Below are 576716 nucleotides of genomic sequence, written 5' to 3' on the forward strand. Positions count from 1 at the left end.
TGACATTTATGTCACTGCTGCATTTGGCCCATAGACTTCCATGGGAGTTGCCTCCTCTCGTTCTAGGCTGTCTCCAAAATGAATGTGAATGGAGAGCGGAGAGGCCTTTCCTGCTGTTAGGTTTCTGTCAGGAGCCAAGGTTTGGCCATAAATCCTCTTCTGTACAGTGTGTGGTAAAGTAAAAGAAGTAGGTTTGTGTTGGAACCTTATTAAGGATATGACTGGCCTTAACCAAAGATAGGCAAGTAGCTGTATTTTTTTCCCAGCAATATAACTAGATGGAGAAGCAATCCATGGCTTGATAGTTTGTTCCTGAAATTTCACTTCTTCCTTTGCCCCAACTCCAATTGCTAAAGGTCCCACAAATTGTAAGGCTGGCCAGAGTGAAGCAAATTATTTATGCTGCAACTGGGATTCCTATTGGAGGAGTGCATTAAAACTAAAAGGGGAGTTTCCCTTAGAAAAAAGTATGGGCCTACCTGAGGCCTAATTTTCCTTAGTTACATACATTGTGCCTGGTTTGTAATTAATGTGAGTGGAAAAAGAAGGAAGTTAAATGCTTATCCAAGCAACTCCAAAACTTTACCATGCTGGTGAGGACGGTAATGGTGTAAAGTTTTACTGTGTTGTACAACTAAAGCATGAGTAAAGAAGGACTAGTCGCGAGTAGGCGGTAGGTTAGAAATATGAAGCAGTTAAACTCAGTGAGGAGGTAAAATGAGTGGGTGAAGGAGACTGTGGCTCATAGCGGGTATGGAAAGGTAAATGCATTTGTAATCTTAGCTGTCTCAGGACTCACCCTCTTGTATTGTGATGTCACAAAAATGATGGATGAAGCCTAATGAACAAAACATGAGTCATATTCTGGCATCAAACTCAGACAGCACCTAATAATTAGGCCAATAAAAAGTGTGCAAGGGAATACCTGCTGCTTATCTTGAAGTTTAATTTTTGCACCCGAGAGGGAGAATTTGCACTTCATTGAGGAAATATTTGCTGCCTATTAGCAAACAAGTTAATATGAAATGCTAGATGTGAAATAATAACAATATCTCACATACAACATAATTCATTCCAAAAGATCCCAAAAGAACTTCAGAGATTATAAACAACAAAAGAATAATTTCCTTCATCAATGCAACAGGGCCAGCTTTGAGATGGCACAGCAGCTGTTTACCACTGCATATCAACCCACACTACGTATGAACATATTTAAAACTTGAGATCTATTTACTTCAACTTCTGCCTTGAACAGCTGTAAACATGATAGATCCTAAAGGTATAAATCACACCCACTCAGTGTGGCACTCTGTCCACCTCGAGCTGTAGCTGAGATATACAGGGGTTGATAAATGTGTTTCCTATAGGTAACAGGTGGAAGTCTTTTAACTCATTCAATAGCGGCTCATGCCTCAAGATCCAGAGGTACCAGGTTCACTCCCCACCGCCAATGACCCACAGTTCTGTTACAAAGACAATAAATAACATATTCTAGAAATGATAAACTCTGAAATCCAATACAATAAGACATTCATGCCAATGCACTACAGTTAGCTTTATATGTACAGTACTTAACACTAGCCGAAATAAAGATTTTAAAAAAATCATTTTCTATTTGATTACCAGATGATAAGCTGCAATGTTTATTTTTAAAATACTTACTAGTCTCATATTTTTATGCCTCCATGGCAAAAGTTAATACCGACAATAAAACAGAATGAACATTTGCACAAGCCTGAGATCTGTTTTTTCATACCATTGCACAATACCTCATCTCATTATGTATGTTGTTTCTGTTATTTTAAGTTAGTCATGGATGGAAAATGCCAACTTGCAATTAAAACACTTAGTGTCCAATCCTGTTGTTTTTCTAGAGGCAAAATTTAGGGCAAGATCCAAAACATAGGATCAGTTCACTACTTATTACACAGATACCTATTATGTACCTTACCGAACTTTAAGAAAAATAAGTTTTACATTTAAACAACACCTTATGCACAGGATAGGCCACAATGTGGTACTAGGAGGAATTCACTCATAATTATTACATGGAAATGTAGTCTGCCCTTTTAGATATAGGTAACAGATTTTTAAGCTATCCTTTACTTTGTTAACAAAATTAAACAAATATGGAAAGTTATAGTCGCTGTTTGCATTTCTGATATTTGGGATTGAGGACTTCATATTGGAGTCTGTCTGTATCTGTAACATCTGATAAATGATTGGAGATTTTATAAGAACACTATATAGCTGTCTGTTGTCATATTTGTAAGCCAACACAGATTAATTTTTTGGAATACTTCAGTGAGTCTGGCACTTATTTGTAAAGGAGACATTGAACAAGTTCAGAGAACTACATCAGAACCAGGTCAGGACCATATCATCCACTTCGAATAGAAGAGTTATTTTCCCCAAAACAGATGAAAAGCTGTGATCATAAGGACTGAGCAAAAGACACCATAAGGTTTTTAGGTCAAATTAATTGCTAGTGTAATTCCATTGGTTGCTATAGAGTTACACCAGGGATGAACTTGGTCCTGTGTTTTGGACTTGTCATCGTATAATTATAGAGGCAACATGAGCATGAGAAGTGGTTTTCTGGCTTTCCCATCAGTGTAGTGAGTGATCATTTTGGGAACTAAGACAACAGCAGGCTACATTTGTATTGTTGGTTAGTATTTTATTTTTCATTAAATGCTTAGGCAAATTTTCCCTTCCCTCTGACTCTTTCTTGGCCTGAAGAGCTATGACTGATTCTTGGAAACAATATCCTGAATCAATTGAAATGATTAAGAAAGTCCTGTTCATTGAACCATACTGACAGAACTTTTCCCCACATTCTCCTTGGCTTGTAGAACCGGTTGAACTTTTACTGTATCCTTTACAGATCTCAAGTGAAACTAAATAAAAACTACTTGTTTTGGGACAGCACAGCCACATACATAAGAACGGCCATGTTAGATCATATTAATGGTCCATTTGCTCCGTATCTTGTCCCTGACAGTGGCAGTGCCAGATGCTTCTGGCAGTTGGAGGTTTAGGGACACCTGGAGCCTGGGGTTGCATCCCTGACCGTCTTGGCTAATAGTCATTGATGGATCTATCCTCCATGAATTTACCTATTCTTTTCTGAATGCATTATACTTTATGTCATTCCCTGGCAATGAGTTCCCCAGGATGACTGTGTGTTGTGTGGAGAAGCACTTTCTTTTGTTTTTTTAAACCTGCTGCCTTTTAATTTCATCAGGTGACCGCTAGTTCTTGTGTTATGTGAGGGGATAAATAACACTTCCCTCTTCACTTTCTCCACACCAGTCATGACTGTATAGGCCTCTATCATAAGCCCCCTTCGTCATCTCTTTTCTAAGCTGAACAATCCCCGTCTTTTTAATCTCTCCTCAGATAGCCCCTAATCACTTTTGTTGCCCTTCTCTGTACCTTTTCCAATTCTAATATATCTTTTTTTGAGACGAGGTGACCAGAACTGCATGCAGTATATAAGTTGTGGGACTACCATGTATTTATATAGTGGCATTATGATATATTTTGTTTTATTATCTATCCCTCTCCTAACGGTTCCTAACATTCTCCTAGCTTTTTGACTGCCACCGCACACTGAGCAGATGTTGTCAGAGAACTTCAGAAGCTATATTAGAATCTGGCTAATTTGCACTTGCTACAGATGATGGGAAGTTACAAATCACTGGGGTTAGATCTTCACTGCCCTTAGGCACTTGTGCAAGGAAGTGAGCGAGTGTACAGCACCACCAGTTGTACTCTATCAATTGAGCTACCTGTACTGTGGGTTGCAGCATGGGAGGGAACACAAGCTCTTCCTCACTTCCACTTCCCTCCAACAGACAGGTGGGAGGGTATGGCAAGGACTGGGTCAAGACTTGGCTTCAACGCATCAGATGGTGTAGCTATGCAGTTGTGGCGGGTGATGTACGCTTGGTATAGGAGCAATGCAGTTTACTTCCTCCCCAGAGTGCAGGGGAGGAGAAGACAGGGAGTCAGATAGTGATTCTCAAATCACAACCTGCGTCTCACACTGCTCCTGGGGCAGTTCCGCGACCCACTGCCTCTTCCTCTGGGCATTTTACAAAGTGACCATCTATCCCTGAGTAAGCAAAAGAACAAAAAAATAGGCGATGTTGCATCACAAAATGTACCTTAATCATCTTATTTGATGAGTGTAACTTATGCCTGATTATTTATGACCCTTCATAGTATCCTACTAAATGCACTTGTTGTACCAATAAAATAAAAACCAGCAGGATCTTATTAAAGGGAAAAAGGCAAAATACCACATTTATTGTGAATACAGAAAGAATCATAGTAAGCAGTTAGTTACAGCTGTAACATTCCATTCAATCTCATCTTTATTCACACATTCATTCATACACACACACACACACACACACACACACAGGTTCTGCAAGGTTGTTATCATAGTAAGCAGTTAGTTATAGCTATAACATTCCATTCAATCTCATATTTATTCACACATTCATTCATACACACACACACACACACAGGTTCTGCAAAGTTGTTATCATAGTTACCAGCCTTAGAGTTGCTCATGCCAAGCCACTGGCCAGGTGGCCTGGACATGAGGAGGGAGCAGGGCCTTGTCAGATGCTCATCTGATGCTCCTGGAAGTTGGTTTGCAGAATCAGACCCCAAAGTTCTGACTTTTTAGAGTCTATTTTTATAGGAATTTCTTCCTATGCCAGTCTATGGGAATTGCTGCATCATGCTGTTGCTGAATCAATCAGCAGATAGCACATTCCTGACGGCTCCAAGATGTTATCTTGTTCTTTGGTTCTCCCATTCTTGAGGCTGTTGGGTGGATTCCAGTCTGCCCTCCGGGGGTCCTCTGGTTATTTCCACTTGACGCCTTCTTCAGCCGATGGACACTGGATTCTTAGGCTGGCACCTCCCTGATCATTCAGTTATTATCCACACCAAGCATCCATCCACATACATCCTCTATCTCTATTTTAATCACAATTGTTAATACAACAAAAGGGCGGGGAGTCTCTGGGTGCTGTTTCTATTGTTAGAGTATTGCTTTGAGTCTCTGTGAATTGCTTTGAGAACAGACTCTGTCTTAGAATGTACTAACACAACTAGCAGCTTGCAAGTTTCACACACAGAGGGAGAGAAACAGTACCAAAAACCAAGAGACCTCTTAATTAGTAATACCCTGGAATTTAAACTATGGGGAATCAAACTCATTTGTGGTTTTAATACAGAACTTCTTTAATATGATCCAACACACTGAGGTAGATTGTGTAGAAGTAACAAAGTCTTAGCAATATGAAACATTGCCAGCACACTCAGCTAGTAAATCTTGGCTGAGAGGTGATGAGCAGCTGCTGACGGCAGCATGTGAATTACAGGGTATGTGGATTGGTGAAGTCGCACTGCAGTATGCGGACATCTCAAATTATGGAGAATGAACAATCACTTGTGTTGCCTCAGAGGCTGACCACGAAAGCTAATCAAATAGATGATTTCCCTGATTTCATTTATACACAGGAGTTTTCCCAAGGGAACCATGAAATTGATTATCTTGCAGCATAATCTAACCTTTATTGCCTGTTTATAGTAGGATAATATAGTTTTTAGGGCCAGATCTTGCTTGCATTGAAATTGTTTGGGGTTTTACTATTGGCTCCCATGAGAGTAGCATAGGTCTCCTGGGCCCTGATCCAGCAAAGCACTGAAACGTTCTTAACTTCAAGCATTAGTCTCATTGCCATGATTTCAATGGACTTTGTGGGACTTTCCCACTCCCCTCCCCATTAGAGAGGTTCATTCTTGCCTCTGTCACAATAGCAGAAGCAAGATATTGCAAACGTTGTTTCTTCTGGAGGACCTTACTGCAATATTCCGTTTAGCCATTTACTCTCCCAGCTTTTTAACAATGAAACGCTAATGAGCTCTTATTGCATTACTTTTCACAGCTAGCTGTGTGCAACAGTATTCATTGTGGACTACAAACAGATTGTTATATTTCAAGTGACATGGAGTATGATTCTGGGCTCAAATATAAGGCTGTGCACCTGGCATCTAAATTGACTGAATAATTTCAGGACACTCATAGCAGAGACTGGTCTATTCAGTCAAACCAAATATATGATAGTATTAGGCAATGTATATACAGCATATCTTAGAATGAAGATAACACTTGATAAAGCTGGATGAACCTGGCTCTTCCAGAATGAAAATGTATGTGTCAAAAATGGTTGGTTATTGAAAATTTCAATCAAGTTTTAAAATAGAGCAATTAAATTTCAGTTTTGGTAGGAAAATGGGGAAGATGGGTAGTTATAATAATAACATATAGCACTTATATGGGATTTTTTGTCAGTAGCTCAAAATTTCTTTATCTCACCCCCATTTTATAAATGGGGAAACTGAGGCACAGAGGGGGTGGGATTTGCCCAAGGTCACTCAGCAGGCCAGTGGCAGAGCCAAGATTAGAACCTAGCTCTTTTGAAGCCCAGGCTAGGGTGTAAGCTACCAAAGATGTTGTCAAGGTTCCTCCCCCACTCTGAACTCTAGGGTACAGATGTGGGGACCTGCATGAAAAACCTCCTAAGCTTATCTTTACCAGCTTAGGTCAAAACTTCCCCAAGGTACAAAATATTCCACCCTTTGTCCTTGGATTGGCCGCTACCACCACCAAACAAATACTGGTTACTGGGGAAGAGCTGTTTGGACACGTCTTTCCCCCCAAATTACTTCCCAAAACCTTGCACCCCACTTTCTGGACAAGGTTTGGTAAAAAGTCTCACCAATTTGCCTAGGTGACTACAGACCCAGACCCTTGGATCCTAAGAACAATGAACAATCCTCCCAACACTTGCACCCCCCCTTTCCTGGGAAATGTTGGATAAAAAGCCTCACCAATTTGCATAGGTGACCACAGACCCAAACCCTTGGATCTGAGAACAATGAAAAAGCATTCAGTTTTCTTACAAGAAGACTTTTAATAAAAATAGAAGTAATTAGAAATAAGAAATCCCCCCTGTAAAATCAGGATGGTAGATACCTTACAGGGTAATTAGATTCAAAACATAGAGAACCCCTCTAGGCAAAACCTTAAGTTACAAAAAAGATACACAGACAGAAATAGTTATTCTATTCAGCACAATTCTTTTCTCAGCCATTTAAAGAAATCATAATCTAACACGTACCTAGCTAGATTACTTACTAAAAGTTCTAAGACTCCATTCCTGGTCTATCCCCGGCAAAGACAGAATATAGACAGACACACAGACCCTTTGTTTCTCTCCCTCCTCCCTGCTTTTGAAAGTATCTTGTCTCCTCATTGGTCATTTTGGTCAGGTGCCAGCAAGGTTACCTTTAGCTTCTTAACCCTTTACAGGTGAGAGGAGCTTTCCCCTGGCCAGGAGGGATTTCAAAGGGGTTTACCCTTCCCTTTATTTTTATGACAGATGTTATACTAGTGTAAAGCTAGTGTAACTGATGGAAGAACAATTGAGCCCAAAGAACATAAGGATGTCACCTGGGCTTCACTCCCTTTCCTTATTGTTACACCACATGTTTTTAAAACTAAAAGTGGGGAAAGGGGACAGCCAAGGTTCAAGAAGGAGGAATTTTCAATATGATGAGAAGTTACAGGAACTAGCACATACTGTACACTGGACAACATCTGTTAGTCAATGAAGCAAGCAAAGCAGGGCCTCAGCAATTCTGTGAGAAGCCTGGACCTCAAGCTGCTCAGGCTAGTAAAAAGTCAGACAAAGCCACTCGCCACAAACAGCTGGGAATTGAGAGGGGGGCCCTAACCAAGGGCACTGATATTCCCAATGGACACATCAAGCGCTGAGATCTAATTATGTCCTGTGGACATGGCCAGGCAAAGACAAACTCTGCCTAAAAAAGAGCAAACAAGTATTTAATATGATCCAAAGTCTGTGGTTAGTGTGGCTGGGAGACTTACTGCTTCCCAGTAGAGGTGGGTTGTACAGGTTTTACAACACAGGCTATGCCAAGGGCAGGGAGAGCATCCTCCACAGAGGCCTCCGGAAGGACAGCAGCCGTGCAGACTAGAAGGGGAGAGTAGAAGGGTCACTGCAAGGGCTGAGCATAATTGCATCACGCCTCAACTATTTGCCTCCATAAGTGCTTGTATGTATAAGACAGTGACCTTTTTTTTTTTTTTTTTACTACACCACAACTCATAAATATACCTTCTACCTGGCTTTCGAGACTCAGTCATGAGGAGCGTTTCTCACCACTTTTGTCGTCCAGCACCAGCAACTCTTGAATTATCCATAGTCACCCGCTGCTCTCCCCCATTTCTGATTGGATGTTTATGAACACTCCAGCATGCCCAGTCCACTGCTAGCCAGCAATTTCTGTATCTCAAGCACAACGTAAGTCAGATTCAGCTCTCTCAGGGTTACCAGCATAACGAATACACCTCATCCAATTGCCATCAGACACATGCCATTTAGTATTTATATTCATAAACATCCCTAGGCTGCACTCTCTCCAAAGCAGTAGTAGCCTTCTAAATAACACAGCTCTCTCCAGAAAGGCTAGGTGGTATTTCTTTACTTTTTAGCTGTTGTTTTACTGTTTGTAGCTGGAAATGGGATATAAATCAGCATAGCCAGTCTGCTAATCAAATGTTCGTTGTTATTTGGCTGGAAGTAATTAGTGCCATCTGACATAACTAATGCAGAATACTTAAAACTACTATTAATAAATATTATTGCTCCACCTAGAAGCCTCAAGGTTCTAGGTGCTGTACATAAACTGTCCTGAAAAAGCTTACAGTAAAATTACACAAAAGGTGGAAGGGAAATTACTGGTATAAGGTCACAGAGTAGGTCAGTAGCAGAGGCAGGATTAGCGCCCAGCTATCCTGAGTCCCAACTTAGTTCTCTCTCATTCTGAACATTGGTGCCTCTGAACATTCATGTAAGCAGAGTCAGGATGAGCTCCACCCTGACATCTGGTGATGAGGTGTGGAAAAGAACTTCAGGGGCCAATCTCATTTGCATAGGCACACCCACCCCGCGTAGAATGAGGCCATAGCTGCCCAAATGGTCATTTTGGCTGTTGTGGGATCCGCAGTGTCTCTGTTATTGGGGCAGAAAGAATAAATTATTACCCTGATTATGGGAATCAAGGACAGTGGAACTGTACTTGGCCTTTTGTTATGATGGAGGGACTCGCCATCAACTAAGTAGCACTCGCTAGGCAAGGGACATGGATTCCAAAACTCTGTGAATTGAGAGAGAGACTGTGGACAGGTATTAATGCTTGGTGGCATGGGCCCCCTGGTGAGGGCCTCACATGCTAATTGTACTTCTTCCTCTCTCCAGTGTAGAATATCAGAGCTAATTTTGATTCTATTAGGAGTCTAATTACAGGCTGCTGAGCTGAATTCACTTTGGGCTAATGGTGGATCAGCACTGAGGCTCCCCTACTACAAGCTGAAATCACGAAAGAGCTAAACTCACTAAGAGATGAAATCACTGAGTGTTGTATTAGGTAGTGGGGCAGCCTGAAGATATATGGTGGAGCAGTTTGCGGGACGGCGAGCAGAGCAGTTTGTCGGATTCCTAGAGCAGCTCATGGGGCGGCTGGCAGAGCAGAGCCCCATGGAGAGGTGGGGCCATCAGCTTTGGACCATGTAAGGTGCCCCTTAACCCCCCTCCCGCCCCATCTCCACCCAGGTTGGGAGGTAAAACTCTGCAGACAAACTTTCAAACTCTGGGGCTGCCCTGACCAGGGACACAGACTTTTGGGTCGTTGGACTTGTGGGACTTGGGTGATTTTGGGTTGCTGGACTCAAGAAGCAAAGGGAAAGGACACGCCCCAATTTGCTTGAGGTGGGTTTTTTGCTCATGGGTTGTGTTATGAATCCTGTTGGTGGTGTTTCCCCAACATAATGCCACATTGTTTCTCCCTGTTATTAAAAGGCTTTTTGCTACACTCAGACTATGTGCTTGCGAGAGGGGAAGTATTGCCTCTTGGAGGCGCCCAGCGGGGGTGGTATATATTTGTCCCAGGTCACTGGGTGGGGGCTCGAGCCGGTTTTGCATTGTTATTGGAATGGAACCCCTAGATACTGAACCCAGCCCTTGTTGCTGCCAACTCTGACAGGCAGAAGGGTTACATGCACATGATGACTATGTCTTTGATTTTTACATTAGTTTAGTTGGCATAGAAGAAGCTTACCAAGGATGAAATATCCAGTTAAACATAAATGTCTGCCAGATTGAAATAGCCTGGTTATAGGAACAGTATGTTAAGGAAGGTGTAGTAAAGAGGTAATCTAGTCTACCCACAGTACTAAGGCATGTTGGCAGGCTCCACCCCTTCCTACTTCCTGTTTGTTCATGGGAGTCTCCCTTCTCACCAGCTCAGGTTGTGGTGCAGTTGAATAAAGCAGCATTTCTGCAGTCTGGTAAGTATAGTGTTATTTTTGTTGCACTGAGTCTCTTCACAAGGAGAGAAGCAAAACAGAAAGAGCTGTTTGCTCTGAACAGTGTAATTAATGCTGAATGTCATTTGCTCCAGTTCTAGCTAACCCTTTAACTGAAATGTAACCCACAGCTAGGGTGACCAGATAGCAAGTGTAAAAAATTGGGTTGGGGGAGTAATAGGTTGCCTGTGTAAGACAAAGCCCCTAATATCGGAACAGCTGGTCACCCTACCCAGCTCAGTGTGTGTGTCATGTCCCCACTCTGGCTAATCCATACAGTGGTAGCTACTGCTCCCTGTTAATGGATACAGTCCTTTAGCTCAAGCAGCAGAGGTCTGTCTATCTGTCTGTGTTGTAATGCTGAAGGTCACCAGTTCAAAAATCCCTAGTGGTCTATGGTGGCGGGTTACTACGTGAACATACAACGTAACAAAAGTGAACCCTCGTTCCTTAACGTAGTCATACACAATAAACTGAGGTTCACGCTATAAGTGTCCATCTTTCAGATAAGACATAAAACTGAGGTCCTGGCTTCTAAAGAGTAACAGATGAGGTACTAACCCTCAATGATCTGGCATAAATTCCCCCTGAAGTTGTCTTTGTATGTTCTTCTTTACTTCCCCTCTAAAAGTGGTGCATAACAAAGCCATGCACTGTTCAGCAACTTGCCACAATCTCATCTTAGGGCAGTGTAGCTCTGCCCTCCCTCTTCCTCAGCTCCGTGGTTACGAGCCACAATTTACTCTTCTGTGTGAGTAAAAGCAATGACATAATTTTGAAGTTCAGCTGGAACCAGGCAGATGGAGTCTGATCAGCTGTGACCTATTCACTGGCAGAGTTCTGCCTGAGTTTAGAGAGAGTGTGGAAACTCAGCTGAACCTGGAATTCCCAACTGGAGATATTTTCTGACTATGCATTTTACCAGACATTTGAATTAATGGTACTATTTGTCAAAATTCCCTTAGAAGGTTCTTTCTCCTTCCTGGCCCCTCCCCTTTCCAAAATCACAGTTACTACTATGACTCAAGTTCGGGGTCAATACTAGAACACAAAATGCATTGGTGGGGCCTGATCCTGCAAAGAGTAGGCTGCCTCCAAAGAGGGGGTGAGCACCATCACTTGGCACTGAAATTATTAAGGGAAGGAGGAACACTCTTAGTGCCTCTTGAGATCAGGCTCTTTCATTTAACCATGTCTACACAAGAAAGATAACCCTGGAATCCCACTTCACATTCTTTTTCCTATCTCAGTTCTAGCACTTTTATAGGCATTGGTCCAAATTCTGCTGTCAATTACACTAGTGATATCAGAACATTTACTCCAGATTTGTACTAGGAACATTGACTCATTGTTTTTAAAACCCCTTTTCCCCCAAAAAAGCATTTTCAGGACTCCTTTAAGTAGCACCTGCTTGCAACAGCTGCCTAAGAGCTGTTACACTGGCTTGGGATTTCCAGAGTGCAGGATGTTTCCTATGGGGGGAGTCCCTAGCCACTCCATTAGGGCAGCTTTTCATTTCCTTTGCATTGCTGACAAGGCAGAAATGGGCTGGCACGGAGGCCAAGATCAGGCCCTCTAACTCTTTATTTCCTGTTTATCATTCTAGAAAATTGTACAACTAATCAGGTTCAGTAGGGTTTTTTTAAATGGCAGCACTTGGTTCTTACTAATTTCAGCTCCATACAGCACCAATGCTGTAAAATAAACTAATCTGGGGTTGGCCCTGACAGTTTATTCCCAAAAGCACTGATTTTTGCCAGGAATGGTAACCACAAAAATTGCCATTTAGATTATGAATGCTGTTGGGACAGACAAGAAGTCCCTTCCTTGTTAGAGTGTGGAAAAGAAACAGGAGCCCTAAGGCTCCGGTGGCTAAGAGGTGACATGCTCTCTGACCTAGCATAGCAGAACAACATGACAGGAAATATAACACTAACAGTGGTTTTGTTGCTGCCCGTAAGGGTTGCATAGTGCCACGGAACACATTTTGGAGCTGCTGCTGCTTTTTGTTATTGTTCTTTTTTTGTTTTTTTGTTACAGGTCAAGTCTTGCCGCTAAAACAGACCCCCCCCTTCCACAACTGGTACCTGTAGTAAAACTAATTCGTATTTATGCTTCTTAGGTTACACAGCTCTAAACAACAGACTAAAATTCCAGGGAAATGGGAAAGCATGCTTCCCCTGAAAAATATTTGCAACTTTTGATCAAAATGAAGGCAATGTGTGGATATGTACAAGAAAATATTAAAGATCATAACACTGAACTCTGAAATTAGAAACAAAAAGTAGGAGTGCCAGCATATTTTCCCCAAGATCTTTTAAAATCTCTTTTACCTTCCTTCCTATGTAAAACACACAGGAAGATGATGGCTTTGTATAAATAATGTATGATCAGGAGCTCAATCCTGCAAGTTTCTTGAGCACTCTGGCCCTGATCCAGGAAGACAATCAGGAATACAAGTAGGCCAATTGAAGACAGTGGGATTAGGGTAAACATGCTCAAAAGCTTGCAGGAGGGAACCCTATGTATGGAATACCTATACCACACTGCCTGAGCAACAGGTTCAAATCCTGCTAGGTCCAGTTTAGCCCTTCATCTTTACAAGATGCACTAGTTGCGTTCCAGACAGGTTTTTTTTTTTTTAGTTAAGAACTTGAACACTGGGATGCTACCTGAATATTAAAAACTCCCATCGCAATTTTTATAAGAATAAGGATTTTCCTTAGTGCCCTTGGACAAAATTTCTCCCTCTGCCCTTATTGTGCAGTGTGCACATCTCAAATTGTTCTCTTGGCTGCTGCCCTGCACTTAGAAGTGACTGTTTCACAGGTTCTCTGAGTGTATACTTTGTCCTATAGAATTTTTAAACCACCCTCTAGAATTCTATAGCAGGAATCTAATTCTGTATTATAATCTATTAGTTGGTTAAAGAATCCTGTAGAAAGGATTTCATTCTCTACTACTTTGCATAGGTTTTTAGAGTAGTATCTATATAAACTGAATGAATTTCTATAGAACCCTCCTGATTCAATCTCTACTTAGTCCTATAAGTCTTTTCTATAATGGAATATATGTTTTCGAGATCTTTTGGGATAAAGGTAAAATACAGTGATTATTACTGTTGAGCGAAATCAGTTATAATGAGCAGTTACATCCAGTTATGAATCACTGAAAGAAAAGAGACTATTTAGAAATAAAATAGTAATAAAATACTTTGCATCTGAAAAAAAGCTGGATAAATTACTCAGGCATCCTATTATCAGTGTGGATCATCACCTAACAACTGAGACACTCCATTTTGTTTTGCCACAACTTTCTGTTCTCTGACCTATATAAATGACATGTCCTGGCTGATTTGGGGGTACTACAGTGCTGTGAGCTCTAGGTCTGAGATGAAAGATGGATTAACAGTCGTGTTTCTTTTTTGATTTTTGGTTGTCTCCCATCTTACCTTCTTATTATAACATGAAAAAATAGAAGCAGTACTTTTTGTAACCTCTGTTGTTAGTGGTTCCAGTAATCTTGCCTTAGGTGCTGGGGTGATAAAACTTGTACTGTGGCATCCCTTTGGGTTAGAAAAATACTGCCCATGATGTTCCCCTCAGCTCATCCTTCTTTAAGAAAAATCAAAAAATTCTCCCTTTGCAAAGATGTTTTAGTGCTAAATACTGTAGGTCCCTGCTTGGGATCTCCTTTCTTCAGCTGGTGACATTTTATTTATCTTTGTAATATTTTAGTTGTCTTTTCTATTGTCTAATCTATTTTGTTGTCGCTTAACTGGATTGTCTGCTAACAGAGTTTTCAGCGGCCTGAGTGTCACTGTGACACTGAGCACTTTACACATAATAGACCCAATCCTGATGACTTCACTTAGCTTCTCTGAGGCAAAGCTCCCATTGAAATCAATGGGCCTGATTCTGATCTCACATCAGTTTTACAGTAGTGTAACTTGGCTGATTTTAATTGAGTGATTCCTGATTTTTCTTGGTGTGAGAGGAGAAGCAAGTCCATTGACTTGAACAGGAATTTCACCTGAGTACAAACAGAGTAAATATTAAATGTCAAGATTTGGCCTAAACTCAGTACCATCAGGAGGGCTATTGGCCAAATGGCAAGCTAAACTGGGCTAGAAAGACAGCAGGTCCAACCCCCTTGCCAATGATGAGTGGCCATTACAGACTGCAGTTTGCCCCAGAGAAAGGGGGCTAGATGACAACTGGCAGTAGCCACTGAGGCAAGGTGAGCATAGGGGGGAGGGAGTTCCCCTGGGAGGGGAGACCCACAGTGTGGGGGCATTGCTGTGGGGCAGCATCCCAAGGTAAGAGGCAACGGGGTCCAGGAGGGACACGGGCCAGAGGTGGTGGAGACGAGGAAGCAGGTACTGGTACGGAGAAACCGGACAGCAGGAGGTGCTCTGGGGCTGGAAAGAACTAATTCCCGGAGGACCAGCAGGAGGTGCCATGCCGGTGAGTTAGCAGCATGCTACAGTCACCCACCAGTAAGGCCAGCCCTGCCCTCCCCAGCAATGACCACCCTCACTTCTGCACTGCTGCTGGTGGTGGTGCTGCCTTCAAAGCTTGGCTCACAGCCAGCAGCCGCCCCTCTCCAGCCACCCAGCTCTGTGAAATGTGGTCTCCCCTACAATAGCAAGATTTCATGGGGGAGACTAGATTTCACAGTCCATGATGTGTTTTTCATGGCCGTGAATTTGGTAGGGCCTTACCCATTACCATTCGCCTGTGTGGTGACCACTATATTTGAAAAAGTGTCTTTTAGTGAATAAACAGTAATCTCAGGTCTATAGTTGCTTTTTTAACATTAGATACAATTATATTCCATTGGGTCAGAGAGAGTTTTGTATCCAAATCTCTATTCCAAGCAACTCCCAAATTATCAATCTTTGGCAGAGATTTTTGGGCCAGAAAATTGTAAAAGGATACCAACTGGCCAATTGAATCCAGGAAGTTTTCACCAAAATAATAAAAGCTTTGGAGGTTCTGGAGTTCCCAATGCATCTGGTCCAAATACATAATTAGAGCCTAACTGCTGTCTCTGTCATTGATAATCTGTAGCACTGAACAGCTTGCATGTTGAGAGTAGACATTACATACTCCTGGGGGAATTCTGCACCAAAAAATTAAAAATTCTGCCACAATATTTTAAAATTCTGCAAAAGTATGCATATTTTGTTTGTCAAAATAACACAATATAATCACACCAGTTTCAATTATTTTTGGTCATTTATTTCAAAATACCTGTTAGCAAGTATGTCTGTAACAATACAGACATCCAAAAAGATTCAGAAATTTTTTTTGACAAATAGATTCCTTACTAGGCATATTAATACAGAACTCTGAGTAGTAATTCATTTAAACTAAAATATAGAACCATATTTCCTGCAATCCTCAGAAGCAGTGCAAAGGCTTGGGGAAGTCAGGGGTAATGGAGGAGCTGAGAAAGAGGGAAGTAAATTGCTGGGAAGGAGCCTGAGTGTGAACTTGGAGGGTTGTTGGGTATGGGTGGGAAAAATATGGAACAGGTTTTTTTGCTGGGCCGGGAGGGATTGTTAGGGAGCTTCCCGCATGCAGATCCTGGCTGACCCCTAGCCCCTCCCATTCAGTCAGTCACATTTGCCCCTGTTCACATGTGTTCCTGCACCCCCATGTGTCCTTGTGTAACCCACACACCTTCTGGGTGTGGTGTTCCGTCCCATCTAATGGCATCAAGAGCATTTAGAGAGAGAGAGAGATTAATGAGTTTGCTCTACAGCCTTAGCTAACAGCCAGTTGGCTTTTAGCTCATGCGGTAGAGGTCCCAGGTTCCATCCTGCCCGCCAACAACCAGGGTCTGTCAGCATTACACTTGCACCCCCTGTTCACATGTCCCTCCACCCCCATATGGCTCTGTACCCCCTCCCCCACCCTCATGTGGCCCTGTACCTCCCTCCCCCCTGGGGCCCTGTGCCTCCACTCCCATTCAGTCCCTGCCCTGTCTGTCCTCCCCAACTAGCCCTTATGAGCCCCTCTGCAGGCTCTCTCTCTTCCCTTGCTGGCTGGGAGCTCTTGTGTTCTATTGCCACAGCACCCTCTGCTGGGAAAAAGGCAGAACTGCAGCAACGTTTCCAGGGAAGCTTTTCTCTGCACACAAAATTAAAAATATGCACGGCTCATTAATTATGCACATGCGCAGTAGAGCAGAATTCCCCCAGGGTTAATTACATATGACATATTCTTGTCAGCATGCCATAGAAGTCTAGAGTCCCTTTTGGTTCTTTTGAGCCTAACTTCTTGACAACAGTAAACATGAATTCTTAGAAGGTCTAGCACAAGAGCTACATGGTCTTTGGCTTATAAGTAAGGCTCCGTCTTTGTCACAGCAGTCATGGAAGTCACGGATTCCATGACTTTCCATGACCTCCATGACTTCTGGCAGCTGGTTTGGCTGACCATGGGGCTGCCTGAGCAGCTTGGGCAACCCCCGGGCCAGGTGCACCGGCTGCTGATGGACCCCCTGCCCCCCAGCATCAGGAGTTTGGGTGTGGAGGGGCTCAGGGCTGGGGATTGGGGTGTAGGCGGTACTTACCTGGAGGAGGTGGCTCCCCTCCCTCAGCTCCTAGCTGCACGTGCTGCCTCTGCAGGCAGGCACCACCCCCACAACTCCCATTGGCCGTGTTTCCCAGCCAATGGGAGCTGCAGAACTGTGGCTTTGGGCAGAGCGGAGGCAGCACATGGAGCTCAGGAACTGGGTAGGAGCCTGCCCCAGTCCCACCAACCCTCCCCCCGCCCGAGCACCCGCAGCAACCCCAGGCCGTCCCCCAAGCCCTCTTCCCAGGTTTTAGTCAGGGGTATATAGTAAAAGTCATGGACGGGTAACGGGCTGTGAATTTTTGTTTACTGCCCATGACCTGTCTGTGACTTTTACTAAAAATACCCATGACTAGAATGTAGCCTTCCTTATAAGTGACATCAAATACTTTCTGGAAAACAGAGATTAAATAAATTTTGGGTTTTTACCACTGCAGCCAGTGGTGAGGTGGAGCCGGTTCGCTAGAACCGGTTGTTAAATTTAGAAGCCCTTTTAGAAATTTAACAACCAGCCAAAAGTGGCACCTTAGGTCCCGACTCCGTGGGTGCTCTGGGGCTGGAGCACCCACGGGGAAAATTTGGTGGGTGCAGAGCACCCACCAGCAGCTCCCTGCCCCACGCCCGGCCCCAGCTCACTTCCGCTCCATCTCCTCCCCTGAACGAGCCACCCCGCTCTGCTTCTCCACACACACACACACACCCCGGCTTCCCGCAAATCAGCTGTTCATGCGGGAAGCCTGGGGGGGCTGAGAAGCAAGTGGTGGCTTCGCGCTCAGGCCCAGGGAGGTGGAGCAGAGGTGAGCTGGGCAGGGGGGCGTGAGGAGGGCTGCACGCCCTGCAGCAGGTAACCCGGGGGGCGCCGGGGAACCGCTCCCTGCCCCAGCTCGCCTCCACCTCAGCCTTCCTGGGCCTAAGGGCGAAGCCGCCGCTTACTTTTCAGCCCCCCCCCCCGCGGGCTTCCCGTGTGAACAGCTGATTCGCAGGAAGCAGGGGGGGCAGAGAAGCAGAGCAGGGCGGCGCGTTCAGGGGAGGAGGTGGAGGTGAAGCAGAGGTGAGCTGGGGCCAGGCGTGGGGCGGGACAGGGAACTGCCGGTGGGGGCTCTGCACCTACCAAATTTTCCCCATGGGTACTCCAGCCCTGGAGCACCCACGGAGTCGGTGCCTAAGGCACCACTTTTGATGTGATCAGTGGGGGGAGCGGCCGCTCCCCCTGCTCCCCCCCAGCTACGCTCCCCCACCCCTAGGAGCCAGAGGGACCTGCTGGATGCTTCCTGGGAGCCACCCCAGGTAAGCAACACCAGGACTCCCCACCTCGCCCCCCGGCAGGTCCCTCTGGCTCTTAGGGGCGGGGTGGGCACCCACTACGGTGGCCCACGGGACCCTCCTGCCCGGTTCTGGGGGCAGTCAGGGGACAGGGGAGAGGGATGGATGGGCAGGGGTCCGGGGGGGGCATCAAGGAACGCGGGGGGTTGGATGGGGCAGGAGTCCCAGGGGGCTGGGGTGGGCCACGACCCCCTCGTGGGGTGAGGAGGGAACTTGTTGTTAAGATTTTGGCAGCTCATCACTGACTGCAACCCTGGTCTATGTGTTGGGATAATGTTAGTCCCAGTCAGAGTTATGTTTTCTGTACAGTCAGGTGAGGTAGAATAAACAAACTTGGTCTGAAAAAGGGACCTTGAGCCAATTACATATATTTAAATCTATCCCCAGACATAGGGCAAGCTATTGCGGAACACTGACCGTGTGCAGGAGAGTGGGTCTGGAAACCTGAGTGCACTGGTTGTTTGGTTAATACAGAGAGCTGGATAAACTGGGTTTTACTGTACTGGCAGAGCTAGGGTGACCAGATGTCCCAATTTTATAGGGACAGTCCTGATATTTGAGGCTTTTTCTTATATAGGCTCCTATTACCCCCCCCACACACACCCTCTGTCGTGATTTTTCACACTTGCTGTCTGGTCACCCTGCAGAGCTCACAGGCAATGGACAGCTCTACCTGTGGATCTCCTTACCAAGATGATTTCCCCCTAACTAACTAAACAACCATTTTACCACCTTCTTCAGTATATTACAGAATGATGGAAAATCCTTAGTTTTGCAATTTGTAAAAATTCAGTAAGGCATCTGGAGAAGTTCTGATGAAATCATGCACAGATGCAGTTTGGTTTATTGGATTTTTTTATAACTCTTTACAAATACCAGCCACTACTCACCCCTTACAACATCACAAGTCATCAATTATGTTCAAAAATATGCCCTTACATATCTTGCCAATATAAACTAAAGACCACATGAAATGATTGCTCTCAAACTCCACATATCAATGAACTGAAGGTTTTTTGCTGTGTTTGTAGAAGCACTCCTTGGCTTCCATTTTCTTGCACTTGGAGGCAGCTCTGTTACATGATGGTCTCAGCATTCTCTCATTGCAGCATGCTTTATTTATCTTTCATATCACATTGTGACTTCCACCATGCAGGTCAGAATTTAGCAAAATAATTCCATAATGTAAAATTGTCTTCACTTTCCTTATTGGCTAAGGTTGCATATAAGATTGATTAAATTACTTACATTAATAAATTAAAATCATATTAACAATCTGAGCCAATTAAAATACATATCGGTTTAGTTTATAATAATCAGTGTGGACTCATTTTTTCATTCTGTTTAGAACTTCAAATTTATTGCCCCGTACTTCAACAGCTCTTGATTCCTATTCATTGTAAATAAGACATTCTCACTAACCAACCAACCAAATAGACCCTATTAGTCAGGTGAGGGATTCCCAAAAGGAACAATGTCATGTGGAGGTTTTCCTTAATATATTTGTGTTGTATCTTATGATGACTAGTTATGAAGATGGCACATTTGTTTGGAATGCACTATATATAAAATCTTCAGTGATAAACACATTTTATAAGCATCGGAATTTGAAATAGCTGAAACATAGGGTAAAACAACAATGGACAGTTATTTTTTTCTCTGAAAAGGATTCTGTGGTGGTATGCAAGTAAGAAAGAATCACATTGAGCCCTATATTTTCAGCACTAGGTGATGCAAGCAGATTTTACTTTGGCTCTAGTGTGTATTGTGTGAGAGCTTTTTTTTGTCCTGTCCCTTCTCTAGAGTACTCCTCCATCTCACATTCAAATATTTACTTTCTGAGCAAGTTCAAAATTGCATTAGAGAACAACCATTCACCAAATTTTGACATAAGAATAACACTGAAAAATATTAAAATGTGTTTGTAGGATTGCTTAGTGGGTCTAGTATTAATACTGTGCCCTACCATGTGAGATCATCAATGAATTCCACAGGAATCCATATGTACGATTCTGTTTGCAGGATCAGTCTCTTAGATGGTAATATCTTTGGATAGTAAAAAAGGACCAAATTCTGATCTCATTTACATCAATGTAAAGCTAGAGTAAGTCTATGGAGTTGTTCTGGTTTTACACCGATGTAACTGAGAGCAAATTCTGGTGCTGTGTGTTACCTATATGCTGTTCCATGTCAAGCAGAAAGTTGGCATCCCACAAATAATAAATATTATTTATATGTTTTTATTATTAGATTCTAGTAGCAACCACAGTATGCTAGGAGCTGTATGAACATGAAGTAAGGTGTACTCCCTGCAATGAAGAGTTTATAATCTCAGACGCCAATCCTGCAATTGATAGTATATGGGTAGGTTGTTGTGCAGGTACATTTGTAAGATCGGGGCCTAGAAAGATAATAGGTCAAAGAGTAGGGGGACAATATACAATTCAAGTAGTCAAGGTGATAAATGGCTTTGATAGTATTTTTTTTTATACTGGATGTTCAATAAATATTGGGAGGTCACTAATAATATAAACAGTGAATCCTCCTGCACAAAACAAAAATAGAGCAGTAAATCAGACATTCTGCCTGATTATCTCTAAATACAGAAGTGTCATTTGCTGCTATATTGAATTCAGAAGCTGAATATTTCTCCAATTAAATATGTAAAGGCAAGCCAGCTATTAGGCAGTGTCACGATCTTTCTGAAATTTCCAGCCATACCTAAGTTGACACTGGAACTGGCAGCACATCAAGTGGCTTCATGCTAGGGTTGCCAACTTTCTAATTGCACAAAACCAAACACCTTTGCCCTACCCCTGCCCTGCCCCTTCTCTGAGGCCCTGTCCCCACTCACTCCAGCCCCCCTCCCTCCATTCCTCGTTCTCCCCCACCCTCCCTCACTTTCACTGGATGGGGCAGAGGGTTGGGGTGAGGGTGAGGGCTCCAGCTGAGGGTGTGGGCTCTTGGGTAGCGCCAAAGATGAGGGGGTTAGAGTGTGGGAGGGGGCTCCAGGCTGGGGCCAAGGAGTTTGGAGTGCAGGAGCAGGCTCAGGGCTGGGGCAGGGGTTGGGGTACAGGAGGGAGTGCGGGACACGGGCTCTGGGAGAGAGTTAGGGTGTGGGAGGGGGTTCCGACCTAGGGCAGGGGGTTGGGGTGCAGACTCTGGCCAGGCAACGCTTACCTCAGGCGGCTCCCAGTCAGCAGAGCAGCGGCGCTAAGGCAGGCTTCCTGCCTGCCCTGGCTCCGCGCTTCTCCCAAAAGTGGCCAGCATGTCCCTGCGACCCTAGGCGGAGTCATGGCCAGGCAGCTCTGTGCGCTGCCCACAGGCACTGCCCTCACATCTGTGTAGCCAGATCTGGGGCAGGAGCAGCACGCGGAGCTTCCCTGATCGCCCCAGTACTAGGGGCAGGAAATGCCAGCCGGTCTAAAACTGGACACGTGGCTACCCTACTTCATGCTCAGTTATAAAATACAAAGCAGGGACTCTTTTAATGTGGAGTGCCTACAACTGTCTGGTATTTAATACAGAAATATGACAGGCAAAGTGATCTGATCTACACTAGTCCTAAAATGTGGTTCTGCTGTTCGCTATATCCCAGATTCATAGAATCATAGAATCATAGAATATCAGGGTTGGAAGGGACCCCAGAAGGTCATCTAGTCCAACCCCCTGCTCGAAGCAGGACCAATTCCCAGTTAAATCATCCCAGCCAGGGCTTTGTCAAGCCTGACCTTAAAAACCTCTAAGGAAGGAGATTCTACCACCTCCCTAGGTAACGCATTCCAGTGTTTCACCACCCTCTTAGTGAAAAAGTTTTTCCTAATATCCAATCTAAACCTCCCCCATTGCAACTTGAGACCATTACTCCTCGTTCTGTCATCTGCTACCATTGAGAACAGTCTAGAGCCATCCTCTTTGGAACCCCCTTTGAGGTAGTTGAAAGCAGCTATCAAATCCCCCCTCATTCTTCTCTTCTGCAGACTAAACAATCCCAGCTCCCTCAGCCTCTCCTCATAAGTCATGTGCTCTAGACCCCTAATCATTTTTGTTGCCCTTCGCTGGACTCTCTCCAATTTATCCACATCCTTCTTGTAGTGTGGGGCCCAAAACTGGACACAGTACTCCAGATGAGGCCTCACCAGTGTCGAATAGAGGGGAACGATCACGTCCCTCGATCTGCTCGCTATGCCCCTACTTATACATCCCAAAATGCCATTGGCCTTCTTGGCAACAAGGGCACACTGCTGACTCATATCCAGCTTCTCGTCCACTGTCACCCCTAGGTCCTTTTCCGCAGAACTGCTGCCTAGCCATTCGGTCCCTAGTCTGTAGCGGTGCATTGGATTCTTCCATCCTAAGTGCAGGACCCTGCACTTATCCTTATTGAACCTCATCAGATTTCTTTTGGCCCAATCCTCCAATTTGTCTAGGTCCTTCTGTATCCTATCCCTCCCCTCCAGCGTATCTACCACTCCTCCCAGTTTAGTATCATCCGCAAATTTGCTGAGAGTGCAATCCACACCATCCTCCAGATCATTTATGAAGATATTGAACAAAACCGGCCCCAGGACCGACCCCTGGGGCACTCCACTTGACACCAGCTGCCAACTAGACATGGAGCCATTGATCACTACCCGTTGAGCCCGACAATCTAGCCAGCTTTCTACCCACCAGATTATGACTGGCTGTAAAGACAGAAAGAAAGATTAGATACATTTATTGTAATAAAGAGAAGGTCAATTGGCTAAGTGCTAATAGTAAATATTGGATTAGGATAGAGACTGCACATTTGCAAATCAGAGCCCACTCCTGCTGCCTCCAGGGAGGAGAAGAGTGGCTTTAACTCCCACTAAAATCACTTTCCTTTTGCCACTTTGTCTGTTCAAAAGTGTATCTAGAAAATCAAACTTTGATACAGTATTTTTTTGCTAGAGTCAACTCACATATCTACCAATAAGGAAATAGCCCTGGAGTCATAGGATAATAAAAATGGAAAGACCTATTACCATAAGTCATCTAGTCCACTGCTCTGCCAATGCAGGATTATTCCCTAATGTACACTAACTAGAGTTTTTTCAAGTCTAGTTTAAATGTCCTAAGCTTTTTACCACTTCCTCTGGGAGAATATCCACAGCTCAGTGACCTACCTATCAGGTGGATTTTTCTTGAGATTAAGTCTAAACATTCCATTTTTTAATTTCATGGCTTTGCAAAAACCCCCACCAACCCAGCTGTCTTTTGAGATGAAGCCCAATCCTGTGGCGTGCTGTGAGAACACCTGCCCCACAGATGAGGTAGATGGGGAAAGGTCTAGTTTAAGAGTCCTGCTGGGGCTTCAGTAAGCTAGGGGCCTGAACAGCTTGTCAGCTGTGGGGTATGGTCAGGATTTAGGTGGCTTTGTGCATGCCTACCAGTGGAAATCTAGATGCCTAGGGGAATTTAGGTGGCAGCTGAGTGGTAGCTTGGAGAATATTAATGGCATATGAATGTTGTTGGATGTAGACATCTACAGAGGGAGGTAATTGCCTGAGTACTTTGTGGATCTAGCCCCTAGTGGGGTTTTCAGAAGTGCCTAGGTGCTTAACTACCATGGATTTTGAAAATCCCAGTAGGCGCCTGTCTGCATCTTTAGGCACCTACATAGCTTTGATGGTCTAGTCCTTTATTTCAGAGGGAGTTACGTGCCTAAATATCTTTGAGGATTTAGGCATGTCAGTTTTGAAAATGAGACTTAACCATCTAAGTCACTTCCATGCTTTTAAAAATGTTACTTACATCTTTCATAAATGTTTACATGTTTAGATTTCACTTGTTTTGTTCTTGTGTTGAAAAAACTGTCCAAAGAAACCCAGATAGGGATAGATAGGTGCAGCTACCTATGCCTATTCTGCATCTTTGCTTGTTTTCTGATTAGGGCATAATGAAAAAGAAAAAATCATTCAAAACTTAGTGGCAAGATAAAATTACTTAATTTACCATTGAGGCCACCACCGGGCAATGGGAGAATTAAGTTGTTGCTTAATATATATTGCAGTCTAATGCAGATTTCTCTGTATGGTGAAGTAGGCTACATAAACTTTAATATTTTGAGGTACAAAGAGACCTCTAGTGGTCGCAGCTGGGTATATATCATTGTCTTTTGAATTTTAAAACGTTGTGTCATCAAGTACTACTTTACCGTTTTCAAGCTGGGCTCTAATTATATTTTTCTGCCTTAGTTGCCTTCACAGGACCTGATTTTTACAATATTACCAGGCACAATATGTAATTGCGTTTACTGAAAAAATATTCAATGCACTTTCAACATTGAATCTCAAATTATTATAACTAATATTAAGTACTGCTAACAAGTACTGCTGGAGAAAGAAACAATACTCTCTACAGCAGGAGTTATTGGGTGAAATTCTCTGAAATAGCAATTCTTTGAAATGCTATTACACTGCCTATGGAGCGATAGGGGCATCAAAATATGCAGTAAACTAAATGGCTATTGGGCAGTCGTGCTTACAATGCTTCTATATGGTTGTGAGACTTAAGCAGTTCCATATGCGCTGTCTTCAGTCTGTTTTCAGGGTCAAATAGACAAGATTCCCGATATTGAAATCCTTAACTTTGTCGGATGTCTGGCATTCAACGCATGCTCATAAAAGCTCAGCTTAGGGTTGGGGTTATTATTTAAGGGCTATTAGAAGAGCTCAAGGTGGAGCAATGTGGACCAGGGAGGCATTGAAAGAGCACTTTCACAGTGAGCCACAGTTATGCATTGTGATATACTGTGCTCTACCTGGCCCTGCAGTTTGAGGGCTGTTAGGAATTGTGTGGTGTTTGGTGTACCTATTAATTTTGTGTTGCTTGCTGTACATTTTATGATTATTATTCTGTTTGTCACTGATCCTATGAATTGTGTCACACTGTACAATAACAGGTAAGCAGGTGTTTTCACTACCACTTGGCATTCTGCAACATATTTGGGGATCTAATGAAGATGATTTATTTTCCAAACGATAGAATTTTACTGAGTAATGAAAATACTTCAGAAATTCTGTGCAAGTTAACAGCAACAACTTAATACATTTATGGAACAGAACTTTAGAAGGGAAAGAACATTCATGTCCATTTAGGCTACACATGCACTGACCATGGCTTCCACAAATCAGTGTATGTGAAGCTGTGCTTGTCCTTACTGTCCCCTGAGGTGGAGTGGTCAGGGTATGCGGCCCCCTGATGCTATGAGGAATGCTGAGGGTGGGGTGGTTTGAGGGGGCTATGATGGAGTTCTCCTTGGACTGCAAAGGAAGGCAACCCCATGATTGTTGAACCTGTAGGTCCATAACAGTCTGCAGCATCTTCTCCTTTTCCTGTGCCTTTCTCCTGGCGGCTCTGTCCTCCATACAGTCTGCAGTATTCCCCCTCCAGGCCTTCTGCTCACGGTCCAATGCAGCACTGGCTTGCAGGATCTCGCTGAACATGTCATCCTGAGTCCTCTTCTTTCTCCTCTTTATCTGGCTCAGGTGTTCATCAGGTATGGATGGGGAGCCCCTCAAGGCCACAACGCAGCAGCTACAGATAAAACACACAGCGGTATCATTGTCAGTATAGTCACAACAGAATGGGAAAGTTAAGATTCAAAACTCCCTTCCTTTGCTCCCCTGAAGTTTTACACACAACATGCTTATTGATTCTTCTGCTTGTGATTGCTTGTGCCCGGCTCCGCTCACAGCACCAGCCATGGTAAGTATGGCCTTCCAGGGGTGAGGGAAATCAGGAGAGAATTGTTCGGTTGCATGAAATTATGAGTATAACACAATGACACCAAAAACTGGCAAGCTTTTCCACAGGCAGTGGTGATTTTAGCTGGTATCTCACTTCTGAGGGTAACAAAGATACAAAGAGCACAGCTGCTACTGACATCCCAAGCCACCCGGGTCAATACACCACTAGCCTGTTTAGTGCAGTGGTGCCTCTCAAAGTTATCACCGACTGGCATGGGCAAGTGTCCTACCGCAGAGGAAGAAATAAGGCTGCCATCCCTAGAAACCGTTGGCAGAGGATTGCAGAGTGCCTCTGGGAAAGTTTCATTGAGATCTCTGAGGAGGATTCAAGGGACATCCCTGTGTACATAAACAAACTGCTCTGCAGCCTCCCTCCCCCACATCTAACTGTACATGGGAATGAAAAGCAGATAATAAACGCTACCTCTCTGTTGTACTACTACCTCTTCTAATACAAGTAAATTAATGAAAAATCAAGAGCTGTTTCCTGCTAAGTTGGGGGCACCATCACTGTAATGGGAAACAGATTTACTCAAGGTTCCTTCCCCTGCAGCAAGCTCACCTGTGCTCAACTGCTAGGACTGACTAGACTGCAGTGGAGGCTCAAACAGGTCCAGGCTCATGGCATAGCTGGGTTCCCCGGTCACATGTCTCCCCCCCTCCTCCTCGCTGTTACAGGCCCCTGGGGTGAACTCAGGCTCCTCAGAGGTACCCGCAATGGTGTGTGGGGTGCTGGTGGAGTCTCCATCAAGAATGGAGGCTCTTTGTAAAAGTGGCAGGTCTGCAGCTGGGCACCAGGTTGACCATTGGTCTCCCTTGCCTTTTGATATGCCTGAGATAGTTCCTTTGTTTTTATGCAGTACTGCTGCGGATCCTGGTCATACCTCTTCTCCTGCATCCCCATGCAATCTGCTCATAGATGTCCACATTTCCATGGCTAATCCATAGCTGTGCTTGCACCACCTCTTCTTCCTACAGGCCCAGGAGAGCCAATATCTCCTATCTACTCCAGGCCGCAGTGTGTCTGGAATGTGTAGCTTGCATGGTCAGCTGGGCAGTTGCATAGAATAATGGAGAGCTGCTAGGTGTGCTCACCAACATGGACAACCAGAAAAAGGCATTTCAAAACAGGGGAGGGGCTTCTGGTCCCTGTGACCCCTGGCCTGTGGAGTTCACAACTGTGACTAGAGTGGTCAATGTTGGGCACTGTGGGACAGCTGCTGGAGAACTGTTAGAGTCAACAACGGTAACAGTGTTTACATTTGCATTGTGTCGACCTCAATACATCAACCATTGCTCAACACCGCTCGGGGAGGTGATGTTATTCTGTTGGCATAATGGAGCACTTACATCGCTGCGGGACATATTTAAGTGCAGACACATGCACAGCTAGTTCGACGCAGGGCAGCTTATGTTGACCTAACTTTGTAGCCTTGACCGTGGCCTTAGTCTGACCTCCTGTATAACACAGGCCATAGAGTTTCACGCTGTGATTTCTGCATTGAGCCCAACAACTTGTGTTTGAGCATCTCTTTTAGAATAATCTGAATATTCTATAATAAATTATATCTATATTACTATTAACATAGCAGAATTTAAATGTTTGTAATAGTATTGTGCCAAGGAGGTAAGTTGGAAACTTTTATTATTTACTATATAAATCTCCTTTCATAATCTTGGAATTTTTTTCTCACCAAACCACAACTTTGGGGGTTTTCTGGGCTTGACTGTCATTGAGCTGATGCATCATAACCACTTAAACAACACACCCCTTGTCATAATATACAGTAAAAACAAAGGCAGATGTGGCACATCAATACTAAGAAAGATCAAGCTGTGGCAGGGGGATGGGAAGGAGTGGTTAAGTTGCCAGTAAAAACTCTACAAGTGAAACATTTTTAATATATTAAATTTAGAAGATTGTATTTAAAATAATACCCAGCATTTAATAAATGATCACATTTCTTTTTCACAATGGCCTATTATATATATATATATTCTTTAATTTAATTAAGATTTTATTTTGTTTTGCAATTTCAGAGAAACATAATAGGATGGAGGAATTCTGGAAACCAGCATAAAGTGCAAGTGATCAGACTTCATGTGGGTATACTGCATGGTGAATTGGAAGATGGGAGGAAAGTTCACTCAAAACCCAGTAACAGGCCATAGGACCAGAATAATGGATGTCACCCTTCCACACTCAGGGGTTCGTGACCACTGAATCAGAGGCTGCTACTCCAGCCCTCCGGTGGACTGCAATGCTCTCCTCTACACCGGCCAGAAAAAATAAAAATTCACCTCAGTAATAGTAAATTAGAATTTACTTTAATGTAGCTTCTCTGTGGTGTGTTAGCCCTGGTCTACACTACGAGTTTAGGTCGGATTTAGCAGCGTTAGATCGGTTTAGCCCTGCACCCGTCCACACTACGAAGCTATTTTTTCTGACTTTAAGGGCTCTTAAAACCGATTTCTGTAATCCTCCCCAATGAGTGGATTAGTGCCGAAATCGACCTCGCTGGGTCAAATTTGGGGTAGTGTAGATGCAATTCGACAGTATTGGCTTCTGAGAGCTATCCCAGAGTGCTCCATTGTGACCGCTTGGACAGCACTCTCAACTCAGATGCACTAGCCAGGTAGACAGGAAAAGCCCCACAAACTTTTGAATTTCATTTCCTGTTTGGCCAGTTTGGTGAGCTCATCAGCAGAGGTGACCATGCAGAGCTCTTCAGCACAGGTGACCATGGAGTCCCAGAATCGCAAAAGAGCTCCAGCATGGACCGAACAGGAGGTACTGGATCTGATCACTGTACGGGGAGAAGAAGCTGTGCTATCAGAACTCCGTTCCAAAAGATGAAATGCCAAAATATTTTTAAAAATCTCCAAGGGCATGAAGGACAGAGGCTATCACAGGAACCCGCAGCAGTGCCGAGTGAAACATAAGGAGCTTAGGCAAGCCTACCAAAAAACCCAAGAGGCAAATTCCTGCTCATGGTCAGAGTCCCAGAAATGCCGCTTCTATGATGAGCTGCATGCAATTCTAGGGGGTGCCCCTACCACTGCCCCACCCACCCCTGTACGTGGACTCCTGCAAGGGGGGAGTTTCACGCAACAGGGATGAGGATTTTGGGGACGAGGAAGATAGCGCACACCAGGCAAGCAGAGAAACCATTCTTCCCAACAGCCAGGAACTATTTATCACCTTGGAGCCAATACTCTCCCAACCCGGGCTCCCAAACCTTGAAGGCGGAGAAGGCAGCTCTGGTGAGTGTACCTTTGTAAATATAATACACGATTTAAAAGCAAGCATGTTTAATGATTAATTTGTCCTGAAGACTTGGGATGCATTCGCGGCCAGTACAGCTCCTGGAAAAGTCTGTTAACGTGTATGGGGATGGAGCAGAAATCCTCCAGAGGCATCTCAATGAAGATCTCCTGGATGTATTCCCAAAGCCTTTGCAAAAGGTTTCTGGAGAGAATCATAGAATATCAGGGTTGGAAGGGACCTCAGGAGATCATCTAGTCCAACCCCCTGCTCAAAGCAGGACCAATCCCCAATTAAATCATCCCAGCCAGGGCTTTGTCAAGCCTGACCTTAAAAACTTCTAAGGAAGGAGATTCTACCACCTCCCTAGGGAATGCATTCCAGTGTTTCACCACCCTCCTAGTGAAAAAGTTTTTCCTAATATCCAACCTAAACCTCCCCCACTGCAACTTGAGACCATTACTCCTTGTCCTGTCCTCTTCTACCACTGAGAATAGTCTAGAACCATCCTCTCTGGAACCACCTCTCAGGTAGTTGAAAGCAGCTATCAAATCCCCCCTCATTCTTCTCTTCTGCAGACTAAATCCCAGTTCCCTCAGCCTCTCCTCATAAGTCATATGTTCCAGACCCCTAATCATTTTTGTTGCCCTTCGCTGGACTCTCTCCAATTTATCCACATCCTTCTTGTAGTGTGGGGCCCAAAACTGGACACAGTACTCCAGATGAGGCCTCACCAATGTCGAATAGAGGGGAACGATCACGTCCCTTGATCTGCTCGCTATGCCCCTACTTATACATCCCAAAATGCCATTGGCCTTCTTGGCAACAAGGGCACACTGCTGACTCATATCCAGCTTCTCGTCCACTGTCACCCCTAGGTCCTTTTCCGCAGAACTGCTGCCTAGCCATTCGGTCCCTAGTCTGTAGCGGTGCATTGGGTTCTTCCGTCCTAAGTGCAGGACCCTGCACTTATCCTTATTGAACCTCATCAGATTTCTTTTGGCCCAATCCTCCAATTTGTCTAGGTCCCTCTGTATCCTATCCCTGCCCTCCAGCATATCTACCACTCCTCCTAGTTTAGTATCATCCGCAAATTTGCTGAGAGTGCAATCCAGACCATCCTCCAGATCATTTATGAAGATATTGAACAAAACCGGCCCCAGGACCGACCCCTGGGGCACTCCACTTGACACCGGCTGCCAACTAGACATGGAGCCATTGATCACTACCCGTTGAGCCCGACAATCTAGCCAACTTTCTACCCACCTTATAGTACATTCATCCAGCCCATACTTCTTTAACTTGCTGACAAGAATATTGTGGGAGACCGTGTCAAAAGCTTTGCTAAAGTCAAGAAACAATACATCCACTGCTTTCCCTTAATCCACTGAACCAGTAATCTCATCATAGAAGGCGATTAGATTAGTCAGGCATGACCTTCCCTTGGTGAATCCATGCTGACTGTTCCTGATCACTTTCCTCTCATGTAAGTGCTTCAGGATTGATTCTTTGAGGACCTGCTCCATGATTTTTCTGGGGACTGAGGTGAGGCTGACTGGCCTGTAGTTCCCAGGATCCTCCTCCTTCCCTTTTTTAAAGATTGGCACTACATTAGCCTTTTTCCAGTCATCTGGGACTTCCCCCGTTCGCCACGAGTTTTCAAAGATAATGGCCAATGGCTCTGCAATCACAGCTGCCAATTCCTTTAGCACTCTCGGATGCAGCTCGTACGGCCCCATGGACTTGTGCACATCCAGCTTTTCTAAATAGTCCCTAACCACCTCTTTCTCCACAGAGGGCTGGCCATCTACTCCCCATGCTGTGATGCCCAGCGCAGCAGTCTGGGAGCTGACCTTGTTAGTGAAGACAGAGGCAAAAAAAGCATTGAGTACATTTAGCTTTTTCCACATCCTCTGTCACTAGGTTGCCTCCCTCATTCAGTAAGGGGCCCACACTTTCCTTGGCTTTCTTCTTGTTGCCAACATACCTGAAGAAACCCTTCTTGTTACTCTTAACATCTCTTGCCAGCTGCAGCTCCAGGTGCGATTTGGCCTTCCTGATTTCATTCCTACATGCCCGAGCAATATTTTTATACTCTTCCCTGGTCATATGTCCAACCTTCCACTTCTTGTAAGCTTCTTTTTTATGTTTAAGATCCGCTAGGATTTCACCGTTAAGCCTAGCTGGTCGCCTGCCATATTTACTATTCTTTCGACACATCGGGATGGTTTGTCCCTGTAACCTCAACAGGGATTCCTTGAAATACAGCCAACTCTCCTGGACTCCTTTCCCCTTCATGTTAGTCCCCCAGGGGATCCTACCCATCCGTTCCCTGCGGGAGTCGAAGTCTGCTTTCCTGAAGTCCAGAGTCCGTATCCCGCTGCTTACCTTTCTTCCCTGTGTCAGGATCCTGAACTCAACCAACTCATGGTCACTGCCTCCCAGGTTCCCATCCACTTTTGCTTCCCCCACTAATTCTTCCCGGTTTGTCAGCAGCAGGTCAAGAAAAGCTCCCCCCCTAGTTGGCTCCTCTAGCACTTGCACCAGGAAATTGTCCCCTACGTTTTCCAAAAACTTCCTGGATTGCCTATGCACCGCTGTATTGCTCTCCCAGCAGATATCAGGAAAATTAAAGTCACCCATGAGAACCAGGGCATGCGATCTAGTAGCTTCTGCGAGTTGCTGGAAGAAAGCTTCATCCACCTCATCCCCCTGGTCCGGTGGTCTATAGCAGACTCCCACCACTACATCACTCTTGTTGCTCACACATCTAAACTTAATCCAGAGACACTCAGGTTTTTCTGCAGTTTCGTACCGGAGCTCTGAGCAGTCATACTGCTCCCTTACATACAGTGCTACTCCCCCACCTTTTCTGCCCTGCCTGTCCTTCCTGAACAGTTTATAACCATCCATGACAGTAATCCAGTCGTGTGAGTTATCCCACCAAGTCTCTGTTATTCCAATCACGTCATAATTCCTTGACATCATCAGGACCTCCAGTTCTCCCTGCTTGTTTCCAAGGCTTTATGCATTTGTATATAAGCACTTGAGATAACCTGCTGATCGCCCCTCATTCTCAGTATGAGGCAGGAGCCCTCCCCTCACAGACGTTCCTGCCTGTGCTTCCTCCCGGTATCCCGCTTTCCCACTTACCTCAGGGCTTTGGTCTCCTTCCCCCGGTGAACCTAGTTTAAAGCCCTCCTCACTAGGTTAGTCAGCCTGCTCGCAAAGATGCTCTTCCCTCTCTTCGTAAGGTGGAGCCCGTCTCTGCCCAGCACTCCTCCTTCATGGAACACCATCCCATGGTCAAAGAATCCAAAGCCTTCTCTCTGACACCACCTGCGTAGCCATTCATTGACTTCCACGATTCGACGGTCCCTACCCAGGCCTTTTCCTTCCACGGGGAGGATGGACGAGAACACCACTTGCGCCTCAAACTCCTTTATCCTTCTTCCCAGAGCCACGTAGTCCACAGTGATCTGCTCAAGGTCATTCTTGGCAGTATCATTGGTGCCCACGTGGAGAGGGCAGCCTTATTGTGTCCTCTATGGTAGGACACTTTACCACAGCAGGCCAGCAGCACGTAGTCTGGAATCATTGCATAACAAAGCATGGCAGCATATGGTCCCAGTGTTTGCTGGCATTCAAGCAATGTCCGTTCTTTATCTCTCTGTGTTATCCTCAGGAGAGTGATATCATTCATGGTCACATGGTTGTAATAGGGGAATTTTATTAAGGGGACATTCAGAGGTGGCCGTTCCTGCTGGGCTGTTTGCATGTGGCTGAACAGAAATTATCCCCACTATTACCCACGTGGTGGGGGGAGGGGTAAAGTGATCATCCCAGAGAATTGTGTGTGGGGGGGGGATTAGTTGGGTTTGTCTGTACATTAATCCAAAAACCACAGCCCCTCCTTTTAAATGGCCAACCCATTTTAAAGGGCCAACCCAACAGGTGCTTGGTATGTGAACTGAGGGTGCTGCTGTTTGAAACCATTTCCCACATGTTAGGAAGGTTAAAGAAGCCAAAAGACTGTGGCTTACCATGTCTGCCTGCAAGCCGAATTCTGTTTCCTGCCGGCACTGCATGTGTGATCTCTCACACCATACCGACATGACCTCGATATAAGAGGCAAAATACAACCTTGTAAAGAAAGCACAAGTGCTATGTAATGTTAACAGCTTGGTTCACTGTGAAAGAGTCCTACCCATTGTTCTCTAAAATGTCTTTTTAAAGACTAATCTCCCTTTTTTTTCCTTCCTGCAGCTGCAAATGTTTCAACGCTCCCCCTATCATCTCCGTCCCAGAGGCTAGCACAGATAAGAAGCCGAAAAAAATACTCACAATGAAATGTTCCCTGAGCTCATGCAGGCCTCCAGTGCTGAAAGAGCCCAGCACAATGTGTTGAGGCAGACAATGTCAGAGTCCAGAAAAGCACAAAATGAACGTGAGGAGAGGAGGGACGAGCGAGAGGAGAGGAGGGACGAGTGAGGGGAGAAGTGGCATCAGCGTGATGAGAGGAGGCAGGATGCAATGCTGAGGCTACTGGAGGATCAAACTGATATGCTCTGGCGTATGGTTGAGGTGCAGAAAAGGCAGCAGGAGCACAGACCGCCGCTGCAGCCCCTGTGTAACCAACCGCCCTCCTCCCCAACTTCCATAGCCTCCTCACCCACTTCCATAGCCTCCTCACCCAGATGCCCAAGAACGCAATGGGGGGCCTCCAGACACCCAGCCACTCTACCCCAGAGGACTGCCCAAGCAACAGAAAGCTGGCATTCAATAAGTTTTGAAGTGCAGTGTGGCCTTGTCCTTCCATCCTCCCCTACTCCCCCACCCCTCCCGGGCTACCTTGGCAGTTATTCCCCCATTTGTGTGATGAAACAACAATGACTTTATTGCCTCCGCAAGCGGTGATCAAATGCGGGATGGAAGGGCAGTTGGCTTACAGGGAAGTAGAGTGAACCAAGGGGGCAGGTTTTCATCAAGAAAAAAAAAGACCTTTCACACCGTAGCCTGGCCAGTCATGAAACTGGTTTTCAAAGCTTCTCCGATGCGCAGTGCGCCTTGCTGTGCTCTTCTAACTGCCCTGGTGTCTGGCTGCGCGTAATCAGCAGCCAAGCGATTTGCCTCAACCTCCCACCCCGCCATAAACGTCTCCCCCGTACTCTCGCACAGATTGTGGAGCACACAGCAAGCAGTAATAACAATGAGAATATTGGTTTCGCTGAGGTCTAACCAAGTCAGTAAACTGCACCAGCGCACTTTTAAATGTCCAAATGCACATTCCACCACCATTCTGCACTTGCTCAGCCTATAGTTGAACAGATCCGGACTACTGTCCAGGGTGCCTATGTATGGCTTCATGAGCCAGGGCATTAAGGGGTAGGCTGGGTCACCAAGGATAACTATAGGCATTTCAACATCTCCAACGGTTATTTTCTGGTCTGGAAAGTAAGTCCCTTGCTGCAGCCGTTCCCACAGACCAGAGTTCCTGAAGATGCGAGAGTCATGTACTTTTCCCGGCCATCCCACGCTGATGTTGGTGAAATGTCCCTTGTGATCCACCAGTGCTTGCAGCATCATTGAAAAGTACCCCTTTCGGTTTATGTACTGGCTGCCTTGGTGGTTCCGGTCCCAAGATAGGGATATGTGTTCCGTCTATCGCCCCACCACAGTTAGGGAATCCCATTGCAGCAAAGCCATCCACTATGACCTGCACATTTCCCAGGGTCACTACCCTTGATAGCAGCAGCTCAGTGATCGCGTTGGCTACTTGCATTACAGCAGCCCCCACAGTAGATTTGCCCACTCTAAATTGATTCCCGACTGACCGGTAGCTGTCTGGCGTTGCAAGCTTCCAGAGGGCTATAGCCACTCACTTGTGAACTGTGAGGGCTGCTCTCATCTTGGTATTCTGGCGCTTCAGGGCAGGAGAAAGCAAGTCACAAAGTTCCATGAAAGTGCCCTTACACATACGAAAGTTTTGCAGCCATTGGGAATCGTCCCAGACCTGCAACACTATGCGGTCCCACCAGTCTGTGCTTGTTTCACAGGCCCAGAATCGGCGTTCCATGGCATGAGCCTGCCCCATTGCCACCAGGATGGCCATATTGCCAGGGCCCGTACTGTGAGAGAAGTCTGTGTCCATGTCCTCATCACTCTCCTCACTGCACTGCTGTTGCTTACTCGCCTGCTTTTGCAGGTTCTGGTTCTGCATATACTGCATGATAATGCACGTGGTGTTTAGAACGGTCACAACTGCTGCGGTGATCTGAGCGGGCTCCATGCTTGCCATGGTATGGCATGAGCAGGAGAGCAGAGTGGCAGTGGAAGTGGCGGGTGGATGATGATGCTGACAGCAATATGGCACCCGCACGGAAAAAGGCTCGAAACGATTGTTGGCCGTTGCTTTCACGGAGGGAGGGAGGAGTAGGCTGGCAACAGACGGTGCTGCTGGCTGGAAGAGCTATCCCTCTGCCAATATTCCAGGAAGGACTGAATCTCCATTAGACAAAACTTAAAGAAGAGAATGACCTGAGTCACTCCCATTTTTGTGCAGGTGCCCCGACAGACTTTACTGAGGTCTGCAAGGAGCACCCATGTCATACCAGGCACCCCTGACAGACCTTACCGAGGTCTGCCAGGAGCACCCATGTCTGCCCAGGCACCCCAACCAACCTGACCAAGGCCGGCCAGAGCACCCAGGAGAAGAGGAGGACGGCTACTAGTCATCCTGCACTGTCTGCTGCCACAAGGCAATGAGCTGCTGCTGTGTAGCAATGCAGTCCCATGTCTGCCAGTACCCAGGAGATGTACGATGACGGTGAGCTGAGTGGGCTCCATGCTTGCCATGGTATGGCATCTGCACAGGTAACCCATGAAAAAAGGCTTGAAACGATCGTCTGCCGTTGCTTTCACGGAGGGAGAGAGGGAAGGGGGGCCTGACGACATATACCCAGAACCACACGCGACAATGTTTTTTGCCCCATCAGGCATTGGGATCTCAACCCAGAATTCCAATGTGTGGTGGAGACTGCAGGAACTGCGGGATAGCTACCCACAATGCAATGCTCCAGAAGTCGATGCTAGCCTCGGTACTGTGGATTCACTCCGCTGACTTAATGGTCTTAATGGTTTTAAGTGGGAACACAAACAATTGACTGTATAAAATCGCTTTCTAAAAATTCAACTTCCATAAATTCGACCTAATTTCATAGTGTAGACGAGAGAGAAACCAGTGTTATCAATAGAGGATAAGCTACTTGTGCTTTCGAGAATTATTTTTGGTGAGGAACATTGTAAGTGAAATGCTCTTAGAGTTTTCAGGAGGGCAAAGGGAGGGGTGGCATGAAATCAAAATTTCTTTTACACTGAAATCAGCTCATTACTATTTGATAATATGGGGAAGTCATAGGACTATTTATCACATCATCTTACCTAGATAGGAAGTAAAATTCACACTTGTGAATTTGGTTTACTCTCATTATTGTCTTCCATAAGCCATAGAAAAATAAGATAAAGAGCCTGAAGGCTTTTTTTGAATATTTTAAAAAATATTAAAAAGAGAACTGAAGTTAAACTTAAAAAGATGAATACATAGGCAAATGTATGTAGCCAAGCTCTTTTTGCTGTTATTAAAAACACCAATGCTTTCTCCCTAACAGCCTAGCTTCTCAGTCCATTATTCCTGCAGTGCCAGTGTATTGTTTGCCTAAATCTGCTATTCCCAATTTTATAACAATTTATGAATTCCTACCAGCAATTCTACAGCCTCAGGCTGTCATCTCTTAAATTACAGTAAACTGGGTTGGGCTGGGCCAAACCTCCAGGGAAATTCCAGGTGCTTAATGAAGTGACTGTACAGGTCTTTCTTCTGAGTCAGTGCTGACCCAAGGGCTCCAGCCTACTGTACTTCCAGAGGTGCCATCTTTCAGATGAAATATAAAATTACTCTCCTGTGTGTGATGTCTCTAAATTCTGGTGAATTTTCAATGTCACTGTTTTAGATCTTGTCCACTCACTGGACCAAAAGACTAGATTGAATCAGTCTGTAGTTATCCATGTTATTCCTCTTACACATTCTGGGCCACATTAAGAGATGAGTTTAATCTATAGGGAGTCAAAGTTAGTGAAACAAACACTTTCTTCTGGTCTCCTCAATGTGTGTGATGTATGTGTGATGTTCCACGGGTGTTATCTGGACCAGTGATCTGCTAGGCCACTCCAAATCTCAACTCTGGGAGCCAGCCTTACCCTGCTCTGCTGTGAGAATCCCAATCCTGGGATGTTCACGCACAGCCTCTAGCATGTAAGCTGCTTGGATTGTGCAAGTGAATGACACTAGCCAATATCTCCAGTCCCAGACACGACCCTAGGAACCTCCATCTTGCAGTGTCCAATTATGCCCGGTGGACACTGCAAGCTTATATGAGTTCATCAATTTAACAAAGAAATTTATATGTACCGGGCTTGTTATTCCAAGGGGAGTCTCTGACACACTTCAGACCAAACACACTGCTTCAGGTAGAATAAACAAACAAATTTATTAACTACAAAGATAGATTTTAAGTGATTATAAGTCAAAGCACAACAAGTCAGATTTGGTCAAATGAAATAAGAGCAAAACGCATTCTAAGCTGATCTTAACACTTTCAGTGTCCTTACAAACTTAAATGTTTCTCACCACAGGCTGATTGCCCTTCAGCCAGGCTCTCCCCTTTGATCAGCGCTTTAGTCGCTTGGTGTCGATGTCTGTAGATGGAGTTGGAAGAGAGGAAGAGAATGGCAAATGTGTCTCCCTTTTATCATATTCTTTCTTCCCTCTTGGCTTTGCCCTCCTCCCCCTTCAGGGTCAGGTGAGCATTACCTCATTGTAGTCCTTAGTTGACCAAGGGAAGGGGGGGCGGTGACTCACTCGAGAGTCCGACAGATCCTTTGTTGCTGCCTAGGCCAGTGTCCTTTGTTCCTGTGAGGCTGGGCTGGGTTTGTCCCATACATGCCCTGATGAGATGTGAACTGCCCCTCTGCTCTTGGAGAATTTTTGCATGGGCTTGTTTTAAGCCATGAGGATGCATTTTCAGCCTCATAGCTATATACATGAAATTATAACTGATAACATTACTATAACAACAGTTACTATAACATTATTATAACAACAATGCTCAGTGCATCGTGAGCCTTCTGAAGACACCCAACATGAAAAACTTTGCATTGGGTACCACACAATCATTTTATAAGGATGAATATGGGGGTGCAGGGTGTTCCCTAAAGGTACAGAATGTCGCAGTATGTTATGCCAGCTTAGACCATTTCCAGACTCCAGACTCCTTTAGATTTACTTAGATACACAGAAAGAGATTAGCTGCTGCGCTCAGTGTCTTCTGGAGCACAGCAGAGTAGGGGGCATCAGGGACCTGGTAATAGCACTCTGATTCTCTGCCCCAGCCCTTGTCATGGTGCCTTGGGTCTACCTTGCTCCAGCTGGCAACCATCTACCAGCTGCATATAGCCAGGCCTCAGTGTACTCCAGCCACTTCTCCCCCTCCTACCCTTGATGTGTCTCCTGTGCTGGGGGCTGTGGGGAGGTGGAGTAGGAACCTGAGGGGCAGAGGGGATGAAGTGGTTCAGAGAATCTGTCCCTTGCATGTTCTTAAACTCAGAAAGCCAAATTTGGAGGTGTTATGTTGCCCTTACGCTAACTTAGACTCCTATAGATCTACTTATGTTCGTTCTGTTGATGTCTAAGAAACCCTACATTATTCTAACTTGTCTGCCAAGGAACCAGAGGAAGGTGTAAAAATGTTTTGGTTGCAAATACTGCAGGGAAAGATCTTTGTTTCATTTTGCTCTATTAAAAGTTTCCATGCAGATATGGCACTATGCTGACAGGGCTAGTATTTCAAAGTGGCATCATCACAGCCTCTACAGATGCACATTCAATTTGGGTAGTTAGCCATGATCTGCAGAGTTTTTAAAGGCTGATTTTGAAATTTTTCATCCACAGCATATTCCAGGATTTGTGATTTAATTAAACTTATTTTCTGTTAGGCAGGGTAGGACTTTTTCTGATCTCCTTTGGAAAGAATGCTCCCTGTAGCTTGCTCTGGTGGCGCCCAGGAGGAGAGACACTCTGGAAGACAGACTGAATCTATTTAATATGGAGATTTGTAGATCAGAACCTTTGTATGATCCAGGAGTTAACGAGGCCTAATCACAATCATATGGCACCTGAAAAAAATGCAGTGGGACGTATCTGCTGCTCATTCTCAGACAAAATTCTCATTGAATTCAGTTACTTAATCATTCAGTCAATTGGGAGGGGGAAGATGGTGTTCATTCCAATTTTATCATCAGATTTTCTTGCAGGTACTCTTGCTATATTGGGTTGTTTACTGATCCTAGTCATTCATTTTGGTTAATACTGCAAAGAAGCTGTTATGTTTTATTCATCTAAAATATGGACCATTTGTTTGATTGCATCCATTACAGAAAGAGAAAATATGGAGAGTTATTTATAGTTTAGTGCTAGTGTTGGGTTGCACTGATGTCAGAAATAATAAATGCCAGATGCAGAATTCAAGGTAGTAGTATTGGGCCAGATTTGTTTCTTGTGTACCACTGAGTTCACAGGAGTTACACCAAAGATTAATTTAGCCTCTATGCATAGATTATAAGGCCTAGTTATAATACTTGTCAAAACAAGAGAAATATTCAAGATTTTTTAAAAGTTGACAGCGTTTTGATAAGTGATTTTAATATCCAATGTTAATGCACCAAATGTTGAAGCTGGATTCTAACTAATACATAAATGTGGCCAAAAAAAAAAAAAAGGCAACACATTAATAATGAAAGGGTAAGAATTACCAGCTCTAACTCTTCAGTTACTGTAATGAAGTATCATAACATTCTCAAGCAGAGTGGCCTGCATTAATAGGCCACAAAATGGGCATTAAGAAACCTAGCTGTTAAAGACTTGTTATTGGAATCTTTTACGATAATGTGAGAAGCATTAAGCTGCTACATCTGTGAGTGCTTTAAGGGGATAATTTTCTGATTGATAGTCTCTCTAGTAACCCAGCTCACACATCCTTTTCAGGAAAGAATGAGGTTTATATAGACACTCTGGAGGATCTTGTTGATTTGTGCTTTTTCATATACACTCTCTCTCTCTGGGTGATTTATTGTGGCGAGGGTTTGTTTTTGATTCATGTTGATTACATCAGAGATTAACTTTTGAACATTATTATTTATTTATTGTATTTCATCTAAACTTGCTAAGCACTCTACAGATTAATGTAAAACTAGGCCCTTCTCCCAGGATCTTGCCATCTAAGCCCCAATCCTGCAAGTTTCTCCATGCAAGCAGAACCGTTTGCAGAATCAGCCCCTAAGATAGGGTTGCCAGGCATCCGGTTTTCAACCAGAACATCCAGTCAAAAAGGGACCCTGGCGGCTCCAGTCAGCACTGCAGACCAGGCTGTTAAAAGTCTGGTTGGCGGCGCAGTGGGTGCCCGGGGCTAAGGCAGGCTCCCTGCCTGCTCTACCTCCACATGGCTCCCAGAAGTGGCCACTGGGTCCCTGCAGCCCGTAGGCTCTGGGGCGGCCAGGAACTGGGACGCTCCGCAAGCTGCCCCCGCCCTCAATACTGGCTCCACAGCTCCCATTGGCTGTGAACCGCAATGAATGGGAGCTGCAGGGGGCAATGCCTGTGGGCACGAAGGCAGCACACACCGCACAGAGCTGCCTGGCTGTGCCTCTGCCTAGATACCGCAGGGACCTGGCAGCCACTTCCTCAGAGCCACAGTAAATGCCACTGGGATCCCGTACCCCCCCACCACACACACACCCACCAACCCCCTGGCCCAGCCCAGAGGCCCCCCCTGCACTCTAAACCTCCATCCCTGCCCCCATCCCCAGCTGGAGCCCTCACTCCCCCCTCACCCGTATCCCTGGCCCAGCCCGGAGCCCCCTCCTGCCACCCAAACCCATCATCCCCGGCCCCACCCCAAAGCCCCCACCCACAGCCGAAGCCCTCATCCCCCCCCACACCACAACCCTCTTCCCCAGGCTGGAGCCTCCTTCTGCACCCCAAACCCCTCATCCCCAGTCCCATCCCAGAGCCTGCACCCCCAGACAGAGCCCTTACCCCCTCCCACACCCTAACCCCCTGCCCCAGCCCGGTGAAAGTGAGTGAGGGTGGGGACGAGTGAGCAGTGGACAGAGGGGAGATGAAGTGAGCGGGGGGTGCAGCCTCAGAGAAGGGGTCAGGGGTGTTCAGTTTTGTGTGATCAGAAAGTTGGCAATGTATTAAGACAATGTATTAATGGTGTATTGAGAACTGTGTTGGAATTGCATGCTATCACTTTAAGAGTGGGGGGAGGAGATTTCCTGGGGTCCTGCTTGTGCGCTGGGGACTCTATAGGGAAGTGTGCAATCAAAATCAGTCTGGAGAAAACCAGCTTAGAGTAAGGTGGGTTGAGTTGTGCTTCTGTTTTATGGACCAGTCTGCTTTGTCTCTTTCTGTTTATGGGTTCTTTTGTGTTATTGTTCTGAATTCAAAGAAATAAAGTAGTGTTACATTGCAGCCTTCCAGCAAGTGTATTTTATGATTTTATCTAATTTCTCTCTTGATGAAAGTCAAGAACAAGTGATGGTGAAGTGTAGCATGAATCGTGTTAGTATCAAAAGTGAGAGTTTTGTTTTACTTTCCTTTTTATCATTTACAGTATTTTTTTATCACTTTGAGGGGACAAAAGTTCATAGGCCTCAAGTGAAAAGTGTGCTGTGAGTAGGGACTTGATGATGGAGAGGGGAGAGATCTGGAGGAGTGATTCAGGCACTGGGGGAATAATGGAAGAAGGCATGGAAAGGAGATTGGGATATTAAATGTTCAGGATGGCTGGTGTGATGAGGTGACCCGTGGGGAATAAAAAGAGATGAGAGCTGGTAGGCAAGAGCTAAACTGTACTGCGTTTTGAAGCCAAGGATAAGGAGTTTAAATTTGGTGTGAAAGGTGAGGGGAAGCTAATGATGGGGTTTGAAGAGTTTTCAGGCATGGCTGGAGCTGAGTAGCTGAATTGAATGGGGGAGAGGTAAGAGGAAGGAAGGAGGGAAGATGAAAAGAGAACTAAAAACTAAGACAGAAGTTTCTAAATTTATACTGCCTCCTCTGTTTGGAATTTGGCTTTTGCTTTCTACTGACCAAGCATCCTCCACATCCTTAAATTATCCGTGTAGAAAGTTTTTCCAGTGAAAAATATGGTTTCATCAAAATTTTAATGGGAATATGTCAATTCCAGTGAGAAAAATTCAAACTTCCTGCAGGAAGGTTTTTAATTAAAACTTTCATTTTTTGAATCAACATTTTTAAACTAAACAAAAATTTTCTTTTTGACTTAAAATGTCAGTTCATTTTTTTTTGTTTGTTTAAAAACATGAAACCAAATGCCTCTAAGATGAAATGTCATTTGGGAATAAAAAATGACATTTTATTTTGACTTAAAATTTTGTTTCATTTTGTTTCAGTTGTTTGGAGTTGTTTTGAAACAATTTGGAACAAAAATTTTTGCTTTACATCCATTCAAAATCTCCTGTGTGGAAACTAACATCTTTTGACTGAAAAGTTTAGCATGTAGACTTTTAGTTCAAAATTTCTTGCAGGAAAATTTTTTGTTTTCTCACTTCTACTTAAAACCCACTTCTTTCACCCTGCCTTCCATTTCTGGCTTGCAAGAGCTGTCTCTGTTCCCTCACACTTGAAACATCTTCACTTAAACTGTATCCATGCAATTTAGATAGAAAATTCCAAGGTAAGATTTATCTGAGATCTTTGGGGCAATACAATCATTTTGTTCTAGATTTGTACTTCTGCAGTGGGTTCCTGGGCCACTGAGAAGTAGGAGGAAAAACAGATCTGTGCTGTAATTTTGAGGAAATGTTTCTGCTGAAACATTTGTTTTTTCTTCTCTTACTGCTTTTGTAATTAGTTTGAATTCATACCTTTACTTGCAAGGAATAGGGTATAGTAGGGTCTTCTCCTGACTATTTCCTGGCTGGAAACACAACAGAATTTGCAAGATTCACTTTACATGTCTAACTTTCCATAGAGTGCTACAGCATACTGAAGTGCGATATTGGTTGTAATGTTGTAGCTGATTCACTGATACTTTCAAATCAGCCTTCAGAAAGTTATGTTATTTTCCAATTGAGTCACATTGTGAAATGATCAACAAAATAAAATCCTCCTGTCATGAGTTGATGTTTCTCTTTGTTTCTGCACTTCTCGCATGCTTCTTGGTGATTTTTTCGCAAGCTACATATCTGAAAGATACAAACATTCTAAAACTTTATTTTTTTTGTATTAATTTCCTGTGGTTTGCAGAATATTTTTTCCTGTTCTCTGTCTCAAAACTCCAGTAAAAAGAGAGCTTGAATAACAGTAGACAATATTGCAAAGCCTCATGTTTAGATTCAAGCATTAATTTATTTTCAGGAAGAAAGTGATATATTTTAACTTTTAAAAAGGTAATATGGATTTTTTTTTTGAGAAATCACTAATTCACCAAGGCTGGGACTTTGCAGTGTTTATGCCAGTGACACAAAAATAATGAAATGTAATAACAGCAATAATAAATATATTTATTATTTAGTGTTAGTGTTGTGTTGTGGCCACAATCCCTTCTCAGTTTTAGTTCCCTTGGCTTTTTGGTGTTGCATGAAGCATTGCTTCAATAATATCAAAGGACCCAGTTGTGCAACTCTTATTCACACTGGTCAGTACTGACACAATTAGCTTCAGTGTGGTGGCTCACCAACATGAGTTATGGTTTTACCATTAAGTTCAAGCATAAGCTCAAACAAGTGTGACCACTCCTGAGCCACACTCTTATGACAAAGACAGTTTTGAATGAATGCATGCATCTCTTTCCCAAAGCATGTATTTCACAGACACTGTCTTGCTATATGAAGCTCTGATCACTACATTGTTTACAAAGTGAGTCATAACGAAATATTTTCAGTTAAAAACAATTTAGCTAACTTTATAAAAAACATAACTACATGGGCCATGTGTATTATAGCTGGTAAATGGCAATTTAGGCACATAGGCTTGTTAAAGTCTATTAAAACTGGATACATCTAATTTCTAGTCATACCTTCAGGATCTTTAAGTAACCGCATATTATACATCCAATTTTGAAATGACTTTTGTAAATTTCCCCCTACTGATTAGCTGTCAAATGTTAATGTTCTACATTCCCATACTTTCTGTACACATTCTGGGACAGTTTCTGCTGGGTGCATAGCTCCTTGATTCCCTACCCCATCCCTGGTTCAGCACTGGTTTAAAGGCTATTCTAAATTGTGGCAGTTGGCTGTGGTCCTCTAGGAACCATATGCCAGCTGAAGGTAGCCGGAGTGTATCATACTCTGGCCACTCCCCCTCCATGATCCCTGTAATGGGTTTGCAAGAAGGGAGGTATCGGTGATGGCGCTACTGATCCCACACCCACTGTGGACTCCCTCACACTGGAGAATCTCCATCAAGGGGCTTGTGAGTGGTATTCCCTTCCTTAGAGCATCCAGAACAGCACAACATGATTAGGATGGGACAGAGAATGCTCCAGTTGAAGTGACTGATCTCATGAGCAATGGAAGTTAAGAAGAAAATTAAGTATCATTAGGATCAGAAAGCAAGAAATGTAAACCAACATTTTCAAAAGTACCCCCTAGTTATGGCTGCCTTAAGCTTCGCGTTCTCAGCTTGAGAGACATATGACATATTGGAAAAATGTGGATCATTTTTGTAATTTGTGATCCTGACGCCTGATTTTCAATGGAGCCAACACCAGTAACCCCAGCTGTAGTCAATGGGAGTGGCAGGTGCTCAGGACTTCTGACATACAATTCCTTGGTCTAGCATACTGGGCACACAAATACTGAACCATCCAAAATTAGAGGCCACTTTTGAAAATTTGGACCTGAGAGTTTTGTTGTGAGATTCCAGTCAAAAGTCTAAAAATGTCCCAGACATTGCCAGACACCATTGTAGATTTTCTCACATTTCTCTGCAGCCTGGCATATGAATTACTCCCATCAACTCTAATTCTTTCCAGATGGTTCATATATAGCATGCAGCAATCTTTACTTCCCACTATCCACATTAAAGCAAAAAACTGCTCACTTAGCAGAAATACAGCCAAGTTCACAGACTAGGATTTAAAAACTTTATGCTAAACAAGTGATGTGTACATAGATTTAGCAAAAACTTGATTTAACATGAGCGACTCTTTCTGTTCTCTACCTGGTAATTAAAGACAGAAGTTTATCTAACCACGTTCTCTTTACTTGTAAATAGATTGTACTTAAAAATCCACGCTTTGGGGTGTGGAAGGAACATATGGATTGACCATTTCAAAATCTAAAAATGTCTAAAGTAAACTTTGTGTTACTTATTGCTGAAAGGGCCAAATTTGGCCCATGATAGTCATGCAACTCAATTGAAATCATAGATGTTCTTGAGCCACAACAATAGAAACTGAATCATTCTGTGGCAAAAAGGGCTAATGAGACCCTTGGATGTGTCAAGGCACAAAACGAGATCAAACTAGCTATAGACATAAAGGGAAACAAGAAAACATTCTACAAATACATTAGAAGCAAAAGGAAGACCAAGGACATCATTACTCAATGGGGGTGGGGGGGAAACAATAACAGAAAATTTGGAAATGGCAGAGGTGCTTAATGACTACTTTGTTTTGGTTTTCACCAAGAAGGGTGGTGGTGATTGGATGTCTAACATAATGAATGCCAGTGAAAATGAGGCAGGATCAGATGCTAAAATAGAGAAAGAACAAATTAAAAATTACTTAGACAAGTTAGATGTGGTCTAATCACCAGGGCCTGATTAAATGCATCCTCGAATATTCAGGGAGCTGACTGAGGGGATACCTGAGCCATTAGCGATTATCTTTGAAAAGTCATGGAAGACAAGAGAGATTCCAGAAGACTGGGAAAGGGCATATATATTGTCAATCTATAAAAAGGGAAATAAGGACAACCCAGGGAATTATAGACCAGTCATCTTAACTTCTGTACCCAGAAAGATAATGGAGCAAATAATTAAGCAATCAATTTGAAAACATCTAGAAGATAATAAGGTGATAAATAACAGTCAGCATGGATTTGTCAAGAACAAATCTTGTCAAACCAACCTGATAGCTTTCTTTGACAGGGTAACAAGCCTTGTGGATGGGGGGAAGCGGGAGATGTGGTATATCTTGACTTTAGTAAAGCGTTTAATACTGTCTCACATGACCTTCTCATAAACAAACTAGGGAAATGCAACCTAGATGGAACTACTATGAGGTGGGTGCATAACTGGTAGGAAAACCATTCCCAGAGAGTGGTTATCAGTGGTTCACAGTGTAAGTAGGGTTTAAATGAATTCTTCCCTGACAGCTATCTGGGACGGGGAGAGATTTCACGAGCAAACTGTTTTTACACGAACACACATACTCTGCTTAGATATCCAGCAAACAGACCAGTGTGTTATACAAAGTGATCAACTTTGGCTAGTGTTTGGTTACAAATCACTTTAGTACTGAATGCAGGGTTATTGAAATGCTGTTACCAATGTTGTCATTATTGTATGACTAAAGGGGAACAGAACTGTGCTTAACCTGTCCCAGATGAGGGGGTCACCCTCAGTTGAAAGGACCTAGTTAAGCCAGGGGCTTGAATGCCATAGCCCTGTGAAAGTAAGAGGGGTGGGGACAGGTGTCCCAGCCAGGAGATGTGGAGCCTCCCTAAGGGTTCTCCCCAGACTGGTTTAACCCGTTCCTCTGCACTGTTCAAAGAAAGAGCTAAAGAGGCTTCATTAGGAGCCTCTTTGTTATTTTAAATGCTCAGAGCTGAAATCAGTTGTGGTGGGGTAATGTTTCTGCCCAGCCTGCAAAGAGCTGAAAATTACTAAGAGACTGATGTGCAGAGGTCACAGCAGAGAGGCAGGTGACTGACAGTCAGCTGGTGAACAAGTGGCTGGCAGTGTAGCAAGGAACTGCGGCTGGGGGGCCAGCCAGCAGAGAGGAGCAGCAGCTGGCGGAACAGCCAACGGAGAGGAGCAGCGGCTGGTGGGGTGGCCAGCCAAAGTGAGTGCTTAGATGCTGGAGCAAACAAGATGCCTTCTTCCCCAGGTGGGAGGTAAACTCACACAGATGCACCTCTGAACTCTGGGTCCTCTCTGACCAAGAACAACCACTGTGAGTGGAGTATGGAGCAGAGGGGGCACAGAAAAGGAAATTTTGGTTGTGGAACTCAAGAACATGAGGCAGAAGGCATTGCCCCTTGCACTCTGGGGTGGGTGTCCTGCTCACAGTTTTATGATTATGAATCCTGCTTGTGGCATTTTCCCTAATTAATGTCAGGTGACTTCCCTCCTTTCATTAAAAGTTTATTTTCTACACTCAGACTCTGTGCTTGTGCATGGGGAAGTATTGCCTCTCAGAGTAATTTTCCCAGGTTACTGAGTAGGGGCTTGAGCCGGTTCTGTGTTGTGTCAATGGAAAGGAACCCCTAGATATTGAACCTGGCCCTGGTTGCTGCTGGCTTCACCTGGCAGAAGGGTTACAACAGTCATGCTAGAAGGGCATAACAAGTGAGGTCCCACAGATATCAGTTCTGGGTCTGGTTCTGTTCAATATCTTCATCAACAATTTAGATAATGGCATACAGAGTACACTTATAAAATTTGCAGATGATACCAAGCTGGGAGGGGTTGCAAGTGCTTTGGAGGATAGGATTATAATTCAAAATGATCTGGACAAACTGGAGAAATGGTCTGAAGTAAATAGGATGAAATTCAATAAGGACAAGTGCAAAATAGTCCAATTAGGAAGGAACAATTAGCTGCACACATACAAAATGGGGAATGACTGCCTTGGAAGGAGCACTGCAGAAAGGGATCTGGGGGTCATAGTGGACCACAAGCTAAATATGAGTCAACAGTGTAACACTGTTGCAAAAAAAGCAAACATCATTCTGGGATGTATTATCAGGAATGTTGTAAGCAAGATACAATTAATTCTTTCACTCTACTCCGCACTGATTAAGCCTCAGCTGGAGTATTGTGTCCAGTTCTGTACGCCACATTTCAGGAAAGATGTGGACAAATTGGAGAAAGTCCAGAGAAGAGCAACAAAAATGATTAAAGGTCTAGAAAACATGACCTATTAGGGAAGATTGAAAAAATTGAGTTTGTTTAGTCTGCAGAAGAGAAGACTGAGAGGGGACATAATAACAGTTTTCAAGTACATGAAAGGTTGTTAAAAGGAGGAGGAAGAAAAATTGTTCCTCTTAACCACTGAGGATAGGACAAGAAGCAATGGGCTTAAATTGCAGCAAGGGAGGTTTAGGCTGGACATGAGGAACAACTTTCTAACTGGTTTCAGAGTAACAGCCGTGTTAGTCTGTATTCGTAAAAAGAAAAGGAGTACTTGTGGCACCTTAGAGACTAACCAGTTTATTTGAGCATGAGCTTTCGTGAGCTACAGCTCACTTCATCGGATGCATAGCATATCGTGGAAACTGCAGAAGACATTATATACACACAGAAGTTTTGTTTCATGGTCTCTGTGTGTATATAATGTATTCTGCAGTTTCCACGATATGCTATGCATCCGATGAAGTGAGCTGTAGCTCACGAAAGCTCATGCTCAAATAAACTGGTTAGTCTCTAAGGTGCCACAAGTACTCCTTAACTTTCTAACTGTCTGTCATTAAGCAGTGGAATAAATTGCCCAGGGAGGTTGTGGAATCTCCATCACTGGAGATTTTTTAGAGCAAGTTAGACAAACATCTGTTAGGGATGGTCTACATAATAGTCCTGCCTTGAGTGCAGGGGACTGGAGTAGATGACCTCTCAAGGTACTTTCCAGTCCTATGATTCTATGTTTAAACAGGGGAGTAGAGAGTAGGACTAGGGAATTGACTTTAGCGCTGTCTGTGACATTGATGATACCAATATGGGAATACTGTGTCGAGTTCTGGTGTCCACATTTTAAAAAGGATATTGAAAAACTGGAGAGGGTGCAAAAAAGAGCTACAAAAATCATCTGAGGACTAGCAAAAATATTTTACAGTGAGAGACTTAAAGAGATCGAACTGTTTCATTTATCAAAAGAACATTGGCAGGTGTTTTAATTATGGTGTTTAAGTATCTTAACTGAGAGAAAATACCAGGCAATATAGGCCTCTTTAATCTAGTAGTGAACAGCATATCAAGAACCAATTGCTGGAAGTTAAAGCTAGAAAAATTCAAATTGGAAATAAGGCATAATTTTTTAACAGTGAGGGTGGTTAACCATTGGAACAAACTACTAAGGGAAGTAGTGGATTCTCCATCTCTTGGCATCTTCAAATCAAACCTGGATGGCTTTCCAGAAGATATGCTTTAGTCAAACACAAGTAATAGAGGTCAATACAGAAGAAACGGAATGGAATTGAGTGGTGCTATACAGGAGGCCAGACTAGATGATCTAATGGTTTCTTCTGGCCTCAAAATGTATGACTCTATTAATCTGGATCTGTACTTCTCCAGGCTGGGCAAGGTGGGCCAAGGGCTCTGCAGTTTCACAGAGAATGTCGGGTGCTTGGCTGCCTGGTTCTTGTTGACATGTTCAGGGTCTAACTGATTGCCTGTGGGGGGTCAGGAAGGAATTTTCCCCCAGGTCAAACAGGTAGTGAACTTGGGGATTTGCATCTTCCTCTGCAGCATGTGGGTATGGGTCACTTGCCAGGATTATCTGGGTATATCAACAACAACAATACACTTAGACAGTGGAGGTCCACAGTGCTGAGTGTCCCTGACCACACTGTATGGTTTTATTCAAGGCATCTCAGAGCTCCACAGAGTTAATACTGAGCTAATGCAGCCAAGTTAATCACAGCCACCAATCCATGATTGGACAGTGTCCCCTTTTGACCTCAAGTCCGATCTTCAGAGCTCAAAGTAGGGGGCCTTTGTCTCTGAAGCGGGCAACATGGCCAAAAAGGGCTAGCCAGCAGTGGCCAATGATGACTTCAGCCCTCTCAAGGCTAGTTCTCAACAATACATCCCTATTACGGATAAAATCAAACTACCTTATACCCAATAGTCGCTACTAGCAATGCTTTTGAAATGCTTCCAGCCTCCTGATGTGTTGTTTAAGCAACATCCATGTTTCAGATCCATATAAGAGGATCAGAATTATGCAGGTTTGAGAAATCCGTACTATTGCATATACTGTTTCACCTTCTTTTGACTGCAGACCCTCTTCCGGTCCTCCATGGCTAAGGCTGCTAAACCAGTTCTCCTTAGGATGTCTGGCTGGCCGCTTCTGTTTGACAGTTTATTCCCTAAATAGATTAAAGCATCCACTATTTATATGATTTGTCTGACTCTGGAAGCACTGGTGTCTTGTACCAGAACTTTTGCACCTACACTCTGGCTTTTATTTTTACCCAAGAAACCCTTAGCCCTGGAGCAGCTACCTTCTGCTGGAAGGTCTCTAGCGTACCTTTGAGATTGCATGAGCCCTGACCAAAGAGAACGACATCTCTCTTACCTTCATGGGTTTGTTTATCTCACTTAATCATTTCCCTACCACTGTGGAGGCCTCAGGCACTGGTGCACCTTAGTTTCTCCTAATCTCTGCCTGTGGCCCATAATTGCCTACTCTCCTCTGAGCTATCTAATTTTGTTTATTGGGTTTAGTGTGCGAGTGCTGGATGATTATGGTGGCCTGTGATATAAAGGGGGTCAGACTATATGGTCTAGTGGTCCCTGCTGGCTCAAACTCTGTGACTCTAAGAATCAGATCTGTTGTGCTTGGTGGTTAGGGCACTCACATGGGAGATCCAGGGTCCAGTCCCCCTGCTCCAGTGACTTTTTAACTATTTATCCACCGTGGAACAGCTTTTGCAGAACAGAGGCAGCCCCACGTAAGAATGTCCCATAGCCCTTTGGTTAGAGCACTCTCCCTCTTCAAATCATTTCTTCCCCTCAGGGAGATGAGGGGAATTGAAGCTGGGTCTCCCACATCCCAGGCGAGTGCTCTACCCACTAAACTAAAAATTATAAGGTGACTGCTGCCCCTGCTGCTGCCGTCAACACCTACTGTTCCGGCCAAATTTTGAATGGGGCTCGATCTGGTCATCAGCCTCTGAACACGCCTACCAAGGGGCCCTGTATGTGAGATAGGTAGGTGAGTGCCTGTCATCTCCCGGTTTGTGGATTACTCTGGCACTTTGACAGGAGCTAGCAGTCTGATGCCGAGAGTGAGGAAGCAGTGCACATTCCCAGAGGCAGGAACTTAGGCAACAAGGGAAATTTTATCCTGAAAATTTAGGCACCAGGTGAGTATAGGCACCTGCAGAGTTTGGTGGGGGTTTTGTGGATTGCAACGGAGCCAAAAACTGCGATTTAGGTGCCTAAACCCCAGATTTAGATGCATAAGCACCTTTTTGAATCCCACCCTAAGCTTAGATGCTTTCGTTCCCAAAGGGGAATTTTTTGAAATTTTTGAGCATGAGAAATCAGGATATTAAACTGACATTGTTTTGTAACCTTAACTCATTTGCTATTCACATAAGTGGCTAATTACTGATCAATTCACTGTGGCGAGGCTAATTACTGATCAAGTCATTATGCCAATTCAGAAAGGACTTACAGTATCTTGTTGTGGTTTCTCATTCCAGGAGAGATTTTCCACTTAGCTAAAGCATTGTAGCCACTTTGTTTCAAAACATAGTATACACTGTGTTCTTCACTCCGGGGTTTACTTGTTTTACATTAACACTTGGACAAAGTTTGTGCCTTTTATCTTGTGCCCTCCAGTGAGAAAGCATGCCTTTGATTTTAAATATATATAATATAATGCATTTCAGTTTAAAACATGTTTGATTTTAGAGGACATGCACTGCTGTTCTATAGTATGATGAATGTGTGCCCTTACATGAACTACATCTCTGTAAGATCCTATATAGATGTAAGCAGAGTCTGAATGAGCTCTCCCCTGACATCTAGTGGTGAGCTGTGGAAAAGGACTTCAGGAGCTGATCTTGTTTGCATGGACACACCCACCCTGCCTAGGTGCTCAGCACGATGGGATTGCTTGCCGAAATGATCACTTGTGGCTGGTGCTGGATCCCCAGTCTCCTTTTTATTGGGGCAGGAGTAATAATCCTTGTTGTGTGAACCGAGGGCAGCAGAACTGTACCTGGCATACCCTGATGGAGGGACTCACCCTCAAATGAACGGCACTTGCTAGGAGGGGACATGAGTTCCAAAGCCCAATGAGGGGGAATTTGTACCTTGTAGTATGGGTATTGTTTAAGGGTCCTAGACACCATTTCACCCTTCCTCTTGTTGTGGTATAATAAAAGAGCTAATTTAGACTCAATTGAGGATCTTGTTATATGCTGCAGAGCTGAAATCAGTAATACATAGGTGTAAGTATTAGACCTACTTTGAGACAGTCTCTGTTGCAAGAGACTACCCAGTATGTACCAGCAATCAGGCTCCCCACTAACAGCTGAAATCACTGAGAGTTGTGTTAAGTGGTGGGCCCTGAAGACATCTTGGTGAGTGGCCAACTAGGGGGGCTGGTGGAGAAGGCCAGAACAAAGCCCTGCAGAGAGGTATGCCAATTGGCCTGTGGGCCAACGAGTGAGTGCCTGAGCAGTGGAGCATGTAAAGTGCCTCCTTACTCCCACCCCTTCCACACAGGGTGGGAGGTGAACTCTGCGGATGAATCTCTGAACTCTGGGGCTGCACTGGCCAAGGACAGCAACTGTGAGTGGGATGCAGAGAAGGGACGGGCACATTAAAGGGAATTTTGGGTTGCTGGACTTAAGAACCTATGGGGAAAAGGACACTGCCCAACTTAGTTGTGGGTGCGTCTTTTGTTCATGGTTTATTTTTATGAACTCTAGTTGTGGTGTTTTCCCAGATTAATGCTGAGTTACTTCCCTCCTTTTATTAAAAGTTTTTGTTTCACTCAGACTCTGTGCTAGTGAAAGGGGAAGTATTGCCTCTTCGAGGTGCCTAGAGGGTCCTGTGTAATTGTCCCAGGTCACTGGGTGGAGGCTCGAGATGGTTTTGTGTTATATTGTTGAAAGGAACCCCTAGATACTGAACCCAGCCCTTGTTGCTACTGGCTCCACCTGGCAGAAAGGTTACATATATGTTTAAAAAAAACCAAAAAACTCCCCCCTCAACCCTGGACTAATAAACACAATTCTTTCATGAAGCAGAAACGTTGGTAAAGGGCTTTGGCATGTAAATATCTTGGTAGTTCATTCCATGTCAGTAATAATTATTATCTTCCAAAGAGTACTGTTACTTTTGGCATCACTGGTTCCACAACAACATTTTCCACAGCTCAGTGTGTAGTCCTTACGTCAGAGAGCCCCGAGCAAAAAAGGCATTTTAAGTCAGGGGTTAGAGAATGAACATCATAAAATGCTATCAAAACCCTAAACCAGATCTTGTTACAGAACCATTCAAATACAGGAAAAGAACTATTTTGCATTAAGGGGCAAATGCACGAGGTCCATTTGGGCCCTGGAAAGATCCAGGGGAAGGAATCTTCCCTCTCCCTCCCAGGCTACATAGATGGCTAGGGCAGCCTCTGCATCTAGTGTGCTACTGCTATAGGGGGAAGAAGGGAACATTCACATAATGCAAATCCCCTGATCTCAATTCTTGCCCACCTTCAAACACCCCATGTGCTGTTGTCCTTGCAGCTAAACTCTGTATAGGATGTGTATACACTCTTGAGTAGATCTTAAATTCTGCCATCCATTGTACTGTGGAAAACCACTGGTTCTGTAGCCAGAGGGCCCTCTGCATCAGAGGTGGGGACAAAATTGTCCCTAAATTGAGTAATGAACCTCATGGCATAATACTTTGTTTAGACTCCTCGGGGCCTGTGGGTGCTACTGCAATACAAAAAATTTTTAAAAAATAATTTAATTAAAAAAATGAGGAAAGGGTTGTTGGGTTTGAATTGTCAATATCTAAGTCCTCCTGTCTGGTTTTCACATTGCAACAGCAATCTGTAGTTCCATTCCTCTGGAAACCAACACAGATCTTTTTTGCATTACTTCCTAGGCCTGGATCCTGAACTGAGAACTGTACATTTTTACAGAGCCCCATTAGGTTAGATAGGTTTCTGTGTGACTGCAGGAGTCCACCTGCATGGATGCAGTTCCAAGATCAGTGCCTCAATTAGCACACATATAGGTAAATAATCAGAAACGAAGCCTGGGAAACAAGCAGGGAGAACTGGAAGTCCTGGCACAGTCAAGGAATTATGATGTGACTGGAATAACAGAGACTTGGTGGGATAACTCACATGACTGGAGTACTGTCATGGATAGATATAAGCTGTTCAGGAAGGACAGGAACGGCAAAAAAGGTGGGGGAATTGCACTGTATGTAAGAGAGCAGTATGACTGCTCAGAGCTCAAGTATGAAACTGCAGAAAAACCTGAGAGTATCTGGATTAAGTTTAGAAGTGTGAGCAACAAGGGTGATGTCATGGTGGGAGTCTACTATAAACCACCAGACCAGGGGGATGAGGTGGATGAGGCTTTCTTCCAGCAACTCACAGAAGTTATTAGATCGCAGGCCCTGGTTCTCATGGGAGACTTCAATCACCCGGTGCACAGGCAATCCAGGAAGTTTTTGGAAAATGTAGGGGACAATTTCCTGGTGCAAGTGCTGGAGGAACCAACTAGGTGCAGAGCTCTTCTTGACCTGCTGCTCACAAACCGGGAAGAATTAGTGGGGGAAGCAAAAGTGGATGGGAACCTGGGAGGCAGTGACCATGAAATGGTCAAGTTCAGGATCCTAACACAAGGAAGAAAGGAGAGCTGCAGAATACAGACCCTGGACTTCAGAAAAGCAGACTTTGACTCCCTCAGGGAACTGAGGGGCAAGATCCCCTGGGAGAATAACATGAGGGGGAAAGGAGTCCAGGAGAGCTGGCTGTATTTTAAAGAATCCTTATTGAGGTTACAGGGACAAACCATCCCAATGTGTAGAAAGAATAGTAAATATGGCAGGCGACCAGCTTGGCTTAACAGTGAAATCCTTGCTGCTCTTAAATACAAAAAAGAAGCTTAAAAGAAGTGGAAGATTGGACAAATGACCAGGGATGAGTATAAAAATATTGCTCGGGCTTGCAGGAGTGAAATCAGGAAGGCCAAATCACACTTGGAATTGCAGCTAGCAAGAGATGTTAAGAGTAACAAGAAGGGTTTCTTCAGGTATGTTAGCAACAAGAAGAAAGTCAAGGAAAGTGTGGGCCCCTTACTGAATGAGGGAGGCAACCTAGTGACAGAGGATGTGGAAAAAGCTAATGTACTCAATGCTTTTTTTGCCTCTGTCTTCACGAACAAGGTCAGCTCCCAGACTACTGCACTGGGCAGCACAGTATGGGGAGAAGGTGACCAGCCCTCTGTGGAGAAAGAAGTGGTTCGGGACTATTTAGAAAAGCTGGACGAGCACAAGTCCATGGGGCCGGATGCGTTGCATCCGAGAGTGCTAAAGGAGTTGGCGGATGTGATTGCAGAGCCATTGGCCATTATCTTTGAAAACTCATGGCGATCGGGGGAGGTCCCAGATGACTGGAAAAAGGCTAATGTAGTGCCCATCTTTAAAAAAGGGAAGAAGGAGGATCCTGGGAACTACAGGCCAGTCAGCCTCACCTCAGTCCCTGGAAAAATCATGGAGCAGGCCCTCAAGGAATCAATTCTGAAGCACTTACACGAGAGGAAAGTGATCAGGAACAGTCAGCATGGATTCACCAAGGGCAAGTCATGCCTGATTAATCTAATTGCCTTCTATGATGAGATAACTGGCTCTGTGGATGAAGGGAAAGCAGTGGACGTGTTGTTCCTTGACTTTAGCAAAGCTTTTGACACTGTCTCCCACAGTATTCTTGCCAGCAAGTTAAAGAAGTATGGGCTGGATGAATGGACTATAAGGTGGATAGAAAGCTGGCTAGATTGTCAGGCTCAATGGGTAGTGATCAATGGCTCCATGTCTAGTTGGCAGCCGGTATCAAGTGGAGTGCCCCAGGGGTCGGTCCTGGGGCCGGTTTTGTTCAATATCTTCATTAATGACCTGGAGGATGGTGTGGATTGCACCCTCAGCAAGTTTGCAGATGACACTAAACTGGGAGGAGTGGTAGATACGCTGGAGGGTAGGGATAGGATACAGAGGGACCTAGACAAATTGGAGGATTGGGACAAAAGAAATCTGATGAGGTTCAACAAGGACAAGTGCAGAGTCCTGCACTTAGGACGGAAGAATCCAATGCACCGCTACAAACTAGGGACCGAATGGCTCGGCAGCAGTTCTGCAGAAAAGGACCTAGGGGTTACAGTGGACGAGAAGTTGGATATGAGTCAACAGTGTGCCCTTGTTGCCAAGAAGGCCAATGGCATTTTGGGATGTATAAGTAGGGGCATTGCCAGCAGATCGAGGGACGTGATCATTCCCCTCTATTCGACATTGGTGAGGCCTCATCTAGAGTACTGTGTCCAGTTTTGGGCCCCACACTACAAGAAGGATGTGGAAAAATTGGAAAAAGTCCAGCGGAGGGCAACAAAAATGATTAGGGGACTGGAACACATGACTTATGAGGAGAGGCTGAGGGAACTGGGATTGTTTAGTCTGCGGAAGAGAAGAATGAGGGGGGGATTTGATAGCTGCTTTCAACTACCTGAAAGGGGGTTCCAAAGAGGATGGCTCTAGACTGTTCTCAGTGGTAGCAGATGACAGAACAAGGAGTAATGGTCTCAAGTTGCAGTGGGGGAGATTTAGGTTGGATGTTAGGAAAAGCTTTTTCACTAGGAGGGTGATGAAACACTGGAATGCGTTACCTAGGGAGGTGGTGGAATCTCCTTCCCTAGAAGTTTTTAAGGTCAGGCTTGACAAAGCCCTGGCTGGGATGATTTAGTCGGGGACCGGTCTTGCTTTGCACAAGGGGTTGGACTAGATGACCTCCTGAGGTCCCTTCCAACCCTGATATTCTATGATTCTATGGCATGAGGGTGCAAAACACTTTTTATTTCTTGTTACCCTCGCTGTCCAAGAGAGAGAAAAACAACTAACATACTTTGTTAAAAAATAACGTACACCGCCCTGTGAATTTACGCACCCTATTGGGCTCTGCATGGATGCAATGATCAGCCTACATAAACCCATTGCAGGATTGGGTCCCTCAACTAAGAGATGCTACCTGCTATGTACATTATAGTAGAATGTTCTTTCCTGTGCATAAGATATATGAGGTTAAAGCAAAATGTACATATTGTTATTTGTACAGCCCCCAACAATACGCTAAGCCTGTCACAAGGAATGTGAAGACCAGGGGTGAAATCCTGCCCCTATTGACGTCTACGGAGGTATTGTCATCGGCTTCAGTGGAGCCAGAATTTTACCCAAGATTCTAAGTCATTTCCATTAATCAGAGCAGAGCTGTAGAGATCAGCACATAACTACCAAAGGCGCCTCATTGATTATGTGCAAAATGCCACAAAAGTTCAAATTAATGGTATGGGTTGGAATAAATCCATTTCAGTCATTTTCCTTAGAATCATCTATTCAGATCTCTATGCCAATACATTTTGGCCAGATACATTGGATAGCATGAATTGCAACCTCAGAAATAACAATACTTAGTATATTCTCACAATATACCAATGGAGTAGGTCGGTACTATGTTATCCTCATTTTATAGGTGGGAGAGCAGAGGCAGAAGGAAAAAGTGATTTGCTGAAAGCCAAAGAGGGAATTGCTGCCAAAGATGGATTGCTGGCCTCCCAGTTCTGGGTTTTAATCATGATTTTTTTTTTTTGTTCTCTTTCAAAATTACTTAGAATTGTAGGCTTTCTTCAAGAGAGAACTGAACAAGGTTTGTTCAGAAAAATGGAACAATAATTTTCTTCAGTTATTAAAAAGTGACTTTGTTATATCTCTTCAGTTCCAAGAGCACAGGTATCCCCATTACAAGAATCACCATAATTAATATTTTCATTCATGGAGGCCAAAGACTGAATGGGCATAGAGATTGAATTTATTTTTCATCCCTCCACCATGGATAGAGGACTTCAGGAGCCTTTGCTATTAGTACTGCACAATGAAAGTTAAACTTCTAAAACCCTAGGACTAAGCTTATTTGACCTTGATTCTTGCCAGTTTTTCCTACATCATCATACTATTATTTCTACATTGATACTGTGTCATAGTTTAATGCTGTTTTCAATTAAAATATTTGGTAAATTCAGCTAAATTAAGAAATGTATTGATTAGAGAATTTCTTTCAGTGGTATTGTTTAAAGTTCTTATGTGTTTCACAAAAGGGATAACACTTCCTTTAGTAAATTAGCTGCAGAAACCACACTTTCAGCTGATATTTCTTGAGTATTGGAGCTGTTTGTGTTCTTTACACAGTATGAAGCTTCCTGCAAGCAGAATTCCACTTTAAAAATTATGTACCCTTTTTTTTTGTTCAAGTCCTTAATAACTACAAACCATACTGGCTGTTCCACTTATTATACATTTGAATGTTGCTGAATTCAACCTATGGAATAATTCCCATTAGAAGTATTACAAATATGTAGGCGATGAAGAGAAATAAATGCCTCAGTATTATATGAGACAGAATTCAAACCAGCTGAAAATGTTATATTCTTTAAATATTTGACTAGATTAAAATTATATGTTTTCAATTTCCCACCCTCCTTTTTCTGAACACCAATAATTCAAGAGAGAGAGGTAGACTCAGTCCAAAAAAAGAAAAAATATTTAACAAACTTATTTCAAAAAATGTTTTACCTGTTTTTTTTAAAAATCTGAAATTCAATCATCTCTATAGTTGGCCAAAAATTGGGGAAAAATGAAAGTTACATGCACGTATTGAAAGAATAACAGATACCCTCCCTACACACACCACATTTTAAATATAAGAAGCAAATGTTATTCCTCCTCTGGTAATCTTTAACTGAAAGATCAGTGTTGTATTAGGAGAGACTGACACAGAGTTTTGCTGAAATACTACTGTTTTACCCTAATTTTAGAACCACCAGCTGATGGTGCACTAAAACTTCCACTTCCTGTTTTCGACCTTGTCAACACTAGAACAGTTTGTTGGTTTAGCTCTACTGGTAAACCCCCTCCTAGCGTAGGCTGTTTATACTGGCAAAAAAAAAAAATGCTTTTACCGGCATAGTTTATTCCAGTTCCCCAAACAAAATAAGCTATATTGCAAAAAGCACTTTTATGCCACTGCAACTGCATCAACAGTACAGCTTTTGCTGATATAGAAAGAATGAAAAAAAAAATCACATCCCTAACTGATATTGTTATAGTGGCAAAAGCTTCTAGTGTAGAACTGGCCTTAGTCAAATGTACAGTACTGCAGTACTACAGGTGTAAAGCTACCACACCACTATCATTCTTTTCCCTTGACAGATTTCAGGGGGTTGCTTGACATTCATGGAATGAGGTCATATAACCATAGAGCCAAGCTGGTTTCATCTGCATGCAATTGAGATGCCCCAATGACTTTGTAGTAGGTTTGTCAGTCACACATAATGCTCAGTCAGAATCAGAGTGGCTGTCTGACTTCTGAGCAAGTTCACCAATTGTCCCCAGATTTAACCAATAGCAGTGATACTGCAGTTCCTATTATGGGTTATTTGTAGCTGAGCAATCTAGTATCTGGGGTAGTCATAAAAGTTGCTGGGACCAAAGGTGCCCAGACCATCCTGAAGTCAGTTTCTGCCCATTGCAATCTGTAGGGTCTACAACTGTGGACAGAGTCATTAACGTGCAGGTATATATTACTAGTCACGTGTCTGTCACGTAGGTCGTGGAAGTTATGGATTCCGTGACTTTCTGCAACCTCTGCAGGGGCCAGTGTGGCTGAACCCAGGGCCACCCAATCAGCTAGCTCCAGGGCCAACTGCTCAGGCGGCCACTGGGACAGCCACACCAGCTGCTGCTCCAGCAGCCCCGGGCAGAGGTCCTCGGCCGGCTGGAGCGGTCGCGGTCTGCTTGCCCTATCTGCAGTCTGTGGCGGGCCAGCTGAAGCAGCTGCGGTCCACGGCCTCTGGCAGCTGATACTGCTGGTCCCCTCTCTCCTCCCCAGCTGTGGCCACCCCACTCCCCACCAGTGCCTCCACCACCCTGAACACATTTAATCACAGACATTTTTAGTATAAGTCATGGACAGGTCACAGGCTGGGAATTTTTGTTTATTGCCTGTGACCTGTCCATGACTTTTACTAAAAATACCTGTAACTAAATTGTAGCCTTACTTGTTACTCTGAAGCCCCAAAAATGCAATTATGATAGTGTTATCCAAGACAAAATTCTAATAAATTAATATAACAAATAAGGGAATATTAATCTATGGGGCATGCCCTTTTGTGATTTGAACAGATTTAAACAAGGGAAAGCAGATGTGCATAGCAGCCTGGGTAAATGATAACCTACCCTGAGAGACCAACGTTTCATTTTGGAAACAAGAACAGCTGTGGAGAACACATTGTTAGGGAAGACATCAACACACACCTAAATGTAGTGTTACTGTACATCCACTCTTTGATGCAAGTAAATAATTTATAATCTGAGCCATTTCTCACACTTGCAGATTAGGATATTTACCATTAAATGGGAAATGCGCCTTAAAGGAGGCACTGATAGACTTATGGTACTGTAGACAGTAAATCAATCATCTATATGTTTGGTAGAAAAGATGATTTCATGTCTATCCCATATTTGGATAGACACCTAAAAATATACTGATCTGACAGTGTAATTTCCACAGAAGACAAGACAGAAAGAACCTATCAACACTTAGGACTGAGACACATACATAAACTAAGTATGGAAGGATTTTATTATTTGGATGAAAGGTTTTACTCCATCCATGAGGGTTGGTATGACGCTTTTAGCCTACAGATGGTTTCTTACTAATGGCCTTTGATTTGGATTTTTTAATCAATATTGCTTTCTTTACAATACTTTTGGATTTTGGCCATTTTGGAGGGCAGGTCCTGCAGCCTTTACTCTCATACACCACAAACTGCTGACCTTTATTGAAATGTAGAGTGGGATAAGAGGTACTTAACCTGGAGCACTCATTCTAAAATTTAGGCTAGAATAGTAGCCATGGTGGTAGGGTACTGTCAAGACAGTGCCTGAAATCAGTAAGGGTTATAGAGAAAGCATGGTGCCTGAAGGTTACAGAAATGCAAGGGGTAAACAGTTTTGGATGTAATATTGCCTGATCACAATGCGTTTGACATACCTAGTTTTACAGACCAGCTTCCACCAATTTGATTTGGGAATGAAGAGATACCTTAAAATTTCCTCCCCAGCATGGAGGCTGAAGAACGTGGGGTAGTGGTATGGATCCTGTTTAATAGCTGAGAAAGGTCTTGTAAAGAGCATTGGTATCAGAGAGTTCTTGCCTTTGGCTCTGCAGTCAGTCAAGCAGCAAATTGTTCTTGACGCACTCCATTGACTAAACAGGTCATGTAGTAGCTTTATGTATGGAGGCATAATTACAAAATATTTGCCTTCAAGACTTTTAGAAGATAATGTTAAATATTTAAACAAAACCAACCTAGATGAAACATGAGTGGCTGAAGAAATACTTCACCAATTTCAATTTGGATAGGGTGCCAGGGGATGGGAGACAGTAGTGTACTTGACAGCCACAATTTGTCACTGAATTATTGAGCTGTGCAGAATTTTTCCTGGAAGTCAATATATTAGTGTATGTCTAGCCCCAGTCATGTCCCATTACCTTAAGCAATATGCAAGCGTCCATTGTAAGACAGAATGAAGGTGCCAACACAACATACATCAGGAATTAATGTGCTATTTATGTGAGGTCCTTGTTGTCCCAAAGTTTGTTCTTGAATCTCTATGTACAAGTTGGTCAGAATCTTGAGGAGGCAGATAATGAAATGTTTCTAACTCAGCCAGATGGCTGGCTCCTTGTTTCAATTCCTCCTTGGAGAAGACACTAAAAGGGTACAGGGGAAAGTGCATTGAAAAACATGGCACGATAGAGTGGTAATCATATGAAGTGTTCCTTTTCCCTGGTGGAAGTTGGAGCTGTTTGTTGCAAAAAGTATCTCATCCAGCATGTGATACATATGGGATGATTATCAGCGGCACTTGTAGAGACAATAATTGTTGTCTAGTAACTGTGTGTTCAGATTAAGTGCCTGCTATAGAAGATGACATGTTACGTTGCTGCTCTTATTTGAGAACAAATCACTATTTGCCAGCAACTCAGGCAGACACAGAGAAGTTATTCAGTAAAGCTGTGTTTTAGCATGATGTTGTACATTTGATTTTAAACACAATGGAATATACACAAATGAATAACTGATAAAGAGGCACCGTGACAGAAGCAGGAACAGATTTTCTGCCCTAGTACGTAAGTTATCTTTATTCTTCATTTTTAACAAGGCCAAACTTAGCCAGGTTTGTACATTTTGTACAAAACTATTCACTAGCTTTGAAAACAAAATACATCAGAAACATTAGTTAAATTTATGGTCCCTGTTGAAAATTGCATGTTGTCATCACTACCAGTAATTCTGCTTAAATACTGTGGAAAGGTGAAACAAGGATATCCAAGAAATAACAAACAGTTCAAATATGGACTATGACATACCCCCTTCTGACAATGTGACCTATACCAAGTTTGTATCTGTATTAATCAAATCCTAATATAAACAATTCCATCATATAAACATGTGAAATTACAAAGTCATATTAGGAAAGGATTAGATGCTTAAATGGTAACATTAAATACGATACAAAGAGCTAACATAGGTCCCAATTTTACAAACACATATGCATGTTTAATTTTATGCTTAAGAAAGTGAACTTTACGCACAATCATAAAGTTAGGTATGTGAATAAGTGTTTGCATTATATGAACACATAGCTAACCCTTTAATTACTATGCCTTTTAAATAATAGGTCAAATCTTTAAATAGATGAACTATTGCCATCCTCATCATGAACATTTCTTTTAAAAAATAAATAAATATGAATGTTATGAAATAGGAAAATTGTACATTACCCACACAAGGCATATAAAAAGGAACTATCTGAAAACATAAGAACTGGTATTTATAATACCACAGAGGAGACACCATCATCATCAGGTTTTGGAAGACATTTTATTCCACTTACGTTTCTTTGCTTTTATTGTCATAAATGTGACAATGCATTTTACTTGTGAACTATATTTTTAACATTTTTTTTAATATAATGAAAAAGCTGTTGTAGCTATTTTAATCCATCCATTGAAATGCTCCTGAGCAAAGCAAAACTAAATTCTGAGGCTAAAGCATTCAGATAGACTCAGATTTGGCTTGTGGACATCGACACACAAGCAAGGAAATACATTAGTAACCTTTTTGGCACTTATCTGCAATAAGACGTAAAGAGGTTTAAGTACTTTCCCGTCCAACAAAACAGCTAAAGTGACAAGTCCACATTTAAACTGCAAGCCAGTAGTTCACATTTAAAGAACAAGCCCGACTGCAGTTATGAGCACAGAAACATAACTTTAAAAACCTGCTCCTGTTTTATTCAATTTGAAAAATTATACTGATTTAATAGTCTAAATACATTCATTCCCAGGCTAAGTAGTTATACAGTAATTCATATGATTTTTAACCATGCACAACCAAATTATAAATCCCTGAAATATGGATTTATTATAGGAATACTGACAAAAACTTCAGAGATATAAAAGACACTCTGATATATCATTTGTAGCTCAACATTAAATATTTAAACACCTGGGCATTGGCAGATGCATCACTCCAACTGTTTCACACTATTACCACTTCCTAGGACCATCTTGTTTAAATAGAATTCACAACAGTTCCCAATTACTTACAAGGATAATTTTTTTACACTACAAACATTTAATGTCTTTACTTGTATTCCAAGACTTTTGGAAAAGAGTTAATCTTTCTGAGCCTCACAGGGTCTGAACACACTCCCGGCAATGATATCCTTGCTTAACTTCAAAAATTCATTTCATGTTTTGCTTCTTCCAACAGCTCAAGGCACCCACATAGCAGTTTTTGTTCTTCCTTAGAACTTTTTCTGGTGCATCCTCATCCCACATATTTGACCCTTGCTCTGTCAGTGCATTCTGGGACTGCTGAAATAACTCTCAAAGGACTTGGCACTGCTTCTCTGCAGGTGATATAGGGTAAATTTCCAAACAAAAGGCACTGTGTTGTGGATGAAGTTAGAAGTACCAGCAAATACAGAATGTGTGGCTTTCATACTTGGGAGACAATGTTGTAGACTGCACACATCAGCTGGACTTAAGCAAAGGTCTTTTTTCTAAAAGGCCTGAAAAATGCTTAGGACAGCTGTAGTATGTATGTGTGAACAAGAGCCATTGTATAAGCATAGCAAGCTCAAAGTGTTTCAATGTCTTTTGCAATGCTTCTTCACTTGGACAGAGCCATAAAAGAAGTGTAAATCTACAGTATAAAGTGACCCCTAGAAGACTGCTCATGGGACAGCACTGGCTGTCATTGTCTCCTGCACCTTGAACAGTAGGTACATCTAGAAAGAGTAGTAACATTTTTCTGTTGTAGAACAACAAGAACATGGAGACACTACTATTTTCCCCCCTTTTGTCTACTGTAAATTAGTTACTGAAGCCAGGAAAAAAGTTACATCAGGTATGAGTTTTCCTTGTCTTTCCTGAGCCTGGATAGTATGTATGCAAAACAGCTATCACTTCCCTGAGGCAAAGATCTTCAAGTCACATCTAGTGTAGTCCCTGCCCCAAGGAGCACACTATATTTTTTATTTTTTGCATTTACAGCATTTGGCACAATGGGGCCTTGATCACTTATTGGAGCTGTGTGGTTCTACTACAGTATAAGTAGTAATATAATAAGGCAGGGGTCACAAATGCTTCATTCCCTCATTCATCCCAGACTCCCACATTTTCTCATTAAATTCCTCTCCCTTTTCTTCATGAGTATGCCAAGACTTCAATGTGGCATCCATCTTCACTGATAGGAAAGAATAGTGATACCATCTCCCCAGATTTAAATGCTGCAAGCTGGTATCAGATGCCAAAATGAGGCAATGGAAAGCAGTTATAAGGATCAGACCAGGAGTAACTGGGGGAAATTTAATGGCTTGAGATACATAGGAGGTCAAATTAGATGATTTAATGGTCCCTTCTGGCCTTAAACTATCAAAAAAACCTTCAGGGAGCAACAGTTAAGAGGATCACCTTTGTGAATGCATCTAGTCCAATGTATAAGAACCTAAATTAGCCTTGTAGTCAAGTCATCAGGTGTTCCCAGCTTTCCCTTTTAAAATATAAATTGCACTTTCACTCAAAGCAATCCAGAGACTAAACTATGGTAAGAATGTCCAGCTGCCTTGTTGTACCAAACAGTATTAATGTTAGTACCATTTGATATACAAGTGACTATTATCTAGCCATACAGCATATGGAGCCATGCACGTATGATTTTTTTTAAAATGGCCATGCCTTTAAATGATACAGCCCTGACTGAGTAGTGGAGAAAAATGAATTTTTAAGGCCTTTGTCTCCACCTGGAGATGAATGTTGTGGCACAACCCATGTCTGATACTAGTATGCAAACTAATAAAATACCACCCGGAGCTTAAAATCAACCGTCATTCCTTCTAACTTGTATCTCACAAGAAAATCATACCATCAGCAAACTACAGTGCTAGTTAAGCACATTTAGAAAAACCAACACAACTCATAGCAAAGGGCATTTCTGAGAAAGAAAAATCTTAAAAGTTTTGAATTTCAAAAATAGACACCACACTCACACTCAAGGGACATCCTTCACTTTTAGGCCTTTGTCACAAATCTGGATCTTTATTGTTCTGAAATAAATGCTATAAACACAAGACTCAAAAACAAACTCCAACTTTCAGTCTCAGAAGAGGTGTGGTTCAATGCCCATATCACATGTAACAAGAAAACTTCCTTTAAAAAAAAAGGAAAAGAAAATCACTGTAAAGTCTTTCATAAGCATGAAAATGCAACCCTTGGTTTTGTCTCATTAGTTTGTATAGAGGTGGGCATCAAAAAATTCTGCATTTTCTTCAAAGTTCTTGCTATGACACTTGACGAACTTTTTGCCACTCAACAAATTCATCAAGGAGAACGGGCCCTGGAAATAGCAATGTTCAAAATTACAAGATGCAAAGCCTTTAAAAAATACTTTTTAGTTTCCTCTTGAACTATAAAGGCTAAATCCTTTAGTCTAGATAGTGTTCAGTGTCAATTATTATGATCAGATGTTTATGAAGAATTTAAGATGACTAAAATTATGCCACACCAAAAACAGATGAATGAGAGTTGTATCTGGGGGCTGGAGAAGGTGAAGTTTTGTTTATTTTTTAAAATAAAGCATTTGACAGTTTGAGTAGATTTTATTAAAGTAGTAAGATGATATTACATTAACATCTTAATAGAGCTATACTACAAACCAGGCTAAAGAATTCCCTTTTGCTAAAGATTTCAAAATTGCATGCAATTGTCTAGAATAAGGAGCAATATGAGATGCCTTATTCAATAAAAGTATAATATACTTGACTGTACTTTAGCTCTGGCTGGAAGAAAACCACAGATCATTCCCCAAGGATGGGAAACTATGTTGCTTCAGTTTAACTGGAGCCCAGCATTCATTGGCTCAAAAGAGAGGTTGTGTCCAAACCCGGGGTTTGGAGCTGAACACAATGGATCAAATCCTCAGCTCCTGTAAATTGCTCCTGTAAATTGGCACAGCTCTGTGGGCTTCAAGGGAGCTACACCAATTAACTGCTGATGATCTGGCCTGTTGCTTGTAAACCATCAGGCCATTTTTTCTTTAGATTTATTCTAAATTATATTTTGTACTTTAAAGTGAAGTTTCTTTTCATGGAACTTAAATTTATTCCTCCATTCTGGAACTAGAAATATTGAAACTACACTTGAATAAACAATGTTATGAACACTTACATGCACCATCTTCATCGTAGTTGCTAAGATCTGCATGCACAGTTCTGCTGAATTCTAACACATTGTACCACTGATCCTTGTTCATAACTCTATACTTTGATTGCTAAGAAAAATAAAAAATATTTAATCAGGGAATCTGATAAAAATATTTCTTTAATTTTTAGTATTTCTAGAGTCATCTTGAGTTATTTCCTGATGTACATAATGCCATTACTGGATATTGACATCCATTATTTCATCAATTCACAAGATGCCCATCAAAATGGTATCTCAGGGCATATAACATCCGGTGAAAAAACAAACAGAAGATTAGGGAGGGATATATTCTGCAACCCTTTGCAGAAGCCAGAGAGTTTCTCTGAGGAAACTACTTGTGAACAGTGTCCAGAAAATAAAATATCAGGAGAATCTAGTGGCTGTTATTGGGAAGCTTGGACAAAAGGGTGTGTTTTACATCTTGCCCTGAATCAAATTCAGCAAGGGATTCTCCTTCCCTCCAGACTATGAGCTAAAGTAGAGTCCCCAAAGATACTCACTTTGGGTCACTTAGTGGCTTAAGTGGTAGAGAGGCACATTTAACTCCAAGTTTACCTTTTCGATATGAGAAAAAAGAAGTTTCAGCTTCTTATATTACAGCTCCCTTTGGCTTGGGAGGGTGCAGACAATAGGAAAAAGAAGTTCTCCTTTGAGATATATAGAAGTTATTACTGTTTCATAAATGTGTCAATAAAGGTGAAGTGGAGGAGCAATATAGCTGAACCCTCACATAGAGGTGCACAAGCCTCACAACCTCTTCTAACAGCAGCACACTGTAATGTCACCCTCCAGACAGCTGAGACAATTTATTTTTTAAAACAATAATAGAGTGCATACCTCCAAGTACTGATAAAATACTGAGAACAGTGGCCATGTTCTTCCAAGCAGAAGCGCTAACATAGATTTTGCAGTATCAATATCAAGACTTCGCTGGTCTTTATCCTAAAATTACAAAGAAAGGAGCACTTAGGAAAAAATTGATTAAGGAACTTATACTCAAATGTTCTAATGATCAGACAGACTTACCCTTGCAAAATCAAAGGCATATCTGTAGATATTCTTAAAGGATGAAATGTCATTCAGTTGTGACCGCAAAAAATCAAACTTACTCTGTAACTTTTCTGTGCAGTCACACCTTAAACAAAATCAAACAAATAATGTTAAACAAAAAATAATAATAAAAAAACCCCTATATGCAAGGGTCAAGTTTGCTCCTATTATAAACATGCCTGCAGTGGGTAATATAGACCTGTTTTTCAGATGCGTTCACAAGTCACTGATGTTAGGGATGCTCAAGCCATGTAAACAGACTTTCGTTTACCAAGTACACAGTTTAAATTCTCTTCTTGTACTTTTCAAAGTACAACCTTTTAAATTACTAAGGACCAGATTCTGCCAGCTTATTTCTGTTTAGTAGTACCTTGCTCTGCAAGTATTTCAAGCCTGATGGAGTAAGGTACCATTCAGTGTCAGTAAGTGCAGCAAAATCTAGATGTAAGTAAAGACCCTATGCTGCACACCTTGCATATACAAAATTTTCATTAGTTATACATATGTAAGAGTTGCTCAAGCACTATGCAAAATATCCTAGAGCCTCTTTTATATGACTTAACTGAAAGTTGAGAGCAAATACCACAGCATGAACTGCTCAGTGCCCATTAAACTGGGACTGTCAGAAAAAGTGGTTCACAAATTACAGAACAGAATTTACAAGTATAAAAATTATTGCTCATGAAATTGGCTCTGTTAAAAATAGCTTTGGGAATATTTTTCTTAGTATGGCTCTTAAAAAAAAGTGTATGGGCTAGATTCACCAACTGTAGGGATTCACTTCAAAGAAGAGCAGTTGGTTATATTAACTCTTCACTCCACTGGGGTTCTATTGCAGGAGTTATACATGAAAGACAGGCCATTAGGAGTCTTGCAGTGCATGTTGCTGAGATGATGCGCCTCCTTCCCAACCAGCATCTCCTACTTTGGGTTGTGTTGGCTCACTCTATGCCTCCCAGGGGAAAAATACTGCTGACATTTTGCTCTGTCACAACTTCTACCTGGCAGACTTTTGCTGCTGCTGGAGGGCACTAGTAACTACACAAAATGGCACAGACCCTGGGCCAAATCTGTAGAGTGCAGAGAAGATCAGTGCTCAGTAAATAATCAGCTAATTAGATTGTACATACACATGACAAAAATTATTAGTTTTACAGTTAACACGTGTTAACCTCAACCCTGCCTTATTTGTTTTCTAAAATATGGTGAGTCCCTTCATAAATAATAAGATCTAAATTAGTTCAGTTTTTATTTATCCTCCCAAGACATCCTGAACCATGTATTTGTCAATTTTCACTCTGGACTCTTGTCCCTAAATTTGAATACAGTATAGTTAAATTAAAAAAAACTAAGATGCATATATAACAAGCATGTCTCTTTCACTGTTGGAACCTTTGTCCTGACATTAACCGATATAAAAAAATATGTCTGCAATACATATAGGTATGCATGATCTAAGTCAATTTAATGCCAGGAATGAGTGGTACTCTGACTTCTATTTTGGGGGGTCTATGTAAGGCAGACTCCACATAGGAAATACCATAATAGATTAATCATTGTCCATCGGGCCCAGTATCCTGCCTTTAGTGTTACCTGATATGTCAGAGGAAAGTAGACACCTTGCATGGAGATGAGAACCTGAATTTTTGGACAAAAGCAGTCTGTCCCCAAGTTCTCATTGGTTACTTATCTACCAGATTTTTTTTAAAAAAAGACCAAAACCCAAAGCTTTATGCTAGTGTGTCCAGTACTCCCATAAAATGATATAACACCACCCATATCATAAAGGCTTAAATGGTACTGACATATACATGCTTTATTTGAACCATTTTTTTCTATCTGCAAGGGAGAGAGAAGGCCTCTCTGCAGCTCCCACCTCCAATTGTACCGTGGTTGATTCAACTGAGTAGAAGTGCACTGAGGACTGAATCCATGCTGCCTATTTCTCCAGTCATGTAAAGAGGCAGTCCCTTCAACTTCTTCCAAATTATTAGTGGACAGCTTATACAGTGCCTCAGACCACGGACACAGTATAGCTGCAGTGGGAGTAGCAGAGAAGCACATCTTTGTTGCACTAGAGGTTCCACAATATCAGATGATCAACTGAACGAAATAACTGGCGGAAGGTTTCATTTACATTAAACTTACTACTTTCTGTTGGGCTATAGAAGAATGGAAGGAGAGGTGATGATGGGGAGGAAGTAAGCAGGAAGAAAAGTTAAATGATGCTCATAAGAACATAAGAATGGCCATAATGGGTCAGACTTATTGTCCATCTAGCCCAGTACCCTGTCTTCAGACAGTGGCTAATGCCAGATGCTTTAGAGGGAATGAACAGAACAGAGCAATTTCAATTGATCCATCTTGTGTCATCCAATCCTAGCATCTGGCAGTTGGAGGTTAAGGGGCACACAGAGCATGGGGCTGTCTCGCTGAACCATCTTGACTAACAGCTATTGATGTACCTATGCTCCATGAACTAACTTAATTTTTTTTTAAACCAGTTATACTTTTAGGCTTCACAACATCCCTTGGCAATAAATTCCCCAAGCTGACTGTGCGTTGTATGAATAAGTACTTCCTTATATTTGTTTTAAACCTGCTGCCCATTAATTTCATTTGGTGACCCCTGATTCTTGTGGTATGTGAAGGGGTAAATAACACTTTTTAATTCATTTTCTCCACACCATTCATGATGTTATAGAGGTCTATCATATCACCCCTTAGTCATCTCTTCTCTAGGCTGAAGAGTTCATGTCTTTTTTCATCTTTACTCATATGGAAGCTGTTCCATACCCCAATCATTTTTGTTGCCCTTCTCTGTACCTTTTCCACATATATATATATATTTTTGAGATAGAATGACCAGAACTGCACACAGTATTCAAGGTGTGGGTGTATCATGGATTTATATAGTGGCATGATGATATTTTCTGTCTTATTGTCTATTCCTTTCCTAATGGCTCCCAACATGCTTTTAGTTTTTTTTGACTGCTGCTGCACACTGAGCAGATGTTTTTAAAGAACTATCCACAATGACTCTAAGATCTCTTTCTTGAGTGGAATAGCCAATTTAGACCCCATCATGTTGTAAGTACAGTTGGGATTATGTTTTCCAATGTGCAATACTTTGCACTTAGCATTGAATTTCCTCTGCCATTTTGGTGCCCAGTCACCCAGTTTTGAGAGATTTCTTTGTAACTCTTTGGAGTCAACTTTGGATTTAATTATCTTGAGTAATTTTGTATCATCTGCAAACTTTGCCATTTCACTGTTTACCAGCTTTTCCAGATCATTTATGAATCTGTTGAACAGTTCAGGTCCCAGTACTGATCCTTGCAAGATGCCACTATTTACCATTTTCCATTGTGAAAACTGACCATTTATTCCTACCCTTTGTATCCTATCTTTTAACCAATTACTGATCCATGACTGCTTAGTCTGCTTAAGAGCCTACGGGGTAGAAGCCTGTCAAAGACTTTCTGAAAGTCCAAGTACACTACATCAACTGGATCACCATTTTCCACATGCTTGTTGCACCCTCAAAGAATTCTAATAGATTGGTAAGGCATGATTTCCCTTTATAAAAGCCGTGTTAACTCTTCCCCAGCGTATTTTGTTCCTCTGGGTCTAATTGTTCAGTTCTTTACTATAGTTTTAACCAATTTGCTTTGTACTGAAATTAGTCTTACTGGCCTGTAATTGCCAGGATTGCCTCTGGAGCCTTTTTTAAAAATCAGCTTTACATTAGCTATCATCTGGTACAGAGACTGATTTAAGCGATAAGTTACATATCACACTTAGTAGTTTTAACTACCACCTGGTCTGGTGACTTCTTATTGTTTTATTTATAAAGGAAAAAAGGAGAACCAACGCTTCAAAGGAAAGGAGTTGTCAATAAGTTTCCGTTAAAACAACAATCGAAGTATTAAAAAAAGGGAAGGACTAAAATAGCTATGGTTAAAAACAAAGAAAAGAGACAGAGTTAAAAAGGGGGACAGTTACATACAGAATTAAATTTAATTAAAATCCTAGATTTAAATTCCTCTTCTTCCATGTCAACTTCTAGGTAGAATATAAGATCTCTGAGGCAAGAAACTGTCGTCTTGCACATCTACAAAGCCCACTTTTGGGCAAAATATAAGTAATTGCATACAAAAAACCTAGTATGTTAAAATTATTATTTAAGTTGCACAGTAAATCACACCAAAGTTAGGAAATGTTAGATGTATAGTTGCACAAGTAACCTTAATTTTGCCCTCTTGTGCGTCCATCCTGTGCACTGACTGAGGCAGAGGTCCTGTGAAAAAAATAGTATGTAATCATGTAATTAAAGACTGTATAGAATACATATACACAAGGGGATTGAATTAAGGTTGAAGAGGCAACTGTAAATCTGGCATTTCCTAAATTTCGAGTGCTTGACTTTGCAACCTAAATAAGATTCTTTTGACAGGTTTTTTGTATGTAATTTCTTAAAAAGTTTTTAAAAAAAGTTTAAACAAAAAAGAGGGAGTTAGGAGGGTTCCTGCCCCATGGGGGACCCTTGAGGGTGGAGGGGGAAAATGAGCTGCTGGGTCCAGGTGCTGGGTCCAGGAGGGTTTACAGAGTGGACCCCGGTCTGACTCTCTCTTCCCCAGCACTCACTGGGAAGTGGAGAATCCTGCCCCATGTGACGCCCTTGCAGGGGGCATAGGCTACTGGGGCCATGTGCCAGATCTGGGGGTGAGCCAAGCTTTCTTTTCCCCAAACTACAGCTGCTCTGGCACGTTCCTAGCATCTCCATTACAGCGTGTACTGTTGTTGCCGTAACAGCCCAGCCTTAGAATGTTCACGTTTAGTTATTATCTTGGCACGTTGTCAAAAGTTTCCTGAGCAACAGAGAGAGAGAAAGAAAATCGTGATTTCACTAGTATCTCGGCAAAAAGCTAGATGGAATTTCTTGAGAGAAAGGAAAGACTTCTCTAGCCTCAGGGCTTTCCCACTGACAATATCAAAGACTGAACAATGGAGATATGAGAGCTTCTCAAAGAATGGTCCCAAGAATCTTTCACAGTGGAAAGCATTAGGCAATTTAAACATAGGTGTCATTTCCAGCCCCCCGCCTATAATAATAAAGATGACTGACAGCAATAGAGACTGGATATTGAAATCCTCTATCCACTGAGTTGGTGTAGGATGCAATACTGCAAATTTCCCCATATTGCCCACCAATATACTTCAACACTGGTATATCTCCATATCCACTCAGTTGTATGTCTGCTGACTAGAATGACATTTCAAGATATGATTTTTGCTCAGTGAACATTAGTCTATTAGGGTCTGAAACAAGACCCCAATTCGTTCAAGAGAAATCATTAAATTGATGATTTGATGGCATATGTCTGGTACTCCCAGTGACTGACTGGGGCCAGGTTTGAACTGGAGACCTACGAACAAAAGGTGCTATATTTTATCGTCAGTCCTGCATACTATCCAGAAATTGAGAGAAGGGTAATTAATATCTGCTTCCTCAAACACAAATTTGAACATGCTATCGTGTATAAAAAGCTCTTACTGTAACGAGGTCATCCCCTTTAACCATTCTTCCTTGGTAAAAAATCCCATGCTTTCAGCCTCTAATTTCCAGGCTAAAACTAACATAATAATCTGAGGGGAAAAAGAAAGGAAAATGTCAGTGTACAAAGAAGACAATAATTACAACTATAATTTACAAATGGATATCTAGATGTTTATGAAGAACATTTAAAACATTCAAATAATTAAGTGATTGTGCTACAGACTTAAAGGATTCCAAAATGTGAAATGTAGCTAAGTTAGTTGAATTCTGTGTGACAATCTTTCCCAAATCCTACATTTCAGAAAATAAAGTATATCTGTTCTTTTAAAAATAAACTTAGTTGACACATTTAAAAAAACAAAAAACAAACCTCCCCAGTTGTAACCTTGAGAATACAGGAAAAAGCCCCCATAATTAAGAAGCCACAACACTTTCCCCTTTCATTTATTGAAGTTTAAATTTAGTCTTATGAAAAAAAAGTTTATCAATTTATTTACTTAAATTTCCATTAATGTTCAGCAGTAAAACCTACGTTCTCAGGTTCAACACCAATGTCTTCACAGAACTTTTCCATTCCCTCTGGCCCTACAACTTCATCAGGACCTTCAAAACCAAAAAGAAATCAGTCGAAGTTATATATAACATTCAAATTACAATCATTGCTAATTTTGGTTACATATATAAAAACAAGAGATATTAAATAAAAGATGACATTTAAGAACGGACACAGAATTACAGCATTTGTGGTAGAAAATGACCCTATCTGTAACGCAGGGGAAGATGAAAAGTAAAGAGTACCAGTTATCACCTACAAAGTATCCTCAAAGGCTATTTGAAAACTCAGCCATCTTCAACATGCTTTGACCTAGTCAACAAAGCCCAACAGCTATTTTGTCAAGGAAAGCATTCACTGAGGCCAAGTAACTATTGTTTTTATTATTTAAGTACTGCTGACATTATGGTTTAAGCCTAAATTTTCAGGGGAGGAATCAAGTTATATGAAATTATTTACCAGTTAATAATTGTCCATAGCCTCAGTTTAGCTGATAAATAAATAATAATAGTGTGATAACATTAAATGTATTACATAGTATCTAGGGATGAGCTTGCAGGGATTGTTATGCTTGGTTTTATGCTATATGCTGCCCCTTTGTCTAATAAGGCCTCTGACAAGCAGCAAACTTGGCATCATATTAAAAAAACACATTCAGACATATTCTGAGGTTTATCCATTACATTGTTCCTATAAACCTCTCCCTGGTACTTCAGATATTTCTGCTGAGTTTGTTCCAACCATTACTCCAACTGGGCTATTAACAAAGCTAGATGGCCACATGTTGTTGTAAGGTCTATTTACTTTACATACCATTTTGCTAGGTCCTGGATAATTACTTAGGTATCGGCTAAAACAGCATGTTACCAAACTACAAAAGGGTGCATGTTATGTTTTTGGAACAACTATGGTAATTTTGCAAATTACTACTTTTGGGGGGTACACAGATAGCGTTGGAGGGGATGAGAGAGACCTATAATTTTCCATGCATTATAGCCATTGTAAATTAGCAGTATCCTGGCTATGATTCTGAATCAGAACTCATTTTTAAAATTTGGTAATTCTGTTGGTTAATGGAGTGAGAGCCATAGTCAATTCTGAATATTGAAAGTTACTTCCTTTTCAGGTAATGTGTGCTATTGGCAGATGGGAAAGTGAATCTGGTTTGCAGAGCACAACCACTGGTTTATAGAACTAGTACAAGGTAGCACACTGCTGTCCAAGTACCTGGTCTTCCTGAGCAGAAGCAATCACATGGAATATCTTTAATAGTTGAGCATTCAATCCTGAAACTGTTACAAATATGAGGAACTTTCCTTTACAATTAAACAGCCCCATTGTGTTTGCAGGATCAGACACTCAGAACTTTGTAAAGGACACTATGTATGAAACCCATTCAATGGGTTGCACCTTCATTGTGGTTACAGTTTTTTCCTCTCTACATGATGTATTTTTTTAAAAAATTAAATGTTTAGATTCGAAGAGAAATCATTTAATTGTATCCTTAAAACATTTAGTCCACTGGTTAATATGCAATGATAAATACATTTTTTTTAAATGACGACAGACGATAAATTCACATAGTTCAAGACTCTCTAAAATAAAACTGCAAATTGTACATCAATTTAGTTTTCATAAAAGCACTATTAATTTAGTGATCAAAAGTCCTTGAGCCTGAAATCCTTTACTTTTCCACTGGAAAGATGTGGTAGAGCCCAGGCTAATATGCCTCAAATTTAGTTTGGAGAGGCCACCATTAAGGGTGAGAAGGTAGTTCACTTCTAAGCTTCGCAGCTGAGACTATCAAAAAAAGTGTCAGTTGGTGTCAGTTGTGATATGGATACTCGATCCACTTTACTAGTGGACAAAACCAACTCATTTCACATTTGCTAGTGAACAGTAATGACTTAATCATAAACTATTTAGGATGAATTTTAATCAGTAATCTAGAAAAGAAGGGCTCTGTAAACATTAGCAATTTCCTAAGGCCCAATTTCTAACTGTTTAGTAGTAAATAAACAGCAAAAAGTGCTTAACAAATTACACAAAACACACTGAGTGATCAGCTGCACAGCAGGCTTAATGTATAAAAAAGTGAACTTTCTTTAACATTTAAAACAAACTTTTTCTGTTTGAGATATTGATGTTTGTGGGGTTTGTTTGTCAGTTTGTTGTCATAAATTAAAGCAAAAATGTAGGCTACAGTATTATGAACTAATGCACAGTGCTATTGAATGACCCTCCCCCATTATGTTTTAAATAACAAAATTTAGTTATGCAAAAGATAATCAGACGTTATTTCACTGTCTGGAGAATCTTTTCGCACCCTGATTTACTGTGTTTTGTTTTCCCCAAATCAATAGGAAGGACACTTGTATGGCTTCTGGATAAGCACTGTGTACAATGCAACACAGTTGTATTATTTTAAATAAGGCTACAGTCAGTAATAAGCCTTAGGAATACTGATCAAATAGAAGAGGGAGAGGAGGAGATGGGAAAGAGGTGAATTCTAAAGAAGTTAGAGGGATACTTTTTAGCTGGAAACACAATTGTACAAGAAACACCAATTCATGTGTCTTATGGCCTATTTATTCAGAAAAACATTAATGTGAAAAAACAAGTGTTAATTTTCTTTAATTGATTATTAGCTTGTTAATTTCAAACAAAGCCATATGATTTTAAACATGTCTGTAGTTACTTCCATACCTGCATATTCATAAAACCAAGCCAGGCACTTCTTGCTTGAAAAATGCTCCTCTCCACTTATCACTTTACCAGAAGCTTGCGATCTGCAATAGCTTATAAAAATACACATACAAAGATGCCTAAAATGTTACATTCACTGTTCCTCATTTTTTAGAAATGACTATTTTCTCTTAAGTTCCAAATACTTCATTACTAGTCAGAACTAAACCAAAAAAATGTCTTCATGAACAATGAGCATATATAGAATTTGTTTTAGTGGCAGCAGTTTGATACAGTACTTCACTTAAGTTCTATGCATTAATAAGAGTTGTAGACAGTTCTCTCACACTGCCAAATTTATTACAAATATTCCTTGTTTGATATTTAAAAATACTACTAGTTTGCAAGAGCACAAAAGGACGTGGCTTGTCAAAAGATCAATGCAACAGCAATAGTTCTTATGTTGTCAGCCAAATATTTAAACCTGGGTGCCTAGTTAGGCTTCTAAATCCATAGTTAAGCATCCTAATGTAAGTGGCCTGATTTTTCAGAAGCGTTGAGCACCCACAAATCCCACATAAGGGGAACCACCGAGTTCAGCACCTTTGAGAGTCATGCTATTTTTATTTACATATATAAATTTGAAAATGTGTTCTCTTTTTCTAATGTAAACATCTGTTTATATCATCACATATCCTATAAATGGGCATGCACAGCATGTCTGGAGGCCAGAGAAAATAGTAACAACAAACAATCCATGGTAAATCCATTAATTTTACACACACAATATGTAGACAGTAAAGATCGGCTTCTGCCCTTACATATGTGCACTAAACCCCAATGATTTCATTGTAACATGCAAATGTGTATGAGGTAAAATCTGTACAGTCCATCATTCTACATAGATTACACTTTATAACCTACATTTCTTTCAGTTAAAAGTGGTCAAATCATCTTTAACAAACTATAACACCTTTAGAAAAAGTTTCCATTCAAACTTAGATGACATCCTTTCAGATTATTAAAATTATTAGTTTATGTAAAAATGAGATAAAAACTGACGGTAAAAGAGGATTTGGAATTATGCAGTTCCTTCATGGCAACTTTAAAATGAGACACGTTAAACAAAAAAAGAAGGTTCCAATGCTGTGAGGTGCTGAGCACATTTATCACCTAATAAAGCACTGTAAAATTCCCTGGGAGTTCAGGACATTCAGCACTTCGTAAAAATCAGGCCTTAAATGACAAGCTGCACTTAACGCTGTGCTGTAGAAAAGCATCTATCAATTTGAGATTAAAAATGTAAATAATTAGGAAGAAACAAAGCCATACCGTGAGTTTTGGTTAATTTTTAATGTATTTAATTTTTTTTAAAACACTGGCCATGATACAGAATACTAGAGCATTCCACTGCTAATCTTCTGCTATGGTGAAAACTGACTACTCCATTTATATTCTTTGTTTTCTGTCTTTTAGCAAATTGCTAATCCATGACAACCCTTACTTTTCACCCCATAACTACTAATTTGCCTTAATAGTCTCTCGTGAGAAACTTTTCAAAGGCTTCTTGAAAGTCCTGATAACTTCAGTCAGTTGGTTCTCTTCCACTCACTGTTTTACTGACACACTCAAATAACACTAACAGATTAGAGAGGCACAATTTCCCTTTACAGAAACTATACTCGTTAGTACCTATCATATTATGTTAAAATGAGTGTTTTATAATGTTTAATTATTGCTATAATCTGTTTATCTGGTAGTGAAGCACAACTGGTTTTTGAAAAGGGACAACTTTATATACTCAGCAGACCTCTAGTATATTCATTCATTTTAATGAGATGCTTCTCACTTGTTTTGGGTATTCTAGGCTTCCTTGTTTTGTTGTGAATCCTGCTGCCCTACTCCCATTCTGCTACACTTACTGTAACCTAACCTGGAGATTATGGGTAATATGAAACCCAGCATCCCAGATCTACAGAACAGCAGGAGTGATGCAGTGGGTTTGAACAAGGAGACAGATATTGGGAGCAACCCAATCTCTATAATAAATGGCACAGTTATGCAAAATGGAAGAGGAAAGAGAGGCAGGGTTGTAAGCTAGTCCCCTCAAGCTTGTTGAACAAGCCGAACATGGAGGCCATGCCCCAACATGCAAGCTCGCTCTGTGACCCCATTATGCTATGTCAAGCGGTCACTGTACTATGCGCTGCACTGAATGGCTGGGCCGCCCTGCTGCGATACAACAGCCCATCGCAGAGCAACGGGCCGGCGTGTGTCAACATGCCAGCACGCCATGACGCCCCACGGGATGTCGCGGCCAACTGATGTCGCGGCGTGAGGACACGCGTCGCCAAGCCACAACGCGCTTCAGCTCCGCTCTGAGCGGTGACAGCAGGTCTCGGGGTCCCCCGCCCTCGGGCGCCAACACGTGCCCAGCGGCGCCCTGCAGCGCTGACACCCCGCTGCCCAGCAACGCCGCCCCCACGCCGCATCCTAGCGACGCCGCAGCGGGGACCACGGCGGGGCGGGGATACGGTACCTGCCCAGTTTACATTTCTTGAGGCCGGTCTCGTCCGCTACCGCCGCCGCCGCCGCGGATTTTCTCTTCTTCTTCACCGGCATCTTCCTGCCTCGGGGAGCGGGAGGGGCCGCCCCGCTGCAGGCAGCCGGGGCCCTCAGGCGCCTCCCCCCAGGGCACAGCCCCAGGCGCCTCCTGGGGACGAGGAGAGGAGCCCCGTGTTCCCCTCCCCTCACACGCCGCCCGCTGGCGGCCGCTTCTGCCCCGGCAGGGAAAGTGCGTGCCCCGCTACGGGCGGGTGAGGAGGGACCCGGCAGCGCGACCCGGACACAGACGGCAGGATGGGAGCAGGAAGTGACAGAATCACGGGCGGGGGCGGGGCGGGACTAACAGCGAGGGGCGGGTCTAAAGCTGGTGCCAGGCGCACCCACCCCCGGCGCGCGCACCTTTGCCTTAGCGCCCCACGCGGGGCGGGGCTGAGCGTAGTGCGCGCGCGGCCGAAGTCACTCAGCTGAGCCGCCCGGGCCGCCTTCCCCGGGTGCCCTGCCTCAGAGCTGCCCCCCGCACGCCGGCCCCGCGAGACACTCCCTTTCTCTGGGCAGTCCCCGGCCCGTGATGAGTCTTTTTGCCTCGTTCCCCCTCCCGGCCAGGAGCGGTAGCCAGTTCCAAGCGTGGATACCCTCCCCCCCCAACTCCCCTTAAAACACACACATCAAGCGCTCCAACAGCAGGTCCCTGTTCTCAGCCCTGAAGTGCCTCCCTTCCAAGATCTACCCTTCTGCCCTGGTACCCAGCAGCAGCGATCCTCCTGGAGAGCTCACCGCCCCCGGGGCAGCTCATCCTCAGACGGCTTCCCTGGCTGGACAATTTTCCCACACCCAGGAGGAGGTGGCCCCTCTGCAAGAGGGGCGGGCATATTGGCGGCACATGATGTTGAAGGGGCACAGTAGAATGTAACCGTAAACAGTGGAGTAACATTGTGCGTGGGGGTCAAGAAATAAAGTTGGTCAGTTTCACACCAACACCCATGTATGTCACAGACAGAAGTAAACTAAACCTTTCACAAGAGCAGAGCAAAAGAAGTTTCTGAATCCTTCAGTCTGAGTGGCAGTTGGACAAAGACAGGATAAAATGTTTCCAAACTTTTCTGGAAGCCTGCAGAGTTACTGAAAAACTGGAAAGGGTGAAATCCTTCATATTGCTACATGTGACAGCCCTACAGGCACTGGGGGTCTACTAGTGCAGTGGTTTTCAACCTTTTTTTATTTGCAGACCCCTAAAAAATTTTGAATGGAGGTGTGGACCCCTTTGGAAATCAGACCACAGGTTGAAAACCACTTTTCTGTGGTAACGACAGCCTTTTATGGACTCCTTAGACCTACTGTCTGAACCTCCAGGAGTCCACAGACCACAGGCTGAAAACCACTGTGCTAGTGGTAAGATTAAGGGAACGGGAAACCGCTAGACCAGTGGTTCTAAACCCAATCAGCACACAGCTGCGGCCCATGTGACTTTCTCAGGGCCATACAGGTAGTATATATATTGTGTTGCCCACATAACATATAGAGAGCTGTATATGCAGCGTGCAATGGTAAATAGGTTAAGAACCATTGTGCTAGACAAAGTCACGCAAAAATTTCAAGAATACTGTGATACATCCAAGAATGTCACATAGGAAAGTAACATTTTCTTTACAAGCAACTAGTTTCTGGATCAGATTGTATGGTGTTATTCATGTATTTATGTTTTAGTTTTTCATGCTTTGATTTATGTCTATGTGGTATCTTGTATTATTTACCTGGAAAATGGTAATGTCAAAAATTTGTTAAAATCACCATCTTGAATGGTGTCTAGTAGTAGTTTAGCAGCCATTTTGGCTACCCTTCTCTTTGGAACATTGGCACCCTTTTGTTTGAGTTTGGTGGTCTTTTGCACAGTGGTAGGTCCAGATCCAGCGTCTTGAGGTTGAGGCAGACAATCAGACGAACTTTGACCTGTAAAGTATAAATACCTTTGTCTGTCATTTGTAGAGGGAGGTGGTTCTGGGTTTCATGCCCAGGCAAGCCACTGAGATATTTTGTCCATATACTTACCTTATGTTAAATAAAGTACTTTTTTAGTTTACCTTTTCTTATCCCTTATCCTTATTTGCACTGAGATCAAGTAGGTGATAGATCCTAATTCAGGGACTGCCATACCTGTGACTTCTTAGACAGGGGTCCATAACATCCTTAATTTCTTCCCTCACATTGATGCACTGTAACAAGATAACCGTTACAGGTCAAGATAACAAAGCTAAGTCATGTGAATATGAACATTTAACACATAGGGTTAATTAGAGTCTGAATTATTTGTGGTGTAACTGATAACCAAGTTAAAGCAAGGTTATTGAGAGAAATTGACTTTCCATTGGAAAGAAAAGTGGATATTACAGAAATAGTAAAAACTGTGCTTTCCAAATGAAAGTGTTAGCAAAAAGTGAATAAACAGGAGAGTAACTAATTAAAAATGCATATTAATTGGCAATGAAAACATCAGAAGCAGCAGCAAACAGGCTCCAGATGGTGGAAGCATGGTAACAGTTGAACAGGCCACTGCAGAAGGAACTGTTTGAATAAGATGAAATGGTTGTGTGATCAGAAAGTTATCAAGATTCAGAGACTATAACTCTGAAAAAATCATTTGTGATTTGTATTATTGTTGTTTATTATTTATTTGTATTACACCTGCACTGAGGGGCTTCAATCAAATTCTGAACAGAACCCCACTGTGCTGTAAAAATACAGTAAACAGTCCCTTCTCTGGGAATTTGTCTAGATTAAAGACAGGATACAACAGTTGACTGTAGTAGATAGTAGATGAGATCAACATTAATGCACAAATGTCAAGGCAGATTTTTTAAAATCAACAGGAGAAATAAATGTCTCTCTACTTGTCATTTACCTAGCCTAGCCATTATTATTAATCTCAACCCCTTTTTTTCAGAGGTAAAAGTTTTTTAGCTGGAAAATGGAGTTTTGTGAAAAATGAAGTGGTTTTTTTTGCAAAAATAAATACAATTCTGTTTTTTGTTGAAACCCCATTTTTGTTTTATGAATATTTTTTACAACCCCCCCATTTTTATTGTGGAATATTTTAAACAAAAAAATAAGAATGTTTTAATCAGAATTTTTTTTGCAGAAAAAAACATTTCCTAACCAGCTTTATTTTTTTATTTGCTTTTGTGTGTTATTTTTCCTTTGAGTAGTAACAACATTAACAAAAGTGGGAAGATGTAAAAGTAATGTCATTTGACGTTAGAGAGACAAGATGGGTGAGATAATATCTTTAATTGACACAACTTCTGTTGGTGAGAGAGAAAAGTTTTCAAGCCACACAGACCCCTTCTTCAGGTTTGGGAAAGGTACACCAAGCATCACAGCTAAATGCAAGGTGGAACAGATTGTTTAGCATAAGTAGTTAGCATTCAAGGCAGAGTGGCCCATTAACACCTTTCAGTCATAAGACAAAAAGAGGGGGTTAGTGGATTACAAAATGTCCTAATAAGTTGTCTACACTGGCACTTCCTCAGGAAAACTTTTGTCCTTCGGGGTATTAAAAAAACACTCCCCCCCCACCCCAACCACAAAAGTTTTACTGACGAAAAGCGCCAGTGTGAACAGTGCTTTGTAGGCGGGAGTGCTCTCTCCTGCTGACAAACAGCAGCTACACTGCGTGCCTTTTAGCTGCATGGCTGTACTGGCACAGCTGTGTCCCTAAAAGCCTCGTAGTGTATCCATAGCCTAAACTGCACTTAAGTTGTTAAAACTTTTGTCCCTCAGGGAATTGGGGAAAAAAACCCTGAATGACAAAAGGTGCTGGTGTGGAACAGTGCTTTGTCTCCCGCTGATGAAGCCACCATCATAGGTGCTGGAACTAGGGATGCTGCTGCACCCCCTGGCTTGAAGTGGTTTCCATTATATACAGGGTTTACAGTTTGGTTCCATGGCTCTCAGCATCCCCACTACAAAAATTGTTCCAGCACCCCTGGCCAACTCCCGTCGCTGGGGGTGGTTTTATTTTGTCAGAGGGAGAGCTTTTTTCCTGGCGACAAAGAGCCAGGGCCCTCCCACTTTTTGAAAGTGGATGGACCTGGCCCGTTCACTTTTTGGCAGAGGCCCCAACCCTCAACTTCCCCCCGAGGACCCGCCCCCATGGCCAGGCTGGCAGTTGGATCCCAGCTGGGGAGCCTGGGCAGCTTTGGGTGCCCCAGACCCTCCACCTGCATGGAGTGAGGGTGTCGAGAGTAGCCTCCGGCCTGTGTCCCTGCCCTGCAGCCCCCACTCTTACCTAGACCTAGCTCCAGCTGCGGGCCTGTGGCCCGGCCATGGGACAGCTGTGGGGAGCCTACAGAGCGGGGACACGGGCCGGGGGCTGCTCTTGACCCCCTCACCCAGGGCAAGTGGACGGTTCGCGGCATGGCTCCCCACAGTTGCCTATGCGGCTCTTACCATGGGTGGGCGATGACTCCTCAGTTGGAGCCGAATCCAGGTAAGAGGCAGGAGCAGCTGTGTGGAGTTGCAGGCCCTCCTGCCCTGGGCAGGGGGCCTGTGGGGCAGGGACATGGGCTAGGAGCTGCTCTTGACACCCCTTCCCCACCCCCCAGGCAGGTGGAGGGTCCACGGCTTCCAGCCTGCTCTGGCTTCCAGCTTGGCTGGGGTGTGTGGCCTCGGGCAGAGAGGAGGGGCGGGGGGCCCGACCCCTCCACTTTTGGGCAAGCTCTGCTGCCTTTGCAAAGAGCAGCTACACTGCGTGCCTTACAGTGGCAAGGCTTTAGTGGCATGCCTGTGGTGCTATAAGCTGCGCAGTGTAGACATAACCACAGTGTCTCTGTTCAGTCCATGATTTTAGTGGCTAGCAGAGTTATGAATTTAAACTACCAGGCTTATTGCAGAGGTGTTAATGGGCCACTCTACCTTGAGTGGTCCCTTAGCATATGCACTAATTACTTATGCTAAATAATCTCTTCCACCTTGCATTTACTTGTGACAGTCAGGGTAGCGTTCCCAGACCTGAAGAAGTGCTCTGTATGGCTCCAAAGTTTGTCTCTCTCACCAACAGAAGTTGGTCTAATAACAGATAGTAAGTACCTCATCCATCTTGTCTCTCCACTATCCTGGGACTGACGTGACTTGGTGGTGGTGTCAAACCAAGTCAGGTAGGGTTACTGGGGCTAGGTAAAAAGAAAAGGCGAACTTGTGGCACCTTAGAGACTAACAAATTTATTTGAGCATAAGTTTTCGTGAGCTACAGCTCACTTCATCGGATGTATACTGTGGAAAATACTAGGTAATCGCTCCTGCATGTAGCACTTTTGTAACAGAGCCGCAGGGGCCGTAAGGCTTGGGTGGGGAAGTGCTGGGGTGGAGGAGCCAGGGGGCCTGGGGAAGATGGAGACCTAACAGTTTAATGGTGTTGAACAGGCTGCAGACGAAGGCGGGTGACGCAGGGGCTACGGTGGCACTTGTGCAAGGGTGAGGGGCTGCTAGAGGGGCAGGCCAGGCCAAGCGCGATGGGACGCTGGGGGATCCCAGAGGGGCGGAGAGAGAGGCCGGGCGCTCCCCCACCCCAGCGAGACCTCCAAGACCGCCCTGCCAGCGGGACGGCGGATCTGCGTGCGCGCGCCGCGCCGGGGTCATAGTGGGGCGAGCCCCTCCTCAGGATCCCCCCTCCTTGCCCCTCCCCTGAGGAGCCGGGGCGGGGATCGCATCGGCGCTAGCGGGGAGCGGCTAGCGAGTGCCCATCTTCTCTCCGATCCTCCCCGTTCCCCCAGCGTCCGCGGCAGGCGCGGCGCGTTCCCGAGAGCCCGGCCGAGGGCGCGAGCGTTCCGCGGTGCCGCGACCGCCATCTTCGGTCGCCATAGTGACGGTTCCTGGCAACCCGGGGACGCCAGGCGGTGTTAGGCTTTTCCCCGAGCCTGTCGATGAGCCCCCCTCAGGTACCTGCCACCCCGGGGTGAGCTCTCCTGCCCCGAATCCCCACCCCGCCATCATGTCTCTGGCTGGGGCGGGAGACAAGAGGAAACGCTTCATATTGGTCACCGCAGCAAATTATTTCGGCCTGGCATCGTCGGCCGACCCGTCCAGCGCGCTCGTTGCCAGCCCCCAACTGGCCAACTTCCTGGACGACGGCAACGAGTTCCTCCTCACCGTGCAGCACTCGGGCACCCAGCTCACCGTGTCCAACAAGGTACGTCCTGGTGTGGGCATCCGTGCAGACCACGGGGCCTGGTGTGCAAGACACCATCCTGGTGAGAGTGTCACACCATGGCCTCTGGTGTGTGACGTGCCCCCCCGGGTGCCAGAAAGCCTTTGACAAAGTCCCTTACCAAAGTCTCTTAAGCTAACTAAGCTGTCACCAGATCGGATGGAAAGGCCTCTCTTGGATCAGTAGTTAAAAGATAGGAACAAAGGAGTAGGAATAAATGATCAGTTTTCACAAGATATTCATAAATCATGTGGAAAAGGGGGTGAACGGTGAGATAGCATAATTTGCAGACAATACTTACTCAAGATAGCTGAGACAAAAATTGACAGCAAGAAATTACAAAAGGATCTTGCTAAACAGGGTGACTGGGTGACAAAATGGCTTATGAAATTCAGTGAGGATAACTGCAGAGTAATACATGCTGGAAATATAATCCTAACTATGTATACAAAATGAGTCTAATTTATCTGTTACCACTCAAGAAAGAAATGTTGGGATCGTCCTGAATAGTTCTCTCAAAACATCTTGTCAGAGTGCAGAGTCATCTCATAAAATATAACATTAGAATTGGAAAAGGTGCAGAGAAAGAAGGGCAAAAAAAATTAAGGGTATACAACAACTTCCGTGTGAGGAGAGATTAAAAAGATTGGGACTGTTCAGTTTGAAAAAGAGATGACAAAGAGGCGATATGATAGAGGTCTATACAATCATGAATGGTATGGAGAAAGTGAATAGGGAAGTATTATTTATCCCATCACATAACATATGAACTAGGGGTCACCGATGAAATTAATAGGCAGCAGGTTTAAAACAAACAAAAGGAAGTACTTCTTCACACAACGCACAGTCAACCTGTGGAACTAGTTGCCGGGGATGTTGTGAAGGCCAAAAGTATAGTTTCACAGAGGATAGGTCCATCGGTGGCAATTAGCCAAGATGATCAGGGATGCAACCACATGCTCTGTGTGTCCCTAAACCTGCAACTACCAGATGCTGTGACTAAACAACAGGAGATGGATCACTTGAAATTGTCCTGTTCTGTTCATTCCCTCTGAAGCATCTGGCACAAGCCACTGCAGGATACTGGGCTAGATGGACCATTGGTCTGACCCAATATGGCCGTTCTTATGTTTTTATATTTATATAGACTATGGTCTCTGGTGTGTGACACACCATTCTGGTGTGCATGTCCCTGCACACCATGGGCTCTGGTGTGCGACATGCTGCCCCAGTACTAGGGTGTTTGGAGACCAGGCTGTCTGGTGTGTTACATGCTGTTTCCCTTAGAGTTCTAGCAGGTCCTAATGTGTGACATATATACATTCTGTCTCACTGTGAGTGAGTTTGCAGACCACTAGGTCTGGTGTGTGACATGCTGTCTCAGTGAGTACAAAAACCACGAGACTCACTGTACAGTGTTCTGTCTCAGAGGAAACATCTTTGGGGGGAGGGGCATTTTATTATGTCTGTATAGATCATGGGGCTTAGCGTGAAGTGTACTGTCCAGGTGGAAGTGCATGCAGACCATATGATCCAGTATGCGACACATTACTCCTAGGGCTTGTGTAGACCACTGAGCCCAGTGTATGGCATGCTAACTAATGGAAAGCAACTGTGCAGACCAGGGCACCCAGTACACTCTGTGTCTGTGGTGTGCATCATATTGTGTCAGTGCAGGTTTCCATGTAGGTTTTGGGGCTGGGCACATGGTTTGATCTGACTATCTGTGAACATGAGAGACCTAGCTTTTGATGTTCAGAGATACTTGTGTAGAGGTAACACCTTTGTATGTAGAGTGCTCTGTTTTATGTAAATTAGGTGCAGTTCCTGCCAACATTGAACTATTGGCGAATTGCCTTTGTTGTCCTCAGTTGCACAAAATTTGGGTACCGCTGACAGAGCATTTAAAGTTAATTTTATCCAAAACATTGCACACTATAATATCTTGAGAAACAAGTAACATACATGATTGTGTAAAAAGGGTGTCTACTGTACTGTACATGAGGAAAAGAAAATGGGGTTACAGAGTTTTGTGCTATATGCAGAATGTCAGTGTTCTGCATGTTATTGCTAACACTTCATTCTTCAGTTTGATTGTAGACCTTTTCCCTCTGTTTTATGATAAGATTTTAGAATAGACAGACAGTTTTATCTCTTCTTGTCTTGTTTTGGTTGGATTGGTAGAAACTTTGTTATTTAAACACAGGAGTTTCTACCAGGTGGGATGGATTGGGGAGTTGGGGAAGGTTCTCCTCACTGCAGGGGGAACCATAGCATGTGAGTTGAAAATTCTAGTTATTGGACAAAAGATTGAACTTACTATAACCAGAGGCCAACGTGAACTATGAGGTGAGGGCCTACTACTGGAGTCCAGAGGCAAACTGCTTGTTGTCAGTGGATCCTGCTGAGATGCTCCATTTTTCATTTTAACCTCTGTCTAGTAAGCATCTGATAAATTTGAAACCTCCTTTCCATGATCCTCCTCCACCTGTTGGAAGGGAGAAAAAGATTTCTTTCCCCTCCTAAACCTGGGCTCTTGGCTGGTGTGCAGAAGCTGGGATCTCTGCTAGTCTACTTTTCCCCAGCCTCTGTTTTATGTGTCTTCTTATGTGAATAGCTTCAGTGCTTGCCTCTGCTACTTGTAGCTTTGCCAACAAGCTGCACTGTGAAATTGACTTGACTCTTGTGTTCCTACTGCTGCCCATCCTGTACTGGGCCACAACATTAAAATTGATGAAATTCATATCAATTTCACTCAGCCATTGCTTGAGGTGTCTATGAGCAGCTGCAAAGGTTTTGGAGCTAGCTGTCTGCAGACCATGAAGATTGCATAGATTCACATTTGGAAAGTTATCTTCAAAATCATGAAGGGTAGAAACTAATTTTTTTACATGAAAGCTTAAATTCTGCAGCATGTGATCTTTTACACTCCACCACTTGCACTCCACCTGCTTGACACTGAAAGGTGGGGGAGTGTACTTTTCAATGCCAGCATAATATAAGTAAAATGGTTACTTGAAGTTAGAACTGGTTTTGGATTTTTTGACAAAATGCTTTTTTATCCAAACCATTCAAACCATTTTTTGCCCAGTTTTACTTGTAATGCAGAGGCCATTTTAAGTATTTGATTTTGTATTACATTTCAGATTCCTATTCAGCCCAATATAAATATCACATGAAGGTTTGAATTTATAACAAATCAGATATGAACAGAATGTTTATCACAAGTCAAGTAACATGAAATTTTGTAATTAGTTATTTCCTTACTGTAAATTGTATAGAAAGTGCATTTGGGGGAAAAACCATCTTGTGATTTGCAGTTTCTGTCTTTCTTTCTTTCTTTCTTTCTTTCTTGAACCTTGTGTTTTTTGATCATTGTAGGTTGAAGCTGGTGATTCAAAAGATAAAGTATTGGTATTCTTTAAGCTGCGACCTGATGTTATTACAGAAGATAATCTTCATAGTAATATTCTTGTGTCATCTATGTTAGATTCACCTATTAATACACTTTATCAAGCAGTACGACAGGTATTTGCACCAGTATTATTAAAGGTGAGTAATATACCATTACAGATATTTTTATACATTAAAAAATGTGTACTTACAGATTACTTTCCTCTATTTTCACTATAAATCTTCCCCATCCCATGTTACTTGTTCTCTGAGATTTATTGTAATTTGCTTTTCTGTTCGCTTTAAAATTAAAATATATACAGAGGTTAAGGAATGAATATTTTATTTCATTTTCAAGTTAAAGGAGGCACCTTACAGCAACCTTTACATAAGTCTGTGTCATTTTTTAAAGTGTGTATCAGATATTGTTTCAAGTTCAATGGCAGGAATACACAAGCCACTATAGCTATTTTATATGGTAAATAGGTGTGCTGGATTCCTAAACTGACTTATTTGACTGTTTTCCATTGTGCTGATAGATTTTGCCTGCTTAAATTCCACCATGTGTCAATAGGAGATGTGATCACAGAGGGCTAAATTCTGAGAGTTTTGCTTAATTGAGGACTGCAGAATTTGGCACAAGGATTGGAGAAGGTAGCAGTGTATCTTACATGTGAAAATGTAAAAGCTAAACTGAGGATTAATATCTTCTAAAATGATATCTCCTTTTCCTATTTTGTGATAAGGAAGATATTTTCTTTATTCAGTTTTTCACAAACAAAGGAAAATCATGGTTACATTTCTATATCTTAGCAAAATAAATTTCAGTGTTTCATAGTTTCCAAGCCCCAGTTTATTTTCTGTCATATTCTTAGAGTGATTCCAGAAGATTACAATAACCTTCATTATTCATTTTAACCAGTAATTTCCAGCACAGGAGTATATTCCATACCTGGTTGCCTTAATAGAGAATGATGAAAGAATATCTGTTTGCAGCATCCTTTTGAAAATATTAATTCATGTCTTGCAATCAGTTTTTGAGCTGTAGGCCATGTTTAAATCAGGAGTTTTTTTCAAAAAAATGATTGGCATGATATGGTTCAATGTTTTGATTTGTACAACCTGTAAAAGAATAAGATGTCCTTCCCTGAATTTAAGTACATTCCCTGTTCTCTTCCCCCCATCAAATGAATAATTGTTATTCCTCAATTATTTATTTTTGAAAAAAAAGCAGATAATAGGAAAATGATAAAGACTTCTAACATGATTTTTATTGCTTGGAATCTTTGTTGTAGGATGAGAAATGGAGTAGGGAGTTTGATCCCAAACTCCAGAATCTTCTGAGTGAGCTAGAGATTGGTTTGGGCACTGTCCTCAGAAGATCAGATCCTAATTACTCAGGAACCAAATTCCGTGAAGATGATGTGCGCGGTGTGTACTACAATTACTTATTTTACAACACAATTGAAATTAAAAATTGAATATTTCATTAGAGTTGTGAATTCATGTCTCTATCACTGTGATGTGAGTGGTTTAAGAACCTAAATAAAACAGAATAGACCTAGAAAGGTTGTGAATACTCTTAGCAGTTAGGAATTGAGGGCACCCACTGTCTAGCAGGATTGAGTGTATGGTGCCTTAATATTAAGCTGGTATCACACCTAGACCCAAAAGTTGAAGCAGAATTATATAATACAAAGGTAAAACTTTCCATTTTAAAGTGTGTTTTGCCTAAAGATATTTTGTTATTATGCATTATATCTGAATAATGTATTTAAGTGATTTCTGTTTTGTATTTGCAGCAATACTTACACCAAATGATGAGTTTCAGTTCTGGATAGAGCGTGCTCATCGTGGAAGTAAATCATGTAGCAAAGAAAGAGCCTCTCATTTTAAAGATCTGTTTGAAGTAATTGCAAGGGTATGTTTTTTCTTTTATTTATTCAGTGACGTATTTATATCAAACTTAGTAAACAATTTACTCAACTTGTGAAATGGTATGAGATGTTCAGAAGTACAAAATCTGGGGCAAAATTCTTCTTGCAGTTTCTCTTCTCCAGCTCCCACTGACTTTAGTGGGGGTTGCTCAAGTTTAATTCAGAGCAGAGTGTGGCCCCTTCAATGCTAAAATTAGTCTTAAAGAGATTAATATTAATAAAGGAATGGTAAGAAGATTGTCAGCTGAAAATGGGATGACGATAAATAATAAAAAAATAAACTAACACACAAGATGATGATTATGGACTCTGCCCTGCAAAGTGTTAAGCACTTGAATCATTTTACTCACATGAATAGTCCCACAGAAGTCAGTGAGACTATTCACATGAATAAAGTTACTCACATCCTTATTTTTTTTGCAGGATTGTGCCTTATATTTTTAAGTTAAAATGAAGACCTGACATATCTGTAAACAAGAAAATGCCTCAGTTAACAAACATATTTGAATATATTCTAAAGAATGTAAATATTTCTCATCCATCAGTAGCACAATCATGTTATGTTAAAATGTATTTTATTTCTAGGATTATTACAATTTGGATAGTCTCTCTTTATTTGAAGTTGTGGACTTAGTGGAGACTACGCGGGATACTGTTGATGATGTATGGAGACAAACAGAACATGATCCCTTTCCACAGCCACGCATGCAAAATCTTTTGGATGTCATAGGTAAAACTGCGGGTAGAAATGATCACACATTTTCAAATCAACAGGTCTGGATAACATACACCCAGGAGTCTTAAAGGAACTAGCTGAGGAGCTCTCTGAACCACTAACGTTAATTTTAACAAACCTTGGAAAATTGGGGAAAATCCAAAGGATTGGAGGACTGGCAAAATAGTTCCACTATTTAAAAAGAATAAAAGGGATGACCCATGGAACTGTTGACTGGTTAATCTGATGTCGTTCCCAAGCAAAATAATCTGGGACTATCAACAAAGAATTGGAGGCTAAAAATATAATTAATACCAGTGAATATATTTTCATGAAAAGCAGGTATTGTCAAACCTGTTATCTTGGCAACTGTGTTGATATAGTATTCTTGGATTTCTCTAAGGCATTTGACTCAGTATCACATGACATTTTGACCAAAAAACTTGCATTATATGGAACCAATGGAGCACATATTGGATGGATTAAAACCTGGGTTACTTGACAGCTCTCAAAATGTGGTTGTTAATGGGGAGAAAATCAGTGAGCAGGGCCATTTCTAGTGGGGTCCCTCAGGGATAAGTTCTTGGTCCAATGCTATTCAATATTTTTTATCAAAGATTTAGATGATATAAAATCTTTGCTGGTAAACTTTACAGATGACATGAAGACTGGTAGGGTAGTAAATCAAGAGAAAGGCAGGTCATGGTTACAGAGTTATCTGAGACTGATTAAATGGTCACAAGCCAACAAAATGCATTTTAAAACAGCTAAATGCAAGGTAATACATCTGGGAGCAAAGAATGAAGGCAACACCTGCAGGATGGGAGACTCTCTTGGAGAGCATTGTGGATATCCATGTCATCATGAGTTGTTAGTGCAATACTGTGGCAGAAAGGGCTAGTATGATCTTTGGTTTTATAAATAGGAGAATATCAAGTAGAAATAGGGAAGTGACCTTGTCTCTGTACACACAGCATTGGTAAGACCAATACTAGACTACTGTGTTCAGTTCTCCACACTTCAAGAAAGATGTGGAAAGACTGGAGAGTCTTACAGAAAAAGGCATAACAAGATCCATTGGGTAGAAGTTGAAGTTAGGCAAATTCAACCTTGAAATAAGTCTCAATTTCCTAACAGTCAGGGTAATTAAACATTGGAACAACTTATTCGGGAAGGTGGTGGACTCACCGTTGCTTGGAGTCCTTAAAATGAGATTAGATATCGTTCTAAAATGTGTGCTTTAATTCAGCTTCTGTGGAAAATTCTACAGCCTATGCATGTAGGGGTCAGGCTGGATGGTCATAGTGCTCTCTTTTGGCCTGGCAGTCTATGAATCTTCATTTCATTCCTCCCTTCATAGGCCATGGAGAGGATGGGAAGCTCTGCATTGTCCTCAACATGCTCATAACACATGCAACTGTGTATTAAGACAATGACTATAATCAAGTCTCTTGCTTCAAGGCTTCACCCTGCAGAGGTTAGGAAGGGCTTTATATCCTCCCAGTGCACAACTAGCCAAATATATTCTGGGTTTTGGGTTTTTTTTAACCTTGCTCTGAAGCATTAGGGTTTGATCATAGCTGGAGTCAGAATGCCAGATGGGGTAGATCATTACTGTGAAATGGCATAGAGAATTCTCATTTTTTGGTACAGTATTTCGCTTGTGTGTCTTGCTTACCTGCTCAGGGTTCAACTGATCTCCAGATTTGGGGACGGGAAGGAATTTCCCCCCAGGGCAGGTTGGCATGTATATTGGATTTTGTTTTTGTTTTTGCCTTCCTCTGCAGCATAGAGCCTGGATCACCTGCTAGGATTATCTGGACATTGCAGGGGCCTCAGGCATTTGTGGCACCCTGACCTCAGTCTCTTCTGTTCTCTGCCTGTGGCATACAACAGTTTAGTTTTCTGAGGACTGAAATGCTTCAATCTAATCCAAGTTTTTGGACTCAACACGGGCAAATGAGCAAAATTTATTTGGCTTTGATATACAGGTCATACTAGATGATCTAATGATCTCTTCTGGCCTAAAACTCTACGAAAACTATAAAATCTGTTAAAATACAGCTTACTGAAAAGTGAGACTTTTATTTTTAAATATGTTGTCTTACATAATATGTATATAATTTAATTTATTAAGAATTCCAGTTCTGTAGCTCTTATTCATGAGCAAAGGATTGCAGAATCAGGCACTAAGTGAATAGTTGTTTGTTTATGAGATTTGCATTTAGTATCAAAATATCTCTTCAATAGCTTTTAAAAATGGAAATGTACTGTGGTGAGGAAGATAAAAAAAGGATTTTAAACATACTTGTTATATTTGGTTATATTTATATACTTTGTTGTATGTTCTTATGCTGTTTTAGGAGGCTCTCTTGGTAGGTTTGTTCAGAAGAAAATGGAAACTTTGAATCTGTGGGAGGATGCTTTTCACATTGTGAAAGAAAATCTGAAGGCTGGTATCATGATTTGTGAACAGTGGGTAGCTGCCTGTGATCACCTAACTGGACAACTATGGCAACGGTATACACCATATCCATGGAAAAGTGAGAAATATGTTCCTGAAACATTAGACAAACTTGGCAAACGTCTTGATGAGGTATGAGTTTGGTGACTTCTGTAGTTTTGTTTCCAACAAAAACAAATTAAAGGTTTTTTTTAGTTGTAAATAAAACTAATAATGTGTAATATTTTGCATCATTTTTATAATCAGAGTACAGTTTAATACACATATTTGGGTTTAACGTTTATTTGACTGTAGCTCATTGCGAAGGAAGGTTTATTTGTGATGGGGTGGTATGGTACAGATGGGGGAGTTTGTACTGTGTATTGTGTTTCTTGCTTTTAATATAAGTTATGTGCCCAGACATCATGATGCTGGGCATATAAAATCCCATTACAATAAATGAAATACTACTTTTTTGTTTTAGGTGCTGACTATTAGAACGCTTCATGAAAAACTTGCATATTTTTTACCAATGGGGGAACAACAAACATTGCACCTTGCTCAGGTGTTTGAACCCTTTGCTTGCCTGAATCCTGTGCACTATAACCCCTACACAGAGGTATAATGTTTATTTTTATTTTTCTATTCATAATTTCTGTGACTTTATTGTGAGTATTAACATATCTCAAACTAACTCAGCTATTCATTATCTCCAGCCTTTATGGAGAGCTGCAGTGTCTCAATATGAGAGAATTGTTGCACCAGTGGAACAGAAAATAGCAAGCAAACTGAAAACATTTATTTCAGAAATTCAAGACAGTCCTCAACAGGTAAAAATATTTTTATAACACAAAGGCTTTACTATGTATCAGGTTGCAGAATTCTCAAATAGTCATTTTAAAACAAAGAAATAGTTATTTATGATCACATATAGGATTTATGAACAGTGGTGCCTAAGAATGTGTTTCAGTTTATTGAGTAGAAATAACCTTTTTTCTTTACATTATTTCTTATGCTAGCTGCTTCAAGCATTTCAGAAATATAAGGAACTGGTAAAACGCCCAAGCATTAGCAAAGAATTGCTTTTTGAAAGGGAAACTTTGCTAGCAAGACTTCAGGACTCTGTCAAAGGTAAAAGTGTATCATAGAGAATTCAAAATCAATATGTACTTTTGAAAATGTTTTAATTGCTCTCTACTTTGTCTGTTTTCTTTTGGGAGTAGTATTTTGCAACACATTTTTTTGGTAAGAGACTAGTATGTTGTTTGTAGCTATAACTCATTATTGCTGACTGGATCTGTTGCTTTGTGGGTCTAACATGAACAGTTTGTTTGATTGATACAGATTTTCGAACAGACTTTGAAGCTCGATGTCATGGTGTTCCTGGTGATGTATCTGGGCCACTTTCAGGCAAAAATCTTTCTGAAGTTGTCAATAATATTGTTTGGGTGCGGCAGCTGCAGTTGAAGGTAATAGTTTAAATTCTTCTTGAGACACTGCATACTGACTTCTCAGTAAAAAATGTGGCATAAAAGACTTCAGGGGTACTCAACATTTGCAACACTTGTTGACTTCACTGGAGTTAAAGGTTCAAAGCTCCTCTTCAGTAGGACTCTTGCTAAACAGTTTTTCATTTATTCAACACGCAAAAATTATTTCTTGGATACATAATACATTGAAAAACCTCTTATGTTTTAAAAAAGGTTTATTACAAAATATTTTAGAGTATTACAAAAACTGGGAAAGACCAGAATTCTACAGTGGTGGTAGACACTGTGGCTCAGATTGCTTCCCCAAGTGTGCACATGTGGTTTTCATAAAAGGCTTACAATGAGCCAGATTGTGACCCACTTACTCTGAGTAGCGAGTAGTAACTCATGAATAGTCCTTCAGAAATCAGTGGTATTTCTCGTGTGAATAAGTGCTCACCAGTGCAAGCAAGGGGTTCCCAGTATCATATTAAAAAGCAGAATTGTTGGTTCTTTGTCATAAAGTCAGGGTGCTGTACATTAGTGTTTTCTGCTTCACGAAAGTGGGTTAAGGGTATTTGCTCAGTTATAATTTCCAGCCTTTGATTAGTTTGTATTCACACAATAATATCAAACAATATCTGTGCCTTGCTATCATCACATTTATAATTTATTATATAAATGGGTTTCTGAGATTAAAGAAATGCTTTTAGGTGTTCAGTATGTAACATATTTAAGTGCAAAAAACCCAGGAGTACTTGTGGCACCTTATAGAGTAACACATTTATTAGAGCATAAGCTTTCGTGGGCTAAGCCCACTTCATCGGATGCACAGAGAAGATATATATACACACAGAGAAGGTGGAAGTTACCATACAAACGGTAAGAGGCTAATTAAGATGAGCTATTATCAGCAGGAGAAAAAAACTTTTGTAGTGATAATCAAGATGGCCCATTTAGACAGTTGAATAAGGAAAAGGCAGGTAGAAATAGATTAGTTGAATGGAAAGATTTGTACAGATTCATACGCTAGATTCACATGTCCTGATGAATTTGACTTTAGAGGAAACATTTCAAGTTTTTAGATATTCTAAAATCAAACTCAGAAGGTAGCATCTGTTATAACATATACACCATCACTTCTTTATACATACACTTATGTTTTTGCCAATGGCTTACTTTTCGTTTTTGAGAAAGGCTTACTTGCTCTGCTTTCCTTCTAAAAACACCAGAGCCATTTTAGTATTTTAAACTTTTTACTTAAATTGCAGTTTGTGACAGAATTATGAGAATAGGCACTTTTTTAAAACATACATGCCATAAAAAAGTATTTTTAAAAGTGATGGGAAAAAGTGTTCAGACCTTCTGAATATTTCCTTATGCTTTTGGCACTCAGTTGAAATTCATCTTCTCATTTTCTTAAGATCCTGGGAGAAACACTGCTTCCTAATATATATGACTGTATAATAGATACCTCATTCTGGCTTACTGAGATGAATCTATCAACATAATTATCTTGAGAGATAGAGTTTATACTGATTTACCAAATTCAGACTAACCAAAGCTTTGTAATGTCATCCATGATAGTATTGTAATCTTCTTTGTGCTCCAGGTCCCCCAATCCAGGGCACACTAACTAACAAGGTACCAGCTGGCTTCAAAGAGGCTGTGTTCTTTTCTAACCAAAAAGCACAATAAAGAGGATGCTAGATAGCTTTCTGGACTATCCAGTTGCCGGCCTGTCTCCCCCAGCCCAAGAAGGACTCATGCTACACCCAAAAGTCTATTCAGGTCCTTCCTTCAGGGCAGTTTTATTCTTCAAATAAAAAAACTTGCAAAGTACCACAAAATTTTTCAAGTGTCCTCTGCATAGTGCCATTCTTGGGACTTTTGCTGATTAGTACAGCAAGATGGTAGAAGCTTCTGGTAGCAGTGCCCGACAGGTGCCCATGCTCCCCCATCCTCCCCGTTTGGCGCTTGAGGGTGTTCTAAGAGCATGAATATATAGGAGCTGTGGTGCCACTGCAGCCTCACTTCTTTCCAACAGCAGCAGCGAAAGGATGTGAACCATTGGATCTCAAAGATGTATTGATTGGTAGTGCCTTCATATTAGTTTCTTGCTGTTAGTAGTTTAGTTAGTAGTCTATACTTAGTTTTAGGATAAATTAGGCAAGATTTAGATTACATCATAGTTTTAAGGTATAGTTCTATAGTCCAGTATGGATGATCCCAGTATGAAGAAACATGGCTTCAGGTGGTGCATATCTCTCCCAGCAGTCCTCTTTGTGTCTGACATACATGTTCAGTGTTTAAAGTGTTTGGGGGAGAACCTTTCCCCAGCATGTTGTGCTACCTTTAATACTTTCACACCTCAGGCCCAGAAGGAAAGACAAAATAGTCTTCAGGCCCAGCACTTAATTTTTAATGAAAGAGGTTCCGGGGCTCAGGTGACTTTTTTACATTCATAACTGATGCAGCAAACCCAGAGGGGCTATGAACTCTCAAGCTTAGTGGTGCCAGGGCTTAGCCCTGGCAAGCCCTGGCACAAATTAAGCACTGCTTAGGCTCTTTTATTACAGGAGGCTTTGTCTGTCAAGCCTCTGGGATCTGAGAACTCTGAAGGATCTGAAAATAAGGATAGGAGGCTTGAATCAGCTCTGAGTACATCTAAATCCCAGAAAATTGCAAGAATGAAGGCTTCCATCTTGGCACTGAGCTCCAGTTCCAGATTGGCAGATCTGACTATTCCTAAGACTTTGGATCTGACTCCAAAATTAATACCCATTTCAGACAGTCATCCTATGGGTCCAAATAACTTATTAGAACTGGCTGCCCCATTTCAGAGGAAACGGAAAGCTAAATTAAGACATATACCTGGTAGTACGTCAGACCTTTCACATGTGAATCTGAGACCAAAGGATGGTAGATCTGTAGATCCATTCTAGAAATACGGATCCGAAGGAAAGATCATCTGATCTGAACACATCAGTTCAGCAGCATAATTTAACTGTCAGGGTACAGATTCACTTGGACTCACATCTACTAACAGATCTGGCTATTTCTTATGGTTCTCATGATAAAAGACTGAGATGGGACACCAAGCATGGAGATTCTTCAGTCTCTCTTCCACCACCTAAGATCCCAACTTTAAGAAGAGATTTGTCACCATGCTACATGACCCAGATCCCCACAGTGGTCATTTCACCTGCTGCTTCAGTATTGGATCTGGGATGGGATCTGCAATCAGATATAGAGCTGGATCCAACAAGCAAGAGTATGATCTGACCATTTTCAGATCAGAATTTCCCTCCATGGCACCCTATGTTCCAAACAAGGTATGTGAGACAGTATTGGGGTGAATGGCAGGATTGGCATATACTGCCTTGGATGCCTGGGACATATCGGCCAACTCCTACTTACCACTATCACTCCAGGAAGCATGAATCTTCGTAGCCACTACATCTTTAACTGGAACTGATGGATCTGAAGGTTGTGGATCTGAGAGGTAAGGATCTGACACTTAGAGAATGTTCCCAATCCTTACCACAGGAGACATTATTTGAGGAGGAGCATCAGACAACATCTTTTCTACAGGAATTCAACCAAAAGATATGGAAAATGTGGATGTAGTTACAGCAATGTCTCCTTCTTAGGACAGCGTTCAATTTCATAAGCTAGTGGATAGGATGGCATCAACTTTAATATTACATCAGTAGCTTTGAAAGGAGCCACATGTCCAATATTTTGTGTTCTATTGCAAAGTGTAAGGTGTCATTGCCTGTATTGGAAGGTCTCTGGCAACCAGAAAATCTTCTTGGTCAAATCCATCTTCATGTCAATCTGTTTAAAAAAAGGCAGATAAATTATATCAGGTCTCACAGGAAGGGTTTTTCTGTTTTCATGTGCAACTTCAAACCAATTCTCTTGTGGTAGCAGCATCAGGTCAAAGATCCAGGTCAGGTCTTCAGCACTTGACTCCTTATGACAAAGAAGGAAAAAAGTTGGACTCTCTGAGAAGAATTTTTTTTGTCGCTTTCTTTAAACATGCATGTGGTCGATATCAAGCAGTAATGTCCAGATATCAATTTCACTTGTGGGAGAAGATCTGTCTTAACCAAGAACCTCCCAGAGGACTAGAGGAGATTAACAACAGCTCTCATTATGAAAGGCCAACGTGTGGTGAAACATGCCCTTAGGCCGTCATTTTATGTTTTTGACACCGCATCAAGATCTGTGGTTTTAGTGATAACTCTCCACAGACATGCCTCGCTACAATCCTCATATTTGCCTATGGAAAGAAAGACAAAAATGAGGATTTACCTTTTGAAGGAGATGGATTATTTTTAGTGCAAAAACTGATACAGTGCTGGAGAGAATGAAGGAAGTAAGCTCACCTGTGAGATCTTGGGGGTTATTACCTCTTTATTGTAGAAAGACATCTGTATCTATCTTCAGATATCCTAGACAATACGTTCTATCTTCGTTCCCTTCTTCTTCTTCAACCTATGAGAGGCAGCCTTATTATCAACACTGAAAACAGACATCCTCTAAAATGCAGGAGAGGAAAAAAATCCCACAAGCTCAGGACAAGGATGAAGAACTCCTTGATTACATCTTTCTTGCCTCTCATCAGCCTGCAGGTTTGATGTGATGAATGAGAGCTTCAAACCAATTTCAATAAATACTACCCATATTTTCAGAAACTCTCTGTCTCTCATTTGTACAGTGCATGGTCAAATATCACCTCAGACAGATGGGTTTTAAATAAAATAAAAGCATTCTATACCATCCAATTCATATTCCTTCCTCCATGCAACTCCTCTCACTTTCCTTACATAAGAACAGCCATGCTGAGTCAGGTCAAAGGTCCATAAAATCATGGAATCAAAGAATAGTAGGACTGGATGGGACATTGAGAGATCTTCAAGTCCAGTCCCCTGCACTCAAGGCAGGACAAAGTATTATATCTATCCCAGTATCCATCTGGCTCAGTATCCTGTCTTCTGACAATGGCCAATGCCAGGTGTTTCAGAGGGAATGAAGAGAACAGGCAATGATCAAGTGATCCATCTGCTATCCACTATCTTTTCAGGGACCCTTCTCACGAGAACTTGTTAAGGGTAGAAGCCCAAGCTCTACTGCAAGCAGGGGCTGCAGAAAAAAATTCTTTTAGATTCCAGGCACAAGGGATTTTATTTATGCTATTTTCTAATCCCCTAAAAAGAATGGAGGCCTCAGACCAATTCTAGACCTCAGAGCTTTAAGCATGTTCATCAGGAAGTTTCAATTCAGGATGGTGAGTATGGCATTAATTATTCCCTCCCTGTCCACTTTTGAATTACTTTGGTGATCTCAGTCTCAAAGATTCATCTTTCAGTAAGAACCTCATATTGAAAATATCCCTGTTTTTCTATTGGTTCAGTACAGAGTCTATTTCCAGTACAGAGTCCTACTGTGTGGCCTTTCAGCCACACCCAATGTCTTTACCAAATGCATGGCTCTGGTAGCAGCATATCTGAGAAGACAGGAAATTTTTGTATTTCTGTACTGCAACAATTTGGCTTCTGAAGGCTTTCTCAAAAGAAGTATTACAGAGCCATTTTGGTCATTCATTCTTTATTTGTAACCTCTGGTCTTCCCATGAACGAAAAAGAGTCTCTTCTCACACTATCACAGAAGATTCCATTCATTGGTGTGATTCTCAACTCCATAAAAGGAAGAGGTTTTAAAAATTAAAAACTACCATATGCTTCAATATCCCTGTCAAAAAGTATGAGAGTAGAAGCCGTGTTATTCGCAAAAAGAAAAGGAGGACTTGTGGCACCTTAGAGACTAACAAATTTATTTGAGCATAAGCTTTTGTGAGCTACAGCTCACTTCATTGGATGCATTCAGGTAGTTTATCTAATGGCATCCATGACCTATGTGCCTCCATATGCCAGGCTCAGAATGAGGCCTCTTCAGCACTAACTACTAAGGAATTTCAGATCCATTATGAACAGTATGCAAAAAGAAAAGGAGTACTAGTGGCACCTTAGAGACTAACCAATTTATTTGAGCATAAGCTTTCGTGAGCTACATCCAGTGAAGTGATGCATCTGATGAAGTGAGCTGTAGCTCACGAAAGCTTATGCTCAGATAAATTGGTTAGTCTCTAAGGTGCCACTAGTCTGTATTTGCAAAAAGAAAAGGAGTACTTGTGGCACCTTAGAGACTAACCAATTTATTTGAGCATAAGTTTTCGTGAGCTACAGCTTACTTCATCAGATGCATCACTTCATTGAATGTAGCTCATGAAAGCTTATGCTCAAATAAATTGGTTAGTCTCTAAGGTGCCACTAGTACTCCCTTTCTTTTTGCGAATACAGACTAACACAGCTGCTACTCTGAAACCTGTCATTAAGTATGCAAAAAGTGCTCACTGTTGTGAAGAAGGTTTTTCTCTCTCTAAGATGGTGGCTGGAACCTTAAAATGTCCTCAAGGGAGTTTTGTTCAACCCACCTTCTCCACTTTTAATAATACCTACAAGGTGAGGAGTGCATCTTTGCAATTTGTACATTCAAGGCCTTTGGAACGACAAAGAATCTCTGTTGCACATAAATGTATTCAAAACAGAGGGCAGTCCGACTCAGAGTATTTCTCTCACAGTTGTCGAATGCGGTAATTCAAGGGGCCACGGACAACTTGTCAGTAGTATATTATGTGAACAAGCAAGGAGGAACTCTATTGTCTCAACTTTGCAAAGAGACAATACAACTTCGGGATTGGTGTATCCAGCATAATATATACCCTGTTGCCCTACATGTAGTGGGTCAATATAATGTGATTGCAGATCGACTGAGCAGAGATTCTTCGCAGATGCAAGAATGGACTCCAAAAGATTTGGGGATTCAGGATATTTTCAGTCTTTGGGATTTCCGAACATAGACCTGTTTGCAACTAGATTCCATACAAAATGTCCCCATTTCTGCTCAAGAGCAGGCTCAAACAGACTTCATTGACAGATGCATTTCTCCTAGATTGTGGAGAGGGTTTGATAAATGCATTTCCTCCCATTTCCCCTCATTCCCAGAGTCCGAAAGAAGAGAAGACAAGGTTCAGCTAGGGTGATTCTCAGTGATGCAGTAAAAAGAAAAGGAGTACTTGTGACACCTTGATCCAGTGTGGCCGAGATAATGGTACACTGAGTTACTCTGTTTATCCAAGGGGAATCACAAAATTCTCCTGTTATCAATGGATTTGCTACCCTAGCAGTGGGGGAGGGTCTTCCATCTGTTACCCCAAGAACAGATTCAGGGGTCCCAGAGTAGCCTTTCTGTTGCTTATTTCTGGGTACCCCAAATGTTAACCTATTATTCTGTCCCTGCAGGGTGAAAGGAGGGGGCCTGTCCTAGTGAAATTGCCAGGGTTTACCAAAGATCTCCCTATGCTCTTCAGGAAACCTTTCAGAACAGACTATATCTATTCTCCCTTGGGAGGACATGGATACAACCTTCCGCTCAGAGGATTGACACCCAGGCAATACTTTTCTAAAACAAAGTGTTTTCTTTATTTAGTGTAACCAATCTTTCCTAGTACAATTAATCTAAACCTGAATTAAAACATAAATACCTTAGTACAGGTATACAAGTTAAAGTGCCCAATACTGTAATGTAATACAATTGGAATGGCTTAAGTGATTATGTTCTGCACGTGGTGATCAGTCATATGCAGGACACTGAAAACAATCTTAATAAATTCTAAACTTTATATACATAGTAATAAACATACAAAGACAGACCTCCAACTTTATTATCCCAAGCGTACACATTAAGTAACCGTTTTTTTAATTCTATATCCTATACTATGATTGGCATGTTCACTTTCCACCGGCTTCTGTCTCCCTCTGTTCTGTCAGGGTCCTTCTGCTGTGACCCAGCAACACCGCTGCTGCTGCCACCCTGCAGTTGCTTCTTCCTTCCGGGTCTTCTTCCTTGCTGTTCTTTGCTCTTTTAGGTTTCTATGATCTTCTCCTTCTTCTCTTGCTCCAACCTTTGCCTGCCTGCTTTCTGCCATATATACAGTTTTTGGCCTGTTCTGATTAGCTTATTTTTCAATCCTATCATTAGAATATCTATTCTCCAATCACCTTCAGACACTCTCTGATTGGTTCATATTTATAGACCAATCATAACTGCTAAATTTATGGTGACCCTCACATGTTTTTGGACTGAGTATGTCTGACTGACCCCTCTCTGCAGTTTTGGAATGACCTTTACCTAATCTCAGTCCATATTTGCCCAGCAACACACCAGCCATAGGTTAAACCAGTGGTTCTCAACCTATATATGTGGGCTGCATCCAATACTACTTGTATGGCCCTGAGGATGTCACGTGGGCCACAGCTGTGTGCTGATTGGGCCATGGGTTGAGAACCACTAGGTTAAATGGCTTAGAACTGCCATCTCCCTGTCCTTGGCTTTGTGCCAACATTGATGACACCCTTAAATTACCAGCCTTTTAAACTATAAATCATCACATTATTTCTTTAATATATACTTGTTATCTTATGGATCTTAATATTATGGTCTACTGCTGCCACCCTATTTCTTAGCAATTTAATTAATTTCATGTAGGTTTTTCCCCTTTTTTCAGTTAATAGTGGCAAAGCAGTGTTTTCAGTACTGTGCTTGGAAACAAAAGAGAGCAGCTCAAAATCCTGTGTATCACATCCAGATTTCTGGTTGTTACATTTGATAGCATGGGTGATAGGCCTTTGACAGAGTAAGAAAGATCATGCTTGGTTGAGATGCCGAGAGTTTTAATTAATTCCAGAAAGCCATCTACTATAAAACATGAGTTAAAGTGGAAAAGATTTGTTTTATGGACAACTGGAAAAGGTGCTGACCCAGTTCCAGCTCCAGTGCAACTTATTCTGGAATATCTGTTACACTTAAAAATAAATGGGTTGTCTCTGCCCTCCATTAAGGGTTCATTTAGCAGCAATAGCAGCATACCATTATTACATAATTGTCAAATCTGTTTTTTCGTATATGCTGGTTAAGAACTTTTTGAAAGGATATTGAACCTGTGTCCCCCTGTGTGAGACCCTGTCCCTCCATGGAACCGGAATTTAGTTTTGATTCAACTTGTCACAACCATTTGAACCTATAGTGAGCTGCTCTTTGTTCCATTTATTTGTGAAGATGGCCTTTATAATAGCAGTTACTTCAGCCAGAAGAATTAGTGAACTACATGCATTGGTGATGGATCACCCTTTTAGTACTTTTTGTAAGGACAAGATGTTTGGGACGGGTTCCCCGTGGTGCAACCTGTAACTGGGGATACCGCTGAGACCTCTGGCTTACCAACCTGGCCTCCCTTTCGCACTGTGATGTTGTAACAAGCTGCAAACCTGTCCAGGTACTGCACTTACACAGATGTCCACAGGCAGGGTCACACCCAGCCGAGTTATTTGAGTGCTTCTCATGAAGCAGCAACAGAGAGGCTCCAGCCAATTTCCCCCAGCTCCCCAGCTTAGGACTCCAGAGCCGTACTACTGTCCTACTTTGAGAAGTCTGAGAATTGTAACTTTGTAAGTTTGTAACCCAGTCCGCCTCCCTGTCAATGTGGAGAAGACATGCACCAGCTTTTGTTCCTGAGCTGAGGTTTCCCAAGCACTTCAAGCAAGATATACTGTTTTAGGTAAAATATAGAACAGGTTTATTTACTACAGAAAGATAGATTTTATGTGGTTATAAGTGATAGGCATAAAAGAACAGAGATGGTCACCAAAGAAAATAAAAATATGCACCCAATCTATATTCTGTAAGCTAAACAGGATTTGAATCAGGCACTGTTCTCACCCCACTGAATGTTACAGTCCTTAATGCACAGACTTCCCTCCTGAAGTCTGGACAAGATTCCTCAGATGATCTTAGTCTTCTTGGCATCCCGGTTGTTTCCAGTGTAGGTGGTTAGAGGAGAAAGGCCCCTGTCTGCTTCAGCTGTCCTTTATTTTATACCCTTGGCCCATGTGCCTGGCAGACACTAGCCTAAGCATGTCCTGGTGGGCGTTGCTGAGTCACAGTGAAAAATCAGTTCCCTTTGTGTGGTGCTTGAGTCACACAGTTGATTAATATATGGTCAACACCCCACCTGGGCTGGGATCTTTTGCATGCCACTAGCAAACTTACAGCATATTTCAGTGACAACCATTCAGCACAATCTCGTAACTTTATACACACTAATGATATGCATATTGAGACAGAACAACCAGTTTCAACAGATCATGACCTTTCATATGATACCTTACATGGCATGCATTGTATGAAATATCACAACCATATATGAATAATGAATATGCGGGTTACAGGGTGTCATTGTGAGGTACAGTGTATCACAGTGTTTCTTAGACCACACCCTAAATTTTTTCTTAAAATTGTTTTTGAGATTCATGTAAATCAAACTATTAATATACTGGTGTTCTTTCCAAAGCCTCTTTCATCTAAAAGGGAGGCCAGGTTACAATTGTTGGATGTGAAGACAGTACTATCATACTACTCAGATAAAGAGTTTTAAGTCTTCTTCTAAGTTATTTGTTTCATATGCTGGTAAATCAAAGGGAAAGACATTTCATCTCAGTTCCTGTCTAGGTGGGTTAGACAGTACATTGAAGAGTGTTATAGACGGAGGAGCTTCTCTTCCCATTCCTACTCCGCTTAGAGTTCATTCTACTAGGGCAGTAGCTATAGCTACAGCTTTTATAAACACATTCTCTTGAGATATGCAAAACTGCTACGTAGATTACTAGTCACTTTTGTGAAGCCTTGCACTTTGGATATGGCATCCAAGTTGGATGCCCAGTTTGGTAGAGTGTTACTCCAATCCTTGTTTAATTAGAACTCTGCACCCTTCCATCCAGTTTACTGCACTGCTTGCCAAACTACCCCAAAAGTGGGAATATGTAGAGAATACTCAAAGAAGAAATGAAGGTTACCTGTTTGTAACCAGAGTTCTTTGAGATGGACTCTGCATATTCATACCCCCTCCACCTTCTCCATTCCTCCAGAGTCCATATTAAAATATCAGTAGTTTTCCACTTTAGCGATGGAAGAAACTGAGGTGGTAATGGTGCCACACCCCCTTTATACTCATATGCTCAAAACACACTTGAGCACTAGGCAGGAGGGTGGGGAAGCATGGTCACTTATTGGTCACTGCTACTAATTTCTACTGTCGTGCTGCAAGGGTTGGTGTAGGTCCCCAGAGAGTGAATATGCAGAGTTAACTTGAAGAACTCTGTTACAAGTAAGTTACCTTCATTTATTTCCCTGACCAAAACAAGCTGCAGGGGCCCAAAGGCCTTTCCCCTTATGTCTCATTCCGCCTGTTCTAGGACCAGCCCCAGGAACCAAATTCCTTCCTGAAGCTCCCCTCCAACTGAGCCATCTCAGTTCTTTATAGGAATCACCCACCCCTTCCTAGCTGGATCTGATAATCAAATAGGGGTAGATCACCATGTTACACCAATATTAAAGTGCTTGTACTAACCTTCCTTACAGTCCACCATCTGCACCTCTTCACTGTACTCTGTGCTTGGGCCTGTAGTGCAAATTTCAAAGCCTACTGGCAGGTTCCCTTGATTTTGACAAAATCCTGTTCCTTAAGATTTTGAGTGTTCATTGAGGTCTTTAGGTAACTGCAGCTGTATTCTTTTTTAAAATTTGTAAATGGAAGTTTTCTATGTAGTGTTGATATCTTTTAATGTTTGGTTTTTAATGGTCAGTGTTCGGAGGTTATACTAGAGTAAGTGACTACAGTATGTTCATGTTAGACTCAAAAAGAACTAGTGTAAAGGGTGAAAAGGACCCTGTGGTTAGGGACTCTGACATACAATATCTGGCTCTTAAAGAGGGAGCACAAATGTTCCTTGAAAATCACTTGCTTTACCAAAAGATCCCTTTCTTGGAGAGCTCCACTTATAACAATTTGCCTTTAGATGTTTTATGTTTTGCAAATAATGATCTTTGTACTTATTCATGTGTCTAAAATAAAAATACAATCCAAAAGTTATGCCCCTTTCATCTTTGAAAAATGGGATTGTGTTTAAGGTGGATGACGCCATCAAGATTGCAGAGGCTCTTCTTTCTGACTTGTCCGGATTTCAAACATTCCGTCAAAATGCAGATGATCTTTTAGAACAGTTTAAGGTTTACGAACAAGAACAATTTGATGGTTGGTCCAGGGACATTCAGTCAGGTTTGTCGAATCCCCGGTCAGGACTTTGGTAAGTATAAAATATTGTACGCAGTAAGAACTATTCCCAAAGTCTGTATTACAGTGTAATCTAAAAAGAGCTGATGAAGACCTGTACAGTGATGCTCTGGTGTAGAAGAGAGAATAAATAAGAGAAATAAAATAAGGCAGTTCACAGCCACTTCAATGTTGTGGATTGTATCAGGCTTGGTTGGTAAAGCAAAATGAAATATGTTTGGGAATATTTTTATTATTATTTTTATTTGTTATTTGTGTTACAGTAGTACTTAGAGACTGAATGAGATTGGAGTCCCATTGTGCTAGCTGCTAGACAAATATAGGATAACAGGTAGTCAATGTCCCTTAGAGCTCACTATCTAGATAGACAAGGCAGACAGAAGATGAACTGAGGAAAGCCGTTAAAATACTCATTCATGAGAGTATCTTTAAAATCATGAGATTTAAAAAAAAATGTGGGAGTAGCCAGTTCTTTTTATTTACCTTCTGTTTTTTTGAACCCTTAAGACACACTTGGGTTACTCTTCCAAGCTTTCCTCTGCAGACATGAGGGCTACCAACTTAATTTAAAAAAAAATGAAAGATGAGATTCTTACATACCGGTATTCACATGAGAGTTGGCAACAGTGAAGAGTTACAACAAACAAGCCAGATGAATAGTGTGATGCCTGGCAAGGTTTTGCTTTTTGTTAGGCTTTTTTAAAAATGGGTTTGTTGAGAGAGGATTAGCTAAATTGAAAACAAGAGAAAGGAGGCATTGAAGAGAGGGAGGCAAGGGTAATGAGGCAGAGGAAAGAGGGTGAGAAAAGGAGGAAGGGGAGCATGGAGGGCAGAAGGAATAAAGCTGAAGAGAAATGACTGAGGAGCGCTGGGAGAGGGTCGATACAAACAGCCAGTTAGCACAGGAGTGAGATTGTCAAGTGCAAAAACTGAAGATAGTCTGATGCCAGTATTAGTGTCTGACAGTATGCTGCAAATGCTTCTGCTAGCTTGAGTCTCTGGCCCTTGGGCTGGTTCTCATAGAGTAATAGACTTTAAGGCCCTCTCCATTCCATGAGCAAAAATGACTGAGGAACTCTGGTGTCCCCAGAGGTGGAGAGTCTTCTCTGCATAGTTCTTGGTATAGGGGATTTGTGGCTCATCTTTTCTTCCCCCACCAGTATTGCTGTGTCTGATGCAAATGTTTCTGTATCTGCTGCTGGTGGTCTGAGTCTTTGATCCTCAGGCTGGCTCTTCCCTGGAGTTTCTCTCTTCCTCCATCTCACATGGCTGAGTGTCACGTGAGCCCTGTCACATTCAGACTGGAAGTCCCCTTGCATGGTTGTGAATCCAAAGAGTGCTCAGAGTAGCCCTGGGTGGGAACTAAAGAAACAATGTGTATTATAACATGCCTGACAATCTTCTGAGTAAAAACAAATGTTAAAATGAAGTTCTGTTATGTGTTGCCCTTGTTGCTAGTCTTCAGAGGTTTTGGATAGTAATAGAGGTGACTGGATTAACATCTAGAATCATAGAATGAACAACTTCAAAATAAAAATAGTCAGAAAAAAGTAAATGTTATCCAGCATTTTGGAAAGGATCCTGGACAAATCATACTTGGTAATTTTTAATATTAATTTTGGTTTAGCATGCAAGCTAGTAGTCCTATTATGGAGCTGGATCATTGTGATGGAGAATTAAAAATACATTATTCAGATCGCTTGGTGACTCTCCTAAGAGAAGTACGTCAATTATCTGCACTTGGCTTTGTTATTCCTGCTAAAATACAGCAAGTTGCAAACACTGCACAAAAATTCTGCAAGCAAGCAGTTATCCTCAAGCAGGTATGAGATAATAAACCATAACCACTATCTGTACTGATTTCTATGCATTAATGGTAGAGTATTTCCAGACCATTATATTGTCATTTGATTATCAGGCTAATAAGCTTTCTGCTATAACCCTTTATCTTTATTAAAGCTACAATGTGTTTCTTGAACAATTTAAAAACATTGAATGATGATAATATTGGAAATAAATTTAATCCTAAAAACTGAACAAAAATAAAGAAATAGACACACATAAATGTTTAGTGCAGTATTAAAAATTAACCTGTTTTTGAAATTGACTATGAGACATTACAATAAAGAGAGCCATTAGCAATTTTCCACTTAAGGTAAATATAGCCTCTTTAGGTGCAAACTTATAATTGCTAGGGCCAGCCACTAAAGGGAGACATGATTACATGCTCTAAAATGGCGTATTATATATACTTGTTAAATATCTTATTAAAAATCATATTGATAAAGTGTAAGTCTTGAAAATATTGGAATTGGCAATACTCTCAGGAATATATTGTAAGTATTAAAAACTATTGGCATATAAATGGAAATATGCTGCTTATAGTAAATCCTGTTTGTTTTATAGGTGGCACATTTTTACAATTCAATTGATCAACAGATGATTCAGAGTCAGAAGCCAATGATGTTACAGTCTGCCTTAGCATTTGAACAGATAATTAAGGTAAAGGAATCCTTCTTTGTTGCTTTAAGCTTTGGCAATGTATTTCATGTGTCCTTATCTTTTTGTGATTATTTATTAGCCTGTTGATTTTATAACTGCAACTTTTTAGTGACCAAGAACGTCTCTTTCATCTGCACTTAGCTAGACAATTATGACCATTTCTTTCAGATACGGTTCTTTCCACAGTTACTTATGCTTTTTTTACCTTCATATTTGATTATTATAATGTGCTTTTTATCCTTAAAGACCAGTTGGAAGCTACAGATGGGGCAGAATGTGGCTATGTGCTTCAGTAATGGTGGTGATATGAAAAATATTACAGCAGTTCTCAGAAATTTGCACTGGTTTCCTATTTACTTTCAGGTGCAATTCAAGAACTGTAAAGCACTATATGATTTGGGTCCTGGTTTTCCAAGAGGCTCTCTATTTATTACTATGACTATTGAGGTCAACTGAGGACAGGCCTCAGCTTTGAACATTTTGGAGCTGGAGGCAGATTACTCTTCTTGAAGGGCTCATGAGTACTCTTCTGTAAGCTCAAAATAGCTTGGTTTTGTTGCCCTTTAGGGCATTTTGTAAGGTCCACATAGTTACCGAGGCTTTTGCTTGGTGTGTATGTGTGTGGTGGGGAAGCTTGCAGGTGATGCCTATAAGGACCAACTTGGGGTAAAAGTGTAATTTGTTATATCTTGACAAATCATGTATATTATTTTAATTTAATTTAAATTTAATTTTTAATTTTAATTTATTATTTTTAATTTTCTGCAACCCCTTTCTTTTTTAACAGTTTTTGTCTATTTAGTACATATGAGATATATATATATATATATATATATATAAGTTGTTTATTCTTGAAATGAAATTAATTAAAAGGAATAGTTTAGCTCTTACGTCTCTAAAAACATAGATCATCAAAAAATGTGGCTTTTGGAATTCTCTCCCTCTAGGTTTATGATTTCTGAGACTATTTTGGACTGTTTGAAAATAAACAGCTTATAATTTTAGATGAAAAATTAAAATTCTCTATATGCATTTGTTTTTTCACTTATGGATACTATTTGTTACTGTGGGTTAATGGTCAAAGACTTTAATATTTTTGTTTTGTGAACAAGGTGTTGGTTTACAGTCATTTAAGAAGAAGCTCACCATTTTTTAAAGGAAGTACTAGAACCTTATTTTAAGGAGTTTGAAGTATAGATTTTTAGAAAGTGTCCAGATTCGTGACATTCATGTATTTTTTTCTTTTCTTCCTTCCCATCCCCTACTTTAAAGGGATATTATCACTTTAAAACTTTACCCTATTGTCTGAATTTATTTAACATAGCATTGGTACAGATAACTCTTGAGATTACTATAAGAGAAAGACTGAAGAATTTTTTCCTCTATTTTTGCTGTTTATTTACTTTATTCATTGACAAACATTCTGTACATCATGAGTTTCACTGTTTCCTGAGTATAGTCTGGTATGATCCTCTGTTCTGCTTGGGCCCCTTTATGCTGTGAAAAGGGCCTGAGTGCTGCAAAGAGGCTCTAAGAGCCCCATATCCAATTAAGGAAGGTTCCCCAGTGCAAGCACTGTGAAGGCAGCTGGAACGGGGCCTCCAGAGAACTCCTCACAAGCCCTGGCATAGCTGGGGACTGGAGGGACATGTCAGGGGTGGGGTCAGAGCATGCGGTGCTGCGGAGATTGGAGGCCACTGTGGCTCATAGGGCAGTCTGGGGAGGCTGCTATAACTTAGACAGTCTTCCAGGACTAACTGCAGGTTGCAGTGGAGGTCTCTCCAGCCCCCAGAATGGCCCAGGATTGGAGGGCACAAGATGGCTTAAAGCCATTATGTCCCGTCCTCCCCCCCCCGGGCTGCAGATCATGTGCTGCATCTCTTAAGTCAGGAATGTATTCAAAATCTCATGTAAGCATAGCCCTTCTTCTATAATTTTTAAAATATAACCTTAGCAAGATATGTTCCAAAACCAAGGAAAAATACAAAAATGCCTATGTCATCCACATAAACTGCAAGTCAGATTCGTCTGACAATAGGAGTTTTTACAATGTACTTTTAAACAGTTACTACTTTCATGGAGAAAGTGTAAATTTGGAGAAGTAACTAGTTGTGGATCAGTTCATGGTTCACTTTGAGCAAAGATTCAAGGGAGCAGAGGGGATGTGTGGCATACATGTGCCGTCCCAGGCTGTGCGTAGTGGCTAGGCATCTCTGTCAGGCTGGCGGGGAGTGGGCAGAGCTTTGATTCCTACCCCCTTAACCCACGCACTGATTTAGTTACACTGGTGTGTTACAGAGCATATGCTGGGACAATATACTCCTTCCTGGAGCTGTAGGGAGACCGTGAGAGAGATTGACTCAAATTCACAATCTCCTTCTGAAGCTGTCCCTTACTGTGGCCTAGATTGCAAACTGATGATTTAGCTCTATATTTGTCTTTAAACCTTGCAACATTTGCTTTTTTATTTTTCCCCCCCAGCATTCGAAAGCTGGCTCTGGGGGAAAGACACAGATAACATGGGATAACCCTAAAGAATTAGAAGCATATATTCAAAAACTACAAGCTGCTGCTGAACGGCTTTCCACTGAAAACAGAAAACTAAGAAAGTGGCATACTACCTTCATTGAAAAGGTATGTTTTATTAATGAAACTGAAATAACCTTTTCTGGACTGTACTTTCTTCCATTTTCATTGATGACAAATTAATAGTACGATATTTAGCACATTTTAAATTCTTTTTTCTACAGGTTGTAGTTCTCATGAATATTGATCTACTGCGGCAGCAGCAACGTTGGAAAGATGGACTACAGGAACTTAGATCTGGTTTCGCCAGCCTTGAGTCACAGGCATGATTTAATTATTGTATTGTAGGCTATGAAGTAATTTTCAGTAACGAGGAATTAATAATAAAAATGCAGAGGTGAACTACAAAGCTTTTGTTCCAAAAACCTAAGATCCCAAGGCAGCATAGGATATATATGTAGACTTTAAATTTAGACATGCATTTACTTTTTAAATCAGTGGTCTTCAACCTTTTTATACCCAAGATCACTTTTTGAATTTAAGGGTAACCCAGGATCTACCCCACCTCTTCCCTAAAGCCCCACCCCACTCACTCCATCTCCCCCTCTCTCTGTCACTTGCTCTCCCCCACCCTCACTCACTTTCACTGGGCTGGGGTAAGGGGTTGGGGTTCGGGAGGGGGTGTGGGCTCTGGGCTGGGGCTGAGGGGTTCACAGTCTGGAAGGGGGCTCTGGGCTGAGCCTGGGGTAGGGGGCTGAGGTGCAGGAGGGGGTGAGGGGTGCAGGAGGTGGTTCAGGGTGCTGGCTCTGGGATGGGGGTCAGGGCTGGAGATTGGGGTGCAGGAGGGGGTATGAGTGCTGGTTCCTAGAGGGGCTGATTGCTGGAGTGCAGGAGGGGGTTGAGGGTGCAGGAGGGGGTTTGGGGTGCTAGCTCTGGGAGGGGGCTCAGGGCTGGGGCTTGGGGTGTGGCCTTCCTCCGGGCTGCACTAACCTCCAGCAGCTCCCGGTCAGCGGCGCAGCGTGGCTGCCACTGAGGCAGGCTCCCTGCCTACCTTGGCCCCACACGGCTCCTGGAAAGCTCCAACGTGCCCCTTGTGGCCCCAGGGTGGGGGGGTAGCACGTGGCTTGGCGCACTTCCCCTCTCTGCAAGCAATGCCTCCGCAGCTCCCACTGGCCAAAGCTCCCCATTCCTGGCCAATGGGAGCTGTGGGGGTGGTGCTTACAGGTATGAACAGTGTGCGTAGGGAGACCCCAGCCTCTGCCCACCCATGGGGTTGCACTGGCCGCTTCCGGGAGCGGTGTGGGGCCAGGGCAAGCCGGGAGCCTGTCTTAGTGGCAGCCCCACTGTGCAGATGGAGATTGCGATCGACCAGTTGGTGACCACTGTTTTAAATAATGATGAGGGTTTTTTTTTCTTTCCTTACCTGCCAAGTCCTAATTACACAGTACCATATTTTAACAATAAGAGTTGGTGACACTGCTACTACATAAGCCAAAGCAAGGAATGCTCTTCTTTTGAAATACCATTTAAGTCAATGGGAGTTTTTCTATTGACATCAGATTTGAGGACTTCAGTAGCTCAGACATAGGTGAGAGGTTTTTCGCAGGAGTGGGTGGGTGAGATTCTGTGGCCTGCGTTGTGCAGGAGGTCAGACTAGATGATCCTAATGGTTCCTTCTGACCTTAATATCTATGAATCAGCGGTTATGGAATTATACCCTTAAATGGTTGTGATATCCTTAGCAAATCTGGAATACTATAGTCAGGTGTTTGCAGGTAGGCAAAGGAAATATTCAGCTTGTATTTTCTTTGCAATGTCTGTTACCAACTCCTGAATTGCACAGTATGAATAATGAATAAACCTGCAGTTCTCAAACTTCATTGCACCGCGATCCCCTTCTGACAACAAACATTATTACATGACCCTGGGCGGGGGAGGGGGTGTGTGGAGCCAGAGCCCTGCTGTCCTGAGCTGAAGCCCTTGGACTTTGGCTTCAGCTTGGGGTGGTGGGGCTCAGGCTTCAGTCCCAGACCCCAGCAAGTCTAATGCTGGCCCCGGTGACCCCATTAAAATTGGGTCGCAACCCACTTTGGGCCTGATCCACAGTTTGAGAACCACTGAAATAAACTAAGCACATTTTTGATTCTTCACATATTCTGCTAGTACTTTTGTTTCCTAATTGTTTTTTATAAATTCCATTTTTAAAGCTTTGCAATTTTACCTTGAAGTCAATATATTTTTTAAAACTTTAATAATTTCACTATTCTTGTAAAAGCTGTTTGTGTGCTGTTTTGTAATATTTAGGGAAATGAACTAAAAGAAAAACATTTTTCTGCTGAACAGCTTCTCTCCTCCTCAAATGGATAATGCCTGTCACCTGTGGAATTCAGAGGTAGTCAAGTGTTGTTGATGGAGGCTCCAGAATTAAGGCCATCTTTCAACTCAGCCCACTGGAAACTTTTCCCCTAGTGGTGGAACAAGTTGGTGGTTCGTTTTTTCTTGATCACTTGGTTCTATAATTTTAATTTTTATTCATTTCCATGCAGAAGAATTTGAAAAAATGGAACGAGGGTCCAGTAATTAGAGTATTAGATTAGGACTTTGGAGACCTGGGTTCAAGTCACTGATCCTCCACAGGCTTCCTGTGTGACTTTGGGCAAATCACTTAACTTTTCTGTGTCTCAGTTCCCCATTTGCAAAAATTTGGATAATAGGAGTGCTCTACCTCACAGGGATTTTTTGAGCATAAATACATTAAAGATTGTGAAGCACTCAGATATGATAATGGGACCCATATATGCGTAAGATATATAGATGTTCGAAGTGGGTCCTGGTTTACTGAGTAAAGCCCTGAGTGGTACCGGATTTCAGTATTATTTTTTTTGACAATTTTTTCTTGATGTAGTTAGCCGTAAGGATATTTGAGGAAACATTTGAGAAATCAGTAGCTGAGAATGCAGAGAGATCTCAAGCCTCACCATCAAATACAGCATAGCAATCCACTGGTTGCTATCAACACCAAGTGTATTCAAAAGGAGACTATTTACATACCAGAAAGAAAAATCTAGAGCAGAAGTTCCCCACAAAGACCAAATTAAGTTTTCTTCCAAAACCAACAAAATCCTCATAATTAGAGGAAATGAGTGTTTATGCGTGAAAAGTTTGCAATTCCTGTACAATATTTTTCCATTTGATATGCTGTCTGCACCCAGACACTTTGGCTAGTGGTAGTAACAACAAGGCTCGGGCCAAAAGTCATAAATATATACCCGTTCCTGAACAACATCCCAATCAGCGCCGTGTCCAGAGAAACAGACCCACACATAACATGCTTGCTGCTGGAAAGGATTCATACCCACCAGTTCTTCGAAATCAACAAGATCCTTTTCAACACAATACAGAAAATTGCTCATCTAGGGGTCAAAATAGACATGTCTCTGTCTGTAATTTTACCACTATGGTAAAGATTCTCTCAGATCAAAAACTTCATTGCATCAGTCATTTTCTGGCAGTTGTCATGCATAGCTAGTTATCTCCAGCAGCCAGGATAGTTGGTGCCATGCATTTGTTTCATTTTCTGAAAATGTGCCTTTGGAAATTCCTTCTGAAGATATGGAATAACTCACTAGATGCAATGCAAAATTAGGCATCATTCCTGCATCACATCTGAATGCCCCTTTGTGGGTAGGTAAGTACAGACAATGTGCTGAAAACCAACCCAGTTGTTACTCTAGACCCTTTCTTACTTGCAGTGGGCAGGGGAAGCATACCTGCAGGATAGGTAGCATACTGGAAGACAAGATGACCAAGGGGTTATGGTCTCTCTCTCTCTCAAAAACGAAAAACATCTAGCTCTCTTAACCTCACACTTAGTGCACCTCACAGATTTTTAGCATCTCAGGGTATAGATCCTTTTAATTTACTTTGACAGCTCTAAAACATAGAAATGGCCTTACAGGAGCAAACCAGCAGTACAGTGAGTCCAATATTGTTTATGAGAGAGAGACCAATACCAGCTGCATCAAGGGAAGATGCAAGGAACTCTATATGGGCAGTTATAGAATAACTTGCCCCCAAGCAAAGTTTTGTTCTTCTACCTGTTAGTTAGAAGTTGGCTTATGCTCTGAACTTGAATGTTTATTTCCCTTTCAAAACCAGGGAGTAATAGAGGGCAAAGCTTCTTTCAGAGGCAATGGAAGTAATGTTCTGGGCAGAGAAGTATATTATCATCATTGTCATTGTCTTGGCAAATCTCATAGAGACATAGCCTCCTTGCAGATTGAGTACCACCTGGATCGATCTCTAGCTAGGTTCTTGAGATGGTCTGGATGGATATACAGTTTATGTCCATCGTAGGTGTTCTCATCGTGCCACCGAAGCTTTTGGCAACTACATGATTGCTTTGTAGTGGCAGTGTAGTGGCTTTCCTTTGTAATCATGTTTAGTAATTCATTGGTCTTCCATCCTGATAATCTGCTGCCTGTCAGGACAGTTCAAATAAAAGATACATAAATGAGGAAAAAGAGAGAGCTGGAGTCCTTCTAGTCCACTAACATAGAATGCATATGTTTTTGCATATTATAGAGAACCAAGGAACATCCATTGCATCAGCACAAAGACCAGACATATTGAAGCAATAGTTAACAGTTAACAGTCTGGGTATTAAAAGAGAAGAATAATTTGGAAGGAATTCTCTGTTAATCTCATTGATACATTTTGGTATCGAGACAGAACTCATGGAGGAAATTTCATTTATTGATCTGGTCAGGTTTCATTTCTGTTGTGAAGGGATGCAAAAAACTCTCAGAGGAAAGGACGGTTTCTTGTTTGTAAATGGGACCCTGGCCCGATGGGTCCCTGGCCTCTAGATGTTACCATAATACTAACAAATAATTAAAAGAATCAGAAAGTTCTGGTGATCTCAGCTGCACTAGAGTTCCTTCAGGATATTTGGTGGGGGTCCTAAAATCAAACATCATAACAGGATAATGGTTTGACAGGCATATCAGACTCCCCAACTGAGTATCACATGTCAATATTAATCAGATTGATAGATTAGACAAGCCTATGGCAGCCTTTTTAGTTGCCATTACCTCCAAAAGACGGGTTTTGAAATTAGTTCAATTATCTTTTCAAGAGCCAAACTGCTGTTGTCATGAGAAAATGTCTTACTGCTCCAGAAACCTTTCTGCCCAAGGTAAATTCTTCTTTCCACAGTCCCTGGGAAGTAGTTCTGTCATAATTTGTTCCAAACTTGGCACTGTCTTGGAAAGGTTGAGGCATAAATGGGAATTCCTAGAGCTCTAAAGCATACAGAGTATACGCACCAATTTCCCCTGTTCATCTTATTCCATCCAAAATGGCAGGGTCTTAGGGCGTCTATGCAGGCAACATGTTAAAATCTTGTACCAGTTGACATGCTATGCATTTGGGAAACCATTCATGGAGAGAATTGGGGTTCCCTTTACAAGATACTTAATTGCATTGTCAGAAGAAATAGTCTGAGCCTCATCCAAGGAAGATTTGCAAAGTGGCTTTCCATTCCTCTGCAGAGCCATCCTTTAGTAGAAAGATGCTGCAAATAATTCCTTAAATTACAAAGCTCTTGCATCAGGTGGAGGAACTTCCATTTCTGCTTATTATTCTGCTGTAATAATAATTACAATTCTGCTTTGTCCTCTCCTTCCACTTCTGTGAATTACTGTTTACTACTTCCCAGTTATTATATATGAGGAGAGTAGCTATGCAGCAGAATGAGAAATTTCTTATCTGATAATGTTCTTTCTGTTAACAGCTCTCCTCATTCACCCCACCCTGGTAGTCTAGTAAATGACCAGAATGCAGTTTGTAACATGTTAACATTTTTCTCTAAAGAGGGACTTAAACATAATTGCCTCCTTATACAGTTTTAAATTGGTTTATTAATTGATGGAGTGTTTCTAGAGCTTTGGAAGAACTCTTCTGCGGGCCTTAGTTCAAAGGCGGGGCACAGACCTGGAGACTCCAGGAACAACTTTAGACTGTCTGAATTCTACAGGTGAGAGGAATAATCCATTTGTGATGAATGAGGAGAGAAACTGTTAACAGAAAAAGAATGATCAGTTAAGAAATTTATCGTTCCTTTTGTCCTTTGAAAATTTGCTGCAGTAGTGTGATTGGTTTACTAAGTAACTTTTTACTGACGTTGAAGTGCTTGTTATAGCTGTAGACTTCCTCACAGTGCAATTCAACAGATTCCAGTAAAATTCTCTTTAATCACCCCTGCTAATGTGCTTTCTTCCTCCTGTAGAGACTGTCTTAATGTGCTGTCTTCCTCCTGTAGTGACTAATGTCCTTGCTTTGAGAGACAACATCTAAAATCTATTTATTAAGTAATACTAATTCTTCAAATCACACAGGATTTTCAATAACAGGTACCTAAAGATAGGCTTCTAAATCATAGGAACGTAGGTATTTTCACACTGGATCAGACCCGTAGCTCATCTAGTTCAGTACCCTATTTCCAACTGTGGTCTTTACCAGATGCTTCAGAGGAAGGTGCAGGCACTCCACAGTAGACAGATGTGAGATAATGTGCTTCCATAAAGACCTCATCCTAACATTTAATAGATTTTGTCTTAAGCCCTGAAGCATGAGATATTTTTATCCCTAACAAAACTCTTTGTTTGCACTAAGTGTTATAACATTTTTTCTTATTATCCATATAAACATCTTGTCCCTCTTTGAATCTTATTAAGTTCCTGGGCTCAATGACATCTTGTGGCACTAGTTCCACAGTCTAATTATGCACTGAGGAAAGATATATAAATTAAATAAATGTTATTACATTTTAGGGTTTCCTTCCTCGTGATATGAAAGCATGGAGACAACACTGGAATCATCAACTCTATAAAGCTCTGGAGCATCAATATCAAATGGGTTTGGAGGCACTCAATGAGAATCTACCAGAAATAAATATTGATTTAACTTATAAGTAAGATATTTTTTCCTATTGTTAAAATATTGTAGCTGGAAATTGTCTAAAATATTAATTTTTATATGGTTTGTTTCTCTCTCTAGACAAGGAAGATTACAATTCAAACCTCCTTTTGAAGAAGTACGAGCTAGATACTACAGAGAAATGAAGAGGTTCATCTCCCTTCCAAATCAGTTTAGAGGAGTGAGTGAAACAGAAGAGGAGTCCATCTTCACTATTATGACTGAAAGAAATGCAAGTGGATTTCTGACTACTTTCAATAAAGCAGAGGATTTGTTCAGAAGACTGGCAGAAGTTTCAAACCAATTTAAGGTTTGTACAGTATTTTGATTGAGTAAGACTTATCGTTTTAGACCTAATTACAATTATTTTAGGGATGAATCAGTTTAGAAGAAGTGGAACATTGATTTTTGTTAGTCTCTGTCATAGGTGCTGTAACTAGGGATGCTGAGGGTGCTGCAGCACCCCCTGGCTTGAAGTAGTTTCCATTATATACAGGGTTTACAGCGTCGTTCAATGGCTCTCAGCGCTCCCACTATAAAAATTGTTCCAGCACCCCTGGTTTCTGTACATTCTGGTCCTGATTTAGCAAAGCACTTCACATGTGCTTAATTTTAAGCATATGAGTAAGTCCATCCCTAGTCAACAAAACCCTTAAGCACATGCCTTCCTTGAAGCATATTTGTAGTTCCCATTGAAATCTTAATATTGTAAGAGACTGTCTCCCCTTGTTCAAGGTTTGTTTTACAGTATCATTAAAAAGTGTGGCCATGTCATACCAGTCTATGCCTTCTGCTTTGAGCACTGACTAATGGAAAGTATCTTTGTGTGAAGAAGAGAACCTCCATTTGTTATGGTTAAAATGATTGAGTTGAAAGGATGCAAAATATTTTAACAAATGATAGATTAAGAACATAAAAAGAGATTACTCTTTTTATTAATATTCATGTCAAGTAATGTTTCATAATCTTAACCTCTTACTTATTTTCCTCATAATCAAATACAATGTTGAAAAGGAATGGATTATAATTGGACAAGTAGATATGGAAACTCTGGTGGAAACACATCTTTCTGGTGAACAAGACTGGGAAAAAAACTTTAAAGCGTTAAAAGGGAAAGGGAAAGAAGTGGAACGCCTTCCAAGGTACAGTTTACCTAAACATTTTTGTGTGTGAACAATGGACTCGTTCACTGGCCAATCACTGTAGTGTAAATAGTGTAATAGAAATATATGTTCTATATGAAAAAAATTAGGCAGAATTTCAGCACTGCTTTTTAACGTCTGTGTACCGTTATAATTTTTTTAACTCCTTGTTCTTCAGATTAGTGTTACAGAATTTTATGACTTTGAATCTAATCCAACTCCCACTGAAATCAATTGAAAGACTCCCATTGACTTCATGGGAATTGAGTCAGGCCCTTGTAGATTAAGGCCTGATCAAACACATACACCAAGCATAGTGCTTGCAGCTCTTAACAGTTGAATTCATGAAGTACTGTTCCAGTTAATAAGTACTTGGGGCCTTTAGGGCCTGATGTTGCAAACACTTATGCTCATGAGTAATACATATGTCTAAGTATTTGTAGGATTGGGCCCTGAGGCCTTGATCCCATATTGAGATATGCCAGTGTGGACCCTTGTACCTATGAATTCCCATCCACATGGATGTCAGTGCGCTGCAAGAGTGCAGAAGTCTGGGTTAGCAGATACTCTTGCAGGATCAAGATCTAAAGCCCCAATCCTCCCAATACTTAAGAATATACTTTACTTTATTCGTGTGTAGTAGCCCCTGTGACTTCAGTGACACTATTCATGTGTAAAGTTAAGTACATGCATAAGTATTTGCAGGGTCAGGGTCTTAGCTTGTAATTGCTTCCAGTAAAATTGTATATACAGTTATTGTAGTATTTGAACATAATTACATATACACAGATTAAGCCACATTTATTTATGCACTTCTATATGAACAATTTTCTTAGTAAAATATTAAGTTGTAAAACTATGAAAATATTGAAGATAATGTATAAAGTATTGAAATGACAGTTTTTAAAGTTTATTATATAATAAGTATCATAATGAGCATATTACCTTTAATCTTTTCTCTTTTTATTTTATATTTTGGAATTTGTTATATTGAATCTTGAAGCACCATCAAGATAGATTGTTTAATTGTTAATTGCAATCCTGTGAAGACTGTGATTGATGATCTTATACAGAAGCTCTATGATGTTCTTGTCCTATCTTTAAGAAAGTCCATACAAGGTAAATAAGTGGTGGCTGGTTGGTGGTGGTTTTTTTTTTGGCTTTTGCTTTTGTTGTGTTTGTTATATATAGTAACCTTTTTATTTTAAAAAAATCTTTTATCCTTGGGAATACTGAAGTACCAGAGTTGTTTTGGAGCAAAAGTAGTATGTTTTTAGTTTTCCATTAAGGGCCTGATACAAAACCCTTCAAAGTCAATGTTTATCTTTTCCATTGACTTCTTTGGGCTTTGGATAAGATGCTGTAAACTTAATTTGGCCAAAAACTACGCCAGAAATAACCACATCTATATGAAATTTCTTGTGTATTACTCTTCTAGAGAAGCATTCTTGAAAGTTTGAGGGTAGTTGAGGATAGGGAATGGACAGAACTCCTGCTCCATCCTTACAACAGTACAGGGGAATGATATAGGCCAGTAGCAAATTACTGTCCACCATGGAGCAAGAGGGATGGGGGAGGGAACTGTGTCTCGAAGGGATGTCCTTGAGGTACAGTGTCTAATGGTGTTGCTCCTAGATGCAATGCTGCTTACACATCACCAAATGTATAGTACTGTGCCTTAAGGCACAATCTAGCCCAGAGATTCTCACAACAAATATTTTGGTGGCCTCAGAGTACGGCCACCAACTCTTCATGGTGGCCACACTGACAATTTTTCCTAAAATACCTAATTAGCTTTAGAAAAAACAAATAAATATGCACATACACGTGTCCAAATCATTGTAATTTATTTATGTAGGTTTTTTTTTTTGGTAGGCTCAATAATAAAAATATACAATTGTCTCTATTCTTTACTGGACCTGAACAGAATAGAAACACAAATAAGGTGCTTTGCACGTTCTTGTCTTTTTTGTTGTTTCTTTTGCTTTTTTGGTTGCTAGCTAGTAAGTCTCCTTCTGTGAAAAGTGATATTTGTATGTTAACATCACTTTTCACAGCCGCACAGCTAGCTACTAAGTCTGCTGTGAAAAGGGGTATTAACAAATACAAATATCCCTTTTCACAGCAGATTTATTCAGCCCTGGCAAGCCCAGGGACAGATTAAGTCCTGGATGGGGAGGTGGATAGGGAGGCAACAGGGGCCAGGGGAGCGGGGAGTTGAACCCAGGGGACGGGAGCCTGAAGCCCCGTGCCTGGGGGATGGAGCCCAAAGCCCCAGGGCTGAAGTGTGACCCCAGCACCTCTGGAAAGGCGGGGAACTCACTGGCTGTCTGCTCCTCCAATGTTTGTGTCTCCAGAGCGGGCTTTTTAGGAGGGGCCACTGCTTTCCCCCCAATCACCGCCAGGAGGCTGAGGCTGAAAGAAAAGGCCCTGGTGGCTGCATGTGGCCATGGTGGCCGCATTTGAGAAGCACTGATCTAGCCCATAAGTCTTTTGGGATTTATAGACTCTGCAATACCAACATTATGAAGTCTGTATTTCAATTGCCAGAGTATCATTGCGCGGTTAGGTTGTCCACAGCGACAAGCTGCAGTCTTCCTGTAGTTTGTAGTGACATACACTGGCATAGCTTATTAGCCCTGCTTGGACAGTTTATTTTTTTTAAAACAATAATAGGCTTAGTTTCCAATTATTCCACCCTGACTCATATTGAATAGCACCTTACTGTGGGCTAAATTGTATCCTTTAGGCATGGCTACAAGTAAAGGGTGCTACATAAACTGCACTACCCCAGCAGTAAGCCTCTACTGGCAGCAAATTACATGAGAGCTTATTCATGTTGGCTGTTGTGTTTTGGGAGGCAGAGCCAGGTCTCTGCCCATCTCCCACTCCTTACTGCTCCCCTGCTCTGGGAGAGGAAGGAGTATGTGTCTGGACCCATAGTCTAGGTACCTGTGCAGAGGTGATTCTTATTCCCCCCTGTTGCCCTGTTATCGATCTATCTATGGTATTTATATGACTTTAATTCTTTTAATATCTGAGTGCCACATAACCGTTTTTTGAAGATATATGTATCCTCACAACAGCTCTGTGAGGTAGGGAAGTGCTATTGTCACCACTTTATGGTAGGAAAACTGAAGTACAGAGTGAGTAAGTGGAATACGGAATTAACCTGAGTCTCCATGGTCCCAGGTTAATCCTGTAACAACTGGACCATCTTTCATGTAGTTCAAGTGACTGTCTAGCACACATATTTATCTGATTTTAAGACTGATATCATGGATATTTTTGTTTGTAATAAATTTGTTTTCCAATATTCTTTATATAGCTCATCTACATGATATTTCTTCATTTCTTACGGATGCCACGGAAGCATTAATAGTTAGGCCCCAGACTGTAGATGAAATTGGAGAAGATAATTTAAAGTATGGAAATTTACAAGAAAAAAAAGCAGAGGTAGGATTTTATTTGATCATAGTCAGGAAAATTTCTAGGCAAAAAGTTCAGTCATGTTTTAGTATGCCTGAGCAAAATACTTTTCAAAGTATTATTAGTAGAGTTTGCTACAACAGTTTGTTGTTGTTGCTTTTAATGTTTTTCTTGCTTCTTCCTTGTGTTTTCTGTCAATTATTGTATGTCACCACACCTCACTTACACAGCAAATTCAAATCAGAGTGGTTTCCCAGGACCTTTAGACTATGGTGATAACATTTGGCTTCTATTAAAATGGGGGAGGGGAAGATCTTAAAATCCTGTGATTAAATTTTAGCTTCATCTTTAAAAATCCCTGCTTCTTTAATATGATGCATGTTTAAGTGAGGTACCAATGGAAGGTCTAGTGGCAGCTGAGTTTTCTTCTGCAGACCACACTTATGCAGGGCATGAACTCAACAGGAAGGTACCAAGGTGCTGAGAGTAAGAGAGAGAGCAAACAAACTATATTGCAGGGCTTTGCTACTTAAAAAAAGTACTTTTTAAAAAAATGATGGGAGGATCACCTCCCCTTTACATTTGCTACTGCATCTAAGAATGTTGGATGAATTTGATTCTGCTGAAGTGATTGGCAGTGAATTAATTAAAAATATTTACTGAATTGTCATTATTAGTCTTCAACACCAAACACTTGACTGCAATGAATGGGCACTTGACCCTTCTCTTATAGCTATTATTTCAGTCACTTTGTCTGCATACTCAGTAAGACAATACTGTATTGGTTTCACTTTGGATGTAATGACTAGTAATATGTGCATATGCGTGTGTGTGTGTATGTATATATATATTTTTTTTTTCAAATGAATGCTTAAATTCTGTAGAAATTGTTTTGTGGAGGTGGTGGATATTGGAGGGGATTAAGCCTCCATAATCCACAGAGCAATACTGTCCCTGAGTCTCAGTACCTGTTGTCTTCACTTCATTTTGAAATGAATGCACTCAAAACAGGGCATTTTGGGACATATTCACTGTCTTCTTTTACTTCAATTTTTTTGACTTTTGTAGTGTTACTTAATCATCATTTTTGTCATGATTTTTAACTTGATTGGGCTTTTTTAGTGTATGAAATAATAATCTCTGAAACAGTCAGGTGACTTAATTTTTCTCCTTATTTTCAGACTATAAATGCATTCTTCTTCTAATATATCAATAGATTTCCCATTTGTTCTCAACTTCTCTCCTCCTGCTTGCTGTTTTCATACATATATTAATTGCTCTGTATTGTCTCCCATATTTACCTTTGTCTAGTTTTACTTTGATATTAACAGATATTAAATATTAACAGAATTAAATATAAATATAAAAATATATATAAATATTCCTGATTAATTACCACTGTGTCTTTATTTAAACAAGTTTGCATAAAAATGCCACATTTTATTGAAATTTTTTCATACATGTATAAAATATCTTTTCAACTTTAGATTTTTCTCCAGTTTCAAGAAGCTGAAGATAAAAACAAGCTTTTGCGGACTGTGGCTGGTGGGGGTTTAGACACAATCAGCAACCTGAGAGCTATGTGGGATAAATTTGAATTAATGATGGAAAGTCATCAACTTATGATTAAGGAACAGGTGAGAATGAAGGTTTAGTAATTCACTCAAATGCACTGATCTCATTTTGAATTAGTTAGAAGACACATTTTTTTCTCCTGGATTAACCCCCCCACAAAGATATTGCAGTTTAGTATTGGCACCAAGGTTAATGGCATCAATGCGAGCCTTTATAGAAAGAACATCTAAACTGCTGGAAAGATTACTAGCATCAGGTGATACTGCTGTAGGCCCCGATCCTAAAATGATCTCTGTGCCCCTACAAAGTACCAGTGAAGTCAGCTAGGGTACTGTGCAGGTGCAGGAGCTCACTCTAGAATCACAACTATGTTAAATATCTCACCTCATGGGTTTCTTTTTATTAACTGAAATGAAAAGAATATACTAGTTTAAAAATGAACATTTGTCAACTTTACCATGTTACTACAAATTTTATTAATATTGTTGCATAATATTTGAAATTTTTCTGAAAATTTATGCTAAATATTATGTCCGCAATCCTGCAATGGACAATATGCAGGTGAATTGCTGGGGCTCAATGGGACCAATGCAGCCATAATAATTTTCCTGTGTGCTGCTGATTCCATGATTATCACCTATATTTTGAACCTGTAGATGATTTTAAAAATTATAATTATTGTTTATTTTTTACCACTAAGACCTGTAATAAAAAATGTGGGTATAAGGAAAAACTGTTTATCAGACCAAGATAGCTGATAAACTAGTGAGGAACAGATGTAAATATTATATGTAACTACAGTGGCTGTAAAATGATATAATACAAGATCAGGAAATGCATATCCATACCAGATTCTCTTACATTTTGAAATATTTTAAGGGGAAGAGTAAAAAAAATAGTACTCCTTTTTGAAAACAAGTTAAAAGGTTGTTGGTTATTTTGATCTTGATTAGGTATAACTTTGTAGATATAAATTACTGAAGGAATACATTTTATTTTTTTAAACTCTTTTGGTTTGTAGATTGAAGTGATGAAAGGAAATGTGATGTCACGTGTTAATGTGTATCTTCAAGAACTAGAAAAGTTTAAAGCTCGTTGGGATCAACTAAAGCCCAGCGATGATATCATTGAAACAGGCCATCAGGATATGCTTGAGAAAAGTGCTCAGACCATAAAGGAAAAGAAAATTGAGTTCGATGAACTTGAAGCCACAAAGAAAAAACTGATGTATGTATATTTCTTTGTATATAGCATGTTATTTTATGGACGTTCTGCAGTAAATCATGCAGCTGCAGCTCTTTGGTGGGTCAGAAAATATTAACTAATAGTTAACTAAAAATGAACACAAAAGATAATTTAGTAAATCCTATTTTAATTATATTTCAATGTATCGTTTAATCTTCAGGGATTTACTTCATTGTTTTATATAACTTGACTCTTCTGAACTGACGCTTGTGAAGTGCAAGTTTCTGAAAATCTATTAAGCTTTGAAACAACTGAATTTATGCACTAAATGGCATGTAATTCCATATAGGATACTACTTATAGAGAAAAACAATTAAAGATAATTTATTTTCCTTTAAGTTTTTGGGAGACAAATTAGTACTGTTTTCTTAATACAAAGGAATGAAAAAATATGGAGAAGAAAGCTGTGAATGCTAGGGAAGTCCATTGCATATGATAATTGTCTCATATGCTACATTTTTTTCTGCTTGGGGAATGCAAGATAATGTGTTCTGCTGGACAGTGAAGTCAATGGACTTACTCACATGGGTAAAGTTAAGCATGTATGACAGCATGTCCAGGATCATAGCTTCAATATGCAATATTATAACAATGCAATGATCTTTTTTATTCAGCGAGGACTGCCATCATTTTGAATTAGAAGAACCTGATTTCTCTTTGGCAAAAGCTGTATGTAGAGATATTGAGAGCTGTGCAGAAGTATGGGCACTATATGAAGAGTTTCATCAAGGTTTTCAGGAAAAAGCCAAAGAAGACTGGATTACTTTTAGGTCTGATTTTGTTTCTAAACTTTTATGCATGGTTATTGGTTATTGCAGTACTGTGTTATTGTGCTCTTTTTAAAATTTGATTTTTGTACAGGAGTAAGACTTACCTGTTTGAGGAATTCTTGTTGAACTGGCATGACAAGCTGAGGAAGATGGAAGAACACACTGTAATGACTGTGAAGTTGCAAAGAGAAGTGGACAAATACAAAGTAAGATCCTCATTATACAAGGGGAAATCAAAGCAAAATGCTTTCTGGTATTACTGGGTAATATGCTTCACTCTGTATATTTACATGGAGGTCTGTTTGTGTATTAAAGTGAGCCTTAAGGATATTTTGTGTTCAGCAAAATATCTCCTGCAACTATTTTTAAGTGTATCACTCATTTCAAAGTACATTTGAGCTACTTCCAGTGAACAGGACAATCATTACAGTTTTTTTCAATGTGTTTGAGACACATTTAGTAATAAAACAACCTTAATGGCATAATACCAAATATTAAAATTAGTATATTGAAAATACAAAGCAGATCTCAATTTAAATGTATTTATTTTCAATACATAGTGGGAAAAATATATTTTTGTTATGTTTTGACAGTATATAGCAGTAGAACTGAATAGATATAGTTATTGTAAAAACTTGGTATATTCCAATTTGCATTATTTTCCATAGATGACACTTCCTGTCCTGAAATATGTTAGAGGAGAACACCTGTCTCCAGATCATTGGCTGGACCTCTTTCGTCTTCTTGGTCTCCCTAGAGGCACTAGTCTAGAGAATTTGTTATTTGGAGATCTACTCAAAGTGGCAGATGTAATTGTAGAAAAAGCAGCAGCACTTAAGGTATGAATTATTTCACAAGTAATGCTATTCATTTTTTATACCATATGTTCTATAAGTTTTTATTCCTTTTTGGAAACTGAAGTTGTGTATTTTTCTAGTAAAACTGTTTTCCTCTGCTCATTTATATGTTTTCTATTATATAAGTAGTAATTTTTTTTTGTTTTATATTTTAAAATAGGATTTGAATAGTCGGGCGCAAGGTGAAGTCACAATCAGAGAGGCCTTACGTGAGCTTGAGCTCTGGGGTGTTGGAGCAGTCTTTACATTAACAGATTATGAAGACAGCCAGAGCAGGACTATCAAACTAATTAAAGACTGGAAAGACATAGTTAACCAGGTTGGAGATAATCGCTGTCTTCTTCAGTCCCTAAAGGACTCTCCATATTACAAAGGCTTTGAGGATAAAGTGTCTATCTGGGAAAAAAAACTTGCTGAGTTGGATGAATACCTGCAGAATTTAAACCAGATTCAAAGGAAGTGGGTGTATTTGGAACCCATTTTTGGTCGTGGAGCTCTACCCAAAGAGCAGGCACGCTTTAACAGAGTTGACGAAGACTTCAGGTCAGAGTTATTAAATGCAACTTTATTTTTGTCAAGGTTCCTTCCCCACTCTGAACTCTGGGGTACAGATGTGGGGACCTGCATGAAAACCCCCTAAGCTTATTTTTACCAGCTTAGGTTAAAACTTCCCCAAGATACAAACTATTTTCCTTTTTCCCTTGGACTTTATTGCTGCCACCACCAAGCGTCTAACAGATATATATAACGGGGAAAGAGCCTGCTTGGAAACATCTTTCCCCCAAAAATCCTCCCCAAACCCTATACCCCCTTTCCTGGGGAAGCCTTGATAAAAATCCTCACCAATTTGCATAGGTGAACACAGAATCAAACCCTTGGATCTTAAGAACAATGAAAAAGCAATCAGGTTCTTAAAAGAAGAATTTTAATAGAAGAAAAAGTAAGAGAATCACCTCTGTAAAATCAGGATGGTAAATACCTTACAGGGCAATCAGATTCAAAACATAGAGAATCCCTCTAGACAAAACCTTAAGTTACAAAAAGACACAAAAACAGGAATCTACATTCCATTCAGCACAGCTTATTTTCTCAGCCATTTAAACAAAACAGAATCTAATGCATATCTAGCTAGATTACTTACTAAATTCTAAGACTCTATTCCTGTTCTGTTCCCGGCAAAAGCATCATACAGGCAGAGAGAGCCTTTATTTCTCCCTGCCCCCAGCTTTGAAAATATCTTGTCTCCTGATTGGTCATTTTGGTCATGTGCCAGCGAGGTTATCCTAGCTTCTTAACCCTTTACAGGTGAAAGGGTTTTTCCTCTGGCCAGGAGGGATTTTAAAGGTGTTTACCCTTCCCTTTATATTTATGACAATTTTGTATAACGTCCTTTGCACAGCTGTAAGCCAAGATTCAAAGTGAATTAATGCAAAACAAACAGGACATACAGGGAGATGAAGGCATGCATAAGGATTTCAGCAAAGGTTGCATTGAGGCAATGGTATAGAAAGAATTAGTGTTGGAAAAGGAATGATGAGAAGATTTATTGATACGGGATATGTGGGAAGAGAATAAAGGTTCTGAGTTAAAAATGATGGCCAAGGTTATGAACAATGCAGGCAAATAGAAGGTCTTATTTGAGAAAGGAAGTAGAGGAGATGTTGGATTTTGAAAAAAGATTTTTTGACGAAGAGAAGCAATTCTCTTTCCAAAAATATTACACCGAAGGAATTTGAGATGAAACAACTTTACTTGATCAAGACATGCAGAGAGGATTAACAGGGAGTAGTTTTTAGAGGTGTCCAAAGATACACACAAATGAGTTTCTTTAGTTTAGATATGGTAGTTGAGCTTAAAAATAGAGCTGAAATGACAGAGATGGAGGCACTTAGAAGAAAAAATGGTCAAAATTTTAACTTAATGGGACTTCTTGGATAGAGGGGTCTTGAAGTAAAGGAAGAGTCATGATCAGAAACAGTATGATAGGCGTAGATCTAGCTAATGTTTAACTGGAAGAAATTTGACATAAATGTTGCAATTTTTACATTCAGATATTGACTGCTGAATATTTAATATTACTTATCTGTCTCTTGAGTTTTAATCAGATGTTTAAAAGAGATATATTTGGACAAAGTGCAGTGGTAGATTTACAAACAATTAAGGTTATATTTTTTTAAAGATCCATAATGGTAGATATCAAGAGGGACAATAGAATAACATCACTGAATGCTCGGACAGGAATGAGGAATGCGTTGATTACCATACTTGACCAGCTTCAGAGATGTCAAAAATCCTTGAATGAATTTCTGGAGGTACAACTTCTTATCTTAATATATAATTTTATAAAAAGGCAATACTTCAGTGCTTAAAACAACAATTCTTTTTTTTTTTAAACAGGAAAAGCGTTCAGCATTCCCTAGATTCTATTTCATTGGAGACGATGATTTATTAGAAATCTTGGGACAGTCCACTAATCCTTCAGTAATTCAGTCTCACCTTAAGAAACTTTTTGCTGGTAAACTAAATTAGTATTTTCATAATGCATTAGTCATCATTTGCAAAATGTATTTATTCAGAAGTACAGTCATTTGACGCTGAAGAACCTATTCTAGAAATTGTTTCTTTACTTTCTGTTACCATAACATAGCTTAGAAAAGGAAAATGTTTTTGATATTTCATCATTTATTTGGCAAAAAAAGAAAAAAATATTTCAAAATATCTCTAACTTTTGAGGGACTTTTTATCTTCATATATTTAATTATCATAAATATTGTATTATATGTACAAAAATAATTGATTTAACTTTTTTGACTGTTTCCTAAGTAACTGCTTTTTCAAGAAACAAGTGTTTAAGAATTCTACATTAAATCATCTAGATTGTATTTAATCACTTGCTGAGCTTAATTATGGAGATATTGTTATTTTCTGATTAACAGGCATTAATAGTGTCAGCTTTGATGGGGACTTTAAAAACATAATTGCAATGAAATCTTTAGAAGGAGAAGTTGTGCCTTTTAAAAATAAAATTCTTCTGTCAAATGATGTTGAGGTAAGAGAACCAGGTCCAAATATATTACCAGCAATTGTGGTAAATATGTTTGCTATATGATTTGTGATTTTTTTTCCCTCCCCTTTATATTTTATTTGCCAGGTTTGGTTAAATCGTTTGGCTTTGGAGATGAAGGACACATTGAAACAATTATTGCTTGACTGTGTTACTGCTGGAAGACGTTCACAAGGTTCAATTGATCCATCACTCTTTCCTTCCCAGGTAGTGGGTGACACAATCTCATCTTGATTTAGTCTCTGCATTGAAATATAATGAACTCAATTTCTGAATGATCCTAAGGACAGGTCTGCTTTGGAAGTATATACAGACTTAAAAAATCAGTTGATTTGCTGTATGCCTTGATTTTAGGTAGATAGAAATTACTCAGAATGTGCAATGTTATAAGCATCTGTAGAATAGAACTCTTTGCTCACTTGGGAGATTGATTCGGTGCCCATTTAAATCAACGGGAGTCTTTCCACTGATTTCAATTGATGTTGAATCAGGTCCCTGGCTAATCAGTGATGCAGAAACTGTTTCCTGCTATTGATTCAAAACACCATTATTAGAATAGTATTTGAAGTTCATGCATAACTTGGGTAGAAAATGCTAGTGAAAGAGAATGTACTAATGACAGGTTGAAGAAAAATATAATATAAACACTAGCTAACACTGTTAATCTGAATTTATATTGCTTGAACCAATCCTGACTTAATAAATATTTGCAAATAATATATACATTTTTTTAAATGTAAAAATCATAGACACAGAGAGTTATTATCAATATGACCCTAAGAATGTATATTCATTCAGACTAACCTTTTGTAATGATTTAGGCTGTGATCCTGCTGACTGATATGTGTGGGCAGATCCTTGTGTCCATGTGAAACCCCATTGATGTTAATGGGGTCCATATGGGTGCAGCGAGCTGCCTGTATTGGCTTTTTAGTTGAAATAAATCTTCCCTTCATCTGGGTAAACCATTGCAATCTTCTGCCTTCCTTCATCATGCTGAGAGTATGGGAGTGCTGTGCTCCACGGCCTGCCCCTCTCCTTATGTCACTGGTGTTTAACTTTTTCTGCTTTACCTGAATCACATAGCTAAAGCAAAGAGTGGAATTTTGATGAGAAGAGAGTTCCTATTCCGTTTAACTTATGGAAGTGGAACCTGTAGTTCAGCATGTGTTATGTGTGAATCCATTACAGCTCATGTTTCTCAAATGCGGCCACTGTGGCCTCATGCGGCCACCAGGGGCTTTTCTTCCGGCCACAGCCTCCTGGGCTGTGATGGGGTGGGAGAGGGAAAGTAGCTCCCCCTCCCCTTTCCTGTTGCTCCTGGATGGACTGCCTTGGTGTTGGTTGCCGGGGCCACCAGCAGGGGTTTGGCCCTGCCCCTCTCTGGAGTCACTTGGGGCACAACGCTGTAGGAGCAGGCAGCCAGTGAGTTCCCCACCTTCCCAGTGGAGAAGTGGGCTCAGGCTTCAGGTTTCAGCCCTGGGGTAGCAGGGCACCAAGCTCTAGCCTCAGGGCTTCAGGCTACAGCCCTCCATTGTCTCCCCCAGCCTCTCACCCCCATCTCCCCTGGCTCCCATTGCCTCCCCTGACCCTCCATCCAGGGCTTAATTTGTTCCCAGGCTTGGCAGGGCGGAGTAAGTCTGCTGTGAAAAGTGATACCTGTATGTTTGTTAATATCACTTTTGACAACAGACTTACTAGCTAGCAATAAATAAATTACAATGATTTGGACATGTATATGTGCATATTTATTTGGCTTTCCTAAAGCTAATTAAGTATTTTAGGAAAAAGTGTGAGAGTGGCCGCCAGCAAGAGTTGGTGGCCGCACTCTGAGGCCACCAAAAAATTTGTCCTGAGAAACCCCATGCTTTTAGTCGAGGAAATGCCTGGTTTAATACCCAGTTTTGGCCAAGATACTGATTCTCTGTTCTTCTGATTATTACTGAGCTCCTCACCCTGGGCACGTGTTTCAGAGGGCATTGAAGTTCGGTGTGAATAAGGGGAAAATATTGTAGTGGCAGTGAGTAGCTCTCTTTAGCCTCTGGCGTATTTTTTGGGAGTGGAATCGAAGGGAAGGAAGGAAAGAGATAGACATTCAGATTTACAAAGTATTAGTGAAATTGGTGAAACAAATCCATATTGCTTCCTACTCATGAACAGTTTTTCAGTACTGTGCAGATCTCCCTTAAGCAACGAGTTTGGCTGAAATGTCACAACTCAGACAATAGGCTGCTATAGTGAACGTACAGTAATCGTAATATAGCACCGAAGGCAATAGCTATACTAAATTATTTTGCAGCTGTTTGTTACATTTTAGTAAGTTTTAAATACAATTATATTTGCTCTTGGGGGCACCTTTAGAGTAACTATGTTTTTTTTTTAAGGGATAGTGGAGTATTGGCATGATAAAATTTAATACACTAAAAAGATTTATTTAAACAGTAAGCTTTCATGAGAATTTATAAATGAGTTGAAAATCTTTTGTCCTTTTTGGTTACCTATTTCTAAAACTTTACTTTATTCTTTCTGTCAATAGATTCTTTCCTTGGCAGAACAAATTCAGTTCACTGAAGATGTTGAAACTGCTATCAAAGAGCATAACCTGCAGCAGATAGAGTTAGAACTTATGGCTAAACTGGAACATTATACCAGCATAGATACTAGTATGGAAGATCCAGGGAGAGCAGGTATGAAAAATGATCGTAAGTGTATAATTCCTTAAAATAAATTTAAGATGCTAAGCAATCCATTCCTCTGAGCTAGAAATGATATTGAGTGACCTACCAGTAATGGCCAGGTTTGGGATATTTAATATTTTCACAGTGAATGTCCTTTCTTTTTCAGGTGTTCATTCTATATTTAACATTATTAGGTAGTTTGAATCTGTTTCCTTTTCAATTTTTATCCATTTCCTTTATCTTGATGTTTTTGTTATTTAATATATTTACTAACAATTTGTCATTACAAAATCTGGTTCTATATCATTGTCTTCATCTACTGATCTCTGACGTTATGTTTCACTGGAACTGGCCAGATATTATTGGATAGACATGGTACCATGTCTACACATTCTCTATAAATCCAGGTGTTTTTTTTTCCCCTTAGACTATGATGTTTGATTGGATTTTGGAGTTATTTCTTGACTTAAATATAACATTACAAGCCTATAAAATACCAATATGATGTGCAGATTATAATGTGTACTGTCCATCAATCCTTATCTTTGTGCATCTGGTCACTGCTGAATTCTAGATTAAAGTGTATTGGCTGTTAAGCTTTTATCTAGTAACTATATCAACCTCTCATTTGTATGTTGATTGCTTTAGTTTTTTAGCTATTTCAAAAGGAGGCTGGATAGCCATCTGTTTTGTATGGTTTAGACCCAACAAATCCTACGTCTTGGTAGGGGGTTAGACTAGATGACCCTTGTGGTCCCGTCAAACCTTATGATTCTATGATTGTAAACAGCAACATAAACTACTTGAAAGTGGCTAAAGGACAATCTTCTTTATGGTGTTTTTGTGAATAATTGTATTTATTTACAGATTCTGGAATCCTTGAGCTCAAGCTTAAAGCACTGATTCTTGATATTATTCATAACATTGATGTGGTGAAGCAGCTAAATCAAGCCCAGATTAATAGTGTTGATGACTGGGCTTGGAAAAAACAACTCAGATTCTATCTTAAAGAACAAAAATGTTACATTCAAATGGTAGATGCTGAGCTCCAGTACACTTATGAATATCAGGTATGGGTTTTTTTAATTCTATTTTTGTTGGCTTTCAAATGTGTGTGGTGCTCAGCTTTCAGTTCCGGGATGCAGCTTTACCTCCACAGTTGCTTCCACCTGGCTTCCATTTTGTCAGTTGCCATTTTACGATGTTGTTTTGCAGAAAATATCGAAAAATGGTGTAGTAGTGTTTCTTCAATCTTGAGATGCTTCTTATCTCCAAATACCCACGATACTGAATTCTTGAGTGGATTTATACGGCTTTTATATTAAAGTGCAGAGCATAGTATGATTCTTACTTTCTCATTTATGTCAACGCTAGATAAAATGCCAAATGCGGACAAAATGATAACTTGAAAGAAATTTTGAGACGTATTTAAATTGAATAAAATGTTTTTTTAACAATATGGAACAAATTATGCTCTTGGGTATATGAGGGCAATGTTTGCTGAAGTCTATGAGAGAGAAAATGTAGCAGGTGTTTCCCTTTTTTGAGCCTCTATCTGTGGTTCATAAAGGATTGCATAACACTTCGGCAGTAGTTCTAACAGATTTTATGAATATAAATCAAAAAATTGAATGGCCCCCAGTGTAGTCCTCAAGCTTGGGCAGCTAGTAATCTGGAATTCTGTGTTATCTTTGTTATGTCCAAACTGAGTGAAATGCTAACTTATTGACCTTGTTTCTGTGTATTAATCCGTGCAATATATCTTTTGTTTCTACAGGGTAATTCCCCAAAACTTGTTTATACACCATTGACAGATAAGTGCTACTTAACTCTTACTCAGGCTATGAAGATGGGCCTCGGAGGAAATCCTTATGGCCCAGCTGGAACTGGAAAAACAGAATCAGTAAAGGCTTTGGGTGGACTTCTTGGAAGACAAGTTTTAGTTTTTAATTGTGATGAGGTGAATTAATGTACATATTTATATATTGTAGGAGATGAGTATCTATGCAATATGGATTTAAAGAACAATTTAAAAAAAACTTTTAGTGAAATTTAACAGAGTTTTTCATTTATAATCAAATAGAAACGTTAGGATCTTTGCAATGGCAATAAGACACCTCATAGCGGAACTAGGAAGAAAATCTTCATTGATTTCTTTCATGATATTTAACATATAAACAATGTTCTTTTATTTTAAGGGCATTGATGTGAAGTCGATGGGACGTATTTTTGTTGGTTTGGTGAAGTGTGGTGCCTGGGGATGTTTTGATGAGTTCAATAGGCTGGAGGAGGCAGTTTTGTCTGCAGTGTCCATGCAAATTCAGACAATTCAGCATGCTTTGAAGAAGCATAGACCTGTATGTGAACTGCTTGGCAAGGAGGTATAGAACAGCATTTTTTTTTGTTCTTGTTGAAAACTGTTCAGCTATTGTTACTAATATCAAGTGTCTTCTAAAAACCCTGTGAACCCTTGTATTATTAACAAGTATACCAGTTTTAGGTCCAGTATATAAATCCCACATACATAAAGAAGATCTTTGCCCAAAATTTCTAATATTATTTTATAGAGAGACAAGAAGGGTAATATCTTTTATTGGACCAACTTCTGTCGGTGAGTGAGACAAGCTTTTGAGCTACACAGAGCTCTTCTTCAGGTCTGGGAAAGGTACTTAGAATGTCACAGCTAAATACAACATTGAACAGATAGGTTAGCATAAGTAGTTAACATGTATTCTAAGCCAGGGTTTCTCAGCCTGTGTGTCTGGACCCAAAATTGGGTTGTCTGAATGTTTCAAAGGGTTGTGTGGCAGCTCCTATGGCTCCTGTCTGACAGGGCTAGGTGGGCTCGCCTCCCTGCTCCAAGCACTGCAACCTCTGGGGTCCCAGCACCACTCAGGTTTGGCCCAGCCCTCATGATGATGGAAGTCCAGGTAGGCCAAATTTGTATGAATGGCATTGCAATCGCATGAGCCGGGTCACAACTCCACTCACACAAATTTGGTCCAGTCAAGGGATGGGACCAAACTTGAGCAGCGCTGCAACCCCAGAGGTTGCAGTGCCTGGAGTGGAGAGCCAAGCCCAGTCAGCTCCACAGCACAGGAGCTGCAGGAGCTGCCGCTGTTAGCTGAGTGTGGGCAGGATCCAACCATAATCACCCAAGGCAGGGCTGTAACCAGAGTGAGTCAGTCACCCAGGGTGCAAACCCGTAGGGGGTGGCTCGGGTCAGCCCCAAGCGGTAGGGCTTGGTGAGGCCAGCCCGGCATTGCAGCGCTCAGAGAGGGAGCTCCACCTCCACCCTCTGACTCATCTTAGCGGGTCACCCAGCCTGTTTGGGTTTGGAAGCGCACCCAAGAAACCTGGGGGGGGGCATGTGACCCCACGTGATTTCCCCCCCGCCACGTATCACCTCTAGTTGGGGACGCAAATATGTTTGATTGCCCCAGGCACTAAAATGCCTAGTTTTGTCTCTGCCCCAAAGCCTCCACCACCAGACTATTTATTGGGTAATAACAGGCCATAAGAATTTACAAATGGGTCCTGAGCCCAAAAAGATGGAGAACCACTGTTCTAAGGGATCATTCAAGGTGAAATGCCCATTAACACCCCTGTAATCATAGGATAAATTATTGTAATAAGCCATGAATACAGTGTCTTTATTAAGACCATGATTTTTAATGTGTAGCAAAGTTATCAATTTAAGCTCCCAGGCTTGTCTTTTGAAAGTTTTCTTTCTTGAAACCTTTTGTGCAGGTTTTTTTTGAGAATGAAGACTGACAAGTCAGATATAGAGTGAATGCTTTATGAAGTCTGGCTTGTAGTTGTTTATATACCACACACAAACAAACAACGACAACCAAGACTCGATGGGAACCCCATCCTGAAAGAAATCTTTCCTGAATCCCCTCAAACAACCTCCTAGCCTCTCCTACCTCATCATCAGAATCAAGCTCCTCACAGACCAGGACACACCAACTCAAAGTGGCACCAGACCCTACCAGAATAACAGAAGCAAAACCTGCAGAGATATCTCCACTTCTACAATGATCAACAACCCCCACAACACACCTTTCAAGATCCATGGGTCCTACACATGCCTCATCCAGTGCACTAAATGCCCAAACAACAACTCTTGGTGGAACCAGACAGTCACTATGCTCTCAGATGAACTCACACAGGAAAATGATAAAAAGACAAAACACCATATCACTTGTGGGTAAGCACTCTTTCACAAAGCGATCACTCTGTATCTGACCTACCAGTCCTCATCCTCAAAAGAAACCTGCACATCACCATTAAAAGATGAGTCTGGGAGCTTCGATTCATAGCTTTGCTAGACACTAAAAATCATGATCTTAATAAAGACACTGGATTCATGGCTTATTACAACAGTTTGTAACCCACTAACCCTCCTTTTTGTCCTATGACTACTGGGATGTTAACAGGCCATTTCACCTTGAATGACCCCTTAGCACATAATCCATCTGTTTGATCATGTATTTAGCTGTGACACTCTGAGGGCTTGTCTACACAACCTGCTGGATCGGCGGGCAGCGATCGATTGAGTGGGGGGTCGATTTATCACGTCTAGACATGATAAATCAACCGCTGAGTGTTCTCCCGTTGACTCTGGTTCTCCACCAGAATGAGAAGTGTAAGCGGAGTTGACGAGAGAGCATGAGCTGTCGACTTACCGCAGTGAAGACACCACGGTAAGTAGATCTAAGTACATCGACTTTAGGTAACTATTCACGTACCTGAAGTTGCATATTGTAGATCAACCCCGTGCGGTAGTGTAGACAAACCCTGAGTAACTTTCCCAGACCTGAGGAAGAGCTCTTGAAAGCTTGTCTCTCTCAACCAACAGAAGTTGGTCCAATAAAAGATATAACCTCACCCACTGTATCTCTCTACTATCCTGGGACTGACATGGCGATACCACCACAGCATACAGTGGTATTTTATAGTGTTCTAAGTACATGAGTTATTTCATACCTAAGGACATAGAGATGAAAATATTATCTTTATGATAATATATTGATTTTAATGCCAGGTTGAAATGGATCACAATTCTGGAATTTTCATCACTATGAATCCTGCTGGAAAAGGTTATGGAGGAAGACAAAAACTGCCTGATAACCTCAAACAGCTTTTTAGGCCAGTTGCTATGACTCGTCCAGACAATGAACTCATTGCGGAAGTTATTCTATATTCAGAAGGTTTTAAAGATGCTAAAACACTTGGCAGAAAGTTGGTGGCTATTTTTAATCTAGCCAGGTAAGCACATTCTGTTCCATTAATCATATTTCTGTCCATATATATCTTTTGTCTTTTGTGATGTGTAGTACTTCCCCCTCATGTTATGTCACTGTACCTTCCTTCCATTTCAGTCCATTCAATACCAAACCTTGAGAAGATTGCTATAGAAATCTTTTAAACATTGTTCCTGTATGTTTACTGTGATTTTTATGAAATGGACACTCCAGAAATCACCCTCATAAAGCTATATACCATAAGCAACATAGAGCTGCTGTCTCATGCCTATAGTCTCCTTAAGGTGTTTTACATTGAACAAGAATATCTTGTATTTGAATGCTACCAAACACAGTTCTCCAAAATTAGTAATATGTAAATCTGTAAGAACAAAACATAGGTTGAATTTTATTGAGATGCACTGCTTTGTATGTAAGTAATGTAAGAATACAGGAACTCCATTTATAATCCCAAGATGGGAAAATACTGCTTTCTTAAGACCCTGACTGTTTCCTTCCTTTCTTTTGGCATCTTGAATATAAATGCAATTTTCTCTTTAATAGGTAATAAAAGTATTAAAATAAATATTTTTCAAGTTCATATATGATATTTTTATTAATTTGTCTCTGCCACACGCACACACTTTGCTTTGCTTTTTTCTTCTTCGTCTTCCCATTTGTTTGTCTGAATGGGAACACATGGTTATTTTCCTGAGTGTGCAGTGCCTCCATAAAAATCATGCACTTGTGATTTTTGGGGGAGTAGCTGACATCCAAATAACCACAGTTGCACTTTTTCATTTGTGTGCATATCGCAAAAACCAAGGGAAGGAACTATTAGAGGTCCTATTTTTAAAAAAAATATTATTATCATCTAGCTTTTGAAGAAACTGCTTCTCTGAAAGTTTGGAAACATGCAACTTCATGTGTATCTATCTCTGAAGTTCAAGAAAAATGGTACTGCATCTGGACATTATATTATTTTCTAATGGCTCTGATTTTCAGAAAAATGTATAATGTCAATTCCTCAATGATCAGCTACAAGTACTGGAGTTGCAGCTGTTACAACCTATTACAATATTAATATTTTAAAAACATAGGGAGCTTTTGACACCCCAGCAACACTATGATTGGGGCTTAAGAGCACTGAAGACTGCTCTGAGAGGATGTGGCAATCTCCTTCGTCACCTGAAGAAAAATGGAATGAAGGAAAAAAGTAAGCTTGGGTTGGTTCGCTTTTGATCAATCAAGATGTTATATTGAAATAAATATCTACAGCCTTCTTGTTCATTCAAGTACCAGGTGATATACCCTGGAACTGTAGGAAGCTAGACTATTCAAAAGGATAATCCTCTGTGAAAGCCATTTCTAATCAAAGCTTTCCCAAATAAAAATAAATAACTAAATAACCCACAGAAACTCAGTGCACATAATTTGCGGAGTTGAAAAGTTGAAGAGAGAGCTCTTGCAAATGAAGTCTTAATTACTCTTGGGCTACCATATCTGATTCTGACTAAATATTGCTAACCAGAGCACAAATACAGGATGGAATTTTATGGGATGGAAATGTTGTTTATTTTAAACAAGTGTGTTTGAGTGGGTGGTGATTTTCTCTCTTTGGGAGAGTTGGGAGCAGAGGTTTAGCGTGGATGAGGAGTTTAAATGTTTGGGACATGAATATTCCTTCTTTGATGCTTTAAGAAATGACAGATCTGCTCTGACTGTTCCTGGGATTATCAGAGACAACCCTTGTTTTCCCATTAGATATAAAAAGCAAATAGCAAACAAACAACTTATAATCAACTTCAGGAATTCATCTGTCAGTTGAAAACACACTGACAACATATTTTAGGGTATATCCCCTTCAAAGTTCCTTCTTAGCTGACTACTATCCAGTCAGGATAGAGACTCCCTGCATATTAGGACATCTAGAAATTCCCATAGTATATACTCAAGTCTGACATGCATTATCATTTTCAAGAACCCAGTTATATGCAAAAGTTGAGATGGGTACACTTAGAGTCTGTCCCTTTGTAACCATGTTACTAATGCTAATTTCCCACCTAAAATCGTAATCCTTTGTGATGCCAAAAAACAACCTGGCATGTTGCCACTATGATGTCAGGTGGTAATATCCCAGCTGTGGAAATAAACGTAAACTGAACTTTCTTTTGCAGTTAATGAAAGCCATATTGTGGTCCAAGCTTTGCGCCTCAATACCATGTCAAAGCTTACATTTGCAGACTGTGCACGGTTTGATGCATTGGTTAAAGATGTCTTCCCTGGCATTGATTTTAAGGATGTAGAATATGCTGAATTAACCACTGCTTTACAACAAGTCTTTGAGGAAGCCAATTTGGAAATTATAAACACCCAGGTAAATATGAAATATAAGCATAGACCAAGTTTAGATGTTCTGAATTAAGAGTGTCAGTGAGGCTTGTGTTGCTAATCTGTTCATTTTGCTTTAGTTACTTTCAACCTTTTAATGTTTATAATGTGAGCCCTTGATTTGCTTGAATACAGAGATTTTTCTACTCTTTGCTTCTGCACCTACAAGTTCCTAAAATAAATTTAAATTAAGGGAAGAGAATGAGAGTATACAAAACCAAACAGGAATGTGTGAAATTGGGGTTAGAGAACAGGTTTGATTTAATGCTGTTAACCTCCTGTAACCACTATTTCTTTTTTATACAGATCAAGAAAGCTTTGGAATTGTATGAACAGCTACGTCAGAGAATGGGTGTGGTAATTGTAGGTCCGAGTGGTGCAGGTAAATCAACACTTTGGCAGATGTTAAGGACAGCGCTTGGTAAAACTGGCAAAGTGGTGAAACAGTATACCATGAATCCCAAAGCTATGCCTCGACATCAGTTACTAGGTCACATTGACATGGATACCAGAGAGTGGTCTGATGGTGTGCTTACAAGCAGTGCTCGACAAGTGGTACGAGAACCGCAAGGTATGTCTATCCAGAAGTCTGTGTTGTGCTCAACATACTGAAATAAACTTTCTTTTGTTTGTTCATATTTTGACAATATGCTAATTTAAAATTGTTGAAAGTGGCCAGTGTAAGGTCAAAAAGGCTTATGGCAATACCATTGTCAAGAACCTCAGTTTGTAGTTTCCAAGTTAGTGTAATATGAAATAAATGGCATGCAAATATGTATCAGAAGGTGAAGAATGTAGGGAATATTTAAAAAGGTTATATGTGAAGCGTATAAAACTAATAAATTATAATTGTCATAGAGAATGAAAAATGGTTAGAAATTTAGCAAGCCTTCATATTCTTTAAGTTTTTCCAGTGGATTTGTTGTTTTGTATTTTTATTTGTAAGTAGATGTTAACTCATGGATAATCTGCGATGGTGACATCGACCCTGAGTGGATTGAGTCTTTGAATTCTGTTCTGGATGACAATCGATTACTCACTATGCCCAGTGGAGAAAGAATTCAGTTTGGCCCAAATGTAAACTTTGTATTTGAAACGCATGATCTGAGTTGTGCCTCTCCTGCCACAATTTCACGAATGGGAATGATCTTCTTGAGGTGAGACATGAGGGCATTTGAAATTTACATAATTTATTTATCACCATGAATAGTTATTAGCTTTTTAAAACCCTATTGTGTCAGCTGTGTTTGGCAGTGATAGGTTAGTGTATGACTTTTATTTATATATATATATATATATGTATATATATATAGTCTCTTTATAGAGTTTCAGCAACATGCTTAAACTTCTTCTAAATTGTCTTGTTTTCCTTCTAGCTTTGCACCTTTTTGTGCTTATTCATTTATTTATTGATATTATCATAGAAATGTGGGGGTGGAAGGGACCTCAAGAGGACATCGGGTCCAACGCCCTGCACTGAGACAGGACCAAATAGACTTAGACTGTCCTTGACAGGTGTTTGTCTAACTTGTTCTTAAAAACCTCCATTGATGGGGATTCAGTAACCTCCCTTGAAGCCTATTCCAGAGCATAATTACCCTTACAGATAAAAGTGTTTCCTCATATCTAACCTAAATCTCCTGCGCGGTAGATTAAGCCTATTACTTCATTTCCTAACTCCAGTGGACATGGAAAACAGTTGATCCCCATTCTCACTATAACATCTCTTAACATATTTAAAGACTGTCAGCTCCTCCCTCAGTCTTCTTTTTTCAAGACTAAATGTGCCAAGTTTTTTTTTAACCTTTCCTCATATGTCAGGTTTTAAAACCTTTTTATTATTTTTGCTGCTCTCTTCTGGACTCTCTCCAATTTGTCCACAACTTTCCTAAAGCGTGGCATCCAGAATTAAACACAGTACTCCAGCTGCAGCCTCACCAGTGCTAAGTGGAGGGTGTTAATACACCACTGAATAACATTAGCCTTTTTTGCAGCTGCATCACATTGTTGATTCATATTCATTTTGTGATCCATTCCATTATACCCCCAAGATTCTTTTCAGCAGTACTACCACCTCACCAGTTATTTCCCATTTTGTAGTTATGCATTTGATTCTTGTTTCTTGAATGTAGTCCTTTATGCTTATGTTTATTGAATTTCATCTTGCTGATTTCAGTCAAAGGACTAATCCTGTCCTCCAAAGTGCTTGCAAGCCTTCCCAGCCTGATGTCATTTTCAAATTTTATAAGCATACTCTTCACACCATTATCATTAATGAAAATATTGAATAGTATCGAACCTAGGACTGATCCCTGCAGGACCCCACTAGATACACTCTCCCAGTTTGACAGTGAGCCATTGAAAATTACTTTTTGAGTGTGGTCTTACAACCAGTTGTGCGCCCACATTATAGTAATTTCATCTAGATCACATTTCCCTATTTGTTTATGAGAATGTCATGTGGGACTGTATCTGAAGCCTTAATAAGATCAAGATATATCATGTCTACCGCTTCTCCCCTTATTCACTAGGCCAGGAACCCAGTCAAAGAAGGAAATGAGGTTGATTTGGCATGATTTGTTCTTGACAAATCCATACTGGGTATTCCTTGTAACCATATAATCCTCATGGTGCTCACAAATTGATTGTTTAATAATTTGTTCCAGTATATCTTTCCAGGTGTAAAAGTTAGACTGACAAGTCTGTAATTTCCTTTTTTTAAATTAATTTTTATGAATGGTTTCAGAGGGGTAGCCGTGTTAATCTGTATCAGCAAAAACAACGAGGCGTCCTTGTGGCACCTTAGAGACTAACAAATTATATGTATTTTAGGGGTTGGCTTTAGCACTGACCCCCCACTTGGTAAGGCAACTCCCATCTTTTCATGTGCTGTATATTTATACCTGCCTACTTTTTTTCAGTCCATGCGTCTGATGAAGTGGGTTATAGCCCATGAAAGCTTAGGCCCAAATAAATTTGTTAGGCTCTAAGGTGCCACAAGGACTCCTCATTGTTTTCTTTACTGAATGACATTTTATTTTATTTTATTTTATTTTATTTTTTATTATAAAACTGGTGATTTCATTGTAATGCTAACTTCTGAAAATGTGCACTTACTCTGAGTAGGTGGAGTTGTCTGTATAGATATTACCCGTGTTTGCCTATTTATCTCTGAAATCAAGTTTTTCATCTGTTACCTTGTAAGCTACCACTGTATTTGAGACTCCTAAATGTCTCCAGTCATTCTCTTTGCACTTTACTGACTGTGGTCAGTAAAGCCTCTTAGGGAAGGGCAGTTTTTTGCCCTACACCTTTCACCAAGTACCCCATGTCATATCTCTTTCCCCTTTCTTTCTCTCACCAAAGGTCAGAAGTTTGTTTTCCCTGACTTAGATAATGGCTTGCTTTAAATTGCCCCTAAACACCATAAGACCCCCAAATATTTTAAAGAAAACACAATTTATTAGAAAAAATGTAAGAAAATTGCTCTGAATCAAAATTAAACCATTGTCCTTTTCTTGTAATTACAGAAATCAGAAAGTAAATGCACACATCTTCAGGCTACTCAATCAGTTTCTCATAGTATTAGAGCCTTATTTTGAAATTTGACAGTAATATTCAAGATACTCTATTTCTAGTTTACATCCTTTTTCTGCATATCTTAATGCTTTTTATTCAAGAGCATAAATTTTTTTACCCTTTTTTTACTGAAAGGCAAATTTAAATATAGAGAGGTTAAATGACTTTCCTAAAGTCATACAGTGGATCTTTGGGAGAGCTGAGAACACAACCCAGGCCTCTTGACTCAGTCATCCTGCTTGAGCCTTTAGATCATACAGCATCCATCTGCATGGATACATGACTGTTTTGTTTTTTTTTAAACTGAAGTATGTCTTGTTCTAGTGATGAAGATACAGATCTTAATTCTTTGATAAAATCTTGGCTAAGAAACCAGCCTGAAGAATGCAGACATAACCTTGAAAATTGGATTGGGGACTATTTTGAAAAGGCGTTAAACTGGGTTCTAAAACAGGTGAGTAACTCACAAAGTTTTAATACCTTTCTGGCTTTTATTCAAATTTATGAACTTGGTGTAGACATCAGCCAGAATTTTTTAATGCGTTCAAACCTATGAACTTGGTGTAGACATCAGCCAGAATTTTTAAATGTGGTCTCTAAAATTAGGCATCTAAATAAAGGGTCTGATTTTTCAGTTCCCAGAGCTCTCATTGACTAATCATGGATTTAGGTATCTAAGTTTAGGCTCATAAAATTTGAAATTTCTGCCCAAAATCCTTAACAGGAAGGCATGTGCTTTGCTAGGCTTGAGGAAAATTTAACAACAATGTTATAAGTCATTAAATAATTCTACATAGGCGGGAACCTCTGCAAGCTGTTCCTTACAGAGATTTCCCTTCACTTGTGCTATCTTCAGGAAAGGGAAGTGGGCAGGATGTCCTGAAAACCCATGGATCCCAGATGGGAGTCTATGACCATGCATATAGACCACTTTATGGTGTTTCTGTGCTTGCTTTATGCTTCCTATGGCTCCAGCATCCCTTCCTGGCTTCATACCCCTCACAATGGAGCCATGCAGGCCTTGTGCTGCTGGCTTCTGTTCCATGGAACTTCCTTTAAAGAGGGATCCCCAGTGCTGAGAGACAATCTTCCTGTATTTCCTTGGAGAATCTACATAGCCTGATGGGGATTAAGATGTGTTTCTCCCATAGCTGTCTCTTTCCTCCATGCAGATTTCTACACTTGTGTGGGATCTAGGAAAAGGTTGTTTCTCCACCCCTTTCTGTGGGGGAGAGTGAGATTCACACATGGAGGGTCCCTTCTGGACACATATCTCCATTGCACAATTGTGCACATTTCTTTGCATTCAGTAGGCTAATAACATCTATAACAGAAGGATGACTGAACATAAATAGTAAGTTGGTTTGGTATAAGAGTCAGAAGTAAATATTTTAAAAGTATGTGATTGCAAATGGATCACCTCTTCTAGACCTGAATGGATCAAATTTTCTACCAATTTTAAAAGTCTAAAAGTGGCTCCTAATAGCAATGAAACTGACATATTTACTTGCACCATAACTCATTTATTTTACTGCTAGAAATTTGTTTAAAGTTATATTATTATTATAAATTCTTATACACTATTATAAATTCAAATTTACAGAATGACTATGTGGTAGAAACAAGTCTAGTTGGCACTGTGATGAATGGGTTGTCTCATCTCCGTGGGTGCACTGATCGTGGACAATTTATTATTAGCTTAATGCGGGGTCTTGGTGGAAATCTCAACATGAAATCACGACTAGAATTTACAAAAGAGGTAATACTTTTTTTCTATCTTATCTCAAACTACTAGATGAATAAAACAGAAATTTTGATTTTGCTATGGTTTAAGAGTATAAAAGTACAATAAGAGTTAGTCCCTGCCTTAGGGAGTTTATAAGCTAATTTGAGATTGGATGGAGGGAAATAGATCAGCCATAGAGAGGCAGATGTGTGTGTCCTTGGTAGACAGATGGTAGTCAAATCCATGAGAGTGGTCAAGATAACTTATAGATAAGGTGCAAAGAGAGAAGGGGACAAAGGATGGAGCCCTGTGGGAAGCCCATGGAAATGGGGAGAAGGGAAGAGGAGTCTCATCCATCCAAAAGTCTCATCCATCCAATGAGACTTTGAAGGTGCCATCACTGAGGTAGGACGAGAATTGTGAGAGGATGAGATCACGAAAGACAAAGGGTTACAGGATTTCAAGAACTGGGGAGTGATCAAGGATGTTGAATGCCACTGAGAGGTCAAGGAGGATGAATAAGGAGCACAGGTTCTGAAATTTAGCCATGGATGCACATGAGTTGTCCCATTGATGTTAATTAGACTACTCATATTAGTAAAGTTTCTCATGTGCATAAGTGTTTACAAAATTGGGCCCTAAATTAATTCTGATGATATCATATAGTTTTGTTACAAATTATGCATTTGTATTTTTTGGAAGATGAGGAAGGTTTTTAGTCAGGAGCATTACAGAAGCACCTGCCACAACATCACTTGTGGCAAACTGGGGCCACGGGATATCAAACTGCTGATTAAATACTTCATTCATCCCAGCCCTTCAACATGTGGAAATTATCATCATTTCTTTTAAAAAAATAAGTGGGTATACTGTTGCCTCCCAAAAGTGTTTATCCATATGTACATACTTCAAAACATTCCTATTCCCATCCCTCCTTAAATGTCCATTTCTTTGATCACAAACATATTCCATTTTATTATAGGTGGAGCTGGTTCTATCACCTATCCTTAAAGTTGCCTAACATTTTCTATTACAGAACTCAGTTGCTTTTATCTTTGACAAACATCACCTGAAATTTTCAGTATTGGGTGTTTGTCTAAGGCTGATTTCTTCTGGGAAAGTTTCAGCTAAAGCAATTTAGTCATTTCTGAGGATGAGATTATGTGTCTTATTCCATGTTAAAAACATTCTTACAATTGTTTCATTAAGGCCTAATACCGCTAAACTTACTACTTCCATGACTTGAAATTTGGCAGGGGGCATCACCCTGATGACAGGGATGTGCCTTTTGTCATCCCCATGAAAATTTGCCCAAATTTGGCCAAACTATAAGCCTCCAAAATATCTCGGTTTTCACATGTTCAATAGAGAGAGACTTGTTGGAATTTGGCAGATATATTTGCTGAAGATTCTGTGTGTACTGGGCATGCTGCAGCCCAAGGCTGTGGTACTAAGTAGGACTTTCCCTTAACAGCCCATAATTTCCCTTGTTAGGACAGTATAGTTTGTGCAGCCACATTTTTTTAGCCCAGGATAACATGAAGTGATTTAAGATTGTATAAATTCTAAGTAAATCCTCACACACAGAGAGACAGTTTCATTCATATCTTAAAAGTATTAGGGACAAAAATAATGACTGTGAGCGGTAGGCGTTCCTACCAGATCACAAAGTAGGAAAAAGAAAAAAGTTACTTTAAAAGAAAGAAACAGTTACCTCTTTAGGCAGGCTTAATTCTGGAATTTCTTAACTTTTAAGTTTTGTTTACAGTTGACTACTGATTGCGTGTGCTTCATTTTCTCTCTACTCAGTGTGAGAAGCCTGTGGCTACATTTGTGTGCTCGTAAGTGCTACATGAGTGCTTATGACTGCAACTGAAGGCAGTAGGAGCTGTATTTTGAACCTACTAAGTACTTTGTAAAGTCAGGCCCTCAGTGTCTCAAGGAAATGAATGAGGAAATTTATTCCATGAGGTCTGGCGCCATGCATCAAATGAAAAATAAATATTGGATAACTACCCATTCACTAACTACCCAATGTATACGCACAATGGGATTGAATTAAGGTTGCATAGGCAACCTTAATTTTTGCATTTCCTAATTTTTGAGTGCTTGACTTTGCAAATTTACTATTCTTTTAACATAATTTTTGGATGTACTTATAATTATAGTTATTGTGTTGTTATTAGGAATGCAGATTTTTAACAGCTTAATTGTTGTTCTTTTAAAATTTTTGTAAAGATTTTTAATTGGGCACGAGAATCTCCGCCAGATCCCAGGAAGCCACTGGACACATATTATGATGCTGACACTGGACATTTAATGTCATATCAACTGAAAAAACCTATACATTTGACTGCTGATGACTTTAGTAATCCTCGAACACTTCCTGTCATTCAAACCCCAAACATGCAGAGAGGTTTAGATTACTTCAGACCATGGCTAGACTTTGACAATAAGCAGCCATTTCTTCTTGTTGGGCCTGAAGGATGTGGAAAGGGGTAAGTTTTGTTTTGTTTTGTTCTTTGTTTTAACTGTTTTAATCTAATTTTTCTAAGTTTGGTGATAAAGTTTTGGAACATTTTTGCATAGTGAAGGTTTCTGCTCAATTGATAAAGTTGTTTCTTTAGATGAAATACTAATAGAACCATTTGAAATGTTCTTTGACACATCTGTCACTAAAAAATTAGTAACATCAATCTCAGTCTGTGTGTCTGTTTGTCCAGCATCTATTATAATGGGACGCTGGTTCTGATTGGAATTTTGGTGCTAATGGAATGCAAATAGTAAATGATACATACTTGTGGTTGGTGGGGGCCCACTTATTCACTACCAGAACATTGTTTGAGTTACTTTCTTCTCTGACCCTAACAGAGTCCTTCCTCTGCTTGGGGTGTACTCAGGTTGTTTAAGAGTGTCTCTCTCTCTCTCTCTCTCTCTCTCTCTAAATAAGAGTTCCTTTCCCCTGCTCCTTGTGACTAACAAAACATTATTACCCCTGTTTGTGTATCTCTTTCAGCTCGGTACAGGTGCTCTTTTTCAAGCACGAAGTATGGATACTGCTTGACCAGATGAGGCTCCATTACTTCCCCATTTACAGAGACCAGTTGGTCATATGCATGGCTCAGTGTAGGGTCACTTTTCTGTGCCTGCACAAAATTCCCATCTTGCAGGAGTGTGTCCACATCCAGATAACCTCTTCCTCTCCTGAAGGGGCTGACAGTTCTTTTCCTCGTGACAGAAAATATCATGTTACTTCTATATAAATCCATGGTATGCCCACATCTTGAATACTGTGTGCAGATGTGATTGCCCCATCTCAAAAAAGATATATTGGAATTGGAAAAAGTTCAGAAAAGGGCAACAAAAATGATTAGGGGTTTGGAACAGCTTCTGTATGAGGAGAGATTAATAAGACTGGGACTTTTCAGCTTGGAAAAGAGATGGCTAAGGGGAGATATGATTGAGGTCTGTAAAATCATGACTGGTGTAGAGAAAGTAGATAAGGAAGTGTTGTTTACTCCTTCTCATAACACAGGAACTAGGGTTCACCAAATGAAATGAATAGGCAGCAGGTTTAAAACAATAAAAGGAAGTATTTCTTCACACAACGCACAGTCAACCTGTGGAACTCCTTGCCAGAGGATGTTGTGAAGGCCAAGACCATAACAGGGTTCAAAAAAGAACTAGATAACTTCATGGATGATAGGTCCATTAATGGCCATTAGCAAGGATGGGCAGGAATGGTGTCCCTAGCTTCTGTTTGCCAGAAGCTGGAAATGAGCGACAGGGGATGGATCACTTGATGGTTATCTGTTCTGTTCATTCCCTCTGGGTCACCTGGCACTGGCCATTGTCAGAAGACAGGATACTGGGCTAGATGGACCTTTGTTCTGACGCAGTAGGGCCATTCTTATGTTCTTATTCCCTCCTCAGGGTCTTCCAATTCCGCAAGGTTTACTAGGCTTTTGGGTCACTCTGCAATGATCAACCAGGATCCCTGTTTGCTGGGCCAGCCTGTTCATTAATCACTTGCCAAAAAAATGGCCAGTGCTGGTCTCCCATTATGGGATACTCCAATTTCTCCACCAGTGGTACAGCTGTCACGTTGGTACATGTCCCCACAGTCAGCTGTAAACATTGGCTAGGATATTTTTTCACTTTGCCATGTATACACTGTAGATGAAATCAGCCTTTTGAGGGTGTTGTCATCTCTTGTGAAGGAGACTTGGATCACCGTCTGACTACAGACAGAGTCCAAGTCCTTGAACTCTTTTCCCTCGGACCATCACCAGCACCATCAACTTGGGAAATGGTGTTTTCCATGAATGGGTTTCTGCAGTCCAGCCCTGGGTATAATTACATTCTTTAAAAAAAAAGGAGTACTTGTGGCACCTTAGAGACTAACCAGTTTATTTGAGCATGAGCTTTCGTGAGCTACAGCTCACTTCATCGGATGCATAGCATATCGTGGAAATATGCATCCGATGAAGTGAGCTGTAGCTCACGAAAGCTCATGCTCAAATAAACTGGTTAGTCTCTAAGGTGCCACAAGTACTCCTTTTCTTTTTACGAATATAGACTAACACGGCTGTTACTCTGAAACCTACATTCTTTAAAAGAGCGTTTTTTCTTTTGTGTGTTCTGTGTGGCCACAGGAGCAGCAAGTCACTTGGTTGGCACTGACGGTATCTTTCCTAGTTGGGGGCGAACTCAGCTGTGGAGTAGTGGCTGGCCCCTGTTCTGCAGGTCCCACTTCAGTTACTTGAGATGCTTGGTAGTCCGACTGGCAGTGTCATTGACATGAGTTTCCTCAGAAATGTCCAAATTGTCCAAGATGGCTGACTGTTTATAATTCTTAGACTTCTCCAGGTCTAGGTTGTGGTAGGCCATCTGTGCCAGACCCATCAAGTATGGAGCCAAATCAAAGCCTACTCCACCAAGAGATTAGTGCTCTGCTCTCAAAGGTAATTAAAAAGGCCTTAGGGTATTGTCTGTCCCCATCTTGGTTAACTTCATGGGTATTGGTGGGGGATCCACTTTGACAGAAGGCTGCCCTTGTGGTGATCGTAAGGTCAGCGCTATCTGTTGTATCATCTCCTTGTGGAACTCCTGCTGGTAGGTCATCAACTCCCTCAGCAGCTGTTGCTGTTGTTGCATTGTTTGAACTTGCTAGTGGGTGGTTTACTGCTGCAGCAATTGTTGCTGAAACTGCTGTTGCTGAGCGCTTGCTGCTGCTGCATATCAGCTAGCCATTCACACCACCACTCAGATTCCATAAGAACATAAGAAAGACCAATAGTCCACCTTGCTGGGTATCCTGTTTCTGCCAGTGGCCAGTGCCAGATGCTTCAGAGGGAATGAACAGAACAGGGCAATTCTGAGTGATCTATATCCTGTTATCTAGTCTCATCTATTGGCAGCTGAAGGTTTAGGGACACATGGAGCATAGGGTTGCGTCCCTGGCTATCTTGGCTAATAGCCATTGATGGACCTGTCCTCCATGAATTTATCTAATTCTTTTTTTAACCCAGTTATACTTTTGAACTTCACAGCATCCCATGGCAATGACTGTGCATTGTGTGAAGAAGTACTACCTTTTGTTTGTTTTAAACCTGCTGCCTATTAATTTCACCAGATGACGCCCAGTTCTTGTGTTATGTGAAGGGGTAAATAACACTTTCTAATTCATTTTCTCTGCACCATTCACAATTTAATAGACCTTTATCATATCCCCCCATACTCATCTATTTTCTAAGATGAACAGTCTAGTCTTCTTAATTTCTCCTCACATGGAAGCTGTTCCATATCCTAATCATTTTCTTTGTCATTCTTTGCACCATTTCCAATTCTATTATATCTTTTTTGAGATGAGGTGACCAGAACTCCATGCAGCATTCAAGGTATGGGCGTATCATGGATTTATATAGTGGCATTATGATATTTTCTGTTTTATTATCGATCCCTTTCCTAATGATTCCTAACATTCTGTTGGCTTTTTTGACTGTTACTGGACATTGAGTAGAAGTTCTCAGAGAACTCTCCACAATGAATTGAGTTGTAACAGCTAATTTAGACCCCATCATTTTGTATGTATAGTTGGAATTAAGGTTTCAGAGTAGCAGCCATGTTAGTCTGTATTCACAAAAAGAAAAGGAGTACTTGTGGCACCTTAGAGACTAACCAATTTATTTGAGCATAAGCTTTCGTGAGCTACAGCTCACTTCATCGGATGCATAAAGTGGAAAATACAGTGAGGAGATTTATATACACACAGACCATATATACACACCGGGGGCAAGGGGGGCGGAATAAACAAGGGGAAATAGTTTTACTTTGTATAATGACTCAACTACTCCCAGTCTCTATTCAAGCCTAAGTTAATTGTATCCAATTTACAAATTAATTCCAATTCAGCATTCTCTCATTGGAGTCTGTTTTCGAAGTTTTTTTGTTGAAGAATAGTCACTTTTAGATCAGAAATCGGGTGATCAGAGAGATTGAAGTGTTCTCCGACTGGTTTATGAATGTTATAATTCTTGACATCTGATTTGTGTCCATTTATTCTTTTATGTAGAGACTGTCCAGTTTGCCCAATGTACATGGCAGAGGGGCATTGCTGGCACATGATGGCATATATCACATTGATAGTTTTCCTACCAATGCTATTCCTACCTACATGCCTCCAGCTTTCACCCAGACCACACCACACGATCCATTGTCTACAGCCAAGCTCTATGATACAACCACATTTGCTCCAACCCCTCAGACAGAGACAAACACCTACAAGATCTCTATCAAGCATTCTTACAACTACAATACCCACCTGCTAAAGTGATGAAACAGATTGACAGAGCCAGAAGAGTACCCAGAAGTCACCTACTACAGGACAGGCCCAACAAAGAAAATAACAGAACGCCACTAGCCGTCACCTTCAGCCCCCAACTAAAACCTCTCCAACGCATTATCAAGGATCTACAACCTATCCTGAAGGATGACCCATCACTCTCACAAATTATATACATTATAATAACATCCTCACTGCATTTTCCACTTTTATGCATCAGATGAAGTGAGCTGTAGCTCACGAAAGCTTATGCTCAATTAAATTGGTTAGTTGGAATTAAGTTATCCAATGTGCATTACTTTGCACTTTGTTGGGATTCCCTCTGGGAGCTTTTCCACTTGGCTTATCAAGAACACCTTGTTCAGTTCTGGGAGAACTCTTAATCCAGTTCTCTGGGATCCAGAACACTGTTTGACTCTGGATTTTTTCACTCAGGTTCCTTTATTTGGCATACAGCAAAGCTATGCTGAGTTGATTGGACTCAAGCATAGGGGATGGGTATAGGGCATACCACACATGCAAAGTTACACAAACAACCTCTTCCTTTATATGAATTTACACATTACATTGGATTTGCTTTATATTCAATCATACATTTTTGGATTGGCTTGGTTACTGTGCAGAAACCAATCCCTGTACACCATGCTCTGTCCATGTGCTGTTCACGTGGAACCTGATCTTTACCTTCAAAGTTTATCTTGTCCATAGTCCTTAGCATCACTCTAGCATACTGTTTGTCAAGCCCCTATTTACAACTTAACCTTCCATTCACCTTCCCAATTATGCCTACTAAGAAATGAGACAAGTTATTTATGTCAAGCCTGGACTTCACACTTATTGACATTGGATTTAATCTGCCATTTTCCCAATCACCCTAGTTTAGTGAGATTCCTTTGTAACTCTTCAAAGTGATTTTTGGAATTAACTATTTTAGTAATTCTGTATCATCTGCATATGTTTCCACATTCCTGTTCACCCTTTTTTCCAGATCATTTATAAATATATTGAACAGCACAAGTTCCACTACAGGGAACTCTCCCACTATTGACCTCTCTCCGTTGTGAAAACAGACCATTTATTCCTGCTCTTTGTTTCTCATCTTTTAACCAGCTACTGATCAATGAGAGGACCTTCCCTCTTATCACATGACTCCTTACTTTCCTTAAGAGCCTTTGGAGAGGGACCTTGTCAGAGGCCTTCTGAAAGTCCTAGTGCACCGCATGGACTGGATCACCCTTATCCATATGCTTGCTGATTCCCTCAAAGAGCAAGCCTTGCAGCTGTGTCTAGTTAGTGCTGGCTGAGCCCTGCAGAGCTTGTTAACTTCCCCCTTAATAGGGTGAGGGCATACTCCTCACATAATAATAATAGGAGTACTTGTGGCACCTTAGAGACTAAGTGTCTAAGGTGCCACAAGTACTCCTTTTCTTTTTGTGAATACAGACTAACACGGCTGTTACTCTGAAACCTGACAATAATAATAATAATAATTAATGGTAATAAGTGTGAACCCAGGTTTTTTTCCTGTGTCTCTGTTGATTTGCAAATAGATTATATTCTTTTTTTTACTGGTTTCTTCTCAACAATCTAATGCTACTTCCACTGTTTAAAATTCAGTCACAAAAGAAAAAGATATTCAGCTTTCCTTTTTCTTCTCTTTATCCTCATGTGCATAGTCTCTGATCCTGCAATGTGTACTGCAAGAGAGGACTACTGAATTTTTGCAGAGCCCTATTGACTTCCATTGTCTACGTGTTGTAAATAGCAGGTTTGGGGCCATATTTCATTGCTCACCAACTAGCTATTTCTTACAGAAATCTGTATAAATACTTTTCTGGAACTTCATAAATGTGAAATGATACAATTTGATTTTATAATCAAGAATATTTAGTTCAACAAAACGGATTCAGTACATTATATGTAGTACATTAAACAGTGTGCTGGCAGTTTTAAAGGTGTTTAAATTGCTTTTTAAAATTTCTGTGTATATAAAATATATATTTATGTATTTTATTTTGTTAGAATGTTGCTTCGTTATGCCTTTTCCCAACTCCGATCTACTCAGATTGCTACAGTTCACTGCAGTGCACAAACTACATCTCGACATCTTCTCCAAAAGTTAAATCAGACTTGCATGGTAATCAGTACAAATACTGGGAGAGTATACAGACCAAAAGACTGTGAAAGGCTGGTTTTATACTTGAAGGAAATCAACCTGCCCAAACCTGATAAATGGGGAACCAGCACTCTAGTGGCTTTCCTGCAACAGGTGAACATATATGGCTTTGATAATAATTATCTTCAGAATTATAGACTAGAAATGATTTATTATGATTCAGTAAATACATATTAGAGTCCTATTTCAAATCATTTGATATACAGGCAGAGTACTGTATTTTGAATTGAACGCCTTACAATATGCTGGTGATTGTAATAGTTAACATCTTACATGTTTATTATCATTATATTTATGTGTAGTGTGGTAGCATATAGAGTTGCCGTATCAAGGTCCCATTTATGCTAGGCACTATACACACATGTAATCAAAAGACAGTCTCTGTCCCCAAAAGCTTATAGTGGTTAACAGAGTAAGTTTATGGGGTTGCATAATTATTCTCTCCTCAGAGATTGGAAATTGAAATGTAATGCTTACAGTATTTTAAAAATAACTTTTTCCTCATTTTTACATTCTGTCCATCATGCATTCTTTCTCCTTCTCCAAATTCCTTCTTAAAACCCACTTCCCCACCTCCCCCTCCCCCCAAATCGTTTGTGTTGTATGTTGATTTTTAACAATGAATTTACTACATTCTTCCTTTTACTGAAATATTTCCCCCTTTGGTTTAATTTTCTCTTACATTGCAAGCTATTTGGGACAAAGACCGTGGGCTAAGGGCTGCCCTAACTTACTTCAGCTGCTCCTGGTCTCTAAGGGACCACACAGGAGCTGAGAATTGGCAGAGTGAAGCTCCAGTATGCCCCTGACATGCCCTTTACTCTGGTTGACGTTGGGGAGGTTAGGGAAGGAACCAAGCCTTTTGGCTTTACTTTAGCTCAGAGCTACTTCCCTCCAGGAGGAATTGTCAGCTGTCCCGTTACACCTGGATTCCAGCTCCTTTGTGCTGTTGGGTCACAGAGGAGATTCTGGCCTGATTTATGATTTTATAAAGCAGCATATTAATTTTTGTTTATAGTGCTGCATAGTTGCTTAAGAGTAATTTTTAGACACTTTTGAGGAAAATGTTAGTGATGGGTATATTGTTGGTATTTAACAAATAATAGCAACCAGAGACTCATCATTAATCTATTGTTTTCATTAGGTACCTTGCTATTTTTCATTTAATTTTACTAAAATATTTTGTTTTGTTATATTAAAGATTCTGACATACCAGGGATTTTACGATGAAAATCTTGAATGGGTTGGTTTAGAAAATATCCAAATTGTGGCATCCATGTCTGCTGGGGGAACATTAGGAAGGCATAAACTTACATCCAGATTTACTTCTGTTGTTCGTCTTTGTGCAATTGAGTAAGTGTCTGCAAGAACCTACCTGACTTTGAGATCTCAGATTGAGTTTGCAGGTCTGCTTGCCTCTGCCTGTCCTCCTTGATGTGAGACTTTTGAAAACAAGGAATGTGATTGTGTCTGGCAAGTCAAGCCTCTAATCTTTCCTAATAATGTAGAATCTTCACATAGTATCATTGTTGCTACCTCTCAGTGTTTAAAACCAGTTAAAGAGCAATATATAATTATTTTAATTCACCTTGTTGTGCCGAAGTATCTGAAATAAGTTTTCAAGTAGAATTACTTTGCTTCTAGTAGGTTACAGCTTTACAGCCTTATTTTAAAGTGCTGGTTGGTTAGTGGATTAAATACTTTGTGAGGAAGGGTTTATAAGTTGGAAGATATTTAAAGATACACATGGAAAGTCTTTGAGGGTTGCATATTCAGATAAAACCAAAATGCATTTAAGTTACAGCTGGACTCTAAGGCTCTATTTTATTGAAGGTTCAGAGTAAATTATAGTTATAAATCTAAAACCATTTTTGGTATGGAAATTAAGAATGTTGGTACATCACAATTTCCTTGGACTCTATTTTTTTCCCTCTAGCTATCCAGAAAGAGACCAACTGCAAACAATTTATAGCGCATATTTAGAGCCTGTGCTTCACAAAAACCTAAAGAATCACTCTGTTTGGGGTTCCTTACCAAAAATACATCAGCTGGCAGGATCAATGGTTCAAGTATATGAGCAGGTATAGTGCTTTGATTTCTTTTTTGGGAAATGGAGGTGAAAAACTGAGAAGCAGCCATGTCTTTTAATCTCTGACTTTAGACAGTAACAATAGATTATACAATGTTTTACCATATTTAAAATCTAAATGCAAGTTATTTTTTATGTTGATCTCAGAATTAAAGTGAAGGGTATATGCATGTGGTTATGGACATGAAAGGACGGTCCAGTGGTTAGGGCCCTAATCTAGGATTTGTGAGACTTGGGTTCAATTCCCTGCTGCACCACAAACTTCCTGTGTGTGCTTGGACAAGTAATTTATGGACTCAAAGACTTTAAGGCCAGAAGGGACCATCATGATCATCTGGTCTAACCTCCTGCACATTGCAGGCCACGGAACCTCATCAACCCACTTCTATAATAGAACCATAACCTCTGGCTGTGTTACTGAAGTCCTCAAATCAGGATTTAAAGATTTCAAGTTCTGGAGAATATACTGTTTACACTAGTAAATGGTGGATTCAGCCTCCATACCCCATCTGTAAAATGAGGATAACTCTACTTCACACTGAAGATCACAAGTTGCTCAGATACTATACTTTTGTATGATGATGGGGGCCATACATAGGACTAAGTATTCCAAATAGTGTGCATATAAAACATGACATTGAGACACACAAATACATTTTTAACTTCCCACTCAAAATTTTAGGGTCCTAGCCAAGAATATAATCACGTTAAGCATTTAAACATAGCCTCACTGGATTTAGTAGGACTAATTACACGGATTGGGACCCAGGTGCTTAACACACGTGGAGGTAGAATGGTCACATCCTTAAAAACAGATGGAGCATGGGCACAGCCTCCAACTAGTCACATAATTCAAATCTTCAAAGAAATGTGTGCAAGTGTCATTCTGGTCAGGCAAGGTTAATAGATGTTTGAAAATCTTGATTAAGGAAACTTAGGTTAGTCAAAAGTTTTCCATTAGTGGAAGGCTGAATCTTTATGATGATAAAAGGTTGTGGTGGAGGTAGAGCCAAGTTTGCAGAATTTAATAACTAGGCCATTTCTCACCATGCAGAGAATTGTATTACATATAAACCATTTCAGACCTCAATTGGCAGGTTTAATAGAACAGACATACTAAAGAAACACTACCTGTGTATTGAATAGTAACAACATTTCTATCCTTTGAGACTCTACACATTTTGAACATCAATAGCTTACATATAATAGTCTAAGGAGAATCAGATCAAAATATTTGTTATCCTTTTGGTAAACACCTGCAGTCTCATGCCTTGCATGCTTTTCATATGGCCTATTCTTTATCTGTATATTTTATGAGATATTAGTATAAATCTGTGTAGATAATTGTCTCATCCTCAAAGAGAGGTATGCAGTTACTCCATGAGTTAAATATCGTGTGTTTTCAGATATCAATAAATAGTTAATATTTCCATTATCAGTCAGCCAAATTATGATATGCATTGTTGTTAATTTATTTTATTCATTATACCTTACATTTGTAAAGCATCTTCTATCCAGAAATACACCTTGGCCCTAGACAAATCATGTAGCATACATAAGCAACACTACACAAATACAGTCGTATTTAATACATGTGATTTGTCTGATCACAGGTTCTTTGAAAGCATGTGTTGTATACATATCAAATGTGTTTGGGATGTCCTCCTAACCTTGCACAGGCCTTTCACCCTCTTGGTCTATCCAAGAATTTGGACAAAATTCTTCTCCTGGTGCCAAACTAAAAAATCAACCCAACTATAGATGTTTTAGACTGGTAGAGAGATTGCTCCGATGAAAGAAATAGGGAACTAATTTTTCCAACATAACCTTTTTCTCAGAAATATTATAGAATAAATATTTTAGAAATGAGATATTTTGCTTTTTTGGTCTGAAAGCAAAATGTAAACAATCCAAGATGTGTATTTTTCAGATGAATTAACAAAATGTATAAACCTGTACACGTGAAGAAAATGTAATTGGTGAAAGCACAGAAAATTGTTGAACTAAATTGTCAAGAAATCTTTGAAATTAAAATATAAATTGTGTTGTGAATAACTTATGTTTTCAGGTACGAGCAAAATTCACAGTTGATGATCATAGTCATTACCTCTTTACACCATACATTCTTACTCAGTGGGTTCTTGGCTTATTCCGATATGATTTAACAGGAGGTGAGTTACCCTGATTAGTTCCAAAAGAGAAAACATTTTTAGAATACCCAAATATTTTGTGATGTGTTTCTTATTATTGACCTATCCTGCAAACTCTCCACATGCTAAACCCCATTGAAATCTGGAAAGTTTGCAGAATTGGCTCTAAGGTCAGTTGAAAACCAAAAGTTCCATTCCATGAAAAGTTATGTTGTTATTTTTAATTTTGAAAAATAGTGTGAGATTTTTAAAATATAGGTGGGAACTATCCTGAGTTTAAAAAAGATAAATACGCCTGGGCTGTTCACTTCAGTCATTTTGATTATGAAATCTGTGGACTCCACTTTCTGCAGTTGATCTGGTTTTTGGTGAGGATGTCTGATGTATTCTGCATTCACAGGGTATATCTACACTGCGAAGTAAGCACAGAGTTAGTAGAACTCGAGTTAGCAGACCCCAGGTTTGTTAATGTAGGGCTTGAGTGGCTACACTTATTTGTAACCCCAGGTTAGGAATTTTTGAATCTTGGGTTCCAACCTGGGGCTCCAGCATCTACACTGCATTATGTGGGCCCAAGTTCAACAACCCATATCCCAGACTTCCTAGTGCCCTCCCCAAATGTGGCTGCTGGAGCCCTTTGTTTATGGTGCAGCGTGGAAAAACTTAACTGTCCACCAACCTTGACTGTCCAGAGGACAAAGAAAGTTGGCCTATAGAATTGTGGAGTACTTTTGGTGGGCTCCCGAGCATGAGTCCAGTGGGACTGCATCTATACTGTAAAAGCAATAGGGCTTGATATCTGGGTCCCAGCTTGACTCAGGCTTGAACCTTCCATCTCAGTGAAGTCCTGGGATCTGGGTCCAAGCTCTGGGCTAGAGTGATTTGCGTGTAGGTGACAGGGGGGTTAGGTTTGAGCCTGAGTTCGAACCTTGGGCTTATCTTGCAGTGTAAACATACAGCAGCCTGCCATGAATGACTTTAGTTGTATCAGTTGCTTAAAGTGTGTGTGGGGGTGTAGCAGCATTGCCACTACTGAGGAGCATTATCCATATTCTGCTTAACAAAGGAAGGGTGTGACCAATCCTTCTCATGATGCTGAAGTGCTTTCTAATGACCACGTATTCTCAAACTTTTCCTTCTCCTTAAACTTTTCCTTTTCCTGATAAGCTGAAGGGAATTTAGTTTTAGGTACTCTTGGAAACTGACAGCTTAGGCTGGTTTCCAGTCTAACTTTTATCTTTCCTTTGGAGTTGATATTTTACTGGGTCATGAATAATCTTATAATAATCATATTGTATTAGTTTTGTGCTAATAATTGTGAACTTTTATGGGATCATTTACAGACCCACTCCTGTGTTTTTTACTTTGACTGCCTGAAAAGTGCCAGTTAGGTTTTAAATTGACATTAGTGGAGATGTAGTTGATGGCTAAATTTGAGACATGCTTTGGTAGCGTTGAACTGATAAGCATCTGTACTTACACTTGACTCATTGGGTTGGATCCTCAGGTGGTGTAAATCAGCATAGCTTCACTTAAATCAATGAAAATACACTGACTTACACCAAGTGGGGATTTATCCCTGTTTAAGGATTCCACTATTATATCTGAAGTTGGTGGATGAGTGTGCTTTTTCTGTGATGAGCGATGTGGTGAGTAATTTGTTCCACCTGAAACCCATCTCATCTTGTCTCTTCTCCACTCGTAAGGAGCATGTTAAAGCTTTATTTTTCCCAGAGGTAACCACTATCTGTTCTTGGATTTATTTTTTGCCTTGGCTTTGGACTTATTTATTGTAACTTCAGAAAGGGGAACTACAGAAAAATGAGGAAGCTAGTTGAACAGAAATTAAAAGGTACGGTCACAAAAGTGAAATGCATGCAAGCTGCATGGAAACTTTTAAAAAACACCATAATAGAGGCTCAAATTAAATGTATACCCCAAATTAAAAAACATAGCAGAGGACCAAATCGGGCCACCATGGCTAAACAACAAAGTAAAAGTAGTGGTTAGAGGCAAAAAGGTGTCCTTTAAAAATTGGACGTTAAACCCTACTGAGGAAAATAGGAAGAAGCATATATAGTAGCAAGTCAAGTGTAAAAGTATAATTAGACAGGCCAAAAAAGAATTTGAAGAGCAACGAGCCAAAGGCTAAAAAACTAAGAGCCCCCCCGCAAAAAAAAATATTTTAAAGTACATCAGAAGCAGGAAGCTTACCAAACAGCCAGTGGACCACTGGATGATTGAGGTGCTAAAGGAGCACTCGAGGAAGATAAGGCTTTGCAGAGACGCTAAATGAATTCTTATGCATTGGTCTTCACTGCTGAGGATGTGAGGGAGATACCCATACCTGAGCTATTCTTTCTAGGTGACAAATCTGAGGAACTTACCCAACTTGAGTGGTCAGTAGAGGAGATTTTGGAACAAACTGATAAATTAAATAGTAATAAGTCACCAGGACCAGATGGTATTCACCCAAGAGTTCTGAAGGAATTCAGATTTTAAATTGCGGAACTACTACTGCGGTATATAACCTATCCTTTAAATCCACTTCTGTACCAGATGACTGGAGGATAGCTAATGTGACACCAATTTTAAAAAGGCTCCAGAGGTGATCCTGACAATTACAGGCTGGGAAGCCTAACTTCAGTGCCAGGCAAATTGGTTGAAACTGTAGTAAAGAACAAAATTATCTGACACAACAGATGAACAAAGTTTGTTGGGAAAGGCTCAATACGGCTTTACTAAAGGGAAATCATGCCTCACCAATCTATTAGAAAGGTGATCCAGTGAATATAGTGTACTTGACTTTCAGAAAGCCTTTGCAGGGTCCCTCACCAAAAACTCTTAAGCAAGGTAAGGAATCATGAGGTAAGAGGGAAGGTCCTCTCGTGGATCAGTAACTGGTTAAAAGACAGGAAACAAAGGAAAGGAATAAATGGTAATTTTTCAGAATGGAGAGAGGTAAATAGGGATCTATAGTGGGACCAGTGCTGTGTAACATTTTCATAAATGATCTGAAAAAAGGGGTAAAATTGAGTTGGCAAAATTTGCAGATGGTACAAAATTACTCAAGATAGTTGAGTCCAAAGCAGACTGCAAAGAGTTAAAAAAGGATCTCACTAGGCTGGGTGACTGGGCAACAAAATGGCACATAAAATTCAATGTTGATAGATGCAAACTGGAAAATATAATCCCAACTATATGTACAAAATGATGGGATCTAAATTAGCTGTTAATACTCAAGAAAGAGATCTTGGAGTCACTGTGGATAGTTCTCTGAAAACATGCGCTCAGTGTGCAGTGGCAGATAAAAAAGCCAACAGTGTTAGGAACCATTAGGAAAGGGATAGAGAATAAGACAGAAACTATCATCATGCCACTACGTAAATCCATGTTACGCCCACACCTTGAATACTGCATGCAGTTCTGGTCATCCCATCTCAAAAAAGATATATTAGAATGGGAAAAGGTACGGAGAAGGACAACAAAAATGATTAAGAGTATGGAACATCTTTCATATAGGGAGAGATTAAAAAGACTGGTACTTTTTATCTTAGAAAAGAGATGACTAAGAGGGAATATGATAGAGGTCTAAAAAATTATGAATGGTGTAGAGAAAGTGAATAGGGAAGTGTTATGTTCTCCTTTGCATAACACAAAACCAGGGGACACCCAATGAAATTAATAGGGAGCAGATTTAAAACAAACAAAAGGAAGTACTTTTTCACACAATGCACAGCCAACCTGTGGAACTTGTTACCAGGGGATGTTGTGAAGGCCAAAAGAATAATGGGATTCAAAAATAATTAGATAAGTTCCTGGAGGATAGGTCCATCAATGGCTATTAGCTTAGATGGTCGGGGATGCAACCCCATGCTCTGGGTGTCCTTAGCCTCCAATTGCCAGAAGCTGGGAGTGGATGATGGGATGGATCACTCAATGACTGCCTCTTCTGTTCATTCCCTCTGAAGCATCTGGCATGGGCCACTGTCGGAAGGCAAGATACTGGGTTAGATGAACCATTGATCTGATCCAGTATAGCCATTCTTATGTTCTTGATGTGTTCTTTATTACCAGTCCCTTTCTGTTCCCCTTTTAAAACTGGATACCCAGTTTTTTAAATAGGATTATATTTTAAGAGCGTAGTATTTTATTATTTTTATTACAGTATATTTGTTTTTATTCTGTGTTCAGCATCTTGAGCACACTGAACAATTATTAAACAATAGTGTACTTTGCAGAAAACTTGTTTTTAAAGTATGTATTTCTCTATGTGCTTGTATAATTTTATCTTGTCTGTACCCATAAGATTTAAAAAATTATTTGATAATGCTTGTTTTTTCTTTTATTTCTTCCCTCTTGATGTGTTCGTGCTGGTATGTAATCTGATTTACTCTTTTTCAATTTGACTGTATTTTGAAATGCAAAATTTCAAATCTTTGAAATTGTATTCTTTCTTTCTATCTATCCTTTGTGGGGTCATCAGCACACATACACATATATATATATATACTTTGCAGGGTCATCAACACACACACTAGATTACGTTTTGGAAATTGTTGCTTATGAAGCCCGTCGCCTCTTCCGTGACAAGATTGTTGGTGCTAAAGAACTCCTCATATTTGATAATATTTTAATGAAAGTGTTTCAAGGGGACTGGGGTTCAGACATCCTGGAGAATATGGCAGGTAATAACACATAAAATGTATTAAATAAGATTTGTTGAAATACCTGATAATATGCTTTAACACTTGAGAATGTAGACTCCTATCACAGTTATGTTTATATTTTCACAGATAGCTTCTATGTAACATGGGGAGCTCGTCATGAGGTGGGAGCATTCAGAGCACCAGAGCAGGCATTACCACCTCATGGGAAGCCACTTGGCAAATTAACTTCAGAAGACCTAAAAGATGTTATCAAAAAGGTGCGTCAAGAATAAGGAGTAATAACAAAAGAAAATACTTTCAAAAGTCTATAGTTATGTTTGTACATTGTTTAAAGTAACCAGAACTGTGTTGTCAGACATTTTTCTTTTGGTTAGAATAATACACGTAATTTGTATTCTAAAAGGGAGATACAGTTATTTTAGAAACAGAAGTTGGCATGCTTTTAAGCAATAAAGGACAAATCCAGAACCTGTGGAGAAAGGGGCACTGTGCTGGCTCTGAATTGGTCTGACTGATTTTGGGGATAGTCAGGCCATAGTGGAAGGAAGCATGGCAGGGTTCCATGCTTACTTGAGTAGTAGGGCCTGGAGATGGGAAACTCATGTAAATCAACTCCCCACAATTCCAAGTAGTCCTCAGTAGCTCTTTCTCCGTTACTCTGCCCATGTGGGGCACATGGAGGATAGTGGGTAGGGACAAGGTTTGGTGGCCTTAGAACTCTGGGAGTTTCTTTGTCATGTGTGTAGTGCTCCATGACTGCACAGCAATGCTGAATTTCAAAGCTGTGGCCAGCTCAGTACTGTGAAGTATGATAAGGCCAGAATTTAGTCCTAAAACCTGAGGTCAGATTGCGTTGGGTAGGTGACCACTCTAGCTGTTGTAATGTATAGGAGCCTAAAGGCTGTTCTAAGTTGTTCCATTGGCCAATTTGGTCCCTGGTCAGGGCCAAAGATCAGATGATGGAGATAAGGGAGAAAATCTGTGACCTGTTCTGTTTAATATCTTCATCAATGATTTAGATAATGGCATAGACAGTACACTTATAAAGTTTGCAGATGATACCAAGCTGGGAGGGGTTGCAGGTGCTTTGGAGGACACGATTAAAATTCAAAATGATCTGGACAAATTGGAGTAATGGTCTGAAATAAATAGGATGAAATTCAATAAGGACAAATGCAAAGTACTCCGCTCAGGAAGGGAAAATCAGTTGCACACATACAAAATGTGAAATGACTGTCTAGGAAGGAGTACTGCGGAAAGGGATCTGGGGGTCATAGCGGACCACAAGCTAAATATGAGTCAACAGTGTAACGCTGTTGCAAAAAAAAGCGAATATCATTCTGGGATGTATTAGCAGAAGTGTTGTAAGTAAGGCACGAGAAGTAATTCTTCTGCTCTACTCCGTGCTGATTAGGCCTCAGCTGGAGTATTGTGTCCAGTTCTGGGGCCACATTTCAGGAAGGACGTGAACAAATTGGAGAAAGTCCAGAGAAGAGTGACAAAAATGATTACAGGTCTAGAAAACATGACCTATGAGGGAAGCTTGAAAAAACTGGGTTTGTTTAGTCTGGAAAAGAGAAGTCTGAGGGGGGACAAGATAACAGTTTTCAAGTACGTAAAAGGTTGTTATAAGGAGGAGGGAGAAAAATTGTTTTTCTTAACCTCTAAGGATAGGACAAGAAGCAATGGGCTTAAATTACAGCAAGGGCGGTTTAGGTTGGACATTAGGAAAAACTCCCTAACTGTCAGGGTGGTTAAGCACTGGAAAAAATTGCCTAGGGAGGTTGTGGAACCTCCATCATTGGAGCTTTTTAAGAGCAGGTTAGACAAACACCTGTCAGGGATGGTCTAGATAATACTTAGTTCTGCTATGAGTGCAGGGGACTGGACTAGATGACCTCTCAAGATCCCCTCCAGTCCTATGATTCTATGTCTAAAAAAAGGTGGCTTTGAGCACAGTTTGGCTGGACCTGTCGCTTTGGCCTATTATGTATTTTAAATTCTTCCCTTGGTATGTTCTTTTGTTTGTGTTTCAATATATTTTAGTCTGTAAGCATTACTCCAGGGTATACCATATTTGGGTCTGTGCTTGGGTTTAAGTGACTTCTTTATTAGGACTCTGAAGTCTGTCCACTGCTGGAACAGGGACAGCAAGGTAGCAAAATTCTACTGCATTAAATAGTTCAGTTTGTAGAGAACATCAGTGTCATCTCTTAAGTTTTCTGACCCTCAGTTTCTTAACTTTTTAAAATGTTGGACATTATTGCATTCTATAGTTACACTTGCATTTATCATTAACACAAATATTAATTTATCTCATTTTTATATAGGGTATCATTCATTATGGACGAGATAACAAGGAGATAGAGATTTTACTTTTCCAAGAAGTTCTTGATTATGTGTCCAGGATAGACAGAGTGCTGAGTTTTCCTGGAGGATCACTTCTTTTAGCAGGACGTAGTGGTGTGGGTCGTCGGACAGTTACCTCTTTAGTTAGTCACATGCATGGATCTATTCTGATTACTCCCAAGATTTCCAGAGGTTATGAACTGAAGCAGTTCAAAAATGATCTTAAACAGGTGTGTCACTCACAGTCTTCTATTTTACAGTTATTTAAATTAAGTTTGTGTGGGAAAAAAATTGAATAGTTAAGGGAACTTTAAAAGACACAAAATAAAAATGTTTCCTGCAGGTCTGACTTTCAGAAGAGTTGAGCACCCATTTAGGAACTTAAATGAAGTAGTCAAATTTTCAAAAGAGCTCAGCAGTCAGTAGTTCCTGTTGTTCTCAGGGAGAGCAGCAAGGTCCTCAGCTTTTTTGAAAATCTGGCCCCAGTTGTGATGCTAATCACATTATAAAATCTTTCCTTATGAATTTTATTTTTGACAGTTATATATATTATTAGTATCAGTGCCTCATTGTATGAGGGCTTGCCTTCACTACAGGGGTAAGTCGACCTAAGTTATACTACTCCAGCTACGGGAATAACGTAGCTGGAGTCAACATAGCTTAGGTAGATTTGTGGTGTCTTCATTGTGCTGCGTCGATAGGAGACACTCTCTCTGTTTGACTTACCTTACTCTTCTCTGGGAAGTGGAGTACCAGAGTCGACCAGAGAGTGCTCTGTCATTGATTTAGCGGGTTTTCACTAGACCTGCTAAATCAACACCCGCAGCAGCAGCGTTGAGCACCCTGCCCCCGGCAGTGAAGACAAGTCCTTAGGCACTGTAAAGACACAGATACAGTCTTCTGCTCAGGTCCAGATCTTGCAAGCTGTTCTGTGTGTATGGACACCTGCACTTACATAGAGCCACACTGATTTCTTTAGGGTTCTCTTCAAGTGCAGGGGTCTGCTTCTACAGAGTAATTTGTAGGATCAGAATCTGATTTGAAAGTTTTTTCTCAAGAATCACATCCCCCGTTTCTGAAAATATATATTTAAAATTCTGTTCCATCTTTTTGTTTTTATTAGCATGTGAATTTGTAGGTTTGTTTGAGGGTATTCTGTTTTAGTATGGACCATGTGAGCTCAGTACAATATGCTTTATCAAGCAAAAATCTAGTGATTTACAAAGATATACACATTAAATTAAAACAGACAACAAAACTTTTAGGGTCAAAATTCCCAAAGTGGCCTCCAAAATTGCACAAGAAAACTCCATGATGTCGTGCACACAACAAAGGGAGCACCAACTGCATCATTTTGTGGGTACAGTTTGAGGTCATATTTGGAAAAATTGGTCCTTAATGTCATGTAAGCATCAAAGTATTTATGTTAATTATTTTCTAATTAGAAATCAGTTCTTCCATGTAGACTGTTCCTTATCTTTATATTTGACAAATGATCAAAATCAAAATCTGTTGAGAATATACAAATGTAGTAATACAGAACGTGTGTGTGGGGGAATAGATAAATATATAAAATAAATTTAAGGATTTATTATTCTATTATAAAAGAATGTACACATTCTGTTCAATTAGATTAAAATTACTTCCCTACTATTAGGTGATGCAGCTTGCTGGTATCGAAGCACAGCAGGTTGTATTGCTGCTCGAAGACTATCAGTTTGTCCACTCCACATTCCTTGAGATGGTCAACAGTCTATTGTCATCAGGTGAGATGAGTACAAAAAGCTTAAGGTTCCCCATGACCCTCCCTTAATTCAGTGCACAGGGTGGGCATACAATAAGGCAGAATTGACATTGCATTGGCAACCATATAACTGCCATTTCCTGATTTTGCAACCTAAATAACTTTCTTTTAAAGAAGTTTTTGTAGGTATAAATATCCTATATTATGTTTTCTGCTGCAGTGTTTCTTTCCTAATTCATCACAAATGGATAATGTCTCTTACTTACGGAATTCAGAAACAGTCCATTGTTGCTGGGGGCTCCAGGACTAAGCCCCACCTTTGGACACAAACCACCAGAATCTCTGCCTCTAGGGGAAACAAATTACATTTCAGCTTCTCCTGACCACTTTGTTTTATTCATTTTCATGTAGCAGCAACTTCATTTCAATATCTAGCTTTGCTCTCCTGAGCTGAGGAATCACTGGAGCACTGAGGAACTAACATCTCGAGCACTTTTCAACTGAGCTCTCTCTGCCCCTCACCACAGCAGCAGAGAAGCCCTCCAAGCATAAAGCCAAGTCCAAGAGATGCTATACACAGCTTTTCTGAAGCCTTCTACCACAAGCCACTGTTCCTTGCTCTGGCAGGGCATTGGGCTCTCATTTGGCAACACATATGGTGAGCCTTATCTCCCTTCCCAAAGCCATTACTTCATTGTAGAAAAGCTTAACCAGGGGCATGATGATTCCCAAGGATAGAGGATCCCTTCACAGCCTATTCAGGAGTAAGTTTTGCAAAGTCCAGAGGCTTGAGATTCTAATAAGAGAAAAGCAAACATCCCATTTGTAAGGAAGTAATTTGAATTGTTAATGTGTAAGTGGCATAAAAAAACTGGGTTTAAACCCTTTCTCCTTTTCCTTCCCACTCTGAGGGAGTGTTTGCTGGGACTTTTATCCTATGCAGAAGCTGTCTCTCAGTGCTATGTGTGACGCTTACTACCTTTACCACACCCTGCAGCATATCTGGGCAAACACCGAGAAGCCGGTTATTTCTCAGTCCCCTCTGTGTGAGACAGTTTTCACAGTGGGGTGTTCTTTGCCTCCATGGCAACTAGAGGGAGACCAGATCTTTGCTCTGTGGATTTAGGGCCATCCCACAGGGAGAACTCTTCAGAATTCTCTGCTTCTAAATGGCATACCTGGCAGACTTCTGATCTCCCTCTGTAGAAGAGCTTTCACAGGGAACTAGGGTTACATTTTTCAAAGCCTTCGTTCCTCTCCCCTGGGCACAGGTCCTCTATTTCCACAGCTTCCAGACTAATCAATAACCACAACGTAGAAAGTACCCACAAGGTTGTTGATACTTTACAGACCTAACAGGCAGAGTTGCGCTGCCTGTTAATGGGGCTTTATTAGATCCTTCCAGAATCCTGCGGCAGACTTCAGCTAGCCTCACACTGATGGCAGAAAGAACTGACAGACGCTATAAGTTCCCCTCTCTGGGTTATGAGTAGTTCTGTTCACATCCCAGCGTAGATGGTGTGTGAATGATCATGCCAGGAATGCTTTCGCACCACACCAAAAGAAAAAGAAGGTAGAAAAACATACTCTGCTTCAAGTCTACAGATGCACATTTTCAACCACCCCAGCCACTTCTATCTAAATATGACTACATCAACTGGGACTCAGTGAGTGAATTTGTGGACAAGGTCCCAGAAGATATGAAGAATGAATTTAAGACTTTCTTGTCTGAAGGGCATCTTGTAGCTAGCTCTAATTTTCAGGTCACTTTGCAGTTAGGGTAAGGGCTATAGTGGTCACCATGGGGAGAGCTTTGTGGCATCAGAACTCTGACGTACCTATGGAAGTTGAACAGACTATTGAGGATCTGCCCTTTGAGGGATGAAATCTTTTTTTGCATAAGAAAGAAGGGCACTGTGTTTCCTCAGCTCCCTGAAGGAAGCAATACAAGCTGCAGCAACAACCATGGCAAAGTTACTATGAGCCTAGATGGCCTAACCCTTCCAAAAAAATCATGTCTCTGTGGAAAAGGCATATCTCTTATGCCTCTTCTAAACAATAGCCATTAGTTTCTAAACAATCCACTTGACTGCCCATTTGTAAGCAACATTCCAGCTATGCTAGACCTACCCTCTTTCCCCCCAATTTCCTTGGAGCTTGGGAGTCCATCATCTCAGATCAGTGGTTCTAAGCACTGTGCAAGTGGGTTATACAATCCAGTTTCAGTCTATACCGTGCCTCCTCTCACCTTCCCCATCCCTTTTCAAGGACTCCTCTCATGAGTTTGCACCTATGCAAGAAGAGCAGGTTCTTCATTTAGAACCTATCAAGAAAGTTCCCCTTCATCCCCAGGAAAAGGGGTTTTATTTTCACTACTTCCTCATTCCCAAAAGAAGGTGGAGGGGGAAGGAGGTCTGAGGCAGAAGTTAAATTTAATCAGAAAGATCAAGTTCTGCATGGTCTCCCTGGCAGCAACCATCCCATCTCTATATCGCAGCAACTGATATCAACTGAATATCTGAGTATCTAGGATGCCTGCATTCATGTGGCAATCCACCTGAACCACAGAAAATATCTGAGATTTCTAGTTGTGGACCACTATTACAAATTCATTGTCCTCCCTTTCAACCTGTCGTCTTCCCCAAAGGTGTTTACCAAATGCATTGCAGTAGTAGTGGCTCACCTCAAGAGGGCCGGCATCCAGTTGTTCCTCTACCTGCATGACTGATTGGTCTGCGGTAGTTCCAGGCATCAAGTGGAGATCGGTATGCAGCAGCTTCACTCCTTATTTGCTCAGTTGGGCCTAGTAATCACAGAATCACAGAAATGTAGGGCTGGAAGGGATCTCGAGAGGTCATCAAGTCCAGCCTCCTGCACTGTGGCAGGACCAAGTAAACCTAGACCATCAGGTGTTAGTCCAACCTATTCTTAAAACCCTCCAATGATGGTGGTTTCACAACCTCCCTTGGAAGCCTATTGCAGAGTTTAACTACCTTTACAAATTAATTAGAAATTTTTTCCTAATATCTAAACTAAATTTCCCTTGCTGCAGATTAAGTCCATTACCTCTTGTCCTACCTTCAGTGGACATAGAGAACAACTGAACATGCAGCTCTTTACATCAACACTTAACAATGGTCATGGAGGGTGAGAGAAACGATCAGGCAGGTACAGCCAATGCCATGGGAGGCTCAGACCAGCTGGAGAGTCCTTGCATTACAGTCTGGTTGGGATTTCCCAAGGGTTTGTCTACATGGTGATTTAGTGGGCCATGGTGTGAAGCGACAGCACACCAGCATGTTGCTCCCTCAGTTGCCTTGTGGACCCTATTAAGTACATCAAAGCACACTAGGAAGGTTTTAGTATGTGGAAGCAGGGTCCTTATTGTGCACTAAGTCACTGTGTAGACAAACCTCAAGACTTTAAAACTGGACATCTCCATGTTTTACTGGTGGCCAGCAGAATTTTCAAAGTGTGATAAAAGTATGTTTTAAGCACCTGCCTGGCATCAATGTCAGGAATGTCAAAATGTTTCAAATCAGTTTTTTTTCTGAATCTTCTATTCCATGAAAAAAATTAGATATTTTCTCTTTCTGTCCCAATTCAGGTCAAAAACAAATTCTTACACTGCAGAGTTTTTCACAGGATGGACATTCCAATAGGGTTCCTGCCCTAACCCTGTTTCACGTTAAACCTGTAAATACCTTTTGTATATTGAGTATTTCTAATGTATCATCTTCTTCTTATCATTATTTGTATTACACTAGCTCCTAGAGGCCACAGCTGAGATCAGGGCCTAGCTATGCCATTCACTGCACACATACATTGTAAAAGACAGTCCTCTGACCCAATGAGTTCACACTCTATGAAGACAAGACATATAGAAGAAGGATTATTATCCCCGTTGTCCAGAGAGAGGCACAGACGGACTACGTGACATAGTCACACAGGGAGTCTATAGCACAGCAAGGACTTGAGCCAGATTTGATACCCACACCTTCGTTTTTACTATGAACACCATATAAGGGAGATGTAATTGTTATCCTGAGCTTGCAAGACTCTTCATGCTTGTTATAAGACCTAATAGTAATGAGGAGAATCTTTTCCCTTTCAGGGTCCCACTTCGTTACCCTAGCAACAGACAGTTTTTCTCCCCAGATAGTGTATTCCTCAAGGAAGGGGAATCAGTCTTCGTTTCCCAATTTGTCCTTCTCCTCAAGGGTCTGATCCAAAGCCAAGGGCCATCACTGGGAGCCTTTCCATTGACCTCCTTGGTCTTCAGAAGAGGTTCTAATAGAAGATCCTAAAATCCCCCAGCTCTGCCAGCACCATTCTAGCTGTTATCATCATCATCACAGCAGCATCAGATGTCTCCACTATCATGTAGGGTCTCTTTATTACTCTCATTCCAGAAGCATATTTCCAACTCTTTATCATCTTTTATTTGTTCCACTCAGTGTTTGAAATCAGAAGATCTGCTTCTTTATTATGATGATTATTTTTAATAAGCTCTTGTGCCCTCTCTGAATGAAGCAGCAAATGCGTAGAAGGGCACGTCAATTTCTATATAGGTTCTAGTTAGATTTAGAGCCTACCTCATTAGCAATAATTAAAAGTTGCCACTTGCCCTCCCAGTAGATCACACTTTAAGTCAGGGATGTTTCTTTAAAAAAAACAACAACTAATCCTACACACCTCAAATTCCTTAAGCAATGAGGCAGTGAGAAGGAAAAGACAGAGGAGCCTTACAGGGAGATGACAGGTTTGTCCTTGGAATTTAACATTTTCAGAAAGGCAAAAAGAGAAGATTTAAAAAAATAATAAGAGTAGGCTAATGGGCTCACTTGTTACAGCATTACCCTGAGATTTAGGAGATTTCCATTCAATAAACAGAGACAAGTCGATTTTCATACCTGTTCAAAGAATCAAGTTCATTAGGGCAATACTTGATTTTTGAACTGCAACTGATTATCAGTCCCAGGACAGAGTTCAGGCTATCCTAGACCTTTGCTACAGTCTACAATCTAACTCCAACTCAAAAGTGAGGTCTTGCTTCAGGCTTGTTAAGATGCATGGTATCCTGCACTTATGTGATTTGATATGCCATGCTTTGCCTCAGATGCATACAAGGATGGCTGAAGCCTGTGTATTGTTCAACCAGATATCCCCTGGACATGCTAATTCATGTATCTGCCAGGGTTGTTTCCTCACTGAACTGGAGTAGGACTCTGACAAATGTTTGCAGGGGTGTGCCCTGCTCCACTCCTCTTCCATCCATGACTTTGACTACAGACGCTTCCAGTTCCGGGTGGGGAACCCATCTGTAGGAGCTACAGACATAGGCACCATTATTGAAGAAAGAGTCATTGCTCCCTATCAATACAATTGAGCTCCGAGCTATACACAAGGTTTGTCAAGCCTTCCTTTCTCATATCAAAGGTCAGACCATCCAAGTACTCACGGACAACATGATGGCAGTGTTTTATGTAAACAGGGAGGCGGGTTTCTAGATCCATGGTGTTGTGTTGCAAGGTTATCAACCTGTGGATTTTTTGTATCTAGATCAAAATCACTCTAACAGCTTCTCATCTTCAAGGATCATAGAATGTCCTAAAAACCATCTTAGCAGGACCTTTCAGGAAGATTATAGGTGGTCGTTGAAGGAGAGCATAGTCAGACTCATTTTCAGCATATGCGGTATTTCTACCATAGACTTGTTTAGAACATGACAGAACAGAAAATGTCACCAGTTCTGTTCCAGAGCAGGTCACAGTCCAGGTTGCCTCACAGATGCAGTCCTCTTTCCATGGGGTTCACTTCTGACTTATGGTTTTCCTCCAAAACCACTCATTCCCAAGGTCATCCTCAAACTGAAGCAAGATTGGGCAAAGAGGATTCAGATAGCTGTGGCTTGGCTGACGCAACACTGACTGACACGGTCTGTCTGTTTAGCTATCTATAACTGCTCAGCTTCCTGCAGAGACCTCCTGGTTCTTCACTATGGTTAAAGTCCTTCACCCAATTCTCAACAGCCTTCACCTGATAGCTTGGCTGTTGACTGGCTGGACAATACAGAAAAGGGCTGTTCTTTAGCTGCTCAAAATACTCTGTTAAACAGCCGGAAACCATCTACTAAAAATACTTACCTGTATAAATGGAAGTGTTTTTTTGTTTAGGGCACAGGATCATAACTTCTTCCCCACAGCATACAAAGATACAGGACATCTTAGATCAAGTACTTCATTTTAAGGATTTGGAGCTTTTTATTAGCTTGCTAAAATTACATTTTGCTGCTATCTCAGTTCATCCAAGGATGATTGGTGTTCTTTAATCCTAAAGTGGTTGGGTTCTTTAAAGGGATAAATAGAATCTGTCCCCGCATCAAATGGCAGGTTTCTCTTTGAGACTTGAATCTTGTATTGCCAGCTTTATTGGGACCTCCATTTGAGCCTCCAGCAACCTGCTATGTGACCAGCAGTCAGCAAAGGTTCCTTTCTTGGAGGCTAGTACTTCTGCAAATAGAGTAGGTAAGCTGCAGGATCTAATGGTAGGTCAACAAACATAGTATTCTTTAAAGATGGAGTCTCCATGAGTCCACATTTAGAATTTATTCCTAAAGTGGTGTCCACCTTCCACATTAACCAGACTATCCATTTGCATACCTATTTTCCTAAGCCGCATACACATAAGGATGAGGAAAGGCTCCACTATGGCCTTTCTTTATATATAGATAAGACCAAATCCTTTAGATCATCTCCACATTTATTTGTATCCTATGGAGACAGGATGAGAGGATAGGTGGTTTCAGTTCAGAGACAGTCTCACTGCGTAACCTTTGTATAAGTTAAGGGATAGTGAACATGTTACCTCCTTCAGAAGTGTTAGCTCATTCCACCAGGGCTCAAGCAACTTCTTTGCCTTTTTGAGAGGTGTGCCTAAAGAATACATCTGCAAATGTGACCTGGTCATTAGTGCATATTTTTGCCAAGCATTATGCAGTTACCACAGCCTCTAGAGCTGACTCGAACTTTGGGAGAACAGTCCTTCACTCTGTTTTCAATCAGACTCCTGGCCTCACCGCCATAATGTACATCTTGGCCCTTGCGAGACACCTAAGTGGAATAGATATATCTGAGTATTCAAAGACAAAAGGATGGTTACTTGGAGATGCATTTCACATCTATTCCATGACTCTCCCTCCCTCTCCTCTGCTTTGGAGTCTATTCCAACATGATTCGGATGTGAAGGAATTGAAGAGGGGCTGGGATGGCTCTGCAGTGTATCTCCTCACCCGGAGGCGAAACGAGGTGCAGGATGCATGCTCCATCCTGGCAGGTGCTTCTACACAGCACTCTCTGGCTTGAGTGCACTGGGCACATTTACACCTAAGTGGAATAGATTTGTGCAAGACACCTTGAAGATCAACGGTTGTAATGCAGGTAAGAAACTTGTTTAGAGATCCAAAATCCTTTCTGCCCAAGGTAAGTTCTTCTTTCCACAATTCTTGGGAAATAGTTCCCCCATTATTTTGTTCCAGTCTTTATCACTCCAATGGGAAGGTGTGGCATAAATTGCCATTCCTAGAGCTCTAAAGAGGTATTTCTGCAGCCAAGTGTTTCCCACAATTGTAGATGTTGGGCTACTCTCCTCTCTGCAGCTCACAGAGGCAGATTAGCTTTTTGGCACTGTGGTCTAGCCATGCCCCCTCTACTCCTGGTTGCTGCCAGATTCTCTGCCTCTGCAGTAGCAGACAGTGGTGGTTTCTTTTGCTCCTACCCTTCCTCCTTCTATTTTAACTTTTCTGCCCAGTTTTTTGGGCAGTGGAGAGCAGTGTTCTGCCTCCTCAGCATTCCTCCTCCTCCTCCTCCCTTGATCAGTTAACCCCTCAGGGGCTTAATCCTCCCAGAGCCTCCTCTGCAGCATCTCCCTGCTGGCTCCTTTGCTTCTTACAGGCATGGTAGAGCAGCCAATAAAATACCAGGTTAAATCTAAGTGGTGCTCTATAGGTGAGGCAGCCTTCCAATGCTTGGCAGATGGCAAGTTGTGCCCAGCCTGTACCCAGCCTTCTGTTCCTAACTCCATTACGTCCCAGGGCTGGGAGTCAGACAATGTGACATTATCTAGGGTACAGTCTGGACTGATGGACAGCTGTGTCCTTGCAATTTTCCATTCTGGGGTGCCTTTTACCCTGCTTCACTATGAGAGCAACCACTCCTGGTCTACTCACACACCGCCTTCACCATGTAAATCATTGCCAGCTATCCTGTGTGAGTAAGCTTCCAGAAAATGGTAAATCCTGCCCCTTACCATCAGCTGTGAGAGGAGGCCTATGTGATCTCTGTCATAAAGTGGAATGGGGCCGGGAGCTAAGGTTCCTATGGACTTTCTCCCTCAACCTTGATTCCAATGCTTTCCATTAGGGAATCTGTTGTCCCTTCACTGGTGCCTCTGTGAGGATAAGGAGTGAAAGGAGTGCCTCTGTGTGATGGCTTGTCTGTATTCTCTCCTCACGGCCCTTAGTGGGGAAGGGAGAAGACTGTTTGGATTCTTCCACATTGTCAGCCACCATCTTATCTAGCTTTTCTCCAAAAAGGAGGGAGCTTGTAAACTTAGCTGTGCATAGGACCTGCTTAGAGTGAGTATCCACATTTCAGCTACTGAGCTGGAAGCCAGTAGCCTCATTGTATCTGTAAAGGCTGAATCCCCACTCTGGCACTTCGAGTGCAAAAGGTGGAGGCCCGCAAGGATTTTAAAAATTAATACTTGCCGCTCCAGGCTTGTATTAAACTCGCAAGGTTACAGCTTTCTCTGACCTTGGCTTGGTAAACGCTGCCACCACCCAAATGCAAAAAAAAACCCCTTTGAACCCAGAAAGGAGCACTTGGGAATTCTTCCTTGTGGGGTACCCTTAAGCCCTTTCACCCACCTCTGGGAAGAGCTGAGAAAGAAAACAAAGGAAATTAGCTGTTGCTACCAGCTAATCAAACAACATTCACAAACCTCCTAGGACACCAAAAATCCAATCCAGTTCTTAAAAAAGGTAAATTTTATAAGAAACAGAAAGGAAGAAAATACATCTGTAACTTAGGCTTTTGCTAGATTTTAAAAGAGCAATTCCAAAAATTAAGTACCAAAAATAGCTTTCTTGGGGTCCAGCTCAAAAGTTACAAGCAAATAAAAGCATCTGGGGTTAGCACAGGGAAGATCCACAAGCCAAAATAAAGAAGTAAACCTGATTGGGTCTAGCTAAACATTCCTAATTTACCTACATATTTGGGGGTTTCAATAAGTAATTCTATGTATGATCTGATGAATTTTCATACTGGTTCAAGCCTTACACAGCATTCCTGCTTATAGCATTGGTGGTCCGTGTCTCCTTCTCCGGAGAAGGACAGAGAAAGGGAAAGTTTTTTTCCCAATTTTAAAAAAGTTCTACTTTCCCATTGGCCCTTTTGGTCTGGTGTCCACTTCCTTTTCTTTTACCTGTGGGCTTGTTAACCCTTTACAGGTAAAGCAAGTAGAGAACAGCTACGAAGAGGAATTTTATAGCTAACTGGCTGACTGGGTGTCCATAAACGGGAGCTACCCCCATTTCATTTATCACAGCATTCATTAAGATGTCAACTACAAACGTGGTAGGGAGACCTCCATTAAAGTGGAGCCAAAGGCAATAGTGATTTCTGGATGAACACTCTTTTTCCTTCCAATATCCAGAAGGTGACCCTCAAAAAGTGGATGAAGAAAATGAAGTTTCAGATGGAGACCCTGGCCTCTACGATGTCATCCCTGTCCTGGGGGACCTTCCTGACTTCAGTAAATGTAATGGACGCATACCATCATAGCCTCAACAGACCCATGCCACTGCAGACTTCTGAGGTTTTCCTACCTCAGGAAACATTATCAGTACTGAACAGTACTCCTGTTTGGCCTGTCCTCAGCCTCCAGGTTTTTTACAAAAATATTGGTGCTGATAATAGCCAGACACAGGTCACAGGGAACTCACCTATACACTTCCTGGATGACATCTTGATTAGAACTCCATCACAGTCAGCAGCACAGAGGGCCATGTCTCAAATACTGAATCTCCTCTAGGCACACGGTTTCATCATCATTACCAAGAAAAGTTCTCTAGTTCCATCCAGGAATTTATTTTCTTCTCCAGAGCTGCAGGAGGCCTACTGTAGCACTATGCCTCCCAACTGCTAGGACTTCAGCTATCCTGCATGGGGATCACTCCATGGGCACAATCACAAATCAGAAGTCTTCAAGCCTTCATACTAAAGGTGTGGCACCACTCCCTGGACACATGAACAATCAAGTAGGAGTTCTAATACAGATTTTCAACTCTTTACAATGTTGATCAGCCCACAACAATATCTTGAAAGGCATGCCTATGTGCCTTCCAGATCTTTTAGTCCTCACATCCAATGCCAGCCTGGAGGGCTGGGGAGCTTACTTGGAGACCCAAACAACCCAGAGCCTCTGGAGTTAGGAGGAAAAGGCTCACAGTGTAAACATCCTAGAGTTTAGAGCGATCAAGTTAGCTCTGTGAAGATTGCAGCCCAACCTAAGGGGGAACCATATCCTGGGTTCAATCAGATAACACAACAATAGTCACATATTTAAACAACTAAAGGGGGAACTAGAGTCTGGTGCTCCTTGTGGAAGCAGTGTAAATAATGAGACAGATGGAATGCTCCTCCTTTCTTTCAGAGTGATCCACATCAAAGGGGAGCTGAACCAAAAAGCAGACTGGCTCAGAAGGCACAGGTTCAAGAACGTCGAGTGGTGCCTGAATCAGAAGGTTTTCTATCTCATCATTCAGATGTTCAGTCTCCCTTCAACCGACCTGTTCACGAATTTTATGAATACAAAGAGGCAAAATACTTCACAAGGTGTGGCACACCTTAGAGGTCAGAAGAGGTTGAAAAACTATCTCAGGCATACAAAATCCATGAGAAGATCGGGCTCCCTGTTTGTGTCCTTCCAAATGAAATTGCAGGGATTCAGAGTTTCCAAGTCCTGTATCACTAGATGGATTAGACTTACGTATTGTGGAAGCCTACATATCATCATCGTCCTGTCTGGGAAGGGATCAAGGCACACTCCATGAGATCCTTAGCAGCCTCATGGGGGGAATGAGAACGGGCTTCCACTTCGGAAATTTGCAAAATGGCCATGTCTCTGGGCAGCTGCGCTTTATGGGGAGCTAGGGTCAGTCTGCCTGTGACTGTCTTATGAATGCCTCACAGAGGTGTAATTAACTGTCCCAGCTGGCTGATTAGTCAACAAGTACCTGGACCTAATAAAGGTTACCCAAGCTCAGTTAGGCCATGTCTACACTACAGAGTTAAGTTGACTTATGTTGACAATCATAAGTTGCTTTAATAACAGGACAAAACACAATTTTTTGGTCAAACAGGACATGACAATGAGGAACAGTTTCACAGGGCTCTCACAGCTGTAACTCCAGCTTTTGTTGGGAAACCAGTCCCTAGGTGTGGAGTGCACAGGACACTGCGAGGGCTTCGGTGGGGGAGTTTCGGGAGGGCATGGACTGGAGTTCTGTAGTGGCTGCAGGGGAGTGTAATAGAGCCGGACTTACCTGGCGGCGCCTCCTGCTGGTTGTCCTTGGGAATTAGCTCGTCAGCTTCTGGAGCGCCCTCTGCCATCTGGTGATCCGCCTTACCGCCGGCCCCAGTCCCTCCCAGGACCGGGTGCCTCCTCCCACTGGGGTGCTGCTCCCTGGCAGTAAACCCCAGCAATCCCTGAAGGTCTCCCCTCCCCGGGGAACCCCCACCCACTACCCCCACCTCGCCTCAGTCTTGGCTACTGCCAGTCATCGCTTAGCCCTGCTCCCCAGGGCAGACTGCAGTGTATCAGCCACTCACCACAGGCGAGGGGGTTTGGACCTGCTGCCTCTGTCTACCCATGGGCTGCCCCCAGCAACTCCAGTACCTAATAGGCCCTATTTCCAGGCCAGAGCTCCCCTGCTCCCAAGGCCTTTCCCCCTCAGCCCTGCTCCAATCTAGGTATTCTCTCAGGTCCCTGCAGCCAGGCCCTTCCCCCTCTGAACGCAGAGAGAGACTCTAGGCTTCAGCCTAGCAGCCCCTTTATAGGCCCAGCTGCGTCCTGATTGGGGTATGGCCTAGCTACGGCCATTTCCCCAATCAGCCTAACTTTTCTTGCCCTCAGCCCTGGCTCTCTCCCAGGGCTGGCTTTTAAGCCCCAGAGGGCAGGAGCGGATAACCACCCTGTTACAGGGAGTCATGCATGGATGTGCTCAGATTGCAAGGTAATGGGGGACTTCATCATCTCTATCTGGCCCTGCAGGAGCATTATCATCGGCTCCTGCCCCTGAGTCCTTTCCAGGCTATCCAGTCTCAATTTTTCAGTAATTGTCTCCCTCAATGCTCTTGTTTCTTTATATGCTGCCTCTGTTGACTGTAGCACTTCACGAAACATATCCTCCTGACCAAAGAAACAAAGAACAGAAACAGTATTGTAAGTGCACTCGCAGCCGTGAATCACAAAAGTTACACACACCTCTTTCTCACTGTCCCTGGGCTAGCACACAGGTTGGCGCAAGTTCCAAATATGGTGAGTTCAGGGGTGGTGGTGGTGGCAAGGGGCAATAGGCAAGAATGGACAAAATGTGGTTCACAAAGGGGGTTACTACAAGCGGCTAGGGAGACTATTCTGAATATAGGTACCCTTTTCCACAGGATAGGGTAATTGAACCCAATATCTCACTTCTCAGGGTAACCTAGGATGCAAGGGGGCATCTTCTGCACGCGTGTGGCTTTAGATCAGCTCTGTATGCTGCTCGCCTGTGTGCAGGTCCATGCAGAAATAATTGCCGGGTGATGCAGCAAAGTGTCCTACAGTGGGGGGAGAAACAAGAACCCTCTGCTAAGGAACCTTCGGCAGAGGATTGCAGAATACCTACTGGAAAGTTTCCTAGACATCACTACAGAGGATTCCAGGAACATCCCCACCAACATTAACAAACTTTTCCTCCGTGGACCCACAGTGTAAATGGACAAGCTCTGTTGTTAATTTCCATCCCTTATCCTTCCTCTACCGTATAACAAAATACATGAGAGCTCAAACTCCTCTCACCAAAGCAAAGTGAGCACTTACCGGAGTTTCCCTCTTCTGCATCCTGCGCACCAGAACTGGAGTACTGGGACTGGCTAGGCACCTCTGAACTGGAAAAGAGGTCTTAACTCATCGCACCACCAGACGACCTTGCCATTTGCTCCACATTGTCCTTCAGCTCCACTTCCTCATCCACCACTTCATCACTGAGGTTGGGTCCACTGGCTGCTGCCTCTAGTCGCTGGCTGAAGTATCCATGGGGCTCTTGGCAGTGGAGGTGGGGTCGCTGCCGAGGATGGCATGCAGCTCCTTATAGAAATGGCATGTCTTTGGTGCTGCACCAGAGCAACGGTTGGCCTCCCTTGTCTTCTGATACACCTGCCTCAACTCCTTGGTCTTGGCATGACACTGCTGTATGTCCCTCTCGTGCCCCTTCTCCTGCACGCCACTAGCAATCAGCCCATAGGTATCCTACAGCTGGAGTGAAGCTGAGACTGCACAGCCTCTTCTCCCCATAAACACAGCATATCCAACAGCTCCAGTGTGCTCCATGCGGGAGAGCATCTGCTGCAGAAAGCCAGCATGGTCAGCTGGGAAGATGCTGTATGAACTGTGCACACCAAGGAAACAGGAAGAGGAATTTCAAAAATTCCCATGCCTTTAAATGGGGGAGGAGCGCATACCTGAGTACTTTCAGGGCAGTGGAATTCAAAGTACTGACCAGAGTGGTCAGGATGGGCATTGTGGGATGCCTCCTGGAGGCCACTTAGTGCAACACAAACATAACATAACATAACTCTTGTCTACCCTGATGCTGCACTGCTCTAACTGTGTTGCAAAAAGCTCTGTGCTGCTCATCAAGGTGGTTTTATTATGTTGGCAAACAGGGGAGTTACATCGGCAGGAGGAGCATTTCAGTACGTACAGCACCACTGTTTCGTCAATGAAAGGTGACTTTTGTCGACAAAACTGTGTAGTATAGACAAGGCCTTAGAGGGAAGTCCAAAGGGAGACAGGTGGCTCATGCAGAGGGGAGCTCCCAAGTGAAACCAGAGCCTGAACAGGGAATCCAGAAGATCAGGTCTCTAGAGTACCTACCAGGACTGGGAGCCTGTAAGAGGAGCTCCTGGAGAGGGCAGCCTCCTAGATAGTGGGCTGCAGCCAGCAGGCATTCAAGAGGACCTGGTCTCAGTCAGAAGTCCCTGAGATACTGGATAGAAGCCCAGCCTGTAAAGGATTACCCTCTGCCCCTGGAGAAGAGTTGCAGTGGAGAGACCTCTCTGGACCTCAGACTCCAGAGGAGGAAGTACTCCAGTAGGGGCAAGAGGCATAACATCAGGGGCAGAGACTGGAACTAAGAGAACCTTGGAGGAAAAGCCTGAGTAGAGGTGAACACTGGACTCAGAAGGGGACATGAATTAAGAATGACCTAGTTGGCATGCTGGAATGTTGGGGTGAAAGTTTTGTTTATCTTCTATTTTGGTTTCTCCATTAATAAAGGAGACCCACCACAAGGAGGTGCTCTTTAGCACTTAACTGGCTGTTCGGACTTGTTGATATCCTGGTCAAGGGAAAATCAAGTAACGGTTCATCGGCAATGCTATGCCTGCATCCAAGGGGGTGCGCTGGGTCGGACTGGAATGGCAGCAAGCTACTTGGTCTATAGCTAACACCTTCATTGAGCATGACAAGATGGACCTGTCTTCTGCAGAGACCTCCTTTGGCAGGAAGTTGCAGCAGGCGGTGGGCAGAAATAATACAGACTTGAATGAGTTGACCAAACAGGGGAGAGGGGGTTAGTACTTCCTTCCTACCAAACTTTTGTTTCGTATCCCTCCCTACATCTGTTCACGGCTTGCTACTTCCAAGATGTCTAGAATTGTGGGAGATGCAGAATGGAAATTTCTTACCAATAATTTCCTTTCTGCTAACAGTGTCTATCACAATTCTTTCCGCCCCGAATGGCTCATGAGTCAGATATTAAGTGGAGATGTTACTATTTGACTGTCTTTCTTGGTCTAATGTACAAAATGCTGATCCACCTCCTTGAGATGCAGAGAGAGGAGAGCAGCCCAGAACACGGCTAGCAGAAAGGAAATTATTAGTAAGAATTTTTCCGTTCAAACATTCAAGGTACGCAGGTCAGTTGTACCCTATTCATCTAATTCCATCCAAAATGCTCAGGGCCTTAGGGCCTCAGAGTTGCTGCAGGCAAGATGTTAAAATCTTGCAGAAGTTGCCATATTAAGCATCTGGGAAACTATTAATGGAGGTAATCAAAGTTCCCTCTTCAGCAGTGGTTCTCAAACTTTTTTTTTTCACGGACCACTTGAAAATTGCTGGGGGTCTCAGGGGACCACTTAATGATCTTTCCAAATGTTGTTTGTACCGTTAGCTAACTATTGTAAAGCTCTTTAGATAAAAGTGCTATATAAATAAACTGTAATAATAATTAACTTTTTTTTGTTCTACAAATAAAAGCACACAACTCATATTTTAATATCAGTCGTTTTTCTAATGCAATGGATGTGCCCTCTCTCCCCCATCGCGGCAGCCACAGAACTGAGGCTGGGAAAGAGGGCTGTCTCTCCCCAGCAGCCGCAGCCTCTTTCTCTGGCTGCTGCAGCCCTGCACATCCCAAATTTCCCCCAGCCCCACTTCTCACCCCACTGCCCCCTCTCACCTACCTCCTATTCCCCCCAAGGGCACCACCTCACCTTACACGTGCGTCTTCTCCAGGGTTCAGGCACCTAATTAGTGGAGCGACGCCTGCGCGGCTCCACTAATTAGGTGGGTGGTCCTTCATTCTCTTGTGTGCGACTGCCTAGGCGCGCACCTTAGAGGGAGCTATCCGCAGACTACCTGAATGGAGCTCGCGGACCACTGGTGGTCCATGGACCACAGTTTGAGAACCTCTGCTCTACAACATACTTAATGCCATTGTAGAAAGAAAAAGTCTGAGCCTCATTTGTAGGGCCCTACCAAATTCACGGCCATGAAAAACGTGTCACGGACTGAAATCTGGTCTTCCCCCCGTGAAATCTGCTCTGGTCTCTTGTGTACTTTTACCCTACAGTATACAGATTTCACAGGGAGACCAACATTTCTCAAATTGAGAGTCCTGACCCAAAAGGGTGCTGCAGGGGAATTGCAAGGTTATTTTGGGGGGGGGTCATGGTATTGCCAACTTTACTTTGTTGCCTTCAGAGGTAGGCAGCTGGAGGATGGTAGCTGTTGGCTGGGTGCTCAGCTCGGAAGGCAGAGCCGCGGCAGTAGCAGTGCAGAAGTAAGGGTGGCAATACCATACCATGCAATCCTTACTTCTGTGCTGCTGGTGGCTGCTCTGCCTTCAGAGCTAGGCTCCCGGCCAGCAGCCGCCGCTCTCCAGTTGCCCAGCTCTGAATGCAGTGCCTCCGCCCGCAACACCGCAGAAGTAAGGGTAGCAGTACTGCAACTCCCCCTACAATAACCTTGTGACCCCCCCATTCTTTTTTTGGGTCAGGATCCCTACAATTACAACACTGTGAAATTTCAGATTTAAATAGCTGAAATCATGAAATTTATGATTTTTAAAATCCTGTAACCGTGAAATTGACCAAAATGGACTGTGAATTTGGAAGGGCCCTACTCATTTGAGGAACATCTGTCAAGAAGATTCCAATTCCTCTGCAAATGCATCCTTTAGTAGGAAAAGTGCTACTGGTTGGTTCCCAAATAATTCCTTAAATTACAAAGCTTTTGCTTTTTATAGGTGGAACGTCCATTTCTACATATTATCAACTGTAATAACAATTAAAATTCTTCATTTTCCTCCCATCCTCTTCCTCCCTGAATTCTGAGACTCACTGATTATGAATGAGAGAAGCTGTGCAACAGAATGAGAAATTTTTCACCTGATAATTTTCTTTCTGCTAGTAGCTTCTCTCCTTATTCAACCCATCCTGGTAGTGTGGCAAATGATCAGAAAACAATTTGTAACAAATTGAAATGTTTCTCTAAAGGAAGATTTAAACATATCATTGCCTTTAAACATATCATTGCCTTAAGGTTGATCAATATAATTTAAATTTTTTATCTTAATGCTAATGATCTATATGCTGGGATTTTTCATCATGTTGAGAAGAACTCTCGTTCTGAGTTGAAGGGCAGGGCTTACTCCTGGGGCCTCCAGCAACATCTTTAGACTGTCTCTTAATTCTATCCATTTGTGGAGCTATTACCCATTTGTGATGAAGGAGAGAATCTGCTAACAAAAAGAGAATTATCAGGTAAGTAATGTCTCATTCTTGTACCACGCAGGGCAGTAGCTCTAAGTTTCTGCAGTTGACAGGGTTTCTATCTGGAGGCCTGTATACCACTAGAATTCCTAAGTTTCTCTGGAAATGGCCCACCTTGATTATCACTACAAAAGGCCCCCCCACCCCCCACCCCCGCTCTCCTGCTGGTAATAGCTCACCTTACCTGATCACTCTTGTTACAGTGTGTATGGTAACACCCATTATTTCATGTTCTCTGTGTATATAAATCTCCCCACTGTATTTTCCACTTCATGCATCCGATGAAGTGAGCTGTAGCTCACGAAAGCTTATGCTCAAATAAATTTGTTAGTCTCTAAGGTGCCACAAGTACTCCTTTTCTTTTTGCGGATACAGACTAACACGGCTGCTACTCTGAAACCTAAGTTTCTCTTGTCCTTTGGCTCACAGATCATATGTATGCACTCAAATATTTTTGTTTCTGAAGTGGAGCGTCTTCTGTATCTGAGTTGGAGAGGAACAGGATTTGTATTCTGCCTCTTCTTTCTATTTTCTGTGGATACGATTGGAAGAAGCACTGAATCATATCTCAGTGATGCAAGCAATACTGTGTGCTTCATCCAAAATGTGATTGTGAACAGTACTGGTTTTGTTGTTTTGAAAAGGAAGGTCATATAAGTATGCTGACATGTAGATAGATTCTGTATCATCCAAATTCACCAAACAAAATGTTCAGAGGTATTTTATCAATTTTATTTTGATTAATTCATTTTACACATTTTAAAACTGATTGAAACTGTTCCTGACATAGGTGAGGTTCCTGGACTGTACACTATAGAAGAATTAGAACCATTACTGTCTCCTCTGAAGGATCAAGCTTCCCAAGATGGATTTACAGGACCAGTCTTCAACTATTTTACATATAGTAAGTGAATTGGACTACATAATTTGTAATTGATTAGTTATGAAAGTTTATCAAAATGAGTAAATAATAAAATATGCAAAGGGGTTTTACTTTTCGAGTACATTTTGAATCATGCAGTTATTTAAAAAACAGTAAGGAACAATCAATACTTTGGTTTAATTAAAGGAACACAACATAAAAATCACATTCTGTCTGAAATTGCGTTCATACTCATGGTTTCAAATAGCATCTAAGAATCCTATAACTGAAAGTGATTATAGGAAAGAAGATGTTTGTCTCTCTTTTCAGTTTGTTTATTTTGTGCATTTGATAGCACATTCCAGTGTTTCCCTTTTACAGTCAGTTAACTCCAATCTTAGAAACACTTATGCACATGAAGAACTTTCCACACATGAGTGAGTAGTTGTAATGAAGTTAATGTTTGCAAGATAGGGCTTTAGTTATTAGCTTGTGTGGGTCTTTCACCCATAGAACATAGAAACAAGGAAGTACAATTGGAAAGCATGATTGAAAAAACACAGAAATTGGCAGGCCGACTCCAGGGCACTAACATTACTTCTGACTTGTTTTAGAATTGGCTACATTTTAAGATAATGGTATCCCTTAATTATTTTTATTGTTATTGTCTCTTTCTGGAAATAGGTCTGTGATACAATGTATGAAGGACAGTCAAAAATTATACAGTATTGGATCTACAATAAATTTGTCATTGGGTAGTTAGAATTCAATTGGCTTAATATTTTAATATGTTGTATTTCCTTTAGGGATTCAGCAGAACCTGCACATTGTCTTGATTATGGATTCTACCAATTTAAATTTCACAATAAATTGTGAGAGTAATCCAGCACTGCATAAAAAATGTCAGGTGTTATGGATGGAAAGCTGGTCTGAAAGCAGTATGAAAAAGGTAAGTATAGAAGACAAAAAAAGCAAAATTTAAAAGTGAGCATTAATTCATTTATTTTGTAAATGTCATTGTACCGCTTTCTCTCCTGTTCCATTAGGTAATTTTTTGCTTCTTCTTATCAGACCAAATTGTCATGCTGATGTAATCTTCTCTTAGCCAAATATTCAGTTTTTGATAAAACTAAGGAAAGCTAGCAATCACATTTTTTCAGTCCAACGTACTTCCCTTACATCATGTTTGAATAAGATTTCTTTGTTGAGATTATCAGTAATTCAAAAGTGCTGCATGCGGAAAATGCCATCTGTTCATGTTAAATGACTCAATTCCAAATTATTCAGCTCTAAAAAAGAGACGCAAAGTTGGTTTCAGTTAAAGTGTTTAAGGAACTTCTGACATATTTTGCTTTCTTAGTTAATGTTTGTACAGTGCTTTAAAAACAGAAAGTGCTTTAGAAAAGTTAAATATTATTATGATTTGATAATTCACCAACAGTAACATGTTAATATCTCACTATCGGCTGATCACTCTTCCTTTGATCAAACACAGAATTTAAGTGTTGATTTTAGTGGGATTATGCACATGCTTAAGTGCTTTGCTGGACTGAGGCCAGGGAACTGAGCACCTTGTAGCAGCAAGCTATCCCTATGTCAGAATGTAAGTGGCATCATTCTGAGAAAGATATATAGGACTGTATGTGGAGCTGCCAGAGGATGACAGTTCTGTTTTGTGACTTCTGAGGTTTCAAAATGTGTTTTTGTTCCTTATTGAAACAAAACCAAAAGTTTTTGAATGTTTTTGTGAAACAGAATTGTGTCAAACAGCTGTTTTCAGATTAAAGAAACCTCAAATTTTTGGTTCAGGTCTCTCTCTTTTTCATACCTTTCTGGATCAGAAATTATCAGGGTCCTGGACCTCAAAAACTTTCCAGACAAAAACATTGTCACAATCCATATGTCTCTGCAAAATGTTTCGGCTTCGATGAAACAAAGTTTTTTGATAAAATTGTAGTTGTCTAGGTTTGAAAAATGTTTTTTAGGATATTTTTGTGACCTCAGTAGGATTTGCTTCCGTGTGGATTGAATAAGGACCCAGGATTTGGTCCTGTAGTCATATTTCCATATAGTGTTTATTGTCTACCATTGTGAAATTCATGAGATCAACAGTAACCGTGTAGTAAGACTTGAAAATCTTACTGTAGATCAAGGTTAAGAAAGTTTGCACTGCATGAGGGAAGCTCATTCCCCTGGTGCCTCCTTAAACAAGGCATTTTATTAGGTCCTCTGAATTCATGTTGAATTTTATAATAAGGCTGAGTACCTTGATACTTCCTTGGTATTTATATAATTGTAAAGGTATTATCTGCTGTTTCCTTAGAGTTGGTGAAAGATTGTTCTGCTTGAGAGAACAGGGAATCAGTACTAATAACTGATATTAATGTATTATTAATTATTATTATTATTATTATTAATTATTTATTATTCAGTAAAGGGCTCTTGAACAAAGCTGCTGTTTTCAAATCCTTTTTACATTTATAACTGATGTTGCCATTTTATTAATAGTTTTTTTGCTTTTATCTTTACTTGAAAGTTCGGTGTATTCACTTTTTGACAAAAAATGCTTTTTATTTTAGATACCTGAAATGTTATTTGCTGATTTGGATGAACAAGAAAAGACTGGTAGAGCACATAAAGAACCTAAGAAAAAATATTCTGGTAATATTTTGGTGAATTTGATTAAAGTTGTGTTTTTAACATGATTATTTTATTATTGTTCGTTTGTCTATTTATTTATTTATTTATTTATGTTAATTAATTTGCTCAGTGTTGTACAAGGCACAAATAATGGTCTGGATTCTGCAAGTAGATCTAGGAACAGGCAGACTCCTGTTCGTAAGAAGGGCTCCATTCATTTCAGTGAGGCTCCACAAGGGCAGAGCAGAGCACCCCTGCACAATGAATTTCAGGATTGGCATCAAATATACAGTGTGGGAGTGGTGCTGGAGAAAGAAACACAGAGGATGGTGACTCTAACATCACAAGTGGTGCAAGGAGTTGAGATGAAGAGAGACATAGGTAGGGTAGGGTGGGTGTTTCTTAGAACCTTGAAGGTGAGGATGAAGATCTTAAACTTGAGTAGGTGGACAAAGGGGAAAATAGTGGAGGAATTCAAGAAGTGTGAGATGGTGGAAGCAGAAAATAGAAAGTCAGTTAAGCTGCTTCATGACCACATATACTGGAATGGGACTAAGATGGGAAATGGAGAGTTCAGAGAGAAGGACGTATGCACTTCAGCTGTCAGGTTGGCATTTAGTGAGAAAGGATCAGATTTTAAATATCTTGTAGATAAAGGAGTGGTAATGACAACCAGGTTTTTGAAAATAGAAGGGAGTGAGCCTGGATAATGGGAAGGATGGTGGTTTTGTAGACAGCTTTGAAGAAGGCAGGAAGAGGACAGGATCTGGGAAGTATGAGAACTAATAGTTTGTATGTTGAGGTTGTAAAGCTTGTTGAGCTAGTAGAACAGCCACGATTGTACGTCAGAAAGATGATTGGTGTTAGCTTTGCCAGAATGGAATGAACTGAGTGAAGATGTAAATTTGTAAGCCACCGCTGTACAAATAAGAATTGAAGTCATACAGTGGATGAGATAGAGGAGTGAGAGGAAAGTGTCTGGTGGTAAAGAGTTGAGAGAGAGAGAGAGAGAGAGAGTTGAGAGGAAGAGAAAAAGAAGGAACAGGGTAACAATATAAGAAATAGAAAGATTAATTAGAACTGTCTGTAATAGTTAAAAATAATACAATGTGTTTTCAGAACAGGAAATTATTAAGTGATTAGATCAGATTATGTGCTAAAACTGGACATTTATTCATTAAAAAAAATTGTAGCAAGAGTAGTCTAAATCACAAAATCAACACTCATCCTGGTTTGAAAAATGATTTTTTCTCAAATTACTATATAAAAACATAATTTTAAATAAGATTATATGCAGAAATCCTAGTGATAAGGAGAAAACCAAATGTTAAATGCTTCCTGCTAGATTTCTTATGTTGCCTCACTTTTTAATATAAAAATACTCAAACCTTTGAAGTGATACTCTGATTATAAGGTTAAGGTCCCCAACGACTCATAATTCTAGATACTTTTATATGTTTACCTTGATGTTGCTTCCAGACATTCCTTCACGTATACATATCTTAGTGTTTTTTTCTTGTTTGTAGTGTTGCATAGCTTATTTCATGTCTTCTTGAGTTCATTTACAAAAATTCCATTTAGCAAGCTGTAGAAGCTGTAATGACCAGAAAAAATATGTATTGTATGCAGCTCCAGTGACACTAAAAGCACTCAGGCCTAGGTTCTGCAAGCTTCTGAGCACCTTCAAGTTCTGTTGACATCAGTGGGAAATGAAGGTACTCAGCATCTCTTAGGATCGAGCCCTCGGTGATGTGGAACTAATTCTGGCAATGCTCATATGCTTTTTCAATTCAGTATAAAACTTTTATGGCTTTAAAACAAGAACAGAGTGTTGCCTTCTGAAGGGCAAATCTTTAGAGTGGAATGCTATTTCGTTTCTCTCATGGAACCCTGCAAAACTCTGCCTTTTTAGGTACTGTGTATGTCCTCAATTCATGATTTTAAAAGTGTATCACATTGCTCATCCTAAATTATTCTGGGTGCAGTAGGAATGATAAAGCTGTTTCGTAAATAATGTATTTTGCTGTATAGGTGATTCTGATTTTTTGAAGTCTTTTTTGGTGATTCATGAGTCATGTAAAGCATATGGAGCAACTCCAAGCAGATACATGACTTTCCTGCGTGTGTATAGTGCCATCAATAGCAGCAAAAGAGCAGAGTTGCTCAAAAGGCAAAGCCATTTGCAGGTATGTAATTAATAACATTTTCTACTTATGAGTTGGCAAACTATTTCCATATTTGTGATCTGTGTTTTTGCAGAGCTTATCTCTTCTGCCTCCCCCACCACTCCTGTGTGGCTGGAAGCCGCTTGTCCCTTCCGGCCCACAGTGTCAAAAGGCAGCTAACACCTCCAGGCTGCTGCTGGCCACTGACATAACCAAGCCGCCTCCTGTCCCCTGGCTACAGCACAGGCAGGAAGGGGTTAAGTCCTAAGGATGCACTGTGCACCAAGGCCCAGGGAACCTGGTTGCAGGGGCTTCAGTGAACCTGACCAGAGAGGTGACTCGGCAGAAGAGGGTGTCTAGGGGATGGAGCAGCCCCATGCTCCCTGGGGTCAGGACCCTGTGGGGGCAGGTGAAGAGGGTGCTAAGCCCCTGCCTTGGGGGCTGCTGTGGAGCCTGCAGGTTTGGGGCATGAACAGGCTGGAAATCGCTTTTCCCACCCCGCCACTCCAGAGCTTATCTGAAGGGTGGCGAGGCTTCTCTGTGCCAGCGCTCTGCGGGGCTTTGGCATATGCAGGACTTGGATTCTCCTGGCCAGGGCCCTGGGCCAGAGGGTCTTGGGCTTTCCCGGGGTGCCGTCCCAGCCAGAGGCAGTGGGGGAAGGAAGGAGCCTGTTGGCCAGGCTGTTGGTGAGCTGAGCATTTCCACATAGTGCTGGGAGCAGGATGTGCCCTGCTGTGGGGGATATTGAGGAGCAGCGGAGTTGGGGGTGGGGCAAAGAGGCAAATCCGGGAGAGGATAGTGATAGGGGGAGCACGTGAAAGGCTGATGGGTGGGCAGCAGAGGTGAGACGTAACCGGCCCACACTCACCAACCACCACAGCTCGCAGCGCACAGGCAGTGCCAGCCGTAAACGGGACTTCGGGCGGGGCCCTGGTGACCGAGAACCGGCACACAGTAGGGGCTATGCTGAAGGACCAGCATGGGGAGTGGCCGACCCCGCACACTGCATCTTTGTCCCGCCACCAGCCTTGCACACCCACCCCCATCATTGGTCACTGTACCCCTCCCCTCCACTCATCACTGATGGGCCAGCGCCTGGCAAGCAGGGATCCGGCCAGCAGCAGGACCTACCAGTACTGATGGGGAGGAGACAGAAAATACTGGACAGTTTGCCCGTTTTTAAGAAAAAGTCGGGACACCTGCAGGAGGGCTTAAATACGGGACTGCCCCTTTAAAAACGGGATGTCTGGTCACCCTACTTCAGAGAGAATATAATTATTCTAGCTACTGAGATGTAATTGAATTAATAGCGATCAGATTAAATCCCAATAATTGTTTTTTATTAAAAATTACATTTACTACTTTTGGTATTAGGTTACAGGTTTTCACTATAGTGAAAGGAAACCATTAAGGTTGAGAGTCCTAATACTGATCTGCCTTGAGAAGCTGAGGAATCCACTTTTTGGGGTGAAAATACATTAAGAAAATCATGCACAATGGAGTGTAAAAGCTCACAAGATGCTGGTCAGGGTATTGTGTGGAGCCATTGACTTTAGTGGTAACTAAATCAAATCCTATCTTGGTTATAGCTCATGTACCCTGATTTATTGATGACGAAACAGTCATTAAGCCAATTGTGTGTTTCTTTTCCCCTGAATGAGAAATGATTGAGATTTTAGGGGTGTGAGGGTAGAAATATGTACTCCTTAACATAAAGAAATTTAAATTAAGTTTAAAATGGAACCACTGGTGCTAGAACTAGGGGTGCTGGGGTGCTGAAGAAGCACCAGATACATAGTTTCCATAATCAGCACCCCCAATATAAAAATTGTTCCCAGCACTCCTGAATGGAAACATTGTGAAAATAGGTCACTTTTTAGTCCTTCCAAGGTTGTCTGTACCAAACTTTCTCTCCGGTGAAGATATCTTTGTCTACTAATTGTTGCTAACCACATTTAAATATATATGTATTTGTAGGCAGGAGTGTCTAAGCTGAATGAAGCCAAAGCCCTAGTAGATGAACTGAACAGAAAAGCTGGAGAACAAAGCATATTACTCAAAATTAAGCAAGATGAAGCTGATGCTGCGCTCCAAGAAATTACAGTGTCTATGCAGGTAATGTTGATTGTCACAACAGAATCTTAAAAAATAAAATCCGCCTTCCCCACTTTTTTTTCTACGTGAAATTGTCTCTACAGATTCCCCCCCCCGGAGTTGCATATTGAGGGCTGAAAAACCCGAAAATATTTCAAAGCAGTTGGCTTAGGAAGTTACATGAACCTTTGAAACTTGAGGAGATTAACACATTATTTATAAGAGAATTTAATCCATGTGTGGGTCTACCAAGCAGAGTAGGGATTTAGCAGCTGACTGATACTACTGCAGTTCAGACTGATAGGTCCTCCAGATCTTTCTGTATCTAACTGTTCTACTTTATAGAGTTGGTCAGAGAATGAAATTTAAAATTTTCAAAAAAATTTCAACCAGATCGACTATTTTATCTGTAGTATTTTAAGTGCCAAGTTCTGTAAATTTCTTCTGTGGCATTTTTGCATCTAGTTGAAAGTAGGGATTTCCTGAGATTTCTGATTTTAAGTAGACAAGCTTATTTCTTTAGACCACTCTTTGAACCGCTAGCCCTTGGCTTAGAGGTAGTCTCTCTCTCTCTCTCTTTTTTTTTTTTGAAGAAGCCATTTTCTTTAGTGACACTTCCCTAGTTAGATGCAAGGTTTCCAATTTGTGTGGAAAGTGGATATTAGTATTTGATATACATGTGAGTCTGAAGATCAGAAACAGAAGGTTATAATGGGGTGATCCTACTCTGGTCAGCATCAGCGGGAGTTTTGTCATTGATTTCAGTGAGAGCAGATCAGGCACAAATTACACTTCCAACTGTAAATGAGGTCTAAGAGAACAGATTTCCTATGTATAGTAGACCACCAGGTGGCTGCAGCCTCAAAATATTCGGCTTGCAAAATACGTGGCCATACAGCTACATACATTATGTTTATCCTATAGAATCTGTGAAATCATGAAGATTTGAGGGAATTTTTATCAAGTCTTCTGTGGTTTTTATGTGTTCTGTATCTATTGTACTTGAATGTTAGCCAGGATGATGGATTACCTATGTGTGTTGGCTCTCTGTAGCAAAGATAACTTTTACCCAGTATTCCCCAGAGCCGCTGGAAGACTGTTGGAAGCCAAAACGCATTTGAAAGTCCTTGGCTGTTACCCTATCCATAAATCCCCTTGTATGCTTGTAGGGCATATAATCATAGAATTGTAGGACTAGAAGGGACCTAGAGAGGTCTTCCAGGCCAGTCCACCCGGCACTCAAGGCAGGAGTAAATATTATCTAGACCATCCCTGACAGGTATTTGTCTAACCTGTTCTTAAAAATCTTCAGTGCTGGAGAATCTACAACCTCCCTATGCAATTTATTCCAGTGCTTAGCTACCTTGACAGGAAGTTTTTCCTAATGTCCAGCCTACCCTTGCTGCAATTTAAGCCCATTGCTACTTGTCCTATACTCTGATTTTTCTCCCTCCTCCTTGTAACAACCTTTCATGTCCCCCTTCAGTCTTCTCTTCTGCAGATTAAACAAACACAATTTTTTCAATCTTCCCTCAGAGATCATGTTTTCTAGACCTTTAATAATTTTTGTTGCTCTTCTCTGGACTTTCTCCAGTTTGTCCACATCTTTCCTGAAATGGAGCACCCAGAACTGGACACAGTACTCCAATTGAGGCCTAATCAGCATGGAGTAAGCAAAAGAATTACTTCTTGTGCTTACAACACTCCTGCTAATACATTCCAGAATGATGTTTGGTAAGGCTAAAATAGGAGTTGGAACCAAAAGCAGTGAAACATGATATGCTCAGTGGTATCAAAGGTGTGCTAACAGGACTGACTGTTCTGAGGTTAACATCCTGTAAGAAGCACTCCAGAAGCAAAAGGTCCCTCTGATATTTTAAAGAAACTTGAAAAGGAACCAGTTTAGATGGTGCAGAGGGCTCTAATGTATGCTCACAAGATGCTAAGGATGCTCTCTCTGAACAGTGATTTTGATGTGTGACCGAGGTTATGACTTCTTTTTTTAATTACCTGTGATATATTCACATTTGCATTGCTTGAAACAACTGACCTACTCTTGGATGACTTAATGCTATATCATTATAATATATTAGTGACCTAACTCTCTGTAAATGCAGATACTTTCAGGTTGAATGCTATAATAGACAAATCTCATCCTTCATTTCTGCTGCTTATACGTAGCCACTGTTTTCTGCTATCACTTCAACTCAGGGTACGAGTGCCTCACTTCCTGGAATCATATATCACTTCATATATCAACTTTGCTTCTCTTAATGCTCATGAATTTGTCTTTTCAATCATAATCATAACTGGAGATATGAATGTCTGTGTTCACAATCCACATGAACCTCTGACCTTCCATTTCTTATGCCTCCTTGATTACCTCAGTTTCACCAAAGTGATCTCTTCCTTTGCGGACGTGTCCTTCACCATTGTTCTCTAGTTGGGTGTTAACACTCTTTGGCTTTCCATCTCTTTCTCTCTGCAGTGTAGGGTAGATTATTCTTCCATGGAGTTTCCAGAATTTTGAACAGTTTCTTTATGTTCAATTTACCCTAACTCTTTCAGATCACTACTTGTTCCCCTTTCTTCTTCTTGACCTATGCCCTGTTCTCTATGCTCAGTCTTCCATTTCAAAATGTGGCCTGCATATTAACCCATGCTATCACATTTATTGTTGCTACTTGTGGGGTGCATGTATTATACATTATTGGCCTGATTTTCAAAGGTGCTAAGCACTGTCAGCTCCCATTAACTTCAATGACAGTTGTGTGTGCTCAACACTTCTAGGCTATGTTATTGTTGTTATTGTTGAGTAGTAGTAGTATTACTGTAATGCCTAGGTGCCCTACTCATACATCAGGACTCCATTGTTCTAGGTGCTGCACTAACACAGAACAAAAAGACATCCCGTGTCCCAAAGAGTTTATAGTCTAAGCATGAGACAAAAGACAACAGATGGATATCAATAGACAGACAAAGGAATTCAAGGAAACAATGAGACAGTATTGGTCAGCACGTTAAGCAGTGGTCACAGCACAAGCCGTCTAACCATTGTAAATGTTTTTACTAGACATCATAGAAAAGAAAAGTTTTAAGGAGGGGTTTGAAGGATGATAATGAGGTGAATTTGCAGATGTTTATGCGGAGCTCCACCCACACATGGGGGGACAGCATGGGAGAAAACACAAAGGTGCTTGTTTGAAATTGAACAAGTAGGTGAAAGAGGCTGGCATCATGGACTGATTGGAGGCAGGAATCAACATCTCAGTTGTGAATGGAAGATGATTGATAGGGTGGAGATGTGCCGTGGAGGACTTTGAAAATGAAGACAAGTAGCTTATGTTTGATGTGGTAGAGAAGTGAGAGCCAGTGGAAGGATGCAAAGAGAGAGGTGATGTGTTCAAAGTAGCAGATTATGAAAATCATCTTTGCAGCAACATTCTGAATGAACATGTGCAGGGCAAGATTGAATTTGTCAAGGCTAGGGAAAAGCATGTTGCAGTATTTGAGATGCAAGATGATCAGAGCATGAATGAGCGTTTTAGTTCTTTGGATGGATGTGAAAGGCCTTATCCTAGAGATGTTATGCAGAAAGAATTGGCAAGATTTAGACATAGCCTGGATGTGAGGAGCTAGAGACAGGTCCAAATCGAACGTGATGTCCAGGTTACAGTATACACTTCCTTAATTTGGTCATATCTATTTATTTATATGTCCTCCACAACCATAGTATCTGAGCGCTTCTCAAATGTTTTAAAATAGACAACAATAATAATATCTCTCTTTTTTTCCTTACCAGCCTGTTGAACAAATATGTGTATTAGCTTACATAGGCTCCAATTCAGGCAAATGTTCCTATTTTCAGGACAGCAGTTAAATTCATGCTTAAGTCCCATTGAAGTCAGTGAGACTTAAACACATTTAAAGTTAAACATACTTAAGTGTCTTCCTGACTTAGGACTATAAACAGTAATTCAGTGTCAAGTCTTTTTTAGTACTTTAGCATGAACAATACTATATGAATTAAAATGTATTTTCAAATTAAAATGAAGATTTAAAGAAACATCAGTATCAAAAGTATAATAATACCACATAATCAAGTTTGGAAAGTAAAGTGGGTTCCCTCATGAATAATCTCTCTTCTTACAGGATGCCAGTGAGCAAAAGACAGAAATGGAAAAAATTAAACACAAGATAGCAGAAGAAGTTGTAAAAATTGAAGAAAGAAAAAGAAAAATTGAAGATGAACTAAAAGAGGTTCAGGTGAGAACTGATAAGGAAAATGAATAGATAAAACTGATCCTATTTGACTTTGACTGCAGTTCTAATCTGCAAGATTTGAAAAAAAATCACCATGGGGTTTCATATTTATTTTCTCTCAATGATTTATATTAAAAATATGTTCAGGATACTCTAATTGCCAGCCCTGACAATCAGTCTGGGATTTTGGACTCAAGCTGTTTTATTTTCTGTCTATCGCAATAAAGATTTCTCAGGCCAAAGCATGCCCTCAGTCACTACCCTTGTGCTAACCTACTGCCCTAAGTGGGTTTGGAGAAGTATAATTAATTGGAATTTTATAAATAATTCTGTTAATGCACAAGAATGAAATTATTCTCCAGTAGCTGTTTTTGGTCTCCAGTGCTAAAAGAGGTAAAAAGCAATAAAAACTTACTGTTCTTCCTCGAGTGTTCCTCTGGGTGATCCGGTCTAGATGTGCTAGTGCCCCCTGCACCTTTGATCTGAGATTTCTCATAGCATTGTCTTTTTGGTCCACACATGTGTGTTAGTCATTCTTGTGCCCTGTGCCATTGTTATATATAGGGCCCTACCAAATTCTGGGTTCACTTTGGTCAATTTACGGCCACAGGGTCTTAAAATTGGTCAATTTCACGATTTCAGATGTTTACATCTGAAATTTCATGGTGTGTTGTAACCATGGGGGTCCTGATCCAAAAGAGGATGGGGGTGGGGGAGCATCCCAAAGCTGTTGGGAGTGAGGGGGTTTGCAGGATTGCCATACTCACTTCTGAAGGCAGCAGCTATGGAGTTTCCTGCAGATGGAGGAGGCTCCTGGAGGTGGAGGTAGATCCAATCTCCCCAGTGCTTCTGGGAGCGCCCCAACTGGGGTCCTCCTAGCTGCTAGTCAGGGTCAGTGGTGGATTAATGCATGAGCCCATGGGACATGTGCCCAGGGGCCCCGGACAGTTTAAAAAATTGGTGCCCCAGCCCTGGCAGGAGCCACAGGGTGGAAGCCCTGAGCCCCAGCAGGCGATGCGGGGGCTGAAGCCCCAAGCCCCGGCAGGAGTCAGGAATGGGGACAGAAACCCCGAGCCTGGGCGGCCTGAAGCCCGAGCGGCCCAAAGCCCAGACAGGAGCCACAGTGGTGGGGGCGGAAGCCTGGAGCTCAAGCAGGAGCTGCGGGGGGAGGACAGCCCCAAGCCCAGGTCCCTGAGCCTGGCGGGAGCTGTGAGGAGCGAGGGAAAGCCCCCAGCCCAGGTCCCTGATCCTGGTGGGACTTACATGGAGGGGCAGCCCCCCACTGAAGGTCCCTGAGTTCCAGCAGGCACTACAGGGGCTGAAGCCCCAAGCCCAGGCAGGAGCTGACAAAGTGGGCAGAAGCCCCGAGCCTGGGTGGCCTGAAGCCCGGGCAGGAGCCGTGGTGAGCAGCAGCCCCAAGCCCGGGCAGGAGCCACAGGGAGTTGGGGAGGAAGCCTGGAGCTCAGGCAGGAGCTGTGGGGGACGAAAGCCCCAAGTCCCGGCTTGAGCTGCAGGGTTGGCAGCCCCCAGCCCAGGTCCCTGAGCCTGGCAGGAGCTGCAGGGGGTGGAAGCCCTGAGTCCTGGCAGGAGCTGTCAGACAGGGGAGAGAGGATGCAGCAGCCCAGAGCCCGGGCAGGAGTCAGGGGGTGGGGTGAGGGAGCAGAATCCCCAGAGCTTGAGCATTTAGAGCCCGGGCAGGAGCCACTGGGAAGTGGGGGCAGGGAGGGGGCAGCCCCGAGTTGGGCAGGAGCTTCGGGGGCTGGAGCTGCGGTGGCTGGCAGTCCCAAGCCCTGGCTGGAGCCTGGGCATCCCGCAGCCCGAGCAGGACCCGGGGTAGGGGAGGAACAGCAGCCTGGTGCCACAGCAGGAGCTGCAGGCAGTGGCAGCAGCCCCCCAAGCCTGGGCAGGAGCCCAGCAAGAGCCACAGGGGGCAGCAGCCCAAAATGAGGGTGGTACACCCTCTTCTGCGCTGCTTGTGGAGGTGGGTCTGATCTCCCTCCAATAACAGCCATGCAGGGGAAGGACAAGTCCTGCCCCTCTCCAACCCAGCTGATTTGCTAGAGACCAGATTTCACGGGGAAGAGACTATTTCATGGTCCGTGACATGTTTTTCATGGCCATGAAATTGGTAGGGCCCTAGTTATATAACGCTTCATAAGCGAACTGACTTCAGTTCCTTCTCAACCACCTTGGCCTGAGATAGAGTTTTGGTGGTTGTCCTGTTGAGATTTCCTCAACTTTATCCTCTTCTCTTATTGATGGTTAGTCATGGTGTTTGTGTTAGTTTCTGTAGTTAGTAAATAGTAGTGGTATAGCTTTTTATCTTTTCTTTTTCGAAAAAAAAACATTTTATTTTATTTTCTCTTGCATTATGTTTAGATAGATACTAGTTAGTTAGTATTTCTTCTTTACTGGGGAGTTATGCCCAGTTCTCCCGGCTTCAGACATTGTCTGTCATGCTGGGAGGCGACCTTAGTCAGCAGCAGACACTCCCACTGCATCTGTTTCCTTGGGGAATTGCACATTGCCCAGAAGTACAACTTTTGTCTGGCACTGAAATGAAGAGCCAGAGAAAACAAAGAGCTAAAACATTGTCTCCTAATGATGGAGAGCTTTATACACCCAGCTTCTGACCCAGGCCAAGGGACCCTCATGGCCTCTTATACCAGTCTCTGAGCAAGTCTGCTGCTTCCACAACATCGGAGTCCCACGCTGTGACCGAGGGGTTACAGTGGACGAGAAGCTGGATATGAGTCAACGGTGTGCCCTTGTTGCCAAGAAGGCCAATGGCATTTTGGGCTGTATAAGTAGGGGCATTGCCAGCAGATCAAGGGACGTGATCGTTCCCCTCTATTCGACATTGGTGAGGCCTCATCTGGAGTATTGTGTCCAGTTTTGGGCCCCACACTACAAGAAGGATGTGGAAAAATTGGAGAGAGTCCAGCGGAGGGCAACAAAAATGATTAGGGGACTGGAACACATGACTTATGAGGAGAGGCTGAGGGAACTGGGATTGTTTAATCTGCGGAAGAGAAGAATGAAGGGGGATTTGATAGCTGCTTTCAACTACCTGAAAGGGGATTCCAAAGAGGATGGATCTAGACTGTTCTCAGTGGTAGCGGATGACAGGACAAGGAGTAATGGTCTCAAGTTGCAGTGCGGGAGGTTTAGGTTGGATATTAGGAAAAACTTTTTCACTCAGAGGGTGGTGAAACACTGGAATGCGTTACCTAGGGAGGTGGTGGAATCTCCTTCCTTTAAAGTTTTTAAGGTCAGGCTTGACAAAGCCCTGGCTGGGATGATTTAATTGGGGATTGGTCCTGCTTTGAGCAGGGGGTTGGACTAGATGACCTCCTGAGGTCCCTTCCAACCCTGATATTCTATGATTCTGTGACGGGTTGGGTCACAGAAACCCCCTTGGGACTGCCAACTGACATGCCAAGACTACTTCTGCCCCTGCTTTCCCTGCCAGCTTGAGACTCCAGCACCCTGTCTTGCTGAGCCAGGCACGCCAGTCTGCTCCAACACAGACCCAGGGTCTGAACCACATGCCCCAAAGCTGCAGACTTAGCTGAAAGCAACTTAAGAAGTGTTCCTGCCTTTAACACTCAGATGCTAAACTCCCAATGGGGTCCAAACCCTAAATAAATCTGTTTTACCCTGTATAAAGCTTATACAGGGTAAACTCATAAATTGTTCACCCTCTATAACACTGACAGAGAGATATACACTGTTGTTTGTCCCACCCCCCCAGCTATTAATACATATTCTGGGTTAATTAATAAGTAAAAGGTGATTTTATTAAATACAGAAAGTAGGATTTAAGTGGTTCCAAGTAGTAACAGACAGAACAAAGTGAATTACCAAGTAAAATAAAATAAAACATGCTAGACTAAGTCTAATACAGTAATAAAACTGAATACAGATAAAATCCTCACCCAGTAAGCTTCCTTTTACAGACTAGTCTCCCTAGTCTAGGTCCAGCAATCACTCACACCCCTGTAGTTACTGTTCTTTGTTCCAGTTTCTTTCAGGTATCCTTGGGGATGGAGAGGCTCTCTCTTTAGCCAGCTGAAGACAAAATGGAGGGGTCTCCCCAGGGTTTAAATAGACTTTCTCTTGTGGGTGGACACCCCTTCCTACCCCTGTGTAGAATCCCAGCTACAATATGGAGTTTTGGAGTCACATGGGCCAGTCACATAACCCTGCATGACTCAGAACTACAGGTAGTAGCCATGGTCCACATGCTACCTTGAACATCCTCAAGTAGACCTCTTATGTGGATTGGAATGTTCCAAGATCCATTGTTCCTTAAGTGTTTCTTGATTGGGCACTTAACTTTGCAAATTTCTAAAGAAGCTGACCAAATGCCTTACAAAGGTTACTTAGAAATCAAGCAAGTATACAGCCAATATTCATAACTTCAAGTACAAAAATGATACATGCATACAAATAGGAGGAATGTATTTAGTAGATCATAACCTTTACAGAGATGTGTTACATGGCATAAGTAGCATAAAACATATTCCAGTTATGTCATATATAATTTATAAGCATACTTCCATAAAGCCTTATAGGGGGCACCGTCACACACGCCTCCAGGGCATCTAAGAGGAAGAGCCAGGACACCTCTCATAAGCCCTCAAAGGAATGTGCCCTGGTTTACCAGGTAGAGAATCTGCCTCTAAAAAACCCAGGTTGTCGATATCTTCATCTACTCCGGTGCCATCAGCTCTCCAGTCAGATACCCATGAGGATTCTGGTTCCTCAGGTACCCAGGCCATGGCTAGACCGAAAGATGGCAAAGCATTGGGCCTGGAGAGATCATCTGTACCATTGATGGATCAATGCAATAAGAAGAGATCTTCCTCTGCTTTCTTGGTACCAAAGAAGCCTGCTTGGCTCCGACTGCACTTTCTTCAGAGTACATGAGACCTTTGGTACAGTCAGTGACTGCACTTACTTCCAAGTGCTGGAGACCTACAGTACCATCAGCGCCCTTGGCTGTGATTACTGTAGTGCAGACTATAGGCTCAGTACCAATAACACTCTTGGTACCACAGAAATTTCCTGGGACCTGGCTGTATCTCACATGCCCAGTTCTCCTCTGCTCAGCTCCGATGTGCTGTCAGTACCGAGAACATAGAAACACCTGAGATTTGCCTGGTATTGCCGGTTTCACCTTAGATCTCTCCAGGCTCTCCATCATTCCAGGGTGAACTTGAGGAAGAGGATTTTGATGAAGACCTTGCCTTGGTGTCTCAAGTGTCAATTCATGGTTCTCCCCCTCACTCTTGTAGAGGCCCCTTTCCAGTAGCCTCAGGTGAACCTGCAACTACCCATGACCCACAACTATCACTAACATCTCGCTGGTCTGAGCACCCGTGGGTGCCTCCTCTTATGCCTTATGCACCTCCTCCTTGGCTGTATTGGGACCCTTGGGCAGTCTATTACCAACAATTTTCCAGAGCATCCAGCACCACCCACCACAGAGAGGGGCAACCTGCATCACCTGTTCCCTCCAGAAGACCTGACCCTCAAGAAGAATTCTTCGAGTGTCAGGAAGCTAGAGGACATGAAGATGTTTCTCCTACATCCATCCTCTCTTCATCTCTGGCTGTAGCCGTCATACCTCCTTCTCCATCCCTGGTGGAGGATCCCCCTCCCTAAGTGTTGAGGCTGTCAAGTTTTGGAATTGGTACATATGCGATCGGATACTCATCACAGCTGACTATTTTCCAGGGGTTCAGAATGTGACCGCAGATGCACTCAGCAGGCACTTTTTCCAAGACCATGAGTGGGAAATAGACCCCAATATATTACACCACATATTCTGTCAATGGAGCACCCCTCAGATAGACTTGCTCGCCATAGCAGCCATCATGGCTTTCCACCTCCCAGTAGAGAATTATTCTGCCTCTTCCCACCCAACCACAGTGAGATTCCTCAGAGGGCTTGGAAACCTTGATCCACCAGTCCAATGCCCTACTGCAGTATGGGACCTTAATCTGGCCTTTAAATGCCTCACAAGACCACCGTGTGAACCAATGACTACCTGCTCGCTGCTCCATTTGTCAATGTAAATGGCATTCCTGATAGCCATCACATCGGCACGATGGGTTGGAGAAATGGGGGCCCTGATGGCATAACCCCCCTTCACAGTATTTTTAAGGACAAGGTCACACTGTGGCCCCACCCCAGATTCTTAGCTAAGGTTTCTTCTGAGTTCCATATCAATCAGTCCATTCACCTGCCTGTCTTCTACCCCAAACCGCATCTAGATAACCGGGAGGTACTGTTACACACCCTTGATGTCAGGAGAGCCCTGGTTCTTCTATCTGGATAGGATGAAGTCCTTCAGAAAGACCCACTGGTTGTTCGTCTTGCTAACAGATAGATCAAAAGAGTCAGGAGTCTCTAACCAGAGGCTTTCCAAGTGGATGTCAGGCTGCATTAATTCTTGTTACGAGTCTCACAATATTCAGCCACCTTCAAATATATGCACTCATGCTACGAAGTCCATTGCCACTTCTACGGCCTTCCTCAAGAACATGCCCATTATTAACATATGTAAAGCCTTTACTTGGGTGTCTATACTTACATTCACAAAACACTGTGCTATAACTCACGACTCTGCTTCTGGTACTGTGTTGGGCTTGGCTGTACTTTTTTCCACACTAGACTCGACTCGGAAACCTTCTCTGCCTTAGAGGGTATTGGTCAATAGTCACCTGGAGTGGAACACCCAAAGGGATGCTACTTGAAGAAGAAGAAATGGTTACTCACCCACCAGTAACTGTCGTTTTTCGAGATGTGTCCCCCTACAGGTGGTCCACTACCTGCCCTTCTTCCACTCTGCTGTGGAATTTTTGCTATCAAGTTTTGCGGTAGAGAAAGAACTGAGTTTGATTCGCCCACACAATGATGTATAACAACGGGACAGGGTATGAGACTGACTAATGTATGCACGGGCTGAAAGGACACTGCTATGAGAAATCTCTGATCAAAGGTGCAGGAGGTGCTAGTGCACTTAGAGTGGAGCACCCATAGGGACACACATCTAGAAGAACCACAAGGGAGTAACCAATTCTTTTTCACAAAAGCCTGCAGATATGACTGAATACTTCTGAATTATTACTGTCCTCTAAAGATCCAAATATATTATCCTTAGGGGAGGTGATAATACCATAGAGTTGGTGCAATTAGCTTAAAAAGCAGAGATATATGGATGGAGAATTATTTTACAATTAATTCTTAATGTTAAACTAAAACATTTTATTACTATACTTTAAGACTGTATTTTATAAAAAGTATTTTAAGGTTGTGCAACCTGGGGTGTGGAGTAGTGGGGATGTAGTTGTATGATTGGTAGAAAGGTTTTATAGCCCTTAAGTTTGCATGTTTTGGGAGATAATTACTTGGAATAGATCTCTTCAGTCATTGAGATCTCTGCTTTTCATCCAAGCCATTGTAAAAATTCTACTAGAGAATGATAACAATTCTGGCAGATTAATTCTTTTATTTAATCTAAAAATACATTAGGGCTTGATTGTGCTGGTTAGGCACAGTCCTGTATTGAGAGTTGTGTAGAACTTCTGCGGGTGCAGCCCTTTTCATGCTCCCTGGTGCATATGGAGGTTGTGCAAGATGTGTAATCCTTTAGGATGCAATAGTCTGCTTCTTCAGCCTCGCTCCTTTTATAGCTCTGTGCATGGGGGCTGCAATTGTGGCTGGTACTTAGCTTCGGATGCAGCTGCATACGAAGAGAAGACTTTTTGTGGCCCACCACTCCCATATACCTACTCAAGTACAGCCTTAATTTGGCCCATGGTGTGTAGATCTTCCTTAATAAGATTCATTATGTATTCTTTATAAAACTGAAGTATCCAACAGCAAAAGGGATCAAAAATAAAAGTAAATTGTTTCAGTTTTAATAGCTGTACAATATTTTTGGATGATTGTGCTGGATAAAAATGGAGAGTATGTTAGGATTATAATGTACAGTGTAACATGAAAATAAATTCTTGCCATAGGTAAATACCTGTTTACTTCAGCTTTTAAAAATTAAACTTTTTGAAAAGTTAATACCAATTTAAAAGATAAGTTGGATGTAATGAAGAAAATAAAATGCTAAAGGTGAAACATAAAGCCAAATTCTGTGAAAACTGAGAGGACATAAATGTTCTGTTGTCTTCTGTTGATAAAACAGTTATTTTTATTTTTTATAGCCACTGGTTAATGAAGCTAAATTAGCAGTTGGAAATATAAAGCCAGAGTCTTTGTCAGAAATCCGGTCACTACGAATGCCACCTGACATAATCAGAGATATACTAGAGGGTGTTTTACGACTGATGGGGATTTTTGATACATCATGGGTGAGCATGAAGAGGTAAGTTGAGGATTTTATTTAAAGCATTAATGCAGTAATGTATAATAGAAAATTCTGTTGTACTCTCTTGAAAGGTTTGGATGTAATTTTTAATGATCTTCTTGAAGGAAAATAATTTTATTCCTAACAATGAATAGATAACATATAGCTATTTATGGATAAAACTAATACATTTTCTGCAAAATACTCCTACGACTCTAGTTTCAGAGACCTTTTAACATTTGTTCTCCTTTGAGTGATTGTCCACATGCATATTCCACTGATGGGACACATATGCCAGAGATTAGATGGATGTGTGTCACGTATGCCAGCAGTACCCATAGGGTATGCATGCGCTCTTCAGTTCTTGTATTCAACTCTGAGGGCATACAAGGATGAGATGTGCCTCCTGCAGTTCAGTTTCTCTCACTGCCTCCCGGCTTAGGGTTGGAGCCTGATGGTCTGAGAGACCACCAAGCCCTCTTAATGGCTTTAGCTAATAGTTTTTACAATTAGTTTTATAGTGTAATCTTAGTAATTTTATTTTTTGGTTGCCTGTTGTAACTTTTAGTTGTTAGAACTTTTATTCATCTGGTATACTGTTTTTTGGTTCTCCTGGATTCAAATTCTGCTTCTCATGCAAGGGAGCTATCCCAGCTTTGAACAGATACTCAAAATGCCTGAGTTGCCTGGGAGAATTGCACATTCCCAATAGATATGAAAGTCTAGACCGCCCTGTAAAGGGACCTTCAGTGCCAAAGATCATGAGCACAGACTCTTTGCCTTAGAGAACCCTAACTCAAATCACGACTACAATGACAGCATCATCCTCAGACAGATCACAAGTGTCAGGCACTGCCTTCCGGTAGTCAGGCCTAGTGGTTGGAGCAGAGGTCGAAGCCAGACATAGGGTCGGGACTTGGCCGAGGGCAGTGCTGAAACACATCCGGGGACATGTCCTGGTCGGAACCAAGATCAGAGTCCATATACAAGTCAAAATCAGTACCATAGCGGGAGTCCAGATGCAGGCCAAAGGTTGAAGCCGGGTGGTCAGAGTCTGAGGGTCCGGGGGGAGTCAGGAGGTGGAGGTAGGGCTGGAGTGGGTTCGCTATAGGGCTGGAGCAAGATCAAAGTAGGGCAAAGACAAGCCTAGAGCAGGCTGGAATAGGGCTTGGGCAAGAATGAGGCAGAAACAGGAACTGGATCAAGAGCAAGCTGGAAGTCTAGAGAGTCTGTTGCACTGTGAGACAGCAGCAGGGTTCCTGGCTGGGCAGTGCTGTTGCACAGACTGATTTGCATCTCTGGTGGAGCTGGGGAAATACCTGAGCCTGGAAAGCCTACTCCTCATTAAGCCTACAGTTATGTGTGGCCAATTATCAGGTCATATTAGCGATATATGCCTTCTGCATACATGAGAGACTGCTTGCCTTTGTGGACTGCCTTCCTAGTGGCATTTGTGAGGACACTATGTCACTATTTAATGAAGGTCAACTTGTAGCTGGAATGAGACTCCAAGTAGTGCTCAATGGGGCGGATATGACTTCCAGATCAATGGCAATGGCTGTTGTTTTGCATCAGGCATCATGTCTTCAGGGTTTGGGTTTCCTAAGAGAAGTCCAGATGATGGTGGAAGACTTGCCTTTTGAAGGAACTGAATTGTTCAGCTCTAAGATAGACGAGGCTCTCCATACGCTAAAGGACTTACAAGCCATCTTGCTTTCCTTTGGAGTGTACACACCAGTTCCTCAGAGGAAACAAATGAAACAACAGTATTCCTCATGGAGACCAAACCAGCTGCTCTTTCACCATCAAAAGTCTTCAGAACCACCCAGGAAATGGCAGCATTTTCACAGGAGAAGATAACCCACTGCTCCATCACAAACTACAAAGTCTTCCAGTCCGAGAAGCAGTGATTGTGGTGGGATGGTTGAGAGATGGGTTCTGCCAGCAACGACTCCAGAAATCAACAACCTCCTCTTCGGAAATTGGTTAGCTCAATTGAGGCACACGTGGCCCCTTAACACCACTGATCAATGGACCATGAAGGCAATAACACAGGGGTTCTCCATCCAGTTCCAAGGACTGAATTCATTGGCGTGATCCTGGACTCCTCCATGTCCAAGGCCTGCTTCCCTAATTCTTCAACTAGAAAGAAACCCAAACGCTAATATGTGATCATGATTTGCCCTCCTAGGTCAAATGGCCACCTGCAGATTTGTGATGCTGAATGTGAGACTTCACCTCTGCTGCTTGCAGGGCTGGTTGTAGTTGGTCTGCACACCTTCCAGACATCACCTGGACACACTCCTCATCATCCTTCCATTGGTCCTATCCTTACTGAAATGGATAGGTGCAAGCAGAGGAGTCTCCTTCATGGCATCCCTACCATCCAAGACTATTGTCACAGATGCATCCCTACAGGGATGGAGTGCTCATATGGACAAACTAACAACACAGGGTCTATGGTCTCTGAGAAAGAGGAGAATATACATCAGTCACCTAGAACTCAGAGCTGTACAGAAGGCCTGCAAGTCCTTCCTCCACCTAACAGGACAGTCAGTTCAAATCATGATGAAAACATGACCACTATGTTTTACATCAGCAAACAAGGCAGTACCAGGTTTTCCCCTCTCTGCCAGGAAGCAGTCAAATTCTGGAACTGGTGCATCAACCAACTGTCAAGTGACTGGGACATGAGCACTTGTGCCTAGTGGAGCAGGAGTCATGCCTAATGGATAGAACAGGGGTCAGTGGCCAGATGTTGGAGCCGAGGGTCAGAACCAGAGTCAGAGACCAGATGCCAGAGCCAATGGTCTGACCCAGAGTCAGGAGCCAGGAGTTGGAGTGGAGGGTCAGAACCAGGTTGCCTGGAGTGAGGCAAGGCGGGGGCAAGGCTGGCGCCAAGGCAGGAATGGTAATGGGAACAAAGCAGGCACAGGACCTATCGCAACTGTGGGCAAATGTTTGAGTTGCCACTGGATTGCAGTTGCTACTGGGTCAGACCAAAGGTCCATCTAGCCCAGTATCCTGTCTTCTGACAGTGGCCAATGCCAGGTGTCCCAGAGGGAATTCATGAAGTGATCCATCCCGTTGCCCATTCCCAGTTTCTGGGAAACAGAGGCTAGAGACACCATCCCTGTCAATCCTGGCTAATAGCCATTGATGGATCTATCCTACATGAATTTATCTAGTTCTTTTTTGAACCCTGTTATAGTCCTGGCCCTCACAACATCCTCTGGCAAGGAGTTCCATGGGTTGACTGTGCGTTGTGAGAATCATAAACACTGGAGCTCTGTGACTGGCAGAGTCACAGTGGGGCAACCTGGCTAGCAGATAAAACTCCTGGCCAGATAATGCAAAGCCAAATAACTGCTTAATTCCTCGCCAGTGTGACAGATGGCTACAGGAGAGTGATAGAAGGTAGATATATTAGCCCCTGATTAAGCAGGTCCCTTTTCCCAGAGTAAGATAATTGGCTGTTCCAGAACAATCAGGAAGTTGCTGGAACCAATTAACGCAGGCTACTTAGGACACCTGGAGCCAATTAAGAAGCTACCAGAATCAATTAGGACAGGCAGGCTAATCAGGGCACCTGGTTTTAAAAAGGACCCCGGAGTAGAGGGCGGGCCCGGGTTCCCCCCCATCCTCCCAACTCCCTGTTGGATGCAGTAGGAGTTGACCTGGACTGTGGGTCCCACCAGAGGGGAAGGTCCCTGGCCTGTCCCCCGACCCAGTAGGTGGGCCAGCAGAGACTGTGGGAATTGTTCTCCTTCCTTTTTCCCATGCTGGCTAGTGATGAGGTTAGCTGAGTGGACGGCAGGTTTGAGCCACTAGCAAAAGTGTCCAAACTGAGGGCTGCCATGAATCTCAGAGGTGAGCAAATCCACCAATAAGCACAGGACCCACCAAGGCAGAGGAGGAACTTTGTCACACCAGATAGTGCCTCGCCAGATAATGCCAAAGAACTGGTAACAGTATATAAATTAACAATTGATCAATCAATAAAAAGTACGAGGAAGTTATTGATAGGTAAACAGATTAACAAATCAGGAACTGTTGCTGGGTAAATTAGTAATTGTTGCAGTGCAGAGTAAGACTAGTACCCTTCACATGAATCATAACCATAACAGGACTTTAAGACTCGCACTCCTCAAGCCAGGAGTCCCTTCTCAACATGTACAGATCCACAAAGGTCACACGGGATACTGTGATTGACAGCCCTAGGCTGCACTCACTCTACTGGTCCTGTGCTCTTAGTGGGGCATACAGGACTGAGTCTGTGGCTTCCAGAATAGAGGGGCCTTCTGATAGTTTGGGGTGAAATGGGATGAAAGCCAAAGTTTATGAAGAACGACTTTGCTGGTGGCAGCATGTGTTGTGTTATTGTAAGCGAATTTGGCCAAAGACAACAGGGGAAACCAATTATTTTGGTGAAAATTCAGGAAACAGCTCGAGTACTGTACCCATGTCTGGTTGACTTTTCTGATCTGGTTGTCAGTCTGAGGGTGATAGGCAGTTGAGAGGAGGGGCGTGTTGTTGAGAAGGCAGAGGAATTCCAGCCAAAACCGGGAGGCAATTTGGGTGCCCCAATCAGAAATGATGTGTTCTGGTATGCCGTGGTACTGGAAGATGTGTTCCAGGAAAAGCCATGCCATTTCACGGCTGATGGAAGGGTATGAGAGGGGATGAAATGGGACATTTTCATCAGGAGGTCCACCACTGTCAGAACGACCAAATGCCCTTGGAAGTGGGGCTGCTCCACAATGAAGTCCGTGGAGAGGGTAGATCAAGGGTTTGGGGATGTGGGAAGGGATGGAGATCGCTCACAAGTCTCATGTGAGGCTTTTGGGGCTTGGCATAGGGGTTGATTCTGGCTAAGCCAATCTAGAATGATATGTAAATGGTGGTCATGGAGTTCTTCATTCTCATAGAAGATGAGAATGTTATTGATTGCATACTGTGATATGATTTAGTGCTCAGTATTCAACACAGCATTGGAGAGAGAGCCATCATTCTTGGTTACAAAGAATATGGGGGCACTAGCTGGGGAGAGATGAATGAATCCCCTCACAGGTTTTACTCTGGGTACTCCTGGAGGGCCTATAGGTCTTTTTCCAAAGAAAGTGTGTCTGAAGGGAATCTCCATCCCTTGGCAGAGTTCAGTGGGGGAGTCGTAACTGTGGTAGGGTATCTGCCTTCTGTTTTTTGAACATCCTGGTGAACTCCAGGTATTTGACAGGAATCTTAGGTGTCGCTGGACCTGCTACTCTTCTCTCTGGGAGCCTTGAGGGTTGGAGTGCACCTCAGAGTGTAGTCAGTTGTGAACCAGGACTAAGGAGACATTCATGTCAGCACTGCAGAGAGCGGAAGGACACTGTCCTTGATTGCCAGCTGATTAAGGGGTTGTGGGTGACAAACAAGGGGTGCCAAGGATGACTGGCAAATGTGACGAGCCGATCATCCAAAACTGCATGATTTCCGTGGTGGCTGCCACTGGTGATGACCTCCAGGGGTGCCATCTGATATGTGATGAGCCCCAAAGAGAGGGGTGACCCATCAATGGTCTCAATGAGCTTGGGGGAGTTTTTGTGGAGGGTAGGAATCTGATGACTCTTGACAAATTCTTGGTTGATGAAGTTACTGGATACATCCTAGTCAACCAGTTTCTCCAAGCAGAGGTTGGGCATTGCAGGGTGCCAGAAGTGGAGGGGAAGACAAAGTGGAGTGGTGTGCTGGTTAGGGGTTGTCTGGATTCTGGCAGAGCCATGGCAGAGCAGCTCACTGTGGGGGCAGAGTGGAGTACTAACCCAGCCCTGGCTCTGCTTCTGGGGCTGGGTCCTGGCATTTCCCAGCCTGAAGGGTTCGGGGGGGGGGGGCAGGGGGGCATTGGTTCTTGGATGGGCAACCTGCCACAAATGTCTGGATTCCCCACAATACAAGTGGGGTTCTAGAGTCTGGCACTGGATCTTTCATTGGCAGAGAGGTGAGGTCAAACTTGATTGATCTGCATTGCCTCGAGGTCTGGTAGATTGTCCAGAATCCCATAAGATGGAAAGGTCCGCCGTATATGCCCTTGGAGCAGAGCATGAGGACTGAAGAGCGTATATGCTCTCCCTTTGTACTGCCGTCCAAAAAGACTCTGATCTCTGACACACAAGGTGCATGCGTACCATCAGTGGAATGTGCCTGTGGACAACTCATCTTGAATTCCAGTTACTTTACACTGAGTAACTTTGTTTTATCAATGCTTTGTCATTTAATTATTTAATACTATTCGCAGTTTCCTTGCCAAAAGAGGAGTGAGAGAAGACATTGCAACCTTTGATGCCCGTAACATTCCAAAGGAAATACGAGAGAGTGTAGAAGAACTTCTGTCTAAAAACAAGGCATCTTTTGATCCAAAGGTAACTCTCTTATTGCATTACATAAAAAAAAAATGGACTAGCTTCTGTGGTCCACCAGGATCACTGTGCACTATGGGCACAGTGTAAAGTGGACTCAAACTGATAGAGGGTAGCCAGTGGAGAATTCTTCCAACAGAGGGGAAGGCTATCAGTAGAAACAGAGAGAGAAAATCTGGCAGAGGAGATTCTACTGCCTTCTGCCCCAGCTGCGTCACCATCCTGAGTGTAAGGGGGTTTGTTGGACGTGGGACGCGGATGAGATGAGGAAAAGTGGTGGTGTGATAAACTACAGGCCTCAGGTACCTTATGGCAATGGCATAAATTAGGGTTGTGGTGGAGCCAGGCAGCTCTGAATCTGGGAACCGCAACCTGCTCCCTGTGACCTCCCTGCAGTCAGAACCTTACTTCTAATTTTAATTAACAAAAGAGACTAAGGTAACCTAATGGGTTAATGGCCTTTAAAACTTAATTTGAATAAATCAAGACAGCAATAGTTATATAAAAGAATTTTACAACATTAGTTCCTTATTTTTTAAAAGGAAGAGTATAAGGATGTGACCTTGCAAATAGGAGACTCATGCTAGTGGACTCGGCACTCTCCAAACCCAATGGACTTCCCCGGGGCTTGACATGGGCACATGGGTCTTCTTATAACAATTTCCCACCCCTCATTTGAAAGATCAGCTCAACAGCACAAAATGGCTAGTTGGTAGACCCTGATATATAGTGTCTATGATTAACATAAGAACATAAAAACGGCCATACTGGATCAGAACAAAGGTCCATCTAGCCCAGTATCCTATCTTCTGACTGTGGCCAATGCCAGGTACCCCAAGAGGGAATGAACAGAACAGGTAATCATCAAGTGATCCATCCCCTGTCGCCCATTCCCAGCTTCTGGCAAATAGAGGCTAGGGACACCCAACCCCCCGCTACCTGGCTAATAGCCATTTATGGACCTATCCTCCATTAATTTATCTAGTTCTTTTTTGAACCCTGTTATAGTCCTGGCCCTCACAACATCCTCTGGCACAGAGTTCCACAGGTTGACCGTGCATTGTGTGAGGAAATCCTTCCTTTTGTTTCTTTTAAACCTGCTGCCTATTAATTTCATTTGGTGACCCCTAGTTCTTGTGTTATGAGAAGGAGTAAATAACACTTCCTTATTTACTTTCTCCACACCAGTCATGATTTTATAGACCTCTATCATATCTCCCCTTAGTCATCTCTTTTCCAAGCTGAAAAGTCCCAATCTTATTAATCTCTCCTCATATGGAAGCTGTTCCATACCCCTTATCATTTTTGTATCATCTGCAAATTTTGCCACCTCACCTTTTACACCTTTTTCCAGCTCATTTATGACTATGTTGAATAGGACTGGTCCCAGTACAGACCCCTGGGGGACACCACTATTTACTGCTCTCCATTCTGAAAACTGACCATTCATTCCTACCCTTTGTTTCCTGTCTTTTAACCAGTTACCAATTGATGAGAGGACCTTCCCTCTTATTCTATGACAGCTTTCTTTTCCTAAGAGCCTTTGGTAATGGACCTTGTCAAAGGCTTTCTGAAAATCTGAATATACATATGTCCATATGCTTTTTGACCCCCTCAAAGAATTCTAGCAGATTGGTGAGGCATGATTTCCCTTTACAAAAACCATGTTGACTCTTCCCCAACAAATTATAAAAAGAAAAGGAGGACTTGTGGCACCTTAGGGACTAACAGATGTTCTTGTCAACTGCTGGAAATGGCCCACCTTGATTATCACTACAAAAGGTTCCTCCTCCACCCCCGCTCTCCTGCTGGTAATAGCTCACCTTACCTGATCACTCTCGTTACAGTGTGTATGGTAACACCCATTGTTTCATATTCTCTGTGTATATAAATCTCCCCACTGTATTTTCCACTGAATGCAGCCGATGAAGTGAGCTGTAGCTCACTAAAGCTTATGCTCAAATAAATTTGTTAGTTTCTAAGGTGCCACAAGTCCTCCTTTTCTTTTTGCAGGTACAGACTAACACGGCTGCTACTCTGAAACCAACAAATTATGTTCATCTATGTTTCTGACAGTTCTGTTCTTAGTTTCAATCAGTTTGCCCAGTACTGAAGTCAGGCTTTCTGGCCTGTAATTGCCAGGATCACCTCTGGGGCCCTTTTTAAAAATTGGTGTCACATTAGCTATCCTCCAGTTATCCTGTACAGAAGCTGATTTAAATGATAGGTTACAAATGACAGTTAGTAGTTCTGCAATTTCAAATTTGAATTCCTTCGGAACTCTTGGGTGAATACCCTTTGGTCCTGGTGACTTATTACTGTTTAATTTATCAATTTGTTCCAAAACCTCCTCTAATGTTACCTCAATCTTGGACAGTTCCTCAGATTTGTCACCTAAAAGAAAAGCTCAGGTTTGGGAATTTCCTTCACATCCTCCGCCATAAAGACGAATGCAAAGAATTCATTTAGTTTTTCTGCAATGGCCTTATTATCTTTGAGTGCTCCTATAGCATCTTGATCGTCCAGTGGCCTGACTGGTTGTTTAGCAATCTTCCTGTTCCTGATGTATTTTAAAAAAAAAATTACTATTACTTTTTGAGTCTCTGGCTAGCTGTTCTTCAAAATCTTTTTTGGCCTTCCTAATTATATTTTTACACTTCATTTGCCAGAATTTATGCTCCTTTCTATTTTCCTCACTAAGATTTAACTTCCACATTTTAAAGGATGCCTTTTTGTCTCTCACTGCTCCTTCTACTTTGTTGGTTAGCCCCGGGGCACTTTTTTGGTTCTCTTACTATGTTTTTTTAATTTCGGGTATACATTTAAGTTGAGCCTCTATTATGGTGTCTTTAAAAAGTTTCCATGCAGCTTGCAAAACTTTCACTTTTGGCACTATGCCTTTTAATTTCAGTTTAACTAACTTCCTCATTTTTGTGTAGTCCCCCTTTCTGAAATTCAATGCTACAGTGTTGGGCTGCTGTGGTGTTCCTGCCACAGAGATGTTAAATTTCATTATATTATCATCACTATTACCAAGCGGTCCAGCTATACTCATCTTTTGGACCAGATCCCGTGCTCCATTTAGGACTAAGTCAAGAATGGCCTCTCCTCTTATGGATTCCAGGACATTTAAGGTGTCAAGAAACTTTATTTCTGCATCCTTCGTTAGGTGACATGTACCCAGTGAATATGGGGATTGTTGAAATCCCCCATTATTATTGGGTGTTTTATTTTGATAACCTCTCTAATCTCCCTGAGCATTTCACAGTCACTATCACCATCCTGGTCAGGTGATTGGTAATATATCCCTACTGCTTATTATTCTTATTCTTATTATTCTTATTATTAGAGTATGCAATTACTATCCATAGAGATTCTGTGGTACAGTTTGGTTCATTTAAGTTTTTTACCTCATTTGATTCTATGCTTTCTTTCACATATAGTGCCACTCCCCCACCAGCATGACCTGTTCTGTGCTTCCGATATACTTTGTACCCTGGTAATATCGTGTCCCACTGATCCTCATTCCAACAAGTTTCTGTGATGCCTATTATATCAATATCCTCATTTAATACAAGACACTCTAGTTCACCCATCTTATTATTTAGACGTCAAGCATTCATATATAAGCACTTTAAAAACTTGTCATTTTTTAGCTGTCTGCCATGACAGGATGTAATTGAATGGGATTCTTTTTCATTTGACTGTTTCTCATCAGATCCCACCTGTATTTTATCATCTTCCATTCTCTCCTCTTTACTAGGACATACAGAATCTCCATTAATAGATCCTCCCCAGGGGATGCTTCCATCCAAACCACATGTCAGCTTTCCTCCAGTCCTTAGTTTAAAAACTGCTCCATGACCTTTTTAATTTAAAGTGCCACCAATCTGGTTCCATTTTGGTTTAGGTGGAGCCCATCGTTCCTGTATAGTCTCCCCCTTTCCCCAAAAGTTTTGCCAGTTCTTAATAAATCTAAACCCCTCTTCCCTGCACCATCGTCTCATCCACGCATTGAGACCCTGCAGTTCTGCTTGTTTAAGTGGCCCTGCATGTGAAACTGAAAGCATTTCAGAGAATGTTATCATGAAGGTTCTAGCTTTCAATCTCTTACCTAGCAGCCTAAATTTGGCTTCCAGGTCTCTCTCCTATCCTTCCTTATGTCATTGGTACCTACATGTACATCGACCACCGTCTCCTCCCCAGCGCTATACATGTGTCTATCTAGATGTCTCGAGAGATCCGCAACCTTCGCACCAGGCAGGCAAGTCACTATGTGGTTCTCTTGGTCATCGCGAACCCAGCTATGTTTCTAATGATCGAATCCCCCATAACTATTACCTGTCTCTTCCTAATAATTGGAGTTCCCTCCCCTGGAGAGTTATCTTCAAAGTCCACTATGCAGTTTCTCTTGTGTTTGAAATTCAGTAAGGACCTTTTTATAATTTGTATTGATTTTTTTTTCAGAATGCTAAACGAGCTAGTACTGCAGCTGCTCCACTTGCAGCTTGGGTTAAGGCCAATGTCCAGTATTCCTATGTCTTGGAACGAATTCAGCCTCTGGAAAAAGAACAGTCAGGATTGGAAGCGTGAGTAAGATGCATTTTACTCTGCAATTGTTCCGCATTCCAAAGATACCTGTAGTGTTATTAATTAAATATTTTTTAAAAGTGATACTGTACAGTGATAAGAATAGGAGTACTTGTGGCACCTTAGAGACTAACCAATTTATTTGAGCATAAGCTTTCGTGAGCTACCGCTAGCTCACGAAAGCTTATGCTCAAATAAATTGGTTAGTCTCTAAGGTGCCACAAGTACTCCTTTTCTTTTTGCGAATACAGATTAACACGGCTGTTACTCTGAAACCTGTACAGTGATAGTACATAACTTTGCACAACTTTGCCCAAAAGCGCATGCTGGTTCAATAGCAAAATGATGACAGCAGTTATATATATATATAACAAATGGAAAGATGGGGAAATAGATTATGTATAAATTAGAAGTTATGAAGTGCAGAAAATTGATAAGGGAAGTGAAAGACACCAGGGAAAAATCCATTGCTGACAAGGCAAGGAAAATAAGGAGTTTTTAAAGTATATTAGGAACTAAATAATTTCTATCCATGGTATAGGTCCGTATCATAGCTGGAGATGCCAAAACTGTTAATAGTGATGAAGAAAAGGCAGAAGTGTTCAATAAATGTTTCTGTTCAGTACTTGGGAGGAATCAGGATGATGTATTAATATCACATGAGGATGATGAAGTACTTCCCAATCCATTAGTAACTAGGGACGCTGTTAAACATTATCTACTAGGGATAAATGCTTTTAAATCAGCAGGCGTGGATAACCTGCAACCAGGGGTTTTAAAAGAGTTGGCTGAAGAGATCTCTGGCCTGCTGATGTTAATTTGTAATAAATCTTGGAATACTGGGGAAATTCCAGAAGACTGGAATAATGCTTATATTGTGCCACTATTCAGAAAGGCCAGGTGGAGTGATCTGTGTAATTATAGGCTGTTTAGCCTGACATCAATCCTGGACAAAATAACGGAAAAGCTGATATAGGATTCAATTGATAAAGAATTAAAGGATAAGAATATAATTAATGCCACTTAACATGTTTTTTTTTTGCTTTGTTTTGGAAAATAGGGCTTGTGAAACAAACATGAATTCATTTTTTGATCAGATTACAAGTTTGTTTGATAAAGATAACTGAGTAGATGTAATATACTTAGATGTTTATAAGGCATTTGACTTAATGTACAACATTCTGATAAAAAAATTTGCACTATACAATATTGGTAAAGCCTGTGTTAAATGGCTTTACAGCTAGACAGCTGACAGAACTCAAAAAGTAATTTTTAATGGGAAATCATCATAGTATGGGAATGTTTGTAAGGGGGTTCTGCAGGGATTGGTACTATGCCCAATGTTATTCAACATTTTCATCAATGATCTAGAAGTAAATATAAAATAACGGCTTATAAAATTTGTGGAAGACAAAGACTGGCAGAATGTTAAATAATGATGACAGAAAAGTCATACAGAGTGATCTGGATAACTTGGTAATCTAAGACCATTCAAACAAAATGTGTCTTCGTGGAGTCAAATGCAAAGTTATACTTCTAGGAACAAGGAATGCAGCCCATGCCTACAGAATGGAGAACTGTATTCTGGAAAGCAGTGACTCTGAAAAGTATTTAGTGATCATACTGGACAAACAGCTCAATATAACCTCCCAGTGTGATGCTATGACAAAAAGGGCTACTGTGATCCTTGGATATATAAAAAGGGGAGTAGTGAGTGGGAAGGTGATTTTACCGCTGTCTGTGGCGTTGGTCAGACTGATACTGGAATACTGCATATAGTTCTGGTGTCCATATTTTAAAAATTATGTATAAAATGGCGGGATAAAAAGGCTGGATAAAATGCCTTAAAATATTTTTTATTGTTTTTGCTTTTTGGTTGGTATGAATCTGAATCTATATCAATAATAAAGTAGAAAATTATTTTTCAGTAACCTAAAGAAAACTGAAGACAGAAAACAGAAACTAGAAGATCTGCTTAACTCTGTTGGTCAAAAAGTATCAGAATTAAAAGATAAGTACGTTGATTTTGCTTACATGTCTTTTGAATGGTTTTCATAATAATTTTGTTGACTGATTTTAATATTTTAATTCTACTTTAACAGAAGAGGCTTCACTGCAAAAATACGGTTGCGTTGATTAGTCCTTATTCTTGAAATGTCTAGAGATGTCTCCCTGAGGCTTACGAAAAGTTCAGATAGAAGCTGTTTGTTGTCCTCTGTCTAAAAGAGGACAACTAGTTTTCTTTCATTTGGTTTTAATCCACTGCTCTATTTTTCTGCAGCCCATTGTCTCCTATGATTCTGGACATGTGCCTTGCTCTCCTCTCCCTGCAGCTCAAGAGGCAGACTAGCATTTTGTGGCCACAAATTCTGGTCCGCCCCCCCCCGCCCCCAGCACCTGTTTGCTGCCAGTTTTCTCTTCCTCTGCAGCAGCAGACAGTGGCAATTTCTTTTGTTTCTGCCCTTTCTCCTTCTATTTTAACTTTTCCTCCTCCTCCCTGGGTTGGTTAACAACTTGGGGTTTAACGCTCCTTGAGCCTCTGCTGCAGCATCTCTCTGCTGGCTCCTCTTCCCCTCAGAGGTATAGCCAAGCAGCCAAGAAAGCACTGGATCAAAACCAAGTGTGTATGCCTACATTGTAGTAAAACATCTTGCAGAGTCCCAGAGCGTGGGCACAAGCCTGAGCCCAAATGTCTATCCATCGATTTTATAGCTCTGCAGCTCGAATCCGAGTCAGCTAACATGGGCCAGTCACAGCTGTTTAATTACAGTGTGGACATACTCTATATATGAGGCAGCCTTCCCAGGATCAACAGCTGTAGAGTTTTGCCCAGTCTGCACCCAGCCTTCCAGTCCTAACTCAATTAGGTCTGGGGGCTGCAGGTCAGACAGGCAGGTTGGGTCCTGTACTCACAGCTGCAACTCCAATGGAGGGAAAATGGTCCAGGAACCCCAGTGCAAAGCAGGAAGGGGCTCCAGAAGTGAGGAGGACCCTGACCACTTGACTCACAATAAAACCTAGGGGACCTCTTCAAAACAAAGAGGGGAGGCTTGCGGGGCCACAGGTCCCCTCCCCCTCAAGTCTTAAGGTGGATCCTGAGCAGCTTGGGAAAAGAAGCTGGGCTTCTGGTCAGCCGTCCTTTCTCATAAGCCAACCAGGAGAGCTCTGACAAAGACTCTGCACCCCATCTCCCAGGGGGAATGGGACCCACTGGGGGAGGACTGTGAGGCAGACCTCCCTAAAATGCTCTAGGTCCTAAGAAAGGCAAGTCACAAAAGTCCTCACCAAAGCCACAGCAGCATTTCTGCACTCCCAAAGCAAGCTAAAACTGTTAAAAAAATCTGAAAAGGCTAAAAAGGGAAAGAAAAAGCACAAAAAAATCCTGGAGATATGAGTCCTCTGACTCCTCTTTCTGCTGTCTCCACTGAGGAAGGTGAGCTGTCTGCCTCTGAAATCTAAGCAGGTACCAAAGAGTAAGCCTCATAGTAAATGTCTCCCCTCAAAATCCTCCCTTGAGGCTGCAGTACCCCTTTGCTTCTTCTTCAAGCAAGTGATTAGGGATGAGTGGAACAAGTCTGTTCTTGAGCGTTGGCCTTTCATTTATCCACTAAGACTTGTTCTTTAGTAGCTGTCACATCCGCCTGGTGAGTATTGGAGCTGGCAGCCTTACTGCATGTTCCATAAGGACAAGCTGGTACTCAGGACACCAGAATCCCTTCATTCTGAGGTAAATTCCTCCTTCCACACACCCCAAGAAGTTGTGCTTCCTTCATTTGGTCAAAGCCACAAAATCCAACAGAAAAGCTGTGGCACACCTTAGAAGTCAGAAGAGCATGGAAAATCTATCTCAAACACACAGAATCCACAAGAAAATTGGGCTCCTTATTTGTGTCCTTCCAGCCAAACTGCCAGAACCTCAAGGTTTCCAAGTCCTCCATCACTAGACGGATTAAACTATGTATTGTGGAAGCCTACAAATTATCAGAGGCTCCTGTCCCAGAAGGGATTGAGGTAGAACGAGCAAGTGCGTCCACTTCAGAAATTTGCAAAGCAGTTATTTGGTCTACAGCTAGCACCTTCATTACTGAGCCACACGCCGTGCCCTGTTTGCTTTTGCTTGCTGTCAGATGAGTTATTCCCAAAATGTAAAATTTGCATAATATTATTAACAAACATTCTAGAGAGAAAAAATAACTATGTACATTAGACCAAAGAAGACAGTCATACGGTAACTATTCATTTCTGCTGAGGAATGATCTCATGAGAGTGACCCCTGAAGAAGTGGTGTGGGGTGATAGAAACTAATATAGATAGAAGGGAATATCCCAGATCCATTGTGCTTGGGACCCACTGATCTGATGTGATGTGAGTCCAAGCACTAAGGAAGTGGGATGGATGATTGGCAAAGGTATGGGTAGGAACAAATTAATCTGCAAGCAGTGGTATGCTGCCCTCAAAGCCTGTCAAAGTGCATGTTTAGAGTTAGCCGTTGGTCAAATGGATCCTGCTGTCGCATGTGCTGAGGGGCGGTGGTCGCCTCCTGTAATTCCTGCTCGTTTTTCTCAGAGGGTCTTGGGGACAAGGTATTAAGCTCTAATATTTGTGAGCCTGCTGGGGGCTGGAATTGCTTTCTTCTTATTGTTGGTGTATAAATTTCAAGGGACTTCAGTGTTTCCCTGGCATCTTTTAGGCTATGCAGCCTATTGTCCATCTTTTTCTGAGAAAAGGGAATGGCAAATCCTGGATGGTCTGCTGTACTTCAGGAGGGAGACCAGAAGGTTGGAGCCACAAACACCTCCTCATAGAAATAGCAGATACCATGGAGCAAGCTGCTCAGTCCGCAGTGTCCAGCCTGTCCTGAAGAGCTGTCCTTGGCGTAAGCTTCAGAGACAGGAGAGCAACCTAGAAATCCATAATTGTGGGAGAAGTTAGCAGAAAGGAAATTTATTAGTAAGAAATTTTTCATTATTGGGACCAACCAGTGACAGTACCTCCCTTTCTTCTTTGTAGCATCCCATCAGGTACTGTTATACCACAGTGGCATAGAATGGCCTTTTTTTCTCATCTACGGTGGAATTCCTTTATTCAAATTCATTTTTAACCAAACCTTTTATTGTTGTACCCACAATACCCAAAATTGTGGTACCCAAAATTGTGCACACAGCTCCAAGCGTAACTATCACCATGCAAAGAGGGAGAGGGAAATATCTGATGTAAGGGCTTTTATGAACATAGTTCCTTCATTAGAAAAAAGGAAAAATGATGCTATTTATATCCCGTTACGATAAGAAATACATTGAAGCCTCACTAATCTGGATGTTACTAAACCCCACTACATCATTTGCACAAAAATATTGGTGATTTCTCCCAACTACTTAGCACAGATTTAAAACTAGATGATTCAGTGACGTCTCTTATTTTACAAATAAGTTGTGTATTATTTTTTCCAAAATATACTGCATTGCATTTACTAGCATATTTGGATGTATAGTTAGCACATATGATGCAGTTAAATGAACACCTACATTTTGTGAAGTATTAACCTTGATTTTTGATTGGAGTTTGGTTTCTTTTTTCATTAGTAATTCACAAAATTCAGTGTTTTGCACTGTAGTGGAGTCACCAGTGTGAGTTAGCAAGATTCTACTCTGTAGGGTTATTCACTGAAATTTACCAAAGAGAATTCCTTTATAAAGGTATTGTAAAGTGTATTTCAGCAGAAAATATATACAGTGTTACTTATAAAAGTCATGGCAAAATTATACAACTTTTCAATCCATATTTCAAAGTGTATGCAGTTCCCATATGAGATATTTCTTAGCCAAAATAGTTAATTTGTGTCCGTAGCATTTCTTACAAGTTTTAAGGAGATTAGAGAAGCCTGTTACCTGCCAAGACTTGACTTCAATATTTTGCCGTTTCCCCTGTTATGTTTGATGCTATTACTAATATGTACAGAAATTCAGAGAGCTGGCATTTCCTACCCCTTAGAGTGGCGCCAATCCAATACCCACCGAAGTCAATGGAAAATCTCTCATGGCCTAGTGGGCATTGAATCAGGCTTAAAATCATAAACTGATCAAGTCAGGTATCAACTGTTAAGTAAAGGAGGAAATGATTTGCATATATTATGTTATATAGTGTGTTTACTGTATCTGCAAATGTCAACTATGTACGTTGGGGAAAATCTGACGCCTCTCCCATTCAGATGCAGAAGGGCTGAAATACAGTTCTGTTCTTCAGAGATGTAAGAGCAGGATTCCAGGAGTTTGTGTAGGGATACACAACTTCTGTGTGATGTGGAGTCCAACTCTGTGGGTGCTGCCTGCCTGCTGTCACATAAGGGAGTTGGGCTGGGGCCAGTGCATCTACCACTGCCTGGATCCACCTACCATCAAACTTTTTGGAGTAGGGTTTGCTCTGTAGTCGGGGGTGGAGGATTCTTTCCCTCTGTCTGAACAGTTATCCAGTTTAGTTATTGGGGCTGGGCATTTAGATCAGGATTTGAGGGATTAATTATTTCAAAACTTAAACAAAACCTTCCATTTTTTAAAAGAGCCTTTCAATTTGACTTTAAAAATGTATACCAATTGGTTCTTGACAATAATTTAAAAGTATAGTTTTTTTACAGATTCCAGAGTAGAACAGCTGAAGCAGCTAAACTTGAAGCAGAAGTAGTTAAAGCACAAGAAACACTCAAAGCTGCAGAGATACTGATTAATCAACTTGATAGGGAACATAAGAGATGGAACACACAGGTTTGTTGCAGAAACTTTAATAAAATAGATGCTACTGTTTAAAAACTTGATTTAATACTTCATATTCTCTTTTTTTGAAGGCAATTGTTTGATCATACAATGTGTTTATGGAATATAAATTACATGGCACTCTATTGCAGCTCCTGAATGTTTATTCCATTATATTTAAAAGCTGTTGTCACCACTCAAAAGCTTTATTTTAAAATTCTTCTGAAGCTTTCTCCTATTCCATTATTTAGCTTTTCTTTGCAGATAAGGTCTGAATGTGCACAAAATGCATTATTTAATTAATACAATAAAATGTATTATAATTTCTCTGATGTAAAACTGTTTTGAGTCTCAGCAGTCACGTGACTGTTTTATGGCCAGGATTATCAAAAATGTCTAGTGAGTTTGGGTGCCCAATTTTGAGACATCTTGAACAGGCTTGATTTTTCAGAAATCTCTCAAAATGAGCTTTTATGTGTCTCAGATTGGGAACTCAGAAATTGAGGCACCCAAAATCATGCATTACTTATGAAATCTTGGCATATGTGATTTATCACAGTTTGGTAACTAGTGACACTGGGGGGGGAAAAAAAGAATATTTTTCTCTCAAGCCATCCCTGCTAATCCTCATTTAAGGATTTCTTTTCTCTAGAATCGTGAAGCTGCAACTAGCTTCTTTGGAGATGCCCCATCGGCTACACTAAGCAGAAACTGGGCGCTGAAGAGAATCTAGCCCCCAAAGTGATCCTCTGGCTTTTCTACTCATGAAAATGTCACACTTCTATAGTTGTTGGAGTGACTGCAATTGTCCATTCCACCGTAGGCATGTGTATGTGGCTTATGCACAGTTGTCAGAAATTTTTCCCTTGTCAGTACTTGTCGGGGAAGTGTGAGCTCCCTCCGGTGCCTGGTGCCACGGCACACAAGTATGAAGGGCTGCACTGCCCCGACCCACCACAGTTCTTTCCTATCACTAGTGATGGTTGTTGTTGGAGCGATGATCTTTGTTTCTTCATATTTTCCTTCCCTTAGTGTAAATAGTAGCTGTGCATTAGTTTTTAGTCTTGTATGGTATATCTATAAATAGTTATAGGGTTAAGTTTTGAATGAGCTATCTTTTTAGTGTGGAGTTACCGGTGCCTAGTTGGACACCGGGTGTGATACTGCACTGATGCCCTGTTTTCCTGGCTTCAGGGCCTGTTGTTCATATAACAGATCTATGCCAGTGAGTGACCCACATCCCAGCTGCCTTAAGTGGCTGGGAGAGGTGCATGTCAGTGGCAAACGTCGCATTTGTAGAGGGTTCAAATCCCATTTGAAAAGGGTACAGGGTTGCCAGGCTCAGGTACCTACTCATGGAGTCTGCACTTTGTCCTCCATCAGAACTCTCCTGCTCTGAATGGGTACAGAGCACATCCAAGTCTGTTAGGAGTGCTTCCTCCCATTCTGACAGAGTCCTCAGGCAGATCTACATCGCTGGTGCCTAAGAAGAGACTGCATAAGTCTCCTAAGGACTTGGTACCAGGACGCTCGAAGAGGAAGGCACTGAGTGTTCACAAGGTCTCAGTGGGACGTTCCAAACAGTCATACCCCCAAAAGCAATCTGTGAGCCAGCAGGGATTGCTGATTCTGGAACCCAAGAAGGGCCTGTTGAGAATAATCCCTGAAGGCTTGGCAGCCCTTTCCAATGCCATCGACATCCAAGGGTTTTGAGGCAACCAGAGAGTTGCTTAACTTGTTGGTACTGGTTTCTCCCATGATTCAGGAACCTTGCATGGAACAGATATTGGAACCCACACTCCTGTGGACCCAGAGCACTACTCGGTACTGGCCACTTCTACTCTTGCAGCCCTATTGCATCTAGAGGCAAGCCAGGAATGATTTCGCTGGTACCCACTTCTCCAGGCTTGGAACCCTTTGCCCCTCATATCAACAGGTTCAGCACCCCCATGGTCAGAAGAAATGGACTCTACATCAGATTCGGAAGTTGGATCCTTTGTGTTCTAACCTGAGCATGCCCAACAGCCCTAGTGGGGTGCCTGTCTGCTGTGGTACCATTCACAGCCTCAGCATTCTAAGAGTTAGTGGCCTACACAGAGCTGGATACCACCTCCATACCAATGGCCCTTCTGGACCCCTTGGGGCTTCCCTCCACATTCCAGAGCCTCTCTGCTCCCTTCCTGCACCTCTGCATCAGCCAGGTGCTGGGAACATCTACAGGAGAGTCACCATCTTTGTTCCCTCGGTACTGGGATTAGTACTGTGCAGACAGAGCTGCATGCTGGGGACCCTCTGTAGAGGAGTTGGAGGAGGGACCACCTCAACAACCTTTAGCCTCTTCTTATAGATTCATAGATATTAAGGTCAGAAGGGACCATTATGATAATCTAGTCTGACCCCCTGCACAATGCAGGCCACCGAATCTCACCCACCCACTCCTGCAATAAACCTCTCACCTATGTCTGAGCTATTGAAGTCCTCAAATCATGGTTTAAAGACTTCAAAGTGCAGAGAATCCTCTAGCAAGTGACCCGTGCCCCATGCTGCAGAGGAAGGCGAAAAACCCTCAGGGCCTCTTCCAATCTGCCACGGAGGAAAATTCCTTCCCAACCCCAAATATGGCGATCAGCTGAACCCTGAGCATGTGGGCAAGATTCACCAGCCAGATACCCAGGAAAGAATTCTCTGTAGTCACTCAGATCCCACCCCATCTAACATCCCATCACAGACCATTGGGCTTATTTACCATGAATAGTTAAAGATCAATTAATTGCCAAAATCATGGTATCCCATCATACCTTCTCCTCCATAAACTTAACGAGTTTAATCTTGAAGCCAGGTAGGTCTTTTGCCCCCACTGCTTCCCTTGGAAGGCTGTTCCAGAACTTCACTCCTCTGATGGTTAGAAACCTTCATCTAATTTCAAGTCGAAACTTCCTGATGGCCAGTTTATATCCATTTGTTCTTGTGTCCACATTGGTACTGAGCTTAAATAATTCCTCTCCCTCTCTGGTATTTATCCCTCTGATATATTTATAGAGAGCAATCATATCTCCCCTCAGCCTTCTTTTGGTTAAGCTAAACAAGCCAAGCTCCTTGAGTCTCCTTTCATAAGACAGGTTTTCCATTCCTCGGATCATCCTAGTAGCCCTTCTCTGTACCTGTTCCAGTTTGAATTCATCCTTCTTAAACATGGGAGACCAGAACTGCACACAGTATTCCAGATGAGGTCTCACCAGTGCCTTGTATAATGGTACTAACACCTCCTTATCTCTACTGGAAATATCTTGCCTGATGCATCCCAAGACCGCATTAGCTTTTTTCATGGCCATATCACATTGGTGGCTCATAGTCATCCCCCTTCTTTGTTTCCCAATGAGGCAGTAGTGGCTGAGTCTACCTCCCTACCTCTTGATGGCTTTAGAGCTATCAAGACTTGTTGCAACTCTAGATATCCAGTCAGAAGAGGTACAAGAAAGGTCACACGGGCTTGTGGACATTTTAGCATCTGCAGGACCCTCTAGGGTAGCTCTTCCTGTAAATGAAGCTATTCTGGAGCCTGTCAGGATTTTATGGAAGACTCCTTTTACTCTGCCTCTGCCTTTGCCAAAAGGGTGGAGAAGAGATATTATGTCCATTCACAGGGATTCAAGCACTCTTACAGACACCCTCTTCCAGTCTCTCTTGTGGTCATGACTGCCAAAGGCAAGGACACCAGGCCTCTACTCCAAAGGGAAAGGAAAAAAAAAACTAGATCTGTTTGTCCAGAAATTTTATTCCACGGGAGATTTACAGCTCAGGATTGCGAACCAGCAAGCTCTGCTGGGTTGTTATGACTTCAGCCTGTGGGGTAATATCCTGAAATTCAAAGACCAGATTCCTGATGTGACAAAGCAGGAGTTCTCTGCTTTGGTGGAGGAAGGCAAATTAGTTGTCAGAATAACATTGCTGGTGAGCCTGGATGTGACAGATTCCGCAGCTCGAGCTATTGCCTCTGCCATCACGATGTGATGTTCATCTTGGCTGCAGGAGTCACGCCTCCCCCCAGAGGTGCAACAAACAATTCAAGACCTCCCATTGGAAGACCTCTCGCTGTTTTCCAGTAAAACTTGATGAGAGGCTTCAGAGCCTTAAGGATTCAAGGACGGCCCTTAAGTCTCTGGGGATCTATAAACTGGTGGCAAAAAGAAAGCCATTCCTTCCACAGCATTCCCAACAGTGTCAGCCATTCTTGCTGCATTCCCAGGATTTGTCCAAAAAGAGGGGCAGGGTTGCAAGATTCATCCTTCTCCTCCATCCTTCTCTTCAGCTGCCAACTCTTCTAGGCAACCTGGATCATCTAGCAGTCACTTTGACCCACTGGTTGAGAGCAGTGTACCATTCCCCACTGTGTCATCTTTCCCGACCCCTATTATTGCCAGCCACCTATCCTGCTTCCTACGTGCTTGGACCCGCATCAGAGGGGCCTTAAGCATAGTAGAACAGGCATACACCCTTATTTCTACTCCCCCTTCCTACTTCTCTTCAGGGACCATTCTCACGGGAGCATACTACTTCAGGAGGTTCAGTCTCTCCTTGTGGGGGCCATACAGGACGTTCCCATGTCATTCAGAGGGAAGGGATTTTATTCCCACTACTTCCTAATCCCAAAGGCAAAGGGGGGAAGGGGATTTTCAGGCCTATTTTAGATCTGAAATTCCAAATGGTCACTCTAGTGTCTATTATCAGTTCCTTAGACCCAGGGACTGGTATGCTGTTCTTGACTTAAAAGATGCTTGTTTTCATGTGGGAATTCACCAGAGCCACTGAAAAATTCTCAGGTTCATGGTAAATGGATTCCACTACAAATTCTCAATGCTGCCTTTCAGACTATCAGCAGCGCTTTTCGTTTTCACAAAAATGTATGGCTTTTGTAGTACCATTCCTGTGAAAGTCAGGACTCCATGTATTTCCTTACCTGGATGACTGGCAAGTCAGAAGCCGATCCAGGTTTCAGGTATTCTCCAGCCACTATTTAATCCACTTTTGACATGCTAGGACTACTAATTAATACAGAGAAGTCCATCCTGTCTCCTGTTCAAATAATAGAATTCGTTAAAGCAGTCCTGGACTCTACAAAGGCCAGGGCTTTCCTACCACAGAAGATGTTCCAAACAATGTGACTCATTGCTCTAGATATAAAGGTGCATCCTAACATCACAGTTTGGAAATGTCTCAAACTTCTAGGATACATGGGAGTGTACACCTATGTGGTGCAGCATGCTAAGACTGCATCTACATCTACATCAGACATCTACATGGTTGGATAGCCTCACATTGGATCTAGATTGGGGAGCTCACTTATGTCACCTTCAGACTCAGGCCCTTTGGACTCCTCAGGATCTGAGTCTCCATATAAATATCACGGAGCTATGAGCCATCCATCTGGCTTGTATGGCATTCCTTCCACACATCAGGGAGTGGAACTTATTGGTGTTCATGGACAACACAGCATTTATGCTTTTATGTAAACAAGCAAGGAGGGGCCCAATCCACAAAGTTATGACAGGAGGCAAACCTTCTGTGGAATTTCTGCAACACCAGTTTCATCAACCTGAAAGCTGCTTACCTTCCAGGAGCTCAGAACACTCTGGCAGATTGCCTGAGCAGATTGTTTGCAGGCCACCATGTGTGGTGTCTTCGACTGGACGTTTCCAGGTCCAGTTTCCAGGGGTGGGGAACTCCACAAGTGGACCTGTTAGCAACAAGAGAAAACAAAAAATGTCGTCTTTTTTTATTCCTGGTCAAGAGGCCTTTTGTATATCCTCCCTCCAGTTGCATTCCTGCCCAAAGTCTTACCCAAAGTAAAACAAGCCTCTACAAATTCCTTCTCCTCCAGTAGAACTCCCACTCAAACTCTGGTTGTATTTGTTTATGCTACCGATTGACCAATGTTGCACCTCTTAATAAAGTGGTGGCTCACTGGGCCAGGTTGATGGTGTCTTACGTGGCTTTTCTGGCTCGAGTACTAAGTCTGGATATTTGTAGGGTGGCAAGCTGGTCATCATTCCATACATTTGTCTCTGACGGTGCCATCTGTCATGAATCCGCTATATACCTTTTTTTTTTTAAAGGTTTCAGAGATCACAGATGAACTAACTACTCTGCCTAAAAGAGCTCAGTTGGCTGCTGCTTTTATTACTTACCTTTCTGCTGCTCAAGAGGATCAGCGAAAAATTAGTTTGGATGAATGGACAAAATCAGCTGGTCTTGAAAGTACGTATTTTGTTTTCTTTGACATGAAGACAAGTGAGAGATATTGTTAATTTTACAAAGTGAGAGATATTGATAATTCTAATGCATATTTTTGTTTATAGTTTTTGGAAATTCATAATGCTTTGACAGATTAATAACTGCTTTCATATTGGAAAAAATAATCCCAACTGTACATACAAAATAATGGGATCTAAATTAGTTATTACCACTCAAGAAAGAGATCTTGGAATCATCGTTGATAATTCTTTGGAAATATCTCATGCTCAGTGTGCAGCTTCATTAAAAAAAGCTAATAGAATGTTAAAAACCATTAAGAAAGGGACAGATAATAAGACAGAAAATGTCATCATGCCACTATATAAATCCATGATTTGCCCACACCTTGAATACCAGGTGCAGTTCTGGTAGCCCCATTAAAATATATATATATATATATATATATATATATATATATATATATATATATATATATATATATTAGAATTGGAAAAGAAGCCAAGAAGGGCAACAATGATTAGGGGTATGAACCAGCTTCCATATGAGGAGAGAGTAAAAAGACAGGGACTGTTCATCTTAGAAAAGAGGAGACTAAGGGGGGATATGATCAAGGTCTTTAAAATCATGAACGGTATGGAGAAAGTGAATAGAAATTATTTACTCCTTCACATAACACAAGAACTAGGGGTCAGCTGATGAAATTAATAGGCAGCAGGTTTAAAAGAAACAAAAGGAAGTACTTTTTCACACAATGCACAGTCAACCTGTAGAATTCGTTGCCATGGGATGCTGTGAAGGCCAAAGGTATAACTGGATTCAGGAAAGAAGTAAGTAAGTTAATGGAGAATAGGTCCATCAAAAACTATTAGCCATGCTCTGGATGTCACTAAACTTGCAACTTCCAGAAGCTGGTACTGAGTGATGGGATGGATCAGTCAAAATTGCCTTGTTCTGTTTATTTCCTCTGAAGCATCTGGCACTGTCCATTGTCAGAGACAGGATACTTGGCTAGATCGACCATTGATCTGACCCAGTATGGACGTTCTTACGTTCTTATGTATGTTAGCTACATGTAGGCACAACTTTGGCAATCATCAGTGATCTCAGTTTGCTATCCCTGGATGGGAAAGTGCCAAAAATTAATTCTTCTTCCAGGTGTATATCTTCCCAAGAATTCACAACAACATAAACCTGAACAGACTGTAACGTCTTTTGATTGCATATAGGCACACAATCGCTGCAGAGAAATAAATCGTGGAAAGTATAGATCCTCTTACTTGTGGAATATTGTTAATTTGCCTATCCCAGAAATGAGGGATCATCTGATGGCAATCATTTTTTTATCCTTTATGTATTAATAACACTCTCCTATAACATCAGAGATATAGCAAATATCAGTAATTTAAAAAAAACAATTATGAAGGAAATATACAGAACTGTATTGTATACAGCAGAATCTCTTGTGACTGGGGACATATAATACAAACAGAATATAAATGTCAGCACAGGTACATGGTATATAATTAACAAATCCATCTTTAATTTGCCAGAATTTGATATGAGGCGGTTTCTGTGCACAGAGAGTGAACAACTAATTTGGAAAAGTGAAGGTTTACCCTCAGATGACCTTTCAATAGAAAATGCTCTTGTGATCTTGCAGGTAAACAGTTCTGAATTTTTTGTTTCTTTTCTTGGAGACATTTTCTCTGTAACTGGTTGAAGCACGTTGTTTTTCTGGGTTCTTTGATAACCTCATTCAATCTTTATTATCTTGTTAGTACTCCTGAAGGCACAAACATTACAGAAATAAAATATTTATGCTACTTGTTTATATATACAATTCTGATTTGTCTAAAATGAAAGGAACAAAACTGTTCCATCATCTATGCATTTTGCTTTTTTGCTTTTATCATTTTAATCTGAAAATCCAAAAGGAAAGGCCCTCTGTCCATCAAATTAGGCCAAACGTGAGTTATCTTTAGCGTTATTACAAACTTTTGAGAATTATCCACTGTGTTGTAAATGTGCATTTTTGTCGTTTTGATTGCCAAGAAATATAAAAAATGGCCACATCCTGCAAACACTTTTATAGATTTATAAATTCATAATTTTAAGGCCAGAAGGGACAATTAGATTATCTAGTATGAGATGTATGACATAGAATTTCACCCAGTTACTCCTGTATTGAGCCCAATAACTTGTGCTTGACTAAAGCATATCTTCTAAAAAGGTATTTGTTCTTGATTTGAGGACTTGAAGACATCTAGAAAAGGAGAATTCTCCACTTCTTTTGGTAGTTCCAGTGGTTAATCAACCTCACTATTTAAAAAAAAAAATCTGTGCCTTATTTCAAATTTGCCTTTGTTTTGCTTTAACTTCCAGCCATCAATTCTTGTTATGCCTTTTCCCACTAGGTTAAAGAACCTCCTAGTACCTGTTATTTTCTTCCTATGAAGGTATTTTTACACTGTCAACATGTCACATCTCAGTATTCTTTTTGATCATATTTACAGAGTAAGCTCTTTAAGCCTCTAAAGGTAGGTTTTTTTCTGGCCCTCAAATAATTTTTTGGCTTTTCTCTGTACCTCTCCAGTTTTTCAACATAATTTTTTAAAAATGTGGACACCAGAACTCTACAGAGTATTTCAGCAGAGGTAAAATCACGTTGCTGCTCTTAATTACTGCTCCCCTCTTTATACATCCAAGGATCACATTAGCGATGTTTGGCACAGCATCATACTGCTAGCTCATGTTGACTTGTTTTTCCACTCTGACTCCTGTTTTTTCTCAGAGTTGCTGCTTTTTCAATCACTGTTTTCTAGGGTAGTCTCTCACATATTATCTCTCATGTGTTGAGGTTACTATAGTGAGTAGTTTCATCCCCTTTAAAGCAATGTGCATTTCTGCCTCTACAATTGAAATTATGACTGGCTGTTTTGTAGGCCAAGTAACCGTGGCAAATCTTGCTACTTCACCTTCCTACCTGCACCAAGGTCCATTTTCAATCTGGCCCTTTGTTTTTAAGATGATATACAGGAGCCGAGTATTCTTTACCTCACCAAGGCAGAATCCCTGTCTCCCTTTCTTGTTAATTTGTCTCCTTCAAACTCCACATTTCTCACTACATCAGACCCCAAAGTGGGATGTAGACAGACAGCCTCATACTGAAGACTTGATTTTATACAAACATGTTACTGGCAATATGCTAGATTCTTTCCTCCTGTAATACTGTCTAAAACAGACCAGTCTACGAAAAGAAGAGTTCTTTGAGCTGGTTGAAATGGGGCTGGTCATGACTTTTTGAAGACAAGAGTCCAAACCTGGCTGTACCTCTCAGCAGCCACAAACTCTCTTTCCACTTAGCACAACAGCGCTCTTTGAATGGTCACTGTATACTTAGGAAATGACCAGCAATTAAGGTGTTGAACACTTAAGTATAAGACAATGTAGCAAGGGTTAAAATCTCAGTGTTTGGAACATATCCCATACATCTGTTTGCAGCTTTCTAGCATGGCAGACCTGGTCATAATATACATTCTAGCTTACTAATAGCTAACACAGCTTGATACCATTCTTATACAGATAATGAAGTATGGTTTTCCATTGGGGCACCAGCTATTAGTTAAATGAGTTTTTATTAAAAGGAAAGCCTACCACATCATTAATATAAAGGTTATAATGTGATGATGACCTAGTGGTACTAATTATAATACAGAATACTACACATAATAGCATCTGCAGAATTGTGACACTGGTTTTCTTTGTGACTATAGGCAAACAACTATCTTTACCTATTTCCTTGTCTGTAAAATTACCATAATAATACTCCTTTGTAAAGTACCCTCAGATGTACAGATGAAAAGTGCTATATTTTTGTCAGAGGGAGAAGAAAACTGTGGGGCTGAAAGGAGAAGACACAAGGCACAAGTGGTGGTAGTCGTGGATGTAGATGACAATATAGTAATAGTTCAGAGAGAGATGGAGCAGATGTGTTGAACTTCAGTGGACCCAACATCTGGGAATATAATTGTATTACAAAATATTAGTCTTCTTTCTGCCAGAATCAATCGCTGTGGTTCTGTTATTAGGCTGCCTCCTTTGATCAAGCAGTTCAGTAATAACAACAGCTGTTGAAATTTTTGACTCTTCAGTGTTATTTATATTTTTTGGAAATGAAGAAATTTGTTAATTTCATATTTTCTTCCTAAAACCAGATGGTAGCACATAATAATTTTTTTTTCAGAGTCGAATTTGTCCCTTTTTGATCGATCCTTCTTCAAGGGCTACAGAATGGTTGAAGACACATTTGAAAGAATCTCGCTTGGAAGTGATTAACCAACAGGTCCAGTATTTACTCTTAATCCTAGATCTTAAGTTCTGGCTGGGCTCTGCTGGCCCCAGGACCTCAAGTGTGGGTTGAGGGGAAGTGTGATGGTATTCACTGATGATGGAGCCAGGTTCTTGGAATTATATCATTTCACACAATGTTCTAGGAAGAAATAACTACATGTGCTGGCTCACTCTTTCTAAAACTACTGGGAAGCCCTTTAACTATATATGTTGTACCAAAAAATTATGTAAAATTGGCAAATTCAATTCACGTTTTACATACTTTTAACATTAAAAAGTTTACCTGTTTTTACAAATTTGGTGCTCTAATTTTAAAAATAAAATTATTGGTATTTACAGTTTTAATAGCGATGATAGGTTGACTTGAGTAGCAGAGACATCAGATTATTTAAAATTATAGGGCCAGATCCTTTACCCTGTCACCTGCTTTATATTCCTTCCACACAGAATGATTTCATAGCAGCAAGTTCTTATGATGAACTTTTCTCATGCTCTTTTAATTTTTTTTAAATAAAGATAAGGTACTTTGGGACCACATCCAAAATTTTTGACTAAGTAGTCTCAGACTTTAATTTGAATTAATCTCTTCTTTACTAAAGATTTTCCAAAGTCCTGTGATTTACCAGAAAAAGCCATGTTTCATAGCTTAGATGTAAAAAAGGCTATTGGTTGTTACCATGAAGAACTACTTACTGTAAGGCCCCGTGGGTCTAGAACTGAGACCTGTAGATCTACTAGGCTGCTGACATCGCTATGCTGCCACACAGCAACAGCTGTAATCAGCACGTGCTCCACTGCTCATGACCTGCTGTGGACATAAACCATGGATAGTATTGCCTTAAGGGGTCTGACAGGCAGCAACCTCATTGCTCCCGATGGGCTCTTCACCTGATATAAACACAATGGGCATTCCAGGAATGTCCAGGCAACAGTGTGGATCTCCTCTAGCTTTCATGACCATTCCTGTTCCTTGCTCTTGAGCTCCTGGCTTTGACCTTGGCTCGATTTGGACTTCGCCTTCGAACCGGACCCTGAAACCTGACTCAGACTCTGAACCTTGGTATTGACCCTGTCCTGAAACCTGACTATGAACTCCTGCACTGCTCGCAGCCTCTGGTTTGACTCAGTTCTGACCCTGTGCCCTGACTGTCCTTGCTAGGATCCTGAGAACTATACTTGAAAGCCGTTTTGTGGTGTGGGAGAGAGAACCAAAGACCTTGCTATTTTAGGGCAGAAACTATCTAAGCTTCACCAGATTGTGTGTGCAAGAAAGACTCAGGGTCCATTCTCCTAGAGTAGTAACAGCTTCTACAGTTTGTCTTTCCAATATGTCTGAAGATGAAATTGGAAAGGTAGCATGTCAAGTCTATGTCACTCTTCCATTATTCTTATTCTGAGACATGAGCAGATGCTCATTTTGGGAGAGCAGTGCTTGTTTTCTTGAATAGGTAGTACCTCCACTATTCAACAGTGTCAATGTCTGCTGGACTGCTACAGTGGAGAGCCACAGACGCAACTTCACAAAGGAGAAAAGAAGATTACATAATAGTTATTCCCAAATACACTGCTTCTCTGCTTTTGACTATTAATAATGTTTCCTGGTTGTGAGCTGGTGTATTGATGCAACCAAACTGCTTTTGGCCAGATGGAGCATTGCCTCAGAGTTTGCTCCCTCTGGTGGGGCAGTCAGTCAGTTCCTGTTGCCTGAGTCCCCTTGGGGTATGTGGGTTTTCCCCTTATACTTGGTTGGGTCAGCTGGTCCTAGTGCTTAGGGCGTTTGGAAACTCCTTCAGTTCTTAAGTCTCTCAGGGGTTGGTAGGAGAAGGCAGGCCTGCTCACTCCACTGGGTTCCAAGTCAGGGCCCTTAAGCCTGTCTGGCTGCAGTACCTGAATTAACCCCTTGATTGCTGGGCCTGCATGGGGTATATACCCCTGACACTGGCAGTAGAGAGGTACCAAAATATAGTTAAGTGAAGATGTGTTTTGTGCTCTTGGTTGCAGATCACTTGATCTGATGTCCCTGGCATATCAGTTTTACTGCTTTAAATTCTTCAGTGACTTGCTTGGCAGGACATGCTATTCCTAGAATGCGAATATGAAGAGACAAATATATTTAATGTATAACAGTTACGGGTAACTACAATACTTTTTTGACAAAAGAATCTTACGGTGTGCATCCTTAAAGAGATATAGATTCTTTGCATAATTTTTAGTATTTGCACAATTGACTAAGAAATATATTAAGAAACTAAATAAATTAATAGGCATTAATTTTTATTTACACAGGATGCTAGCTTCATTACTGCTCTTGAGCTGGCAGTGAGATTTGGGAAAACACTTATTCTACAGGAGATGGATGGAGTAGAGCCAGTTCTTTATCCGCTGTTAAGAAAAGATCTTGTTGCTCAAGGTAAGTGCCTGACAGTTTGAGGGAGAGCTGTTTTAGATACCTGTGAATTAAATCAATGTACCTAGTACAGAATCTAATTTTTAACTTACTACTTTATAGAAACATTAATGTTGGTTAGGATCTTGCTCTTTTATGTTTACCTTCCACGACTCATGTAATGTGTGATCTGTGTTGGAAATATTTAAGTATAGTTAAAGTTCTCTCAAATAGGATAAAACAAGACACATTGAATCATTCTAAAGTTTAAGTTGATTTCCGAGTCATACTTTGAAGCACATGCTTTTGTTTGGGATCTCTAACCCTTACAGAGTCCAAAAATTAAGTGCCTTAACCTAGGCACTTAATCAGCTGGAAATCAGCTTTTTAGATTGTTAGTATTGCTGTTTCTTTTTAATTTTATTAGATAACTGCAGAAAAAGAGAAACATCAAAATGAGGATGGAGCAGGAAAATAGTTATCCACAGGCTGTGAGGTCCAGTGAGCTGATGGGATAAAGTGCAAGAAAAACTGATATACATAGTATATTCAGGAATCAGAGTAACAGCCGTGTTAGTCTGTATTCGCAAAAAGAAAAGGAGTACTTGTGGCACCTTAGAGACTAACCAATTTATTTGAGCATTAGCTTTCGTGAGGTAGTGTGCACCAATGTGCACAGATGCTGGAGATTCCTGCCTTAGCAGTAGCGGTAGGGCGCTGTAGTGGCGCTCCCATGCTGCAGCATGTCAGGCGCCGGCGGCCCTGTGCCCCCTCAGTTCCTTCTTACCGCGCGTGGTGGTTAGTCAGAGCACCTTCCTTGCGTAGCAAGGGCTAGCGGTTTTCTTCTTGTCCAACTTCATGCCTTAGGGCCTTCTGCAAATAGTAAGTTGATAGTGTTAGTCAAGTAGCTGTTAAGTATAGTTGTTAGTTAACAGTTAGAGTCTCAGGCGTCGGTCTCCCTCGTCCAAGTGGTCCCCTCGACGTCGGTCACCATCTAGGAGGGGCCGTTCGGGGTCTCGGCGCCAGTCTCGCTTGCCCTGGTACCGGTCCTTAGACAAGCGGCGTTACTTCTCATCGCCCCAGCGTTTGTCCACCAGGGTCAGCAGACAGATGCAGGCGTCATTGGCCCCTCCGTCGTATCCAGAGGGGCAGTGGTTGGGATCAAACCGGAAGTTCAGCCCATTGCCCAGAATGGTCGACTTGCCACCAACAGGGGAGTCCGGAGTGGCACCGGTATTGGTGCCAGTGCAACAAGGACAGTAGACTCCCCAGTGGCAGTACTGGGACCAGTGTTGGGTGCCGATGGTACCGGTTCAGTATTCTCAACCGTCCCTGGCCGCATCAGACAAGCTGACTGCAGCACCGCCAGCACGACCATCAGAGTATGGTGCTGAGGCAGTGCACCAAACCCCGACACCGAGGGAGCCCTCCCCCAAGAAAGAGGGGGACAGCACCCTTCCGGAGGCAGTGCAATCGTTGTCCCCAGACGAGGCAGTGGCCGGTCCCTCCTATCCTAGCAGTCCTCCGGATGATTTTAAAGAGCACCAGGCTCTCCTTAAATGGGTGGCGGAGAATCTGTCCCTACAGACTGAAAAGGTGACTGAAGAAATTGACGACCTCTTCAACGTCATCTCAGCCACCACTCCGGCAAAGATAGCCTTGCCCACAGAATCATAGAATCAGAGAATCAGAGAATATCAGGGTTGTAAGGGACCTCAGGAGGTCATCTAGTCCAACCACCTGCTCAAAGCAGGACCGATCCCCGACTAAATCATCCCAGCCAGGGCTTTGTCAAGCCTGACCTTAAAAACTTCTAGGGAAGGAGATTGCACCACCTCCCTAGGTAACACATTCCAGTGTTTCACCACCCTCTGAGTGAAAAAGTTTTTCCTAATATCCAACCTAAATCTCCCCCACTGCAACTTGAGACCATTACTCCTTGTTCTGTCATCTGCTACCACTGAGAACAGTCTAGAGCCATCCTCTTTGGAACCCCCTTTCAGGTAGTTGAAAGCAGCTATCAAATCCCCCCTCATTCTTCTCTTCTGAAGACTAAACATCCCCAGTTCCCTCAGCCTCTCCTCATAAGTCATGTGTTCCAGTCCCCTAATCATTTTTGTTGCCCTCCGCTGGACTCTTTCCAATTTTTCCACATCCTTCTTGTAGTGTGGGGCCCAAAACTGGACACAGTACTCCAGATGAGGCCTCACCAATGTCGAATAGAGGGGAACAATCACGTCCCTTGATCTGCTGGCAATACCCCTACTTATACATCCCAAAATGCCATTGGCCTTCTTGGCAACAAGGGCACACCGTTGACTCATATCCAGCTTCTCGTCCACTGTAACCCCTAGGTCCTTTTCTGCAGAACTGCTGCCGAGCCATTCGGTCCCTAGTCTGTAGCGGTGCATGGGATTCTTCCGTCCTAAGTGCAGGACTCTGCACTTGTCCTTGTTGAACCTCATCAGATTTATTTTGGCCCAATGCTCTAATTTGTCTAGGGCCCTCTGTATCCTATCCCTACCCTCCAGCGTATCTACCACTCCTCCCAGTTTAGTGTCATCTGCAAACTTGCTGAGGGTGCAATCCACACCATCCTCCAGATCATTTATGAAGATATTGAACAAAACTGGCCCCAGACCGACCCCTGGGGCACTCCACTTGATACCGGCTGCCAGCTAGACATGGAGCCATTGATCACTACCCGTTGAGCCTGACAATCTAGTCAGCTTTCTATCCACCTTATAGTCCATTCATCCAGCCCATACTTCTTTAACTTGCTGGCAAGAATACCGTGGGAGACCGTGTCAAAATCTTTGCTAAAGTCAAGGAACAACACGTCCACTGCTTTCCCCTCATCCAAAGAGCCAGTTATCTCATCATAGAAGGCAATTAGATTAGTCAGGCATGACTTGCCCTTGGTGAATGCATGCTGACTGTTCTTGATCACTTTCCTCTCCTCTAAGTGCTTCAGAATTGATTCCTTGAGGACCTGCTCCATGATTTTTCCAGGGACTGAGGTGAGGCTGATTGGCCTATAGTTCCCCAGATCCTCCTTCTTCCCTTTTTTAAAGATGGGCACTACATTCGCCTTTTTCCAGTCTTCCCCCGATTGCCATGAGTTTTCAAAGATAATGGCCAATGGCTCTGCAATCACACCCGCCAACTCCTTGAGCGCTCTCGGATGCAACGCATCCGGCCCCATGAACTTGTGCTCGTCCAGCTTTTCTAAATAGTCCTGAACCACTTCTTTCTCCACAGAGGGCTGGTCACCTCCTCCCCATGCTGTGCTGCCCAGTGCAGCAGTCTGGGAGCTGACCTTGTTCGTGAAGACAGAGGCAAAAAAAGTATTGAGTACATTAGCTTTTTCCACATCCTCTGTCACGAGGTTGCCTCCCTCATTCAGTAAGGGGCCCACACTTTCCTTGACTTTCTTCTTGTTGTTAACATACCTGAAGAAATCCTTCTTGTTACTCTTAACATCTCTTGCTAGCTGCAACTCCAGGTGTGATTTTGGCTTTCCTGATTTCACTCCTGCAAGCCCGAGCAATATTTTTATACTCATCCCTGGTCATTTGTCCAATCTTCCACTTCTTTTAAGCTTCTTTTTTGTATTTAAGAGCAGCGAGGATTTCACTGTTAAGCCAAGCTGGTCGCCTGCCATATTGACTATTCTTTCTACCCATCGGGATGGTTTGTCCCTGTAACCTCAATAAGGATTCTTTAAAATACAGCCAGCTCTCCTGGACTCCTTTCCCCCTCATGTTATTCTCCCAGGGGATCTTGCCCCTCAGTTCCTTGAGGGAGTCAAAGTCTGCTTTTCTGAAGTCCAGGGTCTGTATTCTGCTGCTCTCCTTTCTTCCTTGTGTTAGGATCCTGAACTTGACCATTTCATGGTCACTGCCTCCCAGGTTCCCATCCACTTTTGCTTCCCCTGCTAATTCTTCCCGGTTTGTGAGCAGCAGGTCAAGAAGAGCTCTGCCCCTAGTTGGTTCCTCCAGCACTTGCACCAGGAAATTGTCCCCTAGAACCATCTACCCAGAGGTGCTCAAGTTAGCCAAGTCTGTGTGGCAAACCCCTCATCTATTCTGCCTACCTCCAAAAATGTGGAAAAGAAATACTGTGTCCCTGCAAAGGGCTTTGAATATCTGTATGCTCACCCCCCACACCCCATGGCATCCCTGGTCTTGTCCGCGGTGAGCGAAAGGGACAGACAGGGCCATCCCAGCAGAACGCCCAAAAATAAAGAGGCAAAGAGACTGGACTTATTTGGGAGGAAAGTTTATTCGACGGCCAGCTTACAGTTCCGGGTCTCCAACCACCAAGCTCTGCTAGGGGGTTATAACTTTAACTCCCTAAATAAGTTCATGGAGGCCCTCCCATAGGATCATGCCCAGGGGTGCTCCACCTTGCTGAGCAAAGGCACAGCGGTAGCCCCCGGAGTCCTCCAGATGGCCTGGGATGCGACAGCAGTGACCATGCAATGCAGCGCTTGTCTGCAGGCTTCTGGGCTGTCCCAGGAGATACAGACCACAATACAGGACCTGCCATTCAAGGGTTTGGGGCTCGTTTCTGAGCTAACTGACTCTAGGCTCCATGGGCTCAAGAACTCCCTAGCCACCCTCCGTTCCTTGGGTTTGCAGACCCTGCAGCAGTCCAGGAAACTGTTCCGCCCTCCGCCTCCTCCTCCTCTGACGCAGTCTCGGTCCTGGGGAGCTCCCAGATCTGGCTTCTACAGGAGGAAGGACAAGGATAAAGGACCTAAGCGGTGCTACGTATCTGCCTCCCACTCATCTGCGCAGGCTGACCCTCCCAAGAGTCAGGGAGCCCAGAAACAATCATTTTGAGGATGTGCTCGAGGACAGTTCCCCAGCCAATGCACCGCATCCACCCTTCCTTTTCCTCAACCGCATCTGCCCTTTCCAGTCAGTCTGGTCCCGGGTCATCTCAGACGGTTGGGTGCTAGACACGGTCTCTTCAGGCAACACCCTGCAGTTTGCAGCTGACTGTCCTTTCCACCCCCCTTTCCCGTCCCCCTTCAGGGACCCCTCTCATGAGCAACTTCTCGTACTGGAGGTCGAAAACTTCCTACGCCTGGAGGCAGTGGAAACAGTCCTGTGGAACATGGAAGCCAGAGGATTTTACTCCCATTACTTCCTAATTACGAAGGCAAAAAGGGGCCTCAAACCCAGCCTAGACCTGCATTGCCTCAACAAGTCTCTCAAGAAGTTGATGTTTCGCATGGTCTCCCTAGCCTCCATCGTTCCATCCCTGGATCTGGGAGACTGGTACACCGCCCTAGAATTGAAGGACGCATACTTCCACATCTCCATCTTCCTGGGCACCAGCTCTTCCTCCATTTTACATTGGGCGGGTGCCATTTCCAGTTTATGGCTATGCCCTTTGGTGTCTCGTCATTCCCGAGGGTATTCACAAAATGCATAGCGCCAGTGGCTGCTTACCTGAGACATTGAGGGGTCCAGATATAGCTGTACCTCGATGACTGGTTGTTAAAGAGACGGTCCCCGGATCAGGTACGGAGGCATCGTGACCTGGTATGTTCCACTTGTCATGACCTGGGGTTGATTATAAATGAGAAAAAGTCAACCCTAAACCCAGTACAACACATAGAATTCATTGGGGCGGTCCTCGACTCCACTCGGGCCAGGGCCTTCCTCCCTGATGCTCGGTTCCGGGCCATGGTGGACTTCATTGCGAGCCTGCAGGCCCACCTACTCACCGCCGCCCACATGTGCCTGAGACTGCTCGGCCACATGGCGGCATGTACTTACGTGATCCGGCACGCGCATCTCCGCCTCAGACCCCTTCAAGCATGGCTAGAGTCGGCCTATGTCCCCAACTGCCACAGCATGGACAAGGTGGTCAGGATCCCGGACGAAGTACTCTTATCCCTTGCCTGGTTGCAGGATCCTGCGTCGGAGCCGAAGGGAGTTCCCTTTGCGACCCTGGCCTCGTCGGTGACCCTGGTCTCCAACACCTCAGACCTGGGATGGGGAGCGAACTTGGGTGCTCTCAGCTCTCAAGGTCAGTGGTCCAGTCGCGATCGCACTCTACATATCAGTGTCAGAGAGCTCAGGGTGGTTTGACTGGCCTGCTAAACCTTTCTTCCTCAGATTCAAGACAGGGTGGTTCAGGTCCTGATGGACAATATGGCTACAGTCTTCTATATCAGCAGGCAGGGCGGAGCCAGGTCATGCCCTCTGCCAGGAAGCCTTCTGGCTTTGGGACTTTTGCCTGGAGCACAATGTCCATCTCATAGCCGCTCACCTTCCACGGATCAGGAACAGGATGAAAGGTTGCCCTGTATCCACTCAAAGAATTTCTTTTTGGATCACTGCCTGTATTCGCTTCTGCTATGACCAAGTGAAGGTGCTACCTCTGGTGATTGTCATGGCCCACTCTACCAGGGCACAGGCCTCCTCGCCAGCTTTTCTGGCCCATGTGTCTATCCAGGACATCTGCAGAGCAGCCACCTGATCCTCTGTCCATACCGTTACGTCCCACTGTGCGCTGACCCAGAAGCCCGGGAGGATGCTGGCTTTGGCAGGGCAATACTGCAAGCTGCTAAACTGTGAGCTCTGAGCTCACCTCTGTGGATACTGCTTGTGAGTCACCTAAAATGGAATTGACATGAGCAAGCCCTCAAAGAAGAAAAAAGGTTACCTCCTTTCGTAACTGTTGTTCTTCGGGATGTGTTGCTCATGTCCATTCCATTTCCTGCCCTCCTACCTTGCTGTCGGAGTCGCTGGCAAGAAGGAACTGAGGGGGCACAGGTCTGGCAGCGCCTGATACACCACTGTATGGGAGCGCCCCTACAGGGGGCTTCACAGCTGGCCCTGCAGATACCACTAAGGCAGAAATATCTGGCAGCTGTGCACATGGACGCATGCACATCTAAAATGGAATGGACATGAGCAACACATCTCGAAGAACAACAGTTACGAAAGGTAGGTAACTGGTTTATGTAATCTATCATTTAAATCTGTTTCTGTACCAAATGACTGGAGGATAGCTAATATGATGCCCATTTTTAAAAAAGGCTCCAGAGGTGATCCTGGCAATTACAGGCCAGTAAGCCTGACTTCAGTACCAGGTAAATTGGTTGAAACTATAGTAAAGAACAGAATTGTCAGACACACAGATACAGATAATTTTGTTGGGGAAGAGTCAACATGATTTTTGTAAAGCGAAATCATGCCTCACCAATTTACTAGAATTCTTTGAGGGGGTCAACAAACGTGCACAAGGGGGATCCAGTGGATATAGTGTACTTAGATTTTCAGAAAACCTTTGACAAGGTCCCTCACCAAAGGCTCTTGAGCAAAGTAAGCTGTCATGGGATAAGAGGGAAGGTCCATTCATGGATTGATAACTGGTTAAAAGATAGGAAACAAAGGGTAGGAATGAATGGTCAGTTTTCAGAATGGAGAGAGGTAAATAGTCGTGTCCCCCAGGGGTCTGTACTGGGACCAGTACTATTCAACATATTCATAAATGATCTGGAAAAAGGGTAAACAGTCAGATGGCAACAATTGCAGATGATACAAAACTACTCAAGATAGTTAAGTCCAAAGCAGACTGCGAAGAGTTACAAAGGATCTCACAAAACTAGGAGACTGGGGAACAAAATAGCAGATGAAATTCAATGGTGATAAATGCAAAGTAATGCACATTGGAAAACATAATCCCAACTATAAATATAAAATGATAGGGTCTAAATTAGCTGTTACCACTCAAGAGAGAGATCTTGGAGTCATTGTGCACAGTTCTCTGAAAACATCCACTCAATGTGCAGCAGCAGTCAAAAAGGCTAACAGAATATTGTGAATCATTAAGAAAGGGATAGATAAAAAGACAGAAAATATCATATTCCCTCTATATAAATCCATGGTATGTCCACATCTTGAATACTGCGTGCAGATGTGGTTGTCCCATCTCAGAAAAGATATATTGGGATTAGAAAAGGTTCAGAAAAAGGCAACAAAACTGATTAGGGGTATGGAACAGCTTCTGTATTAGGAGAAATTAATAGGATTGGACGATTAAGGGGGGATATGATAGAGGTCTATAAAATCATGACTGTTGTGGAGAAAGCACATAAGGAAATGTTATTTACTCCCTCTCATAACACAAGAACTAGGGGTCACCAAATGAAATGAATAGGCAGCAGGTTTAAAAGAAACAAAAGGAAATATTTCATCACACAATGCCCAGTCAACCTGAGGAATTCTTTGCCAGAGGATGTTGTGAAGGCCAGGACTATCACAGGGTTCAAAAAAGAACTAGATAAATTAATGGAGGATAGGTCCATCCATGGCTTTTAGCCAGGATGGGCAGGAGTGGTCCCTAGTCCCTAGTCTCTGTTTGCCAGAAGCTGGGAATGGGCAATGGGATGGATCACTTGATGATTACCTGTTCTGTTCATTCCCTCGGACACCTGCCATTGGCCACCGTCGGAATACAGGATACTGGGCTAAATGGACCTTTGGTCTGACCCAGTATGGCTGTTCTTATGTTCTTATAGCGCTTTGTTTTGAGTCAGTTTAAAAGAATGATTTACAACTTTTCTTGACTTGTTAATAAAAAAAAGTGGTTTGATATATTGCAGTTACTTTGTACTTGTACTATTACAGATACTATTTTTGTTTGGACATTTTTACAACAGAGGCCTGAAAGTTATGTTGGTCTCTGGTGAAGAATCTAAACACAGCCTTCACCAACAGCAATCTAGTAACAGATTCCTATTTAGGGCTACTTTGACCCTTTTCTCCTAGCTCTGAAAATACAGAGGTACCTGAGTGTACTGTCCCATCGCAATTCCTTCCCTGCTCCTCTGATGCTTCCAGAAGGCAATAATTTGTGCAATCCCTTTACCAAATGTAGATTGTTTCCCTTCCCATGCACCCTGCCAAATCTGCTGATTTGTGCATTTCATGGCAAAATCAAGTCTTTGCCCCCACTCTGCCCTCTCCTTATTCACCTGCTTCTGAGGGAAAGTAGAAGTCATGCTACATCTGCTTTCTCCCCACATCCGAAGTGATGATCTGTAGGCTAACCAGTGAGATAGTGATAAGCCTTATATCCCCTCTTTTCTCTGGGTGGCCACATTAGGCTGGTCCACAATTGGATCTCATATCAGGAACCTTCTGATTGTTATAGGTATAGACAGAGATTTCAGTAATGTACATTTACAGCTGCGTTAATTAACTGTTTCTTGCACATTGTGTTCAAATTGAATATATTTAGTGAAAGAACCACGTGTAGTGATTAGTGGAATACTTCTTACCTTCATAGTCTGATAATTAGGTACACAGCATCTTTAGTTTCAAACTGTGCATTTTTGCATAAATGTACAACAGAGAGTGGTAGAAATCATATTGGAACTACTAATATTACACAGCACCAATAGGTTTCGCCTGAAGACTTTCCAAAGACAATGTGGCCAGGTTCACTAGTAAACTCCTATTGCTTTCCACCACTCCCAGAAACACAAAATGAGTATTAACCCATTTTAACTAGCCAATTAAGCTGGGTTTATTCCTGCTGTGCATTTCTAGAATGGTGCATATCTCAGTACTGTTACAAGTAATGTGCCTCAAATTGTAGGAGTCAGTCCTCAGATGTTTTGAACATAGCTTCAGCACCAGAGGAAGAAAGGAAGGGATCCTGGGTCAGATGTGGGGCGGGCAGGGAGGGGGTGGGTGGGAAGGGAGAGGAGAATGACCCCCTAGAACAAGTTACAGTAGCCTTAGGGCTGCTCTAATTTACATCAGCTGTGAGCATTTCAGGGGCCCAGGATAGGCAAAGCGCCCATGTTATGCCCCCACCTACCCTCCCATGTGTCCCAAATGCCTCCTGTCTGGGCTGGGGAGTCAGTGAATATAAACCACCAGAGGATTCCTCTCTTGTAGGAAGAATCCTCAGCTGTGCAACTTGGAATGATTTTAAGTACACTTTCCATCACTTGTAGCAATTCAAAGAAGATTTAACCTGGCTGAGGCTCTGACTATTATTATTATTATTATTATTACTTTACCTCTAATGTAATTTTTTGCCATTTATGCTTCTCATTTACTTTTTTGTATTTGGATAATTAAAGCAGACTGGTCTGAGTCTTTTTAGTATCTGGTTCTAATGCACTTCTACAATGCTGCTGTACTTTTATTTCCACCAATATAGGGGAAAGCTAATCTCATAAAAATCTTTTAATTTATTTTTTATAATATTTATGAACATGGTTTTGTTAGTTTTATAAGAGTATTTCCTTTAAACTAAACCTAAAATTTGGTTCTCAAGTTTTTTCACACGGTGGGTATTTATTTTCAGACAATTCTGGAATTTTCTCATCAAACTTAGGATAATATGTATGTATTTTTAATAGGACCACGATATGCTGTACAAATAGGTGACAAAATTATTGACTATAATGAAGAATTCCGCCTATTTCTGTCAACACGAAACCCAAATCCCTTTATTCCACCTGATGCAGCTTCTATTATTACTGAAGTTAACTTTACTACAACAAGAAGTGGTTTAAGAGGACAGGTAGGCATTTAACATTTCTTATAATAAAATAATAATAATAATTAATAGACATTGGGCTGCAATCATCTCTGGAAACACCTTGACTTCTGACAACACAGACCTGGCAGAGGTCCCCATTGACAGAATATAGCTGCAATCTCCGATCTGTTGTAGGGACTAGGAGGTTATAATGCATCAAAAAAGTTTAAAAAATAAAATCATTATTAAAATAATTAAATTAAATTAAAAATTGTAGCTCTTTTTTTTATGTACCTTACAATCAAATCATAGACTGGCAGGTGTAACAGTCTTCATCCATCTTACACCTACTGAAATAAGTAGAAGTTCTCCATTGACTTTAACTGAGTCAGATTAAGCCCTAAATTATTAGTTACATTTGTAAGCGCATTCATGGTCCTTTTGAAATTTTAGCAAAACAGTTCTCCAGACTTCTATCCTTGCCCAACTGTACTCCTGGTCTCAAAATACTTTGCTTTGTGTTGAAGCAGAGGTCAATGAAATCTAAAGGCTGAATGTGTTAGGTCTTCCATCAAATTGCTGGGAGCTGCTGAGAGTTTGGTCTATGACATTTAGAGAGAAGTGGGACAAATAGAGGGCCACTAGAAAAAATGAGGAATTAGAAAACAAAACCCCTCATCATTTCAAAACATTACTCATTGGGAAGCTAGTTTATTCAAAACTAACAAACATAAAATTTGACATTGGAGAAAAAGGTAAAACACTAAATGTCTAGCTTAACCAGACATACAACTCATCTCTGCCTGCTGAAAACAGGAAAACAGCTGAGCAGCATTGGTAGGAGGGCTGTTTGAGTTAGCATAAAGTTGCTGGAAGAAGCCAAATAAACAGGTAAGAAATTACCATTATTTCTTATTGGATCTACTTGTTGGTTATGTCTACGTTATGAGCTAGGTGGGTGCTCCCCAGCTCAGATAAACATACCTGTGCTAGCTCTCTTCTGAGCTAGCACAGTAAAAATAGTAATGCAGTTGCAGTAGCACAAGGAGCAGCAGCAGTGGTATGGACTAGTCACCACAAATATGTACCCATGGTATTCTGGTGCATTTGTGCTTCATCTGGCTAGCCCTTGCCACTGCTCCCTGTGCATCGGTAGTTACACTATTATTTTTAGCTTGCTAAATCAGAGAGCTAGCACGAGTAAGTCTACACGAGCTGGGAAGCACGCCCCTAGCTTGGAGTGTAGATGTAGTCTTTGAAGCCCATGCTTTCCCCTGTTCTCATCATGTACTCCATTTATCATCACTGTATTTTTCATACACAAGGGCTACGATACTGGACTTACAGAGTCTAGTGTTTAAGCATGTGTTAAAAATGTTGGGTAATGTACATGGCCAAAATTGAAGCACATATATATTACTGAGGTTAGTATTCTCCTTCTTGTTGAATATGTTGCTTTCCTCTTAGCTTTTAGCTTTAACTATCCAGCACGAAAAACCAGATTTGGAAGACCAGAAGACAAAACTCTTGCAACAAGAAGAGGAGAAGAAGATACAATTAGCTAAACTAGAGGAATCTCTTTTGGAGGTAAAATAAATATATCCTACTGATTTCAGATTAACATAGTAGATCTAATACTGGTATCTGTTTAAAAGCCAGATGCTAAAATTGTTAATAGCAATAATGAGCTTAAGAATTTGTTTGGAGGGGTGGGGAAAGGAAATGTGTAAACTCATGGTGAATTGTAGCATTTCAGGACATTCGAGATTATCACAGCCACATTGGGATCAAATATCCAGTTAGTGCTTGAATTGTGCGGCTGGATGTAGGAGAGGTTCATATATCAGACTACCACTTCTTACTGAAGTGGGTTGAAAAAAGGAAAATGTTCGTTAGTTTAGAAAATACTTTTTCTCTTATTTTGAGTGATGAAAAATTGCCATATTTTCTGTCAGGAGACAGTCACAAAGGATATGTACCCCATTTAATCAAGATATGTATGTTGAAATGTAGAAATTAAAAATAAAATCCAGTAGGAATACAGAGACTGAGATGTGTGTTACTTTTGTGCCTTCTAAAAATAAATACAGGAAATGTGGAAGATCTCAAAAAATTAAAATATGAAAATGAATTCAGAAAATGTGATTCTCACTTTTAATACTCTACCATTAGTATAAAGGTACTGATTGCCTATGAGCCATGTTTCTCTTTTCAGTTCTGTTTTCCTTCTGTTATTTTGAAGTTGGTTTTCTAAATATTCTGTTGGACTTTGATTCTAATGAAAGACAACATGATCTGAATCGAATAGTACACCTGTAGAGAAAGGATAACTTCAAAGGAAGAGGATTAAGTTTCAGCACAGTTGATGCATTTGTGAAAACATCCAACAATTTGTTTGAAGCAGTGCAACTGTTTTTTTGTGTGTGTAATAAGCCTCATTAGGTACAGTACATTTTAGGAAACAGTGAATTTTGTTTTCTGTTGCTTTTCAGCCATAAAGATTTTGTGTCAGACTGTGAACTCCTTACTCCCACTGGTGAGCAGTTTCTTGTTTGAGTCATCCCACTGAAATCAATATCAGAACTCTTCAGAGTATCTGCTTACTATTAGGAGTAAGGGGATCACAGTCTGGTCATATTGCCTTTTATTGTACTTGTCTTGCTGAATATGGGCCTGCTCCATTGCCTATTAAAGTCAAAGAAATTTTTATGTTGCTTTTAAGAGACATTGGGTTGGGCATTCTGGGTATCATCCTGCACCATTAATTCAATAGGGGCTTTCCTGTTTGCTTCAGTGAGAGTAGAATCAGGCCCTCTATTCACTGGTTTTATGTTCTACTAATTCTGTTACATCCCTACATTTTTTGGTATTCTCTTGATATATTGTTAGAGCTGCTGATAGATTTGAGGAAATCTGCCTAATTATTATTATTCATGAGAGTAATTCTGCTATGAAAAGGGTTTAAGTCAGCAGAAGCCTTTTACAATGCAATTTGGGAAAAAAAGATAAAAAATGTAGATAATAACAGAACCTATTACTTACTTACTTACTTACTTTTTAAACAGTACCATTACATGCAGTCAACCTTTCAAAACGACATAGGAATGAAAAGATTGATAAGTTGACTATGTCCTTGCAAGTCAGCAGTGTTTCTTATTAAAATTTCCTACTGAAGTAAATACTAACGTAATTACAGTATTTGCAGATATATTGTAAGCTGTTAATTAGCTAATTTCAGAAGGGAAGTTAGAACCTTAGAGCAAGTATGTCACACTTGTTCAGTGGTGAGGTCTGAATTATGATTTCAGATGGGGGTTAGAAGAAGGGAGTAAAAACGTTAACTGGCAAGAGGCAAATTTTGCAATATTGTCTGACTAGAGAGTGTGCCAGAAATAGTGAAATTAAATAGTGAATTTAGAGATAATTAGACTTTGTTCTTCGAGGAGTGTCCCTGTGGATGCTCCACGTAAGGGGTCTTGGTGCCCTGCACTTGTAATCAGAGATTTGTAGTAATAGTGCCCCGGTTGGCCACACATGCGCGGCAGCTGTTTCACGCCGCTCCAAGTGGCTACCAAGCATGTGCAGCCAACCGTCCCTCAGTTCCTTCTCTACCACCTTTGGCTTGAGTTGGAGCGACAGCAGCGCCCCTTATAACTTTAGATATTATTAGATATTATTTTGTGTCCCCCCCCCCAGCTAGTAACCTCTTATTCCTTTATTTTTCCTATTTCTTGTTTATCTTATGAAAAAAATTACTAGTTGTCTCCCTTCCCCGCGAAAAACAGAAGAGGGACAGAATGGGATTATTCCTATTTCTTCTTCAAAACTAATGTCCCTTCAGGTATGCCCAGCTCTCTTGGCTTTAAATGCTGCCTGACCTGCAGACTCTCTGTACCGGTCTCTGACGGCACCGAGAGCATTGGACCATGAGGCACCGGGAATATGCAGTCCTGAGATTTCCTGCAGCTCTCACCCTGATTCCCAGCCAGAGCATGCTGCTGTCCTTAGTGCTGATTCTCCCGGTGCCACAGCAATTAATCAAACAGGCAGATCTCCTTGTTACTGTTGCCGGCACCCAGTGCCGAGAGGCAAAACAACAGCAAGGGGGGTTTGTTACCCGGTGTGCTTCACTCAATAATCACAACGGGGTGGAGAAGCTGAAAAGTTTATTTGCAGCTGCAGACAAGGTACAGGGAGAATAGAATTTCAAATCCTGCACCTTAGAGCAGGTTATTATACACACTTTTATATTTTTTAATGCTACTGCACTACACATTAGCTAATTAAAACTTTATATAAATACTTTGCTTTTTTTAGATGGGTTACAACAATGTTTATTTTTTGCAACTTTTAACAAGCATTTTTAGCAACTTAAACAACTAGCACATTTTGTCTGGCCTTGTAACTGTCTCTCTTATTATCTTTAGCTTGGCGTCAGCAAACCTTACACTATGAGGCATTATTTGCGGCTGCAACATTGTTTTAAAAGCAAAAGAGCTTATTTAAACTAGCTAGGCCTGAATTTTATTAAGGGGGGTTGAGAAGAAGCCCTTAGGCCTTCAGCAGGGAGACTTTTCTGACTTTTATGGCTTTTTATCCCCTCAACTTAACTAGTGGCCATACCTTGCGGTCTCCAACGTTACCTCAACACCTGGGACTCTGCTATTCGGCACCGACGGTACCCCAGCCAGACCGGGACCAAGCCTGGTTGCTACTCCCTTTGGCTCAGCTCCTCCTCTCTTCAGCGATGAGGATGAAGAGGATGAGGCAGGGATCTACACCCTGCACGATTCCTCACCTAAACCAGGACCCTCTCAGCACTGCATGTCTACAGATGCAGAAGGCTGGCAGCCTTCACCTTTGGTACTGCCTCCCATGGCGTTTCCACCCAACTCGGCATACTGGGACCCATGGGCATTATATAGGGCTCAGAACCACAGGCCCCCCCAATCCACTTAGATCCAGAACAACTTGCTCCCCTTCACCTCCTTCAGAAGCGCTGGATGAGGAGGTAGAGGAACCTGAAGATGCGCCTGAGGGTGATACCCTTCCACCCACCCACATTTCATCTTCATCGCCAGACAAAACAATAATTCCACCGCTCCCCACCTCGGGGGATGATTTCAAATCCTTCCAGGAGCTCTTCAGATGAGTAGCTGAATCCCTAGACATCTCACTAGGAGAGCTACCAGAGACCCAGCACAAACTCATACTTCAGGCATCCCCATCAGCAAAGATTGCATTGCCTATTAATGCAGCCATAATGGATCTGACAAAAATAATCTGTCAGACACCTGCCACAGCCCCACCTTCTTGTAAAAGATCTGACAAGAAGTAGTATGTCCCTACAAAAGGAACTGAGTTTTTATTCACCCCCCCTACCCCAAACTCATTGGTGGTAGAAGCGGTTAATCAAAGGGGAAAGCAACATCAATCTAGAACCACCCCTTGTGACAAGGACTGGAAAAGGCTAGACCTTTTCGGGCAGAAAGCCTACTGATCAGCTACCCTCCAATTCCGTATAGCCAACTACTTGGCCTAAATGGCCAAATATACACGAAACCTGTTCTCTCAAATGTCAGCTTTTATTGAACAGCTTCCAGATCACAAATGAGAACAATATAAGGCTAACATCATGGAGAGTTCCCTCATCGCCAGAACGGCCTTTGAGCCTTCTCTTGATTCTGCAGGCACGGCAGCACGTTCAATAGCTACATCCGTCGTCATGCGTCGCACTTCCCGGCTACATCTGTCCCGGTTTCCAAGGGAAGTTCAAGCCACAGTTGATGACTTACCTTTTGGAGGCCAAAAACTGTTTGCGGACAACACCGACGCGCCATTACACACCTTAAAGGACTCCCAGGCAACCTTGAAGACACTTGGAATGTATGTCCCTCCAAATAAACAGAAACAGGGCAGAATTTACAAGCCACGATTCCGCACTGCTCCACATACTCAACCCCAACGACACTATGACCAATGCCGGCAGCTCCAAGATCAGCCATCCACGCCTGACCCTCTACTTCCAGACAAACATTTTGAAGTATTGGTTGAGGATACGAGAACCCCACATTCCCTAATTCCAGATTTACATCTTATCTCCAGCCCATTTGGAGAACGACTGCTAACATATTACCCAGTCTAGAAGACCATCACTACAGACAAATGGGTTCTGGAAATTATCCAGAAGGGTTACTCCATCCCCTTTATTTCTATCCCACCTACCCATTCCCCTTCCCTGTCCCTCCTCAGGGACCCCTCTCACGAGCACCTGTTACAACAGGAAATAAATCACCTCCTACAATTAAGTTCCGTGGAACCTGTAACAGTTCAACACAGTGGGAGAGGGTTTTATTCCCATTATTTTCTCACTCAGAAAAAAAACTGGAGGGTGGAGTCCCATCCTGGATTTATGGAAATTCAACAAGTTTGTGAGAACACAATGTTTCAAAATGGTGACTCCATCCACAATAATTCCGGCATTGGAGAAAGGAGATTGGCTCTTGGCCCTCGACCTACAAGACTCTTACTTTCATGTTACCATCCACCTGGCACACAGATGATTCCTGCACTTCACCCTAGGGAAATAACATTTCTGATAAGAGTGCTTTCTTTTGGCCTGTCCACCGCCCCAAGGTTGTTTTCCAAAGTTCTCGCCATTGTGGCTGCTCACCTCCCCAGGCAGGGAGTGATGATCTTTCCATATTTAGATGACTGCCTTCTAAAGGCACCAACACAGCAGACAGCAACGAGCACCACTCACATGACAATAACCCTTTTTACAGCCCTGGGCTTACAAATAAATCTTCAGATGTCCACCCTGATACCTACACAACAGTGGACGTTTATAGGGGCACATCTCGACTGTCTCAACGTGACAGCAAGATTACCCCAACAACGCTTCCTCACCTCAACTAATCTGATTACAAGAGTGAGGGGCAGCCCACAAACATCCACCAGAACGTTCTTAAAACTTTAGGGGCACATGACGACTACAACATTCGTTGTAAAATATGTCAGGCTCCACATGAGATGTTTACAGCCCTGGCTCTGCATGGTCTATATTCTGCCCAGACACTCCCTCAACAGATGTCTCACAATGTCCCGCAGAGTGAAGGACTTGCTCACATGGTGGACATGCTTAGGTGTCCCCTTCCTACAAAAAGCTCCATCTATGACAATCACCACAGAAGCTTCCCTCCTGGGTTGGAGGGCACACTTACATGACAATACCATCCAGGGTCGCTGGTCAGTAGCGGAATCCAGTCCCCAAACTTACTGGAGTTAAGGGCAGTCCAGAACGCTTGCCAGCACTTTCTTCCTCTAATACGCAACAAGACTGTCAAGATTCTCACTGACAATCTAGCAACTATGTACTATATAAACCGCCAAGGCGGGCTCGATCTTATCCCCTCTGTTCAGAAGCAGTTCGGCTCTGGCAATGGTGCATCACCAGCAACATACATTTTCTGGCATCCTATTTGCCCGGACGCCAGAACGCAACAGCGGATCAACTAAGCAGAGACTTTTTCCAAACCCATGAGTGGGAGATGCTTCCCGGAATCCTCAAAGCCGTATTCAGACAATGGGGATTCCCCACAATAGACCTATTCGCTACTGCCCACAATGCCAAGTGTCCACAGTACTGCTCCCAGGCCAGACTGGGGCACAACTCCCGGGGCGACACCTTCCTTCTGAAATGGGAAGCTCCACTATTGTACGCCTTCTCTCCAATCCCATTGCTGAGTCGCGTCCTTCACAAGATTAGGCAAGACAAATCCAGGGTCATTCTCATTGCACCAATATGGGCCAGACAAACATGATTTCCCTACCTGAAACAGATAGCAGTGAAACCACCATGAACCCTTCCCCTAGTGCCTCATCTGCTGACACAGGATGTGGGATGTATCCGTCACCCCAACATTGCCGTACTCCACCTCAAGGCCTGGTTACTCCATGGATGAAAGGGCTCGAGAGGGAATGTTCTACTGAAGTACAAGACATACTACTGAACAGCCACAGACTAACTATAAGAAAGATGTATACCCATAAATGGAACCGATTCTGTACTTGGTGCCAAGACAACCATATTATTCCACAGTTGGCCCCATTACCCCATATCCTCGATTATATACTGGCACTTAAAAAATCTGGGTTATCCACCAGCTCACTCAGAGTACATTTGGCTACCATCACCTCCTTCCATACCAAGGTGGACGAATTCACCATATTTGCTAATCCATTGACTAAATGCTTCCCTTAAAGGCATAGATAACACCTATCCCACACTAAGAGACCTGACTCCTATGTGGGACCTCAACCTTGTTCTCCGCATTCTCATGGGGAGACTGTTTGAACCCCTTGCAACCTGTTCATTGTTACACTTATCTATGGAGGTGCCCTTCCTAGTAGCCATCACATCAGCAAGAAGGGTGGGAGAACTAGGTGCCCTAATGGCACACCCACCTTACACAGCATTCCTCAAAGACAAATTAATTCTGTGACCACACCCTAAATTCATATCCAAGGTCATGTCAACGTTCCATTTAAATCATCCCATTTACTTACCTGTATTCTTCCCGAAACCACACACTGACAGCAGGGAGGCCTCCCTTCACACGTTAGATGTCCACAGAGCTCTAGCGTTCAATGTAGAAAAAACAAAAACATTTAGAAAATCATCCAGACTCTTTTTCTCCACAACAGAATGATCAAAGGGTCAAACTATATCCAGACAAAGACTATCCAAATCTATATTGACATGTATCCAGTTGTGTTATCAAAACCACAATCTGACAGCTCCCTCTGGAGTATGCACAAACTCCACCAGAGCAATATTGACATCTGTGGCCTTTCTCAACAATGTGCCCATCGTGGACATTTGCAAAGCAGCTACCTGGGCATCAGCCCATACCTTTACTAAACACTACGCTTTAGAACAACAATCAACTGCAGACGCTCAGTTTGGACTCTTGGTGCTATCCACCATACCTAAACCAACTCCGAAGCTCCTCCCCTCCACTGAAGGGCACTGCTCAACAGTCACCTTCTTCTCAAAGAAGAAGAGAAGGTTACTCACCTTGTGCAGTGACTGAGGTTCTTCAAGATGGTTGTCCTTGTGGGTGCTCCCTACCCCCTTGCTCCCCTCTACTTCAGAGTTTTACGCCAATCCTCTGGGGTAGAGAAGGAACTGGGGGATGGTTGGCTGCGCATGCTAGGTGGCTGCTTGGAGTGGCACGAGACGGCTGCCATGCATGAACGGCCAACCAGGGCACTGCTACTACAAACATTTGATTACAAGCACAGGGCACCAAGACACCTGAAGTGGAGCATGCACAGGGACAGCCATCTCGAAGAACCTCAATTACTGCACAAGGTGAGTAACTTTCTCTTTAAAAAAAGTAAATAATATCCTTCCACTGTCCATTTACTTACCTCTGTAAGCAGGAAAGGGGAATAAGTTTATGAATTTGCTAGTTAGATTTTCAAGCTGAAATCTAACAAACTTTGTTTGCCAATTGGATAAGTATGAATAGAATAACCCCTTTTTATCGAGTCCAGGGAGTATTGCTACTTTTAATACTGGGTTCTTTTTCTGTCAACTTTTAACTCGAACAGTATTTCTCAAATCAGGACACTTGCTTATTCTTAACCAACCAACAATGTATTAATTCATCCAGAACCACATTAGTATTCAGCCAAAGTTCACAACTCATGTGTAGATAATACTAATCTTCTAGGCATGTATTACACACACAGTACAGTCTTGCAAGCAATTACCACAGACTAGAGTTGAGGCTCAGGAGTTATATCAAAGAACAATGCAAATTACCGAGATTTTTTATTACATTGACTTATGATCATAAATTCTCAATTCCTAACACATTGATCACACTTTCAATGATTCACTTGTCTTTAAGGCACAGATTGTGGTTAGTACTCTTTGACTAGATCAGGGGTCGGCAACCTGCGGCATGCATGCCAAAGGTGGCATGCGAGCTGATTTTTACTGGCACGCTGCTGCCAGCCGGGGTCCCGGCTGCTGGCCCCGCTCAGCCCGCTGCCTGCCTGGGTGAACGGAACTCCAGGCCAGCAGGAGGCTGAGCGGGGCCGGCGGCCGGGACCCTGGCTGGCAGGAGCCGGTGGACAGAACCCCAGACCAGCGGTGGGCTGAGCCACTCAGCCCGCCGCCAGTCTGGGGTTCCGGCTGCCAGCCCCTTGCCAGCCGGAGTCCCGGCTGCCGGCCCCACTCAGCCTGCTGCCGGCCTGGGTGAATGGAACCCCCAGCAGGCTGAGCAGGGCCGGCGGCCAGGACCCCGGCTGGCAGGAGCCTGCAGACAGAACCCCAGACCGGCAGTGGGCTAAGCCGCTCAGCCCGCCGCCGGTCTGGGGTTCTGTCTGCCGGCCCTCCTCAGGGCGCTGATGGTCTGGAGTTCTGGTTGCCAGCCCCTTGACAGCTGGGGTCTTGGCCACCTGCCTCGCTCAGTCTGCTGCCGGCCTGAGTGAACGGAACCCCGGGCCGGCAGCGGGCTGAGCGGGGCTGGTGGCCAGGACCCCGGCTGGCAGGAGCCGGCGGACGGAACCCCAGACCGGCAGTGGGTGAGCTGCTGCTGGTCTGGGGTTCTGTCTGACACCCCGTTCAGCCCACTGAAGGTCTGGGGTTCTGGCCACTGGCCCCTTGTCAGCCGGGGTCCTAGCCATCGGACCTGCTCAGCCTGCTGCTGGCCTGGGATACCAGCCGCTGGTCCCGCTCACCTTGCTGCTGGTCTGGGGTTCCGTCCGCTGGCTCCTGCCAGCCGGGGTCCTGGCCACCAGCCCCGCTCAGCCCGCTGCCGGCCCGGGGTTCCTAACTAAGGATATGTCTACAAGTGTAAAAAAGTGGTGGCTGCAATAGAGAATCATCCAGAAAAGGAGGAATCTGCAGACAAACCCCGGTATCTTTGAATGCCCAAGCAGAGACTGCATTTCCTCTCCATCTGTCCTTGAAGAGTGTCTTAAGGGAAGAATGTGAGAACCCATACAAATAAAAACACCTGAGCAAACAGGCTCTGAAGTTGTCTAAGATTCAGGAATCAAAGGATACCATCCTGGCCCTATTTAAGGCCAACAGGACCATATCCTCCCTAGAAATAGAAATGGTCATTTCCTCATAGGGGGAATTTTTTTCTTCAAAGATCAATTGATAGAAAGTTACAGAGTGTTTTCAGGAGGGATTTCAAAACTGCCCTTTGTGCATTGCTTGTCACTGTTTGATTTGCCAAGGTCGCTCTGTCCTGGCTTAAATAATGTTATGCATTCATCTGACCATCAGGAAAATAACTTCCCATCAGAAGGCAGATTTGGGAAAATGTTACTCCCAGAAAAGAAATCTTTTGGTATTTCTCCCCCTCACCCCAAATAATAGTGCTACATTCAAACTTTCTAGATTAACATGAAGTAAAGATAATTGTACAAGAAAATTATGGAATGGTCATTGGGATTTCAGAGAGGAGTTCTGATTGTATAATTGGGATATTTTTAGTTGCTAGTAAATCACAGTAACTGCAGTTGGGAAAGAGGAAGAGTAAATCTTACAGAGGTTGAGTATCTTTAGAGAGAAAGTAGCTAGGTAGAAACTTCCTTGGAATCTGCAAGATTATAAAAGCCAGCCAACTACAGGTTAAAATTGTAAAAGGAAAGGTATTAAATAATTCCTGCATCTGAGTCTCAGATCTGCCTTTTATGGGGGAGTGGATAAGGCTCTGACTATGAGGCCATCTTTTTCTATAAGCCCAATAAAAGCTAGCAACTCCAAACTGGGCCTTCTCGATTTTTTGTAGATTGTTCATGTGTTTTATTGCTGCATCAACATAACACTTCAGTTTTCAGGCTGACCATCTTATCTCTAATATGCTTTTTATCTGTTTTGAGACTAACAAACATGTTAGAGGCACCTGCAAAGGTAAAAGTAATTTCTCTCTCAAGATAAATTCTGGTATTGGTATCAGCATCATATTCCATTTATACACTGCACAGTTTCCTGAAGTGTAAACTTATGAGTTAATTTATTAAAGTTAATTTTAATTTTTTTCAGACTCTTGCAACATCACAAGGCAACCTACTTGAAAATAAGGATCTGATTGAATCTTTGAATCAGACCAAAGCAAGTAGTGCACTCATCCAAGAATCTCTTGCTGAGTCTCACAAACTTCAGATTTCTCTTGATCAGGTGATGTCTATTCTTAAAATGTTTCTTTTTATTATTTTTTCAATGTCAGAAATAACATTATTGCTCCTGTGTAATCCTGTTGATGTCCATGGACCAGCCCTGCAATATATAGGGATTATCTCCTACATACGTTATTTTCCGCTTTAGTTGGTCGGTTATTATTTTTGTTCTATTATACTTGCTATTTAGCTACATGTCTAATGCTAAAATGAGAGCACTTATTGTGTCTGTTGTTTAAAGATGGACATGAACAAATCAGAGGTGAAATCCTGGTCCCACTGAAGTCAATGGGAGTTTTGCCATTGATTTAAATGGAGCCAAGATTTCTTTCATGCATCTCCATGTGTATGGGTAGTGCTGTGCTTATTTCTTTCTTTGAAGTAAGGGATATTTTCAGATATACAAGCCCCAAAAGCGTTTTTAATTGTTACACTTTATCGATTTTACACTTCTTGAATGAATACATAACTGAAACAATCTTTTTAAAATAAAAAATGGTTAAAATGGAAAGAATAGAAAAGTAATTTTGAACTAACATGTTTTATGCCAAATTTCAAACTGGAACTAATGTAAAGGCCTGGATTATATGCCCTAAAATTGGGCTGTTTATAATAAGAATACTATAAATTAAAGCATTAGGGCTTATAATAAGAGTATAAACATAATTTTAATTCTAGTAACACAAACGAACTTGTTTAATTTATATTTGTATGTGGATTATTTTTTTAGTGTAGTAGAGTTTAAAGTATGTTAGGAACCAAAATATCTTTGATTTTAATGTGATTGGATATGGTATATTCTGAAGTTGTATAATGCATCAGAGTGGTTTTTTGCTAGGTTGAACAAGTATTTGTTCAGTGACCCTTAGATGGCAGTAGAGTACTGATCCTGAGTATTTTTAATTTTTATCCACAGGAGAGGGATGCCTATCTCCCTTTAGCTGAGAGTGCCAGCAAGATGTACTTTATTATCTCTGACTTGTCCAAAATTAATAACATGTACCGTTTTAGTTTGGCTGCTTTCCTACGACTTTTCCAAAGGGCTTTGCAAAGCAAGCAGGTATGTCCTGATTTTTTGCAGATGTGAATTCAGGAGAGGGATCAATATGCTTGTGGTTTTTAAAAATTCGTAAGTGCTCTAGATGTTTTTAAAGAATAACACAACATTAGTATGGACATGTTGTACTACTATACATTGTACATTCCAAATATATGTATTTACTTTCAGTATGTAGGAGTCATATCCTTGTTGCAACACTCAAAATCAAGTAACATCCATTCTTCTTTGAGTAGTGTCCTTGTGGGTGCTCCACTTCAGGTGTGCCTGCCTCCTGTGCCTTTGATCAGAGATTTTTGGTAGCTGTGCCCATTGGGCCTGTGCATGTGCGCCACACGTCCTTGTGCTCCACTCTGAGGCTATATGGGGCTGCGTGGGCAAACTGCCCTCAGTTCCTTTTCAGCCACCTTTGGCCTGAGATGGAGTCTACTGTGTGCTTATTATCTCTAGTATTTAGCAATTAATTAATTAGTTAGCGTATAGTTAGTTATCTTATAATGTTTGTAGTTGTTGGAACCATTCCCTTTTCTCTCTCTCTCTCTCTCTCTCTCTCTCACACACACACACACACACACACACACACACACACAGACCTCTAATTATATCTATGAAAATACATATATCTATGAAAATACATATATTTTCATAGATACAGTTAGGTAATTTTTAACCACTTTCCTCTTCTAGGGGTCATTTTTCATTATTTTGCTCAGGAATGCTGGGCCTTCCCAGGATTCAAGAGGTGCCTTTCCTGCCATGAAGCTATTCTGATCAGTGACAGGCATTCCCAGTGCCTCCACTCTTTGAGTGATATTCATATGTCCCAAATCTGTACTTCCTTCAACGGTAGATCCGTAAAAAGAGGGAGATCTAGTTTAAACTCCTGATGATAGAGAAAGTTCTATAACCAGCTTTGGATTCAGGGATGGAAGACCCCCTGGAGCATAGACTTCCCAGTATGGCCAGTGCCCCATCCACATCAAGATCTCAGTCACCAGAGACTGCTAGAGAGATAGGCAGTACTGCAGCACTGAATACATCTATGGTGCTGAAGTCCTCAGCATAGGTAGCCTCGACATCTGCTTCTAAGCCAAAGGAGATAAGGAGTAAATCTCCAAGAAGAGCTCAGTTACCTATGCACAAGAAGGCTACTGAGACCTCAAGTTCCAAGAGGAGTTCCTTGCAGGCTCTGAGTGATGCTGGTACTGCAAAGGCAAAGAGGAGTCAGTTGTCTAACAGAGACTCAGTACTGATTTTGGGTACCCATACCCAAAGTGGCAAAGACATTGTTGAGAAGAGTTCTAAGCATGTCCCTAAACAACACTCGATGCTGGTAACATGAAAGTCAACAATACCAAAGACCACTTGGTTATCTACCATACTGATGGAAATGGAGCCGATTCACTCCCATGCCAGGTGCTTGGTGTTAGAGATGAAAAGAAGGAAGAGTGAGACCCAGAGGCAGATTGAGTAAATGGGCTTCTTTATTGTGGTACTTGTTCCCCTCGACCGAATTGTCAAGTAAGCTCACCTCACACTCTTTTATCTAAGTTAATATGTAAATACCCACATTTACTACAACACCCCCAAAATCCTTATTTGATCATATGAACGCCCATATAACAAATATTAATAGCTATATACTGAATATAATTATACGTGCCCTGTTTACGGTTTACAGCATTAAGCATATTCTACAGACATTTTTACGTTGAAGATACATTTCTTTGCAGTAATCGTAGCCACAAATTCCCTTAATCAGCAGTTCACAGGGGAGGGAGGAAGGAGCCATGACCCCGAGCTCATTTATGTAGCCGGGAAAGGAAGGGAGTGGGGAGATAACACTTCTTCACCCAAAGGGTATCCCTCAGACAACCACATTCCTTATGCAGCTGCAACACTTATCTATCCTTAACAAACAGAAGGGGAGGGAAAAGGGTGGCAACTTTATCTATCATGTGAAGAGACAGTGCCTGCCTGTGCCTTTACCCCCTATAGTGTTTACCCAGGTTTTTATTTAATCCTTACATACCCCAGCACTCGGTACCACCTGCATTGGTATCAAAGCCATCCTCCTCAGGTTCTCACTCAACCCTGTCTTCGACAACATCAATACTCCAAGAATTTAGGTACCCTAAAGACCTGATAATATGTTTGGAGCTTGAGTCTCCTTAGTTAATGGGTGCTGGGGGTTTGTCAGCATCAAGATTCTCTTGGTCATCTACTGCTCAGTCACCTACCACTCAGTCATCTGGAGTACCTTACTCCCCCTTCTGCTTTGCAAGCTGAACGTCTGTGCTCCCTTTGGAATATTTGGAAGAGGACTCCTGAGACTCTTAAATTTCGGTGCTCAGTTCCCTTGTCTATTCTAAGACACTTAGCTCTCCCCTCTACATTGATGTATTACAGAAGGATAGACCTCAAATGACATCACATATCAGGAACACAGACGGATGCCTCCACCTAGGCCATATGGGCCCCCTCAGTGGCCTTTCTGGGACCATTGGTGATCTGTGATCAACAATTTGCAATGAGGTCTTTGCACTGGAGGGAAAAGAGAAGGGACCATTCTCCTCAAACTCCTCTACCACCACCTGTGCCAGAGGAGATCTGCAAGAAGCAAGGCTGAATAAGGAGGTGACACCTCTTACTCATAGTTCCTCCTCATTGCCTGATGAAACTGTGATGCTTCCACTATCTTCTATGATGGATAACTTCAGACAGTTTCAGGACCTGATTAAGCAAATTGCTGACACGCTTAGAGGAGGTTCAGGAGTCCCATCATAAATTCCTAGATATTCTACACACTTTGACATCTATGAGAATATCGTTCCAGTCAATGAAGCTCTGATGGAGCCCACTAAGACAGTTTGGCATACCTCAGCCTACCTGCAAGAGGGCAGATAAAAAGTATTATGTCCCTGCCATGGAACTGGAATTTGTATTTTCTCACTCGGCTCTGAATTCCCTAGTAGTTGAGACCATTAATGAACAAGGCAGACAACATAGCTCAAAGCCCGCCCTGTACACTAAGGATCACAGGAAGCTTGATCTTTCTGGACACAAATCTTACTCTTTAGCCCCCCTCAGAATAGTGAAGCATTAGGCACTCAAACCCATATAAGACTATTTAAATTACAACCAATTCAACTGGATTACTGAGCACCTGCTAGAGGTACATTGTGACCAGTTAAAGGCCATTATACAACATGGTCAGTTCCTGGCAAAGACATCGCCCCAGACCTCCTTGAATGCTGCAGATACTGCAGCGTGGTCTATATCTATTACTCTGGTTATGAGAAGTGTGTCTGGGGCTTCAGGTATTAGACTTCCCCAGAGAGGTCCAGAGTACCATCAAAGACCTCCCCTTTGCAGTTGCAAGCTTTTTGCAGACTTGATGGATAGATCTCTCCACACTTTAAAGGACTCGAGAACCCTGCTGAGATCCATAAGTATGTATACTCCTGTAAATAAGAGGAGATTTAATACGTTTCAGATGACACAAAGAGCACACCCAGCCCCACATGCAACTTATCATAGACCATCTGAACCTCTTTTAGCTATAGCTACATCTTCTCAGCCATCTACAACCTCCATGCAATCGTTTTGATGGCTTGGTCAAGAATCACACCCATCCAATCAACAGGGTTTTACAGTTGCAACATCATACCTCCCCTCCCCCCACCTCCTTATGGATGCTGCCTCTCCCATTTTCAGGCTGCATGGAGAATGTAACATCAGACAAATGGGTTTTGGAAGTCATAACATCTGATTACACTATTGATTTCAAGTCTATCCCTGCTACCCATTCATCCTTCCCATAGCTCTTCAGGGACCCTGTCACAATCCATTGCCGGCACTAGAGGTGGCCTCACTTACATGTTTGCATACACTTGCTACCTCTAATCAGATCCAAGTCAATAAGGATAATGACAGACAATGTGGCTTGCATGTATTACATCAACTGTCAAGGAAGAGAATAGTCCCTGTCTCTCTGTGCTGAATTGGTAAAACTCTGGAATTGGTGCATAGCCAACCAGATAGTCAACTGAGCTTATTAAGTCACACATATTTAGTTGTGGTTTAGTTGGGGTTGATCCTGCTTTGAGCAGGGGATTGGACTAGATGACCTCCTGAGGTCTCTTCCAACCCTAATCTTCTATGATTCTATGATATTCAGAACACCAGGACAGACAACCTCAGCACTCATTTCTTTCTATATTATGAATGGGAACTAAACTCCACAAGGCTTCCACAAGATGTTCTTAGCTTGGGGTTTCCTGGAGATCACTCTGTTTGCCATGGCAGCCAACACAAATTGCATCAGCTATTGCTCCAGAGGAGGTCTTATTCCCTAGTCCCTGAGGGACGCTTTTCTCATCTCATGGATGAAAGGACTTCTCTACATGTATCCACCAACACCGTTACTATTAAAGGTTCTCAGCAAAATCAAACAAAATCAGGCCAGAGTCACATTAATAGACCAACATGGCCAAGACAAGTTTGGTATTCCTGTCTAGTGAGACTGACCTCTCACTCTTTATAGCAGTTTCCACTTGATCCTTGCCTAGTGACTTAGGATGCTAGTCGAACATTTCACCCCTGTTGACAGGATCTTTCTAGGGCTCCAAGTATGGTTCCTTGATGGTTCTCAGGAATAGAGATATCCTGTTTGTCAGAGGTACAACACCTTGTATTAAATAGCAGAAAAGAATCTACAAGAAATACTTACCTCCAGAAATGAAAACAATGTTATCTTTGATGTAACTATCATCAGATTTTGCCAACTCGCTCTCTTCTTCCTAAGGTATTGGATTACCAGTTAGAAAACATCCAGTCTTTCTATGAATTCCATTAATGTTCACTTAATAGCAATAACAGCTTTTCACACATCCCTAGAGGGTTTTTCACTCTTCGGTCACCCAACTATAGCAAGATTCCTAAGAGGTTTTTTAAATATCTCCCCACAAGTCAGAGATCTTACTCCTAGCTGGGATCTGAACCTAGTCCTTAATTGCATTGTGAAACATCCTTTTGAGCCATTAGCTATGTATTTTCTATTAGTTTTATCATTTGAAGACAGCCTTCCTGATAGCTATCACTTCTCCCTGAAGGGTTGGAGAATTGGGGGCTTTAATGGCAGTACCAACATTTACGTTACTCACCAGACAGAAAGTGTCACTGTGGACTCATCCAAGATTTTTACTTAAGGTGTCCTTAGAATTTCATATTAATCAAACCATTTATCTCCTGTGTTTTTCTCCAAACTGCATCAGATTAGTCAAGAAGCCATATTCCGTACCCTAGATGTCAGGAGGGCATTAGCCATCTACGTAGATAAGACCAAATTATTTAGAAGATCTCATAGATTAGTTGCATCCATTGCTGACAGAAACAAGGGTTCAGTAATTTCAAAACAGAGGTTATCAAAGTGGATCTCTGGTTGTATTAAGGTCTGTTACAACAGAACTCATGTTCAGCCTCCTTTGAGAGTGATAGCACATTCCACAGGAGCACTACCTACATCTGTGGCCATATTAAAGGATGTACCAATTGCAGACGTTTGTGGAGTGGCAACTTCTTCTGTTCATACTTTCTCTAATCATTATGTCGTAATGCCTGGGGAAAGATCAGAAGCTGATGTAGGCAATGCAATTCTTCTGTATTGGACTCTGCTCTGAACCTCCCACCTCTTTAGTGGAGTGCTGCTTGGGAGTCACCTGAAGGAGAGGTAACTCACCTTTTCCAGTGACGGGAATTTTTTCAGATGGGTGTCTCTGTGGGTACTCCACTACCTGTCCTCCTTCCCCTCTGTTTCGGAGCCTCCCTTGTGGGACTTTGCAGTGGAGAAGTAACAGAGGATAGTTCACCCACACAGAGGATAGTTCACCCACAGAGCCACATGTAGCCTAGGCCTGGGCCACAAGGATGTGTGGGGCATATGCACGGGCTGAATGGGTACTGCTACCAGAAATCTCTGATCAAAAGCATAGGTGCAGGTACACTTGAAGGGAACACATCTTTAAGAACTCTAGTTACTGTACCACCTAAGTAACCTCTTTTTCTGTAGTTTAGGCTCTTTGGCTAAGATTACAGTACGTATGAAAAAGCAAGGCTTAATATAGTGAACCTTGAGATTTTATTTATTTAATTGTAGGCTCTTCAGTGATTAGCTAATCTGTGAATAAAGCAAATTCTACCCGTAAGGGACAGAATAAGGAAAGGAACAAAGGCTTGGGATTCTAAATGTTTCAGTAGTTTAGTAAGAGGAAATGGAACCTTTCACTAGTTTGAATACAACCTAATCTAGCATGACCAAAATATAGCTCCTGTCCCCACAAGCCCATTCTCTCCCCCTGTTATTGTAGTGGATAACACAAATACCCTCCCTGTTGCTCATCTTCAGATTCATCTTCAGATCAGCCTTCTCATTAACCCCACAAATTAAGGCTGTGACTAAATGTTACCACTTCTTCCTGAACCACATTTCCAAGATATGACCTTTTCTCCCCACCCCCAACCCCACTTCCAAAACTCTTGTCCAAACCTTGAATGTCTCACACCTCTATTTCTGTAATCTCTCTGGCTTCAATGCTTTCAACTTTACCTCCCCGCACCCGTTCAAGGCCATTCAAAATGCTGCTGCTAAAATCATTTTGCTGGCTCATTACTCTGACTATATAAATCCCCCTCCCTACAATCCTCCACTGGCCCCACCTCTTTCCATAACATCAAACACTAACTTCTTGTCTTTATTTTCAAAATCTTTCACAATTTAGCGTCATACTACCTATCCACCCTAATATCCTATTGTAAAGTTGATTACCTGCTTCTCTGACAAGTGTCTTCAAGCTTTCTCCTGTGTTGCCCTATAGATGTGGGAAAACTTCCCATCAAGTCAATCTGTAAAGCCACATTATCCTTCTTCAAGTCCTTCCTCATAATGCTTACAGTACACTGCAACCTGATAATGGCTAGGCATGTGCAAATTGTGCTTACTGCTGCAGATTAGCCAAAAACTATACAGATTCTATTATTTTTATTACACCCACCATCTCCTCTACCGTCACCCTGATACCCTGGTTTGTTTCATCCTCCTGCTATGTTTGTCTTTTAGATAGTAAATGTTTTGGGGGCTACGAATGTCATTTTCTATATGTTTTGTATAATGCCTGGTACAGTGTGGCCCAGCCCGGCTTGAGTGTCTATATGCAACTGCAATTTAAATGTACAATAATAATAATATAATATAGAATCATAGAATATCAGGGTTGGAAGGGAGCTCAGGAGGTCGTCTAGTCCAACCCCCTGCTCAAAGCAGGACCAGTCCCCAACTAAATCATCCCAGCCAGAGCTTTGTCAAGCCTGATCTTAAAAATATCTAAGGAAGGAGATTCCACCACCTGCCTAGGTAACGCATTCCAGTGTTTCACCACCCTCCTAGTGAAAAAGTTTTTCCTAATATCCAACCTAAACCTCCCGCACTGCAACTTGAGACCATTACTCCTTGTTCTGTCATCTGCTACCACTGAGAACAGTCTAGATCCATCCTCTTTGGAACCCCCTTTCGGGTAGTTAAAAGCAGCTACCAAATCCCCCCTCATTCTTCTCTTCCACAGACTAAACATCCCCAGTTCCCTCAGCCTCTCCTCATAAGTCGTGTGTTCCCGTCCCCTAATCATTTTTGTTGCCCTCCGCTGGACTCTTTCCAATTTTTCCACATCCTTCTTGTAGTGTGGGGCCCAAAACTGGACACAGTACTCCAGATGAGGCCTCACCAATGTCGAATAGAGGGGAACGATCATGTCCCTCGATCTGCTGGCAATGCCCCTACATATACATCCCAAAATGCCAATGGCCTTCTTGGCAACAACGGGTCACTGTTGACTCATATCCAGCTTCTTGTCCACTGTAACCACTAGGTCCTTTTCTGCAGAACTGTTGCTGAGCCATTCAGTCCCTAGTCTGTAGCGGTGTATGGGGTTCTTCTGTCCTAAGTGCAGGACTCTGCACTTGTCCTTGTTGAACCTCATCAGATTTCTTTTGGCCCAATCCTCTAATTTGTCTAGGGACCTCTGTATCCTATTCCTACCCTCCAGCGTAATTACCTCTCCTCCCAGTTTAGTGTCATCTGCAAACTTGCTGAGGGTGCAGTCCACACCATCCTCCAGATCATTTATGAAGATATTGAACAAAACCGGCCCTAGGACCGACCCTTGGGGCACTCCACTTGATACCGGCTGCCAACTAGACATGGAGCCATTGATCACTACCCGTTGAGCCCAACAATCTAGCAAACTTTCTATCCACCTTATAGTCCATCCCGTACTTGTTTAACTTACTGTCAAGAATACTATGGGAAACCGTGTCAAAAGCTTTGCTAAAGTCAAGGAACAACACGTCCACTGCTTTCCCCTCATCCACAGAGCCAGTTATCTTGTCATAGAAGGCAATTAGATTAGTCAGGCATGACTTGCCCTTGGTGAATGCATGCTGACTGTTTGTGATCACTTTCCTCTCCTCTACGTGCTTCAGAATTGATTCCTTGAGGACCTGCTCCATGATTTTTCCAGGGACTGAGGTGAGGCTGACTGGCCTGTAGTTCCCAGGATCCTCCTTCTTCCCTTTTTTAAAGATGGGCACTACATTAGCCTTTTTCCAGTCGTCCGGGACTTCCCCCGATCGCCATGAGTTTTCAAAGATAATGGCCAATGGCTCTGCAATCACATCCGCCAACTCCTTTAGCAAAATTAATTAATTAATAATAATTAATAAGTCAGTAGTGAGGCCAAGCTATCAGCGTATGAGGGCTATTAGAGACCAAGGATTTAATGAGTATGGAGAATTAACTATTCTTTCATTCTTAGATGTGGTTCCTCCAAGGCCGGGATAAAACATGGGTGGGGCAGTGTGAAGAAACTTGTGTTATCGCTTCCTGCGATGTGCCTGGTCTGAGGTTTAGAGAAACAGTCTCCTGGGTTGTCAGTTTAGTCTATTTTCCTTAGTGTAGTATCTGAGTAGAGCAGTGGGAAGTGTAATAGTTTATGTGCAAATGGTTGCAGGTTCAGATCCCCTGGAATTTGTCACAGATGTTTTGAATATTCAGCCTGTGTTTTCCATGACTAAGGCCAGAATGTTTATATATGAATTTAGACCTCTAAATCTATATTGTGGGACATAAATACAGTCACTGGGGCCTGCAAGTGAGCTCAGTAGGACATCTGAGTGCTCAGCAACTCTGAAAATTAGGCCTCTTATTTAGGTGTCTGACTTTAAACACATGGGCTGGATCCTCAGTCTTAAGTGCCCATTGTGCACTCTAGGTATTTGCACATATATACATGTTTTTGTCCAGTTGAACTTTTCATGTTCAAACTACTTTTGTTCAGGATTCAGAAAATACTGAAGAAAGAATTATGTCTCTTATCAGCTCATTAAAACATATGGTGTATGAATATGTCTGTCGCTGCTTGTTTAAGGTAAGATGCATTTTCTTTGCTCTTTTCTGTACTAAATGTGAAACTATATTCTCACAGCAACCATAACTTGGCCTGCTTCACATATGCAGTATTTTGGATCACTGTATATACTATAATACTAAATTCTGGGTGTGTATGAGTCATGGGTACATTAGCTTTTGGGAGCTGACTTTGTATCATGTAATTGTTCTTCAGCAGGTAATACACCAAAACAGAGCAGCTTTGTGGCTGCTTTAGGAGAAAAAATGACCTCTGTGCCCCATCAGCAACCTACTACACGTACTGTCGCTCTTTTAACCCTATGCAGAGATCATGGGGTTCTTTCAGTGCTGAGGCTGCACTAGCCTCTGCAGAACTGCAGCAGAGGCTACAAGTTTGTCCCCATCAAACACATAGTTCTTATTTAGGAAGAAGCAGAAACGGCTTTGGCTCTCTATCATAGAATCATAGAATATCAGGGTTGGAAGGGACCTCAGGAGGTCATCTAGTCCAACCCCCTGCTCAAAGCAGGACCAATCCCCAATTAAATCATCCCAGCCAGGGCTTTGTCAAGCCTGACCTTAAAAACTTCTAAGGAAGGAGATTCTACCACCTCCCTAGGTAACGCATTCCAGTGTTTCACCACCCTCCTAGTGAAAAAGTTTTTCCTAATATCCAACCTAAACCTCCCCCACTGCAACTTGAGACCATTACTCCTTGTCCTGTCCTCTTCTACCACTGAGAATAGTCTAGAACCATCCTCTCTGGAACCACCTCTCAGGTAGTTGAAAGCAGCTGTCAAATCCCCCCTCATTCTTCTCTTCTGCAGACTAAACAATCCCAGTTCCCTCAGCCTCTCCTCATAAGTCATGTGTTCCAGACCCTAATCATTTTTGTTGCCCTTCGCTGTACTCTCTCCAATTTATCCACATCCTTCTTGTAGTGTGGGGCCCAAAACTGGATACAGTACTCCAGATGAGGCCTCACCAATGTCGAATAGAGGGGAACAATCACGTCCCTTGATCTGCTCGCTATGCCCCTACTTATACATCCCAAAATGCCATTGGCCTTCTTGGCAACAAGGGCACACTGCTGACTCATATCCAGCTTCTCGTCCACTGTAACCCCTAGGTCCTTTTCTGCAGAACTGCTGCCTAGCCATTCGGTCCCTAGTCTGTAGCGGTGCATTGGGTTCTTCCGTCCTAAGTGCAGGACCCTGCACTTATCCTTATTGAACCTCATCAGATTTCTTTTGGCCCAATCCTCCAATTTGTCTAGGTCCCTCTGTATCGTATCCCTGCCCTCCAGCGTATCTACCACTCCTCCTAGTTTAGTATCATCCGCAAATTTGCTGAGAGTGCAATCCACACCATCCTCCAGATCATTTATGAAGATATTGAACAAAACCGGCCCCAGGACCGACCCCTGGGGCACTCCACTTGACACCAGCTGCCAACTAGACATGGAGCCGTTGATCACTACCTGTTGAGCCCGACAATCTAGCCAACTTTCTACCCACCTTATAGTGCATTCATCCAGCCCATACTTCTTTAACTTGCTGACAAGAATACTGTGGGAGACCGTGTGAAAAGCTTTGCTAAAGTCAAGAAACAATACATCCACTGCTTTCCCTTCATCCACAGAATCAGTAATCTCATCATAGAAGGCGATTAGATTAGTCAGGCATGACCTTCCCTTGGTGAATCCATGCTGACTGTTCCTGATCACTTTCCTCTCATGTAAGTGCTTCAGGATTGATTCTTTGAGGACCTGCTCCATGATTTTTCCAGGGACTGAGGTGAGGCTGACTGGCCTGTAGTTCCCAGGATCCTCCTTCTTCCCTTTTTAAAAGATTGGTACTACATTAGCCTTTTTCCAGTCATCTGGGACTTCCCCCGTTCGCCACGAGTTTTCAAAGATAATGGCCAATGGCTCTGCAATCACAGCCGCCAATTCCTTTAGATTCAATTTCCTTGAATCTTTTTTGTTTTATGTGTGTGCGCTCATACAGTGTCCCGCATAATAGGTCCCTGATCTCTAATTGGAACCTTTTCACTCTTCAGCACTATCACAGTAATACCAGCAAAAGCTAAATACTTACACAACTAAAAAAACATACACACACACACACAAAATTCACTGGCTTGAATTTTATTCTTAATAGTACTTCACACAGTGTGGCTTAGAATCAGAAAATTTAATATTGATAGTTATAAATATTTAGGGTTTTTTTTAAATCACCCTGATGATTAGATTCTGCAATAAAATGTAGAAATACATTTGGAAATGTAGATGCAACCTAAGGTACTTCTACTGCACACAAAGAAAGATAAAGTGGTTGAGTTGCTCGAGCATCCTTATACACTTTTTGGTTCATGTGCAGTGTTGTTTTTTCTATTTAGCTTGAATAATATTTTTCCTCTGTTGTTGCAGGTCATTAAAGGAATATTTGCTTAGGCATGCTTTGAGCATGCCTTGCTGTTAATTTTTGCTGTTGTGTCAATTGACAGCAATATGACACCACTGGACTATCTAAGAATAGAGAGAAAGTATGATTTTATATGTTAGTATGCTAGACACAGTGGACTGAAAAGGAAGTGAAGAGACACTGAAAAATCATTGACTTCTTTTGTAATAGTAGACTTTTTAATAACATTGTTTTTTTAAAATGGACTAACCAATCTGACAGTTTGAACATGCTGAAGTGTTTTAACCTAACTGATGGATTAGTGTGTTGATTATTGATTAATCTCTTAAACTACAGTAGTCGATAAGGGTTCAGTCTCCTCAGTGGCTACAGCATCAGGAAGATTATTACCAATATTGTTAGAATGAGAGACTTGAGGATCACACAGGAAACACTTGTAATTTATCACCAGTCCATTGATTAACAAATCCACCAAACAGATGAACAATTCCACAAGCCCTGAAATACAACAGCAGATAGAGCAATAGTACAAAACGTTCAGCCCTCACTCACATCTCCTGCTTGGGAACCCCAGAGTGTAAGTCATTATCTTCCTCGTCATCATCCTTGTCATCATCAGCAGTGGTTGTCACACAGGTGTGTCCCAAGGCATGCAAACTGGAATACACTTTTATAATTTGTTATGCTGATGCCCATTGAGGTTCATACATAGTTATGAAAATTTCAATTCCTTTCCCTTATCTATATTTCCACACCCCACTACATTTCGGGTGCGCCGTTTTTCAAAGGTTAATTTGTTAGTTCATCTTATACTCATTAACATTTATGTCACTCAATCACCATAACAACTTGTGGTAAATACGTTGCTGACTCTCTATGTCTGCAAAAATCCCAAAAGTATTTTAAATGGAATTAAATGGTATATTACAGTATATATTTCCTAAATATCAGCATTAACATATCTACTGTTGTAACAGTTTCATCTTGTGACATAGACTCATTCATTGGTAAATACCCACATATTTTGATTATAAATACCTAATGCTCCAGATCAGGCTTGCAAAACAATCTGTATAAGAAAGCCAATGAGCATATTTTGTTTTTCTATTAATCGCATACAATATTAGTTAACGCAACTAACATAAAGTAAAATTAAATTATCCCGTTTATTAGTATCATAGATGTTGGAGACGAAAATGATGCCTTAGGTCACATACTTCATCTTCTTTCCTATAGTACACTTAGATAGTGTTCCCTGTGGTACATTTTTTAGTATTTGATCCAAACTTCGTTGAAAATTCCCAAGCAATGCATCTTATATCAGTTCTCTTGGGAAACTATTCTAAACAGTAATAGAGCTCATTGTTAGGCAGTTTTTCCTGATATTTAGCCTAATTTTTCAAAGTCTTAATTTTATCTGATTATCTAATTGCTCTTCAGTTCACTACCTTCAATATGTCAATATATTTCTGATCTTTACACAATTGAATGCCATGCTGCAGAACTGTATAAAGACAGGAATATTACCTATCTCCTTAGCAACATATTGCTACATAATTATATTCATATTTTGTTGTTGTGTTATTGAATCACAACTGTTATGTAATTTGCTGTCCAGTATCATCCCCAGGGTTTTCTGTCCATATTTAAGTTCTCTAGCTCCCTTTTGTTATTTTTCTGCACCCTTCTTTTTTCTTCCCCTTTTTTCTTTCTACCTGTTGTTGGTGACTGGGTCAAAAGGCTCCACAGATGTTTTCCCTCTGCTCTTGCTTTTTTTCCTGTATGCCACAGTTTACTTCCTTGTTTCTTCAATGTTATCACAGGTATTGTTTCACCTTGGGATGCTTTTGACTCTTTGTACTGTATATGACTGCTTTCTTGTGTTCGCTTAGTAAGTTCACTTGCTACTCAGAGTCCATGTACTAATTTCCAATCAGAAAGGACATCAGTTTACGTTTGATTTGAATGTAACTCTCCTAGTCTTCATTCCTGAAAAAGTTTCATGGAACTTCCACCTCAGCTGACCTTGATTCTTTTGAAATTAGTTCTGTATCCAGTTAAGTTATTTCTTGAATTGAGTTTCATTGTTGGCTGTTGTCAGGGTCAGCAGTTTAAACTCCTTTTCTTAGAACTTTCTTGGGAAGTCCATCAAAAGTCTCCTGTTTCTCTTATTTACTTCCACCAAGTCATAAGCCTTTATGTCTGCCCCCACACCCCATCTTCAGCACTAGCTCACTGCCTCAGCTGTTTGCCCAGCCACAAAGCTTTCAAATAAAGAACCAGAGGCACACATAGAAACTAGTAATTGTTATTGGTGTTTTTATCCAGTTGAATGTGGAACACTGTTGTTACTTACTTTCTTCTCTATCTCATTTAGCTATAGAATTTTGCAGTTGTTAAGGAGAAGCTCAGCAAGTCATTAATCAAACTTTTTTTTTCTCATGTGCGCTTCTCAACCACTTTCCAGCCTGAAAATGAATCATTATCATTTACTTTTGTTGTGAGATCACTAATGTTACCACATCTGACCCTTTGATTTGTCAGGGTTTATAGATGAATTTAAAATGCTATAATTTAGCATTAAATGTGAATTTATTGGAAAAACTGGCATTTATATGGTGGCTTGGTGCAGAAATGAACAAGTTCGTAAGTTGATTTCCAGCTGAACTGTGGCATTGCCTGATGTCTTAACATCTAAACTGTTCTATATGTAATGATTTCTAAGTAAAGGATGTTTTCAATAAAAATAAAAGCAGTTGTAATCTGGTAAACTAAATGAGTCAGACATTCCTTGCATTATTTAGTTTTGACTTTTAAATAATGAACACATACTACATATACATCATTAAAAAGAGGCATACTCAAGTAGTATGGACCTGAGACAGGCTGGAATGCAGGTGTACATTCTTTGGTCTGAACCACAAGAAGCCTGTTCTCATCCCCTCATAGGAAATGATCCATATGGGCCCCTGATAAAAACCAAAAACATAGAAGGGATTTCTTATAAGAGGAGAGATTACAGAAACTGGACCAGCTAGTGACCCCTGTATTTTGGACCTTGTCACCCTAAGGAGATTTGTCCCCTCTCTTTTGGGTACAATGGTTCGATGCAATGGCCAGGACCTGTGGGCACAGAGTCACTCCAGACAACTCCCAGTGGTTCATGCTCTGAGAGTCAACCTGGAACAAAGATGTGAATTTATCTTTGTGTTGGCAGCAAAGCCAGCACAACCTGAGGAAGGACAGTAACATGAAAGACTTCACACTATAACCGACACAAGCCTTAGATTTCTTACAGGCAGGATTGATGAGGGATTATCCCCTTGTTATTCTTTGTATATATGTTCCTACGGATACTCCACTGGAGGATTTGTCCGTGCCTGTGCACTCTCAAGCGAAGACTGCAAAGTAGTATTTGGGGACCTGTGCCTGTGCAGAATGGTGCCTCGTGCTCTGAAAGAGAGTATATAGGTAGGCACCACTCTGTTCCTTCTCAGTCACCTGCAGTTTGAGATGGATAGTTCTTCTGCCTGCTGTATTCAGCTTCCTGCCTTAACTTGTGAATGACTGTTTTATTTATTTGGTTTAGTTGTTTCTCTTTTTGCATTATTTATTTTCACAATACCTTTATTTCACTTTATTTTTTGTGGGTCAAAGAGAGGGGGCAGCTCCTCCTTTTCTCCAAGTTTTTGTGTTGGAGCATAATTGTTATGCTGAAGACCCCAGGGTTTAAGACCTGTGAGACTTGCTGCAGGTCTTTTTCCCCTGCCAAATGAAAGGTCTGTCTGGGTTTTCAGAGCAGATCCAAGAACAACAGAGAGGCTAGACTTAAGCTCATACTAATGAATATGCCCTAGCTCCTGAGGTGTCCGTTTCCGCTCTCCCTGTACATCGGCCTTTGTGGCACAGACACCCTTGGTCACTGTTTCTGCTTTGTCTGCAACCCCAGACAATTTAAGTTAAAAAAAGAGGAAACATACCTCCCTCAGCATGGAAATGAAGAAGAGAGGCAGATCATCACATAAGACCCACTCTTGGAAGACTTCTCATCTCTGTAAGGATACATTCTCCTGCTGAGTCTGGTACCATAGCATCACTACTGAGGAAGCAGCTCTGCTCGAAGGTGCCTACACAAGAGCAACTACCACAGTGGCACCTTCTGATCCATTGTGGCTCTGAGAGACACTGACAGGGCTGCCATTCATGCCCTAGTAGTGGTATCTTGCAGCGCCTCTCAAAGGTGACATGCCCCTTCAATCATCTCAGTACCACAACAACTTCCATCTCACCACCCTAATTCTAACTTCAGGTGAAGGATATCAGAGTCATCCACCCCTTTCCAGGTTCCTTTCTTCAGAGAATCTCATTATTTCTGATAAACCTGAATCTCTAATTATGGGAGGATCTATCAGCTTCACCTCCACACTACAGCTACAAAAGCAGCATGTTGGGACTGGTTTAAAACTCCAGCCTTCGGTACTGATTAGAACATCAGAGGATGTTCTAATGCAGGGGAAGATTCCTCTGACTCAGAGATTGATACAGGGATCCATCCTGTTACCATTCTACCTTATCCCCAGTATCCCCTTTCATAAAGTTGCTTCTGGGGAACCTACAAGACATCATAGACCCAGAGATTATGATTATCGTTGGGGTCCCTTCCCTTGTACACCTCCTCAGTGAGGTTACAGGGACCCATGGGCCCACTTTGGCAACCAACTCCATCAGATGCCTAAGAGAAAGCACTGGTAACCACCAGTACTGTACCAATGACTGGCTCCTACAGACTATCCTATAATAAAGTGAACATTGGCACCACACACCTCAGTACACACACTTCTCAGGTACTGGCACATATGCAAGAGGAACAGGAGTCTCAGAGGAGATGTCACCTCCATCTGGAAAGTCCTTTTCATTTCCAGACAAGGTTGTAATGCCATCACCACCTTCTAGGTAGATGAAAAGTCTAGCATACTCCCTTCAAGTGCCACTTGAGGAGGTGCAAGAGTCCAAACATTCCCTGGTTGATATCATGAACATCAATCCCCAAGGAAAGGTTGCCCTGCCTGTCAGCGAGGCACTCTTATCTCCTGCACATGCCCTGAGGCAAACACCTGCCACAATTCCACCAACAAGTAAGTGTGTAAATAAGAAATACTACATCCCACACAAAGGAATAGGGTAATTCTTCTCCCACCCTAATCCCAACTCTCTTGTGATGGAGGCTATGAATAAGAGGAACCATCAAATTCAATCTAGGCCCTCTTCATCAAATAAGGAATCCAAATGGCTGGACTTGATGGGAAGGAAGTTTACCTGTAACATTCACAGGTGCAAACAGGAGATGAGGGAACAGATTTATTGTGCCTGCTCCCCTCTCTAGTGAAGAAAAACATTCATCCCAAAGTTTACCATACCTGGAAATTTTTGTAGTCTGGTGGAAAGAGTCTTCCAGTTTCCAGGACCAAGATTTTTCAGAATGGGGATCTAGAGTTAGGTTTCTAAGTTCATATTTAGAAACATAAAGAAATACATATATTATTTTCAAAAGTGTTGAGCTTCCAGCATCTCCCCACTGACTACAGTGGGAGTTCTTGGGTGCTCACAATCTTTGCGTATCATACTGCCTATTCAGGAATCTAAATATGACCATAACAACCTTTAGACATCTGTTTTTGAAAATCTTGGCTTAGATATCTGCTCCCTTTATCCCATTGAGCTACTGCTGGAAGTTCTACCTCCTGCATCAGCAGAGCACATTATTTCAAAACATTTCTAATTTTTATTGTTTCTAAAATAATTTGTGTTTTTTGGTTAAAACTCCATCCCCTCTCTTCCTGCAAAATTTGTGTGTATTCAGATCTGGAGTTGTGGTTTGAGTCTGTCTCCAGTTAACCATCTTGGGGTGATATATAGTGTATCTGAGTGATGTTCCATGTCACCAGTTACTTGAAACTAAAAATTTTGCTGCTGTACTGATCAGGACAGGTGCTTAGTGACTGAAGTTCTGTTAGCTAGCTTTACTCAGAGGTAAAATTAGAAAAGCAGGATGGTGATGTCTGAAAAATGTATTTATCCATTTACCTTGCTCTTATTTCAGGCTGATCAACTAATGTTTGCTTTGCATTTTGTAAGAGGAATGCACCCTGAACTTTTCCAAGATAATGTAAGTACTGTAAAAAAACAAACCCAGGTGTTTTACTTGATCTTAAAACAGCCAAATAAATGTAAATTAGGATTCATACATTTGCGTAGTGGCCTGGTGCAGTAAATATACAGTGGTTATTTTTGTATTTATGTACTTGTATTTCTGTATGACAATTTTAAATAGTTTCTTATTTTGGGTGTTAACTTTAATTGTATTAGGCTGGAAATATAGGCCATCATTGGAGAGATCGTGGAAAAGTAAATTTTAAAGAGGGGTTTTAAGGAGAAGGCACAGCATGGCTTCCAGGACCAGGATAAACATGTGGGAGTGTAGAGAGAATGGAAGAAAATGCAGTGTGTTTGTTAGAGAAAGCTCTGACAGGAAGGTGATTAGAGTTAGTGTGCAGATCCCAACTAGGAGAGAGGTGGAAAAGAACAGAGAAGATGTAGGGTGATGGTGAGGACGAGAAGTTTCAATCTGATGTGGAAATATATGTTGAGAAGGTTAAGAGATTGAAAGAAGTGAGATGGCCTCTGCAGCAGGAGGGAAAGATGAGTCTGGTAATGACATTTTAGATAAACTGTTAGGCCTTGTCTAGCTTGCGGTGGTGTGTAGGGTACGTATAGTACATGATGCAGTGAAAGGCAGGCTGCATCTACACTGCAGTGTGGCTAGTTACATGTGATAGGAAAAGGCTTTGGCTGTGGAAAGGCAGCAGGGAAAGGCTCTGGAAGCAGGACAATTCACTGCTAAAAAAGGCAGAGTAGATATGGGAGGCACTGTTTGGGCATGTAGAAAGCCATGTAGCGTTTGACATCAGTACCCAGAAAGATAATGGAGCTAATAATCAAGCAATCAATTTGCAAACACCTAGAATATAATGAGGTGATAAGTAACAGTCAGCATGGTTTGTCAAAAACAAATCATGTCAAACCAACGTAATAGCTTTCTTTGACAGGGTAACAAGCCTACTGGATAAGGGGGGAAGCAGTAGATGTGATATATCTTGACTTTAGTAAGTCTTTCGACACTGTCTCGCAGGACCATCTCATAAACAAATTAGGGAGATACAACCTAGATTAAGCTACTGTATGGTAGGTGCATAACTGGTTGGAAAACCATTCCCAGAGAGTAGTTATCAGTGGTTCACAGTCAAGCTGGAAAGGCATATCGAGTGGGAAACTGCAGAGGTCAGTCTTGGGTCTGGTTCTTTGTAATATCGTCTTCAATGATTTAGATAATATCATAGAGATTACACTTATAAAGTTTGTGGATGATACCAACCGGGGAGGGGTTGCAAGTGTTTTGGAGGATTAAAATAGGATTAAAATTCAAAATGACCTGGACAAACTAGAGAAATGGTCTGAAGTAAATAGGATGAAATTTAATAAGGACAAATACAAAGTACTCCACTTAGGGAGGAACAATCAATTGCACACATACCAAATGGGAAATGACTGCCTAGGAATGAGTACTGAAGTAAGGGATCTAGAGATCATAGTGGATCACAAGCCAAATATGAGTCAACAGTTAACACTCTTGCAAAAAAAGCTATCATCATACATTAGCAGGAGTGTTGTAAACAAGACACAAGAAGTAATTCTTTCCCTCTACTCTGTCCTGATAAGGCCGCAACTGGAGTATTGTGTCCAGTTTTGGGTGCCACATTTCAGGAAAGATGTGGACAAATGGGAGAAAGTCCCCAGGAGACAGCAACAAAAACGATTAAAGGTCTAGAAACATGACCTATGAGGAAAGATTGAAAAAATTGGGTTTGTTTTATCTGGACAAGAGAAGACTGAGGTGGCGACATGATGACAGTTTTCAAGTACACAAAAGGTTGTTACAAGGAGGAGGGAGAAAAATTGTCCTTGTTAACCTATACGAATAGGACAAGAAGCAACGTAGGGTTAGGTTCGACATTCCTAACTGTCAGGGTAGTTAAGCATTGGAATAAATTGCCTAGGGAAGTTGTGGAATCTCTGTCATTGGAGTTTTTAAGAGCAGGTTAGACAAACACCTGTTAGGGATGGTCTAGATCAGTGGTTCTCAACCACAGCCCACTTGTGGCCCAATCAGCACACAGCTGTGGCCCATATGACATCCTCAGGGCTATAGAGGTAGTATATATACTGTGTGGATGCAGCCCACATAATAGATAGAGAGCTGCATATGTGGCCCATAATGGTAAATATGTTGAGAACCACTGGTCTAGTTAATACTTGAGTGCAGGGAAGTGGACTAGAAGATCTCTCGAGGTCCCTTCCAGTCCTACTGTTCTATGATAGTAAACCCTAGGGTTCTGACATGTCTGTTATCTGCTCGCCTAAGCAGTGCCTCACTGTCTACACTGCTATTTATACCCATACTAACTGGCATGCAGTGTTTATAGTCTACGCGCTGCCATAAGTGTAGACCTACCCTTAGGATGCAAGATGTGACTCAGACCAGAAAGAAAGGAGGAGGTGGAAGATTACCAAGGCAAGCACAAGGGTGTTGGAAGTAGTGAGAGTGAGAGATGAATTATAGAGCTGTTATAGAGAAAGAAATGAGGGGAAAAAAAGACAGGAAAGTTGAAAGAAATAGTGGAGACAGTGATTGTACAAAGGTTGCAAGGTTAGGGTATGAAGACTTAAGATACACTCACCAACTTCAAGGCTGTGACTCAAATTTATCCCTTTCTCTCAGTTTTTGAGAATGTTTTGCCTTCTCTGTTTAATCTTTTAGATTATAAATTCTACAGGGCAAGGACTTGCAAATAGTATTTTTCTGACTAAAGTAAAGCCTGGCTACTCAGCCTTCTTAAATGTTTGTGAGTACTAATTTATATCTTGATTACGTATGTTTACTATGCACTTGTATTAGCTGTTAGAATTTCTGCCTGTCTAACATCAGTTCATATACGGTGCACATTCCTGTAGTATCCAAGTACTTCCCAAGAATTAAAACAAGTAACTAGTATCTATATTTCTCTTCTTTCCCTTCAGCTAGAAGTAAGTTACTTGATTAGTTGAGTATTTGTTTGTGAGACAAATGTATTGATGGAAATCAAAGTGGAAGAGATGTTTTGTGTTTAGCTCTGAATGTGGCAAAGTTAAAAGTTACATCTCTTTTGCTAGAGAGTTCTATAGTATAGGTCCTGCTACTGTAAAAATTCTGTCTCATGTGCTCATGAGTCTTCCCTTACTGGTCAGCAGTTTTGTGGTTCAAGAGGAACACACCTATTATGGGAGTGGGGCACGGTTGTAGAGGAAGAAATGGTCCCTCTTAGTCTTTGTAGCCTGATTCTTGCTGCATCTGGTTTATGTGTATATGTATATGCCTTTTTATATTTGCATGATTATAAATAATTTGCTTCTAATTAGCTAAGTCACTGGCTGTAAAGAATCTTGGGAGAGATGGAATGGCATCAATATTTAATGCCCTAGCATCCATAGAACGCTCTGCTATGTTGTTGATGCTGTTGACTTTTGATTGGGTAACGTCATAGACAAAAGCCCAGTGGATGTATGGATTGACCTACCTGAAGTCGGAGAAATGCTATTTTCCTTAAATAAGAAAACCTCTATTATTGTTTTTATATATATTTTAAAATATAATAAATTAGCCCCTGGTCATAGAATCATAGATACTAGAGATGTAAAATATTTATACTATTAAGTTATTTGGTCTACCCCTTTCCTCCTCTACCTGAAGGATTGTGCCCAGCAAAAATATTTTTCAAAAATATCTGGCCTAGGCTACAGTGACCCAAAGTACTCATCTTGGATGACTATACCACAGTCTAATAGATCTTGCCATCAAGAAGTTGTATCTACTTTTTTCCTGTCTTAATTTAGTCAGAGTACTCTGTTATATCACAGTGTATGACAGTAAATAAACCCTCTCTTTCTTTGGTGATTATACCTTTCAAATACTGCAAAATGGTAATAGGAAGCAGATCAGATCAGGTCTATCTAGTCTAGTACTAGCTGCTTCAGAGGAAAATGCAAGAACTCCAGAAGCAGGCAGTTGCGGTAAGATTTTCAAAGGTAATTAGGTAAATGCCTACAGATGTAGATAGGTGCCTAGTGGGATTTACAAAATTCCTTGAAAGGTTAGGTGCATAACTCCCATTGATTTACACACATCTTTAGGTGCCTCAAATACCTTTGAAAATAGGTTCCTGAGTGAAGAAACTACTCACAGGAAAACTTTCAGTTGGCTTATGTTCTGAAGCATGATGGTTTATATTCCTTTGATAACTTTTAGGAGGCTTTTTTGTTGTAGACGTTGTTTTTGTTTTTTAGTCCATGCTGTTGTAATTCTTGATGATCATATTATTCACAGAAATCTCTAGTGCCTGTTTGAATCCCACTAAGTTCTTGGCTTTAATGTATATCATGCCCCCTACATCCTATATTTTGATTAGTCAAGTTATGTGTGTTTAGCTTCTTTTATCTTTTCTCATAAATCCATCCCTCCAACACCTTATTTGGGATTTACAAAGGAAATTAAGCACTCACATCAGCAGGAGCTGGGTGACTCCTTAGGCCCCTTTAAAAATCCATTCATAATTGTTACTACCATTCTCAGATCTCCCTCTACTTTATCTGTAACTATTATGTTGTGTGCTTTAAGATATCCCTATGCCTTGTCTAAGTTGTTTTATTTGATTTTTTTCCATAGGAATGGGATACTTTTACAGGTGTGATCATTGGAGACATGTTAAGAAAATCAGTAAGCTATATTTATTTATTTATTTATTTATTCTGAAATAAGGAATGCATTGATAGAATCCTAAAAGATTATGCTCAAATGTATTGTATGTTTGTTATTTACTGTATAAATATATATATGTGTGTGTATGTATGTATAGTATGAACAGATGAGCTATTTTATAGCAATAGAAATATTTAAAAATATGTGAACATGGTAAGTAATTTTTTTACTTTTGATAAAGTTGTATCATTTTTCGTTGTGTGACTGCAGTACTGTCCCCAATTGTAAATTTAACTATATTTAAATGCAGTAAATCCACCCTCTCTAAAATAGGTTTCACAGTAACAGCCGTGTTAGTCTGTATTCGCAAAAATAAAAGGAGTACTTGTGGCACCTTAGAGACTAACCAATTTATTTGAGCATAAGCTTTCGTGAGCTACAGCTCACTTAAATTGGTTAGTCTCTAAGGTGCCACAAGTACTCCTTTTCTTTTCTCTAAAATAGGGAATTCTAGATTCTGACTTCTCCCCAGCACAAAATATTTTGGATGCACCTCTCTTCTTAAAAACACCAGAGGCAATCAGACATGTCCACATTGCTCTGAGACCTTGACAGCCCTTCCTCCCAACCTTAGATTTTCTGTCTCTGACTGTGTAGGCAGAAAGGAAACTGAACACTCCCACCTTATCCATTACTGCCCTGGGTTTGGAAGCCACATTTTAGAGTAGAATGAGCAGTAGGGGAAGACATTTTTTGTGCAGAGAAGGGTGCTCTTGGTTTCATACCCCTCCCTCCCAGCATGTTGGAGCCAACCAAAAGGAACAGATTAAGGCCTGAGTGGTGCTACATCTCTGAGGAGGATACCCTCTTGGGAGCCACAGAAGGGAAACTCTGCCATTATTGCTCACAGTCTTCAAAACAGCCTTCCAAAGGGAGCAGTGGAGAAAAAAAAATTAACTGGCTTCAAGACTTAGCTTGATAAGTTCATGGAGGGGACGGTATGAAGAGACTGCAACAAAGGCATGTAGCCGATCTGCGACTGCTGTCAGCAAATATCTCCAATGGCCCGTGATGGGACACTAGATGGGGGCGAGGGTTGAGTTACCACAGATAATTCTTTCCCAGGTGTCTGGCTGCTGGGTCTTGTACCTCCTCAGGGTCTAACTCATTGCCATATTTTGTGTCAGGTAGGAATTTTCCCCAGGTCACATTAATAAGAGACCCTTGGGGGTGGTCAGGGGCGGGGGCGTTCACATTCCTCTGCAGCATGGGGCATGGGGTAATTTGCAGGTTTAAATTAGTGTATATGGCAGATTCTCTGTAACTTGAAGTCTTTAAATTATGTTTTGAGGATTTCAGTAACTCAGCCAGGGGTTATGGGTCTATTACAGCAGTGGGTGGGCGAGGTTCTGTAGCCTGCAATGTGCAGGAGGTCAGACTAGATGATCATGATGGTCCTTTCTGTCCTTAAAGTCTATGAGCCTAACCTTGCTCTGTGAGGGGAAGGGATTTGGATGGTAAATGGATTTTGAGTCCTCTGTGTCATCCTCACATCAGTAGAGATTGCTCCAAAGATACCTCTGCAAGGGCTGGTCAGTCAACTTCAGTCCTTGGATTCAGCAAACTGGGCTTATTCACCCATCAAGGACTCTTTAAGGGTAAGTCCAACCCTCCAGACCATTTGGTCCAATCCACCTCTAAAGGAACAATGGCTAAGGTCTTTCCCAGGTTTTTATGTGGATAATTGATTGACTTGTCAAGGAATTTAGTGTCTTTTTGGACTCTGCCTCTTCCTGAGGATTTCTTAGAGAAGTTCCTGGGCCTCTTCTCTGATTTTATATTGGATGATGAATATGGGGCTCAAGATCCTACCCCATGTAGGCTGTGGGGCAAAACAGAGCATCACATGATAAGAGACCAGTCCTTCAATGGTGAAATCACCTCCCAAGGACAACCCAGAAAGCCAAACTCAAAAGGAAAAAAAGGTCCCAAAGCACTCCAGATCTTCACTTCTTTACACAAACTCTAGCCCCTGCCCCAAAATTGAGGTGGACTGCCAGCTGTAATATAAAGTCAGAAGCTCTTTTGTTGTTACTCACAATGATGGACCAAGAGAAGGGATTTTTATTTTTGCAGGGGTAAGACCTGGCATAGCATAGGGTAGCCCAGATCAGGGAATGCTTTCAGTCTCTCCTTCCAATCCAAGCTATCACTCTGACTGCAGCAGGGTGTGCCTCAGTCCAGAAATAGGCCGAAGGAGCAGAATTTCCCAGTTTTCAGACATAATTCCAGTTGACTTCAGACAAGTGATACAGATATTCTCTGGAATTTCAGGCTCCTCCACATCCCTTTTTTATTCTTTCTTCAGCCTCAAGAGATGATGAGAAGAAAAAAATTGTCTTGCAGAAGTTCTGCCATTTCCTTGAGATTTAGATCTTGTCCCTCAACCAAAAGTTCTCAAAGCTTCGTTCAATAATCTTCATGGTAAGAAAAAGATCTGTAGAAGTCTTCATCATCCTAAATGTCATGAGGCTGGTCAGGTCGTTGAAGAAGACAAAACTGAGGATAGCGAGAGCAGCTTCTATTGTTGCTTCTATTGTCTATTGTCTCAAGAAGATCTTTTAATATAGGTGGAACAGGCAGAGACTTATATGCAAAGTCAAGGTTCAGTCAACTGCAGTTTCTTTGTTTTTGTTTATGAAAATCAACACAATTACTATGTGTTGTCCTCCACCAGGATGTTTACAAAGCTATTGAAAATGGTAATAAAGCAGCTGAGCCGTCCAGGGATTCATCTGACGCATGGTTTAGATGGCACACTTATCAGAGCATCATCCCCAGGGACTTTGTAACCAGTGACCCATAGACCCAATCCCAATCACATTATTTGTGATAAAGTTAAATAAGAGATTGTTAATAATATCTCATAGAATCATAAATGAAGGGCTGGAAGGGACCTCGAAAGGTCATCTTATCCAGTCCCTCTTCCCCTCTCGCCCCCACTAAAGCAGGACCAAATGTACGTAGGCCATTCTTGACAGGTGTTTGGAGGTTTTTAAGAACAGGTTAGACAATAACAGGGATTCCACAACCTCCCTTGGAAACCTATTCTAGTACTTAACTATTCTTATAGTTAGGTTTTCCTAATATCTAACCTAAATCTCTCTTGCTGCAGATTAAGCCCATTACTACTTGGCCTACCTTCAGTGTACATAGAATCATAGAAGATTAGGGTTGGAAGAGACCTCAGGAGGTCATCTAGTCCAACCCCCTGCTCAAAGCAGGACCAACCCCAACTAAATCATCCCAGCCAGGGCTTTTTCAAGCCATCCCTTTAAAATCTCTAAGGATGGAGATTCTACCACCTCCCTAGGTAACCCATTCCAGTGCTTCACCACCATCCTAGTGAAATAGTTTTTCCTAATATCCAACCTAAACCTCCCCCACTGCAACTTGAGACCATTGCTCCTTGTTCTGTCATCTGCCGTCACTGAGAACAGCCTAGCTCCATCCTCTTTGTAACCCCCCTTCAGGTAGTTGAAGGCTGCTATCAAATCCCCCCTCACTCTTCTCTTCTGCATACTAAAGAAGCCCAGTTCCCTCAGCCTCTTCTCCTAATTCATGTGCCCCAGCCTCCTAATCATTTTCATTGCCCTCTGCTGCACTCTCTCCAATTTGTCCACATCCTTTCTGTAGTGGGGAGCCCAAAAATGGACGCAATACTCCAGATGTGGCCTCACCAGTGCCGAACAGAGGGGAATAATCACTTCCCTTGATCTGCTGGCAATGTTCCTATTAATGCAGCCCAACATGGAGGACAGTTAATCAGTTAATCACTTATTCTCTTGATAACTGCCCTTACCATATTTGGAGACTGTTATCAGATCCCTACTCAGTCTTCTTTTCAGAAGACTAAACTTACAGTAGATCCCAGTTTATCCAATCTAATTGGGATCAAGGCCAGATCAGATAATCAAAATTCCAGGTAAATCGGAGAATGGGAAAATGTGATGCTGCAGTGCCATCTAGTGGCCAGAGGAGAGATCACTCGCTTCTGGCCCCAGAGTCCTGGTTGTTTGGTAACTATGGAGAGCTGGTTAAGGGAGGGTTGGATAAATAAGGTTCTAATGTACCTTTTTTTTTTTTAACCTTTCTTTTTAGTTCAGATTTTCTAAACTTCTTTTATAATTTTTGTTCCTCCTTCCACATCTTTCCTGAAGCGTGGAGTCCAAAACTGGACACAGTACTCTGGATGAGGCGCCACTACTGCTGAGTAGAGCGGCATAATTACCTCCCATGTCTTACATACAACACTCCTATTAATACACTCCAGAATGATATTAGCCTTTTTCACAACTGCATCACGTTTTTGGCTTTTAGTAAATATGTGATCTACTATAACCCCCAGATCCTTTTCAGCAACACTAGTGCCTAACCGTTACCCCCCATGTTGTAGTTGGGCATTTGATTTTTCTTTCCTACGTGTAGTACTTTGCATTTGTCTTCACTGAATTTCATCATATTGATTTCAGACCAATTTGACAAGGTCATTTTGAATTCTCATCCGTTCTCCAAAGTCCTTGCAACCTCCCGAAGCTTGGTGTCTGTCACACATTTTATAAACATAGTCCTCTCCATTATTCATGTTGTTATTGAAAGTGTTTAAAAGTACCAGATCCAGGACAGACCCATGCAGGATCCCACTAGATATGTCCTACCAGTTTGACAGCAAACCATTGAGAACTATTCTTTTAGTATGATCTTTCAGCCAGTTATGCCCCTAATTTATAATATTTTCATCTATACCACATTTCCTTAGTTTGGTTAAGAAAATGTCATGTGGGAGCTTTACTAAAATCAAGATCTGTCGCATCTACTGCTTCCCTCCTATCCGCTACACTAGTATAGGATTTTCATAGGATATTCGAGGAGTCGAGATAAACACAAAGAGAACCAGAACATTTCCTACACAAGAAAGACTTAAAAAAACAAAGGCGCTGATGTCCGGGGTATTATAGAACAGAGTATCCTTCATCATATTTACCTGCTGTTCTTTGGTCATTTGGCCTCAAACATTATTCTGTGGACAAGACTGCACATAAGAGAGTTTTTGGGATTCCTTTTAAAAACCTGTAACCATTCCCAAATTAGAGATTTAGAGGAAAATAAAAATAACATCCAGCCTATCACTGGGTGGAAACAGGATGGTATGGTAGCATTCTTACTGCAAAATCTTGAGTCCAAAACCCTGACCGCATATGCCAGTCTTCCAGGATGGGGATTACACGTGGGACAACATCCTGGAACATGATCAACATCAGAAATTCTCTACAGTATCAACTTCCTAGAGATGGTCAGCATGGCTCATCAGAATTCCGGGAGCCCTTGAGAAAGGAGCACTTTCTTGTTCAATGAGACTTCACAATGATCATGGAATATATAAATCAGGAATAGGGCAGAAGAAGTGCAAATCTAAATGCCAAACAATAACTTTTTTTTCTTGGGCAGAAGGTCACCTCACCTAGTAATAGCGATCAGTATAAAAGGGGCATATTGACGATACAAGTGGACTGGGTAAGCTTTCAGCAGATAGACAGTCCAAAAAGGTAAAAAGCTCATATCCAGGGAGCTAGGCCATCACCAAGGGTACCTATTTGTGTTCGGTCAGAACACCAAAAAAACAGTGATTTTCTTCACCCAAGATGACTGGAAACATACAGTAACATTCACTAACAGCTGAATTTGCTTGTCTATGCTTCCCCCCCTTTTACTACTAGGACGAGTCTTACAGAAGTTTTAAAAAATGGGGGGAAACTGCAATTGTTGCTCTAAAATCAGCCAAGAAGTCCACGGTACTTGGACCTAGTGAAGATGTCATAAAGGGTCTCCACTCCATCTGCTATGTTATAGCCTGCTACTGCATCCTAATCCAGACTGAGTGACATAATGGCTATGTAATGACGGATACTAAACAAGATAATCGATTCCTCCAAAATAATGGTGTTTCATAGCTTCATAGAAACTCCAAAGAGTTTCTATCCATTGGCCTGTGCAAGAATCCATTTGTCTATCCATTGGCCTGTGCAAGAATTTGGACAGTGTTCTCCTGTTGGTGTCAAGATAGTCAAGCCCAAGAAAACAAGCATTATAGCTCTTCTGGAATTTTACAGAATGACCTAATCTGAGACCTCCCACCATCATTGCTGATGACCCAACTCTAAATAGCATATTACACAAGGGCTCATCTAAATCTCTGGTAGATCATCCAAGAATAATAAATGTCCTTGTGCAGCATTTGTCCAAACCAAAATCCTGTCTTCCCTATCTGGGATCTGTCCAGGGGGCTAAAGTCTGTCAGAACCAAATATTTCAAACTAATGGCTTCTATATGCCATGCTTCCTGGTTACAAGCACAACAGCCAGAAATATCTCCAAAATGTATGCTCTTAATACACACTGGCCCATGAAGAGAAGATTCTTCCAAATTCAGAATCATCTGTCACAAGGATAAAACGCTGTTCTCCTTGGTTTGCCCAAAGGAAGCTCATCTTCCTGGATGTGGAAATAGACATTAAGATGGAATTTACTTAAACGTCACCTTTATTTATTTCCTTTCGCTAAAAGTGCTTAGGTCTGCAAGCTTCTAAATACTTAATAGCCAGGTGGATCATGCTGTGAAGTACTGAAGTTTACATGGTTGCACAGAAACTAGTCCAAAAAGGGAGCAGAATCCATTCAGCACACACTGTGGTGCTATGGTGAGCAGAAAGAAGTGTGAGTCACCTCAGAGGAAATATGTAACACTGCCATCCATCAACACTTTTATTGAGTACTACAGTCAGACCTTCTTTCCTCTGAGGGGAAAAATTCCTTCGGCAGCTAATTGCTCCAAATGGTGTTCTGTGATAGGCTGGGTCTTTATCTGGATCATACTCATGCAGCTTTGGAGTCTCTTCCCCTTTAAGAGTCCTTTCCCTCTTTGGGAGCTTTATTCCACCCTTTCTGGTCCTCCTCCCGTTTAAGGGGACGTTCTATAAGGTACCTTATAAAGGTCTCGTGGGCAGCAGAGGCTTGCCAACTGTTTTCCTCTCTGTCATTCTGTAGCAAGGACCAGCTATTCCTGAGGCTCAGCAGCTTTCTTCCTAGTTGCCATGCCTTCCTGTGACAAGCAACTTCTTTTAAAGCTTGCTTCCTCCAGCTGGAGTAGGCTCTGCAAGTGTTGAGCACGGAGCAGAGTTGAGCACGGAGGCACTTGTTATCCTTCTCCTGATCGATATGGGGGTCATATCATTACATGATCATGTAATGGTGTCCCATTACATGGTCAACTATACAACATTTTAGAAATCTTGTTCCTGAATATTACTTGCTTTTCCTTCCATATCATCTTTTTTTTTTTCTGCTTTGTATACACCAGATGTCTTAGAGAAAGGTCAAGATCCAGACTGGAACATTTCTGACTAGATTGTTTCCTTTCTCAGTATGACATCTCCTGCAGTCTGCCCTAAATTGAGATAAATCCTGTGTGTTCTTCTACAGTGGCCTCCTAAGAGTCCATGTGTATCATGAATGTGCTTTAACAAGACAATAAAACATTATTGTAAAGTTTATTTTAATGTATTAATAAAGTATCTAGATTTCAATTTTTTAGAAGTACTCATCTGCTGTGAAGATGGAAGGGGGAGGACTAAATCTAGTCAAGTCTGAGGTGCCTCTTGTATAAGCAAAATGTAATAACTTTGTAAAATAGAAATAATAAACAAACATTGCTACACTATTGATAAATTTATCAATAGAACACCATTACAAAATTCTTGTAAAGGATGTTGCCAGTGTTTTCATATCTGTTTTCATTTTGAAACTTTAGTTATTAAACAACTTGTAGGTTTGAATTTTACAAATATATAGCTTACTTTGTTTTATAAGGATTCACAAAGAGGTATCCGTGACCAAATTCCATCTTGGATAGAACAGGAACGAACTTGGGCAGTAGCATCTCTGAAGGTATTGTCTATGTGATTTAAAATCATTTTGAAATGGTCTTGATTTATTCGGAAGTATTAATATGGACTTGAAAATATACTAAATAGTTTCCAACTTAACTGCAGTTTTAGTTATTTTAAACTGTATTCAAAATTAGAAGTAGAAAAATTACTTAGCATTTTGACATACACATTTCTAGAATGCAAGACTGTATTTTCATAAGTAGCCTAAAAATTAGTATCTACAATTTTGCATGCATAAATTGGGTAGCTAGATTAAATTTCCATGCACACATTTGAGGCCTGTTTGAGGTCCCTAGTAGTCAGATTGGGTAGCTTCATATTAATTTGAAGTCCCAACATTTTCTTGGACTGATTTCTCTTACGACAGTCTATGTTCCCCTGCTGAAAGGAGTGAAATAAAAGTAACAATCTCTGAAGTGCTGATCTAGGGCTACTCTCCTACTGCATAAAGCTCACCAGCAAGAAGGGAAGGGCTGAGAGTTCATGAGAGAGATAAATTAACAAGCTTCAGAGGACTAGAACTGTGATACTTCAATGTTGGTTATTTTTCACTTCCTCCCTTCCGTAGGGACCAAAAGCAATTGGGGGTAGGTATGGGAGCATTTGGGACAGAGAACAGTTGATTCATTGAGTGAAATAAATTAGCCATGGGTGATGGAAAGGACTGAGGTGGGATGGAGGAAGGGAAAGGAACCAAAAGTATTTTTAAAAAGAGAGAATAAAAATAATACCGAGAATGTGTCAGGCTGGCTATAAATTGTTGCTTTTATTTTTTGCTTTTTTTTTTTTACTGTTAAATATGCACTATTTGCTTTGTAGATCTCTCTCCCAGCTCTATATCAGACACTCTGCTTTGAAGATGCAGATCTGTGGCGTACTTTCTCTCAGAGCTCTACGTGTGAACAAGATTTTCCATCCATTGTTGCAAAGAATATTTCCCTATTTCAACAGGTAATATTTTAATACTGAATTATTTTGAAAATACTTCTCTTAGTGTTGAAACTCAATTTTACTTCATGATTAAGAGATTAGGCTTCAATCCTTGTTTAACAATAATCATTGACTAAAATTATGTTGTCTTCAACGGGATCCTGATTAGCTAATTAAATTTTATTTATTTATTTTAATGGCCATTTATTTTTTATTTATTTATTTATTTATTTATTTTTAATGTCCATTACCATTGTACCAAGGTCTTTAATGTATATGGTGGTGGGTTGGTACTCAAACTGAGCATCTGCTTTAGGATAGGAGATTGTTCATTAAAATGTATAAGTTTCATTTTCCAGACAGGTGATACTCTCCTTTCCTTGTCACTGGTGCCTTATTGCAGTATTTATCAGCCTATCAAGCCGGATATCATTAAATTACCCCTACATTAAATGTAAAACCTCCAACATTCATGCAACATTAAGATTGCAAGTTAAGTACTGAAAGGTTAGGAAATGCAACAGTTAAGATTGAACATGCAACACGAATTCTGCCCATTTTTGCACAATAATCTTTATTTATGTAGTTTGAATTCACATTAGGCAGGCAATTCAAACCAGTGAATAGGAGCGTGGAATTCACAGTCAAGAGAACTGGGTTCTAGTCCCAACTCTGTCATTGACTCACAATGTCATCTGTCTCTTAACTGTCTACCCTTCAAGTCTTCCTCTTTGTAAAATGGAGCTAGTGATACTTTTTCACCTGCAAAAGTTCTTTAAAGTATGATAAAAAAAATCCTTGTAAGTGCTAAATATTATAATGTTGCTGTCATTATTAGTTTTCAGATGATAAAATAGGATTTTTTTTCTACAACCTTATATAGAGTTTTTTATGTATCTACAATAACATATGATCATATTATAATGTACATACAGAAGACAGAGTTAATGTTGCATTAATTTTTACTTTGATTTTTGCTTTTCTATACTTTTAAATGTTTAATGTACAGTGTTAATATTATATTGAAATAGGGTGGGTGGTTTTTTTTTTGGTGGGAAGTTGCGTTTAATTTCCAAAGATTTTTAAAGGGTGAGGGGAGAGGAAATCATTCACTTCTAGAATTACAATAACAGATATCATCTGGCAAAAGTAAGATGGTGCCTATCAACATCATTAATAAAGTGTGCACTTCTAGATTACTAGGTAGCAGCTGAGCAAAGCTTTGCTAAAGTGTTTGTTAGCAGTGTATATTATTTATTTTCATACTTTGCAATGGCTCTATTCTCGTAGGTGTACAGTTATATGATAAATGCCTCCTGCCCTATAGAAGGTCCTCCTGCCCCTTTTCATTATCTCTCCCCACCCCCTCTGCATTGTGTTTTTGAAATATTTTTTGTAGCTTAGGTCTGAAGGTTTAATGTTTTAAAACCGCAGAGCTCAATGCAGTGAGATGCTGAGCACTGCCAGTGAGATTCTGAACACATACGAAGGGTGACAAGTGCCCAAAGTAAACATTCTGGTAGATGGAGTTGAAGTGGACTTGGAGAGGGATAAGGAGTCAGATAGTTATGTTTGATCCTAGCATGAAAATAAGGGGCTTAGCAACCATTTTAGCCTAAAGAAAGGTACACCACTTCCCAATCTATGATAACTCCTTAGGCAAAGTTAGCCATTGTGGAGAGCACAGTCAGCTGTAACCCTCTGCAAAGAACCATACAGAACACATTCAACAGCTCAGCCATTGCTATGATTCCCCAAATATACAAAACCTACTTGGCTGCCTATTGGTTCCCATGTTATTTGTATTGTGGTAGTGTCTGGAGGTGGAGACTCAAATAGATATTAGGGCCACATTGTGGTAAATGTTATACAGACATATAGAAGGACATGGCTTTTGCCCTGGGGAGCTTGCCAGTACACTAGTGTGCACGACTTCTCTGTGTAAAGTATGCTGAGAATATTTTTAAGAGCCAAGACCATCCCTCCCACCGAGACCGGGGTACAGAAGTCTGCACGTAGGGAATCTTGTGTGCCTTAGAAATATACAGACTGCATATAACACAAATGAAAACAGAAAACTTGATTACAATGGATTTTCTACTTCCAATTCCTCTAAGTTGTGCTGCCACCAGATGTTGCTATGCACAGTAAACAACAGAAACTCGATTAGCAGGAATGACAAAGGCCTCTCACTTCTCAAAACCATGGTTGGGTACTTCTGACAAATTAAACATCCTGCAATTACTGCCAGAGCACATAAATCACTTAGCTTTCCCTAAGTATCTCAATGAATTCATCTTTAAAAAAACAGCCACCAGGTATCTAGCACAAAAAAAAAAAAAGAGAGAGAAAAAGAAGGGAACTTTTTTAACAGCATTCACAGAAATTAGGAGTAAACTATAAACAAACCATTTTACAGAAGCTCTTATCTGAGTAACATGCTTCATTCTATAAAATGCAGAACAATACTTCATATGTTGCCATTGTGTTTTCATCACAGTTCCTAGAGGATTAAAAAAAAAAAACCTAAAGGGAAAAAAAACCCTCAAACACCAGTATGATGAGTGTAAAGGGTATCTTTGTCTTTTAGAACGTAGTGAAAATGTATCCCAACAGTGATGGGAGGAACCATGTGCACAGAATTATTTAAGCCCCACTCAGAGGTTAGCTTCTTGCATGATGTACCCTTTAAGAAGTAGTGTACCCTTCTTAGGGTATGTCTGTACTGCAGTTAGACACCTGCAGCTGGCCTGTGCCAGCTGACTCAGGCTCATGGGGCTCAGGCTAAGGGGATGTTCAATGGTGGTATACATATTCAGGCTTGGGCTGCAGCCTGAGCTCTGGGACCCTCTCACCTCAATTAAACAGCCCTTTAGCTTGAGCCCCATGAGCCTGAGACAGCTGGCATGGTCTAGCTGCAGGTGTCTAATTGCAGTGTAGATACACCCTTAGGGCAGAGGTTCTCAAACTTTTCTTATTATGTACCCCCTTCCAGATCGGCCAGCTGCCTGCTTACCCCCTTCCAGATTTACCAGTTGCCTGTGTATCCCTACTCTTCTCATCACTGATACTTTGTGTGTTCTTCTTAATACTGCCAGTCTTTAGCCATCTGTCTATATTTCACTGTTATGTACAAATATAGTTATAGTGCAACTGGAAAAAAAAACAAACCCAAAACCCTGACTAAGTTCTGAGCTCAACTAAACTGGACAGTTGCTGGGCAACTGAACCTGTGCTGTACAGTGATTGGAGTTGAGGGCTCTGTACGTCAGCGTCTCTGTGTATCTCAGTTCTCATTGATACATCATGAAGTAAATTAACTAGCATATTTTATATAACAAATTCCCACAGTTTTAAAGCGTTGTCTGAACAGCCTATTATGAAAATGCAATAAATGCAATGATTAATAAATAAAATCCACCATTGCACAATTTCTCCCAAGTCCTCCCCCCCGCCCCGAGATGTCTCATGTACCCCACATACCACAGTTTGGGAATTCCTGGGGTACATGTAACTGTAACAGTGAGGACTGGCCCTTTAAAGGCCAGGGGCTCCAATGAACAGCTGTCCTTGTTCTGGAGGGAATCAGCTGAACATCTCCCAGTGATTGGGCCTGATTCCTAATTGGAAGATATAAACGAGGGTCCCAGCTCCCCTGGAGGGAGGCAGGGGTGAGTAGGAGGAGACAGAGACAAGGAGAAGGCTGCAAGGAGGTCCCATGGGCCTCCCTAGGCCAGTGAGGTCCAGAGAAGTTAGTTACCAAAGGCCAGAGGGCTCCACAATCTCAGCCAAGAACAAGGCTATTGCTTTTGTTATTATTCTACATTTCCTTTTGTTTTGTGTTGGAGAATAAACAGAGCCTTGATTCCATTGATTTCATTGGAAGTTAGGAACTTAAAACACCTTTGTTGGTTTGGACTGAATTGATATGCATCACAGCCTAACTGTGAAAGACAAGGGGACTGGGTGAATCAACTATATGTGCTTTATAGGGTTGGTTTTTGGTATTTTTGGTAATAAAAACATTTGTGTAATGTAGAGGTTCATAGTTGAAGTATCTCAGAATAAAGAGATTACAGGTGCTATTTATCTTAAACCAAGCAGAGATGCTTTCAAAATTGATTATTTTAGTATAAAAACACATTGAGAACAGGCACATTAGTATAACACGTACAAAGTCAGTGCTGACTAACATACATAGCTTTATGTCTGTTAAAAATTCACCCAACAGAGGAGGTGTGCTCCACTAAACTCCAGCTGCAGGAAAAGATGGTATACAGTTATCATATTGGTTTGTTTTTCATGACAAACACATAGTTCTTCAAGTAAAGTCCCTGTGGATGCTCCAATTCAAGAGTCCCTGTATCCATTTCAGGTGTGCATGCACCCTATGTAACTTTGATTGGAGATTTTTGGTAGTATGCCCATTTGGCCTGCACCCTACACCTCCTCATGCCCTGTGCCAAGGATATATATTGTTACGTGGGCGACCTTCCCTCAGTTCCTTCTCAGCTGCCTTGGCTTCAGACAGAGTATCTACCATGTCCGCTTGACTGTTAATTTGCCTTCTAGTTTAGTTTAGTTGTTTATTAGTGTGTAGTTTAGTTCAGTATAGTGTTTTGATATTTTTCTTTTCTTTTCCTTCTTTTCCCCCTTTTTCCTAACTTCCCTCCAGAGGGTGCTGTTTTTCTCCCTTGCAGGGGTATGCCAGCATAACTGGGATTCAAGCATTCCTTTATGTGTATTTAGCTGTATTAGCTGTCTGGGACACACGCTGATGGGAGTCGGCTGTGTGGTCCAAGCTGGCAGTACTGCCTAATGGCAATACTCTGGGGCGTAACACCTAATGGCGAGAGTCCAAGTGTTGATTTACCCGGTAGTTATGATTCAGGGTAGGGTTGCCCACTGGCGAGAGTCCAAAGACCACCTTGCTGAGTGGCTATGATTCAGGATAGTGCTGAGAGTGGGAGGATGATAGGGGAACCTGGACTCACCCTACTCCACTGGGTTCCAGTCCAGGGTCCTTTGAAACAGTGGCTCTCACACAGAGCTCAGGCCTGATACCCCTAATCATGCTCCCTGGGTCACTTCCTTCCCTTGTTTCAGTCCCTCCAGCGTCATAGAGTTGGATTTGGGGTGTCTGTTGCATTCCCCTCTGATCTGTCTCCGGAATCTCTTCCGCTGGCCCCAGTGAATTGTCACCCTCAGCTCCCACAGTTATTGGACTTCCTTGGATTGGCTTGGCTATGAGGCTCTGTCCTGGCAATGTGGAGCTTTGACGACTTTCTGACAGGAAGCTGCTGCACCTGACTGCTCTCCTCCACACTCGGCCCAGACTGAGCTGAGTCACTCCCTTTAAAATGCTCCCTCAGCTTGGAGCATGCCCAGCAGAGGTGAAGGGGTGTGGTTTCTTGGGCCTAGAGCAACTCTTTAATCAGTGCAGAGTTGGTAAACTCCTTCACACACACAAACATTCCTCAAAAATGTAATTTGTATGCAGCTCTCAAGAGCAGGGCCAGGAAAAATCAAGAGATCAGACTGAAACTCCTCATGATGGAGCGTTCTCTTTGACTTGCCTTGGATCCAGGCCAGGGAACATCAGCTGCCAAGTGAGTTTAATGCCTTGTCCACTGTAGGGTTGGAAGAGACCTCAGGAGGTCATCTAGTCCAACCCCCTGCTCAAAGCAGGACCAATCCCAACTAAATCATCCCAGCCAGGGCTTTGTCAAGCCATCCCTTTAAAACCTCTAAGGATGGAGATTCCACCACGTCCCTAGGTAACCCATTCCAGTGCTTCACCACCATCCTAGTGAAATAGTTTTTCCTAATATCCAACCTTGAGCTCCCCCACTGCAACTTGATACCATTCCTTCTTGTTCTATCATTTGCCACCACTGAGAACAGCCTAGCTCCATCCTCTTTGTAACCCCCCTTCAGATAGTTGAAGACCGCTATCAAATCCCCCCTCACTTTTCTCTTCTGCATACTAAATAAGCCCAGTTCCCTCAGCCTCTCCTCCTAATTCATGTGTCCCAGCCTCCTAATCATTTTCATTGCCTTCTGCTGGACTCTCTCCAATTTGTCCACGTCCTTTCTGTAGTTGGGGGGGGGGGGCGCAAAAATGGACACAATACTCCAGATGTCGCCTCACCAGTGCCAAACAGAGGGGAATAATCACTTCCCTCAATCTTCTGGCAGTGGTTTTACTAATTCAGCCCAATGTGCCATTAGCCTTCTGGGCAACAGGAGCACACTGTTGACTCATATCCAGCTTCTCGTCCACTGTAATCCCCAGGTCCTTTTCTGCAGAATTGCCACTTAGCCAGTTGTTCCCAGCCTGTAGCAGTGCATGGGATTCCATCCTAAGTGCAGGACTCTGCACTTGTCCTTGTTGAACCTCATCCAATTTCTTTTGGCCCAATCCTCCAATTTGTTTAGGTCACTCTGGACCCTGTCCCTACCCTCCAGCAGATCTACTTCTCCCCCTGCTTAGTGTCATCCGTGAACTTGCTGACGGTGCAGTCCATCCCATCATCCAGATCATTAATAAAGATGTTGAACAAAACCCGCCCCAGGACCAACCACTGGGGCACTGGCATCGAGCTGTTGATCACTACCCGTTGAGAGCGACGATCTAGCCACTTTTTTATCCACCTTATAGTCCATTCATCCTATCCATACTTCTTTAACTTTCTGTCAAGAATACTGTAGGAGACTGTATCAAAAGCTTTGCTAAAGTCAAGGTATATCACGTCCACCGCTTTCCCCATATCCACAGAGCTAGTTATCTCATCATAGCAGTCAATCAGGTTGGTCAGGCATGACTTGCCCTTGGTGAATCCATGTTAACTGTTCCTGATCACCTTCCTCTCCTCCAAGTGCGTCAAAATGGATACTTTGAGGACCTGCTCCATGACTTTTCTGGAGACTGAGGTGAGGCTGACCAGTCTGTAATTCCCCGGATTCTCCTTCTTCCCTTTTTAAAATATGGGCACTATATTTGCCTTTTTCCAATCATTCTGGACCTTCCCCGATTGCCATGAGTTTTCAAAGGTAATGGCCAATGGCTCTGTGATCACATCAGCCAAACTTCCTCAGCACCCTTGGATGCATTGCATCCGGCCCCATGGACTTGTGCATGTCCAGCTTTTCTAAATAGTCTTTAACCTGTTCTTTCAACACTGGGGGAGGGATAGCTCAGTGGTTTGAGCATTGGCCTGCTAAACGCAGGGTTGTGAGTTCAATCCTTGAGAGGGCCATTTAGGGTTCTGGGGCAAAATTGGGGATTGGTCCTGCTTTGAGCAGGGGGTTGGACTAGATGACCTCCTGAGGTCCCTTCCAACTCTGATATTCTATGAATCTATGAGGGCTGCTCACCTCCTCCCCATACTGTGCTGCCCAGTGCAGCAATCTGGGAGCTGACGTTGGCACCACATTCTCCCAGACCTTCATAGGATTAATCATCAGAAGGTACTGGGATGGTTTCTAAGAACAGAAGTTCTACTTCTCCTTACAGAGAGCCTGTTTTGAAGAAGTCTCAGTCTCCACTAAAACTGACCATTTCTGAGCTCTCGGGTCCCTTGTCGGGTATCAGTGGGGCTCCAGGTTCCTCTGGTACCAAGACTGCATCCAAAATCCTGAGTTTATCTAGGAGCCACAACTCCAAGCATACTTTGGTGCCTAAACCACCGTTGATTCTGTCTGAGCATGATCGAGGCCGCAAGGAAAAACACCCCATTATGAGCAAGGCCGTACCAACTTATACAACCCTTTGTACTGAGACATATGACTCTCTCAGTATCATAGAAATCTAAGCATTCCATACTAGACCCTCTTCAAGGCAGTCTGCATCATCAGTACCAAAGTCCAGAAGGGACTCAGTGAAACAGATTCCTTTCTGTCTTCTTTGACTCATCAGGAACCGCAGGAATTTAGATGCTCCAAAAGATCTGTATGTCTCCAGTGAACCAGAGTCTCCCCTTCTAAAAGTATTGAGTGCCTCTCAATACCAAGATTGTCATGGTTGCTGGAACTATAGATCTTTCCAGTACGGCTTGATTCCCCAGCACTTTTGAAGCCAGGTAGGACTCCCTCTCTGGAGATTGAAAAGGATAACTCATCTGGCTCGCATATCTCAATCCAAGGTTCCCCTACCTATCATTATAATGGCTCCCTACTGATTCCTACAGAGAGAAGGACTTCTCACAAGTCACACATATTTGTGCTCCTCCTCCATGGTGTGAGCATCAATGGGTGTCACCTCCAATGCCTTATGGTCCCATTTCCCCCACACACACACTACCCTCGTGGTCAATATTGGGACACTTCGGCTGCCTACCCACAACAGTTGTCATGAGCCCCTAGCCTTTCTCATGTGGACTGTTGGGACAGGCAGTTTCCTGTTCCTATTGTTCCTCCTCAACCACCTCAGATACAGGAGGAAACCTTTGAGGAGCAAGAGGTCAGAGCAGATAAAGAGACTACTCCACAAACCAGTACCTCATTATCCTCAGGTGAGGCTATATCTCCCCCATCCTCCTTGTCTAGTGACTTCAAGCAATTCCAGTGTCATGACCCACGGGTCTCAACCAAAGTCCACAGGGTTCACAGGAGCCAACCCTCTACTTGGCAGCCTGCTGCCAACTGCTTACCCAAGACCCATGAAGCCTAGCCCCAGTCTGTGGCTCCATCCCTGATGTTGAAAGTGATGTACAAGATCAAATAAAGCAAAGCCAAGCTCATACTAATAGCTCCAATGTGGCACAGACAGTCTTGGTACCCTTACTGGACTCACCTTGCCATTCCACACCTCCCTTCTCAAGACACCACTTCATGCTCTCCATCAGAATTTCGGATTTCTTCACCTCAAGGCTTGGTTACTCCATGGCTCATGGTATTACAAACTTCCTGTTCCATTTACCTTCAGAAATGGAAGATTCCACTACTGGTTTGTCCTCTGGCATCTTTTGTCCATCCATTCTTCCTTCTCATCTGTTCTTGACTATCTGTTAGAATTACCAGATGAGTTTAATTGGAGTACAGTTGGCAGCTTTCACGGCCTTCCATTCTTCCATTTTTTTTTGTTTTTTTGGTGTTTGTTCACCCCACAGTGATCAGATTCATTAAAGGATTGAGGCTCCTTTGCGATTTAAACTTTGTTCTTAAGTGCCTTATGAAATCTTCCTTTGAATTGATGGCCACCTGTTCACTTCTTCACCTATCAATGAGAAAACCTGCTTGGTGGCCATCACTTCTGCCTGAAGAGTTGGGGAAATAAGGGCTTTAATGGCGGACCCTCCCTTTACAGTTCTTTTTCTAAGACAAAGTTTCATTATGATTGCATCCTACATTTTTACCCAAGGTATAGTCTGAAGTTCACATTAATCAAGTTATTCAACTCTCTGTTTTTCCCCCCAAATCCACACCATACCAGGGAGGATGCAGCTTTCCATACTTCGGACATCAGGAGGACATTAGCCTTCTATTTCGACAGAACAAAATCATTTACAGAGTCTACTAGCCAGTTCATTTCCATTGCTGAGAAATATAAAGGGGCTGCAATCTCCACCCAAAGACTTCTGAGGTGGATTTATAGTTGTATAACTTCTTGTTATGAATCTGCTGATGTACAACCTCCTTCTAGGGTGTTAGCTCATTCCATGAGATCTCTGTTCATCTCTGTAGCACTGCTTAAACACGTTTCCATTGTTGAGATCTGCAAGGTGGCTACTTGGTCCTCAATTCATATCTTTTCCAAGCATTGTGCATTAGTTCACTCTCCTAAACCAGATATTGTCCTCAGGACTGCAGTATTGGCTTCAGTACTGGACTTGCCTCGGAAGCTACCTCCTTCTGCTGAGAATACTGCTTGGAAGTCACCTGAAGTGGAGAACCTAGAGGGAGACTACTCGAAGAAAAAACAGAGGTTACTCACTTTATGCAGTAACTATAGTTGTTTGAGATGTGTCCCTATGAGTGCTCCACTACCAGCCCCGTTTCCTCTCTGCTTTGGAGTTTCCTCTGTGGGACTTTGTAGTAGAAAAGAAACTGAGGGCATGAAGAGGTGTAGGGCGCATATGTGGGCTGAATAGGCACTGCTACAAAAAATCTCCAAACAGAGGCATGGGGGACACGTGCACCTGATACAGCACACCCCCTTAGAAACACGCATGTAGAAGAAATCCAGTTATTGCACAGGGTGAGTTACCTCTGCATTCTGAGCTCTGCTCTAACAAATCAAAGGGCAGCAAGATGCTAACATTAGCAGTTAAGAAGACAAATACATTTCATGTGCAAATTAGCAAAAGTAAGGCTAATCTTGGAGTTTGTCACTCTAGCTACCCACATAATGCACTCTCTTAACTGGACAAGCAGTTCCAGCCTTTCAGGCGTGTAATGGGGTTCACTACACACCACTAGGGCACCTCCTCATGACTGCATCTGGGGAATAGCTCTGCCTTGTCTGACACCCCTTCCCATGTTTCGTTCACACTCCAGAGTTGCAGTGCTTCTCCTTTGTAACTCAGGATGCTCCCTCTTTGTGGCTTGGCCCTCTAGCCAGCTCACTATAGTTTTCCCCTTCCATAAAAATCTCATTGGACTGGCTGATTGGGTATGATTCCCAGTCCTCCAATTCAAGACAATGCCATTTACCCAGTGGCAGGTAGGGACCCTGGGCCTGCCTTCTACTTCGGGTTCCAGCCCAGGGACCCTCAAATCAGCAACCAAGGTATGCACTGTCCCAAGGCTTGCTGTCGTTTCTCTGGATGTTTTCCTACCATGTCTCTATCTGGCTTCTGCTCCATCACCCTTCTCGGTAAACCCTTCCTTCAGGGCTAGGATCCCAAGGCTTCTACTGGCTCCCTGGGTTTCCTCCTTTCCCTCTCTAAGCCCAGAGAGTGACTGAAGGCTTCCACACTGCAGCCCCTTCTGTCCTTGTTTCTTGGCCTTATACTAGCCCCACCTGCATATGCCCAGCTGGGCTCCAATGAAAGCTTGCCTATCAACCCTAATTCTCTCTCAGATGTGTCCTCACATGTTACTTAACCCCTCTTGAGCCTGTTAAGCCTTTCTGGGCTAGTGTGGGGTGAATACCCCATCATAAGGGAGAATTTAGGTGATCCATAGTGCTTCTGCAGCTGTCTACACAGGGATGAATTGCACCCAAAAGGAACAGTTATGTTAGCTGTTTATATTTGAATTGGAATAGTTTTACTAGATGATTTATAATTATATACCAAAAGTTGATAAACCTGTTCTGGAAAAAAACATTTAAAATGCAGTTATTTTAAGAAGAATCTTCCCTCTCCCCCGAAAAGATTTTATTTTATTTTATTATTGTAAGCCTGCTGTTCAGGTTTAGAATTGGTACTATGTATTGCTCTTCTAATATACTTGACTCTTACTGAATATACTTTATCTTAAGGTCCTTGTGGTCCAGGCTGTCAGACCAGACAGACTTCAGAGTTCAATGGCCGTTTTTGCATGTAAAGCCCTAGGTAAGTTTGATGGGTTTTGTAGCATGTCTTTTTTTCTGCAGTATAAAATATGTGCTCTTCTTATTTTACAGTTGCAATCTATGTCTTAAATCTTAGAACTTAAGAGCACAGTAGGATTTAGGTTTGCTTATTTCTTTCTAGTATATACGTATTTTTTTTAATACAAAAGGCTAATAATTACTTTTTTGTTTATACTGTGTTTTTAAAACACTAGCTACAAATTTAATTACTAAATTTGTTTATTCTGCTCTTCTTTACTATTACTGTACTTCTACAGGTTCTTTGGAGGGGAAGGCAGCTGATTTTGTGTCAGTTTTATTCTGCAGTATTTTCCTGCAGCTTTAATTTTCCAAAACTGAGTGATGTAGCTAGGTCAACCTAAGTTTTAGGTTTAGACCAGGCCTCAGTTATGTCTGAATCTGAGACATGTCATAGTCATTGTTTCTGACATATGAAACTCAGCAAATTCATAGCCTTGCAGCACTGCTCACTCAAGACTTGCTTTTGGAGTCTGACAACCAGTCAAGGTGTATACACAGAAGAGGCATTATTATTGAGGCTGCCATGCTAGGCACTGTATATTTGTGAAAGTCACCCTTTGCCCTGGTAAGCTTACACTCTAAATAGGGAAAAGATGCAATATGTGATGTAGAACACAAGATGGGAGTGGTGACAGTAGCAGGAACACAAAATTGCATATAATCTTAAGTATACAATTTGGAGTCTTCAAAGCTTTCATTAACAAGAAAAGAGGATGAACTGCTAGTGAATCTCTAACAGTCAATTTACTTCCTTAGCTGTTCACTTCACTAGGCAGTACTTCACTAGGCAGTTTACCTGGGCGTCACAATACTAACAGGCCTTGAGAAGGGATTTGAATGAACACCAGGGCAGTGGCGGTGCAAACCCATTTGTGCAGGTTGTTCCACACATAGAAGGCAGCATGGAAAAAAGTGTTTGTGAGGGAAGTAGACAAGCAGATGAAAAAGGCTGCTGTTATTGGTAGGGGAAAGAGAACAGTTTATGGCATGGTAGGATAAGAGACTGGATAAATAGCAGGGAGGGGCTAAATTGTGAAAGATTTAGAAATAAGGACCGGAGTTTTTGTCTGATGTGAAGGTAAAAGGGAGCTGGTAAAGGGACTCAAAGGCTGAAGCGTGACATGACTGAAATAATGCTGCCAACATTTTCGTAGATCAGCATTTTGCATGGACTGGTAATCAGCAGTTTGGAATGTCAGTCCAGTAGCTGTTGAGCCATATCTAAAAAATACAGCAATGCCCTTCATTGTTTTCTCAGTTTCTGTGAAAGGCCTAACTATTGCCTATTAATACATGTCATAAATATAAAGGGAAGGGTAAACACCTTTAAATCCCTCCTGGCCAGAGGAAAAACGCTTTCACCTGTAAAGGGTTCAGAAGCTAAGGTAACCTCACTGGCACTTGACCAAGATGACCAATGAGGAGACAAGATACTTTCGAAGCTGGGGGGGGGGGGGGGGGGAGGGGGTGAAGGGTCCTCTCTGTCTGTGTGATGCTTTTTGCTGGGACCAGAGCAGGAATGTAGGTCAGAACTCCTGTAAAGAGTTAGTAAGCAATCTAGTTAGATATGCGTTAGATTCTGTTTTGTTTAAATGGCTGATAAAATAAGTTGTGCTGAATGGAACACATATTCTGGTTTTTGTGACTTTTTGTAACTTAAGGTTTTGCCTAGAGGGATTCTCTATGTTTTGAATCTGATTATCCTGTAAGGTATTTACCATCCTGATTTTACAGAGGTGATTCTTTTACTTCTTCTTTAATTAAAATTCTTCTTTTAAGAACCTGATTGCTTTTTCCTTGTTCTTAAGATCCAAGGGTTTGGGTCTGCGTTCACCTATGCAAATTGGTGAGGATTTTTATCAAGCCTTCCCCAGGAAAGGGGGTGTAGGGCTTGGGGGGATTTTGGGGCGAAAGACATTTCCAAATGGGCTCTTTCCCTGTTCTTTATGTAACACTTTGGTGGTGGCAGCTTTTAATCTAAACTGGTAAGAATAAGCTCAGGGGATCTTTCATGCAGGTCCCCACATCTGTACCCTAGAGTTCAGAGTGGGGAAGGAACCTTGACAATACACATCAACAACAGCTTGTTTCAACCTGTAACATTTTTAGATTATGAAGAACAGCTTGGCATAGTTAGTATAAGTGTTCTCCAACTGGTTTTTGAATGTTATAATTCTTGACGTCTGATTTGTGTCCATTTATTCTTTTACGTAGAGACTGGCCAGTCTGACCAATGTACATGGCAGAGGGGTTGCTGGTGAGTATTTGCTTCAGGTTGGGGGGCTGTCTGTAAGCATGGACTGGCCTGTCTCCCAAGATCTGTGAGAGTGATGGGTCGTCCTTCAGGATAGGTTGTAGATCCTTGGTGATGATCCTGAAGGACGACCCATCACTCTCACAGATCTTAGGAGACAGGCCAGTCCTTGCTTACAGACAGCCCCCCAACCTAAAGCAAATACTCACCAGCAACCACACACCACACAACAGAACCACTAACCCAGGAACCTATCCTTGCAACAAAGCCCGTTGCCAACTGTGCCCACATATCTATTCAGGGGACACCATCATAGGGCCTAATCACATCAGCCACACTATCAGAGGCTCGTTCACCTGCACATCTACCACTGTGATATATGCCATCAGGTGCCAGCAATGCCCCTCTGCCATGTACATTGGTCAAACTGGACAGTCTCTACGTAAAAGAATAAATGGACACAAATCAGATGTCAAGAATTATAACATTCAAAAACCAGTGGGAGAACACTTCAATCTCTCTGGTCACTCGATTATAGACCTAAAAGTGGCAATTCTTCAACAAAAAAACTTCAAAAACAGACTCCATCGAGAGACTGCTGAATTGGAATTAATTTGCAAACTGGATACAATTAACTTAGGCTTGAATAGAGACTGGGAGTGGATGTGTCATTACACAAAGTAAAACTATTTCCCCATGTTTATTCCTGCCCCCCCCCCACTGTTCCTCAGACGTTCTTGTCAACTGCTGGAAATGGCCCACCTTGATTATCACTACAAAAGGTTTTTTCCCACCCGTTCTCTTGCTGATAATAGCTCACCTTACCTGATCACTCTCGTTACGGTGTGTATGGTAACACCCATTGTTTCCTGTTCTCTGTGTATATAAATCTCCCCACTGTATTTTCCACTGCATGCATCCGATGAAGTGAGCTGTAGCTCACGAAAGCTTTTGCTCAAATAAATTTGTTAGTCTCTAAGGTGCCACAAGTCCTCCTTTTCTTTTTGAGGATATTCTTTTAAGAAATTTATAATTATCATTCTTTTTTTTAGCATTTACCATGGTCAAAATGTGAAATATCAGCTTATTATTAATACTTATTCTTACACATAAGAAGTAAGTCTCCAATTTAGAGATTGACTGACTGGGTTTAAGCATGCCCACAAAGGTCACAGAAACAGCTAATAAGCCAAAGACCATGGTGCCTTCCAGGCTCCTTGCATATAAGCTTGGAAACTCAGATGCAGCCTACATCTGCTACTTCTTTGCCATTGTGAACAACTATTCACAGTAGCTGTGCTCTGAGCATGGAAATTTAGGCCTCTGGCTCATATTTGTTGGGGGGTTTTTGATGACATTATTGTTTTTCTTTGTCTTGCTTCCTCTCTGTGGAGATTAGTCATGCAGTCAAATCCTGCTCCAAGAGAGCAAACAATGCCAGTATCTTCAATTAGAGGGCCTTAGGCTAACCTGTGAGAGGTCACTGCTGGCCAAGTAGTGTCCATCATGACAGTGAATGGACAAGCTGAAGCCAGCTCCCCGGTGAAAGTATCTATGTATGTTGGCAGAACTGCCCAGTGTGATTCTTGGCATGAGTGGAGCAATGTCCACCAGAGACCAGGACAAAAGTCAGACCTCGACTTTGACCCAATGTTATCCATCCTGAGCCTGAGAACTGCTGTAAAATTTAATCTGCTGCCCCCACCCTCCACCCTGGTAACCCAAATTTGGCTGTTCAGTTCTTCACTCTGACAACCCAGAACTCTTCAGGGATGTTCCATCATGCGGTGGATAGGCATTCTGATGCTGAGATTCCATCTGCATTTAAGTGAATGAAGTAAAAGCAGAACTTCTTTGAATAGTATCCCTATAAGCGTGTTCCACTGTAGGTGTGTCTGCGTCCCTGTGCTGCTGATTGGAGAAATTTGGTAGCAGTCCATCCTCCCTGTGCTTGCTCTGCTCCCCTCCTCCCAAGAGGCTACCCAGCGTGCAGGGCAATCCCTCATCAGTTCCTTCTAACTGCCCCTGGCTAAAGACTGAGCTAGAGCTGTCCATGGTTAACTCCCTTTGCTAATTTTAGCTTCCATTGAAGCCTTTTTTATTTGTTACTTCCTTTGTATTGTTGTTTGGTCCTGCCTTTAAATAAATACATAAATAAATAAAAGAAGAAAGGGCTTGCCTCCTGCCAACACCTGTCAGGGGGAACCCCCTGGACAAAGGTATGCCTGGCTCCCCGGTCTTCAAAAAGTGCCTCAGTTGCAACTAATCTATCCCAGTGACTAAAGGACACCTGCAGTGCATTTGCTGCCTGGGAGAGAAGCGCATTCCACAAAAGTATGGCATATGTCAGCAACTGAAGCTCAGGTCCAGGAAAGACAAAGAGCAGAGACTCAAAATCCTACTCATGGAGTTTGTCCTTCAACCCCTGGAGTCCCGGTGGGAACTCTCACCAGAACCCTCTACTTCGAAGGGGGGTGAGCCCAGAGAGACAAGCCACTCACACAAGGTCTCTAAGAAAAGGTCTGTGAATCCCCATGTCTAGCTCCATCAGTATCATCGGTAGTGATGGCACCAAAGCTGTCTAAAGCTGGTGCCCAGGACATGCACACTACCGAGCACACAGAGCAAGTTTGGACTGCCCAAATATCCGATGGGTCCGGGCAAAGAAGCACCAGTACCATGGGGGCGCGAAAAACATAAGGGATCTGCCCTGGGGAAGGCTTCGTTGGTACGGCCATCGGCACTGGTACCAACCCTGGTGCACCTGGCACCAGCAGACCTCACTGCCAGGTCCGCATCTCCGAACCCATCAGTGCAAGCCTTTTGGCCCTAACAACCACCTCCGGTACCAACACTATCTGTACAATGGCACTGAATCTGGTGTCAGCAGCTGCCTTCTCCGGGATGGCATAATGTTCTGCAGAGGTATGTACAAATGCCCAGGTAGCTGCTCTGGAGATTGCTGATATAGGGATATCCTTGGAGAAGGCGACAGAAAAGGAAACCAATCTTGTAGAGTGCGTACGTATTGAAAATGGGGGTGCTACATTATGCATCTGATAAGAGAGCTTGATACAGTTCACGACCCATATGGAGAGCCTTTGAGCTGAAATCACTGCACTGTTGATCTATCTGCAACAGAAAGAAAGTCTCAGAGATTTTTCTGAAAGCTCTTGTTCAGTCCAAATAGAATGCCAGGGCTCTCCCACATGTTGAGCATATGTAGGATGGTTTCCCTATTATCTTGATGAGGTTTAGGGGAAAAGGTTGGAAGTTGAATAAGCTGATTTATATGAAAAGCGGAAGTCACCTTGGGAGTGAACTTCGGATGTGGTGAAAGAGTGATTTTGTCAGAGAAGAACACAGTGAAGGGGGGATGCACCATCAGGGCCTCTCTCTCCCATATCCTTCTTGCTGAGGTCATGGCGATCAGGAACATGGTCTTCATTGAAAGATGAGTTAATGAAGAAGTGGCCATGCATTCAAATGGTGGTCTAGTCAGTCCTTTTAGCATCAGGTTGAGATCCCATTGAGGAGTGGGAAGTCTGGGTTGGGTAAAGGGGTTCACTATGCCCTTGAGAAACCTCTTTGTGGTCAGATGAGAAAAAAATGGTTATTCTTCTACCTGCTGGTTAAAGGTTACAGTTGCTGCTAAGTGAACCTTTAGCGAGCTGATAGAGAGACCCGATTTCTTGACAGTCAACAGATAGTCCAGGACCACTAGTAGAGTGGCCACATTCGGGGTGACTTATTGTTTTAAAAAATCTGGCTAAAATGGAAATAAAATTTTTAAAAAGGCTTGACATGAATTATCTACAGCTTCATTTTCTTTAAGAAGGCAGTAATGGTATCCAGAAATAAAATAATATGTATGCTAAGCAGCACATCAGATTTCATTATCACAGGCACTTTCCTAAAACTGAACCACATTGGAATTCATTTGGTCCCCTTGCATCTAGGTAAATCATAATTATTTGCTAAAACAAATATAATTAAATCTGCTATTTCTGTTTGCAACTATAAATAGCATTAGTCTGTTGTATACTGTTAACATTACTACCCACAGATCCCTGATACAAGGGATTTAAAAAATTGGGCCATGCTTCCTGTTGGCATAAATTGGCCTAGCTGCATGAACTTTAAAACAGAGCTGCTGTGAAAAATTGTTCACTGACTTCACTGGACCCACACCAATTTCCACCTGCAGAGAATTTGGCTCATTATATCCGGATGTTGTTGTGTTTAGATGTCAGACTTTTTTCTCCTCCCCTGTTTTTTTCTTTACTCAGGACAATTTTTCAGAGATAATGGCTCTGTATTTTTGACCTTTGAACTTTTACTTGCCTCAGCCTGCAACACCACAGGCAGATCTGTATTATGGGCTTTGGGTTCCGTATGCTACTTTTGCTCCTGTTGTACTTCCTCTGATCATCATACAACTTCACAATGGCTATGTAATCCCTCAGCACTGTGGCTCCAAATTCCAGTTTTTCTTTCCATTTTTGTCACGTTTGCAAACTGAGCACTTGAAACTTTTGCAAAGACTTACTAACCTGGTGATAGTCTTAGATTCTGGGTTCCTGGAATGTCCTTCTCCGCTTCTTGAAACCTGTAAAAACTAATATAGTCTTTTTCAATGACACTAGCTATGAATGGGAACAAATTGAGTTCTCTCTAAAGCAATCTCTTACAAGAATCCTGTGAGGTACCAAAGGTGAATACAAAGGTCTTCAGTTCACCTCCAGCTCAGTACCCCCTTGCAACTCTATGACCATCCCTCATAACACCATGAAGATAGTTAATTGTACCCTCTATTGGATGTTTGAAATTGTTGCCCAGTTTCTCATGGTGACCATTCACTTAGCCTTCTTTCCAGAACTATGCAGCTCAACTTGTCACACCCATTTGACACTATAATTTCAGAACTTAGTTCTCGCCACAGTGAGATGGGTCATATATTTTACTTGTTTCAGGTGTCAGTTTTATCCTCTGACTCAGCACTTGATAGTGCTCACATCAAAGTGTGATCTTTTGGTACCTCCATCTTTCATTATTCTATTAAAAAGCACTGTGGTGGGCTGTAGGTGTACCTCTTGGAGTGCATCTTTCTTCTTATCAGGAGACATTGAACTACTTCACAAAGCATATTTCCAAAAATGATACCCTTCCTCGATTCCCATTATATTCTCCAATATCTGTTTTCTGTTGAATGCCATTGTGATTGGCACAGTGTAAGAAAATGATAGAGCTAAGGCTTATCATTGGAGTGAATCCATTTGGAAATAGCTTCATAAGGGCTGGTTCACTTGGGGATTGTATAGGGACAGGGTCCTGAGTTGCCTAAACCAACATGTCTCCATAAAGAATCTGGTAAAGTCCAATTTGATACTATTGTGAATACTCATCAACCTGGTGACTGGTGCAAAAAAAAGGCCTAGAACATTGGATCTGATCTGTCCTAGGCAGCCATACAACCTCAGCCAGGTCTGTTCCTCGGTCACTGTGCAACCTGTGCGGGCATTGCTTTTCTGAGCACACTTATATAGTATATGTAAAATTTCCTTCTCAACTGGTGAATCAGTCTTCAGTCCTAGTAGGATTCCCTTTGCGTTGCCTCCAAGCTCTGGTAATAATTGAGGTGGTGGTCTTTGCACTGCTTTTTGACCAGCGCCTGCAGTTCTCCAAAACTCTGGAATCCAACCCTAAATCCCATAGATGCCAGTCTCCAGGAGCGGGGAGTACATCTAAAGTAAGGTTTCATGCTGTGACACCTGGTCTTAACAAAAGTAAAAGCATATCTTCAACCTTTTGGACCTATCGGGTGAGCTTTTGCAAAGCTAACAAATCACACAGAAGTGGTGTATGTTGCTGGAAAGCAAAGAATGAAAAGCAATTTACTCCTTTTGAAAGGCAAAGCTATATGTTCCTGGGGAGGAATTAAATTATCTTCTCTGAGCTGCTGATCTTCAAATGAAGAAAATTGTCACAATGGATTGTCTTAGCCATCCGTCGTTGGCCCCAGGTGAACAGCATTTGAAGTTTTTCACTGAATTTATCATCTGCACGGCATACAGTCAATAGATTTTTCTCACATCAAGAAATAATACAAAGCTTCCTTGCATTTTCCCCCTAAAATTTTGACCCTTCAGTGCTGGACTGGGATGCCTTCTTCTGGAATTGGGAACAGAATAACTATTCCCACTTTCCCAGCCTTGTTTCAAGGATTTTGAAGAGAAGCAGACAATGCCAAGCTTGATAACCCCAGGTGAATATGGATGCCGTGGTTCTCCCAGCTCTTGAACATCGTAGTGGAGCCTTGGCTGGTGTCTTCTTCTTTCCTGTTCAGGTAGACTCATTGAAATGTCTACCATTATTGTTATTGTAGGAGTGCTGTTTTTGTTTTATTTAATTAGCAAAAAGTGATAAAATAATATTGAAGGCTAATGATTTGCCAAACATCATTCTTTCACATACTTTTGCATGTTTTACAAGATGAAAACATACAGGATGGGTTAACTTTTTAAGTTTTATTTTTAAATATATATTTTTCTAAGGTTTTTACAATAAGTTGATGGGAGGGTACACTTTAAATGGATTGGTTCCATGAATGAGTTTTGTACAGTGTGTATTAGACTGCCTTTGGTTAATATTGAATTATTTTAGCTTATTACAATAGCTAGGTAATTATTACTTATTTAGCATTTAATTCTCACCTATTCTGAGGAAAGAAATAGGCTCCCACTTTGAGAAATGAGATAGCTTTGTGTCTTTCATTTAAGGTATTCTGATGCTACTAATTAAGATACCTTCTCAGTACTTCTGTTTCTTGTCATCATCTGAACATGAATAGCTGTCACTTAAGTTCTTTTTCAGTGATTTATTTAACTTTGTTTCCTAGCAACCTCTTGTTTTTAAAAGCAACTCTATCAAAGCTGGTAAGCCTGAAATTATCTCTGCCAGCTTTGTTTTGGTACATGTCATGCAGCCGCTTACTTGTGAGCTGGAAGAAAACTGAATCTTACAGGAATGCTTCATTCAAGGCGAAGACATGAGATATTCCCATGATCTAATGGGATCTCTAGGAAACTAGGAATATATCCATATTGCACTCATAGTTCTTCACACTGCTTATTACTTCTGTTACATTATTGCCCAGTTTGCCTAGTTAGGATCAAGGCTCCATTGTGTTAGAGACTGTACAAACACAGAATAAAACATAGTTCCTGGTCTGAAAGGTAATGTTGGAAAAATCAGTATCAAAAAAGAACTGGCTTGAATATTGAAAGCAGAGAGTGGTTTTTCAAGAAGGGTGGTGATTAGTGGGCTACCACTGATAATTAGGCCCAGTTAAGTTATTGTAGGTATTGAAAACTTGATATAGCTTATAGGGAAGAAAGACTGTAACTCACTATAATTTTTGAATTTCTGTATGAGTAGATGTGGAGAATATTAATCAATAGAAATGAGTATACAGTCAGTAGTCATATGCTATAAATCACTGTATAGGAGAAAATTGTGGTGGTTGTCGAATATGGAATTCAAACACTTTGACACAGTGCTTATCAAAAGCTTATCCCTGAGGAAGGAGGGATAGCTCAGTGGTTTGAGCATTGGCCTGCTAAACCCAGGGTTGTGAGTTCAATCCTTGAGGGGGTCATTTAGGGAACTGGGGCAAAAATTGGGGATTGGTCCTGCTTTGAGCCGGGGGTTGGACTAGATAACCTCCTGAGGTCCCTTCCAACCCTGATATTCTATGATTCACTCCAATGATAAGCCTCTGCTTTTTCATTTTCTTATACTGAGCATGCTGCAACAGCAGCTGAGCAGGACTTTCCCTGCAATTGCAGCTCTGGTAGGCTACAAACAAGGCCTTGTCTGGCACCTGAACTGAGAGCTGGGAGACTGCCCAAAGTTGGTGTTATAGGACCTTCATGTATATTCTGGGGTGTCTAGTAAAATTGCTTTTAACAATTTAAAGCACTATAGAATATAGGCTTCTACACTAAAATGAGGTAAATATGTTTAAAAATTTGCCCCACTCATTTAAACTCAAATACATTTTTAAAATGGTTTAATGTTTGACATGGAGCATATCTGTTAATTTGTCATCGTAGGGTTTCTATAGCACCTAACACCTCAGTATCTTAAGCCCAGTTCAGTTTTCTTATGAGATGCAGAACTTGCAAAGCCAATTTGCAGCAGCCTCATCAGCAAAGTGTAGAGCCCTCAGTCCACCATCAAATCTGGTCAGAGGGCAGTCATCGGTGTGTGACATTGTCTGTCTTTGGCCACAGCTGAATGAGGGATCCTTTTGTTGGACCAACATGTGCAGGCTGGCTGCATATTAACCCTTCCCCAATCAAAATCAGTTAAGAAGGGATTTGATGAGTGGAATAGCAAATCAAAGCCAGGTACACATACGGTCAGGACAGTTATAAGAGACTGGTTTCTGACGTCAGCTGCAGACCATTCTTCATACCACATAGACTTCACAGAGAAATCTGGGCAGGTCAAGTGGGCCCACCGTGAGTGCCTTGATGACAAGTGCGCTCTTGGGTGGTTGAAGAGGACTGTGTATAGTGGTAGGCTCGGATTTGCCCTGATCTTCTCAACCATTCTGGCTGTAGCACTCTCACAACAAATGTGTGGAGGAGTGATGTTGCTTAACATGGGGAGTCATGGTACTAGTGTGGGTCTAATCATCCCAGTTACAATGCACACGATTAAATGTAGTTTTGTGTCAACCATCTTGACGTGAGTTGAATGGAGCTAGATTGGAGCACTGTATTTTGGTGCAGAGTAACAGTAGGCTAAACCGGATGATCGGGTAGTTTGAGCGTTTGTTCCCTAAGAAGTGCTGGCCAGTTTGCTAAGAAGGTTGTTGTGTGTCCTCACCTTAACTGCAGTTTTCCTCAAGTGGTTAAGATGTGTGAGAGAAATGCAGGGTTGCCAAGCTCAGAATTATCACTGAAGCATGTGGTTAAATCCTTTTTACATCAGTGAGTCTTCAGTTATACACATAACTGTAAGCATGTACTTAAATGCTTTGCTGAATTAGGTCAAAGTGCTCAACATCAAAGTGACATGCTGCAGCAAATTATGGATGAAATTCATCCTGGTGCAGCAGGCTTGTGCAAGGTCATCCTAATCACTTAGGCCCTCAACACAAGCAAGACAAGTCCATAAGGTTTGTATGGTGGTACTGCCACACTGGAGTTAACCTGAGCCTATGTCAAAACTTCCTGTATTCTTTTACTCCAATTCTTCTCTTTCTGTATATTACCTGGAAGATAAGGAGACACAACACTCTTGTCCTTCTCATTGATCCAGTTTAGGAGCATCAGTTTTGTGCTTGGATCATATGGATGGGTCATTAGAGCATGGGTGCTTCTACCTGTGCTCCCAGATCTTTCTCATTGTAAGACCAAATATTTTCTATCCAAATAACTGAAGAGTCCCTATGCTAGGTGGTGTAGATTGTGATACCTTATCAAATACTGATGTTGAATGCTCTAAGGAAGTGCAATCTCTCAAAGTTCAGCAAGGAAATGTTATTCTCTAAAATCAAAGCAATTTCATTTTGGCCTCAAATAAAGAGTTGTCACATATCATCATTTCCTGAGATTGTGAACTTTGAAGAAGTCTTTTCCCAATGTTAGGGTGCACTTGGGAGCTGTTTCTGCTTATCATCTACAAGTAAATTTCATCTCTCTTTATCTCCTCCTATTGTTACCGTGGGTGGTGGTGGTGTGTTTTGTTTAGTTCTGAAGGTTCCAGATTTGATCCCCCCAACCTATGTGATGTCTGTATAAATGTGTAAACAATTGATTGCTATTGATAATTGCAGGATAAATAATGTGGTTCTAACATAGGCACATTTTTGTGATCACTAAGTTCAGTCACAGCAACTAAGGCAGTCCCATATCCATAATAGCATCTGTCCTATTTGTATTAGAGGGGTAGCCAAGTTAGTCTGTATTAGTGCAGGTTTTTTACCCATGAAAGCTTATGCCCAAATAAATCTGTTAGTCTTTAAGGTGCCACCGGACTCCTCATTATTTTTGTCCTATTTGTCTTTCTGTTTAATTTTGCAATATGAATTTGTTGTATTACAGTACCTTATTTATATACCAAAGTGGGTCTTTTGTATGAATCAGAAGTTTTTAAAAAAAACCCTAGTCTTTTAGGAAATGATGTTTTCTTCCAACTATATATGTAGCTGGTTTATCTTTGAGTTGAAGGAGTTTATTTCTAAGGAACATTCTATTCTTTATTGTTGCTTTATTTTCTTAATATTTATCCAACTGCAGGAATAAAAGAGTTGTCCCCACCACCTCTGAATCTAAAACGTCTGTATAAAGAGACATTGGAAATTGAGCCCATCTTGATAATTATTTCTCCTGGTGCTGATCCTTCTCAAGAACTACAAGAACTTGCCAGTGTGGAAAGACATGGAGAGTGCTACCACCAGGTTGGTCTCAGATACGCAAAATGATACAATATAATGTTTGTGTTTAAAATGTTACAACTGTCATAGCAGTGTTTTTAATTTCTATTTTTAACTGAAAAAGTTAAATCAGAAATTTAAAGTAATGTTCAGTACTACTGATCTTCATTTTCTTTAAGAAAAATTCTGTAAAATAGTTTGAGAATCTTAAAAACTAGGTATTACTTAATTGATAGCTGATAGTAGTTTTTGTACAGTACTTTACTCTTTCAGGTCTGCCCAGTAGATCATTCAAGATGGCTTCTCTGGGGAAGCACTTAGATTCAAGAGGTGCATGTTTTGTGACAGCATGAAGTCTATCACTGACCAGCACAACAGATGCTTTCCTGCCTGCGTGAAAGCTGAAAAGGTCTCCACATGTTGTCTGAACTGGTCTCCACATGTTGTTTGCTCTACACTGCATTTAATCACAAAAGGTCATTTGATTTGACAAAGGAGTCTGAAGATCATTTTTCAAGAGCAGGTTTCATCAGCCCATCCATCAGCACAATATAGCCTGACTCTGGATTGCATCTGAATAAACAGACGACTCCAAGCTTCTCTAAGCCTCTCGGTTTCAAGTTCAGAGAATATTTGGTACCATTGAATGCAGCTCTTAAAAAAATGCCCAGTAAGGATGAGAAGGACTCATCTTCAAAAGTTAGCTGCTTAGAGCTGACCAAGATTACCTACAATTGGGTCCATGATATGTGTGTAACCTGACAGCAATTAACCTTTTAAGGTCTTCCCATAAAACTGATGCACTCATCCCCAATGGGTATTTGAATATGAAGTACTCCACTTTGGATTTGAAGCAATCTTCCACAACTCCTCTGATAACAGCATAACAGGATAGGGGCAGTTTAATCTTGCCTCTCAGCAGTCTTCGAATTTGTACCTTTTTCTCTACTGAACGCTAGTGTGATCTGTCCCTCCTCTCATACTCTAAAGATTCAAGTCTCTCTGGGATCCCATCTTGTTATTAATATCTACAAGGGCAGCTTTCTCACTTTTCATCTTCTGACACATCTGACATTAGTTCTGTGTGATTAGCTCCAAGAACGTTCCTTCCCTCTTGGCCATCCCATATAACGTTTTGGAATTATATCTGGACAAAGAGTAAGGGGAGTACTTGTGGCACCTTAGAGTCTAACAAATTTATTTGAGCATAAGTTTTCATGGGCTAAAACCCACTTCATCAGATGCATGCAGTGGAAAATACAGTAAGAAGATATATATATATATATATACACCACTTCTAGGTCTGTAATCGAGAATACACTTAGTATATAGCTATTTCACTATTACATCTTTATAGTCGGTTTTCCCCTGTCTGTGTGCGTCTTTCACACAACATGGAAGAGTATCTTTTTGTAAATATAGGAAAACATGATTGCAAAACAACAAAAGGTCGAGAAGTGGCAATACCACAACAAAAAAACTTCAAAAACAGACTCCAACAAGAAACTGCTGAATTGGAATTAATTTGCAAACTGGACACCATTAAATTAGGCTTGAATAAAGACTGGGAGTGGATGGGTCATTACACAAAGTAAAACTATTTCCCCATGCTTATTTTTCCCCCTACTGTTACTCACACCTTCTTGTCAACTGTTGGAAATGGTCCATCCTGATTATCACTACAAAAGGGTTTTTTTTCTCTCTTGCTGATAATAGCTCACCTTAACTGATCACTCTCGTTATAGTGGGTATGGCAACAACCACTTTGTTCGTGTTCTCTGTGTATATATATATCTTCCTACTGTATTTTCCACTGCATGCATCCAGTGAAGTGGGGTTTAGCCCACAAAAGCTTATGCTCAAATAAATTTGTTAGTCTCTAAGGTGCCACAAGTACTCCTCGTTTTTTTTTTGCTGATACAGACTAACATGGCTACCACTCTGAAATCTGGACAAAGAATGACATTCTTATGGTAAATCTACTGGAGATTGTCCTATTTAAAAAGATTAGAAGAGAAGCACTAAGTCTCCAAAATCATCTTCCCCAAACATTCCACACAGGAGACAGAATCTCTGATTTTTTATTTATCTCATAAATCATCTCTGAAAGCTGACAGAGTAATTCTGAATCAATGGTAAAAGATAGGGAACAGACCAGTGAGGGTTTAGCATTTACTTCCACCTCACCTGATAACTTGATCACCTTTTCCTTATCTCCTCCTGATTATTCAAAAGCATTCCAAGATAAGGTATCAGATGTTTGGCTTATACACTGGACATCCCTGCATCACCAGTCCAAGAGAAGGCCCTCAAACTCTTTGATTTATTCAAACTCAAGGATAAAAAGCACAACAACTCTTCCATCAATAGTTGTCTACTGGAATTAGCCAGACAGCCATGGTTCCCCTTACCTGTTTCATCAGTGACAAGCCAAGACAGACTTTAGTAGCTCCCTCAGAAGCACTTTAGCATCTTCTTAACCTATCTTGCACCAAGTTTCTTGTTATTTGACAGTCTCTGTTAGATGATAGGGAAGCTTGGTGGAATATTCGTTAAGAGTAGCGTACAGTGCATCTGACACAGATGCCTATTCCACTAACTCAGCAATTTCACTGAGATGGGGAAAGGGAAATCTTGTCTTCATACATCATTCCTCAGAAAGTTCAGTTTAAGATTTTTGATTTTCCATTTGGAAGTCCTAATTTATTTAGCAGCTGAACAGACAGCACTCTTAAGAAAATGAAAAAGACAAGGTCCTATGTTAGGTCATTTGTATCTCCCCACTCTTCTCATAGAAAGAAAACATGCTTGTTTCTCCTATCCCTTACCAGTTTTACACTGATGTAACTCCATTACCTTCAATATAGTTATTCCTAATTTACATCCATGTGAGTAGAAGAGAATCAAGTCCATCTTTTTTGCTACCAAAGGTGGCATCAGTAATCTCAGTACCAGCAGTGTCACACTATCAAAGTTCAGTGTCTAACAAAGCAATTTGTGTGTTGTTACGAATTATACCTGATAGGACACGCACACAAATGCTACAAATTATACCTGATAGGTCACGCACAGTTCAAATCTAGGCTGAGGCACATAAACAAAGTCCACAACTGCAGAGTTCCCAAAAAACACCAAGTTTATTACGCTCGAGTGTGGTGCCCCCCCTGCTAGCCAGGAGGGGGACCCCGAATACAGATTATACAAAGGTTATATACTTTTTAGCAAAGCATGTTGCCCTCGTGCATCGGAAACCTTAGCCAATAAACAAACCCTTTTCTTATCTACCACCTGTCCCTGCTTGGTGCGTTTCTCGTGCTAAACCAGTATGTTAATTACACAGCATGGTCCTAAAGCCATGCATCAGTAACTTTTATTATCAGGATGGGAGGCCTCACATCAAAGGCCAGGAGACAGGGAGTTAGGGACTGACAAAAAACAGATACTGGGAGTCAAGGCAGGCTGGAGACAAGGAGGAGGATTTTCACAGGAATGCAGTATCTAAGGAACACTCCTCCTGGTGCATGATGTGCTTGCTTTTAGACAATGGTGGGCCCCAAACCAAAATGGAGTCACATGTGCTAACTTTTCCTTAACAATGTCAACCTAAAAGGGAAACAACATTGCCATCACCCAGCACCATCAGCTCTTTCAGTACCAAGCACCGATTTTGATATTTTGGCTAGTGAACTCCAGTCCAATCTTATGCAAAGACCTATCTCCGTTTTAATTACATTAGACCAATGGTTCCTGTAGATCATAAAGGATATACCATCTAGATCAAATCCCTTTCATCTTGTCCAAAATGCTCAGTTCTGTGTGTTGATGCATGTATGCTCCCTAACACTCAGATGTTTGCAATGTTTGGGAGATTCGTGCAGTTTGTTCTAATCCTACGATGGGGATCTTCAAAAGCAAAACATTCAGAGAATTCTAGTTAGTGTTTTGTTTTCACTATTGAACAAAATATTAAGGCATAATAAATTCCCAATACAAATGTATTTCTTTTTGCAGGTTGCCATGGGCCAAGGCCAAGCTGACTTAGCCATTCAAACTCTAAAAGAATGTGCACGCAATGGAGAATGGCTTTGTTTGAAGAACTTGCATCTTGTTGTATCTTGGCTTCCTATTTTGGAAAAGGTGAGGCATCAGAGTCATCTGCGTTATTTCAGAAACATCTGGCAACTTCTATTCTAAGTATGCAAAGTTGATGACCGGAAAACAAGGGTCTGGAACACAAATTTACAGGTTTCCTAGTCACCAGTGTGATTACATGTTTGAAATCAAAGAGAAACACACCTCGTTTGATGCGTTTTTTACTTTAATTTTCATTGAGTTGTAGAAAATGAACTATTTCCTTAGAGCCCTATTCTGCCACCCATATGATGAATTAGTACTTAATTATTTGAGCAGTCCTATTGTGACTCATACATGCTTGAGAATGTGTACTGCTTAAAGCTACAGCATCAGCTCAGAATCTAGTTTTTTTTTAAATTAGTTAAGTATTGTACCTGCCCCTGAGTCTTCCTGCTGGTTTTTGTTGTTTTGCAATCATATTTTCCTATATTTACAAAAAGATACTCTTCCATGTTGTGTGAAAGACTCACACAGACAGGGGAAAACTGATATAAAGGTGTAATAGTGAAATAGCTATATACTAAGTGCTGTGAAAACTACAAAGTAAACCAACCTGAAAAAAATGATTTTCTCCAATCTCTGTCAATTAACGTAATCCCAGATGTTGCTTGCAACAACAGTAGGTGTTTTCAAACAGAAGTATGATTTTAAGTTGATAGTATTCCTTTAAACTCTTACTGTTCTGAAAAATCAAATATTCATAATTTTAATAGAGTACATCTCCTTTTTTAAATAGGAATTGAATACTCTTCAGCCCCAGCCTAATTTTCGTCTGTGGCTTACTGCTGAAGTTCATCCAAAATTTGCTCCGATTTTGCTTCAGTCAAGTCTGAAAATAACATATGAGGTAAGATTTCTAAGGAACGTTTTTATTGAATAGCTACAAACAAGTACTCATGAGAGATGAAACAACAGGCATATGTCTTATAGAAGGAAGTTCAGCAAATTGTAACTAATACAGAATATGGGGCTTTTTTTAGATTTTGTCATTTTTTTAAAATATGAATGAAACACATTGGTATTCATTTACCTTAGGATATTTGTAGTGATCATTTGTATGATCATGTATGAGAACTTGCTGATCCATGAAATAAAATAGTTGTTTATAAGACTTCCAGATTTTTTCCCCAAATTGGACTTAGAAAAATTAACTTTATTAAAAGATAGCATAGTGAACCAGTGGTTATAATATTGAATATATGTTTAAAAACGTAGCTGATTTAAGCAAGCAAAAATGTGGAAATTCAGACTTATGGCTCTTACATTATCCTTATTGCATTCTATTATGCCTGGGTAATGTCGTTGCCTCAGAACAGTGCATGATCATACGGAAGTTTCTATAGAGTATAAGCACAAACAGAAGAGTTAACAGAATGAAAGATTTATTTCTGAATTTCTTTTTTGTTTTTATATTTTATGGCAAGAGTGATAACTTCTTAATGTTCCTGCCTTATAAGCTGCTCCTGATACTCTGTATCATGCTTTACATCATTTTGCATAATATGGTTTTTTCTGAGTCTGCAGTCTGGTGGTTTAGTTCCTATTTAGTGATCTCTCAGAGTATCCAGGGATGATAATCTTTCTATGACTCAATCTGTGACAGTGCAGACACTGTTTTCTTCTGAATTGGTTCTGTTAGGTAGGATGATGTTTTTCTCACTCTCTAGGTGTCTCTTCTTCTTAGAATTTCAAAAATTACGTAAACATTTATATCCAAAATCAATGTGAATAGGTGGGATTTATGCCTGTTGCAATATCTTAAATTCTTGCCTCAAGAAAACATTATAATGGAAAAGGCAACAATGGCAGCCATACTTAAAGTTAAGAGCCTCTGCCCAAGGGTGTGTATTTCACCTAAAACCCATCAGGTGGAAAATATAAGTTCCACTCCAAATGCCAGTGCCACAGCTCCCTGTTAACACTTTTTCAGTTCATTCTTTTCTAATCTCAGTCAGTCAAGGTAGGATCCACAGAAGTCGCCTGCCAGACCTTTTGCTTTGCTGCTTCAGCTCTTTTTACATGCAGTTTGACTTTGGGTAGTTTCACAATATCATTTATTGCGCTCTAGCTTTCAGTCATGGCAAGTAATCAGTTTTCAATTGGTGCTGAACCTCTCATCTCAGACTTAACTGGTAGCTTCTTTCAAAGCTTTGGTTGTTTTCTCTGAGCTGGAGTAAATCTGCAGTTCAATGCAGCCTTTGTTACATCAGTGTGAGGTAGGGGTGACACTATGTTTCTACACCTCTGCCTGGATACATTGATGCCAGTCAAAGGAGACTCAGATTTAGCTATGCAATGTAGAATAGGCAATCTAATGCATCAGCATCTTTTCCTGGATGCACCAGTCAGGAAAAGGAAAAGTGCCTCAGCATCCCTACCTCAGCACATTGGCACTAATACCTTAACAATTGGCAGATAAGGCACCCTCTTGCATCTTTGGAGTAAGGCAGCTCACTAGCATATAGAAGTGAGGTGCATTGCATATCGCTGAGGTGCCTCATCATGCCAGTGCTTTAAACTTGCTGCAAGAGTGCCAAGAAGGTGAGGTGTCACTTCACCCTGGTGTATAGTTGCCAGAAGGTGAGGTACCTAACCACACAAGCTTCAGAGGTGAGATCTCAACCGTCAGACCTGAAGATAAGGTCCACCAGAAGTCAGCTCCTTGGCATTGGCATCTTGGACATACCCCAAGTTTTGACACTTTGGCATGGAGGTGCTTTAAAGGTATTGGTGTCCCCTCTGTCCTTAGATGCTAAGAAGGCTGGGCTGATATTTGAGCATTAGTTACCCTCCATGGTTTGATGGTACTCACTGAAAGGAAATTGCTTGACTGCATCTGTCACAGAAGGGCTCCCTTGATGCTTTAATTTGGAAAGACACTTCTGAGCACCGGCACCTATTCAGGTTTTTGCCATCACACTTTATTGCCCAAGTCATTTCATGGCTGCAAGCTATCCTAGAATAGTAACAGAGCTTCCAGTGTATTGAGCTATCTTCCAAGGCACCTGTGGGATTACCATATCTTCAGAGCAAGCTTCACTGATGTCTTTGGTGATCTAAGGCTACCTACCGGAACACAGCAGTTTGCTGTCCTTGGTGCTTCTTCCATTGTTTAGCTCTTCTTCTCTGACAGCAGGTGGTCCTGTGCCACAGAAAGGAAGTAATTCAAGGAGTGGACAGAGCAGATGCTCTTCTCAGGAACACCTGAACCAACAGTGCTCAGGAGTTTTCCTCCAGTTAGACCCCAGCAGCTCCATATTACAAGGTCTGATGGCTCTGTGTTCTGTATTCCAAAATGTTGGCAGTTCCATACTGAGTGGAGTTTTTACTTTAGGCATTTAGGGTAGGGACTCCTTCTTACCAATGTTGCGTGCCTTAATAACACACTAGCCACAGAGTCTCTGAGATCTAGGCCCTGATGTTCTAGCTCCTTGGTGTTGGATCCACCACCTCTAAAATCACTGAGGCTCCACAATGATATAATGGCACTGATTCTTTTCCTTATCTCTTCTTGTAAGCCCAACATCTTGTTCTTACTAAGGACACTAGTTGTTCACTTGGCTTGTTTTCACTGGTGATTATTATTTGGTTGTCAAAGCCCCTTAATCATCATCTGGTCAAGATATACATATTTATTTAAGGCAAATCATCAACTTATTAAAAAAATCAGTCAGAAAATATTTTGCCACTGTTACAAGTAACTTTAAGGTTGCTGTAAGTAGGAGAAATTAGCCAAAAACATCATTTTTTTCAAAGGAGAGGAAAAAATCTTTAAAAAGATTTAAACCTAACTCCCCTTTGACACCACCTCTCCACTCGATAATTGTCCTGTTCTGTTCATTCCATCTGAAGCATCTGGTACTGACCACTATCAGAAGACTGGATACTGGGCTAGATGAACCATTGATCTGAGCCAATATGGCCGTTCTTGTGGTTTTTTTTACACTTGATAATGGATTGTCGTGTAGTGTTACCTTCTTACTACAGTAATCATAATTTTCTCACTGTTACCTTGTGCTTCCCACATCTTATATTCGTGTGTTGTCTCTTGACCTATACTTTTGAGCAGAGACTGTCTCTTTTTATCATATGTATGTACTATGCCTATACGCATAGCACAGGGGGCCCTTATCCTTGATCAAGGCCACTAGGCTTCATTGAAACATAAATAATAAGTAGGAGTACTGATTTTAAAACAAGAAACTCTTTGATTCGTATTTGAACAAATTTGTTTTCAGTCTGTTTTTAAATTAACATATTTCAAGCTGATGGCCTTCCCTTAATCTTTCTTATACTGCATTTCAGTCCCACAATTTGTTTATTGTTCTGTTCAGAATTCCCTTCAGTGAGTCAACATTATCTCCAGTCTAAGATGATTCTATTATTAGGCCACCTACTACAATTTTTTTAATCAGCCTTTTCTCTTATTTTCCAAATCTAATTAAGTTAATTTTGAAGATTTAGGAAATAATTAGTGTTAGATATTTAGACATATACATATGTGCTGTTGTTGATGTTGTTGTTTAACTATATTATATACACACATATACATACACACACACGCACGCAAAACTATGTTGTTTTTGTCTACCTAGGCTCCTCCAGGCCTAAAAAAGAATTTGATGAGAACCTATGAATCGTGGAGTCCAGAGCAGATTAGTAAAAAGGGCAATTTGTCTCGAGCCCATGCACTCTTTAGTTTGGCATGGTTTCATGCTGCATGCCAAGAAAGAAGAAATTATATCCCTCAGGTAAGTACTGTAACTTCTTGCCGATATTCGGTTTGTTTACTAAAATATTTTCTTTCATTTCATAATGAAATCATTTCATATTTAGCAGCTTTTAAGTTTGTTGTTTAAAATAAAATATGCACCTTTTTGTATGTTGGGGCATGCAGAAGTGATAAATATAGTGTGACAAAGTTCCTCCTCTACCTTGGTGGGTCTTGTGCTTATTGGCGGATTTGCTCGCTTTGGAGCTTCACGGCAGCCCTCAGTTTGGCTGTTTTCATGAACCCACAGTCCAGGTCAACTCCTCCTGTGTCTGACCAGGAGTTGGGAGGTTTGGGGGGAACCCGGGCCCGCCCTCTACTCCGGGTTCCAGCCCAGGGCCCGGTGGAATGCAGCTATCTAGAGTGCCTCCTGGAACAGCTGTGCGACAGCTACAACTCCCTGGGCTACTTCCCCATGGCCTCCTCCCAACACCTTCTTTATCTTCACCATAGAACTTTCCTCCTGGTGTCTGATAATGCTTGTACTCCTCAGTCCTCCAACAGTATGCGTTCTCACTGTCAGCTCCTAGCACCTCTTGCTCCCAGCTCCTTACACCCGCACCACAAACTGAAGTGAGCTCCTTTTTAAACCCAGGTGCCCTGATTAGCCTGCCTTAATTGATTCCAGCAACTTCTTGATTGGCTGCAGGTGTAGGTGTTCTAATCAGCCTGTCTGTCTTAATTGTCTCCAGAAGGTTCCTGATTGTTCTGGAACCCTTCCGGTTACCTTACCCAGGGAAAAGGGACCTACTTAATCAGGAGCTAATATATCTGCCTTCTATTACTCTCCTGTAGCCATCTGGCCCAATCCTGTCACAATAGCTACTGATGTGGAACTTTTTGGTGGCTACTAATTTGGAGATCTTAATGATTGGATATGGCCTCAATACAGAATTGGGGCTTAATAGCACAGACACCTACAGCTTTTCAGAGTCCCATTGGTTCCAATGGCACTCTTCATGGGCTTAGAGATCTGAGCTAGCTGATCCTGATACAGGTCTGGGGCCCTGTGACAAAGTGTATGTGCTCCCTCTTGCATGATTCAAGAAAGCATTAAAAGCCTCTTCACCAAACAGAAAGGTAGAAACTAGCCCTTAAAGATCACCAAGTTGGCAAACCTGGAGGGAGGAACTGGCTTTTCCAAGGGAAGGAGGGTGATGTCTGGTCTCCTCCTGAACCTAGATCCTGGGTGGGAGAGATAAAATTGGGGAATTATTTACCTCGCTTGTACTGAGAAGAATTATACTGAAGCCTAGAGACTATAACCATAGTAAGAATTTCCTTGTTTGTTTGTTTTCCAACTGGATCCTTGGCTGAAGGGGGCAGCCCTGACTAGAGAAAAGGAAGCTTCCCTGCATTTGGTTTGTTTTTATTTGGACACGTGACTAAATGAACCTCTCCTGTGACCATTTTATTGTCCTTTGATTTAGGCTGGAATGATTGGAGTCTTTTTTGTTTTTGCTTTCTTTTCCTTTTTGGGTCCTTGTTTAAAGGGACTATGACCCTAATTGCAGAGGTGGCTGATGGTGTTGTTGAAGGACCTACAGGGTCACTGCAGTAATATTGTGACTGGAAGTTTGGTTTTGAATGTGTCATCCAAACATTAGAACACTTGAGGATATTGCATAATAACATTGATCAGATGTATAGAGAACGGAGACATGGCCAGCCATAAGCAAAGAAATCAGCATACTCTCCACTATGGAAATGAAGATATTGAGGTGGTCAACTGGTTGGCCACTCCAGGAGATAAAATGAGGTCAAGGGCTAATGCAGCTTGCTCCAATTGAAGGGAAATTGAAGGAGGTGAAGGTACTTTGGCGTGGACATATCCAACTGAGACCTGAGTGTTATATTGGTAGGATGGCCCTTGCAATGATCATGGACAGAAAAGTCCAAGGGAGAGGCCAAAGATTTGGCACATGAACTGGATATCAGCAGACTTTAGATAAACCAATTTGCAGGACAACCAGGCATACAATCATGAGTTTGGGAACTAGGTTATAAAAATTTCTGATCCAGAACATGGAAAGATGCAAGAAAAAAGAAAAAAATATGATTAACATAGAATATTGTTTCTTGTTAAAAACAGTATAATATAAATTAAGATCACTTAGAATCATAGAATATCAGGGGGAGGTCATCTAGTCTAACCCCCTGCTCAAAGCAGGACCAATCTCCAATTTTTGCCCTAGATCCCTAAATGGCCCCCTCAAGGTTTGAGCTTGCAACCCTGGGTTTAGCAGGCTAATGCTCAAGCCACTGAGCTATCCCTACCCCCACTTAATTATTATGAAATTTCACTCTTGACTGTGAGCCTTTTCTGATTTTGGCTCCCAAAGCTAAAACCTACTGCTTGTTCTAATCTGCCATGCTTCCACACTTTCCTCCTTCAAGTCATTTTTCAAAATGTACTTTGTCCATAAAGGCTTCGAAAAGTAGACTTCTATGCAGAGATGTGTTAATTTACCAAAAGACTTAAAATTTAACCTCAAATTAGAACAGTCCACACAGAAATCATGGAAATAATAAAACTTCACTACTCAGATTTTAAGGCCAGAAGGACCAGTTATGTTCATCTAGTTTCACCTCCTTCTTGACACAAGTCATTTCCTCTGTTATACTTGCATCTGGCCCAATAACTTCTGGTTGACACTACAGCATATCTTTTCGAAAGAGAGCAGAGGTTGAGTTAAAGATTCAAAATGATGGAGAATTTACCATGTCCTTTAGTAACTTGTTTGAATGACTAGTTAATTACCCATCTTTGTTAAAAATTTTCATCTTTTTCCGTTTGAATTTTTTTGAATTGAACTTCCAGCCATTGAATTTTGTTATGTCTATGCTTGATTAGATACCTCTAGTAGCAGTTATATTCTCCCTTTGTGGGTAATATACTGTGACCAAGTCACCTCTCAACCTCTGTGAGAGAGCTCCTTTAAAGCATGTTTTCCAGACCCCAAATCATTTTTGTAGCACTTGTCTGAACCTTGTCTGATTTTTCAGCATATTTTTTTTAAGTGTGGACACTAAAACTGAACAAGTATTCCTGTAGTTGTGCCACTAATAAACCATAGAGGTAATATTACCTCCTTATTCTTGCTCAATATTCCTTTTATATATTGCAAGATGGTTTGCAATGGGAGCTTGAGTTCAGTTTGTTACCTACAATAGCATATTGGGCTGCATTAGTAGGAGCATTGCCAGCAGATCGAGGGAAGTGATTATTCCCCTCTATTCGGCACCGGTGAGGCCACATCTGGAGTATTGTGTCCAGTTTTGGGCCCCCTACTACAGAAAGGATGCGTACAAATTGGAGGGAGTCCAGCGGCGAGCAACAAAAATGATAAAGGGGCTGGGACACATGACTTACGAGGGGAGGCTGAGGGAACTGGGCTTGTTTAGTCTACAGAAGAGAAGAGTGAGGGGGGATGTGATGGCAGCCTTCAACTACCTGAAGGGGGGTTCCAAAGAGGATGGAGCTCGGCTGTTCTCAGTGGTGGCCGAAGACAGAACAAGGAGCAATGGTCTCAAGTTGCAGTGGGGGAGGTCTAGGTTGGATATTAGGAAACACTATTTCATTAGGAGGGTGATGAAGCACTGGAATGGGTTACCTAGGAAGGTGGTGGAATCTCCATCCTTAGAGGTTTTTAAGGCCTGACTTGACAAAGCCCTGGCTGGGATGATTTAGTTGGGGTTGGTCCTGCTTTGAGCAGGGGGTTGGACTAGATGACCTCCTGAGGTCTCTTCCAACCCTAAACTTCTATGATTCTAATGACCTCTAAGTCCTTTTCAGAGTTCTTGTTTCATGATGCGGTTTGCATTCTGAAAAGTATGGCTTACAGTATTTGTGCCGAGATGTAGGACATTTCATTTGCTCTATTAAAATGCATGTTATTTGATTGCCCCCATTTTAGCAAGTAATCTAGGTTACTCTGTGTGAATGACCCGTTCTCATCATTATTTGCCATCCCCCCATCTCTGTTGTATCTACAAACTTTATCAGCAATGATTTTATATTTTCTTCCAGATAATTTAATTTAGAAATTTTAATAGTGTTGAAGTGAGAATAGGTCCCTGCTGAACTCCCACCAGAAACACTGCTATTTGCTGATGATCTCCATTAACAATTTATGTTTTGAGATTTATCAGTCAGCTAGTTTTTAATTTATTTAATATATGGTGTATATCCCCCTTTGTGCCTATATGCCTCTTTGTCTTGTAAACATTTTGGGACAGGTACTTTTTGTCTTTATACCTGTTTGTAAATTACTTAGTATATGTTAATACTATACAAAGAATAATACAGTTTCCAATAAATAAGGATCTAGGACTGGGCCAGCGATTAAGAATGTACATGTTGAAGGCATCATTGCTTGCTTGCTAATGGCTTGCTGCATTTTTTTTTTCTGTTTTTTTTCTTAATATAGAGGTAAAATAAGATGAGGAGTATAATGGTTGGCATGTGTTGTAGGCAGTGGTTAAAAGAAGCAGACATACTTATCAAAGTCTGAAAGGAAACTGAAATTCAAAAAAGCCATTGAGAGTAAGGAAGTGAGGTGTCTAGTCATAATTATCAATGAGTCATTGTTGCAACAAGCGCTGTTAGGGAAAGGAGAGAGTTGCATGCTCATGTCCATCATTTTCAAGAAGGCTTGCTGATTAGGATTTTTAAAATATATTCATTTTTATAGAAAAACTCTCAGTTGCTACACAAGTAGGCATACACCTGATGGCATCTAGCCTGTATGTCTATGTAAAATTAAGCACATTGATAGAGATGTTTTTCATATTGTCTCTCTGCTGCCTGTTTCTGTATCTCTGAGCAGCAGCCTAGAAAAGATGGCTTCAAACCAGTGATGTGGATTTTTTTCCCCTGGGTGTTAACTATTATATATATTCTGTAAGCAGCTATTTTTGTTTACTTTTTCATGTTCATTTAATGCTCATTGTTTCATAACTCATATTAACTTTTTGTTTGTTTGTTTTAATGATAGGGTTGGACCAAGTTTTATGAATTTTCTTTATCTGATCTCCGTGCAGGGTATGACGTTATTGATGGACTCTTTGATGGTATGTTATTCCTTAAGGATTGCTGATTCCTTTCTTTGCCTAGTCCAGTATTTCTGACTGTCTTCCATTTCAGATCTTTATAAAATTAGCAGATCATAGAATGATTCATTTTTTTAATAATTTGGCTATTTCAATTAGAGCTGAGTGGGGGATGACAATTCTGTTCCGTGGCAACTGTAGAGGTTTTTAAATCTGTTTTTGTTCTTGTCACGATGCGGGACTCACACCTGCAGCACCTCCTCCTGGTCTCCCAGGGAATTAGCTCTTCCAGCCTCCAGAGCACCCTCTTCAGACCGGTGTCCCGCTTGCTGCTGGCCCCCGTGTCTCTCCCGGACCCCGGTGCCCCTTTTACCCAGGATGCTGCCCGCTGGCAAACCTCCACAGTCTCTGGGTCTCCCTCCCCGGGGAACCCCCACCCACTATCCCCACCTCGCCTCAGTCCTTGACTACTGCCTGTCACCACTGAGCCCCCGCACACTGGGGTGGACTGCAGTGTGTAAGCCAATCATCACAGGCAAGGGGGGTTTGGACCTGCTGCCTCTTCCTATCTTTGGGCTGTCCCCTGCAACCCCAGTACCTATCCGGCCTTACACTAGGCCTGCAGCCTGGGGGGTTTCCAGGCCAGAGCTCCCTAGCTCCCTTGGCCTTCCTCCAGCTCTGCTCCACCTCAGGTATTGTGGTACGCTCCCCAGCAGCCAGGCCCGTCTCCCTCCACAGGTAGAGGGAACTCTATGCTCCTGGCCCACTGCCCTCTTATAAGGGCCAGCTGAGCCCAGGTTGGGGCATGGCCACAGCTGAGCCTTCTTTCCCCAATCAGCCTGGGAACTGCTTGCTCCCAGCCACAGCCCTCTCCCAGGGCTGATTTCAAGCCCTTCAGGGCAGGAGCGGGTGACCACCCCACTACAGTTCTATTTCTGGATCAAAAACAAAATCTTCTGAACATTATCACAGAAGTAAGCGTGCGTGCTTGTATGTGGCCTGGTGGGTTCAGTCACTGGCCTGGGATGTGGGAGACTCAAAATCAGGCAAAGCCGGGACTTGAATGTGGGTGTTTCACATCCCAGGCCAGTGCCCTAGCTACCAGGCTATAGTGTGTGCGTGTCTCTTTTCACTCCTCTGCCCTGGTTGAATGATACACATCCACAAAACAGCATATTTCAGCAAAATTTCATTGTGTTGAAAATGTTCCAAACAGCTCTAATTTGGATCCTCTGTTTATCTTTCTTAAATGAAAAATATAAGGGTTTTTTTGGTAAGGCCTTTAAGTTCCAAATCCCAATAAAACTAGTGACCCAATATTCAAAAGGGTTCAATATCTCTAGCTCCTATTGATTTAAATGGGATTTATATGTGGCTAGTACTTTTGGAATTCATTCTATGTACATGCAGACTTAACAGTTTGAATATATTACCAAGGGACTTTGGGCCATCGATATTAACTGTTGTGTTGAGGGTAGTTTTTCCTGCAGTAATTGGAGTTTGAGTGTGAACACTAATAACTTAAGTGTGATACCAAACCTTTTCATTTGAAGAATCTCAAGGTTCTTTTTCACCATAATTACTTCACCCATGCTGAACAATCACATATTGGATGAAATGCGGCATTGATTTAACCCTCCTCTGTAGTTTGGGACAAAGAAGTGAGAGGGAAAGACATTTTATTTGAAACTGTAGGATATAATTAAGTGGGCAGAATGTAATTTATTGAATACAATTTGGTCAGAACACCAAAGTTAACATCCTTAATTTTAAACACAGTGTTGTGTGATCTTTTATTATCACAGATAACCTGGACCTCTTTTTACATCACATAAGAAAGCCAGCATCTCAGTAACAATGTCTTCCTTTGGCATGGTAGAGTATTATTCAATCACCCTGCTTTTTTTATGAGGCCTGATGAGATCACAGCACAAAGTGGTATGGCTGTAACACACTTAAAGATCCATTGGAGGTAGGGGAGTTGAACAGGTTGATGACAAAGGATTAGGAGATAGGAGGCCACAATTGAATATGGAATGGCCTCTAGTGAGAAGGTGCTTTTGTTCTCCAACTAAATAGGGTTGATTGATATGTGTGAGGTCTACGATAAAAAGTTCCCCAAGACATCTGCAATATTTATGTCATTCGGTAGGATTTAAAACACATGAATTACACTCTTATCACATGAAAAAATATTTGAGAACATCTGCAATACAGCTGTTGGAACATATAATATTTTACATTTTACAGTTATTTTATTTTACTTTTTGGTTAGAGTTACGAAATAAATTGCTTAGTAATGATTGTATTACTTTACTGGGTTTCTTTGTATTTCCTTGTTTCTCTGAAGGTTAACTGTAATAAGAGGAAATGTTCATCACACTATGCAAAAAAAGGTCAATGTCACAGTAATATTTTGTAATTTACAGGTTCCAAAGATTTTCAGTGGGAATTTGTGCATGGCCTGTTTGAAAATGCTATTTATGGAGGTCGCATAGATAATTACTTCGATATGAGAGTCCTTCGGACCTATCTGGAGCAGCTTTTTAATTCCAGAGTTATTGGAGGTTTAAATCTTAGGGGCAAGAAGATGACCAGCTTCCCATATTCCATCTCTCTACCCAATTCCTGCAGCATTTTGGTATGTATGCTTGCCTTGTTATCAGACATGGAAACCAAATCTTGTTCTTTTTCTTACGGTACTAAATTAGCAAATGAACATACTAATTAAAGGCAGATTCCTGCAAGCTGCTGAGCACACTTCAGTCCCACTGAAATTAATGGGAGCTGAAGGATATTCAGTCCCTGTAGGACTATGCCCTATAACACTAATAGTAAGAGGTAGTAAGGGGTAGTAAGAGATACCCTGTTTCATATTCCTTCCAGCCTCGCCCATAATGAGCCTTTATGCCTTGTACCAGAACAGTAGCTTGAGTGTCTTTTAGACACAGAGCTGGTTCTGCTCTACCCCTCCTATCACCACATAACCATATATTTTAATGCCACACGTTTCATACTTTGTATAATAAATGGTAACTTATCAAAAATTTAAATGTAAGTGGAAGCATCTTGCAATGGACTACAACACGAAGAAGGACGTGACTAATAGTTCCAAACTGAAATTCCAAATAGTGAAAAACTTTAAAAGTGGTGTTAATAGCAATGTAGGATATACATCAAACTGATCTGTGAAAGTCTTGTAATTGTGCTGCAGAGAGCCTTTGTCTGGTGAAATCACAGCTTCTCTGTTATTGGAGTTGTTGTTTGTCGATTGTAAACTGAAGCAATTGGGGATTTCTGTTCTATTTCATTACAGTGTTTCAATATTAGCAGCTTCTATGGTATATCATGTCATATGTTCATATGCTTAAGTCATTTCTTCATTTTAGAGCTGGTACTATTTTAGTGATGTCCACAAAATGCTGTTATGCAATTAATTATAAATCCTATGAAATGAGAGTTTGTTTTGAAAATATATTGCTGGAATTCTCTTGACCATATACTATTGATTTTCATGAGCTGTGATTGCACAGAAAACTTTTACAATTATCTATACTCTTTCTACCTTTTTTTGTAGGATTACCGTGATATTATTGAAAGCCTTCCAGAAAATGATAAACCCGATTTCTTTGGCCTGCCTGCCAATATTGCACGCTCTTCTCAACGCATGATCAGTTCCCTGGTAAGTTTTAAATTTTGCACTGCTTGTTAGTATCATCTGAAATATGACCATCCCGGGAGACCAGACATCTGTTCATAAATATGCATTTCCATAAGAAAATCAAATCACACTGAGACATTTTTAGTTTGTTGCCTGTTACATGTTGAAAACTTTTGTGTAGTGTTCATTATAAATTCAGAATGTTGGAAGTATTTAAAAATAACTTCTGCAATTATTTGGTAATACAAGTAAAATGTTTATTTGGGTCACTTCACATGTTTTGAGTTCTATTCTGCTGTGGGAGTTAATTGTGAGACATTACTTAATGTTTTAAATAGTGTAAACATTTGAAATACTACTTACTTAGAACGAATAACTTGCTTTGATGGCCAAGCGTCTCCTACAATTTTGTGAAGTAGGGTCTTTTCCCCTCTCTTCAGCTCTGGAGGCAGTTCAACATCACAGCATAGCCCACACTGGCTATCCCCCTTCTTCAACTTGCGACCAGAATTCTGCCTCCACGGTAGTAGCTAGTCAGGAGCAAAGCAAACGTTTCCTTTGCCAACTTTACTTTTAATTTGTTTTTCAGACAGTAGTGAGCAATGAAGCTATTTTCCTTCTCCTCCTCTTCCACTAGATTGGGTAATTGGCACAAAGGTGTCTCAGCCTCCCAGATCCACCGCTGCAGTGTTACCCATCTTGGTATCCTCTATCGCCCCACTCCCAGGCTATGGCAGGGCTGTCCCACAAACACTGGCTAAATCAGAGCAGTGCTCTATATGCACAGCTACATTTACAGACTCTTCGAAGGGTGAACTATGTCCTAGCTGTTCACAGCAAGCTGACTCTCACACTGCCAGGGCACAGGGCTCAGAGACAGACTGGCATGTCAGGTCCCTCTTCCCTACCCTGAAGACCTTAGCCAGAAGAAAAAAATCTCTTAAGTGATCCAACTTTAACCCCTTCAAGTGGGTCCTCAGCTCCCTGGGGAAAAAGTAGGGCTCCTACATAGCTTCCCTAATTCCCAGTGCGAATTGGATTTCTCAGAATGAGACCCTATTCCAAAAGCAGTGGCACTGGGACTCCGAGTGTGAGGACACAGAAGGAAGAATATCTAGAGGAGTCAAGGCTTTTTATAAAAACGGGATGCAATATGCCCTACCATGGCTACACCCATGCAGGGATTCCTGTAGAGCAGACCCTCCCCCCAAAATACCGCACACCACAGGAAGCACAAAAAGGGTATACTTTTTTACTGAGAAAGGAAAGAGTTCGTATTTAGGCTCTGTGCTGGCCACAAATTTGGCTTTCTGGCACTCAGACTGTTTGGCAACTTCCTGTTCTTGTGAATGGCAAAATAGCAGGGAAGCATATCCCAGGTCACTGGGGAAGGATGCTCTTGCACACAGGTGGCCAAAGGGCTTGCTTTATACATTCCCACCACATCAACTTCTAGAGATGGTGATTCAGAAGATAAGGCGAGGGGAAGCAAAGCTGATAGTTCTAGCTCCATGCCAGGAGAGGACATCATGGTTTTTGGACTTAGTAGACATGGCATTGGTACCTCCACTGTATGTACCAGTGACAACGGACATCCTTCACCAAGGTCCCATTCTCCATCCAGATCCAGGCTTTCTCCACCTCACAGGTTGGCTCTTGGGAGTGAAGCATCAATTGCACTCAGATTATCCTCCAAAGTGATTGGAACTCTGCTGACCTCTACACAGACTTCCACACTAAAAGCCTTCTCAATCTGGTAGTGGTTCAGCTCATGGTGCCAAAAAGAAAACAAACCCCAAGGACTTTGGAATTCCAGCTATTCTGGATTTTCCTCAGGATGGTTTGGACAAGGGTCTTCAACCCAGCACCATAACATTTTAAGCAGTCATAAGCAGTGACTTACAAGCAAGATTCTGAGGTTCTTAGCCAAATATCCTAAAGTCTCAAGATTTCTCAGAGCAGTCAGACTGGCTATACCAGAAGGCAGACCAGACTTTCCTAAGTAGGATCTACTATTGGTACTAAAAGTCCTAACAACCTACCCTGTAGGCAATGGTCATACTATTCTATCCATCAAAATCTACTTTATGATCACTATCATGTTAGCTAGATGAATCTGAGTTAGCAGCTGTATCCATGCAAGAGCCACATGATGTGCTTCATGATAACACTGTGGTTCTAAGGACTCCCACAGTCTTTCTTACCAAAGGTGAATTCGTTTTTCCATTTCTTGCATGATTCTTCTATCATTCTGTCCAAATCCACAGCATCTTACTGAAAACACGGACCATAATGTGGGTGTATGTACAGCACTAAAGATTTACCTCAAGCGCACTGAATTGATGATCAGGCTCTTTATTTGTGCCCTTTCACCAAAAGTGCCAAGGTCTTTGGGCATCCAAGCTATCTCTGGCCAAATGAATTCAGTTGTGCATAGTGGAGGCATTCAAGCCATCAGACTAGCCTATTCTAAAAGTAATCAAGGCACACTATACAAGATCTCTGGTGATATCATGGGCAGAACAAACTTGTGCTTCAGCTGAAGAAATCTGTAAGGCAGCAACATGATCTTCGAGCAATACCTTTTATTAAACATTACAAAGTGGATTTGCTGTCCTCTGCAGATGCTTCCTTCTGAACAAAGGTGCTGCATGCACTATTGCAAAAGTAACTTGTCATTCAGGCATTTACTTTCAAGGGAAAATTTCTCTATTTGTCTTTCTTTATCCCTCCCTGTTTGATATTTACTGCTCAATACTTCCCATGCATCACAGAACTGATATGTAGTTAGTTGTACTAGGGAAAATTTCCTTTCTGCTAGCAATATCTCTCAAAATTCTACCCAACCTGGAATGGCTTTATTAGCCAAGGAACAACATTATTTTTTATATGTCTCCAGTTAGTCGGCTGGATAGCTTACTGCACATAGTTCACTTGGTGACTTTAATGTTATTGGTATTATATTCTAAGTTTTTGCATATTATATGAATTGTTCTGGTGGCAAGCTGGAGAAGGGGGTGTGGCCAAAATGAGCTGTGTTGCAACAGTGAACAGACTTTAGAACTGCAGAGACGAGGGGAACAGTCCAGGAATCACAGAATTGTATGAGACACAGCTAGCAGAAAAGAAATTACAGGGTAAGAAATTTCCCATTTCATCATCACCATAATGGGACAAGGTGACTGAGTAGACTTCGTACCTGGGCTGGTAAATTTTCATGATACATTTGCAAGACAATTCTAAATGAACACTAATTATTCATAAAAGTAGAGATATTTGGTATTTCATCATATGTAGAGGCACTAAATTGTGCTTTTTAATCATTGTTGGTAATGCATTCAAACTTGAAAGTGAAATATATTTTCTTATCATTATTACTACCTATAGTAGTACCATCACTGTACTAAGCACCACACACACACACACACACAGAGTATTTTACCCAGCATTTGTTCTGTTTTCAATTAAGCATATGCCAACAACATTTTCATGAGTATCAGTGACATAGAGGATTGTGCACAACTGAGTTGAATGTGATTGTTGTTGACTGCAGCTTCAGAGATAACCAGACGTTTTTAGGGTTGACATAAAAACAAAATTCTTGTGCTTCTCTTACTCTTAGTGCCCAATTATGCAACTCTTATTCATGTTGAAAAGTAGTTACTTAGTAATCCCATTAGTATTGTGAATAATTACTCAGTGTTCATTTACTGTAGGCTTGCAAATTCATCATGAAAATGGTGAGGAACTTTTAGTTTTACTTATGAGTTTTTCATTTCCAAGCTTCAATGTACCATATAGAAAATAAATTAAGGGACTGTTGCATGCACTCTGAAACACACTATTAACAGCAGAAAGGCAGACCAGTGTAAGCACTGGTGTTTTATTATTCCTTCTCAAGTATTTGTTACAAATATCTAAGTATTTGTAGTATGTTGCAGTATGTATAATTTGGCTTTCATTTTATTTTACATTACATCTCTAGAGGACAATAAAACAGTTTTTTTCCATAACAGTCAGAGTACTATCAGGTATTTAAATGTTCACTTTTTAAAAGTTTAGGCCAAAAATTTGACCTATCTTTTATCTGCCATATAATTGCGGTAGAATTTAGAGCCCAATTCTACAACCTTTACTCACAAAGAATAGTATTTACAAGAGTAGTCCCAATGGTTGAAATGGAAGCAGTTAAGCAACCAAACCTCAGCCGAAAATTATATCCTAGGTTATTTACCTGCTAAATTGGATTTAACACCACCACAAAGATTTTGGTTCTTGAGAGCTGCAATGATCACCAAGTGCATGATTTTACAAAAATGGAAGAATAGACTTATGCCCAGTATAGAGCAGTGGTATTTTAGGGCTTCGTCTGCACAAAATGCATACAAGGGAACTGGTGACATTTTAACAACCCAATTTCTTTTTTCACAATTCCTCCAATATGTCAAGGTCAGACTTTTTTATGCCTCTTATTTCAGCAAGGTACAAGCCGATCACCACAGAACAGTTGGTTAAATCTAAACTAAAAAGTATTTCACTAAGTCTTCCACGGCTGTGAAGTGCAAATTTCAATTAGCAGTCCTGACAGATCGCATAAAGAACAGCAAAGACTCAACCATCTTCATGTATTGCCACAACATCCTGAAAGTTGTGCTTTCTTTTCAATTCAGCTTCACCAAATTGCTTGATTTGATCTGTGATATTGCAGCTCTCCATCATGTGCAAAAGGTCATTGAGAGAGGAATGTACACTGGAGTGTGGAACTAGTCTTGCCTACAGCTGGCACTTGTCCCAGCCTCTTCAACTTTTTCCTGTGACTCAGTGTAGTTCCTCTCCAACCTTGCCAAATTCAGTTTATGGATGCACTTCTTGTAATATGTAAGGTGCCACTGAGCATTATGTTTAACCAAGTCCTCCCCAGCAGTATTCTCCAAAGATTCAGCTACTCTCATAACTCTCTCTCCCTACTGATGCCGAAAATGATCAAGATACACGTAAAAACAAAGATTTTGTGAGAAATTAATTTGGGATTGTAATTAATTATGTTCTGTAACTATGTGCATTTAGTTTGCAGATGGATTCCAGCAATTTCTGGCTGGATGCTGATGTTTGAACCAGTGCCTCATTACAACTCTTTTGGTTAATAAATAAAGCAGATAATCAATACACCTGAACCGCTTTTTTTAAGTGCAGATGATGGCCAATTAACTTGGAGCACTCCTTCCATTTATAGTAATGTGTAACATTAAAAAAATTAATCAGGTATAATGTTCTGAGCATTATCTGACAACAGTACTGTCAGTCAAGGGCCACAATTTGTCTTTGTGGGGGCTGCATTTTTGGCATGGCTGTGTTAAAGTATAATTTTAAAATGTTTATTTTTAAACATTTTCTCAAATATATATCTGCATATTTATTCTAGGTTTGTCATGTTTGCTGCCTTTGTTTTTGGTGGGAGAAAGGGCTTTTGAATGATACACAACTTGACCCATTTTTTATTACATTGTATTATCTAAACAGGGGTTCTCAGACTTTTGTACTGGTGACCCCTTTCACATACCAAGCCTCTGAGTGTGACCCTTCTTATACATTAAAACACTTTTAAATATATTTAACACAATTATAAATGCTGGAGGCAAAGCGGGGTTTGGGGTGGAGTCTGACAGCTCATGACCCCCCATGTAATAACCTCACGACCCCCTGAGGGGTTCTGACCCCCAGTTTGAGAACCCCTGATCTAAAGGACCTGGAGCTGGGAGTCACGGTGGGCAGTGAGTCCCCCCGGCCATGCCGTAGACCGTGACACCATTGAAATTATGATTCTATAAATTTTTATTACTCAAATAGCACCTTCCTTACTTTCTGTCATTAACTTGCCCATGGAATTGCACATGCTCCCAGAATCTTTTAACCACTCTCATGGCTCTTTTCTGAACCCTTTCCAAATATTATTCTTGAATTGTGGACATCAGAACTGGACACAGTATTCCAGCAGTGGTCTTACCTGTGCCAAATACAGAAGTAAAATAACCTTTCTACTCCTACTTGAGCTTACCCTGTTCGTGCACCCCAGAATCACTTTAGTTCTTTTGACTACAGTGTCACACTGGGAGTTCACGTTCAGCTTATTATCCACCATGACCCCTAAATCTTCTTCAGAGTCACTGCTTCCCAGGATAGAGCCCCCCTTTTGTAAGTATGGCCTACATTCTTTGTTGCTAGATATATACATTTGCATTTAGCCATATTGTTTGCTTGCCTTCAGTTTACCAAGCAATCGAGATAGCTCTGAATCAGTACATGTCCTCTTTATTATTTACCACTTCCCCAATTTTTGCGTTCTCTGCAAATTTTATCAATGATGATTTTATGTTTTTTTCCAAGTCATTGATGATAACATTTAATAGTGTAGGGTGAAGAAACAATCCCCGTGGGAATAGAAACACACCCCATTCAATGTTTGGCACAATGCATTTTCCGTAAATCTATGTTGACTGGCATTAATTACATTACTTTCCTTTAGTTCTTTATTAATTGAGTCCTGCGTCAGCTAGTCCATTATCTTGCCCAGGTTCAATGTCAGTTATTCCATTTACCCTTTTAAAACATTGGCACAACATAACTTTCTTCCAGTCTTCTGGAACTTCCCAGTGTCCAAGACTTGTTGAAAAGCAACATCAATGGTCCAGTGAGCTTCTCAGCCAGGTCTTTAAGAACTCTTGGATACAAGCTGTTGGATACCTGCTGGTTTTAAAATGTCCATCTTTAGTAGCTTCTATTTAACATCCTCCAGAGATACTTTTTTGACTGATTGTTTTGTCAAGAGAAAACTGAAAATTCAGTTTTAGTTTGAAGCTAAACACTTTTCTTTTCTGGATTTTTCAGTTTGGCCAGCAAACAAAAAAAGATCAGTTTATTTGCTGTACTTGTTGCAAGAAAGCTGTGGCAGTAGCTGAATCCACAGTTTTCATTGACCTCTATCAGTCTAGTTTCAGGTTTGGATACATCTTAGAGTTTGAACTGGACTTTTGGTCAATTATGTCCTTCTAATTATCAACAAAGATCAAATATTGATTACTTATTTTTAATACAGTGGTGGGGGACCCATTGTGCTAAGTGTTGTACAAACACTACTTCTTTTAGATCTGTCAGTTGCCTGTAACATTGTCAACAAGATACTGGTGCTATACCTGTAGTAAATGGTAGCATTAGCAGTTTCTCCCAAGCGGCTCTGGTTTGTTTGTTTGTTTTCTGAGGAACTAGAGCACAGAAATATGTGTCTGTCTGCCCTGAGGCTTCTCTCATGGAATAATAGAATTGTAGGGTTAGAAGGGACTGCAGGGGTCATCTAGTTTAACCCCCTGACAAGCTGCAGGATTTGTTGTGTCTCAACCATTCAAGACAGGTAGCTATCCAGTCTCCTTTTGAAAACCTCCAATGAAGAAGCTTCCACAACATCCCGAGGCAATCCGTTCCTAACTGTAAGAACAGTAGGACAATGGAAATTTTTCCTGAGATTTAATCTAAATTTACTGGGCTATAGTTTGAACCCATTTTCTCTTGTCTTGTCCTCTGTGGCAGAAAAGAACAACTTTTCTCCATCTTTTTTATGGCAGCCTTTCAAGTATCTGAAGACCGCTATCATATCCCCCTTAACCTTCTCTTTTCCAAACTAAACATACCCAGTTTCTTAAGACTTTGCTCATATTGCTTGCATGCCATCCCTTCTATCATCTTTGTTGCTCACTTCTGGATCCTTTCCAATTTCTCCACATCCTTTCTATAGATTAGTGACCAAATTTGGACCCAGTGCTACATCTGACTCTTAACCAGCACCGAGTAGTGTGGTACTGTCACCTCTTGTGACTTGCATGCTATGCCTCTGCTAATGCAACCTAATATTGCATTACTTCTTTCTGCAATAGCATCGCATTGCTGACTCATGTTGAGATTATGATCCACCACAACTCCCAGATCCTTCTTTGCAGTACTGCTGCCAAGCCAATTTTCCCCTGTTCTGTCTTTGTGCATTTGGTTTTTCTTCCCTGAGTGTAGCACTTTACATTTGTCTTTGTTGAATTTCATTTTGTTGTCTATAGCCCAGTTCTCCAATTTATCAAGAATTATCTGAATTTTAGCTCTATCCTTCAAAGTATTGGCAACCCCTTCACCACCAAATTTGGTGTCATCTGCAAACTTGATCAGTATGCTCTCTTATACCTAGCTAGAGAAAGAACAACAAAGTTCTGTTTTGTCAGACTACTAAGGGAGATAGTGAAGTGGTGTGGGCTTGCTACCTGCAGTGTGTGGCTGATGATCATTACTCTATAATTCATTGGAGCACTTTTTCCCAATGTCTTCTGGAATGAAGCTTTGGATGAAAGCTGGCTGTGCCTCAACCTGGATAGAAAGCAGGTTATGCTGGTAAATGGGGGAAGTGAGGTCACCCTCATTTTTTAAAAACAATTTGTAGTTTGGCCAGGGCTGGATTAGCCTATCACTGAACCCTAAGCAAAACCCCTCATTTCCACCTCCCAGCCAGCTCCCCTGTGCAGGCACTCACCGCAGCTCCCCATACTTGTAGCAAGTCTTGAGGCTGTCATTGAGCAAGTCCTGTGGACAGAGCAGAGGGGATACAGGCTGAGGTGAGGCCAGGCAGGCCCCAGGGAAGAGTGGAGAGAACCCCATGGCTGTGGAAAGGAGGAGCAGTTCTGGTCATTTCACTGCCTACTCAGGTTTGGCCCTGACATCTCTCCATCATCATGGGGGATTGGGGGGTGGAGCCAAATTTGAGTTAGTGTCATTGCAACCTGGCACACAAGGTGGTAGTGCCCCTGAGGATGCTCCCTTCTCTCCCTCACCCAAGAATTGGGCCCTAGGCACATGCCTCGGTTGATTATTCCTGGTTCCAAATATGTGATGCCCATATCCATCATCTCTGAAGGCATGGATCAAACTGGTTTTGTCTCACAAGTGGAATCAATTTGGTGGTTTCAGCCTAATAATTAGAGGTAATTTTTGGTCCCTAATATGCATTTTCATTGTTCTGGCATTCAAAAAAAATCTGGGTGAGAAGTCAGACATTGGAATGCAATACACAGTTTTGGGGTTAACTGCATCTTTGACACACACACCCTGGCCTCCTCCAGGGCACCCACTTCAGATCTCAGACCTGTAACCTTCACCTCTCTATGGGCAGGGACTCATAACCCCTCTTTAGTCTGCAATTCACTATGATTATTCCAAGCAGATCTGACAACCACCAGCCCTCGGCTCTCCCTAGTTTCGCTCCAAGGACAAGGACAGTGTCTTTGCCAGTGATCACACAGCTCTTTCAAAGCAGAATGCATTCATTCAATACAAAAGCATATAGAAGCAATAAAAATAATAAATTTACATGCACATTAAACTTAACAGAAATTGCCCATCTTCCATATGTGATCGTGGTAGGCTGTACTCCTTCCAAACCTTCAAGCAGGATTGGGTTCCCTGTGGACAAAAGGGTCCTATCAGTTTGCTGAATCAAAAAGATCCTGAGTCTGTTTGAATTCAGCATTTATACCCCAAACCCTTTTCTTCTCAGCCTCTTGAAAACAAGTTAAACTGTACCTGTCCCTATTCTCCTGATGGTCAGGCTTCCAGGGCTGGGTATCTGTGTAGCCAGCCTTGGGATTTTGCATTAATCACCTCTTCATGATCCAATTTTCTGCAGAAAGCCCCCGCCCAGTGTGTCAGGAACATACACACAGATATCACGTGTATTGGTACAAAGGGCTATGAATATTCCCATGTCTTATACCGTCTGGCCCATCTCAATATATATATAAAGGTTTTAATGCTTTAAACATAAAATACAATATTGTCCCCAAAGACGCTGCATATGGTTGCAATATTTGTCACAACTTCATTTTTTAAAAAAAACAATCGATTTCTGGTAAAGTTGGCAGATAAAAAAAATTAGTAGAGTGGTAAATAATGACACGTCAGATTTGCAGATAGATAAGGATCATATGGTAAACGGGATTCACTTGAACAACATCTCTACTATGCTGTAAAGTGCCTAGCATACTGCTGTCCCGTGCTCAGTTGGCCCCTCTGTAGTACCATACTTCATATATTAGTACTAATAATATGTGTTTTAATGCAGCTAAATGTGAAGATACACATGTAGGAACCAAGAACTTAGGTCCCCACTTACGTATGAAGGGTACTGTGTTTTGGAAAGTAGTGACTCCAAAAAGGACATAGGGGTTATGGTAGGTAATCAATTGAACATGGCCTTTCAATGCAATTTGGTGACTACGATGTATAAGGGGAATATGGATGTGTGGAGGTGTTATTAACATTATATATGGCATTAGTGAGACATCTACTGGAAAACTGAATGCAGTTCTGGTTTCTACCCTTCAAATGGTTAACATCCTTTTTTTAACGAGGGTTCAGAAAAAGCTACAAGAAAGATTGGGAAACCAGGTGAGGGATTAAAAATTCCCAGTGTAGTCAGTTTATCAACAAGAACGTTAAAAGATGACTTGATCATGGTCTGTAAGATTTCTGATATTGGAGGGCATAACAAGATTCAGTGCCTGGTAGGTGAAACTAGAAAAATTTCAGACTAGAATAAGGCACATTTTTAATAGTGATTAACTATTGGAACAATTTACCTGGGCACATGGTGAATTCTCTATAATCTGAAGTCTTTAAATCAGGATTCCATGTCTTTCTAAAGATGTGCAGTAGCTGAGCTAGAAGTTATGGGCTTGATGCAGGAATCATTGGTGGTCTATGTCCTGGGTCCTGCAGGAACGGCTTTAAAATGTAAGAATTTTTATTTAATCCCTTTTGTGATCACATCTAGGCATACATACATTTTAAAGCAGTTCTTTTTATGTAAGCATGTTACAATCAACAAAATACAAAAGAGTGCTTTAATAGGTATATGAGAAGTGTATAATCTAGTGGATTGAGCTCAGGAACTCCCAAATTATAATATCATATTTTCCAAATTGTTGTGTCCAAATTAGGTATTGATGTTAACTTGCACCAGGACTGAATTTGGCTCTGTGTCTTTTCCTTATCTATAAGTGGAAATAATTATATTTTTGAAATAAAAAAACATATCTAGTAAAATACCCATGTTTGAAATACAGTTCTTTCAAAATGTCATTAATATTCATAGCATGATTGGGCCTTTGCTAGAAATCTGTTCCCATTCTACAGGAAGCAGAATATGGTAGTCTTATTTTTAGCAAACTTGAGGAAAGATGTGCAAACATAAGATTTTTTTTCCCTCCCAGTTTACTGCTTTCTAATTATAGTATTGATTCTGAACAGTTTGTTCAATGTCACTTTATGACAACAGACCCTTTTGAATATCCTGTGTTGGCAGATCTTACAACCAGATCTTCTCAGAATAGTTGTGGCATCTTTGGCTGAGCCACTAAATATAGGGAATTTCTAACAATTGTGTATTTTACTGGAAAAAGATTGTTTTCTTCAACTGCATATTGATTAACATATAATTGTTTCTCATCATATTGGCTCCTCTAGTTTGGGAAGTGCAAGTAGTCCAAATAGGAGTTTTTACTAAAAAGGGATGTTATCACACTGACCCAAATCCTATCCAATTTCTATAACTAGCAGCTGTGCAGTTAGCTGCTGGTTGTATGCCTACCAAACTGAAAGTGACCTCTAGTGCAGCCTCTCTTCTGTGCTCACTCCAGAGTTAAAGTATGGAGTAAGAGAGGCATAAAAGTGAGGAAGTTTGGAAGATGCTGCCACCATCTGGATTAGCCATTTTGCCATTACCATCAACTGCAGAAAGATGAAAGTCCCTTAACCTCATTTTCACTGCAGAAATGAGTTGGAGTTTCATACACATTTTCTTTGCCTTATGCTGAGTAGTGGTTTCTAACACTCCTGCTCTGCTGCTTAGTTTGCTTTTTTTCACCAGCGTCCCTCTGCCCTGCTGTGAAGAGAGCCACAGTGTGAGTCCACTTAAGTGGGGGGCAGTATTTTTCTTAAATGAGGTATTTTGTAATCCCTTAGATTTAATAGAAGAGAAATGTCAAAATTGTTGCCAGTTGATTTAAGTAAAAGATTTTTTTTTAAAGTCTTCATTCTAGGCTGATTTTTAAATCAGAAATTGTTATATCCCATGCTTCATTGTTTCAGAGCTGTTCTAAACAAGTATTTAAGACAGTACAGTATTGTAATTTATTAAATAAACAGTAAATATTGAAGTGAGTCTGTGAGCTAATTGGTATCTAATTGTATTTTATAAAATTCTCATTCTAACAAAAGCCAGGACATGTAGGAGATTAATAAAAGTGTTGGCTTTATGTTGGCTTTCTGGGAATATCACACAGTCATTTTTAGAATGTTTACACCTTAGTATATTTTAGTTTAGAAAGTTCTTAGTGCTGCAGCATGACTTTGTGATGTAGAAGATAGAGATTTGCTGCAGCCCAATGCAGCATACTGCAGAGTCAAGGGATCTTCACTGTAAATGTCCTACTATATTACTAATGCTTATATAAGAAAGTGATTTATAGGGCATTAAGCAGCTTTACTTCAAAAGCAAAGGCTGCATTTTCACATAAACATTAAATTTCTCTTTTGTGAGGTACATGAGTAGTTTTGATCATATTCAATATTGCTAGTCAATCTGAGCATTTAATAGTTTTTATAACCTCTTTCTCATTCCCTTTATTGGCAAGGACCAGTAGTGCTGCATAGGGAATGCTCTCAGCTCCTGAGATGAGGAAATGTTTATATTAATTTAAGGAATGGCACTGATGGGCTCAAAAGGAAGCCATGTGTAGTTCTGATAATGTATAACATCCTCCAAGGGTAAGCAGTGTAGCATCTGTGTATGTTGGGGGAAGAGGAAATAAAGGGGATTATTTGGATATCAGCAAGGTTACAGAGTTAAACTGAACACCATAACATTTTTTTTATAATAAAGAAATAATAATGAAGACATTGAAAATCTATATTATCTAAGTATTGCTGTTTTACCGCAAATGAATTTCTCTTCTACTTCCACACTGACCCCTTCATAAAAGTACTCATAAAAAAGTTTTAGACAGACATTAAGGTTATACAATTATACAATTAAGAACACAAGTATTTTATACAATGTTACATTGCTATAAACTGATAAATCCACAAGTAGTTGTTAAGGTTTTTATTCATAAAGTGGGTATGTACCTAGGTATTTGGACATAATTTTTAGCCTTGAGTAGGCATGCAGGTATTATTTATTCAGTGTGGTACAGATCATGCTCTGTTTTTCTATGGCTGAGTAAGTAGTGGAGGGTTGTAAATAGCTACTCCCACCCTCTGACTCCTTTTTACATCACTCGGGCACAGTTGCGGTCCCTGAGTTCTCCCTCGTACCTGCTGGGACAACTCCCTTTGTACACAAGACACTCTAAAGGAGGCAGGGAGGAAGCATGGAGTAGACCTAACCAAGGACACAAGTGTGAATATGCTGTAAATGGGTGCTCACACCATATGTGTCACCAAGCTCATTGTGCAATTCCTGAGATCCATTGGATGGTTGTGTCTCCACACTATCCCCTGCTCAGGGGAGAGTACTTCAAGGCACAATTGAACCCTGTAAAAGAGAATGAAATATTTCTGTATAGTGCACAATGAAGAGTGTTTTAGCCCATAATCAGTACTGAACAACTGGGGAGTCATGGTCCTGTGTCCAGGTCTTTCCAGGGCAAAGAGAAATTGGAATAGTACCCTCAGCACTGAGGGATGTGGAGGTTCCAGCAATGACCCCATTTGGTGCTTCCTCTAACCCAAGGGAGAACTGAACACCTGTGTGATGTTATTATTTGTTCCTTGTTGACCCTAGCAGGAATCCTTTTCTCTTTTCATGCTTCAGTCTTTGGCACCAGAGCCTCTATTGGTAGAGATTTGGCCTGAGGGACCAGGAGACGGTCTCACTGCCATCATGAATGGGTCTTGATTCAAGGTCCCTTGGTACTTGGATACAGCCACCTCTATTGGATATAACGGTAGAGGACCTTATCCTCTCCCAATTTCTACCCTATCCAGGTCTCCTAGGCCTCCCCAGGTTTAAGGAAACCAGACAATCTGTTTTGAAGTACAGTGTATTTCATAAGGATATCATGGCCCACATTCTCTGCTTTTTTACTGTATTGACTGTGGATTCTTGAAATACTGAAAGGAGTTATGGGACAGTTGGGGCCACATACATTTATACCCTCAGATTTTAGTGTATGACGTAAGGGAGGGTTCATAGACAATCCCAAAGGACGTATGGCTAAAAGATTCCAAGTTTGCATGTCATGGGAGCACAGCTCCCAAGGGTGAGGGTCCACACAAACAGTAATCGAGAAGAACCACTATTGCTATGATGATTAATCACTTTTATAAGTATCTTATCGGCTAAAGACAAATACTTCCAAATATCTAAACCTAAATATTTATCTATTCCATAAACTTCTTGACTTCTGTTTAGCAAAGTAACTACTGGCCTTTTCTCAGTAGTGTGGTGATTCATATTTCTTCCTCCTATTGATATTCTGAATAAATATTTCTTCATTTTGGGGAAAATGTCTCTTTAGATAATAGGTACGGGTTTAATCAATGTATCATATGTCAAATATTTGCTATAACTTTTTTACGTATGACAAAAAATATGGGTGTTCCACCCAAAAAAAGTATGATATGTCCTAGTTACAAAGTTTGGGAGGTTGATTTCATTTTGTTGGTGATTTCTCGGGTGTTGATGGCTTTGTTTCTATTGGATTTATCTCCCGGTAAGAGATGTCGCGCTTTGTGAATTTTAATCTTATCTGGCCTGAAGATATTTATTATACCCAGAAATTCTGTTTCATATTTCTCTTTTATTTTTCTTTTATATTTTGTTATTTCTCTAGCATCACTATTCTGAGCCATTTAGAGGCTGTCAATTTTTTGATATGCCTGCTTTTCTGAATTTATGCAATTCATTTTCAGATTTTGATATTAGTTCACATATTTGTTCTCCAGTCCATTCTGGTTTGGAGACCGTATCTTGGTTGGATGTATTATTGAGGAGAGTTATTTTAATAGTTTCAAGTCTGAAATAATTGTCAATGTAAGTCAATTTATTCTACTTTAAACTAGTTTGAATCTCATAGAAGAAACCAAGGAAAAGATATAGGATGTCAGGTACATGTGTGCTTGTGTAATACTGAATTGATACTGAGGTTTGACAGTCTATTGGGTTTTGTTTTGTTTTTTGTTTTGTTTTGGGTATGTGTTTTAACCTACATGTTAGTCTAGATTTTTGTTTGATGTCTGTAGTCTGGAAAAGTGTTATTGCAGTGTTATAGCAATATGATGTGATTCCATGAACATACAAGTTCTCTTTTGGTCTCTGATATTAAGTGTATTAGATGTTTTAGGTGGCTGTCTTGATGATATTTGAGTCCGCTCTTCTATCTCCCGGGACTAAGCTAGAAATGTCTAGCTGGAATTAACCTGTTAATAGTTCAGTATCATGTATAGGTACTGGAAAAGGAGTCAAACTATTGGTATGACATGCATTTCAAGAGTTCTTATCCTACCAGCTAGTGGTAGCAGTAGAATTGACATTGTGCTTAACAGTTTTTAAAAATATGTTCTGCTAATTCAAAAGTTGGTTTTGTTTTTCTGTTTGTGTATATTGGGAGGGATTTTTAAGAGTGCCTAAGTGATTTCTCAGGAGGATTTTAAACAGCAGTGTAATGGGGCGGGACTCACCCCTGTGGCGTCTCCAGCTGGTCTCTCAGGAAATTAGCTCTTCCAGCCTCTGGAGCGCCCTCTGCAGGCCGGTGTCCCACTTGCTGCTGGCCCCCGTGTCCCTCCCAGACCCCGGTGCCTCTTTTACCCAGTATGCTGTCCCCTGGCAGTACCCCCACAGTCTCTGGGTCTCCCCTCTCCAGGAGACCCCACCCACTATCCCCACCTCGCCTCAGTCTTTGGCTACTGCCAGTCACCACTGAGCCCCCGCACACTGGGGCGGACTGCAGTATATAAGCCAATCATCACAGGCAAGGGGGGTGTGGACCTGCTGCCTCTGCCTACCTTTGGGCTGTCCCCTGCAACCCCAATACCTATCCGGCCTTACACTGGGCCTGCAGCGTGGGGGGTTCCAGGCTCCCTTGGCCTTCCCCCAGCCCTGCTCTGCCTCAGGTACTTTGGTATGCTCTCCAGCAGCCAGGCCCATCTCCCTCCACAGCTAGAGGAGACTCTGTCTGCTCCTGGCCCACTGCCCTCTTATAAGGGCCAGCTGAACCCTGATTGGGGTGTGGTCACAGCTGCGCCTGCTTCCCCAATCAGCCTGGGAACTGCTTGCTCCCAGCCACAGCCCTCTCCTGGGCTGTTTTAAGGCCGGAGCGGGTGACCACCCCGCTACAAGCAGCTACTAAAGTTACACATTTTCTAATCAGTAGGTCTAGATAACTTGCATCCAAGAGTTTTAAAAGAGCAGGCTGAGCAGCTCAGTGGACTGTTACTGTTGATTTTTAATACATCTTGGAGCACTAGGGAAGTTCCAGGAGACTGGAAGAAAGCTAATGGTGTGCCAATTTTTAAAAAAGGTAAACATGATGACCCAGGTAATTATAGGCCTGTCAGTCTGACATTGATCCTAGGCAAGATAATGGGATTTAATAAAAAATTAAAGGAGAGTAATATATTTAATGCCAGTCAAAATGGGTTTATGGAAAATAGATCCTGTCAAACTAACTTGATTTTTTTTAATGAGATTACAAGTTTGGTTGAAAAAGATAATAGTGTTCATGTATATAATTAGATTTCTGTAAGGCATTTGACTTGATATTACATTTTGATTAAAAAACTAAAACAATATAAAATTAATATGGCAAACATCAAAAGCTAGCTGCCTGACAGGTCTCAATATGTAACTGACCAGGGAATCAGCCTCAGGTGAGTATGTTTCTAGTAGGCTTCTGCAGGGATCGGTTCTTGGCCCTATGTTATTTAACATTTTTATTAATGACCTGAAAGAAAACATAAGATCATCACTGAGAGAAATGACAGATAACATAAAAATTGGGGGAGTGACAAATAATGAAGGACAGGTCAGTGACAAAGAGCGATCTGGATCGTTTGGTAAGCTGAATTCAAAGAAACAATATGTGTTTTAACATGGCTAAATGTAAATGTAGACATCTAGCAACAAAGAACATAGGCCATACTTAAAGGATGGGGAACTCTATCCTGGGAAGCTGGGACCGAAAAAGATTTCTAGGTCATGGTGGAAAGTCAACTGAACATGATCTCCCAGTGTGAACATGTGCCCAAAAGGGCTGTTGTGATCCCATGATTGCACAAGGAGGGGAATCGCTACAGGCAGTAGAGAGCTTGTTTTATCTCTGTATTTGGCACTGGTGTGACCACTGTTGGAATACTGTGTCCAGTTCTGGGGTTCACAATTCAAGAAGGATATTGATAGATTGGAGAGGGTTCAGAGAAGAGCTATGAGAATGATTAATGAATTAGAAAACGTGTCTTATATAGATAGAGTCAAGGAGATCAATCTATGTAGCTTAACAAAGACAAGGTTAAGGGGTGACTTGATTACACTCTATAAATATCTACTTTGGGGACAAATATTGAATAATGGGCTCTTCAGTCTGTCAGAGAAAGGTATAACATGATCCGGTGGCTGGAAATTGAAGCTAGACAAATTCAGACTGGAAATAATGAGTAAATTTTTAAAATTGAGGGTGATTAACCTTTGAACCAATTTACCAAGGGTGATGGTGGATTCTCCATCACTGATACTTTTAAAAACAAGATTGGATGTTTTTCTAAAAGATATGCTCTAGGAATTATTTTGGGGGAGCGTACTGGCCTGTGTTATACAATAGGACAGACTAAATGATGAGAGTGGTTCCTTCTGGCCTCAGAATCTCTGAATTTAGGGGCACAAATCCCAATTGAAAAAAAATCAGTGCTTTGAAAAATCCCACCCACTATATTTTTTTTCAAAATATTGGAAGCTTTCCACTGGATGACAGGAAATGGATCACTTGATGATTACCCTGTTCTGTTTATTCCCTTTGAAGCATCTGTCAGTCTATTCCCTTTGAAGCATTGGCCACTGTCAGAAGACAAGATATTGGGTTCGATGGATCATTGGTCTGACCCATTATGGCCATTCTTGGGTTCTTATGTTAAGTTCATATGCCTTATAACTGAGAAATGTGCCCTGTTGGGAAAGGGCTTCTACGGATGCCAAGTGCCCTGTCTTAGCATTACTGTGTCAGAGTCTGGGCAGATGGTGGGTCCCAACGGCACACAGATGGTAGTCTCACCACAGCTCAGGCTTTTAAATCCAAAAATATTTGTGATCTCTAGGTATAAGGACTCTTTGGATATGGGTAAGTGACCACTTTGGACTCTAATATTCCATAACATCTATGTACATGATCTCTGGAAAAGGAAGTTGGCATCCTTCCTTTTTTTTCCCACCTACCAAGTACTTTGGAAGCACAAAAACTCAGAACTAGTCACCTTCCTTTGCCCCTTCTCCACAGATGAGGAAGAAAAAGGGTTATTCCTTCTTAAATTACCTTAAACATGTGCTCTGTCCCTGCTGAAAAAGGAGATTCCTAAAAATGTTATGTGAAGCCCGTTGTACCCTTTAATACTCAAAGAAATGTATATCTGTTAAAAAGATATCAAAGCATCATGTTTCTTCCTCCTCCTTCCCATCTAATTCAAAGGGAGAGAATTGTCTGCTTCAGAGGTGGAAGAGCTTCAACAAAACAAAGTTGTTGGTTTTTTTTCCTTCTCCAGAACATCTGAAAGAGTAATTAGTGACATAGGCATGCAAAATGGAGAAATAGGTGCATAGAGATCTTCCTAGCAAGTATCTGTTCTTTAAATGCAAATGTGCCTCTCCATCATTATTTCAGAGAGGTTACCAGGTAAGAGTGGGAATAGCCTCATAAAACAAAGACTTTACTGTCAATACCTGTGTGACGTTATTGACATGAACTGTGACCGTATAGACCATTGTTGCAACAAAGGTCATATAGTGGCACCAAATCTTGTACAAAGGAGGTCAAGTAAGGTGTCTCTGAACAGTTTTGATTTGGTGGTTATGATTATGCTCTCTGAATGCATGTATCATTTTTGTATTTAAAGTTATAAGTATTTGCTCTATACTGTCTGTATTTCAAACTTGTGCTATGCTTCTGAGTGACACCCCAGACAATCTGGCATGAGCACTGCCTAGCCTGCTTGATGGCCCATTAAGGACCATCAGCTATACAACTGATCCATTAAGAAAAGGCAAATACACCTTGTGACTCAGCAAGGCATACAGGGACATGCCTCTGGACAGAACTCTAAGGCTTTTCCATGCCATGCGCTGAGTAGCTTGTTATTTGGAACAAAGGAAGCACAAGCCACATGGCAAAAGGATTATAAAAGGCAGTGCATCATCTCCATTTTGTCTTCAGTCCTGCTTCTTACCTCTGGAGGAACTTTGCTACAAACTGAAGCTCTAAACAAAGGACTGAATGACCCATCCAAGCTTTGGATGTACTCCAGAGACTTGATTTGAAACTGCAGTTTATTCCATCACCGCTACAAACCTGAACCAAGAACTTTGCCATTGCTGTATGTAATTGATTCCATTTAACCAATTCTAGCTCTCATCTATATTTCTTTCTTTTTATGAATAAACCTTTAGATTTTAGATTCTAAAGCATTGGCAACAGCATGATTTGTGGGTTAAATCTGACTTATATATTGACCTGGGTCTGGGGCATGGTCCTTTGGGATTGGGAGAACCTTTTTTCTTTTAGTGTGGTATTGGTTTTCATAACCATTCATCCCCATAAGGAGTGGTGCTGGTGGTGATACTGGGAAGCTGGAGTGTCTAAGGGAATTGCGTGTGTGACTTCTGGTTAGCCAGTGGGGAAAAACCGAAGTCCTCTCTGTTTGGCTGGTTTGGTGTGCAAAGGACCCCCAGCCTTGGGCTGTGACTGCCCTTCTCTGAGCAATTTATCCTGAATTGATACTTTCAGTAGTGTCCTGCCAAAGGCCGCTTTGTTACAACCTGTAATTTAATCAGATTCAGGAACCTCATAGCTCCACTAGTCCTTTTTGTAGCCAAAATAAAGAAAGATATTCTAGGGAGGGAATTCTAGATCTTCCGAAGAGATCTCAGTGCTTTACTACATATTTTTTATTATAAAAAATAGAGCCATAGGAGTCAGAGCTGCCCTCTACATGAATAATCTAAATAGTAGAATCAAGAAGCCAAGATTCCAGAAAGAGACCTTATGCTTGAAGCCAGCCATATTTTCACCAGGAATTTATTTCTTACTGATTCCTGCCTGCACATCCCTGTCAGGAAATGTCATCAAAATATCCTCAGATTTGTTCCTCATTCACTTTCTATACAGTACCCTGCCTTGTTTGTCTTTTATCAGCATGAGACTATTAGTGGTGATTATAGCCCACGTACCTTCAAAGAGTTCCAAAATCATGTACATGGTATTGTACATTTTGAAGAGGCTTATAAAAGCTGACAAAGCAAAATGTGGATTTTGTAATGGGCTGTCATAATGCTAACAACTCAATAGGGGGTAGATAGTGACACTTATCAGCTTATTACATTCTAGTGCACACAATGCTGTATCATCTTAGGCTTCTATTTTCTGTTATTTGCCATAGGAATACTATAAAATCTTATACCACTATTCTACTTTGAACTAGTTCTGTATTTGGTTTTCACACTTTATAAAATTTTACAGCATTGAAAAAGTGGATGCTCTGATTACGATCAGCCTTCATTTTGTACTTGTCCCTATTTTAATACCAAGAATTTTGCTCTCTATTTAAAATATAAAAATATGTAATTAGGTTGCCCACATATATAACTTACATTTCTCTGAATTAATATCTCCAGTACACTGATGATAAACAGCTAAATTCTGTTCATTTTGCAAAAAGCTGTAAAGCATTTTAATTTACTAAAGCTTAAGTCCTCGTTCTCCAATGGCAAAGACTATTTACAATAATAATTAAGAAAATATTCCCTTCCTGTCTCTTTAGTAGGTGTTATTACTTGCTCCATTTATTGTTCTCTGATCTGGACAATTAATAAGGCTGAAGTATATTAACTAAATTGTGTGTTTTGCTGTGTAATTAATAACGGTCTCTTGTAGGCAATATAAAGACAGAGAGATGGTTTATTGTATTTAACTGTTAGTTGTATACTTCAGTTAAAATATAGCTTAAAAACAAGTCTTGATTATTTTGATATACAGCAATACTGAACATTTGTCTTCCCCCGTATAAGGAACAGTGTCTATTTACCCCAGAGTAAATGGACTTTAACTCATTCACAGTTTCTTCCAAGATTCTCCTGTGGTTGTGGGGGAACCATAATCTATGCCAGCCCTATACCAGACAGATTATTTCTCTGACATTTTGTCTTTGCCCAATCCCCATTTACCACCACAGAGGGAAGGCAGTGGTTGCATATGTCGTACTCTCCATCCTCTGCACAGAGTAGTGAGCTTAGTAGGAATTGTTCCACAGAGCAAGTTAGTGTTTCCCATACTGTTGGAGTGCTCAAAGGACCTAGTCAGGAGGATGATCTCTGTTGTGCTGGATGATGTACAAACACATGGAAAGACAATGATTGTAGTAGAATTACTGTCTTACTCAGAAGCCCCAATTAAGACTGGGTTGGCACTGTGCTGACTAATGTTCAAATATGCAATAAAGATATGGAATGGGATTCACAAGTGAGATTTAGTCACTTAGCGTACTTTAGGCACCTGAGTCTAAAATTTAGATCTTTAAAACGCCTATTCAACTACAGTCTAATCCTGTTGGTAGCTAAACACCCAAGGCATCTGTGTTTCCACTGATAAAATCTTTATGGCACCTACATTTCTGCTGCTGGGTATGCACACAGCTGCCTCAGTGCTGACACTGCCAAGCAGCTCAGCACCTACCTCATGCCTAAGCTCCAGCAGTATTCACAAAGTAGACATTCCCCTGCCATCTCACCAATGGGGCATGATCTGGCACACGTGCTCAGATACTGCCCTACAGCATGGCTGTGGGGTATTGTGGGGGTGGAGGTGTCTCTCTCTTTCTCTCCCCCTCCCTCCCTATCTCTCCTGCTGAAGCTGTTCCACTTTGTCTAAAATACTTAAATAGTCATTGGGACAGAGAGAAAATGACTTTATAACCCCATGGACACTCACCGGAGATATAGGAGACCCTAGTTGAAGTCCCTGCTCCAATGACTATTTAACTATACAAAGTGGAACAGCTTCAGCAGAAGATATTGAGACCCACCCCAGACCACTCCATAGCCAAGTGGTTGGGGCACTCTTGTGGAGACCTGGGTTCACATCCGTGGCTTGGAGTTAGGTGCCTAACTCCTTTGAGGGGTGGAGCTTAGGTCACACTCCTCTCATTGGCATTTCCTGCTGGCTAGTTTAGATTACTTCCTGCTCAGTGGGCTGGCTTTTGGGAATCCCATTCTTAGGCCCCTAATTCTCCCCATGTATTGTGTAAGGTGTCTGGGTGCCTAACTAGGGGTTGTGAATTCCAATTGGGAGCAGGGCACATAAAAGCTAGGTGTTGTAATGCTCAGACTAAGTCCCCCTTGTGAATCCCACCCATGGCCCCTATCCTGAAGATCTTATCTAAAAGTCTCAAAATTCCAGAAAAATCTTATAGGAAAGAGATGCTGTGAATAAGCAAAGTGATCAGGGTAATGATGAGAAAATGTCTTGTTAGCTTATTTTCTTTTTTCAACTGTGTTATGATGGGAGAGGCAACAGATGGAGAATCACAGATAAAATGTAAAAACAAAAATGGGCAAAGGAGTGAGAAGAAGGGGGAAGGGATGTTGAATAGGAGGGCAGAGAAGGGAAATAGATGGAAGACAGAAAGGTGCAGACAATCCTGGAACTTAGGGAGAGCGAATGTGGCAACAGTGGTTCAGGGAAAGGGCAGGGATGATCTCAGAGCAAATAACCAGAGTGACATTTTTAAAATCAATCTTCAGACACCACTGGTGCCTGGGAGGTATGAAGGGGCTTCACTATACATGCGGTTACTGGGATTATTTCTTCTGCTCCCAGGGTAGGTTTTACTACTAGGTGGCCCTGTTCTGATTTCCCCAGCAATAGGGGAGGGCTGCTGAGTCCCCAGGATGGGGAGGAGGGGTTCCCCAAACCCTGCTAGAACCTGAGAGGGGTGGAGTGTTCTCACTGAGGTTCTCCAGGCTCCTGCTGCTGTGTCTACTTCTCCCAACTGTTCCCGTGTTGCTCTCAGAGACTTGAATTATTAGAATTCATTGATGGTGTAAGCAGGTGCTTCTGTCTGATTTCATTGTTTCTCAATCCATGGACATGACCCAAAATCAGAATGCTAGTGGCTGATTGCTGCCTCTCTCTATCCCCCCATGCAGTGTCTCCAATACACCAGGCACTCGTCATGGGCAATTTGCCTCTTCAGCATACTGTGAAAATGATTGTTACACTTAAAAGTGGAAACATTTTTACTTCTTCCCTCCCCCAAACCTTGAGCTGAATACAGTATATGAGGAAGTGAGAGGAAAAGGCACCCAGCAAACCCCAGCACGCTGTGTGTAATCAAAGGATTTTGAATCCTGGATAGAAAATATTCTGAGAGTGCCCATCACCATATTATGTAAATCAGTGGAGATGCTCCCATGTACACCAGTGGTGAATTTTGCCCTCAGTTACTTAACTGTATTACTAATATAGTGAGGTATATGGCCTTTTCACACACAAATAAGTAGCACGTAGTTTTGAAATTTGAAGACACCTTGACAAATGGCAATACGAGAATGTGCTTCAGTGATGGAGAGGTTCACTCTTAATTTGATTAAGTTAATATTGCATAACCTAACAGGTCTCATGTGATTTCCATTCAAGCTTTAAAGATTTAATTCCCTTGAAAAATATGTGGATGTGGTTCCTTTACATCAGCGGATCTCAAACTTTTGTATTGATGACCGCTTTCACACAGCAAGCCTCTGAGTTCGACCCCCCTTATAAAGTAAAAACATTTTTTTTTATAAATTTAGCACTATTATAAATGCTGGAGGCGAAGCGGGGTTTTGCGGATGGAGGCTGACAGCTTGCGACCCCCCCATGTAATAACTTCGTGACCCACTGAGGGGTCACGACCCCTAGTTCGAGAACCCCTGCTTTACATAGTATAGAGTGATAGTGTGTGCATTTTACTTCTGATACGTAGTAAAAATCTTATCTTGCAAATCATCACCACAAATTACAATTTGGACATGTGCAAGACTAGAATGCATATTTTTAGAAAGAGTATTTAAAAGCAAGTAGAAGTAATCTGTGTCCTTATCCTATGTCTGTATTTTGTGTCTTTATGCCATGAATGGCATCTGAACAGTTTGGAAATTTGTATTGTTGCCTTTGCTAACATCAACTTGATATTGACACAGATAGCATTCATATATTACAGCAAGGTGACTTAAGTAAATAATGATAAATGAAAAAGAATTTGACAATGGGAGCTGGGTGCACAAAATCAGTCAAGAATATGCTGCTTAATTTTACACATAATGCAAACCTTACAACTACAAAGAGCTGTATATTAGATACATTCTTTTTATAGATGTTCTTGCTTAAAGGAAAACTGCAATTTATTTTATAACATATATAATCACTTTAGGTGTCAAAAAGGATAGATCTTTAATACAGCTACTAAGTAGAGATCAAAGTTAAAATTACTTAACAGATAGGAAGCCTGTCAGAAAGTGGTACAGTACTTAGCATTTGTATCCATGCATTTTAAATCATAAGATAGGCTGGAGATTTTTACAGTAATTTTAACTAGTTATTTATTAGCATGTATTGTTTGGTAAACTTACTACTGCTTTATTATGAATACTATTTATATAGTAAATAATTGTTTTAGTCAAGTGAATACTGGATATCTTAAAGCAACGGTGTAAGACAGAGTGGTCTAGTGCTCCAGGGCACTGAAAGGAGTATCAGGAAACCTGGGGTGAAATCTTGGCCCATTCAAGTCAATGGGAGTATTGCCACTGACTTCAGTAAGCAAAATTTTAACCTGGAGTTCTGTTTCCACCTCTGTCACTGACTTGCTGTATGACTTTCCACAAGTCACACTCATCTCTGTGTCTTTTGTTTTCCTTCCCATTCTTTGTCTGTCTTGTCTATTTAAACAAGCTATCGGAAGCCTGCATCCCAAGAAAGGGGAAAAAATTCATAGGCAGGAGTTGTAGACCAAGCTGGATGAGCAAGCATCTTAGAGAGGTAATTAAGAAAAAGCAGAAAGCATATAGGGAGTGGAAGAAGGGAGGGATCAGTAAGGCAAGCTACCTTATTGAGGTCAGAATATGTAGGGATAAAGTGAGACAGGCTAAAAGTCAAGTAGAGTTGGACCTTGCAAAGGGAATTAAAACCAATAGTAAAAGGTTCTATAGTCATATAAATAGGAAGAAAACAAAGAAAGAGGAAGTGGGACCGCTAAAAACTGAGGATGGAGTGGAGGTCAAGGATAATCTAGGCATGGCCCAATATCTAAACAAATACTTTGCCTCAGTCTTTAATAAGACTAAAGAGGATCTTAGGGATAATGGTAGCATGATTAATGGGAATGAGGATATGGAGGTAGACATCACCATATCTGAGGTAGAAGCGAAACTCAAACAGCTTAATGGGACTAAATCGGGGGGCCCAGATAATCTTCATCCAAGAATATTAAAGGAATTGGCACAAGAAATTGCAAGCCCATTAGCAAGAATTTTTAATGAATCTGTAAACTCAGGGGTTGTACCGTATGATTGGAGAATTGCTAACATAGTTCCTATTTTTAAGAAAGGGAAAAAAAGTGATCCAAGTAATTATAGGCCTGTTAGTTTGACATCTGTAGTATGCAAGGTCTTGGAAAAAATTTTGAAGGAGAAGGTAGTTAAGGACATTGAAGTCAATGGTAAATGGGACAAAATACAACATGGTTTTACAAAAGGTAGATCGTGCCAAACCAACCTGATCTCCTTCTTTGAGAAAGAAACAGATTTTTTAGATAAAGGAAACGCAGTGGATCTAATTTACTTAGATTTTAGTAAGGCGTTTGATACGGTGCCACATGGGGAATTATTAGTTAAATTGGATAAGATGGGCATCAATAGGAAAATTGAAAGGTGGATAGGGAATTGGTTAAAGGGGAGACTACAACGGGTCCTACTGAAAGGTGAACTGTCAAGTTGGAGGGAGGTTACCAGTGGAGTTCCTCAGGGATCGGTTTTGGGACCAATCTTATTTAATCTTTTTATTACTGACCTGGGCACAAAAAGTGGGAGTGTGCTAATAAAGTTTGCAGATGATACAAAGCTGGGAGGTATTGCTAATCTAGAGAAGGATAGGGATACCCTACAGGAGGATCTGGATGACCTTGTAAACTGGAGTAATAGGAATAGGATGAAATTTAATAGTGAGAAGTGTAAGGTCATGCATTTAGGGATTAATAACAAGAATTTTAGTTATAAGCTAGGGACGCATCAACTAGAAGTAACGGAGGAGGAAAAGGACCTTGGAGTATTGGTTGATCATAGGATGACTATGAGCTGCCAGTGTGATATGGCTGTGAAAAAAGCTAATGTCGTCTTGGGATGCATCAGGAGAGGTATTTCCAGTAGGGATAAGGAGGTCTTAGTACCGTTATATAAGGCACTGGTGAGACCTCACCTGGAGTACTGTGTGCAGTTCTGGTCTCCCATGTTTAAGAAGGATGAATTCAAACTGGAACAGGTACAGAGAAGGGCTACTAGGATGATCCGAGGAATGGAAAACTTGTCTTATGAAAGGAGACTCAGGGAGCTTGGCTTGTTTAGCCTAACTAAAAGAAGGTTGAGGGGAGATATGATTGCTCTCTATAAATATATCAGAGGGATAAATACCAGAGAGGGAGAGGAATTATTTAAACTCAGTACCAATGTGGACACAAGAACAAATGGATATAAACTGGCCACTAGGAAATTTAGATTAGAAATTAGACGAAGGTTTCTAACCATCAGAGGAGTGAAGTTTTGGAATAGCCTTCCGAGGGAAGTAGTGGGGGCAAAAGATCTATCTTGCTTTAAGATTAAACTCGATAAGTTTATGGAGGAGATGGTATGATGGGATAACATGGCTTTGGTAATTAAATATTCATGGTAAATAGGCCCAATGGCCTGTGATGGGTTTTAGATGGGGTAAGATCCAAGTTACCCGGGAAAGAATTTTCTGTAGTATCTGGCTGATGAATCTTGCCCATATGCTCAGGGTTTAGCTGATCGCCATATTTGGGGTCGGGAAGGAATTTTCCTCCAGGGCAGATTGGAAGGCCCTGGAGGTTTTTCGCCTTCCTCTGTAGCATGGGGCACGGATCACTTGCTGGAGGATTCTCTGCTCCTTGAGGTCTTTAAACTACAATTTGAGGACTTCAATAGCACAGATATAGGTGTGAGGTTTTTTTGTGGGAGTGGTGGGTGAAATTCTGTGGCCTGCGTTGTGCAGGAGGTCAGACTAGATGATCATAATGGTCCCTTCTGACCTAAATATCTATGAATAAACTGAAACTCTTTGGTTCAGGAGCTGCCTCTCACTATGTGTTTGTGTACTGCTAAACTTTGTGGGACCCTATTTTTTGGGCTTCTCTCAGTGTTATTGTAATATAAATAATAAGTCTATAGCCTCTCATTCATTCTTCTGAAGACTAGAGTTTCCTTTTTCAAAATTATGGGTCCAATCCAACAAACACTCATTAAAACACTCACCTCAGGGTAGTGAATTAGCCCTCCTCCCAGAAAAGGCTGCAGTTTATCCCCCAAAACCTCTTGAATTCCCCAGGATTCACAGTTGGCCAGGGTTATCCACGCCTTTGGCCTCCTCATCAGTGCTGGGACCTCGTGCTAACCCTACTCCCTGGTAGGGTGTATGCCTGTGAGTAGTTCCAACATTGCATCCCAATGATGGGACTACTCAGGGGAATAAGGTCTGCATCTGGTATTAAGAGTTTATAGGATCAGTGTTGGAGTGTTTATAGGATCAGTCCAGTGTTTATAGGATCAGTCCAGTGTTGGAGTTGAGCACTTCCTGATTAGAATTACTATAGCAAAAAAATGGAAGCATTTACTGAAAGACAGTGTTCTTCACAATTATGAAGACACTAAAACAGTAACAGGTATTTTTTAAAGTGCACAATTTTAAAACATTCCTATATCTTATTAAGTAAATATTGATAACACTATTGACAGTATTAGAACTAAGAAATGCACTATTCCTTTAAGAGGAATTTAGCCGGCTTGTTACCCTTATGTAAATTGTACAAAATCTTTTATTAGAAAGAATATTCACTGATGACATTTATTTAATAAATTTGCCATCACGTACATACGATTAATAGGCTTTAATAGAGCTAGATGGGTTGTGAAATATCCAGCTGTGGGTACCATTAATCAGTTAATGAGCAACCTGAACATTTCTGCCGAGCTAGCATCCTAAAAATGCAGAAAGTATTCCATACCTAGTTTACATACTCCACGAGTACAACATAAAAGAAATTTACCATACCACAGTAGTCCTGGAGAATTCAGTCTGTTTTGTGGCTGAACTATCACCAAGCAGCACTTCAAGTATCCTTTTTAATTTTCATTAGAATGATGCTGTTCACCTGAGGGTAGTGAATTAGTCCTCCTCCCAGAAAAGGCTGCAGTTTATCCCCCAAAACCTCTTGAATTCCCCAGGATTCACAGTTGGGCATGGTTATCCACGCCTTTGGATAGTGCTGGGACCTCATGCTAACCCTACTCCCTGGTAGGGTGTATTCATCAGAACTGTGCTGTTAGTGCTTCTCCAGCCAACAGCTGTCCTGATGATCTCTATAATGGAGGATCCGTAATACAGATGTCATCCTTGGAAAGAGAATGCAGCTGGAATCCCAATGAGGCCAGTGCAGAGATAATGTGTGGCACTCTAGACCCATCTGTTCTTCATTCTTTCCACCTGTGCAGATCCCAAGACCCTTAAAGAGTCCTCTCTGAGGTCAAGGGGAAGTGGATGAACACTGTAGTGTGGGAGGATCACGCCCTTTTCCCCACAGAAGAAATTTGTGGCTGAAAGGACTCTTCCTCCCCACCTCCTTTCTCCATGCATGGATTAGGGAGGCACTTACTAAGTGATATATACTATAATTTTAGTTATAGAAATAGTAAATGAGACCACTGTGAGACTGTCATATTTTAGTTAGAGCTGTAAAATTGTGTCAAAACAACATGGTAAAGAGATTTATAGTTTCATTTTGATGTACTAAACCTGTAGAAAGAGCTTTCCTGTGCTACAGATATATATTTCTGCATTAAATCTGTTAGATGGCAGTAGAGTACCTGCCTGTATATGTTTCTGTAGATTTACAGATTTTAAAAGGTTATTAATTTTTGTAGAGCAGAATAAAAATCCCTATTCTCTCTCTCCTAGTTTTGAAAAAGTTTGCTGAGGGGTTTTGAGAAAATTGTCCTCTATAAGCTCTAATGAAACATAATTTTAGCATTTTACTTTGGTAGATGGTAATGTCATAGTCTGTATGCAGTGTTGTTGAAGCTGTGTTGATCCCAGGATACTAGAGAGAGAAGGTGGATGAGGACAATATCTTTCAGTGGACCAACTTCTGTTGATGAGAGAGACAGGCTTTCGTAGGTCTGAAGAAAACTGCCCTGCAATGGCTTTATTTGATTTGAAACCTGTAGTTTAGGACTGTGCTGCTTTCCCAAAACTGAATCTAGAAACATCTAATTTTCTCTTCCTACCTTGTTTTTGAACCTGCCTTAAAGTGGCTATGACATCAACCTAACCCCAGAAATGGCTGCCAATCCAATTGCATTCCCTATACATCAAGATGAGTATATTGCTTTATTCAGCATAACTAGCTATAGGGGACATTATTCTTTTTGTTGATATTACATAACAGTTCTTTGGGAAAAATAATTTACTAGACTATATATATTTTCTTATGTTCTTACAAACTTTTAATTTCCTAACTGCAAGTTTTTATGCTCATTTTTTTCTGTGACTCATTACAAAAAATGACCAATAATATTATATATTTTCTTGCTTTTCTGTAATTGGAAAAATAAGCACACCTATTTCATATAAAAATGTCTTAAAAGAATGTTACGGTTGCTTCATTAAGTGCACAAAATTCAGGTAATGTGTCTGCAACATTAGCTCTGCACCTCTTTTCTTTTGAATTACAATATAGTCCTATTACATGTGTTGCTCCTTTGGACCCAAATGGCTAGCCAAAAATTCCGGGTCTTATAGGTTGTTCAGTTTGGAGGAGAAATTGGTGAAAGAGTCTGGTACTTTTGATGCAGCCTTGTTTATTTATGAAGAATATACAAAGTTCTGTTTTCTCTGAACACAAGAGGAACCAAACAGGAGACAGTGTTCTTGGTCACGGCACCAGACCTCTGTCACCCTATAACCCCCACAGGTTCGCTCTCCAGGCTTTTCTCGGGGTTGTGGTACCAGCTGCTTGTTCAGGCTGTCTCATTTTCTGCTCCTTCTGACTCTGTCTCTTGTGTGTCTTTCCCTTTCTTCTCCTCCTCCTTTCTCTCTCTCTCTCTCTCACTGACATACAGACAAAAACAGTTCCACCAATCCAAACCTTAGCTCTGGCATTTGAAACCCCTTGGGCAACTTAGTTCAACTTCTAATCAAGCTTTTTCATGTGTCAGTGTTTCGGTTGCCACTGCTATTGTTTCAGCGAATTCTTTACAATGGCTTCTTTACATTTATCCTGAATATAAGGCAGTGGTTACTCCCGGATCATTAGAAGGTTTAACCCAACCTGTAACACATGATCACATATGTATTTGAGAAATAGTATTTTCTGCTGTAACTGGAAGTTCTTGAGGGCAGATCCTCCTGTTTGTTGTGTGGGTGAGTAGAGGGAGGGGCAAACTTTGGAGCTTTCCCATCCCCAGCACTCCTTGTCTATGGGTTTTCCATGGGAAGGAATGATCTAGCCCTGACTATTCTTTATTTCCATCCCACTTTTCCATTTTCAAATCCAAAAGTATGTGAGGAGTTCTATGTGAAGCCACATTAGACTATTTACAATCCTTTGTGTTTTTCTTTTTCAAAGGAAAAATTACATCTTTTCAAAGGTCAAGCCTCCTCCCCTTACAGATTTAATACTTTGTCCCATCACATCATGTCTGTTATATTTCTTAATTCCCCAGAATTTATTTTCTTTTAATGTAATGCAGTAGTCAATATTAAGCTAGAATGTGCTCTAATAATTAGAATATGCAATAATGTTAGAATCTCAGATACTGTTAAATTTTTATAATTGTGGATAGGTAAATATTGACTTTCTTCAGGTGATCACTATACCTTTACTAATTATGTTAATGTGTACATTTCACTTTTCCTAAAGTCAAGAACAAGATGGTACATATGATATGAGATGTTTTCACTGAGAATGGAAAACTTCAATCACATAGCAAGTTCTCGGTATTTTCCATATATATTAGATGAGCTATTCATGAATAAATTTCTCTTTTGATTTTTAATATAAATGCTGCTTTGCCTAGTTTTCCATATATAAATCAGGTTGATTATTTGAAAATTCTCATGGTTCTGTATTATTCTTTCACCATGCTAAAAACAGATTATTATTATTATTGTTGGCAGTTTTTATATTTGGATTACCTTGTTTTCTTTCCTTCTCTTGCTTTTATTCATGGTAGATCTTTTTTATACTGAAGAGTAGTAATTTACATACTGCATATATATTTGGACTGTATTACTATAGCATATAATATTAAAAAAAACTATGTTAAAAGAATATTATCAAGATTGCAAAGTCAAACACTCAGAAGTTAGGAGATGCCAGAATTAGCATTGCTTATGCAACCTTAATTTGTCCCCCTTGAGCATATGTATTGTGATATGGTCTTTAATTACATGATCATATACTATTTTTTCCACAGGACCCCTTTCTCACTCAGTGCACAGGGTGGACATTGCTTAGTTAATGAGCAGCATTCTGCATTGTTTTATCCATGTTTAGTGTGTCGGGAACAGGGACAAGGGGGGTTGTGCCTAGTGATTAGAGCAGGAGGCAGGTGTAATGGCTAGAACCAGCATTGGTAGCCAGGAATAGGAGCAAGGGTCACAGTGGAGTCAGAAGTCAGGAATTGGGACCAAAGGTCTAAACCAGAGTTAGAGGCCAAATATCAGAACCAAGGATCAGAACTGAAGTCAAGAATCGGAGCCGAGGGTCAGAGCCGAAGTCAGAGGCCAGATACCAGAGTGAAGGGTTGGAGCCAAGGTCAGGAATCAGAGTGGAAGATCAGAGTCAGGCTACCTGAGGTGAGGCAAGGCAGGATCAGAAGTGGAACAAGACAGGAGAAGAAGCTAATTCAGCGAAAGGTGAATATTTTGAGTAGCCAGTACCCTCAGCTGCTACTGATCTTAAGAGCTGATCAGGTGGTTTGGCCTGTCAGGTGGCTCAGCTGGAGCCCAGCTGTGCTTGTTAGACTGTCCGGGGGTTAAACTAGCGGGTAAGCAAGCTAACTTACTCCTGACAGTGCCAGCCCTAGAGCCAGATTTTTAAAAGTATTTAGTGTGTGATTTTTCAAGAAAGCCTAGTCCTCTAATACCTATATGAGTTAGGCTCCTAGGTGATTTTGAAAATATCACTAGGCAACTAAAAATGGGGTCTTATAATGGGAAGTGATGGCGAACCTTACGAGGTGGTGGTAACCATCCCTGCCTATAATATTTGGTTAATGGATTTTAAGCCCAGAAGGGACCATTATGATCATGACAGTTATGATATGCCTGTATGCAAAAGTTCCTGTGTTCAAATTCTGCACTAGGACATTGATTCACAGTCACTGCTGACAGTATCATACAATATAAAATGTTATTTACTGTAAGAGAAGCTATATTTCAGATGAAATAATAGGGGGACTGTTAAGGCCATCTTTGGTGATTGTCCAGGTAAACATGAAAGGTCCCACAGCACTTCTCAAAAGACTAAGGAAAAACCATAATATCCTGATTACTGTTCCATCTTTTCATAAAAATAAGGTTGTATTTGCTTCAAGGAGATGGTGTATGCTTAGTACATTTGAAAATATTATCTTAATATTATCCTTGGACGTATAAACAGGGGAGTAGTGAAAAGGAGTAGGGAGGTGATTTTTACCTCTGTTTGTGGCATTGGTGAACAGAATACTCCAACCAGTTGTGTTGTCCACATTTTAAAAAGGATGATGAAAAAATTGGAGAGGGTGCAGAAAAGAGCCACAAAAATAATTTGAGATATGGAAAAAATGCCTTATACTGATGGTCTTAAACTACACAGATTGAGGTCTTTATCAGGAAAAAGATTGAGAGGTGAGTTGATTATTATTGAGTATGATTCATTATGTATTGAATCTTTTCTTTTCCTTTGTGTTGAAATGGATAAGAGGCTTACTCATAGTGGATGTGAGACTTCAGGCTTTTTTTTTAAGGTGTTATTTAGGTGAGTCTAACAGGTTTTGGACACTCCAGTATCAGGCTTGATAGAAGCTTTGTTAACTCAAATATGAAACAAGTGGAGATGTCAATCAGTAATATAAAAGGGTGGACCACATTGGACTTGTCCTGTATCTTGTACACTACTTGTACACATCCAAGCGGTGTGTTTTAGGGGGTAGGCTTTGACGTAGACCTTGACAGGGTTTTGCTATACCATGTGTCCCAGTGGGTGAGGTATGCTAGTACAAGACTGGCAGTGTTATTTATTCATGTCTCAGGTATATCAGGCCATGGATGGTGCTGGCTTTCTTTATCTGCAATTGACTTTCTTCTTTGAGTGCTGGTCCCTGTGTGTATTCCACCGTGGTTATGTATGGGCTCCATGCAGCTGGAGCCAAGAATTTTAAAAGTGGCGTCCGTAAGTCTGCATATGAGCCCTACCTCATTCTGTGCCTCCCAATAAGGAGATAACGGGAAAGGCAGACTGACCACCTATCCAGCTCCTTCTCACCATTGTATGGTCAGGGTCAGAACCTCCAGTGTTCTGCTTTCTTCCTTATCTGTGAAAATATATTAAGATATATGTAAATAGATTTTATATTCTAGAGTTTTAAAGTTTGTATCTGTTAGTTTATTTTTTTTAATTTCTAACCCTTCCACATCTCCTTTCCACATCCATTCTCAGGGACCACTCATGAGGAAATTCTCCTTTGGGAGGTACAATCTCTCCGCCTGTTGGGAGCCATAGAGGAAGTTTCTCCTTTACACAGGGGAAACAGGTTTTATTCATGATGGAATTCCAAAAGCAAAAGGGGAGGTATCAGATTCATACTAGACCTGTGAGGGCTGAACAAATGCATAAAGAAAATAAAGTTTTGCATGGTCACTCTGGCTTCCATAATCCCTTCCCTGGATCCTATTGATGGGTATGCTGCCCTTGACTTGAAGGACCCATACTTCCATGTGGCAATACCTAAAAGACACAGGAGATTCCTTGGATTTATGGTCAACCAATCTCACCATCAGTTTGCCATCCTGCCATTTGGCCTTTCTGTGGCCCCATGTGTTTTTACAAAATGCATGGCAGTGGTGGCTGTGTTCCTGAGGAAATCAGAAGTTCAAGTGTTTCTGTACCTGGATCACCAGTTGGTGAGACTCCAATCCAAGAGCCAGGTTATGTCCAGTGTGGCTAAGATCCAGTCCACTTTCAGCTCATTGGGATTGCTAATCAGTGAGGGAAAGTCTATCCTCTCACCTGTTCAGAGAATAGCGTTTATAGAAGTGGTCTTAGATTCTACAGAAGCCAGGGCAATCAATGAACGGCTTTCAATTTGTCTGGACCCTACCCCTAACATCCAATGTATCTACCTCTCCCCCCAGCTTAGTGTCATCCACGAACTTGCTGAGAGTGCAATCCATCCCATCATTCAGATAATTAATGAAGATGTTGAACAAAACCAGCCCCAGGACTGACCTCTGGGGCACTCTGCTTGATACCGGCTGCCAACTAGACATAGAGCTGTTGATCACTACCCGTTGAGCCCGACGATCTAGCCAGATTTCTATCTACCGTATAGTCCATTCATCCAATCCATACTTTTTTAACTTGCTGGCAAGCATACTGTGGGAGATTGTATCAAAAGCTTTGCTAAGGTCAAGATATATCACGTCCACCGCTTTCCCCATATCCACAGAGCCACTTGACTCATCATAGTCAGGCATGACTTGCCCTTGGTGAATCCATATTGACTGTTCCTGATCACCTTCCTCTCCTCCAAGTGCTTCAAAATGGATTCCTTGAGGACCTGCTTCATGATTTTTCTGGGGACTGAGGTGAGGCTGACCGGTCTGTAGTTCCTCCCCCTTTTACAGATGGGCACTATATTTGCCTTTTTCCAATCATCTGGGACCTCTCCTGATTGCCACGAGTTTTCAGAGATAATGGCCAATGGCTCTGCAATCATATCAGCCAAACTCCCTCAGCACCCCCGGATGCATTAGATCTGGGCCATGGACTTGTGCATGTCCAGCTTTTCTAAATAGTCCTTAACCTGTTCTTTCACCACTGGTCTGCTCACCTCCTCCCCATACTGTGCTGCCCAGTGCAGCAGGCTGGGAGCTGACTTTGTCTGTGAAGACCAAGGCAAAAAAAGTATTGAGTACTTCAGCTTTTTCCACATCATCTGTCACTAGGATGCCTCCCACGTTCAGTAAGAGTCCCACACTTTCCCTGACCACCTTCTTGTTACTAACATATCTGTAGAAACCCTTCTTGTTACCCTTCACATCCCTTGCTAGCTGCAACTCCAGTTGTGCTTTGGCCTTCCGCATTACACCCCTGCATGCTCGAGCAATATTTTTATACTCCTCCCTTGTCATCTCTCTAAGTTTCCACTTCTTGTCAGCTTCCTTTTTGTGTTTAAGCTCACCAAAGATTTCTAAGTCGCCTGCCATATGGTCGCCTGCCATATTTGCTATTCTTTCTGCACATTCCCCCAACATGCCAGATAAAACAGCCTTTACTGTAGTCGGGGAAAAAATCAGTTTGGCTGAGTTAAACAAGAATCTTTTCTTTTTTTAATAAAATTAACTAGACATTCCAAAGCATCTTTTAAGGGTGTTGGTGTTAGAAGACTAGAGAAGGGTTTAAATGAAAGTCATAGTAGCAGAATAAAATAATCTCTAGTCAATGTTAAGGAAGAAAATTAGCAAAAATAGGGAATTCCCGTAAAGATTGAAGTGATAAAAATAGGAGCAGACAATTTTCAAGAATATTTAATTAAATAAGAAGTTTTTCTTGGTTAGGTACATACTCATTGAATTTGAAAACATATTGATAATTTCAGTTAAAAAGGCATTAAGAACAAAGTGGTAGTTTTCAGTTCTGTACTTTTTCAGATACATTTAATCATTTACCCTAAGGATTAAATGTAGGCAAGCAGTAAGAGGTGAGCACTGTAGTGTGCTTCTCGCAGGCAGACCACTGTGCCTGAGTAAAAGTCTCCTTTCCACTGTAAGATGCGGGATCAGGACCACTGTATTTTATTGTGACATGCTCTGACCCTTGTCAGATAACAGTGTTCCATAGGACTTTGTGTTGTTACAATTCCTTATCAAGGTAATAATGAAACAAAAACCATTTTTCCTCATTTATGCTCTCTACTATACAGGCCAAAAGGATAAAATGTTGTTTTGATTTACTTTTCTTCAAAAATTTTTGAGGAAATAAAACATTAACATTAAATAAAATGGTGAATTTTTCACAAAAATTTAAAGCCTTTTTTAGCCTAATTAAAAACATAATATGAAGCCTTTGCCATTTTATGTATGTTTCTCGGAAGTTCTTACTCATTTTCTGTCATGTTTGGCTAATTTAAAACAAGAATAAATGATAGTCAATATTGTAAAAGTTAAAATAACACTTCCATGCTCTACCAATTAATGATGCCTCATGCTGTAGCAAGGGTGATAAATTAGATGCTGCTGTTTTGGTTCAGCCAAAGCAAATGAAAATAATATATCAGGGAAACAAAAGAAAATGAAACAGTGCATCATTACACATTTTTCAAGGTTAGAAAATGCAGAAACCACTTGACTTCAAGTGTATGATTGTGAATGCTTAACAATTATATAGTCCAGTCTTTTTGAAAGATTAATGTACTTTTTATTACAAACTTTAGTTCTTTGAAGTCAAACAAAACAAGAATCACATGATTTGAGAACAATAAAGGAATTGACTGTCTGAACTAACATATCAACAGAAGATCATTAGGCATATTCAGCAAAACTGTTACCTTACGTGTAGTGTCAGAGGCACACTGTATTGCCATCGAAGAAGATTTATTACAAAAACACGTTTAAAGGGAATTCAATGGCCATGCTGTAAAAGTAAAGAATCCTGAAAGTTGGGATGAAATGTTGGCCCCACTGACACTCATGGGTGTTCTGCCATTGACTTCAGTGGGGCCAAGAGTTCACCCTGGATATTTACAAACACAGAAGGACCAAGGCTGAATTTCCCAGAAATCCATTACATTATTCCTGTGCTAAATTATAACTCCAGTTCATCATCCATATTATCATAAACATTTTTATTTTTCTCTTTCGTTAAAATAAATGGAGAATAGTTTGAGCAGGTGTGGGTAGCTAAGTAGACAACAGAGCTCCACTGTGAAATAAGAATAAACGAGTTTTAATTGACTTTATGTCCCTTCAGGGATGTGCATACCTGAGAGGTTTATATATATATATATATATATATATATATATATATATATATATATATATAGCCAAATTTTGCCTTCATTTGCACAGACAGAGCTCTGTTAAGGTCAGAATTTTGCACCTTGTTGTATATTTTACGAAAAAGAGAAGCTTTAATTCATTACAAACCTCATTAGTGTATAAGTTATAACTGGACACCAGGAATGTGACAGAGGTAAGGACATTGCCAAGATTTTTTTTAACGAATAGGGCTCAAATAATAGGCATAACTGGGTCTAGGGATGACTTGTGTTTGGCTTAGATCACAATATTAAAAATTAATTGTACACAAAATTGTAGTCTGGACATATTTCAGTTCATTTGCTTCTGTGTTGTATTTTTATAAAGGAGTAAATTTCTGTTTATTGATCTTATTCCTAATCCTGTTCAAGATTGGCATATGTATATGGCCTTCCTCTTACATTATTTTCTCATTTTTCAGGTCATTTCACAGCTTCGAATCCTGAGCAGGTCAGTAACTGCTGGCTGCAAATTTGACAGAGAAATCTGGTCTAATGAGCTTTCTCCTGTTCTCAACTTATGGAAGAAACTTAATCAGGTAAGAAAACAGTTTGTTAAAAATACTGCTATTTCTCTTCAGAAGTACATAATAAATTTTAAGATATGTTTTTTAATAATGGAACACTACAACAACAATGTAAATGAAATTTATTTGAAATCAGAAGTAGCATAAGGAATACATACAGTTGGATTAGGGATAAAGTACACATTCAGGATGATAATCATCTTCACTGTCAATCTTTTCTTCATATTGATGTGACTGCGCAGTCCCAAAGTTTGTGAATAAGATCTCCTATGTGGCTTTGAAACCTACAGTAAAATGTGTAAGTCTCAAACTCCATCTGCTCATTTTCTGTGGCATCTAGTAGAGATTATTTTAGATTTTAAAACATTGCCATTATAATTAAGAAACCACTGACACTTTGTGCAACTCTTCCCCACTCTCGTCTCCCATGTGTCTCAAGTTCTTTAAGGTATAATTATTAAAATTTATTTGAGATGTATGTAAATGAGATGCTTGTAGAGCACTGACACTGATTTTTCTGTGTAATATTGCCAATGTACAGAATGGTAGTTTTGTAAGGAATTAGTAATTTTTAAAAAAATTCATAATTGAAGTTATAAATAATGCCATCTTTTAGAACTATCTTAACTTGATTTATTTCTAAATAAATAATAATCAAGGGGCTAGATTCATCAGTATACTCTGACTACTTTGAATCACACCTGAAGTACAGGAGCTATAAACATGGGTTAGTTGGCCAGCTAAAATGGGTTTACAGCACAATCAGCCTGAGCAAGCAAGAGCATACTGATGAATCTGGCCCTAGATCTGCATTGCCTTCAAACACATCAACATTACGCACAATGCTCTTTTGCATGAAACTGGCAAATCATCTCAATACCACTCACTATAATGTTTGAATCAATTGCAGTACTAGTCATGACTATGTGAAAATTGTTGTGATCACTCTAAGGGAGAGAAAGGATTTTTCTTAGAGTTTCAAAAGTCTGATACTTTTCGCCTGCTAAGCACTTAAAAAATCATTTACATATACAGTATGTTGTATTCAAAAATGTAATATCTCAAAACACTATACACGTAACAGTGAAATAAATGGATACAATTTTACATTAATTATTGTTTACTCTAATATTTACATGACACATGGACAATTAGAAGTTCTAGGTTTTCTTTTTAATTACATTATTTGTGTAACAGACGTGTAAACAGTGTTTTTGTATATTTTAGCATAGCACTTTCTGACTTTTTAGTACTAGAGGGTTTTTTAGTCATGTTTATATTTAGGTATGATTTTTTTCAAATACTTGATCAATGTCTTGGGAATCTTAATTGTAAGTTAACACAGTTATCTTGAAAGATGCTCTGATTCAAACTTATAACAAATCCCACCATTTATTATGCATACTGTATTCGACATGATGTCTCAGGATTAAACATGCAACTGCTAATCCATGAAATACCTCTGTGTATGATCTTTTAGACAGCAAAATTGTTTATTAACCTAGGGCTGTTTTAAGTATTTGAGGAATTATTATATAGATGCTGTTCTCAGATAAGTTCTGTGGGTTCTAGTCACCCATACTCCGCATATACATACACATGGACACATACACACGACCAGCCATCTGCTGGAGTTAAAATCAAGTGCAAGAATGCTGAGGGAGAGACATCCCTCTACTAATAATGGATTGGTTAGCAGAATAAAACTCAAAAGGTTGATACTTATTGTCATAAATATAAAGGGAAGGGTAAACCCCTTTAAAATCCCTCCTGGCCAGAGGAAAAATCCTCTCACCTGTAAAGGGTTAAGAAGCTAAAGGTAACCTCGCTGGCACCTGACCAAAATGACCAATGAGGAGACAAGATACTTCAAAAGCTGGGAGGAGGGAGAGAAACAAAGGGTCTGTGTGTCTGTCTATATGCTGCTTTTGCTGGGGATAGACCAGGAATGGAGTCTTAGAACTTTAGTAAGTAATCTAGCTAGGTATGTGTTAGATTATGATTTCTTTAAATGGTTGAGAAAAGAATTGTGCTGAATAGAATGACTATTTCTGTCTGTGTGTCTTTTTTGTAACTTAAGGTTTTGCCTAGAGGGATTCTCTATGTTTTGAATTTAATTACCCTGTAAGGTATCTACCATCCTGATTTTACAGCGGTGATTCCTTTACTTCTATCTACTTCTATTTCTATTAAAAAGTCTCCTTGTAAGAAAAGTGAATGCTTTTTCATTGTTCTCAGATCAAAGGGTTTGGGTCTGTGGTCACCTATGCAAATTGGTGAGAATTTTTACCAAACCTTTCCCGGGAAGTGGGGTGCAAGGGTTGGGAGAATTTTGGGGAGAAAGACGTGTCCAAACTACGTTTCCCAGTAAATCCAGTTAGAGTTTGGTGGTGGCAGTGGTTATTCCAAGGACAAAAGATAAAATTAATTTGTACCTTGGGGAAGTTTTAACCTAAGCTGGTAAAAGTAAGCTTAGGAGGTTTTCATGCAGGTCCCCACATCTGTACCCTAGAGTTCAGAGTGGGGGAGGAACCTTGACACTTATGCAGGATGATTGTTGTGACCTATATTATTTCATTCAGCTTCATGAAGCTGATACCTGTTGTTAGGAGTGCTGGTGCCAATGTAGGATTTAGGCCAGAATTTTTGCCTGAGATAGTATTTTGGGTTTTGCTTGCCTGTTTGATTTTTTGATACACATACAGTCTTACTAATATGTGTGAACAAAAGGATCCTAACTAATATGGGTAAACAAAGAACAAAGACACTGTGTATGTTGCTTCTGGCTAGCCAGATGGGTTTGTTAGTATAATAGAAATATATAAGAGCAATTAAAGTGTTACGGGCATGGTGGGAATATAATATATGAGCGCACACTTTAAGACTGCTTCAACTCCTATCTCAAGTCAAGGTCAAGCAACCAGTCGGGAGGGGCAAGGAGGGATTTGGGGGAGGGTAAAACAGTAAAAGGCCAGCGAAATGACCATAAGTTGTAACTTATGGGACTGTGGGCATGCAGTTCAGGTATAATTATGCCCGCTAAGGAGAGTTGTGGGGAGGATGGGACACTGGGAAACAAGACTCTGCAGCATCAGAGTTATGGTATACATACTTGCTGGAAACTAACCCCAATAAACATTGCATTGCCTGTACTTCAGACTTCTGGTCTTCTGCTTTCTTTCTGTGTGAAAAGAACCGGGGGAGAGGGTGAAGGGAAAGCCCTCTAACACCTGTTTGAAAAAATTAGCAGTTTAATTCTGTTTGACTTGCTGGATGTCTGTTGAAGCTTACATGTTTCCCATTTCTCATCTCCTCCCTCAATGGCCAACTGGGAGGTTGGAGGAAGCACAAACCTCGTTGCCAGGCATGGTGCTATGCCAGGGCCACATCAGCCATTGCAAGTAAACATGCCAGAAGTAGGCAAGCCAGCAGCAGAAAAAACCTCTTCCCTTCCTTCTGTTTTGAAGATGGTGGCCTGGCTGGTTTCTCCCCCTTGGAACTCCTCTCAGGAGCTTCTTAGTAAATCAGAAAGGGACACTTCTCTTCAGAAGTCACTGGTGTCACAAAATGGGGTCCGATAAGGTCACCTTTGTGCAAAAGAAGAACCTCTATTTCTTTGTGCTTGGAAAGTCCATGTTCCAAAAATATACCCAGTCCACCAGCAGGTTCATAGGTATTTTGAGATATTTGAGGTCATGGGTCAATTCACAGGCATTATCTCAACCATCATAAAAAGTCCTGTCTCAAAAACAATTTAAGAAATATAAAGCTGGAACAGAAATCATAGGGATATGCCAATCATACATTCATTCAGCCATGCCCTGGGAGGGACAGTTCCTGTTCTATAGACAGATGCACATAACTTCCCCTGTATATTTTGTTACTCAGTGGCTATTTTGAACTCCATTTTTAACATACAAAATCTGGGAGAAAGATTAACTTTAATTCACAGTAAAATATATTTTTCTCTTAAAAGTCACAATTTTGGAGTTTAATTTTTATATGCATGCCTATCTGCCTCACAGTGTGTAGGAGAAAAGAAGTTGTGCAAGGAGTATATAGGGAAGGAGTAAAGCTCTACAGAGTCTTGGAAGTAGGGCTAAGAAAGGGAGGCACATCGGGACTCCTTGAGGGGGGAACAGCGGGGATATCAGTGTTCATAATTATTTATGTGACTAAATATCAACATTGAGATATACTATTTTAAAAACCTGGGAAACTCTCCAAATGTAAAACCTTTATTGATACACAGTTGTTGCTCAAGTGCAAATTCCACAGGCACAATCACTAAAAATCAAGGAAATGACCAGCTAAGAGGAAAATATATATATCCCTAGATGGCTTCCCATCCATTCAACATTCAAATCAAAAGGAGTAGGTGGATGAGGCAATTCTATAACAACTAACAGAAATATCCAAAACACAAGATCTGGTCATAATGGGGGACTTCAGCTACCCAGACATCTGTTGGAAAAGTAATCCAACAAAACACAAAATGTCCAATAAGTTCTTAGAATTTAATAGGGACAGTTTTTTGTTTTAGAAGGTGGAGGAAATAACTAGGGAGTAACCATTTTAGACTTGATTCTGTCTAACAGGGAGGAATTGGTTACATGTCTGAAGGTGGAAGGCAATTTGAATGAAAGTAATCATGAAATAATAGACTTAATGATTCTAAGGAAAAGAAGGACTGAGAGTAGTGGAATAAGGACAATGGACTTCAAAAAAGTAGACTTTAAGAAACTCAGAGAATTGGTAGGCAAGGTCTCCTGGGAAGAAAATCTAAGGGGAAAAGGAGTTTCTTAAACAGATAGTATTAAAGGTGCAACAGCAAACTATCCCTATGTGAAGGAGTACTTATGGCACCTTAGAGACTAACAAATTTATCTGAGTATAGGCTTTCATGAGCTACAGCTCACTTCATCAGATGCATGAAGTGGAATATACAGTGGAAAATGCGTGTTACCATACACACTGTAACAAGAGTGATCAGGTAAGGTGAGCTATTACCAGCAGGAGAGTGGTGGGGGGTGGGGAACCTTTTGTAGTGATAATCAAGGTGGGCCATTTCCAGCAGTTGACACTGTTCCTCACACATTCTTGTCAACGTGCAAATTCTACAGGCACAATCACTAAAAATCAAGGAAATGACCAGCTAAGAGAAAATACAAATACTTGTCAACACAGCTGCTACTCTGAAACCTATCCCTATGTGAAGGACAGATAGGAAGAATAGTAAGAGGCCAATTTGGCTCCATCAGTAGCTCTTTAATGACCTGAAAATCAAAAAGGAATTTTACAAAAAGTGAAAACATAGAGGAATTACTAAGGAGAGGAACAAAAGAATATTACAAGCATGTGGGAACAAAATCAAAAGGCTAACACACAAAATAAGTTAAACCTAGCAAGGGACATAAAAGGCAATAAATATATTAGGAGCAAGAGAAAGATAAAAGAAAGTGTAGGTACTCTACTTATCGGGCAAGGGGAGCTAATAACTGATGCACATCAAGAAGGCTGAGGTCTTTAATGCCTATTTTCCTTCAGTCTTCATTAAACAGGTTAATGGTGACCAGATATCAACTCAATTAATACTGACTGCAAGGGGGAAGGAACACAAGTCAAAATAGGCAAAGAACAGATTAAAGAATATTTAGATAAATTAGATGTATTCAAGCCATTAGGGGCTGATGAAATTCATCCTAGGATATTTAAGGAAGTAACTGAAGCAATCTCCAAAACATTAGTCATTGTCATTGAGAATTCATGGACGACAGGTGGACTGGAGAAGGGCAAACATAATACCTATCTTTAAAAAGGAGAACAAAGAGGACTGGGGAACTATAGACCAGCCAGCATAACTTCAATACCTGGAAAGATACAGGAACAAATTATTAAACAATTAGGCTGTAAGCACTTAAAGAATAATAGGGTAATAAGTTTTAGCCAGTATATATTTGTCAATGAACTGTGACTGTAAGAATGCTGCTAAATTCAACTGGCAAAAACAGTTCTAAAACAAAAAGAAAAGGAGTACTTGTGGCACCTTAGAGACTAACAAATTTATTTGAGCATATGCTTCTATGAGCTACAGCTCACTTCATCCGATGCATCCGATGAAGTGAGCTGTAGCTCACGAAAGCTTATGCTCAAATAAATTTGTTAGTCTCTAAGGTGCCACAAGTACTCCTTTTCTTTTTGCGGATACAGACTAACACGGCTGCTACTCTGAAACAGTTCTAAAACAGTAACTCCTGACAGGTCTAACAAACTAATTACACCTAGCACAGTGCTGTCATAGTATTTATCCATAAAGAAAGAAGAAAGTCATGTGTGAGCTTCAATAAAAGCCAGACACACACTGGTCATTAAGATTATTGTGAAATGTACGTACAAATACCATGTAAGAAGTTATGGATATAAGTACTGGAAAAAAAGTCTGAATCAAGGCAAGGTTGACACAAGTTTCCACCAGACAAAGGATATATATTCACCTGTGTGCCTCAGTTCACAAGTAAATTAAGCATTGTGAGCCAACACAATGGAAACCCTGTTTGCATCCAAAGTCAACATGGGGATGTGAAGTCAACATGAAGTCAGCACAACAGGGAATAAATCTTGTGAGGGGGTCATCCGAACTCTTGGAACAAACGATGAATTTGCGGGGATATAAGGAAAAGTCAGAAGATACCCCTTTATCCTGCACCTGAAGAAGTACTCTGACAATGTGAATATATTCATAAAAATGGGATCCCAACATGCCTTGGTTGGAAGCACTGTAAAAGACATTTAGGTGAGATAAGACTGCTTTTAGACTTAAGGTTAGTCTACTAAGATTAGCCTTTAGAAAATGTGTATTGATTTTGTTTTATAGGTAACTTTTCTGTTTCCATTATGTGTACTATCTCTTAAATCTTAATCTTTGATAATGAACTTATAATTGTTTTCGTGATAAATATATCTCAGTGAAGTGATGTTATACAGGAGCTGATACTTCATTGAATCAATCAGATTAGTTTGTACTCTGTCACCTTGGGGATAGCTTCTGTGAGTAGCCAGTGACAGGGCTGGATATCACGGGGGAATGCTTCAAAGGGGCTCTGAGACTGGGATGCACCTATGGTTAACCAGCAGGAAAATGTAAGGGCTGGCATAGCCTTGAGGAGATTTTTTTGGGTGGTGAGTAGATTGGAGGTGTCAGGGAGCTGACGCCCAGTTAAGCACTATCAAGACTCCCTATCACTGGAGGCAGCGGGGGAAAAAAGTGACCCTGATAATCATCACATCCTTCTTTGACAAGTTATTGGATGAGGGATGCAGTAGATGAGATATATATTGATTTTGGAAAGGCTTTTGATACTGTCCCACATGACATTCTCATAAGCAAACTAGAAAAATGTGATCTAGATGAAATTCCTATACGGTGGGCGTACAACTGATTGAAAGGCTTTACTCAAACAGTAATTATCCACGATTTGCTGTCAAACTGGGAGGAGGTATCTAGTGAGGTGCTGCAGGGGTCTGTCCTGGGTCAGATACTTTTAATCATTTTCATTAATGACCTGGATAATGAAGTAGAGAATATGCTTATTAAATTTACAGATGATACCAAGCTGGGAGGGTGCAAGCACTTTTAAGGACAGGATTAGAATTGAAAAAGGACCTTGATAAATTAGAGAATTGATCAGAAATCAACAAGCTGAAATTTAATAAAGACAAGTGCAAAGTACTATACTTAGGAAGGACAAATCAAATGTGCCACTACAACAGAGGGTGATAGTACTGTTGAAAATAATATGGGTGGATCACAAATTGAATATGAGCCAACCAGCAATGGGATGCAATTGCAAAAAAGGGTAATATCATTCTGGGCTCTAGTAACAGGAGTCTTTTATTTAAGACATGGGAAGCAATTATCCCACTTTTCTCTGCCGTCGTGAGACCTCAGTGGAGTTGTGTGTCTATTTCAGGATACTCAGGCATGTTTAGTCTTGAGAAAAGATGACTGCGGGGACCAAGTAACAGTCTTCAGATATCTTAAAGGTGGTTATAAAGAGAGTGATCAGTTGTTCTCCGTGTCCAATGAAAGTAGGACAAGAAATAATTGGCTTAGTCTTCAGTCAGGGAGATTTAGGTTAGATATTAGTAAAATCATTCTAACTATAAAGTTAGTTAAGAACTGGAATAGGCTTCTAAGCAAAGTTCTGGAATCCCCGTCACTAGAGGTTAGACAAACACCTTTCAGGGATGGTCTTGGTACAGCCTCAGCACCAGGGGCTGGACTAGGTGATCTCTTGCGGTCCCTTCCTGCCCTATTTTTCTATGATTCTGTGATTTTTTTTTTGCTACCAAAACTCATTCACGGACCTTGTATTGCACAATAAACCACTTACGGTTCTTCTTCGAGAGATTGCTCATATGTATTCCACAATAGGTGTGCGTGCTCGCCATGTGCACCGGTGTCAGAAGTTTTTTCCCTCGCAGTACCCGTAGGGGGGAGTGCCCCCCCACGACCCCTGGAGCAGTGCCTGCCTGGCATGGTATAAGGAGGGCTGCGCTCCCCGTACCCTCAGTTCCTTCTTGCCGCCAGTGAAGGTGCATAGGAACTGCTCGGCTCCAGCTTTGCTGCAGCTCGTCCCCAGAACTCTTCGTTTGTTCAGTAGTACCTGTAGTCAGTTAGCTAATTCAGTTAGTTTAGTTAGTCATTGAGCCCAGGCAGGGGCATGCCCCGCGCCCCAGGCTTTAAGTCGTGCTGCTCTTGTTGGCGCTCTATGCCAAGGAGCGACCCGCAAGCGGATTGTCTGTGCTGCTTGGGAGAAACCCATATCAGCGAAAGGTACAAGATCTGCAAGTCTTTCAAGCCCTGGACCAAAAAAGAAAGGGACATTAGGCTTCGGGCCATCCTGATGGAGTTGGCGCTGGCTGCGACCCAGGCACGCCACTCCCAACCAGTACCGAGCACCTCGACGTCGGTACGCGGAGACCCTCCGGTACCATCATCCAGTCGGCACCGCTCCCTGTCCACGGGGCACGCCAAGAGGACCGGAAAGACTCCCTCTTTGCAACGGCGCCGAGAAAAGTCTGGGACAGAGGCTAGGCCCATGTCAGGTAGTCCTCGATCCCTATCGGGCTCTAGGCCTCCAACTCACGTTGAGTGGAGTAGCCCGGCCCCTTCGGAGCAGTCCTCTCCAGATGTCCGGATGCCATCTACGCCGAAAGCCCTCCAGGCAGCCAGGGAAGTCATGTCCATGCCGGTGCCCGGAGCTCCACCGATGTCAGCCCCATGCTCCAGAGGCAAGCCGTCGCTGGGATCACCGCAGTCGCCACCAGCCCGGTATCGGTCTCTGTTGAGGGAATGTTCCCGACACCGCTCACCGCCCAGCGACCATTCAGGGATCAGTCAATTTGGATAGCCCTCAACGCCGGCCAGACTGTCTGGATGGGTGCCGTCCAACCGGGACTCCCGGCACCACTTGTCTTCGCGGAGTGAATACTGATGGGACTGTGGCGGACATCGCTAACGGTCCTCGTCTCTCAGGAGATACCGCAGTTGGTTGCAACACGATCGTCGACGCCGTTCCCGCTCGGAGTCCCCATTCCCATTCCAAGTCCCCACCAAGGCACCGTAGCCCCGGGTGTTGATCGCCGGCGTCTCACCGACACGGGTCTGCCCATCAGGGCCATTTGCGGAGCAGCTACCACCGTCGGTGCCACTCCTCCGTGTCGAGATTGCGGTCCCGTGGCTGACGTAGATCCTCTCACCGCTGATACTCCCGGTCCAGAGGCAGCAGCGGATCATACGGCAGCCTGGCCTCCCCTCACAACCGCCCATCTACAGGCCAAGCTAGCCAGCCCGAACAGCCGGCCCTGTTGGTGCCTCAGCAAGCGCAATGGCACCAAGCGTCGTGCCGGCCCAGTGGTACCAGTGGGCACCGTGGCCTCTGGCGCAGCCCCCAGTCGGGGCTCACTTGATGGCCGGGGCCTCGAAGCACCATCAGCGTCCATCTTTCAACCGCCAGAAAAAAGGTTGGGGGGACCTGTGTCCTCGGTACCGTGCCCGGAGTCCGACCAGGTGGTGTATCCTCGGGTGCCAGATGACACCCAAAGCACCGCACCCATCCGGATGAGCTGATTGCGGCCCCGCCCCCCTCCATCCCACAGGAGGACTACCGGGCCCACCAAGACCTCCTAGAAAGGGTGGCAGTGAGCCTCCACCTCCAGGCGGAGGAGATGGAAGAGCCCTCACACTCCCTGTTCAATGTGCTGTCCCCTTCAGCACTGGGCAGGGTGGCCTTGCCACTCCATGAAAGGGTGGCAAGAATTTCAAATGCCCTGTGGCAAACACCAGCCTCATTGGCCCCCACCTCTAAAAAGGCGGAGTACAAGTACTTTGTACCCATGAAGGGACACGAGTATCTGTATACCCAGCCAGTGCCCAACTCCTTGGTGGTCGAGTCGGTCAACTAAAGGGAGCAGCAGGGGCAACCAACCCCGACTCCCAAGAGCAAAGACTCTCGGAGGTTGGATACTTTCAGGAGAAAAGTTTATTTGTCGTCAAGCTTTCAGCTACGAGTAGCAAACCATCAGACTCTCCTGGGTCGCTACGAGTTTAACCTCTGGGAAAACCTCCCCAAGTTTGAGGACTCCCTCTGGGAGCGCGATAAGGAGTTTAAGAAGGCGCTTGTGGAGGAAGGGACAGTGGCCACAAGGGCATCCCTGCAGGCCGCTTTGGATGCGGCGCACATGGCGGCACGGTCCATGGCCTCAGCGGTGTCCATGAGACGGGCATCATGGCTTCTGCTCTCTGGGCTCTCCAGCGAAGCACAGTCGTCAATGGAGGATCTCCCTTTCAACGGGAGGGCTCTGTTTGCTGAGGAAACAGACACAAGGCTGCATGGCATGAAAGACTCCTGCACGAACCTCCAGACCTTGGGCCTCTATGTCCCTCCTCTGGCAAAACCCAAGTTCAAGCTGCAGCAGGCTCTCGCCCAGGCCGCCCTCCCGAAGTATGAGGCCACCCACAAAAAGCAACGGGACTATAGAAAGTGCCCGCAACGGCAATCCCGGCCTGCCCCCCAGCCTGGGTCTTTTAAGAGCAGGCATGTGGGCAAAAGGTGTTTTTGACGTGACGCTCAGGGGTACCCCACCAGTTCTCAGCAGGGACCTACCCCCAATAAAGCTCCTTTTCTCCAATCGGTTGTGTGCTTTCCTCCTGGAATGGTTGCGGCTCACCTCGGACTGATGGGTCCTCAACACCATCTCCTGCGGTTACACCCTTCAATTTACCTCCTCCCTGCCCAACCGCCCTCTGCCCCCATCCCTCCTGGGGGACCCCTCTCATGAGGCTCTGCTCGAGCAGGAGGTGGGGCGGCTCCTGGACCTAGGAGCTATAGAGACAGTGCCCAAAGAGTTCCTGGGCAAGGGGTATTACTCCCGGTATTTCCTTATCCCGAAGGCCAAAGGGGGGCTCAAGCCCATCATGGACCTGCGAGGCCTGAACCATTACATGGTGAAACTCAAGTTCCGCAGGGTTTCCCTGGCCTCCATCATCCCCTCCCTGGATCCCGGGGACTGGTACGCTGCCCTTGATCTACAGGACGCGTAATTCCACATCCACATATTCGAGGGGCACAGACGTTTCCTCCATTTTGTGGTGGGACAGAGTCACTACCAGTTCACGGTCCTACCGTTTGGTCTGTCCACTGCCCCCAGGGTCTTTACAAAGTGTATGGCGGTGGTAGTGGCCTACCTCAGATGCTAGAGGGTCCAGATATTCCCATATCTGGATGACTGGCTAGTCGGTCGCAGGTGAGGGATCATGTGGTGCTCACTCCTCCTGTCCACATGTACTGCCCTGGGCCTGTTGATAAACAACGCCAAGTCCACATTAGTATCAGTCCAACACATAGAGTTTAGTGGGTCGCTACTGGACGCAACGTCGGCCAGGGCCTCTCTCCCACCAGACAGGTTCAAGACCCTGAAAGGGCTCATCGACTCAGTCACAAGGTTCCAGTGATGACAGCCAGGGCTTTCCGGCAACTGCTGGGTCACATGTCTGCGTGCACATATGTGGTCCATCATGCCAGACTCAGAATGAGGCCCCTCCAGCTCTGGCTGGCCTCGCAGTTCTCCCAGGCCACGGACAGAATGGACAAAGTCCACTCCGTGCCGAACTCGGTGATCACCTCCCTGTGGTGGTGGTCCACCCCAAACAACATGCTCTAAGGGCATTCAGGGACAGGGTCCCGTCGTGGGAGCTGGTGTCTGACGCGTTGGACCTGGGTTGGGGGCCCCATGTGGGGAACTTTCAGACCCAAGGCCTGTGGTCTCTACAAGACCTACCCCTTCATATAAACATCAGGGAACTCAGGGGGGTGCGACTGGCGTGTGTGGCCTTCCGCTCACACCTGGAGGGCAAGGTAGTCAGGGTCCTCACGGACAACATGGCCTCAATGTTCTATATCAGCAGGCAAGGCAGGGCCCGATCCTCTGCCGCGAAGTTCTCAGTCTGTGGGACTTCTGTATAGCCCACGACATCTACCTAAAAGCCTTCCGCCTGCCGGGCACCTAGAATGTCAGGGCGGATCGCTTGAGCAGGAATTTTTCCTCTCAGCACGAGTGGTCTCTACACCCGGAAGTGGCTCACCAGCTCTTCCGAAGGTGGGGTACTCCCCAGGTGGACCTATTTGCTACCAGGCAGGACCGACGATGCCCCTGGTTCTGCTCCGGGGGAGCCTAGGGAGGGGTGCTATCTCCGATGCCTTTACCCTGTCCTGGTCAGGCCAGCTCCTCTACACCTTTCCCCTGTTCCCTCTGATCAGCAAGGTCCTGGAGAAAATAAAGACGGACAAAGCCAGGGACCTCCTCGTTGCCCCGGTGTGGCCCAGGCAGCACTGGTACGGGACCCTCTCAGGGCTGGCGGTAGCTACACCATGGGGTAGCTCCACCGGCCGCTCTGCCCGGACCTGCTCTCTCAGGATCAGGGCTGCCTCCTCCATCCCAACCTAGCAACGCTTCACGTCATGCCATGGCTTCTCAGTGGCAAGGTGGCAAGGAAAGGACATGTTCGGAGCAGGTGCAGCTCATCCTCCTCGAAAGTAGACGGCCCTCCACTCGCCGCTCCTATGTGGCGAAGTGGTCTCGGTTTTCGAGGTGGGCGGCAGGCCAGGGTGTTTCCCTGATGGCCGCCCTGATCCAGCTTATCCTTGATTACCTCCTCCTCCTGAGGGCCCAGGGACTGGCGCCCTCATCAGTCTGGGTACACTTGGCGGCCTTATTGGCCTTTCATCCCCCAGTGCAAGGGCACATGGTGTTTTCCCATGCTGTGATCGGCCGGTTCTTTAAGGGTTTGGACCATCTCTACCCATATTCCATGCCCCTGGTTCCACAGTGAGACCTAAACCTGGTGCTGGCTCATCTCACGGGGGTCCTGTTTGAACCACTGGCCACGTGTTCCTGGTCTCACCTGCCATGGAAGGTAGCTTTCCTGGTAGCTATCACGTCGGCCAGGCTGGTCTTGGAGCTCAGGGCCCTAACCTCTGAACCGCCGTATGCGGTTTTTCATAAGGACAAGGTCCAGCTCCCTCATGTTCCTCCCGAAGGTGGTCTCCGCCTACCACATGGGTCAGGACATTTTTCTGACAGTCCTCTGCCCCAAGCCTCACGTGACTAGTGAGGAATGCCGTCTCCACATGCTCGACGTGAGGTGAGCTCTGGCTTTCTACCTCGAGTGGACCAAGCCATTCAGAAAGTCTTCGCAACTGTTTGTCGCCTTGGCTGAGTGTGCAAAGGGTCAGCCGATTTCCACTCAGCGGCTTTCTAAATGGATCACTTTGTGCATCCGTTCTGTTATGAGCTGGCGGGGGTTCCGCCTATTGTGAGGGCACACTCGACTCGGGCGCAGGCCCACGTCCCCATCTAGGACATTTGTAGGGCCGCCACATGGTCTTCGGTTCACATGTTCACCTCGCACTATGCGATCGTCTCCCAGGCCAGGGATGATGCCGGGTTTGGCAGGGCGGTACTCCATCCCGAGAACTTGTGAACTCCTACCCGCCTCCAACAGATATAGCTTGGAATCACCTATTGTGGAATACACATGAGCAATCACTCGAAGAAGAAAAGACAGTTACCTTTTCCGTAGCTGGTGTTCTTCGAGATGTGTTGCTCATATCTGTTCCACATCCCACACTCCTTCCCCTCTGTCGGAGTTGTCTGGCAAGAAGGAACTGGGGGTGGGGGGAGCGCAGCCCTCCTTAGGTGCCACTCCAGGGGTTACGGGGGGACGCTCCCCACTACGGGTACTGCTAGGAGAAAAACTTCCGGCACTGGTGCACATGGCGAGCACACACACCTAGAAGAACACCAGTTACGGAAAAAGTAACTGTCTTTTCTTAAATAGAATTACTCAGAACACATACATCCAATTCCTGGCAACAGCATTGAAATGCAATATTCTAACGCTAATATCCTGTTTTCTTTTGGATATTACACTACACCTATGTCTTTTAATCACATTATGTTATTTGGCTGGGGTGGATGTAAAGTTTTTGCATTTGACTGTGTTTGTCATGAACTGTACATGTGTGTGTTTTGTGGTGGTTCTGTGTTTGAATTAGGGTTGCCAAGTTTTCAACCTCTAAAAGTCCGGTCGGTGGCACAGCAGGGGTAAGGCAGCTCCCTGCCTGCTCTGGCTCCACACAGCTACTGGAAGTGGCTGGCATGTCCAGCTCCTGGGCACAGGGATGGCCACGGGGGCTCTGCACGCTGCCTGCACGCCATTGACATCTATGGAGTACTCATTTAAGTAAAGTCTACTTAGATGAATGAAGGCTTACAATTTCAGTTTCACACTAATGTGAAATACACTAATACAACTTTTAAAAAATGTTTTTATTTTTTAAAAGTAATTGGAAGTAAATTACAGGCAAGGAAACTGTATGCAATTTCCCTTATGCATAATGTTACTTATGCACCAACCTGCAATACAAGGTTTTACCTACATGGAACAGTCTAAGGGATCAAAAGAAGATACTCCAATAAATGTCTTGACTAATTTTTCCCAGTTAGGCTAAAAGGGAGGCTACTTACTAGGCAGTCTTCATCACTTATCTGGTAAATTACTTTTTATTTTTGTCTGTCTAGCAGTTGAAAATGTTTATTGGAACACAAATAAACTGTTTGCTGAACAATCTAGGATTTTTTGGCACCCCAAACACTATAGAAAAGATTTTTGGTGTATGTACTGTTTTTGTCTGTTCACTCATGTGTGTTCAGTATGTATCCATAATTCAAAATAGGGATAGATCTTCTGGTAATGCTATTGATTTTAAAACCCTTTTATCAGCATTCTACTGACAACACACTTGTTATATAATTTAATTAGGATTATGGAATGACCAGCTGTATTAAACTATCCCATATTTCTCTAAAGACCTGTGTTCTTACATGTAATTAGTGGTAGCCTTTTTGTTAATTATATCTTCAAAATAAGTGCTAGGAAAGCTGTACCACACTCTTATGTTCCTCGATAAAAGCAGCAATGGGACAAAACACTCTTGGATCATCGCACTGAACATTCACTGCCATATTCGTTGTTATGTTTCCTTACAGATTTAATTGACATCACCATACATATGTTGCTTTTACATACTTGACATTGTTTTGAATAGTGTCCATCAAAGAAAGGATTATTTATTCTCAATCATTTCAATCACATTCATGATGGAGAATATTTTTGCAGAATTTAAGAACTTGATTATCATGTGACATTAGTGACCTTTTATCTGTGCTTTTACTGTCTCTCCTGAACTGACAGAATTTTTACATTGCTGTAATTCTTTTAAATATGTGCAGTTAAAATATGTATGTCCATAGATATATGGACTATTGCCTTGCAAGAACATGTGTGTAATTTTATTTAGTTTGGTTCTTCTAGATGACAAAAAAGGGAAAATTTCAAACAAATTCATCCTGAGGCAGATACCCACAACGTAAAATTTCAGCCTGAATTGTTAAATTTTGGCACAGTTAAAAGCAGCTAGAAACAGAGATTTATAATGGGAAGTATTTGGAAATCTTTACAATATCAAGTGTTCAGCTAGTCAGCATTTCCATTCAGCTTTGAAATGCAAAAATCTTCATGTTCACAGCTGAACGTTTTACTGAGCACTCTGTGCTCTGGCAACTTAGGTGTGGCTAGACAATGGCCTTGAAAATGCTTTATGTGCCCAACTCAAAGTTGAGCCATATTTTAACTTTTGAAAATTATGGCCATATTATGTAGAATATCTTCATATTCTATTTCTGCTACATTGGTGAAATGCCACTCTATTAGCACATCTGAAAAATAACTAGCTATTTCCCTTAATCTATTTATGGGACTTCTCAGGCATTTGTGAGTTTGCACTGTCCCAGCAGACAATTGCTAAAGCATCCTGAATGACACTGAACGGTTTGGAAGGGAAAGGGATATGGTAACAAAAGAAACAGAAGACCACTGCCTATAGCAGAGAGCCTTTGCAAATTTCAACGTCTGGGCAACAAGTAGTGAGATCAGAATTTTAAAACACAAACAAAACCCATATTCTGCTTTGATAATTTCCCGGTAGGCAGTGTGCCCAAAATAAACTCTGAAAAATCTCTGGTGCATTTGTTATACAGTGTGCTTCTTATAGATCACTCCCACTCCTAAATGTGACTGCAAACTTTTAGGAATGTTCTATATGAACAGAAGAACACACCTAGAGGCATCTTATCCCTTTTCCTCTGTAATGGGTATCAGCAATAACCATCCAATTTAGTCCAGATGGACGTGGTATTAAAACTGGATCACTTAAACAAATATATCCTTATTTGCAGTGATGTTATCTGAACTCCATTCATACCTCACTTCCCCATCTCAATAACTTATTGAAGTGATGGGGAAAATCTGAAATAGTCGTAAATAGGGTGTGTAAGTATCCAGGAAAAGTCTACACCCTGACTTTGAACTTGAGTTGTCCTAAATGGTTTTAAATATTCAGGATTTAATGTCTCAGTGAATTTACAGATTTTTCAAAACATTTTCCTTCTCTTACAAAAGGTCTAGCTAAAAGGCAGGATTTCCCCACTCCTCATTCTAGGGCCTCATCCACCTCATGAAAATAAACCACCCTCTCACCACCATATAAAAATATATGATAAATGTATCTAACATTCTTTTGTAGAAGAGAAACAAATAAGGACTAATCTTCTGACAATGGAGTTGCCTAATGAAAAAGGAGAGCTTTTGCATCCTAAATGAAAATTACACAGTTTTGCTGGTCAACTAAGAATACCACTGGAATTAAGTCATTGTATTCCACGTTTACAATGAAAACCTGAAAGGTTTTCCATAGAACAACATACAGTACATCCTATTACTTTATCTACATTACCGACCAATGCCACTTCTGAACCACCCCATGACAAAATATAAGCTTCTTACTGTCCCTATTCAAAAATGGCACCAAAATTCTTAAGTATAGTACATTGCAACCTATCTTGTGCTGTCTTGCAATAAATAAGTTTCAAGCGTATTTCAGAGAGTGGACAATCAAAGGGCTTCGTACTATCATTAGCTGCTTTCAGGACAATGAATTTATGCCCTTTAAACAATTCAAATGTAGGTTAACCGTTGAAGAGAAACAATTTAAAGTGTTTTTGAGCTTCACAGTTTCAGAATTAAAAGCACTCTTTCCCCAGCAAATATACAAAAATTAACACAAAGAAATAACCCCAAGAAATTAAAAAATGGTTTCTATTCCTTTCGCCACTTATCACTGGATGAAAAACATCAGGTTGCGCCACAAGCATTAAATAAAGATATGGGAATTGGAAATGCAGAAGATGAGTTGATTACTGCTTTGGTTAACACCCGTAAATCTTCAGTCTGCAACAGAGGGAAAAGTTATGCACCCACCTTATAGTAACGCCATCTAGGTTGTATTTCCCTAATTTGTTTATGAGAAGGTCATGTGAGACAGTATCAAAAGCCTTACTAAAGTGAAGATATACAACATCTACCCTTCCTGCTCCCCATCCACAAGGCTTGTTAGCCTGTCAAAGAAAGCTTCCTGGCTCCAATGCCTGGCTCTGTGACTGGCTCCAATGCCTGGCTGTTGTTTCTGGTTTCCCAATTTGGCTATGACCCTTGGCCCCCGTCTCTGGTTCCTGTCTCCCTCAGCCCTGTTTTAACCCCTGAGCTGGACTGCTGGCACCCACCCCTGACACCAGGAGCAAAAATCTTCAGAAGCCAATTAAATTATTATCCAGACCAAGATTGACTGTAAATCATATTTTTAAAAATAGTCTGTCAAGAAAGAGAACCAAATATTAGTCCAAAGGGATTTTGTTTCCATCCAACTTACAAATGCCTTGAAAATAATTATTCATTACAAAAGTGGTGATGCTTCCAGAACATAATAAAAATTACCAGTTGACGTGCGTTTGTCCTGGAAATAACGGTTGTGATAACTATTCACAACCTACAAGTGTGCACGTGATCTCCATGCCATGATTATCTTAACATTTTGTAGATTGTTAAACAATACATTACTCTTGATGTCATATTTCTCTGAGCACCAAGCTTCTTTTTTATGTCTGCCAAAAAGCAGACATTTCTTCCCTATAAATATACAGTACATGAACAAAGTTAAATTAATACAATGCCTGATGTAATGTCCTAGAGTGTGAAATCCTTGCTCCATTGAAGTCAATGGGAAAAATCCCATGGATTTCAGTGGGGCCAGGATTTCACATAGGATTTATTTGCACTTCTTAAATGAAACTAGTAAACTAGTATGTAAATTGGTGAAGAATCAGTGTATGTTGTGAGTAATAGGCATTGTTAAGTCACTGCACAATCTTAGATTCTGACATGGTAGCAAACCCTGGGTTTAGCAGGCCAATGCTCAAACCACTGAGCTATCCCTCCCCCCTAAAATAAGACTATCAGGGTTGGAAGGGACCTCAGGAGGTCATCTAGTCCAACCCCCTGCTCAAAGCAGGACCAATCCCCAATTTTTGCCCCAGATCCCTAAATGGCCCCCTCAAGGATTGAACTCACAACCCTGGGTTTAGCACCTCAATGCTCAAACCACTGAGCTATTTGTAGAGTGTCCAGACACCCTGTTTTTAAAGGGGCAGTCCAGTATTTAAGCCTTCCTGCAGATGTCCTGACTTTTTCTTAAAAACAGGCAAATTGTCCTGTATTTTCTGTCTTCTCTCCCTCCCGTCCCCATCAGTACTGGTGGGTCCTGCTGCTGGCTGGATTCCTGCTTGCCAGTCATCCACCCATTAGTGGTGGTGGTGGGGTGTCCAATGGCCAACCCTGTGGGTGGGTGTGCAAGGCTGGTGGCAGGGTAAAGCTTCAGCTTGTCTGGCCAGGTTCGCTGAAGCCCCTGCAGTCATGTTCCCTGGGCCCTGGTGCACAATGCATCCTTCAGGCTTAACCCCTTCCTGCCTGTGCTGTAGCCATGGGACAGGAGGCAGCTGGGTTATGTCAGTGACCAGCAGCAGCCTCGAGGTGTTAGCTGCCTTTCAATACTGTGTGGGCAGGAAGGGACAAGCTGTTTCCAGCCACAGTGGAGGGGGGCGGGGGCGGGGGAGGGAGGGATGAGCTCTGCAAAGACATGGGCTGGGTCATGCCCCCCTTACCCCCCTCCCCCAACAGCTGAACGTAGCTCCTGTCCCTTCCCTTCCTCACAGTGCCAAAAGGCTGCTGCTGACCACATTGTGGTGTGAACCCTGGCAGAAATCTGGGGAGGGCGGGCATGTGACCCTGCATGCCCCCACCACATGTTGCCTTGGGAAGACACGGCGCCAGGTAGCAGGAGAGGTGGGTCTGTCCCGGGGACCCAGCCAGGCATGGAGGGCAAAGAACACTAGACAGGGAGAGTCAGGTCGGTCAGTCAACCCGTCCCCTCCCCCCCGTATGAGAAAGGTGTACAGGAGTGTGTTTGTGTCACCTATCCCTGTGTGGGGGGGGAGGGGTGTGTGTGTCACCCCTTCCCGTGTGAACCTTAAAGCCTTAAAGAATAAGAAGTCAAATAAAAAAAATCCAACTGCTCAGTATTTCTTTTTAAAGGGGCTCAGTCAACTTGATGTTAATTTTAACATTTGTACTGCATAGTTCTGACTGACTGCTGTTGAACTCGCTTGAATACGAGTAATTTTACCAGGTGTCCTGTATTCAGCATAGGGAAATATGGTCAGCCTATCTATTTGGGGGTAGTATTATATGACTTAGGAGCAAGAGAAAGATGAGGGAAATAGGTCCTCTACTTAGCAGGGAAAGAGCTAGAAAAGAAGACTGAGGGGAGACCGAGTAACAGTCTTCAAATATGTTAAGGGCTGTTATAAAAACTTCCACTGGAGTTAGGACAAGTAGTCATTGGTTTAATCTGCAGCAAGGGAGATTTAGGTTAGATATTAGGAAAAACTTTCTAACTGTAAGGGTTATTTACCTCTGGAATTTGCTTCCAAGGGAGGTTGTGGAATCCCCATCATTGGAAGTTTTTGAAAACAGGTTGGACAAACACCTGTCAGGAATGGTCTAGGTTTACTTGGTCCTACCACAGTGCATGAGGCTGAACTTTGACTTTTCAAGGTCCCTTTCAATCCTACATTTCTGTGTATTCTATGAATTACGATATGTCGATGTTAAGTTATAAAAATAAGAAAAAATATAAATTAGATCTTGAAGTCAGTGCAGAGCCAGTGAAGTTATTTCGGTAGGGAAGCAATTTCATTATCCTACTTCATACACATCTGAAAAAGAATAGCTGAAGGGAGGTGATAAAGTAGTTGGAATAGTTTAGGTGAAAGGATATGGAGTCTAGGTGGATGTTAGGAGTGCTAGTAATAATGTAAGATTCAGTCCTGTATTTTTTCTTGAGATAGAATTTTGGGTTTTCCATTTGATTGTTGATATTTTTATATGTATATACTTTTATATTTTATACTAATATGTGTCAACAAAGGACAAAGACACTGTGTGTGTTGGTTTTGCCTGGCCAGATGGGTTTGTTAGTATAATGGGAACAGATAAGAACAGTTAACATGTTTAACATAAGAACACTTAAAGTGTTACCGGCATGGTGGGAGTGTAATATACAAGCATACACTGAAAGGCTGCCTGGCTCCTCTGTCAAGCCAAGGTCAAGCAACCAGTTAGCAGTGGCAACGGGGTTGGGTGGAGGCATAAGAAACACTAAAAGCCAAAGAAAAGCCTGGCCTTGGCCAGTACACAGCCTTACTCCTTACCCCTCCCAAGGGATACAAAAGAGGTGGGATGAAGACCCCAGACTCACGACCCCACAAAACTGAACCATTTATGACCATAAATTGAAAGAGGTAGGACCAAGGACGTGTATATTTATGCCTGTTAAGGAGGGGGGCAAATGGTACACTGGGAAACAAGGCTCTGAGGCATCAGAACTATGGATATGCTTGCTTGAAACTAACCCCAATAAACATTGCATTGCCTGCATTGGAATTCTGATCTTCCGCTTTCTGTCTGCATGACAAGAACCAGGGGAGAGGGTGAAGGGAAAGCCGTCTAACTGTGGAGATTTCAGCAAAGGTGAAATAGAAGCAATGTTGCAGGTATCAAAGATGGATAGAAAGGTTGATGATGCACAGTTGGATATGAAACACATAAAATGGTATTTGAGGTTAAAGGTACAAATATACCCTAATTGTTTTGGATTAGAAAGAGCACACTTAACTTCAGCAGTTCTTTCCAAGTTGCTCCGCTTGCCCACTTCACCTCTCATGTCTAATTTTCACATGCATTTCTGACTCCTCCCCATGTGAGTAGTCATAAAGAACAGAAAATTGAAAGGGAAAACAGGTTGCTCACACTATTTTCTTTTGGTGAGCTGTTTAGTTCTCAGACATTGCTGCTGTAAATTCACCAGTGATGCACTAGAATACGGACAAAATAGATGTGATAACAAAGTGGTTTTGAGATTCCTGGGGAATCCCAGAGCCCAGGATATGAATGACATGGGGAAAAGGGTAATCTTTTGCCAGGGAATAGTAGAAGATCGTTATGATAGACACACCCTTTGTTGGGAAGCTTAGAGTATGCTTTGAATTGGGTAATGTCTAGGAACTAGAGAACGTACTTTTAGGAAGTGCTTGATAAGATAAGATCCTATATGTGAAGGAAGTAATAGAGCCTGAATGTTGTACTGCCTTGGCTGTCTCTCTTCTTATGCTTGAATATTGAATAAAAACAATGAACTACGTTAAGCCAGAGAGTCCAGAAGTATTTCTTCATCATGCACAATCTTGAATCATGAAAATTCATATAAGTCTAGATTTATAGATTCAGTAGGTTGGGGGGACACAAAATATATTAAAGTTAAAAAGTAAACTAAAATATAATTGTTTCATAATTGATATGAAATCTGAAGTATATAAATAAAGCCAAATTTTCAAATACTGGGCATTTATTATACAAATTTCTCAACAATAACCAACTTTATTTAATTGTCTATTGAAGACCTTTATTCTATTTGTTGGCAACCATGATTCCCTGTCCCTTTATTCTTTTGCCAGCAATGGCCCTACAGATCTTTTAGTTGCATTATGAGCTTGAGAGCAGTGACTTTCAAGGATCCTGTTGGACTTGTAGTGCTTGCGAGCACAGATGAAATAGAAAAGTAGACAGTCACCTGGACTGCAAAGCAGATTTAGAAGTTGATTTGATCTAATTTAAACAAAGCCAGGGCCTTTTGTCACTTTCACCGTGGGTACTTCTCTGATTTTTACCTTTAGGAAATCAATGGAAAATGATCATGTGAACAAAAATATTTTGCAAATTAGCAAAATAGTGATTTTGAGGTATATGTGGCTTATTGAACATATTTTATAAAGTGTATTCATCCCATGTTTAAGATTCAGTTCAGTATATTGTTACTATGAGTTGAGTTCATTATCTCAGAACAGTTGCTTCAGAAATATGGATTGGGTAATAATCTGCATGTATGATAATATTTACAAACTGGTAATATCCCTCAAGATAATAAGTCAAGTGATGAATAAATTTGAATTGTGAATAGCTCTAAAATAAACTCAAAACAAAAGTGTGAAATAAAGATGACAGTGGGTATTTGAAAACATGAATATCTCTAAGACTTTTCATTTTACATTTAAATTGTGAAAAACTAATACCAGAATATTAGCTCTCCTTCTGTGTTTTGTAGGGAAGGTCAGTGTGAAATCAAATGTAGTATACATACTTTTTCATCTTCTAGGAGAGAGATAACTACTTGGAAAAGTAACTTAGTTTGTGCCTTGTTCCATAAAACACAACGCTACAAATATTTCAGCATAATGTAGTAGGTAGATTGTATGCATCATAGCACAGGATAAACTATAAAACTGAAGCTGATAAAAATAAAATATTATTAGTATTCATTAGAGTTGTAATTATAGCAAGATTGATATATCTTCTGAAATCATTCAGTAAATATACTGGAAAGGAAAACCACTTTTTCATATGATATATAACTGATCTTGAGAACTCAATAAACCTAATTTTATTTCCTTATTTTAGTGCCCAAGCACAATGAAAATCAGAATACGTCATCTACAGATATCACACACTATACCACCTAGTTAAATGTCTAATCTTATTCTATGCCTACATATTGAATGATAAATTCTGATTGATATAAAGTAATGGTTTAAGTAGAGTCTTTTATTTTTGCTGGTTCCATTTTCTATTTCATTATCTATTAGTAATATGATTGCACTGCATCATTTTTAAACAATCAAGATCCTTAGAAAATTATGTCAGAAGTAATTTTCTGTTAATGGCTTTACTTAAGAGTGATTTGCAAAGTTGTGAAAAGTTAAGAACATTCAGTATTGAAGAGGAAGAGGTAATTCGTTGCTTTAAAACTAGAGCATTAAAACCTTGTTTTAGTAAAATCTGTATTACAGATTTACACCATGTAATTCTCTTACTATAGCCTATTTGAATTTCAATTTTCTCACTTTCCTTACAGAAGTGGAATTTTCTGATTCTGATAATTCAAGGCCAAACATGATTTTTAGAGCTGGACCTACATCAAAATCCCAATTGCAAATACCAGAGAATTTTGAGGATACTCAAATTCTGAACCCAGACCTGAACTTTGCAAGTGGCTTCTATAGTTAAAATGATCCAAACCCAAAAACTCAGATCCAAGCATCCCCCAACTTATGTTGTATTTAATATCATGATCATCTTGAACACATCTTCAAGGCTGAGAATCAGTACCAATCAGCCCAGCCTGTACCCTTTCTTTCCCCAACATACAGTTAAATACTGTTAAGTATATTTACAGCACTGTACTAAGAAATAGACTGGCAAGATTTAATAGGAATACCTCCATTTTACTTACCTGTTATCCTTATAAATACACTTTCATATATGTTTCCTCTGTCTTATTTTATCCCTCCGAGTTTTTCTTCTTTCCTTTGTTGCTTGATTAATACCCTCCCCATGAAGCTTTTCTTACAATGGAGGAGCAATTGATACCAGTACCACTTCTTAGCCACGTGTAAGAGGTTTCTGTTTCACAAGGCATGACGGAAAGTTCCCCTTTCATAAGATATAAGAGTTCTGGGCCTAATCGTCAGCTTGTGTAAATCAGCCTAGTTTAATTAACTTCACTTTAGCTAATAGACTCAAGGAGCTAAATCTATTTAGTTTAACAAAGAGAAGGGGTGCCTTGATTACAGTCTATCAGTATCTACATGGGGAAAAATATTTAATAGGCTCTTCAGTTTAGCAGAGAAAGGTATAACATGATCAAATGATTGGAAGTTGAAGCTAGACAAATTCAGACTGGAAATAAGATTTACATTTAACAAGTGGTGGATTCTCCATCACTGACAATTTTAAAATCATAATTGGATGTTTCACCAATGTTCTGACTTCGGAATCTATGAATACACCTTTCATTTGTTGGACTGATCTTGGCGGTGTTAATAGTAGAAAAGAAAAAAGAACAATGTTTACATCCATGTTGCGCTCACTACAACTCCAATGTTGGAGTTGGTGAAACAGAAAAATTTTAAAAAAAAGCAGCAGCAACAAAACCCCTAGAAAACTGAACATTTGTATAAACCATTAACAATTGCTCCACCCCCCCGTTCCTCAGACGTTCTTGTTAACTCCTGGAAATGTGCTGGAAATGGCCCACCTTGATTATCACTTCAAAAGGTTTTCTCTCCCCCCAGCCCACTCTCATGCTGGTAATAGCTAATCGTAAGTGATCACTCTCCTTACAATGTGTATGATAAACACCCATTTTTTCATGGTCTGTGTGTATATAATTCTCCTCACTGTATTTTCCACTTTATATATCCGATGAAGTGAGCTGTAGCTCTCAAAAGCTTATGCTCAAATAAATTGGTTAGTCTCTAAGGTGCCACAAGTACTCCTTTTCACTTTAACATTGTCATAAAGAATCTCCATAGTAAAACCTTTCATTGTATTATAAAAAATAAAGATACAGTGACAGAGAAAAATACTGAAGAGAAAAATATTAATAAGACTGTATATACACAATGGAATATATGTCCTGTACATCCTGTCTCACATTAAAAAGACACAAAAGTCCAGCAGATAGGACCTTGGACTTAGAGTCAGGAGACTTAAGTTGTATGCTTGCTTTGGCCCCTGACCTGTTATAATTTTAGGCAAGTTATTGTATGCTTCTGTTTCTCTTTCCACTCTTTGTCTTCCTTGTCTGTTTAGATTGTAAGCTCTTCAGTGCAGGGACTGTTCTTACCATTGTGTTTGTGCAACACCTAGCACAATACTACTATGGACTTCTATACTACAAATAGTAAATAATCATGAATGAGAGTATAAAGAAACCAATATGTAGGATAATAATATAGTTATCACTTTGAGTTTATTAATTGAGCATTCTACGTTCTTTTTTTTAGAACTCCAACCTGATTCATCAGAAGGTGTCTCCTCCTACTGAGCAACAAGGATCCCCAATCTTATCATTCATTATTCTTGAACAATTCAATGCCATTCTCCTAGTGCAAAGTGTCCATCAGTCACTTGCAGCTCTCAGTAAAGTCATCAGAGGCACCTCACTATTGAGTTCTGAAGTACAAAGTCTAGCAAGTGCTTTATTAAACCAGAAGGTAAGTTAATATTTGAAAAAAGAAATTATGCACTTAACTAAGCATTATAAATCCTTACTCTGTAACTATGACATTGAACAAAAGTCAGCTAAATTCAGATACGTATATACTTTTCACCTTTTGTTTGGTTTGTTTGTTTAAAATTGTCTCAAGAGTAGATTAGATGCTTCAGGGGATTCCTAATCAAATAGGGAACCTTTCACCTTCTGGTCACTTATAGTTCAAAACTGGTTCAGGGTTTTAGCACCAAATGTTGTTACCATTTAAAGGCTGTTAGTGCCCTTTGTACTAAATTGTCGATCTGTTGCTTAGTGGTTAGCTATCTGCCTTACAAACAACTGCTATGTTAATTGGTTTCTTAAGTAGTAGGATAAAGAGAGAGTCCAAGAATTAAAACAGAGCTACTTTCTTATACCTAGAAGTTTAAAGACATTGGCAGTGCAGCCATCATGCCCAGAAAAATGAATTCTACCTTTAGGGCTATCACTCTGGCACCTTTGATGAGTACTAAGGCCTGAGAGGTGCTGAGTATGCACAATTCTTTATTGACATTAGGATAAATAGTAAAACAAAACCCCCAAACTACTCAACTATCCTGAAATATACAAATATTACTATTTTAAGGAAAACATAACTGTGGCTTTTCAGAATGAAAACTTTAAAAAATATTGGCTTTAAGAATCGGTGGGGGCTTCTGAGCATATTATGCACATTAGCTGATCTTTCTCTATGAAGGATATACAAAGATGGTAGAATTAATTATCCTGGAATAGCATTTCCAGCTCAAATCTCATAATATCTCACAAGCTAAATCATTCATGTTATCCCTTAAAAATGTATGAATCGTTTTCCACCCCCATCAGCGTGCCTCAGTGGGTCACACTGAGGATGCCAGATTCAGGTCAAACTGCTGAGAAATAGGGCAGACCCACTCCGAACTGGTGGTTATTCTATGATTAGATATACCAAGCCAGTAATAAAAGTAAACTTCTGTCTCATCACACGGGTTAACAAGAAGTCAAAAATGCAATCTCCTTAGGCATTCCAGGATGTATTTCACCACACAGACACTAGAGTTTATGATGAGTGGTTATTGAAAACGAATTTCATCAAACAAAAGGTTCTTCTGATCTCAAGAGATCAGCCACATAGCCAGGTCAATATATCACTCAGATCTTATCCAATAATCACGGTGCTGCCAATCTTTTAGTAACTAAAATCTAAAGGTTTATTTATAAGAAAAAAGAAGACAGTTAAAATGGTTAATAGATCATATACATACAATAATTGCAAAGTTCTTATCTCAGGTTTGTAGCAGTGATGTTACAGACTGTTGACTTCTAAAGTCTCTGGTAACTTAACAAAAGCTTGGAAGGTCCTCAGTTCATAGATTTGAATGCTCCTTTTAGTTGTAAGTCCATAGTCTAGAGAATCTGAGCAGAAAAGAGGCAACTGGAGATGATTCAGGGTCTTTTATATCCTCTGCCATGTGAATGGAATTTTACTGTCCCAAACAAAGCTCACAGTCTACTTGTGGAAAGTCACAGGCACAAGATGGAGTGCACAGTCAAATGAGCAAGTCACATGCCCTTACATGGCTTGCTGACTCCCAGAGGCAGCCATTGGTCACTTGCAGGCCAAGGTGTCTGCAGGAAGAGTCATCTTGGGCGGAATGAGTTTCTTCTATGGACCAGTGTGAGAGTCAGTTGCCTTTCATGGGCCATCAATACAAAGAGGTCTGGCTTCACTGTAGATTATACTTGGTGAGTGTTACCATAGGAACAAACACATTTGGGATGCAGATCTATAGCCAATATTCATAACTTCAGCTACAGTGATGATACATGGATTTAAACAGGATAATTTTAGTTAGAAAATCATATCGCTTCTGTTGACACCTTACATGATATACTTTGTACAAATTTTGTTGCAGTTGTCTAAACAGTGACAATATTAATTAAATAAATGGTCATATTTCAGTCATACAGCATCACACTCCTTTTAGTGAAACTTGCATTTACAACTAAAACATATTGGAAATAATTTTGCTAATAGGATATCCCAGGAAATATGTTTTAGTATAAAATGCTGCCTCTTCTCTATTTTTTTGCTGTTTCACAGGGTAAATACAACAGTTCTCTGTATATATCGGCACCCTTTGCTTATGTAGTACAGATTAGTGCAACTCAAACCAGATAAGGCTTGCATTGCTGTCCATAAACAGTAAGAAAATTTTTTTAATCTAGAGCAATTCTAATGCTCAGTAAAAACTCCAGCCAACTTTGTCAGGCATTTTGCATTACAATGTACAGTCCATTAATATTCAAAATATTTGGAATTATTACTTGGTTAAATGAATTCCTGTCCATTGGGGGAGTCGCCGGCCCTGCTACAGCAAAAGGCAATGTATACTTTGTACAAATTAAACATTAACCCCTTTCTGGGATTTGGTTTTATGATCAGAAGTATTAAACAGAACATAGCAAACTCTATTCCAGGCTTAAATCCCTTAGGACCCATCTGTTCCAGACCCAAACCCCCAAGACTACTTTGGCTCATAACCTGTTGTATCTGTCTCCCCAAATGCACTACCTCAGTGCCAATTGAGCATGGATTATCAGACCATGAGACATAATTTAATCTTTGTCTTTTCTACGAGACATTTTGGGAACTTTATGGTGGTAGCGGTTACTTTCTGTCTTCTTTTGGAGGTTCTGTGCTCCCACCAGTCTTCATCAACACAAATAGTCCAGGATGGATTTGGGCTAGGTTGGATGGCTTATTTAGACCAACTGACAGTTCACTTTCCTCAATGGTTTGAAGCTGTTTGGTTTGTTTATGAATTAAGGGAAGTCATTATAAAGTAAACATAAACCAATTTTAATTTAAACCAATTCAAACACAGGGTTTGCACTGATTTAACTAAATTGATTTAGAAACTAGTATAGTTAAATAGGTTCACTTTCTATACATAGAATCCCAAATTACTTTCTTTTCCTCAGTTTTTTCTGTGATATGTAGTATCTTGTTGTTTGTTTTATAAAGAGAACTGTAAAGTATAGGTGCTTAGTACATGTTCCAAAACAGATAGAGGAGAATTTTCACTCCAAAAGGTTTTTAAAATGACTCTTGAAACCTGTGCATATTAATATGCTCTACTGTAACAGCTGCATAAGGCCTGTTATCTGTTGGATAAATAGTGAGCATTCACAAATAGTCAACGTACCATAGTAACACAGGAAAGTTACATTGGTCCTACATTCAGAATTGTAGATGTCTGACATTTAGATTTTGCCACTTTTATTTGCAAGCAGTTTGGTTTTAAAAATAGCATAAAATCATGACAGTAATAAAGAACATAGTGTAGAAAAAATAGTAAGGAAAACTAGAAACTGTTGGTTTCCCTAACTTAAGTACTGAGCTGACTAACTGTTGATGCACTGTTTCTGCACTGGCTTAGCTAACTACCTGAGAGCCTTTCCTCACCTTTATGTTCAGTTGTGTAATTAAAGGGTATATATCTTTTAAAACTCATGAAGATTGGGTATGGGGATCTGATAGGGTGTGCTTCCCACACTGGCCCTGCAAGAGCTGACTTGGGCCAGGTGGGCCAATCAGCCAATTAAGCTGAAAATGGTGGAGCTTTAGGTTGGAGGCAGCTAATTAGAGAGAGGCTCACCTGTGAGGGACAGACGGGGCTTCTACAAAAGACAGGAAATTGGAAACAGAAGGGACTTCAGGGAAGGAGTCTGCAGTTACTTCCTGGGAAAAGGGAAGTGTGTTTGGGGGGCTTCAGAGATGAGTTGCCTAAAATTACTCCCTGGGAGGAGGTTCGACAGAGGAGTGGGGAGGGCCAGGAGATATGGAAGAAGCTCAGGGAAAGGCAGCAAGTTGCAGGCAACGGACCTTAGCTGTTGTGTAGAGGGTCTCTGAGCTAGAACCCAGAGTAGAGGGTAGGCCCAGGTTCCGCTGCCAGCTGCTGTGGGAGTGGTACTGTAAAGCAGTGAAGCAAAAGACCTCCTGAGAGACTGCTGGAGAGCAGGAACCTTGATACACTCCCCCGGGATGGAAGACTACAATAGTGACCTGGCCGGAGGGCTGAGTCACAAAGAGGACAGCTGCAGCTCCTGAGAGCAAGAGAGGGGCTGCAGGGGAGAAACTGTTGGGGCATAACTTCAGGATGGGGTGATGGCCTGACCAAGCTAATCCCCAGAATCACCAGAAGGTGGGCCATCCAGTGGTAAGTAGAGCAACCCGACACAGGGGAAAAAAGCAGGTTGTACATAGTTATGATGTGATGAAATCAAAGAATATGAAACCAGAAAGAACTACAAAGATTCATAACACCACAAAAAATTATGAGACAAATAAAGAAGTCAAGAAAAGAGCTGAGCTGCATTGGAACTAAGGATGGCAGGCTATGCTATGAAAACATCATCATTCTGGAAATGTGGATGGAATACATGAAGGAACTTTTTGATGATTTTGAAAAATTAGGACATATAGACATCAAAAGAGGAGAAGAAAAAGCAACACATTTTACAATATGGGAACTAGAAAGAACATTAAAAAGCATAAACTGAGGAAAATCGGCTGAGGAGGATGGTATTGCAATTGAAATGCTAGAACGCCTTTTTAAACATACATACCAGGAGAATTTCTGGAGGATTTTAAGAGGTCAGTCTTTGTTCCTCTACCAAAGGTGATTAATGCTAGAGAATGTGAACAACTGCAAACTATAAGCTTGATAAGCCACACACTTAATTTTGTTGAAAATTGTTGGCACATAAATACCTCTCCATCTGGAGACAGAATTAGTAGTAGTCAGTTTGGTTTCAGTCCAGGAATAGGCAAGAGGGAGGCAATCTTTGCCCTGAGGATCTTTTGTGAGCATGGAAGAAGTGCGAAAGGAAATTTATATGCGGTTCATAGATTATGAGAGGTATGTGATAAATTCCAACATGACAAGATTATTCTTACTCTTGAAGAATGTAATATTAACTCTCATATAGATATACAATTAATAAAAAGCTATACTGGAGACAGAAAACCGCAATGCAAATTAACTATGAACTATGAGTATTGCAGTTTCAGGTGCCCATCAAGGTTGCTTTCTAGTTCCACAACTATTTAACATATATGTAAAAGTTATAATGAGGGAAAGTTTAGAAGACACCAACCAGGGCATACATGTCAATGGCATATACATCAACAACATAAGATATGCTAATGACCTAGTTTGCATTGCTTCAGCTAAGGAAGAACTTCAGAACTTGTGTATTACTGTAAACAGTGTCATCAAGAAATACAGAATGAGGATCAACGTTAGGAAGAGAAGGTCTTATAATAAGTGAGCACAAGGTAGGCAATGGTTGAATGATGGAATAAGTGAATAGGTTCCCCTATTTAGGGAGTCTAATAACAAGAAACAGAAGAGATGATGAAGAACAACTTCCAAAACTTCTGTGTTGTTGAAGGTTAAAAGTGCATATTTGCATTTGATTGCTGAAGTGCTACATATGTTCAGCTCTCCTGTACGGATGTGAGAGACAGATGCTTAAAAAGGACACTTGGAGGAGACTCAGAACATTCAGGTTTTGGTGTAATAGAAGAATGTTAAAAATTAGCTGGATAACTAAAACTACAAATGAAGAAGTGCTGAAAGGATAAATTTTAAGAGTACAATTACTTGAGACCCTAGATAAAAGAATAACCTCTTTTTTGGACACATAGCTTGCCGATCACAAAGTGACATGTTTCCAGCACTCATGACATCAGGAAAGATCACAGGCAAACCAGGAAGAGGAAGAAAGAATGCCAGTTATGTCAGAAATGTCATGAGGCGGACTGATATCCAAAGGAGAGTGGAAGTTTTCCAACACTGTTGCAACTTCAAAAGATGGAAGGTGATGGTTGATAATGTCCACATCAGAGATGTCATTTGAAGAAGACAACACAATTACTGCAGCTGAATACCCCAGGGCAATGTATGATGAGTCCAGTCTGTCTCCACTTCTCATAAAAACCTTAAATCTAAAATGTATAATGTCTTACAGAGATGTAAGAATTCCTTGCTAAGTAATTTAAGAGATTATCTGAATATTACTTATAAATTGAATATGCTTTGACCTGTTAATAAAGGCAAACTCTGAAATACTTAATTGTTTACTGCTATTAGTTGCAGTAGTAGTAGTAGTTAATGTAAACAGCATTAAATATGTTGTTGACACTATACAGGCAAATAAGACACAGACAATTTTCATCTCAATTGTAAAACTCATTCTCACCAGTGTAAGTGATATCAGATTGTGACTTGTAGTCACTGCCACAAGGAGTTTCCAGTCCAGGTTGCATAAGACTTAATATGATGGAAGAAGAGAAGACACCAGACACAGGGTTGGGGATGAGTGCAAGGGGGAGCTTAACTTAAAAATCAAAATTCAAAAGTGTGTTGCTTTTTACCAGCCATTGTGGCTGCTTTAGTTACACCATTAAGAAGAATAAAGGGGCAACTTGACTAGTGAAAGAGAAGCATATTTAATAAAAAATAAGCCCAACCCAGGCTGCATGTCTCTCTAATGGGCAGAACTCTTAACAGTGGACTGGAATATTTCTGATGTCTGAGGTACTCAAATACATCACATTATAAAAGGGAGTGAAGTCACAAATTCTATTCTAAACCCAGATCACAGATTTTGTTTTGACTCATCTCTAAAAGAATATGATACTTTTGCAAAGTAGAGTCTCTCTTTTAATACACAGAGTAGAGAATGTAATACATTGATTTAGCCAGCAAATGTTTACAATTTTGTGTGCCTTAAAAAATAGAAAATGTACCCTCACAATCTGTCTTTGGATATTCAAAAGACTGATTCAGATGCTGAATCCGTATGTGCTTTAAACCTTGAGTCTGAACAGAATCCATGCCTTGCCCCTACCTTGGGATCTTCTTTCTAGTACCCCCTCCTGAGAGATGAGACCTTTGCAGTCTAGTTCCTTGGACCAGTGCTGATTCCCCAAACTTCCCCAAAGTTTAAACACACTCTCTGCCAGAACTCCGTCAGTTTGGGCATTCTGAATCCACTGGTTAACTGTTCAAGGGCACATGATAGGGAAGCAGTGCAGGGCAAGGGACCTGCTGGCTGCCCTTCCCGCAGCCCCTATTGGCCTGGAGCGGCAAACCGCGGCCAGTGGGAGCTGCAATTGGCTGAACCTGCGGACGCGGCAGGTAAACAAACTGGTCCAGCCCGCCACGAGTTTTCCCTGAACAAGCGGCAGACCGGCTTTGAGAACCACTGTACTACATAACACACACAGACTCGGAAAAAAATTGCTCTTTACTTAATAGCATGAGAAATACACAAATCTATACAAAAATAATAAACCCTAAACACATTTCCCAGCCTCAGTTTCCACACCACTACAAAGCATTCTTTGCACTGGGATCAGAGGCATCTGGGGCATCCTGGACCCTTCTGCTGCTGCTAACTTTGAGCTGCTCGGAAACATGGAGCCTCTCTCTCTAGATCAGCATTTTTCAAACTTCGGGTCATGACCCAGTACTGGGTCACGACCCAGTACTGGATCGCAGCATGTCAGGCACTGAGTCATTTTGGTCAGGACTCCCGAGTGGGACATTAAAAGTCCCATCGGCGGTGCTGCCCAGCTAAGGCAGGCTAGCGCCTACCAGTCTCGGCACCACACTGTGCCCCAGAAGCGGCCAGCAGCGGGTCCGGCTTCTAGGCAGGGGGGCCACGGGGCTCCGCACGCTGCCCTGGCCCTGAGCACTGGTTTCCGGCCAATGGGAACTGAGCGGGGTAGGGTGCAGTTCCTGCAGGCGAGAGTCCCTAGCCCCACCACCCTGCCACAGGGCAGAAGCCCCAAGCCCTGATAGGTGCGTCTGGCTCTGGAACTTCTGAAGATTATCGTATGTGGCTTGGAGGGTCAGTAAGTTTGGCCACCCCTGCCATAAGTGGTATTTTTCAGAGATAAGTGGCTTTGAGGCCATATCTGAAGGTGTTAACCAAAGTGGTATCAGTTATTCGTTGGAACCAGACAATATATGTACCATGTTTTATTCCCAAAATCACAGTCACATAAGGATGAACAATGTCTACATACTTTGAATAGAATGTAAGCATTAACCTTTTATCTGGACAGGCTTTCTCCCCGGCTCTTTATTTTTTTATGCTGATAGAATGAGAGGTCAAGCAGTTACTGCACAGACAATTTCTGGATGGATTAATTCCTGTATTACCATGGCAAACACCCCTCTGCCACAAAGACTATTGGTTCGTTCAATGAACGCTCATGCTACGTTGGTGGCTTTTCTAAAGGATGTTTGAATACTGGATGTTTATAGGGCTGCCACTTGTCCTCTGTGCCTTCATTCATCATTTTACCATCACGACTGCTTCAAAGATTGATGCAAATTTTGGGAAGGCCATGTTTAAGTAGACACTGAGCCCCACCACCTAACGGTACTGCTTGTGAGTCACCTGAGTGGAACATACTTGTGCAACCGCTTGAAGAAGAGATAAGACAGATAAGTAACCTTTTCAGCTGTTGTTCTTAGAGATGCTGTAGCATACAGGTATTCCAGGACCCATCCCCTCTGGATCCCGTTTTGCTATGTTTCGATGTGAAGGATCTGAGGCCAGGTTAGGGCATTGCCACCTTTGTATAACCTTGGCAGGGGCCACGGCAGTGTGCAGGGCACATATGCTGCTCTGACTGGTTCTGCTGCAGAAAACTCTCTGGCTCTGGCACGCTAGACACATACATCCCTGAGTGGAATACATGTGTGCAATCACATCTCAAAGAACAACAAAACGGGCAAGTAACCATTTTTTATAACTGTCTTTCAGAAGTCATGCTTTTTAAGCAAAAGCGTCCACAGAGATAATGTTTTTTCTTTATTTTCTTTGTCTTGTTTTTGTTTGTTGGTCTATTTAAATGTTACCAAAGTCTCTAGACCCAAAGTTTTTCTATTATTTGTATTAAGATGAAGTTTATTCAGTGAAAGTTAGCACTGTTTAGTTCACTTTGAGTGTCATCCTTTCTTATATGCTTTAATGGCCAGACTTTCAAATATCATCAGCATGTAGTAGCTGATGCTGTTCTCAATGAGAGCTGTTGGACGCTGAGCTCTTTTGAAAATCTGGCCCTTAATCTTCAAGGGCATGATCCTTCAAGGTGCTCAGCACCTTCTGTGTGATGCCAAGTGCCCTCAACTCCCATTTAATTAAGGGGGAGCACCTTGCAGAATCAGGACCCACACCACTTTACAGGCATTGGTTAATACTAACCTCACTCCTGTCAAGTAAAGTCCTCCTGTGTCACTCCTGTTAATGTTTTTGTCCTTACTGTAAAAGGATAATGCTCGTGGTAGGTCACATTTATCTGTTAAACAGAGTCTCTGTATGGCCTTTGTCACCATTGTGTCTGTGCACCATGTAAGGAGTTTGCATTAGAGCTGGGAATTCATGGTTGTATGCTCAGATCGTGACACTCGCTCTCTTTTTAAACTACACTCAGTCTCCAGATAATTAAATGTAATACAAATAGTTGCATTAAAACAGTAGTAATACATGTAGTTTTGAATTGTACTGCATAGCCAATTAATCTGTTTTTATTTCAGTGTCCCCTCACATGGCAGAGTAAGTGGGAAGGCCCAGATGATCCTTTACAATACCTCAGAGGGCTTGTAGCTCGAGCACTTGCTATCCAGGTAAAGTAGAAGACGCAGTTAACTTCAGAACATTACTGCTTTTTATACCACAATATACTGTGTACTTCTCTATAGTAGGGCCTTCCAAGCTGCTGTCTGAGAGAGATTTAGAACTTGTGTGTAAATAATTAAATGTTAAAAACCATAAACATGGAGGTATAACATAAGGACCTCACATTTTTGTCCCAGTAAACCCTGAAACTTTATTTTCGAAGTGCAGTAACATTGCTGTTCACTTTTACAGCAGTTTTAACTTGTCCTGAATTTCAATCAAAGTTTTAACTCAGGATCTGTGGAGAAGGAAGGAAGATCTTTGTTTTTCTTACTGTCTTTGTAGAACTCCTGTTGTTTTTCTAAATGCCATGCTCTCTGAAATAAAACTGAACCTTTATATGTAGAAAGGATGGTCCCTTATGAGACTTCATTATAGTTGCCAGTGAAACTAGGGTATGGTTTGATATGCAGTTTTACCACATTCTTGAAAAATAGTCAACTTGTATGTTAGAATGCAAATTAAAATTCCTTCATACGCTGAGAACTAGGTGAATGAGCTGCGGGAAAGGAGTCTGGGACAGGAGGATAAAAAAGTAAAATTAGACAATCATATCAAAGCATGAAATAGATTTCACAACCCAATAATCTTTTTTTTAAATGCAGTGAGTTTCTGAAGACACGGTGTTTTATTCCATGGAATAGGGTGGATGATTACATCTGTTTGTCCTAGGTGTGTTCCTGAATGTATTACTTAGTTGTAAATTTGTCTTTAATTTCTGTGCTACTTGCTCTGAGAGAAACAGCAAGGAAAAAATATAATTGGACAATAAATGCTGTTCTTCAGTCTATTGAATTAATGCTTGTTATGAGGTGACTTCAGAGAATTTGTTTTCTAAAGGACTGTACCATATGGTCTAGCATGTATTTGAAATGGCACATGGCTGTAGAGAAGTGCCTTCAGACTAACATGAATTTCTCCACTTTCATGTCTCATGCAAAAAGCAGATATGGCTGTTGTCTGTTCAGGTAGCAGATGACTGAGATATCATTTATTTAGGAGGAGCAATGTAAAAATTAGATTAAAATCTGTAAGTGTAAGAAAATAGAAATATATGTGTGTACACAGGTATGTATGGTTATGTATATTTATGCGTATACCTGGAGAAAAGCATCGTCCCACTGTCAGTAATTATTGCCTGTCTTGTTTTGCAGTTTAGAGATATTGTATAAATCTCCGGCAGAATGTTTACTATTACTCATACTCCATAAGTTTTTTTGATACATTATTCTTGTTGTCTAGACGGTTGGTATGTTTAGGCATTGTTGCTTTTGTTCAAACACTTCATAAGGCTAGGTAGGGCATTAACAATATTGTTTATAGTTAGAGCCCCATGCTTTCTGCAAGTCTGAAGTAACATGAAATAAAATGAAAAACAATGAATAAAACAAAACAAAAAGAAAAGCAATTAATAAATTTTAATAAAATGCACTCATCGCACAGCAGCAGCTCCTGTCCTGCAGGGCTGGACCTGGCTTCTTGCTCCAGGCATTGTGACCTGGCACATGGGGTCGCAGCACTGCTCAGGTTTGGCCTTGCCACTCCTCCGTGATAACAAAGGGGTGGCCAGGCCAAATTTTAGTGAGTGGCTTTGCAACATGGTACACAGGGTTGCAGAGCTGCTTAGATTTGGCCTAGCAGCTCCATGATGATAGAAGGATGGCAGAATCAAATTTGAGCTGCCCTGCAACCCCATGCACCAGGTTGCAATGCCCAGAGCAGGAAGCCAGGCCAAGGCCAGAGGTATAGGAACCACCACTGCGGGGTGAGTTTAGGGCAGGCTTGCTCGCCAACACTGTCCATCCTCGTGGCCTGCCCTCCTCATGAGGACAGGGTGGGTTTACTCTCGAGCATCCCACCCAGGGACTCCCATCTCCTGGGGACAGAACCTAGCCTCCTCCCACGGGGGATAAAACAAAATGAAATGAAATTAAAAAAAAAATAAAATGAAAAATTATCAAGATTTTCATGGAGCTCTGTTTATGGTATCTCTGTGTATAATAGCATTGCCTAAAGCATTAATAAGCACATTGAGTTATGTTGCATACATTATAAATAACAATCCTAAGAGGAGAAGTGAAATAATACTTATCCAAATGAAGAAACCGACACAGCATATGCTTGGGCATTAATTGATTCCAGTTGTAGCACTCTTGAAATCAATAGTGGTGTTTATATAAAGTTCATTTCCATATACATTTATTTGTATATGTCATGTCACCTTAATAAGAATTAGCTGCTGATTCATACTTGATGTATCATATTTGGTATCTTTTTGCCACCTACTAATACTGTACGTGAATCTGCTAAGCTATTTGAGCTTCAACCTCTCTTAAATGGCGACAAAAAGTACTAAGGGTATAATTTACAGTTGTATAATTCTGTATACCTTATATTGTTATTCAAACTTATAATAAACGTTTCATAAAATTAAAGGTATAAATCCATATCTTGGCCAAATTCCAGTGAAATTTCTCCTGCAGTTTCAGTTTCTAGTTTAAACTGTATTGTGGCTGGACATTTTTGAAAAATACAGGTAGCTGGTGGAGAAAGTATTGCTTTTTGGGAGAGATTTTTCTCAAGTGGTGAACAGATTTAGAAGAATATGCCCCACTGATGTTCAGTAGGGCTTGTGCTTCTTAATCTTATGTGCTTTGGAAAATCCTACGCTTTATGCCTATATAAGTTTTCAATCAGACAGCACTTGGGGATGAAAAGCAATATCATGTATAAAAGTAAGATTGTCTGCCAGATTTTTTAAAATGAGTCCCTAGATTTGGATACCTACATTCACCCATTTTGAAAAGTGCATAGCAGCAGCTGGTGCCATTGAAGTCACTAGATACATGTACATGAATATTTTTAGGACATGTAACCCCAGCAATTAAACAATCAAATAGAAAATCATCCAAAGAAAAAGCTGCTTCAGCAAGCAGTTCTTCAAAGAGAGACAAAGCAAAGTAAATATTTCCTTTATTGTGAGGATTTCTTTTATTGAAAGTGCCTCAATAAAATGCAATTGTATATACATTCTTTAATAAAAGCAAAGTCTCTTTTGAAACTCTCCCAATAATCATAATGTTAGCATTCCATAATTAATTGTAAACATATTAAGTTGAGGAATACAAATTTCAAACATTATGAAAATACTTGAAGCCTTATATAATCCATTCAATAATTCAGGTTTCTTTGAAAACAAAAGTATGGCAAACATTTTCAAAGTTTAAAAGTGGAAATAGTGAAAGAACCTTTCTCCAGCTATCAAACTGAGTTCCTTAGCAGAATATTATCTCTTAAGCTTTTATAACTGTGGTCTGAATGTCTGGGGATATTTTTATACCTATTATAAAGCACATAAAATGTTCTTCCTTATGTATTTTTGGAGACAAATATTAAGGCCAAGAAAAATGAGGGTAACTCAGTTTGAAGGAGCAGTCGTAGAGTAGAAGTAGAAGTTTATTATAATATTGAGAAAACACGGATGGTTTCACTGGCTGTTGTCCCCACCTTTGTCATGTCACCATACAACCTTTCTAATACTAAGTATAGTGTTCTAGGCCAATATTTCTCTAGCTCTTTTTCTCAAACAAACGAGCACATCTCATACTTACAGGATTGCTTTCTAAGTGAAACCAGGTCACACAGTTCTAAAGAAAAGTATCACACTGATATGTTCTTAGATTTCAGTGATGACTGCAGAGAAACCAGAGAAAATTGCACTGACTCTTCTTCCTGTCCCATATCTATTAATATCCTGACACTGATGGCATGCTTTCTATTATCCGCTTTCATTTAAGTTGTGGGTTAAATTTATCCCGATGAAATTGCATTGAATTAATCCATGATCGCAGGTGATACAGAAACCATAGTCACAAGCATTCAACTCTAGTAATCAGTTGACTATTTCAAGGTTATCTTTGCAGTGAACCAGGCTTGAAATGTAATTGTTATATTTAAATAACAGCTAAGAATCCTGTGATGTTGCACTCCATATGATTTTATAAAAATATGCTAATGAGTGTGAATATAATGTAACTGGAATATGCTTAATGCAAAAGGTCTCTTATAAGGTATCATTACAAGGCTTATAATCTACTAAGGGTGGTCATCCAATTTGTATAAATGTATCATTCTTGTATCTGAAACTAGAAAAATAGAAATATAACTCTGAGGACCTATTGTAATTATGCAAAGTGTGGGCCATTAATGGTGGTTTGGAATCTTGATGGCTCCCATTAACCAGGACAATTGACTGTAGATGGCTCTGTTTACTTGTAAGCCTTCCTGTGAGTCAGACTGGGAAGAATGAAGGCTTGGGGGTCTCACAGGACATGTGACCATGTCACCTGGTAGTGGAATCCATATTAAATCTGGGGCTTTTCCATTTAGAAGTGGCGGGGGGGAGCCAGAGAGACAAAAGATTCCCGCCTTGTGCCTAAGCTGTACAAGGGAGTGGAACACAACAAAGGAGGCGGAAGTCATGAGAAATCCCCTAGCTACCACCTGAGCTGAAACAAGGACTGTGCCAGAGGAAAGGATTGGGCCCAGACTAGCAAGGAGTCTAGTCTGTGAAAGAACCTTATTGGAACATCTCTGAGGGTGAGATTTACCTGCATATAGTTTCCTACTGTATTAGGCTTAGACTTGCATGTTTTTGTTTTATTTTGCTTGACAATTTACTTTGTTCTGTCTGTTATTACTTGGAACCACTTAAATCCTGCTTTTTATATTTAATAAAATCACTTTTTGCTTATTAATTGACCCAAAGCAAGTAATTAATACCTGGGGGAGCAAACAGCTGTGCATATCTCTCTATCAATGTTATAGGGGGTGAACAATTTATGAGTTTACCCTATATAAGCTTTATACAGAGTAAAACGCATTTATTTGGTGTTTAGACCCCATTGGGAACTGGGTATCTGGGTGCTGGAGACAGGAGCACTTCTTAAGTCGTTTTCAATTAAGTCTGCAGTTTTGGGGGGATGTGGTTCAGACCCTGGGTCTGTGTTGGAGCAGACTGGCATGTCTGGCTCAACAAGGCCGGGTTCTGAAGTCCCAAGCTGCCAGGGAAAATGGGCTCAGAGGTCTCATCACATCATGTGGCAGTCCCAAGGGGGTCTCTGTGACCCATCCCGTCACAAATCCCCTTAGAGGAGGGCATAGAGAGAAATACCTTGGAATCTTCCTTTTCTTGGACATGATTAAAAAAGTGTGTGTAGGGAGATTTTATATATATAGAATCCTAGAAATGTAGGAGTGGAAGAGACCTTGATAGGTCATTTAGTCAAGTCCCCTGCACTGAGGCAGGACTAAGTTCTAGACCATCCCTGACAGATACTTTGTTTAACTTGTTCTTAAAAGCCTCCAGTGATGGAGATTCCACATTCTCTCTAGGTAATAACTTGCAGTGATTAGCTACCCTGACAGTTAGGAAGTTTTTCCTAATGTCTAACTTAAATCTCCCTGGCTGCAATTTAATCTCATTACTACTTGTCCTGTCCATAGTGTTTAAGAAGAACAATTTATCACTCTCCTCTTCATAATAACTTTTCACATACATGAAGACTGTTATCATGTCCCCCATCAGTCTTCTCTTCTCCAGACTAAACAAACCCTTTTTTTTTTCCAAATCTTTCCTCCAGAGTCTTGTTTTCTAGACCTTTAATCATTTTTGTTGCTCTCCTCTAGACTTTCTTCATTTTGATCACATCTTTCTTGAAGTGTGGTGCCCAGTTCTGGACACAGTAGTCCAGCTGAGGCCTTATCAGTGCTGAGTAGAGTGGAAAAAATGCTTCTCATGTCTTGCTTACAATACTCCTGCTAATACATGATGTTTGCTTTTTTGCAACAGTGTTACACTGTTGACTCATATGTAGTTTGTGATCCACTATAACCCCCAGATCCTTTTCTGCACTACTCTTTCCTAGATAGTCATTTCTCATTTTGTACTTGTGCAGTTGATTGCACAAGTGTACTAAGTGTAATACTTTGCATTTGTCTTTGAGTTTCATCCTATTTATTTCAGATCATTTATCCAGATTTCAAGATCATTTTGAATTCTAATTCTGTTCTCCAAAGTGCTTGTATCCCCTCCCAGCTTGGTATCATCCGTAAACTTTATAAGTATACTCTCTATTTCCATTATCCAAGTTATTTATGAAGATACTGAATAGAACCGTACCCAGAATAAATCCCTGCAAGACCTCTCTCAACATGCCCTTCCAGATTTACTGTGTAGTATTCATAACTACTCTCTGAGTACAGTTTTCCAACCAGTTGTGCACCCACCTTATAATAGATTAATCTAAGGTATGTTTCTCTGGTTTGTTTATGAGAAGGACATGCGAGACCGTATCAAAAGCCTTACCAAAGTCACATCTACTGCTTTTCCCCATCCACAAGACTTGTTACCTTGTCAGAGAAAGTTGGTTTGACATGATCCGTTCTTGACAAATCCCAGTTGACTGTTACTTATCACCTTGTTATCTTCTAGATGCTTACAAATTGATTGTTTGATCATTTGCTTCATTTCCAGATACTTACATTAAGCTGACTGGTCTGTAATTCCCCAGGTTGTCCTTATTCCCCTTTTTATTAGGGCTGTCAATTAATCATGGTTAATGCGTGTAATTAACTCAAAAGAAATTAATGCGCTTTTTTTTAACAAGCGTTAATTGCACACTTCTGGAGACAACTCGGCGGGCGGGGAGGGAAACATGGCTGGCCTTAGGGTTAGGCGAGAGGGGCCACCGTCCAGGGTGCTATGTGCAGGGGGGCATTGCTGCATTCCTCTGGGGCAGGAATGCCCCTTCTCCCGCCTCCCTGCACCACTGCTGCTCCCGCCTTCTCCCACCCCCCTGGAGCCGCCACTGGCTAAGCTGCTCTGTACCCGTGCAGAGCAGGGGCAGAGGGGCTGATGTCCCCCTCCCCCTGCCCATGTACCCAGTCGCCGCAGAGCTGGGGTCAGGGAACAGAGGCAGCCTGTCTGCTGCTGTTGCCACCTCAGGAATGAGTGCTACCACCAGCAGCTGCTGCTGGCTGAAAATGCTTTCCGCTTCCTGAGTGCTCTGCTTAAAGAGACAGCACTCCCCCAACACACACACACACACTTCCCCCCCCCCCAACAAACACACACCAAACCAAAATATGAAATGGTGCCCATGGTGAACCAAGAGTGGCCAAAGGGATGTGGATGGCTGTGGGCTCCGGCAAGATGCAGCCCCATGGAGCCTGGAGCCTGCCTTGAGCTGCAAGCTGACTGCTAGGCACCACAACCCACAGCAGCAGCACAGAAGTAATTAACATCCAAAAATATTTAAATAAATGGTATTCTATTATTCTATAATAGTGCAATTAAAACTGCGAATAATCACAACTATTTTTTTAATCTTGCAGTTAATCGTGATTAATTTTTTTAACCATTTGACTGTCCTACTTTTTATAAATAAGTACTGAATTTGCCCTTTACCATTCCCTGGGATCTCTGCCATCCTCTACAAGTTCTCAAAGACAATTGCTAATTCCTTAAGCATTGCAGGATGTATTTCATCAGGCCCTCCAAACCTGAAGACATCTAACTTGTGTGAGGCTTTGTCTACACTAACACTTCTGTCGGCAAAACTTTTGTCGGTCACAGGTGTGAATAAAATACCACCCTGACCTAAGTTCCCTGTAAGCTCCATGGCCCGCCGTGCAGCTGCTCAAGGAACCCCCCAAGCCAACCTGCCATGGCTGGGGGAAGGGCATACCATAGGCATCAACTTCCCCTCTAGCCAGGGGGGTGCAGTCTTTATCATTAATATAACTCCCAGGCAAAATTATTCATATATATCAGGGATCACAGGGGGAGGAGGCAATTCCAAGAAGGTTCCTAATACCAACCTTCCAACAGTGTCTGGCTTAGCTTTCTGACAACAGTATCTAATCATTGTTCTCATAAATACATGTGAAAAAGAAAGTGAGATATTTTTATATCATAGTTAATCATAAGAGATCAAACAGTGTAATAACCATCTTAATTACTGGTAAATTAGAGAGTCTGTCAGAACAGGTATACTGCAAACATATACTATTACAATGCATGTCACTTTTTTCCTACTTGATCCTATCTGCTGATGTATTTTTCTAGGTTTTTTTGCCCAAATAGTGTTAATGTTTCCATTAATGCTTTGTTTTACATTTCATCCTGTCAGTCTTCCATTATAGAAGCTTAAGACTTCCATTTTCTCAATTTAACATGGTTGCTATTGTCACTGCAACAGAAATCCATTTTACGTTATTGTTTGGCAGATTCAGATCCTTATGACTAACTGGCACAGTTCTGGTGAGGGCTGTATCATCGTTCCCAGGACAAAAGAGAAGACCTGGCATTGTTTATTCTAATAGGAACATAATTTATGGCTTGTATACAATATGTTTGCTGTCAAACTGGGATAACATATCAAGTGGGGTTCCACAGGGATCTGTCCTGAATCCAGTATGAGTCAATATTTTCATTAATGGCTTGGATGATGGAGTGGAGAGTAAGCTTATAAGATTTGCAGATGACATCAAGCTGAGAGGGGTTGCAAGCACGTTGCAGGACAGGATTAAAATTCAAGATGATCTTGATAAATTGGAGAATTGGTCTGAAATCAGTAAGATTAAATTCAGTAAAGACAAGGGCAAAATACTACGCTGAGAAAGGAAAAGTGAAATACACAAATGCAAAATGGAGAATAACTGGATAGATGGTAATACTACTGAAAAAGATCTGAGGGTTATAGTGGATCATAGATTAAAGATGAATGAATAGTATGATGCAGTTGGGGAAAAAGGCAAATGTCATTCTGGAATGTATTAACAGGAGTCTTATATGTAAGACACAGGAGGTAATTTTTCCGCTCTGCTCTGCACTGATGAGGCATCAGATGGAATAAGTTTTGGGCACCACACTTTAAGAAAGATGTGAACAAACTGGACAGAGTCTGTGGGAGAGGAACCAAAAATAAGTTTAGAAAACATGACGTGGGAAAAGGTTGAAAGAAATGGGTATGTTAGTCTAGAGACGAGTAGGCCAAGAGGAGACATCTTAACAGTCTTCAGCTATGTAAAATCTTGTATAAAGAGGACAGTGATCAAATCCACTAAGGGTAGGACAAGAAGTCGTTGGCTTAGTTTGCAGCCAGGAAGATTTAGGTTAGGTATTAGGAAAATCTTGCTAACTATAAGGATAGTTAAGCATTGGAACAGGTTACCTAGGGAGGTTGTGGAAACCAGTCATTGGAGGTTTTTAAGACCAGGTTAGAGAATACTTGTCAGAGATAGTCTACGTATACTTAATCCTGCTTCAGCACCAGGAGGATGGACTAGATGACATCTTGAGGTCCCTTCCATTCTTACATTTCTATTATTCTAATATGGTATCTGCTAACATTTGCTACGTTTCTTTCAGTTAACCTGAAAGAACCTGGGATCAGTTATTACAAATTTAGAAATTCATTTTGGTAAAATCTTAGAACTAGAAATATCCTGGATATTTTGCTAAACATTTGTCCAATATTATTTGTGATATTCATCTTGAGTTCTTGTTCCTGTTTCAAATCTTAGGTCTAGAGACTTGAGCCATCTTTATGTTCCCTCCTAGATTGACTTAATTTGCCAATTTTTTAAAATGCATACTCTCTTAGAATTAGAGAATAATTTACTGTGGGTCATTGCTTCCTTACTTCATATTAATAATTCTAATTGTTTCTTGGAGAACTGGGTGCACTTTTCTATTTAACCTGACTACCATCTTCATTGTATAGGAACCCAATTTTCACCATATGCTCGAATGTGCTCCAGCACATCAATAATAATATTACTTCCAGTAAAAGTAATTGTTTACATCTCATATATGGAACCACTTTTCACAATCCACATTAAATTTCAGACCATTTTGAAAGATAGTTATTTTTTTCTTGATATTTCTAGAAGAAACTGAGAAACAGATTTTAGACATAGATAATGAAAGAATAGACAGATGTGATATAGCTAAGTGCAGGTACATAGTTATAGAGACATATTAATGGACACACACGTATATAAATATATATATATTTTTTTTTTTTAAATGGACAGGGGAGAGAAAAGAGAGAGACAATTCTGATGAGAGCAATGTATAAGAGAATAGCAAATTGTCCTTTGCTTTGAAACAGAGAAAATATATTCATATTCTCTAATTTTATTCATAATCTCTAATTCTAAAAGGCTACGTGAAAGAGGACCTGGGATCTGACAATAACTTATATTTCATGGTAAAAGAAAATTGATTAGAGGACATTTAAAAGAGATAAATCCATGCTATTCTTTGATCAGCTAAAATAGAAACTGGATATATCCATTTTACCAGGGGAGGTGGTGGCCTCACCGCCGCTTGAAGTCTTTAAAATGAGATTATATGTCTTATTAAAAGATATGCTTTAATGCAGCTTCTGGAAGAAATTCTACGAGTGAGGTGGGGGAAGTTCTGGATGGTCATAATAGTCCCTACTGTACTTGGAATCTGTGGGCAGACACAGACCTCTTATCCTCAGCTCTCAAAGAGGAGCACAGCAGAGAGCCAAACTACCTGAGGTTACCTGTGAGCACAAAGTGGTAGGACAGGTGGCTGGAGAATCTGGGTAGGACAGAGAAACTGGTGCTGCTCTTTATTTCTGTAAATTTAGTTTCTTTTCCTTCAATACATTGAAAACTGGGACTAGAGGCTGGGCCCCAGACAGAATCCCCACCCTGCTGAGAATATGAACTCCTTAAGGAGAAGGTGGGCCAATGCAAGAAGTAGCCCAGGGAAGAACCAAGTGATTTAACGACACAGATCTTAACCACTTTCTACAAGGATCCTTGGGCTGAGGCTAGAGGGAAAGACTGGATTCCCTTATAGCCTCATCTGGTAGTCGAGCAGCAAGACCCAAGATGCAAAGTGCCAGAAGGTTTATTGGGCTTGCATTGGGGCCATCGACCTGGTGTAAGGTCCTGGAACTACTAGATGAAAATCCTGGATTCCCTCAAAAGGGGTGAGCCCAAAGTTGACCTGTCCAGAGGGCCAAGTCAGAAGGTAGGTTGGCAGGATTAGAGAGAATGAAACCTTGCAATATCATTCCTGGCCATAAAGCGGCACACTAACTGGTGAGTCACTTTATCACAGGAAGATTTGTCTGGACATCATAGTGTGGCTGTCAGGCTGAACAGGAAATATTCAGAGACTGACTTGATTTCTTTAGAGACATACAATTTATTTCTTTCTTTTTTGTAATAAAGCTAAGGGATGCTTACGTTATTGGGCTTTGCAAGTTATTCAGAAGAGGTTTGTTATGCAAACCATTTATTTTGATTCACTAACATTTTCTCTCTAATTTAACTTATTTTAACTACCTAATTCATCATTTGTCTTTTTAAAGCCAAGATTTATGTTTGACTACTATAGTATTGGATAATTTCACACAGACTTCCCCAAATGAGATGAGAATTCCTCATCCTCTAGAGAAAGATGCTGAAGGGTAAGGAGATTGTGGAGCTTAGTGTCACACTCATGGTCTCGGTCAGATGGGCATGGGCAGAGATGTATCCTACTAAACAGTATTGGAAAGGGCTGCAGTGGGTGAACACAAGGGAAAATCTGAAGACCCTACATGAGGAGGGAAGAATGTATGTGAAAGGGGACAATGCAAGGAAAACTAAACTTCCTTGAGCAGTTACTGTGCTGTAGGGAGAAAAATTGGAAATGCAGATTAGATAATATCTATCTGAATATCTATTTTGAACTGGTCTTCAGGTGCATGGTGGAAAAACTGAAGTTAAAGGAAAATGGTGGAGTAGGTTTAAATTGTGGTTTTAGTTAGTTTCTATTGTGAGAGGGGAGGCAGGTCTGAGGGAATATGTGAAATACCTCAATTTAATATCCTTTCATAACCCTAATTTAATAACCTTTCATAATCTTAAAATAGCCACATTAAAAGGAAATGTTTGTTATTTTTAGAAAGAGAAAATATGTGTACCTTTAATATCAGAATAAGTTTTATTAGCAGAGGATACAATGTAAAAATTTCAGTTCCACAAAGCAGTACTCTATGTACAGACATAACTTGTGTCTTGAAACTAGACAGGCTTGGTCCTTATCATTAGTCACAGTTATCAAAGGGACTTTACATTTAAAATAGAGATAATATGCAACTTTGTTTTGGGCAGAAGTAGTAGACTACCTGCTTTTTCCAGTAAATGTATCAAAAAAGTTTCCATTTCAGTATATCGCCATGATCTATCACTGGCTAAAGAGCTAGATTGTTATGTCAAAGCTGCGGTCAAGGTGTCAGGAGATCAGAGTAGATGATCCCAGTGGTCTCTTCTGGTTTTATAATCTGTCAATCTGTTTAATTATTTATTTTTGGCAGATACTACCTCTCATTATATGTGCTTGTGATGTGTAACGACTGTTGGGAATGCAAAAATGCTTAATTGAACACAGAAGAGAGACAAACTTGTTTACATTTTTCCTAGAGTTTAGGCCAGAACATTAATGCAGAGATCCAACTACAACATCACCCAGTAAAGTCTGTAGACACGAACATATGCCACAGTTCTTTGAGCAATGGACCCTATGTGTATTCTACGCATGGATACCCATGCGCACTATGCATCTAAGTCTGTAAATTTTTAAACAGGGTCTGTTGGTCCACACACATGCAGTTGTCCTCCTCATGCTCTGAACCAAGGCTGTAAAGGGCAATGCAGACTAGTGTCTCTCCAGTTATTTCTTACCACTGCATGGCCTGAATCAGAATTCTATGTCCACTTCAATCTTTCTCTACTTTAATAGTATTTCTCTACTTTAATAATATTTAATACTGCAAATATATATTGTAAATAGTTTTTAGAGTGTAGACTTAGTGTTTTTATAGTCAGCATAATTAGCTTAGTTCTCTCTCCCTTGAGGGGCTTCTGCTCATGGAGAGAGACTATGCCAGGAGTCCAGGGGTTTAAGAACTGTGTCTCCTGCCCTGTTGCTTCTCCATCAGCAGCGAACACCAGCGGTGCCTTTTTTTGCTTTGGGGAGCCTCATGTTGCCACCAAGTGCTGTGTCTGCTGCTCCTTCCCTCTGAACACACAAGGGATGAGAGATCTGTCTGCAGAAGCACCTCATGGAGCAGGCCATGAGGCTCCATTTGGATACAGGTCAGGGAGAGCTCCCCCCTACAGCAGCCTCAGGCTGCAAGCAGTACCCATCCAAGCACAAACTCTAGAATAAAACACTTAAACCATCTCCCTCCTAGCCCAACAACCACAGGCAGTACCAGGAGCTGTTACAGAGAGTAGCAGTCAAGCTCCACATACCTCTTAAGAAGGGGTGCGGGGCACACAATGTGGTCTATTAGACATCCTTCAACCCTCTGGTCCTTCTAGGGCGGCCCTTCCAGTTGACCAGGCCATTTTGGAGCCCACCAAATCTGTGTGACATACCACTGCCTCCTGTGACCCTACCCTGAAGAGGGCTTCAAAATGATATTTCATGCCAGTTAAAAAGTTAGAGTTCTTATTTACTCATCCAGCGCCCAACTCCTTAGAAGTGCAAGTGGCTACAAAAAGGTCCAGGACACAGCACCCCAAGACTACTTCAACTGATAAAAGCAGTAAACACCCTGACCTCTTGGGAAGGAAAATATTTGCATCAGCTAGTCTCCAATTCAGAGTTGCTAATTACCAGGTGCTGTTAGCAAAATAATATTTCCTGATTAATTTAAAATTTCTAGACATTAAGGACAAACTTCCTTAGGCAGAGAGGACCCAGGTACAAGTCCTCACAGAGGAAGGCAGGCTGATGGCTAAGGAGTCACTCCAAGTGGCAGTAGAGACAGCTGACACTGCCTCTAGCACCATCTTCAAAGCTAAAGTCATGAGGCGTGATTCGTGTCTGAAATCTTTGGAGTTCTCCACCAGAGCACCAGAATACCATCGAGGAACTTCTCTTTGAGTCTAATGGCTTTATCCACTCTCTGGGCATTTACACTCCAGTCCTGAAGAGGAAACACCATGAGCAAACCTACAGGCCCAGACCTCCATACAAACAACAAAGGGTTCAAAGACCCTCCAACTCTTCCTCCACCTCTACAACTGCCATCCAGCCCCACCTATCATCCAAACGGTTCTTCTGATAGCGTGCTCAAGGACCACATTCTGAAAATGTCATGCCTTATTGGCCCCCGAACCTTTCCACTTTGCTCATAACTGGGGGGCAGTGACAGACAAGTGGGTACTAGATATCATCCACTTTGGCTACACATTCAAATTTATTTCACCTTTCCATCAGAGAGCCCTTCCTGGACCCATCTCAATGGGTAAATTCTCTTCTCCAGAAAGGGTGTGTACAGCTAGTGCCACCTGAGCATCAGGGGAAGGAATTATACTCCCCATATTTCTTGGTTCCCAGAAAGAACGGGGGATGGGAACTGGTCCTCAGTCTATGCCAACCAAATGTATTCACCTGAAAATTAAAATTCCATGTGGTCAAAATGGCATCAGTAATCCCTTCTATAGAAGAGGGCACATGGTTCACAGCTCTTGATGTGAACGATGCTTACTTTCACATAGACATTCATCCATCCCAAAGAAGGTTCCTCAGGTTCCTCACTGAGCAAGATCACTACTAATTCAGAGTCCTTCCATTCAGACTAGCTACAGCACCAATTATCTTTACAAAAGTACTTTCAGTGGTGGCTTGCATGAGTAGAAACTGCTTTACTGTCTTTCCATATCTCGACAACTGGCTCCTGACAGGCAGACCCAGCAGGGCGGGGTGGGCAGCACAGCCAGAGCTCCCCTAGCCCTAGCACTGGGCGGGCGATGCAGGAAGAGCAACTCCAGCCGCAGCACTGGGCGAGCGGTGCAGCCAGAGCTCCCCCAGCCCCAGCCCTGTAATGCTGGACAGTCAGGGCTGCCAGAGCTCTCCTAGTCCCAGCGCTGGGCGGGCGGGCGGTGCGGCCGGAGTGCCCCCTGCCCTGGAGCGCCCCCAGCACTGGACAGATGGGTGACACAGCATGGCCTCAGCCCCAGTGCCTCCAGCCCCGGGACTTATCTGCACCAGCCCCAGCCAGCCTCTTAGCCGCGGAAGAGCGCCGGCGGGAAGGGAACTGAAGCGGAGCGGGGGCTGGGGGCTGAGCATGGGCAGGGCCACACCAGGCTGTTTTTGAAGGCACAGCCTTCCCCTGCCTGTACTACATGCTGCCCATGCTTACTTGTCCTATGATGACTGGATTCCTGAAGGGACTTATTAGAACTTTCCACCAGTGGTAAAACCAACACCACAATGGGATCTCAATCTCATCCTTCAGGTTCTCACTAAACCTGCCTTCAAACCATTAGCCATCTGTTCTATATCCCATCTCTTGATGACTAACCATCACATCAGCCAGGAGGGTGAGTGAGCAAGAAGCCCTCAGGGCAGATCAGCCATATACCATCTTTCATCTTTCTTTGCCTGCACCAGAAATTCATCCCTAAAGTCATTTTGGAGTTTCACATGAATCAAGCCATCCACTTACCAGTATTTTTTTCCCAGAACATCATGCTTCTGATGAGTAGAGAAGGCTTCCCTCTCTAAATATCCATTTTGTCTGACTTCACAAAGACTCTCTAAGTGAATCTCGGGCTGCATCATCCTTTGTTACCAGCTAGCTCACATTCCCCCTAGAGGGGATGAGAGCCCACTCCACCAAAGTGCAAGCAACCTCTATGATATCTCTGTGAAATGTACCTTTACTAGATATATACAGAGTGGCAACTTGGAGCTCCATTACGCACCTTTACAAGACATTATGCATTGTTCCAGACTTCTACAGATAAAGCTTTGGGGATGGCAGTACTACAGACATCCATACCATCTGCATCCTCACACCCACCTCTTGTTTGATTATTGCTTAATAATCTTTCAAATATGAAATACACCTAGGGACCATCACTCAAAGAAGAAATGGAGGTTACTTAGCTGTAACTGGAGGTTCCTTGAGATTTGTGGTCTCTATCTGTATTCCACTGCCCACTTTCCATCCCTTCTGCTGCAGATCATGACCAGATTCACAACCAGAAGAGGAACTGGAGAGGCTGTGACATACCAGACATAGCAGACTAATCACTAGCTCTGTCACTGCCCTCTAATCTGGAGTGCCCTTTACAATGTTTTGTTGCTGTAGCCTCCAGCCTAGATTGCTCACGAACAGCCTACAGCATGCAAGTTATTCCCAGCTATGTTTCTGTGTGTGCTGCACCCAGTCAGCCACACCTTGGCTCTGCCTTGGTGATACTACAGGATACCCCCAACACATTCCCAGTCTTAGATTTTTTTTTTCCCCAGATGTGTATATCTTATGCTACCCAGCTCTCTTCTGGACAATATAAATTTATATAAAGTCCATTATTTCTTTAATAGAAATAATATGCACACAACTTGCTACTCCAAATGGAGTTTCCCAGATCCTTCAATTTAAACACCCTGGATTAGACAAAACAATAAAACAATGTGTTTATTAAGTACAAAGAGAAAGATTTTAAGTGAATACAGGTAATGAAGCATAAAAATCAGAAATGGTCACAAGAAAAGTAAAGATAAAATGCAACTGGTGCCTATCTTAACAAACTGCTAAATTCAAAGCAGATTTTTCTCACCATATGCTTTTAGCAGTCTTACTAAACAAACTTCTTAAGTCAGGACCCCTTCTCCCAGAATCCAGTGAATGCTTCCTTTGTTGCTTCAGGTGCTGTGAATGTGATGGGCAGGGAGGAGGGGTATTGTGGGTATTTGCTACTCCTTTCTATAGTTTCAGTCCCCCTTCTGAAAAACGTTCCCAGATGGGTATCAGGAGACAAAAAGTCTCTGTGGAAGGATGTTTCCTGCTGCTTTTTTCTCACCTGTTTGAGCTTCCTTTGTCCCTCCTGCCTGCTTGATGACTCTGTTTACTACTTAAATGTAAATTAAGCAGAGCACACATTCCTTTATTTAGGACAGACCTGTTTGCTTACTTCTGCTTGGGTAGGGCTGTGGTTTGGAACATATGTTAATAACATCATACAGGAAAATCTTTTAATTTCCATACAGTTTTGCCACACTTATTTTACCAGGACAATAATTACCAGCAAATCATGAGTTTTCAAATGATACCTCACAAGCCATTCTTTGTAGAAAGATTATTACACTAGTTTGTAGGGTATGGACTCAGGTACATTCTGTCACAAGAGGTGTTGCGCTACCCTTTATACCTTCAATTCAGAGCACAAGGAAAACAGCTAAGCATGTGCGGTTATAAGGACCACACATCTCGAAGAACCTGCAGTTACAGATAAGTAACCTCCATTTATGTTGTCAATGATTGTAGAGAATAGTGATAGATGATAGAATATTAGATGAAATTTACTTTTTTTTAAATGACCTTGGAATGTTAAATATAAAATATTCTTGTATTTGGAATATGGCTAAATAACAATACAGAAAGACACACCTGTTCCCCAAGATCCTAGTGAGAACCCCTCCACAAATGCTACTCCAATTAACTTTTGTTTATTTTTTATTAATTGTAACAGATATTTATTATTTGCAAGTGTGCATTTCACTTTGCACATATTTCTCCTCAACTTTGACCCTTATGTGTGCTTATGCATGTTACGCCAAGACTCTGATTATCCTTAAATGATTTTTTAATGAACTTTCCTTCTCTGTAAATTTTCATTATTAATTAAATAAAATTAGCTCATAATTGGTTCCTTCCATCTGCAAACTGTCACAGATTTAATAAAGGTTCATAGATTTCCATCATCAGCGCTGTGGAAAATAATCTTCAGATTTATACTTTAATAAAAGTGTTGTTTTGTGATGGTTTTAATATGCCACCTCTGTCTTACTACTCAGTTTTTCCCGTGCTTCTCCGACATCCTTCTGTTCTGCTGGCTTGGCCCTCTGGTTTGGTATTCTGGGGGAAAGAAATTTTGGTTTGCTCTTAAACATTTTTTTATTACTGTAATTTAACTGTTTGTATCAGTCTGGCTTCAGATTTTTTATTTGACAAAAGCAGCTTTGATTGAGGTATTCTTCAAGAGGAGGATTGAGGTATTCTTCAAGAGGAGGATTGAGGTATTGTAAAATCTGATTCCTACTAAAAATATATGTATACTAAGGATACAGGCTTAATTGTATCCTTAGGAGATTTGCTGCCCAAACTATTGGATATGCACTAACTAGTAAAGACAACCCACATTACTTAGACATATTTTACAAGAATCCTCTTAGGAAAAGAACCATAGGCCTAATGGGGGAGGTGGTATGGTCACAGTTAGGATGGATTTACACAAACATGACAATGTTTGGAGAGAAGTGCACAACAACAAAAACCCAGATAAAGGATTTTACTAAGGTAATGTTTTCATTTTCTCTAATCTGAATGCATTCACTGAATGCCAAAGTAAAAAATCCATGCCAATTGAAAGAATTTATCAACCAAGACATTGTAGAGTGAATAGAGCTGATCAAAATGCACATTATTTTTGTCTTGACATGGGGCAAAAAATTAATATTTTGAACATTTTGTATGTGGTATGATGAAAATGATAGACATTTTCACTCAAAACAAAACATTACAAAATACCCAAATCAAACTTTTTTTACAGTTTATTGACCTGAAATATTTGTGTTGGGTCAACATGAAACGATGTATCTGCCTGAGCTGTAACAGTTAGTTGTGAGAGTTGTAGTTGAGCCCCTCATGCCTCCCCTCCCCGCCCCAGTCTCCCATATGAGTGCAACTCCTCAGCTGTACTACATCTCCCATGATTAGGAAAAAGCCAATGTTTATTTTTTTATAATTTTGACACATAATGTCGATGTTTATTTTTTCTAATTTTTGTCATTCTAAATTTTCAGTCGCAGGAAATTAAGTTGGGTCCGATAATTATTTAATGATAGTGGACAGTGAGATTCAAAAAGTTAAATCTTTATAACCATTAAAACACAAATTGTCAAGCATGTGTCAAAATATACAAAGTAAATCAAATGCTAATAAGTTTTCAGGCATCATTTTTTCTTATTTTGCCTATGTGTACATTTTGATTATTATCAATGGAAACATTTTTTCATCGGTTTGTGTGTATTTGGTGAAATCACCATTAACAAAAATAAAATCTAATCCTTTCAAGCCTACCCATTATTCATCACAACCTTTTCCTGTCATAAAACATCGTGGCAGCTCAGCAACAGGTATCGGTGGACCATAGGAAATGTAGTCCCTCTGGGAAGACGTAGGGAGTTGCCCAAAAAGCAGAATGGGGGGAGGAAGGACCAGAATTTCAGCTCTCATGAGGTATTGCAGAAGCTCAGCCAAAGATTAATGTTGGCATGAAACAGAATGTTTCATAGAGGGTCAGCAGACTGAAACAAAAATTTTTGATTCAAGTTGACCCAAAACTAAATGGGTTTTCCCAATGGAAAATTTGATTTCAACAAAACTCCACTTTCTGACAATAAAATATTTCTTTCAAATTTTTTGATCATTCCAGCTTTGGAGTAACTTATAAAAGAGAGCATGCATTTTTTGGAATGGTGTTTTTGATCAGATGACTTTAAAAATTAATTCCCATTGACAATCAAGAGACTACTTTAGATATGGTGAACATCTGATGCATAAAGATTATTTTCAGAGTCATGGACCATGAACTATTTAATGAATACTGGTTGTATGCAGGCTTCAGATAAAAATAATTATACCAATTGTTACAAATCTTTATTTGGTTACATTTCATGTTGTACTTCTAAATGTGGTATGTATTCCTTTATCCTTTTTTATCTTTTCTGGTAATAGAGCACATGTGACACTACCCAGGGTTGTGAAGCACCTTGCTACCGCCTGCCCTTAGCCTGACGAAGTCTTGTCTGTGCCTGCTGTGGATCAGCTCCCTGACTCCACCAGTCTCTGGCAATACAAGCACTCCATTCTAGGCCTTGCAAGCCTTGCTCTCTCTGTACAGGTTCTGAATAGGCACACACCAACTCCCAAGTCCTCCGAACATCCATCTAGGGTCCCCAGCCCCTAATCCACTGAACATTCACAGAACTGTGATTCTCTGCTCCCAAAGGAATAGCACACACCAGCTTACTAGTTTTAACTTAGGATCACCACTCCACTTAACACACAGAACAATGAAAACAAGAATAAGTTTATTATGAAAGAAAAGAGATTCAAATGATAGTAAATAAGATGATTGGAAACAGGTGGTTACAGACTTCTACTATAAAGCGCACAATACACAACAGTTAGCTAAGGAGATCAGTGTCTCCCACCTCCTGTCTTGAGAAGTTTTTCTCAAGGCACATGTCTATTGAGTGACCTGCCTTTAACTACAAGGCCTTAAGAACATAAGGGAGAGAGGGAAGAGAGGGCACATCCATCACATTAGAAAGGTAAGACTACTGATATTAAAATATGTGTTGTGTGCTTTTATTTGTAGAACAAAAAATGTTAATTCAGTTTTTTTTTATATAGCACTTTTATCCAAACTACAATAGTTAGCTAATGGTACAAACAACATTTGGAAAGATCATTAAGTGGTCCGCTGAGACCCTCAGCAATTTTCAAGTGGTCCGTGGGGGAAAAAAAAGTTTGAGAACCACTGCAATAATGTATTAGAAATTGTACTATATATGTCTGTTTTAAAGCTGCAGTTGCTGTATTTTATTTGATCCAATAAAAACATAAGAATGGCCCTACTGCATCACACCAAAGGTCCATCTAGCCCAGTATCCTGTCTTCCGACAGTGGCCAGTGCCAGGTGCCCCGGAGGGAATGAACAGAACAGGTAATCATCAAGTGATCCATCCCCTGTTGCTCATTCCCAACTTTTGGCAAACAGAGGCTAGGGACACCATTCCTGCCCATCCTGGCTAATAGCCATTGATGGATCTATCCTCCATGAATTTACCTAGTACTTTTTTGAACCCTGTTATGGTCTTGGCCTTCACAACATCCTCTGGCAAGGAGTTCCACAGGTTGACTGTGTGTTGTCTGAAGAAATACTTTCTTTTATTTGTTTTAAACCTGCTGCCTATTAATTTCATTTGGTGACCCCTAGTTCTTATGTTATGAGAAGTAGTAAACAACACCTCCTTATCTACTTTCTCTGTACATTCTCTATATATTTCACATAGGCAAACAAACAGCTGTCAAATGATGGTAACTTTGAATCACCTCTGACTTAGGGAAATTATAACCAGTGACCAAGAAGTAAAATGTTTGTTTGACCATTGCCAGTTCCCCAGATCCATCCAATTCCCACCAAAGTCTCTATAGTACAAAACATAAAATCAACAAAAACAGTTTCTCTTTAGCAATAAACTGAGTCACTACTCTAAAAATAAAGAATATCTGTTGACAGGCATGTCTGGTTATGAAAATAAAGGAATAAATTAAGCAGAACAACTTCCTGTATTACAAATGATTTTGAATAAATTGGCAGTCATTAATAGACCCCCTATTAGCATCAAACTCAATGCAGTTAGAGAGAGGGAGAATGAAAGTTACAGTAATCAATATATATTGTAAAATGAAACGATTGGTGGGTTGTATTTGCAATTTGTTACATTAGTATGCTTTACTGCCACTTTTGCAGTATCTAGAGGTTGGAATTTAACATCGGCCAATGCGAGGAGCCTACGTAACAAAATGGAGGAACTAGAGCTACTGGTGCAGGAAGTGAAACCAGATATTATAGGGATAACAGAAACATGGTGTAATAGTAGTCATGACTGGACTACAGGTATTGAAGGGTATGTGCTGTTTAGAAAAGACAGAAATAAAGGTAAAGGTGGTGGAGTAGCATTGTATATCAATCATGAGGTAGAACGTAAAGAAATAAGAAACGATGGAGTGGATAAGACAGAGTCCATCTGGGCAAAAATCACGTTGGGGAAGAAAACTACTAGAGCTCCCCCTGTGATAGTGCTTGGGGTGTGCTATAGACCGCCGGGATCTAATTTGGATATGGATAGAGCCCTCTTTAATGTTTTTAATGAAGTAAATACTAATGGAAACTGCGTGTTCATGAGAGACTTTAGCTTCCCAGATATAGACTGGAGGACAAGTGCTAGTAATAATAATAAGGCTCAGATTTTCCTCGATGTGATAGCGGATGGATTCCTTCACCAAGTAGTTGCTGAACCAATAAGAGGGGATGCCATTTTAGATTTGGTTTTGGTGAGTAGTGAGGACCTCATAGAAGAAATGGTTGTAGGGGACAACCTTGGTTCAAGTGATCATGAGCTAATTCAGTTGAAACTGAACGGAAGGATAAACAAAAATAGATCTGTGACTAGGGTTTTTGATTTTAAAAGGGCTGACTTTCAAAAATTAAGGAAATTAGTTAGGGAAGTGGATTGGACTGAAGCACTTATGGATCTAAAGGCGGAGGAGGCCTGGGATTACTTCAAGTCAAAGCTGCAGAAGCTATCAGAAGCCTGCATCCCAAGAAAGGGGAAAAAATTCATAGGCAGGAGTTGTAGACCAAGCTGGATGAGCAAGCATCTCAGAGAGGTGATTAAGAAAAAGCAGAAAGCATACAGAGAGTGGAAGATGGAGGGGGATCAGCAAGGAAAGCTACCTTATTGAGGTCAGAACATGTAGGGATAAAGTGAGAAAGGCTAAAAGTCAAGTAGAGTTGGACCTTGCAAAGCGAATTAAATCCAATAGTAAAAGGTTCTATAGCCATATAAATAAGAAGAAAACAAAGAAAGAAGAAGTGGGACCGCTAAACACTGAGGATGGAGTGGAGGTCAAGGATAATCTAGGCATGGCCCAATATCTAAACAAATACTTTGCCTGAGTCTTTAATGAGGCTAATGAGGATCTTAGGGATAATGGTAGAATGAGGATATGGAGGTAGATATTTCCAATCTGAGGTAAAAGCAAAAGTCGAACAGCTTAATGGGACTAAATGGGGGGACCCAGATAATCTTCATCAAAGAATATTAAAGGAATTGGCACATGAAATTGCAAGTCCATTAGCAAGAATTTTTAATGAATTTGTAAACTCAGGGGTTGTACCATATGACTGGAGAATTGCTAACATAGTTCCTATTTTTAAGAAAGGAAAAAAAAGTGATCCGAGTAATTACAGGCCTGTTAGTTTGACATCTGTAGTATGCAAGGTCTTGGAAAAAATTTTGAAGGAGAAAGTAGTTAAGGCCATTGAGGTCAATGGTAAATGGGACAAAATACAACATGGTTTTACAAAAAAGGTAGATCATGCCAAACCAACCTGATCTCCTTCTTTAAGAAAGTAACAGATTTTTTAGACAAAGGAAACGCAGTGGATCTAATTTACCTAGATTTCAGTAAGGTGTTTGATACAGTGCCACATGGGGAATTATTAGTTAAATTGGAAAAGCTGGGGATCAATAGGAAAAGCTGGGGATGCATCAATTAGAAGTAATGGAGGAGGAGAAGGACCTTGGAGTATTGGTTGACCAATGAGCCGCCAATGTGATGTGACCGTGAAAAAAGCTAATGCGGTCTTGGGATGCATCAGGCGAGATATTTCCAGTAGAGATGCCGTTAGTACTGTTATACAAGGCACTGGGGAGACCTCATCTGGAATACTGTGTGCAGTTCTGGTCTCCTGTGTTTAAGAAGGATGAATTCAAACTGGAACGGGTACAGAGAGCGGCTACTAGGATGATCCGAGGAATGGAAAACCTGTCTTATGAAAGGAGACTCAAGGAGCTTGGCTTGTTTAGCCTAACCAAAAGAAGGCTGAGGGGAGATATGATTGCTCTCTATAAATATGTCAGAGGGATAAATACCAGAGAGGGAGAGGAATTATTTAAGCTCAGTACCAATGTGGACACAAGAACAAATGGATATAAACTGGCCATCAAGAAGTTTAGACTTGAAATTAGACGAAGGTTTCTAACCATCAGAGGAGTGAAGTTCAGGAACAGCCTTCCAAGGGAAGCAGTGGGGGCAAAAGACCTATCTGGCTTCAAGATTAAACTCAATACGTTTGTGGAGGAGAAGGTATGATGGGATAACATGATTTTGGCAATTAATTGATCTTTAACTGTTCAAGGTAAATAGGCCTAATGGCCTGTGATAGAATGTTAGATGGGGTGGGATCTGAGTGACTACAGGGAATTCTTTCCTGGGTATCTGACTGGTGAATCTTGCCCACATGCTCAGGATTCAGCTGATCTCCAAATTTGGGGTCGGGAAGGAATTTTCCTCCAGGGCAGATTGGAAGAGGCCCTGAGGGTTTTTCGTCTTCCTCTGCAGCATGGGGCACGGGTCACTTGCTAGAGTATTCTCTGCACTTTGAAGTCTTTAAACCATGATTTGAGGACTTCAATAGCTCAGACATAGGTGAGAGGTTTATTGCAGGAGTGGCTGGGTGAGATTCGGTGGCCTGCATTGTGCAGGAGGTCAGACTAGATGATGATAATGGTCCCTTCTAACCTTAATATCTATGAATCTATAAATCTGAAAGCATAACATAAGAGGTATCATTTTCATATGCAAATGGCACATAATTCCTTTCTACCGCATACATTAAAATTCACTTATCATTTCAGCTTTTGTCAGAGAACACTATCAGTTTTACATTGTGCCTTATCTATTGCAGGTCATCATAGCATCCTTTTTTCAATACTGATATTTTTCCTAACAAAATGTATTTTGGGTAGTCACAAAAATATGGGCAAAATTCCAATATTCACTGAGGCATTTTAGAGGCTGTTTGCATTTCTTGGGTGGAAGAACATTTATTTAAAATATCAAAACAGAATTTAGTAAGGATTGAACAGGTGCAGTTGCTAACATATACACTAAGAGGATGGGGAAGATGGGCTGGATGGCTACATGGAGTGGTACTGGATTGAATGACCTTTAACAGTCAGAAGAAATTTCACTGTGTGCCACAGGGGAGACAGGAGCAGCAGTCTTCAAAAGGGCAAGAATACAAGTTAGCATTCTGAAGTGGGGATGATAAGTCTGAGGACTGCTAGGTCCGGAAGAAGGGAGACAGATGAGATTGCCCTATTTCTCAGGAGTGCTTTTCTATTGTTTGCCAGCTTGAAAGGACTTCGCCACAGCTAGAGAGAGTTGAAAGTAATATGAGATACAAGGATTATTATTAATTCAGGCTATGATTTTATTCCCAGCAATAGTTCTTCTGGATCATTGCTCCACAATGAAGGATCTAGATGTCATGAAAAATATCTGTAATTCAAAACTGAACAATCTGCACATTAAATTTTAACAATTTAAATGCACAACTTTTATTAATATTTTATCATGCCATCTTTTCAGATTTATTACTTTAAAGTGAAATGTATCTAGCAGCTACATGTAAGAATGCTATGATTCTTTAAATCAGCTTCTGCACCAGATGACTGGAGGATAGCTAATGTGACACCAATTTTTGAAAAGGGCTCCAGAGGTGATCCTGGCAATTACCAGCCTGTAAGCCTGACTTCAGTACCAGGCAAACTGGTTGAAACTATAATAAAGAACAATATTCTCGATATACAGATGAACATACTTTGTTGAGGAAGAGTCAACATGGTTTTAGTAAAGGGAAATCATGCCTCACCAATCTACTAGAATTCTTTGAGGGTGTCAACAAGCACGTGGACCAAGGTGATCCGGTGCATATAATATACTTAGATTTTCAGAAAGCCTTTGACAAGGTCCCTCGTCAAAGGCTCTTACGCAAAGTAAGCTGCCAGGGGTAAGAAGGAAGGTGCTCTCACGGATTGGTAACTGGTTAAAAAGATAGGAAACAAAGGGTAGGTATAAATGGTCAGTTTTCAGAATGGAGAGAGGTAAATAGTGGTGTCCCCCAGGGGTCTGTTCTGGGACCAGTTCTATTCAACATATTCATAAATGGTCTGGAAAAGGGTAAACAGTGAGGTGGCAAAATTTGCAGATGACACAAAATTACTAAAGATAGTTAAGACCCAGGCAGACTGCGAAGAGCTACAAAAGGATCTCTCAAAACTTGGTGACTGGGCAACAAAATGGCAGATGAAATTTAATGTTGATAAATGCAAAGTAATGTACATTGGAAAGCACAATCCCAACTATACATATAAAATGATAGGGTCTAAATTAGCTGTTACCACTCAAGAAAGAGATCTTGGAGTCATTGTGGATAGTTCTCTGAAAACATCCACTCAATGTGCAGTGGCAGTCAAAAAAGCAAAGAGAATGCTGGGAATAATTAAGAAAGGGATAGCTAATAGGACAGAAATTATCCTGTTGCCTCTATATAAGTCCATGGTATGCCCACATCTTGAATACTGTGGACAGATGTGGTCACCCCATCTCAAAAAAGATATATTGGAATTGGAAAAGGTTCAGAAAAGGGCAACAAAAATGATTAGGGCTTTGGAACTGCTTCCGTATGAGGAGAGATGAATAAGACTAGGACTTTTCAGCTTGGAAAAGAGACGGCTAAGGGGAGATATGATTGAGGTCTATGAAATCATGACTGGTATATATATGTGAAAAAAGACAGACATCCAATTTGTAATAGAAACAAGTTTCCATACTACAAAAAACACTCTTGCTAGTTGGCACTCTTGTTAGCCTCATCAGAGAGGACAAGGATTTAATAATATAAAAAGAGAACATAAGAACGGCCATACTGGGTCAGATCAAAGGTCCATCTAGCCCAGTATTCTGTCTTCTGACAGTGGCCAATGCCAGGTGCCCCAGCGGGAATGAATAGAACAGGTAATCATCAAGTGATCCATTCCCTGTCGCTCATTCCCAGCTTCTGGCAAAACCAATCTATGCTCTCCTCTGTAAAGAAGCTCCCTTCTAGCAGAATTTGAGTCATGTAGGAGAGAGAGTGTATAGAAAGCTTGCACTGCCACTACCCGTATAGTACCTCTTTTGCAGATAAAGAGAAGTCTTTACTTTCCAGGACTATCATCTAGCACCTTACATTAGCACAAAATTACCTGTGTGCCTAAGTACCTGTTTGGTCCTGTTTAGTGTTTTCTTAAAAGTGGGACCTCTAGGGAGAATAGTTTGGGAGGGATATTTTGAGCTCATATGAATAGAAGATGAATGTAGATAACTTCAGAACATGTGTGTCGGAAGCAGAGTCCCTGATTTAGTATTTTTTGTTTGGATTTACACATGTTCTTGGTGCTGGGTTAGCAGGTAAATCACAACATACTTATTATACAGCATAGAGGTTCTTTGTGGAAACCAAACCCTCATTTCTAAGTTCATTGATCAAAGAACTCCAAACATTCTTCCAGATGTTGCATGCAGTACTCAAATAAGAGGAGACCAAGGACTAATGTAGATGGAGTACTCTTTGAGAGCATTGACCTTACTTACATTGGATGAACAGAATATTTATTTAACTCAAAAAAGGTTGTAACTAGGGCTGTTGATTAATCACAGTTAACTCAAGCTACTAACTAAAAAAAAATTAATCGCAATTTAAAAAAAAATCACGATTGATCACAGTTTTAATTGCACTGTTAAACCAAGCATACCAATTGAAATTTATTAACTATTTTTGGATATTTTTCTACATTTTCAAATATATTGATTTCAGTAATAACAAAGAATACAAAGTGTACAGTGCTCACTTTACATTATTTTTATTACAAATATTGCACTGTAAAAATGATAAAAGAAACTGTATTTTTCAATTCACCTCATACTGGTACTGTAGTGCAATCTCTTTATCATGAAAGTGCAACTTACAAATGTAACTGCACTCAAAAACAAAACAATGTAAAACTTTAGAGCCTACAAGTCCACTCAGTTCTACTTCTTGTTCAGCCAATCGCTTAGACAAACAAGTCTGTTGACATTGCAGGAGATAATGCTGCCCGCTTCTTATTTACAATGACACCTGAAAATGAGAACAGGCATTCACATGGCACTTTTGTAACCCTCATTGCAAGGTATTTATGTGCCAGATATGCTAAACATTAACATGCCCCTTCATACTTCAGCCACCCTTCCAGAGGACATGCTTCCATGCTGCTGGAGCTCGTTAAAAGTGTAAATTAAATTTGTGACTCAACTCCTTGGGGAAAATTGTATGTCTCCTGCTCTGTTTTACCCACATTCTGCCATATATTTCATGTTATAGCATCTTGGATGATGACCCAGCACATGTTGTTCATGTTAAGAACACTTTCACTGCAGATTTGACAAAACGCAAAGGTACCAATGTGAGATTTCTAAAGATAGCTACAGCACTCAAACCAAGGTTTAAGAATCTGAAGTGCCTTCCAAAATCTGAGAGGGATGAGGTGTGGAGCATGTTTTCAGAAGTCTTAAAAGAGCAACACTCCGATGTGGAAACTACAGAACCCAAACCACCGAAAAAGAAAATCAACCTTCTGCTGGTGGTGACTGACTCAGATGATGAAACTGAACATTCGTCAGTCCTCAGTGCTTTGGATTGTTATCGAGCAGAACCCATCATCAGCGTGGATGCGTGTCCACTGGAAAGGAGGTTGAAGCATGAATATTTAGCACATCTGGCACCTAAACATTTTACCACTCCGGCTACAACAGTGCCATGTGAACACCTGTTCTCACTTTCAGGTGACATTGTAAATAAGAAGCGGGCAGCATTATCTCCCATAAGTGTAAAAAAAATGGTTTGTCTGAGTGATTGGCTGAACAAGAAGTAGGACTGAGTGGACTTGTAGGCTCTAAAGTTTTACATTGTTTTATTTTTGAATGCAGGGTTTTTTTGTACATAATCCTATATTTTTAAGTTCAACTTTCATGATAAAGAGATTGCACTACAATATTTGTATTAGATTAATTGAAAAATGCTATTTATTTTGTTTTTACAGTGCAAATATTTGTAATACAAATAAACATAAAGTGAGCACTGTACACTTTGTATTCTGTGTTGTAATTGAAATCAATATATTTGAAAATGTAGAAAACATCCACAAATATTTAAATAAATGATATTCTGTTATTGTTTAGCAGCACAATTAATCACACGATTAATTGCTATTAATTTTTGGATGTTTTTCTACATTTTCAAATATATTGATTTCAATTACATCACAGAATACAAAGTGTACATTGCTCACTTTATATTATTATTTTTATTACAAATATTTTTTTAATTTTATTGATCGCTTGACAGCCGTAGTTGTAACTTGAATTTCAATAAAGGATGCATGAGTTGCAAAAGTATAAAGACTGGGTTCACAAAAGGATCAGGTGCCTAAATGTCACATCATCTAGATGCCAGAAGGGTGGGAGCCACGGCATTTCTCCAGCCAGGCACCAGCTCTTGCTGCTGGAAAAAAAGGCACTTCAGGAAAACTGCCTTCCTTCAGAGTTATTCTCTCTCTTCTGTTAACAGAGGACAAGGAGCTGACCTCCCTGCTGCTTCCTCCTTACTTTAAACCTTGTTCCACAGCATGTAGGGTAATTGCACAAAATGGATTTGATGTGCATCATGGGGGAAAGGGAAGCACTTCACACTTCAAAATACTGCAAAAGAAGTCAGTATAACTGTGGTTGTTTTAATTTCTCCCAGGGAGAATGGTATGCAGTATTTGCCAGGAATCCTGCAGGAACGGAGTCATTTGTGTTCATGACTGCACTCTTGCTGGTGTTGGGGCTGAGAAGCAGGAACATGGCCCATTCTGGGGGCCACTTAAGTTGCTAGAAGAGTTTGCCATTCCCTCTTCCTTTCACTCTTTAGGACCTGCAACTGTTAAGGAAAAATATAGTGGTGTCTTTTTCTCCTCACTCCCTTTCTTTCCACTTCCCCCTTGCAGACACAGTCTAGTCCTGTGTGTCTAGTGTATTTAGCTTCAGAGAAAGTAAAGGTTAGCAAAACACAGGGTAAGAATGCTGTCTGGATGCATTGTCTGATGACAATAGATGGAGGAAATATCCCAAAGGATCTTTTTAGAGGTGTATTCCAATCTTCAACTTGTTTTAGGATGTTTAAAATGAATGTGTTCACTAACATTTAAAGTTTATACCTGTATTCAGCATTCTGCTATTATTATTAAATTTCAGAAAACAGTAACCCGTGGAAAGTTGACTCTGGTTTGATAAAAGTAAATTACCACTGCAGCTGAAATTAGATCATATTTGCTAATGCTTTCCTCAGCTATGCCTTGTTGCATATCAGCTTCTGGCACATTGTTACCTAGCATGTTGATCCTAATGAACTCAGAAATTTTATGCTCAAACTCTGTGCTATTATTCAGACTTACTGAACAAACATGGTTTCTGGGGCATGTCAAAGTAAAATGGGGAAATGGTGTTTTATTTGAAAGCAGTGAATAGTAATTTTGGTCTCTAGACACTAAAAAATCAAAGGCAAAATGGGAAAGAAGATAAAAAGAATTACATTTTCTTATGTCTCTGTCAAGGTTCCTCCCCCACTCTGAACTCTAGGGTACAGATGTGGGGACCTGCATGAAAACCTCCTAAGCTTACTTTCACCAGCTTAGATTAAAACTTCCCCAAGGTACACATTAATTTTATCCTTTGTCCCTGGATCTCCACTGCCACCAGCAAACTCTAACTGGGTTTACTGGGAAACGTAGTTTGGACACGTCTTTCCCCCCAAAATCCTCCCAATCCTTGCACCCCACTTCCTGGGAAAGGTTTGGTAAAAATCCTCACCAATTTGCATAGGTGACCACACACCCAAACCCTTGGATCTGAGAACAATGAAAAAGCATTCAGTTTTCTTACAAGAAGACTTTTAATAGAAGTAAAGAAATCCCCTCTGTAAAATCAGGATGGTAGATACCTTACAGGGTAATTAGATTCAAAACATAGAGAATCCCTCTAGGCAAAACCTTAAGTTACAAAAAAGACACACAGACAGGAATAGTCATTCTATTCAGCACAGTTCTTTTCTCAGCCATTTAAAGAAATCATAATCTAACACATACCTAGCTCGATTACCTACAAAAGTTCTAAGACTCCGTTCCTGGTCTATCCCCGGCAAAAGCAGCATACAGACAGACACAGACCCTTTGTTTCTGTCCCTCCTCCCAGCTTTTGAGATTATCTTGTCTCCTCATTGGTCATTTTGGTCAGGTGCCAACGAGGTTACCTTTAGCTTCTTAACCGTTTACAGGTGAGAGGATTTTTCCTCTGGCCAGGAGGGATTTTAAAGGGGTTTACCCTTCCCTTTATATTTATGACAGTCTCAAAATATGATTAGTACATGATTTGATGTAAGGGAAGGCCTTTTGCCTAAAGATTAGTATTCTGTATGTGTTCCTTCTAGCTTATATAGACTCCAACAGATGGCATTGGGGGAGCAATTGATATCTCAGTTAGTAAGTCCCTTTATATAAGGAAGTCATATTAAAGGCTTAATTCATGTAGTTTAAGAAACATACCCACCTGTTCACACGTGACAGAAGCCCAGATTTTCAAACCTGGATCCCTTAAATCCATATTTAGACAGCTAAGTAAAAGAGGCTTAATCCTTAGGGATGCACATGTGTCTAACTTTGGTCACCCAGGTTTGAAAATGGCAACCCTATTATACTAGACATATTTACCTAAATTATTGGCTTCCTTGTGATTAGACATGTGTCGGGTGTGCAGGGGTGGAGAGATACACCCACCTGTGTCCTTGTATAGAGGTGAGTGCATGGAGTGCTTCCTGCACTCCCTCCAATGTATATTCAAAAAGAGTACACTTTTTCAGGAAACTCTAATTGCAAGTTTAGTGGTTGCCATTAAAGAGTTATTTTCCCACAGTTTATCATATATCTGAAATATTTCATATTTCTTTGTACTTAGAGAAGGAAATAACAGAAGTATCTCAGAGTCTGAGAGTAAATATTGACTTTTAAACTGTTGTATATTTATCCTTTCTGAAATTTGCATTTTGAAGAAAAAGGAAATACAGTATAACTGCTTAATTAAACTTCTCTTAACCTAAGCCCCTGCACATCTGGATATCCACCCTATCCTCCAACAGCAGTATTTATCATTCATTACTGCCTTGCTTACCCAAATTCCTGTTTTTCTAAAGGCTTTGAATTTCTCTGAAACCACTGGAAAAACAGAATTGTACTGTACTGTTTTCAGGCAGTTGCCAGTGTTACCAAAAAATTGCTTCACTTCCTCTGCGCTTGTCTTCACATGAAAGTTAAAGTTAATCCGGAATAAAATAGGGTGTGAATTTAAAGCAGATTAGCTATTGCTGCTTAATTCTATGTGTGGATGCTCTTATTCTGGAATAAGATTGCTTTATTTCTCAGTAAGAGCCTCCATACATAAAGTTAATCAGTAATATATATTCCAGAATAACTCCCAGTGTGGATGGGCCTGTAGTTTTATATGATTTTCTACTTCAATAGAAGACCCCTCTGGGGATCAGACAAAGGGTAAAAATACTATAGTAGAGAATACATTTGTAATTAGTCAAAACTTAAGAGGGGAAGTGCTTGACTTATATTGTAAAGGAGTTATATGAACCTAAAGTTGTATCAATGATAATGTGCAAATATGGTGGCCACTGTTCATTTGAGGAGTGCTTGGAGAGTGTAGAAGATAAGGAAAGCTTTTTCTTTAAAATGGAAAATACACGTTTTGGATGTTAACTTGAACCAACTGAGACTATCCTAGCAGATTTATTTTGGAAAAAAGAAAATCTTGTATTTATAATATAATGAAAGGGGTGCTTTGCTAACTCAGATTAATGAAAAGTTTTAAAATATTCTCCTTGGAATTGCTTTGCAAAGCTCTTTTGATACGTCTGCCAAGTTATTTTTCATACTATATTTGTAATCCTCATATGCAAAATTAATCTACAACAGGCTGTTTTTATAACATTTTAAAAGCTGGTTTGACCACAGCAATAAGAAATCTAACATTGTTTTAGAAAAATATGAAATTAGTGCTTATTTCAACAATTGTATAGAGTTGTGTTACAACTTTTTATTTTTATTTTTGGGGTGAATGTGTTTGGGTATGTGGGAGATTCAAAGTTACAAGTGTCATTCTTGCTATGATAGAGAGATTTTTTTTTAAGAGGAAGGTACTTCAACATTTCTAAAGATGTTTTGGCTCTGGAGTCACCTAATATCATCTGGAATTTTATTCCATAGTCAGACGCTGTCAACCAATAATGATTTGATCCCAGCTCTCACACATTTCATGCTGGGCTTTATAAACTGTATTATCTGTCCCAGAGGGAAAAAAATGTGTAAGAAGAACATAAGAATGGCCATACTGGTTCAGACCGAAGGTCCATCTAACCCAGTATCCTATGTTCCAACAGTGGCCAATGCCAGGTGCCCCAGAGGGAATGAACAGAGGAGGTAATCATCAAGTGATCCATCCCCTGTCGCCCATTCCCAGCTTCTGGCAAACAGAGGCTAGGGACACCATCCGTGCCGTCCTGGCTAATAGCCATTGATGGACCTATCCTCCAGGAATGTATCTAGTTCTTTTTTGAACCTTGTTCTAGTCTTGGCCTTCACAACATCCTCTGGAAAAGAGTGCCACAGGTTGATTGTACGTTGTATGAAGAAATACTTCCTTTTGTTTGTTTTAAACCTGCTGCATATTACTTTAATTTGTTGTCCCCTAGTTCTTATGTTATGAGAACACACCAGTCATGAAATTTGGGCTTTAATGTAGCTTTAATGTAGCTGGGGCTTGATCCATTAAATGTTTTAAAGATTAAGACGAAATCTTAAATAGCATCTGAAACTGACTAGAAACTAGTGGAGGGACTTGAACATAGGCCTGATGTGCTCCTCGTGGCCTAAGTCATGGAGGAGGAGTCAGGCAGCCAGATTCTGTACCAACTGGAGCATTGTGAGAGGCTAAGATGGCTTCATCAGGAGTTCTTCAGTGATCTGAAAATCAAAAAAGGGCATCCTACTGAAAAGTGGAAACATAGACATGTTGCAAAGGATGAGAATAAAAGAATAGCACAAGCACCGGAGGGACAAAATCAGAAAGGCTAAGGCACCAAATGAGTTACCTAGCAAGGGACATAAAAGGCAACAAGATGTTCTATTAATACATTAGGGGCAAGATAAAGACAAAGGAAAGTGTACGTTCTCTACTTAGCAGGGAAGGACAGCTAATAACAAGCAAGACCAAGATGCTGTTTTGTTTAAGTCTTGACTAAAGGTTAATTGTCACCAAATGCTTAACACAATTAATATTTATGGCAAGGGATAAGGAACACAAGTCAGAAAGAACAAGCGAAGGAATATTTAGATAAGTTAAATATATTCAGATAGGGCCTGATGAAATTCACCATAGGGTACTTCAGGAATTACCTAAAGCAATCTTGGTACTTTGGTAGCTAGCTAAAGCAAATACCCTTGAGAATTCTTGGAGAACGGGTGAGGCCTAGAGGACAGGAGAAGGGCAAACATAGTATCTATGTTTAAAAAAGAGGGCCTGGGGAATTATAGACCAGTCATCCTAACTTTGATACCTGGAAAGATACTGGAACAAAGTATTAAAATATCAATTTGTAAGCACCTAGAAGTTAATAGGGTTTTAAGAAATTACCAATATGGATTTGACAAGAACAAATCATGCCAAACCATTGTAATTTCCTTCTTTGACAGGGTTACTCGTCTAGTGACTAAGGCTGTTGTATTAATTTAGATGGAATATATGGGCTAACATAGCCCAGTCAATGTCCAACATTAAATAGGGTCTGGGGTTTGGTATACAGAGATCTCCGCCTGCTTAGTACCATGGTGCAAACACCATTAAAAGTCCTTTTAACCTTTTATTAAAATTAAAAAGAATGAAAAAAGAGCATTTGAAATGTTAAGTATTAAATAAAGCTTTCATTTTAATAACATTCCTTTTCCCCTTCATCTGTAGAGTGTTTTTAGAAAGAAAACCCCACTATTTGACTGTCTGTTAGATGGTAGTAACTGTCCCTTTTGGAGAAAAGAGAAAAAGTTAGTTGAGATGGACTAAAGCCGTTGATGTTGCTGCTGTTGTTAACGTCAGATTGTGTTTCCTAAAGACAAACATATACAAGAGGGAAGAAAAAAAGAATAGTAAAAATAGAAAAGTGCAGCTTCTCCCTCAGGTATTGATTTTCACTAGGAATCTCACTGCTGGAAAAACACAGGTACAGCACATGGTCTTATAAACCACTCTGAGACCTGGCAAACTTGTACCAGCATTGGGCTGTTTAGGGCACTTCTTTTAGCTTCCTCTTTTGAGTCACCAGGCTCACAGCAGAGTTGCAAAATATACCATCTTGGTGGGTGAACCAGACTTTTATTAGACAGAAGGAAAAAGGAGAGGGCTAGGAAAGGAAAGAAATAAGGTAGGGAAGGAAAAGAACACACTGAGAGGGGGAAAGAGGAGGTGACAAAGCTGCACATTCCAGGTGGTCTTTGGAGTTAGCCAGAGCCAGTAGAGGTAACAATGTCATCTGTATCCCATCTCTGGTCTGGTATAGTCAGGACATTTCTGAGGATCAGGACGACAAAGGTGCAACATTGTCAGATACTATCCCGGGGTCCCAGGATACTGTGGCGATGGCCACAATGGTTGAACCTCACTTCTTTTCCCTTCTTTCAGTTGGCCAGCATCACAGTAGCCATCTTTTTGCCCCAAAAGGGGAGTGATGGGTGGAATAGCCCATACCCTCATTATTTTGTCCACCAATTAGGCCTACATTCTAACACACAAGTTTTTGGTCCATTCATTTCCTGTCCCACACTTGTTTACCAAGCATGATCTCAACACAGTCCTTGAATTATATAAGTAGGCCTCTCTTTGGGAGACTAATTTAGTCTCTCTGTTTTTCTTTTGTACCGTTTCCCATCAACATCTGTTGTTAAAGGTATTGTGACATTTTATCAATTATCATTCACCTTTTACAAGTTAAATTACACATAGGGTAATTTTGTAGGCCCAATTATTACACCAGGGGAAGTAGTAGACTCGATGTATCTTAATTTTGACACAGTCCCACACAGCATTCTAATACGAAAACTGGGGAAATGTGGACTAAATGCAATTACTATAAGATGGGTCACAAATGGTTGAAAAAATATTCTCAAAAAGTAGTTATCAATGATTCACTCTCAAACTGGAGGTCTGCATCTAGCTGGGTCCTGTGTGGGCCTGTCCTGGGTCCAATACTTTCAATATTTTCATTAATGATTTAGATAATGTAATCGAGAGTACACTTCTAAAATTTGCAGAGGATGCCACACTGGGAGGAGTTGCATGCACTTTGGAGGACAGAATGAGAAATTAAAATGACCTTAATAAACTGGAGAATTGGTGTGAAATCAACAACATGAAATAAAAAAAAGACAAATGTAAATTATTGCTGAAAAGGATCTGAGGGTTACAGTGAATCCCTAATTGAATTTGAGCCAACAATGTAATGCAATTGCGAAAAAGGCTAATGTCATTCTGCAGAGTATTAACAAGACTGTTGTATGGAAGACATGAGAGGTAATTGTCTGTTCTACCCTGCACTGGTGAGGCCTCAGGGGAGTATTGTGTCCAGTTTTGGGTGCTACACTTTTAGAAAGAAGTGGATAACTTGCAGAGAGACCAGAGGAGATCAACAAAAATAATAAAAGGTTTAGAAAACCTGACCTATGTGGAGATGTTAAAAAAAATCTGGGCATATTTAGTTTTGAGAAGAGAAGACTTGGTGGGGACATCATAGCCTTCAAATATGTAAGTGCTGTTATAAGGAGGAGGATGATCCATTGTTCTCCATGTCTGCTGAAGAAAGGAGAAGACATACTTATCTTAATTTGCAGCAAAGGAGATTTAGGTTAGATATTAAGAACATTTTTCTGATTATAAGGATAGTTAGGTACTGGAAAGGTTACTGAGGGAGACTGTGAAATTCCTGTCACTGAAATTTTTTAATAACAGATTGCACAGACATCTTTCAGGTATGGTCTAGGTATACTTGACCTGCCTCAATGCAGGGAGCTAAACTAGATGACCTCCTCAGATCCTTTCCAGCCCTACATTTCTATTATTTAATAATTGTGTTTACATTCAGCTTCAGATATACTCATTTACAGTATTCCAGCCTGGAGGTGACAAATGTATAGTTCACCTCATACAAGTACCATAGTGCAATCTCTTTATCATGAAAGTGCAACTTACAAATGTAGATTTTTTTTTTTGTTACATAATTGCACTCTGTGGCGTTCTGTACCTCAGGGCAACACCATAGACCCCCATGTTCATCCTTATAAAATGATTGTGTGGTATCCAATGCAAAGTTTGTCATGTCGGGTGTCTTCGGAAGGTTCATGATGCACTGAGCATTGTTGTTATAGTGATGTTATAGTAATTGTTGTTACAGTAATGTTATAGTAATGTTATAGGTTATAATTTCATGTATATAGTTATGAGGCTGAAAATGTATCCTCATGACTTAAAGCAAGCCCAGGCAAAAACTCTCCAAAAGCAGAGGGGCAGTTCATACCTCATCAGGACATGTATGTGACAAACCCAGCCCAGCCTCACAGCAACAAAGGACACTGGCCTAGGCAACAACAAAGTATCTGTTGGACTCTCTAGTGAGTCACCCCCCTTCCTTTGGTCAGTTTGCGATGAGGTAATGCTCACCTGACTCTGGGACTGGGGGAGGCAAAGCCAAGAGGGAAGAAAGGACATGATAAAAAGGAAAGACATTTGCCATGCTCTTCCTCTCTCTTCCATCTCCATCTACAGACACCATCACCACCAAGCAACTGAAGCACTGATCAAAGGGGAGAGCCTGGCTGAAGGGCAACCAGCCAGACTGTGGTGAGAAGCATCTACATTTGTAAGGGCATTGAAAGTGTTAAGATCAGCTTTGAATGCATTTTGCTTTTATTTCATTTGACTAAATCTGACTTGTTATGCTTTGACTTATAATCACTTAAAATCTATCTTTGTAGTTAATAAATGTGTTTGTTTATTCTACCAGAATCAGTATGTTTGGTTTGAAGCATGTCAGAGACTCTCCTTGGGATAACAAGCCTGGTACATATCAATCTATTTGTAAAAGTGACGAACTCATATAAGCTTGCAGTGTCCAGTGGGCATAACTGGATACTGCGAGATGGAGGTTCCTAGGGTTGTGTCTGGGGCCGGAGATATTGGCTAGTGTCATTCAGTTGCATAATCCAAGGGACAGCTTCCATGCCAGAGGCTATGCATGAACACCCAGGAGTGGGGGTTCTCACAGCAGAGCAGGGTAAGGCTGGATTCCAGAGTCAAGGATTGGAGTGACCTAGCAGATCACCGGTCCAGCTAACACCAGAGGGGGACATCATACAGTCAAAAACAAACAATGTAAAACTTTAAAGCCTACAACCACTTAGTCCTATTTCTTGTTCAGCCAACTGCTAAGAGAAACAAGTTTGTTTACATTTACACAAGATAATGCTACACACTTCTTATTTACAGTGTCACCTGAAAGTGAGAACTGATGTTCACATGGCACTTTTGTAGCCAGCATTGCAAGGTATTTATGTGCCAAATATGCTAAACATTCATATGTCCCTTCATGCTTTGGCCACCATTTCAGAGGACATGTTTCCACGCTGATGACGCTCGTTAAAAAAATAATGCATTAATTAAATTTTTGAATGAACTGCCTGGGGGAGAATTGTATGTCTCCTGCTCTGTGTTTTGCCTGCATTCTGCCGTATATTTCATGTTATATCAGTCTCGGATGAAGACCCAGTATGTTGTTCGTTTTAAGGACACTTTGCCTGCAGATTTGACAAAACGCAAAGAAGGTACCAGTGTGAGATTTCTAAAGATAGCTATAGCAGTCGACCCAAGATTTAAGAATCTGAAGTGCCTTCCAAAATCAGATCAGACCGGGGTGTGGAGCATGCTTTCAGATGCTTTAAGAGAGCAACACTCCAATGCAGAAACTACGGAACCCAAACCACCAAAAAAGAAAATCAATCTTGTACCTGTGGCATCTGACTCAGATGATGAAAATGAATATTCAAAGTCTGCACTGCTTTGCATCGTTACCGAGCAGAACCTATCAGCAGCATGGACACATGTCCTCTGGAATGCTGGTTGAAGCATGAAGGGACATATGAATCTTTTGTGCATCTGGCATGTAAATGTCTTGCAATACCGGCTACAACAGTGCCATGAGAATGCCTGTTCTCACTTTCAGGTGACATTGTAAACAAGAAGTGGGCAGCATTATCTCCTGCAAATGTAAACAAGCTTGTTTGAGCGATTGGCTGAACAAGAAGTCGGACTGAGTGGACTTATAGGCTCTAAAGTTTTACATTGTTTTATTTTTGAATGCAGTTTTTTTTTGTACATAATGCTACATTTGTAAATTCAACTTTCACGATAAAGAGATTGCACTACAGCACTTGTATTAAGTGAATTGAAAAATACTATTTTATTTTTCCAGTGCAAATATTTATAATAAAAATAAATATAAAGTGAGCAGTGTACACTTTGTATTCTATTTTGTAATTGAAATCAATATATCTGAAAATGTGAAAAACATCCAAAAGTATTTATATAAATAGTATTCTATTATTGTTTCACAGTGTGATTAATCGTAATTGATATTTTAATCACTCGATTAATCGTGATTCATTTTTTTAATCACTTGACAGCCCTAATTATAAGTGTATTTTACCTGTATCTTTATTTAAACGTTTTTTTTTATTTAAAAGGATATCCTTCTCCCATTCTGTACTGTACACCGATGCAAGTAGCAATTTCATATTTACTTCTATGATCTAATGAAAACTTTTTGGTACTGCAATATTCCCAACCATAATTAATTATATTAATTCAGACATTAATGGAGTGAAATCTGATTGTCAACTGTGGCGGCCTTTTTAATTAGATTAAGCATGTGCATCTATATTCCTGCCAATATCTCTCTTTAACAGTTAAAAGTTTATTTGAAAACACTAATAAAATGAATTTATTAAATATAAATTGAAATAATTGTGTGGCCTCTTATAGTATGCAAAGCAATTTAAAGTCTGTCATAATCATCATCCACGATTATTACTGTACAGTAAAAGGGATTACTGTTACTTGGAGTCAGTAAAAGAAGAGTGCAGACAAGAGCAATTAACTGCATATCTTTAGCTAATAAAATGGAAAGCAAAAAAACCAACTTGTCATAATTGTTCAGAATGAGAGCTCATAATCTATGTTGTGACAGATTTAAAGGTCACTGAATTAAATGTTTGAGTATGGTAGAAACATGATGGGGATCTCTTTTGACACTTTGACAGAGAAAAAACTACAATTATTTAAGTGATAGTTTAGATGTATTTTAGATGACTTTCCATTTCTAAGCTAATTTTATGGAAGCAGCCTATTAGCAATTTAAAGAAATCAGAGAAGTATGCTTTTTTTCAGCAAGATGTGGGCGTTTGGTAAGTGCTACCTGCAATTATAAAAGTTATGTAGCTTCACAGCTTTTTTATTCACTCAGAATCCAGAATAGACTCATAGGTACAGTTGCACGGATTATGGTATTTAGCAAAGAGCACAACTTGTCATCCTTTCTATATGGTGATAACATAAAGAATTTGTGAGCTGGTATTTATTGGTTTAGTATTAGTCATCAACTTTTCTGTATACAAATATGTGACTTGCAACTACTTGTAGAATTGAACCACTAAACTATATTTAGAAGTGTATGCTGTTGTTTAATATTGATATAACTGTAACATGGAGAAGCCACAGTCAGGAATGAGGCCCTGTTGTGTAAACAAATATGAAGATATCCTCTCTGTCCTGAAGGGTTTACAATCTAAGGCCCAGAGTTTAAAAAATGGGATCTTAAAAGTTAAGGCTCTTAAATCCTAATTCAGACACCTAATCAACTATCATGATTTTTTCAAAAGTGCTGAGCACCCAGCAACACCCACTGACATCAGTGGAAACCACTGGGTTCTCATTACTTTCAAGAATTGGGCCTTTCATTCAGGAGCTTAACTTTAGGATCCTGGTTTTGGAAATTTTTGGACAAGACGTATTTACATTACACAGCATTGTGACCAAGTTGAGTAAATTTTAAATCTGAAAGATCACAGTTCAGCAAGTATTTGTTTCACAGTTCATATCTACATTTTGAGAATATCAGATTCCTTGATTTGAAATTGTTGTTTTGGCATTTGGCAAAATGTATGGTTTGGCATTAAAATTGCAGAGGGAAAGGGTCTCGGAGTGCTCAATGTGAGCAAGTGCTAGGTGATTAAGCATTATTGTACTGAACAAAACAAAGCTTAAAACCAAAAAACCCTAAACTGAAATGTAATATTTATATAAATAAATTGTTATTCCTTTGTCAGAGACAAGAAGTACTAGAATAACTGCAGGCAGCGGATAGGTCCCTGATGCTCAGGCCCCAGTCCTGCAAACGCTTATGCACTTGCTTAACTTTATGAATAAGAGTAGTCCCATTATTTTCTGATCAAGGATATGTTCATTCATGAAGGAAAGATAGTTCCACCTGGTTCATGTATAGTGAGCTGTTTTCACTGAAAAGTTTTTTAGTGTGCTAGATTTTGGCAAGAGTCTCAGACCTTTTCAGTGAGTGGTTAAAGTGGGAGTAAAATGTTCAAGAGATGTCTGCTGTGGAAAAATATCTAAAAGGGTAGTTCATAGAATCATAGAATCATAGAATATCAGGGTTGGAAGGGACCCCAGAAGGTCATCTAGTCCAACCCCCTGCTCGAGGCAGGACCAATTCCCAGTTAAATCATCCCAGCCAGGGCTTTGTCAAGCCTGACCTTAAAAACCTCTAAGGAAGGAGATTCTACCACCTCCCTAGGTAACGCATTCCAGTGTTTCACCACCCTCTTAGTGAAAAAGTTTTTCCTAATATCCAATCTAAACCTCCCCCATTGCAACTTGAGACCATTACTCCTCGTTCTGTCATCTGCTACCATTGAGAACAGTCTAGAGCCATCCTCTTTGGAACCCCCTTTCAGGTAGTTGAAAGCAGCTATCAAATCCCCCCTCATTCTTCTCTTCTGCAGACTAAACAATCCCAGCTCCCTCAGCCTCTCCTCATAAGTCATGTGCTCTAGACCCCTAATCATTTTTGTTGCCCTTCGCTGGACTCTCTCCAATTTATCCACATCCTTCTTGTAGTGTGGGGCCCAAAACTGGACACAGTACTCCAGATGAGGCCTCACCAGTGTCGAATAGAGGGGAACGATCACGTCCCTCGATCTGCTCGCTATGCCCCTACTTATACAGTAGGGCATATATAGTTAATAGCCTATGTTTTTTTAAGGTTTCAGAGTAACAGCCGTGTTAGTCTGTATTCGTAAAAAGAAAAGGAGTACTTGTGGCACCTTAGAGACTAACCAAATAAACTGGTTAGTCTCTAAGGTGCCACAAGTACTCCTTTTGTTTTTTTAAGATTGCAGACACCTTTTGCATTTGTGTCTTTTAACAACATTTGGGGTAAAATAATGGAAAGTAGGAGACACAGCTCAGCAGTTCACTATAATTAATAATGAAAACAGCAATTGTAAAGATTGAAAAGTAAGACACACAGGTTATGTCTTGCATCTTAATGGCATTTTATTGATATAATGGTGGGAAGTTCAGAGAATGTAGCTCAGAAGGAGATGGCTCATTTCTTCAGCTAACAGATCGTAAAAGAGTTGAATAGTCTAAGAACACAATAAATGTAAAACCAAAATTTTCAAACTTGGGTGCCCACAGTTACATATCTGCATGTTTACTTAGGCACCTAAATAAACCTCCTGAGTTTCAGGGGTGCGGTAACTACTATTAATTTTAATTAAATGCTGTAGTGACAGAGACTATGAAGTTTAATTTTCATTTCATGTCCCTAGTCCAGTTATCAAAGTATCTGGAGTTGCCTTCACCAATTACATTGAGAAGACATATCTAAGAAGTTTAAGGCTTAACCTGCAGTTGAAAATGCTGAATCTGCAATTCTCAAGGAAACCATGAGCCAGATGTTACCCTGAGTCATACACATGCAAACTTTCTTCAGTGGGGATGAAGCTATGTGTGTAACTGTGGCAGTACTTTACCTCATTAAATTTTGTTCTCAGATCAATCATTTACTAATTGAGATAAAGGAGACTAGGTCCATGGTCAGAAATCATGACCAAACATGACTCAGCGAAACACCACCTCAGAAACACCTTTATAAGCCTCAAACGCTGCAATATAGAGTATCATAGAAACAAAGGGGCCTTGCAAGGATTTATGTCCAAAATAATTTTGCAGTTGCATCATTCAGTAGTTCAAGAATCCTTGAAGAAGTGCTGAATGTAGCATTGAGGAAACTACCATTTTTAATTACTAGAGGTATTCAAGAGCAGACTAGTTATGAAATTAAGAGATTCAGAGTAAAGGGAAACCATGCACTCTGGATAGAGGATGAAATGGAGGACCAAGGAGGTCTTTTCCAGCATTATATCCTATAACTCTGTCTTATAATGTAGATATAATCTAATTCCTATCAAAATTAGATACTCTTTGTATAATCATACCAGATATTTTGAAGGGAAATTACTGGAATATACTTTAAAATACTTCTTTCACACTACAGCATAAAAATCAAACTTTCTGAATTTAAAAGGTGATTTTCACAAAAGAAAATCAGAGGTCATAAATTGAAAGAAATTCAGTAATCTATCCAAACTAAATAAACTAATAACAGTAATGGTGATGACATTTTTGTGGCACACATCCCCATTTGGAAATAATTTTAATTAGAAATTATGGTTACCAAAGGTGAAACAGGAATGCTAGAGAACACCCTAAAGAGCCAGTGTTGGTATGCAAAGAGCTGAGTTCTACAAGTGGGCTGCATTGTACAAAGGTTGGAAGGCTTTTTAAGTTTATTCATATTGGTGAGTCACTTCAGAGACATACAAAATAAACTACTATCTTCAAAATGATAAATGCTGTTTGGTTTTGTTTATTTTCTGGTTGCGGGTACCAAAGAGTAGGAATCAGTGTTTCTCTTTAAGATTATAGTACATTTATACTAATAAATCATTTATACTAACACATTTAGCATTAAAGATAGCTGTCAGATTTGCACCAACTCGAAGTGCTAGAAGATAAAGCAATAAATTACTGGTTTAATTGTTCTCCCAATTAATGGGCAATACATTTTTTTTTTAGAACTGGGTAGATAAAGCAGAAAAAAAGACACTGCTCTCAGACACCCTTGACCTCTCAGAGCTCTTCCATCCAGACACATTTCTTAATGCCTTACGCCAGGAAACTGCAAGGTAGGTGACATGAAGCAGCCTATTTACACATTTCTCAGTTCCATTATTCCCCTTTCCCCTTTATATTCATTTTTTATTAATGTGCCTTCATTGTCAAGAAGCACACTTAACATATTACGCTTCAAAATAGTGTCCTTAATCATTTTATTTTCTTATTATTTACACTGGGGTAAAATAGCTACTTTGTTAATTCAATGCTAAAAAAAATCCTTTACTTTGTTGTAGAATTGTAAATGTGTTTTTCTTTTAAATCTGTATTATGTGATGCAATAAACAGTGTCAACATCTTATTCCTGTTTTTATATTTGAATTTCCTATTACATGTGTGTGACATTTAGGGTATATTTGTTTATCTCTTAGGGTAATGAGCTGTTCGGTGGACAACCTTAAATTTGTAGCATCGTGGAAAGGTCAAATTCAAGAGGCAAAACTCCAAGTTAAGGTACTGTGCCCACTTAGATTTCCATCTGAATTTCTGGAGCTTATACGTAACAGAAAAATAGTGGTTAGAATCACAATATAGGTGTTACAAAAGTGTTGCTGAAATGTCTTATTGTGGCAATCAAAGCCTGGTGTTTCACTGAATCGAGGGATCTTTCCAACAAAGATCGCTGCCAGGTGAAGTACTGTACCTGAAATACAAAGGATCGTCAGTAATTTATGGGTACAAAAATATTAGTACAGTAGAATATTATTATTAATGTTCTTCAGAGGTAAAGGAGAGGATAGGGACAATTTTGTTTTTTGGTTTTAATTTTGGGGTGTCTTTTTTTTTTTTAGTTATCATTATCATTATTATTTATAATTATCATCTTAGAACTGTTCTTCCTCTGTTCTCTTCACGGTCGTTCAAACAAGAATTTAAACTATAATCCTGTCTGATAATCTCTAACAGTTGTCCAGACAATACTTAAAGACCTTGTGGCATTTAACAAGACATATAAAGGGACATAAAAATAAGTAACTTTAGCATCATAGTGAACATCTCCTTTTTTAGGAAAACTGGCTCTAATGACCAAGACTGTGTGTAAGGAATTGCTGAATTTCTGAACTGGGATTTTGAAAGGAGTTAGGTCTCCAAACCCCATTGACTTTCAGTATCTATGATGTGACTCAATCTCGTTGATTTTTAATGGGCAGCTAACTCTTTAAGTCCTCATTAAAATCCAAACTCTAATCACTGATACATTACCAGCACAATCTGTACCCAATCAGTATCTAAGACATTCTTTTGTAAAGGAATCTCATGTATTGTGTATTAAACACTATATATAAAATATGATCCAAAATACATACTGTATCGCATAATTAAAGACTAAATACTTTATACCAGACTATAGCTGTAGTAAGTGAGATTCAGAATCTTCTTCTTCTTCATTGTGTGGATAATTATAGTAGCTGAGAGGAGGTCATGCAAATCTAACTTTCAGTTGACAAGTTGTGTAAACTTTGGGCTAAATTGACATTGAGTCTCCTTAACTATGCCACCAAATGTGGACATCGGTTTTCATGTATAGAAATCCCACAAACTCAAAAAAGAGCATCTTCATGTGCAAAGTTTTCAGAGGCTCCTTTGAAAATTTTGTCTTGTATGTTAAAATAACAATTAGAAACTTCTCTCTAAAGAAGGTGCTTGTGAATTTAGTGTTCATAGAAAGAAGCTGACAGCCTTAGACAGTGAAATCCTGTGTTAATGCATAAAACATGTAAAGCAAGGCAGCAGCAATACAGGCCACCTGAAATCATTCCACCAGTGTGCTCAACCTTGCCTTGCCTTACTGTTAAAATGAGAGTGCCTTTTAATTTCTATGATTCAGGTTCCAGGTGTCTGTCCTGAAACTCAGTATTTCTCATGGAATTGACCCAAACTATCTGAGAGATTGCTGCTCTCAAGGCTACATTCCTTTGGAACAATGAAACTTCTAACCAAAAGGGAGAGGCTTATGAGCGTAGGAGACAGAACTCTCACAAGAGCTAGTTCAAGATTATGGCACTCTCTCTGTCTTTAGAGATAAGAAGAGTCGCAGGCCTTACTTTCAAAATTCTTTCTTCTACTTAGCTTTCTCCTTCATAAATTCTTTATACACACACTAACACAGACCCAAAGACCCTATAATCTAACCAAGTTCATTTTTCTACAATTGAGAAAACGGAAAGAAGGATTCTGTTACTTTTATTTCAAAATGCTGTTGTTTTTAATTTGAAATTCTATGTAAGTACTTGGATGGATGGATGGATGGATGGATGGATGGATGATAGGTAGGTAGATAAGATCATAGGTAGGTAAGATTAGATGGATAAAACTATGGAAATGGAAAGACCTGAGAATCACACCAACACCAGAAGGAGGCTGATTTGTGTAATTGCGGACTCCTTAATAAGAATAAACAGGCCTGTCACCAGAGCTGATCCAGAGAACAGAAGAGTGTGTTGTCTACCAGGAACTAAGATATGGGATGTGGACCTCAGGCTGAAGAGGATCCTGATGGGAGCAGGAAATAATTCACTGATTGTCCTTCAAATGGGAAAAAAATGACACTGCTAGATTCTCACTGGGATGCATCAAGAAAGACTACGCCAGTCTGGGGAAGATACATAAAGAAATGGAAACATAGGTGATCTTCAGTGGGATTCTACATGTCCCTAGAGGAGGAGAATGAAGGTGAGACAAGACTATGAGGATCAACATATGGCTCATGCAATGGTTCTATAAGGGGAGATTTGGGATGTTGGACTACTAGTAGGCATTCACAGACAGAGGACACTTCTTCTGGGATAGATTGCACCTGAGTAGGGAGGGTAATAGACTTCTGGGATGGAAACCGGCACATGTAATCAAAAGAGCTTTAAATTAGGAATGTGGGGCAGATGGTTGGGAGATGCTTATATATTTTCCACCACTGATTTTAATATTCAGCTGGAGGAAAATCAAGTGAAAGAGGATACAGCAATGGAGAAAGGAACAACAGAGAATAGGCGAATGGACAACAAGAGTAACAATAATACAAACACCAATAACAGTAACAGTCAGGAGGCAATATTAGCAATAAAATGACTATACCTAATCAGGCAAGGAAATTGGATGATGCTAAGCAGAAACAACTAAAATGTCGGTATTGTACACCAATGCCTGAGTAACAAAATGGAGGAACTAGAGCACTGGTACAAGGGGAAAAAAGAGATAGTGATAATGGAAATATGGTGCAATTGTATTCATGACTGGTAGGCAGGTATTGAAGGGTATATGCTGTTCAGGAAGTAAAGGTAAAGATGGTAAAGTAGCATTGCATATTAACGGTGAGATAGAATGTAAAGAAATCAGATGTGATGGAATGCATCTGTTTGGGTCAAAATAACTTTGGGAAAGAATGGTAACAGAGGCTCCACAGGGATAGTGCTTGGGGTCTGCTACAGATTCCACGTGATCTGATTTGGATATGGATAGACACCTCTTTAATCTTTTAATGAAATAAGTGCTACTGGGAATTATGTGATTATGGGAGACTTTATTTTCTCAGACACAGATTCAAGGACAAATGCTACTAATAATGGTAGGGCCCTGATATTCCTGGATGTGATAGATGACAGATTTCTTCACCATATAGTCACTGAACTAACAAGAGATGATCCCATTTTAGATTGTAGTATTGGTAAGTAGCGAGGACCCCACGGAAGAACTGGTTGTAGAGGACAATATTGGTTTGAGTGATCATGAGTTAATTCAGTTTAAGGTAAATAGAAGGATAAACCAAAATAGGTCTGCAATTAGGGTCCTTAATTTCAAAATGGCAAGTTTTAAAAAATTAAGGGAATTTGTTAAGGAAGTTAACTGGACTGAAGAACTCAAGTATCTGAATGTGAAGGAGTTTTAGGATTATTTTAAGTCAAAGTTGCAGAAACTATCTGGAGCCTGTATCCCAAACGAAGGCAAAAACTCATAAGGAAGGGTCGCAGACCACATTGGATGAACAAGCATCTCAAATAGGTTATTAAGAGAAAGCCTACAAAGAATATAAAAAGGGATGCTGAAAGGACAGGAGACACTTGATATGGATTTAATCAGGCCACAACTTTATTGTATAGATGTCTGGGACTACTCGGCAAGTAAAGTGTACAATGCAGGCAAATCCATGTTTATTCAAATAACTACCTGGGGCTTCCACCAGCACTCCTTTATTTTCCATCCAGGTCCCCCAACCAGTCCATGGCTTGGACCTTACCACCCTCCCCCCATAGAAGGGTTAAGGTGGGCTATAAGAAAGGGGGGTTGGGTCCCTACCGTACCAATCATAGGACTCCCCAACCCCCCCGCCCCCGTTCCAATCCTTTATCCAGCACCTCCTTTCAGGTTCTTTACCAGGCCATTTATCTGGCCACTGGATACCTTCCCTCTGGAGTATCTGTATTAGACATCCGCCCCTCACTTACAAAATAATCTTACAAAATTGCGATATATGGCCTACCACCTTTTCTCCTCACCAGAAAAGGTCCTCCCTGACACTCACTGTGGGGAAGGCAAAAAAACCTCACTCTATAGTGATGAGGGGAAAATTCCTTCTGAGCCCCCTTAAAAAGGAGTGACTAGTGCAATGCTCACAGCAGGTCCTAACCCAACCGGATATTCGCATTTCAAAGGGAAGGAGCGTTGGTGGTGCCTTGCCTGCTGTGTGGAGAAAGGGCTTTCAACGACCAGGGCTTGCACCTTTAAAGCCTTCCACCATCACATTCCCAGGGGGTGAGTCAGCGCCACAAAGCTCACCACCACTCACATTTTGCAGCAGGTTCTGACCTCCTTCCCCCCGCCCACCCTGCTGCCTCCATAAAGCACTGCTGCCTTTCTTCGGCAAGCCCGGACAATGTTCCCCCCATTTCAGGTGAGGTGCACTCATTTTTAGGGCTGTCAAAAGATTTTTAAAAAATAACTGCGATTAATCACAAGATTAAAAAATATAATTGTGATTAATCATGAGATTAAAAAAATAATCGCAATTAATCACAATTTTAATCACACTGTTAAATAATAGAATGTCATTTATTTAAATATTTTTGGATTTTTTCTACATTTTCAAATATATGTATTTCAATTACAACACAGAATACGAAGTGTACAATGCTCACTTTATATTATTATTTTTGATTAAAAATATTTGCACTGTAAAAAAAATCAACAAAAGAAACAGAATTTTTCAGTTCACCTGATACAAGTACTGTAATGCAATCTCTTTATCATAAAAGTGCAACTTACAAATTTAGATTTTTTTTGTTACATAACTGCACTCAAAAATAAAACAGTGTAAAACTTTAGAGCATGCAAGCCCACTCAGTCCTACTTCTTGTTCAGCCAGTCTTTCAGACAAACAAGTTTGTTTACATTTATAGGAGATAATGCTGCCATCAGACCATGGACTTTTAGGCTTTAAAGTTTTACATTGTTTTGTTTTTGAGTGCAGTTATGTAACAAAAAAATCTACATTTGTAAGTTACACTTTCACGATGAAGTGATTTTTATGAGGTGAATTTAAAAATACTATTTCTTTTGTTGATCTTTTTTATAGTGCAAATATTTGTAATAAAAATAATATAAGGGAGCACTGTACACTTTGTATTCTGTGTTGTAACTGAAATCAATATATTTGCAAATATAGGAAAGCATCCAAAATAGTCATAATAAATTTAATTTGGTATTCTATTATTGTTTAACAGTGCGATTAAAACTATGATTAATCATGATTTATTTTTTTAGTTGAGTTAATTTGTTTTGAGTTAATCACTTGAGTTAACTGTGATTAATTGACAGCCCTAGTAATTTTCTAGACAAAAGAAATACAGTATATCTAGTCTACCTGGATTTCAGTAAAGCGGTTGATACAGTTCCACGTGGGAAATTATTAGTTAAACTGGAGAAGGTGAGGATTAATACAAGAATCAAAAGGTGGGAAAGGAACTGGTTAAAGGGGAGACTCAACAAATCATTCTGTAGGAGGTTACTAATGACGGTCCTCAAGGATCACACTTGGGATCAGTCTTTTTAACATTTTCATTAACAACCTTAAGACAAAAATTGGGAGTGTGTTAATAAAATTTTCAGATGGCACAGAATTGGGAGGTATTGCCAATAGTGAGCAGGACTGAAAAATCATGCAACAAGACTTGGATAACCTTGAAAACTGGATAATAGCAATGAGATTAGATTTCATAGTGCAAAGTTCAAGGGCATGCACACAATCTTTGAATAAGATGAGAATTTATCAGGTGGAAGTGACAGAGGAGGGGAAATAAATTTTACCAACTCTGAAATGGATGATTAATTTGTCAAATGACAAAAAGGCATGATTAGTAGCAGTTCCTTCCTAGTAGGGATGTGAAGAATACCTGATTCAGAATCAATTTGTATATAATGGCACCTTCTTTAATGGCACTTGGAATTGCTTGGACAGAGAGTCTGAAAATGTCTGGCTCTCACCTGACAATCATCATTGCTACGCACATATACCTGTCCTATTTGCTGTTTGCACTGATTGGTCTGTCAACATCTGAAATTAGCTGGTCTTATCCATTTTGACATAAGTCCTCCATTTTCAATAATTTTGGAACCAAATGCATGACAAGAACAGAAGAAGCACAGTAAAGGACTTTTTGACTGTAAATGCTATGAATTCAGGTAAAGCTGAATATAAATGCTGTAAAACAAAATATTATTGCAAGAATGTTATATCCAGCCACTCAAGAGAAGCTATAAAACACATATTGAAGCTAAGTTTCCAGATGTTTATAAAGATATCTTTAAAAGAGTTCATAGGAAGCACTTTTTATACAGCTTGCCTCTATCAAGCACCAAGAACCATGCAGCCTGTGGAGAAAATTACATTTGGTTTCCTGTAGGCTACTAAGATCTGTATTGTCCTGTGGGAAATTATGGCACTTAATAGACAGGAAATGTTTATTGTGGAGAACATGGTCTTATGGAGACAGAGTGTCTTTGAACCTTGATATTAGCTCACTTCCCATAAATTCATTTAAAATGACGTAAACCCTAATATGCAAGAGCAAATTTGCCAGAAAGTAATAAAATGCAAAAGATTGCAAGGTGCTATTCATTTATGGTGAAATCTGTTCCACTTGTAAAGAATACAAGTACCAAAATCACACATTTTACAAACAAAGCTACACGAGAAAGAATATTTGATGCCTTGGTTGAGAGGGCACCAGGAGCTGAATATTTTTTCTGCATGTTGATTAGCAAGGGCAATTGGCCCGGTTCTGGTCTGAAGCTGTTGTTGCTGGAGTTTTTGTGTTCATGGAGCATTTGTTTGCAGAACTGCAGGTGCTGAGTTTTTATTGTGGTTTTATCCCAGTCACTGTAATAACCTATTAAGATGAGCTCCAAACTTCATTCTTACAATGTAAAATGACTTAATTATACTGTTGAATTAGAAGTAGTTGCATTGGTGTAGTTGTAGCTACCTAGGTGAGTAGCTTCTTTATAGCATAGAAAGCCTGCAGAGCTTTTTCTTGTTATAGTAATACAGCCAGTCTGAATCCCACAATGGATTTTTATGAGGCTCAGGTATGTGTAATTTAGGATCAATCTCCATGTCTCTGTAATACAATTTTACTCTGTTTTGGTTAACTTCATTGTTTGACGGGGAGAGTTTTCTGCAGTGTCATTAATTTCGTTTTTTTCATGTTGACTTGTAGTTGCCCATATGTTGCAGTCAAGGAAAGTACCCGACTCCAAGACTGTAGATCTTCAAAGGAAATGTTTTTAGAACTGCTGCTACACACACTAGATCTCCTTTGTCATTAATCCACACAGAGCTTAAATTCAGTTTAAAGCAGGAAAAATAGTTTTTCTTAGTTCAGAAGCTGAAAGTGCTGATTTGATCATCATTTATTAAAATCATTCATTTTAAATATGTTACAAGTAGAACAATATGGAGATAGTTACTTATGCATTCAATCCATGTCAGGGTTCCTTCCCCACTCTGAACTCTAGGGTACAGATATGGGGACCCGCATGAAAAAACCCCTAAGCTTATTTTTACCAGCTTAGATTAAAAACTTTCCCAAGGCAAAAATTTTGTCTTGTCCTTGAACAGTATGCTGCCACCGCCAAGTGATTTAGACAAAGAAGAGGGAAAGGACCACTTGGAGTTCCAATTTCCCCAAAATATCCCCCCAAGCCCTCACACTCCCTTTCCTGGGGAGGCTTGAGAATAAACAAGATGAGCACAAACCAGCCTTGGATTTTTAAGACCCAAAAAACCTAATCAGATTCTTAAAAAACAGAACTTTATTAGAAGAACAAAAAAAGATAAGAGAACAACTCTGTAAGATCAAAATGGAAGATAATCTTACAGGCAGTCAGATTCAAAACATAGAGAATCCCTCTAGGCAAAACCTTAAGTTACAAAAAGACACAAAAACAGGAATACACATTTCCTCCAGCACAGTGAATTTCACAAGCCAAAACAAAGAAAACCTAACACATTTTCTAGCTAGATTACTTACTAACTTTACAGGAGTTGGAGGGCTTGATCTGTTCCCGGCAAAGGTATCACACAGACAGACAGAAGCCTTCCCCCCCCCCCCTCCAGATTTGAAAGTATCTTGTCCCCTCATTGGTCATTTTGGGTCAGGTGCCAGCCAGGTTACCTGAGCTTCTTAACCCTTTACAGGTAAAAGGACTTTGCCTCTGGTCAGGAGAGATTTTATAGCACTGTATACAGAAAGGTGGTTACCCTTCCCTTCATGTTTATGACAACCCGTTGGAATTTGTTTTACCCAATAGCACTTTAGCCTAAAATCTCATTTCATATTGCTTAACATTTATTTTGTTCATTCCCTCCCTCCCCAATACGATTTCTGAATGTAATATAAGTAGAAAATTATCTTATTTGCTTCTGTAAAAAACATACAGGAGATTATTCCATTCTTTGAAAGCTTAGGTCAAACTTCCAAGCAAGAACTTTGCCTTTTCAGTTATTGTTGTATTTTTGTTGTTGGTGTGTAGTTTTCTTTTTTATAATTTTGTTTTATGACGTTAATAAATGTTTACTTGGCTGTTGCCACTATATGTCTAATGCCAGGGCACCCGCAGTTTCATAAATGATGACATTTACAGGTATTATTCTCTAGTATTTTCAAAGAAGATTAAACCAAACCAGAGGAAGTTCACTCTGAAGAATAGTCTAGATCTTCTTTTCCAATCGTATTTCCTATTCTCACATGCAACATTATGATAATTAGTTTCCTATTGTTTAGAACTTGGTCACAATAGAGAGGACTATCGATACCTTTGTTAAGGCACAGTATAATCATTACTGACATTTTAGGCTCTAATATATATCTGAATATTTTATATGTTTCCATGACAGATAAGTGGCCTGCAACTGGAAGGCTGCAGTTTTGATGGACGTCGACTTTCAGAAAACCAGCATGACTCTCCCAGTGTGTCATCAGTTCTCCCTTGTGACATGGGCTGGATTCCACAGGTACTAAATTATTAAGGCACCTAAACTTTTATAGTTTCCTTTCTTCTGTGTAATAGCTTTCCAGTATGATGTTCCTAACCTGTTTGTTTCTTCTTTTAAAAAACTATCACCTCCCAGTTTTAATAGAACACACAGTTAGGTATAACATGGCAGATTTATTTACATTTTGGCCAATATTTTCTAAATAGTAAAAAACAAATGAAGAGAAAGACGCTGTAAAGAGGAAGTGTATTCAAATCAAAGCTTTTATTATTATTTTTTCTCTGCTTTAAATATATGATCATACGTTTTCAAAACTATATCTAATAAAACTTATAAAAGTATTTGGAAGTTCTTAAAAAAGAATTTTTCCATTAGAGTTTTAACACCATATAATGTAAAAATTGAGTTAAAGTAAAGAACATCTTATGAGCTGCAGGCAAAAAAATAAAACCGTTAGCCCTTCTTATGAAGCCCTAATGAAAAATAAATTCCAGTGATTATTGAAGTGCATTAGATTAAAGCAAAATAAGTAATCCAAACAGTAAGAATTGTAACCTGTACAATTTTCCAATTACAATAATAATATTTGTTAAATACTGGAATCAGAAGCTGCAAAGAAATGTGTCTTACATAGCAATTTCTCAAAGCATGGGCTAGCATTACAAAATCACAAGCTTATAAAAACTGTAGCTAAAAAGCAAACTAAAAAGCTTAACAGAACTATGGAAGATATATAGAAATGTAAATATAGAAAAGCAAGAATTATATAGGTGGGGATGGATTTTTTCCACTTCTGTATTACAGTAAATTCAATTAGCAGTACATTATTTTCCATTGTTTTGTGTCACTTTTTCTCCCATCCTGCAAACAAGGTCCTGTACAACAAATGGAAGTGGCAAATGGTTGTTTTTGGTATGTGTCAACCTGGTGAACTCTTCAGACAAAGTTAGCTTTTGGGGAATCATAAATTTAGCCAGCACTAAGTATTAAACATGTTGAGGATCACATTAGATATTTCATTGTTATTGATGTACTGTTTCCTGACCAAGAAGTAACAGTGCCTCTAACTGAATATCTATAAACAGACATTAAACAGAGGCTCTGTAGCTGAGACACATTAACTGCACCTACACTAGACTTTTTTCTTAAAATGTCCCAATACTTTGCTACCACCAGTGCTGCTACACTAGTGATGCCCATGGTGAAAGCATTAACATAGACTAATTGCCAGGTCAAACGTTAATATAGACTAATTGCCAAGTTTAGTTAGAGAACACAGTGGTTAAAATGCTAGCAGCTGGTCTACACTGGATCTCCCACCATTGCTATCATCAAAATGACGCTACAATGATTGAAAATTTGAAGAAAAAATATAGACAAGGCTAATGAAGCAGTTTTCAGTTCACCAAATAAAAAATGCTTTAGTAGTTCACAAATCCTTGTTTTGTTAATGAAAATGAACAGATTCCTAAACTTTCCAAAATGTGCTGTTTTTGCTAAATACAATTATTCTAGACTTAGGAGTTACTGAGTCTGGGGAAAATATAGATTGTTTTATATTGAGGCTCCGATTCAGCAAAGCACGTACCCAACATCCTTAACCTTAAGCAATATTGTGAGTAATCCCATTCCTATTCAGCAAAGCACTCAACCACGTGTTAAAGTTAAGCCTGTCCTGCAGTATCTGAAATTGGGCACCCAGAAAACAAGGAACACACGATTAGTGGCCACTGGTTTAAAAAAAAAAAAAAGTTTAAATGGGTTGTTCAGCATCGTATAGGAATTTTGTGGCAGAAGCAGGAACAGAATCCAGTTGTTCAGGGTGTAATTCATCTGTCTTAACCATGAGATGGTCCCTTTTCTTTCTGCATTCCACTGCCTCATTCACTACACACCTTCCAACTTCTGTAACAAATGAGTCTGGGATACTACAGACAACATCCTTATTAACTACATAATCCTGATTCAGTCCCTGTGCACTGTCCGTCCAGCTGAGAAACAAGCTATACTGGTAGACATCTCAAAATCAAGAAGCTCTTGTCTATGAATGAAAAGTATCTGCAGACTACTTGGTCAATGGTTTGTTCAAAAGAATTTATTTTGAAAGTAGCCTTTCAAAATTAGGATTGCCAATGTTTGGGAACATGACAGAGGTGACCTGTTTAGCCTTAGGAAGTGGAAAGGTAAGTTTGTATCTACCTTGTACAGTTACTGATGGAACCAAAGCATAGCATTAATATTATCTTTAAAGGGGACCCTCCTCTTCTAGCAATTGCAGGTGCCATGAACACAGATAGATATTCTGCATGCATTATGCTCTATTAATCAGACATGTAATGACAACAAAATAGGGCATGAGGCTAACAATATTATCTCCAGAAGAGGAAAGTAAGAGTGATATGTTTGTCCCATGAAGTTATTAGGACTTAAAGCTGTGGGATGCATTCCTGGCCTCATTGAAGGTAATGGCAAAACTCGCACTGACGTCAAAATTTCACCCCTGGTGTTGAAAAGGTGAGGGAAGTTGACTTACAACAGCAATAAAATCTTCAAAAATGGCTAGACATTCAGGTCTAAGTGCTGAAAACAGTCATTGTTTGCACTTCAACTTCTTTCCTGTTTTGAGATATTATACGTTTTCTAATAATGAAACTTAACTCACTCATGCTTGTTATTTGTTCCAGTTCTTTACTGACAGAAGTCAAATGGCTTGTTTGTTTCACAAAAATCTTTAACACCTCTCCGAGAATATAAAATGAGATTTTGAGTGTTGTGAGGAGTATGGTTTTCTGACCACAAACTTATTGCCCAGAATTCTATCAAACAAATTTCGTTAAATCAGATTATTGTATCGTGTTTTAAAGGCTGAGTTAAATACAACAGAAGAGTAGGGGCTAGAATGAGCCTTTAAACTCAGTGCTTTATAGTTGTAGTGCCCCAGGAGGAGCCCTCAGAGGGAACAGTGCATCAGCCACAATTCTCCTTGGCTCCCTCTTGCTCTAGGAGTGGGGAGGGAATATTTTACTTCTCGGGCTACATCCAGATCTACGGGTCAGTATGGGGGAAGAGGAGGCAGAGCCATGGTTCCATCAACCCCTGGTTCACTTGTTCCTCCATAACAAAATTTAGCAGATAATTGTAATATTCATGTAACAGCAATGCTGATAATACTGCACAGTAATGAAGTAAGTATATGCCTATCTGAATATCTGCTTATAAATAAATTCATTCAAACTGTTTAAACCTGGGTGCCTAAAGTTAACTTGATAAATCCCTATTTAGGCACCTAATGGAAATGGTCTATTTTCCAGAGGTGCCAAACACCACCACATGCCGCTGTAGTGAATACTGCTGTGAAGAGTTAATGCATTTCCCTGTAAATGACTAGTGAAAGCATCCACCCTTCTTGTTTTAACTAATATTCAATCATTTTAAATATTTTTGCATGTTTTGGATTGCTAAAATTGCATGTAAGGTTTTTTTGTTTTATACTTGTGATTGATTCCCTTTCTATCTAAGCTCTTGTCTGTCTGTTATAAAGAGAGCAGGGAAGAGACAGTAGGCAGGTTTTACGCTGTGGGCCAGATCCTCTGGTCTGGCTTAGTTTACGAACTTTGTAATCCCTTTGTCCTGCTGCTGGCTGGGGACCATGTCAGTCCCTGGTATAAGTTAAAGCAGCTCCCTGTGGCCTGGAGAGCCCTCCTAGTAACAATTCATTGTTTAAACAATGCCCTAATAAACACTAAAAAATCCTCAAAGTAGTCTGCAACAATGGGGAAGGGGAATCTGTGTGGAGCTGTGTTCTGTCTGTCTGCCCAGGGCCCAAGGGCAGGATTAAGAGGATTTTTTTTTATACATAATGTGACGGGGCAAGGCCAGATGGCTATAGAAAAGTAGTGGGAGATAGATATATTAGCTCCAGGCTAAACAAATCCCTGGTACCAGGATAAGTGAAATGGCAGCTGCTCCAGGTCAATTAAGACACCTGGGGCCAATTAAGAACTTTCCAGAAGGCAGGGAGGACGCTAGGTTGATTGGGACACCTGGAGCCAATCGGGCTGGCTGAAACTAGTTAAAAGCCTCCCAGTTAGTCAGGGGGGTGTGGATGTCAGGAGCTGTGGGAGGAAGTTGTGCTGTTGGAGAGACTGAGCAGTACACACCATATCAGGCACAAGGAAGGAGGCCCTGAGGTAAGGGTGAAGTGGGGCTTGAGGAAGTGGGGGCTGCTGTGGGGGAAGTAGCCCAGGGAATTGTACATGTCATGTTTCTAAAAGGTCAGTTACCATAGCTGATACTATTAGGGTCCCTGGGCTGGAGCCTGGAGTAGAGAGTGGACCTGGGCTCCCCCCTTTGCCCCCCCCCAATTAATCAATGAGACTGGGAGACAACAGAGACTGTGCAAAGGAGGATAGCTTCTCCTCACCTCCCTCGCTGGCTTATGATGAAAATGGCTCAGTAGACTGTGACCCTTGCCTCTAGAGAGAGAAGGGTTATGTGGAGGGTCACAGTGAGCCTCTGAGGCTAGCGAAATCTGCCAGGAAACGCGGGACCCACGGAGATGAGGACAGACCTTTGTCACAATAAACACAAACGATGGCTGCTGCTCATCAGTTTGTGCATCTCAGGATGTGTGACAAGTCATATCCTCCAGGACAGCCCATTCTCCTTCATAACCATTTCCCTTTTGCAGCAGCTCTTGTACTACTTCAGAGGCCCAATCATACGCCTGCTGAAACTGCTGAAGACATTTACTTCAGTGAGTGCAAGGATGAGTAAGAACTCAGTCACTTACAAACCCTGCACATCAGTTCTGCACAGACTGAATTATATGTCAGAATTTAGAAATGACTGTTCTGGAATTTTAAAATAAGACTACTTTGTCTTTGTCTCTTTCTGCACACTGCAGGTCAAAAACCAAGAATATTTATGTGTAATGATTCCAGTTAAAATATGTAAATGTTTCTTTGGACAGTAATGGCTTAAATAAGAGTAAATTGGTTGGCAGCAGACTTTAAAAATCTTTGAAGTGGAAAGTGTTGGAGCTGTGCTCATGGGAGCTAATTCAACCTGCTTTAGATCTCTGATGCAGGTGTTATATGATGTCAGATGTTATCAATTTATCCTTCAAAACCCGACAGACACAGTAAAGAGAATTCAAATGGTGAGTTGTGTCAGAAGTCTAGAGAAAAATACTTTTTCTGAAACCTTTGCTTTCTCCTCCCTCTTCCTAGTCTTATCCAACAGATTATTCTTCTGACACCTACCAAAAGTTACACTTATCACATTATAACTTCTGACTCTTCTTTGGATACAGTGTCATCCCAGACTGTTCTTGTGTCATGTTAATATACCTACTGTATTTTTAAATTATAACTAATGGGTGGTTTGTTGACAGGATGCATATGGTCCGTATTCTCCGGAGGAGTGCATATCCCTGCCAGTCTATACTAGTGCTGAGAGGGACTGTGTGGTGACAAATCTTGATGTACCCTGTGGAGGAAACCAAGACCAGTGGATCCAATGTGGAGCTGCATTATTTTTAAAAAATCAGTAAGATGAAAGTACACTAACTTTGTGCAGTCAGGTTTTTTTAACATCTGAGCTGTTTGCTGTCAGATGGCTTTGGTTTTATTGTATGTTAAATATTACTTTTAAAACAGAGGTGTATAAATCCCCAAAATGTTTACAACTTTGAAAAAGATGACCTGGGATTGGAATACATTGCATCTTTGTGAGGTGATGTAAAAATGATCTGCAGTACTGTAATGCCAGACACACAAGTGGCAGTTTCTCAAGATTGTAATGTAATTTATTTTCTGTTCTAACTTGTTGCAATCTTATATTTTGACTATTGCAGTCCCACAGAGCTTTAACAGAAGTGAAAATCAAACATGTTTTCTTTGTTGTGCTTATTTTTGCATCTTATATCTGTATTCTGTTTGATATGTTATATTTACAATTATTATGTAATAAAAGTAGCTGATGAGCCTTTTTATGATTAAGCAGTCTTTTTATGCACAAATTGAAAGTTTTTTGTTTTTATTTTTTAATGTACTGTAATGATTTTAACTAATCACATTTTATTTGAGCATGATCAGTAAATTACATGAGATTCATGCAGTCCTTGTGTGCTATGAGTTGGGACCTATGTCCATTGCAATTATCACACAGAAATGGCTGAACACAGAACGCTAATGGGTTCAAAATTAGAATTTTTTTAAAACTCTGCATTTTCCTTATCCATTAATATGTCTAAAAGAGGGGCTACCATTAATGTCAATAAAATACTGTCAGACTGAAGAGACCTTCACCATGCAGTGGGCTGACAGAAGAGAGACATAATTGTGTTTATGGGCTCCTGGCATCAAGTGAGTCCAGTTCAGGATACTGTGTGTTTGATGCACACTGATTCACTCCAAGCAATATGGCACAAGATGGTGTGTCACGTTGGGATAGTGCCATACTTTGGGTATGCTGTTAGATACAATGCCAAATGAGATGAGCCAAAACCATCCAAGAATAACAAAATCCCATCATGATCCTCATCTTAGTATCTAATTATGGTTGTACAATGACTTTATGAAGATTATTTTAGAAAACAAGAAAAGAATGAATTTATTGCATTACTAAAAATAGTTCCCAAAGAAAAGTGTAAGGACTGACTCTGATCTCTTTTACATTGGTGCAAGTCAGGAGGCAATGTAGATATACCAGTGTAGAACTGGCATAAGCCCATACCAATTTTTTTAAAATTAAGGCCATATCTCTCTTAATTGATGTTTGTTTGGGAGTGGGGAAGGGTTGGAATATTTGCAGTTTGCTTTTCTTAAGGAAGCTCCTCTTCCTTTCAAATGTGCCCCACTCCTCTAAACCCCTTACATCCCGCATTTTGTCTCTTGCCTAGGTAGCTTTTCAGCTTTAATGTTACATTTCAGAAAATTAATGTTGAGCCTAAGTGTCATAAATGTGGGGCCGATATACATTTTTCAGTTAGAATAAAGGTATGTAATCCCCATTGGAACACCAAATCTTTTAACGATACAGTTTTTAGGGACACCTTTATAAAAGGTGGAGACATGAAAATGGAGCACTGCATCCTAGATCGGGGTGGCCAACGTGAGCCTGAGAAGGAGCCAGAATTTACCAGGGTACATTGCCAAACAGCCACAGTAATATGTAATGATTATATATAAATATATATACATTACATATTACTGTATATACACATAATTACATATTATGCATATACACAACATTATATACTTGTGTGTATATGCATACACAATTATATAAGTTGATAATGTATATTTATTATACATTTATAATATAGTTCATGATAACAATCTTTTACTTAGTGGGACTTCTGGCAATCTTTGCTTTCAACAATTCCCTTGAAGTTTGGTTTGTGTTCAGTTTTGCTCACACGCAGCAGTTCTCTTAAGTGGCTGTCTGTCAAAATGGATCAGTGCTTAGATTTCACATGTTTGAGTGTCGAGAAAACAAACTCAAAAAGATAGGTCGAGGCAAACATTGAGATTAATTTTAGGGCTGCACCTCTGTTGTTGGGGTATTTATCCTTTGGTATAGATTTCCAGAAAGTAAGGGTCCCCGCTGAACAGATTTCAATCTGTCATCTTCCAAAAGTTCTGTTATTTCCATCTGGGATGTTGCTTCATCAGTGACTAAAGGGGGCTTCAGACAATCCACTTCAGCACTAAAAGGGTCAATCAGAAATCTGATTTGAGCTGTTTTCTGCTGCAAATCTTGGAATCTTTCCTCAAAACTGTCCTTAAGATCTTTAATCACGCTCACATACCTAGTTGTGCTCCATTTTAGGGGTTCTGCTGCATCTGGCTTGAAGTTGTGACACTGAGGGAAAGTGTGTCAGCTCTCCCTCAAGCATTTGTGTGTGAAACAACTGCAGTTTGTTCATGAACGCAAATATGCTTTGCACTAGATCAGACAGCAACCAGAATTTTCATTGTTTAGTTTATCCAATTACAGTAGCATGTCTGCAAGAAATGCCAAGTCTAGAACCCATCCAGAATCTGTACTCTCGGGGTGTATTCTGCTTCTTCTCCATAAACAATTTTACTAGTTCCAGGAGCTCGAAAAAACAGGAAATAACTTTACCTCTCAAGAGCCATTGAACTGCACGGTGAAATGGCAAATCAGCAGGGAGTCGTCTTCATCCAGTTCTTCAATTAGATTTTGAAACTGTCTGTGATTGAGTGCATTTGAGAGAATGAATTTCACAATGTGCAAGACGGGTTTCATGATGAGATCAAATTAGAGATTTTTAGGTACCAGTTGCTCCCAATAAACAACACAGTGAAATGTCCAAAATTTGGGAAAGTTCTCGTCAGACTTACAAAGCCCTACTAATCCATTTGCAGATCCCCACATGAACGGAGCTCCGTCCGTTGCAATGGCAATGAGCTTCTGTAAAGGCAAGTGGCTTTTCGCAACTACCAACATCAATGTCTCCTTTAGATCTCGTCCACAAGTTCTGTACTTTAGTGACACAATATTGAGGCGTTCTTACCTTACAACACAATAGTCAGACACAGTGCCGACAAATACCAATAATGAGGTTTATCCTGTGCATGGCACGACTCATCCAAAGAGATGTTCAAATACTCACACTGCTGGAGTTGCAAATGCAGTTGCGATTCAATGTCACTGTTCAGGTTGGAGATTCTGCATTCTATTGTGTGGCATGAAAGCTGCAGGCCAGACATTTTCTTCTGTAGATTCTCATTCTCTGGTGACAGGTTTGAAATCACGTCAGTGAGGCATGTTTTTATAAGTTCTCCTTCAGAGTAGGTCTTTTTCACACAGGCTATGTGCCAGGCCACACAATATGAGGCTAACATTACAGCCTGCGATGAATTGGCAAATCTGGTGAAGAACTGGGTTTCTACATCTGTTGTTTTTTTTCCAAAGTTTTCAGTTTTAGAGTGTGGAATTCAGAACCTTGTGGGAATTCTTGATCCATATGTGCATGACTAGAAGCGAAATGATGCTGCAAGTTTGAAGTTTTGAACTGAGAGGTACATGTCTGGCAAAGAAGACATAGGGCCTTACCATTACATTCAACGAAAAAGTACTTTTTCTCCCACTCCTATTGGAAGCCTCGATTTTCATCTGTGTATTTTCTTTTCTGTTTGCACTTGCCTTCCGTTGTTAGATGGTGTAAGAAAATTTTTGATTAAAAATTTCCACACCAGCTAGTCACCGTGTGCTTTATTCAAGGAGACACTGGCCAGTCAGGAGGTGCTGGACCACTGGCTCTGTCCCAAGCTCCACCCCCCACTCCAACCCTTTCCCCAAGTCCCCACCCCCACATCCATCCCGCCTCTTCCCACCCCCTCCCCCCAGTGATCTGTGTCCTCGCTCCTCCCCCATTCCCCCGAGCCTCCTGCGTGTCACAAAACAGCTGATTGTGGCAGGTGGGAGGCACAGGGAGGGAGGAGTGAGGCTGCACACTATGCCCTTGCTTCCCCCGCCCCCCAGAGCCTCCTCAACGCCGTGAAACAGCTGATAGCAGTGGGCAGGCGGCGCTAGGGGAGGGAGGGGGCTGCACGCCACGTCCTCAGTCCTCCGCCCTTCCCCCCCCCCCAAGCCTCCTGAAAGCTACAAAACAGCTGATCGCAGTGGGCAGGCGGCGCTAGGGGAGGGAGGGGGCTGCACGCCACGTCCTCAGTCCTCCGCCCTTCCCCCCCCCCAAGCCTCCTGAAAGCTACAAAACAGCTGATCGCAGTGGGCAGGAGGCACAGGGAAGGGGGGGCTGCTGGTGGGTGCTGAGCACCCACCATATTTTCCCCATAGTCGGCTTCTAGCAGGAACCGCATGCAGCTCCAGAGCCACAGGTTGGCCACCCCTGTCCTAGATACTGAACCCTGCCCCACACACAACAAATAAAGAGTAAAAATGCAGAGAATTTGCCCCAGAAATGGACGTTATTAGGAGGACACAGTACTGTTGTACCATTTCTTGGGACAACAGTAGTTCTCTTGTAATATACACACTCCCTGAGGACTTATGAGGGGCACCCCCCAGAGCCAATGTCGCTCCATTCCAGGCTTGCTTTGTAAAATACCTGTGGGGCAGGAAATATGGTTATCAAGTGAGCTTTGTGGGCTTAGTGAAGTCCTCTGCAGTTTAAGAAGAAGACAATGTTGCTGCCCCTAATTTTAGAGCCTGAAGGTAAGTTCCATAAAGCAGGCTGGCCTGAAACTTCCCTGAGGGATGAGGGATCAGCTGGCTTCTGGTAATTTCAGTTTCTCTTTCTCAGAACCAGGAAGGCAAGGCAGGCTGAGAACAGTAGTGTACCAGGGCAATTGTAGTAGTCCTAGCCTGGGGCAAGACAGGCTGGGAAATAAGGGAGTATATTAACTTCATTCTGCTCACAGATGGGAGAGAGCTGGAAGGCAGTAGACTGTGCTAACAACTTCTCCTGGAAGTTATGGGCAAGTAAGCTCTTTGCAATCATTTCTGAAATAGACACTGCTAACACATCAGAAACAGCTTCTGTTACTTTGCACAGATGTTTTACTGCCTTTTGGGATAAACTGAAGCACAAGTCCCTGCAGAGGAGTCTGGGATTTTTGGTGGGGAGGGGAGCAGTTGTTTGTTTGTTTCCTTCCCTGTTTATGAGTTGCACAGACATCTTTCTGTCTATCCAGGCAAATTTTGTAACAGATACATATATAAAATGTATTTAAGAGCCTAGGGGCTTGATGCGACAATCCTTACTCAAGCAGGTAGTGTTTACATACACAATTACTCTCATTGAAGACAATAAGGACTGTATACCTGTATAAGGACTACCTGTGTAAATCGTTACAGGACTGCACCAAATATAATTAAGGGCTGGATTGTGGCATTTATGCTGCAAAGGGAACAGTGCAGAGTTGCACCAGTGGAGAAGGATCACCAGAGATCACACCTCAAGGGATGGGAAGTTTGTTCTATCTATTGACATGGAGCAGATTACTCTGCCAGGGCATCAGCCCTATTCCACAGGTCCCACCTTTTTCACTGTCTTTTTAGGGTATGTCTACACTACGAAATTAGGTCGAATTTATAGAAGTCGGTTTTTTAGAAATCGTTTTTATATATTCGAGTCTGTGTGTCCCACAGAAAATGCTCTAAGTGCATTAAGCGCATTAACTCTGCGGAGCGCTTCCACAGTACCGAGGCAAACGTTGACCTCCGGAGTGTTGCACTGTGGGTAGCTATCCCACAGTTCCCGCAGTCTCCAGAAATGAGATTCAAATGTTCGCGGTTCTTTTCCTGTCTATCTGGCCAGTGCATCTGAGTTGAGAGTGCTGTCCAGAGCGGTCACAATGGAGCACTCTGGGATAGCTCCCGGAGGCCAATACCGTCGAATTGTGTCCACAGTACCCCAAATTCGACCCAGCAAGGCCAATTTAAATGCTAATCCACTTGTCAGGGGTGGAGTAAGGAAATCGATTTTAAGAGCCCTTTAAGTCGAAAAAAAGGGCTTCATCGTGTGGACAGGTGCAGGTTTACATCGATTTAACGCTACTAATTTCAGCCTAAAGTCCTAGTGTAGACCAGGGCTTAGACTGGCTGTCTGGTAAGGAGTAGAAGCAGGCTGTTACTGTGTTCCATATAGCACTGGGACTGCTATTTAAGTGGTCCTTGCACAGCCTCACAAATGTAAGGAAGCTCTTTACCTCACCTATATGCCTATTCAAGGGCCATTCACAGTCTGGGCCTAACCAATTACAGGGAAAGACTTAAGTTCAAGTCCACAATATGCACCATTGCACAAGCAGTCACGGTGTCTGCATATACAGATGATTAGTTGCGGGTTGGTCACGTGCTCTCACAAATCATGTAAATGCACATGCAGTCACAACAAATGTAAGTGCAAATTAAGCATACATGTGCATGCCTGAACTTCTGAAAATTAAGTCTAGTTATCTTATGAACTTCCTATTATACCAATAAAGTGGAGTTTTGTGTAAAAGCCTGCAATTATTTTAAAGACACATTTCTGGTAAAATTGACATTATACCCAAAGATTTGACCAAAATCAATGTGTAAATGTATTAAACAGAGATGGGACTGAACAAGTTGGTTATATCTTTCCTTCCATGTGAAAAATAATAATAATAATTAATAAAGTTTGGGATATTTAAAATATATTTGAATATAGTCCTAAATCTGAATTTAATAGAACATAACAGATCCATCAGCTATTAAAGAATTATTTAAAATCTGGGGTCAAACATTGGGCTGTTGCTATACATATTTTTGTAATACTTAGTGCCTTACTGAATTCACAGTACATTCTTAAAGCTGCAAAATTTTCCTGAAGGCAAATTAAGACCCCAATTGTAATTACAAAAAAAAGACAATGTTAGGCTCTGATCATGCAATGTGACGCTCATGAGCAGAGCCCAGCACCTGTATGTGCTTGATTCAAGTCAGTGAGGCTCTTCACAGGTGTAGGGTCTGACCACATTGGCGGAATGTAGCCTAACATTGTCTAATACTTCTATTGTTAGTCCTATATTAACTCTGACTATCCGTATAGGTTGTAACTGGCTTTGAAGGAACGCCAGATGCAGTGTGAACTAAGTTGCTGAGGTGTATGTTATGAGAACCAGTGTTCTTACAGGGAGCTGAAAAAGGGACATGTGCTGGGTAAATACAAATAAGTATAATTATAAATCTAAATATCAACAGAAAAGCTTTAACGGAATGAATGCAGAAGCCTTAAAAAGAATCTCAGTTCACATAATTCATGGGTAGACTTAAATTACAAATAAATGCATTGAAAGACAAAATTATAAAAAATCATTTCATATGTTTAAAAGAAAATGCTACAACCTCATGGCAGTCAAGGGTTTTTTGGTGCTGTCAGCTGTCAGAAAACACAGCATTCGGTGCACTGAGGAAGTTAAAGACAAGTCTGCTGTCAGAGAAGATGTTACATTCTCAGACAGAAGAATAAATGTTATTGAAGAGTCAAACCCACTGCAGTCTTTTTGTTGCTGTGGTGTGAGGTGAATTGGCTTTCAAAAACAAGAAGTATGTTTTAGTTGTTTTGAAATGCCACCATTGTTTACAAAAGAAGAGAGATATTTTCTCTTTGTAACTCTATTTCCAATCTGTAGGTCTCAGCGTTGACTATGGAATTTCAAGTTATAATGATGTATTTAAAAACAGAACAAGTCATAAGTTTATAAGAGGCAACACCAGCCTTGAATATTAATTACTATAGGCTCGTGTGACTACAGTTGAGAGAATGATAGGAAAACCTAGCTGGGTTATGGGGAAAGCTTGAAGTGTTTATTGGATCAAGTTTTGCAAAACATATTTAGAACGTTACAAAATGTATTAAAAGGGATATTATTCTGACTACAAATAGAATTGCCACAATGTTGGTCTTTTCCTCCAACTTTCCATACTGGCAGCTTTCAGCGAATGCTTTGTGGACTAGAGGTTATATCGTCTAAGGCAACACTATCGTTTTTGGAGGTGATGAGGAGAGATGATCCTAACCCAGAATATAATTATCTGAACCCCAACCTCCAAATGACCATAGTCTAATGTATAACATCCTAAGATGTTAAGATCAAGACTTTCATCCAGAAGAATGTTGGATCATATTAAAGAAGTTCTGTATTAAAATCACAAATGAGTTTGATTCCCCGGAGTTTAAATTCCAGGGTATTACTAATTAAGAGGTCTCTTGGTTTTTGGTACTGTTTCTCTCCCTCTGTGTGTGAAACTTGCAAGCTGCTAATTGTGTTAGTACATTCTAAGACAGAGTCTGTTCTCAAAGCAATTCACAGAGAGAGAGACTCAAAGCAATACTCTAACAACAGAAACTGCACTCAGAGACTCCCCGCCCTTTTGTTGTATTAACAATTGTGATTAAAATAGAGATAGAGGATGTCTGTGGATGGATGCTTGGTGTGGATAATAACTGAATGATCAGGGAGGTGCCAGCCTAAGAATCCAGTGTCCATCGGCTGAAGAAGGCGTCAAGTGGAAATAACCAGAGGACCCCCAGAGGGCAGACTGGAATCCACCCAACAGCCTCAAGAATGGGAGAACCAAAGAACAAGATAACATCTAGCAGCAGGGAGCCGTCAGGAATGTGCTATCTGCTGATTGATTCAGCAACAGCATGATGAAGCCATTCCCATAGACTGGCATAGGAAGAAATTCCTATAAAAATAGACTCTAAAAAGTGAGAACTTTGGGGTCTGATTCTGCAAACCAACTTCCAGGAGCATCAGATGAGCATCTGACAAGGCCCTGCTCCCTCCTCATGTCCAGGCCACCTGGCCAGTGGCTTGGCATGAGCAACTCTAAGGCTGGTAACTATGATAACAACCTTGCAGAACCTGTGTGTGTGTGTGTGTGTATGAATGAATGTGTGAATAAATATGAGATTGAATGGAATGTTTTAGCTGTAACTAACTGCTTACTATGATTCTTTCTGTATTCACAATAAATGTGGTATTTTGCCTTTTTCCCTTTAATAGATCCTGCTGGTTTTTAATTTATTGGTATAACAAGAATGGCTTACAGGCAGTATATATCATAGCTATATTTAGGCCTGGTCTACACTACACAGTTAGGTCGACATACGCCGTGTTAAGTTGAGTTAATGGTGTATGTGTCTACACTACTGAGTCATTTCCACCGACCTAAAGGGCTTAAAAGTTGAATTCTGTACTCCACCTTCGCGAGAGGCGTAGCACTTCAGTCTACATCCACGCGTCGACATGGGGATAGTGTAGACACTGCGCTGTGTAATTCAAATGAATTGGCCTCCAGGAGGTGTCCTACAGTGCTCCACTGTGACAGCTCTGGAGAGCCCTTTCAACTCTACTGCACTTCTGCCAAGTACACAGGAAACAGCCGCCCACCTGTTAAAGTCCCGGGAATTTTGAATGATCATTTCCTGTTTGATCAGCATGGAGAGTTCGTCAGCACAGCTGACCATGGATGCTCAAGGCCGAAAATGTGCTCCCACATGGAGTACGCAGGAGGTGGTGGATCTTATTGCTGTGTGTGGAGAAGAGTCTGTGCAGGCAGAGCTCCAAACCAGCAAAAGAAACACTAACATCTATGCCAAAGTCACGCAGGACCTGGGGGAGAAGGGCTGCACCAGGAACACACAGCAGTGCTGCGGGAAAATAAAGGAGCTTCAGCAAGCATACCAGAAGACAAGGGAAGCGAACAGTTGCTGTGGTTCTGAGCCACAGACATGCCACTTCTATGAGGAGCTCTGGTGAGTACACATTTCCAATCAAACCATAGGGGTTACATGCTATTATTTTTAATGTTGAATCTGAATAAAAAAATTGGGATAGTGATTATCGGTGGCCACTTCAGCTACGCAGAGGGTGCTCTCTGAAAAAGACTGATATGTGCCCGGGAATCCTCCATGGAGATGTCTAGGAAGCTTTCTTGGTGGTATTCTGCAATCCTTTGCAGAAGGTTTCTGGGAAGGGCTGCCTTATTTCGTCCACCACAGTAGGACACTTTCCCGTGCCACTCCAGTATTAACTCTGCTGGCATCATTGTGGCACACAGCATTGCAACTTAAGGACCAGGTCTGTACCCAGACACTTGCAGCATCTTCTCCCTTGCCGCCTCTGTTACCATCACGAGAGTGGTATTGCATATGGTTACCTAGGGGAAACGGGAAGTTTTAAATGCTAACCCTTTAACTGCAAGCAATTTGATAAGTAATCCGCCCCTGTTTGGTGAATTCTGGGTCACACGACCACACTTTCCTGAGCGTGACCTGGTTGTGGTTGGAAGGGATCACCCCGTATTGCAGCCAGCATTTAATGAAGGGGGTAGTGACATTTCCTGTTTGTCTCCCTTCCACCCCAACCCGGTTCCACTTTTGTAACAATCAAACTACTTGTAGGGCTTTATGCTAGTGTTTGGCCTCAATTACCAGCCAGGTTGCTATGGGAAAGGGGGCTGTACTGAGGTCAGAACCATTGATCCAAAGGGTGTCTTAACAAAAGCTGTAGCACAAGACCTTTCGCCCACACCTCGTGGTCTCACTCACCATGGCTGGAGCAGCAAACTGACTCTTGCAGTAGCCAGCAGTTGTGATTACGTTGTGACTTGCAGGGAAGTGCATTGAGGGGTGTTTCTTTTATAAAAAGATTTAATCTTGCACCAGAAACAATGTATGCGCTGTCAGTGCTACTCTTGTGCTTTGCATAATGACAGGTTTCAGAGTAGCAGCCGTGTTAGTCTGTATCCGCAAAAAGAAAAGGAGTACTTGTGGCACCTTAGAGACTAACAAATTTATTTGAGCATAAGCTTTCGTGAGCTACAGCTCACTTCATCGGATGCATGCAGTGGAAAATAGAGTGGGGAGATTTTATATACACAGAGAACATGAAACAATGGGTGTTACAATGTACACTGTAACAAGAGTGATCAGGTAAGGTGAGCTATTACCAGCAGGAGAGAAAAAAAACCTTTTGTAGTGATAATCAAATCCACACAGACACACCCCTAGAATCCCAAGCAGGGGTATTCTATCTGCTACCCAAGATCCATAAACCTGGAAATCCTGGACGCCCCATCATCTCAGGCATTGGCACCCTGACAGCAGGATTGTCTGGCTATGTAGACTCCCTCCTCAGGTCCTACACCACCAGTACTCCCAGCTATCTTCAAGACACCTCTGACTTCCTGAGGAAACTATAATCCATCAGTGATCTTCCTGAAAACACCATCCTAGCCACTGTGGATGTAGAAGCTCTCTACACCAACATTCCACACAAAGATGGACTACAAGCCATCAGGAACAGTATCCCCGATAATGTCACGGCAAACCAGGTGGTCGAACTTTGTGACTTTGTCCTCACCCATAACTATTTCACATTTGGGGACAATTTATACCTTCAAATCAGCGGCATTGCTATGGGTACCCGCATGGCCCCACAGTATGCCAACATTTTTATGGCTGACTTAGAACACCGCTTCCTCAGCTCTCGTCCCCTAATGCCCCTACTCTGCTTGCGCTACACTGATGACATCTTCATCATCTGGACCCATGGAAAAGAAGCCCTTGAGAAATTCCACCATGATTTCAACCATTTCCATCCCACCATCAACCTCAGCCTGGACGAGTCCACACAAGAGATCCACTTCCTGGACACTACAGTGCTAATAAGCGATGGTCACATATACCACCGCATTTGCTCCAACCCCTCAGACAGAGACAAACACCTACAAGATCTCTATCAAGCATTCTTACAACTACAATACCCACCTGCTGAAGTGAAGAAACAGATTGACAGAGCCAGAAGAGTACCCAGAAGTTACCTACTACAGGACAGGCCCAACAAAGAAAATAACAGAACGCCACTAGCCATCACCTTCAGCCCCCAACTAAAACCTCTCCAGCGCATCATCAAGGATCTACAACCTATCCTAAAGGACGACCCATCACTCTCACAGATCTTGGGAGACAGGCCAGTCCTTGCTTATAGACAGCCCCCCAACCTGAAGCAAATACTCACCAGCAACCACACACCACACAACAAAAGTACTAACCCAGGAACCTATCCTTGCAACAAAGCCCCTTGCCAACTGTGTCCACATATCTATTCAGGGGACACATCACATCAGCCATACTAGCAGAGGCTCATTCACGTGCACATCTACCAATGTGATATATGCCATCATGTGCCAGCAATGCCCCTCTGCCATGTACATTGGCCAAACCAAACAGTCTCTACGTAAAAGAATAAATGGACACAAATCAATCAGGAATTATAACATTCAAAAACCAGTCGGAGAACACTTCAATCTCTCTGGTCACTTGATTACACACCTAAAAGTTGCAATTCTTCAACAAAAAAACTTCAAAAACAGACTCCAATGAGACAAGGAGTACTTGTGGCACCTTAGAGACTAACAAATTTATTTGAGCATCCATAAGCATGCTCAAATAAATTTGTTAGTCTCTAAGGTGCCACAAGTACTCCTTTTCTTTTTGCGAATACAGACTAACACGGCTGTTACTCTGAAACAACTCCAATGAGAGACTGCTGAATTGGAATTAATTTACAAACTGGACACCATTACATGAGGCTTGAATAAAGACTGAGAGTGGATGTGTCATTACACAAAGTAAAACTATTTCCCCATGTTTATTTCTCCTCCCCCCCCCCCCCCACGTTCTTGTTAACTGCTGGAAATGGCCCACCTTGATTATCACTACAAAAGTTTTTTCTCCCCTGCTGGTAATAGCTCACCTTACCTGATCACTCTTGTTACAGTGTGTATGGTAACACCCATTGTTTCATGTTCTCTGTGTATATAAAATCTCCCCACTGTATTTTCCACTTCATGCATCCGATGAAGTGAGCTGTAGCTCATGAAAGCTTATGCTCAAATAAATTTGTTTGCCTCTAAGGTGCCACAAGTACTCCTTTTCTTGTGCTTTGTATTCTTTGCAGCTGAAACCTTGTCCGTAGGTGCTTCCTCCACACCAGGACAGAGACTTTCCCAGATTAGAAGGTGGAAAAAGAACACTTGGGAGGACATGTTCAGTGAGTTAATGTGTGTCTCCAAGAGTGACAAGACGGAGCTCAGCACATGGAGGCTTGCACTGCCCGACAGCCTGCACATTGGCTGCGGGGACAGGAGAGCATGCAGGGACAAGAGCATGACACGCAGGAGAGATGGTGCAGATTATGAGGGAGCAATTGGACATGTTGAGTGTCTGGTTCAAGTAAGGCAGCTGGATGCTAGAGTCCGGCTGCCACTATGCTAAACCTGCTGCATCGTCGCCAAGTTCCACATCCTCCTTTCCCAGATGTCCTAGGATGCGGGGATGGGGGGGAAGTCAAGTATCCCTTGCACTCAACTCCAGGGGAGGATACAGGAACCAGAAGGCGCCCATTCCCACACCTTTGATTGTTACTGTAGTGCAGTTGTAAGCAAGCTGTCCTTGTTTCTCCCCCCTCCCCAGTGTTATCAGCCTTTTTTCCCCAGGTTATCTTACTTTTCTTTGCTGTCTATCTGTGTGTTTGTGAGCATAATAAAAATAAATGGATTGAGAAGAAAAGGCTCTTTATTTGTTCAGCACACTGTGGTTACCAGGGTGGAGTTTACAGGTGAGTACATGCAAAAAGTTGACAGGAACAACACACATAAGTGTCACGTTACTGTGGGTCATTGATGAAACTACTTTTCAAAGCCTCACAGAGACACAGTGCACCTCGATGTGCTCTTCTTATCGCCCTGGTGTCTGGCTGCTCAAAATTGGCTGCCAGACGACCTGCCTCAACCCCCCACCCCACCAGAAACGTTTCTCCCTTTGTTTCACAGGTATTATGGAGCACACAACACGCAGCAACAACAATGGGGATATTGCTTTCACTGAGGTCTAACCTAGTAAGCAAACTACGCTAGCGGGCTTTTCAACGTCCAAAAGCACATTGCATCACCATTCTGCACTTGCTCAGCCTATGGTTGAAACGCTCCTTACTGCTGTCCAGGCTGCCTGTGTACAGCTTCATGAGCCATGGGAGCAAGGGGTAGGATGCATCTCCCAGGATCACGATTGGCATTTCAACATCACCAATGGTTATTTTGGAGTCTGGAAAGAAAGTTCCTGCTTGCGGCTTTCTGAACAGACTGGAGTTCCTAAAGAAGATGAGCATCATGCACGTTCCCCAACCATCCCAAGTTGATGTCGGTGAAATGGCCGCTATAATCCACCAGTGCTTGCCACACTATTGAGAAGTACCCCTTTCACTTTATGTACTCTTTGGCAAGGTGATCTGGTGCCAAGATAGAGATATGTGTTCCGTCTATCGACCCACTGCAGTTAGGGAACCCCACCGCAGCAAAACTATCCACTATGTCCTGCACATTGCCCAGAGTCATAGAATATCAGGGTTGGAAGGGACCTCAGGAGGTCATCTAGTCCAACCCCCTGCTCAAAGCAGGACCAATCTCCCATTTTTGTCCCAGATCCCTAAATGGCCCCCTCAAGGATTGAACTCACAACCCTGGGTTTAGCAGGCCAATGCTCAAACCACTGAGCTATCCCTCCCCCCCAGCTTAGACTTAGCAGAAGTCTATCAATTGCCCTGGCAACTTGGATCACAGCAGACCCCCACAGTAGATTTACTCACTCTGAATTGATTCCCTACTGACCTGTAGCAGTCTGGCATTGCAAGCTTCCAAAGAGCTATTGCCACTCGCTTCTCAGCTGTCACAGCAGCTCTCATTTTAATATTGCTGCACTTCAGGACTGGGGAAAGCTCTTCACACAGTTCCATGAAAATGTCCTTAGAATCATAGAAGATTAGGGTTGGAAGAGACCTCAGGAAGTCATCTAGTCCAATCCCCTGCTCAAAGCAGGACCAACCCCAACTAAATCATCCCAGCCAGGGCTCTGTCAAGCCGAGCCTTAAAAACCTCTAAGGATGGAGATTCCACCATCTCCCTAGGTAACCCATTCCAGTGCTTCACCACCCTCCCAGTGAAATAGTTTCTCCTAATATCCAACCTAGACCTCCCCCACCGCAACTTGAGACCTTTGCTCCTTGTTCTGTCATTGTGCATTCAAAAGTTCTGCAGCCACTGCTTGTCATCCGATCGCTGCACAACCATGCAGTTCCACCAGTCAGTGCTTGTTTCCCCGTCCTATGGCTTCCAGCAGGGCTGCTTCCGTGGCATCACATTGTTTCACGCGGCAGCTCCTGTGGCAGCTGAGCAAATACTGCAGGATAAGATGCGAGATGTTTGTAATGCTCACAACAACAGTGTACTGCTGAGCAGGGTCCATGCTTGCCGTGCTATGGCATCTGCAGGGATAACCCAGGCTTAGGGAAAAAGGTGCAAAAAAGGTTTGGTTTGTTTGCCATTGATTTCAGGGAGGGAGGGAGGTAAGTGCATCATGGGAGGTTAACACCGTGGTCCCATAACCACCCGCACAAATGTTTTGATCCCATGAGGCATTGTAAGCCCAACCCAATATTCCATGTGGCTCTATGCTGTATGGGATAGCTACCCATCGTGTGGCACTCCATGAGTCGATTCAAGCCCTGCTAGTGAGGATGCGCTCTGCCAACACAATGAACATAGTGCGGACATGCAAAATCGACTTGTTTAAATCGAAGGCTCAATGTCGACTTAAATCAAATCAACCTAATTTTGTAATGTAGACATACCCTATATGCATAATGAAGGCTGATAGTGTGCACACCAATATTTTCTGTTGCTTATTGTTTTCTTTAAATGATGTACCATTAGGACTAATATTTCTTATTCTTGGTCTCAGCCAAGCACTGAATATTTGGAAAATTTCACAACATTCTGTTCAAGCCTTTGCATTATCCCATGGGAACAAGAGAAGAGATGTGAATGAGAAGCTAGATGTAGAGGACAGACTCAAACTACATGCAGAGACTGTCACAGCTGAAGAATAATCTAGCTGAACAGGTGAGAGCCTTGGCCCAGCAGGTCCTGGCTATAAATGAGTCCTTGATAAAACTATGTTCTCCTCTGAATGCTTTCAGTAGAGATCCCCACTCTTGGAATGCACCTGCATGCTCCACACAAGCCTGCAACGCTTTGGGAAGCTCTGAGTATTGGAGGGCCATGCATCCCTGCCTCAAGCCCCGAACTATCCATGCAAAGTTATTCGATGAATCATAGCTCCCTGGAGGTAGTGTCCTCAGCTCCTTCTAGCCACCCAAGCAGCAGTTTCTCTTCTCCTTCTTCCTCAGCTCTTCAGCTGTTTATTCCTCTAGTTTATGGTTTTCTCTTTGTTGTAGGGTTTTCCTTTATTGTTCTTTAGTTTTGTTTTATAGTGAAGTGTAGTTATTAGAAGGAAAAATTTCCAGTAAAATGTTTTCTAACTGCTAAATACAGCAGAAGCCACAAAAAGATGGCATTTTGGACATCCTCTCCTGCCTCTTTAAATTCTTAATTGCTAATCCATGCCCCCTACTTAAGATGTTTGAGTGAGGACCATAGAACAGAATGTTGTTTGCATTGCCTATGTGTAAAGTCCAGAAAACACAAAGACTTACATTGCTATATAATTGCTAAAATTTTCACTCAGTTGATTTGGAAGGTCAACGAATAAAAGTCATTGTTCCTCTTTTTTGAACAGCACCAGAGCGTCAACAATTTGGTGCAATTTGGCAGAGAGAGCGTCCTTCGGTCACAGATGTACCTTTCATTTTGGTGAAAAATTGTTTTGATTTGGCCAAGTTACAATGTTTTAAAAATCTCTATAGCACATGTTCAGGATCTTTGCACAGCCTGGTTCTAAAATGGCTTTTATGTGTAAAACAGATGCCTAGAGACGATTTACTGCAACAAATGTTGACAATTAAGTACTATTAAAACATGTAGAATTGGCTATTACATTCTTGTAGTCAAAAACATTTCCATTGCTCTGTCTCTGATGAAGACGTAAGTTAACTGAGAATCTGTAAGATTCTGTTACAATGGAAAAACATTGTGGTGGGATAATTACAGTTTGATGATCCCATCTAGGATTTTATCCAAATAGCAATAACCAGTTATGTGTAAAGTGAAGTCCACTCCTGGCATCTCATATTTTTGGGATCAGCTTCGAAGTAAAAGCCTGTCAGAAGAGTCACTCGCTCGCCATCTCTCAGGGAAAAGTCAAAAGCTGGGGTCTAGTGAAAAAGAAATATTAGGAGCACAGGCGGAAAGTTCCTGCATCTCCTTTTCCATTGTTAGGTTCACAACGTTTCTCTTCTTGTGGACAGCAGCATTTAAGAATTTTTCCATCAGTTTCACACTTCTTCAGAAAAGGCAATCTGCAATATCGTGCTTGTGAAGTGTTCTAGACAGACAGCTCTGCCAGATGAATTACCTAAGGCACATCAGTCAGTGGCAGCAGAACCCCCTGCACATTACCCCATCAACTTGTTTAAGCTCTGACATAGAGAGACCACCTCTAAGGGTAAGAGATTATTTCACTCTCTACATCCATTCCATCCATTATGTCTCTGCTGACGCTGCCAACCATTTCCACAAGGTATTCAGCGTTTTTATGACGAGGAATGTAATATTATTGGATGCCACTAGATGGTACTATGACATAGAGCCTTATAATGACTTGAGCAGGGCTAGTCAGAAAATGTAAAAAAAAAATGTAAAAATTATATAAAATGCTTCCATCTTTGCATGAAAATTTTGTTTCAAGAGGAGTTTTCTGACCAGCTCTTCATAGGCAGATGAATCTTGGAGCAATGCTTACAGTTAGTTGTGATGTAGCTCTTTTTGGAAGTAAAACAATTTATTGCCTTTCCCTCACTCCCTGAATCATTTCTTAGCTTCAGCTGCTGCCTAGAGCAGAGATAACCAAATTGTGTTCCATAGTCCACAGGGAGCTGACTGATCACATAGTGCTGGGTCTCTTACCTGTTTCCAGCTGCTCCTATAGGTCTTCAGTCTCTGTTGCAAAGACGAATCAGGTTGGCTATAAAAGTAACTGGAAACAAGGATCCAGAGTAGCAGCCGTGTTAGTCTGTATCCGCAAAAAGAAAAGGAGTACTCGTGGCACCTTAGAGACGAACAAATTTATTTGAGCATAAGCTTTCGTGAGCTACAGCTCAATGCATCCAATGAAGTGAGCTGTAGCTCATGAAAGCTTATGCTCAAATAAATTTGTTCGTCTCTAAGGTGCCACAAGTCCTCCTTTTCTTTTTGTGGAAACAAGGAGGAACTAGCCAAGCTATCTTTACTAGGGTTTACACCTCCCTGAAAGATTAAACAGGAATCCTGCATCAGATACTGGAACTGCTAGCCAATTAACAACTGTACCAGTAACTTTCTGCTCTTAGTGTCGTAAGAATTCAGGTGTGTGTGAGAAAGGAAGAACAAACAGCGAGCCCTGAGCAGGTACATGCAGCAACAGAGAGGGAGTTAGTTCTAACTTCAGAAGTTTCAACCCATATCTGTCATTTTTCAGAGAGTTTATTGCTTTGTCAGTGGGATTTCTTCATTGGGAGCTGTTCTTCAAAGGGAGAAGCTGCATTTAACCTTGGTTCACTCAAGTTGGAAAGCACAAAATTAACGTTACAAGAGTTTCCCTGACTATCATCTGTCTAGGAAGGATTTTCCTTCATTAATTGGAATACGTATAGCTACGCATGCTGGTGTTTATAGCAGAGTCCATTCGGAGAAGACCCAAGTTCCAGGAACACTCAGCTGGGTGCAAGGAAGTCTTCTTCTGCAGAGAAAGGGAATGCTATGGAAAAACACCCAGCAGCAGGAGAAATTAGACATCCTAATGATGACCCCAACCGTTCTAACAAATGGGCATACCCACTGATTTCAGTGGGTATAAATCAGGGCAGACGCTGGCCTACTGTGTTTAGTTGTACTCTTTTACAAGTAGCTTAGGGGACCTGACTGCACTAATAAGAAGAGTGTGACACATAAGAGTGTGGTTGAAAGACTGACCTTTATTGCCACTGAGCATCTGGAACACAGTGTGTCCTAGGATATACCCTCTCTCTGGGGCCCTCTCTCCTTCCTGTCTTCTTGCATCCCTTTGTATCTAGTCTGTTTCCTTCTTTCTCTCTCCTGTTTGAAGAGAGCAGTGGCTACTCCCAGAGTGCTGGCCACACGAAGGAGTATCAGACTCCCAGAGGCACAGTTCCTCCCCAAAGTCCTCGTGAAGCAGAGACAGCACCACTCCCTTCTCAGGCCTGCAGTTTGACCCTTATTGTTGAAAAGGACATTGGCAAGAAAGCAAGATCTCTGCGTCTCACTAGTTCATCTCCTCTTGTGAAGTCATAGTCCCCTGAGGAATAAGCAGCAGGAGCGATGAGCACGTACACACTGTAATCATGTTTTCAACCCTTTATAATAAAAGTACAGCACCTCATCCACCTGATTATCTCCTTTAATGCCAATCTCCTTACGGGTTTTGATGGACAGACCTGGGTTCATCTGGATCCCACACCCAGCTCAGCAGGGTGTAACTTCCTAATTTTCTTCCCATATGAATTTATTTGGCAGTGCTGCCAGCCCCCTCACTTCTTGCTGGCAGGGTCACCAGGACAGCTTGGAAAGAAAATTCTAACCACAGGTAAAAAGAAAAGGAGTACATGTGGCACCTTAGAGATTAACAAATTTATTTGAGCATAAGCTTTCATGAGCTACAGCTCACTTCATCGGATGCATTCAGTGGAAAATTCAGGCTGGCTGGGTTCAGGACAGCCCACAAAACTCACAAGTGGGATAAGATCATAAGCCCCTCCACAGATTTAATAGGCAGCAGGTAATAAAATCCCCAAACCCTTACCTCCTGGCACGGTTCAGGGAGTAGGAGGGGTCCCAAACAATTTCCCTGACTAGCTAATTAAAATATGGTGCTCTCACACTCTGTGAATGATCCTCAGATTCAGCGCTGAATCTGGACACCTCAGCAACTGCAGAAGGGCTGATGATCACTGCTGGCAAGCATGCTCTTCAGGCAGGCATCCGGCTGCTCCTGTTCCCAAGATTTCCCATCACCACAACAGGATGCAGGGCTCAAGTTGAAAATAATAATAACTCTACTAAAATCCTAACTTTCATCTCCTACCCTAGAGCTCAGATACAGTCACAGCAGGTGGGCAGCCCTGAGCTAGCAGCAAGAGCAGTACCTGCCACTTGGTAAGTAGTTTCATCAAGGGAGCTGAAAGCTAGTTCAGGGGGCTAACCCAGCCTGAGTGGGTGAGGAGTTTTCCGAACCAAATTCTATAGCCTGGGAAGTTACCTTGAAGAGGGAAAGAAAGGACCAAGCTGAGGGATTTTGCTTCCACGTACCCGAGGCCAGTTCTTAGGGGGAACCCTGCGTACAGGCCAGGGACTCACCAGCTGCCCACACAGCCAGTCTTTCCTTTTCAGTGCCTGGCTCTAGATTCCTCCGAAATAGCTTCTCCACTCTGACAGAGCTCCTGGGGGCGGGCATTTCACTTCCTATTGGTCAGGGTAGCTCTTCTTCTTTTACTTGTCAATCATTGGAATCTACAGCTCCCCCTTTCTCGCAGACACTTCCCCCAGGGGCGGTGGTTATATGGGCCTGTGGTGCCCGGACTCCAGGAATATTCAGGACCCTGGGGTGCAGATCCACCAATTTTCGGAACCAGGTCTCTCTGCCCTGCTGTTCCACTCTGCGCTCCCTGGCCTCACCCCCCCCAACACACTCCAACCCTCTGCCCCACCCTGAGCCCCCTCCTGCACTGTGAACCCCTCATCCCCGGCCCCACCCTGCAGCCCTCAACCCACACCCAACCTTCTGCCCTAGCCCTGAGCCCCTCCCACACCCTAAACCCCTCATCCCCAGCCCCAACCCAGAGCCTGCACCCCCAGCCAGAGCCCTCATCTCACCTCCCCCCCCGCCCCTTGTGCAATATACAAAAGACTCACAAAAGGCATCAACAAAAGTCTCACAAAACTCCAGTTACCGCTAAATAAGTCATGATTTGCTACCATCATCAGTGTGTATATGCCCACATTAACAAGTCCTTACGATGCTAAGGAACGGTTCTACTCTGATCTCAACTCTCTCATCAAGTCAACACCACAAAGTGACAAACTAATCATCATAGGAGATTTCAATGTAAGAGTAAGTAAAGATAAGAAAAACTGGCAAGGTGTCATTCGAAAACATGGCATTGGAAAAATGAATGAAAATGGTCTCCTACTCCTAAGCAAGTGTGCAGAACATAGCCTGACAATTAGAAATACCATCTTCAGACAGGCAGACTAATATAAAACTACATAGATACACCCCAGATCCAAACAATGGCATCTAATAGGTTACATATTGTCTGACAATGTGATATAAGACATGTCAGGATCACGAGAGCCATGTGTGGAGCAGAATGTTGGATGGATCATAGAATGATTAGGTCAATATTGAATCTACATATTATACCCCACACCTGAACTGGCCCAAAACAATCAAGACGTCCCCTGATTTTGCTAAACTAAACCGTGCATCCTATCGAGACAAGCTACAAAGTGCACTAGAAACCAACCTTGGCGATAACCTTGTCTCATGGGAGGAATTCAGAAAGACAGTACAAAAAACTACAACTGATATCCTCAAATGGAAGAAAAGGGCTCACCATGACTGGTTAGACGAAAACAATGAGGAAATCACAGTACTCTTGAAAGAAAAAAATTAGGCTGTCCAAAACTGGCAAATGATATTCAGCCCAACTCAAACAGAGACAGATTCAAACACCTGCAATGCAAGACACAATGAAAACTATGCTTACTAGAAGATAAATGGTGGAAAAATATAACAGAAAACATTCTAATGTATGGGGAAACAAATGAAACAAAGAAGTTCTTTGACTCCTTGAAGCTAGTTTATGGACCTTCAAAGGTGGGCACAGGTTCACTCATGATGGCTGATGGCAGAACAGTCAAAGACAAACATGGCATGGAACAGAGATGGGTTGAACACTTTAGCCAACTACTGAACAGACCATGCTCAATTGAAACAAGTGCTATTAACCAGATACCTCAAAATCTTATTCTACACCACCTTGACTCACCACCCTCACTTGAAGAAACAGAAAAGTCGATCAATATAATGAACTCAGGAAAGGCCTCAGGCAGAGATGGAATACTGGCAGAAATATATAAATCTGCTGATCCAAAGATGGTAACACCATTCCAGAAGATCCTTACTGACATCTGGGACAACATAGAAATGCCACAAGACTTCAAATGCCACAATTATTTCTTTGTTTAAAAATAAAGGCAGCAAAACAGTCTGTGATAACTACTGTGGAATATCTCTTCTATCTGTTGCTGGAAAATCTTTGCTTGTGTCCTCCTCAACCTACTGATGTCATCTGTTTCAGAAGCCAATCTACCTGAGGCTCAATGCAGATTCAGACCTGATCGTAGCACCATAAACATAATTTTTAGTATCAGGCAAATACAAGAAAAATGTATCAAACAAAACATGGATCTGTTCAGCATCTTCATTGATCTGAGAAAAGCATTTGATAGTCAATAGAGAAGGATTATGGATGATCCTCAGCAAACTTGATTGCCAACCAAAACTGGTAAAGATCATTCATTTATTCCATGAGGGAATCCAAGGTCAGGTACTTTTTAATGGAGATCTCACTGACTCCTTTCCCATTTCAAATGGAGTCAAACAAGGCTGTGTCCTTGCCCCTGTACTGTTCAACTTATTCGTCACCCAAGTTCTCAACGATGTTACAAACGGGCTCAACAGAAGCAAATACATCAGATACAGACACGACAGCTCAGACTCCAAACTTATAAGGCTTAAAGCAAAAACAAAAGTAACATAACTACGAATAAGAGAAGCACTCTTTGTGGATGATTGTGTCCTCCTAGCACACACACAGGAAGATCTCTAGTGCATCGTAGTTCACTTTACTGTCACACTCCTGCTTCTGCAGTACCACTATTTCAGCTGCCCTCAGTCTTGATATTTCTTTGTCTTTCTTAATTTTCTCTTCCTTTAACTGCTTTATTTCTGCCTTTACCTCTACGATCTGCTTACAACATTTCAGGAATGCTCCAGGACTGGTACAGCTCCCAGGATTCCAAATCCCATTATCATGCACCTGCATGAAATCTGCCAAAATCTTATCCAAATCTACTTCTAGCTTTTCTTTCTCTCCAGATGTTCCCTGTCCTTCTGACATATCTTTTTACTCAACCAGGCTTTTCAGCCCAAGCCTGTAAATCAACAACAGAATGTGACCAGAAATCAACTCACAGGCTATGGCATGGAGAATTACAGATTGCTACCCTGTTCCACTGCCCCCTTCACCTATTGGAACAAATAAACAAACAAAGAAACAAACCACTTGCATTAATCATTCCCTTCCTTACACTGTTCCTGGCTGGAACAGGGTTCTGGCAGGGGATTGGGGCGTGGGGCGGGCTCAGGTTGCAGGCTCCCATTGGCCAAGAACCATGGCCAATGGGAGCTCCGGGGGTGGCACCTGCGGATGGGGCAGCTCGCAGAGCTGCTTGGCCATGCCTCCGTGTGGGGTGGGCTCAGGAGTGCAGGCTCCAGGCAGCGCTTACTGCAAGCAGCTTCCGGAAGCATGTCCCTGTTCCAGCTCCAAGGCATGGCCAGGTAGCTCTGCACACTGCCCTGTCCGCAGGCACCCCCTCTGCAGTTCCTGTTGGCTGGGAACCGCGGCCAATGGGAGCTGTGGGGCCGGCACCTGCGGATGGGGCAGCGCACAGAGCTGCCTGGCCACACCTCTGTGTACTATTTAGGAGCTGGAGCGGGTTCATGTCAGCTGCTTCCTGGGAGCTGCACGGAGCGGGAAAAGCCCCTGACCCCACTATCCGGCTGGATTGCCAGAGCGGGGCAAACCCCCGATCTCGCTACCCGGTGGGAGCTGAGGACCAGATTAAATGGTCTGACAGGCTGGATGTGGCCCGCGGGCCATAGTTTGCCCACTTCTGCCATAGACAGTCAGTCTTATTGTCCTAATGGGATACTATAAAACATCCCTGTGGATATATTTAATAGGGTTTTTTCCCTTCTCGGGTTTCCCTGTTACCTCAGCTATCCATTTTTGGACGAATGTCTGGTTACACCCCAAGTCTACGAGTGCCAGAGTCTGTTGGCTCTCTGCTTCAACTGGGATTATGAGTTTCTCTGGGCTTTTTCTTCAGGCCCTATTCTCACCAGTCTAGACCTGCCCGAAGTTACACTCCATGTAATTGCAGGCTTGAAATCGGTGCCCCTGTTGTCCACAGGAGTAACAGGTTATTGCGTCTGTCCTTTGTTTTCTAGTGGCTGTGTCACCTTTTTTCTGGGTTTCAGTGGGTCCTTGCTCCTGTGCAAGTATGGGAGGAGGAGCTGGTGAGGTGTGTAAGGGCGTGGGCATGTTGTTGTGGGGAAATTTTACCCATAGACCCTAAGGTGTGCCCCTGTCTCTTATGCTATCCTTTGGCCAGCCAGCTGCCTGAGCTTTCCTGGGGTTTATTCAAGGGGGACCACCACTTTTAGGTCCCTGGCCCATCTCCTTCTGCAGTGTATTTACAGCTGTCATTCTTTCCCTGGCTAGTCCTTGAATGACTTGAATGACCATATAGTCCTCCATACCGGTGCCTAGGACCATGAGTTCCACTAGCTGGGGTTCCATTTGGGTCTCTAGTTATAATCAATGCCAGCAGAAATTCTTAAGCCTTTGAGTGATTGTCTGAGGTCACACATGGGGAGGGGGGTTAGCGCTCATGGAGAAAAAGCTGGCAGTAGGCTTCTTTGTCTAGGCCTAGTCTGTCTACTATGGCTGCCTTCACCTGCTCATAGTCTTGGGCTGCCATATTTTCAAATGCCCAATATGCAGCTTGAGATTCCCTGATGAGAAATGGGGTGAAGCAGATCACCCGCTGAGCGTGGGAACAGTGCAAAGCTGTGGCTACCCTCTCAAAGGTTATCAGGAGCGATTCTGTGTCATCGTCTGTTGTCATCTTAGGGACTGTCAGGCTGGGGCATTTCCCTGATTTAAGGGTGATGCATTTCCCAAAAGGGGCAGGACTCTGAGGGGTAACAGCTGGTACTAGTTCTGCCATCCATTTTAACATGTGTTGCTGATGGGCTGCCATCTGTTCGAATAGCTGTTGTTGCCTCTGTTGTTGGGTTTATGAGTCTGCCAGCCATTGCAGGAGTTGATTCACCTCCATAGTCTCTGGCATATACAGGAGAATAAAGAAAGAAGAAAAAAAATTATTAGGTTTTTGTTGTTTCCCTTCTCTTCAGGGACAGTTTGATGCACAACCGCACTTCTGGTACCAGGTTGTCACCGGTCCTTGATGTGATCTTTCAGGTGTCTCTACTGCCTCCTGACTGGCTTTCTTTGGCTAGTCCCTGTTCAGCACAGTTTTTGGTCTCTAATTAGACCTACTGGTCTGCTTCAGTCCCTTTGGGCCATATTTCTGGAGGCAGCCTGGTGCAGGTGTATTGGTTGCCCCTTTGCTGTCCCAGGCCTTTCTGCCCTCTCCTTTCTCTAAGCTTTCTCCTTTTATAGCAGGCCTTGTTTTCCATATTGGTTAAAGCTGAGGGTGCCTGCCTCCATGACTGGCAGTTGCGGCAGCTTCATGGAGGTGTGGTCAGGCTGCTTGCCTGTAAGCAGGAGAGGCTCCCCTCCCACTTCTGCCTGGCTCAGTATGTGGTTTGTAGATCCCATTACACAATCACACCAAGACCCAGGAACCAAGGTAAACTCCTTGGCAAAAACAAAAGAAAATCAGAAAACATATCAGCAGAATTGCCTAGGGTAGGTTCTTTACATTTGCCAGTGGTTCTTTAAAGGTGCTTGTAACAGGTTGTGCTCACCACCGCAGTGCCTCCTGTTGGTTGCTCTGGGAATTAGCTCTGTCCAACTCTGGAGCGCTCTCTACAGGTGGTAACTCACCCGTTGTCTGCTCTGCTGTTTCCTCTGTCTGTGGGGGCCCATGTCGCTCCTGGACCTCCGGCTGTGCCCCAACTCCATCATCTCCACCACTTCTGTGGGAACCAGCAGTCCTTCACCCAGCTTCTCGCCACAGTGGCGAGCTAGAGCCGGTAGTCCAGCCCCTCGCTCAGGGCTAGCTGCTGTCCTTTGGCTCAAGCCTGCACTCAGGTGGAGCTGCAAATAGTCAATTAGGCTAGGCTCTGGTTCAGAGCGGGACAGTAAGCAAAGTCTCTCAGCTCTGCCTGTATACTCAGGTGGGGCTGCAAATAATTAACAAGCCCAGGCTCTGGTTCAAAGCTGGGTGGAAAACAAAGTCCCTCAGCTTGGGCCTGTACCCAAAGTCAGTTACCTCAGGCTTTCCTATAGCTAGCCTGAGGGAGGGGGAGACTGCCACCCACCGCTTGGGTGGCAGGGGGGACGCAGGCCCTCCCACTCCACTGCATCCTGGCGAAGGGCCCTAAGGGTGGCGGAGGGGTCCGCCACTGCGTCAGCGGGGATCCAAGCCGCAACACACCGACTCACCCTCTGCCAGCGTTGCAGCCAGACAGGGGTCTACTACCCCTGGGCCACTTCCGCACTCCCCCTCCAAGGGTACCTACTAGTCCAGTGAAGTAAGGTGATCTGGCTTCTGGGGAGCGTGGGGTGGAGATAGGGGTAGGGCTCTGCCCACGAGGGGGTGGAGCTACCCTCTTTCTCTGTCTGGGGAGGACCAGTCCACCTCACTACAGTGCTTTATGGTACTCTTTCATCTTTCATGTTTAGTATATTATTGTAAAAGATGCTAACAACTTGCCCACTGGGTTCATTGGCCTATAAGCACCCAGGATGAAAATTCTGTGTAGAAGTAGTTAAAGATACCATACAGTAATTGCACTCAGTGAGTCATTAAGGCTATTGTGCAGGTTAAAGGATTTTTCTTGTCTGGGCCGTTAGACGTTCTGCCACTATCGTGTCTCAAAGCAGATGCACACAAGCAGTGTTAGATGCCCAAGCTCACCTTCCAGGCCATGACCAACCTTTGACTAGTGGCTTCCCAGGCGGAAAGTGCAGGGACTGAGGGAGGAAAAGAGGTACAGTCTGTTAAGCGGTTAAACTTTTGCGAGGCCCTGGAGAGAGATGGAGGTACAGGACAGCTGCTTCTGAGGACAGGGCAGAGGTGCCTGGCTGGAGGCTTCTGCAGGAGGGAAGAGTGTGTTTGAGGTGTGTAACCACCTCTGCCCAAGGAAGCAGGGCTTGTGTGTATTCTGCAAATTAACAAGTTACATTGAGAAAATCCCCTGACCATCACTGATACTGCTCCAAATGGGAAACTGGCCTGTAAGGCCCTGAATCATGCTAGCACTCAGCCATAGGGCAACAATACATTAAGGGGGTAGTTCACTTGAAAAGAAACCAGCTCACCCAACTTCTGCTTGCCCTCTATGCATACACAATAACCAAACTCAAGAGTAGGCACTCATCAGCTGAATGGTTCTGAATGTCATCAGAGTTAATCTTCCCCAAAGCTGTACTTCTGTAATCAGTCAGTTCATAATGCTGCAGTAAATGTGTAAGGCTATTTCTAAAGAAAGGTTTAATCTTTGCTTTCAGCATGACTTGACTTAAATATTCCTTATGAGGGAGACCAGCCAGGCTCATACCAAACAAATTCTATCAGTCAATGCACTTGTTATCATTTAGATTGCCAATCAGACAAAGAAGCTTCGTGGGATACTGGTGTCTGATATTGTCAGAATCACTGGGTGGCCAGCTGAGGAAGGAGCAGATGCAGGGACTGGCTAGTGTAGAAACAGGCCCGGACGGGAGCAGGTGCAAACTGTCAGAACTACTCGGCAAAGGAAGTGTTCTCAGGCAGGTGGTGACATTGAGCAGACAAGAGAGACTGTGTCCCTTAGGAGCCTATATACCTGCCTTGAGATCACTTGAGTGGGCCCTTGCCTATGTATTTCCTGAACCCTGCTTGAATAGTGTGGGACCTATCACAAGACTTGTAGGAATAAGTAATTGCCTCTGATGGTTCATCCCACTCTCTGGCTCGGGATGACTCTTCAGGATTAAGCAGGCTCAGCAGTAACTCAGGGATGACTCACCACAATCATGCATAGGAGTGATTATCATTCAACGGGTGATAGGAGGAGTCGCTATCCGTTCTAGTTTTATCTCTGCAGGCTCTGGCTAGTCCCCAAGTAGGTGTGTTAACACCTTGGGGCTATTCAGTGTCTAGTGTATACAGGTGGGTAGTTGGTGGGGGAAGAGGTACAGGATATTAGGAGGTGATACTATGGTGGGATTCTGGAGAGGAGGAAGTCCCATGACTCCCCCTTGCCAGAAATCCTCATCTCTTTGCCTCTGAGGTGACCTGTATCCAGTTCCCAACTTCTCCCTAAGGCTAGGGACCAGCAGAGGAAAGCGAGCAACATTGGGAGCCAAGGTCGAGAAGAACAGCCATACAGAAGAGTGGGGAAGAGATGAGAGAGCCACTTGCTCTCTCTAACTACGCAGTGGCGTGGGTACTTTCAGAACTCAGCTGGGTGGCTAGGGAGCTGGGAAATACCATATTTGATTTCAGGTGGGTTCCCAGTATGAGGTTTGGTGGCCAATTTAGAAAATGCCAATAAATCAAGTGACCTTCAACCATTTTTAATATTCATATAAATTCTTGAAAGTCTTTGCAGTGAGCCAAGAAGGCCAAAGCCTTAGCTGGTGTGAATCATTATAGCACCATTGAAGTTAGTAGAGATGTCGCAATTTACAGCAGCTGAGGATCTGTTCCAAATGTGCTTTATCCAACTTTGACAAAATACAAATTCCAAGCAAAACATATTGTCACCATATAGAAAAATGTCAGACTACGTCCAGCAGAAACCTACATTAATTGTACTATCTTTGCCAGATCATCCAGTCAGAGCCATGAGTCCAGATCCTCAAATCACCATTGCTACATCAACTTCATTGACTTAAAGCTGATCAGCAACTTTTTGTGCTTTTATGATGGGAGAGCCAAGTAACTTGCTGGAATTCTGCTCCAGTGTTTCCAAAGGGATATAGGTTATCTTGTTACCTCTCCTTGTCTCTTATGTGCCTGTGCGGTATCTCAAACACTGAAATATTGATCCTCCTAGAAGGTGGAAAAGAAATGATTTTCAGAAAGCCTTTGACATGGTCCCTCACCAAAGGTTCTTAAGTAAAGTAGCTGACATGGAATAAGACGGAAGGTCCTCTCATGGATTGGTAACTTGTTAAAAGATAGGAAACAAAGGTAGGAATAAATGGTCAGTTTTCTGAATGGAGAGAGGTAAATAGTAGTGTCCTCCAGGGGTCTGTACTGGGACCAGTCCTATTCAACATATTCATAAATGATCTGGAAAAGGGGTAAACAGTGAGGTGGCAAAATTTGCAGATCATACAAAAGTACTCAAGATAGTTAAGTCCCAAGAAGACTGCAAAGAACTACAAAAGGATCTCACAAAACTGGGTGACTGGGCAACAAAATGGCAGATGAAATTCAATGTTGATAAATGCAAAGTAACGCACATTGGAAAACATAATCCCAACTATACATATAAAATGATGGGGTCTAGATTAGCTGTTACCACTTAAGAGAGAGATCTTGGAGTCATTGTGGATAGTTCTCTGAAAACCTCCCCTCAATGTGCAGCAACAGTCAAAAAAGCTAACAGAATGTTGGGAATCATTAAGAAAGGGATAGATAATAAAACAGAAAATGTCATATTCCCTCTATATAAATCCATAGTATGCCCACATCTTGAATACTGCATGCAGTTGTAGTCGCCCCATCTCAAAAAATATATATTGGAACTGGAAAAGGTTCAGAAAAGGGCAACAAAAATTATTAGGGGTATGGAATGGCTGTCGTATGAGGAGAGATTATTGAGACTAGGACTTTTCATCTTGGAAAAGAGACAATTAAGGGGGGATATGATGGAGGTCTATAAAATCATGAGTGGTGTGGAGAAAGTAAATTAGGAAGTGTTATTTTTTCCTCATAACAGAAGAACTAGGTGTCACCAAATGAAATTAATAGGCAGAAGGTTTAAAACAAACAAAAGGAACTGTTTTTTCACACAACAATAGTCAGTCTGTGGAACTCTTTGCCAGAGGATGTTGTGAAGGCCAAGACTATAATAAGGTTCAAAAAAGAACTTGATAAGTTCATGGAGGATAGGTCCATCAATGGCTATTAGCCAGGATGGCAGGGATGGTGTCCCTAGCCTCTGTTTGCCAGAAGCTGGGAATGGGCAACAGGGGATGGATCACTTGATGATTGCCTGCTCTGTTCATTCCCTCTGGGACACCTGTCATTTTCCACTGTTGGAAGACAGGGTACTGGGCAAGATGGACCTTTGGTCTGACCCACTATGGCCTTTCTTATGTTTAATAAATGATTGATTTGACTCACAGGTTACATTGCTTTACTTTCTCAAGTAATCAATACAAAGTCAGTGACATTTTCAGTAAGATAAGGTGAGATTCACGTGCCTCCATATTACTGCTACTTCTGGCTTGGAATTGTTAAAGCGAGGTAGCAGTTACGTGTGGAGAATGAAGTGTCTTTTTTATCTTGGCAGATGTAATCCTATTTACATAAAGGAATAGCTTGTACATCCTAACTGCTTCTCGGGGTTGCCTGGGGCAGTGAGGACATCTCTCTAGGAAATAATGCGAACAATGGTATTTTGACCACACTTCTTCATGGCTCCTGGAACCACAAGAAAAAGACCAGAGGATTCAAAGCTGGCCACTTTCCATGTGTTTGTCTGCCCCTAAGAATGTACTGATGAGATTTGAAACTCTTGTACTACCACGGGCCAATCTGATTGACCCTCTTATGTGTCTGAAGTGCCAAAGAAATTAATCCCAGTGTAGCACATTTTAAATATAACTTGCTCTACCTGTTTAGAAAGTCAAATACTTTTAAAATTTCGCTCTCTCTCTCTCTCTTTTTTTTTTTTTTTTGGTCAGGGCTCAACAACTGTATTTGATGGAACTGAAAAGATCTGAGCCTTTGAAACTGAAAAGGATCTAAAAATGCACTGGATTGAAGTTTTGAAGTTAAATAAAAAACAAGTGACAACTGAAAGCCAAGAAACCATGAACAGCGGAAAGACAAGAAGGGTCTGAATAATATGCAGAAAGCTAAAATGGAAGGAAAACAAAATGAAGGAAAGAGTTTCACAGTCCAATTACATGTTGTGTGAAAAAGTAGTTCCTTTATCAGTTTTGAATTTGCCACCTTTCAACTTTGTTAAATGTCCCCTTGTTCTCGTGTTATGAGACAGGGAGAACAGAAGCTCCTGACTTCTTTATATAGTGTTGTAGCCATGTTGATTCCAGGATATGAGAGAAGACAAGGTAGGAGAGATAAAAAAATGTATTGGATCAACTTCTGTTGGTGAAATTGACAAACTTTTGAGCTTCACAGAGCTCTTCCTCAGGTTTGGAAGAGATAATCAGAGTGTCTAAGCTAAACACAAGTTGGGACAGATTGATAAGCGTAAGGCATTCACATATACTATAGGAAACCACTTAAAATGAAGTGGGCAATTAAGAATTAAGTGTGTTACAAATTGTTATAACCAATGTCTCTGTTTAGTATATGATTTTTAGTGTCCAGCAGACTTATGTATTTAATGACAAGTTTCAGCGTAGCAGCCGTGTTAGTCTGTATCCGCAAAAAGAAAAGGAGTACTTGTGGCACCTTAGAGACTAGCAAATTTATTTGAGCATAAGCTTTCGTGAGCTACAGCTCACTTCATCGGATGCATTCAGTGGAAAATACAGTGGGGAGATTTATATACACAGAGAACATGAAGCAGTGGGTGTTACCATACCCGCTGTAAGGCTAGTGGGCAGGTAAGGTGAGCTATTACCAGCAGGAGAGCGGGGTGGGTGGGAAACCTTTTGTAGTGATAATCAAGGTGGGCCATTTCCAGCAGTTGACAAGAATGTCTGAGGAACAATGTGTGTGTGTGGGGGGGTGAATAAACATGGGGAAATAGTTTTACTTTGTGTAATGACCCATCCACTCCCAGACTTTATTCAAGCCTAAGTTAATTGTATCCAGTTTGCAAATTAATTCCAATTCAGCAGTCTCTCATTGGAATCTGCACATCTACCAATGTGATATATGCCATCATGTGCCAGCAATGCCCCTCTGCCATGTACATTGGCCAAACTGGACAGTCTCTACGTAAAAGAATAAATGGACACAAATCAGATGTCAAGAATTATAACGTTCAAAAACCAGTCGGAGAACACTTCAGTCTCTTTGGTCACTCGATTACAGACCTAAAAGTGGCAATTCTTCAATAAAAAAACTTCAGAAACAGACGCCAAGGAGAGACTGCTGAATTGGAATTAATTTGCAAACTGGATACAATTAACTTAGGCTTGAATAAAGATTGGGAGTGGATGGATCATTACACAAAGTAAAACTATTTCCCCATGTTTATGCCCCCCACACCCACACTGTTCCTCAGACGTTCTTGTCAACTGCTGGAAATGGCCCTCCTTGATTATCACTACAGAAGATTTTTTCCCCCCCACCCCGCTCTCCTGCTGGTAATAGCTCACCTTACCTTGTTACTCTTGTTACAGTGTGTATGGTAACACCCATTGTTTCATGTTCTCTGTGTATATAAATCTCCCCACTGTATTTTCCACTTCATGCATCCGATGAAGTGAGCTGTAGCTCACGAAAGCCTATGCTCAAATAAATTTGTTAGTCTCTAAGGTGCCACAAGTCCCCATTTTCTTTTTATGTATTTAAGTTTCCAGGCTTGTTTTTTTAAGGTGGTTTTTTTAGTTTCCTTTGATGACAAAGACTGAGAGGTCAGATATGGAGTTATGGCTTTGTGAAAAGTGTTCACCCGCAAGTCATAGGGTGGTTCTGTCTTTTGTTATTTTTCTGTGTGAGTTCATTTGATAGTGTAGTGACTGTCTGGTTTCACCCCCATAGTTGTTATTGGGTTATTTGATGTACTGGATGAGGTACACCACATGTTGTAATAGGCATGTATAGGATCCATGAATCTTGAAAGATGTGAAGTTTCTGGAGGAAGTCGGTAGTGTCTTGGAGGAAGCTGGCCCTTTGTGTATTGAGCGGTTTCAAGATGGTTTCTATGATTCCTAATATTCTTTCAGTAAGAGTGCCATGGCCAGAATGATGGGTCTGCCTGGGTTCCCTTGGTTTTTCATCAGAGAATGCCGGTTTGTCAAAACCAAAACTGTTCTTGGAAAAGGGTCAGTTTTGATTAATCTCCTGAAATAATTTTGAAAAATGTTTCAAAGTTGTCCCATTTTGCATTTTGACATTTTCAAATGAAAAATTTTTTTTCAGTTTGAAATACTTTTGTGTTTAGAAATTTTAGTTAATTTATATTTTTAAAGGTTAAAAGAATTTAAAAGATTTAAATCCAAACAAATGTTTCAAATTATTGAAAGGAAACATTTTGACTGACCTAATCCAAAATTTATTCCAGATTTGTCTCATCTCATCTCAAAGTGTAACTGTAATATGCAGGGCAGCAACTTGGGTGTCTGCTCATACTTTTGCAGAACACTATTACGCAATTACATCAGACTCAGCTTCTGATGCCAACTTCAGCTCCATCGTAAAGTCATCAGTAATAGTTTGGCTCCAAAGTACCAGCCCTTCATCAGGGATACTGCTGTGGACTCACCTACACTGGAGCACCCATAGGGACACACCTTGAGGAAGAAGAGGGAGTTACTCATTTTGTCAGTAACAATGGTTCTTAGAGATGTGTGTCCCTATGGTTGCTCCATGACCCACCCTTGTCTCCTCTACTTCAGAGTTCTCAATACAGGACTCTGTGTAGAGAAGGAACTGAGGGCGGTTTGTCTGTGCAATGCTAGATATCCTTGAGGCAAAGGGAGAGCGCATGTGCGGGCCGAACGGACAACGCTATCTAAAATCTCCTATCAGAGATGCAGGGACGCAGACACACCTACAGTGGAGCCCTCATAGGGACACACATCTCAAAGAACCATCATTACTGCACAAGGTGAGTAACTTCCTCTTTGCACCCGCAGCATGCACATGGGGGGACGGGGCACACTGATGTGCACTGCTATTCATACCTCTGTAGTATGAACTGCAGGGCAGAGTAGACATAGTCTTAAATTGTACTATAAAACTGCAATGGAATTAGTTAGTTTTGTATCCAAAGCCATGATTCTCTCCCCCAAGTTGCATGGATGCAACTCCAGTTGACTCCAGTGGACACACAAAGGGGAGAATTAGGCCAGCAGAGTCTATGCGTATGGAGTATATGTGGCATAACCTTTCCTCCAAAGTGTAACTGTAATTTTAGGCATCCCTTATATAAATTGTTTTTCTGATTAAATGATTCCACAAATTATGGCATTTGAAATTCTTTATGAAGATGATACTAGGATGCATAGTGCAAGACATTCAAACTATCCTACAATGTGAAGCATGAAACCTCAACCCAGATGAACTACCTTTTGGGGTCAAAGTAAAATGACAATGTAGCCCCTGTTTTTATTAGTGTACTTGCCATCATTTTTCATCACACAATCATTCCTTACAAATTACCACAGGCCTCTGGCTGTCTTAATGGAAAATTTGCTAAAACCAAAATTACTATAAAATAAGGCACAATGAATACTGAAAGAAATCCAAAAGCCAGATAGTACAATGACTGCATTCTACCCCATAATATACAATAATCAAACCTCCAACCACAAACACGAATATATATCCTTGGGAGATGAACAGATGGAATTTTAGACTCTGACAGTTATGGGATGGAACTCCCCATATCAGCATAAATTCCACTGATTTAGGCATTTTGAAAATCTGATCATGTGCTTTTAGGGTCAAGTTTTCACACAAGCTCAGCACACAACAACTCTCTGTAGTGAGGCCGAGTGGCCTCCCTCCCAGCAGGAGATCGAGGGACCATTACACTCCCCTTGGAGGGTGGAGCCTAGATCACCCCGCCCCCTCACCGGAAGTACCGGGGTGTGGCTGGAAGTATAAAAGGCAGGCCCTGCAGCACAGTTGGGGCACAGCCTGTGGAGGAGAAGGACGCTCCACCTGTTCTGCAGCATCACAGAGAGGAACCTACGCCTGGCTGTTTCTGATCCGCAGATGCCAACGAGGACTGGCCTGGAGTGCCTGCCACTGTGTATCCCAAGGAGCCGGAAGAGGCCTTTTGGCCACAGGTACCAAACCCTGGGGAGGCAGGAAGTGGCCAGAGACAGCCACGGAGCAGCCGGCTGCAGAGCCAGGGGTGGCTCAGTCGGCATGTTGCGGCTGGATCCCTGCGGATGCAGGGGCAGCCAATCCTGGCACTGCCAGGGCCCTGGGCTGGGACAGGGTGGACTAGGGTGGGCCCATGTCCCCCTGCCACCTCACCCCACTCCCTACACTGTGCAGGGAAGCTCCAGCTCTGAAGAAGGAGCCTCCATTACCAGCTCCCTTATAGACTGTTGCTTTGCTGGCTGCCTGAGTCCCGCCCAAGCTAAAGCCAGCCTTAAGACTGTTTATTTGCTGGCAGCCTGAGCCTCCTTAAACCCAGGCCCAGCCCACTGATAGACTGTTGCTGGGTGCCTGAGCCTCCTCAAGCCCACGCCCCCAGCTCAGGTATAGACTCTGTTTAAGGGCCGGCAGATTGAACCACCCAAACCCAGGCTAAAGCCTGACTGTGACTGTTGGTTGCCCAGCCCTATTGTGGGCTCTTGACTGCCTGCACATTCTGGTTCTGGCCAGATGGGACCAGACTGAGTGGCCTCCCTTCCTATGGGAGAGAGAGGGACCATTACACTCTCACTTTGGTTATGTATTGTCTTCGCTACAGAGTTCTCAGTCTCTTACCCAAATATTGTCCCATAAGCCCCTTCCCCTCCACATACAAAAAATTTTCACCTGAGTTTAGTGGTGCTTTAAACCTGGGCTAGCTGGCACGGCTGAGGGTATGGCTTAGAACCCAGGCCCAGGTTCTGCTTTCATACGTGTTGTGCAGTGAAGACACAGGCTAAGTCACTCGAGTGCTGATATTCCTCCAATACCTTCCCACAATTCCCCTTGTGTGCACAGAAAGTTCTTCCACAGATCAATGGGAAAGTATTATAGAGCTGCTCAGCTTGTTACAGGACAAAGAATGTGGGATTTTCCCCAGAAATCTTAGCACACACATCGGTAGTGCAGCAAAGGTGAGGGCACAGTTTAAAAAGGCAGGGCTTTGCAGTGTGGCTGCTCACACCCCGGGTAGGCTAATCTGGGTACTTAGTTTGGTGCCAATCAGCTGAGTTAACTCTGCAGCGAAGACATTCCCCTATGTGCATTGGTTTTTTAACACCCAGCAGCTCCTGTTGATTGTTTCTGTGGTTAAAGTTATGCTGTCAGTCTTCTCTCTGAAAGCTTCTTACCTACGGTTGTTACCAGTAACACCCAAGGACACGCTAATTGAGAGAGATTAGAGAGAGAGATTTTCCTCTTTTTTTTCCTTCTGTTTGTTTCTTTTCTACCTTTGATAGTGTAGTGACAGCACTTTGAGTCAGTCACTTTCAGTCTGTAAGTTAGTTTCTTCTGATATTTGCTTGGGCATTTTATAGAGCAACACAAGAGAGAGAACATTTAGGCTAAAATTTTCAAAAGTGACCAGGGATTATGGTTGCCCAAATTGAGACACTTTGAAGGGCACCAATTATCAGAGAGAGTGCCTGGCATTTTCTGAAAAACAGGCTCTTTTAAAGCATGTCAGTTTAGGCACCCAAAATTACTGTCACTTGTGAAAATTGTGGCCTTGAAAATACCACAAAAAAAGAGGTTGTAAACCCACAAAATATGGCAGAGTGACTTGGAATAAGCAAGAAGTACCTGAAGCTATTTTCAAATCATTTTTTAAAAAATCAACTAAATTTCTTGTTGACAGTACCTCTTTAAATAAGTATATTAGGAATGCACAATCAGGGTATTATCAGGCACAAGAGCTGATGGAAAAGTGTGTCAGCACAGCTCAAATTCATAATGTATCTCCGGGAATGCTTGATAATTAAAAAATGCATCTTAAAATGGAAAAGTAGTATTTACATTTAAAATTGATTTGTTGGGAATGTTAGATTTTGTTCAACTATTGCAGATTGGAGCCTGAATTATCTCAAAGCATATGGTGTTTTCAGCTTCCCCCTTCTTTCTTCTTTTAGTCTCTCTGAAGTTCATGGACTTTACAGTTAAACCAAGTTGAGTCTTAAGTGCAAATGGGTCAAATTTTGGCTGCTAGGTAGAGCAGAACATGAACATTTTGATCTCAAACCAGGCAAAATTCAGTGGTTTCAGATGATATTTAATCTGATTTTTCAGGCTCATTTGAAGTCAAAATTTAGAAGATATTAACTATAAAGAAAGAAAGGTTTCAACCCCAAATCATATATTTCTCATAGCTCTGCTTAGGACTTTTAGCCCTGGCATTATGCCACCCTTAGTCTTAAACAGGAATGTCCCTGTGAATCAATGTTGTGGTAGCTGTGTCGGCCCCAGGGTATTAGATTAGGTGGGTGAGGTAATATCTTTTACTGGACCAACTTCTGTTGGAGAGAGAGGCAAGTTTTTGAGCTACGCAGAGAAGAAGAGCTGTGTGCAAGCTTGAAAGCCAGGCTCTCTCACCAGAAGAAGTTGGTCCAATAAAAGATATTACCTCAGCCACCTTGTCTCTCCTGTAAATCGGGGCAGTTAAGGATGATCTTGGGCAATAGACTTTCCAAAGCATTGTGTGATGTCAATCCTGGAGAGCATTCTGCTTTCAAACCACTAGAGTGTCCCTCTAATAACAAGTGTTGAGGATGTAAGGAGAGAGTAAACTACTGCCTTTTCAATATTGTTAATATACAGCATGTTGCATGATTAGAAGACACCAAAAACACTGATAACAACCCTCAGCTGTAAATACTGACTGGAGTCCTGAGTAGCTTGTAAAGGATATCTGCCAAGAGGGAATCCTATGGATGGTAAGAGCTACCTTATCTACTGCCATGAAAACTGCTACAGAGGAATTCAGAGGAGAGGTACAAACTGAAAGGTGTACAATGAAACATTTTAAATGTGTCTGGTAAAACCTAATACACCCCATTTCCCTCTTGTTTCTACATGCCTGGATGTATCATGCTGTGAAGATGACTTGCCTTAACAAGCTGCTCTATTGTGATGTTTTATATTGCATTGGGTTGCATTTTGTGCTCTGTTTAACACAACTAAAATAATAGAGGATTTTCTTACACAAATAATTGAATAAAATAGCATTTATGTAAAGAAAATATCCCTTGTAGAATTATAGATTAGAAGTCTGTGTATGGTAATGACACAATGTATTACCATAATTATTATAAAACAATACACAATGGCATGTTAAAGCTACTGTAAAAGTGTATGATGACCCCCTAAGAGTAGAGGGGCCAGAAGATACCACTCCAGGAAGCTGGAATGAACAAAGGACCAAGAAATGGCCTGATAGCGGAAGAGAAGAAGCAGTCCCAGGGAATTAGTAGTTGAATGAGGGGGGGAACCCCAGGGCACTGCCTCTTTAAGGGGGAACCAGGAGCCCTGTAATGTTGGGTGGGGCAGGTATTCCTGTTAGTCGGGTGGAGCTCTCCAAAGGAAGACAGTGTAGGCACAGCCTTCTCCCTCAGAAGAGGGGAGATGCTGGTTGAAGAAGAAAGTTAGAGTCAGAAGAACTGGAACAGCGCGGTACCTGGGACAAAAATATGCATGAGCAAAATGCCATACAAATGTGCTTGGAGGATAAATGTTTTTATCTTGTTAAGGAAAATGCATTAATGCAAATGTGAATACAAAAGGTTATAAACATTAAGAGTAATTCCATTTCAAAGCTACTTAGAGACAGAAAATATTACATAGCTGTTATAACACTGTAAATTATGTCTGATTTGAACTTCATTTTAAACTGCATAGTGAACGAATTTCCAGCTAAATACAAAAGCTTAAAAGAGAATTCCGCACACAGGAGACAGCAGGCTGACAATATATGATCTCACTGAAGCTTGAGTGTGCATAGACCAGCACAGTTAATCAAAAACTCCACTCATCTGCCAGCTCTTTATGCATTCATCAAAGCTCAGCAGAGAGTTATCAGCATAGAAGATTCATTCATCAAGGCTTCAGCTCAGGCTTTCTTGACATTCCAAGCAGATTAATGTGTGACAGATTTCTGTAGCCCAGTAAGCATACCAAAGTGAATCTACAATGGAGATGACAAGAAAATTCTTGGCATCTGGTGTCATGTCCACTTGTATAATCAAAGCCAACAAGGCTTCCATAAAGGTTATGGAAGTCAGACAGTTTTAGGAGAAATGTTTTGATTTAGAACATGACAGAACAAGTCCTCAATGAAACACACAGGACATTACCTAGCAATCCTCTTAGATACAAAAATAAAATAAAATAACATGAAATGTAAATTGCCTTAAAAACAATCACACATTGCTAGTGCAAATGGACAAAGGTGAGAACTTGTTCACAAATGGCTCTCTAAAACATTCTCTCCATCCCATCAAGGTAGCCTGAAATGAGTCACTAAATATATATCCCAGGTCTATGAAAGAATTAACACAATCATTAAAGAGCCCTTGTTCTTCACATAAAACAGAATCTATTAAGTTGTGGTGAGCAACCTGCGGCTTGTGGGCTGCATGCGGCTCGTCAGGGTAATCCACTGGCAGGCCACGAGACAGTGTTTACATTGACCGTCCACAGGCAGGTCCACCTACAGCTCCCAGTGACTGTGGTTTGCCGTTCCTGGCCAATGGGAGCTGTGGGAAGTGGCGTAGGCCAGAGGTTGCCCACCACTGCTATGAAGTATGAAGGTATGCAAATCCGGAAGCCAGTGCCTTCAGCAGTAAAGGGCCTAGTGGACTCATGATCAGGCACACTGGCTAGGCACAAGGCCAGTTGTTCTTTGCGGCTGGCAGGCCCTGTGGGGTTGGAGTATGAGAAAGGGTTCTTCTCCCTCCCCATTCTTAATTGTCAGCTGTCAGAAAAGGGGGATACATTTCCTTCCTCCTCCAGCAATGCCGTTAAAATCCACATCCCATTTGTTTAGCTCCTCTGTGCATGAACCGAGGGTCTATGTCTGTAAAGGGCCTAGCACATTTTTAGGACTCTATATAATTCATAGAATCATGGAATTGTGGGACTGGAAGGGACCTCAAGAGGTCATCTAGTCCAGTCCCCTGCACTCAAGCCAGGACTAAGTACTATCTAGAAAACCATCCCTCACAGATGTTTGTCTAACCTTCTCTTAAAAATCTCCAATGATGGAGATTCCACAACCTCCCTAGGCAATTTATTCCAGTGCTTAACTACCCTGACAGGAAGATTTTCCTAATGTCCAAGCTAAACCACCCTTTCTGCAATTTAAGTCTATTGCTTCTTGTCCTATCCAAAGAGGTTAAGGAGAACAATTTTTCTTCTTCCTTCTTGTAACACGCTTTTACGTACTTGAAAACTGTTACCATGTCTCCTCTCCGTCTTCTCTTCTACAGACTAAACAACCCCATTTTTTCAGTCTTCCCTCACAAGTCATGTTTTCTACACTTTTAATCATTTTGTTGCTCTTCTTTGTACTTTCTCCAATTTGTCCACATCCTTCCTGAAATGTGGTACCCAGAACTGGACAGAATACTTCAGCTGAGGCCTAATCAGCACGGAGTAAAGTGGAAGAATTACTTCTCATGTCTTGCTTACAACACTCCTGCTAATATATCTAAGAATGATGTTTGTTTCTGTTTTTTTTTTAACAGTGTTACACTGTTGACTCTCATTTAGCTTGTGATCCACTATGCTCACTTTCCACAGTATTCCTTCCTAGGCAGTCATTTTCCATTTTCTATGTGTGCAACTGATTGTGTCTTCCTAAGTGGAGTACTTTGCATTTGTCCTTATTGAATTTCATCCCATTTACTTCAGACCATTTCTCCAGTTTGTCCAGATCATTTTGAATGTTAATCCTATCCTCCAAAGCACTTGCAACACCTCCCAGCTTGGTATCATCCAGACTTTATACAAAGCATGGCTGGTCCACACTACAAAGTTAGGTCAGCCTAACTACATTGTTCAGGGCTTGAAAAAATGCATGCTCAGTGCGATGTAGTTAAGCTGAGCTAAACCGTGGTATAGATATCACTAGGTAGATGGAAGAATTCTTTCTTTGACCTAGCTACTTCCTCTCAGAGTGGTGGAATTACTACAGCAATGGAAAAACTGCTCTGTAACTATAGTAAGTGTCTTACACAACCATCCTAGAGTGGCACAGAGCGCAATTCTCAGGGTATGTCTACATTAGAAATGCTACAGTGACATAACTGTAGCACCGCAGCTGTGCCGCTGTAGTGTAGACACTACAGTGATGGAAGGAGTTCTTCTTTCAGTGCACTAAATCCACCTCTCTGAGAGGCACTAATTAGGTCAGCGGAGAAACTCTTGAATTCTGTGATAATCCCTCTATTGCTCCAGCAGGACAGGGAATAGGATGGAAACAGGGCCCCTATGTTTTTTTAGTGATGTTGGAGTCTCTGTGTTCCTTCCCCAATTACCTAAGGTGCAGGGATCTTTATCACAATAGGCCCTTCTTTTTTCTTCCTATTCTTCTTCAGTGGATCTTTGCTGAACTGTGGTTCAGAGCTGTCAATCAGGGGATGTGTTTTTGAGGTTCATGTTCCCTTTAAATCTATTCCTGTCTGACTATTAGTCACCAGGAAGGCAAGGGAATGGAATCTGCCATCACTCCTGGGACATGACACAAGGAAATGCTCATGCATGATGTCTCCCTGACATCATTTTCAAGGGACCAGATATTTTACAGGGTAACTGGGAGGAGGGGTGGAGTCTTTGCTCTCATTGTGGTAATAAGAGGTATATGGATGTATACAGCTTAGCTGCTCATCTCATTGAGGGATAATTCCCTCCTTGGGATACAATGAAGCTTGTTTCAGAGTAACAGCCGTGTTAGTCTGTATTCGCAAAAAGAAAAGGAGTACTTGTGGCACCTTCGAGACTAACCAATTTATTTGAGCATAAGCTTTCGTGAGCTACAGCTCACATCCGATGAAGTGAGCTGTAGCTCACGAAAGCTTATGCTCAAATAAATTGGTTAGTCTCTAAGGTGCCACAAGTACTCCTTTTCTTTTTAATGAAGCTTGTGTAATGCCCAGGAACCCTGTAGAGCTGCTACAGGCTCCATTCTATCAATGTTCCAAGTCCTGGAATTTGGATCATATGAAGTATGACTCTAAAGCACAGAAACACCAGAGTATAAAGCATATGGTGCCATAGTGAATAGAAATAAGCACTTGTATCATACAACCCATTTGACTGTTGGCAATGCAATGATGATTTTTAATCAGTTAATTAACAAATTTTTGTTGATATCCTATAAGTTTTCACTTGCCAACATGCATTTCTGTCTAAGCCTAAAATTTAAATTATTGTTGACACACGAAAGAGGCCAACAACAACAACAACAATCTTTGGCTGTACCTATCATAGTGTGAACGTGATACAAATCTCACTCACCAAACAATCTTGTCTCCATCTCTGGCAGGAAAATGGAGGACTTTGTTTCTTACAGTGACTAATTAGTTTGTTCACACACTTCTGGATGTTTTCAAATAACTTTGCCACCCCTTGGTGTGAGCTTGACTATGAGAAGAGAAACACATACATGGCAAAAAGTCCTCACAACTTTGGATCCTCATGCTCTTCTGTTTCCTCCTGCAAAAAGGATCACTCTTCAGTGGTAAGCATTAATTGTTCTAAAACCCATTATGAGTAAGACAAAAACATCTCTGTTATTCTAGAAAGATTTTCAGGCCTCTGGTATATAGTGGCCTTTGCCAGTAGTTATCATGCAGTGGTGTCTGAGGTCACTACAGTTTTCTCCTCTACTTAGAATATGAGATGGTGGGGTAACTGTGTGTTGTCTTGTGTGTTGTTACAGTTATGGGGCCAGCTGCACCTCTGCCCCCTTTTTGGTGTCTCTGAGAGCACCTACCTCGTGTGTTCAGCATCTTACCCCTACTTATCTCAGGGTGGGATCTCATGGTTCGTTCACTCTTAGACTGGGACTCATGGACACTATCTCTCTATCTTAAGGTTTTATATGCTGCCCATCACCATAGTATCTGAGAGTCTTCCATGGAAAATAGATAGCAATAGCAAAGTCCCATGTGGAGTTCACGGAGTCTCTGGCACTTCTCCCATTTTGGGGTGTGGTTCTAAAGTGCATTGTGTTTTTACCTTGGGATAGCTCATGTGAATTAGTTACCCTCAGGTTAAAAAATACACCTTAATTGGCCGTGAAGAGAAGGCCTGAGTCTAGTTCTCTCGGAACCTCCCTGTTCATACTGGTTTAGGTGCTGTCCAAGGAGAGACTTTAAGGCTCCTTGCTCTGGCATTGTCTCTTAATGATCCGTATGTGTAAGCTTTGAGGTGACTATTAGAAAGGGTGATAGATTGAGATACAGTATTAATAATTGTTAAAGAGCACCCTCATGTTTGTCGCAGTTGCCTTTTTAAAGGCAACCACTACAGATAAACTAAATTTCATGCAGTTCATTGTGGAGTGGTCTTTCATACAAGACCTTAAAAACTGGCTATTCTTGTGAGAGTAGGTGTTTGTCTTGGTGACCTGTGTGCCATCTGATGGGTGCCATGGATCCAGGAGGCGGCGGCGGTATCATTTTAGTGGTGCTGAATTTGTGAAGTCCTTGCGAAAGTGCAACAGACTTTGAAAGAGTGAGAGAATGGGGTTCCTGTCCGTTGTGAGGTGGGTACTAAAAGAAGAGATTCCTCCTGGAACCATTTCTATTTGCAAGAAAAAATCTAATTGCTGCACCTATTAACAGGCTCAGTAATTCAGTTAAAAATGGAAATGTAGTGAGATCTAGGAATATGCTAATGGCCATTAGGAATGCAGACAGTGCTTTAAGGACATATTTTTTTCTCCGCAGCTCACAGGATCCTAATTTGTTAATGCTGATCATAATAAGAGCAGCAGCTGTTTGAAACTAGCGATAAATCACAGAAGCTGAGCGTTCTAGTCAACCAGGCTGATAATCTGATTATCAGAAACGGGCTGTTACTGTCTTTTAATTATCTGAAAATCCCAGTAAAATTTATCTTCCTTTACATTTTATTTCAATTCACAATACCACACACGTGCACGCACACTGGAGTCGCTATAGTGAAGCATACTGTTATTCCATGTAAGGGTCTGATCCTGCAAACACTTATATTTGTGAGTAACTTCAGGTAGTTAACAGGGCTATTATAATATATATACACCATATTTATACACCATATATATAACTATATATATAGTTATTAAGCAGATCTGGATCTCATTGTATGTAGATAATCCCTGCCATGAAGTGCTTACAGTCTCAGGGCTTGAGCCTCCAAACGCTTACACTGGTACATGACTTATGTGACTAGTCCTATTGAACAAAATAGAACTTTTCACATGAGTAAAGTAATTCATGTGTAAAGGCTTGCAGCATCAGACCCTACATTAGGAAGAGATGCAAGTGGGTGTAACAAACCCTCTGTCATTGTAATAAGTGTCTTACACAACAGAGTGAATAGTGGAAGGACAAGGAGAGTAGCAATGCTGGTGGGTTAGTATCCATGTCTCAGAGCCTACCTATGTGCACATTTTGCAGGATCAGAGGTTGCATATCTGTAACATATCATAGAATCATAGAATATCAGGGTTGGAAGGGACCTCAGGAGGTTATCTAGTCCAACCGCCTGCTCAAAGCAGGACCAATCCCCAACTAAATCATCCCAGCCAGGGCTTTGTCAAGCCTGACCTTAAAAACCTCAAAAGGAGATTCTACCACTTCCTTAGGTAACACATTCCAGTGCTTCACCACCCTCCTAGTGAAAAAGTTTTTCCTAATATCCAACCTAAACCTCCCCCACTGCAACTTGAGACCATTACTCCTTGTTCTGTCATCTACTACCACTGAGAACAGTCTAGATCCATCCTCTTTGAAACCCCCTTTCAGGTAGTTGACAGCAGCTATCAAATCCCCCCTCATTCTTCTCTTCTGCAGACTAAACAATCCCAGCTCCCTCAGCCTCTCCTCATAAGTCATGTGTTCCAGCCCCCTAACCATTTTTGTTGCCCTCTGCTGTACATTTTCCAATGTTTTCACATCCTTCTTGTAGTGTGGGGCCCAAAACTGGACACAGTACTCCAGATGAGGCCTCACCAATGTTGAATAGAGGGGAACGATCACAACCCTCAATCTGCTGGCAACGCCCCTGCTTATACAGCCCAAAATGCCGTTAGCCTTCTTGGCAACAAGTGTTTAAGATCAGCAAGGATTTCACTATTAAGCCAAGCTGGAAGCCTGCCACATTTACTATTCTTTCTACACTCCGGGATGGTTTGTCCCTGTAACCTCAATAAGGATTCTTTAAAATACAGCCAGCTCTCCTGGACTCCTTTCCCCGTCATGTTATTCTCCCAGGGGATCCTGCCCATCAGACCCCTGAGGGAGTCAGTCTGCTTTTCTGAAGTCCAGGGTCCATATTCTGCTGCCTTCCTTTCTTCCTTGTGTCAGAATCTTCAACTTGACATCTCATGATCTCTGCCTCCCAGGTTCCCATCCACTTTTGCTTCCCCTACTAATTCTTCCCAGTTTGTGAGCAGCAAGTCAAGAAGAGCTCTGCTCCTAGTTGGTTCCTCCAGCACTTGCACCAGGAAATTTTCCCCTACACTTTCCAAAAACTTCCTGGATTGTCTGTGCACCACTGTATTGCTGTCCCAGCAGATATCAGGGTGATTGAAGTCTCCCATGAGAACCAGGGCCTGAGATCTAGTAACTTCAGTTAGTTGCTGGAAGAAAGCCTCGTCCACCTCATCCCCCTGGTCCGGTGGCCTATAGCAGACTCCCACCATGACATCACCCTTGTTGCTCACACTTCTAAACTTAATCCAGAGACTCTCAGGTTTTTCTGCAGTTTCATACTTGAGCTCTGAGCAGTTATACTGCTCTCTTACATAGAATGCAGCTACCCCACCTTTTCTGCCCTGCCTGTCCTTCCTGAACTGTTTATATCCATCCATGACAGTACTCCAGTCATGTGAGTTACCCCACCAAGTCTCTGTTATTCCAATCACATCATAATTCCTTGACTGCGCCAGGACTTCCAGTTCTCCCTGCTTGTTTCACAGGCTTCTTGCATTTGTGTATAGGCTGATCGTCCTGCTTTCTCAGTATGAGTCAGGAGCTTTCCCCTCTTGGCTCTCCTGCTCATGCTTCCTCCTGGTATCCCACTTCCCCACTTACCTCAGGGCTTTGGTCTCTTTCCCCCGGTGAACCTAGTTTAAAGCCCTCCTCACTAGGTTAGCCGGCCTGCTTGCGAAGATGCTCTTCCCTCTCTTCGTTAGGTGGAGCCCGTCTCTGCCTAGCACTCCTCCTTCTTGGAACACCATCCCATGCAATGTTCCCTCTAATTTTTGACAGGCTGTGTGCACAAAAAATTTATTCTGTGCAAATTTTTGTGCTTCTCTGCAAATTTTTGTGAGTGCACTGTTTCACCATGTGTGCGGGGTTTAGGATCTGTGTGTGCATGCGCGCACACACACAGCTTAGAGGGAACAGTGATCCCATGGTCAAAGAATCCAAAGCCTTCTCTCCGACACCACCTGCGTAGCTATTTGTTGAATTCCACGATTTGACGGTCTCTACCCATGTCCTTTCCTTCCACAGGGAGGATGGATGAGAACACCACTTGGCCTCAAACTCCTTTATCCTTCTTCCCAGAGCCACGTAGTCTGCAGTGATCCGCTCAAGGTCATTCTTGGCAGTATCACTGGTGCTCATGTGAGAAGTAGGAAGGGGTAGCGATCCGAGGGCTTGATGAGTCTCGGCAGTCTCTCCGTCACATCATGACATATAAATAAGACAGATTAATTATATTAGTAATCCTTGTGGGCTGCCTGCCTAGCATTGGCTACTCACATGAGTAAGGTTACACATATGTACAATATGAGTTAGGTTACACATGTGTAAAACATGAGTGTTTGTAGGACTGGGCCCTGTCTGTGACATCCTCCTTCTGGCACTGAGCAGTGCCTGATGCTTCAGAGGCAGAGAAAACAATCCCATAATGCATGTAAGCATTTGGTCAGTGCTCTTTAGGGAGATGTGGGGGAGGTAAATGCCTTCCTTGAAGCCCACAGGTGATCAGCTAGTATCCTGAAGCATAAAATGTGATTGCCCAAATCTTGTCTTCACTTGCACAGTTACAAATGTTAATACATCATAAAATTATCCAGCCCTTTTAAAAACCCAGGCACAGAATTTGCCTCAAAGAGCTCCTGTGGCTGTGAACAAATATACAATTTCCTCTGTTTGTTGTAGCTTCCACCCATGCTGTCCCTTTAGTCAAACAGGAGAGTCGTTCCATAATATCATTATTGGTTATGTGGACAGCTCACCTAAATATAAAGATCTTTAACTAAGCTGCCTTAGCAGTGAATGGTCACATCATTAGACACTTTAAAATATGATCAATGTGTTTTTTATACAGCTGTTATTAAATAGGTATTTAACATTGCTGAAAATATACACCACAAGAAGATTCAGTATTACAGAAATAGACTGCTGGGACCAAATGCAAGTCCAGACTTACAGCCTGTATAACCCACCCCCCACCCTCTTGAACTCCCTGGACTTGTGTGAGTTGTAAATGATGTCTGAATTCAATGGGCTTCTATTGGCAGAATGTCAGGCCAGAATTTGGTCTTGTGAGTCTAATCCTGTAATGCTGAATACCTCATTCTACAACTTGACTCAGGGGATACAGTGATGAACACATTATAAGTGCATAGGAAGGTTAGATAGGATTTAGATGCGCTATTCTAAACCACTGGCACTGAGAAGACAGTAAGACAGAAGAAGACTAGTAAGTTTCATGTCCCTGTTTGGATTTATGTCGGCAACTGTTGAGCTATCACTCTTGATGTCTGGCTGGTAGGTGTGCATGAGCCTCAAGGAACCCAGACCACATACAGTATCCCAGCTCTGTTCAAACTCAACATTTTTTCTCCTGGGTACTGAGATTCACAGTACTGTACTAAGAATACAGTGTTTTTCTATTTGTGACCTGATTTCTCCTCTTCCTCCCAGCAAGTTCCCCCATCTTCAAGATACCAGAATGGTCACATTGATGCCCAGTAACCAACTCTTCTTTGGAAGACCACAATTTGCATCATATATTTTCTCCCACAGCTTCCTTCCAGCTACCATCTTTTTTCTCTTGTCTCCCTCGCTACTGCAGGAGAAGCTGTTAAAGCATCTGCCTGTTACCCCTTGCCAGACAAATCTATCTCGTCAAGTCCACAACTGGCTATGAAAGGAGTATGGTCTAGTGGGATGAGCACAGGACTGTAAGACAAGCACTCGCTACTAATTTGGGCTCCGGTACACCTTGAGAGATGTCTATCAAATTGTGAACTCTATATTGAATTAGGAGCTCCATTTTGTATTGTGTGCTTGTGACTCTTGGGGGTTCACCCAGGCTGGTAAGGGTTCCATCAACACCTGCTTTGAAGCTCTGGGTGCCTTAAATACTATCCTGCTGTGCCTCACAGCGCTGACACCAACAGCCAGCATACAAGCATGCAGGTCACACCCTAGCTTCCACCATTCATTTACTTTTTTCAGGGGGACCTCAACCATCCTTCCAGCCCTGAGTTCTCCCCCCAGAAATATCATCCTCTGCAGTGCTCAGCCCCTCTGACTGTAGCACTCACAGAACCTTTTTACGTTCACTGCTCCTTTAAAGAGACAGTACACGGCACCAGCCTGTTCGTCAGGCTGATGATTTTACTCTTCAGTTTGAAACACTGCACTGAGATGGTTGTGTCGTAAAACAAGATTAAATTTATTAAGAAAAGGACACAGGTTTCAGTGATACCAAGGAGAAGGAATTGAGATAGAAATAGTTACAAACAAACAAAATACAACATGCTTTCTAGTAACTCAAACTTAATTTCCGCAAGTTACAATCTTTGTCTCAGCAGGTTTCTCACCTGTAGTCAGTTCCCAGAGATTTCAGGCCCCGTGGTTGAGGGGTCCATCTTTCTCAGATTATAAGAGCTCTGGCCTGTGTGTCTGTCCAATGATGGATGCTAAAATGGCTTTCTGGCTTTGCTTGTATCTTCCAAAGTTCATGACCTTGCATCAGGCGGGAGAAACGTTTTCTGGAGCTGCAGCTTCCTTCACCCACCGAGCATATGACATGACCTTCCTCTATTCTGGTTTGCCTTGTGGCTTTGCCTACCTTGTATGCAAATGTACTTTCATTGTCGCTGCCAGATGACCAGGCAGGTCAGACAAGCAAATACACATTCCTTTGTCCAGGACAGACTAAGCTTATGTATTGCTTGCCAAACACATTTTAAGACCATAATGCTAGCAAAGATTTATAACTCATTGTACACACCCCATACATGCACCACACAATGATTTTTCAGGACCAGTATGTTACCCATTTATATATGAAACCTTACATGATACCTTTATATCCAGATTATAACAACTGTGTGTTAGGTGTAGTGCGTATGTCAGGCCTGACAAGGGTTGCTGACACACACTAGTGAACCACCAATGTGCCTTTGTGTCACAGTGCTGAACATGTCTGAACTTCCCCAAGGCAGATTATTGAACTGCATTTCAGAGAGCCAACTTGCCCAGGAAAGGGGCTTAAAAGCTCTCACTGAAGGACCTGCAACCCCCTGGACCCAGAATTGTTCAGAGGAGACCTCCCCCACCATGGGGATACTAGGACCTAAGCGGTACCTCTCATCCCCCTGCCATGCGGGCTGCATAGAGGATCTAGCCACAGATATTATCTAGTAGGACCAGGTTCCAAACCTTTGGAACTTTGGACATTGCAGTGAAAACTGCAGAATGTTCCGACTTTCTCTGATCATGTGCTGATTGGCTGTTTGCTCCCCTCTCCTTTACTTCTCCTTGTCCCACTCGCCCTCTCTCACAGTCTCTGCACCTCAGCTTCACTCTATTCCTACCCTGTCCCCCTCAATCACCTTCTGTTCTCTTTTCTTTCCATTTAGCTGATCCCCTTCTAAGTAACAGCCCTCCCTCTTAAATAAATAACTAAATCATGGAACTAACATGACATTTGCCACCGTCACATTGTTCACTCTGCTTGAGTGTCAGGATGGGTTGATTTAAGTCAAAGCAATCTAAATCACTGATTTTAATCACAATTTACATCAGCAAGCAGAAAACCTTGATTTAAATCAGAAATTTTAATTGTGTCTTGCATTTGTACATTTTAGTTATTTTCCTAAAGAAAGATCGATTCTCATGGGCCAGTAACCATTAAAACATGTTGATTTACAAATAAATATAACCTTCACACTAAATTTGGTGCTGTGTATATTGCTTTTTGTTTTTGTTTTCTTTGCTAACCAGGAGGATACACTATATCTATGCACATTAATTTAAGCAATCATATAATTTAATTTACCAGTACTCAGATTCTTGTTTTACATTTCTTATTACATTAGAAAATGGTGAAAGTTGCAGTTCTTATCTAGATGATTAATTTTTACTTGAAATTTGTGTCAAGCTCTGTTTGATAGAAATGCAAATTCAATTTAAAAAACACAAAACCAGAATTTTAATTTTTTTGTAATTCAATAAAACTACTTTATATGTGGTGGATACATAAGAAAAAAAGCTTATCAAAAAGTATATCAAACATGTTTTGCATTTAAAATGAAGGAAGTATTATCTGCAGTTAGTGAATTGAACTGATTGTGTCTGATCACCATGTTCTTCAAGATGTTAAAATAGTTGATCTCATCCTCTAACATCTAGTTTTTATTCATAGATTGGACAAGTAAAGCAAACTTTCCTGCTTTTTCAATCCCGATAGATTTAACTTTGAATGAACTACTCATTGCAGTGAATTGTTTTAGTAAACTGAAATTAAGAAAATATTTTCTCTGAACCTGCAGAAGAGGCTAATGCTGTCAAAAGCTGGTTTAGCATTTCTGCAATTCTGGTGCCGGGTGCTTAGCCTGTGATTCAAACCATTCTACTGTTGGAAATTTCTTTAAAACTTGTCAGCAAACATGTAATCTTTAGCATTATTTTTTGTATTTAATTTTAATGGAGTGGAGTATAATAAATTTAGGCCTTGACAAAGGATGACAATTTAAAATTTAATTTTAAATAAGTTTATTTTTTTAAATAAACCTGTATTTAATTGAAGTAATAAGAGTCTAATTTAATATTTAAAGATCAATTTTCATTTTTCAGTAATTATTTTTATATGCCCTATTGCTTGTTATACCCTTCCCCCAACCCTGTGCTTATCTTGTCTATTCAGACAATATTGTCTTGTTATTTCTTTGTGTTCCCCATTTGTCTGTATCCATCTGTTGTCTCTTGTCTTTTATTTATATTATAAGCTCTTTCTTTTTGTTCTGTATTTACACAGCCCCTAGCACAATGGGGTCCTGGCCCATGACTAGGGCTTCTAAGCATTACAGTAACACAAAATAATATTAGTAAGAATAATAGAAGTTGAGCTGGCTGTGAAACAAAATTTCCATCCCATGAAAAGTTGTCAGTTTTTGAAAGGTTTAAGTCCCCCATCAGGATGACAAATTAAAAACCTAAAAATTTTCACAGTATTTAAATTTTAAAATATCTTGTTTTGAAAACAGTAAAATATTCCAGCTGCCTGGGTAGCCCAGGAAGCAAGAATATTTTGATGTTTCCAAAATGTAATATGCACCCTGGTAGGCTGCCCAACTCCCTGGAAAACCCTGCTCCCTGTCAGTCCACTGATCAGCCCAGGAAGTGGCCAGGTGGGGAGCCTGGGAGACAGGGAGCTGAGCAGCGCAGAGAACTTGGTAGCTGGGCGGGATGGTAGTAAACCAGGCAGCAGGGACAGCCTACCTTCCTGCCTGGCTTCTGTTAAACTTTCTATGGAATCAACACATTCCCATGAAATGTTTCAATTCCATTGAATCAGCCTTTCCCAACAGAAAACTTACCAGAACTATGAAGAAGTTATCAAGACAGATCCTTGGGCAAGTCACTTATGCCTTAGGACCCTGGCTAATCCTACCACGTAAAACACCTGGATGAATAGCCAGCTTTCTAAAGGCTTTTGGAGTCCTTCTAGGGGGTATTCTGGAGTCCCAACAGAGGCCGGAGTGTTGGGAGGAGGAAATCTTTACCTGATCTCTATCCGCCATAAACACTTCTCACTCACCCAGCCTTTACTGTTCCTTTCTCCCTTCTGTTAAGTCCCCAACCATCTACACATGCACAAAGCCCTTGCCTCACTCAAGGCACGTCTATATGAGATTTTTTTTCAGTTATACCAATATAGTTAAACCACTGTAGTTATACCAGTATCACTCCTGTGTGGACACTCTTTTTCCAGTGTAAGATTGCCTTTTTCCACTATAGCTTCTGTCTCTTTGCAAGTGGTTTACAAATGGGAAAGAGTGCCCACATGGGGGAGTTATGCTGGTATAACACATTAAATTCTCTCCCTGTATTATACCAGTAGAACTTCCCTATGCAGAGAGGAGCATCCAAGGTCCAGCAGCAATGGAGGTTAGCAAGGCACAGAGAATCTGGCTTGGTATGCTAAAGGTACAAGAGTGGTGGGGGTGGGACAAGATGGCAACGACAAGCTGTCAACTCACTGGGGATAGAGGTCCTCTTCCGGCATTCAGTTGGGCTGAGAAGGGATCTTTGGTTTCTGGAGATAGGCCATATCATACTGCAAATATGTCTTACTTGGTATCCAGAGTTATCCCATTATGTCAGATTTGAATTTGGCCTTTAGTGTCTGACTAATTTCGCAATTTAATAGAGACTGGCAGCACAGTTCTGCTTTTGTCTTCCTCCTCTCTCATAAACCATTTCCGTCATGCTGGTGTCTTTAGAAAAAAATCTCACACAGCTCAGGTCAGCTGCACCTCTGAGCGTCTGTTCCTCTCTCCCTCTCACCTCTGTTCATTGAACATTGGTTCCTTCTTTGTGAAATTTGTGCCCAAAATGATAAATACCCAGAAAGATCCACTTTCTATCAAGTTGTGGCAGGTCCATCTCCATTGCTGAAACTGGTCCACAGAATACCATGTGGCCAAATGTTTTACCTCTGCCCTATTCCCAATGGCCTGGACTGCTCCCAAATGAACCCTCAACTCCCCTGCACAGTCTTCCTTCGCTCCTGAGAGGGTTTAGATGAAGCACTTAGCATTCCTGCAGTTTATGTTTCACAGTAGCAGCTCAGGATCTTTTGGTATTGTAGGGTGGGGACTGATAAGGATAATATTCCATTTGTGCCTATTAGTCTACAAGGTCCTCTTGTTCTCCTGCCTCAAAAAGGGCTTGTGAGGAATGGGACATTTTTCTCTTGCCTAACTTCAGGGTGTCTTTAGGAAAAAGTATAGAACTTTCTTTCATCACCTAGAACTAGTAGGTGGATTTTATCACGAGGGAATCTTCTCTGTCATATTTACAGACCAGGTCCAGCTTCTCAGGAAATCATTCTAGTTCTTAAAAGCCATTGCTAGATATTTACTTCACTTTCCACTGACCCCACTGTCTGTCTCAACTGGAGATTTTAGTTCTTTCCTCTTGCACAGATTGTTTTGCTACGAGAGAAAAGTTCTGTTTCTTAATGAATATGCACAGTTTTCTCCTGCACCTTGATTGGAGTCCCTTGATCCGTCTGTAATAAGACTTATGTTGGTGCTATTGAAAACTGTGCCATTTTGCCACATTGCAGTTAAAAAATCATCATAGGACAATCAAGTTTCAAATGTTTCTTGTAAATTCAGAAGGGCAGATTGGAATTCCAACTGAGCCAGAATATCTGGAGGTATGGTAATTTTTCTAATGCTTGCATGCACTGGAATCTGATCCTGAGGTTTCATTGGTATGGAAATGTATGCTGCTGAGCACAAGTACATTTGTCTTTCTTCTACAGAAGCATCAGGAGCATTTAATATTTTATCCTGAGTAAGAGTGTTATTCTTCTGTATCCAAGGGTAATTTATCTAGGTAATATGTGGATGGCTGAAATTCATCACTTGAAATATATTATAGATTTTCTTTTAACCTTTGGATGTTTTCAGAGTCGGTGTGTTCCACTGTAATCCCTCAGAGAAGGTCATTGGAGTGCTGTAAATGTTAGCAATTATTTTGTGAATGAATTACCCATCAGAAAGAATGGAGCTGTTACTGTACTGGTAGCATATTTCTAATTCTAAAAATACCATTTCATTTGGGGGCTATGGGGGAATGGGATAAAATTCCTCACGGTTCCTCTAAGTCTACTTTAAGAGAATGTCATTAGTACACATTTGTGAGGCTAAATGCAGGGATTTCAGGATGTAATGTGCATGTGTGCATTTTGTGGGTACTTCCAGATCCCAGCTTTGCACATCTGGCCTCCAAGGCTTCTCCTTGTTCACTTTCCTCCCACAGCTCACTTCCTGTCTGATTCTCTTCCCTCTGATGCCCAGCTGATGACTCTTTGCAGTACCCAGGGGACCCAATTCATTACAACAAGGTCTGTTTTTTTTTCTTTTTCCACTCCAGTGCAGCATAAATGACCTCACTAAATCCTATTCCTTTGGCACATGTAATGTGTGGAATACATTCCTGGTTCTGTGTCAGGATTTATCTGTTGGTGCATGCTGTGAATACACATTTCATTGCAGTCATTAGAAATGTTTTAGTCATAAAGCTTGATTATTGTGAGCGAAGGGGCGGGGAAGGAGGGGGCAGTATATACAGGATATACAAGCACAGTGGCTGGAGAAATCCACTTATTTCCACTGACTGACTTACTCACTCCTGCATCACTCTATCCAGGGTGCTCAGCTATTGTTCAGCTTGCTGAGGTTTGTTTGTTTGTGCAGGGATCCAGATCCTTCTATTTATATTATCATTGCCCTAATGCCCTTAGTCAGCTGCGCAGGGCAGCAAGATTCCTTTACTGTCCTGATCAAATTATGCTTCCAGCCCACAGACAGAACTCAGAGACTGGTTGACCAGTGCTTCCCACATGTGAGGACCTGGGTATGGGAGGCAATGGACAGGGAGGATCGAGAAGCAAGATGAGCCCTGACTCCTCCCACTCTACTCATCAGCCAAAGTAGCTGATCAGGCGTGCATTGGGGAGAAAGCTACTCCATAGAAAGGGGTGAAGTTACTCACTGGCCCTTCAAAGCAAGCGGAAGACTCTGACTCTGAGTCAGAGTACGTTCTCTGGTATGCTCCTGGGGTGATGCGCCTGATGCTTCTGTAGAAGAAAGACAAATGTACTTGTGTGTTGTCCCTTATTAAACTACAGTCTAGCCTTTTTTGAGCTCGATGTTAATACAGGGTAATCTCTCTGCAGTGGCTTCTTCAACGCCCATCTGTTTCATTTCATTTTTCTTAATGAAAAAATGATAATGTGACCTTTTAGATTTTGGCCTACATTTTCAAAAGGCATTCTTGAAATACCTTAAAAGGGCCTGACTTTCAGAAGGCAGCGGCCTAGCACTTTAAAAAACTAGTCCCCTTCAAAGTGCCTTATGCAGGGCACCCAAAAATACGAGGCACCCCAAGTCACTAGTCAGTTTTGAAACTTTTGAGCTTTAGGATTCTGAAGCCCTTGGGGTCTGACCCAGCAAGGTGCTGAGCCTTCTCATCTGCTTTTGATTTCAGTGAGAGGTTTGCCTGAGTACTAGGTCCATCTGGATTAGGTCCATCTGGACAAATCTCAGGAGGTTCAGCGGTTTGGGTTCATTTCTGATAATCTCCCACAAATTTGGATGTTTATCTGAAACTCTAGGGGTTGAAATCTCATCCGAACAGGCTCTCATGAGGTTTCCAACATTACCTGCTCTGAGACAGGCCACAAACACAGCAAGTACTTTCTCTATCTATACTGGAGCATTTATGCCCCAGACACAGAACTGTGGAGTTGCTTAAAACTGCAAAAACCTAATGGAATTTTTCAGCCTTCTCAAAAGGAGGTGTGAGGGGTTTTGACAAAGTCAGCCATTCACATGGGAGAGTTCATTCCCAAGCTCTTGCATTCCATTGCCATTCTATCAGCCATCACCTTTCTTCCTCAGTAAAGCACTTAGAAACGGTCCAGCAGCCAATCTTAGCTGAGGCAGAGACTTTCCTAAATGTTCATAACTCTGTTAATTATAGTTTCCAGAGAGCCAGAGGGTCAGGATAAAACATTTTTGTTTTGTCACAATGAAAGGTTGTGCCCAGCAGGTGAACATCCAAATAAGGATTTAAACCACAGAAACTACACTACCAGGTGCCTTATTAGTGTGTATAATAAAACAGTATCCAAACAAGAGCAGAAAGATCAACATATGTCATGCTAACCCCCCCTGATTATGGAAAGTGCTCACCAACAGGGTGCCCAATTACCCTATGCAACGTTACATCTTGCCCATCTGTTTTTGCTAATGCAGCCTCGAGTGTGCAATTTAGTGTTGTAAACCTTGGGTCAGGGATGTTTTATTAAGCTCTATAGCTCGTGGCATCTGCCTCCAGCTAAGAGAACAAGTTTTGAAAGGCTTCCAAGATCCCAGATATGGTGTTATATTTTCCATGCACAAAGAGCAAAGCACATAGTTATGGTCTGCATGGCTTTTACTTCCAGTTAAGAAAGAGCAAATTCATAATAAAATCTCTGAAAACAAATCCATGCTGTAAGACCCTCTCATCTTGACTTGCCTCTCAGTACAGCTCTGGCCTCTCTGCTCCCCAAAAAGAGAGATGCCTCATGTTTATAGGTTCACTGCATGGAAAAGAAAATGGCTGTTTCCTTCCTATTACACAGCTGCACACTCCGCAGTGCTCCCCTGTTATTTTTTTTTAAATTATTGTTATATGTTTTTTCTTGTGGGCAAAAGTGCCTTTCTGGAAGGAGAGCTGGGACTTGCTCCTCTTCTGGTTCCTCATCCTTCTGCAGAAACATTCCCCTGACCCTTAACCATTTTCCCTTCCGGTGATTAAATTGTCCTCGGTGTCAATGTACAGGTCACTGCCTTTTCTAAACCTTTGTTTTGTAATAATTGGTCCACAAATTCTTCTTCAAGTGATTGCCTCTTGCACCTTTGCCAGAGAGTTTTCCCTTGTGGTGCCTGTAGGGATGGCCACACCTGCACTCTGGTATCCCTCATGCTTCGAACTAAACTTATAAAGTGCGTAGCCACACCTCTCCCGGAATCCCTGAGTTCCTTCTTACTGTCCCTGGCTGGTTGTTGGAGCATGCTGACACTCATTTCTTCTGTGAACATGCCATTAAAGTTAGTTCTTTTTGTTAGTGGCATTTGTTATTGTTCCTTGGACTCCTTTTCTTTTCTTCCATTTTCTTTCTTTTATATATTGTCCACTAGTTGTAGTACCCACACCGGGCTCCCTGACAGTGGCAGCAATAACTGAGACACCAAGTTAGACTAAAAGAATCTCCCAAAGACAAAGGTGCAAAAAAAAATTATACCTCTTTGGTGGAAAATATTTTCAACTGAGGCATTACAACTATACATAACGAATCATCAGGCCTTGTTGACTTGTTATGATTATTCTAATTGCAATGCTTTGTCCAAATTCCTCAACATGCTGCTCCAGCGTCTCCAACAGTGAGTTCCAGTCTCTCCTGGTGGATAGTGTAGCTGGTCTCATGCTCCACACTACAGTCTTGGATGTTGGAGACTCAGCTGCCAGTCATGGCTACAGTCATCAGGGATTCTTGTAGAGGTACAACAGATCACACATCTCCCCTTCGAGAGTTGTGCCTTGTTTTCCTCGAAGATGAACAAAGCACTGATTAGAGGGAGGTGTTGAAGTCCTTTGGTCTGTATACCCCAGCCCCCCTCCAAACACAAAGTTTTGTCCTCCAGCAAATCAGTATAGGTTAAAGTACAAATGGCAAAGAATGAGGCCCATGCCATCTTTCCTCCAAGCAGCCACATGCCTCACAGTAGCATCCCCCATTGAGGATGGCATAGCATGCCAGATCTATAGAGAATCTACCCCTGCCCTTTGGGAACAGGTTGTGACATTTCCTAAGTGCGTGGCCGTCTACCCCCTCAGACAAGTGGGCACAGTAAAAAAGCAAAGTAAAACCCTGCATTTCCTGTCTCTCCCCCAGTCCCCCAACTTCCCGCCCACTTTTCCTGTCCCTTTTCAGGACCCATCGCCCTGTTCTGTACTAAGGCAGGAAGCGCAGACTCTATGTTCTTTGGGAGCAATACAAGCCATAGAAGTGCATCCTCAGGAGAAGGGCAGGGTATTCTACTCTTGCTATTTAATGCTCAAGGCAAGAGTGGGTCTCAGGCCAATTCTGGACCTTCAGAATTTGAACAAGCACAGCAAGAGCTATGGTTCCATATGACTTCTTACACAGCTATAATCCCTTTGCTAGATCTGGGAGATTGGTATGTTGCCTTTTACCAGGGGGACACTTATTTCCATGTGGCAATCCACCTTGGCCACTATGATTCGCAGTGAGAAGAAACCACTTCCAGTTCACAGTTCTACCCTTTGGCCTAACATCCACACTAAGGCTTTTCACCAAGTGAGGTGGTAACAGCCTACCTCTGCTGCTGGGATATCCAGATATACCCATACCCGGATGGCGGGCTGAAGCAGGAGGAGAGAGGTATTCATCGAACAGTCTACCTATTGTCATGCTTAAGTCTGGAAGTGAACAAAGAGAAATCAATCCTCATATCCCACCAGAGAATGGAATCTATCAAGGCAGTCCTCAATTCAACCTTAGCTAGTGTTTTTCTTTCAATACCAAGGTTTATAACTTTATAAGACCTCTGTGTGTCCTTCAAGGACCATCCCCAAACCTCAGTGAGGAACTGCCTCATGCTCCTGGGGCATATGGTAGCATGCACTTTTCTAACTCCTCCATGACAGGCTATATGTCAGACAGTTACAGACTTGGCTCAAGTCAGTGTAACCACCTTCAGGTACATCACCTGGACATTCTAGTATGTATCTGAGACAAGGTCCTATGGTCCCTGGATTAGTGGATGAAATGACAATGTTTGCAGGAGAGTCCCATTTTCCTCATCTCCTCCCTCTATGGAAGGATATGCACTGGGACCAGTGCTGTTCAACATATTCATAAATGATCTGGAAAAAGGGGTAAATAGTAAGATGGCAAAACTTGCAGATGATACAAAATTACTCAAGATAAGTCCAAAGTTGACAGCAAAGAGATCTCACAAAACTGGGTGACTGGGCAACAAAATGGCAGATGAAATTCAATGTTGATGAATGCAAAGTAATGCACACTGGAAAACATAATTCCAACTATACATACAAAATGATGGGTTCTAAATTAGCTGTTACCACTCAAGAAAGGGATCTTGGAATCATCGTAGATAGTTCTCTGAAAATATCTGCTGAATCTGCAATGTCGCTCAAAAAAGTTAACAGAAAGAGATAGACAATAAGACATAAAATACCATAATGCCACTATACAAATCCATGGTACTCCCACACCTTGAATACTGCATGCAGTTCTGGTCACCCGATCTCAAAAAAAGATAGAATTGGAAAAGGTACAGCGAAAGGCAACAAAAATTATTAGGGGTATGGAACAACTTCCAAATGAGGACAGATTAAAAACTGGGTCTGTTCATTTTAGAAAAGAGGTGGCTAAGGGGAATTTGACAGAGGTTTATAAAATCATGAATGGTGTGCAGAAAGAAAATTGGGCAGTGTTATTTACCTCTTCACATAACACAAGAACCAAGGGTCACCCCAGTGAAATTAATGGGCAATAGGTTTTAAACGAACATAAGGAAGTATTTCTTCACACAACACACAGTGAACGTGTGGAACTTGTTGTGAAGGCTAAAATTACAACTGGGCTCAAAAAAGACTTAGATAAGTTCATGTAGGATAGGTCCATCAATGTATATTAGCCAAGATAGTCAGGGATGCAACCTCATTTTCTGGGTGTCCCTAAGACCCTGACTGCCAGAAGCTGGGATTGGATGACAGGGGATGGATCACTAAAAATTACCCTGTTCTGTTCATTTCCTCTGTGGCACTGGCCACTGCCAGAAGACAAGATATTGGGCTAGATGGACCAATGTGGCCATTCTTATGTCCTTTGGTAACGGATGCTTTCGCCATGGGATAAGGAGTGCATCTGGGAGACCTGCAAGCTCAAGGCCTGTGGTCTACTCAAGAGGTCAGGCTGAACACAAACATTCTAGAGTTATGGGCAATCACCAGAGCATGCCACCAGTTCCTGCCTCATGTACAGGGAAGGACTATCCAGTACTTACTAACAATATTGCATCGGTGTTCTATTTCAGCAAACAGGGGATCTCAGATCAAACATCTTGTGCTAGTTGGAAGTCAGATCTTGAATTTCTGCATATGAAATTCCCTAACTCTCATAATATCATAAAACTGGGGGTCCAGAATGGCTTTATAGACCAAATAAGCAGATCCTTCAGCTCAGAGCATGAACACTCAACATAACCATTCTAAGTTCAATATTTCTAGTAGTGGGAGTACCATCAGTGACTATTTGCAACCCATCAGAACAGGAAATATTCCCTTTTCGCTTCAGGGCTGGCCACTGCCCTAGTCCATCTCAGATGCACTTTTCCTTCCATGGGACAAGAGCATGCGTTACACCAACCCTCCAGTGCTGCTGATTCCCAAGGTAATTTTCAACATGAAGCAAGAGTGAAGCCAAAATGATACTGCTGATGCCAGCCTGGGAAAGGCATCTGGGGTTCTTATACTCCACAGGCTGTCTATCAGGGAACCCTTACTCTTTTTGCCTTTAGTAAAGGACCTGATATCGTAGACTCATGGGCAGACGTTGCATCTGAACCTTCAGTCATTATACCTCATGGCCTGGTTCCTCAGTGGCTAAACCTACAGGAGGCACACAATGTGTCGCCTATGCAGTCTAAGATTTTGCATTATTTGTTCCACATAGAAGAGTCAGGTTTGATGGTCGTTTCCATCAAAATGCACCTGGCCACAATGTCAGCATTTCATCCTCCATATTATGGGTAGGATTGTATTCTCTAACCCTATGGCCATAAGCCCTTATGGGTCCCCCTTTTGAATGGTTAGCCTCCTGTTCATTGTTACAACTCTCAGCGAAGGCAGCCATCTGCAAAGCAGCAATGGGATCTTCAGTCCTCATCCATGCTAGACACTATGCAATTACTACCACACCAAAGGAAGATGCAAATGTAGGGAAAGCAGTTCTGCAGTCCCTCTTCCAGGAGACTTCTAACCCTATCTCCACTGGAAACTGCTTGGGCATCACCTAGTGCAGTGATCCTCAAACTTTTAGGGGTTGTGCCCCCCTTATCCCTGTCCGACCCCTCCTCTCTCCTCCCCTCTCCCTGAAGCTGGGGCCTGAAGGTAGGTCTGGGGCCATGGGCTGGGGACGGAGTCACAGAGGCTGAGTCTGGGGTGGGGACAGAAGCGGAGCTGCAACTGGGCCATGGTGCGGGCCGGCAGCTGGGCCTTCAGCCAGGTGTCGCTTCGCTGCTGGCCCCACCCCTGCCCCCAGCTCTGTCCCTGGGCCAGGAACAGAACTGTACTGGGTTGGAGGATAGGATACAAGCATGGGGCTGGGAGCTGGGGCTGCAGCTGGGGTGTGTGGCTGGAGCAGAGCTGGGGGCAAGGTGGCAGTCCCTCCCCACCCTGCTTGGGGGCTGGCCCAGGCTCATTGCACACCCGCCCCCCCGGAACGTCACTCCGTGCCCTCTTAGGGGGGAGGGTGTGCCCCACAGTTTGGGGACCTCTGACCTAGTATGATGGACAGATACAGTCATTCAAAGGCTACTCACCTTCTTGTAGCTGTTGTTTTTCGAGATGTGTTGCATTTGTCCATTATACAACTCACTCTCCTTCCCTAACACATCAGAGCCTATCACCCAAGAGTCCAGTTCAAAGGAACTGAGGAATGGGTGGGACATCTCTGCCCTTTATACCCTTGGTTCAAAGCTTGAGATTTACCAGAATGCAGGGGTGGCAACCCTACAAGAAAACTCTAGGGAAAACACTCCGGCACTGGTGCATGAGACATGCACACACCTAGCATAATGGACATATGCAATCATTCAAAAAATAACAATTATGAGAAGGTAAGTACCCATTCTTTTGTCTTCTACCAAGTCCCTAGCCTAAATAACTTCCTGAAAACACCTCTCCCCCTACTTTCTTTCTCCCCTGTATTTTCATATCAAACCCCTATTGTCTAAGTAGGAAACCCTGTCAGGCATATCCTGTGGGGTTCCTCACTCTGAGCTTTTTTCTTTTGCCAATTTAAGCCTAAGTATTATATTAAAGAAGTAATAATCCTGGAGTGAAATCCTGGCCCCCATCCAAGTCAATGAGAGTTTGCCATCAACTTTAGTGGGGCCAGGATTTCAACCTTGGTGTTTTCTCTGTCATAGGCTGTGGAATAGACCTGTTTGCAGTGTACTGTTGAGGGATTTTACTTCCATTTTTCTCTCATGTCCTTTTAAGTGTCTGTACAAATGCTTTGCTAACCTATGAGATTCTTCATGTTAAGCACTGGCCCTAGTGTAATTTATTGAATTTTTTTCACAGTACTATTTGAACTTCATCAGAAACAATTTGAAGGTTGACATCTGAGAATCTCTTCAGGTCACCCATGTGCTGGGAACACATTACATAATGTCTTGATAATCTTAGCAGCAGATGGTTCCATGAGGTCTCCTACTTCTGGCCACCTGTCATAAGCATGAACCACAACTAGAGACATTTATTTACCCTTTTCTGCAAAAGTGGTAAATAAAAAAATAAAATAAAAAAAGCTGGAGACATTCTTTATTTCTGACAATTTGTTTCTTTTCCTTTGTTACCTTGAGGCCCGAGACTTGGGGCTTGGCCCTTGGGCAGACCCTTCCTGAGAATGCGAGCCCTCTGAGGAGAAGATGGATGCATTGGAGGAAGTAGTCCAGGGAAGAGACCAGACAGGCCTTAACCACTTGCCACAAGGGTCCCTGGACTTGACCCCAGGATAGAAGGAGGGACTGGGTCCCCTACAGCTTCCCCCAGAAAACTAACAAGAAGACCCCAGACACACCGGCCCAGGGCCTGGACGAGGCCATTGACCTGGTTTGAGGTCCTGGGACTATTAGGGGAAAACCTTAGTTTATCCCAAAAGGGGTGAGGCCCACAGGTCACCCAACCAGAGGGCTGAGTCACAAGGCAAAAGGGGATCTCTAGAGAACATGGGTGGCAGGTGGCAGAGAATGAAACCCTGCAATGCTGCACCCAGCTGGTGAGTCACTTTACCACAAGTACTGGAGAATGTGGACATCTTTCCAGTCCTGATGAAAGATGTGACATTAAATATATATACTACCCCTTTGACAGGGTCTAGGGGGCATCTATAAACTAGATAGGTCTGAACCCATTTCCAAAAGAGACAACAACAGTTGCAGCTGATAGCACAGCTGTGTCAGCGGATTCAAGCCATCTTTATCAGCAGAGACTGATGCAGAAGGTGCAGGTGATACAACCATCCACAGACATGATGGGAAACTCCATAGACTGTGTATACAGACAGGTATGGACTGCCGAAACACAGGCCTGCAAACAAGGCCTGGCTGAGCTAATTGTTCCTGTTAGGTGAATGGGGCAGAAGGGGTGGGGCTAGTGGACCCTGGGTGTAGCTGGATCTACAGATTCCAGTCTAGTTCAGCAGATCAGAGGGGGTCCCTGGAGATACCTTTTATTTTTACAACATGTCTACAGGGATGTGACACCCTTCCCTAGCCAGTAGGCTGAGCTGACAGTAGGGAGGCACACCAGGCCTCTCCTGGTAGGCCTTAAACTGAAGCTCACTTATCCAGACACCTGAGGCCAGGATTGGAAAACCCTGGGAGAAGTGTTGAGAGCATGGAGTGATCACTTGTCAGAAGGAGCCATGGGGAGGGCCAGCCTGGAACCTGTAAAATTAGTAGGTCTTGGGGGGAGAAGCCTGGCAAGGGGACCTTTGGCTGCTCAGTGTCCCTTTTACATTCTTGGGCAACCAGGGGCTGAGACGCCACCCCAGGTCAGAGTTTGACCTCCTGGCTCATGACATGGATTTAATCAGTGATCATAAAAATGACCAGAAACTAAAGTTGGGCTTAAGAGCAGCTGGTGGCAGTGAATAGGTGACTGTGGCCCCATTTTGAGATCAGAGATGAATGGGTTTACCATCTCAACAAGACACAGATACTTAAACTTGGCTGGTGGCTTAGCTGGTAAGGTGCTCCATGTGTGACTCATGTCAGAAAATAACCAGGGGAATTGTTTCTGCTTCCTGGAATATTTGTAGAGAAATATATATATATATATATATGGAGAGAGAGAGAGGGGGGAAAGGGTTTTGAATTAGGTCAGCCTCCTTTTGCCCCACTGCACTCCACTCCCATTTCCATTGACCATCAATCACTCTGTCAATGGCTGATAGTGGAGTACTAGGGAAAAAGGAACATTATCCTCAGCGCAGTATCCCTATGAAGCCTCAGAATGATGAATGGCAGTAATTGAATATATTTTAAGTGGATGCTTGTGAAAAGTTTTCTGCAGTATTTGTCCAGCTCCAGTTAGAACACAGGTACCTTGGACATAAATTTATGGAGCCATGTTGAAATACTTCCCAATATAAAATACCCCTGCAAAGAGGATTATATTTTGCAGCATAGAAGAATAATACATGTCCATATGCTTCTATTAAATGTCATCCATGCTTAGGGTCAAATAAGGCATGTCATTTTGCCAATGGACATCTGTCTCAGGAGGGATTTCTGTTCCTTCAGTGCTCATGGATGTGAATACACAGCTTAGACAAGCATGCAGGAATTTATGGAATGTGCTGTGAAAGGGCATACATACAGATGTCTGTCTGTTTGCATTACACAGCTATAATTGTCACAAAGATTAGAGTAATGCGAGCATATTAAAACATATGGAATTCAATTAAAATTTTCACCCCAATGCTTAATATATAAACCACAGAGGTGATATAATGCTTATAACCTCTCTTCTTCTATCAAATAAAACCCTAAATGAATTTTTACTTTGTTGTACAGCTGGATAGTAACTGATAAATATGTTGAAGTCTTCCATCCATGGATTGCAAAATGCTTTACAATAACAAGTAATAAATACATAATAAATAATCAGAGGTTAAATGTTATTTTTGAGTCAGAGGGGAGTTGGGCGTTCAAATTGAGGCAGGTGTCTTAACCATCAATCCTATTATCTAACCACAAGACCATCCTTCCTAGAAGTTAGTTGATGGTTAACAGTGTTGCCATGTTAATAGTATGAAAGCTGCATAATTCTTTTTGGGGCTGTGTTCATTTTTACGTGATGCCCTTCTCTACTTCTGAATATATTCGAGATGCATCAGAATAACATAGACTTAATATCATGGCTGTCATAGTTTGATCATACAAACTATGTGAAGTGACACTGGTGCAGGTTGTGAAGTACATTAACAGTTAAGACCGTGCTCAACTGACTCTATCGCATTGATGAATGGAGTCACTGTTCAATAAGGAGTGCGCATGCAATGTGAGATATATATGATACCAGCAGTCACTTCTCTGTCCAAGAGCCATTATTGTGTCACGGCTGAGGAGAATAGTCCTCTAGGTGTGTGACACATGGAGTCAATGCAGGCTTAAGTCATCCTTTTTACCGGTGTTAGTAAATACTATTTCTTACAAGCCTGTCTGTGATTCAGTCGTCTCACTCTCTGCCAGTGGAATTTCCCTTCCAGGGGCTGAGGGGGTGTACAGTCTTTGGATCCTGTTCCTTGACTCCCGAAGAACAACAGCCATCTGAAACACCTTCTGTCTTCAACTGACAAGGAGCCTGCACCATTTCCTCTTGGACAAAGACCTATGTGCCATGATCCATGCTTTTGTCACCCCCAGGCTGGATTACTGCAACATAACAGGCCTGGGATTGAATCTGAAGGACACATGGAGACGGCCAATGCTTCATCATACAGCAGCTCACCTCTTCAGTGACAAGCTGGCCCTGGCTTGTCAATCAGTCCTAGATCTATGTCAAGGTACCAGCCCTGATCTTTAAAGCAGGGATTGGTCTAAGTTGTTTCAGAACTCACCTCCTCCTCTACAGCCTGTCATGGCTAATATGATTGGCTGTGACACACAGCTAGCAGTTCCAAGGCTGAAACTCTGACGGGCTGGAAGACGAGCACTACTGGTGGGTGTCCCTTGGCTCTGGAACTCTCCGCCATCAGAAATCAAGCTGAGACTAAGTGTTACCATGTTTAGGGCAAAAGACTTATCTCTTTACACAGTCCTCCCCACTTAGAGAAGCATCAGAGGGGCCTAATAATGTATTCCTGTCCTGGGAAACCCAGGTTATCATTATTAATAATAAAAAGCACTGGAGGTGCTGAATGACAATCATAAAAACAATTCTAAACCCAACTTCTCTTTCTGTAAAGCAGGGGAAAGGTGAGGTGGATAAAATGTGCTGTGGATCTTAGCCTTTTGGCTAATGCCTAAACACTACAGCAATGGGTGCAAGAAAAATGCACAGCTAGATACAAAGGACAATAGCATTGGTTTTAACAGAGGTTCTTGTAGGCGGTCTGTGTTGAAATTAAAAGGGATTTTTACTCAGAAAGGCTTGTATACGAAGGTATTTTCTCCCAGCCAATTAAGCTGTGACTGAAAACATGACTAAAAATTTGCTTTTAATTAATAGATATAAAACTAGTGAACAGGGAAATTAAATTCCTGAAGAAACAATTTTCTGCAGATACATTTAGCCCTGGGTTATAGCTGCAACAGAGGGGATGCGGGGGTAGGGAGCTGATGTTATCCTGGTTAAGTTAAAGTGTTGGTGGAATCCATGTTTATTGTTCTGTAGTCAGGTGATACATATTTTAGTGAGATACAAGTTCTGGGCATGACTTAAACACACCTCACCAGAGAGTTGTCTGAGGAGCAAGAGAGTAACAGGAAGTCTGCTAGCAGTGGTTAAAGTACATTGAACCATCTGGAGGAGTTCTCACATTCAAGGAAATTCAGACTTGGATGATGTTACCAATTTCCAATTCAGAAAAGCACTCTAAAACTGGGGGGAAAACCCCCCCTCTCTCACTGAACAGCATAACTTGTATTAGTGCATCTACTAAAGACTGGGGGGGAGGGATAGCTCAGTGGTTTGAGCATTGGCCTCCTAAACCCAGGGTTGTGAGTTCAATCCTTGAGGGGGCCATTTAGGGATCTGGGGCAAAATCTGGGGATTGGTCCTGCTTTGAGCAGAGGGTTGGACTAGATGACCTCCTGAGGTCCCTTCCAACCTGATATTCTATGATTCTAAGAGATAGGTGACCAGTTCAGCATCCCTGCTTTGACACCTATACACCTCTGAGATAGGGACTGTAGGGAGAATTCAACTGACGTGAAGGAGAAGTGGAGGGCCCTGTGCCACTTCTCACTCCTACAAACCCTGGTGTAAGAGGTGCACTGAGGGTGGGAAAGGGTCCTGAGTGCTGTGTAGGATGCTGGACTGCTGCATAGCCTGTAGGCAGCCACAAGTTAGAGCAGCCCCTAGCCATTCTTGTGCTGCCTTCTCAGGTACATCAGGCTGAGGCTCAAGGCCTGTTTGTTCCCTTTCAGTTTTCTGTAGCATTATATTAGAGAGATGTTGTGGACATCTGTGTTCTGGTTTCCTTCCTGGTAGTTTGGGGTATATTTATATTTGGTCCATGTTTTATTTATCTGTTTTTGTTAGTTATTCTATACATGGACATTCCAAACCTGCTGGGCTCAGATCCCCCAAGGTATTTAGGTGTCTAACTGCTAATGGGTAAAGATTTATGCTACTAGTAAAGTAGTTTAGCCAAAACATGATTGGGATTTAAATGTCCTCATGGTAGAATTTCACAATGAGCTAAGGGAGGACAAAATCTGGGTTCTTGTGATTTAATTTATTGTTCCTTTAAACAAAATAGAAGTTCTTCCGGCAAGTTTCAGTCCCATTATTGATACTTTTAAAATTAAATTAAGACTTTCAGCTTCCTTTATCCAATACAGGGCACACTGTGGAGTTATCCTTTGATTTCAAAGTAATATGGGCCTGAGGCTATTTCCTTTCACAGGCCTAATAAAAGCTTTTTCAAGGACTCAATCTTTCTTTCACACAGCAAACAAAAAGCAGGAGGCTGTAGCAGGTGTAAAATAATGAGGCAATGTATGCAAATGAATCTTTGATGTGCGGTATAGGCTTGTTCTTAATTCACTGGGAGGAAAAGGAATCATTTTACTGTGGGTGCTTGAAATTGTAAAGTAAAAGCCCCATCTTCATCACCAGCTTGAGTATAGTTTATTAGTATCAGAAACTTATGTTGTGCCAGTGAAGCTGATTAATTAATGTACTTTTGCAAACCCAGCATTATTATAAGTGACTTATACTGACTGTGTCCTTGAAAAACACACCAAGATAAAATACGCCTATGCTTTGGTTTTTTCCTGGAGAACTGAATGTAATCTAATGTAAATGATTTTTATTAGACAGTTTTCTTTTCTTGGTGCATTCACCTTGTTTGCTCAGAAATGAAAGTTTTAAAAATCTTATAGAACTTGTAAATTATCTACTGTATTTATAATTCCTCCCCTTTCCCTAGTTCCATATGTTTCTGACAAAATACCAAATACCTTGTGGATATAGATTCATAGATTCATAGATATTTAGGTCAGAAGGGACCATTATGATCATCTAGTCTGACCTCCTGCACAACGCAGGCCACAGAATTTCACCCACCACTCCAAAGCCATGTTATCCCATCATACCATCTCCTCCATAAACTTATCGAGTTTAATCTTAAAGCAAGATAGATCTTTTGCCCCCACTACTTCCCTCGGAAGGCTATTCCAAAACTTCACTCCTCTGATGGTTAGAAACCTTCGTCTAATTTCTAATCTAAATTTCCTAGTGGCCAGTTTATATCCATTTGTTCTTGTGTCCACATTGGTACTGAGTTTAAATAATTCCTCTCCCTCTCTGGTATTTATCCCTCTGATATATTTATAGAGAGCAATCATATCTCCCCTCAACCTTCTTTTAGTTAGGCTAAACAAGCCAAGCTCCCTGAGTCTCCTTTCATAAGACAAGTTTTCCATTCCTCGGATCATCCTAGTAGCCCTTCTCTGTACCTGTTCCAGTTTGAATTCATCCTTCTTAAACATGGGAGACCAGAACTGCACACAGTACTCCAGGTGAGGTCTCACCAGTGCCTTATATAACGGTACTAAGACCTTCTTATCCCTACTGGAAATACCTCTCCTGATATATTTAAAATGTGACAGATAGTTGGGCCCACATTTTTAGATCAGGGACTGTTTACTGCTCTGTCTCTACAGTGCTTAGCACAATGGGATCCTGATCTGGATTGGTACCTGTAAAGGAGTCCACTCACTTCAAGTGTGATTCCTTGTGGCTAGGTCTGGGAATTCGCTCTCACCACATCTGGTGCCACCAGCCCTTGGTTACTCATGCTATGGCCCCTCTCTCGCTCTGTGACTCGGGGTGCTCCCTCTTTATGACTTGGCCGTCCATGTAGTCCCCCACTTTTGGGATAATAAAGTCCTGCCAGACAAACTGTCCCTCTGTCACCTCAGACAGTCTTCTGTTCCATGTCTCCTGTGCCACTTTCCAGAAAATATTTTGATGAATTGGCAACTTCTGACCAAAAAAAAAAAGTTTTGCTGGAATTTTTCCAATGAGCTCTATTGAGCACTCAAAGTTCCTCTTTATTTTATTAGGAGTAGTGAATGCTCAACACACCGGGCTCATCTACACTAAAGCTGTAAGTTGACCTAAGTTACGCTACTTCAGTTATGTAACTGAAGACAAGGTAACTTAGGAGGACTGAGCGCGGTGTAGACATCGCTTATGTCGAGAGGAGATGCTGTCCCGCAAACTTACCTTCCAGCTCTTGGGGAGGTGGAGTACAGATGTCGATGGGAGAGCACTCTCCCATCAACTTAGCTTGTCTTCACAAGACCTGCTAAATTGACACCTCTGCATTGATTGCAGCAATGCCAATTTCGCCGGATGTATCGATAAGCGCACTGAAAATCAAGCCAATTTGATTTAGGTGTCTAGCTTTAGATACCTACAATTACTAAGTTTGGCTTTGGGTTACAAACAGTGGCCTGTATTATGCAGCAGATGAGACTACATAATCATAGTGGTCTTTTTTTTACCTTAAAATCTATAAAACTGGTGATGGTTGATTTACAGTGTGTTAAAATAATTAGCTTAAGGCTGCTGCTTTTCACAAGATGTATTCTTTCCTAAGGAAGAGAGACATCCTCTGGGAGCTGTAGGTTATGAGGGCATCTGTATTACATCATCCTTATGCAAGCCAATGTTTAGATTGTAAAGTAACAATGACAATCAAGTCCTATTTTGTGCAGAACTCAGCTTCAAAAATATAATATATCGAAAACAGATTGCTGCATCGTACAGGGCTTTTTCATGTATGATAAAAGAAAACTTCATGTTTCTAATATCTAAACACATTGCCATCCTATATTATTAACTGCTGTACACAAAATACTGCCAAAAATAAAGATATGGGTTTTCACTTAGGCTGTATTGTTCCAAAGAAAAGTAATTACATTAGCATTTTTCCTGCCTTTACTCTCAATGGAATTCAGTCTCTGCTAGTCACAGATTACACCAACATTATCTTCCTGTTCCATGGCTTTCCTGGTTTCATTGAACCACAATTGCAGCAAAGCTACGCTGAATGCTGCTCATTCCCCGCCCCCCCCCCCCCAAAAGCGCAAATATTCTGTCAACCATGCAAAATCAGGTATTGTTAACCTCCCTGCTCTGCAATTTTCTTAACACTTCTTCCTCTCCTACCCTGTACAAAATTGCTTTCTCTATATATAATGTTGATTCTTCAATTCATTTGGAAGCATATGCAGAATGTTCCCTAAAAATGTGGGATGGGGGTGTAGAAAGGAGTTACCGCTGTTACTGCTGAGTTGCTGGTAGTGATCCTGAGGACAGGGTATCTGTTCAAATATACCTCTGGGGAAGAAATGAGAAACACAATGAAGGAGAAATTGGCATTCACAAAGAATAGTTCTTTGCGGGTGGGGAGGTTAAAAATAATGCTGCATCGCGGAGGCATATGCCATTGCCTGTGGTAATGTCTTGGGGCACCTCTGGAGAAAACCCAAGGACGCGCTATAGCACCCACATACGCTTAGATGCTGTTGTATCACAATTGAGCTACTGAAGGAGTTAGGAGGCTGACCAATGTGCTGTCCCTGGTGCTGTTTCATCATCAGTCTTTCCTTTTGTCTCCCAGTAGAGAATACATGGGATACAACTCTTGTGAAATCTTCAGGAGACAGGGGGAGATGCAAAGCATGGTGTATGCCCACTCACTTCCGGCCCTCTTCTGGGGCAAAGGTATCCTTCAGTCATTTGTTTAAGGCGATACTCTTGTGTAGGAGACAGATTTTTCTTAGAAGCTGGTCTGAGACTGGAATTCACTCCTGCAGGCAATAGGAATGACCATAAGCATTCAGGTCCAAACACAAAACTCACTTCTTCCACCACACAGGCATTCAGAACTGAATAGCATTTACATAAAGATTTGTACAAATGATAAAACTCGCTCATCACAGTTGGGGGAGAAAGTTAAGGAAAGCTGATTTTGTGGGTGTAAGTCATTTAGCAGATCATCTGGTATGTGTCTAACACTGGATGGGGCTCTCATCCCACAGGGATAGGTGTGCTATAAAAACCAAAGTAGGTTAGAAAAGGAATAAATGGATTTTTGTTTTTGATATCAGCTCTGTCTATAATCTCAGCTGTTCACTCATCACTCCTAGAGCCCTGTCTGGTTTTTGAGGTCTTTTGTCTGCACCTGCATCAGCATCTGAATAGCACTGGGTAAACTTAAACATTTTACGTCCTGGGGTCCATCTTGTCTTCAATGTCAAATATTCATTGTTGCCCAGGCCCAACTGAGTGCTATGGTTTAATAGGTCAGTTTACCCCAGACCAGTAGGGACTCAGCTACTGTCTGGCACAAGGAAACACACATTGTATGAATCATTTCCCCAGCATGTTATTGGTTAGTGAAGTCCCCTGTTAAGATCTATTTTTGATCCCACTGTGCTAAGTGGTGCAACATTTTTATTTGCCTTTAAAACACTTTGGTTTGTTTATTCATGGTAACCCTGCTCCTCCCACTATGAAGTTCAAGTCTTTAATGAAGTCCCTCTGCATTTGTCACAAAGTGTCAAATTATTTTTGATGGTCTGAGATAGTCTGATGTTTTTCCACCATCATGTTGCAGCTCTTGCTTTTCTCTGGTTTGAGCATCAGTGTTCAGAGGTGTAACTAGGGCAGCATATCTATGGTATCAGATTCATGATGATAAAAATAATAATTAATAAGTAGTACATCCCTCAATACTTTTGTTATCTTATCTTCTTGCAATTCAAATTCTATCTCCGTTGGTTCTTGACAGAGCTCTGTGATGCTTCACTCAGTTCCTTCCACTCTGCGTTGTTTTTATATCTTGTGACGTATATCTCACGCCTTACAGTTAATGTACAGTATATCAATATTGAAGTGGAAAACACACATGTCAGAAACATTGTCACTTTCTTGCTGTAAAACTCTATTAGAGCTCAATGGTATTTTTCCCTAGGATTTCCAGGTTGGCTAATCTGTCCACCTAACTTAAATTTTTGGTGTATTACAAATGATTGTACCTAAACCTACTGAGGCTTGTGAATAAATATGAGACTGAAAACAACTACAGGGCCTACTGTATGTAGTTGACTTGTTCTTGTTCCTCCTTAGAAGGGGAAGGTTAAATATAGCATGCTCTAATGCTAGCATCTCTCTCATGGAGCTGATGCAATTCTCCATAGCCTATTAATTTCAGCCTTTCATTTAGTTTTCACATTACAGGATAATATAAAAGTGGTTCCCTGTATCAGATTTTAAAAAGAGAACCTAATCAAATAATTCTGTGTTCTGCATGCCATTGCACAGTCAAGATGCTTTAGCTGTGCTGTGAGAGGAGATAATGGCACCTGAAAAATATCCATATCATAATAATGGCAAAGGATGAACATATGAAAACTGGAGAGCCCCAGTGATAGAAGGGGCATGAAGAGAATTTTAATTGGCAAAATGTTCTTCGGAAATATCAAGAAGGATGAATATGATTACAAGGTGTTTGCTGTGGGCTTCTGACTATCAAAGAAAGATCTCATAGGTGGCTGAAGGTGAGTTCAGTACAGATGAATTGGCTGGTTAGGGCCTGATCTGTAGGGGTTTTTTTTCTAAATAATAATCAAGAAGTTAGGGAAATAATTAGTGTGGCTGTAATAATTCTTCAATTAGAAAAAGAGACACATTTTTCTCCTCTGTTTATAATCAAACCCTACATTTACTTGGGTTTTATTTTGCTTATGGTTTTAGTCTTGCAAAAAAAACCCCAACAAATAAAATAAAATCCAAAGGATACAGCACTACGTGTCCTGGGGGCAAAGGTAATTTACACAGTGGGCAAAGTTAAAATGTTCATTGAGGCTTTAGATGTATTAGCAGTTCCCTCTATTTTCCCTTATGATGGGGTATATATCTCACACTGGCAGAGAAAGCGTTAACTGTAGCTAGAGAGCAATTAGTGCACTCATTTGCAGCTGGAGGATGGGTCAGGTCAAATTTAGGAGTAGGCCCAGCTGGGGAGGCACTAAGTGGGTGAATTAAGGATGAATCTCAGCTGAGAAGAGCAAGGTGACTAATAAAAGAAGGACATCAGGACAGTATAAGAGATGCAAGAAGACTAAGGGGGAGAGAAGGCCTTGGGATCCTCTCCTGAGAGGGGAAAAAACTCTGCCAGGAGGTCAGGAGAGACACTGGGAAGCTTCTGGGATGAAGTGAACTTCTGTGGTGAGCATTGAGAAGAGGGCAGATTCTAGGGATGCAGGCTGTGGTTTGGGTCTCCAGAAGAAAGAGACAGACAGTCCTGAGATAGACAAATGGGAGCCAGGCTTCCAGAGAGAGAAAGAGAGAGCTCTGGGAAGCATTGCTCAGTACAGGAGCTGAGAAGAACTCTCTGGGGCCTGGGAAGGGGGATGAGCCTGCAGAAGAGTGAGTTCTAGAAGGTGCTGAAGAAAGGGGCCTTAGCGGCAGGCTGAGGCAGGAAGTAAGCCAGGAAGATATCTGAAGAAGCGACTGTTTGCTATAGGGTACCTTAACTGGAACCCAGAATAGAGGAAGGGGCTGCGTTCTCCTACTGGCCACTGGGCCAGGTGGTGTGTAAGCCCCCAGAATTGGTCTGGAGATCTGATGTCAAGTCATTGGAGTGTTGTTTTGTGGGACTCTTTTGCCCGAGAAGGAATGGGACTGAACATGAAATGGGTGGAGGGCTGATTCATGTGAAAAACCTGACAAACACAGGAGCAGAGCGGCTGTCATCAGCGGCACCACAGGAAGAGAGCCTGCTATATCATGCCCAGCCATGAGGGGGTGGTTGCCTGGTGAGCCCTTCTCCATTATTATGCTTAAAATGGGGCATAAGTAATACCTCTATCACCAGAATTATAGTTGTGCAGCAGTGCCACTATAGTGAAAGCTGCATCATGATGGCTGTTTGAAGGTTGATCCCTTTGAAATTTGGTATGAATCATAGAATATCAGGGTTGGAAGGGACCTCAGGAGGTCATCTAGTCCAACCCCCCGCTCAAAGCAGGACCAATCCCCAATTTTTGCCCTGGATCCCAAATGGCCCCCTCAAGGATTGAACTCACAACCCTGGGTTTAGTAGGCCAATGCTCAAACCACTGAGCTGGCTCAGAAGGGTGCAGAGTAGGGTTAAAGACCCAAATTTGGGTCATTTGATCTAGGGGTTATGGAAATATAAGCCCTGGAAAATGACAATTTTCCAAAAAGTTTTTGTGGGTTTTGTTTTGTGCAGAGACACCCAACCCACAAAACTCCTCCTGCCACAATTACTCACCCATCCCACCTCCCTGCGACACCAAACCCATCCCTGTCACACAACCTCCCATATAAACATACCCATAAAAATAACCCTCAAAGCCCCATATCTCCACCCTAAACCTTCTCTGCCACTGTTCCCCAGCCCCATATCCCAGGAAGCCACCTCTTAAATCCTCCCCTGCTGTCCCATCCCCCAATCCGCACTGTCCCCAAACCACTTCCCTTCCCCTTTCCTCTCCACCATCCCTTACTCCCCCAAGGATCCTTCTGATAACCCTGACACCCAAGTCCATCAGCCCAAATGCTAGCAACTCCTGGATGCACCTGTCCCCACTTCGGTTGCTCCAGTCCCCTATGGCTTACCCAGGAACCCCCACTGGGGACTTCACCCCTTTATCCCTAGCATCAGCATCCCATGTTCACATTAGAAACTGGTGCCCTTTCTCCGTCTTCTACCCTCCCATTCCTTGCTTTCTTAGGGTGGTCAGATGACTAGCCCTGCTCAGCCCCACACCCCATTCAGAGGAGTCAGCTACAGCAAGTCTGTGAGTGGTTAGAGCCACCAGGCCAGAGCAGGGAGTTGGGCCCAACCCCATGAGAGGAGCAGTGGTGCAAGTAGAGCAGTACAGTCAGGTAGACCATTAAGATATTTATTGCTGGGACACCGTACTGTAAAGACACAAGCAGAATGTGGAGCCGCTGGGCGGCCTCATGCCGGAAGTTCCTCTAACATGGCTGAACTGCCCCCAGCCCTTCCATGCAGCTGCGTCTCCTGTCTGGGGTCTGTACAGCCACACCGGAGGACAGGGCTGGGGGCGGTACAACTGCATCAGAGGAGCTACCAACAAGCGGCTGCCCGCTGGCCCCATGTTCTGCTCCTTTCGCTGCTGCGGTTCCAGAAAGTCCTGCAGTTGAGAAGTCTCTATCCCGCAGAGCGGGAGGACAGAGCCCTTCCACCCCCACAGGTAACATGGGATGGGGAGAGCATGGGGGGGGGGGGGCTGGCTGGGGCAGGATGGGGAGAAGACACATGGCAGTAGGTGACCCACACATGACCTCCCCCCTTTAGCTGGTGCCCCCTCTAGCTGGTACCCCCCTTTGTATCCCTCCCATGAGTCGCCAGTGCGCAGTATCCTGGTAAGAAATAAATTCTACTTGCACCACTGGACAGGAGCCACCACTGTGGGGGTGAGGGGGTTGGGGGACTTGCTCTCCAGCCCATCCTTCCCTGTGGCCTCTCCTCCACACCAGGCTGGGACAGACCCAGTGACCCTCCACCGCCCCCATACACAGACACCAGAGAACAGTTGTTTTTTTACTCAGCATCCCCTATGAATATTTTCGCCAGATGGCTATGCCGATGAGTGAGTATCATGTGGGACAGGAGTGAGAAGTGCCAGTGGACAAATGGAAGGACAGGTGAGGGGAAGGATTGGGGCAGCTGTGAGTGGGGAATGGAGGGGTGGGGTTCCAGCACTATAACATTCAACAAACATCACTGATATTTTTTAAATGCCTGGAGATGGAATCTATAAAATTGGAGCAAAGGCCGGAAGGGACCATTGTGATCACCTAAGCTGTCCTCCTGCACTCCACAGGCCACAGAATGTCCACAAAGTAATTCCTAGAGCAAATGTTTTAGAAAAACATCCAATCTTGATTTTAAAATTGTCAGTGATGGAGAATCTACCATGACCCTCAGTAGCTTGCTTCAGTGGTTAATGATTCTCACTGTTAAAAATGTGTGCCTTATTTCCACTCTGAATTTGCCTAGCTTCAACTTGCAGCCATTGAATCATGTTATACCGTTCTTTGCAAGATTGAAGAGCCCAGAATTAAATATTTGTTCCCCCATGTGGATACTTCAGACTGTAATCAAGTCACCCCTTAACTTTCTCTTTGTTAAACTAAATAGACTCAAAGCACTCAATCACTGTAAGGCATGTTTTCTAATCCTTTAATCATTCTCATGGCTCTTCTCTGAACCCTCTCCAATTTATCCACATCATTCTTGAATTGGGGGCACTAGAACTGGACACAGTATTCCACAGCAGTCGCACCAATGCCAAATATAGAGGTAAAATAACCTCTCTACTCCTACTTGAGACTCTCCTGTTTGTACATCCAAAGATCGCATTATCCCTTTTGGCCACGACGTCTCACTAGTGCTCATGTTCAGTTGATTATCCACCGTGACCCCCAAATCACTTTCAGAGATTTGGTTGCTTCTCAGGATAGAGTCCCCCACCCTGTAAGTATGGCCTATGTTCTTTGTTCCTACATGTATATGCTTACATTTAGCTGTATTAAGGCACATATTGTTTGCCTGTGCCCAGTTTACCAAGCAATCTATATTGAACTGTGTCAATGACCTGTCCTCTTGGTTATTTACCACTCTCCCAATTTTTGTGTCCTCTGCAAACTTTATTGGTGGTAGTTTTGTTTTCTTGCAGTTCACTGATGGAAATGTTAAATAGTGTAGGGCAAAAAAAGATCCCTGTGTCATGGGTGGCAATTTTATTTTGAGGGGCATTTTATCAATGAATGTGGGGAGAAAAATAGACGTATGAATGCTTCCTGTGAGGGCAGGGGTATTACGGAGCAGAAGAGTAGGGGCATGGGGGAGAGGAGTTTGGAGCTCAGCAAGGGGAGGAGGAACTGGGGAGGTGAGAGAGGTTGGGGGCTCAGTTGACAGACATGGGGTTAGGGGGAATGGGACACTGAAATGTGATATGGGGGTGCATGGCAGAGAGACTGGGGAAGAATAGTGGTAGAGACACTTGTCAGCCAAGTCCCCTTCCATGTGTGCGCCAAGGTCTGGGGGGCTTTGTCCCTTTAGGGAGGATCTGAGCCACCTCTGGGCTCCCTCATGAGCTGGGAGATGGGGGGAGGATGCCCCCCCCAGGTATGTGTGAGCCCCTCTTGTTGCCCCCTGTGTTTGTGCCAGGATCTTTGTGGGGAAGGTGGACCTTCTTATTTAGTATTGGACTCCCACCATCACACTGATGTGAGTTGGCTTCTGGGGAACTTGCCCTTTTTGGAGGGTCTAAGGCACCCTCTGTACCCCCCAAAGTGAGACAGGATCTGAAGGAAGTCTTAACCCTCTGGATGGGGAGCTGAGAATGGATATACTTCATGCATATCAGGGTAGGTCTACATGGCAGAGAAAAACCCACAGCTGGCCCATACCAGCCAACTCAGGCTCACATGGCTTGGGCTGCAGGGCTGTTTCACTGCTATGTAGATCAGTGGTTCTCAAACTAGGGCCAGTGTGTATGTCCTGGTCCATTAATGAGCTCTGACTGGCCTCCAGAAGTGTCCCATAATGCCTGTTCTAGCCACTCTGGTCACCACTTTGAACCCATGAGGGACAACCAGTTCTAAAAGTTCTTCTAAATTTAACAACCGGCCAAAAAGTGGCACCTTTAGGTGCCGACTCCATGGGTGCTCCGGGGCTGGAGCACCCATGGGGAAAATTTGGTAGGTGCAGAGCACCCACCGGCAGCTCCTCCCTGACCCGCCCAGCCCCAGCTCACCTCCGCTCTGCCTCCGCCACCTCCCCTGAACGCACTACCCTGCTCTGCTTCTCTGCCCCCTCCCAGCTTCCCGTGAATCAGCTGTTCGCACGGGAAGCCGGGGAGGGCTGAGAAGCAAGAGGTGGCTTCATGCTCAGGCCTAGGGAGGCGGAGCGGAGGTGAGCTGGGGCGGGGGGGGGGGGGAGTGCAAGGAGGGCCGCCCACACCACAGCAGGTAACCCAGGGGGCACAGGGGAACCACTCCCTGCCCCAGCTTGCCTCCGCCTCTGCCTCCTTGGACCTGAGGGCAAAGCTGCCACTTGCTTTTCAGCCCTCCCAGGCTTCCTGCGTGAATAGCTGACTCGCAGGAAGCCAGGGGAGGAGAAGCCGAGTGGGGTGGCGCATTCAGGGGAGGAGGCGGAGATGGAGCAGAGGTGAGCTGGGGCTGGGCGTGGGGCGGGGCCGGGAGCTGCCGGTGGGTGCTCTGCACCCACCAAATTTTCCCTGTGGGTGCTCCAGCCGCAGAGCACCCACGGAGTCGATGCCTAAGGCGCCACTTTTGATGTGATCAGTGGGGGGAGCGGCCTCTTCCCCTGCTCCCCCCCCAGCTATGCTACCCCGCCCCTAGGAGCCAGAGGGACCTGGCAGATGCTTCCTGGGAGCTGCCCCAGGTAAGCAATGCCAGGACTCCCCACCTAGCCCCCCAGCAGGTCCCTCTGGCTCTCAGGGGCAGGGTGGGCACCCACTATGGTGGCCCACAAGACCCTCCTGCCCAGTTCTGGGGGCAGTCAGGGGACAGGGGAGGAGGATGGATGGGGCAGGGGTTCCAGGGGGCGGGGGTGGGCCACGACCCCCTCCTGGGGTGAGGAGGGAACCAGTTTTTTAAGATTTTTGGCAGCTCATCACTGGCTGGACGCAATACTTGGGGGTGACCCCACCTCCACTCCGAGTACAACCATGGACACTTCAGAGCCCAGTTCAACAAGTCGGGAGGAGGAGCAAAGCAGGAGCGAGGGTGCTGAGGCGGAGGAAGACACCCCAGAATCCCTAGATGCATACAGCCAGGAGCTGCTCTCAAGCCAGGACGAAGGTAGCCAGTCACGGCGGCCGGTGCTTGGGGAAGGACAAACACCAGAGGAGGTTCCTGATAAACAGCTTTTATTTTGGGAAGGACGTTATTCGGTGCGGGCTCTTGGGGAGAGGACAGTTAGGGCTGCACGCATGCCTAGATGTGGAATGGGTCATTGATGTGCTCTCTCACATCACGGTAATTGGCCTCAGTGATCTCTTCAACAGTCTCAACCAGGACATGGGCAATGCGCTTGCGCAGGTTTCTTGGGAAAGCCACTGTGGTCCTTGTCCCAGTAAGGCTAACTTGTCTGTGCCACTGTGCCATGCGGGGCCGGGGGGACCATTGCTGCACACAGGCAAGCTGCATATGGGCCAGCACGGAAGCCGAATTGCAGTAGAAGACCCTCCCTTGCTTCCCAGGTCACCCTCAGCAGCAAGATATCTTCCAGGACGAACTCCTGTGGAAAAGGTGGGGACAGTGTTCAGTATAGGGGCCCCCTGCTGCTGTTGGCTCTCCCCAAGGCACAGAAACCCAGAAGACAGTACAGCCATGAAACAATCAGTCATGCTTGACCTGTGCTTACTCACCATTTTGGGGCTCCTGTTGGTTATGTGCGCTCGCTTTGGGATGGGCAAATTATGCTATTGTGTAGACTGTGTTTGCCCTTAAGTAGGGGGGAATCCTTGCTCTGCCTGGTGTGAACAATGCAGCCTCTGTTAAGTGTTGCATTTTGCCTTTACAGATGCAACCTTGAGATTTCAGCCATCCGTGTTATCACTGGCTGAAAGACTCCAAAGAATCAGAAAGAGGCCATGTAGAAGCAAGGAAGACACGTTGCATGAAGTAATGCAGCATTCAAGTAATGAAAATCAAAAAGTGCAGGAGTGGCGGGACAGCGAAAGGAGGATCCACCAGCAGAATGAGGAGTGCCAGCACAAAAGCGCGGTGCTCCGGCAGCAAAGCATGGATCGGCTGATAAGCATAATGGAGAACCAAGTGGACTCTAGCCAGGCGCTAGTAGCCATGCAGGCAGAGCACTATCGTGCCCCCCCCCCCCTCCCCGCAGCCCTTGTCCCAAAACTTTTTCCCTTGTGCCCCAATGTCACCTCCAACCCATTTTCCCCAGCATCTGGGTTCTTACCACCACCAGCTGCCTCCAACACCTGTAGTGTCACCACCCAGCCCTGAAAACTGACCCTTACCCACTGCACACAACCCCCATCACCATGCAGTATAGCCATCCTGAAGTGCAGCGCTCATTACACAGCACTCCAGACAGGAAGGCTGAGTATTATAACAGGACATATGCAAATCTGTGATTGTACTGTTCCCCACTCCACCCCCTTGCTCTTTCTGTTTCCCAAGCAGTTGTTTCTTTTCAATAAATGGATTTTTTTGGCTTTGAAAACATTCTTTATTATTGCTTAAAGTAAAAGATACCTTAGGCCAGGAAAGAAACAGACACTGCAAGTCAGCATAGCAAACACAGATTCCTACTAACATTGGAACCACTGCACTTCATTCCTGTGCAGGGTACCAGACATTACTGGTGTCTTTCAGACTCAAATTGCTCCCTCAAGGCATCCCTAATCCTTGCAGCCCGCACGGGGCCCCTCTAATAGCCCTGCTCTCTGGTTGTTCAAATTCAGCCTCCAGGTGTTGAACCTCTGAGTTCCATGCCTGAGTGACTCGTTCACCCTTCCCTTCACAAATATTATGGAGGGTACCGCATGCGGATATAACAGCAGGGATGCTGTCAGCAGCCAGGTCCAGCTTCCCATACAGAGCGCGCCAGCGGCCCTTTAAACAGCCAAAAGCACACTCCAGAGTCATTCTGCACCAGCTCAGCCTGTTGTTGAACTGCTCCTTGCTGCTGTCAAGGCTACCTGTGTAGGGTTTCATGAGCCATGGCATTAAAGGGTAAGCGGGGTCTCCAAGGATCACAATGGGCATTTCAACTTTCTCTACAGTGATCTTCTGGTCTGGGACTAAAGTCCCGGCTTGCAGCTTCTTGAACTGGCCAGTGTTTCGAAAGATGCATGCGTCATGCACCTTTCTGGGCCAGCCTGCGTTACTGTCAATGAAATGCCCATCGTGATCCACAAGCGCCTGGAGAACCATAGAGAAATAGCCCTTCCGATTAATGTACCTGGAGGGTAGGTGGGCTGGTGCCAGAATTGGAATGTGTGCCATCTATCCCCTCCATAGTTAGGGAAACCCATTTGTGCAAAGCCATCCACAATAGCATGCACATTACCTGGAGTCTTCTGAGCAGGATGCGATTGATGGCCCTGCAAACTTGCATTAACACTATTCCAACGGTCGACTTTCCCGCTCCAAACTGGTTAGCGACCAATCGGTAGGAGTTGGAGTTACCAGCTTCCAGATTGCAATAGCCACCCGCTTCTCCACCGTCAGGGCAGCTCTCAATGTTGTGTCCTTGCACCGCAGGGCTGGGGCGAGCTCCTCACACAGTCCCATGAAAGAGGCTTTTCTCATCCAAAAGTTCTGCAGCCACTGCTCCTCATCCCAGACTTGCATGACAATATGATCCCATCACTCAGTGCTTGTTTCCCGAGCCCAAAAGCGGCGTTCCACGGTGGTGAGCATGTCCGTGAATGCCACAAGCAAACTCGTGTCATATGCATTACTTGAGTCGATATCATCGTCGGAGCCCTCGCTGTCACTTTGGATCATAAGGAATAACTCTACTGCCAAACATGATGTGCTGGCAACACTCATCAGCATACTTCTCAGCAGTTCAGTCTCCATTCCTGCAGACTGAAAGGGAAGAGCGCGCAGTACAAAAAATGTTAAAAATGTTAAAAGATGGCACCAAATGTGGACGGAAGCACAGGGATTGCTGGGATGCGAACCGATGCAGGGTGCAGGGCATTGGGACAGGACCCAGAATGCCCTGCACCCTTCCCACAAGCCACAGCGCCAGAATGGGAAGAGGTGCTCTGTGGGATAGCTGCCCATAATGCACCGTTCCCAGTGCCGCTGCAAGTGCTGCAAATGTGGCCATGCCAGTGTGGTGTCAGCTGTCAGTGTGCACAGACTGCAGCGCTTTCCCTTCTGCGCTCTCCGAAGGTGGGTTTAACTCAAAGCACTCTACATCTGCAAGTGTAGCCATGCCCTGAGAGAAATGGACTGGCTCACAAGGCTCTGAGCTATTGTTTGAGGTTGCATTGATCTCCATGAGTTGCTCTTTTTATTTAGCTGAGAACATCATACTGAGGACAACGGGCCACTTCACACCTTTCAGAGTCTCTTGTGTTGCAGATGGATGAATAGAAGAACCTTTTTTCTGTGGAGGTTTACTGTGAACACAGCAGAATAATCAGCAATTGGTCTGACCAAAACTTTTGTTATATTGGGTGAGGAGGAGACAAAGGATTTAGGTTATGTCTACACTAGCTCTTCTGTCAGTATAACTTACGTCGCTCAGGGATGTGAAAGCACCCCTCTGACATAAATTATGCCAACAGAAGCACGAGTGTGGACAGCGCTATGTCGGCAGGAGATGCTCTCCCATCAGCAGAGCTACTGCTGCTTGTTGGAGGTGGTTTAATTATGTCGACAGGAGAGCTCTCTCCCATTGGCATAGAGTGGCTACATGGAAGATCTTACAGCAGCTCACCTGCATTGGTATAACTGTGCCACTGTAAGGCCTCTAGTGTAGATGCGGGAGTGTGTGCATGAGATTGGTGGGGGGATGGGGACGGGAGAGGGGTTGTTGCTGTGAAGGGGATGGGAAATGTGGACAAGTGATAGCATGCCTTGGATTGGTTGTCTAATAATCTGTATTTTACTAGTACCTGGTGGCGGTGGGGGAGGGGGGCAGGAAGGCATGTAGAAATGGGGAAAGTAGCTAATTCCTGATATTGGGGCAGATTAATGTGATGTTTCCAAAGTCACAGTGCAGAGGTTTAGAACTAAGTGTGCATGTACTTTGGCCACTGAGGGAACAGAAATGTGTGCTACCATGGTTGCCAGTATGTGGATTCTGTGCAATTCCTGAATCACAGGATTGCAGGGAGAACACCATGACATGGGGATTTCTGACTACAGTCTGATATGGGGGAGAGAGGTGACCTGCCTTTGCATCATTTTTTGCCCACTCTGCAGCATCTAACTTAAGAGGTTGTGATCTACCAGCCATTGTGGTGATTCACTGATCTGGACATTATTTCTGGTGCACACCTCACAATGTATGAGAGCAGCTTTGGACCACAACAGAGACTTGTGTGCAGGAGCTGTGATAGCTTGCTCTGATTTGGCTAAGCATCAGAATAATTGCAACAGCTACAATACAGAAGCTATTAAGTATTGAGAGAACATTAATCTGGAAACTGGAGGGCTCATGGCTGACCAGAAAATGTGTATTGTATGGCATAGAAACACTATAAGCTCTGATACCTGACTGTTTCTTGGCAATGGGGTAGATCTATTGGACAGGAGTCTGAGTATCTTAAACCTAAAACTAAGCATTTTGGAACAGAAACGCTGTGTGGGATTCCTCTTGCTGGCCCTGCCACAAATTCTCCTCCAGCCATTATGAAACACAACCAGGAACACAATTCCATTGTAATATAGTTGTCCTTTGCTTCAGGCAGTGCAATTGAGTAGAGTTATAGGAAGCATGGAAAGTATTGGCAATAGAAATATTTGTATACCAGGGAGTAGGGACTTCAGGGAGATGCATTCCTTACTTGCAGTGGTAGAGGCTGGTGCAATAGTGGGGAGAGGACCAGGTTGGAGGGTGAAATGCAGGGAATAGGCCAGGTGCATGGCTGAGAAGGGGTGCTGAAGCAGGAGTAGTGGGGCCCAGCTGATTGGTGGGAAGCAGGGACTGGGCTGGCTTGGTATGCAAATTGTGGGACATAACATGTACAACTGTCTAAATGACTATTCACTCCTTCCAGCAACATCTTTCCCTGTTCAGAAAAGTAGGAAAAGCAATGGCAAAAAAATGACACCAATGCGTCGTTAAGGTTGCTTGGCGGTATTTCGTTCCCTTGCAGAATGCTGAGTTGAGCAAAACTCACACTTCCACTATATAATCTTAATTGTGCATGAATGTAGGGTTTTTTTTTTTGCCACTGAATTAACTCCTCAGATATGCCCACTGTACCAAGAAGCAGTGAAAATACCAATAGTAAACCTGCTTCTATGGGGTCGATGGACCCTGCAGGAAACAGGGCACAACAAAAGTTAACCTTTTCTCATGGAGCCAGAGAGGTTACCTGAATGCTCAATCAAAGGGGTGGGGGGAAGGGATGTGTGTGTATTGGAGGTGCCATAATATTATTATGATCAAGAATATGCAGTAAAACTGGCCAAAAATTGTCCCTCTCAATTTTTGCCACCAGAAAATGTGGCTTTGTCAAACTTTTCCATAGGAAATGTCAAATCTGATGACTTGAAAATATTTTCTGCTCAGGAGAATCAAACAAAACATTTCTAGTCGTCACTTCAAAATGAAACACTGATTCAAAACAACCTTTTTGCCTCTGTGTCAGCTCAAAATGGAAAAGTGTTTTTCAACACATTGAATCATTCTATTTTAATAAAATATGTTGACATTGTTTTGACATTTCTGAATTGAAACTGAGAATTTTTCATTGGGTGGAATTTTTTGGATATTTCAACTTTGCAGCCTGAATCGGAACAGAAACTAAGTCTGAAATGTTGAAATTTCTCACAAGATGAAAATGCCATTTCTCATCCAGCTCTTATATGCAATATTGTTCTGAGGTTTGTTCTTAGGTATGTCAGACTAAAAACTTTGAGTGTTGTGCACTGGAAATGGCTTCTTCTGTGCAGCTTGTTTATGCAGTTCTTAACAAGAGACCCCCTCAGCTATGTGGTTAGTTAGTCAGCATTCTGCTCAAGAAATACTGTTGGCTTATCAAGGCTAATTGCCATCAGACACCTGATTTCCTAAGGTGGGGACTGAGGGCCAGATTCACCTTTCCCCTGCTGCCCTTTGCACTCAGTATGCCCGTGGTCCTAAAGCCCACCGCCAAATAGCATTGGCACGGGGTCTGAACACCAAGAACAAAGCTAGCCCCTTCAGCCCTGCACAGAGTCTGCAGAAGCCCCTGGGAAGCCAAAGGGGAGAGGGAGTGGGAGGGAGGCATGGCAGAGGCACATCCATGCCCTGACCATTCTCAGCTTCTGCAAGCCTCATAGGGGCTGTGATGGTGAGAAACACAAGTGTCGGGGCAGCTCACATGTTAAACTGAAGAAGTGTAGTCCCACAAACTGCCATCAGTCCCACAAACATAACAGGGAGTAACTGTGCTGGGAGGCTCTAGGAGGGTCACATGGATGTCTCAATGGGTATACCATGTCTGTAAGCATATGTAGACCTTGCTAACTAGTGGGTTTTGCTGTGGTTTTTTTTTTTCAGTTAACTTTTGTACGGTCGTCTGTGTTTTTAAAAAAGAAATAGGGTATCATATTAGTGGTAGAACAATGGGAATAAACCTCTTGATAAGGAAATGGGATTTTACAATGCCATCCTCAGACATTCATTCTGACATGGATTTATGTCATTAAGGCTTTGTCTATACTAGCACTTTTGTTGGTAATGTTTTTGTCAGTCAGGGGTGTGAATAAACACCCTCTTGACTCACAAGTTTCACCAGCAAGAGTGCTGGTGTGGACAGCGCTCTGTTGGCAGGCAGTGCTCTCTCTCGCTCGCACAGAGCGGCTACCTAGGAGACCAGTACAGCGGTACTGCTGCAAGTCTATAATATAGATGAAGCCTTATATAGTTGGTGGTGATCCACATTAAGAATAAAAGTTACGGTCGACCTACCATTCTCACCTACTGGTGATTTCTCACCCGCCCAAACCCAGGGGGAATTTCATTCTTCAAGTGTGAAATAGATTTGTGCCAGAGCTGCAGGCACACATTCAACTGCCTTTTAAAGGGGCACCAACTTTCAAATCTCTCTGCGGTGGAGGCCATGTTTTCTTACTTTCTGTATTCATCGGGTTTTCTTAATTCTCTCTCTCTCTCTCTTTCTCTGTCTCTGTAGTTTAAGGTATTCTCAAAGTTCTAATAAGCACAGTAGTGGATTGCAGATTCAGTCTAACAGCCTTGCTTCACAGGTGCCAGATTTGAATTATTCAGAAGAAAGAAAATACTAGGGCATAATTACAAAAGGAATTTGAATATATTGAAGCTTACTTGCTTGAGGGACCCTACTAATTATTAGGCCCACACCCTGTAATCCAATCCTAGCAGAGTCATAAAAGACTTCTAACATGCTCAGAGATGTGAAAGTTAAATTATAATCACCTCAGGATGAACAGAAATACTAACCAACACTAAGGCTCCACTTAATGCAATGTATAGGTATTCTGCTACCTCTGAAACTAAGTTTGGCCATGTCTACACTACAACTTAAGTTTTGCCAACATATGTTGCTCAGGGGCGTGAAACCTCCCCACCTCCCGAGTAACATAAGTTTTGCTGGCATAAGTAGCAGCGTGCACTATGTCAAACGGAGAGCTTCTGCGGCCGAAATAGCGAGCGCTGCTCATTGGAGGTGGTTTAATTATGTTGACGAGAGTGCTCTCCCGTCAGCATAGAGCTGCTGCATGAGATCTTGCAGCAGAGCAGTTGGATTGGTACAGCTGTGCTGCTCTAAACTCTCTAGTGTAGACATAGCCTTATACATTTCCATGACACAGAATTGGAAAAGACTATTTACTGTCCTAAAGTTTGAGAAGATTTTAAAGCAGTCCCAGTTTCACCCTGAAATATAACTTCCATTCCCTTCAACTTGCACTACCAAGTCGTTTGGAGTTTTAAAACTGTTTTTCTTGTTTCCAAACAACACACAGCACCAGAAGTACCAGCCAAACTTCTAGGAATGTTAACACAATAAATTCTGCCTATCAAAACAGGAAACGTGATGTAACAGCATGAAAACATCGCTTTCCACTTCTCACCTTTGGGGAATAATTATGATTGTCCTCATGTTGCCAAGGAAACAGCTTCCTAGATCTTGGTAGACTGCAGATGTTGAGAAGTTTTCTGTCTCTGTGGAGTTTTGAGAACTACAGCACTCAGTCTGAAAAGCTAACTCTCCATCATGGCTGTTAATCTGTGTTCCAGTGCATTTTGCAGTGGTGGAAGACTAACCTACAGATCATTTTGCCAACAGCTCCTCCACATCCTGAATAATTTCTTGTTGGCCACAAGAAATGATTTTGAGTGTGATGAACTCTTACTCCTACTTAGTGACTTCAAGGTTCTGTTGGGAACATGTTCTTCAGTTTAGCTCCACAACAATTCTTTAAAGGCAACTGCTGACATCTATTGTAGAACCTCCAACCTGAATTCACTACAGCTCTAAAATATCTTCCACTCTGTCACCATTAATGTCCTTGTACATTAGTCACCCTACAGCACTTTCTAGGCATTTTTAAATTATGTAAAATAATTTACATGCCCTGTGAAAGTTTGCATGGTAAAATTAGTGTGGAAAAATTATGTTCAGAACAGGAAGGGTTGAAGATGGTGAATGCTCAAGCTGTCTTTGTGATAAGGTGTTTGTCAAGGTTCCTCCCCCACTCTGAACTCTAGGGTACAGATGTGGGGACCTGCATGAAAAACCTCCTAAGCTTATCTTTACCAGCTTAGGTCAAAACTTCCCCAAGGTACAAAATATTCTACCCTTTGTCCTTGGATTGGCCGCTACCACCACCAAACTAATACTGGTTACTGGGGAAGAGTTGTTTGGACACGTCTTTCCCCCCAAAATACTTCCCAAAACCTTGCACCCCACTTCCTGGACAAGGTTTGGTAAAAAGCCTCACCAATTTGCCTAGGTGACTACAGACCCAGACCCTTGGATCTTAAGGGCAGTGAACAATCCTCCCAACACTTGCACCCCCCTTTCCTGGGAAATGTTGGATAAAAAGCCTCACCAATTTGCATAGGTGACCACAGACCCAAACCCTTGGATCTGAGAACAATGAAAAAGCATTCAGTTTTCCTACAAGAAGACTTTTAATAAAAATAGAAGTAAATAGAGATAAAGAAATCCCCTCTGTAAAATCAGGATGGTAGATACCTTACAGGGTAATTAGATTCAAAACATAGAGAACCCCTCTAGGCAAAACCTTAAGTTACAAAACAGATACACAGACAGAAATAGTTATTCTATTCAGCACAGTTCTTTTCTCAGCCATTTAAAGAAATCATAATCTAACACGTACCTAGCTAGATTACTTACTAAAAGTTCTAAGACTCCATTCCTGGTCTGTCCCCGGCAAAGACAGAATATAGACAGACACACAGACCCTTTGTTTCTCTCCCTTCTCCCAGCTTTTGAAAGTATCTTGTCTCCTCATTGGTCATTTTGGTCAGGTGCCAGCGAGGTTACCTTTAGCTTCTTAACCCTTTACAGGTGAGAGGAGATTTCCTCTGGCCAGGAGGGATTTTAAAGGGGTTTACCCTTCCCTTTATATTTATGACAGTGTTTGAGAGACATCATCTGTTCCCTGGCACTCCTACAATGAAAAGACCATGGATCTGCAAAAGCAGGGGGCGGTTGGGCAAAATTTGAACAGATTAATTTTGGTTTGGAGAGAAGGGATGGTCCAGTGGTTAGGACACTAGCCTGAAACTCAGGAGACTGGAGCTCAATGACCCTGCCACCCTAGATTTCCTACATGACCTTGGGCAAGTCACTTGGTCTCTTTCTCTGTCAGTTCCCTATCTGTAGAAACTGAGATTATAGCACTTTCTTAATTCACAAGGTGGTGTGTAGGTAAGTACATGGCCCCCATAACCCAAGTGCCTTGCAATCTTTAAGTATTTAAGATAGATTCCTGGGCTGGGCTGGTAGAGCATTACAACTTTCTCTCGTCCACAGCCACAGATACACTGGGTCCTACATGTTTTACTCTCCAGGAAACAGATTGCCATGATTATACTATAACATGTAACAGATGGAGACAGGAGCAGGTGGGAAATTGGGATGCTGGTAGCATAAAGCTGATTCTAAAGCTGATGGACTGTGGCAGAAGGTGTTTGATCTTTTGCTGTGATTATGAAGGAGGACAAGAGATCTTTCTCCTCTGCCATCGCTCCTGCCATGTCTCTACCAGCAGAATTGTTCCAGAATGTGAGACTTCTAATCAGCCTGGACTGCCTTTGCTTCCTGATGTGAGGAGCAGTTGTGTTACTTCACAGAGTTCTGTTGAGTTTGAAACAGTCTCTCCAGCTCTGAAGAAGAGACAGAGGTACCAGCCTCGCTGATGGTGTTTGACCCAGCCATGCAAACAGATGTTCTGAAATTGAGGGAAATCTGTGTCATCACATCCAACACTGATCCATGCCTCTTGAGGATGGTGAAAGCACAAGGGAGGCATTGTGAACTCAAGTACTAACAGCCATCTTTACATATATCCTGTGCACACAAGATCTTGACACCAGTGATCTCATTGACCACTTCACTGTTTGTAATTTTTCTCGGGCAATACGATTGCCAGAGGGGTGGTGAGACAGCTCCAGCAACAGCTGAAGTCTGCTAAATCTTAGATCCTTTCTAGGGTTGGCTTGATAACTGGATCTGGTACAGAACACATGCTGGTTGCCCTAACAGTCTCCTTCTGGCCATAGACAACAGCTAAACATTCCAGTTAATACTGGACTCCTCAGCTTTATAACTAAGCTTGGAAGGATTAGATTTTTATCAGTAAATGTTAATAATGTTGATTTCACCTTGCACACACAAACCAAAGACAAAATATTTCCATTGATAATCATTGAAATGTACAGATAGGCAAAGTAAGAAATGCTGCTTAAAGACTTATTAGTTAGATATAAGGATATTTACTTTGTATATTTTGGCATGTGATGTTGACAATTCATGTTGTCATTGCCTAGTGTCATTCAATAACTATTGTGTTACCCACTTCCTAATTTTCCACAAACATAAACTTTAAATATAAAAAATGCTTTAAAATAAACATTATCTGTCAAAATTCTATTTAAATATTGGATTCTGCCAAGCCTGTTTATAACCCTTTCTGCATGAGGGGGTAATTCTCCATATCAGAGAGATGGAGGTATTGCAAAGAACTGTTTAATTTGACATGCTTATCTCTTTTGTCACCAATACTAAAAATATGAAATGGCACTAGACTTGGATACCTCAGTGTGGGTTGTGCGCATCAGTCACATGCAGGTTGGTGTTGCTCAGCGTTTGTTTTTATACATAAACCTGCTTTATCAAATGTTCTCTGCAATCAGATGATAGTAATGCCTTGGCACTCCCGGGTCAATTGTTTAAGCTGCATAGAAATATAACAATTCCCTGACTACTACTTATTGCTCCTCATTGTGGTGATCATTGTGTGTGCTTTCCCTTTCTCTGTTGCATCCACCTGTTATCTCTCATCTGTACTTAGACCGCAAGCTTTCTGGGGCAGGGACTATCTAGTGGATGCATTGGTATCCCGATCCCCAATTAGTCTCTAGACTCTACAGCAATACAAATATTAAGAATAAAATGAACTTATCATTGGATGATAAAAAGGCAAATATAAGCAATAAGCTTTTGTTTTTTCTCCTATGAGGAAAACATCTGGGAGCTTTTATTTGGCAAACAAATTCTCCTAGGAAAATCTCAAAAGATTTCAGAAGTGTCCAGAGACTTTTGAGTCCCCCAGTTTTTGGGAACCCAATTCAAGACACTATAAAGGGGCCTGATTTCCAAAGGGCAGGTGGTGAGCAAATCTGAAATTGGGCATCCAAAAATGGAGGGAACCAAACTCACTAGTCACTCTGGAAAATCTTGGCCAGTTTTTCTGTGTCTAGTTGGCAGCCGGTGTCAAGTGGAGTGCCCCAGGGGTCGGTTCTGGGGCCGGTTTTGTTCAATATCTTCATAAATGATCTGGAGGATGGTGTGGATTGCACTCTCAGCAAATTTGCGGATGATACTAAACTGGGAGGAGTGGTAGATACGCTGGAGGGGAGGGATAGGATACAGAAGGACCTAGACAAATTGGAGGATTGGGCCAAAAGAAATCTGATGAGGTTCAATAAGGATAAGTGCAGGGTCCTGCACTTAGGACGGAAGAATCCAATGCACCGCTACAGACTAGGGACCGAATGGCTAGGCAGCAGTTCTGCGGAAAAGGACCTAGGGGTGACAGTGGACGACAAGCTGGATATGAGTCAGCAGTGTGCCCTTGTTGCCAAGAAGGCCAATGGCATTTTGGGATGTATAAGTAGGGGCATAGCGAGCAGATCGAGGGACGTGATCGTTCCCCTCTATTTGACATTGGTGAGGCCTCATCTGGAGTACTGTGTCCAGTTTTGGGCCCCACACTACAAGAAGGATGTGGATAAATTGGAGAGAGTCCAGCGAAGGGCAACAAAAATGATTAGGGGTCTAGAACACATGACTTATGAGGAGAGGCTGAGGGAGCTGGGATTGTTTAGTCTACAGAAGAGAAGAATGAGGGGGGATTTGATAGCTGCTTTCAACTACCTGAAAGGGGGTTCCAAAGAGGATGGCTCTAGACTGTTCTCAATGGTAGCAGATGACAGAACGAGGAGTAATGGTCTCAAGTTGCAGTGGGGGAGGTTTAGATTGGATATTAGGAAAAACTTTTTCACTAAGAGGGTGGTGAAACACTGGAATGCGTTACCTAGGGAGGTGGTAGAATCTCCTTCCTTAGAGGTTTTTAAGGTCAGGCTTGACAAAGCCCTGGCTGGGATGATTTAACTGGGACTTGGTCCTGCTTCGAGCAGGGGGTTGGACTAGATGACCTTCTGAGGTCCCTTCCAACCCTGATATTCTATGATTCTATGAAGTGGCTTGACTCTTTGAATTTGTCTTCCACACATTCCATTTCTCTTACTGTATCCTTGTGCAGGGCTCAAGCAGGATCTTGTAGAGGGTGAACCCCAAAGTATTAGAAAACCTTGCTGCCAAGTACCAGTCTGCTTATCACAATGGCTCAACACAGCACAGAAATTTCTTTTCCAATTGGGGGACAGCACAAATTGCTTTCAGGAAGAAAAATGGTAAAAATAGCTAATTTACCTGATTTATGTGAGCCATTAACTACCTCCTCATATGTCTGGGTTGTAAATTTTGTGTGACAAAAGACAATTATGGAAAAACAGGCAAGAAAATGAATGAATCTATATTTTACTGATTTCTTCCTCTATGATTTCTTCTGTCACCTCTTTGACCAAAATCTTTTCAAGACAGCCTAACTTTCTGTCTGAACTTGTTTGTCATTGTGTCCTGTGCTTCATTCATTTGAGGTAATCTTGATCACCAGCCTGTGCAGGTTGTTAAATTCTCTTCTTGCAGCTTCTGTTCCTTGGTTATCTCATCTCTTGTACTGGGGTCAGGGAGTCTTAGATAAGATTAGACTTAAATATCTTATAACTCAGTCAGTCTGGTTCCCCCCCCCCCTTCTTATTAAGTGGTGGTACAGCATTGATCACAGGCTGTGTCATGTCTGTGAGAAGAAGCCCTGTACTTCTCCTGTAACTCCAGTTAGTGGGGAGGAACCAGGAAGTGTTGTGAGAGAATAAAAGGCCCTGATTCTGACTTATGTGCAACCCCTGTACAAGGACTCTGGTGATATTCAGGGGCCAAAGCCCAAGTAGAATAGACAGTTGGGCTGCCTCCTAACACCAGGGCCTATCCCAGCTGGCATACAGCCAATCCTTCCCTTCCAGCCCTCAGCATAGGGATATGCCAGCAGCAAGAGGAGTGATTGAAGCACACTGTTATGGCTAGCCAGGCTGCTGAAATGACATAACAGGCAGCCATAAGTCACTTCAACCTGCAGCAGTGACTCAAGTAAAATCTTCTTCCTTCTCTAACTACCTCTCCTATTTGGAGACTACCATCTAAATCCTTCCTCACATAAGCGTTCCATCCTAAACAACAACAGAGGGGGAGTTTTCCCACCTGAAAGGAAGTTGCTGACGCAACCTTTGACTTGGTCAGCATCCAACATTCATGCAGCGCGTGCCTGATGAAATACACAAAGTTTATCAAACTGCTGCAACACTCGTGCAGTGGGTCACCATCCTATTTGGTCTGGTTCCTAAGAGCATCTGTCATGCTTGTCATGTGCACATGAGCACCACTGGCAAAGAGTGGAGTATTCCACAGTGCTCCTGCACAGCAGTGGAGGGTATAGCACTATCATGCCAGAATAACTGGAGTCTGGATTTGTTTGTTGGACTGTAAAATGCGACGATAATTAGTTTTATGATTAGTACAAAATGATACCAGATGACTTTCAATGTTTTATTTTTCTAGAATAACAAGTAAAGTTTCTCCACAGACTCCAGCCACCAGAGCGCATGCAGAAATACCTGTTTGCAGTTCAAATCACACTGCACATTATATGACAGGATGTCAGACCTTCTGTTTTCCCCCTTTCCAAGGGAAGCTTTAAAGGCTAATAAATGTTTGTTTAAGCAGTGCAGACGAGCCATATACAAATGTGCATAATGGCACTCAGGGTGGTGTGATGCATGGTAATTACTGGTAACCTGGTAAAACTGAAATTCAGGAGCATGCTGATGACTACAAACACTGTCCTCACGCTGGGAGAACCACAGTGCCTTTGTGGTTCCTTAATAAATGGCACTAAATGGGCGGGGGGCGGGGGAGGACAAGATTTGGAGGAGAAAAAGAGCTGGTAAGAAGAGACCTCTTCAAGGTTCAGGGCATCCCTTCTCCTTCTGACAAATAGTGATTGAAAACCTTAGGATCTGCTCTGGGTAGGTGCTGAGACCCTCTGGAATAGGTTGAGCTCCCTCAACTACCATTGCTTTCAGTAGGAGCTGAGGGTACTTGATACTTCACAGGACCAAACAGGGTCAGGCTTGATATTTATGGTGCTGAGCACAGAGCTCCCAAGGCACTGTGTACACACCATAGATCAGATCTCATCAATGCCAGGCTTTTAGAACCAGATCCTCAAAGCTATCTAGGCATCAACTCCCATTGATTTCAATAGAAGTTGGGTACCTAAATTCCTTTGAGGAACTGGCCTAAGAGTGAAATCCGTCCCCATTGATGGCAGTGAGAGAACTGGTGACCTCACGGGGACCAGGATTTCACCCTGAGGCTATGTCTACGCAGGATAAAATACCCGCAGCCTGGCTGTGGCTGGTTAGGGTCAGCTGATTCAGGCTTGCAGGGCTGAGGCTGCGGAGCTAAACATTGCTGTGTAGATGTTCAGGCTCAGGTTGGAGACCGAGCTCTGGGACCCAGCAAGAATGGAGCGTCACAGAGCTTGGGTGGCAGCCTGAGCCTGAATAATCGACACAACAGTTTGTCAGTCCTGGAGCCTGAGTCCCGTAAACCCAGGTCAGCTGACCCAGGCCAACCTCAGGTTTATCCAGTGGTGAGCTGGAGCTGGTTCGCACCAGTTCGCTCGAACCGGTTGTTAAATTGAGAAGCCCTTTTAGAACGGGTTGTCCCACGAGGGACAACCGGTTTTAAAAAGGCCTCTACATTTAACAACTGGCCAAAAGTGGTGCCTTAGGTGCCGACTCTGTGGGTGCTCTGGGGCTGGAGCACCCACAGGGAAAATTTGGTGGGTGCAGAGCACTCACCGGCAGCTCCCTGCCCCACCCCGCGCCCGGCCCCAGCTCACCTCTGCTCCGCCTCCGCCTCCTCCCCTGAATTCGCCGCCCTACTCTGCTTCTCCGCCCCCTCCCCCAAGCTTCCCGCGAATCAGCTGAGAAGCAAGAGGTGGCTTCGTGCTCAGGCCCAGGGAGGCGGAAGCAGAGCGGAGGTGAGCTGGGGTGGGGCTGAGCGTGAGGAGGGCCACCTGCGCCACAGCAGGTAACCCGGGGGCCACGCAGGGGAACCGCTCCCCACCCCAACTCGCCTCCGGTCCGCTTCCGCCTCCCTGGGCCTGAGCATGAAGCGGCCGCTTGCTTCTCAGCCCCTCCCCCCCCGGCTTCCTGCACGAACAGCTGATTTGCGGGAAGCTGGGGGTGGAGAAGCAGAGCGGGGCGGGGTGTTCAGGGGAGGAGGTGGAGGTGAAGCAGAGGTGAGCTGGGGCCAGGCGCAGGGCAGGGCGGGGCGCTGCCGGTGGGTGCTCTGCACCCACCAAATTTTCCCCATGGGTGCTCCAGCCCCGGAGCACCCACGGAGTCAGTGCCTAAGGCACCACTTTTGATGTGATCAGTGGGAGGAGTGGCAACTCCCACTGCTCCCCCTTAGCTATGCTCCCCCACCCCTAGGAGCCAGAGGGACCTGCTGGATGCTTCCTGGGAGCTGCCCCAGGTAGGCAACGCCAGGACTCCCCACCTCACCCCCCAGCAGGTCCCCCTGGCTCTTAGGGGCAGGGTGGGCACCTACTACGGTGGCCCACAAGACCCTCTTGCCCGGTTCTGGGGGCAGTCAGGGGACAGGGGAGGGGGATGGATGGGGCAGAGGTCTGGGGGGGGGCATCAAGGAACGCGGGGGGTTGGATGGGGGATGGGGCAGGAGTCCCAGGGGGTGGGGGTGGGCCACGACCCCCTCGTGGGGTGAGGAGGGAACCGGTTGTTAAGATTTTGGCAGCTCATCACTGGGTTTATCCCTATGTAAGGATCTGATTCTCATTTAGGTGAAGGGGCCTTAGTGAAGAGAATCAGGCCCTGAGTATAAAGAGCCAGAGTTATGCAAAAGGGTTAGCTTATCAGAGAATGTTTGTCTTTTCTATTACTTCAAATGGAGAGGTGAGAAAGGAATCTTGGGAAACAAGTAGCAGAAAGGACCAGACTATGAAGCTATCCTAAATGTTTGATTTCAGAACAAAAAGAGGCACTAAAATGCACTGGTCTGCATTATTCTCATAAGCAACATGCATTCTCATTTTGGTGGATGCAAAGACAGGATACATATGGAATCTGTAGAAAAAAGTATAAATCCATTAGAGCACATTCACTTCTGTTTTATGCTAGCGAACAGCAGAGAGATGGCAACCAAAACTACATTGGGGGACCACGTTGCAGAGGCACAAAACAATTTATGTTCAGTGAGTGGGAGGGAGATTATATGAGTCCAATGCGGCCAAAAAGTGGTTGGTGCTTCCGAAAATGTGGACATGATCAAGGCTCTCAGTCAGGGCACTAATTAAGCGTCTGTATTTAGAGATGCAGCAGCAAAACTCTTCCTATAGGCACTGATAAAATTCCTACTCCCATGGTAGAAACCATACACAGCAGGGCAGCCCAGAATTTCTATCTGCTGTCTGCACAAGTCGTTCTCCCCTTTGATGCAAGAGGCTACGCTAGTGCAGAGGGGAGTCTGTTTTCAAACCTGCCTGAATCAGTCTTTTTTTAACCTGGCCCATTGCCTCTGAAGAGGTTTTGCCTTTGTGACAGGAGGAAATAAGCTTAAATCTTCCCCTCTTCCCAAAATAACCTCTTTGCAATTGGCTTTCATTTGTTTCTCCCCCAAACAATATTTTAATTTACATTAAAATGTACAATATTTTAAAAACATATTGTGAATTCAGCTGAAAACTCTTCAGATACTAGTAGGCAGCCTGCAGGGCTGTTCCTAGGGAGGTGCGGGGCCTGGGGCAGAAGTGATGGATTAGTCTCTTCTGGGACCGACCGCACCAGCCAATTGCCCCGGCCCGCAGGGCCCCCCAAAGCGTGGGGCCCAGAGTGGTCGCCCTAATTCACCCTACCCAAGGGACAGTTCTGGCAGTCTGTGTTGTGTGGTATAAGTGTTATCTCAAAGGGGAGCCAAGATGACTCTAACTGTGTAATGGGTGTAGGTAACAAAATATAAACAAGCCCCTTTTTCTCTGTCACCAGTGGGCTGGTGCAGATCTCCTTCCCTCTTCCCTATGTGGTGCACAAATATAGACTAACCAGAAATAAGGGTTAAACAACAGGTAAGTGTATTAAGGAATAAATTACAGATAAAGGAAGGGATAAATGTAGACGAGCAATAACTATATAAACAACACAAAACCAGAGACACAGCAGCTCTTCCTATGAGCATAAAGCTCAGGCCCAAAAATACAGGACCTACCCTGGCAATTGAAAATGTAACCCCAACTAAGAAAACCCTAATTATTATGTCTCACTATATTCCCAGCACTTCCGTGGCAGCGGTGAAGTCCAGGACCTCCACTCCATGGGTAATTGGAACCCGTAGAGGAGGAGCACTGGAGAGTCCCTCGATGACAGTTGGGATGGAAGAAACGGACTGAGAACCCTCTGGTTGTTGACTTTCCCAGGAACAGGAACAGGAGCAGGTAAGGTAGAATACGTCTTCTTCTTTCTTCTCACCTCAGGAGTGAATAGTATTCTTCGATGGTGCACTGGTGCCACGAAGACCCAAGCCGCACACACACAGTAACTGATTTGTGCTGGAAATGGCTCTACTTGAGGATCACTTTAGATAAGCTGTTGCCAGCGGGGGAGTGAGGTGGGAGGAAGTTTTGTTTCATGGTCTCTGTGTGTATATAATGTCTTCTGCAGTTTCCACGATATGCTATGCATCCGATGAAGTGAGCTGTAGCTCACGAAAGCTCATGCTCAAATAAACTGGTTAGTCTCTAAGGTGCCACAAGTACTCCTTTTCTTTTTACACAGTAACTAAGATAGACTGCACCACCAGTCTGTGATTACAGTCCTTTTATACAGTTTCTGGTGGGAAAACATGGTATGATCTCGGGAAAGGCGGGAAACAGTCTGAGGTGGTTTGGCCTTGAGATCACCCAGTGGCAGGAAAAACTAGTTTAATCCAGTTACATCCAGGCCAAGTTGACAGTGCATAGTCACAAAATGGAGTCACAAGATAACAGTTCAGACTCCATCTTGGATTGCTGCAATATCCTTAGAAACTGATTATTGGGTCTTATACACACATGTAACTTAATAAATTATGAACAATATAACTTTTCATACCCAACATAAGGTCTAATGAGGCCTGCTCCTTCAAAGTGCTGAGTGCACTCTGGAACGTTCCGAGCGTCCCCAATTCCTCTTGGCTTCAGAGAGAGTTGATGGGTGCTTCATGCTAGAAATCCCCACTCTGGTGTCTGCTGCCTATCCTTTGATGTTTGCTTCTTGTGAGGGGAGGCAGCAGCTGGCAGCCGGGGATGTGAAGTTTGCAACAGAGGGGAAGCAAGTCTAACTGGGATTCAGTGCAGGTAAGAGTCCTAACTTGGTTTTACCACCTCTTTATTGCAGTGGTCTCCCTAGAGACTAGTTCATCCTAAAGTGACACACACCAGTAGTTTGTCATGTGTTCTGAGCGCTAGATTTAGCTACCAACCCTACTTTCAACTGAGCAGATTTCTGCAATAAGTGTGTCTCAGAGCTACCACAATCTTGGTTCAATCATGGTTTGAGAGAGAGGACATATCTCTCTTCCAAACAAACAGCTATTGGAATAATGTTGTGATTTCTAAGTTGTGGCATCTTCCTAGTCTTACTTCTGTCATCTTCAGATGGGTTTTGCACAACTGTTTCTAGTCCTGCAGAGAGTAGATTGGTTTGCAAAAGACAGGCTAGAAATTCTTGAGACATTCCTGTATGGAAATGCAAATGTGAGCAGTGAGGGTCTCTCGGTCACAAAATGATTAAACTAAATGTGTGTCTCAAAGTGAGAAGGATTAAAAAAAGAAAAGCAAGCAAGATCTGATTGCACTGCATGCTACAGTAAAATATTAAGCACCACCATGCTTTTAAAATGTAAAACGCTGGCTGAAATACAGAAGCTAATAGTGGGATTTTGATAGGTGGAATTGTGCCATAGTGCTATGGGGAAAGAATCTAGGCTCAGATCCTCAAAGGTACTTAGGTTCCATGGATGGGGAAGGGATCTGGGCCTGGAGTCTCAAACATAGTTGGGTGCTGCTTGGATGGTGTTTGGGCCATTTCTATGTAACATGTTCACTAACGGCATATCTACACTGCATTTAAACACCCATATCAGCCAGTGGTGCGAGTAGGATATATGGTCTGGTACACTGTACCAGTAAGCTATTTATAGCCGGTACAGCATATTGGAAAGACACAAGAGGAGCAGAACGGCCCCACACCGGCAGCCCCTCCACGCAGCTGTGTGCCTGCGTCTCCTGTCCGGGGTCTGTACAGCAGCCCCACCAGAGGATAGGGCTCGGGGCGGTACAGCCGCACCAAAGGAGCTGCCGTTGGCCTCAAGTTCTGCTCCTTTTGCCACTGCGGTTCCCAGGAGAGCTCATAACCACAGGGTTCTCCCGAGAACTGCAGCAGCGAAAGGAGCAGAATGTGCAGCTCCTCTGGCATGGCTGTACCACCCCTAGCCTAACCCCACAACACCCTGTCCTCCGTTGGGGCTGCTCTACAGACCTCGGGCAGGATTCAGGAGATGCAGCTGTCTGGAAGGGCTGGGGGTGGTACAGCTAGGGGAGCTGCTGGCATGGGGCCGCCTGGTGGCCTCACTTTCTGTTCCTTTCACCTCTGAAGTTCTGGAGAGCCCTGTGGTTGAGAAGTCTCTGGTGAAGCAGGAGGAGGACAGAGCTCCCCGCTCAGGTAACATGGGATGGATCATGGGGAGCGGAGGGGGAGAGTGCAGGGCCCAGGCTGGGGGTGGGGGTCATGTGAGGAGTCGCATGGGAAGGTCATGCCCCCCCTTTAGCTGGTACAGCATACTGGTAAGAAATGAATTCTACTTGCACCACTGGTATCAATGGGCTTGGGCTGCGGGGCTGTAAAACTGAGGTGTAGATGTTCAGGCTTGGGCTGGAGCCCAGGTTCTGGGACCTATGAGCTATGGTATACAGGAGGTCAGATTAAATGATCACAGTGGTGCCTTCTGGCCTTAGAATAATAGATGTAACTGATAAACTGTTGTCATTTCCCGTAGGTCTCTGTGTGTGTTAGTATATGTCAGGATTATCCAAAGGGATGTGCCAAAAGGACTCACATTTCTCTGGCCATTGAGTTGTGTAAGAGGAGCAGCAGGTACCCTAAATGTCCAGCACTCCCACACTGAAACAAGCTAATTGAAAACCGGGATTGATATTTGTCCCAGGTTTTTGCTTTTTGATTTCTCATCTTCTCCATTTCCTGCTCTTCATGACCACTTTCTTCACCTGTATGTTTACCGAGAAGGAAGCTTCCCTGTTCAGCTGGCTGGATGCTAGCTGGGGACTGTGTTCAGCTGAGGATTTCAGCTAGTTGAGTGTTGGCTAACTTACACCACAAAATTGCCACTCCCTTTCAAAAAGCAACCAGCAAAGAGCTAGTTGAATGCTCAAGTTCAGCTATACATTCACTCTTCCAGTGTGAGAGGAACATGGGGAATTATTTAAATTGGTAGAAAGAGGAAATGGGGTGAAGTTCAGAAAAGGGGCATTTACATTAAATACCAGGACAAAGCTTTGTGACAGGGTTAGTCTATGGAACAAACACACAAGACAAGCGGTGGAAGCCCTGTCACTTGGCTATTCAAAATAACGCACTCATTTAAAAGCACTGTAGGCAAGAATACTACAATGGTATTATGTAAGGAGGCCTAACTAGTCTTTTCTGTTTCCAACTTTTATGAATATGAGGCATAAGTTTTAGAAACTCTCATTGTGAATCAGATTTTTTAAAAAAAAAACAAACCCAGATCATTCTGTGCTCATTGTGAGACATTAAGGTATAAGATGTCCAAGCTGAAACCATTTGCCTTGTTTTGGATTTTAAACCATCCAACTCCTCAGCTGGGTTAAAAAGGCATAGATACCATCTACAGTACATTTATACAGGAGGCTCTGCTGGAGAATGCTATTTCTTGCTGATCTGGTAATTGATGGATAACAGGAAGTGTCTGAATGGGGATGTTAAATTACATTCACTGTGGGAATAGATTGCATTGCCACCAGTGTTGCTATATTTATTTAAACCAGTAATCATTGTTGCCATTTTCTGTGCCCTTAGGAATTGGATGTGGTTACATTTACTCAGCATGGGTGTTTTCAGGAAATATACTGCATGGAAGGGACAATGGACTGTGGTCTAATCAGCTGTCACATGATGAAGGGAATTAAAGGCTCACCCACTGCTTACATGACCAATCTCTTTCTAGCTTGTGTTTAATTGTAAAAACATGCAGCATTTTGACATGAATGAAAATGAACATTGAGCATTGTAAATTAACTAAATGAGGACTGAGCTCTGTCACTCATCACCACAATCTACAGCTTGCCATAGAGAAGAGCACTGGCTCAAAATATACTATAGGCAGTGTAGGCAGTACCCACATATTTGGGGGTCACTTAGCCAAGGGACTACTGGGTTACAGACCCCCCCCCAATGATTTTCTTCTGCTCACTTGTACTGTTAAACTGAGAGGTAATAATGGCTGGATGAATCACAGATCTCTTGATTGTGAATTCACCCTTCAGTTAACACATCTAGGAGTTTTGAACTGAGTGCTGAAAGTTGCTACAGTTTGAATCATGGGTGGGAATTCTTTATTGGGGGGAGAGGGCAGGGAGATTGTAAGAAGTGTAAGCAGAGTCTGAATGAGCTCTCCCCTGACATCTAGTGATGAGCTGTGGAAGAGGACTTCAGGAGCTGATCTTGTTTGCATAGACACACCCACCCTGCCTAAGTACTCAACATGATGGGATTGCTTGCCTAAATAATCACTTTGGGCTGCTGTTGGATCCCCAGTCTCTTTGTTAATGGGGAAGGAGTAATAAAGGGTTGTTTATCCTTGTTGTGTGCATTAAGGTCAGCAGAACTGTGCTTGGCATACCCTGATTGAGGGACTCACCCTCAACTAAATGGCACTCGCTAGGCAGGGGACATGGGTTTCAAAGCCTGGCGGGGGAAAAGATGTTTGTACCTGGTGGTGTGGGTGGTGGCTGTCCACTATGAAATAACAATGCTGATTAAGATTCAATTGAGAGTCTTGTTATACACTGTAGAGCTGAAATCAGTGATACCTAGATCTAAGCATTAGACCTGTTTTGGGACAGTGTCTCTGATGTAAGAGAGTGCCTAGTGTGCACCAGCAGTGAGGGTTCCCCATTAACTGCTGAAATCACTGAGAGCTGTATTAAGTGGTGAGACCTGAAGACAACCTGGTGGATTGGTAATCAGCTGGTAGAGAGGACTGGAGCGGAGCTCTGCGGAGAGGCATGGTGATCGGCCACCAGCAGGGTGGCAGGCAGAAAGAATCACAGTGGAGACCAGCTAAGGGGCATGGTGATTGGCTGGCAGGGTGGCTGGCAGATAGGAGCAGCACAATGATCAACCAGCAGGGAGGCTGCAGAAAGGAATGACAAGCGAGTGTCCGGGCAGCAGAGCAAGTAAGGTGCCTTCTTCCTCCCACCCCACCCAGGGTGGGAGGGGAACTCTGCAGATGCACCTTTGGATTCTGGGTCTGCAATGACCAAGGACAACAACTGTGAGTGGGGTGCAGAGAAGGGACAGGCATGTTAAAGGGATTTTTGGTTGCTGGACTTAAGAACCTGAGGGAAAAGGGCACTGCCCAACTTACTTGGGGTGGGTCTTTTGCTCATGGTCTATGTTTATTAACCGTGTTTATGGCATTTTCCCAAATAATGCTGGGTTACTTTCCTCCTTTATTAAAAGTTTCTTTGCTACACTCAGACTCTGTGCTTGTGAGAGGGGAAGTATTGCCTCTTAGAGGCACCAAGGAGGTGGTATGTAATTGTCCCAGGTCACTGGGTGGGGCCTTGAGTTGGTTTTGTGTTATATTGTTGATAAGAAACCCCTTAGATACTGAACCCGACCATTGTTGCTGCCAACTGACTGGCAGAAGGGTTACAGAAGCATTTGGAGAGAAGGACATGTGAATGCTTCCTGGGAGGGGGAAAGTATTAGGGGGAAGAGGAGTTGGGGACTAAGGGTTTGGGGCTGCAGTAAGGGGAAGGGGTTAGGGGTAGGAGGATAAAAGGGGATAGATGATAGGGGAGAGGTTGGGGGCTCAGGTGAGGGAGGCATAGTACCCCCACTCTGCCAGTGCACCCAACCTACCTGCACCCCTAGCTCTGCCAGTGCACCCCAGTCACTCTGAATGGAAACCCTACTGCATCCTCCATTTCTATCTGTGCAACCCTATTCCTGTGCACTCCACAGCTCCGCCAGTGCACCCCAACCTGCCTGCATCCCATAGCTCTGTCAATGCACCACAAACTTCCTGGGTGAGAGTGGATGGGTTGTAAAAGGAGGTGAAAAGCATGTACATTTCAGCAACTGTGGGGTTGGCAGAGTAAAGGTGTGTGTGTATTAACAGGGAGCATCAGTGAAAGAGGGCAGTGTTGATTGCATTGGCCACCTTTACTGTGCATTTCCTGGTTTGCAGAAGTTGGAGTTTTGCTCAACTCCGCATTCTGCAAGAGGCAACATACTACCAAGCCACTTGAACTCTGGATTAATGTAGGGGGTGTTATGGGGTTTTTTTGGGGGGGGGCATTGAATGGATTTAGAAACAGTTAAAGTGGAACAACCCCCTACTGTGGACACAGCTATACAAGAATGAAGGTGCTTATATTGTTATAGCTTGTTTCTTTATCAGAAATAAGTTATAACAATATAACTACATCAACACTAATGTGTCTAAAGCAATCCAACACCTTAATTTCTAAACCAATGTAGTTATGTACCACTTTAAACTGTGTAGATCAGCCAGAGACAAGCACAGTCTCCTGGGGAGCTTTTCCTTGTGCACTGCAGGGCTGGGATGTCACAATCTGCTCCATCCATGTCTCCCTCTCAAGTGCAAAATCAGCCAAGGATGTAACATTTGATCAGTGGAGCATCTGACTTCTTTGCATTGCTGAAACTTACTCTGGATGTTATATAGCCTGTGACGGGTTCGGTCACAGAGACCCCCTTGGGACTGTCACCTGACGTGCTGGAATTACCTCTGAGCCTGTTTTCTCTGCCAGCTTGGGACTTCCAGAACCCTCCCTTGTTGAGCCAGACACACTAGCCTGCTGCAACACAGACCCAGGGTCTGGGCCGTGGCCCCAAAGCTGCAGGCTTTAAGTGAAAACAGCTCTCCAGCACCCAGACACCCAGTTCCCAATGGGATCCAAACTCCAAATAAATCCATTTAACTCTGTATAAAGCTTATACAGGGAAAACTCATAAATTGTCCACACTCTATAACACTAATAGAGAGATTAGTTTCCTCCCCCAGGTATTAATCACTTACTCTGGGTTCATTAATAAACAAAAGTGATTTTATTAAGTATAAAAAGTAGGATTTAAATGGTTTCGAGTAATAACAGACAGAACAAAGTAAGTCACCAAGCAAAATAAAGCAAAAACACGCATGTCTAAGCCTAATACATTAAGAAACTGATTACAGGTAATATCTCACCCTCAGAGATGTTCCAATAAGCTTCTTTCACAGACTAGACTCCTTCCTAGTCTGGGCCTAATCCTTTCCCCTGGTACAGTCCTTGTTAGTTCCAGCAGACATCTTAGAGGTTTCTCATGACTGGCAGCCTCTTTGTCCTGTTCCACCCCCTTTTATAGCTTTGGCACAAGGCGAGAATCTTTTGTCTCTCTGGGTCCCCACCCCTCCTTCTAAATGGAAAAGTACCAGATTTAAGATGGATCCCAGCATCATGTGACATAGTCACATGTCCTGTGAGACCCCGGCCTCCATTCTTCTTGGGCTGGCCCACATGTACACAGGAAGGGTTGCAAGTAAACAGAGCCATTTACAGTTCATTGATTCTGAAGCACCTTAATGGCTTCCACCACCGTATAGCGGAAACCTACTGAGCCCTGTTCTGACCTACATGCCTCCAGCTTCAATCCAGGACACATCACATGATCCATTGTCTACAGCCAAGCCCTATGATACAACTGTATTTGCTCCAATCCCTCAGACAGAGACAAGCACCTACAAGATCTTTATCAAGCATTCTTAAAACTACAATACCCACCTGGGGAAGTGAGGAAACAGATTGACAGAGCAAGATGGGTACACAGAAGTCACTTACTACAGGACAGGCCTAACAAGGAAAATAACAGAACACCACTAGCCATCACATACAGCCCCCAGCTAACACCTCTCCAGCACATCATCAACTATCTACAACCTATCCTGGAAAATGATCCCTCACTGTCATAGACCTTGGGAGGCAGGTCAGTCCTCGCAACCTGAAGCAAATACTCACTAGCAACTACACACCACACCACAGAAACACTAACCCAGAAACCAATCCCTGTATCAAACCCCTTTGCCTACTCTGTCCCCATATCTACTCTGGCGACACCATCAGAGGACCCAACCACATCAACTACACCATCGGGGGCTCATTCGCCTGAACATCTACTAATGTGATATATGCCATTGTGTGCCGGCAATTCCCCTCTGCCATGTACATTGGCCAAATCGGACAGTCTCTACATAAAAGAATAAATAGACACAAATCAGATGTCCGGAATGGTAACATACAAAAGCCAGTCGGAGAACACTTCAATCTCCCTGGACAGTCAATAACAGATTTAAAAGTAGCCATTCTGCAATACAAAAACTTCAAAAACAGACTTCAAAGAGAAACTGCAGAGCTACAGTTCATTTGCAAATTTAACACCATTAATTTGGGCTTGAACAGGGACTGGGAGTGGCTGGCTCACTACAAAAGCAATTTTCCCTCTCTTGGTATTGACACCTCCTTATCAGTTATTGGGAGTGGACTATATCCTGTTTGACTGAATTAGCCTTGTCATCACTGGTTCTCCACCTGTAAGGTAACTCCCTTCTCTTCATGTGCCAGTATATTTATGCTTGTATCTGTAATTTTCACTCCATGCATCTGAAAAAGTGGCTTTTTACCCATGAAACCTTATGCCCAAATAAATCTGCTAGTCTTTAAGGTGCCACTGGACTCCTTGTTTTTTGTGGATACAGACTTACACAGCTACCCCTCTGATACTTTCCACTTAATATGTTTACATCAGTGATACAAGTTTATATCTTAGTCTCCTGATTCCAGACATAGAAATAATACATGCAAACAAATAGGATGAACACACTCAGTAGATTATAAGCTTTGTAATGATGCCTTACAAGAGACCTTTTGCATAAAGCATGTTCTAGTACATCATAATCACATTCATAAGCATATTTTCATAAAGCATATGAAGTGCAACGTCACATACCCTTCATCTAAAAATCACTTTTAAAATGATAAAGATGTCAGATTTGTTGCTGCTCCCATTCATTCTGAACACATTTATCCTGATTCTGCATTCCTTTCTCAAAGTATGGAAGTCAACAGGAGTTTAACTTGAATAAGAATGGTAGGATTTGGCCAAGGTTGTACTTG

General features: G+C 41.8%; 2 protein-coding genes and 1 long non-coding RNA gene across 8 annotated transcripts; 2 read left to right on the top strand and 1 right to left on the bottom strand.

Annotated features, from left to right (window-relative positions):
* Positions 1–62922: 62922 nt before the first annotated feature.
* DCUN1D5 (defective in cullin neddylation 1 domain containing 5) lies at positions 62923–80817 on the bottom strand. 4 transcript variants are annotated; one of them, XM_027819816.3, is made up of 8 exons: positions 79959–80817; positions 77441–77532; positions 74714–74784; positions 74179–74270; positions 68598–68706; positions 68409–68513; positions 67536–67638; positions 62923–66705 (listed from the first exon to the last, which is right to left on the bottom strand). In XM_027819816.3, exons 1-8 carry the CDS (start codon positions 80039–80041, stop codon positions 66650–66652), a joined length of 711 nt encoding a protein of 236 aa, XP_027675617.1. In that variant the 5' UTR covers positions 80042–80817; the 3' UTR covers positions 62923–66649. The 4 variants fall into 4 exon arrangements, with proteins under 4 accessions (XP_027675617.1, XP_037745895.1, XP_027675618.1 ...); XM_037889967.2 differs by having other exon boundaries at positions 79972–80223; XM_027819817.3 differs by lacking the exon at positions 67536–67638 and having other exon boundaries at positions 79959–80460.
* A 4755-nt stretch (positions 80818–85572) lies between these two features.
* Positions 85573–470100, top strand: DYNC2H1 (dynein cytoplasmic 2 heavy chain 1). 3 transcript variants are annotated; one of them, XM_037889977.2, is made up of 89 exons: positions 85573–86165; positions 89565–89735; positions 90872–91007; positions 91379–91497; positions 92099–92243; positions 94592–94824; positions 95156–95290; positions 95388–95501; positions 95691–95802; positions 96016–96140; positions 108234–108409; positions 110024–110219; positions 110803–110898; positions 113380–113532; positions 113649–113747; positions 120258–120397; positions 120484–120712; positions 121417–121544; positions 122548–122663; positions 124873–125000; positions 126461–126610; positions 127570–127775; positions 128408–128563; positions 128655–128769; positions 129232–129402; positions 129581–129963; positions 131600–131732; positions 131818–131935; positions 132357–132469; positions 132572–132691; positions 135021–135171; positions 136030–136232; positions 136940–137122; positions 137361–137543; positions 140213–140436; positions 141512–141627; positions 142589–142788; positions 143109–143373; positions 143752–143959; positions 146706–146835; positions 147985–148140; positions 150346–150605; positions 156974–157220; positions 158329–158480; positions 159064–159208; positions 161285–161387; positions 165887–166054; positions 166163–166293; positions 168367–168615; positions 170043–170151; positions 188298–188411; positions 189176–189318; positions 190949–191030; positions 193041–193195; positions 195152–195289; positions 199421–199534; positions 207760–207920; positions 214180–214303; positions 218768–218889; positions 220819–220905; positions 225522–225648; positions 231750–231891; positions 233439–233548; positions 236132–236230; positions 238525–238648; positions 249027–249190; positions 250616–250735; positions 261222–261356; positions 262272–262415; positions 271802–271891; positions 280399–280464; positions 285115–285165; positions 293074–293151; positions 293973–294104; positions 305509–305581; positions 318187–318347; positions 322335–322460; positions 323194–323304; positions 327053–327208; positions 332226–332301; positions 334710–334921; positions 335858–335962; positions 374267–374383; positions 400346–400555; positions 410196–410285; positions 454524–454633; positions 454994–455075; positions 464011–464127; positions 469505–470100. In XM_037889977.2, the coding sequence occupies exons 1-89, from the start codon at positions 85968–85970 to the stop codon at positions 469661–469663; spliced, it is 12924 nt and encodes a 4307-aa protein (XP_037745905.1). In that variant the 5' UTR covers positions 85573–85967; the 3' UTR covers positions 469664–470100. The 3 variants fall into 3 exon arrangements, with proteins under 3 accessions (XP_037745905.1, XP_043385546.1, XP_043385553.1); XM_043529611.1 differs by having other exon boundaries at positions 85676–86165; positions 165908–166054; XM_043529618.1 differs by lacking the exons at positions 85573–86165; positions 89565–89735; positions 90872–91007; ... (10 more) ...; positions 113380–113532; positions 113649–113747 and adding an exon at positions 115535–119461.
* Positions 470101–512254: 42154 nt separating this feature from the next.
* On the top strand, positions 512255–524947 carry LOC122461994. Its single transcript, XR_006284311.1, has 3 exons — positions 512255–512431; positions 524202–524286; positions 524742–524947. It is a non-coding gene; the product is annotated as an uncharacterized LOC122461994 (long non-coding RNA).
* The last annotated feature ends 51769 nt before the right edge of the window (positions 524948–576716 follow it).

The sequence above is a fragment of the Chelonia mydas genome, chromosome 1 (assembly GCF_015237465.2).
Source record: "Chelonia mydas isolate rCheMyd1 chromosome 1, rCheMyd1.pri.v2, whole genome shotgun sequence".
NCBI lineage: Eukaryota > Metazoa > Chordata > Testudines > Cheloniidae > Chelonia > Chelonia mydas.

Coding starts and splice junctions, on each gene's coding strand:
- DCUN1D5 (XM_027819816.3), bottom strand. CDS start 80,041: ATGCCGGTGAAGAAGAAGAGAAAATCCGCGGCGGCGGCGGCGGTAGCG. Junction 77,533..79,958: donor AAGAAATGTAAACTGGGCAG/GTACCGTATCCC, acceptor TATTTTTATAAG/CTATTGCAGATCGCAAGCTT. Junction 68,514..68,597: donor ATGCCTTTGATTTTGCAAGG/GTAAGTCTGTCT, acceptor TTGTAATTTTAG/GATAAAGACCAGCGAAGTCT.
- DYNC2H1 (XM_037889977.2), top strand. CDS start 85,968: ATGTCTCTGGCTGGGGCGGGAGACAAGAGGAAACGCTTCATATTGGTC. Junction 91,008..91,378: donor CCGTGAAGATGATGTGCGCG/GTGTGTACTACA, acceptor TTGTATTTGCAG/CAATACTTACACCAAATGAT. Junction 323,305..327,052: donor GTCTGAAAATAACATATGAG/GTAAGATTTCTA, acceptor TTGTCTACCTAG/GCTCCTCCAGGCCTAAAAAA.